The sequence below is a fragment of the Bos indicus x Bos taurus genome, chromosome 21 (genome assembly GCF_003369695.1).
Source record: "Bos indicus x Bos taurus breed Angus x Brahman F1 hybrid chromosome 21, Bos_hybrid_MaternalHap_v2.0, whole genome shotgun sequence".
Classification (NCBI taxonomy): Eukaryota; Metazoa; Chordata; class Mammalia; order Artiodactyla; family Bovidae; genus Bos; species Bos indicus x Bos taurus.
This window is the reverse complement of record NC_040096.1, coordinates 57,891,337-58,455,589: the sequence shown is the minus strand read 5'-3', so window position 1 is coordinate 58,455,589 and position 564,253 is coordinate 57,891,337. Positions and strand designations below refer to the sequence as shown.

The window sequence follows — 564,253 nt, the reverse complement described above, 5'->3', positions numbered from 1 at the left end:
TGTTCTTGCCTGGAGAATCCCGTGGACAGAGGAGCCTGGTGGGCTGCTGCCCATGGGGTCGCAAAGAATCAGATGTGACTGAGTGAGCACGCACAGTAGCTCATAGGCACTGTCTTCCCCCACATGACTAAAGCCACTCAGGTGACACCAGAGCAGGTGACCTTGCTGAAGAGCCTGCTCGGGCCTCCTCTAGGAGAGGCTTGCTGCGGCTGCTAAGTTGCTTCAGTCGTGTCCGACTCTGTGCAACCCCACAGACGGCAGCCCACCAGGCTCCACCGTCCCTGGGATTCTTAATGGAGATCAAAGGTTATTTATGGCCTTTGCTCGATGAGCAGCCGGGAGGGTTGCAAGAGCACTGGTCCCAGGCCTGGCTTCACCAGGGCTTGCACCTCTGGGGCCTTGGGTTCCCAGCCTTGTGGCCCTTGGTGGCCTTTCTGGCTCTTACATCTTGGCTTTCCATGGAACCAGTAAGTCCCAGTGCCTTCCTAAAGAGGCCGAGTCTGCCAATAGCACCTTCCAGCCAGGGGTTTGGGGGACCTGGCTGCTTCTTTCCCCCTCCTCCCTGGTACAGGTGGGAAAACAGGCCCAGAGAGGGGAAGGGACTTGCCTGGGTACACACAGCAAATCCCAGGGGGTCCAGCCCAGCAGTGCTTGGCTAGAGTCTCGTGCTGTCTTGCTGCAGAGATCCTGAAGAAATCCCGAAGGAAGCCTGCATCCTCCCAGACTGGGGATGTTCAACCCTAGGGTCCAGAGCAAGGGGCCAAGGAGGGCTCGGTGCATAGTAGGGAAAATCCTGACTGCATAATGCCTCCTCCGACCAGGAGCCAGAGGGCATGGCGGCAGTCTAGGATGGGATGGGACAGAAAGATGCTTGGGTGCGTTTGGGATGGGGCTGGGCATCAGGCAGGCTCCAGCACTTCTCAGGTCACCTTATGTCCTAGGGGGTCCTAACAGACAGGGGCCATGGATATCAGGCAGGATAGGGACATTGGTCACAGGGAGGTCTCCCCTGGAGGAGGTGAGGCTTGAGGAGATGGCAGGAGGTGGGAGGGAGGGCTCAGTCTCTGCATTCAGCACTGTGTGTGTGTGTGTGTTTGTGCATGCACACGCATGCATGCTCAGTCATGTCCAAGTCTTTGCGACCCCATGAACTATATAGCCTGTCAGGCTCCTCTGTCCATGGAGTTCTCCAGGCAAAAATACTGGAGCGGGTTGCCATTTCCTTCTCCAGGGGATCTTCCTGACCCAGGGATCAAACCTGCAGTCTCTTGCATCTCCTGCATTGGCTAGTGGGTTCTTTACCAGCTGAGCCACCAGGGAAGCCTGCATTCAGCATTGGCACCATCTCTAGCCAGGGAGGCCCTGGAGTCACCTTGGTTCTTAGAATATTGTTATCCGTCCATACCAGTCAGTCACAGCCACTGGTCGGGGTCCTTCCTCTCCAGTGCCTCACCCAGGCATGGCTTTTGCAGATTCCCCTCCCAGTCCCCCAACCACCTCTGCATAACCCAGCAGCTAAAGGGTTAACATCCCACTGCTTCCGGAGTCAATCCTGATTGGTCGGTGCTCAGACTGTGCCAGGGGTTTCCTTTTTTGACAATATCTGCTGTCAAGAGGACTGTGCAGCCCGCACTCCCATGCTTACCCAGCCCCTGGGAGGATTTCAGCCTCAGAGATGTGTAGACAGCCTCACCCAACAGTCCAAGTCCTGAAAGTGGCTCCATGTCGTGGGCAGAAGCACATGTGACCCAGTGCTGTTTTGATTAGGGGAGCAGCTACTTCTGCAGCGGCAGCTGTCCATTTATTTTGATACTGAGAATTTCCGAGGTGTGTCTTTTCCCCAGCTTGTTTCCACGTGGGGAATTATGATGTCAGGTGCTTCTGTTGGGTGGCACCTTGGTAAAGGTTTCTGCTTCCAGACAAGGCTCCCAGCGTGTGACTGAAGAAGAACCACCAGGTATACCCCCTGGGAAAGGCTGAACCCCAGAGGGGCTGTGGGGGCCCAAGCTCCGTGCGCTGGAGCAGCACCCCAAGGAAACATGCCTCCCAGAGCGGGGCTCCTTCTCTGAAGGAGTCGGCTGGTTCGATGGCCCTAGAACCCATTCCTGTGGGCCGCCCAGTCTATAAACATTGAAATACTGGCGTGGAAGGACCTAGAGACTTAGTCAGATGACTAGGTGACTTTGGGTGGGTGCAGCTTTTCAATCCTTTGTGCCACGCTAGACTGCCTGGTGCTCTCACCATCCCCACAGCTACCCACGTGGCAGCTCTATTTTCCTTTTTTTAAATTTTCGATCACATTTTTCACATGAAGAAATTCTGGCACAGAGAGGTCAAGTAACTTGCCCAAGGTCACACAGCTACTAGGTGGCAGGGCCAGGATTAGAGCTTTTGACACCCTGCCGTACCGTGTGGAAGGACTGAACCTTATCACAATGGGTCCTGCAGGGACCTTTGTAATGACGTGCAAGTCGGGAAAGAGGGGACCTGCCTCCTCCAGGGACCCTGTCTAAGAGTGGAGCAGCCTGAGGTGAGGGTCCTGGCCGAGGGCTCCTTACCTCATGAACCAGATGATCATGCAAAACAACCTTGCCTGTGTCACATGGCCTTGCGGCTTTGCCATCCTCTGAGACCATCGGACATAAAACACCAGAAACCTACCAACTTTCCCAGCGAGCAAGCTGCCCCATCCCTGGGGATGCCTCACTTCAGGGGGAACCTGCAGGCCCTTAGCAATCACTAATTCTGAGTCCTGTGTTAGGAAGGATTCTGAGGCCATATCTGGACCTGAAAGGGGAGCGTCTGTGACCAGTTATGAGGCTCACGTTGGATGCAGAAGTGGTGGGTGCATCTGATTGCTATCTTTGATCTGGTCCCTCCTTTACGGAGGGGCTTCCCAGGTGGTACTAGTGGTAAAGAACCCACCTGCCAATGCAGGAGACATAAGAGGTACAAGTTCAACCCCTGGGTTGGGAAGATGCCCTGGAGAAGGAAACGGTAACCCGCTCCAGAGTCGGACAGGACTGAGAGACCCAGCACGCATGTGCTACTTTACAGAGGAGGAAACGGAGGCGCAGAATGGGGAGTAACCTGTTCAACATTCTGCTGTCGATGTGGGTGTGGAGTCCCCCGCCAGGCTGGCCCCCTGCCCCTGTCCCAGTCGTGAGAACTGTGCTTTGAGGAAATGAGACGCTCAGCCTCTGTGGCAGCCCCCACACTCTCAGCCATGGAGCCACGCCACCCACTGCAGGATGGTGGAGGCCTCCAGTGGCTTGGCTGGTTTGGGTGCTGTCGGGGCCAACCGAGGGCCGCTGCCCACGAGCAGTGCCCCTCCGTGTGCATGGTCGCTGGCAGAGGCCCTCATCTTTCCATTGACGGGCGCCTAGTGTGTGCCAAGGGCTGCATCAGGCCCGGGAAGAGAGCCAGCGGCAGGAGACCTAGGAATCTGAATTAGCTAGAGGTGATGTTGACGGTGACGACAGTGATGGTGATGACTTTGAAACAACTCGGTCAGACAACCAGTTATTTTGTCCACAAGAGGCCCCGTTCCTGTTCGGCCTGACATTCCCCTCTGACCAGGGTCGGACATGACTGCCTTGGCCCAGCCTCTGCTCTGAGGCTGTGATGGGGTGGGAGGTGCCACCGAGGGTCCTGTTCTCATCTCACCCCTCATCCCACAGGTGGGGCAGGGAGGCCTAGAGAGGAAGGGTCCAGCCCTACATCCCATGGCAGAACCAGGAGGACAGATTCATCCCCCACCCCCCACACATACACCCCAGTACCAGCTCCTATTCTCCAGAGCAGTTTGGGCCCTCTGGGGCTCCAGGCCTCCCCTGGCCTCTATTTGCTGAGATTGGGAACCAGAGCATTCCTTTCCCAGGAATCCTCTCCACCCTCCTTCAGGTTGAGCTATCAGGCTCCCAGGCCCATTTCAGGCATCACGGAGGCCTCTGGGCCACTCTGGGCACCACCCCCCGCCCCTGCCAGCCTCTGTAAGCAGCCCTCCACCTGGGCATAGCCAGCATTTCCTAGGCCGGGGGACTAATCAACTTCATGAACCCGAGAATGTGAAAACTGCAAAAGAAATGCCTTTATTCTCTTAACCTTCTTAGTATTTACAAAGAACAAGAAGAACAAGACTGAGACTGGCTTACACAGTGGGTGGCAGGTGAACAGGTGGTGTAACGCTGGCTTCTGGGGTGGCCGGAGGGCCAGGGCAAAGGCCCCGGCCACCTGAGGTCTGCACGGGCACACAGGTGATCTGTAGGGCTCTGGCCTGCTTGCGGAGGGGCTGGCCTCCGGAGGCTGTGCGGACTGGCTGGACTGCTGCCCGAGAAGAAGCCCCTGCCCCATCCTGCCCTGCCCTCCTCCCCCCAATGCAAAGGGATGGTTCTCTCCCAGCCCACTCCTCACCAGAAGAGCTCGCTCCTGGGGGTCCCCGATACCCTGCAGGCCAGAAGAGGGAGCCAAGGCCCTCCCCACCTGGCTAGAGGTAGCCGAAGACATTGAAGATGGGTGGGGGCACAGCCGGCTTGGTGGGGATGGGTTTCAGAACCACAGGTCTGTACACTTTCTGCCCCGGGCCCTCCGCATCCTTGCAGAAGTGGGCCAGCTCGCCGGGGGAAGCTGCGCTTTTCCGCCAGAGGCCCAGGCTAGGCATCGGGCTCTGGGGCAGGGCACCTGGAGGGCTTGGGTAGACGGGCTGTCCATGGTACTGGAAGGGGCAGCAGCTCCAGGCACTGACGCGGCCCACCAGAGAGACCCCAGGCATCTTGAGTGGCTCCTTTTCAGCTGGTGCCCTGGGGGAGGTGGGCACTGGGGTGGTCTCGGGCCCCAGGGGCTCCAAGCCTTTACAGTGTTTCTTACCCTCGTAGGGAGGTCCCTCCCGGGGTCCCAGTCCCCCCTCCAGCCCCACGGGGTAGCTGTGGGTGGGCCGTGGCTCTTCCCAGAAGGAAGCAGGCAGCTGTCTTTTCCTCATGGGCACCTGGCCAGGCCTGGCAGCTCCTGGATCTGGCCCATGGAGGGTCCGCTCCTTAGAGAGGCTTTCCTCCCGGTCCAGGTTCCCCAATGCCTTCTCCTTGCAGCCCCCACCCCCGCCAGGGCTGGAACCGTGGCCAGATTCGAGGGGCAGCGGCCTCCCGGGCCGGTCCTCGGGCCCCCTTTTCAGGTGAGGCTCAGCCCCTCTGCCGGGGAGGCCCCGCGGGAGCCGGGAATACTTCTGGGAGAAGCGTTTGAGCTGCTTCTGCAGGTACTTGCGGTGGTCCACCGAGCGGCGGCAGGGCGCGGACTTGTCCAGGGCCGCCTTGATGTCGCTGGACGCCAGGTTCACGAAGTTTAGCAGCATCTTCACGTCACTGTCGGATGCCATCACCAGAGCGCCGCTGCACCGGGCTTTCCATGAAGAGGCTGGGTTCTCCAGGCAGCTGGCAGCTCCAGGGAAGAGCACAGAGCCAACCTGGCGAGGGACACAACAGCCGTTGGTGTCTCTCCGAGCATCCACAGTCCACCCTCCCCAAAGGCTACATGGCTGCAGACAGCAGTGGTCCCCACCTCAGCCCCCCTCAGGCCTAGACAGAATCCCTGGGTCATGGGATACCCATTCAGGCTGCTAAGCATCTCCCAGAGCCTCTGGGATGCAACGGGAAGAAACCCATTTCATCTTCAACAGGCTCCGCACATGCAGGTGAGGCTGAGACAGGTCAGGCAACTTGCCCAAGGCCACTTGGCCCTACCAAATGGCACTGCTGGGGTGGGAGCCCACCAGCAACGTGTGTGTCTCCCCACACACCACGCTGCCCGCAGGGCACGACTTGCCAGCAAGGTTTTCATTTTCTGAGCCTAGGCAGCCACTCTACTTTAAGGCAAGGCCAAGCCCCTTGGTTGCCTGGCGGTGCCCTCCTCCTCCCACCCCCGCCCCCAAGTCCTGCTAGCAGCCGCCCCCCCCCCCTTTGGTCCCCACGCTCCACCCACAGGTCTCACGCAGGACAGGCAGGACCCCTGTCTGGCACTCAAGCCGAGGCCTGCCTGGCGGGCTGATCGCAGGCTGTGGGCAGCAGGGGCTCCCCCGTAGAAGCATCTGCAGCAATTTCATGCCTCCTCGGCCACCACCCCGCAGCCCCCTGCCCCTCCCCCAGGCCCCGGCCAGCCCCACGCCCCCCACCTAGTGGGGCCTGAGCCGCCAGGGCCTCCACACTGACCGAAAGTGCGGGGGCCCGGGCCCCCGCCAAGGTGGCCCGGCAGAGGTTTCCCCCGTGCTGCAGACCTGGGCCAGGCTTGGCGCGGCCGGCGAGCTCCGTGGTCCGGCTGGAGGCAGTTGTGCCGCCCTCGAGTGGGCTGAATGGAGGACGACGGGTCCCCGGAGCTGGGGGGCCCTCAGGCCAATCAGGAGCGCCTCTCCAGATACAAAGCATCCCAAGCAGGCGGCGGCCCCGTTCCCACATTCTTTGCCGTCACAAATTGTCACCATGGGGACCATCACAAAAAAGACAGCTCCCAAATGCAATCATTTCCCGGTAAATTTCTACCCTTCAGCCCACTCTCCCTTCTCGGCCTCCACGCCCCTCCTCCCCTTGACCTCAGTTCCCTGGTTTCTCGAGGGGGCGGGGTGTGTTGTGTGCGTGCGCGTATGTGTGTGTGTGTGTGTGTGTATTTAAAAAGTCCAAGATTGAGGAGGGGCTGGACCCAGAAGAGATGGGCTTGCAAACCTCCCCCCAAGACTCCGGGCCCGCAGCGGCCATGCTCCAGTGCAGACAGACAATCGGACGGGGTAAGCCAGGGCGGGCTGCTTTCCCCGCTGTCCTTGAGTGTTGAGTGGCTCACTCGCACTGTCTCTCTCTCTCTCTCTTTCTCTCCCTCCCCACCCCCTTCCCAAGGCATGGGCACTGGCGGGCCTGCGAGGGCGGGCAGCACGCTGATGTTGGAAAGGTGGCCAGGGAAGGGCCCTCTAACGAGGTGCTGGGATATCCATGGGAAGGGGGCCGGAGCTCTCAGGAATCTTGTCTTTATGTTTGCTTCCTCAATTGAGCTGCACAAAGCCTGAATTGCCCATTCAGTGAGGCCGGACAAAAGGTTGGCGTTGCACGGTCCCCTAGCATTTGTAGTCAAACAGTTAGGGACTTAAATCGAGTCGTCATGATGGAGAAAGAGGTGGACAAAGCCCATAGAATTGCCATCAGCAAACATTTTCCTGTGTCATATTAGCCAGTCTCCATGGCTCCCCTTGGCCTGGGGACAATGGCACAAGTTTGCACACTTGGCTACTGTCACCGTGCCAACGCCGGCGGGGCCGCAAGCAGGGCCGCTCCGAGCAAGCAAGGGAACCCGGGGCCGGCCGCTGGCCCTGCCCACTGACTGGCCCGAGGGAAGGTGAGGCTGCAGGCTGAGGGAGACTGCCTGGGAAATCCGGATGGGCGAGGCCTCCGTGCCAGCCAGCTGGGTGGGCCCCCGGCACGCCACCCTCTGCCTCTTCTTTCCTCTCCTCCTCTCCGTCTCCTTCCCCCTCTCCTCTGCCACCTTCTCATCCTGCCCCCTAGCCAGCCGACACCAGCCCACACCTTGACATCACGAACTAAAGTACCAGGGGTACTCTCCAAAGCCCCCTCCCCACCCCCAGCCTGGGAGCCCCGGCAGGGCAGGACTCACCCACCAGTGACGCTCCCACCCCTTCCTTCTGGCCAGTGGGCAGCCACTGCCAGTGCCAGGTGCCTGCAGGCAGCACGGGGGCTCCAAGTCAACCCCGCTCTGGCCTGAGGGTCCCCACAGGCTGAATGAGGGGTTTGGAGGAGATGGTTTAGGCCCTCTTCCCCTGCTGCTGAGATGAAGGCTTGACCCTGGGCTGCAGCACCCCGACTGTGGGCCCCTATCTGCAGCAGCCTCTGCCTGCCTGAGGGCTAAACCACTGTCATTTCACCCCCTGAGATGTAGGGGTTTTTCACTTCTGCAGCTCCGTCCAGCCCACCCTGACTGGTAGAAGCAGGAGACATCCTTTCTGCTCCAACGTGCCCTGCCCACACGGCTGGAGAAAGCACTCTGCTGCCCGAGGTCACCCGGTTAGGCTCTGGAGCAGCTCTCACCATGGCTCCACACTGCCTGCTGCTGGGGGCACCCAGGCTCGTATGAATTCCAGCCCTTCCACAACCCATAGCCGGCCCAGGAGCCACCTTCTCCATCATTCTCTGCTGGGAGATTGACCTCAAATTACCCCAGCCCCAGACCCGCCTGGCCTCCAGACCCTCTGTGTCTGCTCCTGCCAGCCTCTCTGTCTGGAAGGCCTTCCCTCCTCTAAGAGCGTGGGGATGCTCTCTGCACACTCCGCTCAGATCTCAGCTTCCTCCGAGAGGCCAGCGCGCCTGCAGTCCCTTCAGCCCACCTGACGCCGCCTGCCCGTGACGTCATCCCCATCCACCAATGATGGACTCCCATCCCCAACAGGTCCCTGAGCTTCGTGGGACTCCAGTCTGCGTCTTTAAAAATCTCCAGAGCTCTTAATAGGGGCTGTCCTTCCACCAAATAAAGGAGAGAGGCGAGCAAGGAAGGGAGGGAGAGAAAAACAGGGTGATTTATGGAGACTTGCAGAGCACCTGGTCCCCACTGAGACGCACGCACTTGGACCAGCTCACGCGGCCCTGGGACCGCTCCGAGGTGTGGGTGTGGCCAGCCCAGAAGGGTAGCACAAGAGGCAGCTAGGTTCCCAAGTGCCCAGAGCTACTAACTGGTAGAACTTGAACCTGAAGCCGGGACTGTCTGTATACAAAGCCCATGTCAGTCCCGCCAGGCCATGACGCTCCCCTGAGCTGTTGGGTTGGACAGCCTCTCAGACCGGGTTTTCTGTGTCAAGTTCTAGCTTCAGCTCTTCTGTCCTTCGTCAGGACGTGACTCTCAACTTCTGACTCAGGAACATGGGAGCTACAGCGATGGGCGATCAGGCGAGGGGAGGGGTGGCAACTGTGGCTTGAACTGTGGCCTGAGACCCTGAACCACCACCCTGCACAGACCCAGCCCCACCCCAGGCCTCAGGCCACACCTCTGGGACTGCTGAGGAAGCCTTCTCCATGATTTTCTGATGGCCTGTATACACAGGTGGAAAGACATCACTGAAAATAATCATGCCTCGCTCTGGAGAGAATTCCCACAGTCATTCTCTCAGTGTGGTCCTGGGTCTGTGCAGGGAAGCAGTTGTTTTCCCGTTTACAGTGGGTGACGCAAAGACAAGCTTCGGACTTCTGCTTCTTGGGCCCAATTCAGGCAACCCTGTCCCCTCAGCACTCTTCCGGGCCCAGCTCAAACATCCAGGAAATCTTTCACCAACATGCCAGCATTATACATGCTCTCATCCTCCATTTACAGATTCGAAGATGAAGTCTAACCTCCTTGGTTTAACACCGAAGGCTGGCACAGAGGGTTGTTGCTGTTCAGTCGCTAAGTCATGTCTGACTGTTTGAGACCCCATGGACTGGAGCACGCCAGGCTTCCCTGACCTTCACTGCCTCCTTGCTTGCTCAAACTCATGTGCATTAAGTCAGTGATACCATCCAACCATCTTATCCTCTGTCAGCCCCTTCTCTTCTTGCCCTCAATCATTCCCAGCATTAAGATCTTTTCCAGTGAGTCAGCTCTCCACATCAAGTGGCCAAAGTACTGGAGCTTCAGCTTCAGCATCAGTTCTTCCAATGAATATAGAGGGTTGATTTCCTTTAGAGTTGACTATTTTGACATCCTTGCAGTCCAAGGGACTCTCAAGAGTCTTCTCCAGCACAATTCAAAAACATCAATTCTTTGGCACTCAGCCTTCTTCATGGTTCAACTCTCACATCTGTACATGACTACTGGAAAAACCATAGCTTTGACTATATGGACCTCTGTCGGCAAAGTGATGTCTCTGTTTTTTAATATGCTGTCTAGGTTGGTCATAGCTTTTCTTCCAAGGAGCAAGCGTCTTAATTTTGTGGCTGCAGTCACTGTCCACAGTGATTTTGGAGCCCAAGAAAGTAGCTTCTCACTAAATGTTTCATGAATTAAGTACTTTGGACATCCCATTACATAGAATTTACCTTGTGGACTAGAAGCAACTGCTTCCTGTCTAGTATTATTGTTTATACACCCCACCCATCCAGCGCCACCTGTGTGAGCTCCATGAAAGCAGGGAGCTTGTCCACTGGCTCATTTCTGTATCTCCAGTGCCTAGAATGGCCTTGGCAAAGAGCAGGCCTTCATGACGGACCCTTGTGTCTGCCATGCATGCACTTGATGACCCATTGTGTGCTCCATGTGTCTTCAAACGGGAGGCACTGTTTCACAATTGCGACCCCCTACACCACAGCAGGGGCTCTAGAAAGCTCTGTTGAAGGCAAGCCAACGGTGCTGACTTGGACTTGAGGGTCCCGTCCCAACCATCTGCTGTCAGTGCCATGGATCTCCAACATTCCAGTTGTGTTAACCCCGCCTCAAATTTATCCACACTGTTCATCACGAGCGACTCCATTCAGCACCCACCATGTGCCAGGGACCAGAGAGGCCAGAGTGGGCTCGCTTGGCTTGCTCCTTTGTTCCCGAGGCAACTTACTACAGAACAGGTCAACTTTGTCTTGATGATTAAGCACCCATTTTCTGCCCATCCGCCAGTGAAATGAACAACTCCCTAACTTTCCTCTGTTTCTTAAACTACTAGGGGCCACCCTTACAGAATCTCTAGATGTCATCTGACATGGCCCTCTTCTGGAGTTAGCTGACCCAGGTGCAACCCGAAACTGAAAACTAAAGGAGGCATTTGGCCATGTCTTGTGCCAGCCAAGCCAGAGGGAACCTAGGGAGGTGATCTGGGGGCAGTGGGCTTTCAAACTGCTTTTATGCAGAGAAGCCCGTTAAAAAGTATTGTGTGGGAGCCCATTATGTAAAATAGTGGCAGTGGTGTGCAGTGAACACAGATCGATTTTTGCACACACAAATGCATGCTTCCAAAAAAAAAAAAAAAACAAATGCATGCTTCCTATTTATATTGCAAACAGTAGGTCAGAACAAGGAAGTTGTTTTGATGACAGGGAATGTTGAAACAAGGGTCTATAGATTACAATCTGACATCAGCTGTACTGCCAATCACCCCAGCTCAGGAAACATACAAAGGCCACATGGAGGGCGAGGGCACAGTGGTGCAACCAGCACCTCTGTGGTGGTGTGACGCAGACATCACAAGATGATTTATGTAACCTCTTTATATAATGGGAGTGTTTCTATCAAAGACCAGCCTGAGGCTTGCTGTCAACTGTAATCAGAGCAGACAGGCTTCCTGGCTTCTTTGGAATGGGAGGTGTGGGGTTGAAATTGGGCTGCTGAGCCGCGGGCTTCCCGTCTTGGCGAAACTTGCCTCACAACTGAGGCTGTTCATCGGCATGGCTGGGCCCTCAGAGCGATTGGAGACCTCATGACGACCCAGGAGAAGCCACAGCCCAGCTCAGACAGTCCCTGTGTCCCTGGCTGCAGTGACAGGGACAAATGTCAGTGTGATTAAGTCCCATATTGGAAGCAATTTCACCACTGGCTTTGGAGACAAGATCTCTGAACTCTGCCTATAGCTGGCTGTGTGATCTTGGACCAGCCACTCACCTTCTCTGGGCCTCAGTTTCATGGCTGGATTATATAAGTAGTTCTCAGCCTCCATTTTTGCACACACAGACATTGGTGAGGGGCTGGTGTGTCACAAGTCAGTGTTATTTTCAAAGGTTCCAAACTTAGCAAATGTGCTTTTTCTTAACATAAATTAGAACAGAGTTAGCATAATAAAGTTAGATGTACTCCCTTGCATTCCCCAGTGTTTTCTTGAAGGTGATATGAATGAGCTGGTAAGTCTGATAACACAACTTTCAAGGAAGAGAGGATAGGGCATTGAATTTTCATTCATGTGGGGTCTCAGAAAGATCAGGGTTCAGGAAAGAATTTTATGCTGGATGAGGTGAGCACAGACATGTGTGCCTTGTCCTAAGTGTCAGGGGGAATGCATTCAGTCTGATGTTAGCTATAGGATTTTTGTAGATGCTCTTCATCTAATTGAGAAAGTTTTCTTTTATTCCTAATATACAGACATTTGTGTGTGTTTTTTTAATAAATCACAAATGTGTGTTGAATATTGTCAAGTGATTTTTTTCCATCAGTTTATATGATCATGTTGTTTTTCTTGTTTAGCCTATTGATATGGTGGATCATACTGATTGATATTTAAATACTGAACCAGCCTTGCATTCCTGGGGAAAATATCCTATTCACTTAGGGTGTATAATTCTTTTCATATAAGCTGAATATAATATGCTAATATTTTGTTGCAGATTTTTTTTCTTTGCTCTTCTCTATGTTTATGGAATGTATTAGTCTATAGGCTTGTTTTTTTGTAATTGTTTTTCCTAGTTTTGGCTTCATGATAACACTGGCCTCATAAAATGAATTGGGAAGTGTTTCCTTTGCATTTTTTTCCCCTAGAAGGGTGTAAAATTGATGCTAACTCATTAAATGTTTGGTAAGATTCTCCCATGAGAATATCCGGGCCTGGGGATTTATTTTGAGGGAGATTTTTAACTATGGATTCAATTTCTTTAATATTTATAGAGTTACTCAGATTATCTCCTTCCTGTTGGATGAGCTTTGGTAGGTTGTAGTCTTTCAAGAATGGATCCATCTCCTCTAGGTTATTGAATTTATGTGCGCAGTTCATGTTATTCTCTTATTATCCTTTTGATATCTGCTGGATCTGCAGTACAATCCCATTTCATCCTTGATGCTAGTCATTTGTGTCTGTTTTGTCAGCCTTGCTAAACAATCTTATTGATCTTTCAAAGAACAAGCATTTTATTGATTTCCTCTATTGTTTTCTGTTTTCAGTTTCATTGATTTCTATTCTTTTTTAACTTTTTTCCTTCTTCTTTGGATTTGTTTTGTTTCTCTTTTTCTAGTTTCCTAAACTTAGATTATAGAGATTTGCTTTTCTAATGTAAAAAGTTAGCACTATAAAATTTCCTCTCAGTGCTGCTTTAGCTGCGTCTCACATATTTTGACATGTTTTATTTTCATTTTCAATCAGTTCAGTGCATTTTTGTATTTCCCTTGATACAATCTCTTTGACCCTGGGATGGTTAATTTTATGTGTCAGCTTGACTCGATTACAAGGTGCCCAGATGTCTGGTTAGTCATGAGTTCAGGGTGTGACTGTCAGGGTGTTTCTGGAAGAGATGAGAATTTGAAATACTGGACTGAGAAGAAGGCATTGCCCTTCCCAGTGTGGGTGGCACCACCCAATCTGTTGAGGACCTGAATAAAACAAAAAGCAAAGGAGGGAGGATTTATTTCTTTCCCGGTTCCCTGCTTGAGCAGGGACATTAGTCTTCCCCTGCCATTGAACTGAACCAGGACTTACATATTCAGCTCGCCTGGTTCTCAGACCTTTGTACTCAGACTAGAAGTACACTACCAGCTTTGCTGGGTCTCTAGCTTGCATTTGGCAAACTAAGAGATCATAGGATTTCTTAGCCTCTATAATTGCATGAGTCAGTGCCTCATAATAAATCTGTCTCTCTCGCCCATATATTCGTGAAGTATGTTGTTTTAATTTCTAGCACCTAGAGATTTGAGGAGATCTTTCTGCTATTGATTCTAATTCGATTTCATTAGGGTCAGAGAACATACACAGTGTAATGTAAATTCTTTTAAATTTGTTGAAGTTTATTTAATGAGCCAGGATATGGTCTATCCTAGCAAATATTCCACAAACACCTGAAAAGAATGTATATTCTGTTCCTGCTGGCTGGAGTGTTATATGTCAATGAGAACTTGCTGGCTGATGATGCCGTTCAGTTCTTTTATATCTTTGTTGGTTTTCTGTTTAGTAGCTCTATCAGTTGCTGAAAGAGGGTTGTCTAAGTGTTCAACTGTAATTGTGGACTTGTCTTCTTTTCCTTTCAGCCTTATGGGTTTTACTTCATGTACTTTGCAGCTCTGTTTTTTGATGCACAAACATTTAGGATGGCTATGTTTTGTTTCTTGGTTGATTGACACTTTAAGTATTACATAATGCTTCTCTTTATCCCTGGTAGTTCTCTTTGCTCTAACATCTACTTTGCGGCTAAGCTGCTAAGTCGCTTCAGTTGTGTCCGACTCTGTGAGACCCCATAGACGGCAGCCCACCAGGCTCCCCCGTCCTTGGGATTCTCTAGGCAAGAACACCGGAGTGGGTTGCCATTTCCTTCTCCAATGCGTGAAAGTGAAAAGTGAAAATGAAGTCGCTCAGTCACATGTGACTCTTAGCGACCCCATGGACTGCAGCCCACCAGGCTCCGCCGTCCATGGGATTCTCCAGGCAAGAGTACTGGAGTGGGGTGCCATCGCCTTTACCTGGTATTAATATAGCCACTCCTGATTTTTTGTAAATTAATGCTTACATAATATATCTTTATTCATCTTTCTACCTTCAACCTGCCTATTACAGTTATATTTGAAGTGAGTCTCTTGTGGGACAATATGTGATTGGATAATTTTATTAATCAACTCTGCCAATCTCTTCCAATTTTTATGTCATTTAAGTTACATTAACTGATGAAATGTTAGGGATTAAATCCGACATTTGGTCATTTGTTTTCTGTTTTTTTTAAAATATATCTCTTTATATAGTTTTTTTCTTTTTTAGTGGTTGCCCTACATATTTCAGTGTACACACATAACTTGTTATTTTCAACACGTTACCATCATTTTACGGTTGTCTCAGATCAGTGCTTCTCTATCTGATGCCAGGCCCTTCCCCAGACCAACAAATTCAGAATCTTTTATTGGGTGGGATGAGGGAGGTGAGTCAGACCCTGTTTTCTTTTTTTGAACCAGGTGATTCTAATGTGCAGCCAGGCTGGAAATTCAGTGCCTGGGTGCTCTCTGAGACTCCTTCCAGGACAGATAAATTAGGCAGGTGAAGATTCTCAGAGAGCCTGGAAACATGTCCAGGTCCAAAGCCTCATTATAGTTCCAACACTAGAAGTCACTTAGTACACTAAGGCACCACCCTTATGGCAGAAAGCAAAGAACTGAAGAGCCTCTTGAGGAAAGTGAGAGTGAATAAGCAGGCCTAAAACTCAACATTCAGAAAACTAAGATCATGGCATCCGGTCCCATCACTTCATGGCAAATAGACGGAGAAACAATGGAAACAACGAGGGACTTTAATTTTGGGGGCTCCAGAATCACTGCAGATGGTGACTGTAGCCATGAAATTAAAAGACGCTTGCTCCTTAGAAGAAAAGCTATGACCAACCTAGACAGCTTATTAAAAAGCAGAGACATTGCTCAGCCAACAAAGGTCAATCTAGTCAAAACTATGGTTTTTCCGGTAGTCATATATGGATGTGAGAGTTGGACCATAAAGAAAGCTGAGTGCCAAAGAACTGATGCTTTTGAACTGTGGTGTTGGAGAAGACTCCTGAGAGTCCCTTGAACTGCAAGGAGATCCAACCAGTCCATCCTAAAGGAAATCAGTCCTGAATATTCATTGGAAGGATTGATGCGGAAGCTGAAACTCCAGTATCTTGGCCACCTGATGAGAACTAACTCATTGGAAAAGACCCTGATGCTGGGAAAGATTGAAGGCAGGAGAAGAAGGGGATGACAGAGGATGAGCTGGTTGGATGGCATCACCGACTCAATCAATGGACATGAGTTTGAGCCAGCTCTGGGAGTTGGTAATAGACAGGGAAGCCTGACGTGCTGCAGTCCATGGGGGTGCAGAGTCGGACACGACTGAGTGACTGGACACTAAAGCAAACTTGCAGATGAGGTTAGGAAGAAGACAGACAGTGTTCGTCTCACCAAGGAGGGCTCTGCCCTTTGCCCGTGCTCAGTTTCTCTAGAGTCAGTGCCCCTGGCTGTTCTGGAGGCTGGCCATTTACAAAACACCTCGGTCACCGAGTGAGCATCAGGAGATAGAGGAAAGGCTCAGGACCCTTTGCCACGAGGCTTGGGGCCAGATCCCAGCCAAAGAACCAGCCTTTTATCATTTCCTTTACAGATGGTCGTTGGATGCCCGTTGTTCACTTCCATCCCCGTTGGTCACTTCCGTCCCCATGCAGACATCACTAACAGATCACAACACCCTCTCCTGCTGACCCGTGCAGCGGCTCTGCACCTTTCAGCAGCCTCCACTAAACAAATAAGGTAAAACCTGTGTTCAATCCCTACCCAGCTTACGGGCACCTTGAACTCTCTTAATCTGCTTTATATCATGTTCATTTTTTCACCTCCCACTGCCTGCAATCAAAGTCAGCTTGGGACACACTTATCAAACACCTCATTTTCTTTATAGATCTAGCTTTCAGACTTCATTGGCTAATGAATTCCTTCTGGTCAGAATCACTGTCCACTCGTGCATTCTCCTGTCACATGGTTATGTATCCTCTATTCAGGGGCTGAGCAGCAGGTGAGACTTGGAGACATTTTAAGGAAAAAGTGAAGGGTAAAGCCCCTTAGGGAAGCACTCTGGGGGATACACCTGGAGTGGAGGCTGGCTCCACCATTTCTTAGCTCTGGCACTTTGGGCAGGTCAGCTAATCACACAGAGCTTCAGTTTTTCTCTCTGTGAAATGGGGACATGGAGAGTTATGCAAGACTCTTCTAAGGATAGTCAGAGCCCAGTGGTTTAGTTCCAAAGTATTTAATGAGCACCTACTATGTGCAAGGCATTCTACGAGGCACCAGAGATGTCAAAATGAATAAGACATCCATGCTAACAGCCTAGCAAATAGACCTCTTACCCTATGCTGTAGAGAATGTTCCAAAAATGTCATCTGTATCAACTCCTTCATAACAAGCTGGCTGTTGCTATCCTCCCCACTCTACAGATGAGAAGACTGAGCCACAGGCTGACTAGGGGACTTGCCCAAGACATCACAGCTAGAAGAGGTGAAGCTGGAGTTCAACCCCAGCAGATTATCATAGTTTTATGATAATAAGCTCTGAGCCTCAGGTTCTTCATCTTTAAAATGAAGTTCCCCAGCAAGGCAGATAATGGGAAGTAAGAAACATCATCTTTGAAAAAGACTAACGAGGTGCCTGGCTCATAGCCAATGCCCTTCCCTCTCCTTTGCTTCCCCTCTGTGCTGGGTCCAAAACTGCCCAGGTGATGTCCACGTTGGGCATGTCTCACCCGTAGAGGGGCTGATGTGACAGGAGTGACATGGAAGTAGTATCTCAGTGCCCCTGTGGACGCCCCAGTGGACCAGGGCTTCACTTCTCACCGTGAGAGATCCCATTCTGGCCCCTGCCGCCCTCCGCATGCCCCATCACTTGGATTGTACCTTCTGGCGCCTTTCTGATGTGTCTCTTCACCTCACCCAGGACACCAGCCCGGGATGAAAAGTCCGTTTAATCTCAACTGCCAACTCGGATTTGATTGGTGATGGCTGGCGGGTGCCCCTGGAAAGATTCCGAGGGCCCCTCAGGGCTTAGCAGTTAGAATGCCCCAATCAGCTAGTGATGTCTTCCATGGGCCTGGATTAGCTAGGTGTCCCTGGATCCAGTTTGAGATCACAGGATGCAAAGCTTGGCATTCTGGTAACCCATCACAGGATGCTAAGGTTGACATTCTGGTAACCGAGTCTCTGGGGTTTTCATTAAGGGAACAGGACAAAGAGAAGGGAAGTGACTCCCCAAGGACTCAAGTGCTCCCACTCTCCAGGCCAGAGTTCACTGATTCAGTCAACAAACTGAGACTGGGGTGTTAGGAATGTTGGAGAATGGAGCCAGTGAGAACTTTAGTGCAGTGGAGGGGGGAGGTCGCCCCAGGAAGTAGGGCAGGATAAGGTGAGAAAGTAAGTTGTCTTCCATGTATATTTGCATGCATGTGTGCTAAGTCGCTTCGGTCATGTCCGATTCTTTGAGACCCAGTGGACTGTAGCCCACCAGGCTCCTCTGTCCATGGGATTCTTCAGGCAAGAATACTGGAGTAGGTTGCCATACTCTCCTCTAGAGGATCTTCCTGACCCAGGGATTGAACCCGGTTCTCTTACATCTCCTGCACATGCAGGTGGGTTCTTTACCACTAGCACCACCTGGGAGGCCATATTTGCATGCAGTAGGCGCATAATAAAGCCTGTTGAATGTGGTTCAGTGAACAAACTAGAATATGGAGCAAAATGATTGGTTGGCTTCCGAGCCATCTTGGAAACTCAACAGTCATCTCCCAAAGTGTAAATAGCAGCTGCCTCCGCAATGCTTGGCCCTCCTGGCCACAGCTCTCCCTCTTGGCTGCTTTGCACAAACAACAGACTCTCATCATCAAAGAGGAGCCTTTGCCCCCTGGGAGTGGGATTTCCCCAGAGAAAGGTGGTGGGGCAGGGGCCTGACGCCCCTTGAACACCACAACGTGCTGAGAGTTTTATACCTGCCGTCTCATTTAATCCTCAATGAACCAATGAATAAATGAAACTTTCTAAGACAGGAGTTATCCTTCCCATTTGACAGGTTAAGAAACTGAGGTTTGGGGAGTTAGAATTCTTTACTGTCACTGTACTGAGCAGCAGAAGAGCTGGGTCTGACCTCGGTCTGTGTCTACACCACTGCACCCCTCAGAGAAATGGAGGGCATTGTCCCCTCTTGTCTGGTCTGGCCTCTTGGATCTCCAGCCCTGTGCTTCCCACCTGGAGCGTCTGCTCCTCTTTGGTCCTACACAGTGGGCTCCTTTTCATCACCTAACTTTTGCTTCCTGACCTCTGATTGCAGTTCTGTATGTCACCCAAATCCAACCCAAAATATATCTTTAAAGGATTCTCTGAACAAAGTCTTGCTACAGGAGAGGAACAATTACGTAACGAGCAAATGGGCTCTTCAAGCCTGCTTTGTGCATTCCCTTCCCAGGGTCCTTCACAGGTCCTGACTAGGTAGGAGGGGAGTAAGAAGAGTTACCACGGGACTTCCTTGGTGATCCAGAGGTTAAGAATCCTCCTTGCAATGCAAGGGACAGAGGTTCGATCCCTGGTCAGGGAACTAAGATTCCCACATGGAGCCCACACACCACAACTGGAGGATCCATACACTGCAGTGAAAGTTCCCACATGCCACAGCTAAGACCCCAAACAGCCAAATAAATGAACAGATAAATAAATAAGAAGAGTTACCATGGTGAACGCAGTGCCCGCTCACCTCCGCCCCCATGCCAGACCCGAGCTCTTCTGGCCAACATCACCCCCTTGTACGGTGTTCCTGTGTTTGTTTCAGGGAACCACAGTTCTCCTTGCTTTTCCTCAATCACCAGGCACTCCATCTTTGCATTTGCTGTTCCCGCTTTCAGGAACTCCCTTCCCGCCACCTAGTTCTATAAATAAAGTTTTACTGGGACACAGCCAGGCCCTGATCCATCTATGCTGCTCTGGGGCAAGAGTGGCTGCGACAGACACCAGAGGGCGTACAAAACCAGAAATATTTACCATCTGGTCCTCTATAGAAAACTGCCAACCCCTGCCCTGGATCTTTGCAGGGTCCACCCTTTCACCTCATTTATGTCTTTATCCCCCCTATCCTCCTGCTGCATTCTCTGCTTTATTCTTCCCCATCACACTCACCTCCACGAAGCCCTGTGGATATTTATGCACCTGCTTTACTGCCTGATGCCACTAGAGGTCAGTCACACAGAAGGCAGGAACTTGGACTCCTGCTAACTCGATTGTCCCAGTGCCTAGAACTGTACTTCACACATGGTGCTGGAGAAGTAAATTCTCAGCGAATTAATGTTTCCCACACTCCGGGACACTGGTCTGGCCCATACCTCTGGGCTTCTGACTCAGTTTCCTCTGCCAGGTCTCTCCCCAGGGAGGCTGAGTCCCGTTATGAATGGATGCAGGCCCCAGGGACACTCAGCCTGGGTTCAGGCAAGCCCTGTACCACTTCCATGTCATGAAGTTCTCATCATATTAAAAAAATTTTAACACATTCTAACTTGGAGGGAGGTGCAGAAATGCTGATGCTTTAAGTGTTTACATGTGACAGAATAATACTCCCCTAACACAGAAAAGCTTTGCAATATAATGGTGAAACTTACAAGATAGTTACAGTTTATTTTTGCTTTTAATTCAATTCAGTTAAAATATTAATTGAAATCTATTACAATAAGATAAATAATTAATTTTGAAATAGTTAAAGTTGAGGTTAACTTAGATATTAATGAGCAGTGCCCGGGAGGACACAGGTGATGATGTTAGAGAGTCGCTCTTTCTTTTCTTCTTTCCTCGATCCTATGAAATGGTCATCTCATTGGAGGGAATGTCCAAAGTCTGGACCAGAAAAAAAAAAAATCCAAAACCTCACTGCTGGAGCACTTCTAACTCCCCCTGAGACACCTGGCACAGTGTAGGAGGGTCTCTGCCCTGCCATCAGCTCCCCCTCCACTTCCACTCAACCTTTCCCCTGGGGTCCCTATGAGTCCCTCTGAGACGCCCCATGTCAGGAGCTTCCGTTGAGACCAGTAAGCCCTGGTCAGAGCGCTACATCCATCTATAAGGAGACAGATAGGGGCGCAGGTTCACTCCCCAAATCCTCCACCACCGCGGGGCAGAGGATAAGAGCGGAGCCCTGGGGCAGCTGGATCTTCTCCTGGGTAAGCGCTCGGCCCAGAGAACATAGTTTCGTGATGGCTAGTTGAGTGGTGGTCATAATTTCTTCCGCAAAGGCAGTACATTTTGGGTTTTGTTTTGTTTGGGTTTTTTTTTTTGGTCATGCCATGCAGCTTGTGGGATTTCAGTTCCCTGCCCAGAGACTGAACTTGAGCCATGACAGTGAAAGCCTGGAATCCTAACCATTAGACAACCAGGGAACTCCCACAGATAGTGCTTTAAATTTTTGGCCACACCATATGGCATGTGGGATCTTAGTTCCCTGAACAGAGATTGAACCTGAGCCCTCTGCACAGGGATGGTTGAGTCTTAGCCGCTGTGCCACCAGGGAAGTCCTGACGGTGCATTTTGTATATGAGCTTACTTAGGGCTTCCCACGGAGAAGGCAATGGCACCCCACTCCAGTACTCTTGCCTGGAAAATCCCATGGATGGAGGAGCCTGGCGGGCTGCAGTCCATGGGGTCGCTAAGAGTCAGACACGACTGAGCGACTTCACTTTCACTTTTCACTTTCATGCATTGGAGAAGGAAATGGCAACCCACTCCAGTGTTCTTGCCTGGAGAATCCAGGGACGGGGGAGCCTGGTGGGCTGCCGTCTCTGGGGTCGCGCAGAGTCGGACACGACGGAAGCGACTTAGCGGCAGCCGCAGCAGCCGCAGCAGGGCTTCCCCAGCGGCGCTAGTGCTAAAGAGCCGCCTGCTGATGCAGGAGGCGTAAGAGACGTGGGTTCGATCCCTGGGTTGGGAAGATCCGCTGGAGGAGGTAATGGCAACCCACCCCAGTATTCTTGCCTGGAGAATCCCTTGGACGGAGGAGCAGGCTATGGTCCACAGGGTCGCACAGAGTCAGACGCGACTGAAGCAACTTAGCGCTAGCACTGTGGCCGGAAGCCTGGCCAACTGGCTCTTCACTTCCCGTCTTAGCTGCCTGCCACGGCCCTAAGGGCTCCTGCGAATCTCTCTCTCTCCAGCAGACACCTTGAACCATAGGACAGAAATAGCAGGGACCGTGGAGGCCATGAGAAACCCATGGGAGTTGGGGGAGGGGGGCGTGCCCAATTCTGCCACTTTCCAGCTGGGTGACTGAAGACAAGCCACTCAACCAATCGAGCCTCAGTTTTTCCTCTGTCGCCTACCAGCCACGCCCTTGGAGGAGCCCAAATAACACAGGCCCGTGCTTAGCCCACAGCTGGCCGGTGGTCAGCATTTCCCATTCATTTCATCAGTCCAGTTCAGTTCAGTTGCACAGTTGTGTCTGACTCTTTGTGACCCCATGGACGTTCAGAACGCCTGTCCATCACCAACTCCTGCAGCTTGCTCAAACTCATGTCCATCGAGTCGGTGATGCCATCCAAGCATCTCATCCTCTGTCATCCATCCCGTATCATTTCATTTCATCTGACCTCCTTATTAATCAGGTGAGGGAACTAAAGCTGAGAGCTGAAATGGCTCGTCCAAAGACCCAGGTGAGCTCGTGGCATGGCGAGGTCAAGCTTCCTGACTCCGAAAGCAGTGCTCCCACCCTCTCTTTTGAGCCTTTTTTTTTCTGCGCTGTTGTTTGGCTACGAGAGGAAAATGCAGGATTCTTCTGTGGGTGCTTGCCTTTGGCCTCAAGTGACCACAAGTGGGCGCCCTCTGAATTGTTCAGAGTCTCCTGCGTTGCAGGTGAGGGAGACTTTAGGTCCTTCTGCTCCCAAGTTCATGGTCTCCCAGGCCTGCAGCCCAAGCTCCCACGCCATCAGGCTTCTGAAGGGAGCCCTCCACGTCCCACCCCATCCAGCACCTTCCAGAGCCCCTGCCCACCTCCTTCCTGCCCCCACCTCCTACCTCCAACCCCAGGAAGATCTAGTCTCCATTTCTGAATAGATCTGGGATACTTGGAAGCCCCTCCTTGTTTTCGCTGAGCAGGGGGTTCGGGATCACATTGATGTTTGTTCATTGCTTCCACCCACACCCCCAAACCTCTACCCACTGACATGTGCTCAGCACTTGCTGGTAGGAGGGCGAGGCCAGGCCTGGGAGGTGGAGCAGGGCCCAAGGGAGTCGCTTGCCTCTCGGAGGGAACGTTCCAGGAGGGGAGGGGGGCTTAGTTACAACACTGATGACAGGATGTACTTCAGTGCGTTACTGGGGGTGAGGGTGGGACCCCAGGGCAGTTTCTGGAGGCTGATTCTCCTGATTTGCGTTCTCCAAGAAGCAGAGGAGTTGTCCAAGTAAAGAGAGCCCCTGGTTCAGAGAAGTCACAGGGGGAGATCCATGCCTTTGGGTGAGGATCCCCATTCTGGACACTTCTCCCCATCTGTAAATGGGAATAACAACTCATGCCTACTCTGCCTCCTCTTAGAATGAAAGAGGATACAACGACTAACAATGGAAGCAGGCTGGAAATGCTAAAAAAACCCACACCAACACTGGTGTTAAACAATATAATGCAGCACCGGTGTTTTCTTCTTTCACGAGGCTCTACCCAGTGAGCCTCCAGTTCACGGTCTCCAGCATGCGCCCTCCCTTCCTTGACCTGCTTGCAGATGCATTTCCTGGGTCCCTAATGACAGTCCCTGCGGGGCTCCTGCTGCTGACCCCACCCTTCCCTTTTCCTTCCTCAGCTTCCCCTGAGTCATTTTAAGTTTCTCGTATAAGGCCTATTAGAATAAAAGCAGGAAGAAAGACAAGCCAGGAGACCATCCTACAGCTCTTAGAAGATTAAAGTCTATGGAAAGGATCCCAGGTGGCTATGGGCACCATGCCCCCTGCACCCTGAGGCTGCCGGCCAGGAGGACCTGACTCTGGGCTGAAGAGTACTGTTTGAATGTTGGCATTGCCCCATCACCCCTTTTCCATCATTTTAGACTCACAGATGACAAGCTAGCTTCAAATTTCATTTTTCCAAAGAGTCCTTCTGGTCTGGGGCAGGGGTGAAGTGAGAACGGAGCCCCTCCATACCGTAACCACACCCTCCTTGGGTTCAGTGGACCACTTTCAAGGACCCAAAAAGCACGCTTACATTCCAAAGCCTGTGGTTCACTTGGCTTTGCTTTCTCTCCTCGCCTGGCCATGCATCACCAAGTATGCACTTCTCCACTTCTCCCAAAGGCATTCTCCTGGAGGGCAGAGTGGAACCATATGAGATCTCACTCAGATGAGTTGGGGAAGCATTATCAGAGACCAAGCGGCCTCTCGGGGGGCTCTGATTGACCCAGGAGCCCCCTCCTCTGCCCCGGGATGGGAGGCTTGCTGAGGGTCCTGGGCTCTGGGCCCAGGATCAAAGGCTCAGCAGGGTTTGGGGAGGGCCTTTCTCTCCCTGATCAAGGAGGAGTGGGATCATCACCCACTACTATGAGAAACTGGAGGCTCATATACCTATCAGGCAGCCTTCCCAAACCTCTTCCTAGGGAAGCCACCTTAAATGCCCATTTTAACCAGATTTCAAATGGCTTTGAAGGCTGAGATGACCGCATCTCGTTTGGATGTATGTGACTGTAAAGGGGCGTGGACTTGGGGACTTCCCTGGTGGCTCAGTGGCTAAGAGTCCATCCCAGTTGCTGCAACTAAGAACTGGCACAGCCAAAAAAAACAAAAATAGTTTTCTTTAAAAAAAGAGAGTGGACTTGGACACGTGTGAATCAGTAAGTGGATGGCTGGAGTCGACAGTGTTCCAGGTCCTGGGCCAGGGTCAGCCCGAGTGTCAGCTGCCTCTCTCTCTGGCTTGGCCACGACCTCCTCCCCATCCTCTCTAAGCTTCTTCTCTGCTCCTCCCTCCCAAGAACACACTCCAGGTGCCTGAGTCCCCAGCCCTGAGGACTCGGGTCATTCCGCCTGACACCCAGCAGAGGCATTCCCAGGCACTTGCTCTGTGCCCGGGCTTCCCCGGGATGCTGGGACACAACAGACACCTCGGAGAGCCCAGCCCGCTCCATCATGTGCAAAAGACAGACCCTGAACACACCCAAGCTTCTGGCCTTGATTCCCAAGCAGGGGATTAACAGGGGCCATGAGACAGGTCAGGGAGGGCCTTTCTGGGGAGGAGACATTTAAGCTGGGACCTGAATGTCAAGGTGACAGTAGGTATTTCCCAGAGAGAGACATGCATGAGCTTTCAAGAAAAGGGGAGCAATCAAAGGTAACCCTTAGATCTTTGACCCGAGCAAGCAGATGAACAGAAAGGATATTTTCTGGGAAAAGAAAAGCAGAGGCAGGAGTGAGTTTGTGGGAGGAAATCCAGAGTTCAGGTCTGGCCACCGTAAACCTGATATGTCACTTAGACATGGATCTGGAGTGTCATGAGGGCAGGTAGAAACGTGAGCTCGGATTCTTAGGGGAAGCGCGAGTGTGGGAGACCACGATGGACCAGTGTCTAAGGCCTGGGAGTTAGAGGAGATTGCTGAGTTGTGCCCAGGTCTTAGAATTTATCATAAAGGTGACTGAGTCACCACACAGAGGCCGATCCCATTGAAAGAAACTTTAATGTACTCACAGCTCCCCTAGAAACAGGAGGATAGCATGCCAGGCACAGTCACAGGGGAGCACCAGGACTGGTGGTCAGAGGCAGAAAAAAGCAAGGGGAGGGCCTAGGCCGCAGCCTTCATTGGTGTTTCTGCAGACAAGGCAGGGCCAGGCACTGAGAACAGCTGGGGCCTGGAGAGCTTGAATAATCCGGGAGATCTCTAGCTGTAGGCACTGGGCCTAGGTGCTGAAGTGGTGGGGGAGGGGAGACCAAGAGGGCGGTTGGGGATGTGGATGCAGGCTCGGCTGGAGGGTTTGTAATATGATTTCCACACACCTTGGAGAGCTGGATTGCAGGGCAGATGTGAACAACTTTGGAGCTGAGTTTGGCGCTTGGTTTTATGGATGCCACAAACAAGTGACTACACCAGGAAAGTCAACTGGGGCCACGTAGAGGGTGGGTTTTTAAAGGGGATCCCACTGAAGCCAGGCCAGCAATTAGACGAGATTTGCAGAGTACCGAGCAGGGTCATCAGAGGTGAGGGAGTCAAGGGCGCCTCCTTTGGGGATTTGAGTTGACAGATTCTTTAGCAAATTGAGGCTTGGACACGGAGTCTTGGAGGGAGCTAGACTGCAGCCTGAAGGCTGGTGGGAGCGGGGAGAAAAAAGGGGGCACTCTTGTCCCTTCTGGGCTCATTTCCCTCTGCCACCCCCCACCCAGTGTCCAAGGGCTAGTTCTCTGAAGTCATGTGGGGCAGTAGAGCCAAAGTCTGCACTCCAGGACTTTGGAGTCTTCATGCTGCCCTTTTTCTCCTTTGCAGGTATCATGCCCTCCACCTGTTACACCCCGACTTCTTTCTGGAAAACACCTACTCATCCATCAAGACACAGCCCAAGTATCACCCCCTCCAGGAAGTCTCCCAGTACTTGCAATTCGCAGTTGATTAACTCCTTGGAGCTCCCACAGCACCCACTTGGGCTTTTCTCTGGGTTTCTATTACTCTATACTTGCCTCCCCTTCTCTTCCCCTCAGGCTGGGGAAATTACTTCCTGCATGCTAAGTTGCTTCAGTAGTGTCTGACTCTTTGCGACCCTATGGACTATAGCCTGCCAGGCTCCTTTGTGCATGAGATTCTCTGGGCAAAAATACTGGAGTGGGTTGTCATGCCCTGCTTCAGGGGATCTTCCTGACCGAGGGATCGAACCCGTGTCTCTTACATCTCCTGCATTGGCAGGTGGGTTCTTACCCACTAGCGCCCCCTGGGACTTCCCTAATTGCTTCCTAGGTGGCCCAAAGGAGATCTTGTGCCCTTAGTCCATCCAGGGGCCTCAGGCCCCCTTGAGAAGCAGGGTAAACAAAGAGCAAGTTAAGCTGTCCCAACCCCTCCCGGACTGCAACGTGTTTCTAAGCATTTTAGGTAGAAGGAGGAGGCTGTCACTACAGGAAGAGAACTTGACAATTAGAAACACAGCCAACGCCCAGATGCCCATGGACAGGCAGGGGTGTATTTTTTTAGTAAAATCTCATGTCTGCAGCGTCAGGCAAAATAGCAACAAGAAGGCCTTTTCATGACTGCACAAGTCTTAGGAGAAGATGCTTCCTGATCTTTCGTTTTACAGATGGGGAGGCTCAGAGGTGGGAGGGGCCTGACCAGGTCAATGGGCAGTGCCCTTCCTCCCGGTGCTGGGGATGGGCTTGGCTCAGAGCTTGGAACTGGCACGTCGTGGCCCACAGTGGCTTACTGACAGCAGCTCAAACTACAGAGCAGCTAGAGGGAACCTTGGCACTTAACACTGGGGGTGGAGGTGGGCAGCTTTGAGTGTCAGCTGGTCACCTTGCGGTCCAGACAGGTCCAACACCGTATGACCCCCTTGTTGGCCTGGGCAGCGGGAGATGGTGCCCCAAGGCGCCCCCTGCTGGAGGAGCAGTTAAAGGACTCGGCCCCCAGAGCTGGCAGGACTCAGGCTTGCCACTCTCATCGGCTTCCAGCCCCGCCTGCATGGATTCCAAGTTCAAGGTGTGCGAGTGGGTGTAAGAGATTATCCTGGAAGAGACTTCACTGGTCTCCGCGACAGAGTAGGGCTCTCCAGGAGGGTGTCAGCACCCAAGTGGGGAGAAGTAAAGCTTATACCATGAGGAAGGTGCAGCAGCAGCAGTCCTGGCGGGAGAGGACAGCCAGTGAGTGGGGCTGAAACACCCGGGGGGCTGGCACACAGGGGCCGGAGACCAGAGTCCAGAGAAGGGGCTAAGGCAGGCAGGAAGGCCAGGTCCTTGCTCCTTCTCTGCACACTGTGCATCCTGTACAGAGTCCCACTGGGAGACGTGGCCTCTCCCCGGCTCCTCTCTGATTGGTCAGGAACCCAGCCCTCACCTGCCAGTCTGGGCCTCGGGGTGCTCCCATCCAGGGGCTGGAGCCTGTCCTGGACACAGACTGGAAGGAGCACGTGGCAACCCAGGATCAGGAAGATGAGGGGCATTGTGGAACCTGCACCTCCTTCAGAGAGACGAGCAGACAGCTGATCTATGACAGCTTTAGAGAGAGGAGCGGGTATTGCCCAGAGACAGGGCTGGAGGTAGAAGCAGAAGGCATCCCTGTCTGTCCACCTCCTCACTCTCCCCAGACTCCCAGGCAGGGTTCCTGGTCAGCTGGCAACACATGACAGATGCTCCAGTGGGGCGTATCCATCACATGAGGAGACACAGCAGTGATTTTCCACTTCTTTATCAAGGACCTTGGGTCTCCTTGGATTGTCTCCGATTTGGTGAGAAGCCTGGTCTCCCTGGCTGTAGCGGGAAGGATGTCACCATGAGTGAAGATGCAGGAGAAAGGAAGGCAGTGCTGGTCTGCTTCTGGACGGATCATTCATGATACGCATGGTCCAAAGGATAAGCCTCAGACTCCAGACTTGAGCCCACCCTCACGATGTTACCCACCTGCCTGGTCCCCTAAAGATCTAGAATAGAGAGTAAAAAGTGACTGTCACTCCTCCCCTGCCCCAGCCTCCGAGGTCCCCTCTCTGTGTTATTGTGGTCGTTCAGTCACTGAATCGTGTCCGACTCTTTGAGACCCCCACGGACTGCAGCACGCCAGGCATCCCTGTCTCTCACTACCTCCCGGAGTTTGCCCAAGTTCATGTCCATTGAATCCGTGATGCTATCCAATCATCCCCCTCTCTGTAGGTAGCTACATTTCCAGTCTTGGTGTATATTTCCAGAGGTGGTCTAGGCAGCTCCAGCTGCTTGTGTGGACAAGAATATTTTCCAACTCCTTCTGTTTGTGTACACTTGTCCACAAAGGACAGCACACTCCTTCTGACCATGAGTCTGTGCTAACGTTTTCTACTGACTTGACTTTAGTGATCAGTCCACAGCAGTATGTAAATGAGCTCCTGCATAAAGACAGGCGCTTAACTGGTCTCCCCAGCCTGGTCTTCCCTCCCTGAAGCCACATTTGTGTCCGATACTAACTAAAATGATGTGTTACGTACTGCCGCTGCTGCTGCTACTAAGTCACTTCAGTCGTGTCCGACTCTGTGCAACCCCATAGACGGCAGCCCACCAGGCTCCGCCGTCCCTGGGATTCTCCAGGCAAGAACACTGGAGTGGGTTGCCATTTCCTTCCCCAGTGTTACATACTAACAGTGGTTAATTCAGAGTAATGCAGGTACGTGATGTCATCATTTTCCTAAGAGAATTTTTCCTCTGTTTGTTAAATTTTTCCAAATTAAAATGAGGCCTAGGGCTCAGGGTCCAGAGGACCCCAGCATTTGGGAGACAGACTTCCCTGGTGGCTCAATGGTAAATAATCCACCTACAAATGCAGGGGACACAGGAGACCCAGGTTCGATCCCTGCGTCGGGAAGATCCCCTGGAGAAGGAAATGGCAACTCACTCCAGCATTCTTGCTGGAGGATCCCATGGACAGAGGAGCCTGGCGACCTACCGTCCTTGCGGTCACAGGACTCAGACAAGACTTAGTGACTAGACAACAACAGAGCCCAGAGCAGTCACGCCAGCTTTTGTTTGTCTGGGGCTTGATGGGGCCATTGTCAAATATGTTGGCAAAGGAGCAGTTGAAGAGGAAGGGGTGCTAAGGATAAGGAAGGGGACAGAGAGTCTGAAAGAGTCAGAGAGAGAAAGGAGGGGGAGAGGGAAAGGGGTACCTTCTCCAGGGTTGGGCCGGGGCCCCTTAAGCAGAGTCTCTTTGAGGATAAACCATCACTTCTTCCCAGGTTACAAACCAGGCAGCTTTTCCTGCTCCAGCTTTCAAAGAGAAGCAGACACGACTTAGCGACTGAGCACACATATAAAAGTCCATCTTGGCCCATATGTTCATCTCACTCCAGAGAATTCTCTGGAATGGAGAAAGAACCCAAGTGGCATTTGTTTGCAGTGAAAAGCAGCAGAAGAGAAGCCCCGTCAGCTGGAAAGCGTCCGAGCCTCAGCGAGCGGCCCCCTCCCGCAGCTGCGGCGCCTCTTATTAACACAGATGTAATGACATTAGGCCGCCTGATTAAGTCAGCAGCCCTGGGCCCTGCTACCCCTCATCCCAGAGTTACAGCCTCATTTTTCAATTATATTTTAATTTGAACATCTACAGAGAACGCCTGGAGAACACAGGAGTCCCGGAGGAGAGCTGGACATGGTTCAGCCTGTCTTTCCCTCCCCCCTGGAGTGGACGGAGCTCATTTTGCAGGTCTGGGATCTGGGTCCTGTTCCCAGATCCTGAACCTCAGACTTGAGAATTCTTCCAGCCCCATCTGAGTGCCATCTGTTGTCCTCAGTCATGACATAGGAAATGTTCAAGCCAAGAGGATTCCTCAGAGATCAAAACCAGCCTTTTCACTGACAAGTGGGGCAACGGAGTTCCCAAAGGGCCTGGACTTGCTTGGAGCCCAGCCAGACCCAACTCAAAGACTCTAGATTTCTAAACCAGAATCCAAAGGAGCAAACACCTCAGATGGATGTTGGGCCCTCTGTAGAGCCATCTTGCTGCCGTGATAAATGGAAGGGCCTCTGCCACCTAAGGGTGCACAGACTGGGGGTCCAAGGGCTGGTGCTGGTCAAGCCCCTTATGGCCTCCTGGGTACCTGTCTGAAGTTCCCAGGGCCGCCACTAGGTGGCCCCAGGTATCGCCAACCAGTGCTTCAGGGTCCAGTCGTTTTCCACCTACTGGGACTGGAAGAGTGCAGAGTGCTCCTGCTGGTCTCCATCCTCCCCTCTCCTTGTAAATTGAATCCGCCGAACACTGAGAGTTCAGGTCCTAAATTTTCAGCAGGTGCAGAAGCACAAGGATTGGAGGGAGAAGCCTGCTCGGGTGTCCTGAGCATGTTGCCTCTTATCTCCAAGTCTCCCTTACGCTTCCTTACTCACCTTACACACCTGTGAACAAGTGTGTTAATAGCCTCCTGCCTCACAGAGTTATTATAACAATACTGGGTGTGGAGCCCCGTGGGAATGGCAGCCCAAAAGTTCCAAATGCCAGACCAGAGTCACATCCTCTGGGAGACTGTTGACAAGCACAGCCTGGGAGCCAGAATCGGAAGCAAAAGGTCTAGAGCAGGCAGATCCATCGGTGAGGGTCCTCCCGGCCAGCAGGCAAGCAGGCGGAGGGGAGTACGTCTCGACACAGAATGCTCACGAGGGCAGGGTCCTGACCCTCAGCACTGGCCCAGAGCTCTCCCCTTGCACTAGAGCCGCCTTCCTCCAGGGCAAAAGAAAGGTCACCAAGACACCTTGCAGCACCCTGCACTCATTCTGGTGGGAGGCAGACCATGCAAACTGTTACAGCCCTGCCTGGGAAGTGATGGCCTCGCAGTGGGACAGGAACCTGCTGGGGTGCTGTGATCCACTGTGAGGCGCTGGGCAAGGCAAGGGCTTCCAACCACTTCCAGAAGCCTGGTGCTTGTCCATGATGCACTCGACAAATGAAAGCAGACTTCCCATACAAACATCACTCTCATGCAAGGCAGGCTTTCCAGAATGTTCTGGGGGTAGATGTAGCATGACCGTGCAGAGAGTTCAGCCCCAAAACCTCAGGCCTGTGTCCTGCTGAGATGCCTTGGGATAGTGGATAGATGGGGAGTCTTTGTGCTTTGAACATTACCCTTACCAGAGAGTGGTTTAGGGTTGATGTTTGGTGGAGGGGACTCTCGAGCTGGGTCTTCGAGGAGGTGAGAGGATGCCCAGGAAGTGAGAGCACGTGTGAAAGGGACAGAAGACTGCCAAGGCCTGATAAGGCCACAAACATTTGATAAGGCTGGGGAGAAGGGAGCAGAAGGTGGGCAATGGGTGGGGTAGTCTCATGGGGGCTGGACCTGCAAGGGCTCCTAAGCCAGGCTGAGCTGTTCAGATTTTACACAGAAATTCACAAGGACCTCTTAAGGCTTCTCACCTCCTTGAGGGCATGGACTGGGGGACAGGGAGACTAGATGGCAGGAGCAGCAGGGGGCAGAGCAGCAGAAGTGACAGCAGAGGTGGGAGGCAGGGCCAGGCACTGGAGACGCTTAGGTCGCGGGATCTACCGGACATGGGTCCACAGCAGCAATGGATGGGCCGCGGACTGCAGAAAAACCAGAGTGGCCAGAGGGAAGGAGGAGGGGGCAGGGGACAGGGCGCCCGACAGCTGATGGCGTCTGGGTGTGAGAGGCCCTGAGAGCTTGTACCTGTGTGAGCCTGGCTTCAGGACGGCCCCTTAGGAAGATGGATCTGGAGCAGAGGGAGCAGGAAGGATTGGCAAGAGGACCCAGAGAAAGGGTAGGGAGTCAATGTTCAGGGAAAATTCCCTCTGCAGTGGCACACAGAGCAGATGGACAAGGATGTGGAGGTGGGTACACAGCCAGGACTGCAGGGGACACAGGTGGAATTCCAAGGGAGAGAAACTAAGGGCAGACTCACAGAAACTTCCAGGGCCCCAGAGGGGTCTGCAGAGGAGTCGCTCAAGAATAACTGGGACCAACTCACTGTGTGATCATATGCAAATCCCTTCTCACCTCTCAGCCTTGTTTTCCTTATTTATGTAGTAAATAAAAGGATGGATGAGGTAAGGTCCTGAGAGTATGGACCTTCCTGAGTTGTCTAACTAGAGTATATTCCAACTTCTTAAGGAAAACATTAGGTAGCAAGATTGATGGGGATGTCTACACAGCATATAGGCCACTTCTGGACATGCCCTCTGAATGGTCATAGAAGTCTATTTTGTGTAAGTCCAGCCAGGGCTGCTATGTACAGTTGCACAGGCTACGCACTGTACAACTCCAGGCACTGCTATCTCTTTAGACTAGAGCATGAGGGAGGCATGCAAAGCAGCCACTCTGCTGAGAGCATCCTGGCTGTTCCATGGACAGGCCCCACATAGAGCAGCTGCAGTGCCTACCCCTGGGAGCCTGGAAACTATTAAAGTGGTTGGAGAGACTGGGAAAGGCCATGTATCAGGAAAGTGAGGACCTGAGCTCCAGGCTGACCTGCTGTGTCACATGGCAGGCCTTCCCCTTTCTGGGCCTCTGTCTGTTTCTCTGTAAAGTGCCTGGGACAAGTGGGTCTTCAAGGCCTCGTCCAGCTTGTGTTCCACACTTTTCTCTGTGGAGCTTGCAGCAGCCCCCACATGGCTGATGCTGAGGTCATGACTCCTGCCAGGGTCCATGACAGACTCCAGCACTGAGGGGGCCACGTGGCCTCTCCTGGCCCCTCCCTGCTACTCCTGGAAGCTGAGACTTTTCTGTGGGCCTGCATGCTGCAGAGCAGACCCTATGCTGGGCCCAGTCCAACCCACATGCTCCCAGGAGCCCTGGGAACTCACTCCCAGCCTCAGTGGCTTCCTCCTGGCTGTGGCCATGAACCAGGGCTTCATGACTGCCTTGGCTGCCAGGCCAGCATTAAATGTCCAGACTAAGCAGTTGATCAAGAATCACATGACAGCTGGGCAGTTCTTGTTTAAACCATCAGTATCGCCTTTACATCCCACGAGTAAAACCTCTGGATTTGCTGCTGAGAAAAGCACACAAGGCCTTCATCTTGGGGACCCTCTAGCCCACGGATGGGGTTGGTGAGATTCACTGCTTTGCAGAAATCCAGCCTCATTACAGAGCACCACTTAACATAGTGCATAGCATGCACACATACTTTACAGTCCGTAGAGCCCTTTCCACGCTCATTAAGTCACTCGACAAACACCAAGGCCCTTTCTGGGTTAGCTCACAAGGGGCCATGGACATGAATCTGCATTGCTCAAAATCATTCACAGAGCACCTGCCTCAGAGCTCATTAGAGTCTCATGAACAATGAGCTTGGAATTATTTTCAGCCCCATTTTGCAGAGATGGAAACTAAGGACAGGAAGACTGAGGGACTTAGCCAAGTGCTCGTGGCTAGTCTTGAACACAGGCAGCAAACTCGAACCCTCGAGTTCTTTGTTCCACCCCAGGTGCTGAGACCTGGGTCCAGCACCTTCCCTTTCTGGGCCTCAGTTTCCTGGCCTGTCCAGTGCAGGGACCCTGTAGTGGTAACACAGCTGTGATGTCACAGATCCTCTGATACTATATCTGCCATGGGTTTGACAAGCAAGAGTTAGCTTCCAAGATCAAGTTGGCAGACCGAGAGCTCTAAATCAGAACAGACTCTGCCTGGCAAGCCAACCAGGCCAGCAGGTGTTCAGGCCAAGACTGAAACATGCACAACTCACTTTATAAACATCCCGCAATCCGAGTTCCAGCTGTCTACTACCCTGCCTGTGAGCTGACGTCTGCTGGCTCTGACCCAAATTTCAGCCCCGAAACTGGCGTTTCATTTCTCCCCAGAGTGTCTCACATTGTAAATCAGATGCTGGGCTGTGGAGGGGAGCGGGGAGACTGTCAGAGGCCAGACCTGGCCACGCTGTGCACAGGGCGGAAGTGGCAGAACCTGCAGAGGATGAAGGAGAAACAGCGGGCCTGCTCGCAGCGATGGCGCTCGAGGCTCCTGTGCACCTGGTCTCTGCCCACGAGGCCTCAGTGCAGGACACCAGGGTGAGAGCAGTCCGTGGAGTTAGAAGCATCTCACTGTTAAACCATCATAGAAAACAAAATATTTTTTTAAAAGGAAAAGGGACTTCCCTGGTGGTCCAGTGTCTAAGACACTGCACTCCCAATGCAGGGGACCCAGGATGGATTCCTGGTCAGGGAACTAGACCCCACAAGCTGCAACGAAAGATCACGCTTGCCTCAACTAAGACCCATGCGTGCTTGCTAAGTTGCTGCAGTCGTGTCTGACTCTTTGCGACCCCATGGACTGTAGCCCACCAGGCTCCTCTGTCCATGGGATGCTCCAGGCAAGAGTACTGCAGTGGGTTGCCATTTCCTTCTCCAGGGGATCTTCCCAACCCAGGGATCGAACCCACGTCTCCTGCATTGGCAGGTGGGTTCTGTACCACTAGCACTAACTGGGAAGCCCAACTAAGACCCAGCACAGCCAAATTTAAAAAAAAAAGGAACGTACACATATATGTATGTATATAACTGAATTACTTTGCTGTACAACAGTAATTAACACAACATTTTAAATCAACTATACTTTGGTATAAAAAATTTTTGTGAAAGCAAGTTCAACTTTCTCATTAAAGATTATTTGCAAAAAAGTAAAACATAAAAGTAAAATAAAAAATAAAGCAATTCAGAAACTTTTAAACTTTGTACAATAAAGCAAAAGCTAAAAACAAACAAAAACTTAGCAGCCTCCGACTAATGATTTCCACATGCCCATCCAGAGCCATGCCCACTCTCCCCACCATCCTGTGTCCAGCAGGGGAATCGCTGGATGTGTTTAAATGACACCTCGCCTCTGCTTCCCAGGGAGGCCCCACAGGAGTAGGCATGCGCGTAGGATCCGGGGTGCCAGACAGCGAGGCTGGGTGTTCCTTCCCCTGGCTCTTTCCTGCAAAGAGGGCAGCATGAGTCAAGCTATTCTTTCCTATGGCCTCTCCCCAGGTTGTGGTAACTGCTTCTTCTTCTTGCCCCTAAAGCTCCCAGCTGTGGCCAGCCAGAGACCTTGCACCCCCTGGTTGATTTTCCTTAGCCCTGCCCACAACTTTGTAAATGTCTCCTCTACTAAATTCACATTCTCTTCCACATATGCTACATATGCTATGGGATTTCTACCAGGAGGCTCACAGATACCGCCATTTACTGCACATCATAGAATCTAGGGACATCAGCTTTAAGATCCACTATTACTTCTATGTCTCACTAACAAAAAACAGACCTCTGTCACAATGATGACACCAAGGAGACTTGTAAATTATGACACTTCTTTGTCATCTTAAAATGTTTTTATTTCATATTTGTTGAAACTTATTTAGACCTAGAGTTTTTTATTTAATCGTGTATCACCCTTGTGCATACATTAAAAGGAGAATCAGTCAAGGTATTTGCAGAACTTCTCCACTCCCAGAGCCCACCTTTGCCTCAGAATCGTGACGTGCGTGTTGGTCCACGTGGTGCTGACTCAGGGCCGTCATGGGCACTGGCGACGCAGCGCTTCTGAGAGGAGTGCTCCGCTATTGTCCCTAGCATTTTTTCCAAACCACTACCTGCAATATGCAGATTTTCATGTGCATGTGTGAGCAACGGAATCTACATTAGGACTCACAGCTGTTAGCATCAACTGGACGTTTATAAATGGTCCACTGGTAGCTCGGACAGTAAAGCATCTGCCTATGATGTGGGAGACCCAGGTTCGACCCCTGGGTCAGGAAGATCCCCTGGAGAAGGAAATGGCAACCCACTCCAGTATTCCTGCCTGGAGAATCCCATGGACCGAGGAGCCTGGTGGGCTACAGTCCATGGGGTCGAAAGAGTCAGACAGGACTGAGCGACTTCTCTTCACTTTAACCACTTTACTCAACTTTACCCAGTGATCTATACATTCAAAGAAATACCAGTAAAAATCCCAGAAAGTTATTATTTGGATATCACCAAACTGGTTCTGAAGTTTATTTGGAAAGATAAAAGACCCAGAACAGCCGACATAACACTTAATAAGAACAAAGTCAGAGGACTGACATTACTCAACTTCAAGACTTATTATAAACCTACTGCAATCAAGACAGTGTAGTATTGATGAAAAAATAAACAAATAGATCAAAGGAACAGAAAAAAGAACCCAGAAAACAGACCCATACCTGTATAGTCAAATGATCTTTGACAAAAGAGCAAAGGTGATAAAAAGGAGAAGGATGGTCTCTCCAACACACGGTGATAGAGTAACTGTGCCTCCACATACCAAAAAATAAAAAGAAAGAAAGAAAGAAGATAAAAAACACAAAATTAAAATAAATTAAAAAAAAAGAAAACAAAACCCACAAAAGGATCTAGATAATGGCCTTATGCTTTTCATAAAAATCAACTCACAAGGGATCACAGACTTAATGTAAAACAAGACCATAAAACTTCTAGAAGACAACATGTGTGACCTTGGGTTTGGCAATGAGTTTATAGATACATCACCAAAAGCACAATCCATGAAAGAAAAATCAATAACTTGGATTTCATTGAAATGAAAATGTTTGCTCTCTTAAAAACACTCTTAAGAGAATGAAAAGTAAACTACACTCTGGTAGACAATATTTGCAAAACATACCCGATAAAGGACTAATATACATAATACATAAAGAGCTTAACAATAAGTAAATAAAACAACCCAATTTAAAAACGGGCAAAAGATCTGAATAGAGATCTCTCCAAGGAAAAGAAACAGATAGCAAAGAAGCATATGAAAAGATGTTCAACATCATATGCCATTAGGACATGCAACTTAAAACAACGAGATACCACTACACATCTACGAGAGTGGCCAAAGTCTGGGACACCGACATCAAACGCTGACAAGGATGTGAAGCAACAGGAACTCTCGTCACAGGTGGGAACGCTAATGTTACAGCCACTTTGGAAGACAGTTTGGTGGTTTCTTACAAAACTGAAAGTCTTCTTACCATATGATTAAACATTCTCACTCCTTGGTGTTTACCCAAAGGAGGTGAAAATTTATGCTCACACAACAACCCACACACAAATGTTTATAGCAGCTTCATTCCTAATTCACTGAAACTGGAAGCAACCAAGATGTCCTTCAAAAGCAGAAGGGATAAATAAGCTGTCACACATCCAAAAATGACTTGTTATTCAGTAATAAAAAGCCTTTTGTTGGCTCTCTGACCTCTGTCTGTGCCCCCAGGTGACCGTGCCTGGACTGATCTGCTGGAGAAGAGGCAACCGTGAGTGGCAGAGATGAGTCATGCTTTTGAGGCCAGTTCAGACCTCCAGCCAAACCTCAGGAAATCAGCCAAGACTGGCCCAATCAACAGAACAGCCCTGCCAAATAAAGACTTGGGAGAAATAATAGTGGTTGGCTTAAGCTCCTAAAATTTAGATTTTTTAATGTAGTCATAGCTAACAAATTCAAGTATATTTCTTTCTCTCATATTTGCTATGCGTTTTCTTTGCATGGTTATGTAACAATTGGGTAACCTGCTGTTTTTCACTTAACTTTATATCCAAAGAATGTTTCCATGAAAGTACATGTCTTTATGACCATCATTTTAATAATTCAACAATAAATAGCTGAAACAAAGGATTGGCAAGCCATGGCCCCTGGGGCAACTCCAACCTATCACCTGTTCTTATAAATAAAGTTTTATTGAAACACAGCCTTATCCACATCTATGGCTGCTTTTGCACTATAATGGCAGGTTAAGTAGTTACAACCGGAGAAGGCAATGGCACCCCACTCCAGTACTCTTGCCTGGAAAATCCCATGGACGGAGAAGCCTGGTAGGCTGCAGTCCATGGGGTCACTAGAGTCGGACACGACTGAGCGACTTCACTTTCACTTTTTGCTTTCATGCATTGGGGAAGGAAATGGCAACCCACTCCAGTGTTCTTGCCTGGAGAATCCAGGGACGGGGGAGCCTGGTGGGCTGCTGTCTATGGGGTCGCACAGAGTCGGACACGACTGAAGCGACTTAGCAGCAGCAGCAGCAGCAGCAAGTAGTTACAACAGACCCTGTATGATTCAGTCAGCTGAAAATATTTATTATCTGATCCATTTCAGAAAACACTTGCCCACCCCGCTTTAAACGTGCTTTTGACAAATTCTTTTCCGATGGATTGTCATGGAAGAGCCTGCCTTTCTGTGTCCAGGACAGCATTCAGTGTTTGGGTACTTTTGTTTGTTTGCTTTTGTATTTACACATTAAAAAATTAGAATAAAAAATAGTATTTTCTTATTTTCACTTGAATTTCTTAGACTATTGGTGAGTCTGAAATATTTTTTCATTTTTAAATTGTTTCCTAAATCACTTTTTTAGAGAATTCTCTATTGCTCATTTATTTGCTGAAAGACATGTTTATTTGTTTTGTTTGCCAATTTGTGTGAGCTCTTTCTGTAACTGAAGTATTAATACTTTTCTCACTTATTTGTCATAAATCCTAAAAAAAAAACCTTGCAAAGGCATTTATGTGATTAATCCCTCAGGTGTCTGTGCAATTCTCTTAACCTCACTGAGCTCCAATTTCCTGATCTACAGGTAGAAATGGTTGGGTTTTTTTCACAGTGTTCTTCTGTAAGTGTGATGAAACCTGAAAACCACTGAAGAACTGAGTTATTATTGGTATTATTATTATCCATGAAAACAGGTTGGCAGAAATTTTAAAACATCCAATGCATTCTACCTGATTTGAAGGATGATATAGAACAGTGGTTCTTCAACTGTATTCCGTGAACCCTAATATAGCAGTCAGGATTCCTTCCGTTATAAGTGAGAGCAAGCCGAGCTCAAACAGGCTTAAGCAAAGTGGGAAATCTATAAGCTCAGGTAACTGTGAAGTGAAGGATTGCATTTGTGCAGGTAGAGCCAGATCCCAGAGTCCAAACGACGTCATTAGCCGTTGTTTACTTTTTCTCCATCTCCTGAGCCTGCCGTCCTCTGACTTGGCTATATTAGGAAGGCTCTCGCCTGTGGATGCCCACAGATTCTGCCTTCCGCTCAACCAGCCAAGCAACCCCAGAACAAAGAGCAGACTTCTGATTTGATGCTCCTAGGAAGAGTTCCAGCGCTAGACCCTGGACCAACCCAGGTCACGTGTCTTTCCCAAGCCAATCACTGCAGACAGAGTGTGGCACTGGCTGATTGGCAAGGTTGGGTGCATGGAATCCCGGTCTGAGAATGGGTGAGGGTGGGTCCACAGAGGAAAATCAGAGTCTGTTACGAAAGAGGGCACGAGTATGGCTGGGCAGGAACTAGATATCTCTGCAGGCGCCTGGGGGGCCACACTGGGAACTGGCAGGCCAAGGAGTATGGGGACCCTGCTCTCCTCCCCGACTTTGGCCAGATTACCTTCCTGTTTATCTGTTTTATATAGTGGGCCTGCTGCTAAGATTTCATTTGGAGAACAGCTGCTGCTGCTAAGTGAGTTTGGACGTCTGTGATTTAGACAAAGGGAAACATGTCCAGAGAGGGGGCTGTGGATGTGAGGGCCCTGAATCCACTTTTTGCAAGGGGCCATGGAGGAACCAGTGGCCAGGAGACTCTGAGGACACAGGTACCACATTCTTGGAAGAAGCATTTATTGAGCATCTACTGTATGCTAGACCTGAGATGACAGTGGGAGCAAGATAAAGACCCATCCTGGCAGGGGACTTGCATTCTAGTTTGGTAGACAGCAACGTGTGCCTAGGTAAATTTTGTATTACAGTTAAACAGTCAAGGAAATCAACCCTGAATATTCACTGGAAGGACTGATGCTGAAGCTCCAATAATTTGGCAATCTGATGAGAAGAGCCAATTCATTGGAAAAGACCCTGATGCTGGGTAAGACTGAGGGTTGGAGGAGAAGTGGGTGACAGAGAATGAGATGGTTGGATGGAATCACCAACTCAATGGACGTGAGTTTGAGCAAACTCCGGGAGGTAGTGTAGGACAGGGAAGCCTGGTGTGCTGCAGTTCATGGGGTCACAAAGAGTCAGACATGACTTAGCAACTGAACAACAACAGCAATAGTTAAACAACTTTACCTGCTCTGGAGGAAATGACATAAGAGTGATGGCATTAGAGGACACTTTACCTAGGATGGTTGCTCGGAAGAAGTGACATTTGAACTGGGATCCTTGAGAAGGAAACCTTCAAAAAGTATCCTGGTAGAGGCAACAGTAGTGTAAAAACCTAAGATGGGTATGCATTTGTGCATTTGAAGGACAGACAGCTTTGGAGCAGAGGAAGTAAGGGGAGTGAACTGGTGAGGGTGCAAAAGGAGCCAGAGCCAAGTGACAGAGGATGTTACAGGCTTTGGAAGGAGGTAGGAGCCCTGGTCCCATAGATGGAGGTGACCAAGGGAGCAAGCTGGTTCTGAGAGGCCAGAGCAGTGTGGGGCTTCCCTGGTGGCTCAGTGCTAAAGAATCTGCCTGTCAATTCAGGAATCTCGGGTTTGACCCCTGGGTTGGGGAGGATCTCCTGGAGAAGGAAATGGCAACCCACTCCAGTACTCTTGCCTGGGAAATCTCATGGCTAGCAGAGCCTGGTGGGCTACAGTCCACCGGGTCACAAGAGTCGGACACAACTTAGCTACTAAACAACAAGACCCAGGTGTGGCTCAGGGGGCAGACATTACAGCTACCCAAAGAGAATTTCCATCCCAGCGCACTTTCCCATTACTCAGAGTCCTACCACGGAAGGGGTGGCTTGGAGATGAGCTCCCCAGCCCCAGAGGGATGCAACCAGGGTGGACAAAGGCAGAAGAGGCAAAAACACAGGGAGTGGGCAGATTTCTGTGACATCGGTGGAGGAAAACAAGCGAACTCGATAATAATGCTTAACAAAGTTTACGGTGGCAGCGGACCCACTTCAAACATTTTAGCAGCAGCCCCGCTGTGATCAGAGCAATCTCTGGAAATGATTTATTTACATATAAAAATGAGACATTTCCCAACAGCCTCGCGACAGCCCCTGGGGTGAAGCTCTCATTGGAAGGCGCCTCCCCCAGGTCCGGAGACTTTGCCCCTCGTGGGCTCCAGCCTCGGTGGGGGGCTGATTGCCTCACCCAGGGAAGGCGGCGGCGCCAGCCCAGCTGGTGGCAATCCGGAGAGTTACTTCTCCAAAATAAACCCCGCATAAGCATTTAGATGTGCGGCTGAGCATGAAGCACAGTCACAATTTTATTCCAAGAATGCAAATGAATCCCTGAGGGGCCTGGAAGAGGCAAAAAGGCCTTGACCCAGAAGCACTTAAAAAAAAAAAAAAAGCCTGAGCTGGAACCAGCCAGTTCCACCAGCTCAGGCCAGACTTGGGGAAATTGAGGCTCGGGAGTCAGTTCAGGGAGTCACAGAGTGAGGAAAGGGGCAGACCGGACTGGAACCTGGCTTCCCGATGCTTCCCACACAATTGCCCCATCAGGACTCTGTTTCTTTGCCCGGAGGATGCTCCTCAATGCAGGCAAATACTAGCCTGGAAGGCCAGGCAATGCGGATTGTCCTCTCAAAGGGAGGCACTCAGCCAACTTCCTCTGAGTCCGGGCTGGGTACCAGGGACCCAGCGGAAGAGGGCCAGCTCTCAGCCGCCTGGCAGCAGCATCTGCTGGGACCTCGTCTGGATGCTGCAGTCTGGACTGGGTCCCTCCTGCGGCTCAGGAATTAGCAACTGACCCAGTGGGGGAGGAAGAGGCCGCTTCCATCCTGACTGTCCTCACCCCAGTGCTCCTCAATACCCCCAACCGCACGGCATTAGGTTCTCTGCTGGGTTCCAGTCACAGCAGTCTTGTCCCTACCCGGAGCCTGATACACAGCAGGTGCTCAAAACGTGTTGCAGTGACCTGAACCTAGCCCACACAGACCCCCAGTGATTCATCCTGGCCTGGTGGGCCTGTGAGCGGGACCTTCATGATTGCTGCCCCCACACCCCCAGACTTCCTCCACCAGGAGGTTGATCTCTTCTCTTCCCTCCCTAGAACAGAAGACACCCCAAACATTTCCCCCTGGAGCATCACAGAAGCCAACAGTGAGGGTGAATGGGAGCTTCTCCCTCAAGGGGGCAGTCTCCTTCTCTCAAGTGGAGGAGGGTTCCTCACCAGACAACCTTCTTTCCCAAGACACATTTCAAGTTTACTTTGAAGTCTAGTCTTTTCCATTTGGGGCTTCCTTGGTGGCTCAGATGGTAAATAATCTGCCTGTGATGAAGGAGACCTGGGTTCGATCCCTGGGTGGGGAAGATCCCCTGGAGGAGGGCATGGCAACCCACTCCAGTATTCTTGCCTGGAGAATCCCATGGACAGAGGAGCTTGGTGGGCTACTGTCCAAGGGGTCACAAAGAGTCGGACACGACCAAGAGACTAGCACGTACTTTTCCGTTTAGAAGAAACACAGTGCACCCCAGCCCCCTACTCCACTCTCTCTTATTATCGTGCTGAAAATTACCTAACCTCTGTCCCTCAGGCCTCAGACCCAAAAGCCTTTTCAAAATTTCACTATTAGGGTTTACATTCTTTATTGTCCATGAGGGAGGCACTCTCCTGACTGGATCCTGTTCATCCTGGTCATTTGCTGATGGAACTGGGCAGGCAAGGGCTTGCCGACAAGTCCCTTCCCCACCACACCCAGAGCAGATTCCTGGTTTTCCCCAGGGACCTGGCACTGGGCTAGGTGTACCCCCGGGGGGCCTGCTCGCTGCCCGCTCCTGGTACTGACGACCTCAGGGCACAGTCAGATGCTCTGCCAGCCCTGCTTGGCCAACACGTTCCCATTTCTCTGCTGGAGCCAAATGCCCTCTTCCCTATTCTCTGGAGAAAAATAACTCACTTTAAACGAGGAGGAGGATGACTTTGCAGCCACCTTTCCCAAGCCTAGCAGTTGAGCACCATCTGGATACCAATTTGCATCATCATTTCCCCTCACGCCGGCCTCCTTCCAGTTGCAAAAAGTTTGCTCAAGGCCAAGGCATATTTGCACATTCCTGCGTCCATTCATTATTACTACCTCCTCTGAGCCCGGTTCCTGTAACAATAATAGTTACCGTGAGGGCCAGGTGTAACGTCCCAGCCCACAGATGAGGAGACCATCTCAGGGCTCTGAGAGGCTCTGAAACCAGTGCAAGCCTAGCCACCCTAGGAGCCCTGGATCTGAGGTTTTAACCAAGACTGATTTCAAAAGCTGGGCTGTGACCAGTGACAACATCACCACAGCTGCACAAAAGACATTGCTCTGGAGACTAAGCGAGATGAAGGGCAACTGGTCAAGGGTCTTGAACTGAACAGATGCTGGCTGCCCCCTTTACTGGAGGAGCAGGTAAGGAGAAGCCGTATCAGGGGACGGCCCTCCAGAGCTGACTTAGGGACTGACAGGGAGGTGATACCATGGCCCGGTGGAACTCCAGCCAAAGACACGCACAAATATCATGCCTTGGGAATTAGAGGAAGGATGGTTTCTGTTAGCAGAGGGAATCCAAGAAGGCTGCATGGAGGAGGCATCACTGACTGGCCTTGAGGAGTGGGAAGGATTTCAAGGGGAACAGATCCTATGTAACCCCAATGTGCAGAGAAGTAATCCTGGGCCACCATCCTTCCTTTCCCATCCCTGCCCTTTCAGTGAGCAGGGCCTGCCACCCAGGTAGCATTGGGATCAGTCCTGTTTATGCCTGTAACCTGTTGCTGTTCCTTCCCCAGACAGTCCCAGCATGCTCCAGAGGCCAGGCCTAGCTCTGCAAGGCTAAAGACACCCAGGCCAGATTCCCTGGTCCCTGCTCTTTCCTGGGGTGCTCATAGTTACCCCTGCCTTCTCTGTCTCTCTGCCTTTGACTGTGAGCCTCTTGAGGGCAAGAATCCACCCACCAATGCACTGGCACTCGGCCAAGCACTGAGACAGTGCCCGGTGAGTATTTGCACCATCTGACCTCCTTCCTGCCCTCCCTACCCACCAAGACGCCATGTTACCCCAAATCCAAGCCGCAGGGTTCTCAAGCTGGAACAAGTCACGTGGCAGCTCTGAGCCTCAGGTTCTTCATCTGCAAAATGGGGATAAATCATTCCTGTTCCGCCTCCCCTCCAGAGCTCTTGTAGGTGTCAGAGCGAGATTACTCAGGTGGGAGGCCCTTTGAAAATTAAGCAGCCCTCTCAGTCTCTCTCTCTTTATATATGCACACAGGAAGGATTTTTTTTAATATATAATTTTTGAATATTAGAATCCTTTGCTCACTATTTGCCTATTGAATGTTTTGTTTTGCCAAGTCCTTTAGAGCATGAACTCTTGGATTAATTTTAGAATTTTTATAAATCTTTGTACATGATCAAGTGTCTTCACATTATTATCTCCACTGATCCTCCATACAGGGCAATGGTTCACATTACCTGGATATTACAGCTGAGACCGCAGAGGATCAGAGAAGTTAAGTGACCTACCCAAGGTCACACAGCAGAAGGAAGACTTGAACCAAGGTCTTCCTTTTTGCATTGTTGGGTGAGCTTCCTTACATCCTACTGAGCTCTGAGCAGAGTCCCAGCTGATGCCTCAGATCAGTAAGTACTTCTGTAACAAGAATTCTGACTTTGCCAAGTCTCAAACGGAAGCTAAACTGAGGGTAAGAGGGTCTCCACAGCCAGCCTATATGTAGGGGTCTCCCAGGGCCAGATTGACCTCTGGGAGGAAGGTCTCACTCATTAGGTAGGGAGTGATAGATGTACCTACCTGTCCCTCCTGGCTGGAGTCCCTGAGGCTCAGGCTGGGCCAGTGAAGGGAGCCCTGCCAGCTGCTGCAGACCCCTTGGGAATGAGGATGAATCAGCTGACCTGGATTGAGCATCCTCTCCTTGTGCTGGGTCCACCAGCCTTGGGCATGACTTCAGTGCAGCCCTGTACCCTTCAAGGAGCTCAGTCTAAAAGGGAGGGGCAGCTGGCCATGAGGGTCAGAGAGGAGGTTCTCATTTATCCTGAAGGTGGGAGAAGGCAGCCGAGGGCAAGGATGTCTAGGCAGAGTCCTTTTTTTTAGGATTTATTTTATTTTATTTTTTGACTGTGGTGGATCGTCGTTGCTGCACGCGGGCTTTCCCTGGTTGCGGTGAGCAGGGGCTACTCTTCGTTGTGGTGCATGGGCTTCTCATCACAGTGGCTTCTCTTGTGGAGCACAGGCTCTTGAGTGAGGGCTCAGGAGTTGTGGCACACGGGCTTCGTTTCTTCTGGACGTGTGGGATCTTCCCAGACCAGGGATCGAGCCTGTGTCCCCTACATCGGCGGGTGGATTCTTAACCACTGGATTACCAGGGATGCCCCAGTCTTAAAGAATGAGTCAGAGGCATCTAGTGAAGAGGACAGAAAGGGGTGGCTTCAGCTCCTCCCCTGCATGGAGCCCCTTCCCTTTGTGATATTTGTCAGTCAAATAAATATATTTTATTCATCATTTGGTGTCTTTCCTTAAAGGAACTCTCAAGTTAAGAATAGCATTGAAACATGTAAATTACCATATGTGAAATAGATCGCCAGTCCCAGGTTCGATGCATGAGACAGGGCGCTCAGGGCCAGTGCACTGGGATGACCCTGAGGGATGGGATGGGGAGGGCGTTGGGAGGGGGTTCAGGATGGGGGACACATGTACACCCATGGCTGATTCATGTCAACGTATGGCAAAAACTACTACAATATGGTAAAGTAATTAGCCTCCAATTAAATATATAAAAAAATAAGGAACTCTCAGGTTGAATAAGTTTCCAGTTCCCATCTTTCCTGGGAACATGCGTGGACTCACCCTGTATGGATATCTTGCGTCACACCAGAAACCTGGACTTGGGTGACACAGGGTAGGCAGTGGTAGTGAAAGAGTTTAAGAAGAGAAAAGCCCAGCAATGTCAGGCATCTCAAATTTGGCATGTCCAGAATCAAAGCCTCCATCCACCCTCCAGAACTCTCAACCAGCTCTTCCCTTCCTTTCCAGTCAGTGGGACCTCTGTGCTCCCCGGGGCTCAGGCCAGACCTCCAGAGTCCTCCCTGCTCCCTCCCTCTCCCCCTTACCCTCCCCAGAGTCAAACCACCAGAAAGTCTGGTCTGTTCTGCACTCCAGTACCCTCTCTTCCATCCACCTCTGTGCATCCCCATGGTTCTCACCTCCAATTTCCTCCTGCCCAGGCTGAAATTCTGCTCTAAATAAGTCATGCATGGAAAAGCCCAGTACATCCCCCATCCAGTCACCTGGCTTCTCCCACACTCCCACTGCTTGTCCCCCAGGACTGACTCCTGCCTGCAGGGCCCTGGATACCTGGCTTCTCGCAGAGCCCTGTCACCTGCCCTCACACGAGGGGCTCTTCTCATCATGGCAGAGAGAACCACCTCCCCCCTGTCCCCCCTGGTATCCAGACGTGAGATAGGATAGTAGTTATAAACTCGTGTGTTCGCAATGTCCAAACAGAAGGGATGGAGATTCAGGGACATTTGTGAGGTTTAGGGGGCCCTCTGACACCGCAGCAGGCTGAGTGTGGCCAGCTAACCAGCCCTGTGGTTTTCAACATTTCTGAGCCTGCACTTTGCCAGGCCAGGTACTGGGGCCACAATGAGGAGGGCAAAGTCCCACTCTCAGGGACTCCCAGGTGACAGGACACCACCACCGAGGCCAGAGCTCACCGACCACCAGTGGGAGGGGTCAGCTGGAGACGCGCCCACCGCTAGAAGGCGTGGTGCTTCTGCATCGGTGAAGCCCTCGAGGAGCAGGAATTGACCTTCCCCCAAGGCAGGAGACTTAAGAGACTCGGGTTCGATCCCTGGGTCGGGAAGATCCCCTGGAGGAGGGCATGGCAACCCACTCCAGTATTCTTGCTGGAAGAATCCCATGGACAGAGGAGCCTGGCAGGCTACGGTCCATAGCGTGTAAACGTGTACTTGTCAACTTGTGCCCAGGACAAACGCAGGGCAAGCCACCTGCGTGTCTCCAACACCAAGCCCAGAGCCTGGCATACAGTAGGTGCTCAGTGAACGTTTCATGAAGGGCTGAAGGGGTGAGTGGGGAAGCACCGCCGCCAGCTCTGCTTGGGGTCGCCTGTTGTCACCTCGTCACCGCCACGCCTGACTAAGGCTGGGCACTGTTGTCCAGACTCCTCTTCCACTGTGGGTTAAAGTTTGCTTCACCCCACCCCAAATTCACACATCAAGTTCTAGCCCCCAGGACCTCAGAATGAGACCTTACTTGGGAATAGAGTCCTTGTAGATGTTATCAGTTGGGCTTCCCTGGTTCTCAGACAGTAAAGAATCTGCCTGCAATACAGGAGACCTGGGTTCGATTCCTGGGTCGGGAAGAGCCCCTGGAGAAGGGAACAGCAACCCACTCCAGTATTTTTGCCTGGAGAATTTCAAGCAAGAGGCGCCTGGCAGGTTACAATCCATGGGGTCACAAAGACTCGGACACGACTGAGCGACTAACACTTTCACTTTTCATACAGGAGTAGGGTGAACCCCCAATCCAATGTGACCCGTGTCTTCCTGGAAAGGGGACATTTGGACACAGACACACACACACAGGGGACACCACTAGAAGATGAGGTGGAGGGTTGATCTCAGCGATGCTTCTACAGCCGAGGCTCCTCTAAGATTGCCAGCAAACTCCCTGGAGCCAGGCGAGGGGCCCAAGCAGATTCTCCCTCAAAGCGCCAGAAGAGCCGTGCCTCCTGTCTCCTCGATCCCAGACTTCTGGCCTCCAGGGCCGTGAGACGGCACATCTCTGCCATCTAAGTTGCCCAGCCTGGGGTGCTCTGTTACCGCAGCCCCAGGAACTAATACCCCTCCTCATCAGTATGAGAAACTCTTGAGATTGGAAGGGTCGTTATTCTCGAAAGGTCTTGAGGTTGGAGCGGAAGTCTTCCTCACATGAGGGCTCCTCACATTCCCCGAGGGCCTGTGTGGATGGACCCCCTTCATACCCATAGATGTGGGTGCCCCCCAGAGGCCCCCTGTCTGGGACTCTCCAGTTGCTCCACCCTTCTTGGCCCCTGGGCTCACGCTTGGTGGCGTTGCTCGAGTGCCCGCTCCCCCCAAGCCCCTCCCACACCTTGCAGGCTTCCTCTCCTGCACTGCACCTCGGAGAAGGGAATGGCAACCCACTCCAGTATTCTTGCCTGGAGAATCCCATGGACAGAGGAGCCTGGTGGGCTACAGTCCATGGGGTTGCAGAGAGCCGGACACGACTGAATGGCTAACACACACACCTTCCCCACTGCAGCCCTGATGCCCATGTCACCGGCACTGACTGTGGCTCCCTGACCAAACCCAGGCTGATTCAAATCTCAGAACGCCACAGCGTGGGTGCTCCTGCTGGGCCTGATACCTCCCTAACGCTGCCCTCGGCTTCCAAGGTGACATGGTCTTTTTCAAAAGGGCAATAAACAGGGTCTTCCCTGGTGGTCCAGTGGGTTAAACTCCTCGCTTCCAATGTAAGGGATCCAGGTTCAAACCCTGCTCGGGGAACTGAAATCCCATATGCCAATGTGGTGCAGCTAAAAAATAAATTAAGAAAAAAAAGAATAAGAAAAATAAAATATTTCTTAAAAACAAACAAACAAAGGAAAAACCAAAAGTGCAATAAACAGGCCACCGGAAGCAGTTGGCAGATCTCTGAGCTGTTCTCTCACAGTGACAGTCAGGGTGATGGGCACACTGACAGGTGAATTTCCATCTCTCAGCTGTTACGGTGACCCTCGGTCATGCCCCCGCCTTCCCGAGAGAGCCCTCTTTCGGGGGTGACCTCATCACTCACTGGACAGAAGCAGGGACTGCATCCTAAAACACCCTGGCTGCTACTCACAAGCTGGGAGGGATGGGAAAGCTTTCTTAGCTGTGTGTGTGGCCACAGACACCACATGGGCTGGAGGGCAGCGAGGGCAGTGGGCTCCCAGCAGATTCCACGCACCTTCTGCCACCCGTCCTGGGAGAATGTTCCAAGGAGAACCAAGTCTTGAGGTAAGTCGCCCAGCAAGGAAGGGTCAGTGCCAAAGCTTCTACAGATACCTCAAAGGTCTGGAAATCCAGAGGGAGCCTGAAAGATCTAATACAAAGCCCACAAGGGATCCTCAGGCTCTGAAAATGCCCACACTTGCCTTTGACCTCCCCCACCACCCTGAGAGCTGCTGCTCAGGGTATCTCAGAGCACCTGGGACCCCGAGCCTTGTATCCCTTGCTTACCCTTTTGTTCTTGGATGGCTGTTTGCCCTTGCCTAGCCATGGGCCAAGAGGCAAGCATTATTATCCTCATTTCCCAGAGGGGAAGCTGAGTCCCAGAGGGGCTAAGTGATGTGCTTGACATCCCCCAAGGAGTAGGTAGTGAAGTTGGAGACAAGACTCCGCTTTCATCATCAGAGCGGTGGTTTTCAAGCTTCGGTGAGTGGATGCTCATGAGTGAAATGCAGATGCCTGGGCCCCACTCCCAGCGGTTTGACTCAGCAGGTCTGGCTGAAGCTCAGGAACAGGTGAATCTGTTGTAGCCGGTCCAGGGTCCACATCTGGGGAAGGGTTGGGCTAGGTGGTGGTCTCCACAAGGATGCTCCGCCTGCACCTGGCCGCCTTCTTCTCCAAGAGGTTTACTGGAAGGAATCTCTCCCTCTGCACACTCCAACAGAGCATTCTAGCTGAGCCCCCATTCGCTGAAAGTGGTTCAAATACCACTTGCTCCGCTTACCAGCTCTGTGACATTGCCCTGACTTTCTTATCTGTAAAGTAGGAAAAACACCACAACCTGTCTCAGAGTTGTTCAGTTCAGTTGCTCAGTCACGTCCGACTATTTGTGACCACATGGACTGCAGCATGCCATGCTTTCCTGTCCATCACCAACTCCCAGGGCTTGCTCAAACTCACATCCAGGAGTTAGTGATGGACAGGGAAGCTTGGCGTGCTGCCGCCCATGGATTCGCAAAGAGTGGGACACGACTGAGCATCTGAACTGAACTGAACTGAACTGATGTCAATTGAGTCAGTGCTGCTGTCTAACCTTCTCATTCTCTGCTAGCGCCTTCTCCATTTGCCTCCAATCCTTCCCAGCATCAGGGTCTTTTCCAGTGAGTCAACTCTTCACATCAGGGGCCAAAGTATAGTTCTGGTTAATGGCTATTATTACTACAGAATGATTTCAAGTGTCTCTGTATCGTCTACATGATAAGATTCTAAACTCCTGAAGAGCACAAGGCTTAGCACAGGCTGGGATATGCAGTAGATATTCAGTTAATATACTCACTGAGTGTATAAAGTCATCATTAAATGCCTAAGTATTCAGATCTTATCATTAATGTGTGGCAGAATAGATAATAATGGTTACTGAAACAATATAATAAAAAAGAATATTATGGATCACTTGTTGATTGCTTAATATATGACAGGCTTCCCACTAAGTACTTTACATGAATATCTCATTTAATCGTTACAATTACTCATGAGACGGGCACTACTTGCAGTGAGAAAACAGAGGCACAAAGAAGTTAAGCAATTTGAGCTACTAAGTAGTTGGGCTGGTATTTTACCCCAGATTGTCCTGGGGCAAGAGCTCATTAATGTAGGAGCACAGTGCTGTGTGCTGCTTTTTTTTTGTTTCTAGACTGGAAGCTTATCCAGGGGAGCAGTAGAATCTTGTTCATTTGTTTCCCTAGGGTCAGGCAAAGGTCTTCACATAAAGTAGATGCTTAAGGAAATGTCTGTTGTCTGTGTTTGCATGCATGGATGAGTGGATGCATGGGTGGATGGAGAGATGGGTGGATGGATTGATGGAGTGGATAGATGGATGGATGAGTGGATGGGTAGATGGATGGAAGAATAGATATGTGAATGGATGGATGGATGGGTGGATGAGTGGATGGTTAGATGGATGGATGGATAGATGGGTGAATGGATGGATGAGTGAATGGATGATGATGGATGGGTGGATAGGTGGATAGATGGATGGGTGGATGGATGGATGAGTGGGATGAAGTGATGGATGGATGGGTGGATGGGTAGATGGAAGCATAGATGGGTGAATGGATGGATGGGTGGATAGGTAGATGGATGGATGGGTGGACAGATGGATGAGTGGAATGATGGGTGGATGACTTAATAGATAGCTGGGTGGGTGGATGACTGGGTAGATATGTCTTTGGGACAGCAGGTGGATAAATGAGTGTTCAGACAGAAGAGTGGATGAATGGATGAATACATGGGCAGATAGGAAAATGAGTAAGTGGTAGAAAGAGAAGATGGGTGAGTAGATGCAGAAGTGAAAGAATATCCTCCCCATGTTACTCTGCAGAGTAACACTCAAAGAATTATTAGAAAGGGAGATGTAGGAAACAGGTGTTCATTTTTTTGGATAAACGAAGCTGAGAAATAATTGCTGGCAGCGCTATTCCTGGAAGGGTGGTGGAGGCAGGGAAGGCACCTCTGGGTTACAGGAAGAGGCGTCCCTCCTCGTTCAACATCTTTAGTCTGAAAGGGCCCAGGGCTCCACAGTGAAGGCACTAATTAGATTTCATTAAAGTGAAATAGATTTCCTACCTCTGGAAGAACTAGCTCATTAACTGAATACATGCTCTACTGGTGGAAGGCACAGGGAGGAGCGACCAGCCCCAGCTCACCTGGGCTAAGGAGAGAGCTGGGAATGCTGCAGTATGCGGCATCACTAGGGTTCTGAGCCCCTGCTCTATGCCAGTGCCTGGGATGGCCACTGGGTACGCAATGATGAATCAGATACCATCACTACCTCCAGAAACTCAGTCTCAGAAGGAGGCAAAAACATAACAAGGCAGGACGTGCACAATGGTAGGGCACTGGACAAGGAAAAGCAAAGTAGACTGTCTGATCTATGCCTCGGGGGTCCTGGGGGTCGGGTGGAGATAAGGCATGGAGAAGGATGAAGCTGGCACAGCTGGTATAAAGGTCATGGACCATGATTTGCAGAAAGAAGGCTGCTTGTTCAAAGTGGTGATGGTACAAAACCAAGGAAAAGAGAAATGGAATGAGTTGGGGGGTTGTGTCCATCCAATTGTTCAAAATTACTTACTCAACACCCACTCTGTATTAGACATATTATAGATACTGGACATACGATGGAAAAAGCTGACTTGATACTGGAGTTAAAGAGAGTGGTCTGGGTTGAAATTTAAAATTGGGGAGTTTTGAATATACAAAGAATGGTTAATGCCCCAGCCCCGATGCAGTCTCCTGGGGAGAAAGAAGGAGGAGAGGTTCATCTTGGTTCATTCTTCCTCGTAGAGCAAGAATTCCTTCCACGGCCTCCCTGGCAAGTGGCCACTCAGCCCCTGCTTGGATGCTCCAGTGACAGGGAGCTCACCACCAGTCAAGGCAGCCCTGTCCGGCTTTGGAAGTTCTGGTTGATAGCAGATCCTTTTGTCTGTGAACCGAAACCTCCCTCTTGATCTCACTCTCTTGTCCTGTTTCTGTCTTCTGGAGACCAGCTCATCCAGTCACCTCCCACATTGTCATGACCTGCTAGAACCAACCACATCTTCCTTCTGTTTGTCTCCTAATAGCAGGGCCCCAGGTTTCTTCTGAGGGTGCCATGCCTTCCCTACTGCCATCTCCCATCTCAGGAAGTGGGTGGGTGGATGGAAGGAGTTTCATTTTAATATCCGAGTCGTGATCTCAGAGACAACAAGGAAAGATACTTAACAATAAGACTTTCTTTCTTGTTCTTTCACTAAAAATGCAGTTCTTGTGTGTGTGCAAGCTAAATCACTTCAGTCGTGTCAGACTCTGTGCAACCCTCTGGACCACAGTCTGCCAGGCTCCTCTGTCCATGGGATTCTCTAGTCCCTCTGTCCATGGGACTCCCATTCACTGAAGTGGGTTGCTGTGCCCTCAGGGGATCTTCCAGGGATCAAACCTGCATCTCTTAATATCTCCTGCATTGGCAGGTGGGTTCTCTACCACTAGCGCCACTTGGGAAGCCCTATCCCTCTTAATTGTCTGAGGATTACTTCAGCTTGTTTTTTCCTCTGGGTTGGAAATCGACTTGCGTGCAACAGTGGTTGTGCCAAGGGCCACAAGTGGCTGGATGTACCATCCACCTCAGCCCCTTTTTGGTTGCCCCTCATCTTAGCATCATTAAAAAATATATATTTTAACTTATTTTTGGCTGTGCTGGGTCTTTGTTGCTGCATGGGGGCTTTCTCTAGTTGTGGTGAGTGGGGGATACTCTAGTTGGGGTGCACAGGCTTTTCATTGCAGTGGCTTCTCTTGTCACAAAGCTCCAGGCTCAGTAGCTGTTGGCACACAGGCTCAGTTGCCCCATGGCATGTGGAATCTTCCCCGACCAGGGATGGAACCTGTGTCTCCTGCATTGGCAGGCAGACTCTTAACCACTGGAAGTCCAGCACACCCAGCATCTTTATAACAACATCCGACCCAGTTGAACTTCCCTCCTTGAATGGATGTGCTCATCCTCCGAGGTGCTTTCCTGCCCTCAACTTCCCTCAGTCTAACTGGGTCAGGCTCCGGGTCAGCAGCTGTCTCCTGCCAGCCGTGACCCAACTGGGCCAACTTCTCTCCTGCCCTCTCTCCACCAGTCTTACCCAGCATGGAAAAGAAACCAGGCTCTGAGTTCTGTCTGAGTTCTGCTGGCAAAGGGCTGGCTTGCAGCAGGCCTGGGTTGGCCACACCCTGTACCTTCCAGAGAGAAGTCTGGCCCTGGATCAGTTCCTGAGACATAACCTTTTCACCCTGGAGATATTCTTCCCAACACTAGTGTCTTGCGGCCATGCCAAGTTGTCTACACAAACAATGTGATTTATGGTGGGGGCTTTGGGCCATGTGGTACCAGTTTGATCTTTGGAGGGGCTGGAGACTAAGGTCAGCCACATCTACACAACTGATGTGGACCCCAAAACTCAGGTGAATATCTTCAGCTGTCACATGTTGCTACATGAATCAGCTCTGTCTGTAAGTCTCTGCTGGGAGATGACAAAGGGAAGCTCATGCCTGGTGTCTCCTGGCCCCCAGCCTGTGCCCCTTAACCCCTTAATCAGTGTCCTATCACTGTTATAAAGCATAACCATGAATTAAAAAATAGCTCTCTGAGTCATGTGAGTTCTATCCTAAACCTAAACGTGACCTTGGGGACTCTTGACTGTGTCTGCTGCCACAGCATCCATCCTGCTTTATTAGGTGTCTGTACACCACCCTCCACCCACCTCCATCCTAGCCCATGAGCTAGGATGTTCATTCCAAGTTCCCACCATCCACACTAATCCTTTGTCCCTTGAGCTGAATTCAAGAGACAAGGCTCCAGCTTACCATAGCTTTTCCTTGAGCTACCTTCAGATTTTTGCTTGACAAATGGTAAACCTGGGTTTCTCAGGCCATTGCTGTACATGACTGGCAGTTACACTCAAGCATTGTAGATTTCATTCTTGGATAATAGCTCTGTTGGCAGCTTTTATGGACAGCTCCTTGGTCTTTGATTCTGGATGGAAATCCACAATGAACTAAGCTGCACAAGCTCAGCAGAACCTTGAAGCCTCCTTGCCCCCATCCCCATCCTCATTGCTGATTGAGCCGCCTCCCTTCACCTCACAGCTCTGATCCCAGAAAAAGTCAAAGGCCCCTGGGAGCTCTGAGCAGCACTTCCATTCATATCCCAAGCCATGGAGGGCCAAGGTGACCATGGCCCTCTCAGCACGGGGGCCCTTGGGTACCCACCCCCCTCTCCCCAGAGAAAGGCCAGAACTCCCCTCTGTAGAATGGGAAGAGTGCAGAATCTTCCAAGATTTGGTTTCCTTGGCAAGATGTAAAAAAGAAAAAAAAAAAAAGGGAAAACAGCCAAGTTCAAGAGCAAAGAAAATCCTATTTGGTGACTTCATAGCTGAGCCAGAGCCTGGCCTGGCCCCACCACAGGACTGGCTGGAAAGGGCCACTGTCCTTATGACCTGCAGCTGTGATGAGGCCACCTTCTCTCATCCCACCCCTACCCCTTCTCCCCGTGTCCCTAACTTCTAAGGAAGGAGACGGCCTGAAAGGGTTTTGCTGGCTCCTCGTTAATGGAGGTCGGGGGATATGAGAGAGGCATATTCAGATTCTTTTTTTTTTTTTTTTTTTAATGTAATGTTTCTGTTCAGGCAACTGGCTCAGCCTCTTGAAAGAAGACAGGAATCTGAATAATATTTATGTTTTATGAAACACTTTTCCAACCATTATCCTACTTGATCTTCATCACGATCCTGGAAACTTGGCAGGGTAGGAATTTTCCCTCCTCCCCCACACTCTGCCCTTTTCCAGACAAGAAACAGGATCAGAGGGATGATGTGGCTGAAAGGGCAGAGTTGGACTAAAATCGGGGTGTCTGTATGCCGGTGCCATGGTGGACACTCTCACCGGAAGCACTGGCTCTGGGAGGAAGAGAGCTGGAGGCGGAAACAGGTCCCAGCCCCCAGAGAATGGTGCTGGGCTCTGCCGCTGTGCAAAGCTTGCTCACGCTGTCCCCTCTGCTGGGACCCCTCTCCCTGTTTGCTAGTTGGGCTCCTACTCATCCTACAAAGCCCCACCTAAATGTCACTCTAGATAAAAGTTCCTGGGTACTTGAGGGCCACCTGGATTGTGTAGCTCCCTTGGCTGTCACAGCTTCTGGGATGACTTTATCACTCTGGACTGCCATTTTCTGTTTGTCATTTACCTTTCTCATGGGATCCTAAGCTCCATCTTACATCTCTGCAGCTCCTGTTCCTAGACAGGGCCAGTCCCAGAGGACACACAGTCTTTAATGTCTATTGGCTGAGTGGGTGAATGAATGAGTGAATCAATCAATCAAATCAAGCTGCCACTCCATGTATTTATTATCCACAAAGCAGATTTTCCATTTTCTTGTTGCTTTCTTATGCATTGACTTTTAACTACTAAAGAAGCATATGATTATATTTTTTCTTGTAAGCAACTCAAGCACCACAGAGAAATCCCAATTTCCCCTTGTCAACCTCCACTCCAGCCATATCCTATGCCCTTCTCCATTCCAGTCCTTTCCCTAGAAGGAACTCCATCATTGGTTTGGGGTGTCTCCAGACCTCTTATGCAATTACAGACATTTATAACTGCATAGGTAAGCATAAGGCATTATGTATCTTTTAAGATCATTTTTTTATTCCATTTTATATCCTATTCTGCAACTTGCTTTCGGCATAAAATGTTATAGCTTGGACTTTGCTCCTTGTCGGTCTCAGAGAGCTCCCTAAGCCTTTTTTTTTTTTTTTGTCTGCACTGGGTCTTCGCTGTGGAGCAAAGGCTTTCTCCAGTTGCAGTGTGCCAGGGTAGTTGCCCCATGGCATGTGGGATCTTAGTTCCCCGACCAGGGATCGAACCTGCTTCCCCTGCGTTGGAAGGCAGATTCTTAACCACTGGACTACCAGGGAAGTCCCGTCTTAGGCCTTTGTAGTTGCTGATCTATTGTCTATGTATCTAGATCTTTCTAGATGTATATCTATGTATCTAGATGTATTCTAGATCTATCTAGATACATCTACATATCTAGATGTATTCTAGATCTAGATAGATCTAGATGGGCACTTAGGCTTTCCCCAACTCTTCTCTCAGGGGCTTCCCAGGTAGCACAGTAGTAAAGAATCCACCTGCCAATGCAGGAGACTCAAGAGATGCAGATTCATTCCCTGGGTTGGGAAAATCCCCTGGAGTAGGAAACGGCAATCTACTCCAATATTCTGGCCTGGAAAAATTCCATGGACAGAAAGAGTCTGGTGGGCTACAGTCCATGGGGCCTCAAAGAATCAGACATGACTGAGTGAATGAACACACACACACACACAATTCTTCACTCTGACAAACACAGTGACAGTGCCACATTCAAGACATATAATTCCCTTTTCCGGGTGAGTCCCTCCCAGGTCTGCACTGGAGCCCCAGGTAAACTCTGGTCTCCCTCCAGCCCATGTGCACAGCACACTGGTGGAGGATGGTCTGAATCAAGTGCTCGAGACCAAAGGCATTTAGCCCAACCCTCATCTGAGGTTTGTTGCCATACAACAACATGAGTCACTGCTTCCCAGGAATGAAGCCCTTGTCACCTCCCACGGGAAAGTTGCTTCACTGCAGCACAAACAGACATGCTAGGCTTTGGGGCCTTAGGAAGCTGGGGGCTCAGTCTCAGATCCCTGTTCTAAAGATGGAGGGTGGCACTCCCCGCTTCCAGGGCTGCAGTGAGGATTAAAGGAGATGAGACATCCACTGTACCTTGCACTTCGCCAGCTCTTCCCAGATGCTCACCACCATCAGCTACCAGATCCACACCCATCTTCTGAGGCTAACCATCTGAAGCCCAGCTCAGCCCCGCCCTGAGCTGCCTTCCTTTCTGGCCTGTCCTGCTTCACCCACTCATCCTTCATCCTGCCTCCATGATCTGATGGTAGGTCATAGCTAAGGAACGGTTTTCTGGGAAGTTTGGAAATATGAGGGCTTCTCTGGTGGCTCTGTGGTAAAGAATCTGCCTGCAATGCAGGAGACCCAGGAGACACAGGTTCTATCCCTGGGTCAGGAAGATCCCCTGGAGAAGGAAATGGCAACTCACTCCAGTATTCTTGCCTAGGAAATCCCATGGACAGAGGAGACTGGGAGGCTAGAGTCTGTGGAGTCACAAAGAGTTGGAAGCAACTGATCTCACACACATATTGGTTGGTTGGAAATATGAGCTTTGCATTTCCTTATGTAACACAGGGTTAGAAATTCACCTGCCACCAAAGTCTCTGACAGTCAGTGTTCCAGGACTCAGAAAGATCTGTACTGGGGCCAGCTCCTTGCCTCACCTCCTCCTGGCATAATCAAGCTGAGCATGGAGGAAAAGGAGACAGATCAGCGAAGGACCTGCTAGGGCCAGGGTGCAGACTCCCAGCCCCACAGCCTGGGCCCCGACTCAGCGCAGGGGGTTCTGGAGTCATGTGGGGAGTTGTCCAGAGTCACCAAGCAAAGAGTACCAGGGCCAGGAAGAGGGTGAGGGAAGTGGTACATCCCTTCTGGAAGGAGAGGTCCCTCCCTGGAGGAAGCTACGGGTGTCCCAGGGCAGGGAAAAGTGGTCAGGTTGAGTGACATGAGCTTCACTAGTCTACTATGAGATTTTAGGCAAGTCAGTCACCCTCCTTGAGTCTTGGTTTTCTCATCCGTGAAATGGGAACAGGCTGTTCTCTCACTGGCTTGTTGCAGGAGCATGTGTCAAGTTCTTGATGACCTCTAGAGTCTACAGCATCAGGCAGATGCTAGATTTTCCTGCCAGAACACCCTCAGAGGGCAGAGACAGCTTGCAAAAGACCGAGATAGTAGAATTGGTCCTCAGTCAGAAGATAACAAGAGGAGTCACAGGGTGAGTGACAGGAGAGAGGGGAAGTAAAAATGTGGACAGGGAAGAGAAACAGCAAAGTGCTTTCTGAAGCCCATATCCACTCTTCTTCCCTTCAGTGTTGTTTATGTTGATCCTCGGCTCCTGTGGTCTGGGCTGATCTCTGCCGGTGTTTGGGGGAGCTGGTGGGGACTGGGTGCCACCCCAGGCAGCCCGGCCCCACGTAGCCCACCCTGCACTTGCCACCGGAACTTGGAAGCTCACCCTGCCAGGACTTGGAAACTCACTCCAGCTGCGGCATCCTGATCCTCTGGCTCTCTTCATCCTCCCAAGGAGAGTCTCCTGCTCTCCCCTTCACCCCCCCACACAGCTTCCCACGTCACCCTCCCAGCCCCCTGGCTCCTGGGAGAGGCCAAGGAATCCCCATCCCACCCTGGGCCTCAGGCCAAGGAGGAGGGGACATGAGATAAAGAAAGAAAAAGGGAGAGAAACAGAGAGATGAGGGATGCGGGTGGGGGTGGAGGTGGGGGGGCTGGCTGGAAGAGAGGTGGGTACTCAAGGAAGAAATAAACAGAGACACAGAGATGCAGGAAGGAAAAGAGAGAACTGGAAAGACAAAAATACCAAGGAGTAGGGTTCCAGCCCATCCTAAAGGACATCAGTCCTGGGTGTTCATTGGAAGGATTTATGTTGAGCTGAAACTCCAATACTTGGGTCACCTGATGCGAAGAGCTGCCTCATTGGAAAAGACCCTGATGCTGCGAAAGATTGAGGGCAGGAGGAGAAGGGGATGACAGAAGATGAGATGGTTGGATGGCATCACCAACTCAATGGACATGGGTTTGGGTGGGCTCCGGGAGTTGGTGCTGGACAGGGAGGCCTGGCGTGCTGCAGTCCATGGCGTCGCAATGAGTCAGACACGACTGAGCGACTGAACTAACTGAGGGTTCCAGCACTGAAGTCTAAGGTTATTCTGCCAGATGGTCCTAGGTGTTGGGGATGGGGTGGGGTGGGATGGGGGGTGGTTCTGTCGTCAAGCAAGTCAGGTGGAAAGCACAGGCTACAGGAGGACCCAGAAAAGCTTCTCCTCTACAGGGCAGACCCTGTGGCCACTGACGTGAGTGCGGTGAATCTCCAAGAGGGGGCTCTAGAGCTCCTCAATGACTGTCACCACCAGGGACAAGAAGGACCGAAACCCAGCACCATGACATACACTGGCTCAGATTCAGAGGAAAACGTGGACACAGAGAGACGGAGGCTTAGAGATAAAGGGACAGGCAGACAGACAGAAGGATATAGAGGGACAGACATAAAAAGAGCAGGGACCCAGGGAGAGACAGAGACAGAGAAACACACACACAGTCATTCAGGTTTCAATGTAAAGGGAGAAGCAGGGACAAGGCAGAGGCGAAGGCTGATGCTGAAAGAGAAGGGCAGAATCCCAGGGACAGGGGAGCAATAGAGACAGGGAACCAGAGTGAGAGACGTGATGGGCAGTGCCCCTCTGAACCTCAAACCCAGAGAGGCTCTTGTTTGTTCTGAAATGTGGAGCCCCACAGGCTCTGCCCCTCCTGCAGCTGGTCCAAATACCCCTTCTCCCTCGGCGGGCAGCACAGCGTCTGCCAGAACCCGAGGACAAACTCCCCGGGGAACATCACTTGACCTGCAAGAAAACAAATTCAGCCACCCCTGTACAGAAGGCCTGAAAGAGACATCAATACCGCAGCAGACTGAAGATCATTCCCAGCTTCTGGAGAATTATGACAAGGCATTAATAGTTGCCCCCTGCAGCTGTGGCTTGGCTTCCAGAGGGCAAGGCTGAAACAAAGCTCCGAGAGTTAACTGAACCGATTTTAAATGATTTGCCATTAATTTTATGGGTTTGTGAGAGCTTTCGAGATGAGAGATGGACTGGGTGACTTCAGAGACTGTTATTTCATGGGTGTTAATGCCCACTCAGCCCAACAGGCCATCGGCTCTTTTAATCCCTTGACTCTGTGCTTGTTCTGATGGAGAGCAGTCCTGAGGGATTTCTGTGGACACAAGTCCCCGTCACGGCTGATCTATGTGGATCTTTGTACCCGACAGCCCCACTGGTCTCAATTTATGCTCCAGGCAAGATGTACCAAGAAGTCTGCTGGTGCAGGGGGTGATGGTTCATGACTGTCACGTGGCTGCTCTCTCCTGCTCAAATGCCTTCCATGGCTCCCACTTACCACTCTGCCTGCCTGATCCCCTTTCAGTCCTGGGGAGATGTTTAGGCCTCTCTTCTCTTACATCTCTGAGGCCAGTGTCTCCCGTGCTCCCCAGGAACCCTGGATATTTTCTGCACTGGCTTCACGTCCTGTGTTATAGATTGGCCTGTGTTCCCTCCTCCCTTGTTTTCTGGCCATCTTGGGCTGGCCCTGCTTGTCTCTTGGACACTTGATGGGCATGGTGAGAAGGTCCAGCTCTCTGGCTCTGGACTGCAGGGTTCTCTGAAGCTGACGGCCCCGGCGGGTGTACACAGGGTCTTGTATTAGACTATAGGCTGAACTATTGGAACACAGCATCCGTAAGGAGTGGTAGCATATGGTAAGCACAGCCTTCACCCTAGAACTCAGTTATGCCTCACACTCTAAGCCTTTACATGAGGCCAAACACACTAATCACTAGGCAGAGCCAAGGACCTCTGGTTACTTCTCAAGAGTCATAGATAATATTTTGAGCCATATCCTGTGAGCTGTTTTTCAGATACTGAAGCCCCCTCACCAGGTGGAAGAAGGTGACTACGTGATGAGAAGATGACCTCATGATGACCAGACAAAAGCTGTGACATAAGCCACTCCACTTCTAAGAACTGTCCCCAGGAAGCTGGGACAAACACTGAAACTGGAGACTAACTGTACTCGAAACAACGAAGATGATGCTGAATGGGCTGCCACATCGCTGATATCAAGATGACTATCGGAGCCGACTGTGACCATCGTCACCAATATTGAGATCACTGCAGGAGCCAACTATGATCATCATCACCGATATCGAGATGACTGTCTAAGCTGACTGTGCCATCCTGCTCCCGCCCTCTGTCCATATAACCCTGAAACGCCCCCTTAAAAATGTCTGCCTCCCGAGCAGCAACTGGGAGTTGGCTCTCAGACACAAGTCTACCTTGTCCCCCAGTTGCCAGCATCTGAATTAAAGCTTCCTTCCCTTTCCTCCCAACCCTTGTCTCTCGAGAATTGGCTATCGAGTGGTGAGCAGTCGGACCTGGGTTCAGTAACAATATGATAAAGGTTTGACTCTTTCTCATGTAAGTTTCTAAATGTAAACAAACATGGTAAATTATTGGCCTATGTCATCACACCTTTCTGTACTTCTCTTTGCTGCCTGTCTTTGTACTCTCCCCACTCAAGGTGCCAGGTACTTCCCTGCACCGTGATTTGATAATGCTCAGTGACTTGACTCACTGGTGCTTATGGGTGAAAGCTACAATGTGCCTGTGAAACGAGGCTATCAGAGGTCTTGCGTGACTCTCAGCTGGCCTGAAGACATGTGAATGGAACAAATGCTGATTGCTGGGGGCTACGCAGATTTTGCAGTTATCACAGATCCAGGATGGGGAGTCAGCTCCTTCCAGGCAAAGGCAGTGCCTGGCGAGGGACTCAGCTGTGAGCCACCAGCAGTTGGAAGTCCCACCAGCAGAGAGAACGAAGGAATGCCTGGGTCCTGCAGGGGTGTCTGGGTGGTGCACTGCGCAGGTGCTAATTCCAGCTCTGACCACCTTAGCCAAGCCTATTTTCTGTCTCTGTGTCTCTCTCTGCAGACCTGGGGCACGCTTTGGCCCATGGCTCCAAGAGACACATAAATAACCAGGCCTTAGCCTCTTGGGCCTAGGAGGAAACTTTCTCTTTTGCATGTGAGATCTCTCGAAGTGTCCACCTAAAGGACTCTTCTGGAGCTGCCTGGGTGTGGCTGCTGAGGAGGGAACCTGGCCCAGCTCTCAGCTCTCCGTGATGGACTCTCCTGTCCTCTCCTTCCACACCCCTAAGTGAGACATCTGTGGGCTCAGGGGAGCAGTGAGTGAGAGCGGCCATGCCAGCCAGGGTAGTCTAAACCAAGCTTAACTCTTCCTGGGCTTCCGGGCTCTCTGGGGCTCCCCTTGGCTTCTGCTAAGGTGTAGGCATTCTTAACTGTCTCTGTCTACAGACCCCTGAGTATAATGTGATGGAGCCAATCAACCCCTTCTCTGAGTAATGTTTGTAAAATACAGAATTATAGAAGTAAATTACAGAATTACAAAATTATAGAAATACAGAATTATGAAATAAAACACAAAGAATTACGAAGAAGAACGCCGAAACAATGACATTGGAATAAACTTCTCAGAACGCTGTAAAAACCAATTTGTGATCTAGTACTGCATGTGCGTCTTCAGTGCATTAATGATAAGACTGGGAAAGAGTACACTATATCTAAGAGTATCTGATAGCAATCATAATATCAAAGCAGTGATAAGCAGAGATGATATTTTGAGATATCTGTGACAACTATAATACGATAACAAGAATATATGTGCTTTGTCTTGGTTTCAAAGTCCTACTAACGTTACTGTGGTTTGTTGCCTGTGACATGATTTTTCCTACCAAGTTCATGGACACCCTTGAACTCTATCTACAGACCATCTAGGGGTCCAGAGACCCCAGATTGAGAACCCTTGTGCCTTAGTGAGTAACTAGCCAGAAAAAGCTGTGCCCAGCCTTGGAGCCAGGAGCTGGACTCTGTAGTCCTTCCTCCTCTTGGCAGCTGCAGGACTGGTGATTGGCCATAGCAGTCATTCACCATGCAGCCTGGAACCAACTTGTGCATCCATCCATCTGTCCATCCATCCTTCCATCCAGGCATCACTCAACAGATATTTATAGAGATGGGCTCTGGGCTGATATGTCTTTCCCCAACATGCTGGGGAAATTTCAGGATGCAGGGGGCAAAGAGAAAAAGATGAGAAAAGAGAGAAAAGGATGACAAATCCAAATGCTGAATTTCTCAACAGAGACAAGCAAAGCCAGGAATAACGGAGGAATACCTTCAAGATTCTGAAGAAAAATGACCTCTAATGTAAAAATATGCAGATGGTAGACTATCATTTGGAGAAGGACTTGGCAACCCACTCCAGAATTCTTGCCTGGAAAATCCCATGGACTGAGGAGCCTGGAGGGCTGCAGTCCATGGGGTCTCAAAGAGTCGGACACGACTGTCTAACACACAGACTATCATTAAGTCTATTACAGTTAGACTCTCAGAAATGCAAGGTCTCAAAGTGTTTGCCTCCTGTGGTAGCCAGTCCCCAAGATGACCCCTGTGACCCCTGTTTCTTGCTTTTCCACCCCCTGGGGGAAGCCAGCTGCTCTGTTGTGAGGAAACTCATGCAGTGCCGAGGAGAGGCTCATGTGACGGGCAAATCAGAGGACTTCTGCCAACAGCCAGCAAAGAACTTGGTCTCCTTCAACAGCCATGTGAGAGAGCCATCCTGGCAATGGATTCCCCAGCCTATGTCCAGCCTTCAGACGACGGCAGCTCTGCCTGACAGCTTTACTGCAACCTCACGAGAGACTGATCCACCACCCACTTAAAGATGCATATATGTGGGATCTGAGAGAATTGGTAGCGACGATCTTATTTACCAAGCAGAAAGAGAAACACAGTGGTAGAGAACAGACATAAAGATACCAAGGGGAATGGGAAAGATAGAATGAATTGGGAGATTGAGATTGACACATATACACTATTGACACCATGTATAAAATAGATAATTATTGAGAATCTACTGTATAGCACAGGGAACTCTACTCAATCCTCTGTGGGGACCTAAATGGGAAGGAAATCCAAAAAAGAGGGGATATATGCGTACGTATAGCTGATTCCCTTTACTATACAGTAGAAAGTAACACAACATTGTATTGCAGCCATACTCCAATAAAATTGTTTTGAATGTTAAATAAATAAATAAACATGATGACTGACCTGGAGGAAGTCTGGGGGAAAAGTGATGGGGGGAAACTCCCTCACCTTTAGGTCCTGAGAACTCCCTCTGAATCACATGTGAAAATCTCTTACACTAATTAGGATGGATTTGGCAGCAAGTAATCACCCAGGCACCCACTCCAGTGTTCTTTCCTGGAGAATCCCCGGGACGGGGGAGCCTGGTGGGCTGCCGTCTATGGGGTCATACAGAGTCGGACACGATTGAAGTGACTTAGCAGCAGCAGCAGCAGCAATCACCCAGACTCCCATTCCATCAGTGAAGCTGTGAGCGTATTTGTATTTTGCAGCAGGAAGTCCAGAGGCAGGTGGTTCCAGGTTAGTTAATTCAGTAGCCCAACCATATCAGCAAGGACCCGATTGTTACCATTCCTCCCCTGGGCCGTCCTCAGGGCACAGCTCTGGTCCTCAAACCGCCACCCTCTGGACTCAGATAAGGAAGACCAGGCAATGGATCTGAGGACAAAAAAAACCAAATCACTGGCTTGGATTATTTTCCGCACTTGGCAGAAGCAGAAACTGAAGCACAGAGACTTTAAGTAGACTTTAGGCACAGAGACCTGCTCAAGGTCACACAGCAGAGCCAGGTCAGTCTTCTTTTGAAGAGCTCTTTCCACTGGATTATGTTGCCACCCATCTCCTACCTGTCCTATATCCAACTAGAGCTTATCTCCCTGCTCCTTGTGCAAGAAGGAGCAGTAAACAGGACAAAAACCTCCAAGATTTGGGAAAAGTCACCCTCTCATGTCACATGACGATGGGTTTAATGCAGAATGTTTTAAACATCTCTACAGTTGCTGTCTCCTTCGTGTCTGAGAACGTCCGTGTATGCTCAGTGACTCAGTCATGTCTGATTCTTTGCGACCCCATGGACTGTAGCCCTCCAGGCTCCTCTGTCCATGGAATTTTCCAGACAAGAAAACTTGAGTGAGTTGCCATTTCCTGCTACAGGGTATCTTCTTGACCCAGGCATCGAACCAGTGTCTCCTGCATTGGCAGGTGGATTCTTTACCACTGGGCCACCTGGGAAGCCTGTCTGAGAATGTAACGAGCCCAAATAAGGCTTCAGAGAAATGTGACTGCGAACTGAATATTCGGTCGTTTTGATGAATTATAGTTTATGGTATTAGATGAAACACTGAGGTTATGCAAGAAAATAGCCACACACTCCTCTTTTCTGAGATAAAAGTGTAAATATTCATGAGTGAAATGACATGAAGTTTGCAATCAGCTTTAAAATACTCCAGGGAAAAGATGGGAATGTGGTGGGAACACAGCTATTGTGCAAAGTTCTGAGAGCTGCTAACACTGGACGCTGGGCTCATGGCAACTCACCATTCTCTCTACTTTTGAATGTTTTGAAATTTCACAATAAAAATTAAAAATAAATTATTTCTAAATAAACAGCAAAAGGGCCTCCCAGTCACGCTAGGAATGAGTCCTGTAGTCAGTCAATGGAAACAGAGGGGCTAAAAATAGCAGAGAGATTTATTTGGTTTCTCCACATGACATCTTTGATCATTTATCATTGATGCTCACACTTACCACATTTGTTCTCTAGATGTCCTGGATGGAGCTTGGTTTCAGGGAGAGAAAGAAATATTCCCCCATCCTCACTTGAATAAGTGCTCTTGCAACTTCTGATGGTGGATTGGAAGGAAGTGATTTCCCTGCCCTGCCCCTCACTGTGAGCCTGTTTCCCCCAAGAATATGAAGCGTGAGGGTACCAGCTTTGACCTCCTCCGATAGGGTCCTTGCAAGGAGCAGAGGAAATGCTAGAACTGAAAACACTGTTTTTAAAAGTCTTAATTTTTTTTATTCATAAGTGAGACATGCTCATTGCAGAATATTTAGAAAACAAGATAAGCAAAATAAAAATCACTCACCATATCACCGCCAATATATAACTAGTATTATGGTGGTTGTTTACTCTGCATATGTTCTATTGCGTAAATTTACACAAACAGGCTCAAATTATGTTAACATTTTATTTTCTAAACACATTGGGGACATCCTTTCATATTGTTACGAATTCTTCCACAGTATTATTTTACATTTTAATCGTTATTCTGTTTTCCATTATGTGCCTATATGGTCATTTATTTAATCAGTCTCGTTGTGTTAGTTTCCTCTAGGAGCCATTTCAAAGTGCCACCTGGTGGCTTAGAACAAAAGACCTGTATTTTCTCACAATTTTGGAGGCCAGAAGTCTGAAATTGAGGACTGATTCCTTCTTGGGGATTTAAAAGGAGAATCTGTTCCATGCATGCCTCTCTGATAGATTCTGGTGGCTGCAGACAGTCCCTGGGATTCCTTGGCTGGTGGCAGCAGAACTCCAATCTCTGCCTCTGTCACGACGTGGCTTTCTTCCCTGTGTGTCTCTGTGTCTCTCTCTTCTCCTCTTCTCGTAAGGACACCAGTCATATAGGATGAAGGATCTCTACTCTTCCCACATCACCTTAACTTAGCTAATTCCATCAGTGCTGACTCTATTTCCAAATTAATTCATATTCTTCAGTTTAAAGAGTTAGAACTTCAGCTTATCTTTTTGGGGAACAGAAATTAATCACATTGGTGGGCTTTTAAAGCTCATTTGCTTTACTTCTTTTTCATTTTGTTATCCTAATGTCTCAAATTTTTTAACACATCTATGATTATTTTCTTAAAGTAAATTGTTAGAGGTGGAATTTCTAGGATGAAGATTGTATCGGTCAAAGTTAGGTTAGGAAAAGAGAAAGCATAGGTACTGCAAATGCAGAGGATTTAACATAGAGAATTAATTACATAGGTGGTAAGAAGATGAAAAGCAAAAAGAGGCTGAGATAAATCAGAGATTAGTAACTGCAAGAAGCAGCTACCCTCCTCAGGACTTGGGGAACCAAAGGGAAGAGGTGATGTTACTAGGACTCAGGAGTGTGGAGAAGAAGCCCTCTAAGCTCATGCTTGGACTTCTACAGGAGACACAGCAAGGTCAGTGCTTGGAGCTCTTGAGGGAACACTAGCAACTGGTGCTCAGACTTCTGAGAGGAGGGCCCTCAAGTGTTCTCTGATGGAGCACCATGTGTCTGATGCTGGGACTGCTGGATGCTGCTACTTCCAGAGGGTACAAATGGCATGGCTGCTGCTGGTGGCATACAGGCCTCAGTTGGAAGCCAAAAAGCAGTCATTTCTCTCTCCCTCTCAACTTCCTCTTTTCACCATTGTCTCCTATTGGCCAGTTAGAAGCCAGCAAGGTGTCTGGAAAAGATAGTTTGCAGACTTCTAACTCCAGCATCACAGAGCAGAAATGAGGGGGCAGGGGCATGGAGATGAAACACAAGAAATTAACTGTCTTAAAGGCTTTTGATATGCATTATTTCATTGTCTTCCAAAAATGTTGTACCAACTTACACTACTATTAGCAGGGCATGGAAATGTCTAGTTCCAAAGCTCAATAACATGAATTGTTGCTGTTGTTCAGTCACTGAGTCGTGTCCAGCTCTTTGCAATCCTATGAACTGCAGCACACCAGGGCTTCCCTGTCCTTCATTATCTCCTGGAGTTTGCTCAGAATCATGTCCACTGAGTTAGTGATGCCATCCAACCATCTTGTCCTCTGTTGCCCACCTCTCCTCTTGCCCTCAATCTTTCCCAGCATCAGCATCTTTTGCAATGAGTCAGCTCTTCAATTAGGTGGCCAAAGTATTGGAGTTTCAGCTTCAGCATCAGTCCTTCCAATAAGTATTCAGGATTCATTTCTTTTAGGATTGATTGGTTTGATCTCCTTGCTGTCCAAGGGACTCTCTAGAGTCTTCTCCAGCACCACAGTTTGAAAGCATCCATTCTTTGGCACTCAGCCTTCCTTATGGTCCAACTCTCACATCTGCATGAGACTACTGGAAAAACCATACCTTTGACTAAACGGACCTTTGTTGACAGTGATATATGCTTTTAATACACTGTTTAGGTTTCTCATAGCTTTTCTGCCAAGAAGCAGGTGTCTCTTAATTTTGTGGCTGCAATCACTGTCTGCAGTGATGTTGGAGCCCAAGAAAATGAAATCTGTCACTGTTTCCGCTTTTTCCCCATCTCTTTGCCATGAAGTGATGGGACGGGATGCCATGATCTTCATTTTTTGAATGCTGAGTTTCAAGCCAGTTTTTTCATTCTCCTCTTTCACCCTCATCAAGAGGCTCTTTAGTTCCTCTTCACTTTCTGCCATTAGAGTGATATCATCTGCATGTTTGCGATTGTTCATATTTCTCCCAGCAGTCTTGATTCCAGCTTGTGAATCATCCAGCCCAGCATTTTGCATAATGTACACTGCGTATAACTTAAATAAGCAGGGTGACAATATATAGCTTTGATGTACTCCTTTCTCAATTTGACAGGAAAAAATTATAACCTGTTTTGCACTTCTTAAATTTTTAGTGATGCTGAATATATATCTTATGTTTTGGGCCATGATGTTCATTACTTGTTTTGTGACTTGTTGAAATATGAAGCTAAAATAATTAAAATGTCAGATTTTATGTTCTTTACTCATTTTTATTACAATATTCACCTTTATCGTATCAATTCATAACACTACTTTATGCATTAAGGCTATTAATCCTTGCTCTACAATACATGCTGCAAATAATGCTTTTTCATTGTGGTTTGACATTTAGTTTTATTTATAGTGGTTTTGATGTCAAGCTTTTCAATTTATATGTGGTCAAACCTATTAATCTTTTCTTTTATGGATTTGTCTTTGGTTTATGCTTAGAAAGTTCTTTCCCAGGCCAACATTACATAAATATTTATGTTTTCTTATTCCTCATGGTTTTTATATTTTTAATATTAACTTTTTTTACATTTTAGTTTTTGTATGGAATTTATTTGGAATATAGTATAAAGTTAGAAATTACTTAAGATCAATTTTCCTCTATAATTTGGAATGCCATCTTTGTCTTTATTAAATTTATATACGTGCATCTGTGTTTATTTCTGGACTATCTCTCTCTTTTTTTTTTTAGTATTTTTTTTTAATTTTATTTTATTTTTAAACTTTACAAATTGTATTAGTTTTGCCAAATATCAAAATGAATCCGCCACAGGTATACATGTGTTCCCCATCCTGAGGACTATCTCTTATTCCATTAACCTGTCTTATTTTATTACATTCTCATAAAAATGTAAACTCCATGGCAATTATCTTGGTACCACCAGCATCTAGCTAGAATGGTGCCTATCACAAAATTAGTACTCAAGAAATACATGTTGAATGATTGAGTGGACTATTTCTGTGCCAGAATCACGTTTAAAAAAAAACAAACATGGTTTATATTTAGTAAGATGTTTGTTGAGTATTAATTTACATACAGTAAAATTTTCCCTTGTTAGTGTCCAGTTTAATGAGTTTAACAAACACACACAGTTGGGGAGCCACCATCATAATCAATATATCGAATAGTTCACCTCCTCAAAAAAATAAAACTGTCTTGTATTTTTAAAGTTAGTTTTTTAACTTTAAAATACAGTTTTAAAGGCCTCATATAACATAAAAGTTGCCATCTTAACCATTTTTAAGTGTACAGTTCAGTAGTGTTAAATATATTTACATCATTGTGCAATGGATTGCCAGAACTTTTACAGTTTGCAAAATTGTAACTCTGTACCCATTAAATACAACTCCCCACCCTGCCTTCCTCCAGTGGCTGGCTACCACCGTCCTGTTCTCTGTTTCTACAAATCTGACTGCATTAGATATCTCATGTAAATGAGATCACACAGTATTTGTCTTTTTGTGACTGTTTTATTTCACTTAACGTAGTATCCTCAAGGTTCATCCATGTTGTGGCAAATGTCAGAATTTCTTTCCTTTTTAAGGTGAATAATGTTCCATGCTATCTATCAAGTCCTTTTGTAGTGAACACGATCCCTACCCCTCCAGCTTCTGTCTCTGCAGTTTGGCCTTTTCCAAAATGTCGTTTTAAATGGAATCCTACAGTTTGCAGTCTGCCTTTTGAGTCTGGCTTCTCTCACTTAACAAAAGGTATGTGAGTTTCATGTATGTCCCAGGTGGCTCAGTGGTAAATAATTCACCTGCAGTGCAGGAGACACAGATTCAATCCGAAGGCTGGGAAGATCCCCAGGAGGAGAAAACAACAATCCACCCCAGTATTCTTGCCTGGGAAAACCCATGGACAGAGGAGCCTGGCAGGCTACAGTCCATGGGTCGCAAAGAGTCAGGTACAACTGAGCAACTGAACACACACACAATCATGCACATGTTCTTGCAACTATCGGTAGTTCATTTCTTCTTATTGCTGAGTAATATTTCACTGCATGCATGTTTCACAGCTTGTTTATCCACTTCCTAGCTGAAAATAAATTTGGGTTGTTCCTGATGTTAATTACTGTGGTTTCATAATGCATTTTTACAATGGAACCATTTGATAAGATGTCAAATATATGCTAGTTGTAGCCAAAACTGGAGGAGTCCATGGGGATAAAATTTCTGGGAAGAAGGAACCCACTTGTGATATCATTTATTAATTTGGCCATGCTGAGTCTTAGTTGCTGTATACAGGATTTTAGTTGTGCCTGCAAACTCAGTTGCAGCATGTGGGATCATGTTCTCTGACCAGGGATTGAATCCAGGTCCCCTGCATTGGGTGCAAGGAGTCTTAGCCACTGGACCACCAGAGAAGTTCATTCACTTGTGTTAAATGTGGAGAGCAATGATATCAGAAGACTGGTGGGAAACAGCCAGGTCCTGCCAATCAAACTGAGCCAGTGGGTTCACAGGCAGTGTCATGGGGCATAGGGCATTAAGAACATGAGCTCTGAAGACAAGGAGCTCTGGTGTGAGTCTTTCCTCCGAGGCTTCCTCTCTGGTGATAGGGCAGCATCCTGATCTGCTGGAAAACTTGGCTTCTCATATGTAACATGGGATCATGACAGCACATTACTCACATGAAGTAGTTAGTGCAGCCACTAGTCCGGAGTAAGTGCTTAATAAATGTTTCTTTTTATTAACTACTGTCTTGGGGAAGTGAGGCTGGATGGTGAAAAAGAAATTCAGCTATAGATTCATTCAGCTGTCTTTTTTTCTGATGAGAGAATGTACAAGCAAGGCCGTGATTGCGGCCACTTTTAAACATGGCTGCAAATTTGTCAATGTTCTTCAAGAGACGAACCTATTTTGGTGGACATGGCAACTGTTGCCACAGATAGAGTAGGGCAGAAGTGATGGCATGTGACCCCTGAGGCCGAGCCGTGGACAGCCATGTGGCGCCTGCCTGGCTTGCTGGAGCTCTGCTCTTGGAGCCCTGAGCCATCATTTAGCAGGTAGTCAGAATCTCCTGACACCTGAAGCTGCAGGAGGGAGACCACACACAGACCACACAGAAGAAGAGACCCAAACGGGCAGCCCATCCCCGGGGGCCAGATGTGGGGCTAAAGAAGCTTCCAGGGGATTCCAGCTCCCCGCCATTTGAGTCATCCCTAGCTTTGGGGACTCCCCAACCAAGACCCCAGACACCATGGAGGCAAGCCATCCCCTCTGTGTCCTGCCCAAATGTCTGACCCATAGAATTTGTGCATGCAATGAACAGTGGGGATTTTATGTCACTAAGTTTGAATTGTTTTGTTACAGAAATAGATAGAGCAGCGGTCTAGAAGGGATTTAGGGGGGAAATAGGGGAGAACCAAAGAAGGAAGATTAATCAGTGTTCCACTAGCAGCTGGTGGAAGCCCCCACCCACTAGAGGAGGTAGGAGAGTTGATCAACCTTTTTCATGACCTCAGTGAAACATTCCCCAAGAATGCGTAACTTTGCTTCCTCTGCTTTTGTGCCTACTGAAAACCAGCAGCTAATTCAGTCATCATGGCCCGGAGTATTTGGGGCCCTGGAGAAGTTCATCAAAGCTTTTAAACCAATAACTCTGCTTTCTGGTTTATACAAAAGTCTCTCAGGACTTAATACGTGTGAATCCCTTAAGCCTAAGGCTTCTGGACCTCCTTAGCAGTACAGTGGAAAGTCATGGGCTGAATCCCAACTCTGGATCTAAGTCCCAGCTCAGCCACCATATGACCTCGGCGTGGTGCTTGGCCTCTGTGAATCTCAGTTTCCCTGACTGTGAAATAGATTCAAAAATGTCTCTCTCACCCAACTGTTCCAGGGGTTAAATGAGACAGCACCTGCAAAGGTTTAACACAGGGCGTGACTCATTATCAACTGACTGCTGATATGATTTCTTTTTCTTTTAAGTATAGGTGGCGGTGTTCAGTTTCTCAGTCATATCTGACTCTTTGTGACCCCATGGACTGCAGCACGCCAGGTTTCCCTGTCCTTTGCTATCTCCCGGAGTTTGTTCAAACTCATGTCCACTGAGTCGATAATACCATCCAACCATTTCATCCTCTGTTGCCCCCTTCACCTCCTGCCCTCGATCTTTCCTAGTATCAGGGTCTTAAGTATAGGTGGCTCAGTGGTAAAGAATCCTCCTGCCAATGCAGGAGATGCAAGAGACTCAAGTTCGATCCCTGGCTGGGGAAGATTCTCTGGAGGAGGTAATGGCAACCTACTCCAGTATTCTTGCCAGGAGAATCCCATGGACAGAGGAGCCTGGAGGGCTACAGTCCATGGGGTTGCAAAGAGCTGGACACAACTTCATGACTGGACAGGCATAGTATTAAAAAATACATATATGAAAAGACAGCCTATAGAATGGGAGAAAATATTTGCCATTGATGTGCCCAACGTGGGCTTAATCTCCAAAATATCATTTCTTAGTTTCTCTCCCCACCTGCTGAAAAGCTTGAAGGCAGGTTCTGGACACAGTGACTCCCCCCAAGTTCCCCTCCCTCTCGGCAGGCATTAACCCTCAGAAAACCTGGCCATGGGGACCTGGTGTCCTCCCCTCTGACCCCTCCACCTCCAGCCTCAGTGCTTCCCGCACAAGTGGAAACTCTTGGCCTGCCTGTTGGCACCAGGCTGGCTTCCTCGCTGGACCCGGAGATGTGTCTTGACTCTGCTCCTAACCCCACAGGCTCCGAATGGAGAGGCTGAGGGAGAATCAAATAGGAGGTGACAGGGGACACGTGGCTGAGATGACAGAGGAGAGTCCCTGAAGGTAAACAGCTTTGTCCCATCAATTAGTAGGGCGGGAGAGAAGACGGGGAGGGGAAATTACAGCCCCATCAGGCTGTCATCATCTCTTGCCTCTCATGAAAGTGATCAACAGCCCTTCAACTCTCATTTTAAAGATTAAATGGGAGGAAGGATGACTCCACCGGATTTCAGCATAGGCCGCTGGCAGCCCCGAATGCCAGAGAGTGTGATGGATTGAGGGACTGAAGCCCAGAAAGAAAACATGAACCTACATATATCACTGGAAGATGCCAATCTGATCCAAGGAGGCATGTGGTGCTTGCATCTTCCAGCCTTAGGGCAGACCCCTGTGCTCTCTTGGAGGTCCAGGCCCAGGGTCTGAAACATCAGTTTCGGGAAAGCAGGGGGATCAAATCCATTTTGATCAGTGCACATGAGGCACTCAATAAATATTGGTTGAATGAGTGAGTGAATGAACAAATACCTGTTCTATCTTTCTAGCTATGAAGTTTTGGTCAAGTCACTTGGCACAAGTCAAGTGGCCTGTCCTGGCCTCAGTTTCCTCATCTGTAAAATGGGACCAGGAATATCTACTTCCCCAGGGTTGTTGTGAAGACGAAATGACATCGCACGAAGAAAGCACAGTGGCTGGCATATGGTACAAGGTCCCCGGGCAAGAGAGAGGTCAGGTGGGAGGCTCAGCTCATGAGCCAAAGGGGTAAGGAGGAGAGCCAGGCAGGGCAGAAGGATGGCTCTGTGGGGCACAGTCCTGAGATGTTTGGGACAAAGATGGCTCAGCTTTGGCTTATTACCTTCACTCTGCCCAACTCTCTGCGTCCCGTCTGCCTCAGAAGAATCATGGAGAAGGCTGTGACACGGGCTTAGCGAATCCTTCACTCCCAGTGACATGAGAACGGTATTCACAAAGGATTCACTGAGGGGGGTCACCTTGTCAGGAACATTCTGAAGGCGTCATGGAAAGAGGGACATTTGTGTCTATCTGTGACAGGCAGACAAGGCATGGCTGGTGGGGCCAGAAACCAGGCACATCTGTGGGCAAGGTGAGCCAAAAGGCCTAGCTGAGGACCTCACACTTCATCATCAAGACAGTGGGAGCTATGGAAGGTTCTAGAGCAGGAATGATGACTCCAAAGAGAATTCCTCAGCTTTGTTAAAAAATTAGGGTTTTGACTCCTCCACAAGAAGGGGTCAACAGTTCAACACTAGTGCCTAGACCATCAAGGGAAAGAAAACAGAGTGGACAGGATGGCCAGAGTGACGCTCTGGGTTCAAGCCCCAGATCTTCTGTGTATGGGCACCAGCCCCACAGGTGGCTCACTTCACAGCTTCAAGCCTTGGCCTCCTCATCCGATTTCCGGGCGGGCAGCACAAGGATTCTCCACACCAACACCAGGCCGGCTCCAGCACAGGCCCCACTTGGCAGCAGGAGCAAGCAAGTCTCAGCTGGATTTTATTAGTATTTGTGTTAAACAGAGAAGGAATGGAAAGTGTGGTGAAATAAGTTATCTTGAAGAGGGGAAAGAGGGGCAGGCAGGACCTTGACGTTCAGGCTGCCAGATGCGAGATCACCAGGGTGCCTCTGGGAAGTGATGGCAGCAAAAAATAACTGACCCTGGGCGGGAGGTTAAGCTCTGCTTTACCCCCAGGATTCTTCTCCTGTTCCTCTAGTTTTTCCAAAGCCCCAAGGGGCTTATGTCTGAACGAGGCGAGGTGTGGGTTTCTTCTCTCAGTGCGGGGGCAGACTGGTGGGTGGTTGGATCCTGGGTTTCCACAGGCCAAGGGCTGCCTGGTTACAGATCCCATCTGAGCCCGGGCTTCCTGCAGATACATCCCCACTCCCACAGACAATGTGGCATCAGGATCATAAAGTCATTCTTTTCCCCCATAGAGGACAAGCAGACAGAGAGATGGGAGTGGGGATGAAGCCCCAGCCTGGGTCATGACGCAGTCTGCTGGAAAGGGATCCTCGGTCCAGAAGGCACGCTCTGCAGCCTGGCAGCCACTGGCCTTGGCAGTCGGCCGATGTTCCCAGAGCCCGTGGCATTGACTGCTTTTCTGCTTAAACAGACTGTGCCTCTGCAGAGCGAGGAGAGGGCTACGAGGCCAGCGTCTGCCTCAGCCTAGCGGGTGTGTATGTCAGTCACTCAGTCGTGTCCAACTCTTTGCGACCCCCTGGACTCTAGCCCACCAGGCTCCTCTGTCCATGGGACTATCCCGGCAAGAATACTGGAGTGGGTTGCCATTTCCTCCTCCAGGGGATCTTCCCAACCCTGGGATCAAACCCACATCTCCTGAGTCTCCTGCATTGGCAGGCGGGAAGCCACCTGGGAAGCCACCTTAGCCCAGCAGGAGGGACCAAGTCAACATGTCCAGGCAAGGTTTGCTTAAATAAACACAATGAGTAAACAAATCTCACTTCTCACTCATGGCTCTCACTTGGACCCCTCACACCTGCCCCGTAGCTGCTGTTTCTTCCACCTCCAGACTCACTGCCTGCCCGTTTACCCCAGAGCATGCTGCCAGATTTCTCTTCCCAGATCACAGCTCTCGTCAAGTTATCCTTCACCTCAAAATGTCAGCCGTGGCTAAAAACCACCAGCACTCTGCTCACTGCCGCTTCCAGGCCTCCTTGCCTCAAGGCCAAAGGCAAATGCCGCCTCCTCCAGGAAGCCTCTCCTGATTTATGTCTCTGAATGGTTTGTAACTGCTCCCCTTCACAATCCCTATCGGCTTTCACTTATACCAGAATCTGTCCCAACGCCTGGGATGTAACACGCAGAGCCAAGGAAGAGAAAAGGCAGTCCTTCCCCAGGGAAAGATGATGGCTTCCCCAGGAGCCTACAACCACACTGCCATCCATCAAATAAAGAACAAGATCATACAGAGAGTCACCCACAAAACTGAGAGGCCAGGGATGCCAAGTGCTGGAGAGCTTTGGGATGTGTGTGAGAGAGAAAGAGAGAGAGAGCACAAGTATGTGTGAGGGAAGCCTGGGACCTGGCAACATCCCAGGATGACAAATTTAAATAAAATTAGAGCATTAGAACTAAAAGAGATCTCAGATCATCCAGTTAATCCTTTACACCCAGGGAGGCTCAAAGAGAAGGTGGGATGGATTTCCAGTTAGAGATCACAAGAGTCATCCTTTGCTTCGTCCAGTCACTCGGTCATTTGTTCTTTCAGCTATTCAACAACCTTACTAAAATTCTGTTAGATTCCCTACCTCTTGCCAGACTTTGGGAACCCAGAGCTGAAGAATAAGTGGCCTGGCCCCCATGAGGCTGAGAATCCATGGGGAGTGACAAGTGCCAGTCTGGAGGTGAGCCCAAGGGGGGAGGAAGTAGAGAAGGGAGCAGAGGCCCTGTTGGTGATGGTGAGGTGGGGGGAAAAAGTGACCCTGGAAGGCTTCCCAGAGAAGGTGATGTCTGGTATGGGCGTGAGGAATGTGTAGGCGTTTCCTGTAGGGTCAAAAGTAGAGTTAGCAGAAGAACCCAGGCATGGGGACTTCCTGCCCACTGTTCTTCCCCAGCCTGCACTGTAGGGTTTTAACATCTGAGTGCAGCCTGAAGGTTAAGGGAAGAAACGGGCCCTCTGTCACTCTAGCTTGTTCCAGCCTCCACAGAGCCAAAGCTTGAGGCCATGCAAGGCATGGCAGTGATTATGCAATTGGAAAGGCCCAGAGTGACTCAGAGGCTCTGCAGGGAAACAGAGATGAAAAGTAACTCTGCCATAGACCTTGTGTTCAACGGTTGACTCCACAGCGCAGCACTTGACTCTTGGAGAGGAAAGACTTCAGGGCTCCTTGGGACATTTTGCAGATGAAGAAATTGAGGCCTGTGCAGGGAGCACCTCCTGCTCAAGTTACACAACAAGTCAATGGCAGAGCTGGGACTCAAAACAGGCTTCTCGGCACTCCCAGTGAGGTCCCCTGGCAAGGGGTCAAAGAAAGCAGAGTTGACTCCCTAGAGAAGACCAAAGTCTTCACGCTACTTTAAAAATCATCACGCTATTTTAAAAGTCTTTAGGGACTTCCCTGGAGGTCCAGTGGTTAGGGTTCCATGCTTCCACTGCAAGGAGTGTGGGTTCGATCCCTAGAAGGGGGGAAACTAAGATCCTGAATGCCACATGGCGCAGCATTTAAAAAATAAATTAAAATTCTAAACAAACAAATAAAAGACTTATAAAACTCACAAAATAGATGGAGACAACCAACACAAACGTAGAGGTTGAGAGCTGAGACAAGACAATTCGTGAAGGAAAGTCCTTCAGTATGCAGTGCCTGAGGTTCACCAATTCCCCTTCCTCCAGGAAGCTTTCCCTGATTCCTCTCCAGCTGCACTGGGTGCCTCTACAGAGCAACCTGGATACTGAGTACTCTGTATTCTCATCTGTGTATGAAAGCCACTCAGTTTTGTCTGACTCTTTGCGACCCCATGCACTGTGGCCCGTCAGGCTCCTCTGTCCATGGGACTCTCCAGGCAAGAATACTGGAGTGGATTGCCATTTCCTCCTCCAGGGGATCTTCCCAACCCAGGGGTCGAACTCAGGTCTCCCACACTGCAGGCAGATTCTTTACCAGCTGAGCCACCAGGGAAGCCGATTCTCATCTACACTGGAATTTAGCAGACCTCTTCTCCATGGGAGAGGAGAAGCTCCTTGAAGGCAATAAATGGAATCGTGCCTCTTTTATTGCTGTGTTCCCAGCATATAGAACATGCTCAATAAACATTTAAGTTAATCACTGCACAAAAAGAAAAAGAAATGATAAGTGATACTTCTTCCTGAAGCAAAGAAAAAGAAAGTATGGCCTCTTCTGTGAATTGAATCTCCATCCATCCATTGTCTCTCTACCCTCTCATCCCTCCTTCCATCTATCCATCCATCATCCATCCATCCATTATCTCCTCCCTATCCCCTTCCTCCCTCCTTCCTTTCTTCCACTTCTCCATCCAGCCTTCCTCTCTCCTTCCCTCCCTCCATTAGTCATCTATCTATGTATCCAACACCATTTTTTGAGTACCACTATGAGCAGTCCCCTGAATTAAACAAAGAGGAAAGGAGCCTGGTCTCTGAAGTGAAAAGCTCTCTGTTGGCAGGGGCCCTCAGAAAACCATCATCAGTGTTTTGGAGAAGGCAGCAGAATAATTTGGAAATGTGATTTAATCAATATTTACTGGTCCCTGAAATCCGTCTCTCTTAAGTGACCAATAAAAAGACAGAGGCCAGAGAACCACAACTGAAAAGTGAGTGGGGAGAAAACCCAGTGTGACATCTGATGGGGAATAGACCCACCTGCAGGGTTAGGGCTGCAAAAACCCCAGGAACCTTTGTTATTAGTAACAAAGGGCTCCTGAGGATGAATGCAATGTGCAATGTCCCCACACCCGAAGCTCTGCTGCAGGCAGGACAACAGGTCTCAGACAATCGTCTGAAAATTCCTCCTTGTGGGAAGCTTGATCTCCAGCTTGACTCCCGGTGGGCCTGCCACTCGGGCCATCAACACTCAAGACCTTCCATCTCCAGAGAACCTGCCCAAGGGCAGCAGTGATGGCCGCAGCAGCCTATTCCTGCAGCAGGACATGTCTTCACATTCTTTTCTCCTTTGAACCGTTTGAAGATCCTGTTAGTCTTCCCCCTTCCCAGGTAAGAAAACGGAGGCCCAGAGGGTGAACCGACTTGACAAAGTAAAGAAATTGGCAACTGTCATCAGGAAGGCAAAGTCGGTTTCCTGATGGACTGTTCGCCTCACCAGGCTTTTTGGGGACTTGACTCAATATCCAGATAATTAAAATCCTAAATGGCATTCTCGACTTAGTACCAGGACATAATTAAAATCCTAAACGGCATTCTCCAATTGACACCTAGAGTGAAAACAGCCCAGTGCAGGCCAGGAATCTAGGAACCCGTATTAGGACTTGGAATTAACCCCACAGCAGGGTGTTTCTGTACCCCAGCCCACAGTGGGGGTGGATGGCCCCTGAGCCCTGACTGCCTTTCAGAGGCTAACAGAGTCCTTAGTCAGAGTTCTGTATCATCCATTTCAAAGCAAAAAGGCATTCGCGAGGGCTGCCAGCTGTCATTTCTATAATGGAATTTGCTTTCAAAGCCGGAGGCCGTGCTAATGACAAAATAAAGCAAATTCGAGAGAAGTAGGCTCAGCTAAGGCGGGTGGGAAATGCCAGGAAACCTCGGGCGGGGGCGGAGCGCCAGGAGTCGTGACTGAGTTGCCTACACTTGTGTGTGCACACACACACACACATACACACATGCACGTGTACTCACATGCACCCCACGGGGAGGCTCTAGAAACCAGGAAGAAGAGGGGATTTAACCTGGAACAGAGGTCTGGGGGGCATTTGAGAACTGTGAGTATGTAAGTGTTTAAGGGATTTTTCCCTGGGAGAGGAATCAGAATTAATTTGAACAGTGGTTGGTGCTCATTGAGTGCCTACTATGTGCCAAGCTCTGCACTGGGGGCTTTTATCTCCTCAGTCAATCCTTCCAGCAACTGTAGGAGGGACCCTACTCATTCCCATTTAATAGGTGACAAAGCAGAGGCTCAGATGTAAGACCTCTTGTCCCAGTCAGAGCATTAGAGAGGAAGGGAGTTGAGATTTGAAAGCAGATCTGTCCTCATCTCCCTAATACTTCACCTCCATGCAGAAAAAAACAACAACAAGCTATAATAAGACAAAAGGCCAGTGACTCCTCAGGCAGAATGAATCTGGGGAGATTCATTGATTCAATGATGAAGCCGCTGTCTCAATCCAGGAAAGAGCTAAAAGCCAGAGCTGGTTCTAAGTGGAACAAGTGTTGAGACTCCTGTCCCAGGAGGTATGCAAGAGGCGGTGGCAGAAACCAGTCACTGGGCTGACCCAAGGGTCTGTTGGTTCCTGAGACTGAAACCAAAAGAGCTGTTCTTCAGACTCCACACAGCACACCCACCCCCGTGGCCCACAAGCCCGGCACCGGCAGAGGCCTCACCCACGCCTGGCTCCGCAGCGCTCCGGGAGCAGCCACGTGACAGCCCGGCCCCCGCGGGCACTTCGTGGGTTGAGAGGTCCCCCAGGGAATTCCCACGTAGGCCCTGCCCCGCGGTGACTGAGTTAGGAGCCGCCTGAGTGTCACCACCGCCCCCGCCCCCAACCCACAGCAGGCACTCAGGGGGGATCGTGGCCCTGCCCACCACCCCTAAAGGTCTCAGAGCCACCCTCACGCCCTCTGCCACAGGCGCTGTCTTCTGCCTCCCCAGCTCTGGAGCACCCTCTGAGTGCCTGCCATGTACCAGGGCAGTGCTCAGGAGCTGGGGTCTTGCAGTCCCCCAGTGCATTCCAATCGGGCTTCCCCAGGGCCACCCCAGGCCTCCTGGTTCCCCATCAAAAAAGTCTGAGGAGTCACAGTCTGGCAGGAGCCTGGACGTGACCTAGGCTGGCAGGAGCCCTAGAAGTGCTGGTGGAATAAAGGGCAGAGAAGGGTGCCCAGCACACACCAGACAGCAGTCACTACAGACTCACGGAGTCCACCCAGCAGCCTAGTGAGATGGCAAAGGAGATCTCGCTTTAATAAATGAGGAAACTGAGGCTCAGAAAGGAAAAACCACTTTCTCATGGTGAGGCACAGAGCCTAAACTGGAACCCACAAAGTTCTGACACCAGTTCCAGGCTCCTCCTCTCGTCTCTGCTCAGTCCAAACACCTAGCCACACCTCAAGTATATCCAGCAGCCCACTCCCATCTCAAGCTTCGGGTCACACCTGGGTAGGGTCGCTGTGACCAGTTCCTCTTGGCCCTTTCTACCTGGGGCTCCAGGGGGAGTTCCCACCCAGATGGAGATGGGGGGCTCCCAAAGAAAACCTTGGCTGGAAGGACAGATGGAGCCCCAGGAGGGCAGAGGCCAGCACTGGGCATCTCTGTGCTTCTAACACAGGCAAGGCAGGTTGTGAAGGCAAAGTTTGGGTGGAGTGTACCTGCTGGTTGCTTTGAGGCCACGACAAGATATCCAGCGGGATAGATGACCACCACAGAGGGCAGATGCTGGGCACAAGGAAGGAGGGCCCCGTGGGCTGAGGTTCCTCCAGTTAGTCACTGGTAACTTTGGGACAGGTCATTCCCCAGGTTTTCCATCATAAAATGAAGAGGGAAGAATTCTTGCAAGATTGTTGGGAGGATAAAACAGAAGGATGGGGAGAAATTCCCTACCACGGGGGCTGGTATACAAAAGTCGCTTACTGACTGAGAATTGGAATTAGGGGTGGAACAAAAAAAGCTCACCCCGTGATCAGAGGCACCGTCTCTTAAACTTCCTCTGCCCTAGAGCCAGGTCTTTGGCTGTTCTGCGCCCCGTAAGTCATTCTTTTCTTAGTTCCTCAACCAGGGACTGAACCCGGGCCCTCTGCAGGTAGAGCTGGGAGAGTCCTAACCACTGGACCGCTGGGAAAGTCCCTTCCCATAAGTCGTTCTAATATTTGTTGAGCACCTACTATGGGCAAGGTTTTCACCAGCTGCTGCACTGACGCTACAAAGGCGAACGAGGTGGGATCCCCAGCCTCAAAAAGTGTCCACCTGGGGAGCTTTGACACAAAACAGCTCAAATACACCATGTGATGCCTCCATAAAAGAGAAGCAGGTAAAAAGCAATGCGTACAAGGAGGCAGGAAAACAAGATTCCAGCTCTGGAGAAGGAAGGGGAAGGCGGGGGGTTTAGGGGGTGCTGGCTGAGATCAGGAAGAGCTCTGGCATCTAGGCTTCAGGGGACGGGATTTGAATCAGGAGATGGGTGAGGGGCTTTCATCTTGCCAAGCACAGCCTCGGTAAAGGTGTGGAGGCTCGAAGCCCAGATGGAGCCCCAGGAGGGCAGAGGCCAGCACTGGGCGTCTCTGTGCTTCTAAGGCAGGCGAGGTAGGTCGTGAAGGCAAAGAGTTTGGGCTAAGTGCTGGTTGCTTTGCGGCCGGGACAAGGAAGGAACCCCTGTCCACTGGATTCTTGGCTGAGGCAAGGCTACCAGCTGAAAGAGGGACAAGTGTGGCATCGTCAACTTAGGGGGAGTGTGAGACGACTGAGGGCAAGGTGGAGACACCCAGGAGGTCGCATGCACAGGTCACAGGGTTCAGTGTGCTCAGAGCGGTCCTCGCATAAATAACACTGTAGTGAACATCTTTGCACGCCAAGACATTTCCATTTTGTACACTGCTTCTTCATGATTAACTCCTCGACATGGCTGTGGATTAAGGCATGTGGACATTTTACAGACGTGTGACAGATGCTGGAAGCGTATTGTCAGGTGGCTTCCCAAGCATAGTTGCTCTGGCTTTCGCCTCCTCAGTGACTTGGGAGAAGATACCGGTCTCCACCACACCATCACCAGAATGCTGTTGTGTTATTATATATTTTTTTTGAAATACCCTCCTAATTGGATAGCAAAGAGGCATATTTCATTGTGGTGTGTACAGCTTTTCCATTTCTTTGATTCATGTTGGAGTGGAGTGTTTTTTCATAAGCTTATTCGCTATTTGTCTTTTCTCTGACTGTAAATTGTCCTTTTGCGGCATATTTAAAAAGTCTCCAAGGTAAGTCTCAGTGGAGTGATGGCCATACAGCCCATTAGGAGTGAAGCAAGGAGGAAGCTTGTAGAGAGGGATTTTGTGGCTATTTCTTTTTCCTGACAGTTGCAAAGGCATGAAAAAACAAAAAGCCTAGAAACTGAGTCAGGGCCATTCACAGCATATTTTAAAACTAATTTAGGAGAAGAGGCTTCTTTTAAACTGTCAGCCCTCTTTCTTACATAAACACAAACACACACACACATAAGCTGATGATAGCAAGGAATTATTTACAGAGTTCTGTCTTGGCTGAGCTTTCTGTGATGACTTTTATTAATTATTGAATAATTCAATAAATAATTCATGACTTCCCTGCTGGTGAAGGCTTCATCAAAAACTCCTGAATACTAGTCAAGCCAGCCAACTGGTCTTCCTGAAGCTGGAATAAACCCCGATTGTATTTCCATATATGTGTGAATGTATGTGTTTGTGTGTGCCTGAGTGTGGGCCAGTGAGTGTGGAAGCCTGATGTGAACAAGTGTGTCAGTGTGTCGGGCACGCTGCGTGAGCATGCTAGGAGGACTCTATAGCTTTAGGTGAGAAGGAATTTCTCTGTGACTGTATTCTGCACACGGTTATCATGTCTCTGATTTCTGATGGTAAGAGCAATAGTTCTTTGTTATCTGTATAGATCGTTCTTAATATAAACAGGTTTTAGATAAAGGAAATTGTAATAAAAATGTACGCACCTTGGGGAGCAGTTAGGAGCTGGGCGGGCAGGAACATGGGGAAAGATAAGGCATGTCACTTGCACCAGGAAACTTTGCCTGACTCCCCAGGCTGGGCTTCTCAGTGCTTGGCATTTGTTTGGGGCAGGGCTTCCCTGGCGGTCCAGTGGTTTAGAATCTGCCTGTCAATGCAGGGTACATGGGTTCAGTTTCTGGTCCGGGAAGATCCCACATGCTGCGTGGCAACTAGAGCCCTCGAGCGGCAACTACAGAGTCTACACACCACAACTACTGAAGCCCGTGTGCCTGGAGCCCCTGCTCGGCAAGAGAAGCCACTGCAACAAGAGAAGGCATCGCAGTGAGAAGTCCACTCACCGCAACCAGAGAAAGCCCACAGGCAGCAACAAGGCCCAGTGCAACCAAAAATAAATGAATCGACACACAAATCTTTAAAAAAAAAAAGTTTGGGACAAATCATGGAAGAGTATAAAAGATATCACAAAAAACTGGAAATTTCTGAAAGAGATGGGAATACCAGACCACCTGACCTGCCTCCTGAGAAATCTGTATGCAGGTCAGGAAGCAACAGTTAGAACTGGACATGGAACAACAGACTGGTTCCAAGGAGTACATCAAGGTTATATATTGTCACCCTGCTTATTTAACTTATATGCAGAGAACATCATGAGAAATGCTAAGCTGGATGAAGCGCAAACTGGGATCAACATTGCCAGGAGAAATATCAATAACCTCAGATATGCAGATGACACCACCCTTATGGCAGAAAGTGAAGAGGAACTCAAAAGCCTCTTGATGAAAGTGATAGAGGAGAGTGAAAAAGCTGGCTTAAAGCTCAACATTCAGAAAACTAAGATCATGGCATCCGGTCCCATCGCTTCATGGCAAATAGATGGGGAAACAGTGGAAACAGTGGCTGACTTTATTTTTTGGGGCTCCAAAATCGCTGTGGATGGTGACTGCAGCCATGAAATTAAAAGACGCTTACTCCTTGGAAGAAAAGCTATGACCAACCTAGACAGCATATTCAAAAGCAAAGATATTACTTTGCCAACAAAGGTCCATCTAGTCAAGAATATGGTTTGTCCAATAGTCATGTATGGATGGGAGAGTTGGACTATAAAGAAAGCTGAGTTCTGAAGAATTGATGCTTTTGAACTGTGGTGTTGGAGAAGATTCTTCAGAGTCCCTTGGACTGCAAGGAGATCCAACCAGTCCATTCTGAAGGAGATCAGCCCTGAATATTCATTGGAAGGACTGATGCTGAAGCTGAAACTCCAATACTTTGGCCACCTGATGCGAAGAGCTGACTCATTTGAAAAGACCCTGATGCTGGGAAAGACTGAAGGCAGGAGGAGAAGGGGATGACAGAGGATGAAATGGTTGGGTGGTGTCACTGACTCAATGGACATGAGTTTGAGTGAACTCTGGGAGTTGGTGATGGACAGGGAGGCCTGGCATGCTGCAGTCCATGGGGTCACCAAGAGTAGGACACAACTGAGTAACTGAACTGACTGAACTGATAAAGGATAAAGAAAAGGAGAAGAAGCTCTTTTATTTTTTTAATTTATTTATTTTTAATTGGAGGATAATTGCTTTACAATATTGCATTGGTTCCTGCCACACATCAACATGAATCAGCCAAAGGTATACATATGTCCCCTCCCTCTAGAATCTCCCTAGGTTCATCTGTACCTTCTTTCTAGAGTCCATATATATGCATTAATATATGAAACTTATTTTTCTCTTTCTAACTTACTTAACTTTGTATAAGAGTTAGCTTTAGGTTCTTCTACCTCATTAGAACTGACTCAAATGCACTCCTTTTTATGGCTGAGTAATATTCTGTTGTATATATGCACCACAACTTTTTTCTTTGTTCATTCATGTGTCAATGGACATCTAGGTTGCTTCTGTGTCCTAGCTATTGTAAATAGTTCTGGGATGAACACCGGTGGGCAGGGCAGCAATGGAAATGCAGACAGAAAGAGCAGACTGGAGAAGCTCCTTTAAAAAGAAAGACAAATCAGACCATCAGTCTCATCAGCAGGGCTTCTGGTGTGACCCCTTTGGAGGAGGGACCAGGGCTCAGTCTGAGGATGGAAGGGAAATGGCTATGGTGGCCAATTTGAATACCTCGTGTACTGCAGTTGTTAGCTAATATGTCTGTGCATCTGCCTATAAAATCTCAGTAAGAAACCCCTGCCCTGTGACCACTGAGGTTGTTGTTAGAGCCTTGAACAGAAGTGAGTGCTATGTATTTGGGGTTCCCCAGACCTTCGTGGGAGTGGAAAGAACATGAGACAGAGGACACTTCTCGGTTCCTGCTTGGTTTCTCTACCATTTGCTGGCTGTGCAAAGAGGGGCAAGTCATCTTGTTTCAATTAGGCTCAGTTTCCTCAAGTGGAAAATCGGGCATCATTAACTATGCGGTGGAAGCAGATGAAATCAAGCAGGACCGTGGTGAGAATTAATGGCTAACCCTGGCACAGTGTCTGCACACAGCTAGGTCAGGATGGTAGTTTATTCATTTCCTGTTCATCCCCAGTGGCAGCATCTGAGCCCGCAGAGAGGAGTCTAGTTGTAGTACCAGTTACTGATAAATAAACGTTACTATCACCAACTCTGACTGTAGATAGGTCCACTTCTGTTTTATGCATTTGGAAGCTATGACGTGCCACCACATTTATGATTGTTATGTCTTTCTGTTGTGTAGACCTCTTTATCATTATAAAATGTCCCTCTTTCTCCCTAATAATTGGCTTTGTTCTGAAGTCTACTTGGACTACTGTTAAGACAGTCACATACCAGCTTTTTATTGGTTAGCATACACATGGTACATTTATTTCTGTCCTTTTAATTTAAACCTATATCTTTATAGTTAAAGAACACCCTTTAAAGGCAGCCTATATTTGCTGTTTTATCCAGTGGGACAATCTCTGTTTTTTAATGGAAGTTTCCATCCATTTACATTTAGTATAATTATTGTTATGGTTGGGTCTATGCCTACAATTTTGCTTTTTTTTTCTGTTTGTCTCAGCCCTTTAGGAGAAGGCAATGGCACCCCACTCTAGTGTTCTTGCCTGGAGAATCCCAAGGACAGGGGAGCCTGGTGGGCTGCCGTCTATGGGGTCGTACAGAGTTGGACACGACTGAAGCGACTTAGCAGCAGCAGCAGCAGCTCAGCTCTTTTGCATTTCTATTTCTCTTGCGCTGCTTTCTTTTGTATTAATTGATTTTTTTTTCTTTTTTAGTTTTCCATTCTGTATTCTCTATTGCATTTTTCCTGGAGGAGGGCATGGCAACCCACTCCAGTATTCTTGCCTGGAGAATCCCTGTGGGCAGAGGAGCCTGGCAGGCTACAGTCTGCCAGGGGTGGCAAAGAGACAGACATGACTGAGTGACTAAGCACTGCATTTTTAGCTGTACTTCTTTTTACTATTTCTACTGGTTATTCTGGGTATTCTAATACACATCCTTAACTTACCATGTCCACTTAGAATCAATATTGTACCACTTCATATTTCACTTTTACATTTCTCAAATTTAAGAACATGATTGCCGTTATATTTATTTTCTTATCTTTTGTGATGTTATTGTCATATATTTTACTTCTACATAACTGACAAACTTAAAATTACAATGGTATCATTTTTACTTTAAGCTGTGATTTGTTTGTTAAGTAATTAAGAGAAGATAGTAAAAGCTAATATGTTATACTTCTCAACATCTCTATCATTTTGGTGCATATCATTCCTACCCTCAGATCTGAATTTCTATCTAAATTCATTTCCATTCAGGTGGAGAAACTTCCTGTAGTGTTTCCTGCCACACAGGTCTGGTGGTAAAATTTTTTTTCAGCTTTTGTTTACCTGAAAATATCTTTATCTTCCCCTCATTTTATTTTTTTTAAGAAAACTTTAAATCTTGTATTGGAGTATAAAGAATCTGCCTGCAACGCAGGAGACGCAGATTCAATCTCTGGGTCAGGAAGATCGCCTGGAGAAGGACATGGCAACTCACTGCAGTATTCTTGCCTGGGAAATTCCAAGGACAGAGGAGCGTGGCAGGCTACAGTACATGGGGCTGGAAAAGAGTTGGACACAACTTAGCGACTAAACAGCAAAGACATAGCTGATTAACAGTGTTGTGAAAGTTTCAGGCGGACAGCAAAAAAACTCAGTCATACATATACACGTAACCATTCTCCCCCAAATTCCCTTCATTTTTAAACAACTTTATTGAGATGTAATTCAAATCTCACATGATCTATGTATGTAAAGTATACAATTCAATGGTTTTTGGTATCTTACAATTACTGATTTTTTAAACTGTGGTAAAATATATATAACAGAATTTGCCATTTAACCATTTTAATGGCATTAATTACAATCACAATTTGTCTATCTCCATTATTTACAAAATTTTTTCAATCAACCTCAAATGGAAACTGTACCTATTAAGCAATAAGGCCCCATTCCCCACCCCAGCCCTTCTAATCTATTTTGTCTCTGTGAGTTTGCCTGTTTAGGTACCACATATAAGCAGAATCACACAGTACCTGATCTTTTGTCCATGCCTTATTTCACTTAGCATTTGTTTTCAAAGTTCATCCAGGTGTAACGTGTGTCAATACTTTATTCCTTTTTAAAGCTAACTAATATTCTATTGTGTGGACAGACCACATTTTGCATATCCATTCATCTGTAGATAGTCAGGTTGCTTCTACAGTTTGGCGATTGTAAATAATGCTGTTATGGACATGAACATACAAATATGTGTTTGAGTTCCTTTTTTCAATGGGTTTGAGTTCATTCTTAGTTTTTAAGGATACAGAATTCTGTGACAGTTATTATTTTCTGTGCTTTTAAGATCTTATTCCGTTTCCCTTTGGGTTTTCCTTTATTTCTGATGAGAAGTCAGTCTTGATTTTTTGTTGCCCTCCTATTTGTGATATGTCATTTTTGCCTGGCTGCTTTTCAGACCTCTGTCTTTACCTTTGGTTCTCAAAAGCCCGACTATGATGTTTCTAGGTGTGTTTTTCGAAGATTTGTTGAGCTTCTTGGGTCATTAATTCCTAAATTTTCATCAAATTTAGGAAATTTCAACCATTATTTATTCAAATATTTTTCTACCCTATTTTCTCTCTCCATGTCTTCTGGGACTTTAAATACATGTCTGTTATGCTGCTTAATATTGGCTCAAGGGTCACTGGGGTACTGATCATAACAATTTTTTTTTGTATCTGTTCTTTAAACAGGGTAACTTCTGTGAATTGTCTTCAAGTTCACGAACTCTCCAATATGATGCTAAACCCATCCAGTGAATATTTTTTCATTTCATATTGTTTTTCAGTTCTAAAACGTTTATATGGCTCTTTTGTTGCCATTTCTCTGCTGAGATTCCTCATCTGTTTACTCAATTAGATCATCTTTTCCTTTAAGTCCTTGAAAATATTTATAGCAGCTTCTTTAGCGTTCTTGCCTGTAATTCCAACACTGGGGTCATCTCTAGATCTGTTCCTACTCAGTTCTTTTTTCTCCATTATTGGACACACAGGGATTCAGATCCCTTCTCCTCAACTCTTTACATGTGTAACCTTGGGCAGGTTAACATCTATTAGAGTGTTTCCCCTTGTATCTACTAGGAATAATAGCAGTTACATTGTAGGATTGTCAAAAGGCTCAAATGTAGTAATATATGTGAAGAGCCAAGCACATAGTAGGTATTTAACCTAATGTGTTTCTCATTGACCTTCAAGATTAGGCTCATGAGACATCTCTCCCACAAGAAGCTCTTTCTACAGCCCTATCTGGTCTCAGCTGCCCCTTCTCTGCGCCCCTCGATATCCTGGGCTTAGCTTTCAATGGCACATTATTGTACTATCTACTCATCCCCATCTCTCCTGCTGGACTATGATTCTTCCAAAGTAGGGACAGGTTGTGAGGCTTCCTGGGTGGCTCAACAGTAAAAAATCCACCTGCAATGCAGAAGACGTAGGAGATGCCGTGGGTTTGATCCCTGGGTCGGGAAGGTCCCCTGGAGGAGGGCATGGCAACCCAGTCCAGTATTCTTGCCTGGAGACTCCCATGGACGGAAGAGCCTGGCGGGTCCATAGGGTCGCACAGAGTCAGACACGAGCATGCACACAGGGACAGGTTGTTTTCGGCTCTGGACCCTGGCTCACAGTAGGTCCCAGAGCACATTTGTTCCACCCAACCTGTCTCTGAGAAGCCAGGAGAAGTTTCACAGGCAGCACAATTTACTACAGTCTGTAACATGGTAGAGAGTTTCAGTGGTTCAGGAACTCCCTATGCGCCAGCAAACCTGGGGTCCCCTGTGCCTCCAGCCCTGAAAATGATAACTGAAGCTCATGCTGCATTAAGCATTGCTGGTATTAGGCCTCAAGGCAGTGCAGTTGCTCTTTGCCTCTAATATGCTAGTGATCTTTCATTTTTGTAGCATCAATGTCTCATTATTACATACAGCTTCCGCCATGAGACCATAAATATCTGGCACATGCATTAGCCTTTTCTCCCCACATGACACTCTCGTATCTGAAATGGCTCCCAATCACCCCTCCTCCCCTAACGCAGATACCCGACTCCTGGACCACTGTTCTTTCCAGTGAATTTGCAAGGCAGGTATGGGTGATGGTGTGGATAATTATAAACAGGTTCATAAGGACTAAAGCTAATGGACTGAGGGATTACCGTGTTCCAGGCAGTGTGTGTGTTATCCCATTTAATCCTTACCAAATCTGAGAGATGAATGTCATTATTCTCATGGAACAGGAGGACTCTGGGAGCTTAGGGAAATGATGACTTGCCTAAGGTCTCACACACACAGTAAGAGAAAGTCCAATCTTGCTGACTCCTTGCACAGTGCTCTTTTCTGCTGACTGTTCTTGGTGCTCAGCAACCCTTGACTCCAGGGACAAGTGCCTGTGCCCAGTCCCACCAGTCCCATCAAGATGCCCATGGCTCTGAAAGCTCTGGAGAGTGCTGTTTTTAAAAGGGATGTGCGTATCTGTGATGAGTAAGGTGGGTGAGGTGACCTGGGAGATCTGGAGAGGGTGAGGGCTGGTCCACACAACAATTGTAATGACAGACGTCATTTCTAGAGGACCCACTGGAGCCAGAGCACACACTGGGCAACTGGTTTACATTATCTCTCATTCCTCACAACAGTCCTGCCGGGCAACTATTATTCCCATTTCACAGATGGTGCAACTGAGGCCTGGAGAGATTCAATAACTTGCAGCTACCCTGTGGGCCTGCTCTCCCCTTTCTTCAGGCCTCGATCCGTCCTCTACCTCTTTCCCTGCCTGGTTCACCCCTGGTCACCATTTGGTTGAACTGAGAAGTCGCCTTCCTGGCCTGGGGCTTCCCCAGGCGGGGTCGGAGTCCTCTTGGCCTCATAGCAGCCTTGCCCTTCACCTCATATCATGGTGCTTCACACACCACTGTCCTCGCTCATTTCTACCCTGGAATCTAAACTGTGAGCAACTCACATCCTACTTGGCTCCATATGTTTAAATGGATTAGTAAATATAAAAGCCTGACACAGTCTCCAAATGCTATTACTTCTTTTTAAGATTTTTGTTTTAATATGGACCCTTTTTGAAGTCTTTATGGAATTTGTTACAACATTCTGTTTTATGTTTTGGGTTTTTGGATGTGAGGCATTTGAGATCTTAGTTCCTTGACTAGGGATCGAACCTACAGCCCCCACATTAGAAGGTGAAGTCTTAACCACTGGACAACCAGGGCAGTCCAAACGCTGTTACTTTTATTGTCCCCGTTGCTTACCATAATTCCAGGTACACACGCAGGCATTAAACATTTGTTAAATTAAGAAATGAATGACTACCTTACAGCTGTCACTCACAGAGCCAGGGATATGATTCCTCTTATCCCCAGAACCCACACACCCACTCCATCACCCATCCACCTGCTGCTGACATGCCTTGACCTCCTGGAAGCACCCCCACTCCTAACCCACCAGCAGAGGCCGGTGTACACTTTGGGAGCAGAAGTCTCTGCGACAGAGCTCAGAGAGGCCATGCTGAAGACCACTGCTGAAAGCACCTTGGGAATGGAGGGTCCAAATTCTGTCTCTGCAGGGCTAGTAGAGGGAAGGGAATGCTCTGCAATTTTTCTTGGAATTCTCCAACATGGAATGCTGACTCTTCTCTTCTGAAAGAACAGGGTTTCAAGATTGGATGTGTTAACTGGCCTTCACTGGTCACCTAAGCAAGCTCCCTCCTCTTGCTGTCCTCCCCTGGGAGGACCAGATGAAGGGCCAAAACCTTCATTTTGGCCCTGGCCCTACTCTCTGTCCATCCTCCATGCCCATGACCTCTGTCATCCTGAGGCAACTATTCTTCAGATGCAAGTTCCAGGCTCCTTTGCTCCTTGTTCAATTTGCTCTAATGATGCATGCCCCACCTCCTACAGTGCAGCCCAAGGGAATTCCAGCTCCTACAGCCCAAATGCTCACTTTTCCATAAAAGACAGCTGCACTGCCAGATCTTCAACCAGTCCTGACAGAAGCAGACCCACCAGCAGGTGGGGGCTATGATTGCTTTTCTTGCCCAAGCTAGGAATTGTGTGTCCTAGGCATGTGCCTTGGCACCTGGGAGCCCAGTGGGGCTGGGATTCCCTCAGCCCCCTTTCATTGGCCAGGTTTCCTCTTCACCATCATCATCACCATCATTGCTAACTCTTTTTAAGGGCTTGGATGGGCTTACACTGTGTCAGGCACTGTTTGGAACACATCACACAGGTAAACATCATCTCATATAACCAGATCCCCACACTACCTTGGACAACCAGGACCTGGTCCTAGAAAACAGGTCCACTTGGTGGAGGCCCTGAGACCCCCACTCAGGTCACTAGACATTATAACCATCATGGACAGAATGCCTGGGAACTCATCTGACCTATCTCCAAGAACCCAGGTTGTTGCCCAGGTTCACCCATGAAGCTGAATTCCCTTGAGCACTGGCATAGCCTAGATCAGGTGCAGGAGCCTCCTAAGACCTGGATTCCGGATGTGGGTTGCAGGGTGTGCCGGCAGGCCATTGCAGCTTTGTTTTCCTCCCCTTCCGTAACCCATGCCTGAGTTCCCAGCCTGCCTCATGGCCAAGCCCACCTGAGTTAGGACAAGAATTCTCCACTTGACCACCCACAGTGATCAAGACCACCTGAAGACTGCCACCATCTCGAGCTGCATCCTCAATTCTTTTCCTCCTTCTACCCTCTCAGCTTTTATAAAAGGCAGGATGGAAATATCATGGGTGTGACTCTTGTTAAGATTGAAAAAGTCCATGTAGAGACATGATTATCTTGCTAAAATTCTAAGAGAAAATGTATCCCATTTTAGACCAAAGTTAAAGGGTCCCCTATGGAGAGGCTGGTGTTCTAGTTACTGTAGCTGCGAAACAAGCATAGTGGTGTCAAACAGCCCTTTCTTACGCTTATGGATTCTGTGGCTCAGGAATCTGGGAAGGGTTCAGCTGGGCAGCTTGTTTGGGGTCTTTAACGAAGGTGAAGTCTGATGCTGACTGGGGCTGCAGTCATCTGAAGGCTTGACCAGGGCAATCACATGGCTGACAAGTTGGCACCAGCTGTTGGCAGGGAGCCTTGGTTTCTCTCCACACTGGTCTCTTCCTGGTGTGGCTTGAGGGCTCTCATGACATGGCAACTGCCTTCCTCCAGAGTGAGATATCCAAGAGGCCAAGATGGAAGCTGCACGGTCTCTTATGACTCAGTCTCAGAAGTCACACGTTTTCACTTTCACCATATTCTTCACTTTCACCATATTCTGTAGGTGACAGGCCAGTCATTATTCTGTGTAGAAGCGTTTATACAGGCACATGAATACCAGAAGCCAATAATCATTGGGACTATCCTGGAGGTTGTTGCCATATACATCACCCCCAGGGAGGAAGCAGGTTCATGAGGGGGAATGGAATTGGGAACCAAAGAGAAGATGCCACCTCCTTCCCTAGGTTCTGGAATTGGAGGTGTCAAAACGTCCAGCCATGCTCCCCTAAACTGTGGGTGTCACAATACTGTCCACCATGTGAAATAATACTGAAGAGGAGACAAAAGGACCCCGAGGTGAAAGCCAAACTGGAAATGAGTAATTGTCACCGATGTTCCGGTGCCTGCCCTGTACCCCCCACCTCGGTCACCTCTGATGCCAGGTGTAGCTGTGGTGGAGAGCTCTGGCGCCCTGCAGAGTGTCATCCACAATGCCAGACACATATTGCTTCCCTGCCTGATGCTCACTTGGCCCCCAAACACAGCCCAGCCCAGAAATGCAGAGGGGTTAGTAATCCTCTAACAACAGGGATGAGAGTCAAGTGGATACAGACCCCTTCCTCCCTTCCTTTCTAGGAACAATTATGAGGCTTGTGCTACAGAGTTCCTTGGGGGGCCCAGTGGAACTGAGCCCCAGAGGCCCACAGCTGTGCAAAAATCACTTATCATTGCCTACTTCTCCTTCCCTGTCCTCTCCCCTTCAGAATAAACTCCCTTTACCCAACTCCTTGCCCCAGACTCTACTTTGGGGGGAAGCCAAGCTAAGACAGCTTCACCTCTTATTCATTATGAGCCCCATTTCCTCCATCCGTAATATTCTCTGCTGGTGCTTTTATTCAGCAGATGCTTTTTTGAGCACTTGATCTGCACCAGACACTGAGATGCAAAGGTAAACCAGACATGATCTCAGTTCTTGAAGACCTCAGCTTGGCCCATGGCAGTCCCAGAGAGAAACACTGACTATTAAAGAGAGTGGATGAGGGTGAGGACCCATGTGTGAATGGAGCCCAGAAGAAGGTCTCTACATCAGACAGGGATATAGAAGTCTTCTCAATATGTGAATGATGCTTGAGCAATTGAACAACAGTGATCTGAGGGGTTCAAAGGATGAAAAGTTGTTAATGAGACCCCACAGGGTGAGGTTGGTTGGAGCCAGGAGAAATAAAAGGGAACATCATTGCCAAGGAACTACTGATAAGGTTCTTTGTTGTTGTTTTTATAGTTCTGGAGTTTTCCTAAGTGCTCAGCCCTCTCATGGATTCTTTCTTGTAAACCTCATGATAATTTATGTGCTAGACACAGTGTTGCCATTTTATAGATGAGAAAACTGGAGGTAAGAGTTCAGTCATTTTCCCATGGTGGCTCATCCAATAAGGGCAGAACCATTATTCAAACATGGGTCAACCTGATCTCAGGTCACAAAGTCTTAGCCCTATGAATGCACCTGCTCGTTTGGCAGTGGTACATGCGGAGGCGTTGAGAACAGGGCTGGGAAAGGAGGTGGGGGCTAGATCGCAGCCACAAATTCTGAGTTTAAAGGAGGGAGTGGAGACTTCCCTGGTGGCCCAGAAGCTAAGATTCCATGCTCCCAGTGCAGGGGGCCTGGGTTCAATCTCTGTTCAGGGAGCTAGATTCCACATGCAGCAAGTGTAGATCCCTAAGACTCCGCACAGACAAACAATGCTAAAAAAATAAATAAATAAATAAATAAATAAATAAAGGAGGGAGTGACAAGCTCACGTCTGGTATTTTCCAAAGATAATTCTGGGCATGGTCAGATCATTCTCTTCGGGGTTCCAGAGAAAGCGAGAATGGTTTTTGTCTATACTGGGCCCAGAGGGGTAAAGGGCAAGCAGCGCCCCCATGAGGCTGGAGTGGGTATGGCAGCAGTGATTAGCACCATCCTCCTCCAACGCAAAGGGTGACTTTCTCGCAGCAAAGCTCAGCACTCCCCATTCCCTGCCCCACTACCCTTGCCCTCACCCTAAGAAAATGAATGCCCTGCAACACTAATCTTCCAGGACATGGGATTTTATTAAGGGAAGTGGCATTTTCTTTCAGGTTTATCCCTCTTGGAAAGCATAACAAGCATCCTCTAATGAGCACCAAGGGCCTCCAGGATGCAATGCTATCCATGATGACTATTTTTGACTCACCCTGCTTTTTTCCAGAACAATCTTAATTAAGTAGAGGGTGTCAGTAGCTCTAAAAGAATTTACCAACTGCCTCTCAAAGTAACTCTGATTAATAGCAGAGGCACAAATGTGTGGCCATAACCAGGTCACATGACATAATACAAATGACTGTCTGTTGCTATTTTTAAATAATGTTTATTAGAATCCCTTGGCGCGTAATAAATTTAATTTACAGCTGCTTGCAGCCCAACTTACACATGGCCTCCTGTGGCTTAGCTCATTAACACACTCAGGGACGAAATGAGTTTTCTTTTTAATTCTCCCATTCCATTTCTCCTTTCTAATGAGGCCAGATTGTGAAACTCTTTAGGAGAAAATTTCTCCACTGTCTTCAGTGAAAAATTGTTCTTAAATGTTCAGATTTTTAAATTATCACGGAAGCACATGGCACAAATTAATGTGAGATGGCTCGGGGCGGAGCTGGAGAAAAAAACAGTGAATCATCCATGCTCACATGAGTGTGTGCGAGCCCACAGATGGGAGGGTGAGAGGAGGAGGCCTGTGGGTACCAAGCACAATCCAGTTGGAGGTTTGGAGGCCTTTAAACAAATCCAACGGGGCTTTCCAAGTGGCTCAGTGGTGAAGAACCCACCTGCCAACACAGGAGACACGGGTTGAGTCCCTGGGTTGAGAAGATCCCCTGGAGAAGGAAATGGCAACCGACTCCACTATTTTTGCCTGGGAAATCCCATGGGCAGAGAAGCCTGGTGGGCTACAGTCCATGGGGTTGTAAAGAGTCAGACACTGCTGCTGCTGCTGCTAAGTCGCTTCACTTGTGTCCGACTCTGTGCGACCCCATGGACTGCAGCCCACCAGGCTTCTCCGTCCATGGGATTCTCCAGACAAGAACACTGAAGTGGGTCAGACACTACTTAGGTACAAAACAACAACAAACAAATCCAACTGTAATAAGTCCCCTACATACCAGCCTTCAGATTGCAAATTTTCAGACGTGAATGCGTATTTGGTTCCAACAAGGAAACCAGAACCTGTGTCATCAGGTCAGGCGTGAATGAAACTTCAGCTGGCCCTCCGTCTCCTACGGAGAAGGCGATGGCACCCCACTCCAGTACTCTTGCCTGGAAAATCCCATGGATGGAGGAGCCTGGAAGGCTGCAGTCCATGGGGTCGCTGAGGGTCGGACACGACTGAGCGACTTTACTTTCACTTTTCACTTTCATGCATTGGAGAAAGAAATGGCAACCCACTCCAGTGTTCTTGCCTGGAGAATCCCAGGGATGGGGGAGCCTGGTGGGCTGCCGTCTCTGGGGTCGCACAGAGTCGGACACAACTGAAGCGACTTAGCAGCAGCAAAAGCAGCTCCATCTCCTGTTGCTGACAATCCTTCAGCTCTACCGTCTCCCACCTCCTCTCCCTCCTCAGTCAGTACCTCTTCTTGCCTGTTCGCTCAATGCCAGCCCCTGTATGCCTGCTGTTGTACTGTACGACTATACTTTTCAAGGCACCATTCTGTAAGTTTAAAAATATTTTCTTTATTTTTAATATTTGCTTTTATGTATTATTTGTGTGAAAATATTATAAACCTATTACAGTACTATATAGCCAATTGTTAGTTGGGTATCTAAACTAACTTTGTTGGACTTATGAACAAAACTGATGCTCTCAGAATGAACTTAGTATGTAGGGGACTCATACTACTGTTTATTAGCTTCTCTAGAAAGTAGAAGAAGAGCTCTGGGCCAGGAGACCAGAGACCTGGGGTCTCATTCTGTTTCTAAGTTTCGATTAGAAACTCTTTTAACAATCACATTCTTCTCATTTCTGGGCCTAAGGACAAAATTCAAAGACGAAACATCTCAGTCAAACTATCAGAACAAGAGCGGATACACTTGTCCTATAAAGAGCCAGAGAGTAGATATTTGGGGCTTTGCAAGTTAAGAGGCAAAATCAAGGATATTGTATAGATATCTACATAATAAGAACAAATTTCCACAAGTAATTATTGATGAAATTAGAAATATAATAATTAAGTGTTAATTCTGTATAATAGGTCCACAATGAGAAGAATGGAATTCATTTTTGTGGGATAGCATTTGTTCAGCTGAGGTTCAAAGTAACTGTTCCCTATTATCAAACCAATTGAAAATATTCATCGTAATAACCATTCTTAGCTAGTGGGCTGTACAAAAGCAGGTGGTAGGCTAGATCTGGCTTGCAAACCATAGTTTTCCAACCACTATAGAACAGAAGAGCATCTAAGAGTGTGGGCTCTGCAGGCAAGCTCCCTGGATTCAACTCCTGGTTGTATCAATGATTGGCTGGGAATTTACATAGTCTTCTGTACAAGCTATCCAGTGACATGATAATGCTGCTAAAACTCAGTGGTGTACAATGAGAAATATCTACTTAGCTCCTGGATCTGTGGGGCCCCCTTGATCTGGGTAGGCTCTGCTGATCAATTGCAAATTGGCTGAGAAGCTTTGCTGATCTTAACTGGGATCACCTACAGGTCTGAGATTCTCTTGACTATTGGCTGATCTAGGGTGGCCTCATGTGGGAGCAACCCAATTCTGTCCTTCACCTTCTGGCAGGCTAGCCAGGGCATCATGTGGCCATGAGAAGAGAAGAAAAAGGAAGAAAACTCAGTTACACAGCACCCTCCAAGCTTCTGCTTGCATTACACTTCCCAACATCCAGTCGGTCCAAAGTAGGTCACAGAGGCCCAGAGTCAGTGGGAGGACAATACCAAGTCACATGGCATCGAGGATGGATGCCACAAGGGGCATTCATCTGCACTGGTACAGGCTCACCCATCTTTGCCAGTTTCCTTACCTATAAAATGTACAAGAACTTCTTATAAAGTTGCTATGAGGATATAAGGAATTAACACTGTAATACCTTTGAAACAGAGCCTGGCACTTAGTAAAGTGAAGTCGCTCAGTCGTGTCTGACTCTTTGCAACCCCATGGACTGTAGCCTACCAGGCGCCTCCATCCATGGACTTTTCCAGGCAAGAGTACTGGAGTAGGTTGCCATTTCCTTCTCCAGAGGATCTTCCCGACCAAGGGATTGAACCCAGGTCTCTCACATTACAGGCAGATGCTTTAACATCTGAGCTATCAGGAAAGCCCTAGCACTTAGTAAACAGCCAAGGAATGTTATTCATTCTTATTGCCTGGTAGTCAAAGTATTGGAGATTCAGCTTCAGCATCAGTTCTTCTGATGAATATTCAGGACTGATTTCTTTTAGGATTGACTGGTTTGATCTCCTTGCAGTCCAAGGGGCTCTCAAGACTCTTCTCCAACACCACATTTTAAAAGCTTGAATTTTTGGTGCTCAGCTTTCTTTATGGTCCAGTTCTCATATACATACATGACTACTGGGAAAACCATAGCTTTGATTATTTGTTGGCAAAGTAATGTCTCTGCTTTTTAATATGCTGTCTAGGTTGGTCATAGCTTTTCTTCCAAGGAGCAAATTCTGTGTACCAGAATCTTAATTCTATTAGTCGGGTAGAATCTATGTACGCTAAGAATTTAAAGATAAAAGTACCTGGAAAGAATGATTTACTCTGGGGCTCTTTTAAAACTTTCTCTACACTCAGTTCGATGTGGAACATAGATTCCAGAGGAAGTATGGTGGTGTCTGGTCTCAGCTTGCAGCTCCACCCATCAAGGAGGTGCAGAGAATCTGGGAGAGAGGATCTGAGCCTCCAGGTAGACATTCTTGCATGTTCCAGGCTGTGTGGCCCCATGTTGCCCATATAGGCTGGCTGTCTCTGGTTCAGAGCCTGTTTGCTGCTGCTGCTGCTGCTAAGTCACTTCAGTCATGTCCGACTCTGTGCGACCCCATAGACGGTAGCCCACGAGGCTCCCCCGTCCCTGGGATTCTCCAGGCAAGAACACTGGAGTGGGTTGCCGTTTCCTTCTCCAATGCAGGAAAGTGAAAAGTGAAAGTGAAGTCACTGAGTCTTATCCAACTGTTAGCGACCCCATGGACTGCGGCCCACCAGGCTCCTCCGTCCATGGGATTTTCCAGGCAAGAGTACTGGAGTGGGGTGCCATTGCTTTCTCTGAGAGCCTGTTTTACACTCTTGTAAATCTCAAGCTTGCCTCCCTCCTGACGGTTCATCGGCCAGCTGCTAACGGGGCTCTCAGCCCCCTGCCTCTCAGACCTGAGTTCCATGAGGCTGTCCTCTGTCTTCGTTCATCATCATGAGGTTACATCAACTCAAGGGTCTGCTCAAGCCACCCCTAAGCAGGTAGGTGTCGCTTTCTGCTTTAGGCACCCATCACTGGGGGAAAAGGGATATCCTTGAACCTCTTATATAACACAATCAAGCATTGCTCTTGCAACACTGTCTCTGGGGTTGCTCTTTCTTGTTCAGTGTCCTATGGGTGACATACATTTCACTTTTAAGAAATCTAACATATGAAACTGAACAATGCATATCAGGAAATTGCTAGTTGTCTGACTGTCCCTCAATATTAGTATCTCTCTTATTCATTAGTAATGGCATTTCTGATTTTAAACTGGGCACATAGCTTCTCTGAAATGTTTTTCCCAGCTCCTCTCGCAGCTAGGTGTTGTCATGTGATTGTGCCCATGTCCCCAGGATATAAACAGAAACATCATTGGACACTTCTAGAAAGTGTTCTTAAAGGGAGGAACATATCCTTCTTTTTCTCTTCCTTTTCCCTGTTGGTTGGAATGTGAATCTGATGACTGGAGTTCAAGCAGCCACCTTGGACCACAAGGTAAAAAGCAACCTATATGCTGAGAAACTTACATGTGTGCTGGGGTCTAGAAAAACCTGCCCCTGCTCTGTGGAGGACCATATTAGACCCAGGATTCCTTCTACCAGAAATAAGTTACCATGTTTAAAGCCCCTGCTGACTACTGATCATGTCTAGTATTTGCATGGTATTTTAGAGTTGTGAAGTCAAGTGGGCCTTAGAAAGCATCACTACAAACAAAGCTAGTGGAGGTGATGGAATTCCAGTTGAGCTATTCCAAATCCTGAAAGACGATGCTGTGAAAGTGCTGCACTCAATATGCCAGCAAATTTGGAAAACTCAGCAGTGGCCACAGGACTGGAAAAGGTCAGTTTTCATTCCAATCCCAAAGAAAGGCAATGCCAAAGAATGCTCAAACTACCGCACAATTGTACTCATCTCACACGCTAGTAAAGTAATGCTCAAAATTCTCCAAGCCAGGCTTCAGCAATATGTGAACCGTGAACTTCCTGATGTTCAAGCTGGTTTTAGAAAAGGCAGAGGAACCAGAGATCAAATTGCCAACATCCGCTGGATCATAGAAAAAGCAAGAGAGTTCCAGAAAAACATCTATTTCTGCTTTATTGACTATGCCAAAGCCTTTGACTGTGTGGATCACAATAAACTGTGGAAAATTCTGAAAGAGATGGGAATAACAGACCACCTGATATGCCTCTTGGGAAATCTGTATGCAGGTCAGGAAGCAACAGTTAGAACTGGACATGGAACAACAGACTGGTTCCAAATAGGAAAAGGAGTTCGTCAAGGCTGTATATTGTCACCCTGTTTACTTAACTTATATGCAGGGTACATCATGAGAAATGCTGGACTGGAAGAAACACAAGCTGGGATCAAGATTGCCAGGAGAAATATCAATAACCTCAGATATGCAGATGACACCACCCTTATGGCAGAAAGTGAAGAGGAACTCAAAAGCCTCTTGAAAGTGAAAGTGGAGAGTGAAAAAGTTGGCTTAAAGCTCAACATTCAGAAAACGAACGTCATGGCATCCGGTCCCACCACTTCATGGGAAATAGATGGGGAAACAGTGGAAACAGTGTCAGACTTTATTTTTCTGGGCTCCAAAATCACTGCAGATGGTGACTGCAGCCATGAAATTAAAAGACGCTTACTCCTTGGAAGGAAAGTTATGACCAACCTAGATAGCATATTCAAAAGCAGAGACATTACTTTGCCAACAAAGGTTCGTCTAGTCAAGGCTATGGTTTTTCCTGTGATCATGTATGGATGTGAGAGTTGGACTGTGAAGAAGGCTGAGCACCAAAGAATTGATGCTTTTGAACTGTGGTGTTGGAGAAGACTCTTGAGAGTCCCTTGGACTGCAAGGAGATCCAACCAGTCCATTCTGAAGGAGATCAGCCCTGGGATTTCTTTGGAAGGAATGATGCTAAAGCTGAAACTCCAGTACTTTGGCCACCTCATGCGAAGAGTTGACTCATTGGAAAAGACTCTGATGCTGGGAGGGATTGGGGGCAGGAGGAGAAAGGGACGACAGAGGATGAGATGGCTGGATGGCATCATTGACTCGATGGACGTGAGTCTGAGTGAACTCCGGGAGTTGGTGATGGACAGGGAGGCCTGGCGTGCTGTGATTCATGGGGTCGCAAAGAGTCGGACACGACTGAGCGACTGATCTGATTAGAGTTTACAAAACCCATTTACATTTATGTTCTCTTCTGATTTTTCCAGGAAAAGAAAGTAAATAATTGTCCCCATTTTATAGATAAGGAAACTGAGGCTCAGAGAGTATAAATGATTGCCCAAATCACACAACTAGATAAAAGCTGCTATTCAAACCTGGACTGTGTGGCTCTAAGTCCAAGCTGTCAGCCAGCACTTAGCTTGCCTGCCTTCCATCTGCTTATCCCTTCATCCATACCCCTCTTCCCCGTGATACCAACATGGTCTTAATAAATCACAATGTATGATGCTGCTGCTGCTGCTAAGTCACTTCCATCGTGTCTGACTCTGTGCGACCCCATAGACGGCAGCCCACCAGGCTCCCCCATCCCTGGGATTCTCCAGGCAAGAACACTGGAGTGGGTTGCCATTTCCCTCTCCAATGCATGAAAGTGAAAAGTGAAAGTGAAGTCACTCAGTTGTGTCCGACTCAGTGACCCCATGGACTGCAGCCTACCAGGCTCCTCCATCCATGGGATTCTCCAGGCAAAAGTACTGGAGTGGGGTGCCATTGCCTTCTCCGTGTATGATGCTATTCTCTTGCTTAAAACTGTTTAGTGTTCCCCTACTGCTCCCCAAATGAATTCTGAATGTGTTAGCATGGCTAATGAGGCTCACCATGGTCAAGACTTTACTTCCCACAGCCTCTTTCCTTGTATTTTCTGATTTCTCACACTCTCCTCAAGCCATGCCCAGGAACCTATAGCAGGGGAAAAACAGTATGGAAGATCCAAACCTAGCTTTTTGACATCAGAGTCAATATGTTTTTCTTCTGAATCACGAGCCCCTCCCCACCAACTCTGTCAATTACTGATCACTCGCACAAGAGAGCATAAAGGGCAGGCTTCGCACAGCACAGGACAGGATGAGGTGGGGTGCTGGGATAGGAGACGGACTGTTTCCTGGGTGAAATGATATAAGTTACGACTTGAAATATGACCAGGACTTTGTCAGCAAGATGGAAAGGAAAGCATTCCAGACAGAAGGAACTGTACAGGCAAAGCTAGAGAGTTGTAAATAGCAAATGTGTGCAGAAGATCACAGTTTGGTTAATTGAAGTAGAAAGTACAATTACTCCGAGATCCTGAAAGCACATTCTTCCTCAAGTTTGCATCCTGTGCTCAGCTCATCATAGCCCTTCTCACATCATATTTTAAAATTTTATTTTGTTTTATATATTTATTTTATTTTTGGCTGTGCTGGGTTTTCACTGCTGTGCACAGGCTTTCTCTAGTCGTGGTGAGTGGGGACTACTCTCTCGTTGCTGTGCACAGTCTCTCATTGCAGGGGCTTCTCTTGTGGAGCACGGGCTCTAGCGCATGTGGGCTTCAGGAGTTGTGGCTCCTGGGCTCTAGAGCACAGGCTCAGTAGTTGTGGAACATGGGCTTAGTGCCCTGCAACACGTGGAATCTTCCCAGACCAGGGATGGAACCTGTGTCTCCCACATCAGCAGGTGGATTCTTTACCACTGAGCCAAAAGGGAAGCCCCTCACATCATATATATAATCATCTCCTCCCTTCTCTGTCTCCCCTATCAGCCAGGAGCTCCTGGAGGGCTATCAGGGACGCTGTCTCAGGCATTTCTGATCCCCATTGCCCAAGTCTGACACACAATCTGCGTTCTATAAATGCTGATTGAGTGCCTAAATAGGCAGGGATTAGCTCAATTATTTCAGGGAGAAACTCGCCAAAGTAATCCTTCTCATCATACTCCAAGATAGGCATGCTCTTTGGACAGCTATAACAAACAGCTGAGTGCTGGGCTGGTCAAGGTAGGTGTTAGCAGGAGATCTTCAAGCTCCTGGATGCTTCTGACATTTCTGACTAAAGTAAATAGTGAAAAAAAAACTCATTCCCTGAAAAAAATCTACAAAGTTCAAAGCCAGGTTTCCAGGCAGAAGTTTCATTCTGTGAAAATCCTAGTGCAAACAAGAAGAAACAAGATTCAGCAAATTCTCTTTGTGATTAAAAAAAAAAAAGTCACCCAAATATTTCATCATAAACCAACATGCAAAATGTAAAATTCTGTAAATTGTCTCTCTTTCTGTTCATTCTTCAACAAACGTGTACCAGACCCTCATAGGTCAAGTATGCTGTAGGCTTGGAGTGTAGTGGTCTTCTTGGGTTCTCCCAAAAGCAGAGATGAGACCAGTATTCAAGTGGGTGATGTGTTTGGGAGGTGAGCCTGGAAGGAAAAGGGAGGATCCAGTTAAGGCTATATTAATCAAGACTGTTACCCCCACAGTCAAAAGGGCCTCGATCCACTGGGGTCCCCCAAGGAATTGTAAGAATGAGCCTCAGAGGAGTCTTCTCTTCTTAGAAGCAACTAAGCCCATGTGCCACAGTGACTGAAGCCTGTATGTCTAGAGCCCATGTTTGAAACGAGACAAGCCACCACAATGAGAAGCCCAAGCTCCTCAACTAGACAGTTGACCCCACTCCCCACAACTAGAGAAAGCCTGCACACAGCAATGAAGATCCAGCACAGCCATAAATAAATGAATGAATAAAGAAAGAAAGAAAGGCAGGCCAGGGTATGTGTCCAAAACTCCAGTGACTACATTGTTCAAGTCCTTATGGAGTCTTTACCCCCTGCACTTCGGGTTTCTGCCTGCTTTCCTTGACTCTCAGGCAGAAAAGTAGAGGTGAGCAGCTTAGTAGGGAGTTGGGGACAGGAGAATCCCAGTGTGCAGAGGAGCTGTCCATCACGACTGTGCTGAAACCAGAAGTGGATTGAAGGCGTGCAGTGCAGGATGCAGGAAGTGTCTGCTCAGGGCCATGCAACTCCCTGACACATCTTAGTGAGAGGAGAAACATACTAACCACAGGAAACAAGCTTTTAAAGTTTGTATTACAAAAGAACATGTATTACTGAGAAAAATCAAAAAACTCAGGAGAATGAGGAGAGCCAGTGAGCATGGGCTGTCAATTTAAATAGGATGGTCAGAATGGGTGTGGTTCAAAGAACGACAGACAAGCAAAGACCTGGAAGACTTAAAGAATTGGGCCCTGCTGAAATGGGGGAAGTGTGTTCCAGGCAGAGGAAACAGCCAGGCCAAGACCTTGAAGCAGGCTTGGGCTTGAGTGTATAAATAGCAAGGAGGATGACGGAGGGGTACTAGGCAACAGTGAAAAAGGAGGTTGGAGAGTGAAGGGGACCCTTCTACAGAGGTCCAGTGGCATGGATTTACAGTCACTTTTAAATATTTATGGAGCTCCTGTTGGATGTTGGTGGCTGCCAGGTGCCTGCACTCAAAGATAAACAAAACAGAACCTCTGTCCCCAAGGACTGAAAAATTAGGAGGGGAGACAAGCTTGCAACTAAATAAAATGGACATGATTTCTTGCGGACTTGCGCTATGAAGTCACTGTGCTCAAAGCTTTATATGCATTATTTCTAATATTCCCCCCTTCAGCCCAGCAACTGTAAGGGATTTGATTTAGGTCATACCTGAATGGTCTAGTAAAATTTGCCTACTTTCTTCAACCTAAGTCTGAATTTTTCAATAAGGAGCTCATGATCTGAGCCACAGTCAGCTCCCAGCCTTGTTTTTGCTGACTGTATAGAACTTCTCCATCTTTGGCTGCAAGTAATATAATCAATCTGATTTCTTTTTTTTTTTTCAATCTGATTTCAATATTGACCAACTGGTGATGTTATGTGTAGAGTCATCTCTTGTGTTTTGGAAGAGGGTGTTTGCTATGACTAGTGCGTTCTCTTGGCAAAACTCTTAGCCTTTGACCTGCTTCATTTTGTACTCCAAGGCCAAACTTGCCTGTTACTCCAGGTATCTCTTGACTTCCTACTTTGCATTCCAGTCCTCTATGATGAAAAAGACATCTTTTTTTTGGTGTTAGCTCTAGAAGGTCTTATAGGTCTTCACAGAACCGTTCAACTTCAGCTTCTTCAGCATTACTGGTTGGGGCATAGACTTGGATTACTGTGATATTGAATGGTTTGCCTTGGAAATGAACAGAGATCATTTTGTCATTTTTGAGACTGCATCCAAGTACTGCATTTCGGACTTTTTTGTTGACTATGATGGCTACTCCATTTCTTCTAAGGGATTCTTGCCCAAAGTTGTAGATATAATGGTCATCTGAATTAAATTCACCCATTTCAGTCCATTTTGGTTCACTGAGTCTTAAAATGTCAATGTTCACTCTTGCCATCTCCTGTTTGACCACTTACAATTTACCTTGATTCATAGACCTAACATTCCAGGTTCCTATGCAATATTGTTCTTTACAGCATCAGACTTTACTTCCACCACCAGTCACATCCACAACTGGGCATTGTTTTCACTTGGTTCTGTCTCTTCATCCTTTCTGGAGTTATTTCTCCACTCTTCTCCAGTAGAATATTGGGCACCTACCGACCTAGGGAGTTCATCTTTCAGTGTCATATTTTTTTGACTTTTCATACTGTTCATGGGGTTCTCGAGGCAAAAATACTGAAGTGGTTTGCCATTTCCTTCTCCAGTGGACCATGTTCTGTCAGAACTCTACACTATGACCCATCCATCTTGGGAGGTACTCACAGCATGGCTCATAGTTTCATTGAGTTAGACAAGGCTGTGGTCCATTATACAGTGGAAGAGACAGATAGACTCAAGGGATTAGATTTGATGGACAGAGTGGCAGAAGAACTAAGGACTGAGGTTCCTGACATTGTACAGGAGGCAGTGATCAAGACCATCACCAAGAAAAAAAAAATGCAAAAAGGCAAAATTGTTGTCTGAGAAGGACTTACAAATAGCTGAGAAAAGAGGAGAAGCTAAAGGCAAAGGAGAAAAGGAAAGATGTATCCATCTGAATGCAGAATTCTAAAGAATAGCAAAGAGAGATTAGAAATCCTTCCTAAGTAATCAATGCAAAGAAATAGAGGAAAACAATAGAATGGGAAAGACTAGAGATCTCTTCTAGAAAATTAGAGATATCAAGGGAATATTTCATGCAAAGATGGGCACAATAAAGGACAGAAATGGTATGGACCTAACAGAAGCAGAAGATATTAAGAAGAGGTGGCAAGAATACACAGAAGAACTATACAAAAAAGATCTTCATGACCCAGATAACCATGATGGTGTGACCACTCACCTAGATCCTGGAATGTGAAGCTGAGTGGGCCTTAGGAAGCATCACTACGAACAAAGCTAGTGGAGGTGATGGGATTCCAGTCTAACTATTTCAAATCCTAAAATATGATGCTGTGAAAGTGCTGCACTCAATATGCTGGCAAATTTGGAAAACTCACCAGTGGCCACAGGACTGGAAAAGGTCAGATTTCATTCCAATCCCAAAGAAAGGCAATGCCAAAGAATGCTCAAACTACCACACAATTGCACTCATCTAACATGCTAACAAAGGAATGCTCAAAATTCTCCAAGCCAGGTTTCAACAGTGTGTGAACTGAGAACTTCCGGATGTTCAAGCTGGATTTAGAAAAGGAAGAGAACCAGAGATCAAATTACCAACATCTGCTGGAATACAGAAAAAGCAAGAGAATTCCAGAAAAACATCTACTTCTGCTTTATTGACTATGCCAAAGCCTTTGACTGTGTAGATCACAACAAACTATGGAAAATTCTTAAAGAGATGGGAATAGCAGACCGCCTTACCTGCCTCTTGAGAAATCTGCATGCAGATCAAGAAGCAACAGTTAGAACCGGACATGGAACAATGGACTTGTTCCAAACTGGGAAAAGAGTACGTCAAGCCTGTATATTGTCACCCTGCTTATTTAACTTCTATGCAGAGTACATCATGTGAAATGCTGGGCTGGATGAAGCACAAACTGGATTCAAGATTACTGGGAGAAATATCAATAACCTCAGATATGCAGATGACACCACCCTTATGGCAGAAAGTGAAGAGGAACTAAAGAGCCCCTTGGTGAAAGTAAAAGAGGAGAGTGAAAAAGTTGGCTTAAAACTCAACATTCAGAAAACTAAGATTATGGCATCTGGTCCCATCCCTTCATGGCAAATAGATGGGGAAACAATGGAAACAGTAAGAGACTTTATTTTCTTGGGCTCCAAAACCACTGCAGATGGTGAGTGCAGCCATAAAATTAAAAGACGCTTGCTCAAGCGTTTTCTTTCACAACTTGGAAGAAAAGCTGTGAGAAACCTAGACAGTATGTTATAAATCAGAGACATTACTTTGCCAACAAATGTCAGTCTAGTCAAAGCTATGGTTTTTCCAGTAGTCATGAACAGATGTGAGAGTTGGACCATAAAGAAAGCTGAGCATTGAAGAACTGATGTTTTTGAACTGTGGTGATTCTCAAGACTCTTGAGAATCCCTTGGGCTGCAAGGAGATCAAACCAGTCAATCCTAAGGGAAATCAGTCCTGAATATTCACTGGATGCTGAAGCTGAAGCTCCAATACTTTGACCACCTGATGCAAAGAACTGACTGATTGGAAAAGACCCTGATGCTGGGAAAGACTGAAGGCAGAAGGAGAAGGGGCTGACAGAGGATGAGATGATTTACCGGCATCACTGACTCAATGGCCATGAGTTTGAGCAAGCTCCAGGAGTTGGTGATGGACAGGGAAGCCTGGTGAGCTGCAGTCCATGGGGTCACAAAGAGTCAGACGTGACTGAGTGACTGAACTGAACTGAACTGAACTTAACCCAGCAAAGTGAGTAGCAGCATCTTTCTTTTGCAGACAGGAAGAGAGAGACTCAGAGAGGTGTAGGGAACTTTCCATATTCCCCCTACAGTCAAGCAACACCAATATCCAAGTTCTTTCCATTAAGTCCATGCCCTGTCATATCCCTGACTGCCCATGTCCTGATAATTAAAGGGCCATGATGGAGGGGTGTGTAAGATCAGGAGAAGGGATGACTGCATAGGAATTAGTCCAGTTGGCAAGAGGAGAGGGGATTCTCAGTGCAGGAACCAGGGGAACAGGGCATGGAGATGTGAAACAGGAGGAAGTGCTGAAACATCAAATACAAAGGGGTGAGTGGATGGGAGGGGGAGGGTGGCAAGGCTCAGGAGTGCTTGGGTGCTGTGTGAGAGTCTTTTGCGGAGTTTAAAGCAGAGAAGAGAAGTGGCCCTATTTGCAGTGTAAGGATCACGTATATTTCTTCTCCCTTGACTAGAAAGTGCAGTCTTGGAGTCGAGTTTTTGCCTCCTTCACCTTGATGGCTCCTGCTTGGCCCAGCACATGGAAGAGAAGAGATGAAGTGGGCTCTCCCAGCTGGGTGGGCATTTAGACTTGGCCTGCTGGGCCACAGAGGTGGCCCACCAAGCAGTTCCAACCCAGTGTTCTCTTGGATTATATCTGATTGGACTCTCCCATGACAAAGGAAGTTGGCACTGGGCCAGGCTGTGCCACAAAACATTCTCAATCTAGACACTTTTCCTCAAAGCTTTGATCTTTCTTAGGATTTAAGAAAGGATGACCAAGGTAGTTTTAACAAAAGTTTAAAATCTGAGGTTCTTCCCGACTCTCCGATATGTCCAAAGGTCTGACTACAAGAAATCCAGACCAAAATGTTCTTGGAGAAAGGGCTTAACTCAGAGCTTGGGGCAAAGCAAATCTGCTCACAGAACCCTCATAATGAATCTAGCTCAGCTCTTAGGTTACTGGTTGGAGTGTAGGACCAACCTTAGAAAGACCAGTTGAAGTCTGGGACAACAATACCTAGAAAAGACTTGGGTTCTCCCTCCCCCATATGGGGTCCATCAGGGAAATGTCCTCTCTGGACAGAGTGACAGCTGACCTGTAAAATATGACATGGACAGTTACGTATTTAATTCAAGCAGAGGTAATGAACAACTGGACAACACCAGTGTCTTTTTCAATAATTGTATGTTTATTTGCAGCATTCAGGACATCATTAGACTGCATAATTTCATGGCTCAATGAGCGCTCTTTTGTTGGTCATAAAGTGCTTCTTTTGTTTCTTTGTGTTTTAGTCAAAATGATCCTTGATGCCAATTAGCACTCCTGCAAAAGGGCAGCATTTTTGCCCTTTTATATATACTTCAAAATAATTAGAGACGCTTTCCTTAAACAGTTACTATGCATCAGGCTAAGTGTTTATATGAGTTAGCTCAGTTAATCCTTCCAAGAATTCTGCAGTCTAACTTGAAGTATTGTTATAATTCTTGACAGACAAAGGAAAGGAGGCCAGCTTTAAAGTTTAGGGAACTCTCCAAAGGTACCACAGCTCATGAGATTCAAGTAGTCTGGCTCAAGAGCTGGTGTTCTCAAGCTGCATGAAGTCTTCCCAGCTAGAATTTGCCTGGATGCACAGGAGTGAGGGCCTGAGGAGCACCATTCAGATACTTAAAGAATTTAGGTATTGAATTTGAATTTGCCACAGTTCTTCAGAGGTTGCAGATATGAAATATCCAGTTTTGCCGTGGCATCCTACTTCATCTTCTACACTTGACCACACCCTCTAGGGTCCACAAAGCCTCTAAATGGCAATCCACTCCAGCACTCTTGCCTGGAAAATCCCATGGACGGAGGAGCCTGATAGGCTACAGTCCATGGGGTCACAAAGAGTCAGACATAACTGAGTGACTTCACTTCACTAAACTCGCCAAAAATGGGAACTGGAAGTAAAGCAGATGTAATGACGCATTTGACGGTGGTGGGGGGAGGTACATTTCTAGGTCAGAAAGAATTAGAGGAAATAGGCAGGGAGGCAGGGAAGGAAAGAAGCAGAGGAAATGTGGGGCCTTCACCGTCTCACCATGGGCTTCCCAGGTGGCTCAGTGGTAATGAAGCTGCCTGGCAATGCAGGAGATGCAGGTTCAATCCCTGGGTCAGGAAGATCCCCTGGAGTAGGAAATGGCAACCTACCCCAGTATTCTTCCTTGGGAAATCCCATGGGCAGAGGAGCCTGGCAGGCTACAGTTCATGAAGTCCCAAAGAGTCAGACACGACTTAGTGACTAAACAACAACACTGGTCTGGCCACTATTTTGCCATAAAACACAGCCAACTGCTCAGCCACACAAGATAGACTTAAATAGGCCAGATGGAGCCATAGATGGAGACAGGGGGATGGATGATAGACCAGATCCTCCTAGACCCTCATTTCTCCTTGATCAAAGGTCACATCACAGGGAGTTACCTCTCTACACTTTCAGGTCATATTCCTTGGCCTCTATAGATAGCTGCTAGGAAGTCAGAGCCCACCCACCATAGTGGGAGGCTCCACATGAGTACGGAATTAGTGGTAGAAGCCCAAACCTCCATGAGTCTGCTTGGGCTGGGCATGGCCCCATTGCTGCTGGGGGCCCTCCCACAGTGGGCATGATGGAGGCCACAGTGAAGCTCAGCTCTGCCCTGGGGAAGACTGAGAGCCACAGTGTTAGGAGATGGGACAGTTGTCTTCTCTATGGAGCACATTGAGGAAGCAGATTTATTGTTATTCAGTCACTCAGTCATGTCCCACTGTTTGCAACCACATGTCTATAGCATTCCAGGCTCCCCTGTCCACTGTCTCCCAGAGTTTGCACAAATTCATGTCCATTGAGTCAGTGATGCTATCTAACCATCTCATCCTGTCATCTCCTCCTGCCTTCAATCTTTCCCAGCATAAGGGTCTTTTCCAATCAGTCAGCTCTTCGCTTCAGGTGGCCAAAGTATTAGAGCTTCAGCATCAGTAATTCTAATGAATATTCAGTAATTCTAATGAATATTGATTTCTTTTAGGATTGACTGGTTTGATCTCCTTGCAGTCCAAGGGACTCTCAAGAGTCTTCTCCAACACCACAGTTCAAAAGCATCAATTCCTTCACATTCAGCCTTCTTTATGGTCCAACTCTCACATCCATATATGACTACTGGAAAAACCATATTTTTGACTAGACAGACCTTTATTGGCAAAGTAATGTCTCTGCTTTTTAACTTGTTGTCTAGGTTTGTCATAGCTTTTCTTCCAAGCAGCAACCATCTTTTAATTTCATGGCTGCAGTCACCATCTGCAGTGATTTTGGAGCCCAAGAAAATAAAGTCTATCACTGTTTCCATTGTTTTCCCATCTGTTTGCCATGAAGTGATAGCAGATAGAGCCAAACAAATATCCAGGTGCCTAAATAGGGTCCAATACAATCCACCCCTTGGATTATTCAAAACCGTTCACATGCTCCTATGCTATCTGTGTCTAACTTGAGAAGAAAATGCCATCAGTTTAAGAACGAAGGTGCAAGTCCAATTTTTGAAGTGGTTGATTATAACCTCCTAACAAGACAGAAAAGCATGAGCAAACCAAGCTATGTCCCACTGCTGCTGCTGGTCTCAGGGCCATAATTGATTGCATCATCTTCACCCACCCACACCTCCCACTGTAGATTTCTGTGGCCAGCTTTTCAGCTAATCTGGGGTTCCTACCTGGAGGGTCTTGCTGCTGCTGCTGCTGCTGCTAAGTTGCTTCAGTCGTGTCTGACTCTGTGTGACCCCAGAGATGGCAGCCCACCAGGCTCCCCTGTCCCTGGGATTCTCCAGGCAAGAACACTGGAGTGGGTTGCCATTTCCTTCTCCAATGCATGAAAGTGAAAAGTGAAAGTGAAGTCTCTCAGTCGTGTCCAACTCTTCGAGACCCCGTGGACTGCAGCCTACCAGGCTCCTCCATCCGTGGGATTTTCAAGGCAAGAGTACTGGAGTGGGGTGCCATTGCCTTCTCCGACCTGGAGGGTCTTAGGGTATCTTAACTGCCAATTCATATTATCTCTGAGCAGAGATGCTCCAGAGAATCCCAGAGTATCAGATTGAGCTGCCATAACAAAATACCACAGGCTGTGTAAACACAGGTGATGTAAACAATAGAAATTCATTTTCTCATAGTTCTTGAGGCTGCAAGTCCCAGATAAAGGTCCAGCAGAGTCAGTTTCTGGTGAAAGCTCTCTTTCTGACTTGCAGGGCCTTTCCTCTGAACACATGCAGAGAGATAGAGAGAAAGTGAGTTCTGATCTGTCTTTCTCTTCTTGAATTAGGAATGTCGGATCAGCAGATGCCTTCAGCAGATCGGGCTGTCATTCAGGGGAGCACTCAGATGGCCAGAGAGAGGTTCCACAGGATGGGTCACGCTTGTCCAACAGATTGCAGAGAGCCTACCTGGCAATCAATGCTCCCTGGTGAGTATGAATATGAAGCAGGAAACTTGTATCTTTTGTGTCCACTCCCATGAGTTCATCCATTGACTGTGTACCTGACCTCCATGCCTTTGAGTTTTCAGTACTGTTTTTTTCTGTAAGCAACTAGTTGAACCACTTACTCCTGCAGCCCAAGATTTTCAGGCTTGTTTATCGCAGTGTTCCCATTCTATCACAAGGTCCAGCTTCTTCCCTATCAGAGCCCTGATGTGTACACCTGTATGGCTGCATGTGTAGTATGCTCTCCAGCTCTGCCACTCCTACAATCAGATCCTGAGTCTACTTCTCAGCACAGTCTGCCTTGTGGATGTCAAGAGACGAAAGTGTCCTTGAAGCTTTACAAAGCATGCCTTAATCTGGCAAACAGCTTCCCTATCACTTGCATTTTGCAAAACCTCTAGGACTGTCAGAAGAAGCCAGCTAACCTCACAATCCTTACGATTATCATTTCCTTACATTGATCAAATGCCGTGGACACTAGACCTCCCATAGCCTTGCTTTCTGTTCCATCTCATTTCACTAAGCCAGTGGCGAAGCTTTAGAAATAGTAATGTCTACTGCATGCCTGATATGATCTGCTTCCCATCAGTAATGGGGCCCCTGTGGCTTCCAGACACATGGAAAGTGCAGCTCCAACATCTCATCCTGAAGACTTGCTTTCTGGAGCACTTGTGGTATCCACTGTCCCTGGTTTCTCAGGAGATACAGCATGAAGCAATGATCACTTGCTTACACTTATTGAGGGCTACAGTCCTAGGACAAGAAAGATAAAAGGAAAAAGGAAGTGAGGAAGGAATTGCTCTGCCTCTAAGTCACTTCAGTTGTGTCCGACTCTTTTGTGACCCTGTGGACTGTATACAGCTTGTCAGGCTACTCTGTCATTGGGATTCTTCAGGCAAGAATACTGGAGTGGGTAGACATTTCCTCCTCCAGGGGATCTTCCTGACCCAGGGATTGAATGCAGGTCTCCTGCATACCACTGAGCCACCGAAGGAAGGTGGGCAGTAAATATGAGGTTGTGTGTTCTCTGAGCTGGCCGCATCTTTGGAAGAAAATGTTGCCAGTTACTCAATCACGTCTCCTGGACATCTCCTGCCAGGTCAAAGGAACCGCTACCATCCATATGCTGGGCCCTTCCCGTCTCTCGTCTTTTGTTGGTCAAAATTTGCTACAAGGCTTCACTTTCCTGAATTTCTGAGCAGAGATGCCTGGCCCGGGTAGGCAGATCCCAGACATCCCAGACAAGGTATGGGTTTCCATCTGGGTCCAGAAGGGATGAAAGGAGTCAAGCCTCCCTGGGTACTGCCATGGCATGAGGGGGGTCCACAACAGAGCCTCGTTTTCACCCTCAGGGAGGTGTCATATTTCACGGTGTTATGAGAGTTGTGAGAAGGTGGAGCCAGGTGACACTCAAGAAATGGACAGACAGGGTTCAGTACAGGAATACTGAAGACAAGAATGGATAATTCAGGCTTTCCAGCAGTCATAACTCACCTAGGTTCTCCTGAAGTATCAGCCTTCTGTTTGGGGCCAGACTTCTGAATCCCAGGTGAGCAACTGTGTAATTCTGGAAAGCCTTATCTCGGAACTTGTCAAGTGGGGCAATCACATTTACCCCACAGAGATGTAAGAATTGAATTAAAATCTGATTTAAGAACATTTTTCAGTAGCACAGAGCTCCATATTAGCCTCAGGGGCTGCTGACACATGAAAAGATTGAAGTCACAGACTTAACCAAATACCCTGGCTAGCTTAAATGGGAAGGTAATAGAATGTGGAGTGTTGTTTTAACCTCAGCTGATCAATAGGCCTCATTTGATGCCTCATTCTCCTGCTTCAAACCATTGGTGAAAGAAAGTCATCCAGGAAGCTCCTCCCTCACTACACCCTAACTATCTTCCCTCCTCCCTAGATGGTGGGTTCCTTAAAGGCAACAACAGCTGGTTTGTCCACTGTCATATACCCAGTATAGAATGGTCTATCTGATCCTTAGTAGGTATTCCCAGAGACTATATATGGAATGAATGAACCAATGAACAAGTATCTCCACATCTCTGCCCAAGGGGTTCCCAATGCTTGTAATATTCCCCAACTCCTGGCAGGTTACCCAGTCTTGCTAGGCTTTTCTGACCCTCCCTCCAGTTTTCATTGCTCTGTCCTCCACTTACAGTGGTTTTGTCACATTATAGCTGACACCAGAATGTTAGTGGACAGTGGCATGGCTGTGGACAGTGGACTGCCTGGTTTTATCTGTCTCCTAGTGTGTGCTCAGTCTCAGTCATGTCTGACTCTTTGCGATCCCATGAACTGTAGTCCCTACAGGTTCCTCTGTCCATGGGGTTTTCCAAGCAAGTATACTGGCTGCTGCTGCTGCTGCTGCTAAGTCACTTCAGTAGTGTCCGTCTCTGTGCGACCCCATAGATGGCAGCCCACCAGGCTCCTCTGTCCCTGGGATTCTCCAGGCAAGAATACTGGAGTGGGTTGCTATTTCCTTCTCCAGGAGATCTTCTGACCCAGGGATTGCACCTCCATTTCCTGCATTGGCAGGCAGATTCTTTACCTCTGAGCCACCAGGGATTTAGATGTCTCCTAGATCAGACCCCAAGCTGTTAGAGGGAAGGGCCAGGGCCTCATTCTCCCTTGGGTCCAAGCATCTCACTGGCTCAGATGTATCTGTCTCTACAGAGAGTGTGTGGAGAAGTGCCTGGGGTCAGCACTCAGCACAGACGAGGTCGCTAAGAAATTTGCCTGAAAGCTGGTTTGCAGAGCAGCTGATACTCAAAGAGTGTGTATTTATATGCGGTGACAAGGGTACCTGGAGAGATGGGGGAAAGAAACTAAGTAAGTGTTCCTTCGATGAATGAGCTATGATGTCAGGCTCTCCGCTCACTGTCCTGACCCCACCTAAAAATAGGATTGTCCATGCCTTGCGGGAGGTCGGAGTGGGGTGCTCTGGAAGGCCACTCAGTCAATCAAAGCCCTTGTCAAGTGCTTCCACCCCATGAGCAGAGGCCATGCGTATCTGCGGTGCGGACCGCGGGGTGGGGGGCGGGGGCCGGGGCAGCTTGTTTCAGAGATATAACGGGCTACTTCGCCACCGACTTGTTGACAATCTCTTCTCAAATAGGAGTTTGAGAAAAGCAGTGGTGGAGGGTGGAGAGACCCTCCCCAGGGGCCGTCGGCAACTCCTTCCAATATGTAGTGGCCGGAGCGGTGTCCAGGCCTGGGACCACAGAAGGGAGAACACAGCACTTGGCCCCGGGAGGGGCGGCCTGCACCTCCAGCCCGGGCTTCCCGGGCATTTTCGCCTCCTTCGGAATGGGGCGGGGGAGGGGAGGGAGTCCGCAAGGATCGAGCGCAAAAGAAGGGGTCTCCGCAAGTCAGTCCTTACCCCCTTCTCGCCGCCTCGAAGAAACTTGTAAGGGGGGCGGGAGGGGAAGAGGACAGCAGGCAAGGAGCAAGTCCCCTCGGGAGCTGGGAGTCCTCTTCCTCGCGGGTGGATAAATAAATTATTAAGCGCCCAATACACAATAGCCTCGCTAGATGGAGACGAGGAATCACTGCAGCGGCGCTGGCGGCGGAGAGCGCGGGCGGGCGCGCAGCACCAGGCGGGAGGCGGGCGAGCTCTGGCTCTGCTCACGTCTGTTTTCCTTTTTCGTGCGTTATTTATTTCGCCTCCGCCCGCTGCCTTGCGGCCCGAGCGGGCGCTCCAGGCCAGGGCCTCTAGCCGCTGCTTCTCGCGGGCCGGCTTGAGGGGCGGTCAGAGCCCGGGCACCCCCGCGCCCCGGGCAGCCGCGCGGCGCCACCGCGAAGGGCGGGGACCCGGGGAGGGCACGCGCCGCCGGCTCCGGGAGGCTTGGAGGAGACTTTCCCCGCCCTCCGCCTCCGCCTCGGCAGCCCGCCCAGTTCCTAGGCGCGGGGTGCCGCCCCTCCCGGCCCGCGCGCGGCCAAGCGCAGCCCGGAGCCACCGCGCCCTGCGCCCCGTGCGAGCGCGCCCGGCCCGGGCCCCGGGCTCAGCCGCCCGGGAGGCCCAAGCCGCGCGCAAACTTTTGCTCCAGTGCCCGGCGTTCCTCCTCGGCTTGTGAAGCCCCTCGGCGCCCGCGCAGTCGCCAGGGTGAGGACCGAGGCCCCGCCTAGAGGGCGGGGGACTGGGGAGGCGGCTGGCTTTAAATGGGGGCCGTCCGGCGGCTAGCGATCAGATTCTGCCTCGGGCGGGGGCAGCGAGCGAGGACTTCTCTTCCCCGCGCCGAGGATCGGTGGGGGCCGCCGCCAGGCAAGGTGGCGTGAGGCACTGGAGGGGTGCGGGCGGAGATGGAGAAGCGGGGGAAGCTCCGGCCCTGAGGCGGGAGGCCGGGGCTCGGCGGAGCGCGCGAGGTCTAGCGGGGAGCGCACCGAGGTGCCTCTGTTGCAGTGTGCGCAGTGAGGGCTGGAGGGGCAGACAGGGTGCCCGCGGCGTGTGATTTCACGGTGCCGTACATGCGGGGGTCAGCGAGTGTGCGGGCAGGAGTCGGTGGGTATGAGCGGCAGATTCTGTGGGTGTGCACACAGGGTGAGCGGCGCCCGCCGTGTTTGAAGTGTGCTCACAGTGGGAGAGAGTTGTGCACGACTGTTTCTGGGGAGGTGCACGGGGTTCGGGAAGAGCGCTTGGCTGTTTCTGGAGGTGTGCCTGGGGCCAAGGTACGCACGCAGGATTTGGGGGGCGTGCGCCACGACGGAGTGTGAGTTCCGGAATGCCGGCCTCCGTGAGTGTGCACCAAGGGTCGGCGAGGGTGCAAGCTGGAGTGAAGAGCCAGGCTTGGGTCACGAGGGTGCCCCAGGGTGAGGGGAGTGCCCACTGCGTTCGGACTGCTGCGGGTGCGCCACCAGGATGGTGCCCGTGGAGCCCGGCTGACTCGAGCTTTGTTCCTCTGACAGTTCGCCCCGGGAGCGGGAGCCGCGGGCCGAGATGCTCCTCCGGGATCTGGTGCTGCGCCGAGGTTGCTGCTGGCCGTCACTGCTGCTGCACTGCGCGCTCCACCCGCTCTGGGGCTTCGTGCAGGTGAGCGGCGGCGCGGGCTGCGCGCCCAGGACAACTTCCTGGGCAGGACGGGGTAGCGGGTGGTTGTCCCTTCACTCCCACGACCCTGGCTTTCTGCGGTTGCCCGTCCGATTGGTCCTGGGAAGAGTTTAGGGAAAGAAAAGATGCTCCGGCTCCCGGTACTCTGGCCGTGCAAAGATAAGAAACTCCTGAAGGAGACTTCAGTCCTGGCCTGCTGAGTGAGGCCCGCAGGACAGCGCCTTGGAACAAACAGGTCACAGGGAATGCCTTCTGGATGATAATATTCCATTGCAGAAATGCAGAGAAATAAATCTGAGAGCTTTGGCAAACTTAGAAAGAAAAAATGATCCCAAGAATATACCTTCTTGATTTCCTATCAGAGCCTTTAGTAAAACTTCACAGTAGCCTTCTTAAACTGGATTTCAACACAGAAGCGACTGTGCTTCTTGCAGACAGTGGAGCTGAGGATGGGGGGCAGATTTTGCAAAGTGGCTATTGATGGGGGAATGTAGGAAGGTGTTGTCCATCTCTAAGGATTGCCGGAGGATGGTATCCTCACCCTGGGCCCATCATGCCTCCTGGACAGAGACCAAATAGCCACCAACTCCAGTGACCTGTGTTAGGGTCAGAGAGATGGGTAGATGGGATGGTCCCTGGTGCTTCCCAGAACACACAGTCAGTGGTCCATTGGAATGGTGAAGAGGTGAAATTTGTTGCCAGCTCCCTGGGTTGGGAAGGTCCCCTGGAGGAGGGCTTGGCAACCCCCTCCAGTATTGTTGCCTGGAGAATCCCATGGACAGAGGAGCCTGGCCAGCTGTGGCCCTTGGGGTTGCAAAGAGTTGGACACAACCAAAGCGACTTAGCACATACTCACGGTGAATTTTGAGCTCCAGCTCTGCCTCTTACCAGCTGGGAAACTTTAGGCAGTGTGCTTAACCTCTCTGGACCTTAGTTTCTACTTCCCCACTGTGCAATTATAAGTACCTGATGAGATAAGGATCGTTTAGCTCGGTGCCTCAACCATACTAAACACTGAATGGACGTTGTTTCTGCGATTATTGATGTTAGGAAGTCACCAATAGTAACATTGCTCATCTGTCTGGCTAGCCAGGTACTCTTGTAGATCGCTACATAGTCCCAGCAACACTTCTGAATTGTTAGAGGTTCCGCAGGGTCTGGAGGACATTTTTACCATTTCAGACACTGAAATGCCCACTCTGGGATATTTGCAGCTTCATGTTCTCCTGGTGGCATTTGGGGGGCTGGGGACTATTCAAGATAGTTGCCCTGAGTAGGAGGTGACAGTTCAGAGAAGAAGGGATGGGGCAACACTGCTTGCCAGGCCACCACGTTTCATGAGCTGTCCCAAGCGACAGGGCCTCGCTGAGAACGAACTTGGTCAGTCCTGTTGGGATGGCAGCCCTAGTGACCACTGGGAGATAACCAGGGCCCATAATGCTGGAACCAGCTATCTAGGTGGAGAGCTTGAGAAAGTGGGTCTGCTTGAGAGGGGGAAGGGGGATGTATACACTCCCCCTTCGCCAGTACTAGCCGCATCCTCTGCTCTCTTCTCTGGCTTGCGTCTGTCTCACTCACAATTGTTTTCCTTTAGGAATTGACAGCTTTGTTTAATGTGTGAAACGGCAGCTATTAAACTCAGCTGTGCCTTCTCGGGATTCAGAATTTTGTCACTTCTAAACATTTGGGAGGTTTGGGACCAGTTCTTCTCATTCAACTTTTAGCTGAACCTCAGATGTTCAGCTCACTTCCTTTTTATATTCATTTGTTTAGTTTGCCCTCTTCTGGGAGACTTTTCCAGCTAGTATGGAGAGCAACATGGTGACGTTGTTAATCTCCAAGAACTGGAATTTTGCTGTGGGAGCTAGCAGGATAGAGACTGGAGACCTGCCACCTCCCCACACACCCCCCACCAAGAGAAATAATACTGTAAAGTAGCTCCTTTTGTAAGCAGTGTCCTTCAGCCAGGCGGTACTTCCACCAGCAAATGTGTGTGTGTGTGTGTTTCAGATGTCCTTACTCAATATAAATCAATTTTTGTGAAAATCAATTAGAAAGAAACCCTCCAGACAAGTAGAATGGATAAAATCTTGGCTGGAGGCGCTGGAAAAATAATCTACAAATGATAAGGGCTGAGAAGCCAAGGGGAAAGGGGGCTTTGGAATGAATCAATCTGGTTTTTGAGCAACAGAACTGAATTCAGGAGAAGAGAGGGGAGAAAAGTTGAAGTGCACAAAGCCATGTGTTTCCCTTTAAGTGGAGAGATTATCATGTGTGACGTCACAGGAGTTTCTTGAATAGAAAAAAATCTGTCTATGCTTTTATGAGCTTTTTGCTGGAGGAGTTGTAAACATCTGGCAGTGTGAGCCAGCACAACCAAGTCCTGTAATTAACAGGATGGTTGATGAAGCAGAGCTCTGTGTGGCCCCTCCAAGCACCAGATTCCAACCTTGAGATCAGCCCCGGAGCCTCTGGCTGCTTCCTGGATGAAAAGAAACTTAATCATTAAAGTCAGATGACATTAAATAGCCGAAAGGATGGTGGGGGCACTGTTAAGCCTTTTCTCTCTTTTTTCCTTCATGTGTCTGGAATTGAGATTCTGAGCTTCTGTTATTTAGGGTTCTTCTAAGTTCACTTCCAGATGAGTCTTTTTTTTCTGCAAGTGAAGAGGATGACAGGCTGTCGAATTTATTAGGTGTGACAGGAGTGTGTCTCGTGAAGTTACTGTGGTGCTGGCCTGTCTCGATAAAAGATGTCCGGAGCCATCATCCTTGTGGGCGCCCTCCGAAAGCAGTCGTCAGAAAGTCAGGCTCAGATACGGGCCTGTGGGTCTCTGAGCGACAACAAGGAACCATCCCGGACCCAAGCAATTGCCAAGCCCCTGCCCCTGTGGACAGTCATTACAGCTTCACTTATTTAGTCAGCTGCATTTATCCGGCACCTACTCTTTGCCAGGCCCCGTGTTAAGGGCAAGGGAAAGGTACTGCTCCCTGCCTTCATGGCACTGACAGTCTAGCACTGGAGAGATTGTTAAACAAGTCATGGTAGGCAAGTACGCTTGGTAGGAGCAAATAGCTTAGAGATGGGAGCTGGTAGAAGATCCAGAGAAAATGTAGGTACAGTGCTTTAGCCGAGACAGGAACGAGAAGTCAGGAGTCAGGATGCAACTGTGAGTTGAGTGAAGTGTCCAGACTGGAGGGAACAGCCCCCCGGTGGGAGCAGAGGGCAGGGCACTGGAAGAACCCCGGGGAGGGGTTCCCCAGGTGAGGCCTCTGTTGTAAGCCACTAACGTCGTGTCTTACAGTTTGGGCTTGATCCTGAAGACTCTGGGGGCCAGGGAAAGTTTTTCTCAGAAAGGGATGACACAGTCTTAAATTAGCATTTTAGAAATCTCCAACCAGCTTCAACAGAAGATTAGGATTCAGGGAAGGATTGAGGCAAGGGGTGATGAGAGTCAGGTTGCCAGATTTAGCAAATAAAAATACAAGCTGGGGACTTCTGTTGTGAACCAGTGGTTAAGACTTTGCCCTCCAATGCAGGGGGTGTGGTTTTAGTTCTTGGTCGGAGAGTTAAGATCCTACATGCCTGGTGGCCAAAAAATCAACACGTGAAAGAAAGGCGATATTGTAACAAGTTCAATACAGGCTTTAAAAAAGGTCCACATCAAAAAATCTTTAAAAAGAATATAGACTGTCCAGTTAAATTTTCAGATAGACAATGGATTATTCTTGAACATAGGTACACTCCATACAATCTTTGGAACATATTTATACTTAAAAGTGTTTATTATTTACCTAAAACTTTACAGGGTGTCCTATAGTTTGCCAGGCAGCCCTGGAGAGAGGCGAGGGAGCTGTGAAGACGTGGTGGTGCCTTGGTTTAGGGCTGTGGCTGTGGAATGAGAAGTGGATGGATTCAGGGACTCCTGAGGAGGCCAGGTGTGGGAACTGGCTGCCACGAGCCCCGTGTTCCCCAGACCACTGTGCCGGGGACCAAATGCAGGTGACTGCGGGACCTCTTGGGGCCTCTCTGGACCTCAGGATTCTGGCCTCAGGAGAACACTGCAGAGTGGGGAAAGGAAGGCAGGTGATGGTAAAACTGGAATAAAAAGCGGCCACAGGAAAGGTGGGTCATTGTCCTTCTCTGGGCCTCTGCTCCTTCTTGGTCAAGTCCAGCTAAGAGCAGGTGTCTTCAGGGGCAAGTTTACTCTCCTGTGAGACTTCCCAGGATGTAACCCAACCAGGCCAGGGATTGAGACAAGCGTGTGGTATTGAGGATTCCTCTTTACTGGTCTAAACAAAACACTGCCAATCCGCGGAACTAGTGGTCCTGGAGCTGGGGTCCAGGGTAGGTTCCATGTTTCTCCACTGCTGGGCAGACCTTCCACAGCACACGTTTGCACTGGTCACCAGCTGAGTGTCGGGCCCGGTGCAACTCTGGTCCATCACTTAGCCTTGCCCAGCCTGTCGTCCTATAGGTATGGATGATACCAGCTCCATCTCGCGATTATTCTCGTTGTGGAATCAGCGCATGTGTCCCACGACTGACACACAGTAGGGCTCAGGAAATCATGTTCCATCAGGACTCATGAAGCACAGACCCACCTGCCTTTCTGTTCCAAGATGCTCACAACTTAGTGTGTGTGTGTCTGGTTGGGGGGCGTGGTGCAAAGACAGACATTACGTAACAGGGGGAAAGTGCCCCAGAGAAGAGGTTTATGAAGTGAAGGGGCAGCACTGGGTAGCTGGGTCTAATTCTGGGGGCTGTGGGCTTCAGGATGGCTTGCCCGGGAAGACCGTGTAAGAGCTGGGCCTGAAGGATGTACAGATGTGGATGCAGGGCCTGTGTTACCAGCTGTCAGTCAAGGGAGGTTCAGCAGCCACAGGCTTGTACTGGTCCAAACCAGTGAGGGACCCAAGTGGGCCCCTGCCTCTGGGAGGATAGCCCACCCAGGCTGGGTAGTAGGGTGGTGGCAATATTAGTGTGTGCTTATTGTTGGTTAGGCAGTTGTGCTCACTCCCTTTTCAGTGGGACCATGATACCAGAGACCAGATGTTTAAGATGTAGGGTGTGACTTTCCTTCCCCGCCCCCTTCCACCTCGAAACTCGGTCTCTGCTTGTAATTTCATCACATGAAGCCCTCTGATCCATCTGTGCCCTCGTAGCCTCTCACAAAAATAGGTCACTGGGTTGGGCCAGGTTAAACAAACGTGCTCATCGTGAACCTTCTCGTGTGAACTGAACCTTGGAGAATGCAGAAGTGATTGCTTTGGCAACGGCATTGCTTGATGTTCACACACTTGGTGGAGTTCAGTGTAGAAGCGATCTCAGAGGCCAGCGGTTGGGAGAAGGGAGCTTTCAAGCAGGCCCCAGGGTCTTGGAAGGTCGGAATCCAGAGAACAGTCCCCGTGATGGGTGATGAGAGGGCTGACCACTGCGCTGGGGGAGAAGCCAGTGGTTTGGCCGTGACGTCTAAGGAGCTCATCATCTCCCTAAGACAACCGAGCAAAGGCTTACCATCTGAGGATACTTTCTTGCAAGATAAGATGGCCTTCCAGGGTTTGAAATGCAGTCAGTGGTCCTTTAAAACACTAAAAGGTGGTGAGCAGGAGCTTCATGGCCTTGTAGATATTCAGTCAGGGCTGTAAATCAGTCCACCTCCTGGTGCCATTACCCATCCTGTTCACTTCTGCCATGTGTCAAGGGAGCAGCCGAGCCCTGCTGGCTGTCTCTGCCAGCTGGGACACATGCAGCAGAGGGTCTACACTGGCCTCCAAAGACAGGTCTACACTGGCCTTCAAAGGCAGGCCTACCCTGGCCGGTTGCAGAGAAACTGAGGTCGTGGGTTTCTACTCATGGGAGATGACAGCCAGAGAAATGAACTGTGGCCCTCCCTGAGGTAGCAGGTGACCACCAACCCCTTCCTTCATGTCTTTAAATCAGTTATTCTCCGGGACAGTCAGAAAATGCTAGGCTCAAAGATGTATGGCTGTCTGCCATGAGGGATGCTGGGAGTGGGTCTAAACCAGCCATTCTCTCACTGGCTATGCATTGGAAGTTTAACCCAGGATGCTTCAACAAAATTCGCATGCCCAGCTCCACCTGCAGAAATTCTGATTTGACTGGCATGAGAGAGGCTCAGGCATGAGTATCTTTTCAAGATGCCTGGAGAGTCTAACGAGCAAGCAGGGCTGGCATCCCCTAGGTGAACACCCACCCACTTTTGCTCCCCTTTGTAGCTTACGTATGGGGAGACTGGGACTGAAGTCGAAAGAACACCAACCCAGGATTCAAGAAGTGTGGATTCTGGTGAATTTCAGGCATTTGCTTAGGTGATATGATGGCGAGAGGAAAAAGGCCTGACTCCTGACCCCAGAGACCTTAGAGTCCAGTAAACAGGAGAATGAATTGGGTAAACACTCCAATGTGGATTTCTGTCCCGTAGAGTGAAATCCAGTACCAGGAGGGCTTGTAATGGCCAGGGCGGTCAGAGATGCTTCCCTGAGGAGGTGATAGCTGAGCTGAATAAGAGGTAAAGCAGGGGGAAAGGTGTGGGAGAAAATTCCAGGCCATTGGAGCAGCCAGTGCAAAAGGCGGGAGCACAGTCAGGAGCCAAGGACCGGAAAGAGGGCTTTGAGAGCAGAGCAGAGGGCCAGAGCATGAAGGGAGGGCTGCCCTCCCGCTCAGGGCCCTGTGGCCACGGGATCCCCTGAGCTGTGGACAGGCATTCAGGGCTGGTGGGGGCTGAGTGCAGGCAGTTTGATCAGGTGTGTTTCCCACAAGACCAGTCGGGGGCCTCGTGGATAACACTGGGGATGTTGCTCCGGTCCCCTTAGTCACACAGCCACCAAAGAAGAGGCCTGGCTGGGTAAGAGGCCTCCTTCAAGATGAGGGGACCTTGGCCCAGAGTGGACACAGGAAGGCCATCAAGAGCTGTGGCCAGAGAGGAGGCCAGGGCTTGAGGAAGACTGGAGAAGCAGGCAGTGGGTCAGGTTACTGAGGAGGTGGAATCAGTGTTCTGGTCTGGGTGTGAGAGCCTCAGGCGGCCACTTCTCCTGCCTGGGCCTCAGTTTCGTTTGTTTGATAGGTAGATTCTAGTTCACCTTAGAGCACTCGTTTGCCTCTCACGGGTACCCAAACCTATTGCCCCGGTCCCATGGCTGGTTCCTGGCAGGGCTAGAAATGAAACCTTGCTCTCCAGTCCTCCCAGGCCAGCCTCCCATAAAGTGGTTTCCTTTGAGCCAACCCAACTTCTGTCCTTCCTGCCAAGGCCGGGGGTGGTGAGGTGTGTTTCGGGGAGTGGTGGGGAGGGAGCATCAGGGCTCCCAGTTGCCTCATTGGCTTCTCTTGGGCACCTGTGCCCATTTCTGCAGGTGACGCACGGTGAGCCCCAGAAGTCCTGCTCCAAGGTGACCGACAGCTGTCAACACGTCTGCCAGTGCCGGCCCCCGCCCCCGCTGCCACCACCACCCCCGCCCCCGCCACCTCCCAGACTCCTCTCCGCCCCAGGTAAGCACAGGCTCGCTCCGTGTTTCCGGTTTCTCTCTGTGTTTTCCGGGGCCCAGGAAGAACCCCTGAGGAGAGCAGAGGACAGCCCTGCTTTCTTTGTAATTTTCCACTGGCCGAGCAGGAGGGAAGCCAAGGCCCAACTTTTCCCTGCAGTCTGCAAAACGCCTTTCCCACAGCGTGCTCCTGTGAGATGGAGAAGGATGTTTCTCCATCGGGTAATCAGATAAAAGTCAATCTCCATTTGATGAGTGACTCTGCCTGGATTGTTCCGAAGGCCAGACCTTGAAGAGGGGGCAGCCACGGACGCTGGCCTGAAATCCCCCTCCCGTGAGCACGGTTGCGTTTTCTGATTTTCATTCACGTATAAGACAGCAATTAGTATAGAACCCAAGTGGAGGCTCTGGGAACAAAGTTACACAGATACCTCCCAGCTATTTGCAGTCTATTCTGCTAACCTCCCCCCTCCACCGCAACCCCCACTTGTTTGCCTGGATTTCATCTCTGAACAATTTGATTGTAAACAAAGGAGGGCTTCTTTAGCCAGAAAGAGCCTCAGTCCTGACCGGCAGGGGTTAAGTTCCATGTCTACAATTGCCAGTTGATAAGGTCTCTAACAAGAGATTCTGTATTTTGATTGGATCACCCAAGTTGCGGCCTGTAGAATGCGTGAGCTCCTGCGTGGATCCACCTCATTAAACATATCTCTGTTGAGTTATTTGGGGCATATTTGAAATAACCTTGACGAGGTTTGTTCTCTGGTAAGCCCTGTTTCCAGGCTCTCAGTGTCCAGGCCGGGATGCAGTGTGCTGGGGGACCTTTGGCAGTTCATGCATATTTCTGCATTTTGTCTATAGGTTCTCCCCACCCCCAAAAAAGTGAAAGTGCTTGTATCTCAGTTGTATCCAACTCTTTGTGACCCATGGACTACAGCCCGCCAGGCTCCTCTGTCCATGGAATTCTCCAGGCAAGAATCCTAGAGTGGGTTGCCATTCCCTTCCCCAGGGATCGAACCCATGTCTCTCGAATTAGAGGCAGATTCTGAGCCGCCAGGGAAGCCCTAGGGTCCCTACCTGTGTCCAGTCTTCCCTGACACTTGTGGCTCAGTGCTTTTCAGAGAGTGGCCCTCAACATCACCTGAAGCATTCGTTTTAAAGTGGAGCTTTATAGGCTCACTGTAACCCACCGAGTCAGAGCCTTTGGGGTGGGGCTGCGGAGTTGGCATCCTGACAAGTTCTGAGGGGATTCAGATGCACGTTAGAGTCAAGAGCCTCAGCCTACCAGGCCCTCTGCTGCGGTACCATGCAGGATCCCACTATCCCAAGATGCTCACCTTTCTCCTCTCTCCTGAAGGAAAGCTGTGGGGCTCGGCCTCAGGCCCCTGCCCCTCACTCCCTTCCCTGCCTTAGAATTCCTTCTCCCTCCACTATTCAGACTCCAGGTCTGCGCTGCCTCCAGGCATGTTGGTACCTGATGGATCCACATCCCCCAATTAGAGTCTGTTCAGTTCATCTTGTGCTAACTGAGCCTCTAGTGCCAGACACAGACCTGAAAGGCCATTCTGGTTTCTGGGATCTCTTGGCCTCAAGGAACCCACACAAAGTCACCTGAGGGGGCACAGAAATTGCTCTCTAGGTCCACTGAAAATCCTGGAGTATTTGGACCAAACTCCAACCACAGGAAACAGTGACACTGACTTGGGTCTTCATAGTAAGTGGAATTGTTCCAGGTCCATGAGGAGGTTATGGGGAAAGGGCATCTGGGCAGGAGGAACGGCAGGAGCAAAGTCTTAGAGGTATGACTCTGCAAGTCGTCTCGGGAGGCCCAAGCCCCTCCGAGGGTTTGAAGGAATGTCAAGGGGTGGACAGTGAAGGGCCTTGTGTGCCTGGCTGAGTAGGTTACATTTCATCCTTTTCACCATTGTTTGCCAAACATTCACCGTATCCAAATGCCTCCTGTGGTTTGCCTTATTTCTTTTTTTTTTTTTTTACTTTAAACAGACTCACTTTTGTGTTTATACAAATTAGTCTCCAAAGGAAACTTTCTGTAACTATTCTCAGTGCAAAACCGGAATCACTTACATAAATAGAAGGTGACTGTAAAAACAAAGGCGATGGACACAAACCAGCGTTTTAATGTTCCGGCCTGTCATGGAAGGGTCTGAGCTTGAGGCCTTCTCTCTTTCTGCTAAAAAGGGAGCGCAGTAGGTTGGAGAGACCTGTCAGGGCCACACGTGCCCCATGCAGAGATGTTCTCTAGAAAGAAATCAGAAGGTTTGCAAGAGAATCAAAAGGAGCTTAAGTTTCTTGTTCTATTACCATGTGTCTGGGTGCCGGCTCTATGTGCTGTCTAAGACCGGCTCACTTACCTACAGGGACATTCACTTCCTCCTTTAGGAAACCCTGCTCTGGGTAGCCACGAACCCATGGAGGTATTAAGCAAAGAAGTGACATGCCATCTGCTTCAGAAAGTCAACTTTCCTGACAACATAGCGGGTGATTGGGGTCAGCTGCCTGACTGGGGTCAAGTGGGGACCCTTGAGATACTCCAGGCCCCAGATCACCTACGAAGGCCTGAAGCCAGGCGGGGGGCTGTAGAGAAGTGGGCAGGATGCCAAGTACAAGTGCCAGACGCCTCATGTAAGCTTGGGGCCTGAGGACACTTCTGGGTGAGAGGACAGCAGGAGTTGTTTGATTCTGTGATGCAACTTTTTCAGTTAGGAGTGGCAGAAACCCATCTTGAAGTGGCGTGAGTGATGTGAAATCTAGAGAGAGATGTTTGGTTTTTGGCTCATGTGTTAGAATATTCCAGCAACAGGTCTTATATGATGAACTGGGTTTCTGTCTCCGTCTCTCTCTTCTGATTTCTCCTGGGTCTCCTTTTCTCTCAAGCTGGTCCAGTCCCTGTGGCTCCAGTTTCCAGGATTCCATCAGCCTTACAGTTAGTCATCTCTTCACTCTGAGAGCTTCTCTTTCTCAATCTTTCACCTAAGGTGAAAGTCACCCCGAGGCTGACTTTCATTGGACCAGCTTGAGTCACATGTCCACCCTTGGACCAATCATGGTAGCCTGTGAGATGGAATGTGCTGATTGGCCGGGCCTGGGCCATGTGACCACCCTGGACAGTTGAAGTATACCGATAGGGGTTAAGGGGATGGTGGCTTCTCAAAGGAAAATCCAGGTAGAGGGGTTGTAACCTAAGGATGATGATTTAGATGCTGGGCAGGAGGACAGTGGATGTAACACCATAGCCTTGGTATGCTTGGTAGATTAGACCAGTGATGGAGAATGTGTTTTATATACTCTCTTAGTCCTCACTGAGCTCAGCCCAGAAGCTCACCCTTGAGTACAGCCCAGTAATGTCAGACAGACCTATGCCACATGCACAACTAACGCTCATTCTGTAATCCTTGGGGATTTAGCCTCCCCCAGGGGGAACAGGACTTCATGCTGTGAAGCCTGTGTGGTCGTTCAGCAGGTGTGCACAGAGCTCCCCAGGTACTGATACATGCCAGGGGCTAGGACATAAATGGTGAGCAAGAGAGGGGCAGCTCCTGCCCGCAGGGAGCTCATGGCCCAGCAGCCCATCTTCTGCAGAGGATGTCCATGGGAGGATCCTTCCTGCCATCTTTCTGGATACACTGGCTCCGAGCATCTGGCTGGCTCCAGCAATAGGTGACCCACCATCCCAGTTTGGCCAGGACTGAAGAGTTTCCCAGGATGCAGACCTTTGATCCTTTGGTCATCAGAGGTGCCTGCATCCCAGCCACTCACAAGGGCTTCTGATTTACCTGCTGAATGTTTGTTGAGTGTGTGCTCTGCATCCAGTCATGTGTTGAGTGCACTGGAGGCCCAAGGGGACTCGTCCTCACCCGCATGGCCTGAGTAATGAAAAAAAACTGAGAACACAGCTTAAGAGGCCGAGGCCCTGAGCCTGGGTTGGTGTGCTAGCACTGCCACTTCCTCTGCACGATTTTAAGAGGGCTGGTAAGATTTTTTGAATTTTATATTGGTGTACAGTTGATTAACAGCGTTGTGTTAGTTTCAGGTGTACAACACAGAGATTCAGTTACACATATACAAACATCGATCTCTTCTCAGATTCTTTTCCCATATAGGTTATTACAGAGTATTGAGTAGAGTTTTCTGTGCTATACAGTAGGTCCTTGTTGATTTTGTATTTTATATATGGTAGAATGTGTATGTTGATACTAACCTCCTAATTTATCCCTCCCCCCACCCACCTTTCTCCTTTGGTAATGTAAGTTGGTTTTCTAAGTCTTTGAGTCTGTTTGTTTTGTGAATGAGTTTTGCATCACCTTTTAAGGTTCCACACATAAGCAGTATCATTTATATTTCTCTGTCTGGCTTACTTAGTAAGATAATCTCTAGGTCCATCCATGTTGGGGCAAATGACATTATTTCATTCTTTTTTATGACTGAGTAATATATATATATATGTGTGTGTGTGTGTGTGTAAAACACATCTTTATCCATTCATCTGTGGTAGAACAGCTAGGTTGCTTCCGTATTTGGCTATTGTAAACAATGCTGCAATGAACACCGGGGTGCGTGTATCTTTTTGAGTTATGATTTCCTCCAGATATATACCTAGGAGTGGGATTGCCAGATCATATGGGAGCTCTATTTTTAGTTTTTAAAGGCAGCTCCCTGTTCTCCATAGTAGCTGCACCAATGTACATTCCTACCAAAGGTGTAGGACTGTTCAGAAAGGGCTGGTAAACTTAAGTTTGAGTTTAAGGTGTAAGATTTTCACCTACCAATGGGATTGACTGGAGGATTCATGTCAGTGGACACTGCACTAGTATCCATTGCTGCTAACTGTTTCATGAAAATCATTCTGATGAAGAGCTACCTCGGAGTGTTAGACTTGGGAAAGGAAACAGTGCTTTGGGGAAGGATATTTAATTCTGAAAAAGGCAGGAAAGGAGGATCCAGGATGACATGGGAGAATTCCCAGGTAGACCTTGGATAGGCAGGAGCAGAGAAGGCCAGACAGTCCTTAGAGTGGCTGAAGCAGAGGCCCTGAGTTAGGAGCATCAGGATCACACAGGAGGTGCCCTGCTGTAGAATGTCCTTCTTCAGGAGTGTGGGCTTCAGGGTGTGTGTCTGGGGTAGAAGGAGAAAGAGCACACAAAGGAAACCTCTGCAAAGGATAGATCAGAAATATTTGCCAGAATTGTGGGGCATTGTCCCTGTGGCCAGGCATGTCTCCCCTTTCATCCAAATAGCACCTGCTGCTGCCCTGCTGCTCAGGGCAAGCAGAATGTCTTCGGTTGGCTGGGACTCTCCTGGCTTTAGCCCTGGAAGCTCCACATCCCAGTGTCAACTTAAAAATAGTCACAAGCTAAAAGTTGAGGTGGAGAAGGCAATGGCAACCCACTCCAGTACTCTTGCTTGGAAAATCCCATGGATGGAGGAGCCTGGAAGGCTGCAGTCCATGGGGTCGCTAAGAGTCAGACACGACTGAGCGACTTCCCTTTCACTTTTCACTTTCATGCACTGGAGAAGGAAATGGCAACCCACTCCAGTGTTCTTGCCTGGAGAATCCCAGGGACGGGGGAGCCTTGTGGGCTGCCGTCTATGGGGTCGCACAGAGTCGGACACGATTGAAGCGACTTAGCAGCAGCAGCAGCAGCAAAAGTTGAGAGTTATGTTTTATTAGATGAGAATTTTTAGGACTTCAAGTCTGGGAGACAGCGTCGCAGGTGACCCTGGGAGAACTGTTCCAAGGAAGCGATGGTTATATAGAAGTTTTGCAACAATGGACAGGTAGTCTGAACATCAAAAGATTATTGTTACTTAAAGAAAGCCAGATATCCCAAGTTAAGAAATTTAGTGCTTTTCTCTGTATGGGAAGATGCAAGAGTCTGGGCTGTCTGCAATCATTCCTTTCATATGCATCTCAGCTGTCCTGGGCCAGAATCCCATATTTTTCACATCCTGAGCTCCCTTGGGGCTCACTGTAGGGAGTGGCTGCAATCTTGATGGCTTCTAGATCTCAGGTATTCTTCTCTTTCCTGAGTGCCCTTAAGGCTTAGGAACTCACTTTGGAGGCTGCAGTCGCTAATGACTGTGACATCCTTGTTTACTGACATGGCAGGAAATACTCCTTTTCTCACCCAGAAACTCTTTAGTCATCCTGGGCAAGCCAGGATGGTGGGTCATCTATTACTGCGCCACCCTTCTTCTAGCAAAGGCAACATGGTTTTTCAGTTTATTTCTTGTTGTTTTTGCTGTGCTTGTTTTTGTTCCACCTTGAAACTTTCAAGAGCACTGCTCTCCCCATCCCACTTTCATACTAGAACTTGCTGATCATAGGGGCAGCTTGGCCCATGTTTCCCTGTGGGCTCCCAGCTCAGCTGCCACTCCCAGCAACCTTGGATGTCTGTGGAGACAGCCCTGCCCTGTCTTGCCTGATGGTTGAGAAGGATCCCGGAAAGTGTTCTTTGATGCGGAAGATTCTTGAACAGCATCTCCACTTTCTGCGCTTTGTTTTCCAAGCTCTGCCCACAGCGCTTTGCACTGTAAAATTTGCAAACTGTGTGAGGCACTAGACCAGCATTTCTCTAAAGCAGAGTACGGTCAGAATCCCCTGGAGGGCTTGTTTAATCTTGGTTGCCAGAGTCCCTCGCCAGGATTCCTGATTCAGTAGGTTTGGGGGGTGGGACCAAGGATTTTGCATTTCTAAAACATTGTCAGGTAAAACTGATTCCACTCCCCACCACCCTCAAACCCTACCCCAGCCAGGCTGCACCCTTTGAGAACCAGCATCCTAGAGGATGGCAATCAAATCAAGAGACTTTGGAGTCAGATGCAGCTCTTCCACTCTTAGCTCTGTGACACTGGGCATGTCTTATCCTTCTCAGCCTCAGTTCCCTCATCTGTAAAATGGAGCCAGTGATACTTACCTGAGGAAGCATTGCAGTGAAGACTGGAAATTATACAGCCTGTACTTAGCAAAGATGACATGCTTAAAAGTGGTGTTACAGCACAGTGGCTCAGCCTGACTGTCCTGCCGTCTAAATCTGGGGTCCAGTCTTGTTCATGAGCTAAGTGGTTTGGGCAACACAGCCTTAATTGCTTGGAGCTTCAATTTCCACATATCTGTAAAATGAGGCGAATGACAATACCCACTGCATATGGGCACTTGTGAGAATTTGATGGTATAAAGTCCACACAGCACAGAACCTGGAACCCAAGTTAACACTCAATCAATGGCAGTTCATAAGTAATATTAATGATAACTAATAATAAATGATATCTATTTAGTAATAATAAATACTAGGTCACTGACCTACAAGTTGGGAGTTGTTTAAAAATGGTTCTGGCACCATTTTTAAACAGAGAAAGGAGTATCTGTTTAGACACTCGGGGAGGAAATGGTGCCTTAAGGAGGTGTAGACACCCCTAGGTATTCAACAGAAAAGGTTCATCCAGAGTACCACTCATGCCCCATTAGGGGCAGCCATCACCAGGCTTGTGATCCCCAGGGTCAGCCCCAGAGCCCCTGGGTGGAGGTATTTCTGCAAGGCGTGGACAAGGGGTGAACTCTGGCAAAGCAAAGGAACACACATGCTCGAGGGCCCGACTGAAAAGCCCACGGCAGCCACCAGGGCTCAGGACCCGGCCGGCTTTGTAAATGTCAGCAATGGCCCACTCGTCCCCGTGTGTGACTCAGATGCTGCGGCCAAGGAGGGAGATGTGTACCAGCCCTCGAGGAAGAGCACGCACACCCCCTCCACGAGACCTGCTTCTGAGGCTGATGGGGCCAAAAATAGCTATGGCAGCACAGAGGCGTGAGCCTGCATTCCCATAGAACCTGTCTTTAAGGAGCTCAAAGCACTGAGATGGATTTGGTTTTTGGTATGTATTTTATTTTTAGAAAAACCAGGGACTTCCCTGGTGGTCCAGTGGTTAAGACTTTGCCTTCCAGTGCAGGGGATGTGGGTTCACCCCACGGTCAGAAAGGTAAGATCCTGCATGCCTCATGGCCAAGAAACCAAAACATAGAACAGAAACAATATTTTAGCTAATTCAATAAAGACTTCAAAGATAGCCCACATTAAAAAGAGAGAGAGAGAGAGAGAAACCAGAAAAGAGGTTGACTCCCTCAAGATTGCACAGCAGTGGTGGAGATAGGAATGGGGTCACTTGGTTCCCCTACTATGTGCCGAGGGCCGTGTTTTAAAAGAGGGAAACAAACGGAACTGTGGAAGTTCTAGAATGATTTTATTACTCACCCAGCACACTAGGAAGAACATGTACTCAGCCCTCCCATTTTGAGGTGGAAGCTCTGTGCTACTCGTCTCATTTAATCCTCACGTACTCATTTGCAAGAAGCTCAAACCAGTTAATCCTGAAGGAAATCAATCCTCAATATTCATCAAAAGGACTCATGCTGAAGCTCCATACTTTGGGCCCCTGATGTGAAGAGATGACACGTTGGAAAAGACCCTGATACTTGGAAAAACTGAAGGCAAAAAAAAGAAGGGGGCAACAGAGGATGAGATGGTTAGATAGCATCACTGACTCAATGGACATGAATTTGAGCAGACTCTGGGAGATAGTGAAGGACAGAGGAGCCTGGAGTGTTGCAGTCCACGGGGTCGTTAAGAGTCAGACATGGCTTAGTGACTGAACAACGCCTTTGTAGGAGTATACGCTAGTCCTCATGTCGGCCAGGCTTCCCCTCAAAGTAGTTAACCTCAGCTTGGGCAGATCTGAGCTCAAATATTCTCCAGGAAAACCTTCCCTGACTTCCACAGAGGTCACACCATCCCCTGTTCTGGTTCTCTATGGCTATAGAGTCAGTCTCCCCAAAAGTTAGCGGTTAAAGAAAACACAAATGTCCTATCCTTTCCTCTAACAATCACAGAGGAAGGGTGACAGGCTTCACCAGGAGGGTCTCGCCTGGGGTTTTTCCCGTGACTGTAATCATTTGGCTGGGGCTGGAGCCATCTGGAAGGCTTCCTTGCTGGTATCTGGTGATTGGTGCCGGCTGTTGGGTGGGTCCATAGATGGTCTTGTTCACCAGAAGGTATCTGGTGATTGGTGCTGGCTGTTGGGTGGGTCCATAGCTGGTCTTGTTCACCAGAACACCTCCATGATGCCCCCGTGTGGCCTGGGCTTCCTCTGAGCATGGCAGCTAGGGTCTAAGCGTAAGAAGCAGGTGGAAGCTGAACCCCCCTGAGGATGTAACTGCGATCATGCAGCATCATTTCTGCTGCTTTCTGCTCCTCGGAATCAAGTGACCAAGGTTGCTCACCTTCTAGGCAGAGGGAATTCTATTTTACCTCTTGGTAGAGGAATGTCAGAGAATTTGTGTACATTTTAAAACCATGCACATAGATGCACACAATCTTTGAACTTTTTTCATTTTCCTTTATAGCAACCATCCTACTCTTAAAATATCTAGTCAGTTACTTGATTGATGCCTGGGTCTTTTGCTAGATATAGGTCACTGCCATTTGTCTGCTGTGTCCACTTAGAGCTCCAGCTCCTTAGCACGTGCCTGGCACATCACAGGTCCTCAGTAGCTACTATTTGCTTCTTTTGCAAAGATTTTTACATTCTTCTATATGCCACGCACTGTGCAAGGTTTGGGGAATACAATGATGAACAAGACGGAAGGGTCACTCTGCGTATGCACAGGCAGGGCAGGGGGGCTGGGACAGAAAATAAACCAGAAAAATAGAAGGTGACCTGGGCTATAAAGGTAATTAAAATCATAAGACCTGATAAGGGGTGAAAGTGTTAGTGGCTCAGTCATGTCTGACTCTTTGTGACCCCCTGGATGTTAGCCTGCCAGGCTTCTCTGTCCATGGGATTCTTCAGGTAAGAATACTGGAGTGGGTTGCCACTTCCTTCTCCAAGGAATCTTTCCAACCCAGGGATCAAACCCAGGTTTCCCTCATGGCAGGCAAATTCTTTACTATCTGAGCCACTGACAGGGTGGTCACTTAGATTGCGTGGTCTGGGGACAGGAGATGACGCTTCAGCTGAGAGCCATTTGGAGGGAAGTCATGGGCGAGGAAGACCTGGGGGAAGAGAGTTCTCAGCAGAGGGAACAGCAGTGCGAGTTCCTCGTGTGCTCAGAGTGTGTGAAAGACCAGCGTGGCTGCTGGCTGCTGGGCAAAGCAACACAGGAGGAGGCGAGGCCCAGAGGGAGGGCCTGGGAGGCCAGGGAAGGGGTTGGGGTTTTATCTTAAGTGTGAGCAGAAGCTTCTAGAGGGTTTTGAGCAGGGCTGTGGCCTGGCCTCATTTATACTTTACAGACGGGCTCCCAGTAAGGGGACTGTCACTTCAGTCCAGGTGGTGGTAGGGGAGCCAGTGAGGTGGCCCAGGTTGGGGAGGGGAGAGGCGGTCAAGCCCTAGTCTGATTTAAGATGATGTTGGAGGCGAGGTGATAGCTGTGGTTGTAGGGGGAGGAGAAGCAAGGATGCTGTTAGGTTCTGTGGAGTGAATGAGCCTCAAGACATCACTCACAGGCTGCTCTCGGACGTTTGTGGCCTCAGCTGTGGGGTAATGAAGCAGACTCAGGTGGTGCCAGGAAAGCTGGGCGTGTGATGAGGGACTCCAGGCATCAAACGCAGGCCGTGTCACTTGGATTGTTTCTTGTTTCACCATCTGTGTTGGTGCCAAGCTGGTCTTCACTGTTGCCATCGGTCCCAACCTTGGGATGTTGGATGTTCATCATTTGCTGAAAGCAGGTTATCTGTCCTGCAATCTTTGTGCCAGTTGCCTGCTCCAATAGTAGAAGGACCAGGAAGCCGGGTCCAGCTCTGGCACTCACTCAACCTGAGATTCTGTTTCCTCAGCGGCAAAAGGGGAATCAGGATGTGGTCCTCCGAAGGTGCTTGTGGGAACATGAATAGTATGTGGGCCTACCCCAGTACCTGCTGCATTCACACTCCCAGGAAACAGACTCTTGTCAAACCTCTTATCCAAACAGGTCTCAGCTCCCACATCCATAAAGAGGACTCGCCCTGCCCTGTGTTTCCCTCAACACTGATCATCAAGTGTGTGCTCAGGCATTTCTGACTCTTTGCAACACCATGAACTGTAGCCCACCTGGCTCCTCTGTCCATGGAGTGACAGAGGGGAATACCCAGCAAGAATACTGGAGTGGGTTACAGTTTCCTCCTTTAGGGGATCTTCCCAATTCAGGGATCATGTCCGGAGTTATTGTGTCTCCCGCCTTGGCAGGCAGATTCTTTACCATTAGTACCACTGAAATGTGACTTTTTGTGCCTAAAATTGAGCGTCTGATATCCGTAATATCTTTCATAATTTCCTGCTCTTTTTTAAAAGTGATTTTTAGATTTTATTTGTGTTTATCGGAGTCCAGTTGTTGTACCATGTCATGTTAGTTTCTTCTGTAGAGCAAAGCAAATCTGCTATATGTGTACGTATATCCCTTCTTTGTCACCAGGAGCATTGAGTAGAGTTCCCTGTGCTATACAATAGGTTCTTATTAGTTATCTGTTTTATTGATTTCATTTTTGTAAGTGCTGAATTTTATTTTTCCCATTTAGTGCATGGAATTGTCTTTCATGTATTTGCTTGTATCCAGCAAATAAAAGATTACAGATTCATGTTAATTTACTCAACAAACCTATATTTAGGGAATTCCCTGGTGGTCCAGTGGTGAGGACCCCGAGGTTTCACTGCCAAGGACATCGTTTTAGTCTCTGGTGGAGGAACCGAGATCCCGCAAGCCTCACAGCGGAAAAACAAATAAACAAAAAAACTATGTTCATTGGTTTATTGAACAAACATTTGCCAAGAGATAGGTCCTGGGGCTGCAGAGATGAACTGTGCACGGCCTTGCCTGCCTCTGGCTGGATGCCTGAGCCCCGCTACATGTCAGTATCCCCTGGGAAATGACTGATGTCTGGGCCCACCCTCAAAGGAGGTCGTTCTTGCATGAATTGAGGCTGAGACCCTCGGCTGTAACCAGAGCCCTGAAGCAGGAAGGGATTTGTGCTGAAAAAGAGAAGTGAGGTACGATGGAATTGGGGCCAAAAGGCCAATGAGACTTGCCCATGAGTGACCTCTCAGTACTGCTTCAGGCACTGTGATGACCCCAGAATTGGGGCCAAACTGGCTCCTACCCTCCAGAATTCAGAATCTTGTGAGAAGTCTAGACTCAACCCTGAGATGAAAATAGGAAAACACACATCTCGGCAAGAGCGCACATCCAGGTCAACATGTGCTTCCTGGGGGCTCCAGATTCACCGTTTTAACCATTTTAAAGTATATGATGGTTTTCTAAAGCATAAGGTTTTTAGTCTATTTACAGTGTTGTGTAACCATCACTACTGTCTAGTCCCAGAACATTTTTATCACCCCAAAAAGAAATCCTATACCTCCCCGTACACCCTCTCTCCCCCAGGCCTTGGCAACCAGTAATCTACTTCCTGTCTCTATGGATTTGCTGTTTCAGACATTTCCCATAACCCTGGGTGTTCTAGGGCGCTCTGAACCTCAGTTTCCTCATCTCCCAGTGAGGATGAAGCCTCCTCCCTCAGTGTTATTGTGAGGGAATTCAGAGGGCGTGGATAGGGTCTGCCCACTGCCTGGCACAAGGCAGAGAGGACGTGACTCTGATAATGGAAGGGAACCCTGCTTGGGAAGTGGGGTTTGATCCTGGTAAAAAGGGCCCCACCTGTTGAGCTGGGATGGAGGGCTGTTTCTGACACTCTGTGACTCTGTGTGGACCCCGTTTTCCTCTGGGCTGTTGAGAGGGGCACTTGAGCTTGAAGGTGACGGTGTTTAGAACACCGCCAGCACAGGGTGATCCCCCTGTCAGAGTTAGCTGTTTAATGTCATTACGGATTTCATCAAGGATGTCCCACATGCATCTTGGTCAAAGCAGCCAGCCTGACCTGTTAGGTTTCTGATCTAGTCCCTGAGGTCAGGGACTGTTGATTACCTTTGTCCCGAGACAGCTCAGAGCTTAACGTGGAAAAGTGCACACAGAGTGTTTGAATATATGAATGCATGTGTGACTAAGTGAGACAGACAGAAGAGAAACTGTCCAGGACAAGGGGTGGGGGAGAGGGAGGGACTGACATTTGTTTTAAGAGTCTGCCACTTACCAGGGAGCACTTGGGACCATGTCTTATTCGGGGCTGGACGGAGGTGGGGTCCGTTTCGTCAAGCAGAGCTGCAGCCCTGGCAGTTGCAAGCCCAGTCAGCAAGCCCAGGAAGGGCACGAACAGCATCTGCTACAGGCTGTCCCCTCCTTCCATCATGATTGCCACAGGTGACCTTGACCCTGGTCAGACCCCAGTGGGTCCCAGTCCACACCTCTCTTTAGCACCCAAGAGAGCTCATCCATGTTCAAGCGAGTGTTCTCCTTTCATAAGGATACCTAATTTATATATTTAAAGAGCAGTAAATCATTCACATACATTTACTCATTCAACAAATATATGGAGACCTCTCCGCTGAGGTCACAGACTAAGGAGGATGCAGTGGGTAAGAGAGGGTGAACCCAGGGAAGAGTCAGTGGAGCACAATCAGGGTTCTGCCTTATCTCACGTGGATTTTGGGATGCCTATGGACAGCCAGGGGAGGCAGAACACACAGGAGTTGTAGGTTCAGTGGAGTCTAAAGGGGGTTAGTCCCCTGAGAGGAGAGGGTCTGTCCTAGAGCAGATGTCTTGCAGGGGGCCCTGGCTGAGCTGAGGGGAGTGGCTGATTCTCCAGGCGAGGCCCGGGCGTGCTTGGCAGAGGGAACAGCAGGGGCAAAGGTTGGGAAGCCACACAGAGCCAGTCCATCCCAGTATTGGAAGTTATGGGAGGCGTGGTGAGAGAGGAGTAGGGTCATGGCAAAGCCTGACAGTGTGCAGGAATCTCCAGCCCACTCTCCTGGAGGTGCCGAGCCCTGGAGGGTCTGAGTGTAAAGGTCTGAGTAAAGGTCTAAGCAGCCTTTACTCAGCCCTGCCTGGGGACAGAGAGGAAGGAGGCTAAATGCAGCGCATGGGGAGGAATCTGTGGCCTGCACTAAGCAATGGCTGTGGGCAGACCCAGATGAGTCCATTCAGGATTCAATGACCAGCCACTGTCAGGGATGAGGGAAAGGGAAGACTCTGTATGACAGTGTCTGATCAGGTCCCGCCTTTGGAGATAGGACACAAAGGGGGAGAGATGGCTGCAAGAGTTCCAGGCTTTGCCACGTGCCAGTGGAGGTGGCACAGGACAGCAGGGGAGATGGTCAGCTGGTGGGTCTGGCGCTGAGGGCAGAGGTCTGACCTGGCCCTTTGGATGGACTGGGAGCACCACTGGGCTTGGTACCAAAACCACTGGAGATCAATCGCCTAGGGAGAGTGTGGGGAGGACAGAGTCTGGGGTTTGGGGGAAGAGGAACCCAAAAAAGGGCAGCCAGAGAGGAAGGAGGAAAACTAGGAGAGGTGGGCTGGGAGGGGGTGAGGAGCCAAGGGCTGGAGAGAGCTCATGGGATTTGTAACCAGGTGGGCTGGGAGGGGTGAGGAGCCAAGGGCTGGAGAGAGCTCATGGGATTTGTAACCAGGTGGGCTGGGAGGGGTGAGGAGCCAAGGGCTGGAGAGAGCTCATGGGATTTGTAACCAGGTGCTGGTATCTACCCTCTTGCATCCGTTTATCTGCTCCTCAAGAGCAGAGAAGAATGAAGGGGGAGGAAGTTGAGAACTGAAGCAAATGTGTGGCTCCCACTTAGGGACTGTTGGAAGTCAGGTGGTGATAAATTTAGTCTAATCCAGGGAGACTTCAGGGAGGAGGTGAGTACTCTGATGGGAGTTCAGAGGCAGAGTCCCCAGGATGCCAGGAGCTGAGGCTGGGGGAAGCAATGGCAGGGCCCACAGACATTTATTCATTCAAATATTTCTTGAGCCATTCTACATTCCAAGAGCTTGGGCTATACCATGGAACCTTTGTAGGTGCAAAGCTGACATTCTGGCAGAGGAGAGAGAGAAAACTGTAAACCCAGGAAACCTGTGGGCTGTAGAGTGTGCTAAAAATGTAAGTGCTGTGGGAAAAAATTGAACTAGAGCAAGCCAAGCTTGGGCCACGTGGACGGAAGACAGTGCTGGAGGGAAGATGGAGCAAATACGTGAAGGTGAGGGAGCAAAACTCAATCATACCTGGGGAGGCTGTCTCTGGTGGAGAGGACAGCCAGGCTGAGCCCTGGGGTGGCTGAGGAGCAACCAGGGGCCAGTGGGGCTGGGGGGAGTTGGGGTTTGGATGGGAAATGAGAGTGTGAAGAGGCAGATGGAGTGGAGCTTGACTGGCCCTTGTGAGGGCATCTTCTGTAATTACTGTCCAGTGGGGGCCCCCGTGGGTCTCAGGTCATGATCTGACTCACCCCTGATAGGATCAATTTGGCTGCTGTGTTGAGACTAGACCAGATGGTGGGTCAGGGTAGAAACCGGGAGATGAGCTAGGAGGCTGCTGCAGTAATCCAGGTGAGAGGTGAGGACCTCTAGAAACAGGTGGCACCAGAGGGGTGAGAAAAATGAGACTTTGGATGAGGGCACATTGCACTTCTGAATAGGCTTGGTTCCAACAGGGGTGTCCTGGGCAACCGGGACAGGGAGCTGTGAGGGGTGGGTGGACCCTGAAGTTCCTCCAAGGCAAGCAGCACCAGTGGTGCTTGGGAACCTGCCCCAGAGATGCTGGATGGGGACTGTCCTGGAACCAGGACACAGCCATTCGGTTTCAGGTCCCAGACAGCCCCTCAATAAATGCTCCAGTTCGTGCAAGGCTCTGATAAAGGGCTTGTAAGTGGGCTGGTATTGGTGTAATTAGAAGGGGGAAAGGGGTTCTGCCTCTGCTGGGTGATGGATGAACTCCCCCTACCCAGTGCTTCTGGTTGCGAGACCCGAGTCCTTCATCACTGTCATGGTTCTGCGATCAGCCACGCAGCCCAGGTTTGCCCCGCCAGCACCCACCAGGACCCTGAGACTGACATTCCCAAAGCTGCCTCTCGGGTCTTCATCCCAGTACCCAGACCTGGCCCAGGGCAGAAGCCTGCTCTGGAGGAATCATCATGGAAAGTTATTGCTGTGGATACAGGAAGAGAGTTGAACTCTATAAGAAGCATAGTGATAGTGTCTCTGAAGAGAATCAATGTTGACAAATGAAAATAACAGTAAAGAGGCTAAATGTACTCAGAAGCAAGAAGTTACTCTTTTTTTTTTTAACTGAAGTTATTATATAATGTCCTGAATTATATATATATAAATTACTGAAGTTATATAATATTATATGTTATAGGTGTACAATATAGTGAGTCACAAGTTTTAAAGATATACTCCATTTCTGATTATTATAAAATATTGGCTGTATTCCTTGTATTGCACAATGTATCTTTGAGCTTATTTTATACATAACAGTTTGCACTCTTAATCCCCTACCCCTATGCTGCCCCTGCCGCTTCCTTCTCCCCACTGGTAACCACTAGTTTGCTCTCTGTATCTGTGAATCTGCTTCTTTCTTGCTGCTTTAGGTGTGACATTAGGTTGTTTATTTGAGATTTTCCTTGTTTTCTGAGGTAACCTTGTATCACTATAAACTTACCCCTTGAACTGCTTTTGCTGTTTCCCACAGATTTTGGATCACCGTGTTTTCATTTTTCTTTGTCTCTAGATATATCTCCTCTTCGATTTTTTCTTTTTGCCTTTTCATACTGTTCATGGGGTTCTCAAGGCAAGAATGCTGAAGCGGTTTGCCATTCCCTTCTCCAGTGGACCACTTTTTGTCAGAACTCTCCACCATGACCCATTGATTTTTTTCAGTGTTCCACTGGTTATTCAGTAACATATTATCCAGCCTCCATGTGCTTGTGGGTTTTTCCCTTGTATTTGATTTCTAATCTCATAGCATTGTGGTCAGAAAAGATGCTGGTATGATTTCAAATTTTTCCTAAATTTACCGAGACTTGTTTTGTGGTCCAGCATGTGATCTATCCTGGAGAAAGTTCCGTGTTCACTTGAAAAGAACGTGTATTCTGCTGCTTTTAGATGGAATGCTTTATAAATACCAATTAAATCCATCTGATCTAATGTGTTATTTAAGGCCTGTTTTCACTTATGATTTTCTGTCTGGATGATCTGTCCACTGACATAAGTGAGGTGTTAAAGTCCCCCACTGTTATTGTAATACTGTCAGTTTCTTCTTTTGTGTCTGTAACATTTGCCTTACACATTGAAGTGCTCCTGTGTTCTGCGCATACACATTTACAGTTGTTATGCCTTCTTGGACTGACGCTTTGATCATAAAATTTCACTCTTTTTTATGGCTGGGTAGCATTCTATTGCGGAGAAGGTGATGGCACCTCACTGCAGGACTCTTGCCTGGAAAATCCCATGGGCGGAGGAGCCTGGTGGGCTGCAGTCCATGGGGTCACTAAGAGTCGGACACGACTGAGCAACTTCACTTTCACTTTTCACTCTCAGGCATTGGAGAAGGAAATGGCAACCCACTCCAGTGTTCTTGCCTGGAGAATCCCAGGGACGGAGGAGCCTGGTGGGCTGCTGTCTATGGGGTCACACAGAGTCAGACACGACTGAAGTGACTTAGCAGCGGCGGCGGCAGCAGCATTCTATTGGAGAAGGAAATGGCAACCCACTCCAGTGTTCTTGCTTAGAGAATCCCAGGGACAGGGGAGTCTGGTGGGCTGCTGTCTGTGGGGTCACACAGAGTCGGACATGACTGAAGTGACTTAGCAGCAGCAGCAGCATTCTATTACATATATATACTGTATCTTCTTTATCCATTCATCTGTTGATAGACACTTAGGTTGCTTCCATAACTTGGCAATTGTAAATAATGCTGCTGTGAACATTAGGATGCATGTATCTTTTCGAATTAGTGGGTTTTTTTGGTGGCGGGGGGGATATATACCCAGGAGTGGAATTGCTGGGTCATATGGTAGTTCTATTTTTAGTTTTCTGAAAAACATTCATCAATAAACCACTCTTGGTTTTTGCTTTAAAAAAAAGTTCACAACCCTAAACCCTTCTAACTTTGTTAGTCAAGAACCAAATGAAACTAGAGTTTATGTGTCCAGGGGGAGATTGTTGCAGGTGTTCAAACATCTGCTGAACTCTTACTCTGGGCTGGATGCTGTAGCAGGAGCTGGGAATGTGAGGATATAATAGTGATTACAGGGCAGAAGTGGGAGACTATGGAGAGAGCCTTCCCTTGGACAGAGTGGCCAGGGTATGTCTGTCCAAGCTGTCTGATATTTGAAGAAGAAGGAACTAGCCTTGTGAAGACTAAGGGAGAGCATTCCAGGCAGAGGAACAGCATGTATGAAGGCTCTGTGTGGGAACAACTGGCAGGGTTGTGTTGGGCACGGTGATCAAGGGGGAAAGTGGTTTAAAATGATGTTAGAGATGTTACTGCCAAGTCACGCAGAGCCTTGTGAAGCACAGTTTACAGACTACAGAGCTGGATTTTTTCCAAAGTGCCATGGGAAGCCATTAAAGAAGTTTGGGCCCTGAAGGTGGCACTAACAGTTTTCCTTTTGAGGACAATCATTGGTGACTGAGTGGAGAGTGGGCTTGAGGGGCACAGGAGTTGTAGGGAAGACCAGCCAGGAAGCTACAGCTGTTTGTCCAGGTGAAGTAAGATGACTGCCTGGATGGGGGCAGTGGCCAAGGGGAAGGAGAGGTGGACAGACAGATCCCAGATGCAGTTTGGAGAGAGAGCCAGCAGGATGGGGTGGAGGAAAATGAGGAGGGAAAAGAGTCTAAGGGAGGAGATAGGAAGACTATAAGTTGATGCCAACCAGTGTCTGCCAAGAGTTTGTTGGCCCTGGGATCATCTGCTGAGCAAGGTGCTGATTCACTCAGCTCACCTCCTATGCACCTACTGGGTGCTCAGTCAGGCAACACAGAGAGAAGTCAGAATTCTTCCCTGCCCTGGAGGAGGCTAGAGGAGTGGGGGATAAACACAGAGATAAGTCAGAACTGTTCCCTGCCATCACTGGCTAGAGGGGAGGGGGGATAAAAAGCTGTCATCAAGCAGCATACAATGGATACAAAGTGCTGCTGAGCACAGAGGTGGGAGCTCTGAGCCATCAAGGATGACTGCTCGGAGGAGGCGGCATGGAGCTGTGACTCAGAGAGCAGTTAGGACTTTGAAGAGCAGATGGGGCGAGGGCAGGGGGAGAGTAGGGTATGAGCACTGCTGGAAGGTGAAACACTTTCACTCTAGGTGAAACAAACAGCATGAGGGAAATCGGGAGTCAGAGTCCCAAGGTCTGTTGGAAGCCTCAGCATGGTCCCATTTGGAAGTGTAGGATACTGGGGAGGCGGGTAGGGAGGGTGATGGGAGAGTAAAGCTGTATCAGGATGGACCAGCTGAGGATTTGGGATGTGATTTTAGAATAGTGAAAGCTTTTGAGCTGAGTTAAGCCGATCCGGTGGTGTTTGAAGACGATTAATCTCACAGAGATGGGAAGGAGGCCGAATCCCTGGACACTGGTGCGTCTAAGATCGTGCCAAGATGTTGGCCTTGTTTTGATCCCCGTTACAGCCCGGTTCATGGGGACTTGATTTATGCTCCTTCTCCATCCCGTTCCTCTCTCTAAATATGGTCAGGCTGCAACTGGGGATGGTGTCTGTTAGTCCTTCAGCGAGGGCCTTCCTTCAGTTTATCCAGGCTGGCTGGGACCTGGCCTCCATGCCGCCCTTTGCCCTTTGTCCTCTGAAGAAGGAACCCAGTAAAGATTTAAGATGTCTGGGACCAGTCTGTCTGGGAAGCTTCCAGACTTTGATGTTTACACTGGGGCCTCTGCCCACATCCAGAGCAGGTGGTGACAGCAAGTCCTTATTCTTGGTCACTCCTCTTCCAGGAAGTCCTCCCCTCCTCCAGGTCTGGAATTTGGGATTACAAATGGGCTGCTTCAGCAGCCACCTGAGGCAGAGCTGGGTTTTTTTTTTTTTTTCCTTTCTTACTGGACCAGGAGAATTGCTGAGCTCAAGAGATTCTAAACTCTGATTGTGTTGGAAATGCAGATGGCAAGAGTGAACATCAATATCTTAGGAATCAGTGAACTAAAATGGACTGAAATGGGCAAATTTAATTCAGATAACCATCATATCTACTCCTGTATGCAAGAATCCCTTGTTTCTTTGTAACAGGCACTTCTCTTTCCCTTCCCCTCCCTTTCCAGTCCTTTCTCTTGTACTCCAGGTTCACTCTTTTTCCAAGTTCTGATGAATCTTCTCTTCCCCTCCCTACCACACACACAGGCGGTGCCCTGCTCTCCTCCACTCTCCTTCCCTCTCTCACCTTGAGCTGACTTTGCTCCCACCTGTGGTTCTCAATGGGGTGGGGAGGGGTGTAAAAACAGCCCCCCTAGGGTCCATTTAGAAATGCAGGGATTCCTGTCTCTATTGTCACAATGACTTGGGGCAGAAGTGACATTTGATGATTGGGGCCAGGGATGACAAATGTCCTGCAATTTACACAACAAAGTCCCTCCTCGGAGGAGTACTAATAGGGACCTACTGAGAAACCACATAGCCACCAAGCCTTGTTTTGATGCAGCCAGATTTCAAGTGTCCCGAGGAGAGTTCATTCTTTCCATTTTTGGAAAACTCAGTGACCCACATCGCTACCGTGAAAGACAGTTACTGTCTCTTCTGATGATCCTGTTTCAGTTCGGATGATGGCTTCAGGCTAGTTCACATTCATTTCTCAACCACTTACAAAGCACCTTGCCAACAGCAGAGACATGAAGAATAAGCAAGACCTGGCCCAGGTCCTTAGAGAGCTTGTGGCTATATTGCTGAGTGACTCTAGTGGTCTTTGAGGACTCCAGCAACTCACAGGCCCCTAGAAGGCAGAGGATGGGTCCACTTCATCCCCATGCGCACCCCCACAGAGCTCTAAACAGCGCCTTGCTCCCAGACACTCAGTGATTTGGGGCGTGTTGTACTGACCCCAGAATGCTGGTTGTGGCTGTTGGCATCCTGGTCGGCTGGAGGGCAGGGCTCTCAGTGTCCGTCACCAGGGCTATCATTCTTCCTGTGCTGTCGGTGCTGATATATGAAGTTGAGCTTGGACACACGGTCCTACATGGTCAGGAGTTTGTGTCAGGTTGTACCTTCATGGCGGTCATGCCTTTCTTGACTTTCCTTGGTCATCTTGTCTTATATCAGGTGCCCTAGGGCAGAGTCTGAGCTGGGTTCAGGTGTGTGTTATCGTCACTGAAGGAGGGCTTTCAGGAGGAAGCAGGAGGGAAGTGAGAGAAGCAGGACTGGAAAGGGAAGGAGCCGATCAAGCGTATGATTTCAGGGGAGACCACAAGGAGCTTGGGATGGGAGCGGCCCCAGCCTTTCTTTTTTTCTCGCTCTGTTGGGTCTTAGCTGTGGCACGTGGTGTCTTCGGTCTTCACTGCAGCATGTGGCATCTTTAGCTGCAGCGTGTGGGATCTAGTTCCTTGACCAGGGATTGAACGTGGATCTCCTGCAATGGGAGTGTGGAGTCCTAGCCACTGGACCACCAGGGAAGTCCCAAGGGGGCAACCTTTTATACCTCCAAATCACCGATTGCCCTGGTAATCCAGGGGGAATCCCAATAGCCTCTCCTCATTCCTCTTAGAAGCCAGGAGCATCTCCACCAAGCTAGGTGCCGCATAACATGCTCTCAGTTTCTCGGTTCAAATCTGGCAGCATCTATCACTACACAGACCTACCTAATTTTGTCTTAATATCCTCAAGATTTTAAATGTTTCTCTCAGCGTCTCCCCACTTTTGCTCTTTTCAGTCTTCTTGTCTTCCCTTTCCACTGGTCTCCAGTTCCCATTAGGACAGAGCCCAGTGTGCTGAAGCCCCCTGCTCACCACAGAGACTTGGAGAGCTTGGAGGGATGCACATGAAGGGGGGCTGTTCACCCCAGCCCTAAGCCACGCCCAATTTGCAGCAGAAAGCCCCGCCTCCAGGCCCCACTCCCAAGGACAGAACCTTGCATTCCTTCACAGTCAGAAATACACAAAGGATTTTTGTCTCATTTCTGAGAACATTCTGGGGCTCATAACCAGCAAAGCAGTTCATCTCTGTACTCAACTCTAAGATGCTTTCTGTGGGCCTCTTAAAGCCCTGTGGGATTTACCGGCTCTGATATTTCTACCAAACTGCTCCTCATTCCGAGAGACACTCCAGGAGGGTGAGCAGGAGGTAGAGGTGGTGGCGGCTGACGTTTATTAAGTGCTGCTGTCTCCGAGGCATAGCCATTAAGTAATACGGCTAATTCCTTTCTTGCTTTTTTTTTTTTTGAACGCACATCCCACAACTTCTCCATCCCCCCTGCTTGGAAGTCTTCCCACTCTGTGCTGGCGTTAGCAGTGCCATCACTGCCTGGAAAGTTTCTAGATTCTTCCCTATTAGGATTTGAACCTGCGTGGCCAAAGTTTAGCATCTGTTTTAAATTTTGCAAGGAAGATTCTGGCAGCCGTGTGGAGGATGGATGAGGGAAGGGAGAGACCAGTTAGAAGGCTGCTGTCAAGGGGGCAGGTGAGGGCAGAAGGGACTGGAGGCCAAATTCAAAGTAAGAACTAACTTTTGTTGGATTGAATGGAGGGAGCAGTGGATGGGGAGGATGGCAGGAAAGACGCCCAACTTTCTGAAATGAGTGGCTGGGTGAATGGGTGATTGGGGGAGGTGGGGGTTGTGGGGTGAAAAGTGAGGAGTTGGTTTTGGGACACAGTCTGAAACGACCTGTGGATTATCCAGGTGGAAATGCTCAGTCAGGAGCTTGGGCAAGGTGCTGGGAATAAGACTGTAAATATGGGAGTGGCTGGCACCTGATTGGTGTTTGAAGGCCTGGGACGACATGCATCTTCTGGGGAGCGAGTGTGGAGAGAGACAGGAAAGAAGCCGAGGCAGGCCAGGGAGAGGCCACGTGCAGCCCAGGACCTAAGAACACTGCCGCCACTTTCTTTCCCTTTTTCAAGATGACAGTTTCCTTTTCCTCCTTTATTCCCAGAGGTAGATTAAAGCTGATCCGTTACCGAGGCCATCACCCGGGTCATTGTCTCCCAGAAGGATGGGAGCGGAAGGCATATCAGATGCCACACTGGTGGGCTGTGACCTCATGGGCCACACCCAGTGTTTAAAAAAAAGAATGAAAAAATAGTGTTGTTTCTGAAATGAGCAGGTGGGTGAATAGGTGATTGGGGGAGGAGGGGGTTGTGGGGTGAAAAATGAGGAGTTGAGTTTGGGACACGGACAGTCTGAAACGACCTGTGGACTATCCAGGTGGAGATGCTCACTTGGGAACTTGGGCAAGGTGCTGGGAATAAAAGATACGTCACGTTTTAAAAATCCCGATTTCTGTGTTTTCTTAAAAATCAGCATCTCCCTGTGCTATTGAATGGGAAGTGTGAACCAAGGTTCAGAGTGGAGTCCTCAAGGTGACAAGGGGAGTTTGAGGCAGTGTGGGCTCCGGGAAGGGAGGAAAGGAGAGAGAAGGTGGCTGCAGGTGGCAGGAAGAACTCTGTTGGGGCAGGGGAGCCTGGAGGGACTGGAGGGAGTCTGTGTTCTTTGCTAAGCTTGGTGGTCCTTTCCTGCTTCTCTAGGGCAGCAGTCCCCAACCTTTTGGCACCAGGGACCGGTTTCATGGAAGACAGTGTTGCCCTGAATAGGGGGTAGAGGATGGTTTGGGGATGATTCATGTAAAAGTGAATTACTTTTATTGTGCACTTTATTTCTATTATTATTACCTTGTGATATACAATGAAATAATTGTACAACTCAGAATCAGATCATCGGACTTTAGACTCACAAGGAGCACACCACCTAGATCCCTCGCATGCACAGTTCACAGCAGGGTTGGAGCTCCTTTGAGAATCTAATGCCGCCGCTGATCTGACAGGAGGCAGAGCTCAGATGGTAATGCAAGTGATGGGGAGCAGCTGTAAATACAGATGAAACTTCACTCACTCGCCCACTGCTCAGCTCCTGCTGTGCAGCCTGGTTCCTGAACAGGCCACAGACAGTACCAGTCCATGGCCTGGGGGTTGGGGACCCCTGCTCTAGGAAACCTTTGGTAAATGCTCGTTCCTCATTACTGCCTGGAGGTTGGTCCTGGAGGTGGGGTGGGGGGAGAGGAGATGCTGAATTGGTGTCGGGGTGGATTTGAGACGGGAACCAAGGCCGCAGGGACTCCTTGCGTCTAGTTTACCACATTACCTAACAGAAGTACTGGAAAGGCTCCACACCCCTTGTCTGAAACTTGGACCTAGCTGTGTTTCAGAAATCAGAATGCTCCAGATTTTACAAAAGCAGTGTCACACATGTACTGTGGATCAAGTATCACCCCAGGCAGCCCAGCACCTGATAATAGTTCTGCGATGAAACGTGTGCATGTTCACACTCAATGAGATGAATCACAGACCCCACAACTCAGATTTTGGCAGCAAATGACAGAGAGTTGAGGTCCTGCATTTGAAAGACAGCCTCTTCTGAACTGACTGGCTAAACCCTGGTACATTCATACCGTGGTGGTCCATTCAGCAATTTTTTAAAAAGGCAGCTCTGATCATACTGATGTGAAAGCATTGCCAAAACATAATAAGTGGAATACATATTCTATCTGATAACATCCCTAGCGTGTGTATGGGATGCTGTCTCGTGACCGTGGCCTTTGTGGTACCTCGGGTTTCTGAAGCAGGTGGACACAGCTGGTTCCTGAAGTGTCACCCTGTCTGTATGAGGCAGCCGTCACCTCGAGGCCCCATTGATGTCCCTGTCAAAGGCAGGTGATGGGACTGTTGGTTATGGTGACCTGTGTGGCCAGCTGTCATGAAAAATGAAGAACAGGTGACAGTGTCTGGGTTCTTGAAGTGTTTAATGGCCATTGGATTTTGGAACAGTGTGTCTAGGGAGACTATGACTATATGGAATTAAAGAGGGGAGAATTCATCCTGAATGTCATATGAAAAGTTACTCCCTAGTCTCTCCCTTGCTGAGAATTTTATTTCCCTTTTGCATTGCTCCTGGGGTTCAGGATGGTCATGAAGCAAGCTTTGTGTTCCTAGGTCTTGAGCATGTCACACAGACCCTTTGGTTGAATAAGCCCTGCCCTCCACCCTCAATGGCACCCCTCTCCAGTACTCTTGCCTGGAGAATCCCATGGACGGAGGAGCCTAGTGGGCTGCAGTCCATGGGGTCGCTAAGGGTCAGACACGACTGAGTGACTTCACTTGCACTTCTCACTTTCATGCATTGGAGAGGGAAATGGCAACCCACTCCAGTGTTCTTGCCTGGAGAATCCCAGGGATGGGGGAGCCTGGTGGGCTGCCATCTATGGGGTCGCACAGAGTCGGACACGACTGAAGCGACTTAGCAGCAGCAGCAGCCACCCTTAAGTGGAGAAGGCAATGGCAACCCACTCCAGTACTCTTGCCTGGAGAAGTAAAGGGCTGGTGGAGGCTGGGAGTGTGGCCAGGGACATTCCTCAATGAAGCTACAGGTCTGAGGTCCAGGCACCCCCAGGCAACGTTCTAATCTGTTCTTCCAGCCATGCCAAAGTGCCCTGCTGCTAAAATCCAGTGATTTTAGCTTGGTTAGCAATAGGATATGTATGGTAGGAAGTAAATGGACTTGGGCATCAGTCGGTGCTGGAATCGTGGCTTCTCCCATGACCTCTCCTTACTGAGCTTCTGAAATTGGGGACTAGCTGAGGACAGTGACACCCACGTGCCTTGATGGATCAAGAGACTTCAATCAGATAATGTGACTTAACAAGCAATTACCAAAACAGCGGGGGGAGTGGGGAGTGGGGGTAGAGTGTTATTACCATTATGTTTTTATTAAGCTCCTTGAAATCTTTTTCAGATATAAAAGTATTCCTCCATAAAATCTTCTGAAACCTTAGGCATTTGCTCACCTGCCAGATGACAAACAGGAAACGTTAAGTGAAGGCTCGAAACAGCCTGGGGGGCCCAGTCTAGAGGTCTGGTGTTGCATGTGAACATAGATGATAGTGGCCATGACTTTGTGCAGATGGTGATCACAGCATCTTTGTACCATAGGCAAGTTGTTCCTCGTTCACCTTGTGGGGTTGAATGCATCCTGGGCCTTGGTCTCCTGCACCGGGACATTGAGTTTCTCTGCCCTGGAATAGGACAGAGAAACCCCGCTCCACTGTAGCTTCCGCCATCAAGGGAGTGCTGTTTGAAAGAGGGTGGTATCACCTCTCCAGGTCAGCGAGGGATGGTCTCTGGTGACTTTTTAGAAGAACCACTATTATTGGGCCTCGTCCCCAGGAAAGATGACAAGAGTTCTGCCTGGCGGGTCAGGGAGGAACGTCCATTGGTTTATGTCCCCTTCTTTCACCAAAGAAAAACAAGACAATATGAGCAGTGCCTATTCCCAGCTCCCCAGTTTCTATGTCACCCTCGCCAGCAATCCGAGAAGGCCAAAGGCCACCATTTCCTGGAAGAGATGTCAGCCTGGCCCCTGCTCCTCCCGAGAGAGAATGGGCTCCTTGTTCTCCGATTTAGAATGAACTGGACTGTGGGTGGCAAAGGCACATTGTCTCCTGCCTTGGCAGAGAGAATTATGGAGGCTTTGGAAAATAATGCCTTCGCCTCTTCTTGGACACTATTACGGGCAGTTCCGCCGCACAGCCTCTCAGCAGCTGGGGGTCATCGTGGAGGCCATTGGCCTGGAATCTCAGGTTCCAGCTGGGAGGGCATCAGGTCTCACTCCTTCCGTTGGCTGGGATTGGTGCGATGCACTCTGGGGGGCGGGTCTGGGCTGCACGGTTGGCTCTGCCCACCCTGGAGGCATCCATGTCTGCACCACGTGGAGGAGCCAAGGAAGAGCCCTGGAGGCCTTCCAGTCCCCTGATTTTCAACTGGGAGACTTTGTTCCCCAGGGAACATTTGGTCTTCACAGTTGGGAGAGGGATGCTAGTGGCCTCTAGTGGGTAGAGGCTGGCATCTGGCATGTCCCATGCACGGGATAGCTCCCTCAGCCAAGAATGATCCAGCCCCACATATCAATAGTGTCGAGGCTGAGGAACCCTGCTCCAGACAGGTCACCACTCCTGCCTGGTACATGGGTGTTTGCAGTCCAGACTGAGGAAGTGACTTTCAAAAGTTCCAGGGGTTTCCAAGCAACCCGTTCAGGTTATGTGGCCTTGATCTTTAGAATGAGCTGCTTGTTCAGAAAGAGAACAGAATTCCCAGGCAGGAGCCAGTTGCCAAGTTTGAGATCCTCCACCCAGTGTCAGTGCGCCCCACCCTTCAGACAGGCTGGCGTCACAGAAGTTGTCTACAGAGAGTGGTGGTGGGGTTCTTGTGGGCCTGGGCCCCTTCCTCAGCAGGGAAACTGCACAACTGCTTATCACGGAGGGCAGAGCCACTCGGCAGACTTCTGCCTCATTATCTCAGAGACACAGTGACCACCCTTCTGGTCATGTGTTCCACTCCCCAAGCCACGTGGCTGTTGAGGGTGTCCACCAAGCGTGGGTGTTGGGCTGTGCCCCAACACACTTACATCAGAGAGCTGACTTGTTGGGCCTCCCCACTGCTCCCATCGTCCTGGAATATCCCTGCAGCAGTGACTCAAGTGTCGCATCTGACTCTTTGCAACTCCATGGACTATAGCCCATCAGGCTCCTCTGTCCATGGCATTCTCCAGGCAAGAACACTGGAGCGGGCTGCCACTTCCTCCTCCAGGACCCAGCAGCGGTAGCAGAAGCCTGACAACTCAGCAGCTCCAGTTCTGTCTCCCTCGACCAGCAGCTCTGTGACGTCGCATCTTTGGTCCTTAGGAACCCTCAGTTTCTTTACCTGTAAAATGGTGCTCATAAGTCCTGCCTTGCCCTATTTTCAGGGGAGGAGAAATGAGAATGAAATAAAAGAATCTGAAGAAAAGAATGCTTTGAAAATAGCACTGTCGCCATATATGGGGCTATCATATTTTGTTTTCCACGAGGTATGCAAACTACTCTTGGCTGCCATTTTGGAAAGGGAGGTAGAACATCTCACCTCACGTCACCCTGGACCAGTGCCAGCCAGTACAGTTCCTGTGATGATGTGAATGAACTGTATCTGTGCTGTCTCTATGGTAGCCATTAGCTACATGTGGCTACTGAGCACTTAAAACAGCTAGTACAAATGAGGAACTGCATTTTTAACTTAATTAAACTAAGGTAGTCACATGCGGCTAGTGGCTTCTCTATCGGAGCTCAGCCACGGACCATCTGTATGAGTTTCTTTTCTCCTTAATATTATGATTTTATCCCAAAGCCACAGACACTGCAGGCTTCTTCCTTTTCAAACAAAAACCAACTGAGCGGCAGTGATCTTTTCTAGCTGTGTCATCATTCCTTTGAAGTTGCAACCTAGACAAAATTCATCCTTAGGTTAACCCAACTAGGACCTTTTAAATAGGACTTAGAACTAGCAAAGGGGGATTCTGGGAAGGACCCATCAAGAACGTAGAAAGTGCACATGAATCTCTTTGGGATGTAATTTCATCTATGTTATGCTTAAAAGGCAGACCATGATCATTCAGTACCATGGTGACTTTATGTCTGGGGCTCTTGACATGGACCCTGTCCTCAGAGCTAGGTCAAGAATTCTTTTTTTTTTTTTTAACTTTTTGTTTTATACTGGAGTATAGCAAATTAACAATGCTGTGATAGTTTCAAGTGGACAGCAAAGGGACTTAGCCATACATATACAGATATAAAAAGCAGAGATATTTGCCAACTAAGGTCCGCCTAGTCAAGACTATGGTTTTTCCAGTAGTCATGTATGGATGTGAGAGTTGGACTATAAAGAAAGCTGAGCACCAAAGAATTGATGTTTTTGAACTGTGGTATTGGAGAAGACTCTTGAGAATCCCTTGGACTGCAAGGAGATCCAACCAGTCCATCCTAAAGGAGATCAGTCCTGGGTGTTCATTGAAAGGACTGATGTTGAAGCTGAAACTCCAATACTTTGGCCACCTGATGCGAAGAGCTGACTCATTTGAAAAGACCCTGATGCTGGGAAAGATTGAAGGCAGGAGAAGAAGGGGACGACAGAGGATGAGATGGTTGGATGACATTACCAACTCAACGGACATGAGTTTGAGTAAACTCCGGGAGTTGGTGATGGAACGGAGGCCTGGCGTGCTGCAGTCCATGGGGTCACAAAGAGTCGGACACAACTGAGCGACTGAACTAACTGACTGATACATATATCCTGGGCTTCCCAGGTAGCTCAGTGGTAAAGAATTTGCCTGCTAATCCAAGAGTCCCAGGAGATGCAGGTTCCATCCCTGGGTTGGGAAGGTCCCCTGGAGAAGGGAACAGCAACCTGCTCCACTATTCTTGCCTGGAAAATCCTATGGACAGAGGAGCCTGGCGGGCTACAGTCCGTGGGGTCACAAAGAGTCAGACACGACTGAGCAACTAAGCGCGTGCGCACGCGGACACACACACACACACACACATATCCATTCTCCCCCAGACTCCCCTTCCATTCAGACTGCCGTGTGACACTGAGCAGAGTTCCCCGTGCTACACAGTAGGACCTTGTGGTCATCCATTTTAAATACAGCAACGTGTACAGAGACAAGGATTCTGTTTTTTTCAATTTTTATTGGCGTTTAGTTGCTGTACAATGTTGTGTTAGTTTCTGGTGTGCAGCAAAGTGAATCAGTTAGACGTCTGCATGTGTGCGTGCTAAGTCGCCTCAGTCGTGTCCGACTCTTTGCGATCCTGTGGACTGTAGCCCCCCATCCTCTGTCCATGGGATTCTCCAGGCCAGAATACTGGAGTGGGTTGTCATGCCCTCCTCCAGGGGATCTTCCTGACTCAGGGATTGAACCCACATCTCTTAGTGTCCCCTGCATTGGCAGGTGGGTTCTTTACCATTAGCACCATTGGTTAGCCCATGTATACATGTATCTCCTCTTTTTTAGATTCCCTTCCCATTTAGGTCACTAGAGTTCCCTGTGCTATACAGTAGGTTCTCATCACTTTTTTTTCTGATCAATCATTCATTTATTGATAGCATTGTCTTTTTTTTTTTATTTTAATTGGCGGGTAATTACAATATTGTGGTGTGTGTGTGCGTGTGTGTGAATGTGTATTAGTCGCTCAGTCTTGTTAGTTTCTGCCATAGCTGGATGTGAGTCCGCCATAGGTACACGTATGTCCCCTCCCTCTTGAACCTCCCTCCCAACTCCCACCTCATCCCATCCCTCTAGGTTGTCACAGAGATTCTTAAAGGAGGTGTTCCCAGGGGAGGCTAGAAGGAAATGGAAGAGACGCGGACAAGGAGGGGGCGAAGTCAAGTGAGAGTCCAGGAGGCCTGAGCCCGATCCTGCGGGGACTCTTCGGGTTAGTGAGGCCTCACAGCTATCCCCAGCCGGTGGCGGAGGCTGGATTGCCCCACCTCGTACCGGGCACTGGTTGAGGACTCTCTGGGCTTCCGAGGAGTAAATTCCCAGGCTGTCTGCCTCCGCTTGGCCACTCTAGCAGCCCGGGGCAGGCTTCTAAAGAAAATGCAGGTGCCCAGGAAAGTCAAGGTAGCTGCCCACCTCCTGCACCCCAGCACAGGCAGGAAGCAGCTCCTGCCCTACCTCACATGCCTTCACAGCGAAGTCTGGGGTGGGGCAGCTGCAACAGCTGATGTCCAAATGCCCAACAAAGAAAAAGACCCCGAGGGATTTACCTGGTGGTCCAGTGGTTAAGACTTCACCTTCCCATGCAGGGGTTCGATTCCTGGTCAGGGAGCTAAGATTCCATATGCTTCAGCACCAAAAAACCAAAACATAAAACAGAAGTGATATTGTAACAAATTCAATAAAGACCTTAAAAATAGTCCATATAAAAAAAAATCTTAAAAAAAAAAACCCTGAGATGTACCCTAGGGGCCTTTGGGAAGGAGGAAGGGCCAGAGGTTCTCTTGAGTGCTTAGAACTGTCAGAGGAGGAATGAAACAGAGCCGCCTGTGCCACTGCTGAGAGGCTAAGCCTTTTATCAGAGCCAGAGCCAGAAGTGTCTTGGAGCCTGATGCCAAAGTAGCAGGCTGTCCCAGCCTTAAGAGTCAGCCTGCTCCACTGAGCAACAGTTTAGGCAGCTCCTGGGGGTGTCAGTCCTAACTCTGCCCCAATCCCGTTGCCTCTGCTCACGGGCCCTAGATCTGAATTGAAGAACCATCAACTGTGTTATGGTGGTAACCCTGCCCTTGGTTGTTCGCCCCCACAGTAGGGCTCCGGACGATACTTGGCATATTACCACAGTAGATGCCCCCCATCAACCTTCCAAGGAGTGTCATGCCCACCCGGGAACCGAGCACTTAGGAGGTGTGGTGTGGCCAAGTCACGACTGGCACTGTTGGCCTTCCCTGGTGGCTGAGATGTGAAGAATACACTTGCCAGTGCAGGGGACACAGGTCATCCCTGGTCCGGGATGACCCCACACGCCACGGAGCAACTCAACCCGTGAGCCACAACTACTGAGCCTGTGCTCTAGAGCCCCTTCTCTTCCACAAGAGAAGCCACTGCAGTGAGAAGCCTGCACCCCGCAACTGGAGAGCAGTCCCCACTCTCTGAAACTAGAGAAAAGCCTGTGCAGCAACAAAGACCCAGCACAGCCAAAAATAAAAAATTAATTTAAAAAGAAAAAGAGACTGCCACCATTAAAACTCCCAGACAGAACAGGCTGCATGTTACATGTCTAGACACCTCCTGCCAGGGCACTGGTGTGACATTTGGAGTAAAGGGACCTTCTAAAATATAAAATGGAAAGAGTGGACTGTTCACATGTAAAATGAAAATTGGGGGTATCATTTTAGGGGACTCTCAGGTCAACTTTCTAAGCTTATCTAAGAACCTCAGGTGAAGAGCACTGGAAATTAGGGAGGGGTGGACGCACTTGTTCTGTAAAAGGCCAGAGAGTAATAGCTTAGGCTTTGTGGGCCATACGAGTTCTGCTGTAGCTACTCAACTCTGCCCATGCAGCAAGAAAGCAGCCATGACATTATGTAGACACATGGGTGTCTGTGTTTCAATAAAACTTTGTTTACAAAAGCAGGTGGTGGGCCAGGTTTGGCCTGTGGACCAGAGTTGGTCAACCAGTGGTCTGAGTTGATCCTGAACCCCTCTCCACACAGCTGTTTGGACCAAGCAGATTCTACCTGACCGGGCAGTTATGAGATCGCCATCATCTAAGTGCCCTCTGGAAGGGGAGAAAGTGATCCAACATGTATTGGATATCAACTAGGTGCTGGGCATTTAACATAAACCACTGGGAGCATGTTCCTGTCCCAAAGTCATGAGCCACTCACAGAGACGAGCCCATTGTTTTCAGTCAACATATACTGGCTCTTCGGGTTCAGGGAATTCTTTTTTGTTTTGTTTTGTAGTTTCCTGCTGTTTGTACCTAAGGCACATGCACAGTTATCTCGTGAGGCAGGAGTCAAGTATGCATTTAGCTGGTGGTGACTGAGTTAGTGTCCATTCTTCAGCAGACTGGATCCTAAGGGCAGGGTCCCTGACTGCTGACCTTCATCTCTCCAGCACCTAGCACAGTATAGACTCTTAGCGGATAGGTATCAAGTGAGTGAATGGATTTGCCCTCGAATGATGAGTCGGGGCCATGAGGGTGGGCTAAGGTGGTCCCCCAGAGGTTTCGCCCATGGCACTGTCTCGTCACTTCTGGACAGCACTCTGCTGTTCTAAACTGGCAACTGTGGCCCTTTGGGGTGGCAGTGCCTCTGTAGCCCTGGGAAGGACCTGAGACTCACACATCTGGGGAGGGTCCCCAGGGCAGGGCACAGACAAAGGGTGGGCTACGGCTCCTGAAAGTCAGCAGGGCTGCCGAGGACAAGTCCCGGCCTTCAGGAGCCTCACAAGAGGACTGTTTGGGCCAAGAACAAGGGGAGACGTGTCCTGCAGTCGCCGCCAGAGGCAGGATGAATGGTCCCAGGCAGCGGCCGGCTGTTCTCGGCTCCTGCCCGGCCTCCGCCCATACCTCTCCCTGACATGGGGAATGCCGAGGCCGCCCCCACCACAGAGACTTCAGTCCAATTCATAATTTTCCTTTCCTAATTAGGCCCAGGAATGATGGAGACAGTTATTAATAATGTATCAGGTTTTATTTAGTGCCCTCCTCAGGAGCTGAGCCTCAGAACTGTGTGTTTTATGATAAGCAGCCACGCTGCCACCATGCTGGGCTCCGTGCCTGGGATGCCGGGTGGAAATAAATCAGAGTGAACGTCCCATGGCGCTTGGGGAACTGGCTGGGACTCACAGATGGAAGGGCCTGGCGCCCCTCTCCAGGGCTTCACCCCTCCTAGCACCAGCAGAGAAGCGGAGACTTGGGGCACCAGCTGCCTGTTCCCCATCCCCTCCATCGCGACCTAGGCCAACCCAGAGAGGACCTTTCTATAGGGCTGTCCTCTCCCCTTAACCCTGCGGGACTCAGCCAAAATGCCACCTCCTCAAAGAGGCTTCCCCAAAGCCCAAGGTGACACTCATCTCTCCTTTCCACACACGGCATTGCCCTCTCTGGGTGTGCTTGCTCACTTGTTTTTTATCTGTGTAGCAGTTATGGGTCCACCCTGGAGCCAGATGTCTGGGTTCAAACCCCAGCTCCAGCACCCACCCAAGTGAAGTTGGGCGCCTTCATGTGATCACTATGTGTGTCTCAGTTCCTGCCTCTGGTCCTGTGTTAACCCCCCTGGTGTGCCCTCAACCCCTTCGCCCTGCATTCACATCATCATACACGCTGGGCGAACCTGGCTTCCCCTTGGCAACTGAAGGCAGCTGGGCAAAACGGCCAACCTTGAACTGGACTCGATTTCACATCCCTGGTCCTTTACACTCCTCCCTTCCCCAGCCAGTCACTCACCTGCCCTCCTGGGGAAGCAGATCACACCTTCTCTGCTCCCCTCGAACACCCATCACCTCTCCCTCATCCTTCTCTCAGCTGCTGACCTGCCTCCCTCTTCGCTGAGATGACTGACACCGTCTGAAGGCCGCTTCCACCAACTCCCACCTGTCAGCCACCCCTCCGCCCCCACCTTTCCTCCACAGCACAGCTCTACCCACCTGTGTGCGGGCCGACCCTCCCCTGAGTCACACCCACCAGCACATGTACGCTCCACCTCCCATCTTAGAATCCTTCTCTTCTACCATTTCTTCCCCCAGCTATGGCTGCATGTTGCTGTTCCATTTTGCAACAAAACTCCACCAATAAGCCGTGCATATGTGCTGTTTCCCTTTCCTCTCGGCACCTTCTCTCCTATATGGCCCCAGTCAAGCTTCTTCCAGGGCTCCTGCAAAACCACCTCTATGATGGTCAACGGTGACCACCATGTTGCTCCCTCCAGCAGCTGGCTCTCAGACTCATGGCGCTTGCCCCTCAGCCACAGTGGACATGGGGCGCTGACCATCCCCTCCTCCTCGACGTCCTTCCCTGCCTTGGCCACAGACTTCACCTTGCCTTGCCTAGTACCCCTGCTGGCCTCTCCTCCTGGCCTCCTTGGCTGCCTCCTCCTCTGTTCCTTGACCTCTTTACGTGGGGCCCCTCGGGGCTCAGGTCTAGACTGTCTGCTCTGCTCTATCCATGCTTTCTCACTTGACGATCTCACGCCATCTCAGGAATTGTGCTGACGGTCCCCAAGCTTATTCCTTCAGCAGAACTTTTGCTTCTCAACTCAGAATCTAGATCCCACTGTGGGTTGCCTTCTCCCTTGCATGTGTGATGGCAATTTCAGACTTCACCCCCGATCTCCATACCCAGCAAGCCCGTCCTGCCCAGCCTTTCGCATCCCTCATGGCAGCTCCATCCTTCTGCGTGCTCAACCCCAAATCCTTCGAGTCATTCTTAACTCTTCTGTATCTCTCACACCTACATCCAAGTTTTATATCAATAACCCCAGATATGCAGATGACACCACCCTTATGGCAGAAAGTGAAGAAGAACTAAAGAGCTTCTTGATGAAAGTGAAAGAGGAGAGTGAAAAAGTTGGCTTAAAGCTCAACATTCAGAAAACTAAGATCATGGCATCTGGTCCCATCACTTCATGGCAAATAGAAGGGGAAACAGTGGAAACAGTGGCTGACTTTATTTTTCTGGGCTCCAAAATCACTGCAGATGGTGATTGTAGGCATGAAATTAAAAGATGCTTACTCCTTGGAAGGAAAGTTATGACCAACCTAGACAGCATATTAAAAAGCAGAGACATTACTTTGTCAACAAAGGTCCATCTAGTCAAGGCTATGGTTTTTCCAGTGGTCATGTATGGATGTGAGAGTTGGACTATAAAGAGAACTGAGCGCTGAAGAATTGATGCTTTTGAACTGTGGTGTTGGAGAAGACTCTTGAGAGTCCCTTGCACTGCAAGGAGATCCAACCAGTCCATCCTAAAGGAGATCAGTCCTCGGTGTTCATTGGTAGAACTCATGTTGAGGCTGAAACTCCAGTACTTTGGCCACCTGATGCGAAGAGCTGACTCATTTGAAAAGACCCTGATGCTGGGAAAGATTGAGGGCAGGAGAAGGGGACGACAGAGGATGAGATGGTTGGATCACATCACTGACTCAATGGACATGGGTTTGGGTGGACTCTGGGAGCTGGTGATGGACAGGGAGGCCTGGCATGCTGCGGTTCACGGGGTCGCAAAGAGTCGGACGTGCCTGAGTGACTGGACTTAACTGAACTGAACCTTCCAAACGTACTCAGAATCTACCTTTTCTTACCACATCCACAGCTGACACCCACTGTCAGCTCTCTCTTGGGTATCAGCAATATCCTCCCAGCTTCCCACACTCCCCATCCTCACACACACACGCATACACACACACACAGTCCACAGTCTAAACACAGAGTGATTGAGCCAACACTTAAGTCAGACCTTACCACCCTCTCTCCAGACCCCCCGGGCACCTCGTTCTCAGTGTAAAAGCCCAAACACTTCTCACAGCCTCAATCCTGAGCCACCTCATCTCCTTTTGTCCTCCCCTTGCCCACGACACACCAGGCCTGCAGTGACCTCAGGACCTTTGCTCTGACTCTTCCCTCAGGTACTGGTGTGATGAACACCTTCACCAAATCCATCTTTGTTCAAAAGTTGCCCCTGGAGGTCGCTCTACTTTACACTGTAATCCACCCAGCGCCCCCCGCCCCCCCAGAGCTGCTCTCTTTGGGGGTAAAGAGGACATGGCTGTGTCCATGAGGGAAAGAGGCCCACCTATTTCCATGGCTATTTCCTGCCTGTTTCCATGCCTCTCTTGAATAGCGAGGAGACAGCTGTGGAAGTGCCCAGGAGATATTCCCCCTCATGTCACTGGCCAGAACTGGCCAAGGCCTCCTGAGTTTCCATAAACCAGTGATCTCAGTCTACAGTGAACAGAAACCCGGAAAGCTCAGCTGTGGCCTCCACAGCCCAGCTGGCAGGAGTAGGAAGGGAGTCCTGGGCCAGATTTGGGAGGCAGTGGAGACAAGGAATAGGACTGTGGCAGGGTAATGGGTGAGACAGCCCCCCTCCCCAAGCAGCCCCAGTACAGCCCTGCTTCCCAAGAACACCATCTCCTCCCGGCCCTGGACTGGAGGCCGGGACCCTCGTTCAGGCTGCAGTGTCCAACCTGCAGGGTGGAGAGGGAGCGCCCCTGAATCCTGGAAAAGGTGGGGTGCGGAGGCTCCCTCAAGAGCTGGGAATTCAGACCTTCTGCCAGCTGTTACTGGGCAGCCGGGGGCTTCCTGCTCTGACAACCTCAGGTCTGGGGGAGGCATGAGGAAGACATGAGAAAGGGGGTCTCTGTGCTGCACCCAAAGCCAGATTGCCATTGGCAGAGGAGGGGGAAAAGCCCTCTGAGCTGAGGTGCAAAGGATCACTATTTTCATGTGGACCAACTCAAAGGAGACTCCTCCTTTCTCTGTAGAAGTAGGGGCTGATTTCAGGGGTTTGTATAAAGCACCAAGGTCTGAGCCTGTATCTGTGGTTTAAAGCCCGGCCACACACTCTGGCATCTTTGGGGAGGAAATGAGGGCCCCACTCTGAGCTGGCCCGGGCGGGCGGCTGGACGCCCCTGGCACAGGCCTCCCCGTGGAGGCTGGTGCCCGTGAATGGAGAGCAGCGGCCTGACTTGGTCCCTTGTGTCCAGAGACAATGGGCTCTGTGTGGGGGCGGGGCATGAGAGAGAGGGGGGCCCCCGCCCTGTGCCCCCCTTCCCCCCAGGGGGCCTGCAGTCTGTGTCAAGCAGCCCAGCAGAGGGCTGGGGGCCCCAGGGCAGTGAAGGGGAAAGACCGTGCAGGACTGCAAACCCAGGTCCTTCATGGTCCGTGGGGGCAGCACGTGAAGCAGGGCTGGGGGGCCTGAGACCCAGGTCTGCCCCCCACCCCCAGCCTCGTGTCCTCCTTTGTCTGAACAGTCTGAGGACCAGGTTTTGCCACCACACAAGTGTATTAGCAAAGTTCCTGGACCCCTTGCTGTCTTCGTGAACCAGATAAAACCAACAGGGGTTTAGGTGAGCAGACTGAGGCAGAGCGAGAGAACACATCCTCTTCGATGCTCTTCAGACACTCCATCAACTTGCAGCGTGTGCACAATTCCTAGATGTGATGGACGGGGTCCTCAAGGGCTTCCAGGTGGGCAGGAGAGCGTGGAACCAAGGGGGAGCCCACCCACCCTGAGGGCCAACTGTGCCCCGAAACTGTCTTTTGGATCAAGGCTGTGTGGCCCCCTTGGCATCTACTCCCAAAGCCCAGCCCAGCCCCTGAGACCCGAGGCTGGCGAGTTCCTGGCCATGTCGTGAGGCTGACCTCAGTTTCCATGGCAAAGGCTAAGTGTGTCCACTGTGGTTTGAGAAGCAGGTTCACAGACCTTAGCCCCTTGAAGGAGACCAGTCTCTGCAGCTCAGGGGACCCTAGACAAGCCGCGCTCAGTGGCTGTGATCTGCCTGGTGGGCTGGAAGCTGAGTCTCAGCTCTCCGTGCAGGCCGTTACCAAGGTCAGCTCCTGAGCATCAGTCGGGAAGCCCCTTGGGCAGCCTGGCCATGAATCACCAAACTGTGAAAGTCAGAGACGTCTAAGGATGCCCTGCACACCTGTGGTGTCACCAGCAGGGCCTGGCACTCAGGCTGCACTCAAGAAATGGGGGGCCAGGTGAGCAGGGGGCTGGCCTCTGCAGGTGATCATGTGCAGGTCCAGAGGCCGAGACATGGATAAACCACAGCCTCCACCTCCCAATGGTTTCATCACCGACTCAATGGACATGAGCTCGAGCAAACTCCAGGAGATGTTGAAGGACGAGGAAGCCTGGTGTGCTGCAATCCATGGGGTTGCAAAGAGTCGGACACTACTGAGCAACTGAACCACCACCACAGCCTCACAAGGGAAACATCAGGCTAAAACAAAGAACACAGCTCTCAGTCCCTTCTAGAAATCCTAGAAAAATATCTTGGAGGACTAAGGTTGTTTCCCCGCAACTTGCTTTTCCTTTGATCTATTCGTGCCCCATTCAGTTCCTTCCTGCCAATCGGGTATCTCCAAGGCACAGCCGGCTCTCTGAGGACATATGGAAGCGGCCCGTCCCAAGTCAAAGGCAAACACACGCTGAGTTTGCCATGAGGGCTGTCACAGGCACACTGGGTTCCAGCCCCATCAGGTCCCTGGCTGTGTCCCCACTGCTGAAGGGGGGCACAGCAGTGCACAGCAGCCTCGGAGTTGGTGCTCAGCAAATGCTGGTGCTCCTCCTGGTTCCCTCAAGAACACTGTCTCCATCACCCCATTTGATAGTCACAAACACCCCGGTGAGGAATGCAGGGGAGGCGCTTGTCCCTGAGAGCAGGGGACCTCATGCGGTTCTCCCGTGACACCAGACTCCAGGCAGGCCCACCCGCCCCGACAGGAATCTCCTTGGTCTGCTTAGTATCCATGATGCCTGATCAGACGGGGACATCGGAAGCGACCCCATCCCAACTGCCTCTTTTCCAGACACTTGTGGGGGCATCTTGGCCTCTTCTCCGTTTCTTTTCCAGCGCTCGACACAGCATGTAATTATCTGTTTGTGGGTGGAATTACTTGTGTGCTTTTGGCTCCGTCTGCTCTTCCGGAAGTCCCTGTGAGGGACTTTCATCTGTCTTGCTCCCTCCGAGCCCAACTTCCCTGATGTTCTGAGTGGGCTGAACTTGGTAGGGTTGGGGGGGTGGGTCTCGCCCTTCCAGGACTGATATTTGGGACCTGTCTCCCAGCAGTAAGCTAGAGAAGCCATGGAGCTCACCTCTTTTGGATTTTGGGGTTTTGGGGAGAGGTTTGTTCGGCTGTGCCACTTGGCTTACGGGATCTCCGTTCCCCGACCAGGGATTGAACCCGGGCCGTGGCAGTGACAGCTTGGGACCCTACTCACGAGGCCACCAGGGAACTCTCACCTCCTTTGTTTCTTGTCTCTCAAGGATCTGCCTTTTGTTACCTTGATGTCCACTATTTTGAAAACCATTTTTATATTTTGGGTATATTTTTGAGATGTTTCCCAGAGTGGGTATAATGGTGCCAAGTCTGGCCCTCGTTACCTTATCTTGGCCAGAAGCAGAAGTCCCGAATATGAGCTTTTAATGATGCATTTCTTGACTGAAAAGACAGCAACTGCATTGATAAGGCGAAACTCGGCCCATGTCGTTCTAAATCGCTCTCTGGATGCCAGCCTCATTATCTTTACAGGCATCAGGGGTCTTTAATGAATGCAGCAGACAAAGCCTCATTGAGTTCCAGGAGAGAGGGTGTCGTGACCCCTGAGATATCATGACAGCTCCTGCCTTTCTGTCTTGTTCGCAGAATCTTGGCTGAGAGCAGGCGGGTGACAGAGGAGGCAGTGCCCTGGCAGCCTTGTGTCTGGGAATTCACACTCTGGTGGCCTCAGCTTCCTCCATCTGACCACCTGCCTCTCACAAGGCATCACGCCTCTCCCTTGAACCCTGGCGCCAAGTGGCTTCCTCTCCTTGGCCACAAATGACCTTGACCTTGCACGTTAGCACTTCTGTGTCTCTTCTCTCGGAGACCGCTGGCTCCTTGAGCGAGGTGATCAGATTTTGGGCAGCTGGCATTAGATCTGGAAAGGGCACAGTTGACATCTGATTCATCCTTGTATTCCCAGCTCCCAGCACGCTACCAGGCACAAAGGGTGCTTATTAGTAAATGTTTGGTGGATGAACAAATGAATTAATGAATGAAAACCTTCATGATTCTATCTTCTTGAATACGAATCATCAGTCTGCTCACAGGGTGAAGAGTCTTATCTGGACAGACTGGAAAGCAGGAGAGGCCACGCCCAGTGGGAGAGAAGTTCAGGCAGGGGCGGACCTGGTCTGCAGCCTAAAGATCCAGTGTCCTCATCCTGGGCCCTGCAAAAGCTGTTTGATCCTGCGCCTCACTCAGTATTTATTTTCTTTTCTGAAGTGACACCTCCTAGCCTTCCTCTGGGGCTTCTTAGGTGGCGCTAGTTGTAAAGAACCCACCTGCCAATGCAGGAGACATTAAGAGATAGGGGTTCCATCCCTGGGTCAGGAAGATCCCCTGGAGGAGGGCATGGCAACCCAGTCCAGGATTCTTGCCTGGAGAATCCCATGGACAGAGGAGGCTGGCAGGCTACAGTCCATAGGGTCGCATAGAGTCAGACACGACTGAAGCAACTTAGCACACACACACACAGCCTTCCTCTGACTCCAGCATCCCCTGATCTTCTCTAATATAAAAAGAATGAGTCAAGCAGGGATAAATAAGGACACATTCTTTGAACACAATAGCTGTTTTCTTGGCAAAATCCAAGATTTATGTCTTGGACTGTTTCATAGAACACCTCCCTCTTTTCATATCTGGTAGTAATCTTGCCTGGGGTGGTTTCCTCACACGCAAGCGGTGAGTAATATTCACACTGCTGAATATTAGCAAGGAACTCTGCAGAAGGACCTTCTTGAACAAACCTTCCTGCTTTCAGCATTAATTGTGTTTGAAAACAGTCAGCAAGAAGAAGATTCTCGCCTCATTAATAGTGAATGAAAAGAAAAGAACATCAAGAGAGGCGCTCTGAAATTTAGCATCTAATTCCAAATGAAGTTTAGAATTAACTTGTCCTTCTGTTTCCACGGATGGAATTTCTCAACAGGAGCCCTGGTGGGTTTTGGAGGGACAGTCCTACCATGTATCCATAGCTGCTGGGTGATCAAAAACAGCCCCTCCCACCTCCGCCATCAAAGATTTTCAAGTGCTGCCTGGGGAGGGGTGCTGTCCCCACTGGGCCCACTCTCTGGTAGACAAACGCCCCAGCCTTGGCAATGTTGGGTAAACTGTGGGCCACTGATGCGAGCATCCCCACGGGCTGCTGTCTATAGCCTATTTGTGAGTGTTTACAGCAGCTTTGTTTACAAAAGTAAAAACTTGTGAACAGCTTAGGTATTCATCAACAGTTGAACAGGATAAACAAACTGTGGTATATACATATCATGGAATACTGTTCAGCTGTAAAAGAAAGGAACTATTTAAATATCCAACATTGTGGGTGAATCACAAAAACACTGCTAAATAAAGGAAGCAAAAACAAAACAAAACAAAACAAAAACCCAGGCACTGCATGATTCCATTTATGTGAGTTTCAAGAACAAGCAAATCTAATCTGTGATTTTAGAAAGCAGAACAGTGGTTGCTTCTGGGGTCAGGACAGACTAGAAGGCGCAAGGAAGCTTTCTGGGCTGATGGTGATACTGTGTGTCATGACAGAGGTGTGGTTTACACTGGTGTATGCATTTGTCAAAACTGATCAGATGCTACACTTCAGATGGGTGTATTTCACTATATGTAAATTATACCTTGATGATTCAAACAACAACAATATCATCAATAATAATATAATAATGAAACCACCCATGGCATCCTTTGGGAAATTATTCACTGAATCCCCACATACTGTTGCACTCTTCATGGTGCCCATTATTAAATCTAGGGCATAGTTTTGATTCTGTTACACATATTCACATGTCTTGAAGAACCATCCCGAACTAATAGTGTCTATATAAACTCCACCCTCTCCCTCTCCCCTTTTCTCTTTCCCTCACTTCCATTCCTTTTGCAATTCCAAGCAATTCTTCCCAGTTGGATGTAGGTCTTCCAAAACCTCTGGGGTAAAGCTATATGATGTCTCTGCTTTTCTCAGAGCAGAGCAAACCGACTTTGTTGCAAGCTTTGTCTGTACATGGGTCCCTTCACTCAGCCTGTGCCAAAGGGAAGGACGCGTTCTCCCCAAGGACCCCACGGACTGAGTAATGACAAGGGAGGTCCTGCAGCAACCCCCGTCAAATGCTCTGTCAATGACTTTTTCAAATTGTGGCCGCTGTGCAGGCTGAGACGCTACCGGTACCCACCACAGGGACCAAACCCAAGAAGAGAGAAAACTTGTCTCTTGCAAAAAAAAAAAAAAAAAAACGCTTAAGAAACTGATGTTGACAGGCCTCCCTTTCTCTCCTCCCTGTCCCTGCCCCGCACCCCGTGTGCTCTGTGAGCCCAACTCCTCACTCCCACCTTCAGAGGAAGCAGATTTAATACCCACGCTGAGAGAAGATGTTCTGTTATTTTTCATGGGAAATTAAACCCGACCCTGCTGTCAGTTAGCTCATGCCCAGGAAGGATGGATAGCCCAGGCTGCAGTGCTTAACCCCAGCTCAGAGCACGTCACCTGGCTGGGGGCCAACCATGACGTCACCTGCCACTGGGTGGGGGTGGGGGTGGGGACGGCAGGACAGGTTGGAGAGGCTTCATCTGGGTGATGGATGGTGGCGAGGCCAGCCTTGGTGTCACCTACAATGGTTCACCCCTGACACCAGCTTGGACCCACACATCCAGGGGACACTCAGGCTGCTCCTGCCTCTTTCAGCTCCCAACGCTACCTCGTGTCCCGCGGAGGAGAGCTGGTGGTCGGGGCTGGTGATCGTCATCGCGGTATGCTGTGCCTCCCTGGTGTTTCTCACTGTGCTTGTCATCATTTGCTACAAAGCCATCAAGAGGTGAGTATTCACCCAGCTCTGGCGCCAGAAGGGACTCAAACTGGGCTCAGGGCTCCTCCACCCTCCTCCATTCGTTTTTGTTTTTTAATAATAAAAATTGTCAAGCATTTAAGAAGCAGAAAGAATGTACAAAGATCACCCACCTACCTTTACCCTGATTCAACAGTTATCAAGATCTGGCTAATATTTACTGTTTCCTGTTCCTTGTATCTTTTTCTTTGCTGAAGTATTTTAAAGTTGATCTCAGATATTATTCCCCTCCCCCCCCACGTCATTTTAGGGGGTTCTATGAGCATTTGACGAGCACCAGTTATATGTCAGGCTGGAGGCAGGATAAAGCTCCTCTACCCACTGCCAGGGGCTCACTCCAGGCCTGGGAGGATGGAAATAATTCTTGCAGGGTGGGTGACGAATCCCCTGGAGGGGGCACCATGCTGGTTTGGAGCTGGAACTAGGTTTTGGAATCTGATCAAAATTCAGACTCCAGTTCAAGCTGTGTGACCAGGAGGAAATCACCTTTCTGGTCCCCAGTTTCCCTATCAGTAAAACGGGGGTAAAGAATAATGATCTTGCCCCCAGGGAGTGGTGAGATGCCCTCTGTGAATGGTCTGCACAATATGTAGCAGTGCTACATGGTCAGCAGTGCCTGGCATAAGTTTGTGCTCACCAAGAGCTGCACCAGCTTTCACTGTCTCCATAGTGGAAGATGGAAAAAGGATGAGAGAGAAAGGAGCGAGGTTCTCTTGGGAGAAGGAGAAGTAGAAATGCCTCAGAGAAGGTCTTCTGTGAATGCTTTGGCCAACTGATGCGAAGAGCTGACTCACTGGAAAAAGACTCAGATGCTGGGAAAGATTGAGGGCAGGAAGAGAAGGGGGAAGTAGAGGAGGAGATGGTTAGATACCATCACTGACTCAATGGACATGAGTGTGAGCAAACTCTGGGAGGTACTGAAGGACAGGGAAGCCTGGCATGCTGCAGTTCGTGGGGTCCCAAAGTCAGAGACAATTAGTGACTGAACAACAACAACAAGGCTGGGTTTTGAAGGATGAATAGGAGTGCTCCCAAAGGGTCATGAATGAACCAAACAGCATATTATCTTTCAGTAACACTTGCTGTTATTTCTCTTAACTACCATCTCGCTTGGATGCTTTTGAACTGTGGTGTTGGAGAAGACTCTTGAGAGGCCCTTGGACATGAGGGAGCTCAAACCAGTCAATCCTAAAGGAAATCAATCCTGAATATTCATTTGAAGGACTGATGCTGAAGCTGAAGCTCCAATACTTTGGCCACCTGATGCAAAGAACTGACTCATTTGAAAAGACCCTGATGCTAGGAAAGATTGAAGGCAGGAGGAGAAGGGGACGACAGAGGATAAGATAATTGGATGGCATTACTGATGCAATGGACATGGGTTTGAGCAAACTCTGGGAGATGGTGAAGGAAAGGGAAGCCTGGCGTGCTGTAGTCCATGGGGTCGCAAAGAGTTGGACATGACTGAGTGACTGAACAACACTATCTCACTTTGCCTTTCAGACAAGGTTATCAAGCACCTTGTTGAGTTGGGGTCTGAAGCTCAACATTGTTATTGTTGAGGCCTGAGGCCGAGGTGTTACAACACAGAACCTCTGGCCCCACCCCTCTATTTCCAGTTCTTAGCTTTCTCCCAAAAAATGGCCTCCCTGGCCTTGGGGGACGTTCAGTCAGTCAGTTCAGTGGCTCAGTGTGTCCGACTCTTTGTGACCCCATGGACTGCAGCACACCAGGCTTTGGGGGACTTTAGGGGACAATATAATCAAAAGAGGAACAATAATGTTGCTTGCAAAATACCAGAGGATTTGTTAATATGTTTTTAAGAAAGTTTTTTTTTTAATTCCCTAAGACCCAAAGTTAAAGGATCTCTATTGAGCAATCATAAGACCAAAGTTATTTAAACTTTACCCTTTTAATCAGCTGTTCTATGTGGTTTCACTTTAATAATTCAAGAGCAGAAAGAGTAAACTATCAAGTTGAGTTTATTTTTGTGTATGGTGTTAGAAGGTGGTCTAGTCTCATTCTTTTACAAGTGGTTGACCAGGTTTCCCAGCACCACTTGTTAAAGAGATTGTCTTTAATCCATAAACTATCAAGTTGAGAGTCTTAAAACCTGCATGTGGTCAGGCACCCAGGGCGAAGGGCCGCATCAGGCCAACAGCCGGGACCAGGCAGGAGAGGCAGGAGTCATGTGAACCCTGATGTGGATGAAAAATCGTTTCAGCTGAGAGCCTGCTGCAGCGGGAGGAGGATTTTAAGAAGCAGAGCAGCGCAGGCATTCAGAAGCGCCAAGCATCAGGAAGCCCCTGTGATGGGGGTGGGGGGTTGGAGATGAGGGTGGAGGGAGGCTGGAGGAAGCCCCAAGCCCGATGGGGATGTGGTTGTCCCACCAGCTGTAGCTGCTGGCCCATGATTCAGCAGACACAGGGAGCCATTGAAGGTTTTAGGGCAAGTGTTCAAGATCCACCCGGGGCACTGCCAGAGAGTGGGGGCACTAGTCCCCTCAAGGACCCCCTTCCCTCAGAGACAGGGTGCATCATCCTTTCTTTTTTTTTTTTAAGATTCTTTTCTTTCCCATATAGACCATGACAGAGTACTGAGTAGAGGTCGGTGCTATACTGTAGGTCCTTGCACGCTATGTTGCTTTAGTCGTATCCAACTCTTTGCCACCCTATGGGTTATGGCCTGCCAGGCTCCTCTGTCCATGGAATTCTCCAGGCAAGAATACTGGAGTGGATTGCCATGCCCTCCTCCAGGGGATCTTCTTGATTCAGGGATCAAACCCACGTCTCTTATGTCGTCTGCATCGGTATGTGGGTTCTTTACCACTATCGCCACCTGCGAAGCTCTGTAGGTCCTTATTAGTTATCGATTCATATTTTATCTATAGAAGTGTGTATATGTCAATCCCAGTCTTCCAATTTATCACTCCAACCCACCCCCTGGTGGGTTTCCCTGGTGGCTCAGTGGTAAAGAATCCAATGGCCAATGCAAGAGACGTGGGTTCCATCCCTGGGTCAGGAAGATCCCCTGGAGAAGGAAATGGCAAGACACTCCAGTATTCTTGCCTGGAAAATCCTATGGACAGAGGAGCCTGGCGGGCTACCGTCCATGGGGTTGAAAAGTGTCAGACACGACTTAAGCGACTGAGAACAAACTTATTAAAAAGATGAGGCGTGCATCTTTTTGAATTATGGTTTCAAAATGCATCATCTTTTTAATAAACTGAGGCTCTTCCAAAAGATATGCTTCTGCCTCCTCTCTGCTCCAAAACTCTCCTGAAGAAACAGGCTACCTGCTCCAACAGTAGGAGGACTGGGCAAACCTAACAGGTGAAGCAGCTCACTTGGATGTCTCCGCTCTGGGCAGTGTCCGCCGCGTCTGTCCTGCCGGGCTTTGTTTCAGCGGAGCTGGGGGACTCCCGGGAAGGCGAGGGGAGGCACCACCCCACCTCCAGTCAGAGCACCAGAGAGCCTCCCTTGTCTCCTTCCACAGGCTCTGGGTCTTGGTTCCCGAGCCTGTCAGCCGCCTGGAAAAACAGATAACTCACTTCAGATGGCTCAATGGATCTCTTCCAAGGCGTGGATGGGACGCCTTCCGGGGTGTGGGCGGGGCTTCCTCCCCAGGGGTGTGGGCGGGGCTTCCCCCTACCGTGTGGGCGGGGCTCCAGCCAAAGGAATGGGCGGAGCTCCCCCCAGGGGCTTGGGCAAGTCCTGAGAACAATAGAATTTCTGAAGAATTTCACGAATAACAGAGGTGCGAGCTGTTAGCAATCCCAGGACAGAGGATGGACGCAGTACCAGGGAAATGTACAGGGCCTGGAGACTCAAAAGAGGGGCTGATCAGCAGGACCTGTGGTTGGAACTGCTGGAGATGCAGCCCTAAAAAACAAGTGCGGGGAGAAAACGCCCCAACCTTTCTCCATGCTCCCAGATATCCTGAGGTGCCGCCCACTGGCTGAAACAGGGGAGCCCAGGAGATACCTACAAAGGTGTCAGCACCCCGACCCATGTCGTAAATGGAGCGCAGTCCTTTTCTGCCTTGGCGCCAAAATGTGCATCCTCTTCTGGGGCAACACGCAGCCCTCTGCCTGTCCAGATCCTCACGGTCCAGAGAGGGTGTCCCTGGCGTCCTAAGATGGATAATCAGTGTCAGGAGTGGGTGCTACTCGCGGCCAGTGGAGGCAACAATAGAGTCTGGTTCTCCCAGAACCCTCCTGGAAGGTAGCTTGACCTGGGGAAAATGGATCAGCCCCTTGTGGGCTGCGGAAGGAGGAGGCAGCAGAAGTTACACCCAGTGCGGGACAGCAAACGCCCCTTCCCTGCTCCCCCAGCCGACCTCTGTAAGAGATAGCCTGGCCAAGCAGCTGTCTGTGTGCATTTCTCTCCAGAGTAAATGGAGGATTTCTTCCTCACAGTCAATTCTCTTTGGTTAATAATTCATCTGAAACATGCCTTTTCTCTCAGGAAACAAAAGCATTGCATGTCGCTGTGAAACCATTAGAAGGGAAATTCAGTGATAAACCCTGCTTTCTTAAAAAAAAAAAACACCTTCTCACAGCCTGGAGTCCTAGTGGAGGACTTCCTAGAGATCTTTGTGAATGGCCGCAACACAGCCTTATGGAGCCAGATTGCTGGAAGGATGGTTCTAGAATCAATTGCAATGGAAATGAGGTGATTCTGCAGGTGCCAGCTTGGCTTGGTATGTGGGGTGTGGCCTTGGGGAGGGGAGGAAACTGGGGAGCAGATGCAGACAGAGCACCCCCTCCATGCCCTCTCTAGTCATTGACCTTGATAGCAGGAAGGTGGGGTGTGGTTAGCACTTTCTACATACAGACCCCACTTCCCAGGTGGCACTGGTAGGTAAAGAATCCACCTGCCAATGCAGGAGACATAAGAGACACCAGTTTGACCCCTAGGTCGGGAAGATATCCTGGAGGAGGAAATGGCAACCCACCCCAGTATTCTTGCCTGGAGAATCCCATGAGCAGAGGAGCCTGGCAGGCTATGGTCCATCGCAGAGCCAGACACGACTGAAGTGACTTAGCATGCATGCACACACACACACACTCAGTGGATCAAATTTCATCTTGTGACTCAATAAACATTCCCAATGTCCCAGCTCTGCTGGGTGATAAGATGCTCAGGGGGTATCCAGGTTGGGGGAGCTCAGAGGAAGGGAACCTCACCCAGACCAGGGCCCCTGAGAAGTGTTTTTGGAAGAAGATGGGCATCCCATGTGTTAACCAGTGGGACTAACACATGCAGTAGCCCCCAAGTCCCTGTCAATAACCCGAATTCTGGAGACTTCCCCACCATGGGAGGCCCACACAGTTTGCATTTCAGTGGCTCATTGCCCTGGCATTGGCGTGAACAACTTCTTTATCCGCAGGCCCAGGATGGTCAGGCCCCAGGCTCTCGGGTGTTCTGGATGTCATGCTCCATCCAGGCCTCCTCCCCACCCAGGGTCTGGCATGTACCTGTCATCAGACCACAGGACGGCCTGGAGCTGTTTAAAGAACACAGGACTGGGTATCCAGAGCCCTGCATTCCATTCCCAGCCCCAGCCCAGTTCAGTGGGTATCATTGCCCTCATCTATAATGTGGGGGAGCCCTCCTAGTCTCTACTCAGATCCCTGAGCTTTTGTTTCCTGGCCCTGGGATGTTGGGAGGACCAAGGCCACCGGGTCCTTCTGCTGCCAGATGTGTAAATACTGGGCCAGGTGCCAGGGCTGTGCTTGGCCTGGGCACTCTGGTAGTGGGCACTTCCAGCATAGCCCCTGGCCTCACTGCCCACACTTCTGCAAGGACACCTGTGTGTTAATCAGACCCACCCCACCCACCCCTGCAACAGTTCAGTTCAGTCACTCAGTCATGTCTGACCCTTTGTGACCCCATGAACTGCAGCACGCCAGGCCTCCCTGTCCATCACCAGCTCCCAGAGTCCACCCAAACCCATGTCCATTGAGTCGGTGATGTTATCCAACCATCTCATCCTCTGTCGCCCCCTTCTCCTCCTACCCTCAATCTTTCCCAGCATCAGGGTCTTTTCAAATGAGTCAGCTCTTCGCATCAGGTGGCCAAAGTATTGGAGTTTCAGCTTCAACATCAGTCCTTCCAATGAACACACAGGACTGATTTCCTTTAGAATGGACTGGTTGGATCTCCTTGCAGTCCAAAGGACTCTCAAGAGTCTTCTCCAACACCACAGTTCAAAAGCTCAATTCTTCAGTGCTCAGCTTTCTTTATAGTCCAACTCTCACATCCATACATGACCACTGGAAAAACCATAGCCTTGACCAGACGGATCTTTGTTGGCAAAGTAATATTATTACAATGGGAGAGTCGTGTCTGGAGGGAAGACCAAGGTTCTGTGAGCAGGGAGGAGGAATCTTGTCCACGGTGAGACAAGGACAAGCTCCAAGGTGCACGGTGTCCACTGCCCGGGTAGGAGGGCCAGGGAGCACCCCACAGGCATGAGGACTCCCAACACTGAGGCCGCTCTCCTAGGTGGGTTTGTGGCCTCCACCCTTCATCCGGAGAAGAGACCTGTGTGGCGGAGACATGGCCCCACCCCTCCCAGGCCCCTCCCTGGAGTCATCCCCACTCCCCAGGCACCGGAAGAGCTCCCCGCCTCCTCTGGCTGCGCACAGCATGGGTCCTGCACCCTCTGCCATCGATTAGCCATTAAGTCACTTGACAGCCATTTCCTTCTAATTTACAGGGTATTGGCTGAAAGACCAATAAAAGGCTATGGAACAGTTTGGCGGACCCTGCAGGCCGCTGATTGCAGACAATGAGCAAGCCTGCGGCTCCTGGGAGCAAGCGGCAGTGTGTGCGCGTGCCCGAGCGTTCCCGGGCACGCGCGTCAGCTTTTTGTGGTCAAGTTGCTTCCAGTAGAACAGGCACTTTTGAACACCCAGGTCTGCTTGACGGGCCTTAGGACCCACTGACTGGCACAGCCTGCTCACACATATTTATTGAGTACCTACTGTGTGCTGGGGCCTAGACTAGGCGTTGGGGATGTAGTGATAAACAAGACTGGATTCCTGTTCACCTCCTCCAACTGGGGGAAGCCGATCAAACATATACACACCAGCAAATTAATAAATGAACTGTTTTAAAAGACTATGAATGCTATGAAGAGGGGAAAAATGAACCTCAGGGTAATGAGGGAGAGGAAGAGAAGGGGGGTAAAGCGAGGTTGCTTCTTCCATTCCAACTGTCAGGAGTATCATGCGTGACCCTTGAGGGGGCTTTATGGTTGGAAAGTATGGTTAGGGCTTTGAATGTTCATGATCACTTTTTAATTCAATTTTTTTTTTACTAAAGCAATACATGCAAGTAATTAAAAAAGCAAAATGAGCCTCAGCCTATTCATAAAACCAGAAGCCCCCTGAGTGTCCCTCTTTCTCCCCCAAATCTCATTCGTAAGAGGCAACCACTTTTTAAAAAATATTAATTTACTTATTATTTGGCAGTGTCAGGTCTCAGTTGTGGCGCATGGTCTCTCCTGGTGTGGCCCAGGCTTAACTGCTCTGTGGCAGGTGGGGTCTTAGTTTCCTGATCAGGGATTAAACCCAAGTCCCCTGCATCGCAAGGTGAATTCTTAACCACTGGACCACCAGGGAAGTCCCAAAGGCAACCATTTTTGAGTGTTAGCTGTTTCTTCTGGTATTTCCCTCCATGTTCTAAGTGATATGGATACTCTACATTTTCTGTTGATTTTAAACATTATCCACTGTATCCATTATCCATTTTTCACTATAGAAGGTACAAGATTTAGAAACTAATACTACTCTGAAATGTAAATACAAAACACCTGCCCTCTTCCCAACTGCTTCCTCGAGGTTCCTTCAATGAGTGGATCAACGACTACCCAAGGTCCCCTCCGTATGACACTGTATAAATATTGTTCACAGCTGAGTCATGTAGTGTACTATGATTAGCTTCCTTCTCTGGAGTTAGCAGTGCCTTCTCCCAATATGTTCAGATACATTAGGTGATCAATTTGTCAGTTCCGTGTTTGTCTTGGAGATTCCGTCCTCCTCTCCAGGTGGATGGTAGCTCTCTCGGCTTGATGTGCAGCCATTGGGCTATCGTTGTCTTCAGCAGCTTTCCAAGCCTCGCCTCTGGGAACTTGCCACACTCGGCTCTCTCCCTCCCCATCTCCCACTCCAGTTCTTCCTTTCTTTAGCTTAACTCCATCATAGAAGATTTTTCCAAGGTCTTTCCTGAATCATAGACTCAATAGCAAATCAGTCAGTGAAGTTAGTTTTCTTTTTAGGATTTACATTATTTGGGGAGCTTTGGGGTGCCCCAGCAGAGGGTTAGCTCTTACTGAGTGTGTGGCAAGTTGAGAAGCCATGGTTCCTCGGGCAGCTGGGAGACTGTAGAGGAGGGCAAGAGAGATCCCTGTGTTGTCTGAGCCAGAATACGCCTCTGTGGTCATAGGAGGAAGCTGTAGCTCAGGTCACAGAGGTTTCCAGCCTTCCTCTCACATTCTTTGAGGACTCAGGGAGCTGCCCTCCTGGCTTCCAGCTGAGTCCTTACTGCTCACTCAAGACCCAGCTCAAACACACCTCCTCAGTCATGGGGCCCTGGGCTGGGGTTGACCTTTCTTTCTTGCCAAGTTCTTTGAGTTGTAACTCTCCCTTGATTTGCATTTCTGCTTTCTGCTCTTAGGTAAGTTAAAAACAGTTGGTGTTTGCATGTTTGTGTGCTTGTGCACAAGTGTGTGAGTGACTGTGTGTGCACAGACACACACATTAGAGGGGGAAGCTGTCGTCCGGTCTCACCCATGTTGTCTGTCCCCCACAGCGCCTGGCATGTGCCTGGCAGGTAGTAACTCTTCCATGACTTTCTGTGTCATGAATGGAAGCTTGTTGTGTAGATTTGAGAAATTCCACCTTTAAAACTGACTCATGGTAAAGAATCCACCTGCAATGCAGGAGATCCAGGTTCTATCCCTGGGTCTGGAAAATTCCCTGGAGAAGGAAATGGCAAGCCACTCCAGTATTCTTGCCTGGAGAATCCCATGGACAGAGGACCCTGGTGGGCTACAGTCCATGGGGTTTCAAGAGTTGGACATGAGTGAGCAACTAACACCTCTCTCCAAGGGGCCTGGGTGCTGTGGTAGGTGATGAAATCCCCTCCCAACAGTAGGAGGCAGGCTTAGGGGCCAGCTTCTCTGTGTGCCTGGGATCCTTGGTGCAGTGGGGCCGTGGAGCCCAGTGCTGGCAGATGGAAGACTCAGACAAGTCCCTGCTGCTTAGACCTTTCTATCCCCAAGAAACTCCATTCTCTTGGAACTCAGCTCTCCAGATACACTGGGTCAAGGTCATGGGGCAGTGTAAGGGGATAGATAGCAATTCCTCATACAAGGAGTCCTCAGTGGCTCCCACTGCACTCAGAATAAGATCCAGAGGCCTTGTCCTGCCAGCCGGTTCCCACGAAAGACCCGAGTCCCAGAACCTCTGCAGCACCATCTTTCAGCTGGCTCAACAGACATGACTGAACATGGAAGCCCTGGGCAGGGGGTGGGGATAGGGGCAGTGAACACAGGGGGCTCAACTGAGTGGGCTGCTCATCAGCCACATGCCTGGCTCACCTTCCCTGGTGATGGCAGAGGATTCGGGGCGAGAAATGGGGTGCTGCTTCTCATCTTCAGGGGACACCCAGAGGCCCAGAAAGGCTGTTTTGCTTTTTGTTTTTTTTTTCGTTTCTTGACCCAGCTTTGGAGAAGTCTGCGGTGTACAGAGGTGTCTCATGGTGGAACTCTGTGTATGTGAGCGTGCATGGATGTGTGTGTGTGTATGTGTGTACAATGCATATGTATGCATGTGTGTATAGGCATGTATGAGTGTATATGTGCATGTCTGTGTGGATGTGTGTTATTGAATGTGCATATGGGCATGGATGTGTGTGTAGTGTGATGTAGTGTGTGTGTGTGTGTTGGGGGTAGTACTGAGGTCCAGCCCCGGTTGGATCCAGGGATTCCCTCAGGATGACGGCGTCGGCGATTAGAATAGCGATAGCTTAATTAAGTATTAATTAGAGATATAAAGAGTGGTTAAATAGGGATAGCTCAGTGAGAAAATTCAGTGGAGAAAAGAGGCTGAATAACTTGGTTTACGTGGAAAACCAATAAAACTCCAAGACAAGGAGTTTGCGTCACCTACGTAGGCCGCAGGCGTCCTCCCGTTCTCCCGAAGGAGAGGAGACACCAAGGCCTCCCCGGTCAGATCTTAGAAGCCCAGGCAAAATTAGTAGGCTTGACGAGCCTCCACGTTCCAGATGGGAATTCAGCCAGAAGGTGAGAGAAAGAACGACATGGGGAGACCAAGCTTCGGTGAGCAAGGCCCGTAGCTTTATTTTCAACAGGGGCTTTTATACCCTAAGTTGCACACAGAGGATAATAGGGGGTGTGAAATCATGCAAAGTCAGCAGTCTTTGATCCTTATCGAAACCAGGGTTTCTTTTCTGCAAACTTATCGTATACAAATGGTTTAGGTGATTTACATCATCTTCTGGCCAGAAGGCCTGTTAACATTTTATGACTCTGACAAAGGTTTGTCGACCATAAGACTTATTTTCTCTAAGAGTAATTATTTTAAAGTTTGGCGTCATCCTCCGAAGGTGTTAGATAAAGTTGCATTCCTATAGGGCAAAGGTGCAGTGGGTTTACAACAAAGGAAAGAATTTATTACCTTAAGGGTCTAAAGTTGTTAAAACCAAGGCCACTACTTATTTTTTCTACATACCAACTATATTAATTAATACACTTCCAAGGATACAATACAGGGGATGTGGAAACTTGGCAGCAAACATTGGCTCAACAATGAAATCTACTAGTTTTATTCTAACAATTTCTAACTCTCCGAGAGGCTCTATACTATTTGAATATCTTAAGCTTCCCGTGCCTTTCACTGTTGGGAGACTGTAAACAATCATATGCATAGCTGTAGGAGTCCGGGTAAACCTGTCAGGCGAGTTAGAGAGCCATCTGAGGGGTTTGTGAACTAAAACACTCTTGTCACGCCCAGGAACTTTATTAACTGGATCTGTAAGTTAACTCTTTTTCAGAGAGAGAGATGGTGGTGGGGGACAGCCCCCCGTAAAGTCAGAGGAGTAGGTGAGAGCACAAAGCAGGAAAGTAGGCAGACTCTGGTTTTGGGGGTAGATGCTCGAGAATTTCCAGGGGGACTCCTGAGGCTCGATCCTGCCTTTGCATATGTTGAGCCTCCTTCCTCATGACCTTTGCCACGGGCGGAGTTCCTCACGCTGGCTCCTGGCAGGGTAGGCCATGGGGGGAGTCTGAGACCTTTAACCTCATGTCGCTAAGAACAGACCCTCAGTGGGCTGCAGGACACAAGAAACGAGCCAGCAGCCTCTACTCTCAGGCTCTCCGAGCTGTTCTTTGCCTCCAGCTCCCCCCACCCCTCACAGAGCAGGGGGCTGAAGGGGGAACCCATCACAGTGCTGTCAACAGGAACCGCAAGGAGGTCCTGGCTCTCCCTGCCTGGGCATTCTGCTGGTGGCGAGCCATTAGGGCCACCCTCCAAGCAGAGAACATGGGACCCCCAGGGTGGGAGTTTTCTCGAGGTGGGAGGCCCCGCCCCACGGCATTTGGGAATCAGACGTGGAGCCAAGGAAAATCTCACTTTCCTTTTTCTTGGTTTTAGGAACCAGGCCATGTAGGCAGCCGTGTGTGCCCAGCTTTTCCCGCACCCAGGCAGACGGGCCTTTCTCTGGTTTAGCAGGAACCCCCTGGTGGCTCACAGGGGGCTGTGCTGGGTCCCCACCAGCCGCCCTAGCACTCAGGAGCCCTGCAGGGTGCACATTAGGTAGGAAGTCTCTGCAGACTGGAGACCACTGGCAACAGGAGCAGCTCTGCACTGACCCTTTCCAACTGCATCATCCTGAGAACTAACATGACTTATGGAGCACTTACTGTGTGCCAGATGCTCCTTAAAGGGCTTGACATGCATTAACATATTTTTTAATCCTCCCCATAGGACTATGAAATGGACCCCGTTGTTGTGCCCATTTTATAGACCAGGAAACTGAGGCATGGTGAGGTTAAGTGACTTGTCCAAGGTTACACAGCCAGAAAGTGGGAGAGCTGGGTTTAGTGAGCTAGACATCTGCTTCCCAGCCCTTCCGCAGAATCACCCTAAAGTGCTGTGCTGAGAGAGAGGATGGGGATGAGGGTAGGTGTTCAAGGCAGAGCGTTGTCCTGCTGTAGGTAAAATTCCAGTGTCCACCAGGCTCCAGTGAATCGCAGAAGGGCTTCGGGGATGGGCTGGGGCAGCAGCCCAGGGAGCAGAGTGGCTGACAGCTCAGCTCCATAAGGGAGGGGAGCAGACCAAGTGTACTTCTCAGGAGAGCCCTTGGGACAGCCCATTCTCCCCTCGCCACGCCCAGGCTCTTGGACTGCTCCTGAGAGGTGCTGCACTAGCCAAAAGTTGCCCTCTTTGCTGGATGGAGCCCCACTGAGACCCCCTTTCCTGCCTGGGAAGCTGGCTGAGCCATTGAGAAGGCATTGAGAATCCCCCTGGGATTCTCTCCTGGTCCTGACCCCAGTGTCCCTCCAGCCACCATCCCCTCCACCCAAGCCCCAGGAATAGGGGTCTTGCAGCCAGCAGCCTGGCTTTAGAAATGTCTCCTCTCCTCCTGGCAAAAGGAATCCTACTCATTTACTACCCTCTCCCTAAAAAGGGCTGGAACTCTGTGCCCGCCAGGCTCTACCCATCTCCCTTGTAAGTTCCAGGATTCCTTCATCTTGGCATTATCTACCCTCAAAGGCCCTTAAGCCTCATCGCCCCTGTCCTTACCCATTTTAATTGACTTTTCAGACGTAGCCCAGGACTGAATATTTTAGGGAGAAAAGCAGAAAAATCTTTGGGCCCAGAGATTTTTGGGGGGAGAGGGGGCAGAGATTTTTGTCTTGATTTTCTGGAATTCTGATTCTGACAAAATCCCTCTATATTGATGATAAATTTAGGAATGTCAATTAAGTCCCTGCAGGGCCTCATGTTGGGGGCCACACAGGATCTCGCTGTAAAAAAATGCACCCCCCCACCCCCAATTTTCCAGGTCAGGTAGACCTCACTGAGTCAGAAATCAAGCCCACACAGCAAAGTCAGAACTGCTTGAGGCCCCTGGAAAGGGGTGGGTGGGAGGGAGGAAGAGTAAGAGAAACAGAGGAAGAAAGGTCCTGGGGAGAGGGAGATTCAGAGTCTGTCATTTCCAGGAGCCCATCACAAACAAGGCAATTCATCTGAGCCTTTTCTGAGTTTCAGAAAGTGTCTGTGAGCATCTATAAAAATGGGGTTTGGGGGGCCCTAGAACACAGTATGTGCTGGATTAAAGCAAGATGACACAGGCTTCTGGGAGCAGGGTCCTGAGAACTTTGGGGAATCTCCAAGAGGAGGGTGGCAGAGGGCCTTCCCAAGGTGATTGGACCACAGGGCCCATTTGGGGATGGAGGGCAGAGAAGGCCTGCTTTATCATCAGGAGCAGCAGAATGGTGATTCAGTAGAAAGATGTCTGGGTCAAGACATGGTAGGAGTGAGTGGTGCTCCAAGCCCACCACAAACTGGTGGGGGTCATCGGGCAAGTCACAGCTCTCCCAAAGCCTCAGCTTCCCCATGAAATGAATCTCGCAACTTCAGGCCTGGCTTCTTCAGGAGACCATTGTGAGAGGGGACAAGACAACCTGTGGCTGCTCATCGTGTCGCCTCTGAACAGGCCTGGTAGTCCCATCCCCCTGAAACTACTGATAACTACCGCACAGACCCTCCCTCCCCTAAACTAATCGCCAACAGCCTTATCCCACAGGCATCAAACTGTCACTGCCTCCCAGTCCTCTCGCTGGGTTTGGGGAGGCGCTAGGGACATTTGAGAAGGCAGAAGCAATCAATCCCTAGGCTTTCAACGATGACTGTAAACATTCAGTTTAGTGAACACACAATGAAGGCCAGTTCAGGCTCAGCCCCAGCGTTTTTGGGGGATACAGGAGGTGACTGAGCTGTCACCTCTTGGGCCTCAGGTCCACCCAAGAGACAGCAGGATTGTACCATGGGGTCAGTCTACCCAGCATGTATGGCGTGGACCCATCAGGAGGCTGTGGTCACTCAGGCCTGGGGCCGGGAGCTAAAGCCCTTCTGAACCCCAAAAGAGAGGAGGTGGAATCCGAGCCAGGCTGGAAAGCAATGCTGCGAATTCAGTCTCAGCAAGTGAGCACAAGCCTTCTCAAAACTTCCCTCCCAGCCTTCCCCATGCCCAGCGTGCCTAGGAGGAATGGCTCCTGGGGCTAAAGGGCCTTTGAAATGAGCTTCCAGCGGTGCAACATGAAGTGTTTGAGAACCACGGGTGTGCACTGATTTAGTCTGGACATTCACCATCATCCTCACCACCATTTCCCTCTCTGCCATCACCATGACGATCACTGCCATCCACTACACCACCGTTTCTGTTACCGCTGTCATCACCACCATCCACCACCATCACCGTCACCGTCAGCACCGCTGTCCCCTCCACCACCAGCATCACCATCACTGTCATCACCACCATCAACTCCACCATCGTCACCACCACCGCCTCCCTTACTATCACCACCGTCTCCGCCCACCATCGCCACTGCCTTTACCGTCAATGCCACCACCCCTACCATCACCATCCCCACCTCCACCGCCATGACCAGCAACAGCACTACCACCACCCACCTCATCACATTTTCCTCTTGCCTTTGACCACCCAGAGATAAGACTACAAAGCCCAAGCATGAGCACCTCGCCTCTTTTAACCCTCTGCACCCCCAATATTCATCTTCATGTCGATTTGCTCATATCAAAGAGATCAACCGAAGGCTGACCAGAGAGCATACCAAGCTGAGCATACATCGTGGTTTGTCCAGAACAGTTCCAAGTCACACCTATCTTCCCTGCTTTGTTATTCACTATGCCCTGGTTGCCTGACACAGTATATGGTTACCCTATAACATAAGACCACAAGGACTAGCGCCCCAAGGAAGCTGACCTGGACCAGAGCCTGGTGGGGTAACTGGGAGGGTAAGATACGCCCCCACCAGCTGCTGATAACTAATGGGTGTGCCTGCCTCCCCCTCCTTTGCCTTCCCTACTCCTGCCCCCAGGAAACCCCTGAGAAAAGAGGAGAACGGCACTGGCGTTGCTGAGTACCCTATGACTTCCTCGCAGAGCAGCAAAGGGGTGGACGCGAACAGCGCTGTGGTATGAGTCCGTAGGCCCCGGACTGCTGGCCAGAGGGATGTCTTGGTGGTGCTGGTGGAGGCGGGAAAGCAGGTGGACACGAGCTGACACTGGGCTTGTCCAGGACTTCATCGCCTTGCAGGCTTCGAGCCTCCCAAAGGAGAAAGCCTCCTTTGCCCAGCCTCGCCCCTTGGTCAGCCCACAGCGCGGATGCTGCAGACACCAGGCTGAGCCAGCAGGCAGCAGTCTCTGGGGTAGCGCCGCCATCCGATGCCCCATATCTCTTCCTCGTCTTGTGTCTGATCCGTGGACTGTCCCCCGGCTGGTGCCCAAAGCACACACCCCAAGAAGGCCGGGAGCCTGTCTGCTGGGGCGAAGAGGTCCCCCCGCCCCTTTCGCCTAAAGGAAACCTCCCCTCCCCACCAGGAAGCCCACCTTCTTCTTCCCCGACCACACCGTTCCCGACAGAAGCCATGGGCACAGCCACGAGACGTCCCCGTTCAAAGGTGCTCCCACCCATCCTCCCGCCGCCCTGTTGCTGTCTCAGTCTTCAGGGCCTGCCTTCACCCTCCCATCTCCATCACAGGCCCCTGCCTCCTGACTCCACCACGGGGGGCTGTGCGCCTTGTCTGCAGAGTCCAGACTGAGCCGAGAAGCCCGTTACACCCCCGGGTGGGGTCTGACCGTCCAGGGCTAAACGACGCCCTGAACCCCAGGCCTGGGGCCCTGGAAGGACGGGGGCCACTACCCCTGTCCTCAGACTCACTCCCACACCTGACCCTCAGAGGACCTGACGCTTCCCTGTGAGCCAGGCCCTGCCTTCCCTTGGCAGAGGCCACCCCCGTGCCAAACCCACCACCGGCACTCCGGCCTGGGCCCCCGACGCTCCCTGAGGCCTGGTACTCCCCTGAGAGCCCTCAGGCCTGCCATCATCCCGAGGGAGCCAGTGTGCTTCTGTGGCTGCCCTGAATGTCCCTTGTGTTCTGAAAGTGCTGAGCCCTCTGGAGTGGTTGGTGGACGAAGGGAAGGAAAGGAGACGGGAGGAGAGGGACCCTCCCGGCCTGGTGACCCCGTCTACTGGCCGAGTGACCCCCACCTGCCAGCCTGTTTCGCTGGTGGCCAGTCACTCTGTGGGCACATCACTGGGGCCCCGGAGACAGCAGCCTTGTGCTTTTGCACTCCCGGAGGGTTGCAAGAACACTTCTGGCCCTTGATTCCCTCACCCTCCATGCACTTGCATGGAGGAACCCATCACAGCCAGCGGCTCCACTCTCTGGCTATGCAGGGTCCGAGCCAGGGACCCTGTCTGTCTCCCAGCCCACAAGTGTCAGCTGTTCTCTGGAGGGCGTCTGGGCCACAGGTGAGACTTTCACATCCAGGGGAGACTGACAGACTGAAAACCAATCCCCGTTTGGGCTGAACCTTGAAACATCCATCATCTGGCAGCCCTGGTGCCCACAGAGGTGTCTGTGTGCCGAGAGCAGGGGAGAAGGTGAATGCGCCCTGACCTTGGCCCAGGTCCTGTCGCCAGGTCAGTGACTGCAGGCTGAGGACAGGCCCCGGGCAGAGCCTCCAGAAAGGGTCTTCCCTTCTTTTCAGTGTTCCCCGTATGAGGATTGGGTTTGGCTCTGGACTGGCTTTTGCTCTCCCTGTGCGACCCCTGTGCACCTTAGCATGGAGCCACCTGTGGCCTTCCTCCCTGCCCCCACCCAGTGGGTACTCTGGTTCGTGCCCTCCACTTGCCAAGGATGCAGAGCTGAGTGACAAGCAGGCCAGAGGCTGTGGGCCCTCAGTGGGACAGACCCCACCCCAGAGTACTTTCCTCACTGCCTGCAGCTCCTGTTGAGTCCCCTGCCTGTTCCCTGAGCAGACACCCAGGCAGGATCCCAGGCTGACGCACACACTTTTCTGGGTCCAGAAGTGATGCAAGAGCATCTTTGGCCAGAGGGAAGAATCCTGGCTAAGCGGTCGTGGAGGCCTGGGCAGTCAGTCTGGGGGGACATTGAGGGAGGCTGGGCACACCCCAACTTTTGCAAAAGCTCACTGATCCCACCTTCCCCAACCTGGGCTTAAACCTGAGTGGCTCAGATTTTGCAATTAATCCTCCAGCCCCAGCCAGGCTCCCCAGAAAACCATTAGTCCTTCACTCTGGAGCTACTGTCTGCTTCCCTGGGGACACACAGCCCAGGCTCCGTGCAAAGCTAACATTTGCACATAAATTCCCCCAAATTGAGTTTGTCAAATCTCCTCTCACCCAGTCTTTTCTTCTTTACTAAGAAAAGACCCCAGTTTTTAAAAGAGAACAAACCCAGAACCGGCCATTTGGAAGACAGCCCTCACGGGTGCAGCGAGAGAGCCCCCATGGATTTTCAGCTTAATCAACAGAAGATCCCTAAAACCACCCACCCTGGTATTTGAGCTTAAACTTAAATTTCAGGAACGTATCTTCAGCCCCTCAACACGGACCAATCCTCAGGCTAGCCTGAACTTTCGAGAGTTCAGACTCTCGAAAGGAAAGGCACATTCCTCTTCTGCATTTTCTCAAATAGATATTTTTCGACCGTCTCCTGTCAAGCCCAGCTTTAGAATGGCATATAAGATCTTCCAGAGGTTTCAGGTGTTGCTTAGATGCTTCTAAAGCAAGTTTTGGAAGAAAGACTAATAGCTGTAAAAATAGACATATATATTATATACAGTTATATATATTTAAAGAGATATCTATCTATCTATATATATATAATTACTGTACTCTCTGAATCTGTACAAAGTATGATTTCAACAGCCCAGGTAGTGTGCGATATCTAATGCATGAATGTAAATACCCTCAGACCTGCCTTCCTCATGGTTGCTAAGAGTGCACGGGAAGAAGCCTCCTGTTCCCAGTTCTGTCTCAATGGACCAATACACACGTGGGTGCCCTCCTGTCCACCGCCGAGCCTCTGATGTCGATTCTGTGCTGACATGTTGTGCAGCAAGCAGGACAGGCAGCGTGGAGTGTGGGCTACATGCTGCTTACGAGGAAGAAAGCACCATGCCTTTTTATTTTCAATAAAAATATACTTATGAAGATGGCTGTCTGCTGTCATTTGTGGTGGGGGCTTGGCCCCGGGCAGAGTGGGAAGGAGCGAGCAGACAGTGCACAGGTGTGGTCCTCCCTTGAGGCCCTGCTACAGACCCAGGTACCTGGGATATGGCTGGTCTTGGTCCCTTGCCTGCCTGGTTTCTATATGGTTTCATCGTAATTCCCTGAGGTCGGCATTTATGGGGATTCCAAGGTACTCAGCTTTTCCCTCACCCCCCATCCGGCCACCTTGATCCTTGACTCAATCAAAAGGAGGCTGGTCAACCACCCTAGCTCGCCTGGGACTGGGAGGTTTTCCTAAAATGTCGAACCTTCGGTGCTGAAACTGGAAAAGTGCCAGGAAGATTGAACGAGCCAGTCACTCTCATTTGACAAGTTCTCGTGGGAATCATGGGGGGTCATGAACCCGCGGGCCACTCTGGAGGGGAGATGGCTAGAGCTGTGGCCAGTGGCGGGGCTCCTGCTATGTCCTTCTCCGGTCCAGACCTCGGCTCCCATGTCAGTCTGCAGCACCTCCTCACCCAGCTGCTCAGAGCGCTGTGGTGGCCGGCCCTGCACCCCCAAGCAGACAGGTCCCTGCCCTGCAGGAACAGTCCTGTTTCCCCGGACTTTTGGAGGAAAGGGGTTCCTCTCTGATTGGCAGGGCGAGATGGAGAGAGAAAGCAGCTGCCCTGCAGCCTCATCGGTTTTATCTGAGGGCTGAGACAACAGTTTGGACACAGCCAAGGTCACGCAGACACAGACAGTGGGTGGGGCTGGGGTTTGCATGCAGACATGAGTGTCTTCAGCACACAGCGCCAGACATGACTGAGGGAACCCCAGCCCAGACTATCTCCCCACAGGTGGGGTGCCGCAGGGCCCCATCACCTCTACATGTGTCCCCACGGCTTCAGAGTCAGCTCCACGGAGGCAATCAGGAGGGCTCTGTGTGCCCAGAGTCGGGGGGTCAGACTGCTCTCCAACCTGACAGCTCAGGGGGATGTCGGCTCAGCACAGGGTCTCAGGAGGAAAGGGCCCATGTCCCATGCCGCTGGGATCAGGGCAGAGCGGGGAATCCATGGAGGTCCCCATCGAGAGCCAGGAGGTTGTCATCTCGGTGGTACCCCCTGGAATTCCACGAGCTGTCATTTGCTGAAACCCAGTACAGGTCCTGGCATACAGTGGGTCCGCAGTGGACAGTGGCCATCACTGCTGTCATTGCCACTGCGGTCGTTAATAAGCTGCCACCTGGGCCACAGCAAGAGCTCTTCTATCCACTGGCGGCTCACTCAGGTCCCCCCGGTGGAGATGCAGTGGAACATTTCGGGCCTTGTCTCAGTGGCCCTGCGCTCCAGCCTGGTTAAACTCATGGTAGCAAACCCCGAGGCCAACCAGGCAGGAGGCAGGGGACACCAGGCCTGTGTGCGAGGCGCTGCCGACTCCTGCAGGTGCCTGGGCAGGGAGTGGAGCGTGAGGGTGGCAGCAGGAAGCAGGGCCAGCCTGGGAGAGGGGCGGGGAGGGGCTGAGGACTGGGGCTGAGGAGCCATCAGCACAGAGAGGCAGAGTCCCCTGCCACGTCCCATCTCCAGTTGCATCTCTGGGGCTTTTTGCCAAGATTCCAGCTCCAGAGACCAACACGGCAAACAGCAGCATCTGCTCTGCCCACCTGCCGGCTTCATGCCCACCCATGAGCCTCCCACCTCCTGCTCGGGGTCCTGCCCCTGGCACCCTGGTGTGAGACACAGTGAGATCCACAGGTCCCCCCGGGGGGCCCCCGGAGGCGTACTGGAATGACTGCCCCTGACCAAGAGGGGATGGCCATTCTTCCTTCTCGGCAACACTGCACTAAGACACACCAAGTGTGGCATCTCAGAAGATGGTTCGGTGAGTGGGAGTGAGCAGTGGCACTTAATTCCAGGTGGTGGCCTCCCCAAGGCCTCATCTTGGGGCTCACACACATACCCCACCTGACTAGTGACCAGCCCCACCAGACACTCACTCTCCTCCTCCACTCTACCCTGCCCCCCTATCCCTGCCCAGGCCCTAAATGCCTTCTAGTTCCCCTATCCCTTGCCTCAAATTTGTTGCTGTTGTTCAGACACTAAGATGTGTGACTCTTTGCAACCCCATGGACAGCAGCATGCCAGGCTTCCTTGTCCTTCACTGTCTCCAAGGTTGCTCAGACTCCCATGTCCATTGAGTGGGTGATGCTGTCTAACCATCTCATCCTTGCTGCCCCCTTCTCCTCCCACCTTCAATCTTTCCCAGCATCAGGGTCTTTTAAAGTAAGTCAGCTCTTCATATTAGGTGGCCAAAATATTGGACCTTCAGCTTCAGCATCAGTCCTTCCAATGAATATTCAGGGCTGATTTCTTTCAGGGTTGACTGGTTGGATCTCCTTGCTGTCCAAGAGACTCTCAAGTCTTCTCCAACACTGCAATCCAAAAGCGTCAATTCTTCGGCACTCAGTCTTCTTTATGGTCCAACTCTCACATCCATACATGACCACTGGAAAAACCATAGCTTTGACTGTACGGACCTTTGTCAGCAAAGTGATGTCTTTGCTTTTAATATCTATGTCTAGGTTTGCGGTAAATAATCTGCCTGCAGTACTGAACACCCAGGTTCCATCTCTGGGTTGAGGAGATCCCTTGGAGAAGGAAATGGCTATCCACTCCAGTATTCTTGCCTGGAGAATTCATGGACAGAGGAGCCTGGTGGGCTCCAGTCCATGGGGTTGTAAAGAGTCGGACACAACTGAGTGATTAACACTTTCACTGGGTCTGTCCTAACTTTCCTTCCAAGGAGCAAGTGTCTTTTAATTTTATGGCTAGAGTCACCATCACCATGATTTTGGAGCCCAAGAAAAGAAAATCTGTCACTACTTCCACTTTTTTTCCCTTCTATTTGCTTGAAGTGATGGGACCGAATGCCATGATCTTAGCTTTTTGAATGTTGAGTTTTAAGCCAGTTTTTTCACTCTCCTCATTTACCCTCATCAAGAAGCTCTTTAGTTCCTCTTCACTTTCTGCCATTTAATACTGGCACCTGGGCTCTAAGGGTGCCCTCAACCCCAGAGAAGGACCCAGAGATGGGCCTGATACACAGATGGTCCCTCCTCTCTCACCCTTCAAGGAGGTCTCGCCTCAGTCATGCGGGCCACAGACTTGGGAAGCCCCTCTGCCAAAGGTGGGCCATCCTTACTAGGCCCCCCGGGAGTAGCGAGGGCTCCTGGAAAACAGAGGGGCCTGCAGGGCTTCCCAGAACAATGTGAATGGCAACCCTGGTCCTCCCGCCTCCCCTTGGCCGGAAACACATAGCCTGCTCCTCCCCACTAGGCCGGTTCCAGTGCTCGCTGTGGGGAGCGGTGGCCCGAGGCACCCTTGGAGCCCAAGTGCCTGACTGTGGACCTCACACTTGATGGCTCTCTGTGGATGACTGGGTGGCATCAAGAGGGTCTTCCTGGGATGGCTGCTCAGGGACAGGAAGCAGAACTCCGCCCCTGTGAGCTTGCACTGGGTTCTCATCCTGTAGCCCTCTGGTGGGCATGGTCACCACTGACAAAGCTGCAACGTGCTCGTTCAGTCGCTCCCGTGACAGAAGCCTTTGGCCTTTGACCTCAGCCCAGTGCTCCTGCACTCCTGCCACACCCCTATTTCTTCCAGGAGGTTTCCTCAAGGGGTAGGGGGTCGTTTCCTACTGGCTAACCACAGCCAGGGCCATCTGAGGCCAACAGAGAATGGTGAGCCCCAAAAGGGAGGGGGTCCAGGCTTAATCCCTCTCCTCCTCAGAGCTTGCTGAGGGCAAGCGCGCTCCTTTGCTTTTGGTCAAGGCAAACACAAGCCACCCTTCTCAGAGGTGGTGTACTGCCTGCCAGCTAAGAGGGGCCATCAGGAAATCCTCCCAGAGCAAAGAAGTGACTTGTTGTCTCCACCATTAGAAATCAGAAGCAAGCACAAAATTTGGTTTGTTGCTCTTCATGTCCCCTCCTGACACCCCTTAATTTTTTCAAAAATGTCCTCCTTTTCAGATTCACCAATACATGAAAATAACCCAATTATTAAAAGGGAGTCGGGCAACCCCACCCCCCCCCCAGCCCCCGCAAGGAAAGAGGCTCTCTGATGGTGGTCATGCAGGTCGGGGGATGTCAGAGTACATCCTGACGTGATGTACTTGACGTGAGCCCAGACCAGTATCTACCCAGGAAGACAAGGGCTCCAGAGGATGGTGACAACATAGCCCACCACACAGATGATCTCCAGTGAGGCCGCTCTGAACCTGTCCTCAAGGAGGAGGGCTGACAAGTAGGGGGTCCTTGTCCTATGGAATTCCAGGGGACTGGCTTCACGCCACTGACTTTTTGCCTGGAGCTTTGCCCTCAGCCTTTCAAGTGAGATATATTATCAGGGGTTCATATGTTCTCTGTGAGAACTTAATTTTCTATTTCATTTTTATGTCAAACTAAAAATAAGTGTAATAAGCATGTGTGGATCCTAGGAATGAGCATATGAGATTTCAGGCCCACAGTCATGTTCACTGCCCAGCGATGACAAACAGCACCATTTTAGTTGACGAGGGTGATGAGAAAAGAAGTTGGCCAGGTGCCATGGCTGGCTTGCCTCCCCCCGGCTGGGCCTCTCTGGGGAATCCCTCTCATCTGTCTGCCACACCCTTTCAGGGAGCTCATCCTGTCCCACCTTCACCTCCCCTCAAATGCATACCATTCCCCCATCATCCCCAGACCTGAGGGCACCCCACTGCACACTTGTTGTCCTGGGGCATCTTGTCAAGCCCAGAAGGATTCCTGGCTCTCGCCCATGACCTCTCTTCACCCCATCGTCCTCACCTCCACACCTGGCCTCTTCCACCACCACTGTTTCTCTGCCCAAACCCTGACAATCGGCCTTTATTCCTCCTTGCCTTTTAAATGGGACATGTTCTCGGGGATGAACATCTGCCAGTGGCCCATAAGCCAGCAGGTCTTCCCAGGTGGCGCTAATGGTAAAGAACCCACCTGCCAATGCAGCAGATGTAAGAGATGCAGGTTAGATCCCTGGGCCGGGAAGATGCCCTGGAGAAGGAATGGCAACCCACTCCAGTATTCTTGCCTGGAGAATCCCACAGACAGAGGAGCCTGAAGGGCCCCTGTCCATAGGGTTGCAAAGAGTCAAACATGACTGAAGTGACTTAGCACTCATGCACGCACACAATAAGCAGCAAGTCCTATCAACCTGGTCTCCAAAACACTTAAATCTGTCTGCCTAACTCGGCCCCCACCGCCCCCATCCAAGCCACCACCACTTCCCACGTGGACCACAGAGAAAACCCCTGCCTGGGTGCTCTGCTTCTACACTGCCGCCCCCAGGATCCTTCCCACAAAAGCCAGAAGTGTTCTTACAAAACATACATACATGAGTTAAAATCCTGCCCTTGACATTTTTCACACTCAAAAGCCACACTCCTTACACTTGCTCACAAAGCCTCTGCTTCTCCTGTACCCACCCCCCTGTCCTCCTTTCTCCCAGGCCCTCCTTCCCCTTGGTCACCCTGTCCTCTCTGAGCCCCTCACATATGCCAGCCCCTCGCCATTTGAGGTCTTTGCAGCCACTCTCTCTCCGATTATCAGCTGTGGTTCTCGTCAACTACCCCTAGTCCTCTCTAAATGTCACCTTAGTTTATTTTTAATATGGTGCATCTCACCTGCTAAGGGCTTCCCTGATGGCTCAGTTGGTAAAGAATCCACCAACAATACAGGAGACCTGGGTTCGATCCCTGGATTGGGAAGATCCCCTGGAGAAGGGACCGGCTAACCACTCCAGGATTGTGGCCTGGAGAATTCCATGGACTGTATAGTCCGTGGGGTCGCAAAGAGTTGAACACGACTGAGAGATTCTCACTTTCACTTTTGTTACCAGCTAAGGACACTTGTTGATAAGTGTATGCATCTCCTGTCGTTCCTCTCCCATATAAAGTAAGGTGGGTGAGGACAGGGGCCTACTCTACTTTTGGGTCTTGAAAGTTAAAGTGGAAAAGTGGAAATGAAAGTCGCTCAGTCATGTTTGACTCTTTGCGACCCCATGGACTATACAGTCCATGGAATTCTCTAGGCCAGACTACTGGAATGGGTAGCCTTTCCCTTCTCCAGGGGATCTTCCCAACCCAGAGGTTGAACCCAGGTCTTCCGCACTGCAGGCAGATTCTTTACCAGCTGAGCCACCAGGGAAGCCCTTTAGGGTCTTAGTCATTGTCAAATCTCCAGACTCCCGAAGTGATTGGCACCAGAAATATTTGTAGAATTAATTAATTGATTATTTAATTATGGGTTACACATTTAACACTGAACACGTAGCATCAAGAAGAGAATATAGCGTTTTATTCCACATAACTGTTCAGAGACCCCACCTCATTGAATATGGAGGGGAGCGGTTGAGGGAATAGGAAAACCTGAATTTGCAAACTGTTGGTGTTTGGGCCTCCTCCAGTGTAACTGGTCTCTTTTGGATGACTCCGTCTCTTTGGTGTAGGTACTCAGACTGAGAACTGTCTCCTCAGGCCTGGTCCCCTCCAGGAGGCACCCAGGTGGGTTCTGAGTGGGGGTCTGTGCTCTCTGGTGCAGGTAGAGTCAGGTTCAGAGCACGTGGTATCTTTGGGGTCCTGGCAGGTCTCGTGGCCGGCCCAGGTTGCTTCCAGGAGAGGTGACTACAGGGCTCTGCCTGGGCCCTTCCGGTCTCTGAGGGTGGCCACGCCTTCCGCTGCCACTGTCCACGCTGCAGCAGGTTCCTTCTCCCAACCACAGCTCTGCCCATCTTCCTGCTCTCTCAGCCTAGCCACCAGAACTCTGGAATCTGCACTCCTAGGCAAGCCAGGAGAGGCTGCTGGAGATGGGGTGCAGGCTTCTATTCACAGCCCCTCCCCACCCCAGGGCTGCAGGCTCTTCTCCTGGAGGCTGTGTGCCACCATGTCATGGGCTCCCTGGTACATTTCCATCTGGGTGTACCATTCTCACCCCAAAGAGGGAAGCTGCAGACATGCCCAGCTGGCCTCTCAGCCCTGCCTTACATCTGTCTCCCTTTGCCTTCAGCCAACAGTCCACTAGGGTCCAGAAAAGGCAGACTCTTCGTTCCCTCAAGCTGTGTGGTCTGAACCTCCTCCCACCCCATGCCAGCCCCGGAGCTAGGCTGGGAACATGGTTTCCTGGAGAAGAACAAAAGACATATCCATTTATTATTTTCAAAATATTATCCCCCTGACAAACACAAGGATGTGTTCACACAAATGATGAGGCAATGCACCATCTGGGCGAGGATTTCCCAGTTGCTCATTCAGACAGAGAAATGTGGGAAGCCTTGAGTCAGACATGCAACCCAGCAGCGTAGGAATGCCGCATCCCAAAGATGGAGCCAAATGCCCATTGCAAGCTGTGATTTCATTTCAGCAAAACACCAGCTGTCACACGACACTGCAGTTGGAAGAAGAAATGGCTGCCTGAGTGTCAGCTGCCTAGCCCAGAGCCTGGCATTCCTAGGAGCCTGGCCTTTAAGTTTAGCACTTCCTGTTCTATGATTCCCTCTCTGTACTAAGTACTTGACAGACATCATTACCATCTGCATTTTGAGCTGATGAAATGGAGTCTTAGCAAGATGGAGTGACACGCTGGTGGTCAGAGCCAGTGGTCGGGAACGTCCCTGACTGACCTGGCTGCAGAGCCTGTGTTCCTCGCCATCCGCTCCCAGCCCTTAGCCCCGCAGCAGTGAGCTCTCTGAGCTGAAAGCTCTGGGCACACACCCTGCGGTCTGAACTTGGCCCGATCCGCCTCTTTGGAGCCCTCCCCCCTCCACCACCCCCACTGCACCTCCACCTGAGCAGCGGGATTGTCCTCACCTGGAGGGTTTCTGTCCTTCACGCCTGATTACTTGCTGGTTCCTTTCTTTTCCAAGTGGCCACTCGAAGGAGCGGAAATCAGGGCGTCTGCCAGGCAGCCCCAGGAGGCTCCCTCTCCACTGGCCTGCGGGTGGGGGCCCGTCTGGACTGCATGATGAAAAAGCCAGTTCTTTGTTCCACCAAATCCGTGCCTTCCGCCAATGTCCCGTGCACCCTTCAGAGATGAGCTGCTGCCAGGGGACTCACCTTGGAGAGACCAGCCCTGACCTGAAATGAGGTCGAACTGACGGGCTGGGGTGTGTAGAGGCAGGGTGGCAGGCCATAGTCATGTAGATGGGGGCACTGATGCTAGGGAGAGGTAGGGCCCCTGAGGGGCTAAAAGCATGGCCTCAAGTCCTGCTTGGCCACTGCCTTGCTGAGTGACTCTGTGACAATCCCACCCCCACGAAAGGAGAGGGTCTAGGCAACTCACAGGCCTGCAGGGGGGAGCAGATGAATGAGTGATGCCCCAAGCCAGAGGCCACAGGGTTTTGGCTGAGAGGCTGTGGGGGTCTTCCTGCTTGGGAGGCCGAGGTCCGCAGTGGGAGAGGCACAAAAGCAAAGCCTGCACGCTCTATTGGAAGTGTTCAAACCAAAAGAAGAAATGCAAGTTCAAGCTCATCGAAGAAAATCTGCTGTGGGCCAAGTTTAACCAGCAGGCTGGGGAATTCTGGTCTATATAGTTCTAGGTTAACTTGGCGAATAGCGAAGGGTCTACCTATCACTTACCTACCAGGATTACGTAGTAGAAAGAGCCACGTTTTTGGAGGCAAATATATCTGGATTCAAATTTTGCTCTCCCTTTTACTGAGTGACTCCCACAAATATTGTCTTTCCAGACCTCAATTTCCTCGTCTGTAATATGTAATAATAGAAGTGCCTGCCTTATGCCATTGTTGAGAAGACTAAATGAGATTACTGTATCTAAAGTGCCTAACATGTAGTAAGCCCTCACAGAGGGTCCCTATGATTATTTGAATTAGGGGCACGTCTCCATAGGGCTAAGTAAATGCTTAATAGACCCCTAATCTAATCATCACAGTCTGTAATTCATAAAATTTTATTGTCATAAAACTATTTTATTAAGTGGGAAACTGTGACTTAATTTGTGAGCTGCAATTCTTTCAAATGAATTCCCAAGGAGAAAATGCCTTGTCAGATGAAGTGACACGGGCTTGATAGAAATTTATTATAGATGATTAATAATAAACAGAGACACTGACAAGACTGAGCTGCCTCAGAAAAAGCCCTCAGATTTGTATTCCCCATGCTCTTGGCACATTTTAGCCAAGAGCCCAGAACCATAAAAAGGGGGTAGGGCAGGGAGGGGGAAAGAGGAAACATTTACTGAATGAAGTTCTGACTTGAAGTCAGATGGCATTTTGGTCCTTACGCGACTGCTGCCAGCTGCAGTAGTGTGACTTGATGTATGCAGAGTGTATGTAGCATGACTTGGGTGAGTTATTTAACTTCTGGGCCTCCACTGCCTTACCTGCAAACTGGGAATAATAATAACACCTATCTCATGGGGAGGAAAGGGCTAAGAGGAGTAAAGATAATGTATGTGAAGTGCTTAGGACCTAGCTGATGCTCAGTAAATGGTAACTTTTGTGGTTTCTCTGGAATTCCCTTCACAAGAGGCTCACTGCTGTCAGTGAAAGGAACTGACTGACCAGCCTCTTTCTAGTAACCCTTTTTCTCCCAAAAGGTTCAACTCTCATAAAAACATACTACTGCTACTGCTAAGTCACTTCAGTCGTGTCCGACTCTGTGTGACCCCATAGACGGCAGCCCACCAGGCTCCCCCATCCCTGGGATTCTCCAGGCAAGAACACTGGAGTGAGTTGCCATTTCCTTCTCCAATGCATGAAAGTGAAAAGTGAAAGGGAAGTCGCTCAGTCGTGTCTGACTCTTTGCGACCCCATGGACTGCAGCCTACCAGGCTCCTCCATCCATGGGATTTCCAGGCAAGAGTACTGGAGTGGGGTGCCATTGCCTTCTAGCTTGGTTCTATTTCACTGTGTTCCAATTGCTCCCTTCATGCTCCTTAAGATCATTACTGTTAAAACACCCAATATGCCCCAAATACATATTTGCACATTAATTCTATTAAAGAGGTATATTAAATGATCTACATTGTCCAATTAATGCCAGAAGCCCTTGAGTCCAAGCTCACGAAAGAGTCTGGTGCATAACACATCTTCTCCAGGCCAATCCAATCTGATTGGCCTGTTGTTGCTTGGAAATGAAGACGAAGATGCTGCTATCCCTTGGCCTCAGATGAGACTCTTGGGGAAGAGAGTTGCCGAAAATATCCCATTGCAGGCAGAACAACACGCTTGTAAAGATGGTATACAATGAAGACTGGGTATCCTTGGTTAATGGGCACATTTCAGCTCCTGTGGGTCTTGTAGGTCTAGATTCTGAGGGACGGGCTGAAGGAAAACCCAAATGAGCCTGCAGCTGTGAGCTGTCCCCTCGTGTGGTCTTCATAAGGTGGCACAGGTCTTCTTGGAGGTCCATAGAGTTTGGCACAGTCTCCCAACCACCACCTCAGTCCTCCGTTCATTTGCACTTTCCATGGTAGACGGCTCCATTTTACAAATAAAGCAAAACAGAGGTCCAGAGAGGCTTAGTAACTCGTCCAAGGTTACCCAACTAGTAAGAGGCATGCCCATGGCAAACAATCACAGAATCTATGCATTTGCAGATGTTGGCCCATTCCACCCTTGGGAATTTCAGAGTGTGCTGCTCACACTTTGGAATGAGTAGGATTCAGTGAGGGAAGGGAAACAATCGACTTCCGGCCCTTCTCCAAGCCAATATTCAGCACTGGCCAAATTGGGATTGGAGTCTCTCTGACGTCTGTGCTGCTGTCAGAGGCATCACCCTGGGCTGGAGTGTGGGGTCACAGGACTCAATATGGGCAGTGGTTGAGAGCACAATCCTTGGGGTCTGGCAACCTGGGGTCAAGTTCTAGTTCTGCCTCTTACTAGCAGTAAGACCTTGGACAAGTAGGCTTACTTCTCCAGGCTTTAACATGAGAACAAAAAACAATAACACATAACTTTTCATTGAGTGCTTACCACGTGCCAGGCATCGCTCTAAGCTCTCTCCTTGCATCCTTTTATTTCATCATCTCAACAACCCCATGAGGTAGAATGTGTCATTGTCCACATTTCACAGATGAGGAAACACTAATAATATAATTTCAAAAACCCTGAGGCTTTAGGGAAAATACGCCCATGCAAGGGTTCAACTCAGTGCTCCTCGGTGGCGTTCACCTAGGCCAGGGATCAGGAGACTTTCTGTAAAGGGGTCAGATGGTAAATATTTTAGGCTTTCAGGACCATACATTCTCTGTCACGATCCTTCAGTTCTGCTGTTGTACTAGCACAAACACAGCCATAGACAATATGCAAATGGCTGGTGTGGTTGTGTTTCATTAGATTTTTTACAAAAACAGGTGTGGGCTGTAGTTGTCTGACTCCTGACCGAGGTGAATGGCTTCTCCTTCTCCTTGTAAGGACCCAATCCTGCTAAACTTCCATCTGTCCTTTCTTTTCCTGGCTTTTTTCTTCCAAGTACCTGAGCCCCACTTGCTGGAGCGATTAACAAGAAGGACATAACAAAAAAAGATGGGGATTCTGGGTAATGAAGTGGGAAGGAGGGAGTGTAAGCCAGAGAAACTTGCTGGTCTCTATCAGCCGGAGAAGCGGCAGGGTCCCAGCAGAGACAGTATTCGGGTCAGTCACACGGTTCTAAGGGGCAAGGAAGGAGACCTGCCAAAGTGGGACCAAGTCACCAGGTTTTAACTGGTGTGAAGGAAATAGGTCTGGAGAGCAGGAAGTATAGAGGGACCCAGTTAAGAGGGCTGAGTTAAGGAGTCATCCCCAGCCCTCGTAGCAGGGTGTGAATATAAGGGAAATCGAGGCAGTTCACTCAAGGAAATGGAGTTGGAGAAGTAGCCATGGATGACTCTGGGAGGACTGGGCCACCAAGATCCTGGCTGCCTGTGGCAGCATGGGCTCAGGACTGCTAAAGAGCTGGGTCTACAGCTGAGCCCAGATAGGAAGTTAGTTAAACCCCAGGGAAAGCAGCCAGGGCCTCCTGCTCTGGCCTGTTTCTGTAACCCCCTCTAGGAATCCTTGCATAAAAATTAGAAAATCACAATTTAGCCCTTGCTGAGCCCACTGGGTAGCTCAAGAAAGACCTGCTGCTTAATCAAATCCATTCAATTCACTAGACATTAATTAAATACTTACTACATGCCAAACCCTAGGGATTTAGACAGGACACATCCTCAAAGCTGTCACAGTTTACACATAAGATAAGTACATGCACGGCTTTTCATAATACAAGACATAATGTGCACAGAAGCATAACCAAGCACGACTGGGACAGAGAAAAGGCCTTTTCCAAGAGTTCGTTAGCAAAATATGAAGAATAATCATTTCTATACACTTATTCTAGGGGCCTATTTGTTCCCCATAAGTTTTCATAAGAATGGAGATCTAATACCCTATCTTTCCAGAACTCCTGCAAAATACTTAAATATTTGAGGACTTGTTTCCTGCTGAGAAGCATTAAGACATCAGACTTCCCAGAAGAAAAGAGAAACTTCTTCATAACCAGTGTAAAAAAAAAAGTTTCAAGCCCTCAAAGTTCCTCAAAGAGAAGGGACTTCAAATAAATTGGGTATTCCTCTCACCAAATGATGTTAAAGAAAGCCTTCTCCTCTTAAAATTGTACTTACTGTTAAGAGAAGTTATACATTTTAAAAGTTTAGAAGAAATGGTTGTCAGGAACTAAACCCTAGCTCTATAAACTGATTTTAAAAAACCCCAGGCTCACAAAGATAATAAAAAATGCATTTAATAGCATGTCAATATACAGCTTAAATGTGTATTAAGTCTTCTTTTAGTCAGTGCATTACAGGGATAGAGAAGAGAAATATCATTTGTAAATGCACAGTCAGACGCTAAGTATCAGTGCTAATAAATCTTGGTGCTCTTACACTATTAAAATTCTGATTTATGAAATGTAGCTCCAGGTGCAGTGTTCTGTGCCAGCGTGGGGAGTCGTATGGTCCAGGATGCAGTCTACAGTTTTAAATCGAATTGTATACAAGTATTAACAAAAGAATAAAATTTATTACTCACAAAACTAAAGTGGTCGTCATAAAGCATACAAGAAAGTACAGCCTAGAACGAATGAGCTGAAAAACCTAGTTTTAAAAATAATCAAAACGTACTGGACAGTCCTGGAAAATGACATTAGAAAACAAAGAAAACAATTGGCACAGGTTAACCACCTAATTTCTAAGTGCACTTTGTAATGGTCCTTGCAAGCTGCCACTTTTCCCAGGATAATGACAAAAAAGCTTCAGTCAAGTGTCACTGGCTTATGGTGACGGTTTTGTTTTGTTTTTTTTCTTTTTTTTTTTATTGCATTGCCAAGAGTGGATTTTAAGAAAAAACACTACAAAGGTTTCAAAAACCCTATTTATTCTCTATCATCAAAAATAGCAACAGGGGGACTTATACAACTTTTCTGTGAGTACCCACCAGTCTATTTTTTTTTTTTCTTAAAAAAAATAGAAGTTAGTTAAAGAAAAATGATTTGGTTTTTTAAAAAATAATGTAAGGAAACACTTAATCAGATAGCCCAAGGAGTCATCAGAAATGTGTAGCAAGAAAGCGTCATTGTGGCCCTCTCCGGCCTTTGCACGTCTTTTTACTAAACTAGAAAGAGAATGTACAGTACCAATATGTTCCCCAACCTGCTTGGATCGAATTGTTTTGTTTTGAAACCCGTTATTGCTAAACCAGAGTGTTGACACTGAGAGCCGTGGAGTCCGCTCATAGAGGATAAAATTGAGAGGCTGCTTCTGAGGACTGGATCTCCACCTGCGCCATTTTGAACTGGGTGCACTGCAGCCACTTACGCAGCGCGGCCAGGCCAGCACTGCTCTGGGCGGAGCCCGGCAGCGTCCTGAGGCTGTGGTGGTTCACGTTGTTCTGGATGGCCTGGAGGCGAAGCTGGAGTCCCGCAGATAAGTGCTGTCAAGAAAGGGGCAAGAACGGGCACTTTAGTTTCTTCCCTCCTAAGGTTCCCATCCACCCAGGGAGTGCTGGCCTGGACTTCTTCTGCAGGTGGAACTTCGATGTGGCATGGGGACTGACTGGCCTGAAGAAGGCCGGCTCTCAACTGTGGCAGCGCTCAGGGCAAGGGATGTGGGCTGGTACCATGTCCTTAGGGCCCACCTGGCCCAAATCTACCCAAATGATGCCTTTCCCATCTAGACTCATGCACTGCAACCTCAGCGTATGGGCTGACACCCCAGGAGCTGTTCACTATGAGCACCTGTCATTCAGGCTTTGCTCCCAGGCTCCCTGGATTCAAATCCTGTCTCCTCCTCTGTAAACAACTTAGGGAATGAAGTTTACGATCTGTGTTTGGATTTGCTCATGGACAAAGTAGGGCTCGTAACACTCACCTGATGGGTTTTTTGTAAGGATAAATGAGTTAACAGGGATCAGAACAGAACTTGGCACACAGTAAGTGCTCGGGACATTTTAATCCTGATTATAGTCTTTCTCTTCTCAGGTTCGTGCACTGGAAGGAGCTGGGTTGTAAGCTTTTCTGCTCTTTCCTAGCCTTTCATCAAGTTCTGCTGGCCTCCTCTCAGCACTCTGTGCCATGTCAAATTGCCACAGATGACCACCATGCAGGGAGGAGGGCAGTGCAGAATGCCTCGGGGTGGAAGTCTAAGCGGTTTTCACAATAGAAGCTAGTGTTCCAATGAGGTTTTCAGTAAAGCCATTGGGCTTACTGATGGCCACCAACAGCAGTAATGCCATGAACCAGGATTCAAAGCCTATGGTTACGGCTGGCAGCTATATTTCTCCCTTGGGGTCTGGGCCCCCTGAAGTCATTTTCTTTGCTTCCATGAGCATCCCATCCCAACTCTAAGAGGAGATCCAGCAAAAAGACTTCCATCTTCTCCTGTGATACTCCTAGGGCCTGTTAGACAGGACCCAGTTTTGGATGGAGTGGTGGTTAGTGCCACCATCTTAATGCTAGGCCCCAGTAACTGCATTCCCAGCCACAGAGTATGTCCGGCCCCACAGTAACAATGCGTCACTCAAGGTGAGGCCTGGCAGTGAGACATACATTCAGTCTTCTGCTTCCTGGCTGGCAGCCCTGTCCAAATTACTCTTCTTTCTCATCCTAGGTTTCCTCTCATGTAAAATAGCAGAGGCGTGGGCGAGTCTCCTCTTGTTCAATTCTATCATTCACTCAGTGCTATCTTTTCTTAGTATAATTCTTCCCATCACAAAAGCCAAGCTTGGCGGCCAGGAAATAGCACTAGACATGCCTGGGACCAGATCCCAAGGGTATCCCCTGAGGGCAGAGTCGTTTCTCAGCTGTATTCTATCTAGTCAGTAACGGAGCCTGGTCCAGCTCTGGGATCCTCCCCCTCTCCCTTCATCAGCGATGAGTAGTAGGCTATCAGCTCTTGCCATCACCTCGGCCACACGCCCCTTACCTCGGCCACGGGGTCTCCTGCATTACTGCCCCCAGGGACCACGAACAGGTAGTGACTGGAGCATGGTGGAGCCCTATGAATGTAATGAGCCTCTGTGGAGGGAAGTGAGCTTCCAGGCCACCCAGGGGTGACTTACCTTGATATTTGACTGAATCATTGGCAACCACATAGGTATGAGCTGTATGGAGAGACACAGAAGGTCCGTTATGACTGTTCTGCATTCTCCCACATAAGCCGTGCTTACTGCGAGGCAGAGCGAGCGCACAGAATCCCTTTAACATCACAGAAGGATGTGGGCCCTAGCTGCAAAGTTACTGCTATCAGACAACTGTCTCTCTGAGGCCAAATCCCGCTGAGCTGGTGGCATTTGGAGGTTAATAAGCGCCCCATGAGTGCCTGAACCACACACTTTAGAGTAAATGACTGATTGTCTCTTGAAAGCTACCAAGCATGGGAAATTAAATGTGTATTTATTTAATTAAATCCTCATTCTCTTGAAATAGCATTTCCTCCTTGGGATGTTTAGAACTGTGTCTACAAGTAGCATGGTGATGCTGTCTGCCTATGGTTGTTAAGAAAATATCACTGGCTTACTTCACGCCATTGTGTATTCCTGCCTCGTTTGTCAAAGATAAGGTGACCATCGGTCCGTGGGTTTCCCTCTGGGCTTTCTATCTTGTTCCATGGATCTACATTTCTGTTTTCATATACTCATGCTCAGTTGCTAAGTCATATCTGACTGTTTGTGACACCATGGACTCCTCTGCCAGGCTCCTCCATCCATGGGATTTCCTAGGCAACAATACTGGAGTGGGTTGCCATTTCCTTCTCCAGGGGATCTTCCCGACCCAGGGATGGAACCGTGGGTCCTCTGCTTGGCAGGTGGATTTCTTACTGCTATGCCACCAGGGAAATCCTTCCATACACTACCATGTGTAAAATAGATGGCTAGTGTTAAGCTGCTGTATAGCATAGAAAGCTCAGCTCGGTGCTCTGTGATGACCTAGAGGTGGCAGGGGTGGGGGGTGGGTGGGAAGTAGGCCCAAGAGGGAGGGGATATATGGGTACTTATAGCTGATTCACATTATTGTACAGCAGAAACTAACACAGCATTGTAAAGCAATTATATTCCAAAAATAAAAAATATCACTGAGAAGCAGTTAAAATGCTTTAGTGATAGAAAAAGACAAGCCCTGAGGTTGCCTGGCTGTGACTTGTGAAACACAGCAAGGGTGAGCTGGGGCAGGGGTTTCAACAGCGTGGGTTCTTTGGCAGGCGAGCAGTAGGCCCCTGCTCTGGCCGAGAGTGAGACTCTCAAACCCCAGGCATCTGGCGCACCCTCTGCGCCCCTTCACTGTCTCTGATTTGCCCTGAGGCCCTTCCTAGGAGGGCATAGGTGCCCCGCCTGAGTGCCTCCAGCAGCGGCTCTCCTCTGCTTTGGTCTCTCACCACACTTCAGCTCTTCTGAACACAAGTCAACATTGGTGGCTTCATAAATCCTGAAGTCAGAGACAGAACACAATGGTTCCCAAAGCGTGTTCCACAGAACTCTAGTTCAGTGGGAAAGGAAGGTGATGATCTAATAAATTTGGAAATACTAGTTTATTTCAGGACTGCTCAGACCTTGAAATGAGCTCAAATGCATCATATCATTTCACTCCATGCTTCTTCTGACCCTCCTCCAATAGAGCAGAGTTGATGTGCACTGAATTGTGTCCTCTCGTGAAGCAGTTGTAGCCTTAGCGCATACAGCCTTATTTGGAAACGGGGTCATTGAAGATGCTGTGAGTTAAGATGAGGTCATTCTGGAGTAGGGGTGAATACTAATTCAATATGACTAGTATTCTTTTTTACACATCTCATTTTTTAAAAAAACTTTAGCCGATTAACAATGCTGTGATAGTTTCAGGTGAACAGCAAAGGGACTCAGCCATACATAGATCCATTCTCCCCCAAACTCCCTTCCCGTCGAGGCTGCCACATAACACTGAGCAGAGTTCCCTGTGCTCTACCGTAGATACTTGTTGGTTATCCATTCAAAATATAGCAGTGTGTACATGTCCATCCCAAACACCCTAACTATCCCTCTGTCCCACCCATTCCCTGGGCAACCATAAGTTCATTCTCTAAATCTGTGAGTCTCTTTTTGTTTTGGATGTTAGTTCATTTGTATCATTTCTTTTAAGATTCCAATATAAGGAATGTCATACAATATTTCTCCTTCTCTGATTATGACTAGTATTCTTATAGAAAGGGGGAAATCTGGACAAAGACACACACACACACAGGGAGAATGCCATGTGAAGATGAAGCAGAGATCTACAAGCCAAGGAAAGATGGCTAGCGAATCCCCAGGAGCCAGGGGAGAGGCTGGGACAGATGCTCCCTCACAGCCTTGGAAGGAATCAGCCCTGGCATCGCCTTGATCTCACAACTTCTTGTCTCCAGAACCATGAGACAGTATATTTCTGTTACTTAAGTCTTCCAATCTGCAGTACCCAGCAGCCTAGCAAACAGATACGAGGGAAGCAAAGCCCAGAGGCAGGAGAATGCCAAGAGGTGAGGAGGCAATGGGATTCACGAGATGCTGAAGAGTGAGGTTCTTAGGAGAGAGCCATGAAAAAGAAGTCTGGAAGAGCAAGATGGGGCCTCTCAACATCTACCCACAGATGATCTGGGATGCCACATAAGGAGGTTTAGATCTTATTTCAAATTAATACAATTTCTGATGAAGAAAGCCTCATTCACCACAAGAAGAACTGTGCTCTAGCAAGCTCACTGTGGCAGCAGTCTAGAGACCAGAGGAAGGACATGGAGAATGGAGCCCAGGGCCCAGTGTGAAGGCAGCCCCCATGGTCCAGGGAAGACCTGTGTGGCTTCTGGGATGGAGAAGGATGCTGTCCGCAGAGACAACCTGTGAGGGTCTGAGGACTAGTTTGTTCTTTGGATTGAGGACAAGGTTAAAAGTTAGCCTGGGCCAAGTTGAGAACAGCAAGGCAATGAAGAAAACAAGAGAACTGAGAGGAGAGCCTGCTGGGATGGGGGATAGCATTTCAATGCCCTCTCTATTCTCTAGTCATGGCTATAGTTGCTAGTCTCATCTAATTCATCAAATCATTAAAAAATAAACTTGGCGAAGTGATAAATCATGTTTCCTCTCTGTGCTTCTTTTCCTAAGGCTGAATCTGGCTGTTTTTCTGCTTTCAACCTTCTATGAAAGCAGAAGTGTCACTCACTCAGTCATGTCCCACTCTTCACAACACCACAACTCTTCACAACACCACAACTCTTCACAACACCACAACTCTTCACAACACCATAGCCTGCCAGGCTCCTCTGTCCAAGGGATTCTCCAGGGAAGAATACTGGAGTGGGCTGCCATTCCCTTCTCCAGGAATCTTCCTGATCCAGGGATTGAACCTGGGTCCCCCGCATTGCAGGCAGATTCTTTACCATCTGAGCCACAGGGAAGCCGTCAACCTTCTATAGATACATACAACTTGCTAATTTGACTTCACTGATGTTTATTCCTAAACACAGTATTTATATTGCAGCCATTTAAGTCTCTGTCTGTAATGTAACTACTGTTTAGAAATGAAGTATGGTGTGTCCCAGAAGTTATGATTGGACTTCTGATAGCTGTGATCAAACTTTCAGAAAATAACACACTCGCTTGTCTCCCCCGCCCTCAATCCTCATAATAAAATTGTGGGATTACAAAGGTTGGTGCCAGATAAGGCTGTGCTCTCTGGCATATAAGACGACTGGCTCGTGTGGACATCCTGAACAGGAATAAATAAGTCTAACCGCCTCCTCCCTAATATCTGCAGGGCAAAAACAAACCCTGAGGGCCCTAATGCCTATAGACTTTTATTGTCTTTTGACCCGTTTAATATGGAAGCAAGCTCGCATGCCTCTTGATATTTGGGGAATACCTGAACTAACCTCTCTTGTTAAGAATCCTGAGGGACTAAGGACCAGGGAACACTGAGTCCTCTGCTGCTCGGTGGATGTCTTTCTCAGGGCTGCCCCTGGGGCTAAGGGTCTGTATGAGGGAATCAAGGGGGACACTGAGGCTGATTTTAGAAGTGTCTCTCTTATTTCCCCATTGATGTAACACATGACCATAAGATTCTAAACATACTTGCACAGGGCCTTCAGATCTGTTATTTATGAATCGCCTGACTGAAAGCATCAGGTTAAAGTTCATTGTGAAGGACAACATTATACAACCCAGCAGTCATCCTATTTCAGGAATGCTAATTGACTTTATTGAATATGATTCATTTCAGTACCCTTTTGCTAGTGGCTCCTACAAAGCTGTCAGTTAGAATTAGATATAATTTATTCTGGGCTCTGTAATGTTATAATAAAATCGGTTGGGTTTTTTGTTGTTGTTGTTCTCCAGAAACAATATCTGGAAAAACAAAGGACGTTTTTAAAAAATAGGTTGTTTTTCACCAAAATAAAAGTAATAGTCTTCCTCTTATCTTAATTTATGCTATGGGATACATTGAAGATTTCTAATTCTGTTGGATTATATTCATTTCATTCCTTGCTTGTTCCAGTCCTCATAATAAAATTAGTCATGTAACTTCCACTTTCAGCCAAGGTGGAGTAACAAAGACCAGATTTACACTCTCCTGTCTAAAACAAAATTAAAATTCCAGGTGAAGGATATGAAACAATGGTTTTCAGACATTAATTGTCAACAATGCAGGATAGTGACCACTGAGGGAGAGAAGACAAACAAGGAGAGCCCTTCAATTATCCTAACTCACTGCCTAGAAAGTATTTTTAGGCGGTAGCACAGGGAGGAGGAACCTAGGCAGTCTGGCAGTCTTCATGAGGTGAGAAAATGGAGCTCGGAGACTAGGAAGGCCAAGGGAGCTAAAGTTTGTTTAAGGCAGAGCAGTGGAAAGGAGAGAGCTGTTCAGAGAGAGAGAGAAAGACAGAGAGAGTGCACAAACTAATTCTCTGAAGATCTGTGAAGGGTTTCCCTTGAGTCTTCAGCTGAATACTCACCAGTATATACATGTGAGAAAACTATTCAAGGCTGAAGAAAAAATAACCTCAAAAGATTAGAGGGAAAAATCCCTGGTAATCATATAGCAATAGTTTGTGTTTCCACTAGTTAGAGCGGAAATCATTAGATTTCCACTTGCAAATGGAAATCATTAGATTTCTGTTCTTGCAAATCATTAGAACACCGAGTACTCAAAAGGATATTACCTGAACAGTGAAGAAATGGTAGCCCTATACAAACTGCTGCCCCAGTCCCACTGAACAAAGCTTAACATCAAGTCTCAAAGGGATAGAACTCTTTCTAAGTAATTTAACTATATCATAGAATATACTCAAGAATACTTATAGGAATTTGAAAAAAATATTTATAGAAATAAAAAATAGCATCCCAAAAGTCAAATTTGAAATGTCAAGAATCCAATAAGAAATTACCAGACATAGTAAGAAGCAGGGAAATGGGTCCCACAATGAGAAGAAAACTCAGGCAACTGGAAAAGACCCCCAAGTGACACAGACAATAGAACTGGCAAATAAGGACCTTAAAACAGTTATTATAACTATATTCAATACAGTCAGGAAGGTAGAGGAAATACTGAGCATGTTGAATAGAGTTTTAGAAGAAAATCTTACAGACACAATAGCTGATACTTTTTCAAACTGAACAAACGCAAGCTCAAGAAACATGAAGAAAGCTACACCAAGGCATATCATCTTCAAGTTGCTTAGCAACAATGGTAAAGGAAAAAAAAATCTTAAAAGCAGCCCAAGAAAAAAGACATATTATATATAGAAAAAAATATATAAGAATGACAAAGATTTCTTTTCAGAAATAATGGAAGCAAGAAGACAGTAGATGAATAGCATCTTTGAAATACTAGGAAAAAAACCTTTCACCTAAACTCAAGAACCAGTGAAAATACTTTCAAAAATGAAGGCAAAGTAAAGACTTACTCAGATATAGAAAAGTTGGAGGAATTAAGCTTCAGCAGAACTACATAAGAAGTAGTAAAGAAAGTCATTTGGGCAGAAGGAAGATGGAAGTTTAATTCTATAGAAAGGAATAAATAAAACTGAAAAGTGCAAATATGGTAATTATCGCAAATATAAATAAATATAAAACAAATTTTAAATTGCTTTAAGAGGTAACTGTTTCGAGCAAAAAACAATTATGGTTTGCTTTATAACATATGTAGGAGTACAATGGATGACAATAACAGCACAAAGACTGAAAATGGAACTGTACTGGTGTACATGCTCATTATATATATGAAATGGTATATTATTATTTGAAGGTAGATTGGGTTGTTTAAAATGTAGTCTGTTCACTCTAAGTCAACCACTAAAACAACAGCAACTAAGACAGATAAGCAATAGGATAACTGAAAAACACATTTAAATAATCCATGGATCAAGATGTCAAAAGGGAAATTAGAAACTATTTTGAACTGAAGGAAGGTAAGAATATATAAAAATTCAGAGGAATGCAGCTAAAGCAGTACTTAGGAGGAAACTTAGAGCACTAAACACGGACAACCGGATAGAAAAATGTACTCAAATTAGTGACCTCAGCTTTCCCCTTAAGAAACTACACCAAAGAGAGGAAATTATATCCAAAATGTAATCATAAAAAATCAGTCAAAAAGAAGGTCAAATAAGAGGGAATAAAGGACAAAGAACACACGGAAAATATAGAAAACAAATAACAAGATATTTTAAGCCAAATAATATCACAAAACACATTAAGTAAAAATGGTTTAAAAAAACCTAATTAAAAGAGATGTCAGATTGGATTTTTAAAAAGTGCAACACCCTATGCTGCCTATAAGAAACATACTTTAACTATAAGACACAAATAGGTTAAAGGATAGAAAAAAATACACTGTCCTAACACTCATCAGAAGAAAATCAGACTGCCTCTACTATTACCAAAGATATTACTAAGATAAAGAAAACTATTTCATAAGTTCAATTCACTAAGATAAAATAATCCTAAACATTTACACACCTAATAATAGCTGTGTAATATGTGAAACAAAAACTGGTAGATTTGAAAAGATAAATTAGGGAGATATTTCAATACCCCTTTCTCAATAATTGATAGACTAAGCAGATAGAAAAAGAGCAAAGGACATGAAAAAAAATTGAATAGCATTCTCAAGAAGCTTGAACCAACTGACAAAGGAAAGTGTGTTCAACAACAGTAGAAGACATATTTTTTTCTAGTGAACACAAAGCACCTACCGAGATAGACAACATCCTGGGCCACAAAACAAGCCTCAAAGAGTTTAAAACGAGTCAGATTATACAAACTATGTTCCCTGATCACAATGTAATTAAACCAAAAAACTCCAGAACAGAAAATCTCTAGAAAAGCCTTACTCATTTAAAAACTAAATTATATACTTCTAAATAAGCAATGGATCTGAAAAGAAAGCAAAAGGGAAGATAGAAAGTATTTTGAACTGAACAAAAATGAGAACACAACTACCAAATTGTAGGATGTAGTTAAACCAGTGGTTAGATGGAAATTCATAGCAGTAATCTCTTGTTATAAAAGAATAAAAATCTCAAATCAGTGAATTCTACTACTGCCTTAAGAGATAAGAAAAAGAAGAGCAAGTGAAATTTAAAGCTAATAGAAGAAAGAAAATGACAAAAACAGAAATCCATGAAACAAAAACTATAGAGAATATCAGTGAAAACTAACCAAGAGCTGATTACTGTTGTCACTGTTTTAAATCCAAAGCTCACTAAAATTAATAAACCTTTATTCAGACTAACTAGAAAAAAAAATGAGATCACAAATCACCATTACCAGAAATGAAAGAGATGGCATAACAACAGATCCTACAAATATTAAAAGTATAATAAGAGAATATTCTGAGTAAGTTCATGCCAATAACATCAACTATTTTGATGAAATGGACAAATTCTTTGATAGGCACATACTGTCAAAGATCACTCACAAATAAGCAGATAACTTAAACAGCCCTATATTTGTTAAAGAAATTGAAGTTTAACACCCTGCTGCAAAGACAATTCCAAGCCCAGGCAGTTCCATTGATGAATATGACCAAATACTTAAGGGAAAAAAATAACACCAAACCTATATAAACTTTCCCAGAAAATAGAAAAGGAACACTTTGCAATTTGTGCTATAAGGCCATCATTACCCTGATGTCAAAATCAAAATATAGTTATTACAAGGAAAGAAAATTACAGTCCAGTATCCCTCATAAACCCTGATGCAAAAAATTATTTTAGAGAGTTAGCAAATAGAATTCAGTAATATATAACAGAACAATACATCAAGACCAAATGGTTTGTCCCAGGAATTGGTCCCAGGAATGTTGGTTTAACATTCAAAAACTCAATCTCTGAAACAGTCAAAAAAGAAAAATTTAATGACCATCTCAATAAACATAGAGAAAGCATTTGACAAAGCCTACATCTATTCCTGACAAAAGCTCTTGGCAGACTAGGAAGAGAAGAGATACTTGCTCAATCTGACAAAGGTATCTATGAAAAACTAACAGCTAACATTTATATTTAATGAATGCTTTCTTCCTAAGATTAGGAACAAGACAAAGTTTTCAACAATCATGGCTTCTATTCAACTTTTACTAGAGGATTTAGCCAGAGCAGAGGGAAAAGAAAAAGAAATTAAAACTATAAAAATCCAAAAGAATAAAAGAAAACTGCTTCTATTTGCACATGACAAAACTGTCTAAATAGAAAATCTGATGAAATCTGCAAGAAAACTAATAGATGAGTTTACCAGAACTAATAGATGAGTTTAATAGGTTGCAGGATATAAGGTATAAATCAGTTATATTTCTAAATAGTAACAATAAAATGCAAAAAACATATTATTTATAAGACTATAAAATTATTACACACGTGTGTGTGTGTGTGTTAGTCGCTCAGTCATGCCTGACTCTTTGTGACCCCATGGATTATAGCTCACCAGGCTCTTCTGTGCATGGGATTCTCCAGGCAAGAACACTGGAGTGGGTTGCCATTTCCTTCTCTAGGGGATCTTCCCGACCCAGGAATCAAACCCAGGTCTCCTGCATTGCAGGCAGATGCTTTACTATCTGAACTACTAGGGATAACACACTTAGGGATAAATTCAACAAAATACTCTAGGTCCATGTATGTAAAATTATAAAATATTGCTGAGAAAAGTCAATGCAGACATAAATAGAATGATATACTGTGTTCATAGACTGGAAAACTCAATATTGCTAATATCTCAATTCTCCTTCAAGTGATCTATACATTCAATGCAACCCACATTCCCAGGAGGCTTTGTGTAATAATTGACAAGTTGATTTTAAAATGTATCTAGAAATGCAACAGACCTAGAATAGCCAAAACAACTTTGAAATAGATGTAGCAATTTAGAGGACTAACAGTACGTGATTTCGAGGCACATTAGAAAGCTATAATAACCTAGACAGTGTGCTCAAAGAAGGACAAACAGATCAACAGAACTGAATTGAGTATCCAGAAATAGAACCATACATGTAAATGGTCAGTTGATTTTTGACAAGAGTGCAAATGTAATCCAATGGATAGAATTTTTAACAATCTTGAAATAACTGGATATCTACACACATAAAAAGTACATCAATCCAAACCACACATATACAAAAGTTAACTCAAAATGGATCATAAATACAAACTTACACCTAGAAGAAAACACATATAATACCTAGAAGAAAACACAAACAAAACTCTGTCTTTGATTAGGCAAAGGTTTTCTTAAATATACCACCAAAAGCATAATTAATGAAAGAAAAATTTGATAAATGGCACTTCATCAAAATTAGGACCTTCTGCTCTTCAAAAGTCACTGTGAAGACAATGAAAAGACAAACACAGAAAAAAATCATTCCAAATGACATATCTGATAAAGGACTTGTATCCGAACAATACGAAGAAAAAAAAAACCAACTTAATTTTTTAAAAATGGGCAAATAATTTTAAAAGACATTTTACCATGCAGATGTATGGATAGCAAATAAGCACACAAAAAGATATCACGGATCATTTGCCAATAGGAAAATGCAATTTAAAACCATGATCAGACACCACTGCACAGTTCTTAGAATGACTAAAATTAAAGATGAACTACATTAAGTGTTGATGAAGATGTACAGGTACTGGATGCCTACTGCTGGTGTGAATGGAACAGGGTACAATCACTTTGGGAAAACAGTCTGCCAATCTCTTTAAAAGTTACATACATATCATACAGCCCAGCAATTCAGCTCCTCGGTATTTATCCAACACACACGAAAGCCTATGGCTACACAAAGACTTACGTACTGAGTAAGCCTTATTTTTAATAGCCTCAAACTTTTGGAAACAGCTCAGATGTCCATTAACTGATGAATGGATAAATGAAATGTGTTATATCCATATAATGGATAGTACTCAGACATAAAATAAATAATCTACTGATACATGTAACATGGATTAATTGCAATATAATTATTCTGCATGAAAGAAGGAGAAAGAAGCTTAACTACTACATACATCTATTTATATGAAATTCTAGAGTATGAAACTAAGCTATTATGACAGAAAGCAGATTAGAAGGTACCTGGGGATGAGGAGATGGGGGTCTAGGAAGTGGCGGAACAGAGACTAATAAATGTGTAAGAGAAAACTTCAGAGAGTGAGGACTACATTCATTACCTTTACTTGGTGACGGTTTCACGGGCATCATATATGTGATATAAAGATACCAAATTGTACATTTTAAATGTGTATACTGTTCAGTCTATAAATTATACTTTAATAAAGCTGTAAAAACTAAAATCAGGTATGATCACCCAAGTGTCAGTCATATAGTTTCTCTTATAATGTTGACGTTTGCTATGGACTGTTAAGCTAGATAAGCCGTATCTATTCCATTTGAACCAACCGCCTTGCAGTTTTCTGGTAACAGTCAAGTTTTCCCTAAAAATGCGCTGCTCATGCATCTTGTTTGAAAAAGGAAGTTCAGGGAAGCAGAGTTAGGGTCTTAGTTTTCCAGGGCTCTATAATAAATCACCACAAACTGGATGGCTTACAAGAACAGCAATTTTTAATCTCACAGTTCTGGAAACCAGAAGTCTAAAATCCAGGTGGTTGCTGGGTGATGCTCTAACCAGAGACCCTACAGGTGATTCTGTCCCATGTACCTTCCAGCTGCTGGTGGCCCCAGACCCTCCTTGGCTTTGGCTACATCATTCCAAGTCATGGTCCCACTTTTCATCTCTTTTCTGTATATCTGTCTTGTAAGGATACACTGATTGCATTTAGGGACTCTAGGATTCACTTAGATAATCCAGTTAATTCACAGCTCTGTGTGAGCTAACTTGACAAGTGTCCTGAATTGAAGGGAGTCAACCAAAGAGCGAAAATAGGAAGTTAAAAGGTTCCAAGCTGATGCACTCCATGGTGGGGGGTGAGGGTGGTGGTGATGGTGCCTGAGATAATGGAATATAGAAATGGAAGGCCAAAAAGCGGTACAAGAAGAGGAAGGACAAAGAACCAATGAGATAGAGATGGAAAGGAGAAAGAAGGGAAATAGAAGAGAAAGCAAGCAAGAAACCACATTCTCCTTTGCTCTTTTATCTTTTTATCACACTAGGATGTTTCTGATGTTCCTGGATAAATAACAAATACTTGAATTACTTACATACACTGTACAATAATTTAGAATAGTAATATTAGAAACTAAATTAATTTATCTTTGAGAAAAGCATCAGCTAACAAGTCAAACAATGACAGACTATTTTCCTTGGTTTTCTGGATATCTTGCAAGATGAGGCTCCACCAAACAATTTATATGACTCCAGGGTCATTTCCAGATCAACATTTTTGGTAATATTTTAATTACTTGTGTGGCAAGCAATCATGGTGCAACATATCTAACCCAGCTACGGTTGGTCACAGTGGTGAAGAAAGAGCAAAAATTATACAACAACTATTTGGTGAAGGTTGTTATATGATTCCTCCAGCCTCAACTTTGAATGTGAAAATTAAATCAGTTTTATTTTCCTCTTCAGAAGGTACATTCAAGATAAATCCACATTTGTTTCTAGAAGAAAATAAAGGTCTATAAAAATCATAAGAATTTCCTACCTTGACAAAAATTGTTGAATTGCATTCTTGCAATGCCTCCATTAAACTAATCACATGGAGACACACCATTTCTACCATCTGAAACAACAAATATGAAAATCAATTCCACTCCCAGTCTGCAGCCACAGAAAAACCCATGCCCTGTGTCCATGAGGACTTTCTGCTCAACAAACAGAGAGGATCACAAGGAATGGTATATATTCATCTCTAAAACTTCGGCCAGAAACTGGATTTTATAAGCTGCAGAGGTTTTGCAATTGTCATGTCTAAATCGGGCTGCCAATGGAATTCAGGTATTGACCTCACTAATCTGTACCACACTGCGATTCACACCAGAGGATAAATGGCCTCTGCTTCCTTCATTTCCAACTGCAGAACTCTGGGCATGGGTCCTTTTCTCCATCTTGATGCTTTCACCAGTTTCGCCACTTGGAGAGGTTGTTTAATTTATTGCACCATCTGTGTTTGAGGCTTTGTTCTTCATGGAACAAGGCAGCCATATTTACAACCGTTCAAAAATACAATAGAAATGATAATCCCTCATCAGAGAACCCTATGGCTAGATTTTGAACACTCCAGGGGAGATTTTACCAGACTGACTTATATGGTTTAACCAAATTTTTGGACTTTAAAATTAATTCAAATTCATTTGTAACATGATTTGTACAAGATTCACCTGTAACACATCCATTTCCAGCATTTGAATATTAAAAAAGATTTAGAGGAGAGGTATTAACGATACCAAGAAAAAACTAGTGACAATAGAAGGAAACCCTGAATCTCTAGTTTAAATTTAAGGTCTCAGTTTCATTGTCTGTAAAATAGCAGAATAGAAAACTTGACCTCCATGTGCTTCTTCAGTCCCAAACTCTGCCATCTAATAAACCTAATTATCTATGTGGTGGTCAGAACTGTTTGCACACCCTAAAGTTTTCACATAAATTTCCTTTCAGCTGAATTAAAACACCTCCCACCATACACAACTGCTTAATAATATCTGCTTCTCTAAAGAAAGTGCTTCACTGAAAGTAAAAGATATTCCCCTTTCCAATGATAACTAAAAGATAATGTTTCTGAGACTAATTATTCAATCAATCAAAAACTATTCCAGAATGCCTTTGTGGACAGTGAACTGTTGGGTTTCTGGGCACAGTGGGATCATCATTATGGTGTTCTTCCAGGCCCTCCGCCCTTCACAGATAAGAATTCTACTGATGAAGTGCCCATAACCAAGACTGGATGGTGCCTTCCCAGCTGAGAATCCTCCTCCAAAGCAGCAAACTGAACTAGAGGACTCCTTTGGAAATTCCTCCCATATACCCTCCAATTTTATCTCTACCGGACTAAGCCAAGCTTGTTCAATGACATGGGCCCATGCTAGCCATACCTCAGATCTTTTCCAACAAGGTAAACTATCTGCATGACAATGCAACTGGGTTTGAAGACTAAGGAGCCTAGGTCCTTGAAGGGCAACTCAAAAAGGTGAAACTCTTTTCAGATTTTTTGCCCTAAGTGGAATTAACACATACAGTCAGTCTGCACCTAATTGACCACAGTTTCCCCAAACTGCCTTAGAATCCAAAAATAATATAAAACCCCTTCCTAACTCTCTGACTTTATAGAACAAGACACCTTGTAAAGGTAGAAGTTTCACACACATTTCCTTTGCCACTAGGCAGAGAAAACACTGTTTTAACTGAATTTACTTGTTTGCTTTGTTTTTCATCAAAATTATTATGCATGTAGAATATCCTGTTTTTCACATAGAAATTCACCAATCCATTTACGTATTATTACAACTGAGGTCTTTAAAAAGCATGTACTGTGAGGACTAAGAGTGGCTTACACGTTTTGAGATTCTCTCCAAGAGGGGAAACCCATCTGTGAACTCACCACTTTGTTATGGGCCATCAGCTGAAGGATGCTGGGGGTCACCCTACTCCAGAATTCTAGCGCTGTCAGGATCACTGTGAAGCTGAATTCATTCTGACTTTGGACATTCGTAGCTACAGCACTTTGTTCACAATACACGGTCCAGAGCTGAGCAAAGATAAACGCGTGGAAAAGAGAGCACATGTGCAGCACGGAGGTCTGCAAAGGAAGCAAACAGGGAACCGTTACGTTCTAGCGGGCTGTGGCACTCCACGGAGCTCTCCCCGCGTGACTTCGGCCTTCGAAGGGGCACAGCTAAAGTACATGCGATTTGAGCAATCCGAGGCTGGCGGAGCTGTCTCCAGGATACAAACTCATGATTCATCACCTTCAAATAGTCTGCTCTTCACTCAGTCAGTGGGAGGGCGCTTAGAGACCAGGCATCTTTTCAGACAGAAGGCACCTTGGTTTGAAGAATAAATCTGCCCACCTCCTTGGTGGTGGTGGTGGTTTAGCCACTCAGTTGTGTCCAACTCTCACCACCCCAGGGCCCCACCAGGCTCCTGTGTCTTCTCCAGGCAAGAATACTGGACTGGGTTGCCATTTCCTTCTCCAGGGGATCTTTCTGAACCAGGGATCAAACTTGTATCTCCTGCATTGCAGGCAGATTCTTTACCACCGGGCCACCAGGGAAACCCCCACCCCCACCCTCTTGCCCTTTAATGAAAGTGACATTCCTCTCCCTAAACTAGATTAGCAAGAACAAATCATTCCACCATTTTAGGATGTCTGCCCCTCTGTGAGATGGGGGTAATGGTACCCCCCTCAGAGTGCTGTAGCTTGGAGTAAATGAGGTGACATATAATGATGCACCATCCAGGGCTTAAGAATTATACTACGTAGTAATGACAGCAGTAGCAGCAGTAGAGACAGGATTCCTAACTAGCAGTAAGTACTGATCGAGTGAGCAACTACAGTGTCCCAAACACTGTGCTAAAGATTCACAGTTTACCTTCATAGTTCTCACACCATCTCATCTATTTTACAGCTGAAAACCTGGAGCTCAGACAGGTTAAGTAACTTTTCAGTGTCACAGAATTACAAAGTACCATCATTAGGAATCAAACACAGATTGGGTTGAAATATTAGGAACCGACTGCCTACTTCCTTTTGTAAACATCATTCAGGTAATTTGGATGGGTGCTCTATTTTATTGCAGAATTTAAAAAAAAAATCTATTGCTGGTGAAGCTTGCCCTAGCTAGCCTAAATCCCAGCTGTTCCCAAAACCACTATGAGCTCCTAGAACTGGCCTAGGCTCTGTGAGGGGACTTAGACTCCTCACAGCTGAGCAGTACTAATGTGTCTGGTTTGCTTGTACAGGCTCATGATTGATGCTAAGCCTTGGATTTACTTTATTCCCTTAAGCACACCACCCGTCTCTACAATTTATAAGTTCCTTCTGTGTAAGTGATTCCCATATATAATTTAGTGAGTTCCCAACTGGCCTTATTTTCACTTTGTATCTTCATATATCTCTAGAGATTTGAGTTGAAAAGACAGTGCATGAAAAATTAGAGAATAAATTTCCCTCCACTTCATATTTGTTTATAAAAACTGATCACGGAAGTTTTATTATATTTCGAGCCTTTTATTTCTCTTCATTATTTTGAGACAGCAATGCCTAGGAAGCTAACTTTTGCTTGCCTCTATAATTTGTCTTCATAAAAGTAAACCGAAAAACAACTTAGGGGGAAGAGAAGATAGTCTGGGAATTTAAACAACTTTAAATAAGGCATTAGCACAAAGTTGCCTTCCTAGCATCCACAGGAGGGCAAGTGATAAGGTGCATTTCCTTCTCAGAAGAAATGTAATTGGCCGATAAGGGTTTCCATTAGCAATCTTGATGCGTATGGCTTTAATCTTGCAGAAATCACTTACCTTTGATTGCTCTGGAAATCCAATCAGGATAACAATAAGATGGTCTGCAATATGGGAACCTGCATCCAGAGGTATGGGCAGGCAGGGAGAGGAGGCATTGGGACACACCGCATTATGGGTGAGGGCACCCAGAAGCAGCCAGGACAAGAGCCGGATGTGGGAGACACACTCGATGAATTCTTTCGGTCTATTAGGGAGGAAGGAAGTGTTAGAGGTGTTTTGGGGTTTTCCGTTTCATTGGCTGCTCAACAAACACTGAAGGAGGGGTGTAAAAGTGTGGCCTTGAGGCAATTACCTAAAATAAAACACCAAAGCAACGAAGTGCCAACGAAGTGATAGATCTTTTTTCTTCTTTCCCACTCTAAATCCTGGAGCTCAGCTTCTCGAGCAAAGAGCAGCCTTTGGTGACACAGGATTAAATATCATTCTTCCATAAATCTGGCTGCCTTTCTGATTAGTTTCTCTTTCTAAATTCTTTCCTTTCTTCTCATTAGAGAGTTCTCGATATACCCACCAGAAGGGGAGGAATAGAAGAGGAGCTAAAACACACAGCCACCCATTTTCCTGTTCTCCCCCTCCTCCATCCCCCTCCCCCTCCCTCCATCCCACCTTCAAACCTTTCCTCTAGCCTGGAAGCTGCTCATGCAAGATGGCAGGCCAAGCCTGCTCTGAGTTCTCAAATGAACTAGTCCATGGGCACCTCTCTCTTCTCGGCCTCCCTTCGGGCAGGGTCAGGTTCTCACACTTCCTTACACTCTATTTCATCTCTGCTGTAGATTCTGTCCCAGCTACAATCTAAGCTCATTGAAGGCAGAAGCAATGTAAGCGCTAAAATAAATACCTATCAATGTACTTAACTAGTGGAAATTACGAGTTGAAGTGGTAGTTCTAAGCTCCAAGTTTTCAACACCCATCAAAAGGACTGAGGCTTTTGTACAGCACAAGTTTTATTGGCAGCATGTCAGTGTTCTCAGTCGATAAGTGTGTCTGACTCTTTGCAACCCAATGGACTGTAGTCCTCCAGGCTCCCCTGTCTGTGGAATTTCCCAGGCAAGAATACTGGAGCAGGTTGCCATTTCTCTCTCTAGGCGATCTTCCCGATCCAGGGATCTAACCTGAGTCTCCTGTGTCTCCTACACTGGCAGGTAGATTCTTCACCACTGAGCCACCTGGGAAGCCCATATGTCATGAAGTACTTGTGTTCAAAAAATGCTGTCGGGTCGTCAAATAAGTATGGAAATTGGTTTCAAAGCCCATCTTTCCAACCAATCATATTTATCCTCTAGATCTTCAGTGCATTCAGCAGCTCTTACTGAGCCCCAGGAAGCTCAGGGGTGTTTCCTGCCTCGTTGCCAGAATAATAAGGGTCTTACCCTTGCTGCATTGCAGAAGGGGGATGATAGAGCCAAGGCAGATAGCGGATCACAGCTTTGTTGTCTCTGTGGTTGCCCCGGGAGATTTCCATGGCTGCAATCTGAGCCAGCCCCACTTTGAGATGTCCACCGAAGGTATCTTCATGCAGAGGCTGGGAACATGTCTTCATGTGGCTCTACAAAACCAAGTGGTGTTTTTGTGACTTTGGCAAAGTACCCGGGGACATTTCAGGACACTCTAAAAAAGATCAGGTTGTTGTATCCACACCTTCTATCATCACTCCCAAGCTACAACTGATTTGAACTTCTTTAGGGGTTTCGTGACAAAGAGGGAAAAAATTCTTATTGTGGCCTAAACAGCCTGAGACAGTCTAGACACTACAGACCTTTGCAGCTTATCCCTTCACCCTTGTGGTCCAGCTTCACTGGCTCTCCATGCTCCCCACCATCACTGGCCTTCCTTCACTCATGCTGTTTTCTCCACCTGAAATATTGTTTCTGCCTCTCTTTACCTAGTTAACCTTATTCATTACTCAAATTTTAACTCTGATGTCACCTCCTCAAGGAAGCCTTCCTTGACCTCCTCTGTATGTGTGCTCAGTCGCTCAGTCATGTCTGACTCTTTGCGATCCCATGAACTCTATAGTCTGCCAGGCTCCTCTGTTCATGGGATTTTCCAGGCAAGAATACTGGAGTGGATAGCTATTTCCCCCTCCAGGGGATCTTCCCAACCCAGGGACTGAACTCGCATCTCCTGCATCTCGTGTATTAGCAGGCGGATTCTTTACTACTGAGCCACTCGGGAAGCCTGACCTCCACTATGAGCCTTTCTAACTTCCCTGGCTAGGTCATTTCACCCTATTAGAAGCTCTCATGTCACTGTCTACCCCTTTTTCATAGCAATTGTGAAAGTCACAATTTCACTTTAGTTTGTATGAAATTCTCATTAAAACTGGCCATCGCTGTCAGACTATAAAGTAAATGAGAGCAGCCGCTGTCATCTGGTTTTGCTCATCATTACGTCCTTAAATGTCTAGAATGATGTCAGGCATGTTACTCAAGACTTATTGGTGAATTAATTAATTCAGAAAAATTTCATTGCTCAGTGTGGCTTACTGGAAAGAGCACTGAACTGGGAGATGAGACGTAAGTTCTAGACCCAGTTCTGTCCTAAACTCACATGACTTTAGATAAGCCACTTGCCACTTGACTTTTCTGATCTGTTTCCCTAATATATAAATTCAGAGCGTTGGATTAGGTCAGAAGTCCCCAACCATTTGGTCATCCTGGGTCCTTCTTAATATTTTTCTCTGTATTTTCAACGTGGCTATAAAACTGTTTAGATAATATTTCCTCTTCAGACATCAAAACTGTCTCAGTGTGAGCAGCCAGGTTTAGCAAGCAGTAACCCATGTATGACCAAACATTAGGGATACTTACTCAGAAATGACTGGATTTGGATATCGTGAGAAATGGTCAATTTAAATTTTTATTTCGGTCTCCACCTATCCCTACCCACAAGAAACATTTGGATCATCTGAGCAGTCTGGAAACTGAGCTGGGTGCTGAAAGGACTGTAGTTTTAGCTGATAAACTTCTGGGGCAACCAGCTCCTATTTCTCAAAAAGCCACATTTAGTGCCAGACTGCAACCTGGCTGCTCACTGGCCCATGTTTGGATCTTCTTCTGCTCTTTTTCCTGGGTCTTCCTCAAATCTCTCAGAGTATCAGTCTTTTAGCTGCCTAGCTGACTCACAGCAAGGACGTTGACTGGCATCAGCAATTCATTCCACCCTGCAAAGCAATCAATAACCTCAACAACCTCACTAGGATTTTGTCCCTATGCAAATTAAATGTTGCTTTGTCTTTAATTATTTTCTAGAAGGAGATAGCTTTGATACAGATAAAAACCATAAACAGCTTATGTTTGCATAATGTGTACACATTTCCTACAAACTAAAGTTTACAGAAGTCTCTTCACATGCATTGCTGCTGCTGAGTCGCTTCAGTCGTGTCTGACTCTGGGCGACACCATAGACGGCAGCCCTCCAGGCTCCTTTGTCCCTGGGATTCTCCAGGCAAGAACACATGCATTATTTCACACCAAATCTTGTAGTGGTCAACAAAGCTAGGTTTATTTAGGTGGGTTCATTGGTCTTCTTTTGCGAATGAGGAAACTAAGGCTCAAGGTAATTAAATGACACTGGGTGGTCCAGTGAAAAGAGGCTGGATTGGAGGAGGTCCCCACAGTCTCAGGTCACCTCTGTTTCCATCAGTTACCAGAAGTTTGACCTTGAGCAAAAGACTGCCCCACTTCAGGCCTCAGTGTCTACATTCATAAAATGGGAATATTTTACAATACGGGGCCTGGGAAGAATTGAATAAATGGGGCAAAAACAAAGGTATGCACAGAACTGACACCACTGTGGAAATCTCCTTTCCTTTCTCCATCCCCTCTTTGCAGAGACAAACTTGGTTCTTCAGAGTCCCAGGACATGGGCTCGTTCAACACTGCCATTGCTACCTCTCCAGGTGAGGATAAATTTCCATCTGGCTGCTCAGATTCCCTACGAATGCCTCTCCATCTCGCCCCCCTGAGAGATGAGGGCATGCAGCCCTCTTACCTTCAGCTTGGTCAGCGTGTGCATGTCTGCCACGAAGTCCAGCACGTCGCTGATGTACTGCCGCATGCACTCCATGGCCGCCGTCCCGCACTGAAACACACGAGGATACCGCTGGGCGCGCTCTGAGTCAGGCCAGCTCTGTAGTCCCGACTGCAGTGATTGTCTGACTCTGATTTCCCGCTGTCTGCTAATGAGTTGTTTCACTCTCTGGATCTCTGACTCACTCTGTTACTCTCAGCCATATTCTCTGACTGCCCCCACTTTGGACAACAATTAATAAAAAGATTTGTGGTGGAGAGGTGGGCTGCCGTCTATGGGGTCGCACGGAGTCGGACACGACTGAAGCGACTTAGCAGCAGCAGCAAATAAGTAGGGGTAGCCTATGGGAGACAGGGTTTACGTGCTTTTTTTCCACTGGGTGATTTAACTGATTTCTGTTTGCTTGTTTGTTAACTGGCTGATATATAAAGACAGCCTGTGCGAAGCCACTGATATCAGTCTTTACAACACGCTGCTGCTGCTGCTGCTGAATCACTTCAGTCGTGTCCGACTCTGTGTGACCCCATAGACGGCAGCCCACCAGGCTCCCCCATCCCTGAGATTCTCCAGGCAAGAACACTGGAGTGGGTTGCCATTTCCTTCTCCAATGCATGAATGTGAAAAGTGAAAGTGAAGTCGCTCAGTCGTGTCCAACCCTCAGCAACCCCATGGACTGCAGCCCACCAGGCTCCTCCGTCCAAGGGATTTTCCAGGCAAGAGTACTGGAGTGGGGTGCCATTGCCTTCACCTTAAAACAGCAGTAACACCTAATCACTCTAGGGAATCTCAGATACATGTAAAATATGTACCACTAAATTCTACCACCATAATCTTAGATATCTTTCTCTGTCAAAAGCAAAAAAAGGACACAAACAAATATTGTGTCTGCTGAAAGACTAAAAATTCTTATGTTCAAGCACTTACAGCTTCTTATAGATAGCAGGTACACTATTAAGTAGATGAATGTATTATTGTTAAATTCTTGCTAGGGAAAATTAGAGAAAGAAACAAACTGATCATTCTTCCCCACTTCTAGCAGAGTGTTTGAGAAATCTTAAAGAAAAAAAAAAAAAAACTCTGTTTCAGGTTATTAAATGGAATAAACCTGCTCTCTCAGGGCAAGGCAGTGAATTTAGGATTACACGCACAGAAAAGGAAAATGGACAGCCAGGCTGCTACATCAAAGCTGTACCAGAGAACCCATACATAAGACTGGATATCATGTGGATCAAAAGCAGGCCCTCTTTGAAGCCATCCGAATACCATGCTAAGGCCTTTCTTAGTCTCTTTAAGAAAATCTGAAACATTATATACTTAACTAGCTCACCCAGTGGCTCTCATTTTCCCATATTCATGTAAATCTGCACAGCACTGAACTGTATCACCCTCTATCTCTTCTAGAATGTTACGCCTGTCAGTTCCTCTGACAGGGTAACAAACAGTAAAATAAGGTCACTGGCAGCTCTGCCAGAGTGTTTTCCAAGCATTTCATATATTCTAAGGTTTTCTTCTTTTAATTTAAATCAAGTGAAGGAGTTATAAAAGGTTATTGTGCTCCTGCTTTGGCAATATTAATCCCTGAGTGCAAGAAAGGACTTCTCCCCCCGATTTATTCCATTTTCTTTGACCTTTCACATGTCATGCAAATAAGAGCATATACTCTGCTCCTGAATTTCCTGAAAGGGATTTGTTTCTTTCATAGGCAATATTTTATACCATTTCAACTAGGCAAATGTCACAGAAAATAATTACTTGGAGCATTATTCAATATTTGTCTTTTACCTTTGAATTTCAAAAATGTGAGAGGAAAGAATTTACTATTGCCAGTTACTTTTGCTCTAGAGTAACTATATCTAATAAAAGTCTTACAATATACTTTCTAGCCAGGATAACTTCAGTGAGCCATTTATAAAATAAACCACATAATTTTTTTACTTTGCAAAACATAGGTATAATCTTAGCATGTTATTTTAAAAATAAAAAAAACATAGAGACAAGCTCAGCTTGTTTCAGAAGACCTACATTTATTTCAATGGGAAAGCTGATGATAAACTAGTTGAAAACAAACTCTAATCTCAAAAACATGAATTGAAGTGATTCGTATCCAATTTTTCCTCAAAACTTGTATCTGATTTTAAAGTTACATTTATTGAATTATAAAGATAACACACATTCAATGCAGAAATCTTGGAAAATATAAATTAAGAAAAAGAAAAATGTCCGTAATAGTTACCTTTCTTGAATTATAAAGATAACACGTGTTCAATACAGAAAACTTGGAAAACATAAATTAAGAAAAATAGCCATAATCCTAATTCCTGCTCTCCACCTCTGAATTTGCCACTGCCATAATTCCTTCCAAATATTTTTAGTGCATATAACATACACACATATAATGTTTTTATAAGATTGAGATTATTTTTTCTAATATGCTTTTAAATTAAATCCATCATAAATGTTTTCCAATGAAATATTCTTAAATGTGATTTGGTCCACATAATAGTCCATCTTATAGATGGGCTGTTACTTTGTTCAGTCATCAAGTCATGTCCAACTCTTTGGCAATCCCATGGACTGCAGCCCTCCAGGCTCCTCTGTGGGATTTCCCAGGCAAGAATATTGAGGTGGGTTGTTATCCCTTCTCCAGGGCATCTTCCAACCTGTGTCTCCTGAATTGCAGGCAGATTCCTTACTACTTAGCAAACAGGGAAGATGTACCTTATTTTATTTAAATAATATCCTAATGTTGCACATTAATTTTGTTTCTATATTTTTGCTATTTTAAATGCTGCTTTATGTGCGTATAGATAATTCTATATTTATTTTCTCAAACACGTACCTAGAGATAGATTGTCACAGCGTTCTTCAGCAAGACTGATTACCACCAGGATCTTATAAGAATGCTTGTTTTACTTCATCATCAGTGAGTTTCACTGTTAGGAAAAGCTTGTTGATATGCCAGATGGTTTTAATGTTTATATTTTAAATATTTTATACTTTACATTAATTTACAGTTCACTGATTGCTAGTCAGGGTAAAAGATTTATAGTGAGTGGCTTATTGGTCATTGGAAAGGGTTCTATATGTAGATCTATAACTTGCTATTTTATTGTTTTGGAATATTTGACTTTTATTTGATTTCAATAAAACTTTTATACATTAGGGATGTTATTTTTTAGCTACCACATAGGTAGCAAATATTGAAGTTTAGACAATTAAATGAGGAAACCAGTGACTACTGGGCAGAGACTGGCCAGCTACCCACAGAACCATTTTTCTTCTTCCCTAGGATGCACTAGACCACATTTCCCATCCTCCTTTGCAGTCAGGTGTGGCCATGTGACTGAGTTCTAGCCAATGAAACATGAGTAGGAAAAATGTGTACCACTTTTAGACCTGACCCATGGAAACCTTCCATGTGCTACAAGCTCTCCTCTTTCCCCAACCACCAGCTGATTACAGGGGACAGCATGTGATAGAAGAAACCCGACCTCTGTGCATTCATGTGAAAGTCCTCCTCCCTTTACTAATCAGGACACCCTTTAAAACTTCACATGGGCAAACAATAAACTTTTTTGAGCTAAGTCGCTAAGAACTGGGGTTGTATCTCATAGCATCTTGCATTGCCCCAACTATTACCAAGAACCCTTAAAAAACCCCAAGGTCTATTAATTCTACTATCAGAAATCTATTATAAAAAATAGTCTAAAATATGAGCAAAGATTTAAGCACAAAGATGTTTATTACACATTAGTTATAATTGTAGAATATTGAAAATAACTAAAATATCCAATAATACATAGTGCTTATTAATAATACTTTTTAAACTTTTAGGTGTGTTTTATTTTTTATTGAAAAATATTTGACACATAACTATGTATAAATTTAAGGTGTACAATATGTCAATTTGATTCACTTACATGCTGTAATATGATTGCCCTTGTTGTGATAATTAGCACTGTATCACATTACTTAATTATCTTTTCCATTTGGTAGGAATAATTTTTTGTTTTTTGGCAAGTTTGATTATTATAATACTACATTGTAGTCTATATTCACTGTACTTGCATTATAGCTCTAGGACTTATCTACTGCTCATTATAAGTTTGTGCCCTTAAACATGACAGTCCTGCCCCTACCTCCATTGATATTATTTTCAATCGTTGATGCTCACACAGCACCTACTTATGCTTGTCACCTTGTTAATGTGCTTTACATGCATTATCCCATTCAATCCTCAACCTAGAACTTAGGCCCTGTGATAGCAGATAACATAAACCAAAGAATCATGGATTAAATGACTTTCTTGATCACACAGCTAGTAAATGTCAGTTCTCAAACTCTGTTGTGAATCAAAACCCATATTATCAACTATTGTTATATGGCGCATTCATATGAGCTAGTATCACTTTAGGGAAAATGCTTAAGACATATGAAGCCAAAGCTGGGTCTGATTTCAACTATGGTTTCAACTATGTTTAAACAAATATATGCAGAAAAAGATGAAAGAATTAATATGTTAGCAGTAAAATTATCTCTGAGTTGAATGTTATTTTTCCTCTCTCATAATATTTCTCCACATCAAAAAAGAATTGAAGTAATCTTTAGTGTTCGATATGCAAAACTAGTATACTTACAAATATAAATTAATAAAAACCTCTTGTGAACATGTACTATGAAGATATTCTTGCTCACTGATGAAGGAATTTATCCAAGGATATCATTCAAAATAAATGTGAAGAGGATCTTTGTATATATGCTATATACTATGTTATTCTAGACTAGCAAAGAACTAGAAAGTATTGGGTTGGCCAAAAAGTTTATTCAGGTTTTTCCATAACATCTTACGGAAAAACTCAAATGAACTTTTCAGCCAATCCAATATATAAATATCCAACAATATGGGAATAAGCAAACTATGATACTGAAGTAGATCAAAACATGGGAAATTTTCCTAAAACAATAGAATTCTTATTTTAGGGCAGAAGATTATGTGACCCTTTATCTTATTCAAATTTTTTTGTTGAAAATTTAAATGACTTTTTTCCACTAACAATTTAAATCTCTGCAGTTTCTCAGTTTGTTGAAATAACCTTGCTTTAATAAGTTATTGTGGTTTCTGATATCCAGTCCCATCTATGAGAATCTTAACATATTTCACCAAATAGTTCACTAGTTAATGATAACAGAAGTTTTTTAAATTTTCAGAGGAAATATAATAAAGGAAAACAAAGTATTACAATGCTTATTTCTTTCTGGCAGTAGTTAAATCAAATTGGCTAACGGGAGCGAATATAAGAAAATTGACTTGGGAAAAACTGAACTTTAATTAAATCTATTTTGTATGTCTGATAATTTCTTTCCTTAACTGGATGCTTCAATTTTTATTCCTGTTTCCTAGAATTAAAAGTTTCCAGGGGCAGAGATTAATTTAAATTTTCACCAGGGCTCTTTTAAACAAGAAGCTAATGTTTTCAATTTTTACAGTGTTTGTTCCACCAAAAGAGAACCAGGACACAGGCCAAAAACGCCTCTTTGCCAAATTAGGAAATAAAAGAAATAGAAAATGTACATAATTAATTCATTCAGAACTTACTCCAGGTACAGAGGCGATCATCTGCTTGCTCAGGATTGTTGACTCAGCTAGTTTGGTTCCAGCATCTGCACAAATAAACTAATAAGAAATTGAAAGGATAATTATTTTTAAGAGCACTTGGACCGTAATAGTAATTTGTAATTTTATTAACTTGGCTTAGATTCACTAGTTTTTACTTTAGTGACAATCTGCTCTGGATATATGGGACTTGCTAGTCATGAAAGTTCACTCCTATCAGAAATTCAGAATCATAGTACTGGGATTAACACAGAGATTCTCATTTTACCCAGACAGTAGTGTAACACTGAAATGGTACACATTCAGTCAAGGAAGGAAGGAAAGATATCAATATAGTCAGATTTACCCTGAAGTCATGTTATTTATTCTCTGGCACTTTTTGACAGTTTCTGAACTTCCGTGGATTTTCCGGACTTCTATCATTATGTCATATCATGATGAAAACAGAAAAACAATCAACCTCAGAGTGAATATTACACCTGTTTATTGCCCTCCAAGATCCCTCAGTATCTGGTCTTTCTCGTCCCACCTCCTTCACACCTGCCCTCTGTGCTGATAATGACCCCTGACTTCTGCTCTGTCCCCACATAAAACTTTCACACATTCCTTCTGCCACAGTCGTCACCTCAGGTTGCAATGATCTACACGTCTATTTTTCAACCGGTTACAAGCTCTTTGAGACCACAGACTGGACGCACTTCACCTCTGGCGTTAGCTCCCTGACTGACACCTCAGAGGGGCTCAGCAATAAATAAATTAATTCTTAAAAAATAGAGCTTGTGAAATGAAATGGTTAATCAGGGATGACTCAAGTTCATGGCAAGGATGGATTTGCCAAATTACAATTTAATATACTTCATTACAGATTTTTACAGGTGCTTCCCCAGTGAATGCAATGCCCAACTATTTATTAACGGTTTTGTTGTTCAGCTGCTTAGTTGTGTCCGACTCTGCAACCTCATGGACTGCAGCACACCAGGTTTCCCTGTCCTTCACCGTCTCCTGGAGTTTGTTAAAATTCACGTCCATTGAGTCAGTGATGCCATTCAAACATCTCATCCTCTGTTGAAAAGAGAGGTGGTGGGAGGAATCTGGAGATTGGGATTGACATATATACACTATTCATATTGTGTATAAAACAGATAATTATTGAGAATCTACGTATAGCACAGTGAACTCTACTTAATGCACTGTGGTGACCTGAATGGAAAGGAAGTCCAAAAGGGAGGGGATATATGTGTACATATATCTGACTCATTTTGCTATACAGTAGAAACTAATATGACATTGTAAAGCAACTAGACTCCAGTAAAAATTAATTTTTAAAATATTTGAGGCCAAATTCAAATATCTGATCTGTAAGAGCTAATAGCTAATTTTAGAAGTCAGGATTAATAAAAAAAAAAATTCTAAAATTACAGAGGTGTCTCAGAGAGTCTGGGGTATTAAAAGGCATAAAAGTATATAAGCCTTGAAAATCGTCTATTATTTTTTATGAATGCCTTTTCATCCAGTGTAATTTTACATAAGATGTACAACTAAAATCTTAATAAACTTTCCATCTTCATTTTATATAGCTGCCAACTGAAAAACTCCATTATGATTTTAGAGAGTGGTTCAAAATATAAAGATGTAACTTAAATCAGAGGGGAAAAGGCTGATGGCTATAGAAGGAAGAATTCTATCCTTTAAGACAGAAATATGCCACTGAAAAATGCACTCCTGAATGAATACAAAAGAATACAAAAAAACCCACAATACCCATTAAGTGTAATTACTAAAATCATTATCAAAATGATCCTCAAAATAGTATCTCCACCTCTCACCCCAGAGAGTGATCAGATTATTACTAACTCAACTAATACTAATAACCCCACGTAAGTAGTAACTGGGAATTAAAAACAACCATACCTCTGCTGTTTCTTTGTCCTCCAGCCCACAACTAAGCTATCTTTAAAAGAAAACCTTTCACCCACATGGTTTCTCACAGCTTGAATATGCAGGTATGCCCCACATTGTGGGAGTGTTCCATGCACTTCAGCAGAATGTCTACTCTTGACACATAATAAGAACTGAGAAAATTCTTTTCGATTTGAGCTTATATAGATTTTATGGTGGCTTTCAATGAGTTACTCTATTATGAAAACTCAAATCCATCTTGAGAACAATAATAACATCCTATTCCATGTAAAATTTCTATAGCACACCATCAGAAGAGAGAATGTTCTAAGTGAAAGCAAAAACATCAACAGATCTGAATTAAAACAAGACAGGGCATCTGGACAAACTGTAAAAGGAGAACACTGCCCTGATGTTCAACAATAGAAGACTGTTTGGAGAATTCTTTCCTGTCTCCATGATTCTTTTTCCTTTCAAATAAATATCCACTTGAATATTTAAGTGAAAGTGACAGATGCTCAGTCGTGTGACCCCATGGACTGTAGCCTGCCAGGCTCCTCTGTCCATGGAATTCTCAGGCAATTCTATTGGAGTGGGTAGCCATTCCCTTCTGCAGGGGATCTTCCCAATCCAGGGATCCACCTCTGTGACCCTTTGGACCGTAGTCCATGGGATTTCCCTGGCAAGAATAGTGGAGTGAGTTGCCATTTCCTCCTCCAGGGGGGATCTTCCCAACCCAGAGATCCAACCTGCGTCTCCTGTGTCTCCTGCATGGCAGGTGGCTCAGGGGTAAAGAACCCAGTATTCTTGCTGAGAAAATCCCATGGACAGAGGAGCCTGGTGGGCTACGGCCCATGGGGTTGCAAAAACTCGGACACAACTGAAGCGACTGAGTATGCACAATTTTATATGCAAGTTAAAATAAATAACGGAAGTGATGGCTGGGCAAACATAATATAGCAGGCTGGGAGATTTCCCAAGGTGTCAGGCTTCTAGGAAGAAGTTCTAGAAATTGAAAACGAGATTGGTACCTGTCTCTGCCTTGAAGTGTTTAGAACTTGAATAGCCTTGCATCCCCTGGGCAAGTGTTTCACTATCCTTTGAAGGGACACTCTTACTGCCAGAGTGTTTGGTAAGTAACAAAAGTATGGTTTACCCATGAAAAGAATTATAAACAGCCCCCTCTCTGTGAACCCATCTGTCTACTAAATTATTAATCAGAGGAGTAGTAGAGGGACTATCCCAGAGGTCCCCTGTGGGGTTAAAGAATGAATGATAAATTCAAGGTTTGACCAACTGAATCTTCTCACTAATGGGACACAGGCCACTCATGATGGATCACCAGGGGACTTTTTCTTTACCTTTAAGACTTTATCATTCTTTTTATAAAAAATTTATATTGAAGTACAGTGGATTAACAATCTTATGTTAGTTTCAGGTGTACAGCAAGGTGACTTTCTATCTATTCTTTTTCCAATTCTTTTCCTGTTTAGGTTACTACAGAATATTGAGTGGAGTTTCCTGTGTTATACAGTAGGTCCTTGTTGGTTATCTATTTTAAATTTAGCAGTGTGTACATGTCCATCCTAAACTTCTAATGTATTCCTCCCCTTCCCCCTTCCCACCAGAGGACTTTTTCCTTCCAACTGTTACTTTCTTTTCTTTTTCCAAGTTGCATTTTCAGTTAAACAAAGTCACCTCCAGTGCGCTGAGATGCTGGTCATGATATCCAAGAAGGAAAAGACCGTCTGCCCCAGACACATTTTCTGTCTGTACCGTGAATCTGATCTTCCAGGTGCCAGGAACCGACATTGCCCGTCAGAAAAGGGGAAAGCTTCTCTCTGACTCCATGCTAAAGTCTCTGGTTTAAAAGAAACTACCAGAGAACAATAGCACCCCACTCCAGTCCTCTTGCCTGGAAAATCGCATGGACAAGGAGCCTGGGGGGCTGCAGTCCATGGGGTCGCTAAGAGTCGGACACAACTGAGCGACTTCACTTTCACTTCTCACTTTCATGCATTGGAGAAGGAAATGGCAACCCACTCCAGTGTTCTTGCCTGGAGAATCCCAGGGACAGCGGAGCCTAGTGGGCTGCCATCTATGGGGTTGCATAGAGTCGGACACGACTGATGCGACTTAGCAGCAGCAGCAGCAGCAGCAGCACCAAAGAACAGGCTGTCACCTCTGCTATCTACTTGAACATCTGTCAAGGGCAAGAGAAAAAGGAACAGGGAAACCCTACAGAAAGGCGCGCCATTTCCTGTAGAAAGACAAAAGATGCTTCTCCATCATTCCATGAATGGCCCCACAGAGGCCTTTTCTCCATGTGCTGGGAGGGATTGGGGGCAGGAGGAGAAGGGAATGACAGAGGATGAGACGGTTGGATGGCATCACTGACTCAATGGACGTGAGTCTGAGTGAACTCTGGGAGTTGGTGATGGACAGGGAGGCCTGGCGTGCTGCGATTCATGGGGTTGCAAAGAGTCGGACACGACTGAGTGACTGAACTGAACTGAACTGAACAGGGGAGAAAGGGAACTATTTCTGTTTTTTCTTGCTTAAGGTATGCCTCACTTTTTTTTCTCTCAGTAATTAAAATGGTTTTCATTCTGAGAGTTTATATAACAAGGATACATTACTTCAGAATGACATGGTGTTTAATACTTTTTGGTGGAGAAGGCTGAGATATTATTCACAAGGCTGTTTCTCATGGGTGTGATATCAAAACATCCCCCCAGATATCTCTTTGATCTAAATAATTTTACAATTTTATTTTTGAAATTTAACATAATGACTCAATGACAAATATGTATTTGTTTTTAAAGACGAAAATGTGCGCATTTGAAATGGCATGAGAGAATCCAAAATACACAGAAGGGTTTACTTTTCTTGCCTTCTTTCTTCCTAAAGATAATTTGTTTTTTGTTATTTACTCCCCTAGCTGTGATGCAATAATCACTGTTTTCATGGTTTCCTTAAGTCCTGAGCAATTTAAACTGTCAGTCTTTTGCTATCTTGTGACAAGTGCTTATTATGGCCAGCTAACGTACTTCTCAGAAAAGCCCAGTCCCCAGCTGCAGTCACAGAGTGAGGTGCCAGCACCCAAGATCAGCTACACAGGTCTGCTCTGCTTAAAACTGAGAGCACTCAGGAGAACAGCCTCTGATGCCCACAGGATCTCACCTCCAGGGCCAGGGAACCGAGGCTGCTTTAAGGGGGCAGGTCCCCAACCTCAACGCAATCAGAAGCAAGTAACTTCCAGACAGTCACCCTGCTGACCCTAAATCTCTCATGGGCTATTTCACTAAGCCTAGTTCCCCTGCCCTCTCCTCCAAACCAGTGTTGATCCTATTAACCTTTGTGGTCAGTTTGCATCCAAGTAGCGTGTACTCAAAAGTCGTACAGGGAGGGAGTAGGCAGGACTTGTCAATGACAACCCACTGGAAGAGACTCAAGCCTGTCTCTCCTTGGGGAAACACATATTTCCTGGTTGAGCGCAGCTTCTGTCTCCTCTCGGGCTGTCCAACATCTTGGTACAATGGAGCCATTTCACTCCAACCATGTCATACCAGCATCCCCGGCTATCACTTTCTAGCCATCACCCTTCTCTGAAAGCATCATAGTGCCTGGGAAAGCTCTTTAAAGACCCTTCTTCACTGAAAGAACACCCACTTTTTTATTAAATTTCGAACCTTTGAGAAAAACTCACTTTTTATCTCAAGGATTAGTAGAATGAGGTGGGGGGTGTGTGTGGGGGAGAGGGACCAGTTAGCAGATATTAAATGATTAATGACAAAGGTGTTCCTCCTCTTCTCCCAGGTAAACCCCCAAACTTCTGCACATCTTTCAAAAACACACAGTCCCTTTCCTGCACCACTTCCTTACTCAGTACACACAACTGCTACAGTACCCATTGCACTATGTCAAAGAGTTTTTATTTAGATGCAACTTCACCTATCAGACAGGAAACTCCCAGAAGAGGCCATGACTTCTTCATCTCTGTTTTTCCAGCCCCTGGGCCAGATCAGGGCTCATAACGGCTAAATGAGCCTTCCTCCACCTCCCACCCTGAGTGGCCTGAGCTGGCCACTCCCTCCTCTGCAGTAGTTCATATACTTTACGGACTTTCAGTGTATTGGTTAGCATGTTATCTGGATAGTGCCTATGCCTTTCTATCTCTATATCCCCAGAACCTAGCCCAAGACAGATGGTCAGTAAGCATTTGTAATGGGAAATAATGCTGAATAATCAAATATGGCCAGATGATGGAAGACCTTGATGATTCAGGTACTTCAGGGTCACTGGAGGTTTTCAATGCACAGAGTGATCTGATGAAAAGCAGAGCTTTAGCAAAATTCCTCTAGGCAGCCATAGGTTAGAAGACTGGATTGATGTAGAGAGAAGTGAAGACAGTGCAAAAAGCTAAGCGCCATTATGGTAATCCAGGCAGGGGGTGGACAGAGCCTAACTAGGCTGGGCTCTACACTGATTAGACCCTGTTGTCATTGTTGTTCAGTCGCTAAGTCATGTTGAACTCTTTGTGACCCCATGGACTGCAGCAGGTCAGGCTTCCCTGTCCTTCACTATCTCCCAGAGTTTGCTCAAACTCATGTCCATTGTGTTGGTGATGCCATGCAACCATCTCATCCTCTGTCTCCCTTTTCTCCTGGCTTCAATCTTTCCCAGCATTAGGGTCTTTTCCAATGAGTCAGTGATTAGCATCAGCTGGCCAAAGTTATTGGAGCTTCAGCTTCAGCATCACTCCTTCCAATGAGTATTCAGGGTTGATTTCCTCTAGGATTGACTGGTTTGATCTCCTTGTTGTCCAAGGGACTCTCAAGAGTCTTCTCCAGCACCACAATTTGAAAGCATTAATTCAGTGCTCAGCCTTCTTTATGGTCCAACTCTCACATCCATATGTGACTACTGGATTATTAATTGCTGACTAGACCCTGTGGTCAGATGTTTATGCTATTTATGCCAGCTGGGTGATCTTGTGTGATCTCTGAGCCTCAGTCTCCTCATCTGTGATACAAAACCAATTCCTTACATGGTTGTAAGGATTAAGTGAGGGGGGTATATAAAGCCCCAGCATATTGTCTGGCACATAATAGGTGCTCTATTAATATTCCCTTTTCTCCCATCTTTCTAAATTGCACCCAAGGTACCTAAGATTCAGGGAAATCTGTCCAGTTCCTTGACATCAAGCTCCTATTTTCCTTCAGTCATTTAACCTCAACCTTGTAGGTTCAGACTCAGGGGCTGGTGACAATGCCCAGCAGCAAGAACTGAAACAGCTCTGACTGGGGACTTTGCACAAAGGCAGTCTGAATGTGACCCTGACCCCAGCTGTAGCTCAACGAGCCTGAACCTTAACTAGCCTGAACCTTTGGGGTAAGAGACAGGGTCTCAGGTTACCTGGGACAGATCATGGACTGACACCCCTGGCCTGGCCAGCCTGTTTCTCAATCCCATCCTTATGTGGTTATTCCTAAATTATACCACCTTTCCACTGAAGCCTCTCTTTACTGCTGGAAGACAGTCAGCCCTGGTGTTGAACTCCAGCCCAGGCCAAGAGTTTTGCCTGCACCCACCAGCCCTTTGTGACCCAGTTCAACGGCCAAATGCCACTTTCTTCACGAAGTCTTCCTTAATTTCACACAAAGCAAAACACGATGCCTCCTGCTCCAACTTCCCCTAGGACTTTATCTACCTCCCTCTCGTTCTCACTCATGGCACTAATCATAGTCTCATCTAAGATGTTGAGCTAAGGATGCCAAGGATGAGCGCTGGAGCCCCTCAACCAAAAGCATGCATCTTTGCAAGTTCTCTCAAGCCGGCCTGGTATGTGTTCAAACTCCCCCCACAACCTGCCTCAGTGTTCCTGTGGGTGTTGGTTCTTCACACCCACCTCCCTCCCTGGTTGGACTCAGTCTGTCCTGCCATTTGCCCACATCTTGCTTGGCCCACCCTCACTTTCCCTTCTGCTTCAGACATTTGGCGACCCACCTGTACTCATAGTACACTGCAATCAGATCTTAGCCTCTTCTCCCATTTTTGGCTTCATTAGACCCACCTCAACTCTAGTAGCCATTAATGGTCTATCCCTCCAACCTCCTGGACTATAAATTTCTTGAGGACAATTATTGTTTCATTCTTCTTCTTATGTCTCTCACAGAACTAGTTCCACAGTAGGAACAAAATAAATACCCTTTTTGGGGGTCTTTTCTTAGCCAGTGGAAGTGCCAAGTACATAATAACAGATAGATGATGGCTAATATAAGGTATTTCTCATTTCTGGGCAGAGACATTTAATTTATGCATATTCCCCCTACCTTCCTTAAATTTTCTAAACGTTGAGTGAATTTCATGCAAAGTGTTATAAATGAGGCATAAGCCTACCTGGACAAGTAGAAGGAGGTTTGTATCTGGTAAAGGAGATTTGAGCTTCAGGGCCTGCAGGAGTTCTAGAACAACACCACGAGACAAGTAGAATTTATCCCGCTCCTAAATAAAACAAAAAAGAAGGTAAGTGACTTCTGAAAATTCAATTAGAAGAGATCTCTGTCAAAAGAGCTTCCAAAAGATTCACAGATCAGAAATAAAAAACACTGCTTAAAAATGCGTAATGAACTGTCCTGAAGAAATAAACTCAAAATGAAAAAAGGCATTTTTGTGTTTGTAATGAGTTTAGTGAAGCACTGAGAACACATAATTTAATGGATAAGAAAAAGATTGGCTATCTCTTAAATACTGAAACTATAGGATTTGATTCTTACTCGTAGAGGATATGTCCAAGAATGTAGAAACTAAAAAACCTAGAATTTTTTCAATAGAAAATAATTTAGAAACATTTAACACTGTTGAAAGGGTCTCATATCCTCTCTAAAGAAACTTACTTTTTAAGTGGACCATTTCGAGCATACAGAAAAATAGATGGAATATATCTTGTACCTATTATCCATCTTTTAACATTTTTCATCATAAGTCAAGCATCACAGAAATAGTTGAAGCTACTATCTACACAGGTCTCTCTTTTCTTTCTCCCTCCTTGAAATAGCCACTATTTTGTATCTGGCGCTTATTACTTCTTGTATATTTTAACACCTTTACTACATATGTATGCCACCATTGTAATGTTTAATATTATTTTTGCATGTTTTTTAATTTCCTACAGTGTGTATCTTTCCGAAACTTACAATTTTTCTACCACATTACATTTTTGAAATTAGTCCCTATTGATACACATAATTCTCATTCGTTTAACTAAATAGCTTAATGATATTTTATTGTATGAACACACCAAAATTCATTGATCTGTCCTCAATAATGGAACGATAGAATATCTTCCATTTTGTAAGCCTTTAAAAATTGTCAAATATAGCACACGTGGAAAAGTACATAATATATAAGCTAACAGATGGATTAGTACAGATTGAACACAAATGAAATCATCGCCCAGGTCAACATCACAAGCACCTTAAAAGTCCCCCATGTGTCCTTTCCTGATCATCGCTAACTTCCTGGAGACCCTGTGGTCTGAATCCATTGTCTTTTCTTTCTACTCATTCTCATTTATGGTGTCCTGCCCCCTCATTTGTTTGGTTACCTTTGCATGTTGCATGCTTTGTTTTAAAATTATTTTTAGAAATAATCTGAGGCCTCGAATGCTATCTTCCTCCAAAAAGCTTTCTGTTTGCTTTTCACCAGGTTCTGGAGGCACTCGTGGTCCAGGGTATTACCTTAAGACACATAACAAGCCTGGAAATATTTTATCTTGGGCCACCAAAGGTCTTGACATGGATCTATGTCCATGTGAGGACAAGCTTACTTCTAGATTGTCTTTATTTTGTGGTCCTGATGAGAAGGTAAGGGCAGTGCAGAATCAGACAGAGTCCCCAATCTTGGAAGTTCCTAGATTCTGACTTTTCTCCTTGCCTCCTGGATCTTTCAGAATTGTCACATCCTTCAGATAGCCAAACACTCCCAGGGCAAAAAAGGTCTTCAGTGCCAGGCTTACATCTCCACATTTCTGTGTTCTCTCAGACCTTAGCTTAGTAATTCTTCTATGTCTGGCTAGTATTTTGATGATTTTTAAAAGTTTTCAGAAAATATTTTAAAGAAACTTTTAAAATTAAGTGGGAGGATAGATTCAAATTATCTAGTCCCTCCTGAACAGGAGGGAAAGTCAAGGATTTTTTATTGGAATGACACTAAATTTATAGCTTATTTTGTGAGAATTAGTAGTCTTTCTTATGCTGGGTCCTCATTCATGAACATGAGATCTGTTTCCATTTATCTAGTGCTAATAAAATGTTCTGGTTACCTCCAAAAAGTTCTTGCATATTTTGGTTAGATTTAATCTTTGTTGCCACAATAAATGATATTTTAAAGTATATCATAATCATTTGTATTGATAGCTGAATATTAAAGGTAGATGATTTCCGAGTATTCATTTGTATCCAGCATCCTTGCTGAACTCTCTTATAAAAGTTATAAAAAGGTGTCTATAGATAAGCTCTCTTCAGTTCATTTGTAATCACATCGTCTATGAAAAGTTAGAACCTTTTTCTTCCTAATCCTTATACTTTGATTTATTCTTCCTGTCTTACTGAAGGGCCTCCAGTACCATAACAAAGACAAGCCATGATAATGGTCATTCTTGTCTTACTTGTGACTTTAAAGGGACTATTGTTGGCATTTTACCATAAGTATAATATTTCCTAGAGGTTTCTGGCAGACACCCATTATAAGTTAAGGAAGTTCCCTTCTGCTCCTAGTTTGACAAGATTTATCATAAAAGGATGCTGAATTATATAGAATGCTTCTTTTCTATCTCCTGCTGCTGCTTCTAAGTCACTTCAGTCGTATCTGACTCTTTGCAATCCTATGGACTATAGCCCACCAGGCTCCTCTGTCCATGGAATCCTCCAGGTAAGAATACTGGAGTGGGTAGCCATTTCCATTTATGGGCTTCCCTGGTGGCTCACACAGTAAAGAATCCACCTGCAATGCAGGAGGCACGGGTTTGATCCCTGGGTTGGGAAGATCCCTTGGAGAAGGGAATGGCTACCCACTCCAGTATTCTTGCCTGGAGAATTCCACGGATGGAGATGCCTGGTGGGTGGTCTACAGTCCATGGGGTTGCAAAGAGTTGGATACGACTGAGCAATTAACATTTTCACTTCATTTATAGTTATCATAAAATATTACACATATTCCCCATGTTGTGCAATAATATATCCTTATAGTTTATTTTATACGTAATAGTTTGTCTTTTTAATCCCCTACCACTATGTAGTCCCTCCTCACTTTCTTCTCCCAACTATAACCCCAGTTTGTTCTCTGTATCTGTGAGTCTACTTCTTTTTTGTTATATTTTTAGATTCCACATATAAGTGATACTGTACAGTATTTGTCTTTCTCTGTCTGACTTTCTTTACTTAACATAATGCCCTCCAAGCCCATCCATGTTGCTGCAAATGGCAAAATTTCATTCTTTTTTGTGGCTGAATGTGAGGCTTTATTTTTAATGCATTAACTTGGGATTATTCATTCAGAATTTTTGCATCTTTGAAGTATAACTGACCTATAATTTTCCTTTCTCCTATTGCCCTTGTCTGATTGGTACTGAGGTTCTACTGGCCTCATAAAATATGTTGGGAATTGTTCCCCTTTTCCTATTCTCCGTATTAGTTTGCATAAAGTAGAGCTCAATCTCAAATGTTTAACAGAAGTTGTCTTTAAAATTGGAATGGCTTGGGACTTCCCTGGTGGTCCAGTGGTTAAGACACTGTGTTCCAGTACAGGGGAGCTGGGTTTGATCCCTGGTCAGGGAACTAGATCCCATATGCCACAACTAAAAATCCCATGTGCCCCAGCTAAGACCCAGCACAACCAAATACATAAACAAATATATTTTTTTAATGGAATGGTTTTCAACCACCAAAGCAAATTTTCCGTTATGTAAGTCTAGCTATCTTTTTTTTATTGTTATATATTACAATTTTCTAGAAAGTTTTCCTTATTTTCCAAGATTTCAAATGTACTAACTAGATTGTCCCTTTATATTCTTCAGCTCTCTATCTCTCTTGATATAAAAGTATAGATAAGTATTAGTAGCTCAGTTGTGTCCAACTCTGTGACTCCATGGACTGTAGCCTGTCAAGGGATTCTCCAAGCAAGAATACTGGAGTGGGTTGCCATTCCCTTCTTCAGGGGATCTTCCTGACCCAGGGATGGAACCTAGGTCTCCTGCTTTGCAGGCAGATTCCTGACTGTCTGAACCACTTGTGAAGCCAAAAGTGTTAGTTGCACAGTCATGTCCGAGTCTTTGCAACCCCATGGACTGTAGCCCACCAGGCTCCACTGTCCCTGGAGATTCTCCAGGCAAGAGTACTGGAGTGGGTTGCCATTCCCTTCTCCAGATCTCTCTTTGCTGCATGCTATGTAATTTCTTCAGATCTATTTTCCATTCCACCAAATCCCTTTTTGGTTAAGTCTAATTTGCTCTCTGACTGTCCACTGAGGCTTTTTTTTTTTCTTTTGTTTTTGTTTTTTAATGTCAATGACTATTTCATTTCTACAATTTTTACTTTGTTCCAGTCTATCTGGTTCTTACAAAACAGAAACAGACTCACAGACTTAGAGAACAAATTTACAGTTGCTGGGGGAAGGATAGTTAGGGTTCGGGATGGACATGTACACGCTGCATATTCTGAACGAGTAACCAGCAAGGACCTGCTGTATAGCACAGGAACTCTGCTCAGTGTTAGGATGGGAGGAGAGCTTGGGGGAGAATGGATACATGTATAGGTATGGCTGAATCCCTTTGCTGCTAACCTGAAACTTACAATGTTGTTAATTGGCTATACCTCAATACAAAATAAGAAGTTTTAGAAAAAAGACCCACTGACTGGGTTTGAAAAGTAACTCCATCACTTTACTACCCATGTTTATGAGGGAAAGTTACGTTTCCTTTTTAAGGTTTAGCTTCCTTGTCTAAAAAAGTGATGAAGTATAGCCAATTAAAACATATGCTGAATGAGAAGCATATAAAGGATGAATTGCAAACATGGGAAAATATATAATTACTAAAGAATAAAGAACCAGATAGCTTTTATTTTCCTAATGAGAAAATATTTTTAAAAAGAAGATAATAAATATTTTCTCATTAGGAAAAAAAAAGCGTGTTTTTATTTTCTTTATTATATAGTTCTAATATGGTAGTTCTTAAGGGGAATAATCTTGCTTTTTATTAACTATACTAAAGTATCTCATTGTGAATTATTTCTTCATGTATTTTGTAATTTTAGATTGTGATCTCATGTTCATCAGGATTTTAATTATAAGAATCCTATTGGGCCTAGGTTGAAGGCACATCTCTCCAGAGAGGTTTGAGGATTGATTCTGAGCTGCTTCTGCCAGACACTCCAATGCTATTATGTGCCCAGCACCAATTAATTTGACTTTCCAGTTTAGGAGTTCATAGGACATGTAGGTATTACAAATTCAAACTCTAAACATATTCAAAAATAGGCTCATGTTTACTCATTCTCAAAGGAAACTATAGATGTTTCAGTTCTCAGGCTCAGACAGATCCCATTCTTCATCACCTCCATATAAGAATACATTCTTTCCAAAAGATATATGTCTTTTATCAAACATATAACCTTTCATGGGTTTTGACTTTCTGCTGAGGACAACTCAGCTCTAACTCCCAACCTAGGATAGCCCCAAGATGCAATTTACTTTCTCTGTGTGGGCTTTAAAATTCAAGCCACTAAAGAATATAATAAAAAAGAAACAGATTCACATATATAGAGAACAAACCAATGGTTACCAGTGGAGAGAGGGAAGAGGGCAGGGAACTAAGAGGTACAAGCTATTAAGTGCAAAATAAGCTAGAGGGACATATTGTACAACACAGGGAATATAGCCAATTTTTTAAATAATAACTATATATATGGAATATAACCCTTATAAATTATAAATCACTATATTGCTGCTGCTAAGTCACTTCAGTTGTGTCCGACTCTGTGCAACCCCAAGACGGCAGCCCACCAGGCTCCCCCGTCCCTGGGATTCTCCAGGCAAGAACACTGGAGTGGGTTGCCATTTGCTTCTCCAATGCATGAAAGTGAAAAGTGAAAGTGAAGTCGCTCAGTCGTGTCCGACTCTTAGCGACCCCATGGACTGCAGCCCACCAGGCTCCTCCATCCATGGGATTTTCCAGGCAAGAGTACTGGAGTCGGGTGCCATTGCCTTCTCCATATACTTGTAATTCATATAATATTGTATATCAACTACGCTATTGTTTAGTTGCCAAGTTATACCCAACTCTTTGCAATCCCATGGACTACAGCCTGCCAGGCTCCTCTGTCCATGGGATTTCTCAGGCAAGAATACTGGAGTGGTTTGCTGTTTTCTTCTCCAGGGGATCTTCCTGACCCAGGGATCAAACCCAAGTCTCTTGCATTGACAGGCAGATTATTTACCACTGAGTCACCAGGGAAGCCCAACATCAACTATACTTCAATTAAAAACAAAAGATTCAAGCCACCAAGTTTACCAAGACTGTCAACTTCCCCAACCCAGGACTACTACAATATCAGTTTATATGCTTATCACCCTGGTTCTCAATTCCCTCTTCATTTTTGCCCCTTTCATGCTGATAAGATTAGCTATATATTTAAAATAATGTTTATTACATTTCATCCAGCACTTCCAGAATTTTAAGTGGGACAGCTGTCAAGTTGTTAAGACTGCCTGAATGCTTAATAGAAAAGTCTCCAAAGTGCTTACCTTTCCATCCCTTTTCTTTTGATTAAATAAGGGAAAAGACTCAATTAGATACTGCTATTTCTTTAAGTATTTCTTATAGCTTCTCATTATCTATGAAGAAGGTGGGAACACCCTAGATGAAAGCTCTATAACTAACAATCATTTGAGTTGCAGAATAAGGAAGGATAGATGACTGGCCACTGAAGTTATGACAGATTTTGAGGGGATAAAATGCAAAATGAATATTCAAAACCAAGAATATCTTGAATTCAAAATAGTGGAAGGTCTGCTGTAATCAGTACTTATAGTACACAACACAGAAAGTACAAACTCATTACAGTTCTTTCTCTAAATATCTATATGTAATTTAAACAAATCAAACATAAAGAAAATTAAGAAATAAAGTGACTTCTAAATATAGAATATCTTTTCACTGTATTTGGTGCTGTCTTACAGATCTATTTTCTTAAGTGAAAAAAAAATAAAAAGAAGCTATTTTTCTGGAAGAATTTGAAAGAAGAAAAAAATCCTGATTATTTCGGTAGTTAGAAAACATATTGCTCCAGGCAGAGTAATAAATAGTTTACAGTCAGAAAGATTAAACAGAAGATTATCACAAAACACTTAACATGGCGGAATGGACACACGACGGTAAGAAAGGAGACGAGTATTTTAAATAGAATGAAATCTTGATATACAATTAGATTTTTATGAGAAAATAAAGGGCCTGTAGAAGTGGACAACATGAATAAAGGAGTATTCTGAATGTTTAAGAGGAAACAGCAGACACAGAAACCCCACTGAAAATAAAGTTGGATAATTTGGAAGTCAGAGAAGTAAAATTGACACTTTGTTCTAAGGACAGACACGCTCCTTTGCCCTGCCCTCTGCTTTTCAGCACCAGCAAGGCTGCTATATGCATTGGGCAAGCAGTACTTTTCCACTTCCTCAGTAGTGGGGCAGGGGATACCAAGGATAATGCAATAGAGAAACCATTATCAAAGCAAGATGACAAAAGACGAGATTACAATCTCAGAGACCAAGAACCCAGAACTGGGGAGACAGACAAATGATGAGAATTAAGGAGCTCTCGACTGGCTTTTACAAATAACAAGCTGATAGTTTTCTACTTTGGGTATAAAACTGATATGTGCTGATGACTTGCCCACTAATCATGGAATGGTGAACTTGAAAAAGACATCAGAGGTCATTTAGACCATAACTTCATTTCATTCAAAATACCTCTTCTCCTGTAAGCCATCTGACCCTCAGTTCTCCAAATTTGCATGTTTAACATATAGGTTATATATTTGTATGTATAAAGTGTTTGCTTCTAATGATTTTTATCAGACCTCAGTAGAATTATTCATTTTAAGCTATATTGAGGCAACTCACCTAAGAGGGATTTGATACTGATTAGAAAGAATATGTTTCTACTAGTTTTCAGTTTCCCACGACACACACAAACATGCAACCTTACCTTAGTGAAAGCTCGGTAACACAAGCCGCACACCTCCACCAGGTAGGCCAACGTGAAGACGGCATTCTGAATCACAAAACTGAGCAGTTTTGAAAATGGTTCCAACAAACTCTGCAATGAGATTAGGGCCAAAAAAATCTATTGCTGCTTCTTTTATGAAAAAAAGAAAAGTAATTAAAGTCTAATGACACTTTAAGTAATGGGGATCATTCTTTAATTTAAAATCTGTTGCCAGGTGGCTACTATAGCAAACTGGTTGGTCTAACAAGAACTGAATCTTCAATCAGTAGCTCAAAGAACATCATTTAATCATTTTATTGCTCAAAAAAAATCCATCTTTCCAAGTGGCATCACTTATAAACTAACCTAACACTAATCTTATCCTCATACCCACCCCCAAGCAATCAAGACTCTGATGTCTGTGTGAGGATCTCTCATTCTATTTCTCTGAATCTTTAGGCATTTATGAGTTAATTAGACCTAAGCAAAGTGAAATGAAAGTTGCTCAGTCATGTCCAACTCTTTGTGACCCCATGGATTGTAGCCTGCCAGGCTCCTCTGTTCATGGGATTCTCCAGGCAAGAATACTGGAGTGGGTAGCCATTCCCTTCTCCAGGGCTTCTTCCTGACCCAGGGATTGAACCACGGTCTTCAGCACTGTTGGCAGATTCTCTACCATCTGAGTTGTCAGGGAAGCCCTAGCTTATCAGACCTAACTCCTCTAGAAATCTGTCATCTCAGTTAAGCAGCAAAAACCACCCTTGCACGTAAGTACTAAAGGGCTATTAGCTTAATAAAACTCATCAGGACCCAGATTCCTACCAATGTTTATGAGGAAAGCATTGTCATTTTTTACTTTCCCTTCTGAATCTGACCCATAAAGAGTCAGTTATAGAGTCAGAGTTAAAGAGTCAGTTAAAGAGTCAGAAAGCATATCAATATGCTTTCTTAAGTCATTTGGAAACATTTCCTGAGTACCTACTAAGTATCAGGCAGAGTTAGATGCTTTTATATCATTTATCTCATCATTTATAAAATTCTTATAAAAAATCCTGGGGAGACAATATATTATAATAATTAATGACACACACTCTAGAATTTTACACAGAGAGCAAACTTTAGCTCTCTGTGACTTTGAACATGTGATTTAACATCTCTAGACTTTATTTTCTCCCATGTAAAATGAGGATAACAATGACCTCCATCTCAGTATTTCTGTGAGAATTAAAGAAGATGATGCATGTAAAGCACGTGGCAACAGTAAGCCTCTCATCACTGTTAGTTGTGATCAGCACATCTCTGAAGCTTTAATATCCCCATTCTGCTGCTGAGACAGTTAAGTAGGCAAGTAACTTGCCTAAGGCCATACAGCTATTGAATGGAATTCAAACTCAAATTCGGGGGCAATCTTCCAGAGAGAGAACTGCTCTATAGGGAAGACAGGATTTTAACTGGACTCCAAAGGACTTCATGCTGCGATTTCTGCTAATTCTCAACCTCTATGGTCCTAACTGTTTGGATTATAAAAGTAACACATGTTCAGTGTGCAAAAGGGGGATCTGTAGAAAAGTAAAGATAAGGAAATAAGTCCTCCATATTCCCATCATAACATTTTGATATATTTCTCTTCTTCTTTACACACCAGTTTACTCAGTTGAAATCTTGCACAGACATAATAATAGATTTTGTTAAGATAGTAATATCTGAAATTTCCAATGTTATTTAATTCTTCATATAGATCCATCTTAATGGCCACAAGTCAGATTTTATTATATAAAAAGATCTCAATAAATACAATTTTGCATGAAATTTGCATTTGCTTCTTTAAAATAGATTCTGAGGAAAAGAATGACCATATCAAAGATTTTGTGCATTTTGGGGCCCTTTCCCTTATGGATACAAAAATGAATTCATCACATATTAGCTGCCCCTGAGGATAGGAATTATGTTTGCTATCTATATTACCCAAAGGAACCATGTAGTACGTTCCATACAGAAAATCTTAAAGACACTCTTTAAAATAGTACTATTGATTCAGTATTCTTTGCTCTGTATAAATGTTGTTGCCTTGAAACACTAATAATGGATGACTGGGGAGAGAAATATGTCTGTGTTGATACATAATTCATCCTTATTGGTTAAAACAAAAGAAGAAACCTGGATTGAACCTATATAGAAACTTGCTCTTTTATCTAGTAAAGCAGCATGGTAATGGGGCAGTACAGTACTACAGACAAAAAAACTTGAAATCAAGAACCTAGATTCAAGTCTCAAATCGTCCATTAACCAGCTATGTGACCTTGGTCAAGACACTTCATTTCTCTGATCCTATTTCCTTATCTCTATATGAACAGACTAGACTAAATAATATCTTTGCAGTTTTCCATGAGTCTATGCAAGCAAAGTCAAGGTAAAAAGTTACAAGGGATGTGTCTTCTTGGTACACACTGGCAACCCACTCCAGTACTCTTGCCTGGAAAATCCCATGGACGGAGGAGTCTGGTAGGCTGCAGTCCATGGGGCTGCTAAGAGTCGGACACAACTGAGCGACTTCACTTTCCCTTTTCCTTTTCATGTACTGGAGAAGGAAATGGCAACCCACTCCAGTGTTCTTGCCTGGAGAATCCCAGGGACGGGGGAGCCTGGTGGGCTGCCATCTATGGGGTCGCACAGAGTCAGACACGACTGAAGTGACTTAGCAGCAGCAGCAGCAGCAGCAGTAACTACTTGGTACTTCTAGTAACTACGATCCACTGCAATACAAACTATTGCATTACTGCATATAACGCAGTCTGGAAATGTAGCCAGGAATACAAAAGTGAATAAGACATTGGACTTTGTGAAGCTCACAAGCTCACCGAGGAGACGATAGGATAGCTGCTAATACAGAGACCTCTATCAGGTACTGTGGATCTGACAGAGTGTGGATCTAACAAAGCTGCTATAGAGAATGTGAGCCTTTTTAAAACTGGTGAAAGCAAAAGTCGCTCAGTTGTGTCCAACTTTTTGCAACCCCATGGACTGTATAGTCCATGGAATTCTCCAGGCCAAATGGAGTGGGTAGCCTTTCCCTTCTCCAGGGGATCTTCCTAACTCAGGGATCAAATTCAGGTCTCCTGCATTGCACGCAGATTCTTTACCAGCTGAACCACAAGGGAAGCCCACGAATATTGGAGTGGGTTGTCTATTCCTTCTTTAGAAGATCTTCCCACCCCAGGATCTCCTGCATTGTAGGTGGATTCTTTACCAACTGAACTATAAGTGAAGCCCTGAGCTTTCCATTTTAAAATTGGAATGGAATTCAAATTCTCATCTTGAAGAATGAGAAGGAGTTTAGTCTCCAATAAGGGTATAAAGCATTTCAGGCAAAGGAAATAGCCTAAGCAAAGGCAAGGAAGTATGAAATTAAATAAGATGGTAAATGTATAGCAATTAGCACAATGTCTGCCATATGGTCAGTGCTCACCCAACAGTAGTTGTTGTTTTGATGGTGATGATAATAGTGCTTCTGAAAGTACACAGGGAGCACGCAGATGGGATAAGTTCAGTTTAGTTCAGTTCCGTCACTCAGTCATGTCCGACTCTCTGCAACCCTATGAACCACAGCACGCCAGGCTTCCCTGTCCGTCACCAACTCCTGGAGTTCACCCAAACCCATGTCCATTGAGTCGCTGATGCCATCCAACCATCTCATCCTCTGTCATCCCCTTCTCCTCCTGCCCTCAATCTTTCCCAGCATCAGGGTCTTTTCAAATGAGTCAGCTCTTCGCATTAGGTGGCCTAAGTATTGGAGTTTCAGCTTCAACATCAGTCCTTCCGATGAACACCCAGGACTGATCTCCTTTAGCCAAAGACTAAACTGGAAAGGTGGGCTTGCAAGTTAATGAAGTGCCTTTTTGCATGCTCCATTAAGGAATCAGGACATTATCGTAAAAGAAGGGAGAAGCTATCAAGGATTTTAAGCAAGGAACCCATGCAAAGAGATCTGTGTTTGGAAGGATCATCTAGATCACGGTACTGGGGATGAACTGCCGGACGTGGCCCAGGACTAAGAGAACCGATGATATTGTGATCTATTCGAGTTTTTTCATATTAGGCACTTTCAAAAGGTTGAAAGTGAAGCATTTAGTATGTGATAACTATCTCTTCAGTATCATTACATGCCTGTGGTTGTGGGGTTAAAAAACAATTGAATACCAAGGGGGAATGGAGAGTGGGGATGAATTGGTAGATTGGGATATTGATACCTTTGATACTATGTATAAAATAGATAACTAATGAGAACCTACTGCATAGCTCAGGGAACTGGACTCAATGTGCTGCTGCTGCTGCTAAGTCACTTCAGTCGTGTCTGACTCTGTGCGACCCCATAGGCAGCAGCCCACCAGGCTCCTCCGTCCCTGGGATTCTCCAGGCAAGAATACTGGAGTGGGTTGCCATTTCCTTCTCCAATGCATGCATGCATGCTAAGTCGTCTCAGTCGTGTCCGACTCTGTACAGCCCTATGGACAGCAGCCCACCAGGTTCCTCCATCCACAGGATTCTTCAGGCAAGAATACTGGAGTGGGCTGCCATTTCCTTCTCCAGGACTCAATGCGCTATGGTGACCTAATTGGAAAGGAAATCCAGAAAAGAGGGGATATACGTATATGCATAGCTGATTCACTTTGCTGTGTAGCAGAAACTAACACAATCTTGTAAAGCAACTATACTCCAATAAAAAGCAATTAAAAAATAACTGCATAACCAACTAGCTATGTTTTTCTGAAACATACATACCCTTGTGGCATTGGTAGAGGGTATCTTCAAGAGGCAAATCATAATTCTCAAACTGGAGTCTAAAGAACACTGTGAACCGATACAAAAAAACAAAAGTCAGTACTCTTCTTAATACATCTTCTGCTTCATATATTTTCTCCAAGCAAATTTATGTTAGGAAAAACATCTGAAATATATCTGCCTTCTTACAGGTTTCCATGTCATACATTCATGTTTGGAAAAAAAAAGAATTCTTAGCTTTAAAAAATTTAATTAAGCCATTTATTAAACAGTTAAACAATTAAATAATATTAATTGATATTAAATGTGCCCAGTTCTAAAGAAGTAATTTGTGAAAGGCCATGTTGAAATAAAAAACCTATTTAGATCAATTTAAAATCATTAGAGTTATTAATCCAAATAAAGAATGTTTAATCTGTCCTTTCTCTGATAGTAAAAGACATAACAAAAGCCTGGGGGAAAGCAGTAAAATTTCTACAAACGAAAACCATGCCTCACAAATCAAGTAGCATTGTATTTTGGCATGATTTCACATCAAAATGTACTTTTTAAATAATATGTTTTTGGATTAGGGGGAAAATGTTACAGCAAGAATAAGCAATGATATTATTTAACATGGTTAATGATATCGCAACAGCAGATCTCTGCAGTTGTGTAGAATATTAACCTCTTTAAGATAGTATAAACAAAGTCAGTGGTTCTTCAAATGAGATGTGTGGACTAGCAGCATCTGTATTACCTGGAAACCAGTTGGAATGCAAATGCTCAGGTCACAACCCTACTGAACTGAAAGTTCTCAGAATAAGGCCCAGGAATTAGACTTTAGCAAGTCCGTCAGGGACCATGATACACACTGAAGTTTGAAATCCACTTCTCTAAATTGATGAGAACAAACTACAGAAAGTCTCTCAATGGCTTAATCTTTTCCCCAGAAATTAAATACAAAACAGGATGGTCAGAGGAAGTGCCCAGATAGAATCCAGCAGAGTGAGTTTTTAGATAAATTCTGAAAGCCTTTCACAAGAACCTTCTAAGAAAACTATTGCTCTATTTAATCTTCTCAATACCCATAGGAGTTGATGTGACATTTACATTACTTTAGACCAGGGGCTGAAAACCAGCTGCTCATCAGGTCCCCATCGTGACCTATGAAGGAAGTCAGGAAATATCCTGGAAAACGTGGGCAGATGAGCAACACAAGGAAGGCATTCTCAAATAATAACTGATCGGAACCCAGTAGCAGCTGATCCCGTTAGAAAGGATGTGCTTTCTAGTTCTCAAGAATCTCAATTCTCCTTCTCATCTCACTCCACTCTACTCGTTTACCTTGTAGTCAAGGTCCTTTTGGACAGGGCTGACTGCTATAAATTAGGCTTACAAATTTGCCATGCCTGCCCCTCACCCCTTCTCTACTAGTGTGCGGCTCTTAAGCAATGAATGGCCCTGACCGGCTCTCTAGTCCTAGAGAGGATCCATGTGGTCTTGTTAAAATGCATACACTTGTATTCCTAAGTGTATCTGTACAGTAGCTATAAACATCCTTTGCCTGGATTTATTCAACTACTTCAGATTCTGGATAGACGAGGATCAGAGAACATGAGAGATGCTAAAGATCTCAGTAATCCTGCTTTTCACAGTAATTTCAGACTCAGAAAGCAGAACACACCAAGCTAAGGGTCCCTGAATTATCATCCTTACAGACATTATTGAAGGTCATATTTTCCAAATCTGCCAGTTAAGAAAAATGTATTATCAGAGATGGTTGGATTTAAAAAAAAAAACAAAAACAAAAACATGTTACATGTATGTAATACTCATTTCAAAAGTGGTGCTGCCAACATGTAACTTCACTTGGCAGATCAACAAGTGATTTATTTTGCTGTGAGTTGACTATTTTCATTCTGTGATCTGGATAAAGCACAAAAAGCTTGTGGAACCCATGAGGTTCAAAGACACAACAGTGGTCATCACCAGCCGCGTCTTTTCTCCCTGCGATGGAGACCTGAATGCCTTCAAATCACTCTTGTCTGAGAGTGGCTCCAAGATTCCACTAGTGGCGAGGACACTAGTCAGAGACTTGAGTTCTGATCTTTCCACTGCCTCTATCTCTCTGCATTCGCAGTTCTCCGTCTGGAAAATGGGAGTATTAAACAGGATGGTGTTTATAGGTCTCTTCCAGTTTTAACAGTATACAATTCTGTGTTTCCATTGAATGGGCTCATGTTGAAAATGTTCCTTAGGCTACCAGATTTCCAGCTAGATAATTGTGTGGTATTCTTGGAGGGTGGCATGGCCCTGGGTAGGGAGTGACGGTGGGGACGAGCGTAAAGCCGTCAAACAGAAGTATCATCTTGGTCTTGCAAGTACTTTATTCACAAACACAAAATTTTAGACAATTCTCTAAAATTGAAGCTTGACATTATATGTCTGGTCTCCTTTCTTATGAAACTATTTACTTACAAATTTATTTAATATCCATTTGAGAACGTTTTCTAGATAAACACAATCTACTAATGTCTTCCTGAACTTTTTATTTTTTCATCAACTGGAAACACGAAATCACTAAGTCAGAATGACTGAATATTACTGTCAATACTGCAACATTTGGAGAGAAAATCTCAATAACACTTTCTACTCTGTGGCTAACAAAGATTCCTTCTAGCCCTTTGCAAAACATTAAATCTGCCTAGGCCAGGTGGCTTGCAAACAGTAAGGAAGTGATTTGAAATGAAATCCAGGGTTCGGCTTACCTTCAGAGGTAAAACACAAGGCAGCTTGGCAAAAAATGTCTGAAACTGGTTGCTGATCGTGGTCCAGAGGCTACTGGGAGCATCCATGGGCAGAGCTTCCATGAAGGTGGCAATGTTTTCCAAACAGCGTATCATAGCACCCCCTGCTGGTAAATTCTTTTTGTTATTTAGACCCTAAAAACACAAAAGCATAGGCAATCAACTGCTGAAATGGTGTGGGAATTCAGACAGCTGTTGGGGAAGATCAGTTTTTTAAAAACCATATACTCACGTTAAAAACGTGTTGTGTGTAAGCTTTGTACCTGGCAGGAGTACAGAGAAAAATGGACTAATCTACAGAAACTTGGGGGTAGGGGGAATTGTGATTTTTGACTCAGTGAGGAAAGGTAAAACATGAGCAGGAAACTGGAAATATCTTCCCAGGATCCACAATTGGCATGGTCAGGTGTTCAGAAGACAGAGTGAATGATGCTTGCTAGTATCTCTACCAGCAGTGATTAACACACACACAAACTCTCCACGGCTGTTCCTCTTACTCCAAATTTGAATTTCAGGAAACTTACCCATTTTCTTAAAAAACTTCCCTGGTGGCTCAGACAGTAAAGAATCTGCCTGCAATGCAGGAGACCCAGATTCAATCCCAGGGTTGGGAAAATCCCCTGGAGAAGGGAATGGCAACCCACTCCAGTATCCTTGCCTGGAAAGTTCCCAGGACAGAGGAGCTTGGAGAGCTACAGTCCATGGGGTCACAAAGAGTCGGACGTGACTGAGTAAGTAACACACACATTATAGGAACAGCAAAGTCCCCAAGGCAAGCCGCCAACCATCCAAGTTAACTAAAAGAGTTAATAAGTGGAGGAAGAGAGACAGACTCCAAGTTACGTGATACAATGAATAAGCTGTGGAGGTGAGAACTGACTTCAAGTCTTGAGATACAGAAAATAGGCAGACTTTGAACCCAGATCCTGAGACAAACAAAGCTGTGAAGCTGAAATATGAATCTAAAGTCACATAATGTAGTGCACATGGCTTTATCCACCACACATTTTGGAAGCTGAAAGTGAGTGCTCAGAGGCTGGCATCCACCCCTTAGTGGAGGGGTCCAGAAGCTTTAAGTATATCCACACTAAACAGCAGTGTCCAACTGACTTTCTATACATTGGTCATTTTTATCTTTTAAGCTTTTACATATTAAATTATTCAGCATCTAATTTAACATTTAAAATTTTAATATTTAAATTAAATGACTTTGAATTTCTTTTTCAGAAGCGATTTCAACAAGGGCTTAGAGTGTCGACAAGGCAAACCTACCTCCAAGAGCTGGCTGAGAGCAGCAATAGAGCTCAGCTCGTTGAAGTCCATCAGAGATGTGGCCAAGGTCCGTAAAAAAGTCCCATCTGGAAAGTCAATGGTCAGATTTAGCAGTGTTTACGTTTCAGCAACTAGCCATGTCTGTGGTGTCAGCCTCCCCCGTGGATGAATTACCTTTGATGGTGCTCTGGAACAGCTGTGGGAAGATGCCATTGGGAGCCAGCTGATGGAAGATACAGCGCAGGAACTGCTTGGCCACCCCAGCTGCATTGCCGGGGACCATCATGCTGGGGTTGAGCAGAGAGAGAAAAGAACAAGGAATCTTGGAGCATCGAGCATGAGTTCAGATAATTATTTACGTATTTATTCACATGCACAACCGTCCTCTTATGGAATAACTCATTGTCACTTGCATTAATGAGATGAAATATTCTAGTCACATGGAATCGCTATTAACAATAAGCTTTTAGAAAGAGGGAACCAGGTAATGCCAGAGTTGGTCTCAGACTAATTCCAGCCACCCTGCTGTGCAGATGTGGGTTCCCAAGTCCAGAGAGAAAAGGTGACCTGCAAAGACCCTGATGCTGGAAAAGATGGAAGGCAAAAGGAGAAGGGGGTTGCAGAGGATGAGATGGTTAGCTAGCATCACTGACTCAGTGGACACCAATTTGAGCAAACTCCAGGAGAGAGTGGAGGACAGAGGAGTCCGTGGGGTCGCAAAGAACTGGACATGACTTGGTGGCTAAACAACAACAACAAAGGTTACAAGTCCAGAGGGTGGCAGAGTCAGGACTAGAATTCAGGATGAGGACTATCAGTAAGATTCTCCCATAAAGTGGCGTTGGCTATGAGAGTGAGCACCTCCAAGGAAGAATGCAGGGAGAGAGATGTTCATCCTATTGGAAGAGCAGGCACATTTTCTTGGGGCCTCTGAACTGATACTAGTAAAAAGGTTAGGACTTTGATATATCCAGTTTTCCCCTTTACCCTCTACACCACCTCTGCATGTCAAAACAGGGAGCCAAGAGATGATTATGCACCCTTTTCCTTTAGACCAAAGTATCAGAAAAGGGACTTCCCTGAAAGTCCAGGAGTTAAGACTCTGCTCTTCCACCGCAGGGAGCACGGATTTAACCCCTGGCCAGGGAACTATGATTTCACATGCTGCACATGTTAATCCCTCGGTCATGTCCAACTCTTTGCGATCCCATGGCTGTAGTCCACCAGGTTCCTCCGTCCATATGATTCTCCAGGCAAAAATACTGGAGTGGGTAGCCATTTCCTTCTCCAAGGGATCTCCCTGACCCAGGAATCGAACGCCTGTCTCCTGCATTGCAGGCAGATTCTTTACTATCTGGGCCACTGGGGAAGCCCCACATGCTGTATGGTGTGACCAAAAATAAATAAATGAGATTAAAACATTAAAAATCTCACAAAGTATCAGAAAGGACATTCCCAGAGGTGATTCTGGCTGAGTGGCTGAAAGGAAGAAAGAGGAAATCAAAGAGCCTAGACAGATAACTCATAAAAAGTCCCTCTTACCTAAATTGTTCTTTCTGCCTGTCTGCCCTGATATGCTGGTTCAAACTTGTAGGTCAAAAAGATTCTTCAGGAAGAAATGACACCAAGTTTTCACAAACTCTTTCAAAAATTAGAGGAGGGAACCCTTCCCAGTTTATTTTATGAGGCTAGCAAAGCCTTAAAGCTAAAATCACATAAAGAATTACAAACAAAACAAAATAAAACAGAAAGAAAACCAAGAAGGAACATCAAAGAAATAAAAAAGACAAACCGATAGTCTTCATGGACATTGAATCCAACTGTACATACGAAGAATGATTGACCATGACCAAATAATTTACCCCAAGAATGTAAGAATGACTTGATATTCAAAACTCAGTTAATGGAATTTGATATCTTAAAGAAAAAAGTGCAAAACACATACCATTATTTAAGTGCCTTTGGCAAAATTCAACATGAATTCATGATAAAAAAATTCTCAGAAAAAAACTAGAAATAACTAGAAATAGGAGGAATCATCCTGTCTGGGTAAGGGCACTTATGAAAACCTATAGTAAACATAATTAATTGTGAGATAACAAATGTTTTTCTTGTCAGATTAGGAACAAGGCAAGGATGCTCAATAACATCTTTATTATTGTACTGGAGGTCCTAGTCATTGCAATAGGATAACAAAAAAGGTATAAAAAATCAGAAAGGGGTAAAACTGTCACTATTTACAGATGATGTGATTTTTTACATACAAGTATGCTTACATTTCAAGGAATCTAAAAAGCAGCTATTACAACTAAGTGAATTTAGTTTATTACAGTACAGTGTTAAAAAATAGTATATTTGTATATAAGCAGCAGAAAGTAAGAAAATAAAAAATTTTTTAAATTCTATTTACACTGGCTTTAAAAAAACAAAATTCCTGGTAGTAAATTTAACAGAAGTTATGCAAGATCTCTACAGTGAAAGCCACAAAACACTGTTGAGAGAAACAAAGACTAAATGAAATGAAAGTATATATTACGTTTATGAATTAAAAGATAATATTTTTATAGGGTCATTTATCCTCAGATTGACTTATAGTTTGAAGACAGTCCTAGCAGGCTTTTTCTCCCTGGATTGAAAAGCTTATTCTAAAATTTATATGGAAACATAAAGAATCCAGAATATCCAAACTAATCTTGAAAAGGACAACCAAAGTTGGAAGATTCACACCATCTGACTTCACGACTTACTCTACAGCTACAGTAACCAGCACAGCGTGGTGACGGCGTAATGTACGGATCAGCGAAAAAGACCAAGAACCTGGAAATTTCGCTGTTGTTCAGTCGCTGAGTCGTGTCCAGCTCTTTGCGACCCCATGGACTGTAGCCTGACAGGTTCCTCTGTCCATGGGATTCTCTGGGCAAGGATACTGGAGTGGGGTTGCCATTTCCTATTCCAGGGAATCTTCCCAAACCAGGGATCAAAAATGTGTCCCCTGAACAGCCTGCATTGGCAGGAGAATTCTTTACCACTGAGCTACCTGGGAAGCCCTTGGGATATGTGGGCGTATGCATGTGCTACTTCTTCCACCAGGAACATTTTTTCGATAAATTGCTGTGTGGCGCACTCTCCTATTATCTTATGTTTTGTTTAAATATAATTTGCTCAGAAAAGCTACTATATCTAAAATACCACCTCCACCCCTCTCTATATCCTGGGCTTTCTTGATTATTTTTCATAGAATTTAGTACTAAATGATATTAAATTATCAGGGTTTTTTTTGTTGTTGTTGTTAATTAGCTCATTGTCTGCCTCCTCAACTAGAATCTAAGTTTCACGAGAGCCAGGATTTGCTCTTTTGTTCACTAGGGCATCCTCAGTTGCTAGCAGTCACTCCGTAAATAGTTGCTGAATAGGTAGCACTCTGGCTTGGAAAATCCCATGGATGGAGGAGCCTGGTGGGCTGCAGTCCCTGGGGTCGCTAAGAGTCGGACACGACTGAGCGACTTCACTTTCACTTTTCACTTTCATGCATTGGAGAAGGAAATGGCAGCCCACTCCAGTGTTCTTGCCTGGAGAATCCCAGGGACGGGGGAGCCTGGTGGGCTGCCGTCTCTGGGGTCGCGCAGAGTCGGACACAACTGAAGGGACTTAGCATAGCATAGGTAGCACTAATGGTAAAGAATTTGGGCTCCCCTGGTAGCTCAGCTGGTAAAGAATCCACCTGCAATGCAGGAGACACCAGTTCGATCCCTGGGTCAGGAAGATCTGCTGGAGAAGGGATAGGCTACCGACTCCAGTATTCTGGCCTGAAGAATTCCATGGACTGTATGGTCCATGGAGTTGCAAAGAGCTGGACATGACTGAGCAACTTTCACTTTCAATTCACTTTTAGTGGTAAAGAACCTGCCTGCCAATTCAGGAGACGTGATATCAAGGAAGCAGGTTTGATCCCTGGGTGGGAAGATCCCCTGGAGGAGGGCATGGCAACTTACTCCAGTATTCTCGCCTGGAGAATCCCATGGACACAGGAGCCTGGTGGGCTACCTTATGGATATAGGGTTGCAAAGCGTCGGACACGCACGACTGAAGCAACTTAGCATGCACGCACACAGGCACATACAAGTCTTAATATTCTTTCTGTTCATAGCATTTAGCAGCTTACAATCACAAACTCATGCAAATATTTAATTCATGTTTGCCTCCCAGACAGACTTTAAGCCCCTCAAAGGCAGGAACCATGTCAGTTTTGCCCCCAGTAGAAACCTAAGTATCTAGCATGCTGCCTGATATGGAGTGGACTTAAAAGTATTTGTTGACTAAAATGAGTGAATAAATGAAGGTGTGAATGCAAAGTGAATGTGTGCTCTCTGGAGTTGCAACCGAATGTAACAATACTCGTCTCATGGTAATCACACTTGTGTTTTAGAAATGGAGGAACATGCAGGAATGGAGGAAAGTGAGCTTTGCCTCACTGAAGGAGCTTACCTTTCTGCTTGATTAGAAAAAGTCATGCTGGAGGCCAATCTAGGGAGTAAAGTAAACAGAGTCACATGAGTGTCATGCTTTCATAATGAAATGCAAGAGTACTGTATGCCCCACTGCAGCTCCCATTTAGATGGGGGGCATGTAAAACCATTGACAATTCCCTTGAGCAGGGACAGAAGACCCATTCAGGGGTCAGTCTCCAGGTTCAGCTTACTCCAGTTTCTGAACTCTGCTTTCTACATCAAATTAGATATTTCCATGGTGAGGCATACAGTTGAGTTAGTTGACTATCACCCAGCCAATCTACAAGCATGTTCTTTGCAACCAAATCTAACAGATGTCAGAACAGTATTTGACCTAGTCCACCCCTATACTGAAAGTGAAAGTTGCTCAGTCGTGTCCCACTCTTTGGGACCCCATGGATTATACAGTCCATGGAATTCTCCAGGCCAGAATACTGGAGTGGGTAGCCTTTCCCTTCCCCAGGGGATCTTCCCAACTCAGGGATTGAACCCAGGTCTCCCACATTGCAGGCGGATTCTTTACCCGCTGAGCCACAGAGCAAGCACAAGAATACTGGAGTGGGTAGCCTTTCCCTTCCCCAGGGGATCTTCCCAACTCAGGGATTGAACCCAGGTCTCCCACATCGCAGGCGGATTCTTTACCCGCTGAGCCACAGGGCAAGCACAAGAATACTGGAGTGGGTAGCCTTTCCCTTCCCCAGGGGATCTTCCCAACTCAGGGATTGAACCCAGGTCTCCCACATCGCAGGCGGATTCTTTACCCGCTGAGCCACAGGGCAAGCACAAGAATACTGGAGTGGGTAGCCTTTCCCTTCCCCAGGGGATCTTCCCAACTCAGGGATTGAACCCAGGTCTCCCACATCGCAGGCGGATTCTTTACCCGCTGAGCCACAGGGCAAGCACAAGAATACTGGAGTGGGTAGCCTTTCCCTTCCCCAGGGGATCTTCCCAACTCAGGGATTGAACCCAGGTCTCCCACATCGCAGGCGGATTCTTTACCCGCTGAGCCACAGGGCAAGCACAAGAATACTGGAGTGGGTAGCCTTTCCCTTCCCCAGGGGATCTTCCCAACTCAGGGATTGAACCCAGGTCTCCCACATCGCAGGCGGATTCTTTACCCGCTGAGCCACAGGGCAAGCACAAGAATCCTGGAGTGGGTACCTATCCTTCTGGCAGTGGATCTTCCGGACCCACGAATCGAACTGGGGTCTCCTGTTTGCAGGTGGACTCTTTACCAACTGGGCTATGACGGAAGCCCTATCCCCATTTTAACTCAACTCAAAATTCATTTCTTTGTATAACTGATTCACTTGGCTGTATAGCAGAAACTCACTCAACACTGTAAAGCAACTATTCTCTAATAAAAATTAATTGAAACAATTCATTGCTTTGTATACAACTTCTGAAACCTAATCACAAATAAGCCACAAACTGTAAAAACCTCTAGAAGATAGTAAAATGTGTAATAAAGGAATTTGTCAGCTAACTGTTAAGTTGAAATGACATCTTGGGAAGAGAAATTTTTTTAGGTTAAGTAATCAATATGCTAAGTTGCTTCAATTGTGTCCGACTCTTTGTGACCCTACAGATTATAGCCTGCCTCTGTCCGTGGGATTCTCCAGGCAAGAATACTGGAGTGGGTGGCCATGCCCTCCACCAGGGGATCTCCCCACCCAGGGATCAAACCTGAGTCTTTTATGTCTCCTGTATTAGCAGATGGTTCTTTACCATTAGCACCACCTGCTGCGCTGCTGCTAAGTCACTTCAGTCGTGTCCGACTCTGTGCGACCCCAGAGACGGCAGCCTACCAGGCTCCCCGGTCCCTGGGATTCTCCAGGCAAGAACACTGGAGTGGGTTGCCATTTCCTTCTCCAATGCATGAAAGTGAAAAGTGAAAGTGAAGTCGCTCAGTCGTGCCCGACTCCTAGCGACCCCATGGACTGCAGCCCACCAGGCTCCTCCATCCATGGGATTTTCCAGGCAAGAGTACTGGAGTGGGGTGCCATTGCCTTCTCCTGGGAAGTCCCAATTATATGGTTCCATATAAATGGAAATACTCTAGATGTATAGAAAGAAAAAGAGTGTACTAAATTGATGGGTTTAGTAAAACATGTCTTGATCAGTAAGATATTGAAGAAACAAACATGGATAATGCTAAAATTTTATTTATTTAACACCATAACAATGAATCTCATTCAGACTGCATTTGGAAAGGAACAGAGGGTCCAGCACCAGTAACACCAGACACCATTCCCAGTTGGCTCTTTCACACTAATGACACTACAGTGAACAGGTAAGCACTGGCAAATGAAATAAATAGTAAAGAAGGGTGCAGTCAACGTGATCTTGAAGGCTGCATCTAGAAAAAGGGGTGAGTAGATTAAGAGGGATCTAAGTAGAGAGCAAAAAAATGAAATCATATAGAAAGTCTTGTGTGATAAAATGGATGTGCCAATACAATATTGTAAAGTTTAAAAATAAAATAAAATAAAATGGATGTGCTGAATACGCACACTCTTAGAACATGCTGGAAATAGTTCCTGTGGGACTAAAATAAATAAATTAAGTGTTCATAAATCCACATTACCTCATTCGGAATTGAGTCATGCTAGTCTGATGCGGAGAAGGCAATGGCACCCCACTTCAGTACTCTTGCCTGGAAAATCCCATGGACAGAGGAGCTCAGTAAGCTGCAGTCCATGGGGTCGCTAAGAGTCGGACACGACTGAGTGACTTCAGTTTCACTTTTCAGTTTCATGCATTGGAGAAGGAAATGGCAACCCACTCCAGTGTTCTTGCCTGGAGAATCCCAGGGACGGGGGAGCCTTGTGGGCTGCCGTCTATGGGGTCGCACAGAGTCGGACACGACTGAAGTGACTTAGCAGCAGCAGCAGCAGTCTGATGCTGGGAGGGATTGGGGGCAGGAGGAGAAGGGGACGACAGAGGATGAGACGGCTGGATATCATCACTGACTCAAAGGATGTGAGTCTGAGTGAACTCTGGGAGTCGGTGATGGACAGGGAGGCCTGGCGTGCTGCGATTCATGGGGTCGCAAAGAGTCGGACACGACTGAGCTACTGAACTGAACTGAACTGAGGAACCCCTAAACCAGGTGACTACTCAATCTGCTTTATCAGTAGTTCTAGCTGCTAAGAATCATGGCAGCTTGCTTTAACGCTCTCTCTGTCTCTTGCTTGTCTGTCCAAAGGAGGTAGAGATTTACTTTTTTTGTTTTGGCTTGGGGTGTTTTTGGCCATGCCCTGAAGCATGTGGGACCTTAGTTCCCCAAACAGTGATGGAAGACATGCCCCTTGCAGTGAAGTGCATGATTAACCACTGGACCACCATTTGTACACTTAAGTATCTAAAAATATATCTGCACTGTTTTCTTCAAAGTTTGTGTGTTTCTATCCTAACAGTTGGCAATGCTTGAACACAGTTTATTCTCTCTTATGTTAAACAAACAAAAACAAAATAAAAACCCCTCTATGTATCTATTATAATAACAGATCATCTATTTCAAGGAGATAGTAGAAGACCAGAGCAATAATTCTGTCTGTTCTAAAACTGAAAAGTATTAATAATAGGAATTATGCATTTGCATTAATAAAAACTTCCCATTTCACAAGTCTTACTCATAGCTGGTATAACATTTATTCCATGTTTATTATGATTAGGTTAAAGTCAAGGGCTTAAATGAAATAATTCATCTTTTCTTATCTCTCTGTGTTCATCACTTATTTCACACACTGGCTATTTCTAAGTATTAGAGGTGGAATAGTTACCCCATCTCTGATTATATACTCTTAAGGTATTCCCTGGTAGCTTAGCTAGTAAAAAATCCGCTGCAATGCAGGAGACTCTGGTTTGATTCCTAGGTTGGGAAGATCCCCTGGAGAAGGGATAGGCTACCCACTTGAGTATTCTTGGGCTTCCCTCGTGGCTCATGGTTCAGTTCCTGGCTGGGAAGATCCCCTGGAGGGCATGGCAACCCACTCCACTATTCTTGCCTAGAGAATCCCCATGGCAGAGGAGCCTGGTGGGTTATAGTCCATGGGGTTGCAAAGAGTTGGACACAACTGAGTGACTAAGCACAGCACAAAATATACACATCTAAGGGGATTTTAACGCTTCCCTGTTTAACTTGAAATCATCTTTTTTTTTTTCATTAGAAACATTAAATTTTAGCTCCATTAATATTTATTCTCTTTCCTCCATCAAATACCAGGAATTGGAGGTTTCCCTTGTGGTCCAGTAGTTGAGAGTCTGTCTTACAATGCAGGAGACATGGGTTCGATTCCTGGTCTTAGAATACAACCACCTGCCATGGGGCAACTCCACCCGTGTCCCACAAATACTGAGCCTCTGCCCTAGAGTCTGTGCTCTGCAACCAGAGAAGCCACCACAATGAGAAGCCCTCAAGCTGCAACCAGAGAAAGCCTGCATGCAGCAACAAAGACCCAGACATTTTTAAAAGCTTTTATTTAAAAAAATACCAGGAATCTGTAGAATCCAGTTTTTTCTCTAACCTCCTTCATAGAGACTTTTCCCTAAGAAATCATTTCCATCCTGAACTCCCATAGCACTCAGCACACACACTCAGCACAGCTCTTAATGATCTTCCATCTTTTATGGCTACTCAGTTTTGCCACACATCACGGTCCTCTTCAACAACTAAGCCACAAAGCGCTTAAAGGCAAGAGTTAGGCGGGTGTGATGCCTGCAGCCTAGAGACCTCGCTCTCTGCTAGCACAGGCTGCACACGATATTCATTTGCTGCTGTTTAGGCACTAAGTCATGTCTGACTCCTGTTGACCCCATGGACTATAGCCCCAAAGGCTTCTCTGTCCATGGGATTCTCCAGGCAAGAATACTGGAGTGGGTTACCATTTCCTTTTCCAGAGGATCTTCCAAGCCAGGGATTGAACCCTTGACTCCTGCCACATGTCCTGCATTACAGCAGGTGTTCTTACTGCTCAACTACCAAGGAAGCCCCAGTACATTCACGTGGAATCTAGTACAGTCCTCTCCTGTGCATTGTGTCTGCTAGAACTACACTTTGTTACTGAGTTTGAACTCTACTTCCATGAAATACAACACTTTTCTTCTAATGTCCTATGTACTAAATGGAATTTTCTTTATATGAAAATTCTCTGAGCAGCTAAATTTTAATCAGTCAGGCTGAAGGCTCTATTCCCCAAATGTGTGCCTCCTTCCTTTTTCCGAGTCAGAAGTATAAAACTGCTATACTTCCATTTATCCCTTCATAGGACAGTGCCCCAAGTTGCATAATGAAGTGAGCCACCCCCAGACTACAAAGTGCCTGGAAAACCCATCTTAAAACAGACAGAGAGAGGTAATAATATCTAAAAGTTACAACGTGTTTAGTGTGAGGAATTCACAGTTGTGAGTGCTGTGACACACACTGGCTCACATAGTAACAGGGAACAAGGAACCAGTAGAGTCTTCTCAGTGCAGTTTCCTCTGGCTCCACTCTGATACTGTGACTTGTGACCCTGCATGGCTGTAGAATTCAACCAAAAATTTGCTCCCTTCGGTTTGTGAAATTAGTCTGAGTTGATCCCACAGATATTAAGCATCTGTAAGGTTACAGAATGTTTCACCTTGAACTGACAAGGTTAATAGACTAAGGCTCCTTTCTACCAATCAAAACAGAAGCTGACATTCACCTTCCCACAGACTGCATGATGTCCAGCAACAAGGGGGCTGCCAAGTCTGGGCTTAAGTGGATGAACGTGGAGAGGACCACAATGGCCAGCCCCAGGGTTTCCTCATCGTACTCTTCAAGAATGGCCCCACAGTCATGGCATCTGCAAAGAAACGGAGGAGTGCTTTCCATGAGAGCTGACAATGGTTTCAAGATATAAGCGCATATAGCCTTTTTTTTTTTTTGGTGAGAGTTGGAAAAATCCCCAAAAGGAGGTCAGTGGTCCCTTTTTAATAATAAATAGGACACTCGAACACTAGTCTCACCTTAGACACAGAAGTAGCACACACAGAAGAGACCGTGAAGTTTCCTCTGATCACTGAAAATGGTCTTTCAACTCATAGCTATCTGGTCTATACAAGCATTATTGATTCGTTTTACAAGAAGTACCAATTGGACTAATAATTTGAGGTTTCTGGTTGAGGGATTTTATGTATGTGAAATTATTTCCAGGGATAATCAATAAGCAGATTTTTTTTCATTGGTTGAAATTAAAAGTGAAAAATGTCTAGACACAAATAGAAACCTTCCTAAACTTTCAGATCTAAAAATGTCCTATTTGTGAGTGAAAGAATAGTCAATAGAACCCTATAGAAAACCTCACTCAGATCAGTTTTATGAACTCACCACCTACTGAGTATAGTCTATAAAAACACAATGGCCCTTGCTCTTAAGGAACTTCCAACTTGTTGCTCTTCACACTATCTAAGGTAGGTTCAGTTAATTTCATCTCAATGAAAGCAGAGCTCTTTTTTTCAGCTGCGGCTGGGCAGCTTTATAAAGTGAAGGGAAGTCTACTAGGAAAAGCAAAGGGAGCAGAACTACGATTGCTACTGTGACTTTCTATCTGAAAACTTTCTAAAATACGTGTGTATGTGCATGAATGTGTGTGTATAAATATATATATGTCATCCGTACAAAGTGACTTTTTTTAAAATACAAAGTTCACTTTTGTAACTAAAAAATAGATATCAGATTGGCCCAAAAGTTTGTTCGCGTTTTTCCATAAGCTATTATGGAACCCAGTGAATCGAGTTCCCCCAACAAAGGCAACCGGGAAGACAACTAGGAAAGATTGAGACTTGGAGGAGGACACAAAACGGAGGAAATTATACCAAAGAAGGAGCTAAGAAGAGCCCTCCACAACCAAGTAGGTGCTCCCCATGTGGACATTCTAAGGCAGCTGTTTGAGATAGGCCCTTCCCTTCTACAGTAATGATAGCCAGCTATGACCAGCCCAAGGATCCTCACGCACCTCCTCCAACCTCACCTTCCTCCCTTTTTATCACAAACTTACTCAATTTGTCACTTAGCTCACCTTTACCAGGAAGCCTCCTCAGCCCAAGAGAGATCTCTCCAAGCTTGAAATCCTACACGTCTTATTCTTTATCATACTTACTGAACAACATTTATATGCCAGGCAATGTAAAGGGAGCTCAGACTACAAAATACAGAGGAAGGAGTCCAAGTCGCTAAGGAACTCACAGTCTATTACAAAACATGTGTACAAACAACTAAACAATTAAAATATAGTGTGCCAAGTGGTAGAATAGAGAGATATATCAAATACTATGGAAACCTGGAGAATTGCATGATGCATTTTGCCTTGTGAAATTAGAGAAACTTTGCCTTAAGCTGGATTTTGATGTATGAGCAGGAGTTCACCAGGCAGAGAAAGTACAGAGAGAAGGGCACCCATGAATTTGTGGAGGAGAGAAAGAGTTCCGGTGGTTAAGTCCATACATTCATAACCTGAAGAGCCTTTTACAATAAGCTAAAGCATTTGGATTCCGTAAGAAATCTTGGGATAGTGAAGACAGACAAACAAGAGGCAACATAGCCAATCTGAGATTCAGAGAATGGATCTTGCCAGCAGGATGGGAAAAAGAATCAAGCCTCAAACTTAGTCCCATCCTAACAATTTAGAATCTCTGGTTGGGGGATTTTATTGGTGTGAAGTTGTTGCTAGGAATAATCAGTAAGTGGACATCACTTGCATAAATCCAAAATAAAAAAAAAAAAAGAAAAATGCCTTGGCATAAACGAAAGCTGCTTATACAATGCTGCATTTCTAAAATAACAACACTCACGGCTACAGCCATTTGAAGAACAAATTATGACTTAAAAGCATAGTATGCTCCTCTGATATTTTCTCACACCCGTGGAGAGCCAACTCTCAAATCCTGTAAACAGTGAAGAAAATAACTGTGAGTTTACTTGTCTGTCATCACCGTCGGCTGCTCGTCTGTGAATTCTTCAGGCGCAGGCACGAACATACTCACGATGCTGGGTGCTGACAGCAGGCTGGATTTCGTGGCCCCTGGATAAACAGTAAGACAACTGGTGAATAAATGCATGTTGCTCAGAGCCTGGAAAAGCACTACTCTCCTCTTAGAAATCCTGCCAAGATCCCCTTCACAGGATGTAACAGGCACAGCCCAATTTCATTGTGAAAAACCATGAAGAGTGAAACACATTCAAGAAAGACTGTGATTTGTTTTGGCTTATATCATTTTAAGGGTTTTCCAGGTGGTGCTGGTGGTTAAGAACCCGCCTGCCAATGCAGGAGACATAAGAGACGTGGGTTTGATCTTTGGGGCAGGAAGATCCCCTGGAGGAGGAAATGGCAATCCACTCCAGTATTCTCTCCTGGAGAATCCATGGACAGAGGAGCCTGGTGTGCTGCAGTCCATGGGGTCGTAAAGGGTCGGACATGACTGAGCAACTGAACAACAACAAATGATTCAGAGGATTGTTATCTAAAGGAAGCAACATAACATTTTTTGGAAACTTCACCAAATGGGCAAGGTGCTTGAACCTGAGGGAGAAAAAAAAATAATATCAAAGCCTTTGAAGAGTCAAGATGCTTCATACAGACTCCCTCGCCTGATCAAAGGCTACAGAATCTGTTCATAAGGAGACCTTCGGACCCCAGTGGCAAAGGAAATTATCTGAAAATATCTTTATGTCACTTCTGAAGATCCAAAATGGAATCTGAATTTTGCTACTGTATTTATCAGCTCTCTTTGATCTAACAGACTTTCCTAAGTATACTCAATTGTATCATTAACAAAGGTCTTCAGTTTTTTCATAAGGATGATGCTTTGAATGAAAGCAACATAGTTATTACTAGCAAAAATATAAAGTGATTAATGATAGAAAAGGCAAGAACTGGGCCAAGATAAAAGAAGATGTGATTGATTATTAAAACAGTTAGGTAAATAGAATGAAGTTGCTTCAAGAAACCAAAACACAGAAGGTTCAAATCCAGCACTCCACATTTCCTGAACACTGACACTCCGCATCTACCAGGTACCAAAATGTCTGTGCTAAAAGTGGGAAAACTCAGCCCCCAAGATACGTGGTGATATATATGCAGTCTTACTAGAAACATAAGAAATTGATTTTAAAAAAGAAAAAACAACTCTGAGTCAAGGGTTTCAAAAGATTCTTGCCAACTGCTATTACTTACACAGAAACCACAATGCAAGTCAAAAAAAAGAGAGGGAAGCAAAGTCATTTGGGAGGTTTCACACCAATCATTACCCAATACAAATGCCAAGGAACAGATATTTTTGACAATAGCATCGTGAATTTATTTTTCCATATGTCAACAAAGAATGTACAATGCAATATTTATGACAGTCATTTATAAAGGCAGATAGGTTATGAGATATTGGCCCCTATATGGCAACATTAACTGAATCAATGGATTTCTAAATACTGCTTATGGTAAGGCAGCAAAGAGTAATGTTTGCAGGTGGGCAGTGCAAAAATGAAGCCATTGAGCTCAGCTTCTTTTTTTCATAACCGAGTCACAACGAAGTCTGCATTATTAAAGGGAGTCCCATTATCCCCAGTTGTTAGCAACACTTCTGATACTACCACCACTGTCCATCTACTCAATATCCAAAGTGCACCCTACATGGAATTAAGGAACAGACATAGAAGGTTGTTAGAAACTTGAATGAAGAGGAAACCTCCTACTATATGTTTGTAGGACATGCATTAAAAATGCATTCCAATATACACTAGGTACAGACAAGTGCCATTTGGTTCTACTTATATAAGATACCTAGAATCGTCAAGTTCATAGAGTCAGAAAGTACATTAGTAGATGCCAGGGGCCAGGGCTGGGGGTAGAGGCATGGAGAGTCAGTGTTTACTGGGGACAGAGTCTCATTTCAGGAGACGAGTGATGGTGAGGGCTGTACAACAGTGTGAGTGCATGCAGTTAAATATGGTTAAAATAGTATGTTTTATATTATATGACTTTTACCATAATAAAGAAAACATTTTAAAAAAGACCTCAAAAAAAAACAAAGAGAGAGAGAGGAGACCTCCTCCAAAGCCTAGCTTCAAAGTTGACATTTTGACAAAAGTCCCTTTGGGAGTCTTGGAGAAAGTATAAAGGTGTTGGTGTGTCTCAAAGCACATGCACATCTCAGACCCCTATTTATCAGTGGATTTTTCAGTTCACCAAGAAACAGACTTTCTTTGTTCTCATTACCTCACTCCACTTGTGCTGTGACTGACTGTGTCCCTAAGCCATGGCCAAGCACGAGAGTTTGTTCAACATCCCTGGCTTCTGCTCATAAAAGCTTTCCCTTTTCTCCACATCCCCTCCAACATTTATCGTTCATAGATTTTTCTCGATGATGGCCATTCTGACTGGTATGAGGCAATACTTCATTGTAGTTTTGATTTGCATTTTTCTAATAATTAGTGACACTGGGCATCTTTTTATGTGTTTATTGGCCAGCTGGATGTCATCTTTGGAGAAATGTCTGTTTAGGTATTCTGCCCATTTTTTGATCAGATTATTTCTGATACTGAGCTGCATGAGCTGTTTATATATATTAGATATTAATCCTTTGTCAATTGCTTCATTTGCAATTATTTTTTCCCATTATGGAAAACAGTATGGAGATTCCTTAAAAAACACAGGAATAAATCTACCATATGACCCAGCAATCCCACTACTGGGCATATACCCTAAGGAAATCATAATTCTAAAAGACACATGTACCCCAGTGTTCTTTGCAGCAACATTTACAATAGCCAGGACATGGAAGCAACCTAGATGTCCGTTGACAGATGAAGGGATAAAGAAGATGTGACACATATATACTATGGAATATTATTCAGCTGTAAAAGAGGGCGAATGTGAGTCAGTTGTAGTGAGGAGGATGAACCTAGAGCCTCTTATACAGAGTGAAGTAAGTCAGAAAGAGGAAAACAAGTATCATACACTAACGCATATACACGGGATCTAGAAAAATGGTACCGGTGAACCTGGCAGAGAACAGACTTGTGAACACAGAAGGGGAAGGTGGCGGGTGAACTGAGAAAGCGGCATTGCCATATACACACTATCACGTGTAAATAGATGGCTAGTGGCAACCTGCTGTGTAACTCAGGGATGTGTGATGACCTAGAGAGGGGGGATGAGGGGAGGGGAGGGGAGGGAGACTCAAGAAGAAGGGGATATATGTATGTATATATATATATATATATATATATATACACACACACACACATATTTATGAGTGATTCATGTTGTCGTATGGCAGAAACCAACACAACATGGTAAAGCAATTTTCCACCAATTGAAAAAAAAATTTTTAAAGGTTTCCCTAGGCCCATGAATGAGAAGTCTCATCTCGTTGGATACAAGGGATACAACTGCTGCTGCTGCTAAGCAGCTTCAGTCGTGTCCGACTCTGTGTGACCCCGTAGATGGCAGCCCACTAGGATCTGCTGTCCCTGGGATTCTCCAGGCAAGAACACTGGAGTGGGTGGCCATTTCCTTCTCCAATGCGTGAAAGTGAAAAGTAAAAGTGAAGTCGCTCAGTCGTGTCTGAGTCTTCACGACCCCATGGACTGAAGCCTACCAGGCTCCTCCGTCCACGGGATTTTCCAGGCAAGAGTACTGGAGTGGGGTGCCATTGCCAAATAAATCTTATCCAAAGCTGGAGTTAAGTGTCTCCTCATTCATTCCTAAGGAGAATCAGAAGGGATATGGTCCAAAACAATAGGTCTGCTTGATTTATGGGACTAATTAAGACATGTGGTCATAATTCTTTTTTGCTTTCTGGTTTTCACCCATGATGGGTTATCCTGCCTTCTAAATTTAAAGAAAAAAAGAGCAAAAGTAACAATTAACTAGACATAAGATGAATTTTAAAAATACATATTCTGGACTTCTCTGGCGATCTAGTGGTTAAGATGCCATGCTTCCAGTACAGGGAGTACAGGCTTGATCCCTAGTCAAGGAACTAAGATCCCACATGCCTTGCAGCATGGCCAAAAGTTTTTTTTTAAATATTCTGATTATCTTAGCATAGATTTATTCTCGGCTTGCTCCTCCAATTAGCATAAAGTCAAGTGTTCATTTTGCTCGGTTTCAGATAGATGAAAAGAAGCTGTCCATCTATTAACTCAATAATCTAGAAGGAATATAGATAAGATGAACATGCTTAGAGAAGTAGATACAGGATACAATGGAAAACTAATATGTATTAGGAGGAACGCCAAAGGACCCAGAGCTGTGTGGTCTAGAAAGGATAGGAAATAAGCAACTGGAGGCTTTCTTCAAATGTCTGAAAAGTTAAATGAGAAAGTCTAGACTTGCTTTGTGTGGCCCCAAGGTTTAAAACTTCACTATCAAGAAGAGATTTTTGTCAGTCATGTTCAACGATAGGATGTCATACACACTCCTAAGTCGTGGAAGACTTTGAGCAAAGGTTGAGTCCTCTTCATGGAGCTGCTGAAGAAGAGATTTCAGCCCCTGCTGGCTGACTAGATGACTGACATATACAGTTCCTTTCACTCTTATAGTCAGGTTTGTGACACAGCTCACCTCTCATTCTCAACGGCTGTCCCTCCAGGTCAGGATTTAGGCACATCGGCACATTACATTGGCGCTTCCCGGGCTGTATCTGTTCTGTGGATGAATAGAACATTTCAGTCTTCGATGTGGTCAACTGCACACAATTCACAATACAATGAATTTAACCAGTAATCTCTTGGGGCCATCTTTGGTGATTGATAATGTTGCTTATTAACATTTATAGGAAACATTCTACATTTTAGCACAGGGTTGCCTGGGCTTTCCCTATAAACCTACCATTCAGGTGCATGAAATGCAGCTGAAAGCAGGAGAGCATCTGAAACCATCCCTCCAAAGTCCAGATTCTCTAATCTCCACTCCCCAAAAGCTCAAGTCCCATATCTCTTGATATGAAATGAAAAAAAAAAATGAAAGGCCAATGTCACAGCCATGAAAACAATGTTTTATGCAAATCAATAAAAATATAATGATCATTTGCAACAATGACCAGACAGATCATCCAGAAAACATGTGGAACTGGTAGCAAGGAAATGCGAGGCATCTGACTGAGGGCTGAGGAACAGGAATAAGGGGACAGGGGCAGATGGAGGAGCAGCACTCCAGGAACATTTGTTTGAGGTGAAGGATGAGGCAAAGAAGCAAGCCATCAGATGTGCATGGGTGGAGAAGTGGCAGGTACTCTGTGAATGAGCAGGTGCGTGCTGCTGTAAGTTGATCATGACCCAGGCTTTAGGCTGCCTTTCTCAGCGTGTCTGCAGGACCAGATGCATTCTTTTGGAGACTAGCAAGTCACTGAATCAACATGACACTGTATGTGGTATACAGTGACATGCCACCTAACATGAAACTCCATACTCATTGACTCTCCTCTGGTCTTGGATTTGGGGAGAACTTTTTATGATACTAATAAAAGCGAGAATATTGAGATGAAGCTCCAGGAGGACTTGGTGACTAGCGAATCAACTTGGAGGATGGAAAACAAGCTCAGGAAAACTCAGATGAAAGAAATTCATACAGCATGTCAATGGCAAATATTAAATGAGAAATCAGAATGATATGAACAAGGCTGCAGTTTTGTTGAAAAGTGAAAAATTCAGTTAAATGGGTTATTTGGCATCATGTAGATTTTTTTCTAGATTAAAATTTGGAACAGAATTTGAGGTCTATTTGCCTTTTTATAACTCTACAGAGTTGACCACTCCAGGCTGTAATTGTAGTCAGAATCTACAATGGTTAGCTTAGGCTGAGCTTGTTACAGAGAACAGTAATAGCATAATAAAAAAAAATCTCCAGGGCCTCAGGTGCACCTAACAAAAGATGGGTGTTTAGTTATCAGAGAATGAACAGAATAAATATTTCCATTGTCAGCTCCTGACACAGCATCAGCTCAGTAAAGAGAGAAACAAGGTCCTCTCTGGTGTGAACAAAAAAAGCTTCACCCAAACCCAGGAAACTCTCAAAGCTGGTTATTCAGTGTCTTTCTCCTTGTCTCCCTTAACCCACTGGCTTTTGGTCATTTCATTATTCACTACCACTCATCACTAAAAGGAAGATAAAACACTATACCTTTCAAATGTTAAGAACCTTAGAAAGGCCAGGAGAGTTGAAATTGTCTGTTAAATAAGATTGGGTATGGTGTGTAAGAGTTAGTAATCTAGATTAGTCCTCTCTCTCTTTTTTATAAAGAATAGTGGGGGGAAATAAGATGAAATCTCTATGTAGATATTATGGCTATGAGAAATTAACAGTATCTTAATATTTTGGTCTTGTGGACATTGCAATTCTTGGTCATAAGGAAGGCTATTAAAATAATTTCACATAACTGTAGCCAGAAAATACTAAGATTTGAAAATAGTCCTATCCAAGTGTTGGCCCCCAGAGCATATCACACTAGTAAATCCTGATATTTTCATAGTGTGTGCATCTTGTGATAAGCTTTCACAAATATAATCTTGTAATCAAATGACCCATTTAATTAAAATAAGGAAAAAAGGAAAGGCACGCACTCAAAAGAGCAAAATTGCGGCAGTACTACTGGCTCGAGGAAGTAGTACATGTGCAGGACGTGGTAACAAAGTTTAGAAAATGCAGGGTGATCATGTTTAAAATAGACATGTCATGGCAGTCAATTCTTACTTTAAAACTGAGGTTAGAGGCAGTTCCATCGTATGAGCATGAGGGTGTGCGGCTGCAACATGGTGACCCTGCTAACTAAAACACAGAGCTCATATTCCCAGACCTACCCGCAGATCATGACGTCACTAAGCTGACGTTGGTTATGACTGTTATCATTACTATCAATAGTCCCTTATTTTTGATACATCATCACTTATAAAACAGAGAATATTGATAATCGTGTTTTGTTTTCTAATTTGCAACATGAAATCATAGTTCCATACCCTCCTTTATGCATTTACATCATTTAACCCCCAAAGAAATGGCCTAAAATTATCTGGAATCTGAGTCTTAGAGGAAAAAAATAAAAGAGTTGGACCAGCTTAGATGGAAGAACCTGTGGCTCTTAAACACTCAGAAAGCTTAAATAGACTTATTAATCACCTTAGGTTTAAAAAAAAAATGTTTGAACCACAGAATACAAGAGAAAGTCTATTCCTTCCCAAGGAAGCAGAGGGGACACAGAGAAAGTGGCATTCCCTAATCTGAGAGGTAAAACAAGAAGAAAAGCTTGACCCACCAGTGTCCCAGTTGCTGATGTTATGGGGGGCGCTAGACTGATGTTCCAGCTGTCGCTTCATTAACTGGCTCATTGTCAGAGCTCCCAGGGATCCCCTTTTCATCTGCCTATACTGAGCTATATGGAGGAAATTAGGAGATAATTACTAAGGGGAATAAATTTGCACAGCACACAAAGGCTCTACACAGCCATACAGAATCTTAATTGAACCTTCATCTGCTATTTATAATCATTTAGTAAGTTGTATGCTTCTGTTCAGATGAAAAACTAAGGCACTATGCTATTCTTGGTGCCTTTCTTTACTCAATAAAGAAAGAAAGAGTGGCCATGAGCACTCATCTGTAGCCTGTAAATATTTACCCCAGTTACAACAGTGTAATATTTTCATTTACTTCATTTATATACTCTTTCTTGTTCCGCAAAAGATTCAAGACAGATACTACTACTTCTGTAAATAATTTATAGCTTAACTTTCTTTAATGGAACTTGTGCATACATGGTTTCAGTCTCCTGATATCCCCCTGAGGTCCTGTGTGAGTGTGTGTGTGTATGTATTTGTACATGTATATTTTGCAGTAGGATGACACATATCAACCCCAATTTTTAGAGAGAAATTGAAGCAAATGAAATTGTTATTTGGAACCAACAAGTTAATGAAGTGGTCATAAAATCAAAACGTGTCATCTCCAAAATCAATGCTGTTTTCAATCTCTATATAAGCCTCTGCTTACTGTTTGAAAAATGTGAATCCAATAACATTCCACAAGCATAGTCTAGTATGTGTCTTTGTTTTAAATGAAATAGTGGTAACATTTTTATCTTGCAATTAGGCATTGGCAGATATCCCATGATTGATATGTCAAGTACATTAAGCATTTTCTAACCAGAAAAACAGTGAAAAGCACTTCTGCCAATAGACTGCTGACTGAGAAAGCAATTTGTCTCCTACCCTTCTTTTCCTCTTCGAGTGGTCCCACCAATACCTGTCAGCGACCCAGTGAGAAAGGAAGGGTATATCTGACAGGCCTTATCTACATGATCCCAAACAACTAGATATTTGAGAATTTGGGGTTATTTACTTTCTTATAAGGACAATTTCAGAAACTGAATCTCTAACATGTATATGGTCTAGAAGAGGATGTTAGACACCAAGAAGTCTGTATGGCCCTTAGAAAGCCTTACATGTTATATACAGGTTTCCCAGTCATGGTACCAAGACAGCAACTTGGTGTGATGTGAACTCAATTATGACATTATTTTTAATGTAATTAGCGAGCTGCTTCATTAATGGTGGTTATGGCATGTTTAGCTACAAAATAATCAGCTGATAAACTGAGCAAAAGAGAGGTGTGATGGGAATTCTCATGTCTTGGACTCCATGTTAACTGAATTCATGGAAATGACTACGCAAAGTAATATGAAAAATCTGATTCTTGTGGTTGGTAAATTTTACAGCACCATGATTCACTTGAAACTGCAGCTTCGGGTAAAATTCAAAGGCAGCAATCTTTCAGAAAATTTAACAAATTTCATGTAAAATTCAAAAGTGGAAATCTTTGAGAAGATTTACCAAATTTAAAAATTAGCATCTATCAGACAAAATCAAAGAACGATTAAAAACCTCTAGTGATAGAACAATTTCTCCAATTATCAGTTGTTTTTAAAGACAGAAGAATTCCCTGAGAGTAAAAATTCTTAATGTTCAGCACAGTGTGTAAAGCACCTGGCATTGTCCTCTAAGAACACACCATCAAAAGCTGGTGTGTATCCAACACGCGCTTTTAATGGAGAGGAGGACAAAGGTGGAAATCTAATGATGCATTATGCTAAATCCCAAAGGGCTAGATTCAATCATGATTTTGGGTCATGACTTATTTGACACATTTATTTTGTGATACATTTAGCTAGCACTGAAGTCAAACTCAGTAAGTCATCCCGGCTCAATCGTACTCAACTTGGAATTCTAACTATGTAATTCACTATCCCTTTTTAGATGACTCTCGCAAATTAGGAAGAGAAGATACATGTTCATGATTTTAGTATGTGGACTTAAAAATGGGCATGTTATGATGCTTTAAAACAGATTTTTTTGTGATAAATAAGAACAATCAGGTTCAGAATGAGCCATTTGTCTTTGCTATCAAAAGGGAAAATAAATGGTACTTGGAAACACTTTCTTAGAATTTCTATAATCTCTATTATAACTGAATTTAAATTATTCTAAGGCAGCGGTGGTGATGGTTTAGTCACTAAGTTGTGTCCAACTCTTTAGGACCCCATGGACCGTAGCCCACCAGGCTCCTCTGTCCATGGGATTTCCCAGGCAAGAATACTGGAGTGGGTTGCCATTTCCTTCCCCAGGGGATCTTCCTGACCCAGGAAAAACCAGGTCTCCTGCATTGCAGACGGATTATTTACTGACTAAGCCATCAGGGAAGCTCTAAGCTGTGTTCCATACTAAAAAATGCCATGAACTTGAAAAATCAAACAAATCTAGCATCAATTCTTATCTCTATCATTTAATAGCTGTGCAAATTTAGACAAGTCACTTAGCCTCTCTGAACCTCTGTTTCCTAGTCTATTAAACTGGGTCAATACTGTCATACAGTACCAAAGGGAGGACTTAATAGACTAACAATGTGTATAAACCATTCAGCACAGTGCCTGGAACACGGTAATTGGTAGCTATTATTACTATTTATATCTGTAAATGCTTGAAGAACAAGTTATATCTTATTTATTCACCTTTAATCACCAGTGCCAAGCATCATGCCTGGCACTCAGCAAACTCTTAATAAATAGTTGCTGAATGAATGAAAGCATGAATAAATGAATGATGAAGATGATGTTGTTCCATACTACCAGTCCCACATTTAAGATCTTTATCTGGTTTTCAAGATCATCTTTATTTCCAAAGATGGTCAAATGAAAATTCACTAGCCTTGAGGCAGCATCCACATGGAACATAAAATATACCAGCGCATGTGACAAGGGTCTATGGAAATTCAGGTCTGTTTGTATCTTTGTATCTCTGAGAATTTCTTGTGCTGAAATCTCTTAATGGACTCCACTGAGCCAGGTGGACACCCTTATTTTCAAACTTCAATAGAATGCAAGCTCCTCATGGGGAAAATCTAGGACCCCATAACACAGGGCAGTTTCAAAATAGTTGCCTCCTATCGATCCAGTAAGGTTTCATGCCAATTTAATTTTCTGATCCTAGAGGGCTACATTCAGAAATAACTTTGGAATCATGATATATCTGATACATTTATTTGATGACAACTCAGAGAAAATTTTTGTCAATGACAGAGGTGATTCAAATTAAACAAAGGTGTTTCATGTAAAAATTCTGTCACAGATGGTGTTTTTCACTTGTCCCAAAACCAGTTCCATGTTTTGTGTCTAATCCAGTCATATATAACACTTATTCTACTGAATTATGATATGCAGTGATTATTCCATAACAAATTAGGATTCTCGGCCTATCACTGACCATACTGATTATCAAACCCTTGAGATGCTGACAAAAGTGGGCCTCTGTCTCATAGTCTCTGAGAACACACAACACGGCATTACCTAGGAAGCTAACACGAACGTTAAAGGAAAAAACAACACCAAGACTGTGAAATTGAAAGCAAGGCGGCAGATCATGGTCTACAATCGATGCACAGGCGAAACGATCATCAGAGGAAACCTTACTTGATATGGAGGAATGGCTGCCCGTCTCTGGCACACCTGCTTCCAGGGTAGGGGCAGACGAGGATTCTCGTGGCATTTCCAAAGTTGAAAGTCCTTTAGTAGCAGGATCTACCAACAAAAACATTATTTAGGATTCAGGACACTGATTAAAAGCAAGTTGGGGAACCTTTTCCATATATTCTCCCCTCTTGCCCAATACTCCCACTGAAATCAATACACACTTTCTGGCCCTACTGATGATTTTTCTGGAACCTCATACACACTGGCTTCAAAGTTCCACGGAGAGTCGCTTCCACGTTACACTCTGCATGTGTCAATACACCTCTCAGAGATTAACAACAGCACTGTTACAAAGCCAGGGCTTGGCACGCTCACATCACATATTCCTGCACCTTTCAAGAACGGGATTTCTTTTCATACAAATCCCAAAGACACTTACAGGCAATCCACCTGTTTCATGCTACCGCTTCACCTTCGTCTGGCAGTTTCCTACTTATCACTTACATCTCAATTTGTATAGTAATTCCTCCTCCAAAAGGGCAACCAGGATCCCCACCCCCACATTCAAACAAAAAACTGGATCATGTGACCCTCTTATGTAATCCCAGAGTACCCTGTCCTAACCTTTACCAAAATTAACACACTAAAATGCAAGTGTCTACCTGTCCATAACCTCTGCTAAACCATAATTTAGGAACAGGGACTGTACCTAAGTCGGAATAATTACTTACTAGTAACTCAGATTTTTCTATTTTGTTAGCAAATAAAATAAAATTTTATTATATTCTATTTTACTAGTTGAGCAAGAAACAGACTGCATCATTTGTTTCTGCTGTTGACAAATGCATCTAACCTGAAATATTTTCTGCAAAATAATACTGTCTTTTTCATCTGTGCAAAATGAGAAACAAGCTGCCCCACATTATTCTAGGTGAAGATGATTCTTTAAGTTTTTGAAAAGTTCAATAGTTTTGACAGCAAATGCCTAAAATTCTTTATAAGCCTCCTTGCCATCTTAAGCAATACTTTTTATATATTGAACTCAATGAGCAGTCTGGAATTACCACTAGGGTTTCCATGATTACAACATGTCCACCCTAAAAGACCTCAAATTCATAAGCTTCATGACAACTGTCTCCTCCTCTGCAATATATTATCAATTGTTTGTTCTTGCCCCAGAGCAAGTCACCATACATTCACACACACATACAATGTAAGCATGCAGACGCTGTTCGATTGGGTGAGTATTAAACTGTCGGAAATGAAAGTAAAATACATCCTAGGTGGGGGCTGAGGAGAAAGGCTTTTAAGCATTGATTTAGGAACCTCTATTTTTCATTCTCAGAGGTCTTTCTGAATAGATATGATTGTTAGATAAGAAATTTCTTGATAACAAAAAAGTATAATTGTTACAATGTTTCCCAAACTCTCCTAATAAAGTATAAAATTACTACTCATTTTAAATTCCTTAGTCATTAAGATATTGAAGATTAGGTTATGGTTTTTCTCCTAGGTATTCTCCACAAACCACTAGTTAAAAACAAGCACAATTACCTCTCTTACTTTTATTTGTCTCTGTTTTATATTTGTTGCTGCTGCTGCTGCTAAGTCGCTTCAGTCGTGTCCGACTCTGTGTGACCCCATAGACGGCAGCCCACCAGGCTCCCCCGTCCCTGGGATTCTCCAAGCAAGAACACTGGAGTGGGTTGCCATTTCCTTCTCCAGTGCATGAAAGTGAAAAGTGAAAGTGAAGTTGCTCAGTCATGTCTGACCCTCAGCGACCCCATGGACTGCAGCCTTCAAGGCTCCTCCATCCATGGGATTTTCCAGGCAGGAGTACTGGAGTGGGGTGCCATTGCCTTCTCCGATATTTGCTGCTACCATGCCATAAATAATAATAGTAAGAGTAGCTTCCCAGGTGGCACAGGGGTGAAGAACCTGCCTGCTGATGCAAAGATGTAAGATATACGGATTCAATCCCTGGATCAGGAACATCCCCTGGAGAAGGAAATGGCAACCCACTCAAGTATTCTTGCCTGGAAAATTCCATGCACAGAGGAGCCTGGCAGGCTACAGTCCATGGGGTCACAAAGATTTGGACACAATTGAGCACATACACACACAGCAAAATAAAAGGAATGTTCAATAAATGGCAGGAGCCACTGGGGCTGAATAGAAGAAATATGGAGAGAATCATGCAAAAATGAAGTCAGAGAACTAATGAGAATTAGGCACACAAGATTCCAGCCATTTAAAGGACTTGAATTTCTACTATGATAGAAATGAGAGCCAATGGAGGATTTTAAGCAGAGTAAAGGTAAAAAAATTACTTTTTACTCTGTAAAAACAGAGTGAAAACATGAGATTTCATGTTTTTAAGGATCGCTGTGGTTGCTGTGTTGAGAAGATACGAAGGCAATAAGGGAAGAAGACAGGAGCCCAGTTAGGAAGCTATAGCAATTGATCCTGATAAGAGATGTTACTGGCTCAGACCAAGGTGGAAGCAGGGGAGACAGTGAGAAAGGGCTAGATTCTGGGTAGACTTTACAAGGTAGATTAAGGTGGCCAGATAAGAGAGGACACTCAGTTAAAATTTAATTTTAGATCAGTTTTTGAGTATGAGTATGTCTCATGCAATATTTGGCAGATACGGCCCCAATTCTTCACTCTTCTCTGAGTCAATGACCTCTGCCCTGTAACTTAGAAGTTCCTCTCATTGAAGAGGCAGAATATATTTCTCCTCTTGACTTTGGTCCTTCCAGATGATTTTTTTTGACTCATGGAATGTGTGCAGGGATAATACAATCAAAGGTTTAGAGAGCTCTTATGCAATTGGGCTTGCTCTCAAGCCTCTTCCATTACCATAAGAAAAATATTTTCAGCCTTCAAGGGTCCCAGGAGGAGGCTGGCCACCCAGTCCGGCTTAGGTTAGCTGATCCTTGAATTGAAGAAATGTTTATTGTTAAATGTTGCTGGTATTTGTATGATTATTTGTTGCGCAGCGTTATTCCAGCAGCAGGTATCTAATGGAGTTGTCTCAGCATACAGAAAATATGGAAAACCATAAGACTAGATGAGATTGACAGCACTAGATGAGATCACCAATACCAGTGTAGACAGAACTGAGAAAAGGACCAAGGACAAAGACCCTAGGCGATTCCCTCATCAGGGTGATAAGGAGGAATCAAAAAAACAGATTGAGAAGGAACGACCACTGAATATGCAGAAAACCAAGAGAATGTGTATCCAAAAGCCAAGTGAAATGAGCGTGAGAAACTTTGTGAACTACTGAGTCAGAAGTTAAAATCTAAGAACCGACCATTGGATTTAGCAGTGGAGGCCACAGGCGACCTTGACAAGTGACATGTGACTGAACTCTGGAAGCTTCGTAGGAATTAAACTGGAGATAGTGATATTATAGATAACTCCTTTAAAAGTATTGCTAAAACCTAGAGGGTATTATGGGACTTCCCTGGGGGCTCAGATGGTAAACAGTCTGCCTGCAATGCAGGAGACTGGGGTTCAATCCCTGGGTGGGGCAGATCCCCTGGAGAAATAAATGGCAACGCACTCCAGTATTCTTGCCTGAAGAATTCCATGGACAGAGGCGCCTGGAGGGCTACAGTCCATGGGGTTGCAAAGAGTCGGACACGACTGAGCAACTTTCACTCTCACTGACTCAGAGAGTATTATGCTAAGTGAAGTAAATCAGACAGAGAAAGACAAATACTATATGATTTCACCTGTATATGGACTCTTAAAAACAAAACAAATGAACAAATAAAACAGAAACAGGTTCACAGATACAGGGAACAAACTGGTGGTTGCCAGAGAGGAGGGGTTGGAGGTATGGACAAAATAAGTAAAGAGGATTAAGAGGCACAGACTTCAGTGATAAAATGAGTTACTGGATAATATACAGAATAGGGAATATAGTCAACAATATTGTTTTACTGTAAATGGTGACAGATGGTAACTAAACTTATCATGGTGATCATTTTGTAAAGTACTGTGTAAATGTCAAATTGCTATGTTGTACACCTGAAATTAATATAATATTGTGTATCAATTTTACTTCAGTAAAAAAGAGGGGGAAAGTTTTGCTAAAAGGGAGAAAGCAAAATGAAATAACAATTGGGAGAACTGGGATCAGGAGTTTTTATTAAGAGAGATAAATTAAATGGTGTTTGTAATTCTCAAGTCAAATGTATCTTAGAAAAAACTAAGGGAAGAGCAACAGGGGAGAATTTCCAGGCCTACGTTATTGAGTAAGTAAGAGAGATGGAATTGCGTCCACAGGCAGAAAGGCTGACTTCAGACCAAAACACAGTTCACCTATAGCTAGGAAGGCCAGGTGTATGAGTGCAGACGACAGAAGGGAGGCAGATAATGGCGGAGGAAGATGTGGAAATCTCTCCTGATTAGGTCATAGGAAGAGACATCAAAAGCTTGAAAGGAAAAGTAGCTATGAAATAGTCAGGAGGATGGAAAGGTAAATGGACGGGGGATACACGGTGCGATTGCTGAGCAGCTTGAAGGACCTAGTTGATGCTTGTAGTCATGAATTTAAAATGAGATCAGTCAATACTGTTACATGCTTTTCTCCAGTCACACTCATCTGATAGGTGCTGGTAGATGGAAAGACAGATTTGACAAGGGTTGTGTTTAGCCAAGCAAGTCTGAAAAAAGCAAAGGTCAGGGATGATGGAGGCAGGAAGGGATTATAATAATCAACTCGAGAAGAAAAGACATGAAGTAGGGGAGGGATAGTGAAAGGTAATAGGATCGATACAGTGCTATCCAGAGAGAGGAAATGACAATCAGAGAACGGGAGACATTGGACTGACATCATGGACAGTCTGCAGCGACTGATAATAACAAGTTCTGTGATATGATCATGGGAATGAGTAAATGAGCAACAGTGGAAGATGAAAAATAGTCTCTGGAGAAGATGAATTCAAGGAGCTGAGAAGCCAGAGTGTCAGAAGACACTGTACTAAGACTCTGTAGTATCTGTACTAATATTGAAATCAACAAGAATTAAGACAGGAAGAGTTTAGGAAAGAGTAAAAATGAGCCCAGTGTTAAAATTGTCAATCAATGAGAAAGTCAGGGGTAAATAATGTAAGATTCAGAGCTGAGTGTTTTTAGAGACACCGTGGAAATAGTCTGAAAGGGGAAACGATGAGCAAGGAAGGTGTCCACACCTTGGCCCTAGCCTAAGGACATAGTATCTTCAGGGAAGAGCTGGACTTTCATTTGACTAGGAAGTAAAGGAAACAGTGGAGAGAGCATACAATGGATTTTGCTCATGAAGCACAATGCATTTCTGATGGAGGAAAAGTTTCAGGAGCTGGGATAAGATGGGAGAAAGGTGCTGGACAGGACATGCGCAAGGCCTCGTGGAAACTGGAGTGAGAGAGAAAAAGGGAGATCTGGGGCTTCTTGCAGGGACTGACACGAAGAGACGGAAAGTACACAATGCCATGAGAACCATAGCCTGAAGGGGATTTGCAACGGGAAGGCTGTGAGTCTGGTCTCCCTTGCTACCACTGATAGCCGCAAGACGGTCTGGGGGAGCCTGAGTCTTACTCTGAGCGCGTGAGCCTCCTTCCAACCCCCAGCAAGGAAGGGGTGATCTGTATGTCTGTGGCACGTGCGACACTATACAGATATAAAATTATTATGATAGTATAATCTATACTATGAAAACTCTAAACACATGTCATCATAATTGTCAGATACTTTCCTTCCTATTCTGGTGACAAATATATTAATATAATACCAATCTCCTCCCTGGCAGCCTGGGGAACAATCTGACCTAAGGATGAATAAAGAAGGTAACACACAGACATATACAAACACACATAAGGCAACCTATATACAACCTATATATCATATACACCCACCGGGGAGACCTCATATAGTTTCTTATATACCCACCCTATAGACCTTAAATGGTTTCTTATATACTCATCTATAGACCTTATGTGTTTAATCACTCAGTTGTGTCCAACTCTTTGAGACCCCACGGACTGTAGCCCGCCAGGCTCCTCTGTCCTTGGGGATTCTCCAGGCAAAAATACTGGAGTGTTGCCACCACAAAAAAAAAAATAAAAAAAAAAAATACTGGAGTGGGTTGCCATGCCCTCATAGACCTTATGCTGCTGCTGCTACTGCTGCTAAGTCACTTCAGTCGTGTCCAACTCTGTGTGACCCCATAGATGGCAGCCCACCAGGCTCCTCCATCCATGGGATTTTCCAGTCAAGAGTACTGGAGTGGGTTGCCATTGCCTTCTCTGAGATTATAAGGTTCCTTATATATCCCTCTATAGACCTCCATAGTTTCTATAATAGGTCAGTGCTTTCCTCCATCTACATGCAAAAATTTTCTTGGCTCCAAATAATAAAAAGTTGTCCCAGTTTCCTTAGAAACACTCTTAAACTTTCTTGTTATCATGAGAATCTTTATCTTCCCCTGCTGCCTTACTGGAGCATGACCTTTTCCAACTACATTCATGTTCATTCAACAGATTTTTACAGGGCACCTTTGAGATTACACAGCTCTGCCTTATGAGGCAGAGAACTGCTGGAAACCTCCGGAAATGCCTGGAGCAAATAAAAAGGCCGAGCCTACTCTCTTGGGAGCTGCTTTTACTGTGGAGTAGAAAGAGAAGTGATGTATGACCCAGAGCAGGGCATATCACCTCCTCAGTGTCAGTGTCCTCTTGTAGGAAATGTGGGGTGATGAGAAGTCCCCAAGAGTTTTGTCAGCGCCCAATGTCTTTCAGTCTATGAATCTACTAAAATAATCATCCCAGACCGATTCCTATTTTTTATGAAGATTCCCATTCTATTTTTTTTGAAGATATGAGCTGAGAAATTAAGAAACATTCTGATCAGTATTATGATAACAGAGCAGAAGACTGTGTTTTAGGATGAGGTGGACTAGCAGCTTGTCACTTTTTCAAGTTAATCCCTCTTAGAATCAGTGCCTCCAAGGAAACACAAGTCATGACATTTGAGGCAGGAAGTTCTTGTTCTCTGGCAGCTTCACCATCAACTGGTGACTGTGGATTAGACTGGGATGTAACTGGGCTCATTTTGGTTCCCAAGGGTACACCATGCCAGGCTGCTGATATTTGGTTAGAATATGTAATCAGCTATAGACCCTAAATGATTATACAATCAGTTCTCAATCATCCCAAGTACTCTTTACTTTATTTTACCCCTTCCTGTTTGTTCCTCCTTTGGTCTGTATCATAATTCACTGAAGTATATAGCAAGGAAATAAAGAAAGCAAAAAGAGTTCAATTAATGCCTTTTGTTGTTTGAGGAAAACAAAAATGGTATTTGGAATGTCTTGATATTAATTTATCATTGCCTCTTGTTGTCAAGGGTGATCAAGAATTAATTGTAGAGTTGAGGAACAACCAATATCAAAACATTTATGGAGCCAACAGAACCACATCTGAATCTAACACACTGCAGTAAGCAGGAAGGGTTCAGAGTGATAATGAAGCAATGATAACGTCATCCCCTGACATTTTAAGGCTGAGAGTCTGATGCATACTCAGTGCCAAGACCCTCACAAGTAAGAAGCACACAATTGAACATAGGCTGGGAGAAAGAAGGAGGCGCTCACCTGGATCTTTCTGATCACCCAGTTTGTCTAGAATGTTGAAGGAAATGTCAAGGTACTCTCTCTGGATGGCACTGACCGCAATCTTCCTCTGTTTCCTCTGCCGGGGGACAATCTGAATCTTAAATTCCGACTCCTCGGCTCCCTCCTCCTCTGCCTTCCTCTCGGGGTTCTGTTCTGTGTCTGATTCAGCGATGGCGTCGGGCTTCTCACCCTCCATTGGGTTCTCCAAATCTTCAGGGACCTTGAGAAGGACAGTTTTTGCCCCTGAACTTGGCATCAGCCCACCAGGCTTCTCCTCCTCAGTGCTGGGCTCTGCGTTATCATCCAGAGACGTCTCGGGGAGGGCAAATGACTTCTGAAGGAGGTCTCGTTTTTGCTTCAGCGTGAGTGGGCTGCCACAGGAAAACTCTTGCAGCTCCTCAGGCTTGACTAACTCTTCAGAGTCTGTGGGGTCTTCCAGAGCTATGAGAGAGGCGTCCTTGTCACCCGCGGACTGGTTATTTCCTGAGTCCTTAGAAGAAAAGTCTTTGGAACAATCCTCCACGCTTACTTGCACGAGGGGCGTTGTACTGAGGCTGAGGACAGAGGGGTGTCTGGGGACAGAGGGAGAAGAGGCAGCATTCTGACCAGAGGCACCCTCATTCCCTTGGTCCATGGTCTCCTCTTCATCACTCTCTACTATTCGCAGAGGGGGAAGAGGTTCAAACACAAGAGAGTCGCTATCCGACGTTGAGAGCATAGAGCGTTTCTCAGGCCCAGATGTTGAATCTGAGGACAAGTCAATCAGATCTAAATCCTCTTTGGGGGCAGGCTTTATTGGGGAATCAACTTTCACCTCAAATGCCTCCATGCAATTTAACCTAACTTCTGGTATCACCGGCCTCCGAGATTCTTGGAAACCTTCCACAGCTAGGTTCTCGGGGATGTCGGCACTGTCGGGCCTCGTGGCAGAATTCTGTCTAGATCGTCCGTGGTCGTGCTGTCTTTGCATAAAATAAGCAGCGTGGGCAGAAGGCTTGTCTATGTCACAGCGGTCTATGCAGGACTTCCTACGGTGCTCGTCTAACGTAAATAAGAGGGAGTCTGCGTTTCCTATATCAAGAGATTTTTGTTTTAGAGAGCGCAGCTTTTTTTTCTGAATGCTTTCTTCTCTCACACAGTGTAGGATGTTGTCTTGTAATGCACTCGTGTCTCTATATTCAGCCAGCTCTATTTCACCTGATTAAAACAGAAAAAGCTAGTACTATTTTACTTGGAGATTTCAACTTTCTTTTCCCCTCATACTTGGGCATACAATTGGCATCAATAATAATCAGAACCCCAGCTCCACCAAAAGGGAAAACTGACTTTCTGGCCAAGTTTTCATCAGGTTCATTCTAATTTCAAAAACCAGAAAACTCTGGAATGAGAGAACCCCCAAATGGCAGTTTAAGATCTTATTTCCAAAATCAGGCTTCAGGATAATCCCTCAGCTCTATTCATTTGTGTGCTGGAGAGGGGATCGCTTTTGGCTGAGGTCAGTCTAGAAAACTGTATTCAAATTGTGTGGAAGGGAAGCAAACATTTCGCAACAAATCAAATCAAGCAATGGCCCTCTCAGACAATCATGACGTTAATGATGTATCTGTCAATTCACGTATATATATAAGTGTGTATATATATATACTGGTTATGCATACATATATATAAAATCAACAGTATTAAAATGTGTAGTAACATAATAAAATTAAGATTTCACCCCAAACAAATGGTAGAGTACAACATTTCTGCATAAAATTACTAAGAGGAAAAAATTCATACTTCTCTGAACATTCATCTCAACCGGCTGATATTTCACCATTTTGCTGCCGCCTATCCTTTTCAATCTTGCAAAAAAAGTTTGAGACTCTTTATTGCAGGGTCCAGTAGGTGTATCATGAATATCAGATTCATCAAAAACACTATCTTCTTCTAATTGGGGAGAGAAAGTCAAAATTACACTTAAGAGGTTATTCTCTCTTAGGCTGTGTCTACACAAGCATTTCAACGAAAGCATCATGGAACACAGTCTGGGGTGGTTCCTACACCAGCCCAAGTCTAGCCCAGCTGGGCATTTAATTCAGGTGTCAAATTATTCAGAAGTTGAGCAGAACAAACTGTTGTAAGTTTGCCCCTCAATTTCCATGTCACAAAGGGCAGCATTTTCAAAAGAGGCATCTCAATATTCCGATAGAGCCTTCATGGGGAGCTTTTTCAATGCACTTAACAACCAGATAACCAATACATGTCAGGAATCTGGGACACTCCTGAAACGTGCCTGCTTTGGGTGAATTTTCAGGCTAATTTGGCAAAAGAAAATTAAACACAATGAGTAGATCTTGCCCCTTCCACAAATACATGCCTTCCTGGGATCTGAGAACTGGCATAGACACAGCCTAACAGTACATGCACCTTATACTTTGTGAATGCAAAATACTGTACTCTACACTTGAAAATGAAACACATGACACACAGAAAAAGCTTAGAAAAGCCGCTGGTCATCTCAAAAGCTCCACAAATGATTATGGACTGAAAGAGTAAACAAAGGAAAAAGAAAACAGAAAATAACATCTCCCCACTAAAGTAAGACTCTTCTCGAGTTTGCCGTGGGCGCTTTTATGAATCCCAGAAAGAATCTTTGACTGTTACGGTCCTGAGGCTCCATAAACAAACTGGTCACTTAGAGTCCTAGCAAGCTTGTATCTGTGTCCTTTTCTACCCCCTTTTGGCCACTTTTAAATCAAAGAGAAACCCCAAAACACATTAATGAGGAAAATGTTGTTATATTGCAACCCACAAAATTCCCTTAATAAATTTTCTTCTTTCGTCCTTTGAAAAGGTCAAAGCCATGTACAAAATAGCAAGAGAAAAGGCTGCAAAAACGCGTTAACACCACAGGGAATGGAATTAACCTACTATTCAAGTTCAACATCATTGAAATCACGGTGTTTGGCCTATATTTACATCTACATGTATGAGAAAATGAGGTTCAGGTGTGATTGTGATTATTTAATTCTCTGAGTATAAGGGGAGTACAAGCTTAGAGTTAAGTTTTAAGGACCGATTCTGTCTTAAAACACAAGATTTTATAAGTAAATGAAATTTGAACAGCAGATGCTGGACAAAGTAATCAAAATAATCTTTTGGGTCAAATGAAAAAAAAAAATAAGTGTTAATGATCAAAATGGATACAAAACTCCCAGTGAACTTCTGCAATGATGAGGAGGCCTGTCAATACAACATTCTGTTTTATTTATTTCGTTTTTTAAAATACTCTCCTTTGAAAAATACAGCTTTTTTGGAGCAAGAGTTATGCAACTTCCCTTACATAACTTTGTATCAATGATAATTCTCAAAATGAATTGAATGAGAGTGACAGGAAGACTTCAGCATGGCTCCTCTCACCCAGAAATGTTCATCTGGGATTGGTCCAGGTACTGAGCCCACACTGATGACATTTATAGTTTAACTGAGTCTGTCCAATTTCCCAGAAACTAGGACCTAAGATGGTAAACAAGATATTCTTCAGGAAGGATCTGAATGGTATCAGAACTTAAAGAACTTTCTCTCAGTCCCATCTCTGGCCAACCTAGAGTCTTGAACTTTTTGGTAATAAATGAACAATAGAACACTGGCTCCAATCCATCCTATTCAGACATCTGCAGAGCAGTTCTACCAAAAAGGAATCTATGAACACTACTAAGAGTCATGGGGCACTTGGCTTTCTCGCAGGACTGGATGAGATGATGTCATCGTTCATGAGTCTAGTCACCCTGAAACAGACACAAAAAACACACATCTTGGCTCTGCAGTTCTCACCTGAAAATATCCAGGCTGGAAGTTTACTCTAGCTAAAGTTTCATTCTGCTGCCTCCTTTGTAGAAAAGCTATCAATACAAAAAAGTATTGATACTAGAAATAATTTAAACCTATGCAAAATATTTGATTTCATTTGCCTTTAATTCTTATTGAATAAGGAGGCTAAGAAAGACCACTTCAACACATTTAGACTCCATTCAAATCTAATCTCAAGGTCAGAAGCAAAACAGAGTTGGACAGGATCATGGCACCACTGAGTACCAACCAAGAATCATTTCACAGCCCAAAGCAAGATGTTTCCAACATGAAGGAAAAGGCTTACAAAGTCTCCTTAACCAGACAGCAGACAATTTTTCTTTTTTTTTTTTTTGCAAAACATGATTTCTCATGAAAGGAGATTTAGAAGCATATCGATTATTTCTCTTGAGTGCTCATTTTAAAAAAAGGAAAGCAACAACATTCATGGGAAATGTGGAGAATTAATGAAGCAGTAGGTCATTTTTTTTTTTAACTCCAGAATAGTACCTGGGGTGCTCCTCTACGGTCTAAGGAAAACATTGTCCAGAAATGTATTACGTATGCAAGCTGAGTTTGGGATAGGATTGAGATATGTAAAGTACCTTTTTCCTTTTCGCTGTATCTGCTTATGTTACTGTTGTCACTGTACAGAGGTCCTGCCGTGGCATGGGGCTTGCAGCTATGATACTGTGCATTGAGTGTATTGACTGTTATGTGAATCAGATGCAGAAGGACCTTGCTGATATCACAGTCTCGGTATGGATACTGCTCAATGAAATGGAGGGAAAAAAATATAAACAGTTATTTTCAAGGGTAAGTTTTTCCACTTGATCTTGCTAGCTATTTTTCTCAGTCTCTTCTGGGTAAGCAGAAACGTCAATTCTTACCATGGTCTTATTTGAACAAGGGATTGTATCCCCACCCTCTTCCACCAAATTATGGATGGCAATGCATGCCAGTTTGTAAGTTTTAATTTATTTTAAGAAAATGAGCCGCCATAAACATAATGTAGGAGTACAATTTTAAATAGTTTTCTTGTTTTCTGACGTAGTACTTAATACATAGATAAAATATGAGGTTCTGAGCATAGACAGAGATTATGGATCCATGTTCATCGTATTTGGCTTTAAACGTTTTAGAGTATATACTGGCATGGTCTACATTTCTATTTTCCTTCCAAAAGTTCTTCACTTCTGAATACTAATTGTACGTCGTGAATCTTCCGAAGGTCAAATTACTGAAGGTCAAATTACTATCTTACAAAATTTTGAGCTTAGATCTCTTAAATGTTCTCTCTAAAAGAATTGTTCCACCCAAAAAAAGATTGACTACAGCAACTCACCTTGTAAAGAATGACAAGCAAGGCCTTCAACCACATCTGCCGGATGTGAGGCTTTAGGGACCAGAGGGAACAACGAGGTGGCTGTTGGAAATAATGCCGGAGTTGAGGACAAGAGCAGTATTTGAGCACCTGAACCACCAAGGGAAGAAGGTGTTTTCCCAGATTAATGTTATAGTCCATGACCTGAAACAGGAAAGAAAGGTAACAACTGAAGAAAAGACAACTACAAAGAACATTTATAAACCAAAAGGAAAACTTTGAACCATCAAAACATGAGCAAGATATTTACCATGTATCTCACAAAATATTATTAATAATGGCCAGTACCCATAAAGGGACAAAAGTCCAACCTCACAAGAAATTTAAAAACTTGTAACTTCATTTTATCTACTTAATTGTCTAATTATTTATCTACTTAATTATATGCTGAAAATAAATTTCCTCTTTGAAAATGTCCTATGTTGTGTGCATGCTAAGTCGCTTCAGTCGTGTCCAACTCTTTGAGAGTCCATGAACTGTAGCCAGTCAGGCTCCTCCATCCATGGGATTTTCCAGGCAAGAATACTGGAGCAGGTTGCTGTGCTCTCCTGCAGGGGATCTTCCCAACCCAGCGCACAGGTGGATTCTTTACCACTAGGCCACCTGGGAAGTCATATTAAACTATTACCTAGAATCAATGAAAGCATGTAGAGTTGGTAATTATGTGAGGAAACAGGCATTCTCAGACACCACTGGCTAGAGTATTTCTCAAATTTTTCAGGAGAGCAGTTTAGCAACATGTATTCAGAAGCAGGAAAAAGCACATAGCCTTTAAATAGCAATTAAACATATCCTAAGGAAATAAATCAGACAGGCATTTCCAGATGTATGCATAAAGATACCCAGCATTATAGCCACTCCAAATTGCAAATGACCTCCATATTCAACAATATGGAATTAGTAAAACAAAAGATTGTTTATATAACAACAGAATACTCTATAGACATTAAATGGAATACCGTACAAATTTATTTACATGATATGAGCTTCATAACAAATTTTAGGCTTAAAAGAGACATGGAACTTCCCAGGCAAGTATACTGGAGTGGGTTGCAATTTCCTTCTCCAGGGGATCTTTTTGACCCAGGGATCAAACCCAGGTCTCCTGCATTGCAGGAGATTCTTTACCAACTGAGCCACCAGGGAAGCCCAGACATAAGTATGTATATACATATACATGCATATACATGCACACATTCAGGCACATATACATATATCAGTATGTATAAATGATCCCATTATTATAAAAAATATGTGCACATATACACATAGTTGAGGACAAGAGCAATAGAGCAACATGTATTCAGAAGCAGGAAAAAGCACACAGCTTTTATTAGAGCTTCTCTGTAGCTCAAATGGTAAAGAATCTGCCTGCGAAGCAGGAGACCTGGGCTCAATCCTTGGATTGGGAAGTTCCCTTGGAGAAGGGAATGGCTAGCCTCTCTAGTATTCTTGCCTGGAGAATTTCATGGACAAGGAACCCAACAGGCTACAGTCCATGGGGTCACAAAGAGTCAGACATGACTTAGTGACTAACACTGCCACTACTAATGACCTTGAAACATGAGTTACAGAATGTGCTAGGGGAGGGCAGCCTAGATTTTTATCCTACTTATCACACAGATGGTAAACTGAAAGCTAACCATACATGTACATACCTATGTATGTATGCGTGTATATAGGAATGTATGTAAACCTAGAGCCATCAACATATACCAAAATGTTAGTAACTGATTTTGTGATGGGTTTCCTGGAGATTTACATTTTAATTTTTTTGCTTATAGTTTGAAAATAAATATACATAATGTGAACATAGAAAGAGAGAAGTGAGGGAGGAAGGGTAGTGAAGTTTGCTATCTGAAGTGGCATCTTCTGTCTCTATCACAGACAGGTGAGTATTAGTGATGATTCATCTAGTTATCAGCACCAGCAGGAGACATGCAAATTGCTCCCACATTGCTTCTCCGTGTTCACTATATCAACGATCTGTTTGAGCTAAATGGTAACAGCTATGATCATGAGTTCTTTCCACGCGACAGGCACTGATGAAGGTGATTTTCAGTATGTTGTCTCTAGTCTTTCCCCAAAAAATCTATTACAATGAGCAAAGAAGCAAGGATGCTTAAGGCCGTAACAGTTTTAATAACAGTGGCAGAGCTGAAATTCATATCCATTTCTCTCTAGCCCCAAGTTCTACACTCTTTGCAGATTAGGGCAGCCATTTTGGAAATTTAGATTTGTAGCACTGGTCAAATTAGGCATATATATACACCCAAAGTGTGAAAGGCACTCAGTCATGTCTGACTCTTTGTGACCCATGGACTAGAGCCCTCCAGATTCCTCTGTCCATGGGATTCTCCAGGAAACACTACTGGAATGGGTAGCCATTCCCTTCTCCAGAGCATCTGAGGGATGCCCAGGCATTGAGCCTGGGTCTCCTGCATTGCAGACAGATTCTTTACCTTCTGAGCCACCCCGGGAAGTCCATGTACATCGATGGTCTATTAATTCTGCTCCTGGATCCATATCCCAAAAGAATTCTCACATTGTTGAATAAGGCTGCATGTACAGAATGGTTGGGGTTTCCCTGATGGCTCAGACAGTAAAGAATCTGCCTGCAATGCAGGAGACCCCAGTTCGATCCCTGGGTCGGGAAGATCCCCTGGAGAAGGGAATGGCTACCCACTCCAGTATTCTTGCCTGGAGAATTCCATGGACAGAGGAGCCTGGTGGGCTACAGTCCATGGGGTTGCAGAGTTGGACACAACTGAGCAACTAACACTCGACTGTACAGAATGGTTACTGCTGATCTGTGTGAAAGGGTGAGGAGTCGGGAGCAATATGAGTGTCCATTACTGAGGGAATGGATAGTTAACTCATGAGAAATATACATCATGGTATATAACACAGCGGTTTGGAGTAGCAAAGAAACATGAAAAATGCCAATGATGATAATATGATATGAAGTAAGTTGAATGATTAACTCAAGTCTCCACTTGAAACCAAAAAAAGGAAAGGATTGGAAAAAAAAAAAACCTACAAACAAAAATTCCACACTCCTTTACTATTTAATAGAGTTTCAGTTTAGGATGATGAAAAAGTTTTAGAGATGAAAGTGGTGATGGTTACATAAGAATGTGAATATACTTACTGCAACTGAATACTACAGTTGAAAAATGACTGAAATGCTAAGTTTTGGACTTCCCTGGTGGTCTAGTGGTTAAGACTCTGTCTGCCAATTCAGGGGACACAGGTTTGATCCCTGGCCCAGGATGATCTCACGTGTCATGGAGTGGCTAAGCCTGTGTGCCACAACTACTGAGCCTACACTCAAGCCTGTGCCCTCAACAAGAGAGGCCACCAACATGAGAAAGCCGTGTACTGCAACAAACAGCAGCCTGGCTCACCACAACTAGAGAGGTCCTGCGTACAGCAATGCAGCCAAGAATAAATAAATAATTTTTTTTGAGAGGTCCTGCGTACAGCAATGCAGCCAAGAATAAATAAATAATTTTTTTTTTTAATTCTTAAGTGCTAGGTTTTATGTATACTCCCCTCCCCACCCCCGTAAATCCCCAACTCCCTTTATGTTATCAGGCTGCTAATGTCTTCTATACACCCCTGGCTTCCCTGGTGGCTCAGAAGGTAAAGAATCCATCTGCAATGCAGGAGACACAGGTTCAATCCCTGGGTCGGGAAGATTCCCCTGGAGAAGTAAATGGCTACTATAGACAGAGGAGCCTGGCTGGGCTGCAGCCCACAGGTCACAAAAGAGTCAGACACAACTGAATGACTGACACAGTAAAGTAACTTGAGCAAAGCTTTACGCTCAACCAGTGTTGGCTAAATGGAATTTAATGACGCGTTTGGACTAAAAGCCTAACGGCATGACTCGTGAAAGCTTCCACTTACCTGGGCAATCCCTGCAATAAATGCATTAAAGCAAGTTGACAGGCGCATTTTCTGAGGCGCGATCATGAAGCAGCCTTCCTGCTGGTCGTAGCCGAGTAAGACGTAGAGGTGCCGCTTGACCGTGTTGAAGGCCTTGGCGCTGCTGATGTCCGACTCGGCGCTGCTCTCGTCCTTGGCCATGAACTTCATGAGCACTGTGATCAGCTGGTGCACTGTCTGGTGGTCGATTCCAGCGTCTTCGGGGAGCAGGTCCTTGATGGTGTTGTCATTCTCAGGGGACTGTTGTCCTGTCGGTACAAGAAAGGCCATCAGTGGGTGGCTCCCCCACAAGTAAGTTTACAGTCAAATTTCACTTATTGATCAAGCACCACTTTGTCTGCTGCCTCTAAATATTTAAAGGTCTGTTCTAGACAAACTCAGACATAATATGCCCTACTAAGCAAAGCACTGCTCCCAGGATGGAAGTTATGTTGTTGTATCAACAACCAATTTGGGAAGAATGCATGTGTGCTAAGTCGCTACAGTCATGTTGGACTCTGTGCGATCCCATGGACTGTAGCCCACCAGGCTCCTCTGTCCATGGGATTCTCCAGGCAAGAATGCTGGAGTGGGTTGCCATGCCCTCCTCGAGGGGATCTTCCCCACCCGGGGATCGAACCCCGGGTCTCTTAATATCTCCTGCTTTGGCAGGCAGGTTCTTTATCACCAGTGCTACCTGGGAAGAATAAGGGAATGCAAATAAAAACATGGCAGTAGAAAGCAAAGTTATCTTCTGACAGCAAGACAAATACCTACACGCAATTTACATTTAGAGAACTTTTAAATACCTTGGCAAAGTTTTACCTTAATAAAGAGACATTTTCCTTCCAGCTTTGTAAAATAAATAGGTAAGAATAACCACAAAATAATATTCATTAAATCTGCTGAGCAACTAAAACATCCATTGGGTTACCTTGTTTAAATTATTATCTCCATTCAGTTATGTTCAAAAATCAGCTGAGGCAGAAAAAAAAAAGTTTCCTTCTCCAAATTCTGAGATAACAGCAGTGTGTACTCTTTGAATTATACATTCAAAATTAGAAATAGCAAATGATAATTCCTGCTGTATGTAATGAGAAGCACACAAGGGGTGGGAGGGCACAGACAGAAAGAAAGAAGCATGAACTTTTAAAAACAGAAACACGCCACATGAAGGTGGGCTGAAATTCACATGCAAAGAAAAAATACCTCAGCCCCTAACTTACTTTTAACCTAACAAATAATCACGTCTGAACAGGTCCCTGACATGGACTTTCTCAGTTATTTCTTAAAGTCAGAAATTATACCCTGTCTCCCCTTGTTTTCTGCCCTTTAGTTTAGGACTTTGAGGGAAGGAAAAATGAGATTTGCTTTCCTATATTTATATTTGGGGCCTTATTCAAAATACTCTCTGCATCCTTCTCCTTCCTTTGACATGAGAATTTCTGAATTGGAAACAAAGCTTTTGCCTGGTGGGTTAGACGAGCACACATCATTCTCATCTCTCATTCTGAGAGAAAACATTCTAAATGATGACAAGCTTTGGTTACAAATCATTATACAGCAAACTGATTTTATCCATTTAAATTACAGCATGCAGGATACAACAAACAGCTAGATAGTCAGTCATATTCTTTAATTCCTCAACTGATCTGTCAAAAATCTGTCTTCCAGGACCAACCAAGAGAAACAAGATAGAAGGAATGTTTTCTGGGGACCACAGAAATTAGTTGTCTGGAGCCTAAACACTTTCTCTGTCAAATTCCAAATTTACTAGTTTGAAACTGCACATACTACCGTTTATGTGCTTGGTTGTCTAGTCTTCCCCAGATGATCAGAATGTTGATCTGCTCAAAAGTGATGCCCTAAGATGGGATCTTGGCAGTGAGTGAAAAGGTCACAGAATCAGCCAAGTCTAAGAACGTCTAATATAGGGGAAATCACCTAACAAACTTCACTATAACCCTTGAACATTAACAACATTTTCTGTCTCATAGTCTGTTCATGAAGGAATAAATATGTGCAGTGTACTTTAGAGACTTTTTTATCAAAAAATTATTCAAATAAAACCTAAAGATTTGTTTATGATGCTGTTTCACATGCAGGAATAGTCAGTTGTTAATATCATTATTCATTAGGCAGGCATGAGCCACCAGAAAAAAAAAAATCAATTCACGTGGAACATCCTATTTCATGAAAGGTCATGAATATAAAGCACTGATGTATATTATAATTAAATGTTTGAAATAGAAGATCAGACCAAATTCTCATTTTAAAAGTTTAGAGAACTATCTTTTCAGCATTGAAAAATATTCAATCTTGATTTTTTTTTCTTCAGAGTATTATTACTTTATAACTAGAAGGAGGTTATTGCTTTGGGCAAGTTTGGGCCAAAACCTGACAAGTGTGAGACTCTAGGCGCTCTGCAGGGTTCAATGCCATTGTAGCAGCAGGTGATGGCTGTTATGATGCTATAAGTTCATTCCTCAATTCATCGTAGCTCTGGGGGGCAAAGTTTAGGAGAGTATGATATCACTCAGTTCTGCTCGGCCACCTCCAAGTCCAGACTGGCTAGACTCCAAAGCCCCAAAGTTAAAAACAGAACTGAGGAGCATTCAAGAAGGAGATGCACCTTTGCTGTCTAGCCCTGAGAGTCCAGGGAATTCAAACAGAAGAAAGGGAGCTCCAGACAAGGCTCAGCTAGGACATGGGCTCCCCATTTCCTTCTATCACCTTGAGTATAGAAAATAAACCATCAGACTTCAACTTTAAATATTTCAAATCTCTTCGCCCCACTGCAAGTAGATAATCATTTTCAAAGTGTGTCACCTTAGCGTTTCAAATAAAACCATATTTTCCCAGTGACTAAGTATCATTTCACAAAGGCCCTCTCTTCATTTTAGATTGATCTTCATTGATCTGCAGTGCTCAGCTTTAAGGTTGTGGCTTTTTGCTTTCCCTGAGCAGTGAGTGATCTTTAACAAACCATTAACTGTATTGACAAAAGAACTGGTTAATGGAACCTTTCTCATAAAGTGAAAAAAAAATCTCTTTTAGTTCCAATAACTCACTCCTCCAAGTGAGGGCTTCGAAAGTCTGCACTTTGCATACTGTCTTTCTTTTAAAGGACTGTAAGAATGTGATTGCCACCACTCTTCATTAAGAAAAGTTACCTTAATCAAACCCCTAAGAAAAATGAGGTTAGGAAAGCGGAAACTTTCTTTATTGATAAAGATAAAATTACTGGTTTAGTTATCTATAAAGGATATAAAATTTCCATTTTAAAACTAAAAGCCTATAATATTTTCTCCAAAGTGTGACGATGAACATGTTTACTTTTGAATTCTAGTCTATGAAGTTCTTAAATCTGTTTTAACTATAGACATTGAACATGTTAAGAGATTTGATTTTCTCCTTTTTGCAAAGAAAAATGTAAACATCTTTACTGCCGTAGAGGCAGAATGATTCCTAGCCTAACTTTAACATGGACTGGGTCCATCACGATCTGTCCACAGAGAGGCGCAACTGATTGAAATGCCACAGTAGAATACAATTTTATTTACTTAGAAGATCTGAAACCAGGCAGGATCAGGATCTGCTTTTCCAGACATCTCCTGCTGCTCCATCCCAGAAGCTCGGCATCCTTACATAAACACTGGGCTGCTTCTGGACCTCAGAATGGAGCCAGCCTTCTGCACCTTGGTGCCTTCTCTCATGGTGCTCTATTCACCTTGCAAGGTGGCCCTCCACCCCTACCCCCAACGTTATCCCATGAATGTGGCCCCCAGGAGCCATTCTTATTAATATGCCCACCCTCCTCTCAGCAACTGTGACCCCTAAATTCTATAAATCTCTAAAAACAAGAAAGGAGGGAAGAATAAAGACTCCTCAAAGGTAAGTAATATGTCTTATCCAAATTTTACGCCTCTCACAGAATAGGGGGCAGTGATTGACACATAGTAGATGTTCATTACTTGTAAATGTTTAAGTGCCCTGAATTTAAGTAAATATTTCAGATCTTTTCTACATGGGAGAAAAATGGATGAAGTCCCCAAAGAGCAAAGAAGTAGGTAAGGAAATACAGAACATTCCTCTGTGGAGGTCAACTCACTGACCCCTCCAGCAAGTGACAAACCAACAAGTAGCAATTAGGTGGTGGAAGGAGGCTTCCATGAGCTTATTCTGCATTCGGTCCAGAGAAACCAATGAGCGAGCGCTATAAATGAGCCTGCACCACGTTGGCAGTTCTAACGACACTACCTCACTGATCTCCCTAGCTCATTCATTCGACTTGAGGCTTCATTCACAGCAGTTCTGTTGTGTATGCACAAAGCCACAGAAGGGCTGGAAAGATGGGGCCAGATGCTGACTGCAAAGCCGCATATGCTTCCCATCCCTGCCTCTCTCCCACATCTATCACTATGATTTACCTCCTACCCACCTGTCTCAGCCTGACTGAGAAGTCACCTGCCCACGAGACCTTCCCTGTTGCGTCCAGCTCTCCTCCCACCGCAGTTGACATGAATGAACCTGTAGTACAATCACTTTCTCTGGAGATGAGAGCTCACTTATGGTCACACTTCATCTCTCTTACTTGACTATAAGCAAGTGGACAGTATAAAAATTTCTGATGTATCTCTACATTCCTCCTAGTACAGCAAGTGCCCAGTAATGCTTTGTTCAATAGAAACTCTCATTTCCAAAACTATCATTTCAGACAAGGGAATTCCTATATAAACAATTAAATTCTAATGCAAGAGACCCGGGTTTGATCCCTGGGTCGAGAAGATTCCAATTTTGCAAGTTAGTGAAAACATGAACTGTTAGCCACCTCTAGAAAAAAAAGAAAGAGCCTCAAGAGAAGTTCGTTGGAATTCTAGGCTGAACACTAAGAGGGAGGCAGGAATGCACGAGAGCTTTACTTATTATTCCCAGTATTAAGTACATTCTCTTGTTGATATAAATTCAGACCAAGAGAGCTTAAGATTTCTCTTTAGGTTGGAGTAGAATTGCAAGTATCCATGTCCCTTTAGGGATTAGATTGGCTCTTCAGACCGATTTGTGACTCTTATTCAGGAAGATCCTTTGGTCTGGACACCCATGGGCTTACATCACACTGTAGCGGGCTTGAATGCCCAGGTCAGCTCCCTGACAAGACTGGTGTCCTCGCGTCCCCTAAGACAGGAATACCCGTAGACGAACTCATTGAGAGGTAGCTTTAGTGGAAAGAAAAGCAGATCAAGTCTCCTGGACTCAAGTCTCTAACTAATTAGTTACATGTGACCTTGAGCAAATTAGGCAAGCAGAATTACTTAGCCCTTCACGCCCTCAGTTTTCCTGTCTGTATATAAAGTGGAAAAAATACTTTATGCATATGCAGAATTGTTGTGAAATTGAAATTAGATAATTTGCATTAAAAACACTCTTTATAAAGAGGTACGCTACATATATAAACGTTCTTGCTGTTTTTATTATTAACATTATATACCTACTATTATTTAATTACTCATTCCAGGGGATGGGAACAAGATATGATTAAGTTTCCCATGGGGTTGATACCATTTCAGTATTGTCCAATTATGTAACTGCTGCATTATATTCAATTACTATTCAAAAGGTGTTCTGAATCACCAAAAACAAAGAATTCCCAATTCTCAAAGCATCAGTGAAAAAACAGCTTATATATAATTTATAATTACACCAACTTCGGATTAGCAGGTGAAATTGTGTATTTCATCAGTTAGGATTAAATGAAGGTGCTGAGCTCCTTCCTGCTAGCACTACCATACATGTCTTGCAAGACAGATCAAGACATGCAGGCTTGAGATCCAGATCTGTCATCAACAAGTTTGTGAAACCTGTTCCTTTCTGGAAGCCTCAGTTTCCTCTTCTGGAAAATGAGAATGTTAACATATCTCTAATGTTTCAGCTATGACAGTCTATGAATTTTACTTATATGCACAGAGGTCTTTAAGATAAATATATATATACTTATGACTGACTCATGTTACTGTACAGCAAAAAACAATACAAATTTGTAAAGCAATTATCCTCCAATTAAAAATAAAATAAAAAAATTATTAACTCATAAAAAAAGTCAACAGAATAACACAACTCTTTGGTAGCCTTGCAGAGTTTGCCCTCTTTACAAGCATGTTTCTGTTCCAAAATTTGCTCTGGGCAATATATAAAGGCTAAGATTAGAGAGTCATAAACTGTATATCCAGTGCCAAAAGTTTCGACCTAAATATCAACTAAAATTAAGTCTTGCTGCATAATTAAAGGACATCTGCCTTATTTCGGGCCTAATCAATAAGAGGTCTTGCACAGAGGCGCTCATTACTTGTTCCAAACAAAAGTATCTTCCTTAAACAGCAAGGTCTTTGGTTTCTATTTAATTACTATCTTAAACCACCCTGTACAATCTTATGATTATCCTGGCGTGTTTTTGCTTCCAGGGTAAAACACTCAGTGTTCAGTAAATAATAATGCAAAAATGAAAAACTAGTTTCAAATTGCCTTAAAAGCTGAGCCATCTGTTTCCAAATCTAAGCAAGTTTTGCTTATGGTGGTGTCATATAATTACCTCTCTAGAAGCCTCAGCTTTTTATTTAATTTAAACAATGCTGTCATCTGCCCTTTTTCCATCTGATCACTTTTGGTGGGACAATTAGACACCTAAAAGCTTAACTTCAAGACACATATGTATATGCTTTTCCAAAGACATGTGAGAGGACTCCTATGATAGGATTGTTTGCATGCATGCATGCTAAGTCACTTTAGTCGTGTCTGACTCTGTGCGACCCTATGGACAGCAGCCCCCAGGCTCCTCTGTCCACGGGATTCTCTAGGCAAGAACACTGGAGTGAGTTGCCATTTCCTTCTCCAGATAGGATTGTTTAAATGGGTAATAATAAAGACTAGCTTTTCAACTAAGCCTTAAGATGAAAAGATATGGTGAGATAAAGATAATTTATGAAATTCCATAAGAACCAATCTCAAAAAGAGTTAACTGAAGAGGAAAGGAGTGATTTTCATATTTTTAATGACACACAGGGTCAGAAATTCTTATTTTTATTCTTTAAATAAAAAAAAACAAAAACCTCAGCACAGTTGAGGCCTGAGTGATGCTAAAACAAAGTAGAGAGAGGGGGACTTCCTGGTGATCCAGTGATTAAGAATTTGCCTTCCAATGCAGGGGATGAAGGTTCCATCCATGGTCAGGGAAGAAAGGTTCCACATGATGTGGGGCAATTGAGCCGGAGCACCTCAGCTAAAGAGCCTGTGCGCTCTAAAGCCCGTGCTCCACAACGAACAGCCCATGCACTGCAATGAAGACCCACCACAGCCCAAAACAAAACAAAAAAACAAAGTAGAGGGACTCTGAGACATGTCTGCTGTCCCTTTTATCTCATGAGTTTTACAAGAGAAAATACACTTTGACCAACATCTGCCATTTGCATTCCTAATATTAGGGGCTCTCTCTCTTCTCCTCCTCTCCCACTCCTCACTGGTTCTCTTTCTAGCAGATTATTTTTTAAATAAATTTATTTATTTATTTTCTGGCTGCAATGGGTCTTCATTGCTAGGCAAGGGCTTTCTCTAGTTGCAGTGAGCGGGAACTACTCTTCACTGTGACGGACAGGCTTCTCGCCGTGGTGGCTCCTCGTGCTGCGTTAGCCCCGGCTCTAGAATGCACAGGCTTCAGGAGTTGCAGCACACAGGGTGAGCTACCCCGCCACATGTGGGATCTCTCCAGACCAGAGATCAAACCCATGTCCCCTGCACTGGCAGGTGGTTTCTTAACCACTAGATCACCAGGGAAGTCCCTTTAGAACACATTCTTGAATGTCTTCTTACTTGAAATTTTCCTTCTGAGAGTATCGGTACCATTCTGAAAAGTTTATTTTAAAACTATTCTTAGATGAAAAACCAGACATTGTATAGCATGATACATAGGTGGCAGTTAACCAGGTTTGTTTTGGACAAACAGGCAGGTACTCAGAATCTCCACAATTTTCCCAACAAGCACAGAATTAAGTGTGTAGATAACATTCAGTCTGTAGTAGCTTTGCCAGCATCCCTTCAACCCTAAAGATACTTTATGATAAACTATCTATCAAAATATCAAAAGATAGTTAGTTACCCTCTACCAAGCTGAATATGATCCTCTAAAGAATGGAAATCCTCCTTTCTCTGAGAGATAGAAATGCATGTGAGAGTTGCAAAGAATCAGAAATGGCTAAGGGGATGAGTGAATGATGGTGGCTTAAATGTATAACCTTTTAAAATGTAAATGAAATGTTTTTCCTAGAGCAGATATATATGAAAGTAATATTTCTATGTGTAAAAACACATACAAATATAAGTGCTATGCATCATTCTATTCATATTGGCTCTCGGGGGAAAAAGTGCACACCCCTTGGGTAACAGGATGCTTCTTACTGGACCATAAGTTAACAGGATTAAAAGTCATCTGCCAATTTGAAAATTGAAAGAATTGCCATGTCAGGGACTCACACACTTGAGTGTCTGGGGTGAAACCCTTGGAGCTTTCCAATCATAATTACATCAATCAGGTCCAGTTAGAGACACCTCATTTTTTACCTTGTCCACCTGTGATAGACACTTGCACACGGCCCTTCAACGTCAGAAGTACCCACCTGGTGTCTGTTCGGGTGTCCCACCGAGAGCTGGAGCAGACTGCTCATGCCTGGTCAACCTCACAGCTTAAAAATCAACAACAACTCTATTTAAATAAGCATTAAAAACAACTTGAGCCTAGAAAACATACTCAGCGCTAACTGCATTGGATAGCAGGAGCAAGTTGTGCTTTCTTATTTGTAATTAACATCACAGACAAGAGGTTTAGTCCTAAAAGTTTTGTGGTTTTCTTTGAATCTAAAGAACATCCTTCAATGTGGCTTCAATTCTTATCCTTCAAAAATCGTCATGTGAATCAATGAACAAGAAATATCAATAAATAAACTTTAGGTCCCAAACTGATTAGTTAAATAAAAGAGCTGGGAAATTCATATAGAAATTGTAATTTACTTAAGTACTGTTTTCTAGGATCTGCTGCAGTTTCACCTGGTCCTGATACTGCTAGAGGTTATTCTTAAATGGCCATCTCTTATTATCTTTGCTGCCTGAAAAGCTGAGTTATTGATTGCTTAAAGGGCTTTCCATGACTCTTCCAAAGTTCAAAATACCACATTTCCATAGCTTGTCATAAAATAGAGAAAATGCAATAAACAAAATAAAATCATATTTATGATTAAAAATGGTTATGTCACATAAAGCTGTCTTCTAAGAAATGCCAATGAAAAAGCAAACATTTCAGCTTCTGACAGGATAAAAAAATATGTTTTATGGTGCTATTAACTTCACGACAGTTATTTAAAAATTAAATCATTTCATAAATGTTACATTTAATGCACTCATTCACTAATATGATGACAGTTATGATTTTTAATTATTTGTCATTCGTGAGCCATTGCTAATCGTTACAGTTCATCTAGTTATTTGATAATTTTTTGTCTTCTTTAAAACTGCTATATAAAGAAAGACCTTTGGAAAACAATAATATATGGCTTTTTTTTTTTAGATGGCAATGATGTTTATTTTTATTTATAAATTATCTAGTGAAGTAGGGCAGAAATTCAACTTCTCCTCAGCCTGATTTTTTCTTTTTTTGAAAACACCATTGTTATTGGTTTCTGGGAGTCTGCTGGCTGCCTTTGTCATGCATTCCAAATTTCCACTCTCCCCTCTTAGTTGCCCTGGGTCTTGTCAGAGTTTCATCCAGGAAGCTCTTAGGTTACAATACTAGTGGTGGAAACCTTCATATTCTAGGGCTCAGGAACAAATGCTTCTTCTGCATTTCATGCCATGCATCAGTGGATTTGCTGCCTTCTAAGTCTCAAAACAACCCACTGCTGGATCAGAGCTTTGCTTCACCAGCAGCCGGGAAAAGCCATCCAGGGCACCAATACACCTGGGGGGACCCTCTAGGGAATGTGAAGGTCAATGCAACTGAAGGAGCTCAGTTTGCTAAGTACATTACTCTCTGAACATTCAACAAGACAGGTCAGCCTCAGAAAGACATCAAACAGATTTAAAGGGAGGATGGAAGAAGATACTCAACGGATTTTGGAGGTTAGGGTCTCGGGGAGGGAGAGCGCCCTCTTGGATTCCACGGGTCCTTTCACGCTGTCTCGGAGGGAACGCACGCTTTTCTGGCGGTTCCTTGCAAAACGAGCCCTCTTGATCTTCCACAACGCGGCATCACTGAGGTTAGCGACATTGGTCCTCACAGCAGTGATAGCTTTGCAAAAGGAATTAGAGGCGATCATTTTCCTTAACTAGCTAAGTTATATACAACTATTCTGAAACAATCCATATGCATATATTTTCAATATTAAAAATCATTTCCATGGATACATTTCTCATTCATCTGTCTCCCTCTATGATAAGATTTATATTTTAAAAAATGTAACTATTACCTGTTTCAACTATCACTTATCATTTTTCTGTTTAAATTGTAAGGTTAAACTATCTAATTTTATCACTGGATAAATAGTCGAGTGACCAAAGTCTTTCCTCCATCTATTTAGAGCTGCAGGTAACTAATTACTAAGCAAGGAAGTGTAAATTTACAAAGTACAAATAAATCTCACACAGTTGCTCACAAACATAAACAGATGATTGAATAATATTTAAGGAACACAGAGTCACAAATGGTTCTCATTGGTCCTCAGATAAATGAGAATTTTGATGTTGAAGTGCCAGAAAATAATTAACCTGCAGACTACAACAGTAGATATTCAATAAACATTTGATGAACTGAGTATATGAAGTCAAGGTAGTTTCCATAATGGGAAATGAAACTACATGCAGAGAATCCAGCTTATCCAGCAAGCACAGGAAGAGGAACTGACTTTTAAAGCAAGTTCTTTGTTTTGCTTACTTGTAGGAAAAGGAAATTCTTTGTTACAATCCAAATGTAGCTGAGCTTCCAAAGAAAGCGTTTCAAATCTGTTGACAAAGAACTCCCAACTCAAAGCAGGGATATCTTGCTTGAGAAAATGTAAGAGTAAAAGCTTGCTCAATATTGTGGGTCGATCTTTAACCACAGTATCAAACTGGAAGTCAAGACAAAGACACAGACCCTGGAGAAAAGGTTAAAAAAAAGTCAGATGTACATACACTAAGCACAGTGAAATAAGGCAGCCTCCTCAATACACACTTACAACGGGGAATGATTCAGTTGAAATCTTCTTGGATTGGGTTTTTGGTAGGGGGAAAATGTGGGAGAGAAGTTTCATATAATCATTGAATATCTCTTGAATTTTGACTCAGAAATCTGAGCTACATGTATATTACTGATTTTTCTGATACATTGTATAATGACCACTTACTCCGAATACTCAATACTATAAACGACTTTCACCGTCTACTGTCTATGTGTATTCTAAAATGTAGTTTTGGAAGTATGATTCTCTTAGTAGACACTATGGGCATTAAAAAAAAATTGGTTTGAGGATATATGGATTAAGTGGTTATTATACAATGTATCAGGAAAAATCAATAATATACATGTAGCTCAAATTTCTAAGTCAAAATTTAAGGAATATTCAATGATTAGGAGAAATTGCTCTCCCACACTTTTTTTTCCTACCAAAAGGAAGATGCACTTCCACTTACTAGCCATGTAACTCTGAAAAAGTTACTTAACCTTTCTAACTCTCAACTTCTCTATCTGTAAATTTGGAACACACAAGAGGTTATTGTGAGGATTAAATGAGGTAATACATGATGGAACACTTATAATACATTGCCCTGGAAATACAATATATGTTTCACAAATTTTGGTTCTTCCCATTATTGTTACTTTTAATAATAACAATATGCTAATGTGGAAAAACAGCAGAACAGGACTTTGGAGGGTCTAAACTTGGTTCTCCCCTGAATTCACTCTGTGTTCTTTGAAAAGCCACATTATCTCTCTGAGACTTCATTTCTTCAAGTATAAAATAAAGGTACCAAACAGGATAAACAATTCTCTCCAGGTCTCACATTTCATGTCTCTCTGACGTTAACTTGTGGCATTTTGTTTCAGCAGCATATTTACCTTCTCTTATTTTGCTCTGATCTATATTACCATTCATCTGATTTCTCTTAGCATCTAGCTTTAATGACAAGAACTTCCCACCCTGGGGCTTCCCAGGCAGTTCAGGTGGTAAAGAGTCTCCCTGCAATGCAGGAACCTGGGTTCGATCCCTGGACCAGGAAGACTCCTGGGGAAGGAAATGGCAACCCACTCCAGTATTCTTGTCTGGAAAATCCCATGGACAGAGGAGCCTAGCAATCTGCAGTTCATGGGGTTGCAAAAAGTCAGACATGACTGAGCAACTAACACTTTCACTTTTCACTTCTTCCCACTCTGGAGTCAGTTGAATGGTAGAAAATAAACCAACCTAGCTTAAAAGTCTGCCACATACAAAAAATTATACAATACTGCATCTGGCAGAAATGATAGCAGCATGGGGACAAAAACTGAAAAGAAAGAATCAACAAAGAAAACAAGAGGTCTGTTAACATGTTGTGGTTCTAGGATGTTGTTCCCAATTAAAAAATTTCCAGTGTCGAAACTGGAAGCTGAGACTAGTAAAGACTTCCTTAGACACATGTTCTTTGAGAATTTGGAGAGGGACATGCAGGAATACAGCACTGAAACTTTTAATACTACAGAATGTGGAAAAATATACAGTGCACAGAATGTTAGCACACAAAATGTGAAATGTTAAGTTGCAAAGCTTCATGACAATCAAGAAGTCTACAGTTATGACCCAGGACAGTGACCTCAGGTTCATTCCCTGGATTCAATGGCCATGATAATGACTAGTCTATCTTTCAGTTATCACAGGGGTTTATAAGAATCAAAGGGAAAAATGCAGGATATCACTTAAGAAAGGATAATGTGCTATACAAGGATGGAATAAAGTAGTTATTATGAAGTTGTATTGATATTATATTGAGAAGTAAAGTTGTCACCAATGAGTAAATATCTCTCAAAGTCCTTCTCTGAGCAGAAAAAAAAATTTCTGGTGTTATCAGCAGCAGCAGCATTTTGTGTGTGTTATGTGACAAATGACTCATTGAGTTGGTACAGAAGAGCAGAGTGCCATATGTGGAGCAGACAATGCCCATCACAGGGCAGGAACATCACCTGCAGTGCTGGCCTCTTTATGGTGTCAAGCAGGAGACCGGCCCTCGTAGCCACAGCTGGGTTGACGTCCTCCACAGCTGTCAGGAAGCAGCAGAAGGCGTGTGCCAGGGAGTATTTCAGTAGGTGGTTTTTGGTCACTGAGTGAATATCCAGAAATCTACAAATTACAGCCACTTTTTCCACTGCAATATCAAAGGCACACAACAACAAAAAATGACATTTATTTAGACAGTCTGAGAAATGAATCCACAGAGGATAAAGTTAGTTCGGGGTGCCCTCATACGGATCTTAAACACCAAGAGGAAATTTCAATGCCACCCTTGTTGAGTGTTCTGCTTTATCTGTGTGGCAGAGAGCATTTCTACTCAGTGCAGTAGTTTTCTGCCAGCAGCCTTGATTTAGTTCCGGGTGTTTTTTCTTTAATGCTCTCTACTTTTGTTGACCTTCCAATCATATTTCAAACTCTTCAAAATGCCTCTATGTTCATTTCCTTGTCCATTCTACAGAGATTCTGCAGGCATGTTCTACAGAGGCTCTGCAGACCACACAGGGAGGCGGGATGTGCCCGCCAGGGCTAGCTCTAGGTTCTTAGCATGTCATGAAGTGATATGACAACCACTTCCTGGGGCTACAGAAGCCACATATTTCTTCCATGAAATAGATGCACCCTTACTTGATAGCGTTCTAATTATTCTGCAAATCTATGTTGAATTATTCCAGCCACTCTTTAAACATAGCTTTATAAAAGTTATAGTAGCTAGTAAAGCAATATAGTTCCATGCAAAGACATTTCAGGTCTTTATTTAAGCTGTTCCAGCAGCCTAGAAAGAATATTCCTTCTATTCTTTTCCACTTTTTGACACTCTATCATCCTTAAAGAGTTTGCTGCTGAAATTCTACTGTTCTGTAAAGTCACTCTGACTTTCTAGAATGTTCTTTGCATCCCATGAACACCTGCAAAATTACAACTCACTTACCTATGGCATTTGTGTGTTCATATATAGCTATATGACATATTTCTTGTTGTGATCTTGAATTATATCTGTACCTTTATAGTTTCTTAACCTCTTACATGTTTATATTTGGTCACATCAATTAAATTAGGAGCCTCTTAAGAGCAGGAATCTGTTCACATACTATTTTTGTTACTCCCATAGTACCTAGTACATATAGTACTTATTCAATAAATTCATAAATTCATTTATTTTATATATATGTGTATATATAAAACTAAGATCATTCTACATTTGTTATATAAAATATACCTATAAATATTTTATATATAAAAAGCAGAGACATTACTTTGTGGACAAAGGTCCACATAGCCAAAGCTATGGTTTTTCCAGTAGTCATGTACAGATCTGAAAGTTGGACCATAAAGAAGGCTGAGCGCCAAAGAATTGATACTTTTGAATTGTGGTGTTGGAGAAAACTCTTGAGAGTCCCTTGGACTGCAAGGAGAACAAACCAGTCCATCCTAAAGGAAATCAGTCTTGAATATTCATTGGAAGGACTGATGCTGAAGCTGAAGCTCTAATACTTTGGCCACCTGCAAAGAGCCAACTCATTAGAAAAGACTCTAAAACTGGGAAAGCTTGAAGGCAGGAGGAGAAGGGGATGACAGAGGATGAGATGGTTAGATAGCATCAACAACTCAATGGACATGAGTTTGAGTAGGCTCTGGGAGTTGGTGATGGACAGAGAAGCCTGGTGTACTGCAGTCCACGGGGTTGCAAAGAGTCAGACATAACTGAGTGACTGAAGAGCTCATTCTAAGACAAAAGAGATCATTCTAAGTACTTGGGGGAGATGGAAGTAAATGGAAAAATGAACTGTTTCGGACTGAATGTTTGTGTCCCCTCCAAAAATTGATATTGGAGTCTTAATTCCCAATGTAGTGGCATTTGGAGGTGGGACCTTGGGAGGTAATTAGGTTTAGATGACATCATGAGGGTAGGCTCCCTATTATGGGACTGGTGAACTTATAATAAAAAGAAAGGAGACCAGAGTTCTCTCTCTCTCCACCATGTAAAGATATAGCAAGAAGGCAGTCATCTACAAGACAAGAACAGAACCCTCACAAAGGAACCCAATAAGCTGGAGCCTTGATCTTGAACTTCCCAGCCTCCAGAATGATGAGAAATAAATTTCTGTTGTTTAAGCCACCCAGTCTATGGTATTCTGTTATGGTTTCTCAAGTAGACTAATTATGTGAATGAGTCTCAGATCTCGACTTCAAAGTCAAGTCAACTAAAAGAGATAACACAAGTACAATTATAACAGAAATGTAATGTAAAAGGCTAGAACTGCCATTAACGAGGTAGAAATAAAATGCTACAGGAGATTAGAGGATAAAGAAATGACTTTCCACTGAACGAATAGAGAAAGTGAAACTCAATGGGGGCATTTGAAGACTCATGAAATGGAGGTGGCATTTGAATGGGACCTGGAATGGAAGAAAGATTCATTAGAAAAGACCCTGATGTTGGGAAAGATTGATGGCAGGAAGAAAAGAGAATGACAGAGGATGAGATAGGTGGTTGGATGGCATCACCGACTCTATGGACACAAGTTTGAGCAAGCTTCAGGAATTGGCAATGCACAGAGAAGCCTGGCATGCTGCAGTCATCAGGTCACAAAGAGTCAGACGCAACTGAGTGACTGAACTGAACTGAACTTGAATGGAAGAGGACTTCAGAGGGAGAGCACAGAATGGTCAACACATGGATGAAGAAAAGCAAAAAGCAATGGAGAAATAGCAATGGTATATGTAGAAAGAAAAGTGAGAAATAAGGCTGCAAACACTTGCAGTTAGACCATGGGAATCTTTGAATGTCTGTTTAAGGACTCTGAAATTTATTCTCTAGGCATCTAAAGACCTATTAAAACTTTTTGAGTAGAAAAGCAATATAATCAGATATTTATCTGCTTTATTTGTATTCAAATGTCTATAAAATGTTGTCAATACCATGTAGTCTTTTGCTAGAAAGTTTTACTCTAATTTCATACAACATCATGTGCTGTCACATAAATAAACCAGCCCTGGGATTCATGGGACATTAAAAGCAAGAACTCCTTGAGGGGATCAGATGTTAGGGAACTAAACTCAAGGTATAATAATTAACTCACCTGATGGAACTTCCATTTCTCTGCAAAATTTCTGAGACACTAAAATATACTGCAGATGGTGACTGCAGCCGTGAAATTAAAAGACGCTTACTCCTTGGAAGGAAAGTTATGACCAACCTAGAGAGCATATTCAAAAGCAGAGACATTACTTTGCCAACAAAGGTCCATCTAGTCAAGGCTATGGTTTTTCCTGTGGTCATGTATGGATGTGAGAGTTGGACTGTGAAGAAAGCTGAGTGCCAAAGAATTGATGCTTTTGAACTGTGGTGTTGGAGAAGACTCTTGAGAGTCCCTTGGACTGCAAGGAGATCCAGCCAGTCCATTCTGAAGGAGATCAGCCCTGGGATTTCTTTGGAAGGAATGATGCTGAAGCTGAAACTCCAGTACTTTGGCCACCTCATGTGAAGAGTTGACTCATTGGAAAAGACTCTGATGCTGGGAGGGATTGGGGGCAGGAGGAGAAGGGGACAACGGAGGATGAGATGGCTGGATGGCATCACTGACTCGATGGACGTGAGTCTGAGTGAACTCTGGGAGCTGGTGATGGACAGGGAGGCCTGGCGTGCTGCGATTCATGGGGTAGCAAAGAGTCGGACACGACTGAGCGACTGAACTGAACTGAACTGAACTGAAAATATACCGAACCATTCTGATCAGGCACACTGTGGTGTGCCAACCCTGCTTGCTACCCCTTGAGAGTGGGAGTACCAGCAGATTAGAGTGACAGTGAGGCCAGCAGATATAAGACTAAGACACACCCAGGTTCGTTCCATACCCTGTTCCTCTAGGAACCTGCCATTCTAAGCACTAGGAATTACAAGCATCACTGCAGACTTGGTCCCTGATGTTTCAATGGCAAGAGTACAACAGCAGAGCTTCTCAAACTTCACTGAATTACCTGGAGAGAACTTGTTAGAAATATAGATTTCTGGCCTCATCTCCTAAAATTCTGATGCAGTAGGTCTAGGATGAGGCCCAGTAATCTGCATTTTAAGCGAACATTTCCAGGTATTCCATTGCAAGTAACCCATTAGGCTGACTACCATTCACACCAGGACCCCTTTGAGAGTAAACAGGGGTACAATTAATAAGCACTTCTGGACAACAGGCATTCACTGGGACTATCTTAGACAAACCTAGACAGGGTCAACCTACCTAAGGACCATCCTGAAAAATTCTATTATCAAGGAAGCTCAATTAAGTAGAGCCAACAAAGAACATTAGCAAGCAGGACAACACCTTCCAAAGAGAAGGGAGGAAAAGGAAGGGCCGGAAAGAGATATCATGACTGGACATCTGGTTTACCTGGTGAACCAGAGAGAATTTTTAAGCTAATACAGAGGTACCTGCTTCAAACCTCATCTTCCAGTCTTTGCTGTTGAAATTGCCATTTATGATTGTCCAAAAGATGTCAGCACCATGAGGAAGTGACAAAGCGTGAAGAAGGAGAGGAACTGCCAACGAAGACAGCTGGGAGAATTCAGATTTGACGACTCTCCACAGGCTGGGGAATCAAGAAAAAGCAAAGTGGTTACAGTTACAACAAACTTTCTAGAAATAAATCTTATTATCTTAATTTATGGGAAGTGTCGTTAACAGATGGCTGGTAGGGATGCTCTGATACACTCTTTTTCTATGTTAATTCTTTTTAAATGTTTGGCTGCATTCTGTGGCATGTAGGACCTTAGTTCCCCAACCAGGGATCGAACCCTCAACCCCCGCATTAAGGTGGAGCCTTAATCACTGAACTGCCAGGGAAGCCCTTTCCTATGTTAATTTTTTTTAAAGAAATTACTTATATATAAGAACACAGAAAAACGCTACCGGTTAACATTGCATGTTAACATAAAGTTTTAAACTGTATATTATAAATCCAGGTACATAAATGGACAATAACTGTTAAATAATAACTGATATTAGTTATGTTAAGATGATGAGGTGATAAGTGATTTTTGCAAATGCTCTTATAGTGAAAATCTGGAGAATTTTATTGGTTTTGTTTGCCTAGCATCCTTTTATTCTTATTCTAGCAAACAACTCTCTTCCTATTAAGAACAGCCTCTGTACCAACTGGCAGGGTTGTTAATCAAGTTCCCCCATCTTCTCTATCCCAAGAGTGAACACAAAGCCCAGACTGATCAGAATACTTCAATGTAATGAATAGAGTGATTAGTCCAGGGGTGGGCATGTAACCAAGCACGGGAATGCTGGCATCCTTTTCCAGGCTTTGGTATGTACTCTGAAATCTCAAGAATAAAGTGAGATGTGGCTCTAGAGCTGCCGGCCACCCTGTCCCACCTCACAGGGGCAGCCTGCTGAAAGCCAGCACAGAGGGAACAAGGCTAAGCAATGTGCAGGGAGGGAGAGAGGGGTGGGAGACGAGAGAGGGAAAACAAACAGAAAGGGGGAGGCATCCCTGGTAACACCTTAGGAATACTTGCCATTCCTAAAATCAGACCAATACTGCTCAAAAACACACCTTAGTAAGTTAAAGCAAAGTCCCTAACAATACATGCCAGAATAATTCTGAATGCATATTTTTAGTAATAATATTTTCAAATTTTTTATTCAGTTATCTAAAGTATGGCTTTTGTTTGTTTTCACTTTGGTTTATTCTGTTTTGTTTCCTCTTTGGCTCTAAAGTTAATACCAGAATCAACATGACATTTGACTTCCAAGCAAGACTATAAAGTTTTTTGCCACTCAGTTCATAGTCATTTCTTAGGGCAGCCTAGGAAACTAGTATATTTCCCCCTCCATCTTAGCTGAAACCTGACATCTTGCTGGTAACACAATTTCCCCTTAACCTCTCTATGAGTCTTCATCCTAGTCTTCACTAGCTCCACACAATCCTTGGTTCCCATGGCTTCCTCCAGGCCTTCTCTTACCAACCTCTTTCTATTGAAACCCATGCCATCTACTTACAGGGCCCTGTCCCCTCTCCCTTCCCTGCTGAATGTGGTCCCTGCTAGACTTCCTCCTCATCCAAGCCTCTGCCAATGTCTCTAGTGAATCCAGCCATGGTCTCACAGGTCCACCTCTTCCTCAGTCACGGTGGCCTTTATCTTACTCTATTGGGTGAGTCACTGACCTCCCCTCAGGAAGGCTGAGAACATTCAGTTCCCACCTCTGATCCTGACTTAGGCTATTTTTCCCTCTTTTCTATACTCTTCCCCCAAATGTCAAACCTCTTTTGGCTTCGCTTGCCTCCAGTTTTAGAAGGGATCCCAGAGTCAACCATTTTGATCCTCTGGAATTCCTCATCCCTCTGACCTTCCACCATAATCAAAGCACTAATTCCCACTCCTGAATAAACCCATTGCCTACTTTTATCCACTTTCAGGCCCCAGAGTACTGGTGAAAAAAATCCACAAATTCCTACATGCCTGGCGCATCACAGTTAGGTGCCAGCTCACCTCGGCAAGGCCCCAAGGCTAGTGTTTCTTTGATGATTTCTTGCTGATGCCTTACTGCTTCCCTTATGTAACCTGTTCCACACTTCTTCCATATTCTTCAAACTCCCAACTCAATCTTTATCGCCCCGTCCCTCTCAGAGGAAGACATCAGCATGTACTATTCTTAAGGTTCTAGTTACTTGTTATGATCCCCTTGACACTTTTCCTTTTCCTGCAAATGCATCTCCTTTCAAAGGAAAAGGCATCCCTCCTCTTTCTCCCCACCCTTGTTCTTGATCTCATGTGCCTGCCTTCCAGGACTTGGCTCCACCAACTACTCCCTTTCCTCTACTTCTTTCTATGGACCATAAATGTTCCAAATGTCTTTATTCAAAACACACTTGACATCCACTTCTTTTCCCCTCTAAGTGTCTGATCATTCCCTCCTCTTCAAACAAACTTTTCAGTAGGAAGTTCTGTATTATATCTTAACATTCCCAAAGCCTTTGCAAGCTCTTTGCACACCCTCAAATGCGGATGGTCCCCAGTGATCTCTTTTCTTCATGTGCTGTGCTGTGCTTAGTCACTCAGTCACATCTGACTCTTTGTGACCCCATGGACTGTAGCCTACCAGGCTCCTCTGTCCATGGGATTCTACAGGCAAGTATACTGGAGTGGGTTGCCATGCCCTCCTCCAAGGGATCATCGCAACCCAGAGATCGAACCCAGGTCTCCTGCATTGCAGGTGGATTCTTTATCGTCTGAGCCACCAGGGAAGCCCAAGAATAGCCTGTCCCTTCTCCAGGGGATCTTCCTGACCCAGAAGTTAAACCAGGGTCTCCTGCATTACAGGTGGATTCTTTATGAGCTGAGCTACCAGGGAAGCCCCTTTTCTTCATACTCATGCTATGAAAGTACAATTCTGACCCTGTTCATTGTTTCAAAATCTTCCAAAGATCTCCAAATACCATTAAGTAAGTAGTAGTAGTGTAGTCAGTCATGTCCGACTCTTTGCAACCCCCTGCCAGGCTCCTCAGTCCATGGGGATTCACCAGGCAAGAATACTGGAGTGGGTTGCCATTCCCTTCTTCCCGACTCAGGGATTGAACACGGTCTCCCACATTACAGGCAGATTCTTTGAGCCACCGTGACATGTCTATATTATTATAACTAGATCAACAAATGTAAACATTGGGCTTCCCTGGTGGATCAGTGGCAAAGAATCCAGCTACCAGTGCAGGAGACACAGTGCAGGAAGATCCCCTGAAGAAGGGAATGGCAACCCACTTGAGTATTCTTGCCTGGAAAATTCCATAGGCAAAAGAGCCTGGCAGGCTATAGTCCATGCGGTCGCAAAAGAGTCAGACATGACTTCAAACAACAACAAAGCCTCTATTTTCAAAGGCCTTTCACTCTTGCGTCCCAACCTCCAGCTTCACTTTCCATTCTAAGTCACTTAAGTCATGTCCAACTCTGTGCGACCCTCTGGACTGTAGCCCTCCAGGCTCCTCTGCCCATGAGATTCTCCAGGCAGAAATACTGGAGTAGGCTGCCATTTCCTTCTCCAGGGGATCTTCTCGATCCAGGGATCCAACCTGCGTCTCCTGCACTGGCAGGTGGATTCTTTACCACTGAGCCATCTGGGAAGCCAAGTTAACCTGAACCACACTTTTGTTTTTCAATTATCTCATTTGCTTACATATTAAATGAGAATTATATTTTTTGACTTATTTCTAAGAACACTGTAACAGTTATTTTAAGGTTGTCAGGAAGAAAATAATTAGTAAATCTAGGACAATATTTTATTATTTTTCTCAAAATGCTTCAGGAATGTCTAAAAAATAACTTTTCAGACAATATATGGAGAGATTTAGATGCTTATTAGCAGTACTACTTCAAGTAAGATGTTGAGTCTTAGTTGTACTTGGTATCTATTAACTTATACCAATTGACATTTTTCTAGCATACACTGTATTCTTAAGTCATCTAACAATTAAAAGGCATAAAATAATCCTTATTTTGCCTTTTCTACTTCTACAGTATCTAGCAAATTACTATTCCTCATGTTGATATACTTAAAAAATTAGACTCTATAAAAGAAATGTAAGTAGTTCCTATAGGCAAATTAGTCTGTCCTGACTAAGAGAAAGAACCCAATGAATTGATAAGTCTTATTCTAACACTGATTTTCACAGATGAAATCTAAAATAGAAACAGACAAAAACACTATTAGGAAGACATACCTTGCAATCAACATATGATCCTGAATATAGGCTAAAAATTGAGGATGATCTTTTCTAGCAATGTATAAACACTCTCCATGTAGACAGAGGATCTTCAGGCAATTGAGCATATTAAAAAGAATGTCTGGCTCTTCAAACTTAGCCATTTCCTATGCAAAGAATCACATGTTTACTGAGTTATCGCAAATGGCAATGCTACCAAATAAAATATTCAAATATCTCAAAAAACGTACCTGGAAAATGGTGTATATTAGTCTCAACGTTACTGGAAGCTGCTGGTGGCAAAACTTTCTTTCAGTATCATTCTTTATTGCTAGGAAGAAATAATTACACACAAGTTAGCACAACTCTTTTCCCCATCATTCATGAATTATCAAGACCATAAAATGAAGAGAAGTAAATATAGAATATATTAAAAATATTCATGTAAAGTGTTTCTTTGCTCTCCAAGTAAGCATATATACTTTCCATAATGCAAGTGAGGGAAAGCTAGATTTAGGATCCTCAGCTTCCAACTCCCACTGTGTATTCAGATATCTTTCATTCCCTGAAGCAACCCCAGCCCAGCCCTATGCTCCTGTGGGCACCTAGTTCCACTGATACCTGGAGGGGCCTAGGGCTTGGCTAGGTTTGCCTTCCTATTTGAAAGGGAGATAGTATAGTGTGAAAATGTTAATTGTTCAGTCATGTCTGACTCTTTACAACCTCATAGACTGTAGCCCGCCAGGTTCCTCTCCATGGAATTTCCCAGGCAAGAACACTGGAGTGGATTGCCATTTCCTTCTCCAGGGGATCTTCCTAACCCAGGGATAAAACCTGGGTCTCCTGCATTGAAGGCAGATTCTTTACCATCTGAGCCACTAGGGAATGCAGGTATTAAAGAGAGATGTGGGCTTCCCTGGTAGCTCAGATGGTAAAGAATCTGCTTGTAGTGCAGGCAGGGTTTGATTCCTGGGTCAGGAAGATCCCCTGGAGAAGGGAATGGCTGCCCATTCTGGAATTCTTCCTGCAGAATTTCATGGACAGAGGACCTGATGGGCTACACAGTCCTTGGGGTCAGAAACAGTCAGACATGACTGAGCGACTGAGCAACTAACACTTTTACTTTCTTTTTCACTTTCAAAGAGACATATGCAAGTTGTATTAACACCTAAGGATTTACCCCAGGATTCACATGTATCCTTTTCACACACGCACAGGACTTACTCTTGCACAAAAAAAAAAGGATACTTTTAAAGACTTGAGAATATTTAAGTGAGAACTATTCATGGTTTTATCTTCTTGTGAAGATCTCTAAAAAGACCTTTGCCTCTATAGTTGGGGGGGTAGGGGGGTGACTTGAGGAAGGTATATTGTAAGTGAGGCATGTCAGAGAAAAGAATTCACAAGTTAATTCTCAAATGTAGAAACTAGTGTAAAATGTTTTCAAATCACTATTATAAGTTTTGGCAATTCCTAGGATAGCCAGTGGGAGTCAAACCATCTTTGTCTAGCATAAAAATTTTTTTTAGTATTTTTAATGGAGAACATATCTGACTACTGTAAGAAATAGGTGCCAGGCCACAAAACAGGAAACAGGAAATATTCTAGAAAGAGGAGGAAACCACTGAACATATATCAATAGAGCGTTCCGCTAATCTCTGACAGAAGAGCTCAAGAACCCCGTCTGAAGACCCACAAAGCAGAAGCAGGACCAGGGTGCTCGGCAGCAGGGAAGGCGGGTCTTGGGAAACAATTCCTCCTCCCTGAGGAGACAAGTTATAACTGTGTCCTGCAAACAGCAGAGAGTAAGAGAAGGAAAATAGACCAGAAACTGTGACCAGAGCCTGAAGCAGTGTTTAGGGGAGGTGAATAGAGCAAATGTTTAGGTAAGTGGAGCTTATAAACAATTAAGCACAAGGGGAAGTATAATTTATAAAAATCAATTGCTTGATTTTAACCATTATTCAAATGGCAATTAATTGATTTGTGCACTATGTTGAGTTAAAAAAATCTATTTACACAGAAAGAGCACAGGTTATTAGATCATAAGTGAAATCCATCAACCTGCCAGACTTAAGACTGTACTAACAATCATCAAGACAGTGTGATACTGGCACAAAGACAGAAATATAGATCAATGGAACAAAACAGAAAGCTCAGAGATAAATCCACATACCTATGGACACCTTATTTTTGACAAAGGAGGCAAAAATATACAATGAAGAAAAGACAGTATCTTTAGCAAGTGGTGCTGGGAAAACTGGTCAACCACCTGTAAAAGAATGAAACTAGAACACTATCTAACACCATACACAAAAATAAACTCAAAATGGATTAACGATCTAAATGTAAGACCAGAAACTATAAAACTCTTAGAGGAAAACATAGGCAGAATACTTTGACATAAATCACAGCAAGATTACACTTCCCAGAGTAATGGAAATAAAAACAAAAATAAACAAATGGGACCTAATTAAACTTAAAAGCTTTTGTACAATGAAGGAAACTATAAGCAAGGTGAAAAGGCAGCCTTCAGAATGGGAGAACATAATAGCAAATGAAGCAACTGACAAAGAATTAATCTCCAAAATATACAAGCAGCTCTTGCAGCTCAACTGTAGAAAAATAAATGACCCAATAAAAAAATGGGCCAAAGAACTAAACAGACATTTCTCCAAATAAGACATACAAATGGCTAACAAACACATGAAAAGATGCTCAACATCACTCATTATCAGAGAAATGCAAATCAAAATCACAATGAGGTACCATCTCATGCCGGTCAAAATGGCTGCCATCACAAAGTCTACAAACAATAAATGCCGGAGAGGGTGTGGAGAAAAAGGAACTTTCTTACACTGTTGGTGGGAATGCAAACTAGTACAGCCACTATGGAGAACAGTGTGGAGATTCTTTTAAAAACTGGAAGTAGAAATAGAACTGCCCATACTACCCAAGAATCCCACTGCTGGGCATACACACCAAGGAAAACAGAATTGAAAGAGACACATTTACCCCAGTGTTCATCACAGCACTGTTTACAACAGTTAGGACATGGAAGCAACCTAGATGTCCATCAGCAGACAAATGGATAAGGAAGTTGTGGTACATATACACAATGGAATATTACTCAGCTATTTTAAAAAAAGAACACATTTGAGTTAGTTCTAATGAGGTGGATGAAACTGGAGCCTACTATACAGAGTGAAATAAGTCAGAAAGAGAAACATCAATACAGCATATTAATGCACATACATGGAATTTAGAAAGATGGTAACGACGACCCTATAGGCAACCCAACAAAAGAGATACAGATGTAAAGAACAGACTTTTAGCCTATGCGGAAGAAGGCAAGGGTGGGACTATATGAGAGAATAGCACTGAAACATGAATATTACCATATGTAAAATAGATGACCAGTACAAGTTTGATGCATGATGCAAAGCACTCAAAGCTGATGCTCTGGGACACCCAGAGGGATGGCATAGGGAGGGTGATGGGAGCAGGGTTCAGGGTGGTGGGACACATGGATACCCATGGCTGATTCATGTCGATGTATGGCAAAAACCACCACAATATTGTAAAGTAACTACCCTCCAATTAAAATAATTAATTTTTTAAAAAAAGACTAAATCCACCATGTGGCTTTCAGAGAAAAAAAATAATAAGTGAAATCCATGCTTTCCTTAGGCATTAATTCCTGATAGAAACATGGCTTGGGCCTCAGCCTTGGCAAATAATTAGTAAATCTAAATAAACCCAGAGACGTAGGTTCTAGTCTCATCCCTGCCACTAACTAGTTGCACAATGTTCGGGTTACCAATTTCCAGTCTCCCACCCCAGGTACACCCAGGATCAAGGGTGAGCAGGCGGAGCTCATTTCACTGTGTTTGTGTTTCAACTCCTCAGATGACCCTGATGCTCCATTACATTTTGGAATCATGTTGAGCATAAAGTATAAATCAGGAGTGAACAACACGAGCTACATGACCACGAGCAAGATGCTCAACCATCCCGGATGTACTTTCCTCATCCACACAGTGAGAAGGCTGACCTAGATCGGCAGGTTTCAAATCTCTTTCCATGAAGTCCTTTGTTGAAACAGAATCTTACGTAGAACTCCAACATATGAAATAGCACAAGACAGAGCGCCCTGGCTGAAGCAGGGTGGGAGCCTGGGTCTGCTCATCCTTTGCCCACATCTTCTCACCAACTGCCACCCAATTAAGGATGGTCAAAAGAAAACACAGAGTTTTACAACCTCTAGTACACGCTAAGCAGAGAAGGCAATGGCACTCCACTCCAGTATTCTTGCCTGGAAAATCCCATGGACAGAGGAGCCTGTTGGGCTGCGGTCCATGAGGTCGCTAAGAGTCAGAAACAACTGAGCGACTTCACTTTCACTCTTCACTTTCATGCATTGGAGAAGGAAATGGCAACCCACTCCAGCGTTCTTGCCTGGAGAATCCCAGGGACGGGGGAGCCTGGTGGGCTGCCGTCTATGGGGTCGCACAGAGTCGGACACGACTGAAGCAACTTAGCAGTAGCAGCAGTATACACTAAGAACCAATGAAGCAGGTGATCTCAGGTGTTCCCTTTTCTAAGTGTCAATGGTTCTAAATAGTGTGAGTCAGCATTTTGTTTGTGTGTGTGCCAGTCCTGTCTGACTCTTTGCAATCCCATGGACTGTAGCCTGCCAGGCTCCTCTGTTCCTGGGATTCTCCAAGCAAGAATACTGGCGTGGGTTACCATTTCATCTTCCAGGGGATCTTTCCAACCCAGGGATCAAGCCCACGTCTCATGCATTGGCAGGCGGATTCTCTACCACTTTAGCCACCTGGGAAGTCAATATATTCACCCCTCAACTAACTATTTATACAGTTCCTGCTGAAGCAGTGAGTTCCAACCAAGCAGTCTGTACTAACAATGTAGTTACCCTGGTCTGATCAGATGCGCCATGAGCTGAAAAGGAGCCCCCAAAATAGTTATTTAATGTTTGCTGCTCACTGAAGCGGTGATGGAAAGCCCGTGCTTCCCAAACTTTGGTTCTGGGGAGCGGGTCCCCCAGGGGCCAGTTCAGGATTGTGGAAGCAGGAAGATATAAATTCAGAGAGTGCCACAGTGCAGATCCAGAAACCAGGCTTTGCCAGAGAGACGTGAGGTCACACCCTAAATTCCTGAAACCCCTTCAGAGTTTGAAGAGCTGGAGATGATTTCATGGGGGCCGGTTCCTGCCATCTTGCTGCTCCCAATTAGCCTACACAGAGCCTTTAAGCAAACTAGAATGAGGGCATCCCTCTTCCCAGCTCTGAGCAGAGCCAACCAAGTAGCCTTAGAGTATGACTTGTACAGCTGCTCACAATGAGCCCATCCAAGGTCCCAGCCAAAGCCCTGGGGGTGCAGCTTTGGCCACCTCTATCCAAAAGCACCGTGCTTTGGCCAAATGACCTGAGTAGCTCTCAAGAGCGCTGGCCCCCTCCACTTGGTTGCTGTTGTTTAGTCGCTCAGTCGTGTCTGACTGTGACCCCACGGACTGCAGCACGCCAGGCTTCCCTGTCCTTCACTGTCTCCCCGAGTTTGGCCCTTCAACCTTAGTTCACAGCTACTTCTCCGTAGAGAACACGATTCAGTGTGGAGAGGCTGCCTTCCCTGACAGGGTGGGTTTTGTTGCTCACAAGCTCCAGTTGCCAGGAACATGCTCAGGGACTTCTGCTCTACTAGAAGCACGCCCTGGATCTGTTCACTTCATAATCTTGAGAGAAATGGTTCATGTGCACCAGTCTGAACTTGCCCAAGCCTAGAGTAGGCTAAGCAACCCAGGTCCTGAATGTTCGTGCAGACTGGGTGGGATGTGCCCACCACTCCCAGTAAGCCACAGTCCACCTACCAGCATGTTCCATGGGCTCGGGGCGATTGCCAGGGTTCTCCTCACGCTTGTTCGCTGGATTCTCCTCCTCCTCACCTTCAGGGCCTATAATAAACTCTGGTCTGGAGGAAAGGAGGCTATCTTCAAGGCTGTCTGTGGGCTCCTGAAACAAACACAAATAGCCGGATGAGCAGCCCTTCAGGGATGTGAAGTCCCTTTTAGTTCAACAAAGATAGGTGAGCACTTGCTGGTCCCAGGCCCTGTGCTGAACCCCGGGGGAGCAAAGGCACTGCCTCCAAAGACATTTAGATCAGCTATTTTCCGAAACATTTTCATTAGCTTAAAATACATATGGAAAAAAAATCTTAAAAACATTGTTAAACTTCCTAGGCTAGCTTTCTCACCTCTGCTTTAATTCCTGTGATTGTCTCAATTACCTAGTAATTCCAACCCATGCTCATTTTGTTCACTAACAGTACTTAATTAGCAGAGAATAATAAGGGGTTCACATCAATATGTGTGTGTGTGCTCAGTCGTGTCTGATTCTCTGTGACCCCATGGACTGTAGCCAGCCAGGCTCCTCTCTCTGTCCATGGGATTTCCCAGGCAAGAATACTGGAGTGGGTTGCCATTTCCTTCTCCAGGGGATCTTGTCAATTCAGCAGTTGAACCTGCATTTCTTGTGTCTCCTGCATTGACAGAAAAATTCTTTACCACTGCAGCACCTGGGAAACCCTCACATCAACATATTTGGATACAAATACTGGTGGCTAGGGGAAGTCACATTTTTCAGAGCAAGACATTTCTATAACATGCAAGTTAAAGAGAGCTAGGTACAGCAACCCAAGTGTTCATCAACAGATGAACAAATAGACAAAATGTAGCAAATACATACAATGGAATATTATTCACTCTTATAAAGGAAAGAAATTCTGACACACGATACAATATGAATGGACCTTGAGGACATTATGCCCGGCTTCCCAGGTGGCACTAGTGGTAAAGAATCCATCTGCCAATGCAGGAGACACAAGAGACGCGGATTTGATGCATAGGTTGGGAAGATTCCCCTGGGGTAGGAAATGCCAACCAACTCCAGTATTCTTGCCTGGGAAATCCCATGGATAGAGGAGCCTGACGGGCTACAGTCCATGGGATCACAGAGAGTGGGATGCAACCGAGCACTTGGGCACAAAGACATTATGCTAAGTGACATAAGCTGGTCATAAAAGGATAAATATTGTATGATTCCACTTATATGAGGTATCTATAGGAGTCAAAGTCATCGAAACAGAAAGTAAAATGGTATTCTCCAGAGTTAAGGGGAGGGAGGAATGAGCGTTATTGTTTGATGGGTACAGAGTTTCTGTTTTGCAAGATGAAAATATAAAGATTGGCTATACAACAATGTGAATATACCTAACACCACATCTGTATATCTATATATAACAAGCTGAAAAATGAGTGGGAGAGATTTGAAAAGAAAGAGAGAGAGTGTACATGCTGGGTATGGCTACTATTCAAAATATCCATCTCTAGTTATCCTCCTATTCCAGTTTTATTCTTTCTTTGAAGTTCCACCTTCAAATATCCTCTTTTAAAATCATCCTGTTTTAGGGGAAAGGTTGGGGGGAGTTTGGGATTAATATATACACACTAATATATATAAAGTAGATAATCAATAAGGACCTACTGTATAGCACAGGGAACTCTACTCAGTATTCTATAACAGCCTGTGTGGGGAAAGGATCTGAAGAAGAATGGTTATGTGTATACGCATAATTTAACCACTTTGCTGTACACTTGAAACTAAACAATGCTGTAAATCAACTACACTCCAATATAAAATAAAACTTAAAACTTTTAAAAAATAAATAAAATTTTAAAGTATCTTCTTTATTTAACACTTTAACCAGTACAAATTTGAAGAATTACTTGATTGCCAGCTCAAAGCAAGCAGGTGAAGACTGATGGGATACACAAAGGGATACTGATGGGATACAAAAGAAGAAAAAATTCAGCGCTAAATTGGTGTCTGGGAAGGTTCTGAAAATATCCTTGCCAGCTTCAGTTTTGATGAGACGGGCCCTGTTCCTAGGTCACCCATGAACAAGATGTTAAGTCAAATTACAAACTGATTTCCATAAAATTCGATACAGTGCATACTGACTCTTCTGCATATACCCAGTAACTCACCTATAATTCTCTGTAAATGGCAATATCATCTGTTCCCAGACCACAAAACATGGATTTATCCTCAATTTTTCCAACTCTAAACACTAGCTAGGGACTTCCCTGGCAGTCCAGTGGTCAGGACTCGGCACTTTCACCACAGCGCACACAGGTTCAATTCCTAGTCAGGGAACTAAACCCTACATGCTGCACAGCACAGATCAAAAAAAAAAAAAAAAACAAAAAAACCACTAACTAAACACCAAGCGCTGTCAATTCTCTTTTCTAAAAATCCATCAGTCCCATGACTTCTCTTCATCACCACCATCACTACCTTAGTTCAGGCTGCCCTGTTTCTTCCCTGAGTGACCAATTAATCTTCTGACTAGAATCCTGTTCCAGGTATCCAAATCCTCTTATCTCTCTCCTCCACTGGCAGAATTTCTCAAATTCATCAAATTATAGCAGCACCCTAATTAAAATTCTTCAGGATTCCCCCATTATCACTGAGATAAAATCCATACTTCTTAGTCTAGCAGACAGAGCCTTTAATAAATGTGATTATAAAATGGACCCTGCCTTTCTCTCCTTTTCTCTCCTTCTCTCTGCTCTATCAACAATGACCTACACACTTTCCTGAGTAAATCATCATCCTCTTTCCTCTGTATCATTTAAGCAGAGAGCTTCCTAGGTCTCAAAGGCCTTCTTTCCTATCACCTTCATTTCATTAACTCCAGTCTTCCTTCATAGAGGCACTCAGAAGCCGTCTCCTCTGGGAAGACCTTGCCCACCTCTAAGACGTCCAACCTGGACTCGTCCCTTTTCTGTTCTCTCATAACTACCTCATTCATCTCTCTCTCATTATGCTCATCACTCTGTCTTATGGTGTTTCATTTACTTAGACATCTTCCTGACTAGACATTAAGTTAGATGATGTTCTCAAACCATCTATTACTGTGACTGTTGTAGGTAATAGATGTAAACTATAGTCCCAATGAGTTTACAAGACCATATCGCAGGAATAGTACATTGTGACAAGTAAGACTAATGAGTTACGTGGGCTGAAAGGTATTTAAAAACTGAAGAAGAAACACTTTACTGCATGTATACTAGACCTCAAAAGATTTTTTTTTTAATGAAGTCACTTTCTACCTAGACAAACACTAGGGGAAGAAAAAGAGAAGATGTGGAACACTGGCTCGAAGGATTCAGGTTCATCTCCCTATGATGTATGAGGGTGGTGATGTGTGTATTTAAGATGGTAAATAGCCCAAACAGGGAATAACTAATATATGAAGCAGCTAATTTATGGCATATATTAGCTATTCCCTATTTAAACAATTTTCTTAAAAAGCAGAAAATGAAGTGAAAGCTTTATTGGTTGCTGATAGAGTCAATGAGTTTTACACACTGAGGTTAAATCAGGGATTTTCATGTCTACATCCAATCTACCTACTCAATATTTGATATGTACATTTTGTAGTATTCACTGTTCTCTAAACTTCGTAACAAAACATTGTGATAAAATTGTTTCAAGAATACCAGTAAAATTCATTTTACTGTATAGTAGAAACTAATACAACATTGTTAAGCAACTTTAGTCCAATGAAAATTAATTTAAAATATTAAATTGTTGCCAGGATGAAAATTAAGAATACCAGTAACGCATTGTATTTATGAAAACTGTGTGAATAAATATGTTACAACCATAACTCAAGATTCAAGAATTCTAACTCAAGATTTCTGTGTAAGATAGCCTCACTTCATATCAATTACCAGGAGCCTGAGTTGGTGAAAGGAACAGGGAAACTTTCTTTTAACACAATTGCACATGTTACCCAGCATGGAACATAAGGTAATACTGGAGAAGACTCATTCCACCACCTACGGTAGTCTTGACTACTATTATTCGTGGATCATCTCATTTCTTCAACTGCTTACCACCAGTCGGCTTTCTTCTTTGGGAGCCAGTCTCTCCAGGAGTTCACAAGCAAGCTGATAGCAGAGAATACTAGATTGACATAAATTACACTCAATTGCTTTTTCTTCCTTCTGGCAGGTGTGGGAGCCCCCCCAGGGGGCTTGGAAGACATTGTTTATAATGGAAATAATGTCCTTTGATAAGCTGTGCTCAAAACCCATTGTGATCCCATCATCTTGCAACTCCATCTGAAAGATATCAAAAAAAGGCCAAAAAAAAAAAAGAAGAAGGAGGAGTTTGATCCTTTTGTTCAATATTCTATTGGCACTCTAACTGGGGATAATTTTCACTAATTGCTGACAATATTAAATTATTTAAAGATAATACACCTTGCAGACCATGAATATACATTGCTTTCCATGGGCTCTCCTAAAAAGAATATATACACAATACAAAGTAATGGAAATTAAGTTTTAATTCATGTAAGACATTTAAAAGAGGGTTCTTTTTTAAACCCATCACTTTGTGAGATGTTAAACATTTAAAAAATGTTGCTCCTCACCCAATGTCCAGATCTTGGTTTCTAAATACCTTTATCCACTAAAGGAACCAGAACTCCTGGGAGAAATGGCTGATTCCAGGAAAAATGTAAAATGAGCCTGGAACATTTTAACATGCAAGACATTAAGGACGTGTTCACAGAATGATGGGTGTATGTCAAAAGAAGCCAATTTGAAGGGCCTCCCATTGGCCAAATTTGAGTCTCAAAATAAATAATTATAGTAATGGATTTTAGCTCACTGAACAAAATAAGAATTCATGAGTATACTTGGGTATAAGTAGATTAAACAAATAAATATCAATATATAAATAGGAGAGAGGGGGAACCTGCTTCTTCAGTAGAATTCCAGCTAATCAATTAGAAGAAATGATGGAATTGGAAAATTATCATTTGGTAACCATCATAATAAAAATTGATTCAGAAATAAGTCACCCATGGATGCTAAAACTAGGTGAAAGCCTGATGAGAAATGGGAAATCAGTCTTAAAGTAGCTCTCTCTAAGTTAGTACTAATTACAAAGGGGTAAGTAGTGACTTTGTAGTAGAGAAATCTGGCAGAAATCACTTTAACCAAGTTATTACCACCTGAAATGGGACATTATCATGTCATGTGCCTCCTGATATCAGACGCTGAAAACAACATAAAATCAAATCTGTAGCATGACTGGCAGAAGTGCTGAACCCAAACTGATTCATAAGGAAATGTCAAACTCGTGTTGAGAAATATTCTATAAAATAACTGGACTGTACTCTTCAGAAATGTCAAGAATATGACAGATAAAGGCTGAAGAACTGTCCTGAAATAAAGAAGACTAAAGGGCCAGGACAAATCATTGCAATGAATGACGCTAGATTAAGTCCTCAATCAAAAATCATTTTTTTCTTTTGCTATAAAGATGATATGATGATTATATCAATTTTAATGAATAATTTCTGTAAGCTTGATAATAGATAATAGTGTTATAACAATATTAATTTCCTGATTTTGACAACTGTATGCGGTTCTGTAAAAGAATGCCATTTTTTAGAAAATACACTCTAAAGGATTTAAGGATAAAGGGATATCCTGTGTGCAACTTACTTTCAAATGGTTCATTAAAAAATTCTATAATTAACACATACATATATAGGCTAAGAGAGAGAGAAGAGAAATAAATATGATCAGTGTTAACATTCAGAGAATTTGGGGGGGAAGTAATTGGGAATTTTTTGTACTATTCTTTCAACTTTTCTGCAAGTCTCAAATTATTTCAAAATAAAAAATTAAGAAGAAATGTTCCATGAACAAAGCCTTTTCTAAACTTCTCTGTTCAAATTAGCTTCAAAAATCAATTTACATTAAAATCAGCCCATCACTATGGAGTTATACCTTGCCCTTCCCCAAAACAGAATTACCCAGTTTGTTCACCAAGTTTTTTCAACAGAATCAATTCTAACAGTGCTAAAACTCATATCCACTCTCATATGTCAACATCATTGCAGATATTCAATGATTGCAAGTATTTTTCAGGCTCTTTAGAAAATCCCCACAGAAGTTTATGAAATGTCCTGAGTAATACTGCATCATTTCAGTAAGTGTGAAGATGCCCAACACAAAGAAAGAATCACTATACAGAGCTTCCCCTCATTCTTCACCTCTGAACTAAAGGAAGTTCATGCTTCAGCTACCTGCTTCAGGAGAAGATCAAACATGAGGATGAAACAATTTAGATTCATTTCATCATCTTCACAATCAAAGTCAATAGTCCTTCCTCCTTGGTGTCCAAAATTCTTGAAAGGACTACGAAATGGACTACGCACAGGACTCCGAAATGGACTCTGAAAAGGACTATGAAATGGACTCAGCATATTGTGCTGAACTCGTCGACCAGGATCAGAGGCAACACTCACCTAGAAAAAAGAAAATCAGCACATATAAGTGAGCTCACAGAAGCTCAAATGGCTGTACAAAATACTTGAGGATGCTGTGGAAGGTGTTTCCAGCTGTCACACGGATTTCCTTCCTTAGCCAATGGAATTACTACCTCCAAATCCCATGCATCTTCTCAAAACATAAAAATAAGAAATAAAATCATCCAAACTTTCTATTTGTCAGGTAAAGGACACATTATCACCCTGAAGAATGAAGGCAGCCTCTTTGCCATTATATTTTTCATCCCACCAACATGTCCAACTACATTGTCTGCATCTATCTAAAACCATAAACTAAACAATGACAACTTCCAGAGTAAAGCATTGCAAATCAATTTTAGAACCATTAGCACAGAATCTCAGATTGACTGGTAAAAGAAGAATGGTCTCTGACAATAATAATTATTACACTATCATGAGACAACAGTACATCAAGCCTATTGTACTAGTTATTTTTCATTTGCGAACCAACTCTTCCCCCACAAAAGGCCCTCACTGCCCTTTTCTGCCCTGTTCTATGCCCAAGGATGCCAAGAACTGAGCCTCTTCTGGCCCTCTTGCTGGACGGCTTCCAGATGATTCAGTCAATGAGAGGTACCAGCAGAAGACCTGAAGTTGGCAGAGAGAGAGGCAGGAGTATTTCTCTCCCCCGCCTGGCTCCTCTGATGCTACATTTCTGCAGTATCTTCATCCTCTCCAGTTCCTCTAGCCAGCCTTTCCCTATAACTTCAGCTGCCAAAAGGCCCAGGAACACCTGTTCCTTCAGCCATAGGTATATAAAGGCTTCCTAGTGAACTACTGCTGGCCTCTGGGTGTCTCACCGACCCTATTGCCCCCTTAACCTTTCCCATAACTCTATAGGCCAAGAATCCATAAAAGACTCTTTGTTAAACATCTGGGATAAATTCTGTAGCAGGACCCTGACTGACATACCTATACATCAGTCTCAAGTCATATTTTCTCTCTTTAAAATCTCTCTAATAATCAGAAAGCTCCTTGAACACCATATTTAAAGTAAAAAAAAAGTAAAAAAAAAAAAAAAGAGTATCCCATTAAGAATCAGAATACCTGGATCATGATAGTGTTATCTATGGCAAATCGCTTCAGTTCACAGAACCTCAGGTTAAGTAGTTGTAAAATGAGGATAATGAGTTCTTTCCAACTGCCTCACACAGGCCTCACACATCTTCACATGTGATGTCATTACATGTGAATACTCTACACAGTATAAAGTGTTAATCATGTACTGTAATATTAAAGGTAACCAAAGAAAGAAATAAAATATAAATATTGGGCAGCTGGTTCCTATGAGGTACATGAGCAAATAATGATTTTTTTTAAAGCATTTTAAAAGCATGAATCCTATGAGTATGACGGTATTATAAAATATCATTGATTCTTGCCTGGAGAATCCCATGGACAGAGGAGCCTGACAGGCTACAGTCCAATAGGGTCACTAAGAGTGAGATACAACTGAAGCAACTTGGGTAGACACGCACATAAATGTCACATATAGATGTAAATTCTCTGAATGGCTCTTGTGAGCATCATGACTTTCCTTGGTCATTGACTATTAGAGACTAAAACAACTTTTTAGAAATAAAAGTAAATTTAAATTTTTAAAAACTTGTAAAAATTTTTAAAAAGCACTAAATACAATCTATGATCCCATGATTTTGTTATGTTCTCTAATCCTAGATAGCAGGTAGAATGACTAGAGGATTGTGGTATACAGCAGGGAAGATGTTTTGGAGAGGCTAGACAGGACTAGAAGCCCAGAACAGTCCTCACCCACCACCAGATGACAGTCAGCCTCTCCAAAGCTGATCATGGTCTTGTCAGTACAAGAGCAGAAACTTTATCAGGTCCTCCATAGAAAAGTTATCATAAACATCCAACAGCTTCCATATGCTTTAGACCAGACTATCCTGACTTCTCTCATCCTCAGAGGCACAAAGGAATCAGTAAGATGGGCTGTTAGTTAACAGTGACAGTATCACTCAGTCACCACTAGCTGATCATTTTCTCCCAAAACACAGTAGAAAAAAACACACAAACAACAATATCCAAACTCCTCATTCCCAAAGTAAAGCACTGATCTGCCCAGCACCTGGAAAGAATTCTTCTTCACCAGAAAACCCAAAAAAAAAAAAAAGGAGTAGTACCCCACAAGCTACTTTGTTCTGGTTTATCAAGGGGAGAGGTAGCTAACAGAGATGTGTAGGAGAAAAACTCAAAGGAAAATTAAAACTCAATAACTGATTATAGAATATATCAAATATATCTTAGATCGATGTTTTCTGTTATTCAATGTGCTTAAAAGGTTAATAGAGTGGATGGGATAGGATGAAAAGGCATTTCCAGAGCAGTTTATGATGATGCCACTTTAAGGCCCACTATAATGGACAAGAGTTTTCAAAATCTTAACAAGTAAGACAAAGACAATTATGGCAGTAATTACCCTTCGAGCTGCAAGGTTCCCTGCCAGTTCACTGACTCTTGATTTTCTTTGATTTGCCAGTTCTTTGACAGAATTAACTCCATCAGAAAACATACTGATTAATAGCTGAAGTGGAACCATGATGTCTAACTCCGATAATACCTGGGGAAAAAAAGGCATATGTCCCCCCAAAACATAAACTTTAAAACTCCAAAAAACTACATTTAACACTTTTTCCTAAAGTGACCTATTGAACATAAAGACATTAGCCTCACATATTCTATCTGCAGTTGTCCTCAATTTTTCATACTAAAAAATTCAAAGCTATCATCAAATATTCCGACTCCTCCACCCTCCACATTGGATAAATTGCCATGTTCTTTCTAACAAAACTTCTAACAAAGTATCTCCTGTCCCCTTCTTTCCATGTCATTCTTGTTGCCTTAGTTCATTGCTTTTCTCCTGAACTGGTATAATCTGCAACCAATCTACAATTAACAAACATACAGATTTACAGATTCTTTGCAGTAACTCTCTGCTGCCCTACCTGAGGAGCTAAAGTTCATAAGCTAAAAGCTATTGCCCAAAATGATCAAAAGTATGATTCACTTACATGAAGCCACAGTAAAGCTTGTTCCTGCACAGAGGAAGGGTATCCTGTGAACCGACAACTAATAAAGCCAAACATCTCTTCCATTGAAAAAGGTAGAGGGCAAAGCTCAATGTCAAACATTTTGCTGGAAAGCAAAGCAACAAAAGTAAATGATCAAAGGGCATATATTGGGGTTTACTGTTGTCTTCCCAACTATATCTTATTTGGGGAACCAAACATTTTAGATTAGTCTGAGTTCTGAACAGTTATTAGCATGTTTCATTTTATTGTAATAGCTTATGTCCTTAGAACAGATATGAATAATCCTTATGGTTGTTGATAACATTAGTGTTCATATTCACACTGCATTTAATAGAAGGAATTGCATTTTCTAAGAAACTAGAGTTGCTTCTCAGCATCTTAAAACATGTCCCTTTGTACTTTTCCAACTTTATCCAAATCATAATTATATTTGAAGATAAACAATGTTTTTATTATATACTTTATTTGTAAACAAACAATATCTATTTATTATCCCATCAGAACAAAATCCTTTCTGAACAATTACAGATCATCTTGGCACAATTTACAGCAATTATTGTTCAGTCGCTCAGTCATGTCCAATCCCAAGGGGTCGCCGAATCAGACGCAACTGAGCGACTGAATAACAATAAAAACAACAAAAGCTTCTATTTGAACATTCAAATTTCTCAGTAGGCTTGTAAAAATTCTATAAGGTTATATAAAACGCTTAGCACAGTGCCTGGCACACAGTACATGCTTCATAAATGCTAGATATCATTATAATTACAGTGACTTCATTAAACTACTTACCCACCTTAATACTTCCCTGAATTCTTTTAACTGATTATCTGGGACTTCTGTTCTGATGGCTTCCAGCCACTCCGGCATGATGCATTCCCACACGGACTGACTGATCACATTGTAGGGGATCAGGCAGAGGATTCGGTTGAGACCTTCCTTCAGCTGAGTCACTGTGCTACAGGATTTATCCCAGTATCCACCAACCTGATGGGATTTCCACAGCCACAGGGGAAAAGAACAAAATGTACTCGTTACATTTATACCCAAGGAAATACTGAATGAAATGGGTACAGAGAAAGACCACAATCCATTACATTTGAAACCTGTGCCAAGTATATTGAGTGAGGTTTGTGAAAAAACTACAAACCACCAGGATCCCTTAGTTTCCAAAAAGAAAACAGTTGCAAATAGATCGAAACACTGACCAGAGACTGAACTTGAACTATTTTACTGCAGATTTTCCAAATCGTATGTGCATTAAAATTCCAAAAATTTATTCCTAGAACAATGAAGCTTTATTTCTAAGGTGTGACAAATCCCCTGCAAATATGTGCAGTTATACCTGCATTTCAAAGGAACATAGATTTCTACTACTGTACACTTTGTACTGGAGACTTTTCTTCATGGAAAATGAAGTGGCAGAGAGTACTCTTTTTTTCCTACACTGCATATTCTGTCACAATTTTTTTCCTAAGAATGTTCTAAAGCTGGTTGAATCCATGAATTTTTTAAAAATGGTATTTTTTTAACTAATTAAGATAGGATATTAATTTTCTAAGGCATAAAATCTTAAAATCACAACTTGAGGTTCTGTTTGTAATTCTGATTTTAGATAAATATATATTACTATTACATGTATCAAAGTAACAAAGGGTTGACTGGTCCTAGATCTTTACCATGTAACACAAATTTGGGGGGAAACTTCATTATTTTTCCCTTGCAGTTTTACTGAGTTATGATTGACATACAGCAGTGTATAAGTTTAAAGTCTGTAACATACTGATTTGACTTACATACATCATGAAACAATTACTACAGTAGATATAGTGAACTTCCATCCCTGGAGGAAGGCATGGCAACCCACTCTAGTATTCTTGGCTGGAGAATCCCCATGAACAGAGGAGCCTGGCAGGCTACAGTCCATGGGGTCACAAAGAATTGGACATGACTGAGTGATTAAGTACATCATCCCATGTAGATACAAAATAAAAGAAATAGAAAGGTATTTTTCCCTTGTGATGAGAACTCTTAAAATGTACTCTCTTAACTTTGACATAAACAGCAATGTTAATTATATTTATCATGCTTTTACATTATATCCTGGTATTATAACTGAAATTTTGTACCTTTTGACTGCCTTTATCTAATTCCCCTTTCCACCACCCCCACCTCTGGTAACCATAAATATGATCTCTTTTTCCATGAGTTGGTTTGTTCCTTTTTGAAGGATGATTGACCAATAGCACCATGTTAGTTCCTGTTATACAACTTCAGTTCAGTTCAGTCGCTGAGTCATGTCCGACTCTTTGCGATCCCTTGAATTGCAGCATGCAAGGCCTCCCTGTCCATCACCAACTCCCAGAGCCCACCCAAACTCATGTCCATTGAGTCAGTGATGCCATCCAACCATCTCATCCTCCGTCGTCCCCTTCCCCTCCTGCCCTCCATCTTTCCATAGTGATTTGATATTTCTATACATTTCAAAATGATCGCCACAATAAATCTAGTTATCATGTCACCATATAAAGATATTACTTAGTTACTGACTTTATTCCCTCTACACTGTACATTTCATATCTGTGATTCATTTATTTTGCAACTGGAAGTTTATGCCTCTTAAACTTCTCACCTATTTCTCTCTTCTCCCAAACCTCCTCCCCTCTGGGAAACACCGTTTCTTCTTTGTATCTACAACTCTGTCTCTGTTTTGTTATGTTTATTCATTTGTTTTTTTAGGCTCCACATATAAGTGAAATCATTCAGTATTTGTCTTTCTTTGACTTATTTCAGTTAGCATAATGCTCTGTAGGCTTATCCATGTTGTCATAAAGGCAACATTCTTTTTCATTCTTTTTTATGGTTGAGCAATATTCCATCACATATGTACCACATTTTTATACATTCATCTATCCATGGACACTTAGGTTGCTTCCAGGTCTTGTATATTGTAAATAATGCTGCAATTAATATAGGGGTGCATATATCTATTCTAATTAGTGTTTTTGCTTTCTTTGGGCAAAATGGCCAACAGTGGAGTTGCTGAATCATATGATAGTTCTGTTTTTAAGTTTTTTGAGGAATCTCCATACTGTTTTCCATAGCAGATGCATCACATTCCCATAGACAGGGCACAAAAGTTTCCTTTTCTCCACACCCTCATCAGTGCTTGCTATTCGTCATCTTTTTGGTAACAGCCATTCTGACAGGTATAAGGTGATATCTCATTGTACTTTTGATTTGCACTTCCCTGAGTACATCATGAGAAACGCTGGGCTGGAAGAAACACAAGCTGGAATCAAGATTGCCGGGAGAAATATCAATAACCTCACATATGCAGATGACACCACCCTTATGGCAGAAAGTGAAGAGGAACTCAAAAGCCTCTTGATGAAAGTGAAAGTGGAGACTGAAAAAGTTGGCTTAAAGCTCAACATTCAGAAAACGAAGATCATGGCATCCGGTCCCATCACTTCATGGGAAATAGATGGGGAAACAGTGGAAACAGTGTCAGACTTTATTTTGGGGGACCCCAAAATCACTGCAGATGGTGACTGCAGCCATGAAATTAAAAGACGCTTACTCCTTGGAAGGAAAGTTATGACCAACCTAGATAGCATATTGAAAAGCAGAGACATTACTTTGCCAACAAAGGTCCATCTAGTCAAGGCTATGGTTTTTCCTGTGGTCATGTATGGATGTGAGAGTTGGACTGTGAAGAAGGCTGAGCGCTGAAGAATTGATGCTTTTGAACTGTGGTGTTGGAGAAGACTCTTGAGAGTCCCTTGGACTGCAAGGAGATCCAGCCAGTCCATTCTGAAGTAGATCAGCCCTGGGATTTCTTTGGAAGGAAAGATGCTAAAGCTGAAACTCCAGTACTTTGGCCACCTCATGTGAAGAGTTGACTCATTGGAAAAGACTCTGATGCTGGGAGGGATTGGGGGCAGGAGGAGAAGGGGACGACAGAGGATGAGATGGCTGGATGGCATCACTGACTTGATGGATGTGAGTCTGAGTGAACTCCGGGAGTTGGTGATGAACAGGGAGGCCTGGCATGCTGCGATTCATGGGGTCTCAAAGAGTCGGACATGACTGAGCGACTGAACTGAACTGAACTGATCATTAGTGATCTTGAGCATCTTTCCTGTGTCTGCTGGCCATTTGTATGTCTTCTTTGAAAAAATGTCTATTCAAGTTCTCTGGTTAATTTTAATTAGATTTTCTTATGTTGAGTTGTATGAGTTCTTTGTATATTTTGGATATTAACCCTCTATCAGATATATCATTTACAAATATCTCCTCCCATTCAGTATGTGGCCTCTTCCTTTTGCAAAAGTTTCCTTTGCTGTGCAAAAGCTTTTTAGCTTGATGTAGCCCCATGTGCTTATTTTTGCTTTTGTTTCCCTTGCTTACAGGGACATATCTAAAAATTAGTATTAAGACTGATATCAAAGAGCATACTACCTATGATTTCTTTTAGACATTTTATGGTTTCAGCTTTTACATTTAAGTCTTTAATCCGTTGTGAATTTATCTTTGTATATAGTATGAAAAAGTAGTCCAATTTGATGCTTTTGCAAGTACCTGCCCAGTGTTCCCAATATCATTTATTGAACAGGCTGTCTCTTCCCCACTGTATATTCTTGCCTCCTTGGTCATAGATTAATTGTCCCAAAACTATCTTACTTTAAATGAATTCAGTTTTCAGTATTTAATTTTCATATCTAGAATTCCACATCATTAAAACAAATCAATTCCATTTAAATTTCAAATATCTATTTAGCATCATATTGGCCAACATCCTAGATGACCGACTAGATATTTTCAGGAAGTGACTCCGTTTCTGAGATTGTTGTTGTTGTTAGGTATCTAGACTCAGAAGAGCTAACACTGATAATGCTGAGATTGTTGGATGCATCATTCCTGAGGTCCCTTTGGCTGTTTAATTTATGCTTAAGTCATACAAAGGCCTTTTGATTTTGAATCACATTTTGAAACAGATATACCTATGAAGATCCTAAGTTGTCAGTGACCAGACAATGGATCCTTTGATTTGGAAAACTTTTTATAATTAAGAAGATTTTAGAGAGCTCTCACCCTAAATAAATGTTCTCTTATCAACTATGGGAGGACCAATCTGACAGAAGCACACACACACAAAAAGTCACAGCTAGCTAAAAGACTCCTTTAACATAATTCAAGAACAGAAATCAGATTTAGAAAGAAAATTAAAACCCACACCCACCATAAATCCCCCTCTACCATGTCCCTCCTACAAATGACCCAGTTGGAGCTTGACATTCAGAGCCTGGTAGGAGATGTTATAAAGGCCTTCCCTCAGAAGTTTAATTGGCTAAAATAGAACAATCTACTCAGGGGAATACAGTCTAAAACCTTTGTCACACAATTTATAAAAACTATTACAAAGGCACACAGCTCTAAATTTGCAAATCTCAGTTCATAGGAGGCTTTTCCAATTAAGCTGAAAATCTTGTCTCTGATATAAAAGAAATTAATTCAAAGTAACGGGGTTGGGTGGGCAGGCCAGCTCCTTAATGTTATTATTGAGGCTGTCATCTAATGCTTTGAAGAATGAAAAATAAATGGCCTTGCCTTATTGAGTATTTAAAAAAAAAACATAACTGTGATTCTAGAAGAATCCCAAAGCTCATCTATCTTTCTTACCAGTCCCAAAGCCTCCCCTATTCATCTCAAGATGCTTACAGATATTATAAAAAGTCAGAACGAGGAAAAGGGACTGTCCTGCCCTTAAGAAGAAACACTTAAATAGTAATTGCCTTAGGCCTCAGTTTCTTCAGACAAGCTCCTCTGAGCCCTCTTCTCAACTGAGGCCTCAACTTGGACCTGTTAAAAATTTCAGATTCTCAACATGAATAATTTTTCCCCCTCCCATAAATCTCCTCCCTCAAAATACATGTAAAATCTCAGTGCTCCCAAAAGAATCTGTTTGTCCCATCCAAAACCTTTTAATAGACAAACATGTCCTTGAAATGTCCTTAGATTGTTATTTTACAAACTTGCATCTTTTCTCTCCCTCTCTGAGACTTAAACCTTCTCCCATTCAGCACTATCATCTCAAGGATCTGAGAATCATCTCTATAAATGCAAACACTCAAGGACATGAATGTGGCTCTCAGCCCAAGAGATGCCTTGCTTTAACTTGTACTATTGCCTCTTGTCATAAAATAGGAAAAATTTGTTTCTCCTCCTGATATGCATCAATTAACACTCCTCTTGCTGCTGCTGCTGCTGCTGCTGCTTCTGCTGCTGCTGCTGCTTCTGCTGCTGCTGCTGCTGCTGCTGCTGCTGCTAAGTCGCCTCAGTCGTGTCCGACTCTGTGTGACCCCATAGACGGCAGCCCACCAGGCTCCCCCATCCCTGGGATTCTCCAGGCAAGAACACTGGAGTGGGTTGCCATTTCCTTTTCCAGTGCATGAAAGTGAAAAGCAAAAGTGAAGTCGCTCAGTCATGTCTGACTCTTAGCGATCCCATGGACTGCAGCCTACCAGGCTCCTCCATCCATGGGATTTTACAGGCAAGAGTACTGGAGTGGGGTGCCATTGCCTTCTCCATTCAGGAAAACTAACAGCTTATAAAATTAAATATTCCTAAAACCCTATGTTAGCAGGAAGAAGTTATAGAAGACGGACTTTTCCCCCTAATGCCATAGATATGAAATGATGTTGGACAAGTGGGGATTTGTAAGCAGCTTTTTGGCCCTTTCCTGTTTGCTTATTTGTTTTATGAATGAGATCACGCAGCAATTTAACATAATTCCTGGCCTAATGCTTTCCTGAAGATACATCGTGCTTTGCCTAACCTGTTGATTCTTTTCCCAGATTAAAAGAAGTAAGAATGAAGAGTTAAGTAGTTAAAAAATGACTAGCTTTCTACTGCCAGCAGCCCCCAAGGCAGATCCTGCAGGCAGATCACATAAGCAATATACCATCTGAAGAGAAAGTCAGCCAGTCAGCACCCAATGGAGAATGATGCAGAACCCAACCTCCTGCCTTGATCATTCACTGAGATTCTCTCCCCTTTTTCCCTTTAAAAACTGTCATGGCTGGTCCCACCTAACACGTCGGAACAGCCATCATCCAAAGTCTACAAATAACAAGTGCTGGAGTGGGTGTGAAGAAAAGGGAACCCTCCTACACTGCTGGGGGGAATGTAAGATGGTTCAACCACTGTGGAAAACAGTATGGAGGTTTTTCAAAAACCTAAAAATAAAATTACCATATGGTCCAGCAATCCTATTCCTGGACATATACTCAGACAAAACTGTAATTCAAGAAGATATATGCACCCCTATATTCACAACAGCACTACTCACAATAGTCAAAACATGAAAACAACCAAACATTCATCAATAGGTGATAAAGAAGATGTGGTACATATATACAAAGGAATACTGGTGGTGGTGGTTTACTTGCTAAGTCGTGTCCAACTCTGCCAGGCTCCTCTGTCCATGGGATTTCCCAGGCAACAGTACTGGAGTGGGTTGCCATTTCATTCTCCAGGCGATCTTTCAGACCCAGGGATTGAATCAGGGTCTCCTGCATTGCAGGAAGATTCTTTACCGACTGAGTCACCGGGGAAGCCCACAATGGAATACTAATCAGCCATAAAAAGGAAATAAGACCATTTGCAGCAACATGGATGCAACTACAGATTATCATGCTAAGTGAAGTAAATCAGAAAGTGAAAGACAAACGCCATATGACATCACACGTCTGAAATCTCAAATGTGGAAATATGGCACAAATGACCCTACCTACAAATCCGAAATGGACTCACAGATATAGAGAACAGGCTTGTGGTTGCCAGGGAGAGGGAGGTGGGGAAGAGAAGGACAGGGGGTTTGGGAATAGTAGATGTAAAGTACTGTATACAGGGTGGAAAAACCACAAGGTCCTAGTCTATGACACAGGGAACTATATTCAATATCTTATAATAAGCCATAATGGAAAAGAATATGAAAAAAAGAATGTTCACATGTATATAACTGAGTCACTTTGCTGTAGAGCAGAGATTGGCATGACATTATAAATCAACTATACTTCAATTAAAAAATTAAATTTAAAAAACTGTCATGCCTGAGCAGAATCTTCTAATTTGGTATTGGGAAATGAATTTGCTTTCTCCCCAGACTGCTGGCTTTTCTGATTAAAGCAGCTTTTCCTTTCCACCAACACTTGCCTCTCTAGTGTTGGTTTTTAAATGAAAGAAGAATGGAACTGGAGGAATCAACCAGCCTGACTTCAGGCTCTACTACAAAGCTACAATCATCAAGACAGTATGGTACTGGCACAAAGACAGAAATATAGATCAATGGAACAAAATAGAAAGCCCAGAGATAAATCCACACACCTATGGACACCTTTTCTTCGACAAATGAGGCAAGAATATACAATGGAGAAAAGACAATCTCTTTAACAAGTGGTGCTGGGAAAACTGGTCAACCACTTGTAAGAGAATGAAACTAGAACACTTTCTAACACCACACACAAAAATAAACTCAAATGGATTAAAGATCTAAATGTAAGACCAGAAACTATAAAACTCCTAGAGGAGAACATAGGCAAAACACTCTCCGACATACACCACAGCAGGATCCTCTATGATCCACCTCCCAGAATATTGGAAATAAAAGCGAAAATAAACAAATGGGACCTAATTAAACTTAAAAGCTTCTGCACATCAAAGGAAACTATTAGCAAGGTGAAAAGGCAGCCTTCAGAATGGGAGAAAATAATAGCAAATGAAGCAACTGACAAAGAACTAGTCTCAAAAATATATAAGCAACTCCTGCAGCTCAATTCCAGAAAAATAAATGACCCAATCAAAAAATGGGCCAAAGAACTAAATAGACATTTCTCCAAAGAAGACATACAGATGGCTAACAAACACATGAAAAGATGCTCAACATCACTCATTATCAGAGAAATGCAAATCAAAACCACAATGAGGTACCATTTCACACCAGTCAGAATGGCTGCTATCCAAAAGTCTACAAGCAATAAATGCTGGAGAGGGTGTGGAGAAAAGGGAACCCTCTTACACTGTTGGTGGGAATGCAAACTAGTACAGCCACTATGGAGAACAGTGTGGAGATTCCTTAAAAAACTGGAAATAGAACTGCCTTATGATCCAGCAATCCCACTGCTGGGCATACACACTGAGGAAACCAGAAGGGAAAGAGACACATGTATTCCAATGTTCATCGCAGCATTGTTTATAATAGCCAGGACATGGAAACAACCTAGATGTCCATCAGCAGATAAATGGATAAGAAAGCTGTGGTACATATACACAATGGAGTATTACTCAGCCATTAAAAAGAATAATTTGAATCAGTTCTAATGAGGTGGATGAAACTGGAACCTGTTATACAGAGTGACGTAAGCCAGAAAGAAAAACACCAATACAGTATACTAACGCATATATACGGAATTTAGAAAGATGGTAACGATAACCCTGTATGCGAGACAGCAAAAGAGACACTGATGTATAGAACAGTCTTTTGGACTCTGTGGGAGAGGGCCAGGGTGGGATGATTTGGGAGAATGGCATTGAAACATGTATAATATCATATGTGAAACGAATCGCGAGACCAGGCTTGATGCGTGATACAGGTTGTTGGTGCACTGAGATGACCCAGAGGGATGGTACAGGGAGGGAGGTGGGAGAGGGGTTCAGGATGGGGAACACGTGTACACCCGTGGTGGATTCATGTTGATGTATGGCAAAACCAATACAATATTGTAAAGTACTTAACCTCCAATTAAAATAAATAAATTTATATTAAAAAAAACAAATGGCGATCTGCCAAATCTGAATTCTGTAACAGTTTGTGTAAATCTTTGATAAATAAGACTATTTTAATACTGTTGGTTTGATAAAAACAGCTGCATCTTCTGAGTTACCAGCACTGAGTATGATATGAACACAGTTTTTATTCTATATGGGTTTACTAGTCAAATAAGGGAATATTATATTTACTTTTTATGTTTAAATTACTTTATATGTTTAAATTATAAGATGGATTTCATTTTCATCAAATTAAATTACTATGACAAGCTTTATTTCAACAGTAATTGTGTTTTATGACATATCTTCTTAGAAGTAGTTTCCAAAATCTTTTTCATAACCTGAAATTAAATTTATATTAAGTTACATGAGTGATATTCATTGAATATCCAGATCATTTCTACATAAGTTTAATTTTATCTACTTTTGGCTTCTTATTTTTACAGAGATGCTAAAATTATTTGGATCTGCTAATAAATATGTTCATTTTGCCATGCTGAGAAATTACACTATGAAGAAGCATATCCAGTAGAAGTTATGATAGAAGTTATCAGCACTGAGTATAATAGTATAATCATAAAAATATACTAGTATAAAACAAAAATAGAATAATCATAAACTTTGCTACAAAATGCTGGTATGTGACGAGCAATTCACAATTGTTTACCTCCTGGTCTTTGAAAAACAGAGATCATTAAGTGTTGAAAATTATAATCAATATATAAATGAAACTTCTAGAAATAATAAGGATGAAGAAAAAAACCTCTGTATGCAGAATATTCGAGGAATGTAGGATGTGTTTTTTGTCAAGGAAAGAAAGAGTAATTCTGTCCTAAAGTAGTTGTTTAGAGATTGTATAAAGGTTATCCAGGTGAGAAAGAGGAAAGTGAAGGGCAGAAATATGACTGAAAATAGAAAATTGTATAGGATCTGTTGGAGGCAGGGAGGGGGGAGATGGGCACACATCTTCATCATGTCCTCAATTATTTAGGAGAACCAAGTCTTTTCAATGTTAAAAAAGCTAATTTTTAAAATTATCACATTAGATTCTATATTTATTTTTGAAATTTGAATTGCCATTTTGGTTGAATGGATAACTAAGTATTATTTCATAGCAACGTATCAACCTGATTAATTGAGTATCCAAACCTTTTGATTTTTTGACAGCTTTAGATATTTTGCTTTCCAAAATCAAATCCTAAATAAAATCTTGATCTCAAATTGACTTTGAGGCTTCTGAGGTAGCTTTCAGAAAATCTCAAAGGATTCTTCACTCCTAGTAGAAAGAGATGTTAAACTAATTAGGTCTGTTTGATAGGTTGAACTACATGAAAAGCATTGGCAAATAAGAAGAGATGCTTAACCCTCTCTAGTTTATATCTATATAGGTAAATATTTTTAACATAAATATTTCAGAAATTATATGCAATTTGTAAAAATTATATGCCCTTTGTGTTCATGATTATATTTTTATGCTGCTTTGCCTGATAGTAGACAATAATGGAATAATTTTAACATCATAATTCCAGTTACTCTCATCAGATCTTTAATCACAGCATTTTACTTTTTTAATTAATTTTTATTAGAGTATAGTTGATTTAAAATGTTGTATTAGTTTCTGCTGTATAGCAAAGTGAATCAATTATACACATGCACTGTGCTAAGTCGTTTCTAACTCTTTGCAACCCTGTTGACCACAGCCTGCCAGACTCCTCTGTCCAAGGGATTCTCCAGGCAAGAATACTGGAGTGGGTTGCCATTTCCTCTTCCAGGGGATCTTCCTGATGCAGGGATCAAACCTGGGTCTCCTGCATTGCCGGCAGATTCTTTACCATCTGAGCCACTAGGGAAGCCCTACTCCAGTATTCTTGTCTGGAGAATCCCATGGACAAAGGAACCTGGGTGGCTACAGTCCTGGCATCACACAGAGTCGAACATGACTGAAGAGACTTAGCATGCATGCATAGTTATTTACACAAGCTTAATAAAAATCTGTTCTCCTTGTAACTGGACATAATAGGAAAAACTGGTTATGCTATCAAGGCTTTGACTAAAATGTCATACTCGAGAAAGATAGGCAAAGAATCAAATATGACCAGACAGCTTTAAAGAACTGTGGTGGACATTATGAAGCCCATGCTTATAAAGCCCTCTTGGAAAAACCAGCCTGCTACTTGACTTTTGATGTCCCCAGTCTATAAGCAAATAAGAAAAGTCACTTCCTGACAGACCCAGAAACCTTAGAGCATTCAAGGGATCTCAAAAAGAAAAATTCACCCAAATCTACAAATACTGCAGATAAATATGACAAATTCTTGGTTTGGCTTCCCAGCATGGAAAGGCCTTTAAATGTCCAATCTGAGATTCTAGAAAAAACTTGCAGCAAAACAAACTCTTGAAGGCCCATGTGGTCAAATACCACTTTCGTTGTATGTAAATAATCAGGCCAAATTTAATGAGACTAGACTTACTTTGTGAACAGAATATCTTACTTTTAATTATCTTTGGTCAAAACTGGAAAATTCAGAAATTGTTTCAACAGAAAACTATACTCACACTTGAGGGTTATCAGATCTAGTCCTGTTCACTGAGCTGTTTTTCACCTCTTTATAAACTGGATCCTGCTGTCTTGCACACTTTGTGAGTAATTAATGTTCCCAATTGTTTTGCCTACCTTTCTGACTTGGTGTCACTGAGAACTAAAACCTGCCTGCCCAGATCCTTACTGAGACTCTAGGCAGTCTTGTCCCAAAGCCCAGCAAGCTAAAGCAGGCAACTTGATATAAACTTCAAAAGACTTCTTGCTTCAGCAGTTTAGGCCACTTGGGACGTTCACCAAACACCCACATCTTCCAGGCTCTGCTTCAGAAAATAACCGTGAGTGACACTGATGAATTCATCATCATCTGGAGATGCTTCAAGCCCAGCATCTAGAAATCTTCACTGTTTTCCTTAGGCCGTAGAAACTAGGTTTATAGTCTACTCTAACCACTAATCTTTGTTTTCTATTTCCTTATTCCAATTTATGTTATTTTCCTCTTTCGTGTATCTCTTACCTAGCAGTTCCTAACCCAAATCTTCTCTCCAAGTCAATCAACCTAGATTCCTTTTTGTGCGAAACTTCTAAGGAAGTTACAGATGGGAGAAATGTGGGGAGGCACTCAGACCCCCAGAGTTGGTATAAAGAGTATATTAAATGGAAACATTTGCACTAAAGAAGACGCAGAGAGAAATCTCATCTGAACTTCCTTTATGTGACTAAACTGGAGCCTCCAGAAAATATGGCTTCTATTAAGCCCCTCCAAAAGGAGTTCTTGTGAATTCAGCTGTCTTGGAGAAAGGCTGCCCATTTCCATTAGCATCAAAACACCCAAAAGAACTTTCCCTATCTTCCCATTCAAGCCTCCTCACAAATGCTCCTCACACTCTAGAAGTTTGGCATATAAACTTTTTATCTCTGGTTATTGAAAAAAGTTTCCCATCAATGAGTACTTCTGTGTGTAAATGTAAATAAACTTTGTCTCTCCTCTTGTTAATAACAAGTCAGTTCTGTCAATTAATCGTGTCTGATTCTTTGTGACCCCATGGACTGCAGCATCCCAGGCTTCCCTATCCATTACCAACTCCCAAAGCTTGCTCAAACTCATATCCATCAAGTTAATGATGCCATCCAACCATCTTATCCTCTGTCGTCCCCTTCTCCCCCTACCTTCAATCTTTCCCAGTATTGGTGTATTTTCCAATGAGTCAGTTCCTCACATTCAGGTGGCCAAAGTGCAGCTTCAGCTTCAGCATCAGTCCTTCCAATGAATATTCAGGACTGATTTCCTTTATGATTGACTGGTTTGATCTCCTTGCAGTCCAATGGATTCTCGAGAGTCTTCTCCAACACCACAGTTGAAAAGCATCAGTTCTTTGGCACTCAGCTTTCCTTACACTTCAACTCTCACATCCATACATGACCACTGGAAAAACCATAGCTGTGACTAGATGGACCTTTGTTGGCAAAGTACTGTCTCTGCTTTTTAAAATGCTGTCTAGGTTTGTCATAGCTTTTATTCCAAGGAGCAAGTGTCTTTTAATGTCATGGCTGCACTACCATCTGCAGTGATTTTGGAGCCCAAGAAAATAAAGTCTGTTACCATTTCCATTGTTTCCCAATCTATTTGCCATGAAGTGATGGGGCCAGATGCCACGATCTTAGTTTATTGAATGTTGATTTTTAAGCCAGCTTTTTCACTTCCCTCTTTCACTTTCATCGAGAGGCTCTTCAGTCCTTTTCGCTTTCTACCATAAGGGTGGTGTCATTTGCATATCTGATATTATTGATATTTCTCCTGGCAATCTTGATTCCAGCTTGTGCTTCATCCAGTCTAGCATTTCACATGATGTACTCTGCATATAAGTTAAATAAACAGGGTGACAACACACAGCTTTGACTTACTCCTTTCCCAATTTGGAACCAGTCTGTTGTTCCACGTCTAGTTCTAACTGTTGCTTTTTGACCAGCATACAGATTTCTCAGGAGGCAGGTAAGGTGGTCTGGTATTCCCATCTCTTTAAGAATTTTCCGTAGTTTGTTGTGATCCACATAGTCAAAGGCTTTGGCATAGTCAATGAAGAAGTAGATGTTTTTCTGGAACTCTCTTGCTTTTTGTATGATCCAGTGGATGTTGGCAATTTGATCTCTGGTTCCTCTACCTTTTCTAAATCCAGTTTGAACGTCTGGAAATTCTTGTTAACATGTCTCTTGACAATTACATGCAGGCTCCCAACTGCTGGAGCCAAGTTGGAAGAGGAAAAGTTTTCCTCCCAATATAATCATTTCCTCTTATTTTTCAGAATTCGTGGGGTTCCAGGCAAGAATACTGGAGTGGGTTGCCATTTCCTTCTTCAGGCGATTTTCCTGACCCAGGGATCAAACCCGTGTCTGCTGCACTGGCAGGCATTCTTTACCACTAGCACCGCCTGGGAAGCTCTTTTCAGAATCATATCACACTAATTCTTTACTATACCAAAAGAAACAATAATTGAAAACATATCAACACAGTCAAAGAATGCCAGGAAATGGGGAATTTCCATTATGCAAAAATCTGATTTTATATATAAGTCAGTAGGTGGCACCAAAGAAGAAAGTGTATCTTGATAAATGCACAGAATGCTCTGACTCCTGGAAATCTAATAAAACCTACTCTCTAGAAGGTATGTGTTATGTTTTCTTCTTAAAATTCTTATTTAAACTGAAAACTGCCTCAAAATTTCATTGAAAGCAAACCCAAAAGTCACAAATAAAAATAAAACTTAGAAAATACCTTGAAATAAATTTCATGTATTACTGGCAGAAACTGATTCTAGATATCCATCTTGCTGGGTTAGACATGAATGATAGTACGAAGTCTTAGCAGCTGTGCATCTGAAACCTGTGATCCAATAAGGCAGAAGCAAGAGATCAAGCAAAGAGAAATTTGTCCTAGAGCCAGAAGAAAAGGAGCATTTGGGAAGTTCCTTTCTGGCTCAGCTGGTAAAGAATCTGCCGGCAATGCAGGAGACCTGGGTTCGATCCCTGGGTTGGAAAGATCCCCTGGAGAAGGGTCTGGAAAATTCCATGGACTGTATAGTCCATGAGATTGCAAACAGTTGGACATGATTGAGCAAGTTTCACTTTCACCTTAAGTCCTTTGGGCATTCCACATGAGAGGGCAGGGACCATTCATCCCTAGATATATATGTGAAACCACAGAAACTGCTCCTAGTCAAATGTTAGCCTTTCCCCAAACCAGAAAAAGGCTGAGCTCTAACAACCTCATGGAAAAGCTTTTTTTATTTCTTGTTTCTTAGTTAAAATATTCAGCAATGTCAGGAAAGAATAGTCCCTTAAATTTTTTAAAGATATGTCACATATTCATCTTGCCATTCTTCCCCATCTCAAACTAACATCAAAACAGCATATCAGCTAAAATGTAGTAACTAAACTCATTTAGCTCTACTGACTAAATTAAAGAGAGGTATTCCTCTTCTACAGACACTGATAACACTAGTATGTAAGGTGGTGTCAGCAGACAGGGTAGGGCTCCAGAGAAAGAACCAGGCATGGTTTTCTTGCCAGAAGAGAAGCCACTTTCACCTAAGCCATTTTGTGATCTAAGCATGTTCACAATGCTTGCCCTTGAACAGGTCTCAGTAATCAACAATTTTAAGGACAGTAATAAAGGAAGATCAGCCAAGAAACAATAGTCTAGCAATAAAAGAGTCCTAGTTCCTCCTCAGGGAATCTACCTCACACTTTTGAGTTCTGCAGGAAGCAAGGCCCCCACCCAGGTGGAGGATGGTGACGACATGCCGAGACCCCTGACTGGTCAGAAGGAAAGATGGTGTTGACTTTTTCTGACCCTCTTGATTTTAATCAACTAAAGCTTGGACTCTGTCCATCTTTGCCCCAGTTCTATGCTGAATTCTCCTCTGCTCAAGCCCCTTCATGAATATGCATGTATCCTTAGCCTAAAAGGTCTCCAATTTTGCTGTTGAGAGACACTGCCTTGGAAAGATGCCTGGTGTTCTCCTTACTTGCTGCAAGTATTAAGAAGTCCTTCCTTCTCCTGATCTTTGCCTTGTTATATCTTTCAGCTCAACACCCACTGAGAAGTAAACCCAGGTTTTCAGTAACAATAGTGCTTCTCCCCAAGTCCTCCTCTCCAACAAGGTCCAAGCTGTAGGTCTTGATGAAAAAGATGAGTATTTTATAGCAGGGCAAGAAAATTTTAAACATAAAAATTCTTCTCTGCCCATTTAGGCCTCCTCCTTCCCCTTTAGTACATGTTATGCAATTGCATTAACCAGACTTTCTTAGGAGATAACGTTCCTTCTTAATCGCATCAAGCGTCATAACTGCTTGGGAAATAACTTTCCTTCTTATCTTGTAAGAGGCCATGATGACCCGTGACCCACTCAGTTCAGTTCAGTTCAGTCGCTCAGTCGTGTCTGACTCTTTGCAACCCCATCAACAGCAGCATTACTCACTTAGTATGTGTAGATCTGGATTGTGTTAACTGTCAATAATATATCACTTGACATAAAACCCTTTGTCTCAAAATTTTACATATCTGTGCTTTGGCCTCCAAAGGGCAGAACAATCCTCAGAGCTTTCTGAAAGACTATCTCTTGGGTTATAATCCTCAGGTTGGCTCAAATAATATTTCCCCCTTTTTTTTTTTAAACTTTTCATTTTTTTATTGGGGTATAGCTAATTAACAATGTTGTTAATTTAGTTAGTTAGACAGTTTCAGGTGACCAGCAAAGGGACCCATTCATACATAGACACGTATCCATTCTCCCCTCCATTTCTTTCCTAGATCAATTATTGATTAATTTTTTTTTTTTAATTGACAGCCTCCACTTACCCGGGCAAATTCCATTGGTTTGGGAAGAAGGCACATGACCATGACATCAAAGCGAACATCACATACTGTCTTCAACCACTTGGTGACAAACTGAGGCTTCAGCTTTTCAACCAAACTTCCAACTTCATCATCCATCATATAGGCTGTGGAGTGGAACCACTGGAACACCATGGCCACGAGCCTGGCCAAGCTTTCCGTAGGCGTGTTCTCACTGGGCGTGCAGAGGCTCACCTGGAAATAGATTAGATTCTCCTTCAGCCTCAGTACATAATATGTTTGTTTAAAGACAAAAAAAAAAAAAAAGAGATGTCCCGGATAATCCATTTGAAATAGACAGTCCTATATAAATGATGGAGGACCACTTATCCTGGAAACTGTGTTCTTCTCTACAGAGAGACGAACTGCAACAACTTCCCCTCAAGACTGCACCTCCCAATAAGCTTTTTCACCTAAAAGAAATCAATTACATATTCTGTAGCAGGTAAATACTTTTTTTTTTTAATTTTATTTTATTTTTAAACTTTACATAATTGTATTAGTTTTGCCAAATATCAAAATGAATCCGCCACAGGTATACATGTGTTCCCCATCCTGAAGTTAAGTCTACAAAGTGAAATTTCATAAATCTTCAGTGCAAAAATAATCTCTATATATTTCAGTTCCAAAATGATCAGATTCACTAAAAATTTTCTAGCAGTAATAATTCTGAAACCTTAGAGCACCACCCCTCAGTTCACCACATTATAGACTTTTCAAAACTGTTCACCATTTATTCATTAATCTTTTATTAAGCACTGAAATAGGATTCAGGAATATAAAAAATAAATAACACATTATCTTTGCCTCAATGAGTTCATAATAGTAGTCAGTTTGTCATTAGATAATAAGTTCTAGGAGTGAGACATGCAAAATCAATAATTAAACTCAAATTTGATAAAGCAAAACAAAGCAAAAAAATATATGAAAGCATAAAAGAGATGTATCACTAAGGAGATTTAATCTATTTCTCCAATGGGCAAAAACAAAAGTCTGCTTCTCTGCAGAACTGTCAACTTCAGCATTCTTGGAACTTTGCATCTATATGTTTGATCTTTCTTGAGTGAATACTTCAGCTGACTCAGTCAATAGAAGTCAAATTCCCTGCACTGGTTTGGCAATAATTTTTCTGGCTGTGTTACAGACTTGCCATAAATAAACAAAAAGATCCACAGTAACTGAACTTGCAAACAAAATATTACATCAGTGGGAGGTGAATGATCTATAAATTATATTGAATCCAATATTTCACAATATACTCTAGCAACTTACCCACTTGTTTCTTGTCAAAATGTGCATTTCCAACAGTTTAGAATCTGGCACAAAAGGTTCTGACACCTGGCTATTTATTAGAATCAACAAGGGATCTTTTTAAAAAGTTCCCAAGATTCTGGGATGGAATCTGGGCAATGACATTTTTTGAAAGCCTTCATGGGTAAATCCAATGTGCAGTCACTGTCCTAGAGTATAGACTTCCTATGCTAAGGTTGGCTTCTCAGAGGGTGCAGTGGTAAAGAATCTGCCTGCCAGTGCAGGAGACGCGAGAGACATGGGGTTCGATCCCTGACTCGGGAAGATTCCCTGGAGGAGGAAACAGTAATCCACTCCAGTATTCTTGCCAGGAAAATTCTACAGATAGAAGAAAGTGGTGGGCTACAGTCCCTGGGGGTCATGACTGAGCACACACACTGGTGGTGGTGAATGCAAAGGTTAATTTTTCACCGTTTACTATTTACTTCCCCTAAAAAGAACAGAAGAAACTCATCACCAGGGCAATGTTGGAATAAAACATAAGATGTTAGAGATTAATTAACTTCTTTTCTTACTAAGAACCATATTCCAAATTGACTGAGTAGCCGCTGGTCGTGCTTATCATCATCCTTATTGTCAAAGTCAGCATTATCCAGGGAATGATGCGAAGAGGAGAGGCCCAGCTGCCGCCGGCGATTCAGCTCATGTTCCCGCTGCTCAGCATGGAACTCGGCTTCTTTCAACAAGCTGCGGAAGAGGAGAAATTTCAGGTAAGACTACCCAAAAGCACACTCAAGATAATGACCCTATTCAGAGCAGTTACTTCACAAGTTTTCAAGCATCACTCATTTCTCCTTTAAATTGGAAGGACCTCATGTCCTTGTTATTTTCTACTCCATCCCCATCTCAGAGATCTATAAACTGAGGCACAAAGAGACTACTTCCTCCAATCAGTAAGAATCAACCAGAACTGATGCCTTCTGCTTTAAGTTCAACAATCATCCCACTAGAAGCCAATGCTTCTCCTATATCTAATATGAAGCTATGAAAGAAAAAAGTGAAAGCGAAAGTCACTCCATCATGCCAGATTCTTGGCAACCCAATGGACTATACAGTCCACAGAATTCTCCAGGCCAGAATATTGGAGTGAGTAGCCTTTTCCTTCTCCAGGGGATCTTCCCAACCCAGGGATCAAACCCAGGTCTCCTGCGTTTCAGGTGGATTCTTGACCAGCTAAGCCACAAGGGAAGTCCCATATGAAGCTACGTGGACATCAAATGCATGATCAAGGACAGTTTGAGGAACTGATACTCAAATGGAAAAACATTTAATAGAATTCAAAGACCTGACAGTGAACAAAAAAGATTCCTTTTTCAATTTTCTAAGAAGATGACAATTTAAAAAAATAATACACAATGTTGGCAAGGGTGTAGCAAAAACTATCATGATGTATGAAATTCACATACACTCTTTGAAAATCAGATTGGTAATGTATCAAGTGTCCTTAAAATATTCATACCCTTTGATCCAGTCAGCCACATCTGGTCATGTACCCTAAATAAATAAAAAATACAGGACTGGCACTATACACAAAAATAACAGTAAAAATAATGGAAGAAATTGAAGTGTCTAATGGTGGAGGAAAACAATCTAGTGTACCCACTAAAAATGATAAATGTGGAAACTACACAACGTGGAGAGGAGCTAATGGTATAATGTTATATCAAAAAGAATGTGGATACACTGTGATTGCAATTATATAAGTAAAATAAGCATTTGAATAAAACTAGACCATATGCAAAAAAAAAAACTGATGGTGATGACAGGAGTATGGTTGTTTTTTTTCTCTTTCCAAACTTTCTGCATTGTTTTATTTAGCAAACATTTATTGCACTTCCACATGTGTTGGCCACTGGGATAAGAGAAACAGAAGACTTAGTCCTTATCTTTAAAACATACATTCTAATATTGTTTCTTTATCTTTAAAAATCTTGTCTCAGTGAATAGTATACAAAAAGAGAGCAAGTCTAGAGTTATTACTTGTAAAGCTCGCTTTTTTTCATGTGATAGAAAAAGCCAGCTGCCTGCAGGATCTGGTCCATCTGACTCCACAGCCTTCTGGTTTACTCCAATACCGAATTATCTAGAGTTCTCCCATCCTTCGCTGCTGCAGTCAAGTCTGGGACACCTCTCTCCCACCCCTCCCCTCTGACGGGCGCCTCCTCTCCATTCCCTGAGAGTCCCATCTCTGTGTTGTCACTGTGCTCACCACTTTGGCTGGCAAATTCGTGCTTCTATTTTTACAGAACCCCCATGGGTAACTTGAAGGCAGAGACCATATTTCACTTTCTTCTGTCTTCCTGTGCCTACCACATGCCTGGCACATAACTGGCATTCCATAAAAATATTTGTTGAATGAGTGAATTAAAACATCATCACTGCAGCATTGTAGAAAGTGAGCTGTCTGGCTGAGGGCTCTTGGAGTTGAATTAAATGTACACATCTCAATGGGGAAAGGGTGGCTCAGAGAGAAGGCAGAGTTTTCAGGGAAAGCTACTAACAACCCTGTTACCTAATCACGGCCTCCACGGCACAGACAAGCTCCTCAGCGCCACATTCCCGGGTGTTGATGGGTGGGGGGGAGGTTTGATAGAGGTGGGTCTCTGAGGCGGCCCCCACTTCGTTACTATGGTGATTTGAGTGGCATCTTTTGCAGTACCGAACAGGCCTGTTTCCGTGACGACCACAGCATCCTGCTGAAAAGCACGTGACCACAGCTCTTCTAACATGGGAACTGCAGTTCTAGGAGAAGAGTGAAATCAATTAAAATTCACCACTGAGGTAAACTGGGCTAATAATTGGAACGAACAGAAATTTCTAGGGCCACTAGAAGAGGCAGGACTTTCCTGAAGCGTCACTAGTTTCCAAAACGCAGCTCATCTCTAGCCAGTTAGATTTCAGTCATAGTTAAAAATTAAGGTGAGAAGTGGTTTCTGTTTGTTGAGTAGTAGAAACTCTCTAAATATGAATGAAACTGTGTTAAAAAGTCCTCTATAAAGTGACCTCAGCTATCTGGCATGGGGTGTGGGGGGCTTCCTAGATTATTTCAAGTTAGTGTTTCAACAGTTTTCAGCAGAAATATGAAAAAAAAAATGAAAACTGTGGTCCAGAGAAAGCCTAGCACAGCACATCAGGGTAGGAAACAAACAATTTTAAACCCTAAAATAAACTTTCAAAATTATTTTATCCATCTCCTAAAGACCACATTTCTATTGCAGCTCATCTGTCCTTGATGCATTCAAGGACAGGTAGGGAGCTGTGCTGTGCTCAGCTGATGGCCCAGAAGCTGGCCTGCCCATCCCCACCAGCGTTCTTTCTATCAAGACCTAAAGAATGTGTCAGTTGATAACACAGGGACATCAAAGCACAGTGATAACCATTCATAGATGCAGCTGTTGAACATCAGCTACAGAAAAAGAATCAACAGATGAAGTGTGAAAAATGGTGCAGTGAAAAAGAGAGATCCAGAGTTCAGGGGAGTTTATTATCAGAGCTGCCCTGACAAGAAGCAGAGGGGCAAGGCAGCGCCCACGCCCACATCAAGCAACTTGAGGAGCAATCAGGAAATATCCCTGACCTCTCCATAAAAGTGTGCCCAAGCCTGTTAGAGATGCCACCACCACATACTCAATAGCTTGTGTCAGAAAGCATTTCACCCTTTTGATAGAGCTTATTAAGATGGAAAACACTGAAAAAGAATATGATTATATGTATATGCATAACTGAATCACTTGGGTGTCCACATGAAACTAACAGAACATTGTAAATCAACTATTATCCAATAACATTATTTTTAAAATATGGAACCAGAGAAATAATACCCTAAGCCATGATGAACTCAGGGCTTGGAGAAGATTGGAGAACCTTCCATGACAGATATCTTGGGGAAACAGAAGAAAGAAGAAAGCAAGCACAAAACCTACATCCAGACATTGACCGTGTGTTGAATTGCTTATCGGAAAAATCATTTCAAAGTAAGGCTTGTTCCACTTCGATTTTAGCACAAGGCTTTGGATACAAGTGCGGGAAATCTCATTTTCTGAACAGGACTCGGGTCAATAAATCATAAAAACAAGTTTAAATTTTTATGATCTTTTTTCCCTTTTATTAATGTTTTTTAAATTATTTGTTAAAATACAATGTCTTTCTTCTGCACCGAGACCTATGTCTTCTTCAATATCCAAGTCAGTCCTGACTTCTCCAAGTGAGGTATATTTCTTGCTTTGTGCTCTTTCTTTCTCTTTCACATACTAAGTTTCATTCTGGAAGCACATGAATCCTTACCAGTTTGGGACTTCTCCAAACCAAACCAAACCACATCACTAGCAACATGGTTGATGTCAGAGCACACTGTTAGTGCTTATTTCTTCCTTTTGACTGTAATTAGTCTTTGTTCCTCTGGGATTCCCACTGTTACATAAACAATGGAATGTGGATATGGGCTTAGTGTGGAGAAAGAAATGGCAACCCACTCCAGTATTCTTGCCTGGAAAATCCCATGAACAAAAGAGCCTGGAGGGCTACAGTCCTTGGGGTCACAAAGAATCAGACATGACTGAGCAACTAACAGACAGAACAGATGGGTTTAGTGGGTAGTTATTAGCTATAATAAAGTCCTGATGTTTAAGGCCTACAATCTCCTATCCTATTTCCTGGTCACAAATTATTTACATTCTTTCCACATGCAAATTCCTGGCTGGAGGTTCAAGGTGGTCTCATTAAATGAAGTCCAGTGGTGGTTGAGGCTCTTTGGATTTGGTTCCTCAGATAGGCTTCCATGTGCCTTGAACCCAAATGGGCTGTGCCAGCTTGAACTGAGAAAACACGGCTGAGTAATACTCATATGACTCCCAAGGCAATTTCTAAAAAGACATGCTGCCTCTAAAAAGACATCTTGCGGTCTGAGAAAGTTCTCTCTTCAGAAGCTTCCTCATCAGGATACTCTTCTCAGGATTCTGTCATGGCCCAGGCATATGGAGAGGCAGTAAGTCTCTACTCAACAGGGCTGGCTAAGCCCAGCCTTCAAGTCACCCCATCCCAGAGCCCTAACATATGATCTAGATGCCACTAGATAATTTCAGCCCCTAGCTATTCAAGTCTCCCCAGCGCGTGCATGCATGCTCAGTCACTAAGTCGTGTCTCACTCTTTGTGACTCCATGGACTCTAGTCCACCAGGCTCCTCTGTCCATGGGAATTCCCCAGGCAAGAATACTGGAGTGGGTTGCCATTTCCTCCTCCAGGAGACCTTCCAAACCACGTGTCCCGCATTGGCAGGTGGATTTTTTACCAATGAGCCACCTGGGAGGCTGTTAGTTTTCCCAGATGAGGCCCCAAATATCATCAAGCAGAGATAGGCTGTGGACTGTGCCCTGCCCAAATCCCTGACCCTCAGAATCTAAAAGCATAATTAAACAGTTGTTGCTTCATGCTGCTACATTAGGTAGTATCTGGATATACTGCATACATTAGTATCTGGAATATAAACTGAAAGTCAGCCTAACCTGCTTTAATACCACGTGCCATCATTTCTAAATAATATCAGTGATAAAATACTTTGCCCCTAAATAACCTTTGGTTGGTCAAAGTTCTAAACAATTGCTATGGTTCCTATTAAGTTTTTTAATTTTTTTTTTTTTAGTTGAAGTGAGAGTTGGACAATAAAGAAGGCCGAACACCAAAGAATGGATGCTTTTGAGCTGTGGTGTTGGAGAAGACTCTTGAGAGTTCCTTGGACTGCAAGGAGATCAAACCAGTCAATCCTAAAGGAAACAAATCTTGAATATTCATTAGAAGGACTAATGCTGAAGCTGAAGCTCCAATACTTCGGCCACCTGACGCAAAGAGTCGACTCACTGGAAAAGACCCTGATGCTGGGAAAGACAGAAGGCAAGAGGAGAAGGGGATGACAAAGAATGAGATGGTTGAATGGCATCACTGAGTTTGAGCAAGCTCCAGGAAATGGTGAAGGACAGGGAAGCCTGGCATGCTGCAGTCCATGGGGTCGCAAAGAGTCGGACACAACTGAACGACTGAACAATAATAGTCGATTTACAACGTTGTGTTAATTTCTCTACAGCACCTACTAAGTTTAAACAGGGCTTTGCAGGTGGCTCAGAATCTGCCTGCAATGTGGGAAACCCGGGATAATAGATTTCCAAGCCACAGACAGTCCTCAACCCTGTGAACTCAGCTACATGCATTCATTTCAAAAGTAAACCAGAGAGATTTCTCTTGAGTTCAGATTCAGCTGGGTATGTTTTCATATGTTCACTCAAACCACGCTGTTTCACTGCTTGGAATTTTTTTTCATAAATTTATTTATTTATTGGCTACACTGGGTCTTCGTTGCTTTGTACAGGCTTTCTCTAGTTGCAGTGTGTGGGCTTCTCATTGTAGGGGCTTCTCCTGTTGAGAAGCTTCAGTACTTGCAGCATGTGGGCTCAGTAATTATGGTACACAGACTTAGTTGCCCATGGCATGTGGAATCTTCCCAGACCAGGGATCAAACCCATGTCCCCTGAATTGGCAGGTGCATTCTTATCCACTGCACCACCAGAGAAATCCTCACTGCTTAGAATTTTAAACATAAATAAATAATTCCAAGTGGTGTCATCGAATAACAAAAACAAAATTAAGAAAAGTCTGTCTCTTGATGCTTATTTGACATAATCTTTTTTTTTACTGTAATATAGTTGATTTACAATGTATTTGATACAATCTTGCCATTTATTTCAAACCTACAGTTCAAATGTAGAAATATCTAGTACTGAAAGAGGTAAAGACACAAGCTTTGCCCAAAGCAAGCTTGAAACATTCGGATCTATTATGAACCAAATAAAAGTTCTCAAAATGAACTTTCATATAAAATACATTTATTAAAGAATAAGTAATAAAATGTGCTAATTTTAAGCTTTTACCAAAAATAATTTTGTCACATAAATGAGGAGAGTGTTAAAAAATGATCCATTGTGGGTGTCAAATATGTTAGGTATACCACCAGAGCAAGGATATGTCAATTTAGGAAATAAAACTGTTTCTCATCCTAGTCTCTCCAGCTTGTAAAAGATCCTCAAAGTAGTAAATAGCCTCAGGATAAAAATGAAATCAAAAGTATGGTGAATGACTATGATCCTTTGTTAAGACTTCCGAAAGATATAAGGTGATGCCCAGTTGAGCGTCTCTGCTAGAACCTAGCTTCTAATAATGTTAAGGCAGACTGAAATGCCCACAATATAAAAGGAACTGTCTCAAAAAGAATTACAGATGTGGCTTTGAGGGCACTGAACTCCAATGAGATTCACTGAAAATCCGCAAACTTTGAAAGAAAGGCAAACGAGTAAAAGCACCACCCGCAGACTAAAAGGGACACAGTGTGACACAAGAAGAGGTCTACAGACCCCATTTCTGCACGCAGGAGGCAGGCTGAGAGAGTCACTCAGCAACATGGGCTATTTCTTATTGAAAAGTAAACATGTCTTAGAGAGTGGAGGCAAGATCCCAGGACAAAAATGAATTAGGAAACTACTCCCAGGAAGCAAAATCAGACCCTAATCAAGGCACATTTGCTATCCCTGGAGACAGAAGAACTGCTGACATGTTCATGGCTGGAGTTGCTATAGACTAGTGACAGCTATCTGCTTGCTCTTGCTGTTTTTGAACAGAGGTCTATTGCTGTCATCCTATCCCTGTCTCACCATTTTGTGTTGGGTATGTAGAGGGCACATAACTTGCTTTTTAATTCACCAGTCTCTGGTTCAAGAAAATTTGTACCTGAAGGGTTTCATCAGTGAGCAGACCAGATGCAGATCACAGGACTTTAAGCCTGAAGCCATAAGTGGGTTAGACTTCTGCAGGTCTCGTAAGGTGGTAAGAATATTTGTCATACAGAAAGAATGTAAGTAATTATGTGCAGAAGGTGAATTGTGGTAGATTAAATATGGTCACAAAATTCTTGCTGCTCCTTCTCTAAAAGAGGAGGAGTCTATTTGCCTACTTGTTTAAACTGGGCTGTGCTCTGGACTTGCGTTGATCAATGGAATGCAGCAGAGGTGATGCTGTGCTACCACTGAGCTTCAGTCTCAAAAGTCCTTGCAGCCTCCTCTCTTTTTCAGAACACTCATACCTTGAGAACAAATCCAGCCTAGCCTCCTGGAAGATGAGACACCTAATGGAAAGAGAGAGGGCCAGACACCCCAGTCATCCCAACCATTCCAGCCATCCCAGTTGAGGCTCTAGACATGTGAGTAAAGTCATCTGGGACCAGCCAATTGCCAGCAAACCCACTAACTGACTGCAAATACCTGAGTGAACCTAGAGGAGTTTATGAAGAGAACTATCTAGGTGAGCATAGGCAGGGCTGCTGATCCACAAAATTGTGATCAAACAAATGTTTGCTGTTATAAGTTAATACACTTTAGGATAGTTTATTACATGGCAATAGAAAACTGAAACAGCCCTCCAAAGGTATCCACTCATAATCAACTCCTAAAACGTTTAAATGACATGTACATGGTCTCATAGCTAGATGGGAAGACAGCTGACCAGAATCCAAGTATCTCAATCAACCAGTCCAGAGTTCTTTGTATGACATCATACTACCTTCTCTTGTATTTCTCAAACAACTAGAACAAGAAAAGAAGATGGAAATAGTTCAGGGAAAGTGTCATGAACAGTGGCTATTTGAAGGAAGAATCTTTAAGTAGAGATATCATTCACCTCACATATAAATATGTATTTTCCATATATATTTGGTCTGGTTATGTTTTTGACACACAAGTGTTGGATCACTTGCACTCCACTTGCAAACAATAAAGATTTTTTAGCAAACAAGATCATCATTTACCAAAATTAAGTTGCATTGTCACTCACTTTTGTATTCAGGTTTCTACCCCAGAGTTACACATATGCTTTTATTTCATATTATTTTTCAGAAACACTGTGCATATGATGGGTAAGCAAAAGCAGAAATGGAAATAGAGGCCATCGAGACATAGCAATCTTGCATGCTGAATAATTTCCTTTCCCCCTTCACAAATACAGTGACATGTACATACTGGGAAACCATGGTGCAGAAATGAGACAGATGTCAATGAATGAATTTACATACAAACACAGCAAATCATGCCGCACCACACAGATGGTTTGCTCTTACCTTCTTCTGACATATAGCAGATATTTCAGCTGTAAGGGGAAGGTACACAAAATATCAACAAAAAACGAGAGCCCATTTTAAATAAGGGCAGCCACGAAGAGGAGTAAAAACAAGCTTAGTAACACAACCTCCAGATTTGGCCAAAACATCTTTCTCCTTTGTCTCATGAATTGTCATCTACTCATTCTTAATGAGATTTAAAATGCCTGTGTGCCGCAAATACTTTACCTATTCCTAGAAATAATTCAACCTTCTCAGATATGACTTAGAATTCAGATCAAATAATTTTAATCTCACCCAGTCATTTGACAGAGAACAAAATTGAGGGTTAGAGGAGTTCTTCAGGATCATACAAGCTATCAATGGTAGAGACCAATCAATCCAGAAATGTCTCTGGATTCCCTGTCTACTGCTCTTCCATTATGCTATGACACTGAGTTGACGTGATATACTTAGAGTTTCGCCATGGAGATGATTTGCTATATCAGAACTATAGAAAAAAACTTAATAACTTAAATGAATTAGACTCAAACTCTCAACTAACATCAGTCCTTAACTAGCGCAAAACCAGCTGCAGGCTTATTAAGAGAAAACATCTTTCAAACCCATGGATAGGTCAGTTGGAGTAAGGCTGTCAAACTACCTTAGTACTTCAGGATTAAGTTTAATAAATGGATAAAACTCTTTGTGGTAGGCATACCAATTATCTCCAAGAAAATTAGTGGTTGATAAAACTTGAAAATAATTTTTCTAAGAATCTGTTAACATTTCCCCTGAAATAGTAAGTGCTCAAAAATAAATTAAACCGTTGTTAATAGTCTATATCACAACTTACTAACAAAATCGAAAGTAAATGTCTCCCAAACTCCATCTGGAAATTATGAATTAGTGAATGTCAAATCAATGAGATTAACAACTCAGTTTTTAAAACAGATTTTGTTTAATTAATGGTTATTTAATAGTTTGATATCCTGGCATTTATCTTAAGCTGAGGTTAGTGGGTCATCTCTCTGGATAAGTAATGAAAAGTTATTATCAATTTTCTTCAACAGATGAATATCATCTGGAGATGACCAGAATTCAGCAACATATCTATACAGTAAGTCCCCTACATACAAGCACGTTTCAGTCTGAGAGTGCATTTGTAAGTCCAATTTGTTCATCACGTGTAACAAAGTTAGCCTAGGTACCCAACTAACACAATCAGCTACATAACCACTGCTTTCGTGCTTGCTTCCAGACATTCTGGGCTTGAAATAAAGATACTGGACTACTGTACTCTATACAATACAGTACTATACAATGAAGTACACAAAAATACAATCACCTGTGGAGGATGCACGCACCCCAGACATTCCAGACATGTGAACCAACTTATGAGATCAGACATGCGAACACATGTTTGCATCTCTGAAAGTTCACAACTGGAAGGGTTGTATGTAGGGGACTTAACTGTATTTAAAATGTAATTTAGAACCTGACTATGGGTTTTACCTCAGAGCACTGGAAGTTCACTTGCAAGGTAGCCTCATTTAAGAGGGGAAAAGTTACCTTTACCTATGTAAACCCAAATCTTTTTACAGATATTCTTATATAATTTTTTAAATATCTCTTTGAAGGATATAGAGCTGACATTATTGATCCATTTTACAAATGCAGAGCATTCATTAAATAATTTATTTCTTAAGGTTGAGATAATCTAATATTGAGTTAAACTATAAGGAAATGGTGTATAATTATCATCAAGCAAAGTACTTTAGTTTTTTTTAAAAAAAACCTGAATTTAGTTAACATAAGGTGTTTACACATAAATTCTTTCATGTAAGTTCTTCTATTACCTACCACTGAATTATAGATCAAGCTCCTCCTGTGTGCCTGATCTATACTCAGTATCAGATCAGATCAGATCAGATCAGTCACTCAGTCTACTCAGTATACCCCCAGCTTTTTCCAGCTTTCATCTTTCCTCTGCTTTCCTGAGAGTTTTCTTCCTGGTCATTTCAGCCTGCAGTTAGGTGACTGGAATATCTGCCTCCCCATACATACAGAAATGTTCTTTGACCTGCCAGCTTGCCAGCATAGCTTTCAGAACTCTAACAAACTGCAAGCATTACAATCTCATCTTTTCACTGAGATGGGCCAGATGTATTTATTTATCCCCATTTTACTGAAGGAGAAACTGACACTCATGATCATTGAATGATTTTCCCTTAAAACACAGAGCTAGTAACAGTGGCAGAAGAAAGACCCATTATTCAATGCTCTCCTCACTGATGTTCTTTATTCTCTTTCTGGCCTGGCACAGCAAGCATATCCTTGGCAACACCTGTTACATACACAGAAAATCCCTTAAGACAGAATTCAGCTTTGGTCATACAGAATCCCAATTCCAACACCTACCCTTAATTTTGGTAGAAGTGATACTTCTTCCCTTAATATTCATGTATGGGTATATTACAACCAAGACATTGATACAAGGCTTCATATAAATGAATATTCATAGTAAATAATACTTTGGTTGCTGTCTTTGTAAAGTAAAAACAGTACAAAAGGAGACAAATCACCTGTACCATCTGTCACAATTTACTTATTATTCATCCTTCCTGAAAACCATACCTTGCGGCAGAAGAACATCAATCAGCCATTCACTGTGGTCCCTATAAAGAACAACAAAATCCGTTTTTGAGCCTTTCTGCAATGTTACCCTTCCACATGAATGCTTATAAGCTGCACGCTATTGTTAAAACACTTCTAATAGAAAGGACATGTAATTAAGAGCACTATCTTAATAAACTTTTTAAATGTTTAATGCATTCCAGTTAAATTTTAAATTATAGGCATTTCAAAATAAATAAATAAATAAATAAATTATAGGCATTTCATCATATTCCGTTATCTTTAAATGATATTCTCCAGATGCTAATTAAGTCAGCCAAAATACAGCATGATTTGTAGAAAGCTGAGTGTGATTCTGTGAAACTAACAAGCACAGAAAAACCATATGAATTTTATGTCACGTTTGAAAACCACAGCTTTCTTTTCTTTTTCACTGTGGCCTTTTTAACAGGGTCATTTGAAAATTGGAGCTGTTTATTAAGTGGAATTGCTGTCTTTTGTCACATGCAGAGAAATACTGAAACATTTCAAAGCTGATGTCTTTTCAAATGAAAGTTTGCTATATATTAAATATCTGACAAGCTAACTTTTAAAAAACAGAGAGGCTAATGGGAAATGAGGGTAACATAATCAATATAAGACGAAGTGATTATTCTTCTCAGCGTCGCCCTATTAGATTGTCTTTTCTTGCACCTACCCTGCAATCCGCTGGCTGCATTCTTCACAGAGATACAACGGGGGTGGTTTATCACCCAAAGCTACAGACAAGGAGGGGTCTATACACATCTGAAACACAGGAAAAGACAGAATGAACTCTCTTGCCCTGTTTATCACGTCCCCTATATCAAGGACAAAAATGTTTCAGTAACAGATTTTCTAAAGCAAAGCAGAATAAACATTTTTTAGTAAAACCCATTCGACCTAAAACTGTTTTTCCAATACGGCGATTTAAATGTGACTAGTGTGGTTTTTCATTTCTCTTGTTATTTGCAATGCAAGTAACAAGTAGTGTCAAGAAATCCACCCTCATTCTATAAAGATAAAAATATCTCATTTGGTGGCTGTTCAAATTGCTTCTGTATTACTCACACAGTAATTCCTTCTTTAATGTGGTAAACACAGTAATCTGTCTTTGGGAAAAGGAAAATGCATTATTAAGATGTAAAAATCATAACTGTTAGCAAAATGCTGGCAGTAGAGAATTTCGCTTCTCAATAGACCTCATTCAGAAAATTGAGCATTAAATCTAACATTGAGTGATTCCCTTTTCTTACTCGGGAATCTAAAATCTAGATATCCAACTTTCACTTTCAGGTGTCGTTTTTTTTTTTTTTTTTTGTCCACATATGATCTGTAGTTTGTTTAACTGTGCAGTATTCTGTTCAATTATTTACGGCTGTTTCCATTAGCCTAAGTACAAAGATGAAAAGTGTTAAAAGTGATCACTAGGATATTTCAAATACTTGGATGTTTTAAATCAAATGGACAAAATAGTCGATGACTAACTGGATTTTGTACTTTGCATCAGTCTAAATGTTTACGACTTTCCAAAGAAATTTTGAATTCTGTTCCTGCCCTTCAAGAAATAATCAATCCATGCTATAGCTAAGTATGTAGTTAACATGCCTAGGACACAAATTCTTCTAAAAGTTCACTCTGCCTTTTCTTTAGTTTTTGTTGCTTTTTTTTTACCGATTTGAAGGGACAAGTGAACTGAACTTAGGGGTTTCAATGGTTGGGGAAGCAAGAGTTAGAATTTCTAAATTTAAATAATTATACCATGAAAATCTGTAAATTATATATTCCCTGGTGCTAAAGGCCCAGTGTGAAAATTTTCCTTAGTAAGATTCATGCTTCGTTTGAATAACCACTTTTTGGCAAGTCAAATCAGGGACTGGCAAACTTTCTGCAAATGGCCAAAGGGTAAATATTTCAGGTTTTGTGGGTCATATATTCTCTGTCACAACTACTCAACCCTGCTGTTGTAGCATAAAAGCAGCCAGAGACAATGAATAAGCAAATGAGCATAGCTGTGTTCCAATAAAACTTTATTTGCAAAAACAGGCCAAATTTGGCTGAGAGCCAGAGCCATAGCCGTTGCTGACTCCTGTGTAAGGTAATTACCTGGGATCCAAATATTTCACAAGGTGATATTTCAAGTGGGACCAAGTAAAACCAAAAAGCAGAGTATGATATAATAGACTATATTTCCAACATACTTTCATTTTAGAATCTATCATAACTTTCGGCTCTTGTTCTTACTTTTTTGCAACCTATTGCAAAAAAAAAATAGATAATATTTTTCTATTTGGCAAATTATTATGTAACCAAGCTTCCCTGGTTACTGGCTCAGCTGGTAAAGAATCCACCTGCAATGTGAGAAATCTGGGTTTGATCCCTGGGTTGAGAATATCCCCTGGAGAAGAGAAAGGAAGATCCCCACTCCAGTATTCTGGCCTGGAGAATTCCATGGACTGTATAGTCCATGGGGTCACAAAGAGTCGGACATGACTGAACAACTTTCACTATTATGTAACCAAGCAGGACCTGATGGGGCCTTCCAGAGACAGACCCCTCCCCCAAGCTTCTGCTGTAGCTCCTCTCTGAAGTTACCCAGATAACAGTATCTGATGAACACTTTATAGATACTAAAACCACCACCAAATGGAAGAAATTTATTTGATGATCATGAGTATGTAGCCCCAGACATACTGTGCCTAAGGACTGATAATGTTAACCCCTGTGACACCACTGTGTTGCCTCACCTTCAACCAGTCGGAGAATTTTGCCCGAGCTGACCACAGACCACAGACCAACCTGAGACCGCCTCCGGCTCCCTCACCTCGCTTGGCCTTTGAAAATGCTTTGCTGTTTCAGCACTACCTGTCCCAGACTATTTGTACAGCACATTACAATAAATGCTGCACTTGCCTTCACCACAACCCAGTATCAGTAGTTTTATCTTTACAGCATGCAGGTGGGGCAACCCAAGCTTAGTTAGGTAACAATTACTGCCTAGTGTCATGCCTTTCTGTTATAGAGATACTGGGTTTTTTGTGAAGATAAACCCGTTTTCCCTGAGGTTTTCCCATGCACCCTATATGAACCTGTTCTTCAGTATAGTTAATTTACTGTCATTTCTACTGTGTCATTGATACTTCTGTTAGGTAAAGATGTTTTTTCATTCCACTCCCCCCAAAAAACTCCTAGGATGTTATAACTATAAATAGTTAATAGTGATTAGCTAGTTCACCTCTGACATGTTAAATGAATTAACATGACCCATAACTAGATTTGTGGCTAGTACTGTCAATCCCATTCTACTCTGAACAGATCAGTTTACAACCATATTAACATGTTCATATCTGACTGATCTGTTACATTTTAAAATAGATATTTTCTGTCTATAAATATAATATATGCCCAAGGCAGAGGCTTCAGAAAATGGAGACAAGGAAGGAAGAAAATCTAAACAGCTCATTAATCCGCCATCTCAATGCAGTTGCTAGCAACATTTTAATGAGCATTATCAGTTGGTTTTGACTGTGAATGTGAATATAAAATCTTTATACCTAATTTTTAAGCTAAATAGGCATCATACGGTATAATTTCATAATTTCCTTATCATTTAACATTACTCTATAAGCATCTGAATTTGGGGTACCTTGATCTACTGTCCTATGCTCACATCTCCATGTATTTGGGGAGCACTCATATCATAAAGAAAGAGCAACCCTGAGCCAGACCTGTGGTAAAACCAGCCCCAGCACAGGAAGTGTCAGTAAGAATATTACCTCTCTGGGAACTGTAGAGCAAAAATGCAAAAGGAAGTTCTTTAGGAAAACGGGGGTTGAGAAAGTAAACTTCTGGGGATGAGAAAAACTTCTTAGAACTAGATAGAGGTGGTGGTTGCATAATATTGTGAATGTGATAAATGCCACTGAACTGTCCACTTTAAAACAGTTAGTATTATGCTATGTGGATTTTACCCCCATTTAGAAAATGACAGAAGGTAGAATGGTTTGGCTTATTTTGGAGGACTGGCTATAGGGAGCGGCCTGTGAGAAAAGTGAAGCTGGTCCAGAGGAGAGGACTGGACTGTTTGCCTAGAAGAGAGGGAGAATTTCTAATTCATGATGATTTCTGTGGGAAGGAAGCCAAAAACCATTTCTAATCAGAATGCAGCCTGACATAAAATCAAGTAAAAATAACTGGAAAGTTAGACAGATTTTCTGTTGATGTCTGGGTAAATCAAAAGAGAGCATTGTGACTCAGGCAGAAAGAAGAAAAGACAGATATAGAAACCAGGGGAAGCGTGAAAGTTTCATTATTGTGAAGAATTAAGCTGAACTCTGTGAATAACATTCGAACTCACCTGGTTTAGCTCAAAATGTCCTCACACCAGAAAGTACCTGTGAACCGAAAACGTCTACGGACGTTCACGGAAGGGTGTACATAATAGACTGGGAGAGGACTGTGCTGCCTTGTGTTGGGTTACCCTCACCTGCTCTTTCTCAGCATGAAAGTGTTAGTTGCTCAGTCGTGTCCGACTCTTTGCAACCCCAGGGACTTTGGCCTGCCAGGTTCTCTGTCCATGGGATTCTCCAGGCAAGAATACTGGAGTGGGTTGCCATTCCCTTCTCCAGGGGATCTTCCCAACGCAGGACTCAAATCCGAGTCTCCTGCACTGCAGGCAGATTCTTTACCACACCAGGAAGCATAAATTCATCCAATTTGCTTTCATCAAAGGAAAAGATAAAGCATAATAACACCAAGATGTTCTTTGTTGGTAAAATATGTCTAGATGATAATGTGATGACTGGCACTCCTCCACTTTTGGTATATGAAACATATTTTATTTCATTTATATTTCTGTGGTTCCATTTGTACTTTTTATATCTCATTTACCTTTTCTACTGTTTCTATAAAATGATAATATTATTTTTCTATCATTTGGTAATCTTCACAGTCTACCTATCTACCTGTCTATAGAACAAGGGGGGCAAACCCCAATGACAATAGGTTCTAAAAAGTAACTTGAACTTTAGTCACTTGGCCTAATTCCCACTTGTCGTAATAGAAAAATTAATCTTTGCAAATCCAGACATAGGTCTCTCTATCCAAGTGTTGTATCTGACAAATATACCATAAATAATTTTGTTAAGTGATGTGATCATTTTTCTCAATATTCAACTTCAAAGATTCAGGGTCATAACAGGACAGAACCAATTTGATGTGGTAGAAAAAGAATAAGGCTGAGAGTCAAGGTACCTGGTTCAGGCTGTGTGACCTTAGGAGAGTTACTTGACCTTTCTAAACCACTGTTCCCTTACTTCTACTGTAATTTTCTATGTGTTTGCTATCCAACAACCTCTCAGTCATTTCAACGAAAGTCGCATTTGTGAATTGAGCTCAGACTTCACAAATTTATCTATGTTTGTCCTATGACTTTGAATTCACATAATAATACACTAGGCCACTCATAATTTGTAGCAAACACATGAAAACAGGGCAAAGTACATCTCTTTGAGTCTATTAGCCCAAATAGAAACCAGTCAAGGACTATGTGTCTCACCAGGACTATTCTGGTAACTATGCCAGTTTCCAACGGCACTTGGCTATGAACTCAGAGACAAATTTGCAGACACCACTATCCATTGCTCTGTCTTGAACCAACCCACCAACATACAGTCAGATCAAAGCAGAGTACACTAATCTGAGACTACCACAGAGAACAGGCTTCTGCTTTACAGAGAAGGATGCAATCTCCCTTTCATCTAAGAATTTGCTCCTGATAATTTGACCACTGACAATACAATATTGCCCCAGTCTAATAAAACAGTACCTTCACAGCTGGTTTGTTAATTGCATTGTGGCATTCGATGTGCTGGCAGTGGATGGGGTTCCAAGCTGTAAGGCAAAGCACAGCTGATGAGTATTTCTCACTGAAAGTGTTTGTGCCCTGTAAAAATGAGTTAAAAAATTTTTTTTCACTACTTTTCCTTTTCCTAAATAGAACCATCACCAGGTTTTCTAAAATAATTATTTTTTTTTAATCTATGAAGTATTTTCTAATTTAGTAAAAACATCACAGCTCCATCCATTTTCCCATGGGGAAGATAAGCTAGTGTAAGGTGGCATACCCAAAAACCATAATACTATTTCATGATGATATGCCTAGTAAATTTTTAGAAGTTTTTACATTTATGGCTTCACTTGATCCTCCAAACAACTCTGTGGGATAGATAAAGCAGATTATTAACCTCACTTTATGTGTAAGTTAAAATCTTAAAGGTTAGGTTCCTATGGTCACAGAGTTAGTAAGAGACAAGCTGCAACTAGAACATATATCTCTTGGTTCTCAAAACCCTCTTCTTTTCCCTATAGCATAATAGGCCAAACAGCCTAGATTTTTGGCACCAAGAAGTTTTCAGATTCATAATAACTGCTATAAGTGGTTATGTCACCATTCCATTTCCCACCCCATCCCCATCAAATGTGGAGACTGAAAAGATGAGTTTCTTGCCCACATGCAATGCATCTCTTTCATATGTTGTACTTGCTAAATCACTTTAGTCATGCCCAACTCTTTGCGACACTATGGACCATAGCCCACCAGGTCCCTCTGTCCTATGGGATTCTCCAGGCAAGAATACGGAGTGGGTTGTCATGCCTTCCAGGGGATCTTCCCAACCCAGGGATTGAACTGATTTTCATACATTACCCACAGTCTAAACCTCTGCTAATTTGTTAATACCCAACTCCTCAACACAGTATACATACAGAGTGAAGACAAGAACAAAGTGAACTGAGACAAATAAGAACGAGAATTACAATTACTTATCTTCATCCAGAATACTCCATAGCCCAAAGCACTTAGTTAACAATATTACACCATAAAAAAGTAATAGGATTATATGTTTGAAAGTAGGACATTTTTCTACATTGCCATATTTTAAACCTCAGATATACAGATGATACTACTCTAATGGTGGAAATCAATGAGGAACTAAAGAGCTTCTTGATGAAGGTAAAAGAGGAGAGTGAAAAATCTGGTTTAAAACTCAACATTCAGACAAGTAAGATCATGGCATCTGGTCCCATCACTTCATGGCAAAATAGATGGGGAAACAATGGAAACGGTGTCAGACTTTATTTTCTTGGGCTCCAAAATCACTGAAGATGGTGACTTCACCCATGCTCCTTGGAAGAAAACTATGACCAACCTAGACAGCATATTAAAAAGCAGAGACATTACTTTGCCAACAAAAGTCAAAGCTACGGTTTTTCCAGTAGTCGTGTATGGATGTGAGAGCTGGACTATAAAGAAAGCTGAGTACCAAAGAATTGATGCTTTTGAACTGTGGCATTGAAGAAGACTCTTGAGAGTCCCTTGGACTGCAAGGAGATCAAACCAGTCAGTCATAAAGGTAATCAGTCCTGAATATTCATTGGAAGGACTAATGTGGAAGCTGAAGCTGCAATACTTTGGCCACCTGATGTGAAGAACTGACTCATTAGAAAAGACCCTGATGCTGGGAAAGATTGAAGGCGGGAGAAGGGGACAGCAGAAGATGAGATGGTTGGATGGCATCACCGACTCAATGGACATGAGTTTGAGTAAGCCCCGGGAGTTGGTGATGGACAGGGAAGCCTGGCATGCTGCAGTCCATGGGTTTGCAAAGAGTTGGACACAACTGAGCAACTGAACTGAACTGAATGGCAGAAAGTGAAGAGGAACTAAAGAGCCTCTTGATGAGGGTGAAAGAGGAGAGTGAAAAAGCTGGCTTAAAACTCAACATTCAAAAAATAAGATCATGGCATCTGATCCCATCATTTCATGGAAAATAGATGGAGGAAAAGTGGAAACAGTGGCATATTTTATTTTCTTCAGCTCCAAAATCACTGCAGATGGTGACTGCAGCCATGAAATTAAAAGACTTGCTCCATGGAAGAAAAGCTATGGCAAACCTAGACAGTGTACTAAAATGCAGACACATCACTTTGCTGACAAAGTCTGTAGGCAAAGCTATGGTTTTTCCAGTAGTCACGTATGGATGTGAGAGTTGGACCATAAAGAAGGCTGAGCACTGAAGAATTGATACTTTCAAATTGTGGTACTGGAGAAGACTCTTGAGAGTCCCTTGGACAACAAGGAGATCAAACCAGTCAATCTTAAAGGAAATCAAAACCGAATATTCATTGGAAAAACTGATGCTGAAGCTGAAGCTCCAATACTTTGACCACATGATGTGAAGAGCCAATTCATTGAGAAAGACCCTGATGCTGGGAAAAACTGAGGGCAGGAGGAGAAGGGGGTGACAGAGGATGATATGTCTGGATGGCATCACCAACTCAATGGACATGAGTTTGAGCAACCTCTGGGTGATAGCAAAGGACAGAGAAGCCTGGCATGCCGCAGTCCATGGGGTTGCAAAGAGTTGGACACAACTTAACAACTGAAAAACAAAATATTTGATAAGAAATTAAAAGGATAGGAAGGAGAAAATGAAAGTGCACAGGGTTTTTATATTACATGTAAACTGCTAAGTCACTTCAGTCGTGTCCGACTCTGTGGGACCCCATAGACAGCAGCCCACCAGGCTCCTTCGTCCCTGGGATTCTCTAGGCAAGAACACTGGAGTGGGTTGCCATTTCCTTCTCCAATGCATGAAAGTGAAAAGTGAAAGTGAAGTCACTCAGTCGTGTCTGACTCAGCGACCCCATGGACTGCAGCCCACCAGCCTTCTCCGTCCATGGGATTTTCCAGGCAAGAGTACTGGAGTGGGGTGCCATTGCCTTCTCCGACATGTAAACTAGTATAACATTATTTGAAGGTAGACTATAAAGTTAAAGGTGCATATTGCAATTGAAGAATTGTAGAGTAATTCTTTTTTTTAAAAAAGCTGTAGCAAACAATTCAAAGAGAGAAAAATGGAACAGTAAAAACTAATCCAAAAGAAGGCAAGGTATCCAAAAGGAACAAAGAATAGATGTGGCAAATAGAAAACTAGCACAAGATAACAGACATAAGCCTAATAATATCTGTAATTACATTAAGTATAAATAGCCTAAACAATAAACACATTAAAAGACAAAGATTGCCAAATAGGATTTGAATTTCTCAAAAAGCATGACCCAAATATATGCTGCCTAAGAGAATCACACTTGAAATATAAAAAGAGATAAGTTAAAAGTAGTTGAAGCAAAATATATATATATACTGAACAGCAACTATACAGCAACAAAAAAAATGTTAATTCAATAAAAGTTGTTAATTAGCTAGTGAAAAAACAAAAAGAATCCTGAGGTATCATAGAAATAGTAACTGCAAGATGCAACTGCCACCCCTGAGTTTGAAGGAATAAGGAATTAAGAAAAAAAAAGAAAGAAAGAAAAAAGTAGATGAGAGAAAAACTATTATGATTCAAATGCTAATCATAATAAAGCTGGAATGTCTATATAAATATCAGACAAGTAGACTCCAAGACAAAGAATATTACTGGGAGCAAAGAAAGATATTTCAGAATGATGAAAATGTCAATTCATCAAGATAACAAAACAACCATAAAAATGAGTGTATCTAATGACAGAGTTTCAAATTATATAAAGCAAAACTGACAGAACTTAGAGGAGAAATAAGTCCATAATTAGTGTTGTAAATTTCAACAATCCTCTCTCGGTAATTCATATAACAAGCAGACCAAAAAAATCAATGAAAATAGAAGACTTGAACAACATTCTCAACAACCTGACTTAATGGATAATGATAGAATTCTCCACTCAACAACTGGAACAGACACAGTGTCTAGGAGATATGTACTAAGGGCACAGGCAGCATTTACTAAGACAGTATTCGCACCCATAAAGTAAGCCTCAACAATTTAAATCGAGTGATAGAATAAACTATGTTCTCTGATCTCAAAAGAATTAAACTAGAAATAAATAACAAAAGATATCTAGAATATAACCAAATATTTGTACATTTAAAAAAGCTTACTTCTAATCAATCCATATATCAAAGAGAAATTACAAGGAATATTAGAAAATATTCGTTTCTGAAATACAATGAAACCACAGCATTTTGAATTTGTAGGCTGCAATTAAAATAATGCTTAAAGGGAAATTTTTACCTTTAAATTCTTGCACTGAAAAATTTTAAATGTCCAAAATAAACAATTGATACTTTAATAATATACAAAAAGAACAAAGTCAATCCAATGTTAGTAGAAGGAAGAAAATAATAAAGATAGAAGTACGTATCAATAAGACTGAGAACAAAAAACCAACAGAAAATCATAAAACAAATGCTGTGGGGTTTTTTTGGAAAGTTCAATAAAATTGATAAGCCCCTAGGTAGACTGATGAATTGAGAAATATAAAGAAGCAAACTATCAATGTTAGGAATGAAAGGTAGGACATCACTGCAGATACTAGACACATGCCAATAAATTACATAAGTTGGATGAAATGCTCACATTCAACAAAAAGCACAGTTACGAAATTACAAAATTCAACTCAATAAAAAGTAGAGTTAAATGCCCCATTCTATTCAATTGAATTCATAATGTTAAACTTGCCCACAAAGAAAACCACAAGACCAGATGGATTTACCAGATGGATTCACTATTTACTATTAAAGGAATAAATAATACAAATCTTACATAAACTCAGAAAATAAAAGAGGAAACAATTTCCAACTTACTTTATGAAGCCAGCATTACTGTGTAAACAAAACTAGATGAAAACATTACAACAAAAGAAAAGTAGATCAATATCCCTCATAAATGTAGGAGCAAGAGCACTTAGCAAAAAAATCAGCAAGTATGTCTGGCAGGATAATATAGCTGAAAAGTGGAACGTATCCCAGGAATGCAAGGTTGGCTTAACGCTGCAAGTAAATCAATGTAATTCACCTTATTAATGGAATTAAGTAGGGAAGTCATATGATCATTTAATAGAAGAAATCACATTTGACAAAAACTAACATTCATTCACAATAAAAATTCTCAACAAACTACGAATAGATGGGGACTTCCTCAACATGATAAAAAACATCTGTGAAAAACCTACAGCTAACATCATGTTTAACAGTGAAAGCCTGAACACTTTCCTGCCACAAATGAAGGGGAAAAACAAAGATATCCATGCTCAGCACTTCTATTCAATACTAAACAGGAGATAAGAGCCAGTGTAACGAGAAAAAGAAAATAAGGGAGTGGGGAAAGAAAGGAAGGAAGGGAAAGAGAGAGAAGGAGGGAACCAGGCAGGTAGGCAGGCAGGCAAACATACAAATTAGAAACAAACAAACAAAAATCTTTATTTGCAAGAAAACAAATCATATATACAGAAAAAATCTTAAGAAACTTAAAAATAAGATACAAAAAATAAGTGAATTTAGCAAGATTGAAGAATGTAAAGTCAATACACAAAAGTAAATTATGTCTCTATATAATGGCAATAAACAAGTAGAATATTAAATTTTAAAATACTACTTACAATAGCACCCAAAATATAAAATATTGAGGAATACCTTTAACAAAATATCAGTAGGACCTGTACACTGAAAACTAGTAAATATCGCTGAAAGAAATTAAAGATTTCTTTATTTATTTAAATTTTTTATTTAATTTAATTTATTCACCTAAATAAATGGCCAGAATTGCCACATTTATGAATCAGAAGACTCAATACTGAGTTAATTCTCCCCCAGATTAAACAATATATTCAATGTAATCCCAGTCAAACCAGATTGCTTTGTAGAAATTGACAAACTGAGAGTAATATTTCTATTAAAATGTAAAGGTCCTATAATAGTCAAAACAATTTTGAAAAGGAACAAATCTAGAGGATTTAAACTACATAATTTCAAGATTTACTATAAAACTACATTAGTCAAGATAGTGTGATAATGGTGTGAAGATAAACAATGAAATAGATTCATGCATATTAGTTTTTAACAAAATTAGTTTTTAACAAAATAGTCACTGCAATCCAATGTGGAAAGAGTAAGTTTTTCAACAAATTGAACTGAAACAAAAAAGTCAACCCTTATGTCCCACCATATACAAAAATTAATTCCAAATGGGTCATGTACTTAAATATATATATTTATATTAAATAATATATAAATATATTAATTAATATATATAATTTTTATATAAATTTATATAAATATTTATTTATATAAATTTATATAAATATATAAATAAATATATAATATTTATATTAAATAATATATAAATATATTAATTAATATATATAATTAAATAATAAATAAATATAAAGGCTTAAACTATAAAGCTTCTAGAATAAAACATTGGAGAATTTCCTTATAACCTTAAGGGAGACTAAAGAAAAACTATAAAAGAAAAATCAATAAATTGAAATTTATTAAATTGAAAATTTTGCTCTTTGGAATACCTGAAAAGGAAATCCCCTGACTGAAAGACCACATCCATAATATATATATCTGAAAAAAAGTCTTCTATTTTGAACATCTAATAGACTGGAAATCCAATTTTAAAATGAACAAAAGATTTCAGTGAGAACTTTACAAAAATATATACAAATGGCCAATAAGCACCAATGAACAATAAGATGTTCATTATCACTAGTCATCAGAAAAATGAAACAACAATTTGTTATTACCACCTGGCTATCAGAATGTCTAACATCAAAAAGACCAACAATCCCAAGTATTGATAACAATATAGCATTAGAACTCTCAATATACTTCTGGAGGGAGTATGCTGCTGCTAAGTCGCTTCAGTCGTGTCCGACTCTGTGCGACCCCATAGATGGCAGGCCACCAGGCTCCCCCGTCCCTGGGATTCTCCAGGCAAGAATACTGGAGTGGGTTGCCATGTCCTCCTCCAATAAAATGGTACAATCACTTCTGAAAAACGATTTGGACTTTTCTTATAAAATTAAATATATACTTACCAAACAATCCAGTGTTTTCACTGTCCAGTATTTATCAAGAGAAATAAATGTGTATCTTCATAAAAAATACTTTTTTATGTGAATGTTTATAGCTTTACTCATAATAGGTAAAAGTGTTCATCAAGAAACCAATGGATAAACTGTGATATACCCATACAATGCATTACTATCAATATTTTGTAAAATGAATTACTGATATACCAACATGAATAAACTTTAAAAACATTGTGCTTCTCCCAAATCTCCCCACCCTCTCCCTCTCCCACAGAGTCCATAAGACTGCATTGAAACATGTATAATATCATGTATGAAACGAGTCGCCAGTCCAGGTTCGATGCACGATACTGGATGCTTGGGGCTGGTGCACTGGGACGAACCAGAGGGAGGGTATGGGGAGGGAGGTGGGAGGAGGGTTCAGGATGGGGAACACATGTATACCTGTGGCGGATTCATTTCAATATTTGGCAAAACTAATACAATATTGTAAAGTTTAAAAATAAAATAAAATAAATAAAAATAAAATTAAAAAAATAAAATAAAAACATTGTGCTAAATGAAATAAGCAGACACAAAAATAGTATATACTATGTGATTCCATTCATATGAAATCCTAGGACAGGCAAAACTAGTATACAATGACAGAATGCAGATCAGTGGTTGTCTATGGTGAACTTACTGAAAAGAAAGCTGGAGATATTCTGGGGATGATGGAAATGTTCTGTGTGTTGATTATAGCTTTGGTTACATTAGTATATACACTTGTCAAAAGTTATCAAACTATGCTTAAAATGTGTTATTTTACTGAAGGAAAATTATAACTCAATAAAATTGTTTTTAAGAAATGAAGGATTAATCAAATGTATACTTCAAAGGAAAAGAAGCAGCATACTGAAACATGAGAGAAAACATTTATCTGATCATCATCTAGTCATTGAATCAAATTAGGAAAGTGTGTGGCATCTCGAACATGAAGCAAGAACATAAAAGCTCTATAAAAACAAGAATAGAAAGTCAAAATAATTTGCATGAAATATTCCCTTTGTATCTCTAATTTTCTTGAAGATATCTCTAGTCTTTCCCATTCTATTTTTTCCCTTTATTTCTTTGCATTGTTCACTTAGGAAGGCTGTCTTCCTAAGGATACTAAGGATACTAACAGAATGAAACAAAAACCTATTTAGATAAAAGATATGATAAATGTAATTAAACTAAAAATGAAATAGCAAAATTAGAAACACTCATTCAATGCAATAAATAGTGCTCAGTTAGGGTAAAAGTCACTCCAGTACTCTGGCCTGGAAATTCCCATGGACGGAGGAGCCTGCTAGGCTACAGTCCTTGGGGCCGCTAAGAGTCAGACACAACTGAGCGACTTCACTTTCACTTTTCACTTTCATACATTGGAGAAGGAAATGGCAACCCACTCCAGTGTTCTTGCCTGGAGAATCCCAGGCACAAAGGAGCCTGGTGGGCTTCCGTCTATGGGGTCACACAGAGTCAAACACAACTGACGCGACTTAGCAGCAGCAGCAGCAGGGTAAAAGTCAACTAGGTTATAAAGAAAATTAACCTAAGAAGCTATACCAACCTATGCATTCAGCAAAAACAAGACCTGTAGCTTAGATCAAGAGCTCCTTATTGCAAACTTCAGACTTAAATTGAAGAAAGCAGGGAAAAATCACTAGGCCATTCAGGTATGACCTAAATCAAATCCTTTATGATTATACAGCGGAAGTGATGGATTCAAGATCTGATAGACTGAGTGCATGAAGAACAATGGAGGTCTGTAACATTGTACAGGAGGCAGTGATCAAAACTAACCCCAAGAAAAAGAAATGCAAAAAGGCAAAACGGTTGTTTGTGGAGGCTTTACAGATTGCTGAGAAAAAAAGAGAAACAAAAAGCAGAGAGGGAAAGATACACCCGTCTGAATGCAGAGTTCCAAAGAATAGCAAGGAGAGATAAGACAGCCTTCCTAAGTGAACAATGCAAAGAAATAAAGGGAAAAAACAGAATGGGAAAGACTAGAGATGTCTTCAAGAAAATTAGAGATACAAAGGGAATATTTCATGCAAAGATGGGCACAATAAAGGACAGAAACAGTAAGGACCTAAAATAAGCAAATGAGATTAAGAAGACGTGGCAAAAATACACAGAAGAAATGCACCAGAAAAAAGGTCTTAATAACCCAGACAGCCACAATGGTGTGGTCGCTCACCTAGAGCCAGACATCCTGGGGTGTGAAGTCAAGTGGGCCTTAAGAAGCATTACTATGAACAAAGCTAGTAGAGGTGATGGAATTCCAGCTGAACTATTTCAGATCCTAAGAGATGATGCTGTGAAACTGCTGCAGTCAATATGCCAGCAAATTTGGAAAAGTCAGCAGTGGCCACAGGACTGGAAAAGGTCAGTTTTCATTCCAATCCCAAAGAAAGGCAATGCCAGAGAATGCTCAAACTACCATACAATTGTGCTCATTTCACATACTAGCAAGGTAATGCTCAGAATCCTTCAAACTAGGCTTCAACAGTGTGTGAACTGAGAAATTCCAGATGTACAAGCTGGATTTAGGAAACGCAGAGGAATCAGGAATCAAATTGCAGACATCCACTGGATCATAGAAAAAGCAAGGGAACTCCAGAAAAACATCTATTCTGCTTCACTGACTACGCTATAACTTTTGACTCTGTGGATCACAGCAAACTGTGAAAAATTCTGAAAACGATGGGAATACCAGACCACCCTACCTGCCTCCTAAGAGACCTGTAAGCAGGTCAAGAAGCAACAGTTAGAACCTACATGGAACAGCAGACTGGTTCAAAATTGGGATAAGAGTATGTCAAGGCTGTATGTTATCACTTTGCTTATTTAACTTATATGCAGAGTACATCATGCAAAATGCTGGGCTGGATGAATCGCAAGCTAGAATTAAGATTGCCAGGTGACATATCAATAACCTCAAAAATACAGATGACACCACTCTAATGGGAGAAAGCAAGGGGGAACTAAAGAGCCTCTTGATGAAGATAAATGAGGAGAATGAAAAACATGGCTTAAAACACAATATTTAAAAAACTAAGATCATGCCATCCGGTCCCCTCACTTCATGGCGAATAGATGGGGATAAAATGGAAACAGTGACAGGCTTTATTTTCTTGGGCTCAACAGTCACTGCAGATGGTGACTGAGCAATGAAATTAAAAGATGCTTGCTCCTTGGGAAATAAGCTATGACAAATTAATTAAAAAATATTTATATAGCAATATTTTTAAAAAGCTATTTTTTAAAAAGATAGATAAGGCTCCATGAATTAAGAACAACAAAAGTAACTCCTCTAACAGACAAAATCACTGGTTTAAGTCTTGTCTTCAATAACTGTGAATGCCAGAAAACAGTGAAGTAATTTTTACATATCTTTCACAGTGAAGCAGAGGTTTTTTTTTCATGATGAAATAGAAAGACTCTTAAATATACCTGACCTTGAATATATATATACATTCCACCACTGAAAATAATACAGAAAAAAAAATTCTGAGTTCTATTTCCCCAGAAATGATATACAATTTAAGCCAACTCTCCTACTAAGAATACTTAGAAAACCAGACACCGTTAAATGCAAAAACAAATGAACCCAGAGAATTTTATGGGAGAATTGTGGGGCCACGATCCAAAAGAAGAAGGGATTGCCAAAAGGTGGACCTGGCATCTGAGTCCACTCTTTCTCCTTTGCCTATTTCTCTTTCTGCCAATTCTGCAACATGAGCCAATTTCAACAGACTCTCTGACACAAGAGAACTAAATTTGGAACTAGTTGACCACCAAAGAATGGGAAACCTAAAAATCACCCTGGGCTGTGGGTAGAGGTCCCAAAAGGTCACACCCTAGCAGTAAAAGGGAAACAGAAATAGACCAACCCTCACAGGGACTGAAGATCAGCTTCAAATTATCTCAAGAATTTACTGTAGTTTTTTTTTTTTTTTTTTAGCTTCATTAAAGTGACCTGGGTTACCAATGTCTACAGTTTCCTTCCAGAAGCAAACATAAATACTTTCTGAAGAAATACAATTTAATCCTAAACCTCAAATTAACTCTATAGTTTTTCTATCTAATATCTTGCACACAATTATTTTTTTAAGAACAAAAAATAAAAAGATAAGAAAGCAAAAGAAATTCAACAGAATCAGAGCCTCCAGAGATCTAGAATACTGAGTTATCAGAAATAGACTTTAAAATAAATATGCTTAATATATGCTATAAAGAAAGACAAATTAGAGATTATAATCAAATAATTGGAACTTTTAAAGCACCAAATGAAAATTGTAGAACTTAAAAACATAATTAACAAAATGAAGACTACATTTGGAAAGCTAAACAACTAATGAGGAGGAAGAAAAATCAGACAAAGAGATTCTGAATGAAGCATAGAAAGATGAAATAAGAAAGGAGAATGCAAGAAATATCCATAGATGACATGGGAGAGAAGATCTAACATATGCGTCATTGGAATTCCAGAAAGAAAGATGAGAATATGGTATAAGCCATTGTTGAAGAAATAAGGAAACTTCCAATTACAACCATGATATTTTAATAATATATGGATTTATCCTTCAACTGCAAAAAAAAAAAATGTATAAAGCAACTCATTTCTGACACTGGGTATAGATTTTAACACAAGATTGCAATCTTTTGAAAAAGGAAGAGCACACAAATTAAGTTCTACATTCACTTTGGTTTTCTGCCTGGGAATATTCCCAGACTGTAGCAAAAAGAAGTGGAGCCCAATAAGTAATTAGCATTTTCGGTGAGTAGAGGAAACATCACAGTGAAGAATTGCTAAGGCAACTGGAAATTGAGTAAAGTAAGAACAATAGCGAGTGCCAGAGAACAGGTCCCATAAATCTGTGTAAGGATGCTCCTCAGGTCCTTGGCTTAATCATAAACTTCATGGGCTCACAGAAAAGCTCTACAAGGACTAGCAGAGAACACAAGCTTAATGGCTTAATGGCTAAAAGCTGAACAGTGATTTTACAGGTCACATAGTGCTAGAGATGCACTGTATTTCCAATATAGCCAGAGTAGGTAACTTTGGTGAACACACCAGGAATTTAGGAGCCCGCAGATAGGTCACTACTAAAAAAGTAAAAGCCAATATCTCTAATGAATATAGATATAAAAATTCTCAATAAAATACCAGCAAACTGAATTCAGCAGCACATGAAAAGGATCATTTACAAAGGTCACGTGGGATTTATCACTAGGATGAAAAAATAGTTCAACAAACACAAATCAATAAATACGATACATTGCATTAGCAGAGTGAAAGAAAAAATCATATGATTACCTCAACGGAAGCAGAAAAAGCATATGACAAAATTCAATATTCGTTCTTGATTTTAAAAATCTTAACATATCAGGCATAGCAGGAAAATATCTCATCATTAATAAAGAACATATATATCAAGTCCACAGCTAACATCATACTCCATGGTGGAAGGTTGAAAGCTTTTCCTCTAAGTTCAGGATCAAGACAAAGTACCCACTCTCACCACCCCTATTCAACATGGTACTGAAAGTTCCAGCTACAGCAATTAGGCAAGAAAAATAAATAAAAGGTATGAGAATTGGAAAGGAAGATGTAAGCTTGTTTCTATTTCCAGATGACATTATAATACAAACAGAAAATCCTGAAGACACAAGAAAACTTACATCTCATCAATGAATTCTGTTAAGTTGAAAGATACAAAATACAGATACAAAAATTATTAGTATTTCTGTACACTAACAATGCATTTTGTGAAAAAGAAATAAACCAACTGCATTTACAATAGCATCAAAAATTATAAAATACTTAGGAATAAACTTAACCAAGCAAGTGAAAGACCTCTATCTAGTCTGAAAACTATAAGACATTGTTGAAAGAAATCAAAGAAAACATAAATAAATGGAAAGGTATCCCATGTTAATGAAGAGGAAGAGTTAATAGTGTTAAAATTTCAATACTACCAAAATCCATCCATAGATTCAATGCAATTCCTATCAATATTAAAATGACATATTTTATAGATGTAAAAAACACTCTTAAGATTTATAAGCAACCACAAAAGACCTCAAATAGTCGTAGAAATTCTGAGAAAGAACAAAGCATGAGGCATCACATTCCTTGATTTGAAGCTATACGTTTGAGCTATAATAATCAAAATAGTATGATACCAACATAGAAACAGATCTACAACCAACGGAACAGAACTGAAAGCCGAGAACTAAACCCAAGCATACACAGTCAATTAGGATTTGACAAGGGAGCCAGGAATCTCAATGGAGAAAAGACGATCTCTTCAGTAACTGGATATTCACATGTAAAAAAAAAAAAAACTGGATCCCTATCTTGTATTACAAAAAATTAACTCAAAATGAACTAAAGACTTAAATGTAAGTCATGAAAACATAAGAATAAAGCTCCTTCACATGTGTTTGATTATCATTTTTTTAATAGGACACCTAAGCATAAACAATAAAATCAAAAATAAGTAAGTGGGACTACACCAAACTGAAAAGCTTTTACATAGCCAAAGAAACCAACAAAGTGAAAAGCAACCTATGGAAGGCAATAAATATTTCTAAAACATACATGCAATAAGTAGTTAACATCCAAAATATTTAAAGAATTCATACAGCTCCATAGCAAAGAAAAAGAAGAAAACAGTATAAAAATAAGCAAAGGACCTAAATAGATATTTTCCAAAGAAGATATGCAAAAAGCCAACAGGTACATGAAAAGATTCTCAACATCACTAGTCATTAGGGAAATGCAAATTAAAAACCACAATGAAATACTACCTCACACCTGTTAGAATGACCATCATCCAAAATACAAGAGATAAGAAATGCAGAAACTTTCTGTACAATTGTAAATTAGTACAGCCATTATGTAAAACAGTAAAAGGAATACTCAAAAAATTAAAAATAGAACTACCACTTCCACTTCTGGAAATATGTCCAAAGGAAATGAAAATAGTAACTTGAAAGGATATCTGCACCCCCATGCTCACAGTACCATTACTTATGACAACCAGGACATGTGAGCAATGTAAGAGTCCATCAATGGATAAAAGTTGTGACTTCAAATTTCCAGTTAAAAGATAAATAATTATTAGGAGTTGAGGTACAACATGAAGATTACAACTAACACAGCTGTATGATATATAAGAAAGTTATTAAGAGAGTAAATCCTGAGTTCTCACCACATGGAGAAAATTTTTTTCCTTTTTCTTCTTTGTGTTGATATATGGGATGATGGGGACCAGACTTATTGCACTAATAATTTCACAATGTATGCAAATCAAATCATCAGGCTGTACACCATAAACTTATATAGTGACATATGTTATTTCTCAATAAAACTGGGAAAAAAAGGAAAATTTCAATCAAATATAAAAAAAAATGAAAACTTTTTCAAAAGAAAAAAAAGGGGGGCGGCTTAGTCTTCAAAACAGCAACAACTTGGCATGAAACTAGAAACCAACCACAGAAAGAGAAATGAGGGAAAAAACAACTCAGTTCAGTTCAGTTCAGTCACTCAGTCAACTCTTTGCAACCCCATGGATGCAGCAAACCAGGGTTCCTTGTCCATTACCAACTCTCGGAGCTTGCTCAAACTCATGTCCACTGAGTTGGTGATGCCATCCAACCATCTCATCCCCTGTTGTCCCCTTCTCCTCCTGCCTTCAATCTTTCCCAAAATCAAGGTCTTTTCCAATGAGTCAGTTTTTTGCATCTGGTGGCCAAAATATTGCAGCTTCAGCTTTAGCATCAGTCCTTCCAATGAATTTTCAGGACTGATTTCCTTTAAGATTGACTGGTTTGATCTTGCAGTCCATGGGACTTTCAAGAGTCTTCTCCAACACCACAGTTCAAAAGCATCAGTTCTTCGGTGCTCAGCTTTCTTTATAGTCCAACTCTCACATCCATACGTGACTACTGGAAAAACCATAGCTTTGACTGGATGCACCTTTGTTGGCAAAGTAATGTGTCTCCTTTTAATACACTGTCCAGGTTTGTCATAGCTTTTCTTCCAAAGAGCAAGCATGTTTTAATTTCATGGTTGCAGTCACCATCTACAATGATTTTGGAGCCCAGAAAAATTAAGTCTGTCACTGTTTCCATTGTTTCCCCATCTATTTTGCCATGAAGTGATGGGACCAGATGCCATGATCTTCGTTTTTTGAATGTTTAGTTTTAAGCCAGCTTTTTCACTCTCCTCTTTCACTTTCATCAAGAGGCTCTTTAGGTCCTCTTTGCTTTCTACCATAAGGGTGGTGTCATCTGCATATCTGAGGTTATTGATATTTCTCCCAACAATCTTGATTCCAGCTTCTGCTCCATCCAGCTCGGCATTTCCCATGATACACTGAGACCAGTGCGATTTGATCACAGAACTTCCACAGGACTGGGGAAACAGACTCTTAGAAGGCACAAACAAAACCTTGTGCACACCAGGAGCCAGGAGAAAGAACTGATCCAGACTTGCCTGTGAGTGTCCAGGAGTCTTGGGTGGAGGAGTGGGTCAACAGTGGCCTGCGGCACAGTCAGGGCACTGAATACAACAGTGCCTGCACAAATCCTTCTGAAGGAGGTCGCCATTACCTTCATTACCCCTACCATAGTTGGCCTCAGGCCAAACAACAGGGAGGGAACACAGCCCCACCCATCAAATGAAAACTGGATTAAAGACTTACTGAGCACGGCTCCGCCCATCAGAACAAGACCCAGTTTCCCCCACAGTCAGTCTCTCCCATCAGGAAGCTTCCATAAGACTCTTATCCTTATCCATCAGAGTGAAAATCACAATCACAGAAAACCAACCAAACTGATCACATGGATCACAGCCTTGTCTAACTCAATGAAACAATGAGCCATACCATGTAGGGCCACCCAAGATGGACAGGTCATGGTGGAGAGTTCTGACAGAACGGGGTCCACTGGAGATGGGAATAGCAAACTTCAGTATTCTTGCCTTGAGAACCCCATGAACAGTATGAAAAGGCAAAAAATGATTACATGGAGACTAAACAATCTGCTACTCAAAAACCAGTGAGTCAACTATGAAATCAAAGAGGAAATTTAAAAATGCCTGAGGAAAACTACAATGAAAAATGAAACATATGAAATCAGTTCAGTCCAGTTCAGTAGCTCAGTTGTGTCTGACTCTTTGCGACCCCATGAAATAGATGGGATACAACAAAAGAATATATATATATATATATAACTGAATCACTTTGTTGCACAGTAAAAATTAACACAACATAGTCAATCGATTATACTTCAATCAATTTTTAAAAGTCAATAAAATAAATATTAAACTTAAAAAGAAAAATCTATGGGATGCAGCAAAAGCAGTCCTAAGAGGGAATTTCACAGTGCTATAGGCCTTTCTCAAAAAAAAACAAGAAAAATCCTGAATAAACAATCTAAACTACCACCTAAAAAAATTAAAAGAAGAACAAACAAAACCTGAAGTAAGCAGAAGAAAGGAAATAATAAGGATCAGAGAGGAAATAAAGAGATATTTAAAAATAGAAAGAGATATTTAAAAATAGAAAGAGATATTTAAAAATAGAAAAAAATCAAAGAGCTAGTTTTTTGAAAGTATAAACAAAATCAAAAAACCCTCTGGCCAGGCTCACCAAGAAGAAAAGAAAGAGGACTCAACTAAACAAAATAAGAAATGAAAGAGGAGAAATAATAACCAATTGCACAGAAATTTTAAAAAAAATCGAGAAAACACTATGAATACTTTTATGCCAATAACAGACAACCCACATGAAATGGACAAGTTTCTAGAAACACACAGCCTGCAAAAACTGAATCAAGAAGAAATATAATTTGAATAAACACCACCAGAAGTAAAACAGAATCCATAATTTTAGAAAAAAACTCCCTGCAAACAAAAGTCCAGGATGAGGTGGTTTCACTGGGGAATTCTATCAAACATACAAAGAACTATACCTATCCTTCTCAAACTCTCAAAAGACTGAAGGGGAGGGAACACTCCCAAAGTCACTCTATGAAGCCAAAACTAAGGACACTACAAAAAAAGAAAATTATAGGCCAATATCTTTGATGAATATAGATGCAAAAATCCTCAACAAAATATTAGCAAACTGAATGCAAGAACACATAAAAAGGATTATACACCATTATCAAGTTGGAGTCACTCCAGGGTCTCAAGGGTGGTTCAGCACTTGCAAGGCAATCAATGTGATACATCACATTGACAAAAGAAAAACAGCACATGATTATTGCAAAAGATGCAGAAACTGCATTTGATAAAGTTCAACCTCCATTCATGATAAAACCTGTTCCCAAAGTGAGTATAGAGAGAACATATCTCAACATAATAAAAGTCACTTATGACAAATCCACAGCCATAATACTCATTGGTAAAAAGCTAAAAGACTTCTCCCTAAATTCTGAAACAAGACAAGAATACTCTCTCTTATCACTTTTATTCAACATAGTATTTAAAAGTTCTAGCCACAGCAATCAGACAAGAGAAAAGTAAAAGGTATCCAAATCAGAAAGGAAGAGGTAAAATTGTCTCATATACATATGACATGATATTCTATCAAGAAAACCCTAAAAACTCTACATAAAAACTATTAGAACTGAAAAATTCAGCAAGACCGCAGGATACATGATTATTATACAGAAAGTTTTTGCCTTTCTTTACATTAACAATGAACTATCAGAAGGAGAAAGTAAAAAAAAAAAAATTAAATCACATTTTAAAAAATACCTAGGAATAAACCTAACCAAGCAGGTTTATTTTTTATTTATTTGGGATTTACTTCCAATCCCAAAGAAAGGCAATGTCAAAGAATGCTCAAACTACCACACAATTGCACTCATCTCACACGCTAGTAAAGTAATGCTCAAAATTCTCCAAGCCAGGCTTCAGCAATACATGAACCATGAACTTCCAGATGTTCAAGCTGGTTTTAGAAAAGGCAGAGGAACCAGAGATCAAATTGCCAACATCCGCTGGATCATGGAAAAAGCAAGAGAGTTTCAGAAAAACGTCTATATCTGCTTTTTTGACTATGCGAAAGCCTTTGACTGTGTGGATCACAATAAACTGTGGAAAATTCTGAAAGAGATGGAAATACCAGACCACCTGACCTGCCTCTTGAGAAACCTATATGTAGGTCAGGAAGCAACAGTTAGAACTGAACATGGAACAACAGACTGGTTCCAAATAGGAAAAGGAGTATGTCAAGGCTGTATATTGTCACTCTGCTTATTTAACTTACATGCAGAGTACATCATGAGAAACTCTGGGCTGGAAGAAGCACAAGCTGGAATCAAGATTGCCGGGAGAAATACCAGTAACCTCAGATATGCCAATGACACCACCCTTATGGCAGAAAGTGAAGAGGAACTAAAAAGCCTCTTGATGAAAGTGAAAGAGGAGAATGAAAAAGTTGGCTTAAAGCTCAACATTCAGAAAACGAAGATCATGGCATCCGGTCCCATCACTTCATGGGAAATAGATGGGGACACAGTGGAAACAGTGTCAGACTTCATTTTCTTGGGCTCCATAATCACTGCAGATGGTGATTGCAGCCATGAGATTAAAAGACGCTTACTCCTTGGAAGGAGTAACCTAGATAGGACCAACCTAGATAGCATATTGAAAAGCAGAGACATTACTTTGCCAACAAAGGTCCATCTAGTCAAGGCTATGGTTTTTCCACTAGTCACGTATGGATGTGAGTTGGACTGTGATGAAAGCTGAGCACCGAAGAATTGATGCTTTTGAACTGTGGTGTTGGAAAAGACTCTTGAGAGTCCCTTGGACTGCAAGGAGATCCAACCAGTCCATTCTGAAGGAGATCAGCCCTGGGTGTTCTTTGGAAGGAATGATGCTAAAGCTGAAACTCCAGTACTTTGGCCACCTCATGCAAAGAGCTGACTCATTGGAAAAGTCTCTGATGCTGGGAGGGATTGGAGGCAGGAGGAGAAGGGGACGACAAAGGATGAGATGGCTGGATGGCATCACTGACTTGATGGACGTGAGTCTGAGTGAACTCTGGGAGTTGGTGATGGACAGGGAGGCCTGGCGTGCTGTGATTCATGGGGTCGCAAAAAGTCGGACATGACTGAGCGACTGAACTGAACTGAAGCAGGTTTAAGATGTATACACTGAGAACTATAAAACATTGATAAAGGAAACTGAAGATGATTTAAGGAAATGGAAAGATATCCCATGCTCTTGAATTGGAAGAATTAATGCAGTTAAAATGGCCACACTACCCCAAACAATTTACAGATATAATGTGAATCCTATCAAATTACTCATGACTTTTTTCACAGAACTAGAACAAATAATCCTAAAATTTATACAGAACCACAAAAGACCCAGAATTGCCAAAGTAATCCTGAGGAAAGAGAACAAAGCTGGAGGTATAACCCTTTCAGACTTCAGACAATACTACAAAGCGACATTAATCAAAACAGCATGGCTTTGGCACAAAAGACATACAGGTCACTGGAATGGAATACATAGCCCAAAAATAAATCCACACACCAATGGTCAATGAATCTTCAATGAAGGAGGCAAGAATATACCATGGAGAAAAGACAGTCTCTTCAAGTTGTGTTGGAAAAGCTGGACAGTCATATGTAAATCAATGAAGTTAGAACACTCACTTACACCATATAAAATAATAAACTCAAAATGGTTTAAATACTCAAATATAGGGATTTCCCTGATGGTCCCCCTAGAGACTAAGACTCCACGCTCCCAATGCAGGGAGCCCAGGTTTGATCCCTGATCAGGGAATTAGATCAAACATGCTTCAGTGAAGAGTTCCTATGTCGCAACTAAGGATTTTGCGTGTTGCAACTAACAGATCCTGCATGCTATGACTAAAAGATTTCACATACTGCAACTAAACCCAGTGCAGCTAAATAAATACAGAACTATTTTTTAAAAAGACTTAAATATAAGACATAACACCATAAAACTCCTAGAAGAGAACATAGGCAAAATATTCTCTGACACAAATCGTAGCAGTATTTTCTTAGACTGTCTGCCAAGGCAAAAGAAAGGAAAATAAATAAATAAACAAACAGGATCTAATCAAATGTGCAAGCATTTGCACAACAAAGGAAGATATAAACAAAATGAAAAGCAAATCTACAGAATGGGAGAAATTATTTGTAAATGAAGCAACTGACAGGAGCTTAATTTGATTTAAAGTCAAATCAAATAGTAATTATATTACATATATGTGGACAAAGTGCTTCAATTAAAAGGCAAAGATCATGAAAACTGAGTTTAAAAACTAGAACTATATGCTACTTACAAGACACACATGAAATACAAAAATATTAAAAAGTTGAAAACAAAACATCAAAAAATATCACACATGCACTCTTGAAAGCTGGTGTAGATATATTAGAATAAAACAAAGTACATTTTAACAGACAAAAAGGCATTATTAGTAATAAAGACATGCACTTCATAATGGTAAGTTTCAGTTCACCAGGAAGATGTGTGTGTGTGCTCAGTCACTTCAGTCGTGTCCGACTCGTTGTGACCCTGTGGACTGTAGCCCACCAGGCTCCCTTGTCCATGGGATTCTCCAGGCAAGAATACTACAGTGGGTTGCTATACCTTCCTCCAGGAGACATTCCCAATCCAGGGATCGAACCCCCATCTCCTGTGTCTCCTGCATTGCTGGCAATCTTTTTTACCTCTGAGCCGCCAGGGAAGCCCCACCAGGAAAATACTGTCTTCTAAATTTGTATGCATCTAATAATACAGCTCCCAAATTTATACAGCAAATATTGACAGCTACAAGGTGGAATATACAAATCGACAGTCATCATGGGAGAGTTTAACATTCTACTCTTGGTAACTGATGGAAAAAATATGCAAAAATGCAATAAGGATATAGAACATTTGAACTATACAATAAAAAAATTTATTTAATTGACATACATAGAACACAGTACCAAACAATAGCTAAACATAAGTTCTTTTTAAATACAAAGGAACATTTACAAAAATGACCATAAACTTACTCTAAAGAAAGTGTTAAAATTGTCAAAGTAATGAGATAATATGAAGTATATCGTCTGACTATAGAGGAATCAAGCTATAAATCAATACAAAACTTCACTACAAAAATCTCCTTATGATTAGAAATTATCATCCTTCTAAATGATGCATGAGTCAAAGAAGAAACCTCAAGGAACTTAGAACTCAGCATAGCATAGGAGGTTTTAGCCAGGACAAGGCAAGAGACACAAAAGACATAAGGATTGAAAAGGAGACATTAAACTGTTCTTGTGCTTGTGCTAAGTCACTTCATTCATGTCCGATTCTTTGCAACCCTATGGACCGTAACCTGCCAGGCTCTCCTGTCCGTGGATTCCCCAGATAAGAACATTGGAGTGGGTTGTCATCCCTTCCTCAAGGGATCGAACCTGTGTCTCCCACATTAGCAGCCAGGTTTTTTACCACTAGGGCCATCTGGGAAGCCCTAAACTGTTATCATTCAACAATAATACAGATTTACACATGAAAAATTTTTAATAAGTGTTTGCACTTATTAAAAAGTGTCTGCAAATATATTATTAGAATTAAAAAGTGAATTTATCAAGGTGGCCAAATATAAGATCAGTATACCCTGATGGCTCAGACAGTAAAGAATCTGTCTGTAGTGCAGGAGACCCAGGTTTGATCCCTGGGTTGGGAAGATGCCCTGGAGAAGGAAATGGCAACCAATTCCAGTATTCTTGCCTGGGAAATCCCATGGGCAGAGGAGCCTGGCAGGCTGCAGTCCATGGGTTCCCAAAGAGTCAGACGTGACTGAGCAACTAACACTTTCATTTTCGTACTAGAATTAACTGCACACCTACATATTAGCAAAAAGGGTTATAAAATGTAATTTCTAAAAGATTTATCATTGATAATAACATCAAAAGATAAATGAATGCCTAGTGACAGACTACATGAGTCATAGGCAAGACATCTACACAAAAACCAGAAAACAGCATTGAGGGGAACTAAAGAAAGCCTAACTAATAGAAGAAAGATACTCTGTTTTGGTTTGGAAGATTCAGTACTACCAAGGGGCCAGTTTCCCAAAATGATCTGGATTCAAGGCAATCATCAATCAAAATCTTAGTTGCTTAGGTATGTGTTTGTGTATGTTTAACTTGACAAACTCTTCAACTTAGCAAAACTTGAAGGAGGAAGAGAAGAAGGAAGAGGAAAGCAGGGGGAGACAAGGAAGAGATCAACAATTATGGGGTAGAAAGATCTGCACTAAAGGATATAAAATTTTATTATTATCCATTAAAACTGGATAGATTCATACCCTCTGATCCAGTACTTCCACTCTAGGCATATATAACAGAATTGTATGTGTGTGTATACTCAAAAGATATGTGGAAGAATGTTCACAGCAGCATTATTTATAAGAGCCAAAATGTGGGAAAACCCAAATATCCATCAATAGGAAAACCGATACATAAACTGTGGTACATACATTTGGTAAAATATGTATATAGAAAAAAATGAACAACGTGCAGTTATGCTCAACCCATGAACAAATCACACACACATACGTGTGTACACAAATGATGTGTGCACATTCCATGTATATAAAGTTCACAAATAGGCAAAAATAATCTCTGATGTTGGAAACAAGTCTAGTGGTTAACTATGGGACAGAAGGAAAGGCAATCATCGTAGTAAACATGGTGGGAAATGTTCCATATACACTTAAAATTTGTATTACTTTATATGTGTATAAGGCACCAATAAAATGGTTTAAAGCATTTTAAGTTATGTGGAGATAAAATCAATATAATAAAATAAATAAGAACTTGATGAGGAGGAAGTTATGACATAAAAGGATTGGAAAGGCTTTCTTGTATTTTAAGCTTATATACAACTCAAAAATCCAATTGTACTAATGTAGAATTAGACATTTGGTAGGCTAGGCCAAAGTCTAACCTCGTAGCACTATCTTTAGTTAGTAGCACTTTATCTACTTTTGCCACAATCTCAGTCTTAGAAATGTATTTGTGCCACATTTTTGTCCTGTAATTCAGGTGGAAACTACACAATAACTGGTGCTCACCTTTGCTAACAAAGGCTGGAGAAATATCAATCACCTCAGATATGCAGATGACACCACCCTTATGGCAGAAAGTGAAGAGGAACTCAAAAGCCTCTTGATGAAAGCGAAAGTGGAGAGTGAAAAAGTTGGCTTGAAGCTCAACATTCAGAAAACGAAGATCATGGCATCCAGTCCCACCACTTCATGGGAAATAAATGGGGAAACAGTGGAAACAGTGTCAGACTTTATTTTTCTGGGTTCCAAAATCACTACAGATGGTGACTGCAGCCATGAAATTAAAAGATGCCTACTCCTTGGAAGGAAAGTTATGATCAACCTACATAGCATATTCAAAAGCAGAGACATTACTTTGCCAACAAAGGTTCGTCTAGTCAAGGCTATGGTTTTTCCTGTGGTCATGTATGGATGTGAGAGTTGGACTGTGAAGAAGGCTGAGTGCCGAAGAATTGATGCTTTTGAACTGTGGTGTTGGAGAAGACTCTTGAGAGTCCCTTGGACTGCAAGGAGATCCAACCAGTCCATTCTGAAGATCAGCCCTGGGATTTCTTTGGAAGGACTGATGCTGAAGCTGCAACTCCAGTACTTTGGCCACCTCATGCGAAGAGTTGACTCATTGGAAAAGACTCTGATGCTGGGAGAGATTGAGGGCAGGAGGAGAAGGGGACGACAGAGGATGAGATGGCTGAATGGCATCACTGACTCGATGGACGTGAGTCTGAGTGAACTCCAGGAGTTGGTGATGGACAGGGAGGCCTGGCGTGCTGCGATTCATGGGGTCGCAAAGAGTCGGACACGACTGAGCGACTGATCTGATCGGATCTGGCCTATTGTAGCAAGAAAATTGCTAAATGGTTTCTTTCTCCCCAGAGAAGCAGAGCTTTATAGAACACTCTAATGGCTATTTCATTGCCAAGAAACCTGTAATTCTTGCATCATTAAGACTTGTATTTAATGACCAAAATAATTGGGGTACTCTTTTGTTTATGATAAATACTAATAAACTGAAAAGAAGCAAACATTGTAGATTGCCAAATCCTCACTGTTTGATCTTCTTCATATGAGCTATAATATTCCCACGTTACTATCCTTTAAAAGCAATCAATACATTAAATATAAACATATGCATAGTTAAAATTACTAACAATGATTAAATCTAGGTGGCTATACGTGTGCTCATAGTATTAGTCTTTTCTGTATTTGAACTTTTCTGTAATTGAAAAACGTCATAATGAAAGGGGAGAGGTAACTTTGCAGAATTATATATAATATGATCTATTTTATTTTAAGAGGTACATCACAAAAACTGGAGGGAAATAAACCAAAATGTTAACAATGGTCATTTCTTGGTAATATTTTTTTCTCTCTTTCAGATTTCTATAATTTTTCTAAAAACAAATCTTTCTTTTACAAAAAAATAAAATTTATGTCTTAAAAAGGAAACACATCACTGGGAAGACATACAATGTTGCTGCTCCCTAAGAAAGCATTTAATCTTTGAGTCCATAAAATTCTATCTCCGCATAATTTTATTATGGAGAACATTTAAGGTTGTAAAGCCATCTAAATACTGATGATACCGTTTAGTGCATATTTCATTGCAGGAAGAATTGCAGAAAATTTCCAGTGCTCCAGCTAAAGTTTAATTACAGAACTGAATTGAGCAGAAAAATATAGGTTTTTAATTAAGATGATCTAGGATCAAACTCAAGCTGTGCTCTTTTATTATTTGTGTAAGTTTAGTGATATTACTTAAACTCTGTCCCACTCTTGATCTATAACATTAAAATAAGAAAATATACCTCCCAAGATTTTTGTGAGAATAAATTGAAAAAAACTGTCTGTAAAGCTAAATATGGTGCTTGGCCCACATATTCTGTTCAGCTAAGAGCAGGCTAAAATATGAAATGAAATACTTAGCAGCTAGACCAATGTCTGACAAACAGCCAGCGCTGGATAAATTGTAATACATAGAACAGAATGATTTAACTTTTCCCATGATCTCTTGTTTCCTGCACAGAATGCCATGCCTCACTAGCATGGGAGTTCCAAGACAGCTGCTTCCCTGGACGGAGGGTGGCAGGTAGCAAGCATATAAGGACACATGGCAAGGATGGAAATGTGTCGGGGTATGAACACAAGAATGGATTGAAAAATGAATGCCTGTAGACAGAAACGTCTTGTTCATAAATGCCAAGAAAAGATGAAAGAGTCTCTTTGGTCTCAGTAAGCATAGGCTGAGCTATTCCGGGGAGACAGCTTTGGCTGTCTTGGCCCTTCCAAGAGGGTGTAGTCACAGGGTAAATGGAACTGGCAGTCACTCTGTGGGCTTCTAAGATGCTCTGAACAGGCAAATCTCATCATGTGGTTTCTCCATTTAAAACCTGTCCGTGGTTTCACTTTGCTGCTAGGATAAAATCCAAACTCCTTCGTAGGCCATCAGGCTTTCTGCTTCACTCCCAGCTAGTCTCCTCCTGTCCCTCCACTACCTGGCTACATAAGACTTTTTTCAGTTCCTAAATACAACTGTGCAGTTTCTGGCCTCCAAGTCTGAATCCATGAAGTTTCTTCTGCTTCAAACTCACATTTTATCCATTCATGATTCACTCCCCTTATGACTCTATCTATTGTGTGCATAACTTTCAGGTATCACCTTACATGTCACACTCTCCAGAACCTTTCTTGACAATTTAACCTTCTCCAAATTAACCCACCACTGGGGTGAGGTCAGAGGCCCTTCCTGTGTGTTCCCACAGCTCTCTATATTTGCTCTGGTGGCTTAGATGATAAAGAATACACCTGTAATGTGGGAGACCTGGGTTTGATCCCTGGGTTGGGAAGATCCCCTGGAGGAGGGCATGGCAACCCACTCCAGTATTCTTGCCTGGAGAATCCCCATGGACAGAGGAGCCTGTGTGGGCTACAGTCCATGGGGTCACAAAGAGTCGGACACACAGCACTGTGCTTCTTACACTGTAAGGTGGTTTCCTGGTCTTTCCACCACAATTGGAATGCCCAGGCCAATGCTTCAGCCTGTTTTTATTAAATAACTGTACCACCAGTGCCTAGAATAATGTCTGGTTAGTAGTAGATGCCCCACAAATATTTGCTGAATAAATGAATGAATTTCCATATTTAAACTGCATTAAGTTCCATGAGGTCTGGTTTTGTGTCAATTCTTCTATTGTCAATATATAGTTCCTGCCACATGCTCTCTCTTTCATGCAGTATTCTCAAATATTTATCAAATAAATCAGCTTCATTTGATATTAGTTACCTATTCATATATCACATAAATGTTTATTTCTGGGATATATTGAGAACTGATTGGTATCAAATTTTTCAGTCATTTCACCTTTTATGAGTGTTTCCAAATTCTTGCCTTTACACTCAAATTATCCACTTAGCAACACTTAAACATCCTCTACTATTAAAGATATAAAACATAAATAATACCAATTTCCATTTTTTCAAATTTCTTACTATCTACCTTCATCATTTCCGTTAATACCATTGTTATCACTAAGGCTAATATTTGTTCCGAGTATAGAATAAGCTTACCAAGGACCATCAATATCTCTAACACTTGGCTTTAATCAGAAACATAAAACAGACATCTGTATTAAGTTAAATCCCCTTTGAACCACCTCAAATCACCAAATGCCAAGAAAGAAGTACATTCTTATAACATCTGTGTACAGTCCTACCATACCTTGAATAAAAGCAATGCCAAAATATTTACCTCTTACATTTTCATAAGAATATGTATACAATAAAGTGGGGGTGAGAGGGTAGACAGGGGCATCAGAAATGTTATTAGCCATATACTGCTTCTTTGATTTTATAACATAAACATTAACGACACAGAGGCTAGTTTATTTCATTTTTGGTAAATGTATGTCTTTACAATAAACTCAGTGTTTACTTGCTGTTTATTAATTATACCAGTATTCACCAGTGGTTGACTCTTTATGTCCAACTAGGCTTTCAGGGTCATTTAATTTTTATTTAGTGCCTGAATTTGTAATGCTGAAAGCACTCCAAGTCTTCTCACTAGAGCAGAATCAGCCGCTAGGGACCCTGCTAAATCTGCACCAATCTGCAGCATTACTAATTGCTGACACCTTGACGGTGATCAATATGATTAGCAATGGTAACACCAGAGGCCAGTGTATAGCAAATGGGGCTGAAACTTAATGCAATTTGCTATGATGTCATAAAAGATTTGAAATTAATTTTAATTAATTCATTTTTATACCACCTAGTTTCAGAAAGGATTTATAACACCATCTAAGGGTACAGTAAACATAATCTAACAGTATTTAAACAAATAAGTAAGCGAGCCAAATATGGCATGAGAGAAATCAAGATGGGGCACACAGAGCTTGTCTTCCCTTACCTGTGTACTGCAAGCCCCTGTACTCGCTTATTGCCCCTGGAGGTTTTAAATTGGGCCAGTAATGGAACAGCATTTGCACAGCTGGAGGTTTCACTTGTGAAGGCCCATAGGCTATCACATACAAAAGATCCTAAAGAAAACAAGAAGCATGTTTTCACCAACATCATCAAATAAAAATAAAGGTAGCTCATTCAATATTACCAAAGCAGTGAAAATTCTAGTGGAGGGATTGAAGTGGTTAATTTCCCTGGAACTTCATCATCTAGGTGGCCTTTGCAGATTAAGTCACATTAGAATCTTCTTTTTATTATTTTCATGGGTGTTGTAAATAAGCCAGCCCTGGTAGTGTTCAGATGTACACTATCTTTTAACATATTCTTTTCTATTCAGAATAATGGGGAAGATTTTAGAACGGCATAAAGCCAGTTTGCCAAACACTACATTTTTAAAAACATTTCTGTAAAACATATTTTTTAATAATTCACATCTATTTGAAAGAAGAAAGTTTCCCAAGAAACCTTTCAAATTAAATAAAACTGTCACATTGTACAGTATTTGCTAAATTCCACAAACGAGAGATATCCAATTACTGCTTCTGTCAAGTCACTCTGCTCTTCAAATCTCATTTCTTCTCTAAATGATAAGTAATTAACCAGTAAGCAAAGAATTATAATTTCTACCACACCAAGATAATAAGACATCAATAAATTTGACCTAAACAATAGTTTTAACATGCAAACAACTTTTACTCTATTATATAAATTCAATTTGTGACTATGAGTTTAACGTGGCCCCAAACTTACTTTCCAGACTTCCTGTTTATATTTCATGAGGCATTCCAATAATTGACAATGATACACTGAAAGGAAGAAAATATAATTGGTACATGAAATGTAAATACCAGACAAAAGATCCTGTGTAATAAACTATATTAGTAGGACTCTTCACTCTAATCATTAAATTAGAAATTGCTTATTTTCATGTATTTATACCTATCAAAAATCATATAAACCTTTGACTTTATCAAGTTTTATTTCAAGATCCCTGAAAAGTATTTTATTTATCTTATTAGCATAGGAAATATTAAGAAAACTCCCTAGGAATCATACTTTTATAATATAAACATATTAATGTAATTAAGAATGATGCAGAAAAAAAAATTGCTTAATCATAGTAAAAGTTCACATTACTTGAGTGTTCATTTTGTGCCAGGTATTGAGCTTAAGAGCTTTAAACATTATGTATTTCATAACCACCATGTTGCAGCTAGAGAACAAAGGTTTGGTTTTCTATCTTGCCCAAGTTTGGATAGATAGCAAGAACAGACTGATGGATTAGAAAAGAGGTCTTTTAGCACCAATTCATCTAGTTGAGGAATCCTTAAAAGCTATACAGCGGCAAGCTTCTTTAATTTGCCAATGTTTACTTGTGGAAGAAAGATATTTTCACCCTAGTTAGATACATATTTGATATCTTCCCTAACCTATCTTCCAACCTTATCACAGCACTGAAGCTGGTCTCCCTTTAGTCACCAATGACCTCTGAGTCGTTCAGCTCCATGGAGACTTTTCAGTCCACCTATCATTCGACCTTCATCAATTCAGCACTGCTGAACACCCTCTTTCCTTGACTTAACGACTGCCCCTCTCCCGTTACCTGTGGCAGGCAGTGCTGTTGCTACTCAACTGCTGTAAGCAACCCTTTCTTCCTTGTTCAGCTCCCAGTACACAGACTGCAAAGCAGGACAACTTGCCAGATTTTGTTGCAGCTGGGAAAGCCACATGACTCAGTGCTGACAAGCAAGACGTAATGGAATCTGCTGGGGAGCTTCTGAGACTCATTTTTCCTCTTTGACAAAAGGAAAGAGGCACACCAGGAGACTTTTCTCTAATCATCCTGACTGATCTTATTTTTGATAGGATTTGATTGGATATATTTTTGAAACCCATTTTTTAGATATGGTTGTTTAAGAATATGGGCTTCCCGGGTGGCTTAGTGGTAAAGAATTCTCCTGCACTACAGGAGACATGGGTTTGATCCTTGAGTCAGGGAGATCTCCTGGAGAAGGAAATGGCAACCCACTGCAGTATTCTTGCCTGGAGAACTCCATGGACAGAGGAGCCTGGCCGGCTATAGTCCATGGGGTCGTAGAGAGTCAACACGACTTAGTGACTGAGCATGCATGCATGTAAGAATATTCACTGTGGCATATCTTGCAAACATGAGAAGAAATTCAAGAGAAACCCAAAGATGGCATCTCAGACCCCTGATACAGCTATCTCCAAGACTTCCTATTAAGTAACAACAAACATTTTTATAGCTTAAAGCCTATATTAAAAGCCAAACAGCTCTCTGCCTCCTTGGCAAGCTCCTCCTCTTCCATTGGGCCAGTATCTGCTGGAGTTCCTGAAGGTCTGATCATAAATAAAATCCACTTTTCATTCTATGTCTCTCATGAGCAATGTCACACTCATATACAGCAATGCTTCAGAAATACTACAAGTTCCATTACAGACCATACCAAATACTGCAATAATGTGAATCATAAAAATTTTTTGGTTTCTTCAGGCATATAAAAGTTATGGTTGGACTATACTATAGTCTATTAAGGATGCAATAGCATTATATCTAAAATAAAACAATGAACACACCTCAATTGAAAAATATTTCATTGCTAAAAAATGCTAACCATCATTTGACAATGCAGAGACGCTACAAAACTTCGTAAAAAAACACAAGATCTGTGAAACATAGTAAAAGAAGATATGACTGTACAACTTGACTTATCATCTATATACAACTCAGTGTATAATAGCATTGAACATGAGGGCTCAAAGTTCATTAATTCTAGCCCAGAATTCTGTAACGGGTTAAAGACTCATAATACAACTTCTTAATTACTATTACCTCTTTTTTCCTGAAGGAAGCTGATTTATTTGCATTTTTGTGTTTTGCTGTTGTTCAGTTGCTCAGTCATGGCCGAATCATTGTAACCTCAGGAACTGCAGGATGTCAGACTTTCCTGTCCTTCACTATATCCTGGAGTTTGCTCAAACTCATGTTAATTGACTCAGTGATGCCATCCAACCGTCTCATCCTCTGTTGCCCACTTCCCCTCCTGCTCTCAATCTTTCCCAGCATCAAGGTCTTTTCCAAGGAGTTGGTTCTTTGCATCAGGTGGCCAAAGTATTGGAACTTCAACATCAGTCCTTCCAATGGAATTCAGGGTTGATTTTCTTTGGGATTGACTGGTTTTATATCCTTGCTATCCAAGGGACTCTCAAGAGTTTTCTCCAATACCACAGTTCAAAAGCATCATTTCTTTGGCACTCAGCCTTCTTTATGGTCCAACTCTCACATCTGGACATGACTACTGGAAAAACCATAGCTTTGACTAGATGGACCTTTGTCAACAAAGTGATGTCTCTGCTTTTTAATATGCTGTCTAGGTTTGTCATAACCTTTCTTCCAAGAAAAAACATCTTTTAATTTCATGGCTGCAGTCAGCATTCACAGTGATTTTGGAGTCCAAGAAAATAAAGCCTGTCACTGTTTCCATTTTTTTCCCCATCTATTTTCCAAGAACTGAGGGGACTGGATGCAATGATCTTAGTTTTTTGAATGTTGAGCTTTAACGCAGATTTTTCACTCTCCTCTCTCACTTTAATCAACAGGTTCTTCGATTCCTCTTCACTTTCTTCCATAAGGATGGTGTCATCTGCATATCTGAGGTTATTGATATTTCTCCCAACAATCTTAATTCCAGCTTCAGCTTCATCCAGTGTAGCGTTTCATATATGTACTCTGCACTCAATATGCCAGCAAGTTTGGAAAACTCAACAGGGGCCACAAGACTGGAAAAGGTCAGTTTTCATTCCAATACCAAAGAAGGGCAATGCCAAAGAATATTCAAACTACCACACAATTGCACTCAATTCACATGCTAGCAAAGTAATGGCCAAAATCCTCCAAGCAAGGTTTCAACAGAACGTGAACCAAGAACTTACAAATGTACAAGCTGGATTTAGAAAAGGCAGAGAAACCAGAGATCAAATTGCCAACATCCGTTGGATCATAGAAAAAGCAAGAGAGTTCCAGAAAAAAATCTGCTTAATTGGCTATGCTAAAGCCTTTGACTATTTGGATCACAACAAACTGTGGCAAATTCTTAACTAGACAGGAATACCAGACCTCCTTACCTGCCTCCTGAGAAACCTGTATGCAGGTCAAGAAGCAACAGGTAGAACTGGACATGGAACAACAGACTGGTTCCAAATTGGGAAAGGAGTATGTCAAGGCTGTATATGTCACCTGCTTATTTAACTTCTATGCAGAGTACATCATCTGAAATGCCAGGCAGGATTAAGCACAAGCTGGAATCAAGATTGCTGGGAGAAAAACCAAGAACTTCAGATATGCAGATGACACCACCCTTATGGCAAAAAATGAAGAGGAACTAAAGAGCCTCTTGATGAAAGTGAAAGAAGAGAGTGGAAAAGCTGACTTAAAACTCAACATTCAAAAAACTAAGATCATGGCATCCAGTCCCATCACTTCATGTCAAATAGATGGGGAAACAATGAAAACAGTGACAGACTTGGGCTCCAAAACCACTGTAGATGGTAACTGCAGCCATGAAATTAAACTATTTTTAATGAATTTCATGAAATGAAATTTAAAGATGCAAGCTCCGAGAGTTGGTGATGGACTGGAAAGCCTGGTGTGCTGCAGTTCATGCGATCACAAACAGACACGGCAGAGTGATTGAACTGAACTCTTCTGTCTTTTCTAAATACAGCTTGTACATTTGGAAGTTCTCAGTTCATGTACTGTTGAAGCCTAGCTTGAAGGATTTTCAGCATTACCTTGCTGGTATGTGAAATGAGTGCAATTGTATAGTAGTTTGAATATTCTTTGGCATTGGAATAAAAACTGACCTTTTCCAGTCCTGTGGTCACTACTGAGGTTTCCAAATTCACTGGCATATTGAGTGCAACACTTTAGCACCAGCATCTTTTAGGATTTGAAATAACTCAGAAGGATTTCCATCACCTCCACTAGCTTTCTTCATAGTAATGCTTCCTAAGGCCCACTTGAATTCACACTCCAGGATGTCTGGCTCTAGGTGAGTGATCATACCACTGTGGTTATCCAGGTCATTAAGATCTTTCTTGTACAGTTTTTCTGTGTATTCTTGCCACCTCTTCTTAATCTCTTCTGCCTCTGTTAGGTCCATACCATTTTTGTCCTTTATGGTGCCCATTTGCATGAAATTTTCCCTTGGTATCTCTAATTTTCTTGAAGAGATCTTGACGAGATCTCTCCCCATTCTATTGTTTTCTTCTATTTCTTTACAATGTTCCTTTAGGAAGGCTTTTATCTCTCTTTGCTATTCTCTGGAACTCTGCATTCAAATGGGTATATCATTCCTTGTCTCCTTTGCCTTTCGCTTGGCTTCTTTTCTCAACTATTTGTAAGGCCTCCTCAGACAACCATTTTGCCTTTTTGCATTTCTCTTTCTTGGGGATGGTTTTGATCACCACCTCCTATACAATGTCATGAACCTCCGTCCGTAGTTCTTTTGGCACTCTGTCTATCAGATCTAAACCCTTGAATCTATTTGTCACTTCCACTGTATAGTCATCAGGGATTTGATTTAGGTCATACCTGAATGATCTAGTGGTTTACCCTACTTTCTTCAATTTAAGTCTGAATTTTGCAATAAGGAGTTCATGATCTGAGCCACAGTCAGCTCCCAGTCTTGTTTTTGCTGACTGTATAGAGTTTCTCCATCTTCAGCTGCAAAGAATATAATCAGTCTGATTTCGGTGTTGACCATCTGGTGATGTCCCTGTGTATAGTCGTCTCTTCTGTTGTTGGAAGAGGGTTTTTGCTATGACCAGTGCATTCTCTTTGTAAAACTCTGTTATCCTTTGCCCTGCTTCATTTTGTACTCCAAGGCCAAACTTGCCTGTTATTCCAGATATCTCTTGACTTCTTTCTTTTGCATTCCAGGCCCCTATGATGAAAAGGACGTCTTTTTTTGGTGTTAGTTCTACAAAGTCTTGTAAGTATTCATAGAACCATTCAACTTCAGCTTCTTCGGCATTAGTGGTTGAGGCAAAGACTTCAATTACTGTGATATTGAATGGTTTTCCTTGGAAGTGAACTGAGATCATTCTGTAGTTTTTGAGATTGTACCCAAATACTGCATTTCAGACTCTTTTGTTGACAATGAGGGGTACTCCATTTCTTCTAAGGGATTCTTGCCCACAGTAGTAGATATAATAGCCATCTGAATTAAGTCGCCTATTCCTGTCTACTTTAGTTCATTGATTCCTAAACTGTTGATGTTCACTCTTGCCATCTCCTGTTTGACCAATTCCAATTTTTTAGGACATAGAGAATTATTACTGAGGTTATGTGTAGGTTTTCCCCCCAGTGTTATTGAGATATAACTGACATACAACAATGTATTAGTCCAAGGTATATCATCTTCTCTCAAATATTTTAAAGACTGCTTGAACATAACATGTCTAAAATAGACCTCATGATCTTCCCTTAGAAGCCTGGTCTTTCTCTTCCAGTGTCTTCTTTCTCAGGGATATCCAATATGTCACCAAACCCTAACAATTTTTACTTCCTGAATAGCTCTCAGATATATCCACTTTTCTTGGCCTCAATCAACCCTGGCTTTTACATGTATAGACAAATGCAACGGCCTCCTCATGGGTCAATCTGTATCCACTCTGGCTCCTTTTATTCCATTCTAAGCTGCAGCTAGGGTGACACATACGTGCGTGCATGCTCAGTCGCTCAGTCATGTCTGACTTTGTGTGACCCTGTGGACCGTAGCCCACCAGGCACCTCTGCCCATGGGATTCTCCAGACAAGAATTCTGGAGTGGGTTGCCATTACCTCCTCCAGGGTGTCTTCGCAAGCCAGGGATTTAACCAGCGTCTCCTCCATTGGCAGGCAGATTCTTTATCACTGGGCCACCTGGGAAATCCCAGTGACACACACACAAACACTCAGTCTTTCAGTACCTCCCCATTAGACTCAGGATGAGCGCAGGACTCCCAGAGCCCACAGCATCCTGCGTGTTCTAACCTGTGGGTGTCTACAGTCTCGTCTCACACCAGGCAGCCCTCACTCTGAGCTCCAGCTACAGTGACCTGTCAGTCCCACCTGCGTGCAAGTTTCCCTTCTGACACATAAGAGCCCTCTGCCTGGAAAGCTCCACTCCCTGATAGGCCTTGTTAATGCTACTCATCCATCAGTCCTCAGACCAAAGGTTTTACTCCCAGAAAAGCTTTCCCTAATCTCTTCAATAAAAGAAAAATCCCCTTTTATAGGGTCTCATCATAGCACAATGTACATCATTCAAAGCACTTGTCACAATCGAAACTGGACACTTGCTTGTGTAATTATTTGGTTAATATCTTCTCCCTCCACCACATGATAGGCTTCACAAAGAGAGAGGAGGGGTTGCACCAAGCAGATACTCAGTAACTGCTTGTGGAGTTTATAAATGGTCCTCTAGATTGGGAACTGTGTGAAGCCATGACTGCTTTCTCTGGTCTGGGGTACTTTCTCTTCCACAGGGTCTGCTCTTCTCCTTGTATTTGCTACACGAACCTTGTTCACAGGAGGCCACTGACTATCCATGAACAGACCCAGAGAGTCCCTTTATTTAAACTGCCTCCTCTCCCAGAATGCCCCACTTACCCCGTCAATCAAAATTCTATACGATTTTAAGACCCATGATCAAGTGGCACAAAGCCTTTCCTGATCATTTCAACCCATACAGTTCTCTCCTCTGATGAATTAACAGTATCCGTAGAATTTATTCGGTACTTTTTACATACTACTTTACATTGTAAATTAATCATTTATGTGAATAAGCCTAATCTTCCCAATTAGACATAAGCTCCATAGAAAGCACCATGTCTAACATTTCAGGGTGGTTTTCACAGTGCTGAGCACAGAGGAACGTACACAGGAGTTACGCAATGAATTCCTGGTACCTGAGCAAGAACTCGGCTCTATTCCTGATATACAATCAGGTACAAGGATCAAGCTTCCACTGGCTATCTCCCCCAATAAAAGTTCAAAGGATAATAATGTCCTACCCACTTAGTCACAGAGAGCCCCCTGGTGGACAGCACCTCACTTCTTCCGTTTCCCCCATCACCAGATTAACTTGCTGTCCCACATGTCATTCTTAGTATAGAATAGCTGGCTATACATGTCCCCCCATGAACAGATGAAGACACGGATTTAGAAATAACAGAAGTAACACTATTTGATAGCAGTGGTTTCCCAATGAAACATTCAACTCCAAGAAGACAATGGCAGATTGTAGAGATCCGTGTTTCCATTTACTGAGCGGTGTCCATGATGTGCCACATCATTATGCTGACGAAGCACATCACACAGACCCAAGCCATTAAATCCTCACAACAACATTTGTAGTTATTGCAGGAAGAATTATTTCCATTTCGGAAGTGAGAAAACTTAGTTTTAGGGAAGTTGAAGAACTTGCTCATGGTTAAGCTAACTGGCAATTTGTGCTGAACTCAGATGTGAACTCACATACCCTTAACCTCAAAGCACATGATTCTACCCGACCTGCTAAACTGCCTCCCAACGTGGAAATTAGGACCAAAGCCTGATGCAGAGTTTAGTTAACTAACTAGATTCTCAGAGACTTAGATAACTAACTAGAGACTTAAACGAACTAGATTCATTATATTCTAATAAATATAAATGACATTATGAGGATCCTTTAAGCCAAATAGAGATATGAGATATAACTTCCTCCAAATATATATTTTAATTAAACTCATATAATAATCATAAGGGATTTCATATTTGAAGGATGATATTCCAGATTAAGAAACATTAAGATTTTGAAATGAAAAGAAAAAATTGGTTTCCTCATCCTGAGTCAAAAACTCAATTATTACTCATTATGTAATTAAGTAGAAGGTCAAAAACAGGGCCCCCAAATTTGTCTACTAATGAAAATAAACATTGAGATCATGTCTTAGCATGTGACTCCAATAGTCAGCCTCTTTTAGGTTAGTTTCCTGAAGTTCATCTGCAGTGACCCTAATAAACGGAAATCAAACAAAGTATATCAGATTAAATCTGCTTAACATTACTAGTAATCAAAGAAACACAAATCAAAATGAGATATTGTTTTTTATCTAGTCATCTCTACACAAATGTTATAGCACTCTATAACAGGGTACAGTGTATTTTCATACATAATTAGTGGGAATATTGAAAATTTTTTCAAGCCCTTCAACCCATTAATCCCTCTTTTATGAACTTACTCTAAGGAAACAGTCACAAATATAATAAAAGATTTACGTGCAAGGATATTCGTATGGTATTAGAGTAGCAAATTCATAAAATATTCACAGTGGTCATCTGTAGTTCTTAGAACTGCAGGTGATTGTTTTTATTTTTATTATTATTATTTTATTTTTATTTCAATCATTGAATTATTTCTATATACTTATATTCAAGCCATTTCCAGTGTTCTAAAACTGTTCTCCAATATTCTAAAAATATCACTAGCCAATAAGATTACTACTAACATCCAGAGGCAAGTAAAACTTATTTCAATTTTGAAGTCTGTTTTCTAACACAACTCCAGTTGTCTATTCACCAAAAGAAAATCTCCTAAGAATTTCTAGTTTGCCTATTTGATATCTTATTCAATTACTGGTCTTGGAATTAATAAATCCATCCAAATTTCCACTTACCTGGGTTGGATGTGTACTGCATTGCAATCATTAGCATGGATGATGCAGAGAGATTAACATGGGCAGGAACGCCTTCTCTCCTTGAGGAACCCACTAAAACCAAAATTATTTTGATTAGACACAATTTATACATATGTATTTGTATATTTATATTTATTTATATATTTTGTTACTACTTTGCATAGGGCAAGAGAGCTGAAAAGAAACTTGAAAAAATTAATAGAAGTTTTGCATAAATGAAATCACAAAATTTGTCCTGGCACACAAACACTACCGTAGTCTTTATCATAGGCATATTTAGTGAGAATCTTCAAGGAGCAGGAATAATGCCAGAATGTAGTGCAATAGTTACATCAGAATTTTACTTAGATGTGATCTCTGTTTCCAATATGTTTTTATCTAGGTAGAAAAGAAAGAAAAAACAAAATCCTCTGTGTATCCAAATACAACGCATGTTGAAGTTTATCCCAATAAGAAAGTAAAAATAAAAGGTTTTTTAACACAACTTGAATGTATTAAGAGATGCAACTGAAAGAGTCTACTTATAATGGGCACTATATTCACTTAGTAACAAACACAAATTTTAAATCATGCATAATAAAAAACAGTATATTAATTTAAAAATTATTTTCAACTCTCACTTATCATTAAACAATTTTATTCAAACCTTCACATGTAACTTCAGCAACAGCAGCTTAATTGCCATGACAATCACTCTTTTACTTTTCCAGAGCTTACCATTTTCATATCCACCTGAGTTGTTTGAAATAAAGCACTTTTTGAATCTGTGAATAATGCTGTTGCTGGACATTTTATCCTGTCCCACAGTATTCAATCACAAGGTCAGTTGGATTCTTCAAAATTCATCTTATAGCAGTAAAATTGTGAATGCCATGTGATAACCACTTACACATTGCTTTCAAGACATCTTTAAGTGGCTTGTTTACAAAGACATCCAACACTGTTTCAAATCTCTCTTTTTTAATGAGTGTATCAGGTAACCTCTATAAGCATCCAGAACTAGCTCTGACGGAGGTCACTCGAGGTAACATGTTGTCTCCAGTGTACTTTATTATTCTAAGCACAGTAACAGAGAGGGCCCACAGTAGAGAAACTTTACAAGGACTCAAATAGAAAATAGAATTCCTTTTCTGGGATAATTGCAGAAATAGCAGAAATCTTGCCTTATAGTTGGGCTGCTGCGGCAAATTGTCAGGAAAGCACAAACAGAACAGTAGATAGTGAATAAACACGCTCATAAAGTCAACTCTCAACTTCCAACACAGACTGCAGAAGACCACCAACACAGCCAACAAGAAAAAAGCAGAGAGCCCTAAAATCTGTCTTATTTTAAAACATTAAAGTGCAATGTGTAGGAATAATATCTCACCTACAGCCAAAAAGAATAAGATAACATAATAAAACACATGTATAAAAGAAGTATTAAAGCACTAAAAGAGGTTTATCATATAATGAAGAAGACAAAAAAAAATTTAACATGATTCTCTTTTAATTTACATTTTAAAAATGAGCACCACAAGGGACACTGTGGCCATTACAATAGTTTACAGAAATACACAAACAAATAAAATGGATCTATAATTGAGTCCCATTTACCTGAGTTGGTTTTTATGAATCACTTACTTCTGGGATGCTGCTAACCCACCAAGCCAGTGATAATCAGGAACAAAAATTAGCTTGGTTATACAATATAAATAAGTATTAATACTTATACAAAGACATGAAGATCAGTTCACTGATCTTAGATGTTAAAGTTGATGAACTAAGTAATCAAGGGAAAAAATCTTTGGGCCAAATTCAGACTTTAGCCAAGGAGCTTGTTCAAATTGGGCTTCCCCGCTCAGACGGTAAAGAATCTGCCTGAAACGCAGGAGACTCAGGTTCAATCCCTGGGGGAAGATTCCCTGGAGGAGGGCATGACAACCCACTCCAGTATTCTTGCCTGGAGAATCCCACGGACAGAGGAGCCTAGAGGGCGATAGTCCATAGGGCCACAAAGAGTTGGACATGACTGAATGGCTGATACTAATACTTGTTCAAATTCAGCTTCAGGGGACCCATATCTACAGAGTCTAACTCAGTTGAAAAGCAGGAAAGCTGTTTAATAAAGACATCAAATGATTCTGACCAAGTGGACCTTGGAGCTACATTTGAGAAGTACTACTAGAGGGATGAGAATAAGAAAGGAAATACTTCTGGGGCAGCTCAGTGGTTAAGACTCTGCCTTCCAATGCAGGGGATGCAGGTTCGTTCCTTGGTTGGGGAACTAAGATACCATATGTCGCAGTGTGCAGCCAAAAATTTTAAATAAATAAAACTTGGGAAAAAAAGAAAGGAAATATTTAATAAGGTGTCCAGATGTGCGAGGAATAATTGCACACCCTTGGGTTCTTTGGTTAAAGGGGAGAAAAGCAAAAGAAAGTGTAGCCTTCAACATAGGCAAGGAAAAATAATTATGTGTATACTATATCCATTCCTTTGGGGACAAGTGTCTCACCTTTGTTTAAATTCATTTCAAACTTAAATGAGAAGTGTTTCTTAAAAATGAGAACTACTATTAAGGGAGGCTGAGAATCACTGTGCCTGGAGACACAGTGGGAGAGATGCCCAAATATCTCAGATGATTTAGGTGAAGTTCATTTGGAGAACAGTCCAAATGGCTTGGTGACTTTTGGATGTCCCTCCTAACCCCTACAAATCCATGCTCTCCCTCAAGAAAGGTCAGGACCAAAGCCAAGAGTGTTCCCCTGACTCAAGGCCTCCGAAACCAACTCCAGCACTTCTTTAAGTAGACTGTGCCTTGCAATTTCTTAGTCTTCTAATGGACTGAACAAAGTCACCACAATTCCAATTTAATAAACATGCAGAGACACACATCATTTATTGAATCTTGTTAAAAAGGCATGATGCAAACAGACATGCAGCTTGTCCTCATGAGGATGTATAAGGTCAAAGCTGCATACAATGGAAGGAACCAGAGAATTAATCAAAATAAGGAAATTTTACATGCAATATTGTGCTCAGGAAATACAATTAAGTCTTAAGACCGATTCCTCTTAAGACCTGATCCTCTTAGCACTACCAAAACAATTACTATATCATTCCCTCCTTCTATGAACAACAACAATTTCTTAATCTGTTCCTGCATTTTATAATTCCTAATACATTATCAGAAATAGCTCTTATATGATTCTCCGCAAAAAAAAAGTATAGCGGAAAGCCATTTTATAAAAGAGAAATCAAATTTTGCACAAGAATACCAACCTAATTATTAGGACTATGGCCTAAGTCACTTGACTTCATAGTTAATGCTCTAGTCACTTAGTCACACAGTATTTTTTCAGTATCTCCTACATACGAGGCATTATTCTAGACGCTGGGACACAGCTGTGTATAAGACAGGCAAGTCTTTGTCTTTATGAAGCTTAAATGCTAGAATTGTGCTGTACAATATAGTAGCCACATGTGGTTAAATTTAAACTAATCAAAAGTAAATCAGGCATAGTGGTAAGAATCTACCTGCCAACGCAGCAGACATGGGTTTGATCCCTGGTCCAGGAAGATTCCACATGCCATGCAGCAACTAAGCCCATGAGCCACAACAACTGGGCCTGTGCTCTGGAGTCCACAAGCCCCAACTCCTGGGCCCTTGCCCTGCAATAAGAGAAGCCAGCGCACCACAGAGAAGAGTAGCCCCCGCTCTTCGCAACTAGAGAAGGCCCACATGCAGCAACAAAGACCCAGCACAGCCATAAATAAAAAATAAATCTTAAAAAGTAAGCTAAATTAAAAATGCAGTTCCTCTGTCTCATTAGATATATTTCAAGTGTTCTGTTCCCACGTGTGGCTAGTGGCTATTCTATTGAATAGCGCAGGATTTTAAATAACCTTTCCATGACTGCAGACAGTTCTGTTGTGTTATTCTAGAGGAACAGGAAACAAATACCTGTGAAGAAATACAAAGCAGGGCAAGGGAATAGGTAGAAAATGATAGAAGGTCCTGTTTGAGCTTGAAGGTAAAGAAGGGCCTCTGGGAAGCCGTACTACTGGAGCTGAGACTTGAAGGGAGTGAGCAAGCAAATCATGTGACCATCTGCAAGAAGGGCTTGTGAGACAGAGGAAAAAAGCCTGGAGCAAAAGCAAAACCTGGTGCCTTTATGAAACTGCAGCAAGGCCAATATGAGCCCAGCAGAGCGAACGCTAGCGGAGGCAAGGGATGAAGTAGTAAGATAAGCTGGGGCCAGATAGCAAGGCAGAGGCGCTGAATTTGATTTGCAGGAGTGATGGGAAGCTACTAGTTGTTTTCAAGAAGGAAATGACATAATTTGATTTCCATGTTTGGAGGACAGCTCTGGCTTTTTGGTGGAGAGCAGGCTCTGGGAGGGCTAAGAGTAGAGGCTGGGAGACCAGCTCAGAAGTTATTGGATGCTGTCTACCTTTTTAAGGGGTACAGAGAAGGGAATCACCTGGGAAGAAAAAAAACATTCTGATGCCAATTCTGCTATATGACAGAATCATTTCCTGTGCTGCCTGGATTAGCAAGTGGCCTCTGTTTGTGTACGCAGAGGTAACTGTGCTCCCTGAGACAGGGTTTGAGCATAAGATACCTGTGCTGTCAGGTCATATGGGTTCAACAAAAGATACCATGACCCTGAAGTCTATGCAGCATTAAAATATATGCTAAGATTGGTAGCTAAATAAAAAGTCATAGAGACAGGATTGCCCATCAACACAAGAGGTGTTCTGTCAGGTTCTATGAGATCAAAAACTGGTATAACAATTACTGTTATTATATGACACACTCTCAGGGAAAATTCCCAAGCCCCAGCAGATGGCCCCTTATTTCAAGCAATATTTAAGATGATGAAATGTCATGTCACCATGTAATTTTGAGCAGAATATTGGAAAGGGTTGCAATGAGATTTGACACATCTGTCCTTTGACTGTGTGTTTTGGTCTGTTATAAACTGGTATAACATCGGACAACATTCAAAGGCCATTATCATATGGTATGCCATGGCCTTCAGAACAAACACTGTGATGTAGATAGGAACGTTACAATTATTCACAAATTTACAGCTAAAGAAACTAAAGTTAGATGAGATTGTGAGATCTGCCAACAATCAAAAGACTTCATTTCAGTGCTTCTGGATTCTTATTCCAAAATATTTCTCATAATTCAATATTAAAGCTCCTAAAGTATACTATTATATAGAATTGATGCTTTTGAATTTTGGTTGGAGAAGACTCTTGAGAGTCCCTTGAACTGCATGGAGATCAAACCAGTCAATCCTGAAGGAAATCAACCCTGAATATTCATTGGAAGGACTGATGCTGAAGCTGAAACTCCAATACTTTGGCCACCTGATGTGAAGAGCCAACTCACTAGAAAAGACCTTGAGGCTAGGAAAGATTGAAGGCAAAAGAAGGGACGGCAGAAAATGAGATGGTTAGATAGCATCACCAACTCAAAGGACATGAGTCTGAGCAAATTCCAGAGAGAGCAGAGGACAGGGAAGCCTGGCATGCTGCAATCCATGGGGTCACAGAGAGCGGAACATGACGTAGTGACTGAACAACAAAAAAGTATAGTAATATCTACCTTACAAAAACAGTCATTAGCTAATAAAACATTTTATATATAAAATACTACTTAAATTCATTAATATCTTACACTGGTATTTTACTGTGTTTTTTTCTATTATATTTACTTATTAGTGTTTGGAAGATCATAGAACATAATATGCATCCTCTGTAGCAGCAGTAGAACAAAAAAATGATACAGGGCCAAAGGCTTAGAAGCAGATATTCAATTAAATCATACAGTTGCTTTTAATTCCATGCAAAGATCTAAATGAACCTTTGTTGTCTAAGGGTAAGTGACTTTTGAGGAAATTAAAGTTGGAAAAGAAACTAGATGAGACTACAGTTCAGGATGCCAAGATACCACTAGAAGGATCTTTCACAGATATAACTGTTCAGCTTTATTATTCGCTTTAAAATAACGTATGCTACATCAAATAATGTTCATTTGGGACCTCTTTTCCTTTTTTCTGCCAACATCCAAACTTCAGTTTGGTGCACAATCACAGAACCTTCGTGGAAAAAGAGAGATTTCCATGGTGAAATGCAAATAACTTTCTCATTCTTAATAATTCCTTTATATTTATGTATATGTATATTACACAAAGCCTATTGCACACATATGGAATTAAAACAAGTGTATCTTAATATATATACAATATATATATATCTTAATATATATACAATCTTAATATATATAAAATAAAAACAAGTGTATCTTAATATATATATAATATATTGTATATATATACAATAATGTATATACATTTGTATATACTATATGTATATAAGATACATATTTACCAATATATATCTTAATATATATACAAGGCAATAACAAAAAAAGGTTATGTCAAAGAAAGTTTTATAATAAATTACACTTTGCTTTGCAGCACCTCAAAGGAATTATTTAAAATAAAAGCACAGTACTTGGTCTATTGACAAAAATGGCGTAATAGATTTAACTGATATACATACAGGGCTTTTCAACTGAAAGAGCTGCAATCCCTCATTAGGTCTGCTTGAGAGTTCAGAGTTTCATCTCCTAAGTCCTTAATGATATTATCATTTAACACCTGAAAACCTGTCGTGTACTACATTTGACCTTGCAAATATTGTACCAAAGAGGTAAAAGCTTTTTTGTCTTAAAGACTTTATCAAGTACTCAGAAAATGCAATGTCCTTTATCTCAGGCCTTAAATAAAAATATTCCCATAGAAATTAAATGCTCCCCTCTAGTTCTGGTCAGAAATTTTGAACACGGAAACAACTTCCCAAAATAAAACCAACATGGATACAAGCAACAGACACACATTCTCACGTCGATTCAGTTTGACACGATTAATTTGGAACCCAATTCCCTCCATCTTTGGATCTGTGTCCTTTTTATCTACTCTGGGAAAAAATAAGGACAAAAGAAACACCTGAATCATTTAACAGGATTGGCTTTAAAGGTAAGTACCACAACTTATTCGCAAAGATTTAAAGATGACAAAGATTGGCTACATTCGAATCTCAGGAATGGTGACAAGAAATGAAACAGTCAAAACTAAGAGACTAAAACCAGAGGAACCAAATAAATGAACCAGATCAGCGATTGCATTGAAAGAATATATGCCTGTTACGTAAAAAAAGATTGATGTTATTTAACCTAGAATAATTAAGCTAGAAATAACCTTTAGAGATGGAACATTTTCTCTAAACCTCTCCTTCACAGTTAAAGAAGAATGAAATGATTTGTCCCTACCCTTTAAATAAATACCAAGCTAATTCACTAACAATTGCAATTTTCACACAGATTTTATAAACTCAACTTATAATTTTGTTTCCCTCAGTTGCCAAGGCTCACACATTTAACTAAGTGAGGATTCCAACGTGACTACAGGCTATGTTTTAGAGTACATTTCTAAGTAGAAACTAATAATCCAGGATGAAGAAACAAGTTGCCAGTTGTCACATGCTCAGTCACTCCTAAGTATAACCCCAAGGGCCTGATATATGTAGTACCTCTTCCAAAAGTACTATTTCTAAGAAGGATGGATATAGTGAGTTACACTCAGAAAGATACAGACCCAACTGCTACTCTTTTCTTTTTAAAGCCTCTGCTTAAGCTTAACTGTCAACATACTTCTAAAAAAAATACAACTTTACAATTCTAAGGCTGTATCCATGAGTACTTTGTCAACAGAGTTACACAGAATGAAAAAAGAGAACTAAATTAAATATTCTAAAACAGAATTAAATATTCTATTACTTGAACAGTATAATCAGTCTGCTCATTTTTAATAGCTATGTAATTTAGGCAGAAGTCAGACTCTATTTTAAAGACATGAAAATTACAATTCCACAGCTAAAATTAAACTCAAGTGTAAAACAAGTATAAATGAGGCTCAAAGGTACATTTGTTTACCAATCGTTATTACAAAGCGACAACTTTAATACAATTGTTAAGTGCATAACAGTAAAAACTGATCTCTAGGAACTGAATGTGACCAACACAGGCATTATTATAGAATGAGAGTTGAGAGAAGGAGAGAAGTAAACCAACACTTATTGAACACTAGGCATTATGCCAGCACCCTACCAGTGCTCCAATCAATCATCTCAATTGTCACAGCAACCTTATGAGGCAGTATTATCACTGTTCTCACTTTGCAAACAGAAAGGTTAGGTGACTTGCCTAAGCTCATACAGCTAGTTGGGAGCACAGCTGTGATTTGAATCTATATCTGTTTGATTCCTAAACCCATAATCTTTTCAGATTATCTACTGAAACATAGGTTAATTAATCATGTATTTCTTTAAAAAAAATACTTTAGAAGGATTTTTATCATAAAAATCACAACCCAACTTCTTTTTTTTCTCTCTCTTACCACATCTGGATAACAAGCCTGCAGAAATAAGCTTATAAAAATGAAGCAGAATTCAAATTGAATCCATGTTATAATAGTACCTGGCACATGAGTTGGAAGCTTTTGCTTTTTTCATAGTGTTCTCATAACTTTGACTCACTATGTCATCACAACACTCTTGTGAGGGAAAGCTGATACTACCATCACCCTGGAGACGAGGTTTAACTATATGAGCTGCCGATCTCACAGAGCAGATTACGGACAGAAGTGAGACTAAAGGATATCTAGATACCCTGACTCTATCCATTGTTCCTCCCAGCACACCCTGCTGCCTTCAGATGCAAAAGATAAGAATTTCTACGTCCCAGACAACATTTTTCTCCGTCTTTTTTTCTAAAGTTGCAAAAAATACTCTAATTTATATGTAGGAAATGTAGACTGTGCTTTGACTCGTTCTCTCTTCCTATTCTGTAAGATCAAACTATGTGCATAAAATAATTCTAAGGTATTATTGTCTTTTCATGTCTTTGATGTTCACCGTACTATTCATGCTAAGTGACTGAATTTTAGTCAAAGCACATGTATACAGCAGTGATTATAATCTTGAAAATCTACAAACCTAAAACAGCAAAAGCAATTTCCATTCATACATCATACAACACATAAAAATAATCTAGTATTAGGTAAGACTGAACTTACGTATAGCCATTGGTAGAAAAGATGTGCTAAGATATTCAATAATATCCTTGTGCAGAAACGGAGGAAAGGTAGCTAAGGTTGATATCATCGTGTAGGGCAAAGTACTCAGAATATCATCACTGAGAAAGGGGAGCAAACATGTAGTTGTATAAAAGATTGACTGTCCAAGGTCTGCAAAACAAAATCAAGTCATCAGTCATTGAATATCCTGCATTTAACAAAAAAGCCAACTTTACATTTTAAGCTTTTATGAAATGGTTTAAATTGCAAGCAACTATCACTCCCTTCTTTAAGAGTTCTGTATAGCACCTGCACAGTATTTGATAAATGATAGAATTAAAAAATATAAATACAGTTGACTTGTGAACAACACGGGTTTGAACTGTATTAGGTCCATTTTTGTACATGGATTTTTTTCAATAATTATATTTTCTGTAGCTCAGATGGTAAAGAATCCACCTGCAATGTAGGAGACTTGGGTTTAAACTCTGGGTCGGGAAGATCCCCTGGAGGAGGGAATGGATACCAACTCCAGTATTCTCGCCTAAAGAATTCCATGAACAGAGGAGCCTGGAGGCCTACAATTCCATGGGGTCACAAAGAGTCAGACACAACTGAGCAGCTAACACTTTTGACTATTTTTTCATCTTCATTTTACAGATCTTTAAACTAAGTGTAGGAGGAAGTTTGTGGTCAATTAGAGATCACAACAAATGGAACCCAAAGAACTAGGATTTGAGTCTTGATTCTATCCAAACCGTTTCAGCTCCCTGCCCTTGGGTGAGTCATTTATCAAATCCTTTGTTTTTGAGGCAGAGACAGCAGCAGAAATTCCTGATTTTTTACTGTTTGCGGGGCGAGGGTGAGGGAAGGTGGTTAGTGCCTCTAACTCCTTGAGTTATTCAAAGGTCACCCGTATCTATGACATGAGCTTTTCCTCAACACTTTATCCATCTTCAGTCATATTACTCCCTGATTTTATAAATCAAAAGCACTTTCACATGATAATGAATCCTGAAATCCCTCCAGCATTCTTACCTCCATTACATTTTATACAAGATAACCGTGGCACAAAGATGTTAAATTATTTTCTCATGGGAAGTTTCAGAAAACTCAAGGGCAAGGCTGGAAATAAAACCAGGCTATTTCTGCTCCATCAACTGAACAATCTTCCTACATCTGAAGTCTCAGGCAATGAGGTAATTGGCATCTTCCAGCACAGTGGCAGATTCAGCATACACCAACGAAAGGAAGCTGTAAACTGATACTGCCCGACCCTGTGCATTTAGTTACAAATATCACAGAAGGACGTGTCCCCTGGTAGTAATGTTTCTATCAACGTTTGTAAGTGATAGGAACAATACCTACCTCACTTCATTAGGATTGTTAGGAGGTTTAAATGAACAAAACGTAAAGTACCTAGCATAGCACACAATGTGTGCTCCACAAGTATCAGATATGAATATTGTTACTATTATTATTACCTGCACAAGGAGTAAAAATAGAAGACATTCAAAAATCATAACTATTTAGCTTTAGAACGCAAGTAGACCAAACCACATCACACTGAGTATATGAGTATATATTTTCAGATTTCTGCATCTCACGTCATCAGCCAAGTCTTGACAATGAAAACTTGGATCATTTTCGTATCCTTTATAAAAGAAATTATTAGATTTGTTTGTCTGGTAGCAGACTGAGCTTCTTAGTGCTATTTTGATGTTATTTCTGATCATCATTAGAATTAATTTGCCCCCTCGACTGACAGCAGAGAGACACAGTGCACACTGGGAGGTGAGGGTCAGTCGACCTTGGGCTCAAACCGATGAAACAGAAAAGTCACAAGTGTTTTACTAAGAAATGATTGCAGCTGTGCACAATAGACACCTCAGCTGCATTTTAGTCTAGGTACAGAACACTGGCACGGAAAGGAGCCTGAAGCCCCCCGGAGTAATTTTCATATGAGGAGGCTGAGGCCTGAAAATGGAAGTGTTTGCCCAAGATCACGTGAGAGTAAGGAGCTGAACCACAACAAAAACGCAGTTCTGCTGGGTACACTGCACTGCCCCACGCGAGGACACAGCCTCCAGCCCTGAAGGCAAGGCTTCTCCAACTCAGTGCATAGAAAAGTCACCCAGAGAGCTACTTAAAAATTCAGATCCTCAGGACCCACCCCTCAGTCATTCTTGTTCAAAAGTTACAGCTCGGGAACCAGAATTCCCTGCTTCCAGCTTCCTTGGAAATTCTGATGCTGTTCACATCAACCAAAGCAGTGTTGTACTGTTTTATGAACCTCCCTGGTGCCTGGAAAATCCCATGGACAGAGGAGCCTGGAAGGCTGCAGTCCATGGGGTTGCTAGGAGTCGGACACGACTGAGCGACTTCACTTTCATTTTTCACTTTCATGCATTGGAGAAGGAAATGGCAACCCACTCCAGTGTTCTTGCCTGGAGAATCCCAGGGACGGGGGAGCTTGGTGGGCTGCCGTCTCTGGGGTCACACAGAGTCGGACACGACTGAAGTGACTTAGCAGCTGGTGACTCAGATGGTAAAGTGTCTTGCTTACAATGTGGGAGACCTGGGTTCGATCCTTGGGTTGGGAAGATCCTCTGGAGAAGGAAATGGCAACCCACTCCAGTACTCTTGCCTGGAAAATCCCATGGACAGAGGAGCGCTGTGGGCTACAGTCCACGGGGTCGCAAAGAGTCAGACACGACTGAGTGACTTCACTTTTTCTTTCTTTCTTTCTAAGGGATGGTCTAGTGAGTTTTTTCTACCTTCTAAGATTTGTTATGCAGAATAAGAACACAGCCCATAGATAATAGGAAAGAGGAAGGTCACAAAATAGCTGTGCATATAAGAGTAAAAATATAAATCATCTTCCCTGAAATTGTCACAATTTACACATGAATTGCCGTTAGATGGGCTGTAAGATACCAAACAGAATGCTTTTATCTCAGTCAACGATCCCTAACAAGAGGTCCACCCCAGGGTCAGAAAGGCAGTCACAAAGGAAAAGCACAGGCACGTCCATCACCGCAGTCAGCTCCAGGAACATTATATTCAGAGAGACATCACCTCTAAGTTCTCAGCTGGGGTAGGATCACAACAAAAGTGACTAGGCTTAAAACAGCAGCAAAATTGTACAATAAACAAACTCACAAGTTTCTACATTTTTGTATATTCACTGTAATATAGAATCGCAAATATAAAAAATTAATAATCATTATATCATCATTTTTCTAAAAGCAGGCTTTAAATGTTTGTTTAAGAACACATCTTACTAAATAAACCATTGAGAATTCTCTTAGGAAAGTTAGCCATAACTAAAAGACAAAATAACCCCCACCACCACCAACCCATTTCCCAAATTTCAACTTTTTGTGCAGTGAAACTTTGGTTATCATACCTCCATGGACCAAATTATCAATGCTTTTAAAGTTAAGACAACTGACGTATTAAAAGCTCATTTGCTGCAAAAAGAAATCCTTTTTTCTCCCACACAGTAAGTCCCCTACATACAAACTCTCACATTACGAATTTTCAAATATGCGAACGTGCCCCTGTATGCCAGCTGTGGTACTGAACTACTGTACTTTTCAAGGTACTGTTTAATAAGATTTAAAATGCTCTCTTTATATCTGTGTTTGCTTTTTATGTATTATCTATGTGAAAAGTATTATAAACCTATTACAGTACAGCACTATATAGCTATGACTGTGTTAGTTGGGTACCCAGGTTAACTCTGTTGGACTTATGAACACACTGGACTCACAAATGTGCTCTCAGAACATAACCCATTCATATGTAGAGGACTTACTATATTTAATACTTAAGCAGTAGATACTACTGAGCTCCTTTTTATGGGTTGGAAGAATCTGGTAAGCATGCAAGCTAATGAAATTGACGAAAGACTGCAGAAAGGGGAAGAGTTAAGCAAAGAAGCATGCTCTTGGGCTTCTGTCATAAAGCATCATTAATACATGTATAATATACACCATACACAGCATGCATATACTATACACAGCATACAGCACCACTATACACTGTACCATGTGGTCAACATTTTCTAAAAACCACTGATAGTTAAATTTGGAAAAGTTCCTAGAGATTTCTTCATATCTAGCCTCCTGGGTTAGGAGACAGGAAAAATGAGTCCCAGGGAGATTCTGTGATTTGCTCCCCAAAATTACAGAATTAGTTAGTAGACTTGACGTGTCCTTCAAGCTCCACCTCTTACATTTTTCTGGGGGTGGACTAGTTTTTAAAACAACCCCCAAACCATAATTTCAACCAGTCTCCCTGATAAGCAGGTCAGGGTGAATAAGAAAGTTCCTTTTATAGTTTTCCTCCTTTCTCAAGCCCATTGCCCCCAGTGTAGACCCACTTGGATAACATCCCTCTGCCTATAAAACAGCAAAAAATGATAGAACAAATGATAGAAAACATAATTAAGTTTCAGTGTAAGAAAGGCTTTAGCCACACAAAGACCTTTCAGGCAATGTATTATAGTAACTGCAAGGGTCTCCAGTATCCATAAGCGTACACGTATATTTTCAAAAGTTTTGATTAAATGCTCACCATGTTGGCCATGCTGTAGTAAAGGAACTAGATCCAGGAGAGTCACCAAAGTCACGTAGAGGCCTTGATAGTCCAAAGAAGGGTAGTCTGACAAGTGAGCATCACGACTTTGCAGGCCACGTTCAGAGGGTGCATCTCGCAGGACGCTGTAAAGGAGGGAGCGAGTAACAGTAGGGTTGATGGAACTGACCTGCGGTCTTAGAGATGGGGTGAGTGGGAATGGCACAGGAAAAAGACACATGGTCATGGGCACTGTCAAATTGGAGGCATCTTGGTTTTCCTTCTTCCCTGTGCGGGACAAAATGCTGTTGGGGGGACAAAGAAAAAAAAGAGACAACAAAGACACAAAGAACAGCACATTACATTGAAATGACACTCTAAAACAAATAATAAAACACCAGATATGTCCCACATAAGATGCAATTGCCACACCAGCAGCATCTACCAATCTAATACAGGTCACACAGCTTCATGCTCAGAGATACCAATAATTAAGATTTATTTTGTGGAAGTTGCATTGCATCTCATGTGTTATCTGGTTAGTAAGGAGCAAAAATATAAAAATGCATGTTTCAGTGCCAAACCCATGTTTTACAGTTTATTGATTTGATGAAGGAGGGGGTTTCCTGGAAGGAAAAATCATGGCTTTAATGAGTTAGGGCTTTTATTCCTAATTAAAAGGAGCTTTCAAAGCAAAGGAAGTTTTCAGCAAGACTGTCGTAATCAGGTAAGTAAAAACCTGCAAAATATAGGTATGGCACTTGCAGAAACATGTTTTAGCAAAGAATAAACATGTGTGTTTATTAAGAAAGTCTTAAAAATCACATGTTTATTGCATCAAAATAATGTCTATATGTATATTATGATACTGTTTCATGACATTCTGTCAGTATCATTTGAGATAATGAAGTTTAAACAGGCATATGAATTTAGAAATAATACATATTTCTAAAATGTTAGCTAAACTACATTGGAAAAGCTATAAAATAATATAGAGTAGATGGTCCGTAGCATATGTTTGTGAACTAATGATAATGGTTATTTATGTGTGTTTTTTAAATTTTGCATGTTGGGGAGGAAACATTTTATTTTATGAATACGAACAGTGGTTTATTAAATAGTTACCTTCAAAATTCTAAAGACTAAGCAAGCAGTATCTGTCATATAGCTGCACATCATACAATAAGATCTTATATATTTCTGCTGCTACTTACGTTATTATTCAACAAAACTCACTAAAAACTAAAGGAAAGATAATTTACAAAGTTAAAAAAAGTTTAATGGGAATAAAAAGAAATTCTTTTAAAAAATTGGCTTTCTTTTAGCATTAATTTTTAAATAAAAACCTTTCAGGAAAAGCAATAAAGCAGAAAAGTTGTTAATTTAAACATAGAAGAAATGATTGCTTAGCCAAATGTTTAGGTTTTTTTAAATTAGGCTATACTTTTTAATCATTAAAGACAATAGCTATACATTGTAATGATAATATCTGCTGCACTTACAAAGTGCTTTGATAGAGTACACTTCTATGTTAATCAAAATAGATACCAATTTTAAAGTATTTCATTACATATTTTATACTTATTCTATGTGCATCAAACATTACTAAGTTCTTAGTTAATGCTATTACATTTACAGTTTTACAGTAGTGTGAAGAATTGGTTAGTGTCAAGCATGCTTGCTATTTCAAATTTACATTTATTTTTATTTACTCTTAGTGCAAAATATGTTACAATGTAAGAAAAATGACTACATGCTTTTTATTTTCCATGTGCCTAATTTACCTCGATTTCCTTTGTCTTCTGTTACCCAATGTCCAGGGGAAAAACAATTAATAATAATAAAAATAATTTCAGAATAGTTATGTTATAATTCTTAGCAATAAGTAGCTTAAGATTTAGAGTAATTTTTTTTCATTTTTAAAGGGATTTAATATACCTTTTTTGTGTGTGATGTATTTTACTCTGTAGTCTTACACTTTACAATGGGATAATATCAACATTCCAGTTACCCCTGTCTGCCTACATCTACCATAAATACCATCAGATTTTCCATTAGATTTTATATTTTCGTCATAAAACTCAATTACTCCTAAAAGTACCACCTTTAAATGTTAAATTCTTGATAAACCCACTCATCAAAAATCTGTTTTAACACTATAGGATTTTTCCCACTGAAAATTTCCTTAAAATCACAATGGAAATAAGTCAGAAATATTATTTACCAAACTTCAACCCTAAATCAGCTTACTACCAGCATCCTTCCAAAATTACAAGATGTGGCTCTTACAGAAGTGGCATAAAAAAATAATATTTTGCCTTAGAGAATAAAATTAGTTGTACAGCATACATTAATGCTTTACTTCAAATTAAGTACCTTGTTCTCATCAAACTTTTCCTTGGTAGGGGAAATATAACACATTATTTTTTTCAAATGTACAGTAGTATTTTTCCAAAGTTTGATATAATTTAACAAACACTAGTCACATCAACTTTGGATGTTCTACATTGATATTTTTCCCTTCCTGTATATGCATGTTTCCCAAATGAGAGCAGCACTAACTTCATAATATGCAGGGAGGGAAAAGGTCAGCACTGAAGCAGTCAATTTCTCTCTCACTGCCTTTAAATTTAATAAGTTGGTGAGGTTGAGAAAAAAATGGCTGAAGATGAGTTATCCATGAAACCAGTTTTAAATTACCATTCATGTTTCAATGTAAGGAAATGTTTTCATTTGTGGAAAAACTTAAGAAGGGCTTATGAATAAATGTACAATGCATTGTGATTTCATGATATTTTGTGAAGTTTACTCAGAAAAAAAAAAAAAAAAAACTTATTTCCCCAACCAAACTGTCTAACTTGGGAATGATAAAACCATCTTCCCCATCTGAGATTCTTTCCCAGAGGCCTGTACACCCAACCAAAAGAATATTAAGAATTAAGAATGCCCTGCTCAGAAGAGTTTGACCCAGCAGACAACTTTTCACCTTTCCTCTTCACTCATGAGATCCTCATTATCAAGCATATACTTCTAATATAAGAGAAACCAAGAGGAGAACTCTGTAGTTTGGGGAAAGACGTGAAGTTGCCCTGAGGTATTTATAGCACAAAAAATAAATAAATAAACTTTCTATGCCCAAGAATACTGGAGTGGGTAGCCTATCTCTTCTCCAGCAGATCTTCACGACCCAGGAATTGAACTGGGGTCTCCTGCATTGCAGGCGATTCTTTACCAACTGAGCGATCAGGGAGACCCAAACTTTCTATAAGACTATGAATTCTGACATTTGAATCAGATCTACTCACGGCACAAAATTTACTGGATCATGCTATGTATGCTCTAAAGCTACTCTGTGGATTATAAATCATTCATTTGAAGGTCTATATGTTGTTCCTCGGAGAAGGCAATGGCAACCCACTCCAGTACTCTTGCCTGGAAAAGCCCATGGACGGAGGAGCCTGGTAGGCTGCAGTCCATAGGGTTGCAATGAGTTGGACACGACTGAGCGACTTCACTTCCACTTTTCACTTTCATGCATTGGAGAAGGAAATGGCAACCCACTCCAGTGTTCTTGCCTGGAGAATCCCAGGGACGGGGGAGCCTGGTGGGCTGCCGTCTCTGGGGTCGCACAGAGTCGGACACGACTGAAGCAACTTAGCAGTAGCAGCAGTAGGATGTTGTTCCTAAACCATTAGATATTAGAATTCAGTTATGATTATTGAACTGAAACTAGAATCCCCTTTAAAGATTTTCTAAAGAGCTGACAGCAAGTAGATTGCCCCAAACATAATGATTTTTTTAAAGATGTGTGCGCTAGCAGTTTGAATGACACCAGAAGAATGATCTAGGGGAAGGAATTCTAAAAGAATATTTGAAATAGGAAGACAAGAAGGAAGCTTTTAAATGCTCTACCAGTCAAAAGGCAAGATCCCTATGGAAGACCTTAGATGTTTAAAATATGGTCCCAGAGGGCTTCTAATATAAAATAGGCAGATTCCTATGTAGTAATGAGGAGCATTAAAAGAGATGAAATTCAGCCACTTCTAAGGCTAAAAGCAAACAAAAAACTAAACTCTGAAGTTGTGTATAAATCGTGTGTCCATTTCCACACTTAGATCCCTACTGAATTAAAATGAGGACAACTCAGCACTCACACAAATCTTACCCAGGACCCCTGATCACTGCTAGATTAAGTAAATGCTCTAGAAGAGTTCCCATGATGGATGAAACTTGGACTAAAGTCAATCCAATTCAACAAAAACTGATTCCCTTCTAAGAGGGAACATTGCTCCAGGCTCAAGGGCTAGCGAGCCGGGTAATATAGAGGAACTGCCTTCTGCTCCCCTACAGTTTGGGGAACCTCCATGAACTCTAATATGAGTTAAATTGTGAACTAAGTGGACCTATGTGGACTGTTCAACTGCTGATATAGTCAATTAGGGTCTGCACATTTCTCCACATATAATCTCTCCTCTCCTATGGATTAAACTAACTGAAGTTAAACATCTAGCCTAACCTCTGCCTTTGAAAATATATACAAAACTCTACTGAAATCACAGACAGTAATGTGCATGCATGAATATCAAAGGACTATTACTCTAAAAATGCAATTCTGATGCTGCTGAAACTGCAGGTGGCATATTTGAACTTCATTGAGAAAACCCAAATAGAAAAACAGAAGTTTACTGCAAGAATTCACCCTTAATGTTTTCTGCTTTCTTATAAAGAATCTGAATTCTAAAAGCAAGAAATATTAAATACTCTGAATATGTGTATTAAATATGTAAAATGCAAAGGAAATAAACTTCTTATTAAGTAGAGAACATTACTGTCAAAAAATCTTGGATACCAAATACTTAGACTGTCTTATTTGTCTTGAACTTTCTAATAGTATAAGAAAAATAAAGAATTTTATGCTTGTTACATATGATAATATGTATGATTATTATGGACATATAAACCAACAGTGAAAATGGTCATAAATTGGTCTAGTACACAGAATAACAGTTGTAAATTCTGTATCACTGGAAATATTGGGAAGTAAACAAAAGACATGAAAATTTTTTAAAAACTGAGGTCGTATGCAGGTCAAGAAGCAACAGAACCAGACATGGAACAACGGACTGGTTCCAAATTGGGAACAGAGTACTTGAAGGCTACATATTGTCACCCTGCTTATTTAACTTATATGCAGAGTACACCATGACAAATGCCGAACTAGATGAAGCACAAGCTGGAATCAAGATTGCCGGGAGAAATATCAACAACCTCAGATATGCACATGGAACCACCCTTATGGCAGAAAGCAAAGAGAAACTAAAGAGCCTTTTGATTAAGCTGAAAGACGAGAATGAAAAAGCTGGCTTAAAACTCAACATTCAAAAAACTAAGATCATGCATTTGGTCCCATCACTTCATGGCTAATAGGTGGTGAAACAATGGGAGCAGTGACCGACTTTATTTTCTTGGGCTTCAAAATCACTGCAAATGGTGCTTTCACCCATGAAATTAAAAGATGATGCTTGCTCCTTGGAAGAAAACCTATGAACAACCTAGACAGCACATTAAAAAGCAAAGACATTACTTTGCTGACAAAAGTCCATCTAGTCAAAGCTACGGTTTTTCCAGTAGTCATGTATGGATGTGAGAGTATGACCATGAAGAAGGCTCAGTGCTGAAGAACTGATGCTTTTGAACTGTGGTGTTGTTGGAGAAGACTCTTGAGAGACCCTTAGAAAGCAAGGAGATCCAACCAGTCCATCCTAAAGGAGATCAGTCCTGAATATTCATTGGAAGGACTGATGTTGAAGCTGAAACTCCAATACTTTGGCCACCTGATGCGAAGAACTGACTCCTTGGAAAAGACTCTGATGCTGGGAAAGATTGAAGGCAGGAGGAGAAGGGGACAACAGAGGATGAGATGGTTGGATGGCATCACCTACTCAATGGACATGAGTTTGAACAAGCTCCAGGAGTTGGTGATGTACAGGGAAACCATGGGGTCGCAAAGAGTCTGACACGACTCAGTCAGACACAACTGAGCGACTGAACTAACTGACTAACTGAGAAAGGCAAAGAGAAGGCAGAAAAGGCCTTGGGTTCAGCCCACAAGTTGAACCTGAAAGTGTTAAAGCCCAAGGAGTAACATGTTATACTCCTCAGTGTCTTCCCACTTCTTCCCATTTGCTGGGTGTGTGCCCTACAAGCTGTCAACTCTGATCTACCAGCCACAACAAATCTCTGAGTGGGAGGCAGAGCTAAAATCTCTGGCAACAGAAACACTGTCCACATCACCTCAGATATGGCTCATAACTTCCAAAAGGATGGTAAATCTTTGCACTACACACTTCCTTTCTTTCCTAGATCTCAAAGACAGCCCAAACTGTATTTTATGAATTCATAATGGATGCCAGAAGCAGCACAAGATATTAAGAAGAGGTGGCAAGAATACACAGAAGAACTCTACAAAAAAGATCTTCACGACCCAGATAATCACCATGGTGTGATCACTCACCTAGAGCTAGACATCCTGGAATGTGAAGTCAAGTGGGCCGTAGGAAGCATCACTATGAACAAAGCTAGTGGAGATGATGGAATTCCAGTGGAGCTATTTCAAATCCTGAAAGATGATGCTGTGAAAGTGCTGCACTCAATATGCCAGCAAATTTGGAAAACTGAGCAGTGGCTACAGGACTGGAAAAGGTCAGTTTTCATTCCAATCCCAAAGAAAGGCAATGCCAAAGAATGCTCAAACTACCGCACAATTGCACTCATCTCACATGCTAGTAAAGTAATGCTCAAAATTCTCCAAGCCAGGCTTCAGCAATATGTGAACCGTGAACTTCCTGATGTTCAAGCTGGTTTTAGAAAAGGCAGAGGAACCAGAGATCAAATTGCCAATATCCACTGGATCATTGAAAAAGCAAGAGAGTTCCAGAAAAATGTCTATTTCTGCTTTATTGACTATGCCAAAGCCTTTGACTGTGTGGATCACAATAAACTGTGGAAAATTCTTCAAGAGATGGGAATACCAGACCACCTGACCTGCCTCTTGAGAAACCTATATGCAGGTCAGGAAGCAACAGTTAGAACTGGACATTGAACAACAGATTGGTTCCAAATAGGAAAAGGAGAATGTCAAGGCTGTATATTGTCATCCTGCTTATTTAACTTATATGCAGAGTACATCAGAGAAGGCAATGGCACCCCACTCCAATACTCTTGCCTGGAGGATCCCATGGATGGAGGAACCTGGTAGGCTGCAGTCCATGAAGTAGCTGAGGGTCAGACACGACTGAGTGACTTCACTTTCACTTTTCACTTTCATGCACTGGAGAAGGAAATGGCAACCCACTCCAGTGTTCTTGCCTGGAGAATCCCAGGGACGGGGGAGCCTGGTGGGCTGCCGCCTATGGGGTCACACAGAGTCGGACATGACTGAAGTGACTTAGCAACAGCAGCAGAGTACATCATGAGAAACACTGGGCTGGAGGAAGCACAAGCTGGAATCAAGATTGCCGAGAGAAATATCAATAACCTCAGAAATGCAGATGACACCACCCTTATGGCAGAAAGCGAAGAATAATTAAAGAGCCTCTTGATAAAAGTGAAAGAGGAGAGTGAAAAAGTTGGCTTAAAGCTCAACATTCGGAAAACTAAGATCATGGCATCTGGTCCCATCACTTCATGGCAAATAGATGGGGAAATAGTGGACACAGTGGCTGACTTTATTTTTTTGGGCTCCAAAATCACTGCAGATGGTGACTGCAGCCATGAAATTAAAAGACGCTTACTCCTTGGAAGGAAAGTTATGACCAACCCAGATAGCATATTAAAAAGCAGAGACATTACTTTGCCAACAAAGGTCTGTCTAGTCAAGGCTATGGTTTTTCCAGTGGTCATGTACGGATGTGAGAGCTGGACTATAAAGAAGGCTTAGTGCCAAAGAATTGATGCTTTTGAACTGTGGTGTTGTTGGAGAAGACTCTTGAGAGTCCCTTGGACTGCAAGGAGATCCAACCAGTCCATCCTAAAGGAGATCAGTCCTGGGTGTTCACTGGAGGGACTGATGTTGAAGCTGAAACTCCAATACTTTGGCCACCTGATGCGAAGAGCTGACTCATTTGAAAAGACCCGATGCTGGGAAAGATTGAGGGCAGGAGGAGAAGGGGACAACAGAGGATGAGATGGGTGGATGGCATCACTGACTCAATCAACATGGGTTTGGGTGGATGGACTCCAGGACTTACTGATGGACAGGGAGGCCTGGCATGCTGTGGTTCATGGGGTCGCAAAGAGTCGGACACGACTGAGCAATTGAACTGAACTGAACTGAATGGATGCCAGCATTCCCAAAGGCCAAACCAAGTTTTTACTAAAGAAGTACCACTGGAATATGATAGCTAGCAATAATAAGGAGAAGAAGCATAGCGTAACTGTTCAAAGCGTATACTGTGGCTTAGGAGTCCCAGGGTCAAATCCTAGTTCCAGTGTTTGCCAGATATGTAACTTGGAGCAATTTATTTAACCACTATGTCATTATATGTAGAATGGCTATAATAGTATACTTCTTTCATAGAATTATTATGAGGGGTCATATGATTACTATTGTGTATTATAATATTGCTGTGATAATAATAGCTATATAAATACAGCTATAATAATAAGAGCTAATGGATTAGTACTACCATTTGCAGTGATTGTTGATGTTGTCTCCCTTTGAGGGACTCAGTTTTATTGAATCTTTTTCAATAGCCACTTGAACAAACTGTTTTAATACCAGTTTCACCATTAAAATGTTACTATCCATGATCATATTCTAATTATCCCTTACTCAAGAAAATAGAATCCTCATGTCTTGCAAAATGACTTCAATATGCTAAATTTCTTAATTTTTTGGCACCGTGACTAAGACCTAAGCAGCAAGCTTTGAAGTGCCAAATAGGATGTCACAGTTTCTTTGCAAATGGAATTCAGAATTTGCTTCCTACTGAAAAGTGTCTCTCACTTAGAGAGCTTTCATAATTTGTGATAAAGGAAAGTGTTTCCCATTGAGAACCCTGACCTCAAAGACAAAAGGAGAATTTAAGAGAACAGAATCAGATGCTTTGATGCACAACCTTATCTGATTATTACTGTGAAAACTGAGCTAATTACTCCACTGCCATTGGAAGAGAAAGGTCTGTAACAAGGTCCTAAACTTACTATGCAAGTAAGAAATCTACAAATTTGATAAACAGAATCCATTTAACACAGCACAGGGACACTAAGGATGCTAAAGAAGAGACATTTCAAAGAACACAGAGATCGGGGCACTGAAGACTAGAAGCTGACTTGACCCAGTAAGGCTTCTTTCTACAGTGTTCATCCCCACCCCTCCACTCCCACAACCTTCTCAGCCCCCAGAGGCTTTGCCTCAAACTTCTGGGAAGTCCAGTGCCATGATGGCTTTTCTGAGATGGTAGCCTTTCCCTAATACATGTCCTACAAAACTTTTGCTCTTAATAGACCTGAAAGAAACATTTCCCAAATCAGATTTGGAGCATGAAGATCATAATAATGAGAGAGACAAAGCTTTAGGATCTAATCTCTCATCTCTTCGATATTATGTCCCCGACAACTAAGTCTTTACCTGAAAGGCTCACCTTTGCCTGCCTGTTTTCCCTAGTGCTTCCCTGGCTTCCCTGGTGGCTCAGATGGTAAAGAATCTGCCCACAATGTGGGAGGACCTGGGTTCTATCCCTGGGTCAGGAAGATCCCCTGGAGGACAGAATGGCAACCCACTCCAGTATCCTTGCCTAGAGAATTGCAGACAGAGGTGCCTGGCAGGGTACAGTCCATGGGGTCCCAAAGGGTTGGACATGACTAGCCATTGTTGTTTTGTTGTTTCCCTATTAAGAATTGTGAGGCAGATGGGTTCCTCCTGTCTCTACCTTATAGTCAAAGCAGACAATAGAAAAAGGGCTGCCATGGTTTTGTTCCTGTCCTTCGTGTAGATTGTAAAGCATATTGGACACTTGAAGTGTTACATGGATTAAAAATAATTGTATCATCATAAATGATACTCTGAGAAATAGGAAATACTGCTAATGAACTTAAAATGCTTCATAATTCTGATTTTCTTTAAGACCATTAGTGTTTTCTATTCTTCATTATAAGCAATATAGGTTCTCCTTTTAATCCCACTCTATATTAGTGGCAAACATAACTTGCATCACCATATGAATCTCTTGAAAAGATGTTCAACTGAGGAAAGCAGGCAGTAGCCATTTATTTCACTTAGGCCTCTGATCTCATCTGCTATATACACACCCAGAAAGCTTGAGTTCAGACTCTTCTGGCAGAGCACTAGAAAACATAAAGCCCTTTAAAACTTTCAGTTCAATAAAAATTTAAGTCCCAATCAATTCAGCAGAACTACCTAAGAATTCTTTCAAAGTACAGGATATTTTAAAGCTTACCTTAACAAGGTCTGAGAAAAGTATTTCAGGGTGTTTGCAATATCTGTTCCTGAAGGTACAGGATAAATGTTGTGGAGGACCCGGTTATGATATTCCTGTAAGTACCGGATCTTGGAAGCAACTAGATAAAAGCAAAAAAGAAGAAGAAGAAGAATCATCTTGTAATATGTATTAGGCATGCAGCACAGGAATTTAATCAGTATCTTAAGAAAAATATGTACATTTTTACTGGAATTCTATGATGGAGACAGTTATAAAAGCCCTTTAATTACTTGTAATTGTATTCAGCACACAAAATTATTTTTAGTTATCTGGCTTACCATTCTATTCACAAATTAGCCATTACTTTTTATAACTAAGAAAGGCAATACTCCAAATCATCTTATAATCATCCCTGTTAGCCTATTATTAGCAAAATAATAGTGGATATATATCTGCCACCAGAGAAGTTCTCTCACATTGAAGAAGGTCTCCCTCCCACATTGCAGGTGGATTCTTTACCATCTGAGCCACCAGGGAAGCCCATGAATACTGGAGTGGGTAGCCTATCCCTTCTCCAGGGGAACTTCCCAGGAATTGAACTGGGGTCTCCTGCATTGCAGGTGGATTCTTTATCAGCTGAGCTGCCCGGGATGCCCAAGAATTATACTTAACTAAAACTAGAGAAAACTCAAATGTCTTTGAACAACACTAAAAATCCTAAAACATAGGGAATCCACTGCACAATACCGTCAATAAAAACCAGATTTATAACTCAATAAGTGATCATAAAGTGTGTAGCAATGTTTGAACTGTGAGAATTGTTAAAGTAGATTAACTTGGTGAGTACTAGTAAGAATACAATACTTGGATGATAATAAATTACAAAAAAGGAATGTCACATTTTTCTTCCAAGGAATTTCATGAATCAGGAGACTTCCTCATAGCTTTCTGAGCTTGGCAGCCCAGATCTTCTCAAGACTCAGGAGGGACTAAATAGGCTTATTTACCCTCCTAGACCTACCTGGAGTCATCAGCATTGTCCACATTCCTGACCTGACCTTTGACCTGGCTGCCGTGAATGGCCCAGTTCTAGTCATTCCTCTTTGCAAATCCCAAGGGGCCATGATGATCAACGTCTCTCAGGTCTCCTCTTCCACAGAGCTCTCAACAGTGTCCACTGTCCTTTCAATCTTTAAGGCTACCCAAGGGGCCTTTTAGATGGTATGGCTCACTGTCAGCAGTTAACAGAAGACATATCAAGTGCTGGAGAAGCAAGGCCTTGCGGTTCCCAACAGCCCATGGAAACAAGCTCCTGGATGCATTCTAACTGAAATGCTGGCTTCAGCAACTTGAAGAAAGTCAAATGCTTTTGATAGGCATGGGACGTAGAATCACAGAATGATGAAATAGAACTAGAAGGATCTTAGAGATCTTTTCCCATAACCACGTAATGTTAAAGGTGGGGAAAACAAGGCACATTGGTAGTCAGCAGCTGAGCTAGACTAGAACTTACAGACCCTGACTCCCATCCAAGGCTCTTTCCACTATGACATACTCTTGAACACCATCTGGAGTGAAGTCGATATGTAGATTGTGCATGTTCATTGCATGACATCAAAGCAATCTTCAGCTGCAGTTGGATTAATCATTCATCCTAAATCTCATATACCATTTATCAGATTTGCCTCTTCTTCCTTCTCCTATCTGCACTATTTCCATAATATGGCTAACATTTTCCCACAAAATTGTCTACATTGCAAATAGCACCTTGAGTTTATATAACATATCACCTCTGAAAAAAGCAACAAGTTTATATCCATTGTCTCAATTAACCCCAATAAGTATTTGGTTGTAAGTTTTTTTTTTCCTGAGATACAGTAAAAATAGATGATAGTGGAAGGGTTTCAATTACATAATTTACAAAAATCCATTTTCTTCTCAGTCTTTTTGATCATCATCTTTTCATCATCTTTTTTAAAAAAATTACAGGGAACCCCTACATTAATACATAGTTCTGAGTTTCAAGAATCAGACATTTGCTAGGCCAGCAGATGCTTTCTCCACACCCACCATCACAGTAACGCTTTGCTACTCTGACTTATCAAGTCTTAACATTCAGCAGGTTTCTGTCGAGTATTTCAGGAATATCATTAATCATTCTATCGCCTTAAAAAGGTGTTGATAGTGCAGGTTTGGGACAATAAGCTAAATGAGGAGAAAAGTTATAGATCTCCCAAGTCAAAGCTTGCTTGTTATTCAGGAACTACAAAACTTTCACTACACAATGACAGCCAGCATTCAAAAATGTGAAATGAATGCATATGCTTTTTACAGTTCCTTTCATTAAAATGCAGCAATGACTCTTTTCAATGGGTAACCAAACATGCAAAGGAATGCATAGACAGAGTCACTCCTTTCCCTGAGATCTTTTAACATTTTATAAGCATTCCGTTGTATTGCTTTTGTTTACTTACCTGTTTCTTTTTCTATATCAGGTTGTAAATTTCTTGACGGTAAAAACTTTACCTTACTCATGTCTCTATCCCAAGCCTAACACAGTGCTTGGCTCTTAACAGACACTCAATATATTTGCAGGTTAAATGAACAAACGAATTATTACTTTAATAACAGCACTATCACTTGAGGTTCTATTGCGTATATACCTGTCTCCCACACTAGATTATGGACTCCTTTTACCCCTAATGCCAGACAACTAGTAGGTATTCAATAAATTGATGAGTGAAGACGGGGAAAAATAGGAAGAAAGAAGGGGGAGAGAAAGAACAAAAATAATGATGACTAATCATTAAAGACAATTTTTTTTAACAGAACCAGTTGGCAAAATGTTCAAGCTAATTTGCTCATTGGTGAATGCAACAAAACCCTAGCAATTATAGATTATTTAACTTTCATGTTTTCTACTATTTGAGAACAGCCAGAAAGGTCCCTGACATACAGCAATTTGTAATTGTGCTCAGAATGTAAGTGAAACTCATTTACGTTCAAACTGTGCACACAAAAGATGGCCGTTTGGCTGAAATAACAGTAGCCACGTGGCAGCTCAGATTTCATGTACTTTATTCCACCTGTGTGCCTGAATATTCGGAGAAGGCAATGGCACCCAACTCCAGTACTCTTGCCTGGAAATATCCCATGGATGGAGGAGCCTGGTAGGCTGCAGTCCATGGGGTCACTAAGAGTCGGATACGACTGAGCGACTTCACTTTGACTTTTCACTTTCATGCATTGGAGAAGGAAATGGCAACCCACTCCAGTGTTCTTGCCTGGAAAATCCCAGGGCTGGGGAGCCTGATGGGCTGCCATCTATGGGGTCGCACAGAGTCGGACACAACTGAAGTGACTTAGCAGCTGCAGCCTGAATTTTGCTGCAGAATCTTAGATAATTGGGTTGTTGGATGTAAACAAATCATCTCTAGTCTCACCTGACCCTGGGGTTACACTTCTCTAGAAAGCTCCCCCTTTCACCCTCTTCAATCTCTATTTCAGTCCTCCCCACACTTTTCAAAATTAGCCCCCAGGCCCACTCTTTTCCTTACACTTTAAGAAAACAGAACCCATCTGCTTTGGATGGAATTTTGTCTCCCAGAATTCACATGTTGAAGTCCTAATCTCAAAATGTCACTGTACTTGGAAATAAGGCCTTTAAAGAGGTAATTAAATTAAAATGAGGCTCTTAATGTGGGCTCTCATCCAAGCCGACTGGTGTCTTTATAAGAAGAAGAGATGAGAGCCCAGGAGAGACACCAGATATGTGTGTGCACAGAGAAAGGGCCATATGAGGACACAATGAAAAGACAGCCATTTGCAAGCCAAGGAGACAGTCCTCAGGAGAAACCAAACCTGTTAACACCTTGGTCTTGGACTTCTGGCCTCCAGGAGGCAAGAAAATTAATTTCTGTCATGCACACCATCCTGTCTGTGATGCTTCGTTATGACAGCCCTGGCAAGTTGACTAAAATACCATGTTAGAGGAAGTCCTCTAAGAGCAGTGGTCCCCAACCTTTTTAGCACCAGGGACTGGTTTTATGGAAGACAATTTTTCCATGGACCAGGGGTGGGGGGACAGTTCCGGGATAATTCAAGTGAGTTACATTTATTGTGCACTTTAGTTCTGTAACGATAACATCAGCTCCACCTCAGATCATCAGGCATTAGATCCTGGAGGTTGTGGACCTCTAGAGCAGAGGCAAATGCTAAGAGTCTGAGTTCTGAAATCAAACAGTTCTGGACTAAGAATTTGGTTCTCTCTCTACTCAATCCCAGTTTCCTCATCTGTAAAATGGGAATAATCATACCAATGACTCTTAAAAGCATATCTCCATCCCAGATAGGTCATTCTTCTGAGTAATAGATCTTATCTATTCAATTTCTCTTACGGATACTGCACAGTAAAACATGCAACGCTGAACCCTTATCCCTTCCCTCACCACCATCCATGTAATCCACCAAGTCACTCCAGCAAAGCGTAATCAACAGCTCCTATTCCCTGTCCCCTACTCCTAATCAATCTGCCACCAAGTCCTATCAATGTGACTACTAAAATACACCTCCATCTGTCTTCTGTTCCTTATCTTCACTATCACCACTGGGCACCATCATCTCCTGATCAATTCTCAAAGCCTCCGTATTCACCTTTCTGTTTCTTGCCTCTCTCCAGTTCTTTTTCCTCTGAGGAGCCAAAGAATTATTTTAAAAACTATAAACTGCTTCATGCAAATCTCTCAGAGGCTGTCCATTGCCCTCAGAATAAAATCCAAAACCCTTAACCAGGCCCTTGTTTATCTTCCAGGCTGTCATACCAGAAGGGCCAGGCATACTGACTTTTGCCCCAGTTTCTTTAACACACAAAGATATTTTTTGCCTGAAAATCTTTACAATCTAACCCTAACCCTCTACTTACCAGGGTTTTCCTTCCACATTTTGTCTAACATCTTCTTATGCCTCAAGGCTGACTTTAAATGTCACTTACCCATGAAGATCTTGTGTCGAAATTGATTCCCTCTACTCCACCCCCATTTTCCTCTCTCACAACACCTTATTTTTTTTCACAGTAGTTAGCACAATTCTTAAATATTTAATTACTTGGGTGACTGCTGACTATCTTGACTATCTCTCCCAAGTGGACAGTAGACTCTGAGAACTATGTCTCTTGTTCACCACTGTATATGCCCCGTGACTAGTAACTAGTGAGTGCTGAATTTGCTGGGTGCTAGTTGGACACGACTGCAGCGACTTAGCAGCAGCAGTAAGAGTGAAAGGAAGAGCAAGAGGGAGGCACAAAGCGGCTGTTTGCAGAGGCTAACTGAGTTAAAGTTTCTTTATGAAAACAGCCAAGGAAGCCAACACTTAAAACAGTGATGAAAATGAAGAAAACAAGAAAGGGGAGCCTAAAAAGTGATGATTTTCATCCAGGCAAACATGAGTCTAATCTCTGCTCTCTGCTTCTTCACGATTCATCCTGTCCCTAACATCTTGAAAAGTGCTACATTTTGAAAGAAAAAGCCACAGAAGCAAAATTCAGTCATTCATTTTAGGGATTGGTATAAAAATACTTTAACAAAAATAAACAACGTGTTTTTCTTTAAATCTTAATCATTTTTTTATGTCTCTAAGTATTTTAAGTAATGATCCATTCATACTTTAAAATTTTTAATTATCTATGCTTATTACCATAAAAGTAAAAGATTTGGGTAAGTACAATGAAGAAGATAAAAATCACCTAATGGCCCACCATTCAGAGACAACAGTTTGGGTATATTATCCTTCCAGAAAATTTTCTCTGCATAAACATACACTTACAAAAACGAAGTTATACTGTATATAGTTTTAGAATCTTCTTTCCTTACTTTCTATATCAGAAATACATTTCTACATCAGCATTTTAATAGCTTTGTAATTGTTCTTTATGTAAGTGAACCATAATTTATTTTAGCAATCATCTATTTGTGAAATATGGGGTTATTTTTACTATTCTATTCAATACTGCAAAGAATATCTTTTTAAATGTGTACACACATCTTTTTTCCTTAGAATAAGTTTTTAACTGTAGAATTGCTGAGTCAACAGGAAATACTCATTTTAAAGCTTTATGTAAGAATTGAGACATTTCCCTTCAGAAAGACAGTATCTCTTTACATACCAATAGTGTATATGTTGATGCTTTTGAGTTGTGGTGTTGTAGAAAATTTTAGAGTCCCTTGGACTGCAAGGAGATCCAACCAGTCAATCCTAAAGGAAATCAATCCTGAATATTCATTGGAAGGACTGATGCTGAAGCTGAAACTCCAATACTTTGGCCACCTGATGTGAAGAACTGACTCATTGGAAAAGACCCTGATGCTGGGAAAGATTGAAAGCAGAAGGAGAAGCGGACTACAGAGAATGAGATGGTTGGCTGGCATCACCGACTCGATGAACATGAGTTTGAGCAAGCTCCGGGAGTTGGTGATAGACAGGGAAGCCTGGCGTGCTGCACTCCATGGGGTGGCAAAGAGTCGGACACGACTGAGCAACTGAACTGAAGTATATGTGTATCTTGTTGTTTAGTTGCTAAGTCGTGTTTGACTCTTTTGTGACCCTGTGGATTATAGACCGCCAGGCTCCTCTGTCCATGAAATTTTCCCAGGCAGGAATACTGGAGTGTTGCCATTTCCTCCTCCAGATCTTCCAGACCTAGGGATCAAACCTGTGTCTTCTGCATTTCCTGAGCTGGCGGGTGGGTTCTTTACCACTGAGTCAGTAAGTAGTAGAACTAACAGTTTAACTGGTTGCAAGTCAGGCTTCCCCACCATGTCACACTGTTCCTTTATTATTTTTACTAGTTTAACGATGTATAATTATTAAATATGATAGGGCATGACATTCTGACACTTCCCCTATTTTATTTTTTGACATTAAGTTGTTTCCAGTATTCCACTAAGTTATATTAGAGTGAACAGATGAAATATTAGATTAAATCTGTTTATTTTTTTAGGAAACATGAAATGAAACTTGCTTACTTCACTAGCCCCAGACTTTCCTCCTTGAAAAACTAAACCCCTTTAATTCTTGAAGACCCATCTTAAGAATCATTCCATTTAAAAAGCCTTCTGACTGACTCCAGACACTTATCTCTTCCTTCCCTTCCTGACGACTCAAAGCACTCACCATCGGCCTCAAAAATTTTGCCACTTTATTATATTAATTGATCACTGGTAATAAACTGTTCTGGATGGTTCTAAATTAGTTTTATGTTTGCACATCTAGTTTCCCTTGAGATTGTTGAGGACAGAACTCATATATATATATCTCATTTGTAATGCCCTTAGAACTTCTTACAACTCTGGGCACAAAAAGATGGTCACCTTAACACAGAGTTGAAATGAGTTAAAATTTTAAATGTCAGCTATATTGTATCAATATCCTTTAAATAAATTCCTTAAAATTCTAGTATCATTTATGTGCTGTGCTTAGTTGCTCAGTCGTGTCCAACTCTTTGCAGCCCCATGGACTTCAGCCTGCCAAGCTCCTCTGTCCATGGGGATTCTCCAGGCAAGAATACTGAATAGGTTGCCATGCCCTCCTCCAGGGGATCTTCCCAACCCAAGGATCAAACCCACGTCTCCCACATACAAATAAGCAAGTTCCAGAAAAAAAAATTGTACAACATGTAAATAATAAAGAACACTTCTTCCTGATTTATTTTCCCCTCATTTTTCATTTCATAGAATTCCAATCATTTCACTTTATATATTCCCAAGATTTTCATAGGTTCTTCACTGTTTTGGCAGTATTTGCTCATTTCTTTTCTTCAAAGGAGCCACTTCTTTTATTCTTCATGACTTGGACCCTAACATGCCGGGTACATGAGGTGGAATCATCACAGTGTCCTGCAGAAAGCTCTAGGATGCAGTGAATTCTCACCTACAGCTAGGTGTGACCTCAGTCAACCATTTAATATCTCTAAGCTTCAGGGGTTCTTGTTTGCTTTTTTGTCTTGTTCTGTTTTTGTCAAATGAGAAATTAAAATAATACATCCACATTCTTTGCAAAAGTTGATTATTTATGTTGTACATCTGAAAGCATATATTCTAATTTCATCTTATTTTTCATTGATTTTCTCTTCCATTACATAAAGTCTAAGACTTTATGGATTTGATGTCATTGCTTCCTTTGAAACTATTCATCTTCTTTTCAATTTCACCTTTCATTGAAAAATGACAGATACAAATACGGAGTATTTGGACATACTTCACAAATTTGGATTGCTATAAATATTCACCTCAATGGTTAAAGTAAAAATTATGCCTGGTTCCTTTTTCATTTCTTCTCATGATTAGAGGATCAGTAAGGAACCAGACACTCTCGTTAATCACCCTACAGATCTGTCTTAACTTACTATTTTTGAGCCTCTCAAGGTGTTTCTTGTGTCCAATAGATTCAACTGCTTGACCCAATTGGTTCTATCTAGAAATAATCTCTAAAATCAACTCTCTTCTCCATCTACACTTACATCACCTGAATTCAAGCCTGAATATTTCTTTCTTAGATTATTGCCATCATATCTAGACTGATTCTTTTCTGATTCTTTTTTAACATGACAGAGTGATCTTTCCAACATGCAAAATCTTCCTCATTTCCTGCTAGTCAAAATCCAGATAATTAACTTAGCACATGGAGTCCAGGGTGAATCAATTCCTACTCATCTGTCAAGCTCCATCTCCCGTTTCTTCCCTATGAACCATACTTCAGCCATACTGACTAGCAAAAACTCCAACTCACGATGCTCTCATCCTGTCATGGGTTTTCACATGCTATTCTCTCTACAGAAATGCAACCCATGCTTCCCTGACTGACCACCTCCCAAGAATTCCAAATATCAACTATAACCACTTCTGCTGTAGATAACTAATCCTCCCTACCACAAGCTGCACTAAATGATCTTATCAGCACTTTCACAGCACACAGGGCTTCCTTCTGTGATAGCACTCATTACTAAATGCTATAATTACTGACTCACTGCCTCCTCTAAGACTCTGAGCCTCAATTTCGTAACCTATAAAATGGGGATAATGATAGCTCTCACAGAGTTGATATAAGATTTTTAAATATTACATATATAAACTACTTAGCACAATGACTAGCACATAGTAGATAATAAATTGCTAAAATTAGCAATTACATGTGAGATCCTGCTCCATCCGCCTTCCCAAGCCAATACTCTGTCTCTCAAAACAGAATGATCTATAGAGTAAGGAAAATACAGCAGTGATCTTTCATCAACAAAATCAAGTATAATCCCCTATACACATCCACACACATCCACATACACAGACAATATAGTATCTGCAGTTGGTACTGAAATCCAGTTCTATATCCAGAAACTCGTCCTTTTTAAAGAATATATACAGCTAATAAGAAACATATTCAGAAATAGAGATGTGGGGAGAACAATGCAACAGCACATGGCTTGGGAGTTCTAACGAGGAACCAGAGTTCTTTGCAGATTCATAATCTAAGAATGATCCTCCTTCTTTGAGGAAGGTCATCCTCTTGAACTGAAACCAAAACTTCATAAAAGAAACAAATAAAGGGTGACAGGAAAGGACACACATATTTTGAGAGCCAAAACAGTCAACTCTCCCCTCAAAAGCAAAAGGATGTCATATATCACAAATCTCATTGTTAATTCTTCCAAATATTCTTATACTTACATGTATAATCTTCAGTCAGTTTTAGTTCCGGGAGGCAAACTTTATCTGGCACTTTCAGCAGACAGGAGAGGTCAGCAAACACTCCCATTCTCAGGCAAGTGATTCCAGCACCACCAGCACCACCACCATCATCATCATATCATCATCATCAATCATATTTGCTTAGCCATTTACATTTTTCAAAGCATTTCCACATGCATTATTTGTTACATTTTTTTTGAGCAGTTAACTTGTGAAAAGGTGTTCTAAGGAATTTTAGACATTAAGCAAAAATTAAGCAGCAAAGGTGAAGGGAAAGATACTAGTGTTTCTAGTCATTTATCAGATATTGTTCGGAGAAGGCAATGGCACCCCGCTCCAGTATTCTTGCCTGGAAAATCCCACGGACAGGGGAACCTGGTGGGCTGCCATCTATGGGGTCGCACAGACACGGACACGACTGAAGTGACTTAGCAGCAGCAGCAGCAGCAGCAGATATTGTTGATTGAACACACACTGTGTACCAGGCACCTTGTGACATGGGTAAATCCGTGATTAAAAAAGATGTCATCTTCATCCTCTGGGTCACAGTCACAATAATAATTCTAAATTCTGATTGTTTACTTTGTGCCAGTAAATATAAAAATAATAGTTCTTTTGTTATCATTATTATTCCCATACTACCAGTAAGAAAAGCAAGGCTTAGAGAGGTTAAATAACTTGCCCAAGGTCACCGAGGAGATAAATAATAGAGCACTTATATGTCACCTATAAAGAGAAACAGTTGAAAACGTTGTGGCCCACCATACACTTTTTAGCATATTTTTTAAAACCCACATAGGTACATAAAATCATCCAAGGTTTTCAGGCATGAATTAGTAGGACCTGACCACTTGCCAACTGGAAAACACCTTAACATGGAAACAATTCATTTGTCAGAAATGGGGCACTGGAAATAAAGAAAAGGGGGGAAATAATTTATTCAAGCGGAAAAAGAAGATGGATTGCTGTTTGGTTCCTATCGCACTGTTGATCAGGAGAGCTTGTGCTAGGAACAGTGGAAGTCATTTATTTCACATTGTGATGGAGAAAGTGACAAAGATGGCGAATCTTCTTGAAGTTGAGTGCTTGTTGGATATTAGTAACATTTGAAATGGAATATGAATCTCTATTTTATTTTAATACAATCAGGTTAGGTGACAGAAACTTGTTTTTTAGAAGTTTACTGGGTAGCTTCCTCAGATCAATATTTTGAAATTGAAGAATCAAGAGGCCAAGTTTTAAGCACTTCCCACCCAAACCAGAGTGACTCATAAGCCTGTGCTTTCTTTCTGATGTGATGAGACATCTGAGTACTGTACTTGAAACTGCAAGGACAGAGGGGAACAAGAGTATTACTGATTTTTTCAAGGAAGTATCAATCTAGACATACAGATTTAGCAGAAGAAAACCAAAGAATATTTTAACTCTCGTTGCTAAATTGTACTGAGCTCTTTATAATTACAAATTTTTCAGGAACTAAGGAGTTATTGGGTAGAAATTAAATAATTTCAGAGATATGCTGCAGTTGATGACAATGAATCATTCTTTAAGTTTTTAAATCAAACTGAATTATCAACCACCTATCCAATCAATGTGGCTCTATTTTTTTAAAATTGATTGTACCAAAAATGTATTACACTCCTTTAGAAGGTGCAGATATTTTGGAACTGCCTAAACAAGAACCTGAAGTATAGACAGCAGTGTCCTGAAATTTAAGTGTCTGGCTATATGGACAAACTTGAAAATACCTGGGCTCCTACCTTCATGGTAAAGTACATTCTCTTCCATGATAGTGTTACAGTCCAAATTGAGATTCATGATCAACCTGGAGTTAAAATTCAGATATGCTATGACTCAGAACATACTACACAATACTCAAGAATAATTCGTCAATAGGGAGGGAACACATGTATTATTTATGACTGATTCACACTGTTGTATGGCAGAAACCCACACCACATGGTAAAGCAATTGCCCTCCAATTAAAATACATTTTTAAAAATACCTTAAAGAAAAAAATAATTCATTCCATCATAAAACAATATTTAAATATAAACTGATAACTCTTTAGAGACTCTTTTTTTTAAGACTCTTAAAAATACAACATTTCTGTAGTATTTCCTATGTGCAAGGCACTGTTCTAAGCACTTTCTCCTCTTCATATTGGTAAGCCTCACAACAGTCCAATGAGCTAGGAGCTATTTTATTTCCCCGCTCTTTTCCTACATATGTAAAACCTGAGAGCATTGCTATCAAGCTTAAAAATTCATGCCTATGTGTACCTTGTCCTTTCACTCACTCAGCGGATATTTCAGTTCAGTTCAGTTGCTCAGTTGTGCCCGACTTTTTGTGACCCCCATGAACTGCAGCACACCAGGCCCCCCTGTCCATCACCAACTGCCGGAGTCTACCCAGACCCATGTCCATTGAGTCGGTGATGCCAACCAACCATCTCATCCTCTGTTGTCCCCTTCTCCTCCTGAACTATGTGCCAAATACTGAATATGTGACAGTGTATGAAAAAGCTAAAAAATAAAAATTAAAGCTACAGCCCTTGATGCTGCTTATGGTAAAGAGTGAAAGATGAACAGAAGTATAAAAAATATCTTCAAAGGTCTATAAAGAGATGGGAGCTAAAACAGAGAAAAAAGAAAAGGGTAAGGAATGCCCCCCTAGTGGTTTCGGAAGACCTCTCAGAAGAGATTATATTTAAGACATAAAGAATGAGAAGACAGTAGACACGAAAACGTGGGAGAAAGCTTCTAGGTTAAGATTACAAAGGCGAAGGACTTCCTTGATGGTCCAGTGGTTAAGACTCTGCATTTCTGGTGCTGGGATGAGGTTCACTCGCTAGTGGAGGAAATAAAATCCCACATGCCTTGTGGTGCATTCAAAACAAAACAAAACAAAAAAGACTACAAAAGCGAACACAAACATCTAAATCAGGCACATCTGAAACGCTACCAAACTACAGTAGAAGAATTGTTTTAATACAAGAAGAAAGGGACAAGAGGTAAGAAGACACACTGCAACATAATTCTGGAAGCTTGAAAACCAATAGACAAGTAGCCATTGACTTGGCAGATCGAAAAAAGTCCAATCCCAGGCCGGCAGTGAGGAAAGCTGAGAAACAACAATGAGCATCTCAGGATTCTCAGAAGTCATGGAACTGCCAGCTCTAGTTAGCTCTGGAACTGGGAGTGGAGGGGGTGGGGGAGTACAGGAATAGGAACTTTAAAAGCTGGGGATTAAGAGGTTTCCCTGACGGTCCAGTGGTTAAGACTCTGAGTTCCCAATACAGGGGGCATGGGTTTTATACCTGGTTGGGGTATTAGGATCCCACATGCTGCATACACAGCCAAAAGAAAAGGAAAAAAAAAAAGGAGGAATTGGTTGAAAGCTGTTTACAAAACAGTTAGATCCCTAAATTCTCTCCCTACCTCTCGCCAACTTAGCAGATCTTCTTAAGTTTATTGCCTAAAGAGAAGATATACCAGAGGGTCTCAGAAGTGGAAGAAACCAAACACAGTTGAAGACCAGGGTAACTCACTTAAACATGAGGAACTGGTGTTTCTGTGAAGTGTGAATACTGAACAGTGAATAAGCTAACCTCTGCCCCCGCACCCCACACACAGCTAGCAGCGACTCTTACTCTTCAAGCTGGAGATTAGAAGCCTCTTTCTCACTCCTTCCTTCTGTGACTCTGACCAGTCAAAGAGGAAAAAACTAAAGACACACAGTGACAAAAGGGGTTTCCCCAGTAAAGGGCCACCGACATGCTCAGGTCAGCTCCTCAGTCCCAACCTGTAATCAGTGAATAGATAGCAAAGGATGGCCAGCCATCAGAAAGAAAGCCTCTGGCATGGAGGACAAAGTGAAGAAACAGAAAAATCAACTCGGAGAAAAGGAATCTATGTAGGAGAAGAAAACCTTTTTTAAAAACCTGTTATTAATATCAGAATATGAGAGACTCTACCACAGATGAATATTGAGGTGCTGTAAAAAAAAAAAAGGCAATATACAGAGAACAAAAAACAGAAAAGAGCTCTTACAAATTAAAAACATGATCCCAGAAATAAATAATCAATACTCAATATTAGGGCTAGAAGATGCAGTTGAGGAAATTTCCCAAAGTTCAGCAAAAAGACAGAGACAAAGTAAGAGAGAAATGATCAATCCAGAGATCCGACATGAGAATAAAAGGAACTTGAGGGGAAAACAAATAGCAAAAGCAGAAGGGCTAAAAAATTAACAAAATTAATTTTTAAAAATTTAGAAAATGCCAGATTAAAAACATACATCAAAGTGAATAAAAGTCGGCATAGAATAAAGCACATCTTTTTATGAAATGTCAGAAACTGAGGACAAACAAAGTTCCACATGTCTCTAGAGATTTTTTTAAGTTATATCACCTAGGAAAGATCAGGAATTTTGGACTTCCCAAAAGCAACATTTGAATCAAGACAATAATGAAGCAACGCCTTTAAAACTCTGAGAAAAAAATTATTCTCAATAAATTATTGTTCAGGTCAACTATAAATCAAAAATAAAGACATGCTTCAGTTTAGTTCAGTTCCATCGCTCAGCAGTGTCCAACTCTTGGCAGCCCCATGGACTGCAGCATGCCAAGCTTCCCTGTCCATCACCAATTCCCAGAGTTGCTCAAACTCATGTCCATCAAGTCGGTGATGCCATCCAACCATCTCATCCTCTGTTGTCCCTTTCTCCTCCTGCCTTCAATCTTTCCCAGCATCAGGGTCTTTTCCAATGAGTCAGTTCTTCACATCAGGTGGCCAAAGTATTGGAGTTTCAGCTTCAGGATCAGTCCTTCCAATTCACAGTTTCAAAAGATTTATTTCCCATTCATCCCTTCTCCTGGTAAGACCCAAGTATACATCAGGCATCCAGGGCAACCAGGCCAGAGCACTGCGGTCCAACACAGAGTGTTAAAGGCTGTCATCACAAAGAACCCCTCACCTTATGTACTGGTTTTGACCCAAGCCAGAAGGCCTGTGTGAGTGGGCCCCAGATTCTTGTTTGTTCTTGACCCAGCCAAGTGCCTACTCTCTTCCACAGTCTCCTAGAACAGCTAAAAACACTGTTTTTGCTACCAAAGAAGGGTTCTTTGACCTGCATCTAAGAGCTAGGTGTTGGTCATGTTGAATTTAAGCAGAAAATACAGAGTAACTCCCTCACCAATCATACTTTCAACAGAGGTACAGTACCTGGCTCACATTTCTGCATCCAACAAAATCCCCAACTCTGGTGAACACTTCTGTTTCTGGACTCACTCCTGACCTTGCTCAGTGATGCCCCCAAAAGAAATTCTGAATAGGGGTAGAAGGATATTGAATTCACACTGTTTTCCAGAGATTCTACATAGCTTATCTTGATGTTATGAAAGTGGACATAAATTTATATATACAGATTTTTAAATAACAATAAATGCACACTCATGTAACTACCACCCAGATTAAAAGAACATTTCCTGAATCTTACAGCTATCTATCTCTATTTTTATCCCTCTCACTCATCATGAAGGTAAATACTTTTTTAACTTTTCTGAATCATTCCTTTGCATTTCTTTATAGTTTCATCCCCTGAGCATGTATACAGTGTATATAAACATAGTTTTTTTTCATTTCACAAAACCGAACAGCAAGCCTAAGCCTAGTGGGATAAGGAAAGTTCAATGTTGCCATTGATCAGGAGGCCCCCATATTTACAGATTTTTGTCAGTTCAGTTCAGTTCTTGCAACCCCATGGACTGCAGCACGCCAGGCTTCCCTGTCCATCACCAAATCCCAGAGCCTACTCAAACTCATGTCCATCAAGTCAGTGATGCCATCCAACCATCTCATGCTCTGTCATCCCCTTCTACTCCCACCTTCAATCTTTTCCCACATACAGGTCTTTTCAAATGAGACAGTTCTTCACAACAGGTGGCCAAAGTATTGGAGTTTCAGATTCAGCATAATTCCTTCCAATGAATATTCAGGACTGATTTCCTCTAGGATGGACTGGATGGATCTCCTTACAATCCAAGGGAATCAAGAGTCTTCTCCAACACCACAGTTCAAAAGCATCAATTCTTCAGTGCTCAGCTTTCTTTATGGTCCAACTCTCACATCCATGCATGACTACTGGAAAAACCATAGCTTTGACTAAATGGACCTTTATGGGCAAAGCAATGTCTCTGCTTTATAAAATGCTGTCTAGGTTGGTCACAACTTATCTTCCAAGGAGCAAGCATCTTTTAATTTCATGGCTGCAGTCACCATCTGCAGTGATTTTTGGACCCCCCAAAATTAAGTCTGTCACTGTTTCCACTGTTTCCCCATCTATTTGCCATGAAGTGATGGGACTGGATGCCATGATCTTAGTTTTCTGAATGTTGAGTTTTAAGCCAACTTTTTCACTCTCCTCTTTCACTTTCATCAAGAGGCTCTTTATTTCTTTGCTTTCTGCCATAAGGGTGGTATCATCTGCATATCTGAGGTTATTGATATTTCTCCCGGCAATCTTGATTCCAGCTTGTGCTTCCTCCAGCCCAGCATTTCTCATGATGTACTCTGCATATAAGTTAAATAAGCAGGGTGACAATATACAGCCTTGACATACTCCTTTCCCAATTTGGAACTAATCTGTTGTTCCATGTCCATTTCTAACTATTGCTTCCTGACCTGCATACAGATTTCTCAAGAGGCAGGTCAGGTGGTCTGGTATTCCCATCTCTTGAAGAATTTTCCACAGTTTGTTGTGATCCACACAAAGGCTTTGGCATAGTCAATAAAGCAGAAATAGATGTTTTTCTGGAACTCTCTTGCTTTTTTGATGATCCAGCGGATGTTGGCAATTTGATCTCTGGTTTCTCTGCCTTTTCTAAATCCAGCTTGAACATCTGGAAGTTCACGGTTCATGTACTGTTGAAGCCTCACCTGAAGAATTTGGAGCATTACTTTACTAGTGTGTGAGATGAGTGCAATTGTACAGTAGTTTGAGCATTCTTTGGCATTGCCTTTTTTTGGGACTGGCATGAAAACTGACCCTTTCCAGTCCTGTGGCCACTGCTGAGTTTTCCAAATTTGCTGGCATGAGTGCAGTACTTTCACAGCATCATCTTTTAGGATTTGAAATAGCTCAACTGGAATTCCATCACCTCCACTAGCTTTGTTCGTAGTGATGCTTCCTAAGGCCCACTTGACTTTGCATTCCAGGATGTCTGGCTCTAGGTGAGTGATCATACCATTGTGATTATCTGGGTCATGAAGATCTTTTTTATATAGTTCTTCTGTGTATTCTTGCCACCTCTTCTTAATATCTTCTGCTTCTGTTAGGCCCATATCATTTCTGTCCTTTATTGTGCCCATCTTTGCATGAAATGCTCCCTTGGTATCTGTTTTGGTTATCTCCTCTTCATGGTAACAGAAAAAAGAAAAGAAGAAAGGACTAAAGGGACTGCTGTCTACTGTGACTTCACCTTGACACAATGTAGAGAGTGGGTGAGCAATCACAGCCTGGTTCTAAAGGCAGCAGCCATTTATTCAAGAAATGGATCTTAAATACCAGAGAACAGGGTTTTTAAGAGTCAGGTTAAATATGCTAAATGAGGAGGATTCCAGAGAGTCCAGTGACAAAAGCATACGTTTCAAATCATCCAAAGCCCCTCCAATAAACACAGACAGGTCAATGAGGGCGACAAACCCAAAGACAGGCTAACAATATCTACAACAAAATCAGTGACCAGGCAGCGCAGCAAACCAATTATGAGTGGATAGGGACAATCATCTGGTAGCCACACATCACAGTATCAGCATTCATGATGGAAGATACACAAGGAAGACAGCTGGGCCTCTGATGGTCCTCTGGTCTGGAAAACTCCCGAACCATCCATAGGCACTCACTGAAAACTGTGATGTCCCAATCTGAAAATAGAAGTAAAGCAAGGAAGGAGTTCTTCAGATGATAAGATCTGAGAGTGATGGAGCAGACTCTCAATTCTAAAAACTAACACACCAAGCCTACCCTCAAGATAAAGCTCTGTGCTCAGAAGAAACTGCTGGGAATAGAATCCCAGTTGAACTGTGTCGGGATACTAGACACAAAGGAGGAAGAGTCCAAATTAAAATGGGAAAGAAAACCAAAGGAAACAGATCTCAGAAAGTACACAGGCATATTTTTTATCACTTTGATCAGAAAATAAACAATAAAAATAGAAGAGGAGCCCTAAAGTTATCCCGAACCTGTCTTTAAAACTATATCAATAGAAAAACTATTTTTCTTTAAAAATGAGCAACAGAAAATTCCATATGAATTTATCACAAGAGAAAGAGAATAAGAAGCAGATGCACATGCACTAAGCAGATGAAATTGTAACCCAGTATTTCCAAGCAAGCTAAAAGAAATTAAGAAAATGACTGATGTATGTATATGTGAAATTGATTCAATTTGTTGTACAGTAGAAAGTAGCACAACATTATAAATCAACTATACTCCAATTAAAAAAATTTTTTTAAACAAAGGAAATGATCAAAACTGTGTTATTAACACACTAAAATTAGGTGATGAGAGAAAAAAGAGATTGTGAAGAGCCAGGTAAAAGAACTCAAGAGAATTAGGAGTAAAAGACAAAATAATTTTTAAACGAAGACTAAATCAGTAGAAACCCAGGAGTAAATAAACACAATGGATAATGCTTAAAAAAAATAAAACATAGGAAGAGGGAATTTTTAAAAATTAAAAAGAAATGAAGAGACTTTGCATTGTGATAAAATAAACCTCTACCATCAATCCCTCTTCCTTTCACAGAAAACAACTTATAAAATTGGACATAATGAGAAAGCAACCACCTGAAGCTACAGAGAGTGAACAGAAGCAGATGGACCCCAATGGGGGCATTACAGCTACTAAGGAAGATGGAAGACAGACAGCTATACCAGCAAGTTTCCATCTCCACGGGCCTGGGCTAACTGCTGCCCATGAAATGTGCACAGTGGTGAGAGCAACGCGTAGAAAACTCCACAAGCTTTCTGGCCTGGGGAAACCAAAAAGAAAAGCTGGCAAACTGTGAATGTTTAAAGAGAGTAGGGGAATCTACCCCCCTGACTGAACCCTGAACCACACAAGTAGAAAACAGACTCAAAGTCACCCTGTGAAAGGCAAAAGATCTGAACAGAGTAAGGAGTTACTGCATAAGCAACAGAGTTTTACAGTTCAAGCCCTGCCAAGAAAATGACTCACTAAAACACAGGAAAAACTATTTGCCAGTGGGAAATAACAGAATCCAAAGTCTTCACAACTCAACATTCACAATGTCCAGGATATAATAAAAAATTACCCAACATATGAAGAACCATAGGGCTTCCCTGATAGCTTCGTTGGTAAAGAATCCACCTGCAATGCAGGAGACCCTGGTTCAATCCCTGGGTCAGGAAGATCCCTTGGAGAAAGATAGACTACCCACTCCAGTAATCTTGGGCTTCCCTTGTGGCTCAGCTGGTAAAGAATCCGCCCGTAATGCAGGAGACCTGGGTTCAATCCCTGGGTTGGGAAGATCCCCTGGAGTAGGGAAAGGCTACCCACTCCAGTATTCTGGCCTGGAGAATTTCATGGACTGTATCGTCCATGGGGTCCCAAAGAGTCGGACACAACTGAGTGACTTTCACTTTCATGAAGAACCAAGAAAATAAAACACATTCTCAGAGGAAAAGAAAATTAGTCCAGTTTGATCACTAAATGAAACAGAGGTTGGAAAGAGAGACAAGGTACATGCAGCTACTATAACTACCCTTAATGAAGTAAAACAAAACATACTTTCAATTCATGAAGCTCTCATCAGAAATAAGAAGTCACAGCAGAAAAATTAAAATAGTAAAAAGAAAAAGATAGAAATTTTAGAACTGAAAAATATAATTTCTGAAATAAAAAATTCACTCAGAGACTTCCCTGGCAGTCCAGTGGTTAAGACTGTGCTTCCACTGCAAGCAGCATGGGTTCAGTCCCTGGTCAAGGAAATAAGATCCCGTATGCCATGTGGCACGGCCAAAAATAAAAAAAAAAGAAATTCACCTGATGGACTTAACAGCCAAATGGACGGGACAGAAGGAAGAGTACGTTAACTTGATAATGCTGCTGCTGCTAAGTCACTTCAGTCATGTCTGACTCTGTGCAACCCCAACTCTGGGCAGCCCACCAGGCTCCCCCGTCCCTGGGATTCTCCAAGCAAGAACACTGGAGTGGGTTGCCATTTCCTTCTCCAAAGCATGAAAGTGAAAAGTGAAAGTGAAGTCGCTCAGTCGTGTCCGAGTCTTCGTGACCCCATGGACTGCAGCCTACCAGGCTCCTCCATCCATGGAATTTTTCCAGGCAAGAGTACTGGAGTGGGGTGACACTGCCTTCTCTGACAAACCTGTTAGGTAACATCAAACAGTAAAATTAAGGGTATATAACTGGAATGGGCTTCCCTGGTAGCTCAATGGTAAAGAATCCTCATGGCAATGCAGAAGACATGGGTTTGATCCCTGGGTTGGGAAATACCTTGGAGAAGGGGCTTCCCTGGTGGGTCAGAGGTTAAGGCGTCTGCCTGGAATGCGGGAGACCCAGGTTCAATCCCTGGGTTGGGAAGATCCCCTGGAGAAGGAAATGGCAACCCACTCCAGTACTCTTGCCTGAAGAATCCCATGGAAGGAGGAGCCTGGTAGGCTACAGACCATGGGGTCACAAAGAGTCAGACACGACTGAGCGACTTCACTTCACTTCACTTTGGGAAGATACCTTGGAGAAGGAAGTGGCAACCCACTCCAGCATTCTTGCCTGGGAAATCTCATAGACAGAGAAGCCTGGCAGGCTATAGTCCTTGGGGTCACAAAGAGTTGGTCATGACTTAGCAATTAAACAACAACAATTGGAATATTGGGCTTCCTTAGTGGCTCAGTGGCAAAAAATCTGCCTGCCATAGTAGGTAATGAAGGTTCAACCCATGGATCAAAAAAATCCCCTGGAGAAGGAAATGGCAAATGACTCCAGTATACTTGCCTGGGAAATTCCTGGCAGGCTACAATCTATGGGGTCACAGAACAGTTGGACACAATTCAGCAACTTGTTGTTCAGTTGCCCAGTTGTGTCCAACTCTTTGCAACTCCATGGACAGGGAGGCACGCCAGGCCTCCCTGTCCCTCACCATCTCTCAAAACTTGCCCAAGTTCATGTCCACTGCATCAGTGATGCTATCCAGTCATCTCATCCTCTGACACCCTCTTCTCTTTCTACTCTCAATCTTCCCCAGCATCAGGGACTTTTCCAATGAGTCAACTGTTCACATCAGATGAACAAAATACTGGAGCTTCAGCTTCAGCATCAGTCCTTCCAATGAATATTCCAGACTGATTTCCTTTAGGATTGACTGGTTTGATCTCCTTGCTATCCAAGGGTCTCTCAGGATGTCTTCAGTACCACAGTTTGAAGGCATCAATTCTTTGGCACTCCACCTTTTTTATGGTACAGCTCTCACAACAGTACGTGACCACTGGGAAGACTATAGCTTTGACTATATGGACCTTTGTCAACAGAGTAATGTCTCTGCTTTTCAACACACTGTCTAGATTTGTTATAGCTTTCCTGCCAAGAAGCAAACATCTTCTTGTTTAGTGACTAAACAACAATTGGAATATCAGAAAAAGAGAATGGAAAGAATGGAGCAGAAAAAATATTTAAAGAAATAATGGCCAAAGATATCCAAATTTGATAAAAGACAGAAATTTTCAAACACAGAGAGATAAGCAAACATCAAGGAAAATAAAATCTAGTAGCCTATGCCAGTAGAAGCCCATATGACAATCAAACTATTGGAATCAAAGATAAACAGTATATCTTGAAAGCAGCAAGAAAAACAATATATTATATACATATTATGGGCATAATACAACCCATGGCTGAATTCCCCCCTGAAACCATGAAGGCCAGATCGACTAATAAATTTAAGGTACTGAAAGAAAAAGAAAAGCTGTCAAATCAGAATTCTATATTCAGAAAAAATATTACTCAAAAATAAAAGCAAAATAAAGACACTTTCAGACCAAAGAAATCTAAGAAATTTGGCCATAAGCAGCTCTGCAATTGCAGTTTTGGGGCTGAAGATAAAAGATACCAGATAGAAACTTGGATCCTCAGTAAAGAATGAAGAGCATCAGAAATGGCAACTCTATTGGTAAATATAAAAAACTATATTTTCTTTCTGCTCTTAATTTCCTTATTAATCATACAACTTAAAAAGTCATAACAATGTCCTGTGTTGTATGTAACATACAACATCTTTATAAAATCAAGATATGAGAGTACAAGGTTGCAAGATTTCTGTATTTTAAATAAAGTAGTATGTTATTAACTATAAGTTAACCGTGGATATTAAAGATGTACATTATAGTTTCTAGGAAGTCAATAGGAAATTATAAAAGATTAAAAGGAAATGGATAGAAAATATATGCCACACAAACAGTAAATAAAAGCAGGCTGGAATAGCATTAATATTAGATAAAATAGATTCCAAAACAAATCTATCCTATATTAACAAGGATAGAAAAAAACACTTCATCATGTTAAAATGGATGATTCAACAGTGAAACATAACAATCATAATTGAGTAGGACCCAAGTATCAGAACCTCAAAACACAAGAAGCAAAATATGACAGTTTTATAGGGAAAAATAGAGAGTTCCATAATCATAGTCAGTTAGAAACTGCAGTATGCTTTTATCAGCAACTGACAGAAAAAGAGACAAAAAATAGCAAGGATGTGGAAGATTTGAACACATCATCAAACAACTGCAGAATATACATTCTTTCAAGTGCTCATGGAAAGTTTATCAGTCAAGGCCATATTCTGGGCCACAAAATAAATCTCAATGTCAAAATATTGAAGCATACAGATAATGTTCTCTGACAAAAGTTGAATTAAGTTAGAAATCAAAAACAATAAATACAATGGTCCAAATATTTCCAAATATTCAGAAATAACACACTTTTAAAGAAACTTTGGGTCAGTGAAAAAACTTACAAGATAAATTAGAGAATATTTTGAACTGAACTATAACAAAAATTGAACCTATCAAAATTTATGGAGTGCAGCTATAATAGGGCTTACATGGAAATTTATGGCCTTGTGCCAATATTCAAAAACAAGAAAGGTCTCAAATCAATAAACTTTCACTCTAATAAGATAGAAAAAGAAGAGCAAATAAATCTAAAGCAAACCAAAGGAAGGAAACAGTACAGATAGTGGCAGAAATCAATAAAATAGAAACAGAAAATAATCAAAATCAAATGTTAGGTCATTGAGAAGATCAATAAAACTGATAAACCTCTTATCAGACAGATCAGGGAAAAAATAGAGGGACAAAAAATATCAATATCAGAAATAAAAGAGAGACACAGAAACAGATTATACAGATACAAAAAAGGATAATAGGGGATTATTACAAACAAATTTATGATAATAAATGGACAACTGAACAAATTTGGCAAGTGGTCAAAATGGACAAATTCTCAAAAGACACAAATAACAAAAATGACTAAGAATAAATTAAAGCAATAACAATAACAAAAAAAACCTCAAAGAGTTCTATATCAATTAGATAAATACAATTTAAATTTTTTAACTTTTTTTAAAAAAGAAAAAGAAATCTTCAAAGGTCAATTTTATCAAAAATTTAAGGAAAAATAAATATCAACTCTATACAAACTCAGAAAATGTAGAAAAACGGAATACTTCCTAACTCATTTTATGAGGTCAATTTTACCCTGATCCAAAAACCAGACAAAGATATTACAAGAAAATAAAACTGCAGACCAACATCTCTCGTGAGCATAGGCACAAAAATCCTTAACAAAATATTAGCAAATAAGTAGTTTCCTGGTGATCTAGCAGTTAGGATTTTTCGCTTTCATAGTCATGGCCTGGGTTTAATCTTTGATCAGCGAACTGAGATCCCAAAGCTGTGCACCACAGGCAAAAAAAAAAAAGCAAATAGAATCCAACAAAATATTAAAAGGATATACATGCAGTTTATTTCAAATGTAGTTTATTTCAAAGGATGCAGGGTTGGTTTAATATTTTGAAAGCTCAGGCTTTCTACATAAGACCAAGAACATGACATGATGGTGTGCTGAAAACTTTAAATAATCCCTACGAATTAGACTAAACTAATAAGTGAACATTGCAAGAATGCAGAATATGGAGTCAACATACAAAAATCTATTGTATTTCTCTATACTGAAAGTGTCGCTAAGTCACGTTCGACTCTTTGTGATCCTACGGACCATAGCCCATGAGGCTTCTCTGTCCGTGGGATTTGCCAGGCAAGAATACTGGAGTGGGTAACCATTTCCTACTCCAGGGGATCTTCCCAACCCAGGGATCAAACCAGTGTCTCCTGCATTGCAGGCATATTCTTTCTTTACCAACTGAGCCACCAGGGAAGCCGATTTCTCTATACTAACACAAAATAATAAGAAAAGGAAATTTGAAAAACAACTTCATTCACAAAAATGAATGAGGAAATAAGTTTAGGAATAAGTTTAATGAATGCTGTGACAACTACAAGCTATTACAAAGGGGAAGTAAACAATATCTAAATAAGTATACACATATATCATTGCAAGGAACAGCAAAGACTCTATGTTGTTAAGATAGTAATCCTCCTCAAAGTAATCTATAGACCAAAATCCAAATAAGCTTATTTTGAATAAAGTGACAAGTTAATATTAAAATTTATATTTAAAAAAGAACCTAAAATAGCTAAAATGATTTTTAAAAATAAGAACAAAGTTGGAAGACTTACACTACTTGATTTCAAGACTTACTATAAACTTACAAAATAAAAACAGTATGTCACTGGCATAAAGATAGACATATAGATGGATAAACAGAATAGAGTCCAGAGATAGCTAGACATATATATGGTCAATTGATCTTCAACAAAGGTATCAAAGTAATTCAATGGAGACAAGATAGTTTTTGTAAGAAACATGCAGAAACAACTGGATATTATATATGGAAATAATGAACTTCAAGCCTTCAGTTCAATTCAGTCACTCAGTCATGTCCAACTCTTTGTGACCCCATGAACCGCAGGACACCAGGCCTCCCTGTCCATCACCAACTGCCAAGTCTACCCAAACCCATGTCCATTGAGTCAGTGATGCCATCCAACCATCTCATCCACTGTTGTCCCCTTCTCCTCCCACCTTCAATCTTTCTCAGCATCAGGGTCTTTTCCAGTGAGTCAGTTCTTCCCATCAGGTGGCCCAAGGATTGGAGTTTCAGTTTCAGCATCAGTCCTTCCAATGAATATTCAGGACTGATTTCCTTTAGGATGAACTGGTTGGATCTCCTTGAAGTCCAAGGGATTCTCTAGAGTCTTCTCCAACACATTTCAAAAGCATCAATTGTTCAGTGCTCAGCTTTCTTTATAATCCAGCTCTCACATCATACATGACTACTGGAAAAACCATAGCCTTAGCTAGATGGACCTTTGTTGACAAAGTAATGTCTCTGCTTTTTAATATGCTGTCTAGGTTGGTCATAACTTTCCTTCCAAGGAGTAAGCGTCTTTTAATTTCATGGCTGCAATCACCATCTGCAGTGATTTTGGAGCCCCAAAAAATAAAGTCTGACACTGTTTCCATTGTTTCCCCATCTATTTGCCATGAAGTGATGGGACCAGATGCCATGATCTTAGTTTTCTGAATGTTGAGCTCTAAGCCAACTTTTTCACTCTCCTCTTTCACTTTCATCAAGAGGCTCTTTACTTCCTCTTCACTTTCTGCCATAAGAGTGGTGTTATCTGCATATCTGAGGTTATTGATATTTCTCCCGGAAATCTTGATGCCAGCTTGTGCTTCATCCAGCCCAGCGTTTCTCATGATGTTCGCTGCATATAAGTTAAATAAGCAGGGTGACAATATACAGCCTTGACGTACTCCTTTTCCTATTTGGAACCAGTCTGTTGTTCCATGTCCAGTTCTAACTGTTGCTTCCTGACCTGCATACAGATTTCTCAAGAGGCAGGTCAGGTGGTCTGGTATTCCCATCTCCTTCAGAATTTTTCACAGTTTATTGTGATCCACACAGTCAAAGGCTTTGGCATAGTCAAAATAGATGTTTTTCTGGTACTCTCTTGCTTTTTTGATGATCCAGTGGATGTTGGCAATTTGATCTCTGGTTCCTCTGCCTTTTCTAAAACATCTTGAACATCTGGAAGTTCATGGTTCATGTATTGCTGAAGCCTGGCTTGGAGAATTCCTCATACCATACATAAAAAGTGACACAAAAAAGTTCTTTGAGGGTCTTCCCTGGTGATCCAGAGGCTAAGACTCCTCACTCCCAATGCAGGGGGCCTGGATTCAAGCCCTGTTCAGGGACTAGCTCCTGCATGTTGCAACTAAGAGTTTATTTGCCAAAACTACAGATCCCACATGTCACAACTAAGACCTGGCACAGCCAAATAAAATTGTTTTTTAAATGTTCACTGACCCAAATGTTAGAGATAAAACTGTGACGTTTCTAGAAGTAAATCTTTACGTTGTTGAGTTAGGCAAACATTGTTTAAATAGGAGATCAAAACACAAATAATAAAAGAAAAAAATAATAAAATGGACTTCATAGTTTAAAAGTGTCACTTCTCAAAAGTGATTATTAAGAAAACACAAAGGTAATACACAGAGCAGAAGCAAAATTTTTCACAACAAAAACCTGCTATTCAGAATACGTGAAGAACTCATAACTCAATAATACAACCAATAAAAGCTAATAAAAAAATGGACAAAACATTGGAACAAACATTTCCCAAAAGATATACAAATGCCAATAAGCACATGAAAATATGTTTAACATTGCTAGTCCTTGGAGAAATGCTAATTAAAACTACAGTGAAATACAACTGCACACATGCTAGAATGACTAAAGTAAAAAACACTTTCAATACCAAGTGTCGGTGAGAATGGAATATGTGGCAGCTGGAACTATCTCCTACATTGCTGGTGGAAATGCAAGATGTTACAACCACCTTGCAAAACAATATGGCGATACCTTATAACACTAAATACAATGGTCAAGCAATTCCATTGCTGGCTATTCACCCTAGACAAATAAAAACATATGTCCCCTTGAAAACGTGTCTGCAGAAGTTTTAGCAGCATTTTTCATAATGGTCAAAAACTGAAAACAACCCAAATAATATATACATATCATGGAACACTATAGAGCAAATATATATAAATACACACAACAGCATTAGTGAATCTCAAAAATATTATGCTAAATGCTGCTGCTGCTGCTAAGTCGCTTCAGTCGTGTCCGACTCTGTGCGACCCCATAGACGGAAGCCTACTAGGCTCCCCCGTCCCTGGGATTCTCCAGGCAAGAACACTGGAGTGGGTTGCCATTTCCTTCTCCAATGCAAGAAAGCAAAAAGTGAAAATGAAGTCACTCAGTCCTGCCTGACTCTTAGCGACCCCATGGACTGCAGCCTACGAGGCTCCTCCATCCATGGGATTTTCCAGGCAAGAGTACTGGAGTGGGGTGCCATTGCCTTCTCCAATTATGCTAAATAAAATTAGTCAAATTGAACGACTATGTACTGAATGATTCCATTGATATGAACTTCTAGAAAAGGCGAACTATAGTGATGGAAAGCAGATCAATGGCTGCCTGGAGTTAGGAGTAGAAGGAGATCAAGAGCAAAGGGGCACAAGGAGTATTCTTCAGGTAAGAGAACTACTCAATATACTGTTCAAGGTGATGCTTACACAATTCTATCTGCTTAATAAAAGTCATAGCACTGTGCTTTGAAAACAGTTTTTTTTCCTGAAAACAGAATTTTATTATATGTAACTATTTCCATAATAAAAAAAAAGAGGATAAAATAACACATACTAGAATATGGAGATACTTGGGCATGCTACATTAGAAGATGGAATGATGTAGCCACTTGTACTTACTTATAGTGACTAAGCTTGGATTTATAAAAAGTAAGGTAATAATATTCAACTAAATACTGTCAATTTTATTTATATTTGACATTTCAATTTAAGAGCTAAATAAATATATATGCATGTGGAATCACCATGAATAGGTTAGTTCATATAAAGACTAATAAAGATATACTGCATGGATGACTCTCTAAAACCACAAAAAAAAATGCAGAGAGACATTTCTAAAACTTCCAATAGAAAGTGATCCATACAGAAGATAAGCAAAAAAGACTCAGCATACATATGACAGGAATCACAAAGAATGTCAAATGATAAGCCAAAGTAAATATTAAATTATACTCTATAATTTTAGAACACTTTCCTAAAATTAAGAAAAAAAACCCTCAAATTTATATATCATGTTTCAGCACAATCATTTCAGCATGACCAACACTGAATCATATTACAGTTTAAATTACTTTAAAAAGAAAATAAAACATCATTTGGACAACCATGCAAAAAAGCTAAGACACCAATAAGAGAAAGAAAACAAGATTGTCCCCTGACTTTTCAACCAGTTCCTAATACCCAAAGAACATTAGTTCAGTTGCTAGTCGTTTCCCACTCTTTGTGACCACATGGATTGCAGCAAAGCAGACTTCCCTGTCCATCACCAAACTCAAGTCCAGTGAGTCAATGATGCCATCCAGCTATCTCATCCTTTGTTGTCCCCTTCTCCTCCTGCTTTCAATCTTTCCCAGTATCAAGGTCTTTTCCAATGAGTCAGTTCTTTCCATCAGGTGGCCAAAGTACTGCAGTTTTGGCTTCAGCATCACTCCTTCCAATGAATATTCAGGACTGATTTCCTTTAGGATGGACTGGTTAGATCTCCATGCAGTCCAAGGGACTCTCAACAGTCTTCTCCAAAACCACAGTTCAAAAGCATCAATTCTTTGGTGCTCAGCTTTCTTTATAGTCCAACTCTCAACCATACATGACTACTGGAAAAACCATAGCTTTGGCTAGACAGACATTTGTTGGCAAAATGATGTCTCTGCTTTTTAATATGCTGTCTAGGTTGGTCATAACTTATCTTCCAACTTATCTTATCTTTTAATTTCATGGTTGCAGTCACCATCTGCAGTGATTTTGGAGCCCCCCCAAATTAAGTCTGTCACTGTTTCCACTGTTTCCCCATCTATTTGCCACGAAGTGATGGGACTGGATGCCATGATCTTAGTTTTCTGAATGTTGAGCTTTAAGCCAACTTTTTCACTCTCCTCTTTCACCTTCGCCAACAGGCTCTTTAGTTCTTTTTTGCTTTCTGCCATAAGGGTGGTGTCATCTGCATATCTGAAGTTATTGATATTTCTCCCAGTGATCTTGATTCCAGCTTGTGCTTCCTCCAGCCCAGCATTTCTCATGATGTACTCTGTATATAAGTTAAATAAGCACGGGTGACAGTATACAACTTTGATGTACTCCTTTCTCAATTTGGAACCAGTCCATTGTTCCATGTCCAGTTCGAACTGTTGCTTCCTGACCTGCATACAAATTTCTCAAGAAGCAGGTCAGGTGGTCTGGTATTCCCATCTCCTGAAGAATTTTCCACAGTTTGTTGTGATCCACACAGTCAAAGGCTTTGGCATAGTCAATAAAGTAGAAGTAGATGCTTTTCTGGAACTCTCTTGCTTTTTTGATGATCCAACAGATGTTGGCAATTTGATCTCTGGTTCCTCTGACTTTTCTAAAACCAGCTTGAACATCTGGAAGTTCACGGTTCATGTACTGTTGAAGCCTCACTTGGAGAATTTTGAGCATTACTTTGCTAGTGTGTGAGCTGATTGAAATTGTGCGATAGTTTGAACATTCTTTGGCATTGCCTTTCTTTGGGATTAGAATGAAAACTGCCCTTTTTCAGTCCTATGGCCACTGCTGAGTTTTCCAAATTTGCTGACGTATTGAGTGCAGCACTTTCGCAGCATCATCTTTTAGGATTTGAAATACCTCAACTGGAATTCCATCACTTCTACTAGCTTTGTTCGTAGTGTTGCTTCTTAAGGCCCACTTGACGTCACGTTTCAGGATGTCTGGCTCTAGGTGAGTGATCACACCATCGTGGTTATCAGGGTCATGAAGATCTTTTTTTGTATAGTTCTTCTGTGTATTCTTGCCACCTCTTCTTAATATCTTCTGTTCTGTAAGGTCCATAATGTTTCTGTCCTTTATTGTGCCCATCTTTGCATGAAATCTTCCTTTCGTATCTCTAATTTTCTTGAAGAGATCTCTAGTCTTTCCCATTCTATTGTTTTCCTCTATTTCTTTACATTGATCACTGAAGAAGGCTTTCTTATCTCTCCTTGCTATCCTTTGGAACTCTGCATCCAAATGGGTATATCTTTCCTTTTCTCCTTTGCCTTTTGAGTCTTTTTTGTAAGGCCTCCTTGGACAACCATTTTACCTTTTTGCATTTCTTTTTCTTGGGGATGGTCTTGATCACTGCCTCCTGTACAATGTCATGAACCTCCGTCCATAGTTCTTCAGGCATTCTGTCTATCAGATCTAATCCCTTGAATCTATTTGTCACATCCACTGCATAATCGTAAGGGATTTGATCTAGGTCATGCCTGAATGGTCTATTGGTTTTCTTCTAGACCTACTTCTTCAGTTTAAGTCTGAATTTGGCAATAAGGAGTTGATGATCTCAGCCATAGTCAGCTCCCGGTCTTGTTTTTGCTGACTGTATAGAGCTTCTCCATCTTTGGCTGCAATAATTCTAATCAATCTGATTTCAGTATTGACCAACTGGTGATGTCCATGTGTACAGTCTTCTCTTGTGTTGCTGGAAGAGGGTGTTTGCTATGACCAATGTGTTCTTTGGCAAAACTCTGTTAGCCTTTGACCTGCTTCATTTTGTACTCTAAGGCCACATTTGCCTGTTACTCCAGGTAGCTCTTGACTTCCTACTTCTGCATTGCAGTCCCCTATAATGAAGAGGACATCTTTTTTGTGTGTTAGTTCTAGAAGGTAGTTCTTGTAGGTCTTCATAGAACCATACAACTTCAGCTTCTTCAGCATTATGGTGAGCACATAGACTTGGATTATTATGATATTGAATAGTTTGCCTTGGAAACAAACAGAGATCATTCTGTCATTTTGAGAGTGTATCCAAGTACTGCATTTCAGACTCTTTCATTGATTATGGTGGCTACTCCATTTCTTCTAAGGGATTCTTGCCCACAGTAGTAGATATAGTTGTCATCTGAATTAAATTCATCCACCCCAGTCCTTTTTAGTTTGCTGATTCCTAAAATGTCGATGTACACTCTTGGCATCTCTTGTTTGACCACTTCCAATTTGCCTTGATTGATGGACCTAACATTCCAGGTTCCTATGCAATATTGTTCTCTACAGCATTGGACTTTACTTCCATCACCTGTCACATCCACAACTGGGTGTTGTTTTTGCCTTGGCTCCGTCTCTTCATTCTTTCTGGGGTTACTTCTCCACTGATCTCCAGTAGCATATGGGGCAACTACTGACCTGAGGAGTTCATCTTTCAGTGTTCTATCTTTTGGCCTTTTCATAGTGTTCCTGGAGTTCTCAAGGCAAGAATACTGAAGTGGTTTGCCATTCCTTTCTCCAGTGGACCACATTTTGTCAGAACTCTCTACCATGACCCATCCATCTTCAGTGGCCCTACATGGCACGGCTCACAGTTTCATTGAGTTAGATGGACAAAGAACATGATGTGACAAATTTAAGACACTAAAGGAAGAGAAATATGAATCAAGGATTTTACATCTACCCAAACTGGCCTCCAAGTACAAAGCAGCAAACAATTATAAACTTACTGAAACTCAAAGTACATTGATCCTGTGAACCCTTACTAAAGAATTTATTAATAGTAGAAAAAAAAAAAAAAACATTCAGACAACCAAAGACTGAGAGACAATAACGTAAGAATGATTGGTGAGCACTAAATATAAATATTCATATAGAACATAGTTAACCCATGGTCACAAAAGAGAGAATATAATAGACAAGTATGTGTGTGTGTGTGTGTATTAGTCGCTCAGTCATGTCCAACTCTTTGCAACCCCATGGATATAGCCTGCTAGGCTCCCCTGTCCATGGAATTTTCCAAGCAAGAATATTGGAGTGGATTCCCATTCCCTTCTCCAGCAGATCTTCACAACACAGGGATTGAACCCAGGTCTCAGCGTTGCAGGCAGATACCATCTGAGTCACCAGGGAAGCTGGTAGACAAGGATAAATTATCAAAAATTGTGGAAAAGAGAATAAGGAGTGCATGTAGATATGACTGTCCATTAGACATTAACTGAAAATAATAGGATATTGCTTTAGATCAGATACTGGAATAGAAGGAGTAAAGGAGAAGAGGTTACAAGATAATTTCAATATTGTTCAATGCAGGGAACCAGTAAGCCCAAAAAAAGTATATTAATGGTATTATATAAAGGTATTAGTATTAAATATATAGTTAACCAATAGGACAAACAAACAAACAGATAAAACTGACTGCATAATGAAAAACCATAGATACAAAAGACAAAAAAAACCAAACCAATATGATAGAACTGATGTCAAACATTAATCATATCAGTAGATGGAAATGGGCTTAACTCCCCTATTGAAAGAAAAGGCTAATGAATCAAAATCCAACACTATGCAGAATACAAGAGAGACACCTAAAACAAAGAGATTCAAAAGAGTTAAAAATAAAAGGATGGAGAAAGATGTATCAGGCAAACACAAATAAAAAGAAAACAGGGGTCTTAATCTTGATACCTGACAAGGTGGAAATGAGACCAAAAACCATTACAATGTATTAAAAAGGCCACTGCATAATGCTTAAGGCTACAATTCACAATGAGGATATTACAGTTATTAATATTTATGCACCCAATAACACAGTAGTAACTTTCATTAAGCTGAAACCTACAGGAAATTCAAAGAGAAATAGGCAGAAACACACTAACGTTAGGAGATTTAACATACATCTCAAAATCCAAGATTGAGCTGACTAAAAATTAATAAGGACAACATAGGTCAGGTTTAATATAGATCTTTAAGATCTATATCAAATTTTGAACCCCAATAATAGCAATTAAAATTTATTTTCAAGTACACGTGGAACATTCACAAAAACTGATAATCTTATGCCACAGAGAAAAGCTCAATAATTTTCAAAGAATAGAAATAATGCAAACACCATCCTCACACTATAATGCAATAAAAGAAGAAATCAATACCAAAATAAAAAGATGTTAACTAGACTTACTACAGTAATCATTTGCAATATACACAAATATTTTCTTTTTTTTTTTTTTTTTTTTGCCACACTGCACAGCATGCAGAATCTTAATTCCTTGGCCAGGTATCATACTTGCACCCCCTGCACTGGAAGCATAGGGTCCTAACCACTGGACTGCCAGGGAAGTTTCTATACACAAATACTGAATTATGTTGCACAACTTAAACTAATATTACCTTTTAATTATAACTTCAATTTTAAAAAGAAACATACATATGAAATAAAAAACAAATATGCCCTTCCACCTGGAAATTTACAAGCACACTTCTAAACAACACTTGAGTCAAAGGCAAAAATACAAAATTAAACTGCAGAACTTTGTGAAAGTAATAATAAAAACCTGATATTATCAGAATCTGTAGGCTACACCTAAATGAAATGTCAAAGAAAACATATGGCATGAAATGCCCATATGAAAAAAATTAAACACCCAACATAAAAAGCCAGAAAAAAAAAAAAGATGTTTGTGGAAAATAGATTTAATAAAAGGAGAAAGTAAACTCTAAAAAAGCGGCAGAAATAATAAATAATTCCAAAACTTGTTCCTTATAAAAAAAATTAACAAAATAGACAAGCCACTAACTAAATATATAGGGGAAAAAGGTGGTGGGGATTTGGGAGGGAAAAAAACAAAATGCACAACATTAAGTACACAACATCAGAAATAACAATAAGAAAATAAAACATCAGAACAGGGGAAATTAAAAATTTTCTAAATGATTATTTTTCTTAGTTCTATGCAAACAAATTTGAAAACTTAGATGAAATGGAAAAATTTTAGAGAAATAAAACTTACCAAAATTGACCCCAGTAGAAACAGAAAGTCTAAATAGAACAAAGATCATAAAGAAAATAAAAGAAGTTAAAAAGTTTCACTATTAAAAAAAAAAAAACACTAGGCCAGATGATTTCACATGGGAACCCTAACAAACTCTGAAAGATCAGAAAACTTCCAGTGTTACTTTAATTATTCCAGAGCATAGGAGAAAAAAAGGAAATCTTCCAAACCCATTTTATGTAGTGAGTATAACACTGTTCCCAGAAACTGACTAGAATCACTCCCCACCCTATCCCTCCAAAAAACAATGGACCAATCTAACTTACAAATATCAATGCAAAAATTATTAAATAAAACATGATAAACTCCAATCCAGCATATTAATGAATAGAAGTCATATGGTCTCCATAGATAAAGAAAATGAACTTGACAAAATTCAACACCACTCAAGTTTTTTAACTCAATAAAATAAAAATTCATGGACACTTCCTTAATACCTTAATATGTTACCTCGACACCCCCAAAAATCTTAATACAGAAATTAGTGGCTTTCCTACTAAGATTCAGAATGACACAATACTCAGTCTCTATGCTATATTTAAAGTAGTGTTGGAAATATTTGCCAATGCAATTATAAAAGAGAAAGTAATTAGAGAAAAAAATTGGATAGAAAAGAGTAAAATTATTTTCTATTTCTAGATTATATAATTATTTATATTTTGAAAACCCAAAGAATAGATGAAAAAAACAAGTACAAAAATAAAATAATTTGGTAAAGTAGGGTTATAAAATTGGCATACAAAAAGTAATAACATTCATGTACAAATACAAAAATATAGAAGACAAACCTCAATTATGATAGAAAAAAATATATCAAAAAATGCCAAGCATAAGCTTAACAAGAAATTATAAAAAACACCCTTTCTAAAAGCACCTTTAGGAAAGCCACCAAAAAAACTTGAAAACAAATAGAAAGACATACCATGTTCCTAGATGGTAAAATTCAATATCCTGAAGATGTCAGTTTTCCTCAAGTTATTTTATAAATTTAAAATGATACTCAAAAATACCATCAAGCTTTTTTCTGGAGCTATGAAACTTGATTATAAAATTAGTTTGAAATAATAAAAAATAATAGCCAGAGTTTGGAAAATAAAAACAATATTGAACCAGGGAAAAGAGATTCAAGTACAATACTCTAAAAAAAAATTTAGCCTACAGTCTAAAAAAGAGAGGGAGCATAACAAGGATAATAAAGGGCAAGGATTGGCTCTCTGTGAATAAGTCATGCCAACTTCACTTCAGTGTCTTATTTCTTTGGGGGAATCTGGACAGAAAACAAAGGAAAGCTAAAGGTAGAATATACACATCTCAGCAAAGTGAACTCACAATAAAGGACAGAAATGGTATGGACCTAACAGAAACCGAAGGTGTTAAGAAGAGGTGGCAAGAATACACAGAACAACTATACAAAAAAGATCTTCATGACTCACATAACCACAACGGTGTGATCACTCACTAGAGCCAGATATCCTGGAATGTGAAGTCAAGGGGCCTTAGGAAGCAACACTATGAACAAAGCTAGTGGAGGAGACGGAATTCCAGATGAGCTATTTCAAATCCAAAAGATGATGCTGTGAAAGTGCTGCAATCAATATGCCAGCAAATTTGGAAAAGTCAGCAGAGGCCAAGGACTGGAAAAGGGCAGTTTTCATTCCAATCCCAAAGAAAGGCAATGCCAAAGAATGCTCAAACTACCACACAATGGTATTTACCTCACATGCTAGCAAAGTAATGCTCAAAACTCTCCAAGCCAGGCTTCAACAGTACGTGAAGCTGGATTTAGAAAAGGCAGAGGAACCAGGGATCAAATTGCCAACATCTGCTGGATCATAGAAAAACAAGATAGTTCCAAAAAAACGTCTACTTCAATCTCACTGACTACGCCAAAGCCTTTGACTGTGTGATTCACAACAAACTGTGGAAAATACTTCAAGAGCTGGAAATAACAGACCACCTATCTGCCTCCTGAGAAATCTGTATGCAGGTCAAGAAGCAAGAGTTAGAACTGGACATGAAACAATGGACTGGCTCCTAGTCAGGAAAGGAGCATGTCAAGGCTGTATATTGTCACCCTGCTTATTTAGCTTCTATGCAGAGTACACCATGAGAAATGCTGGGCTGGAAGAAGCATAAGGTTGGGCTGGAATCAAGATTGGCGGAAGAAATATCAATAACTTCAGATATGCAGATGACACCATCCTTATGGCAGAAAGTGAAGAGGAACTAAAAAGCCTCTGGATGAAAGTGAAAGTGGAGAGTGAAAAAGTTGGCGTAAAGCTCAACATTCAGAAAACTAAGATCATGGCATCCAGTCCCATCACTTCATGGCAAATAGATGGGGAAGCAATGGAAAGTGAGAGACTTTATTTTGGGGGGCTCCAAAATCACTGCAGATGGTGACTGCAGCTATGAAATTAAAAGATGTTTGCTCCTTGGAAGAAAAGCTACGACCAACCTAGGCAGTATATTAAAAAGCAGAGACATGACTTTGCCCATAAAGGTCCATCTAGTCAAAGCTATGGTTTTTCCAATAATTATGTATGGATGTGAGAGTTGGACTATAAAGAAAGCTGAGCACCGAAGAATCAATGCTTTTGAAATATGGTATTGGAGAAGACTCTTGAGAGTCCCTTGGACTGCAAGGAGATCAAACCAGTCAACCCTAAAAAAAAAAAAAAATTAGTCCTGAATATTCACTGGAAGGACTGATTGCTGAAGTTGAAACTCCAATACTTTGGCCACCTGATGTGAAGAATGGACTCATTGGAAAAGACCCTGATGCTGGGAAAGATTGAAGGCAGGAGGAGAAGGGGTGACAGAGGATGAGATGGCTGGATGGCATCACCGACTCAATGGACATGAGTTTGAGCAAGCTCCAGGAGTTGGTGATGGACAGGGAAGCCTGGCATGCTGCAGTCCATGGATCACAAAGAGTCGGACACGACTGAGCTATTGAACTGAACTGAAAGTGAACTCAAACTGTAAGCTCCCCTAGAGCCTGGTACAGAGCCTGACACAGTGCAGACACTCAAAAAATATTTTTTGAATTAGACAATGGACAAGCTGGGACCTCCCTGGTGGTCAGTGGTTAAAACTCCAAGTGCCCAGTGCAAGGGGTACTGGTTCTATCCCTGGATGGAACTAAAATCCCTCATGTCTCCAGGCCTTGCCAAAAAAAAAGAGAGAGAGAGAAAGAGAGAAAACGGACAACTTGATAAAATATGATTGGGTAGTACCACAATAGAATGCATTTGTAGTTGATGAAACTGTCTTATTTAAGATGTATTGATTAATGGTGCAAAAGTAACTCAAAACAAGCTATTTAATGGTATATCACATGCTTTTTTTACTTCTTTTCTCCCGATCAACATTGGGGGGGAGGTATTTTATATAGGGATGCATGTCACTTTGGTAAGTGATGCAAAACTACTGAAGGAATGGTTATTATGTTGAATGATAAAATCAGGCACAACAATGAGATGACACTAAAAAGATGAAGTTCAATAGTCTGTAGTGGGTTGAACTGTGTACCCCAAAATACTATGTTCAAGTCTTAAACCCTGATACCCATAACTGTAAACTCATTTGGAAATAAGGTCTTTGTAGATGTAAACAGATTAAAATGAGGTCAAACTGGTTTAAGCTGGGCCCTAAATCCAATCATCTTATCCATGAGAAGGCAGAAAGAATAAAAAACACAATCACAGAAAACTAACCAAACTGTGACATTGTACAGGAGGCAGTGATCAAGACCATTCCAAAGAAAAAGAAATCCATAGCAGCAAAATGATTTTCTGAGGAGGCCTTACAAATAGCTGAGAAAAGAAGAGGAGCTAAAGGCAAAGGAGAAAAGGAAAGATACCCACCTGAATGCAGAGTTCAAAATAGCAGGGAGAGATAAGAAAGCCTTCCTCAGCGATCAAAGCAAAGAAATAAAGGGAAATAATAGAATGGGAAAGACTAGATATCTCTTCAAGAAAATTAGAGATACCAAGGGAATATTTCATGCAAAGATGGGCTCGATAAAGGACAGAAATGGTATGGACCTAAAAGAACAGAAGATATAAAGAGAGGTGGCAAGAATACACAGAAGAACTATACGAAAAAGATCTTCATGACCCAGATAACCACAACTGTTTGATCACTCACCTACAGCCAGACATCCTGGAATGCGAAGTCAAGTGAGCCTTAGGAAGCATCACTACAAACAAAGCTAGTGGAGGTGATGAGATTCCAGTTAAGCTATTTCAAATCCTAAAAGATGATGCTGTTAAAGTGCTGCGCTCAGTATGCCAGCAAATTTGGAAAACTCAGCACTGGCCAAAGGACTGGAAAAGGTCAGTTTTCATTCCAGTCCAAAGAAAGGCAATGCCAAAGAATGTTCAAACTACCACACAGTTGGACTCATCTCACACACTAGCAAGTGAAGTCGTTCAGTCATGTCAGACTCTTTGCAATCCCATCGACTGTGGCCTGCCAGGCTTCTCAATCCATGGATTTTCCCGGCAAAAATACTGGAGTAGGTAGCCATTTTCTTCTCCAGGGGATCTTACCACCCAGGGATCGAACCCAGGTCTCCCACACTGCGGGCAGACTCTTTACCATCTGAGCTACAAGGGAAGCCCACACACTAGCAAAGCAATGCTCAAAATTCTCCAAGCAAGGCATCAACAGTACATACATGAACTGAGAACTTTCAGATGTTCAAGCTGGATTTAGAAAAGTCAGAGGAATCAGAGATCAAATTGCCAACATCCACTGGAACATAGAAAAAGCAAGAGAGTTTCAGAACAACATTTACTTCTGATTCATAGACTACATAAAGCCTTTGACTGTGTGGATCACAACAAACTGTGGAAAATTCTTCAAGAGATGGGAATACCAGACCACTTGACCTGCCTCTTGAGAAATCTGTACGCAGGTCAAGAAGCAACAGTTAGAACCATACCTGGAACAACAGACTGGTTCCAAATCGGGAAAGGAGAATGTCAAGGCTGTGTATTGTCACCCTCCTTATTTAACTTATATGCAGAGAACATCATGAGAAATGCTGGGCTGGATGAAGCACAAGCTGGAGTCAAGATTTCTGGGAGAAATATCAATAGCCTCAGATACGCACATGACACCACTCTTATGGCAGAAAGCAAAGAAGAACTAAAGAGCCTCTTGATGAAAGTAAAAGAGGAGAGTGAAAAAGTTGGCTTAAAACTCAACATTCAGAAAACTAAGATCATGGCATCCAGTCCCACCACTTCATGGCAAATAGATGGGGAAACAGTGGAAACAGTGACAGACTTAATTTGGGGGGGCTCCAAAATCACTGCAGATGATGACTGCAGCCACAAAATTAAAAGACAACTGCTCCTTGGAAGAAAAGCTATGACAAATCTAGACAGCATATTAAAAAGCAGAGACATTACTTTGCCAACAAAGGTCTGTCTAGTCAAAGCTATGGTTTTTTCAGTAGTCACGTATGGATGTGAGAGTTGGACCATAAAGAAAGTTGAGCATGGAAGAATTGATGCTTTTGAACTGTGGTATTGGAGAAGACTCTTGAGAGTCCCTTGGACTGCAAGGAGATCCAACCAGTCCATCCTCAAGAAAATCAGTGCTGAATATTCATTGGAAGGACTGATGTGGAAGATGAAACTCCAATACTTTGGCCACCTGATGCAAAGAATTGACTCATTTGAAAAGACCCTGATGCTGGGAAAGATTGAAGGTGGGAGGAAAAGGCGATAACAGAGGATGGGATGGTTGAATGGCATCACTGACTCGATGAATAAGTTTGAGCAAGTTCCGGGAGTTGGTGATGGACAAGGAAGTCTGGCGTGCTGCAGTACATGGGGTCGCAAAGAGTTGAACACGACTGAGCGACTGAACCAAACTGAACTAAATCCAATGAATGCAACATTTATAAGAGAAAAGAGAAGACTGGGTACAGAGACACAGAGATCACACGGGCCATGTGAAGACAGAGGCAGAGATTAGAGTGATATAGCACAAACCAAGGAATACCAAGGATCCCCAGCAATCACCAGAAGGTTGAAGAGAGGCAAGGAAGGCCACCAGAGGAAACAAGGCTTTGCCAGCACCTTTACTTTGGACTTTCAGCCCAGTAATCATGTAAAGATGTAAGAGTTGGACCATAAAGAAGGCTGAGTGCCAACAAATTGATGCTTTCGAACTGCAGAAGACTCTGGCGAGTCCCTCGGACAGCAAGGAGTTCAAACCAGTTGATCCTCAAGGAGATTAACTCTGAATATTCATTGGAAGGACTGATGCTGAAGCTGCAATACTTTGGCCACCTGATGTGAAGAGCTGACTCATTGGAAAAGACCCTGATTCTGGGAAAGATTGAAGGCAGGAGGAGAAGGGGACGACAGAAGATGAGATGGTGGGATGGATGGCATCACTGACTCAACGGACTTGAGTTTGAGCAAACTCTAAAAGACAGTGAAGGACAGGGAAGCCTGGAGTACTGCAGTCCATGGGGTCACAAAGTGTTGGACACAATTTAGCAACTGCCTCCAGAACTGTGAAAGAATAAAGTAGCCTTATTTAAATCCACCCAGTTTGTGGTAATTTGTTATAGCAGCCCTAGGAAACTAATACAGGGTTAAGCCAAGTTCTGTATCTTCCTACTGCACGATGGAGAATGAAGGAAAACAGGCTTAACAGGTATTCTTATGGAAAAGGTCTGGCAGTTTCAGCAGACCAGAGGCTCAACATTATAATACATAAAGCAAAAGAGATCCTTACATTTTGAAATATAGCTTGGAAGAAAAGCAATGACAAACCTAGACAGCATATTAAAAAGCAGAGACATTACTTTGCCTACAAAGGTCCGTACATTCAAAGCTATGATTTTTTTCAGTAGTAATGGACATAAGTTTGAGCAAAATCCAGGAGATGGTGAAGAATAGGGAAGCCTGGGGTGCTGCAGTCCATGGGGTTGCAAAGAGTCCAATAGGACTGAGTGACTGAACAACAGCTCTGCACTAGCGAAGGTATGTATAAGGTATTGAGTCTTTTTCAGATGCCACGTTTAAAAGAGGAAATAAAAAGCATCTGGAATGCATTTTTAAATGTAATGTAGAAAGTGCCTCAAAATTAAGTCATGTTATCACCCAATGTTACTGAGCAATTATTCTACATATACTTTGGCCACCTGATGCAAAGAGTCAACTCATTGGAAAAGACGCTGATGCTGGGAAAGATTGAAGGCAAAAGGAGAAGAGGGTGGCAGAGGATGAGATGGCTAGATAACATCACTGACTCAATGGACATGAGTTTGAGAAAACTCCAGGAGACAGAAAAGGACAGAAGAACCTAGTGTGCTACAGTCCATGGAGTTGCAAAGAATCAGACATGACTTAACAACTGAACAACAACAAAAATTCTACATATATAGAATACAGTCTAACATCCAGGAAGAGCTCACCCAACTCCCAATGAGGTGGGGCTCTAACAGGAGTACAACATGACAGGAAGCTACTGAAGGGTTTTAAAGGAAAGAATGATGAGAATGACATGGAAGCTTCTATATTTCAGATGGATTACTAAGGGAACTTTGTGAGGATAGATTTGATCAGGACAAAAGGAGACAAAGGGAGATAAATTAAAAGACTGTAATAATAGAGAAATGATGAATTCCATAATTACGATGGTGACAGTAAGAATTAATAGGAAGTGAGGGATCTGAGGAATATTTAAGACATAAAGCCAGAGCACTAATACAATAACATTTGACTCTCAAAACTATTGTGAGAATGAATTACACTAATATATGTCAAAGTGCTTAATACACAATAGGCACAAACAATAGACATCTAAACTCTCCTTTCCAGAGATCATAAGGTTGAAATACATGTAACTCTGACAAGACAAACTGGTTATATGATTAGGAGTTATCTGTTGTCACTTCTGAGGCAAGCTCAGTTCAGTCACTCAGTTGTGTCCGACTCTTTGAGACCCCATGAACCGCAGCACGCCAGGCCTCTCTGTCAAGCTCATTTCTTCTTAAAATGCAAATAGCGTTATATATATAAATGTGTAGGTATATAAACACACACACATATATAAGTACCTATGTCTACAAACATATACACACATCCTTTAGATTTTGTCCTTGTGTTAGATCAAGCTTCTGAGACCAATGAAGAAATACACTCTAAAAGGCTGATTTCCCTCCAATTTTACTCCCACATCAAACAGGAAATGAGACTCACATGATAAACTATATGCTGTTTAGAAGTGTTGTCCTTTCGAGAAACGTCTGAAAGGAGAGAAAAACCAGACAGAAATGGAATGTATACATTGAAAAAAAAAGCTAAAAATTCTAAATGAAATGGTTGAGCTTTCCATACTACAGGGAATGAGCTTATTGATAAGCATACATTTTTGCTTAAGGTAGCTTTTGATGCAATAAACATTTCATTTCTAAGCCAACATATGTGTTCATTTATGCTGAGCTATTAATATCTTTTCAGAATATGAAAAATAAATACACATGAATTTCCAACATAATAATACTATAAGATGAAAATCCCAACTTAAAGCCTTTTTATTGACTGAGTAATCAACACATAAAACTTGAACAGATATGTTATCAAAGGATCCAAGTTACAACATGAAGAGTCCCTGACTTCAGATGTATTGTCACTTTATCTTAAAAAAAAGCTGCTGTGTGATAAGATAGCCTACCAATTAGGAATCATAATTATTAAGCTGAATATATTAAGAGAAAACTTTAGCTAGGAGAAAGAACTAAAAATACAATGAACATTCAGGAAAAGTATCAGTTGTTATGAAATACTATAAAATTTGATTGAGCAAATATGTTTTAAGTACTTTTGATAACTATATTTTTAATTACTTATAAATCCATTTGAAAAGCATGTGAAAATTGTATATAATATGAACCTCATATTAACAAAAATATGAAATCTTCAAATGAATGATATCCAGAAACGTAATTATTCAATCCTTTCTTCTAAAAAAAAATATTTATTTATTTGGCTGCACCGTGCCTTAGTTGCAGTATGTGAACTCTTAGTTGCTACATGTGGGGTCTAGTTCCCTGACCAGGGATCAAACCCAGACCCCCTGCATTGGTAGTACACTGGACCACCAGGGAAGTCCCTGTAATCCTTCTTTGTAGAAGACACTTACTTCGCCTTCAACCATTTTTACTTACTCAAGAAACAGTTTTTGTGCAACCCTGTGCCCTAGACAACAATCCACATGCTGAAGACACAGATATGAACATAACACCATCTACGTGGTGCTAGTGGTAAAGAATCCGCCTGTCAATGCAGAAGATGCAAGAGACATTGGGTTCGATCCCTGGGTCAGGATGATCCCTTGGAGAAGGAAATGGCAACCCACTCCAGTATTCCTGCCTGGAAAATCCCATAGACAGAGGAGCCTGGCGGACTACAGTCCATAGGGTTGCAAACAGTCGGACTGACTACACACACACACACATACACACAGGGGAAGTTTAGGAAGACTCCAAATTTTTTGACTTAGGTGAATGCGTAGATCATAGTGCCATTTGCCAAAATGAGTACTGTAAAAAAGAATTACAAGTTTAGGACCAAAGACAATGCATATGGGTTTGAGTTGCCTGTAGGATGCTTGATACGGACAGAGGCCAAGAAACACGTTTAGACTAGAAAACTGAATTTGAGTGTTATCCACATAGAAGTGAGAGTTGGTACATCAAGAGTGAAGGAGAGAAAGAATCTGTGGGATTTGAAAAAGAAGAATAATGACAGAACCCTGTTTTTAAAGAGAGGGAGAAGAGGACTTCCCTGATGATCCAGTGGATAGGAACCTACCCACCAGTGCCAGGGACACAGACTGGATCCCTTGGCAGGGAAGATCCCACGTGCTGCCAGGCAACTAAGCCTGCATGCCGCAACTACCAGACCTTGCCCTAGACCCTGCGAGCCACCACTACTAAAGCTGCATGCCTAGAGCCCGTGTTCCGCAACAAGAGAAGCCACTGCAATGAGAAGCCAGCACACTACAACCAGAGAAAGCCCATATGTCTAAATAAACAAATATTTTTTTAAAAAAGATAAGGAGAAGAAAGGTAGCCGTAAGAAAAAAGTCTGAATAGGAACAGTCAGCAAAGAAAGAGGAAAGGGAGAGATTAAATAGGGAATAGAAAAGCTAGTGTCAAACCATGAAGAGAAATCAGAGCTGAAAACCAGGTGCTCTTTTTGCTACCTACATGGTCAATAGCCAAACTCTAATTTTTACACATGTGAATAAAACTAGAGTTCCCTCTGTAAGAAGTTAGCAATGTTGTGCAAAGACTTTTAAATGGCTACAGGTTGCAGTGCTATTCAAAGAAGTGCTTTTTATATTTTAGTCATATTAACAAATAATGTAATAAAAATAAATAAAACTATCTTTTGATTTCTCCAAGCATAACCCTTAAATATGTAAGGGATGGGGCAAGTTCAACTTCAAATCATAGTGCTAATTAGCTATACTCTTAAAATGTTTGTTTTGATGTAATCAAAAGATTTTTAGTTATCAGGATACATATGTTGAATAGGGTAAACACATTAAAAATGGCACACATTCATATTTCTGTAATTATTATAGTAAGTTTATACACAAAGTATCAGCAGGTTAATTTCCAAATTTGACAACTGTTTTGATGGATATTTATGTACATGATTTATGTAACCAGATGCTACACTGTCATCATAATACAAAAGGTGATGGATAGGCAGTTCATGCCTTAGAAATGTTCTGTAAGGATGATCAGTTAGTTCTCTGCTAGATATATCAAGTCAAGGAATTGTCATGCAGAGATTCCCTCCCATTCAAAATGGATTAGGTTGATTGCTATAGAAGAGACTTGGAGACAAAGAAAGGAGAATAAAAAATAGTTAATACGCTATATGCCATTTAACCCACTCCAGTGTTCTTGCCTGGAGAATCCCAGGGACGGGGGAGCCTGGTGGGCTGCCGTCTATGGGCTCGCACAGAGTGGGACACGACTGAAGCGACTTAGCAGTAGCAGCATACCATTTAAACAATGGCTATTCTTTTTTTCTGCTGCACTCTGGGGGGCTAGAGCCAAACATTATAATTATCCTTATTTTAGCAGTAAGCACAAGGTTTGATACTTGATGATAATAATAATAATAGCTAATATTTATTATGGTTGGGAAGATCCCCTGGAGGAAGAAATGGCAAACCACTCCAGTATTCTTGCTTGAAAAATCTCATGGACAGAGAAACCTGGCAGGCTACAGTCCATGGGTTGCAAAGAGTAGGACACAACTGAGCAACTGAGCATGAACACGAATATTTAGTAGTTTATTGTGTGTCAAGATTCTGTGCTGTGCACTTTTCATGGATCACCTCATTTATTCTTCACAACAACTATGACTATTCCCATTTTATGAATAATGCAGTTGAGGTTTAGAGAGGTTGAGTTAACTTGTCCAAGGTCACAGAGAATGTAAGAAGCAGAACTAGAATTTAAACCCAAGCAGCAGTCTGATTCTACAATCCCAACTCTTAACTTCTGCTGTTATCAAAAGCAAGCTTTTCTTGAAAGAGCACACCCAAAGTTCCAGATTGGGAAATTTTAACTCTTAAAAGACAGGAAAAACTGGAGGGTGGGGGGGGGGGGGGGGTAGGGAAGTGGATTCCTCTTTCTCCTCTTTAGAATAAAAGAACTACAAATTCTTATTTTTATCATTCTGTATCAGCCACATAAACATTTTCACTACAGTGAAGTTTCACTTTAAAACAAACAAACAACAACAACAACAAAAACACAGCATTTGGAGGAAAAAAGTTGTAACTCTGTGCAATTGCCTGGAAATTGCTAGGCAGCCTTCACCTTCTGTTATGATGTTCTGCACAAAGCATAGGAAACTGATTGAATGTTTAAAAACAGGCCCCAAACTATGTCTTAACTATACCTAGCCTCTCTTTGATCATTTATTTATTTTATGAAAGAAAATGCTACTACACAAAAATAAAATCATCTTTCACACATCTGGGATACATTACATTTCAAAGGTAAGTCACGTAATTTGTTTGGTTGAAATGCAAGTACTTCCTCTTGACAGCTCAACCAAACTATGTCCACTTCCTGTACCAAAGAAACCTCTACCTACATCAAGAGGCCACAGGAAGAAAAATTACAGAAATAATATTTTGACACTGCATTAAGCCTCCATTCCCCCTTAGTCCTTAGGCAAGTGGTACTGTGCATGTTTCTGAATGCAGATAAGAAATGAACTTATTCTCCTTCCCGTGGTCTCCACATCCAACAGAGAGAAAAATCTCATGGCTCCCTTCCCTGCTCTTTCCCCTTCCTCCTAGCTATACTCCTACTGAGTCCAAGAATAAAATATCACAGATTTGCAACTTCTCTTTGTTAAAAAGTAGTCACCCTTTGCAAACAGCAACCGCACAGCCTTTCATGTGTCTGCTCTATTTTCAGGACTATAATGTGCACTAGAGTGTCAGCTCATCCATGTTAGTACATGTAAGAGAGAGACAAAAGAGATTCTTAACTTCCCTTCACCCTGAATAAAGACACCTAAAAACACCCAAAGCATCTGTATCCTTTTCACAGCCTACTCTCATGTTACCTCCTTTGCCCTCCAAAATGCTAACAGCTAACAAAGATAGTTGCTACTCCTACTCCTTACTTCACAGATGGAAACTTTGAGGCACAAAACTATTAAGTTAATTGCCCAGTTAATTGTGTCTCACAGTTAATCAGAACAGCATGAAAAATTCAAATCCACATGTTCTAACTTCAAATATGGCATCCTTACCATCATCTACTGATGAAAAAAAAATCTGATTTTACAAAAATTCTAAATTACCTAAACTACATACTATGTGCACTACACAACCAAGTCAAATATAGATTATATTCATCTTGTCATTAACTGCCCAGGAAAGAGACAAGACAAAGAGTCCAGTGCATCTCAAAATATAACAAGGAAGAAGACAGTAATACTCACTGGCTTTCACCTGATATTACTTATATAATATGTAACTATAAAAGCAAATGACAGGTACTAAAATAAAATTTTCAAGGGAGTGATATTCTCACATGGGAAGTTCTGCACCAATTCCAACTATGTTACCATTACTCAAGATATAATGCATTCAATTTTTTCAAAAACCTCTGTAGAAGCAAAATTTATCTTTGACGTTTAGATTTAACTTGTCAAAATGGGCCCAAAAAATCACAAATGAGCTTCCTAATGATTTAGAAGAGATGGACTAATAAGTGGGGAATAGCTGTCAGTATCATAACTACCATTTATTGAGTACTTGCTATATGCTTGACTCACCACTCAACATTTATATATATATTCTCTCATTTATAATCACAACAATCCCGTTGGCATTATTATCCCAGGTTTACAGATGAGGAAATAAAGTTCAAAGAAGTCAATTATTTTGCCCAAGGTCAAATAGTAAACAGCAGAACGAGGATCCAAACTCAGGTAGTCCAGATTCCAAAAATAAACAAACAAACAAAAATTTATATAAAGGTACACGCACTCGATGGTAGGTGAACATAAAGGATCTCTAATGAACCATTGATCTGGGAATTCTTTGAGACTTCAGTTAATTTAATCTACCTGGTGAATTAAGTGACACACTGCATTTTATCAAACACAAGCTACTGCCCCAAAATACTGAGACTACTGTTTTCAGCATTTCACAAAATGGTTTTAACAGTCATTCCAAAGAAGAATTTAAAAGACTTTTAAGCAGTAACAGCATTAGCAACATAACTGTGTACTGCTTTGAAAGAAACAAGAGTCAATTCCATGAGCAGGTTTTGGTATATTTGTTATAAATTCAAAAGCATTGGTTAGTAAAAAACACCTTTTATTTATAGAAGTTTAAGTTCCTGAATCCTTCAAGTGCACTCAGGAAAAGGTTACATGATAATCAACCTACCAAGTACATACCAAAGGCCTACTAATGTGCACTGCAATAAGAGAGGCTATAGGAAACAGATTAGAAACTTCCTCTGTCCACAAGGAGTTAGCAGGTTGTTTCCAACCAAACACACAGCCAGTCATGACTGGGACAACTAAAAACCCCTGCTATTTGTTATAGTTTGTGTGAGCTGCCCTACAAAAGAAACCTCTTTGGAAAAATAATTTGATCATTTTCCCAGAGCCCCTTTCACTTTCTTGCCAGCACTAACTCTTGCTTTAACCTATGGTTGGGGTTAGTTTCAGCATTAGTGCTGATATTGTTGATTTTTTCCTCACACTGAATCCAGAATTCTGCCTGGCTTTCGGCTCCCTCCCCCTTCTCTGCCTTTTAGCCTCTCCAACCCAAAGTGGAAACTGCAGACTCAAACTCCCCTATGGCTCCAGCAGCGAGAACTGGGCATGCTCAGAAGGCCAGGCAGGCTTTGGTTGCACTGACAGTTCCCCGCCCCTGATTTGCCGCTGCCCCCCTTCCCCCACTCCAACAACAGATACTGAAATGTTTATCTGAAAGATACGAGGCCTCTTTTCCTCAAGAATGACCCCATTTTAATTTCATTTCGCAGGGTCTTTCAGTCTTGCGAAACCCCACCACCAGCCGAGGAAGCCCGCATAATTTTTCAGCACCGGGGACAGCGCCGCGTTCCCATTAACGTCCACCCTCCCCCACCTTCTCTTGCACCCCCCCACCCCCCCACCCGCCCCAACCTCAGCCCCCACCCCCGCACCAGCACGATGCCAAGGTCTCCCAGCAGCCGCAAACGCCGCAACTGCAATAGCTCCCAGCCGGAGGCCGGGCCGGAACGCCGGGCCGGCTGCTACTTACACTGCTCCGCTTTGGTGGACATGGTGCTGTCCAGATGGAAAGGCTTTGCCCCAAAATCTGTGTCGTGTGAGCTCCCTCGCTCCGCCAGCGATGTTGCGAGGAAAAGAGCGCATACCCCCCACCCCCCACCCCCTCGCTTTCCCCCTCCCTTAGGCCCGTGTCGCTACCATTCGGACAAAACGCACATCAAATTGCAGAATTCGGTCCCGGAAGGTTAGGAAATCGCCCCCGGAGAAATGGGTGGGATTTAATAGGCGGCCAAAGGCTTCCTGTCCGTCCCCTCCTGGAGCTGCCCGCGTTGATGTGGGCGGGGAGACCGAAAGAAGAGAGCAAGCTGCGGCTCCTGGTGAAATGGGGAAAATGGGCTCGACCGGGGGAGGAGTATTTCCATTCATAAGGCGCACGGAGGGGACGGGTGTTTCCCAGAGAAAAGCCTCTTAAAGTGCCGGAGTCCCCGACCATTTGGATCTCCCATTGGCGTTTTCCGGGCCTGTAAATCCTGCTTCGGGAGTAGCCCCCGATGCCTCAACGGGGTGACCGGAGAGGGACACAGGTGCGTCCCACGCTTGGTCTCAGCCTCCTAGAGGAAGGAGAGGGAGGCGGATCCGGGGCGGGCTGGAGAGAGCCAGGGCCGGAGGGTGGCGAGGATGCTCCTGAGGACCGCAAAGAAGGAAATGCAGAAGTAACCCTCAGCATGGCTTCCCGGCGTGCTGCGGTCCGTGCCCTCTGTCTCCCCTCTCAGATGGGCTCTCCTGCGGGTGATTAAGATGGGAGGTCCCAATGCCAGGGGGCTGTGAGAAGACTTTAGAAGTCGAGTATAGGGAAGGAGGAGATTTCCTCCGATGGTGAGTGAAGCTGAAAGGAACACAGAAAAGGGAAATGCAGGATCGGAAACAGGAGGAACCAGCTGTGCGCCCATGCAACCACCCAGGAGGGAGACCGGCACCCTCTTCCTCTTAGGAAGACCCTCTGCTGGGAAACCAAACGAAGCCAATAGAAAAAGAAGGCGATGGACACACACATTAAGCATATTAATAGGAAAATACTTAAATACTCAAGTACAGTGTGGAAAGACACTCTGAGCCTGAACTTGGAGTCAGAAGAATCAGATTCAAGACTCAGCCCTACCACTTACTCATTCTAGGACTAATCCTAATCTCACTAAGCCTCAGTTGCTTCTTCTGTAAAATGGGAAGAATAAAACCTACAGTCACTGAAAGAGTTAGTGGGTGGGTCAAATGATATAATGGATGTCCAAGTCCTTTTAAAATGAAAGTACTGGACAAGTGCCAATCATTATGACGATTCTTAATTCAAATAATTTCAATAGCTGGTGTTAGCTGAGTTGGTTTAGCAAAAGCTTTGGGAACAGAACTGAGAGAATTGACCAATTATTTTTAATACTGACCACTGTAGTGACTAAATCAATGTTTTTCCATCTCTAAAATTATTAGTTTAGGTAAAAGAGTGTTAAATTATGTAAGATATGGGCAAAATATTCAAAAGAAATCTTTTGACAGTTAAGAGAAACTAAAGATCATGGCACCAGCAGATGTGGTGTTTGGTAAGGAACCCACTTCCTGGTTCACAACCCGTGCCTTTTTGATATGACTTCCCGTGGCAGAAGGGGCAAGGGAGCTCTGTGGGACAATCCCAATCCATTTCCCAAAAGTGCACGTCCTTCTCAGGGACTAGGATTTCAATATACGACTTTGTGGGGGGCAGGGGCAAAGAAACATTCACCCCATAGCCATGTCTGTCTGCAGTATCTACCTTCAGGCTAGGGTCCTGGTTGAGTGATCTTCCAAGGGTTCTACATTCTCTGCCTAGGCTGAGAATTCTCCCTCTATTTCTTGAAAAGCTCTAACATTTTACCATTCACATTTCTTTTTCAATAAAAAGCTCTTCCCTCAACAACCTTGAGTCATTCAGTAAACATATTTTGTGATTTTAATACAATCTTCCTGGTAACAGTTCCCTATGTTTACCTCCAGCCCAGATTATTCCTTTCATTCCACACTTGATCTGATGCTGTCCACTCAGCAAATGCTACTGTGTGTTCATGACTAAGTCGCTTCAGTCGTGTCCGACTCTGTGTGACCCCATAGACGGCAGCCCACCAGGCTCCGCCGTCCCTGGGATTCTCCAGGCAAGAACACTGGAGTGGGTTGCCATTTCCTTCTCCAATGCATCAAAGTAAAAAGCGAAAGTGAAGCCACTCAGTCCTCAGCGACCCCATGGACTGCAGCCTACCAGGCTCCTCCGTCCATGGGATTTTCCAGGCAAGAGTACTGGAGTGGGGTGCCATTGCCTTAGAGCTTTTCAAATCACAGGTGGCCTGAAGTAACTCCTGGTCTGACCCAAGCCAACATAATCTTTCACCTGGCTCATTGTATAAAATCCTCCCTAGTCCCCCATCCATGATTTTCAATAGTTTCCTAAGTAGTCCAATTAAAATCTAAGACAGAACATCCTGTTTCTCAGCACACAACCCTACAGCAGCTTCCCATCTCATTCAGAGTAAAAGCCGAAGTCTTAATAATGGAGAACAAACCCATACCTTGGACTATGGGAACCTTTATAGGCAAAGTGTTGTCTCTGCTTTTTAATATACTGTCTGCTGCTGCTGCTGCTGCTGCTAAGTCACGTCAGTCGTGTCCGACTCTGTGCAACCCTGTAGACAGCAGCCCAACAGACTCCCCCGTCCCTGGGATTCTCCAGGCAAGAATACTGGAGTGGGTTGCCATTTCCTTCTCCAATGCATGAAAGTGAAAAGTGAAAGTGAAGTAGCTCAGTCGTGTCCGACTCTTAGCAACCCCATTGACTGTAGCCTACTAGGCTCCTCTGTCCTTGGGATTCTCCAGGCAAGAGTACTGGAGTGGGGTGCCATTGCCTTCTCCAATATACTGTCTAGGTTGGTCATAGCTTTCCTTCCAAGGAGCAAGCATTTTAATTTCATAGCTGCAGTCACTGTCCACAGTGATTTTGGAACCCAGGAAAATAAATCTATCACTGCTTCCAATTTTCCCCCTTCTATTTGCCATGAAGTGATAGGACTGGACGCCATAATATTAGTTTTTTGAATGTTGTTTTAAGCCAACTTTTCACTCTCCTATTTCACCCTCATCAAGAATCTCTTTAGTTCCTCTTCACTTTCTGCCATTAGAGTGGTATCATCTGCATATCTGAGGTTATTGATATTTCTCCCTGCAATCTTGATTCCAGCTTGTGCTTCATCCAGCCCAGCATTTCACATGATGTACTCTGCATGAGTGAGTGAAGTCGGTCAGTCGTGTCCAACTCTTTCGACCCCATGGACATCAGGCTCCTCCGTCCATGGGATTTTCTAGGCAAGAGTACTGGAGTGGGTTGCCATTTCCTTCTCCAGGGAATCTTCCTGACCCAGGGATTGAACCCAGGTCTCCCAAATTGTAGACAGATGCTTTACCGTCTGAGCCACCAGGGAAGTCCAACTCTGTATAGAAGTTAAATAAGCAGGGTGACAATATACAGCTTTGATGTACTCCTTTCCCAATTTGGAACCAGTCCATTGTTCCATGTCCAGTTCTAACTGTTGCTTCTTGACCCACAAACAGGTTTCTCAGGAGACAGGTAAGGTGATCTGGTTTCCCCATCTCTTTATTAAACTTTCTACTGCTACATTGAGAAAGTATAATATTGTTAAGGGGAACAGGTTGAGTCAGGCAGGCTGGATTTGAATTCCAAGTCTGCCTGGGTGTGACCGTGAACAAGTTACTTCCCCATATCTCAATTTCCTCACCTGCAAAATGCACATGATAACAGAGCTCCATCAAAGGTTGTTATTTAGATTAAATGAATGCACAGAATAGACAAAACTATAATTCAAAAAGATATATGCACCCCTATGTTCATAGCAACACTATTTACAACAATCAAGACATGGAAACAACCTACATGTCCATTGACAAATGAATGGATAAAGAAGATGCAGTATATATACATAAAAAATGGAATATTACTCAGTCATAAGAAAGAATGAAATAATGCCATTTGCAGCAACATGAATGGACCTAGAGATGGTCACACTAAGTGAAGTCAGTCAGAAAGAGACAATTTCATATCACTTATATGTGGAATTGAGTATATGACACAGATGAACATATCTACAAAACAAAAGCAGACTTAGATATAGAGAATAGACTTGTGATTGCTAAGGGGGAAGAGGGTGGGAGAAGGAAGGATTGGGAGTTTGGGATTAACAGATGCAAACTGCTATATGTAGGATGGATCAACCATAAGGTCCTACTGTATAGCACAGGGAACTCTATTCAATATCCTGTGATAAACCATAATGGAAAAGAATATATAACTGAATCACTTTACTATATAGCAGAAATTAAACACAACACTGTAAATCACCTACACTTCAATAGAATTTTTAAAACAAAGGATCTAGAACAATCCCTGTTGTTAAATGATATAGGATGAAAAAATAGTATAGGATAATCTAGAAGAGTCACTGGCACATATGAGTGTTTGCTCTTTTTTTTGCATTACTGTCCAAGCCACTCAAGTGTACCCATTTCATTAAAGTTAGTTTCAACAGTTTCAGACCCCTCAAAGCCTTAAATCATCCATGTTTAGTCAGTTCAGTCGCTCAGTCATGTCCAACTCTTTGCAACCCCATGGACTATAGCACACCAGGCTTCCCTGTCCATCACCAACTCCTGGAGCTTGCTCAAACTCATGTCCATCAAGTCGGTGATGCCATCCAATCATCTCATCCTCTGTCGTCCCCTTCTCCTCCTGCCTTCAGTCTTTCCCAGAGTCAGGGTCTTTTCCAATGAGTCAGCTCCACATCAGATGGCCAATGAATATTCAGGACTGATTTCCTTTAGGATTGACTGGTTGGATCCCCTTGTAGTCCAAGGGACTCTCAAGAGTCTTCTCCAACACCACAGTTCAAAAGCATCAATTCTTCCATGCTCAGCCTTCTTTATGGTCCAACTCTCACATCTATACATGACTACTGGAAAGACCACAGCTTCGACTAGATGGACCTTTGTCAGCAAAGTAATGTCTCTGATTTTCAATATGCTGTCTAGGTTGGTCATAATTTTTCTTCCAAGGAGCAAGTATCTTTTAATTTCATGGCTGCAGTCACCATCTACAGTGATTTGGGAGCCCAAAAAAAACAAAGTTTGTCACTGTTTCCATTGTTTCCTCATCTATTTCCCATGAAGAGATGGGACCGGATGCCATGATCTTAGTTTTCTGAATGTTGAGTTTTCAGCCAATTTTTTCACTCTCCTCTTTCACTTTTGTCAAGAGGCTCTTTAGTTCTTCTTCGCTTTCTGCCATAAGGGTGGTGTCATCCAACATCTGAGGTTCTTGATGTTTCTCCCAACAATCTTGATTCCAGCTTGTGTTTCTTCCAGTCCAGCGTTTCTCATGATGTACTCTGCATATAAATTAAATAAGCACAGTGACAATATACAGCCTTGATGTACTCCTTTCCCAATTTGGAACCAGTCTGTTGTTCCATGTCCAGTTCTAACTGTTGCTTCTTGACCTGCATACAGATTTCTCAAGAGACAGGTCAGGTGGTCTGGTATTCCCATCTCTTTAAGAACTTCCCACTGTTTGTTGTGATCCATGCAGTCAAAGGATCATAGTCAATAAAATAGTCAATAAAGCAGAAGTAGATCTTGTTCTGGAACTCTCTTGCTTTTTCTGTGATCCAGCGGATGTTGGCAATTTGATCTCTGGTTCCTCTGACTTTTCTAAATCCAGCTTGAACATCTGGAAATTTTCAGTTTATGTACTGTTGAAGCCTCACTTGGAAACTTTTGAGCATTACTTTGCTAGCATGTGAGTTGAGTGCAATTGTGCAGTAGTTTAAACATTCTTTGGCATTGTCTTTCCTTAGTATTGGAATAAAACTGACCTTTTCCAGTCCTGTGGCCACTGCTGAGTTTTCCAAATTTGCTGGCATATTGAGTGCAGCACTTTCACAGCATCATCTTTTAGGTTTGGAAAATAGCTCAGCTGGAATTCTATGACCTCCACTAGCTTTGTTTGTAGTGATGCTCCCTAATGCCCACTTGACTTCAGACTCCAGGATGTCTGGCTCTAGGTGAGTGATCACACCATCATGGTTATCTGGATCATTAAGCTCTTTTTTGTATAGTTCTTCTGTGTGTTCTTATCACCTTGTCTTAGTATCTGTTGCTTCAGTTAATCATCCATGTTACTGATACCCTAATTATCAACTGAGGCTTTTACAAGTTCAGCTTCCTAACATGTCCATTGGGCTAACTCACTAAACTGAATCATATCCCTTAGTCAGATGGCCTGACTTACTGCTTCAAAGAAACAAATATTAACTCCTTCGTATTTCCTTGTCTCCACTGATCAATATTAACCTTTCTCTCTCTCTTTTCTTCTATTTCAGAAGTAGTGCCCCTCTACATTGCCAGGTGAAGGGCCCTTTTCTTCTTAATCTATACCTCAAATTATAAATGCTGCCATTAATCATCCTCTCTTTCCAGCATTTTAAGTCTGTATTTTTTCAATGGATTGTTCCACTGTGCTCACAGACATGAATAAATTTTACATCCTGGAAATGGTGTACTTGTCATCACTGAATAAGTGATCTCCATTTTCCCACCCACCACCTCCATTTTCTCAGCATCCAATCCATTATCATCTCCTTGCTGAAACAGCTTCTTTCAGTAGTCACTAATAATTTCCTAATAGTCAATTACAATTATCTTATCTCTTGGTGACTAATTCCACATATCAAATATCTCCCTATTCATTTTTGAAACTCCTTTTTCCCTTAATTTCTATGCTATAATGTTCTGAAAAATCTTCTCTAAGCTTTTTGGTGCTGGTATTGTTTAATGAAGTATTCTCAGCAAAGAAATATAAAAAAAAATTAGTGCCATAAACACTAATTTTGCCTCTGCCCACTGCCATCAATGGCTTAGCTGGTAAAGAATCTGCCTGCAATGCAGGAGACCTGGGTTCGATCCCTGGGTTGGGAAGATCCCTGGAGAAGGGAAAGTCTACTCCAGTATTCTGGCCTGGAGAACTCCATGGACTGTAAAGTCCATGGGGTCACAAAGAGTGGAACACGACTGAGTGACTTTCACTTTCACTGCCATCAAATCTTAACTTGTCATATTTATGCTAATATTTTATTTTTAATAAAAAAATTTTTAGATTCACTGCTGCTAAGTCACTTCAGTCATGTCCGACTCTGTGTGACCCCACAGAAGGCAGCCCACCAGGCTCCCCAATCCCTGGGATTCTCCAGGCAAGAACACTGGAGTGGGTTGCCATTTCCTTCTCCAATGCATGAAAATGAAAAGTGAAAGTGAAGTCGCTCGATCGTGTCTGACTCTTAGTGACCCCATGGACTGCAGCCCACCAGGCTCCTCCGTCCATGGGATTTTCCAGGCAAGAGTACTGGAGTGGGGTGCCATTGCCTTCTTCATAGATTCACTAGAAACCTCCATAAAACTTAACCTAATTTGTGGTTAATCAAACACTCATATTTTTATACTGTTCATTTATTGATTCAGCAGATATTTACTGAGTACCTATCATATGCCAAACACTGTTGTAGGCACTGGGGATACTGTCATGAACATGTATGACACAAATCTCTGCTTTCATGGAGCCAGTATCATAGTGGGGAAGACAATCTTCCTCAAAATTAAATAAGCAAAATAAATAGTATATTGCTGCTAAGTCGCTTCAATCGTGTTCAACTCTGTGTGACCCCATAGATGGCAGCCCACCAGGCTCCCGCGTCCCTGGGATTCTCCAGGCAAGAATACTGGGGTGGGTTGCCATTTCCTTCTCCAATGCATGAGAGTGAAAAGTGAAAGTGAAGTCGCTCAGTCATGTCCGACTCTTAGCGACCCCATGGACTGCAGCCTACCAGGCTCCTCCATCCATGGGATTTTCCAGGCAAGAGTACTGGAGTGGGGTGCCATTGCCTTCTCCAAAATAGTATATTAAGTACTGATAATTACACAATACAAAAAAAAAAAAAATACTAAACCAGAGGAAAGACATAGGAAATGTTGAAAAAAGTTGGAATTTTGGATAGGGTAAATTTTAGATAGGATAGCTCCATATGCTATATGTTGTTGTCCAGTCACTCAGTCGTGTCCAACTCTTTGTGACCCCATGGACTGCAGCACACAGGTTTCCTTGTCCTGCACTGTCTCTCAAAGTGTGCTCAAACTCATGTCCATTGAATCAGTGATGCCATCCAACCATCTCATCCCCTGTCATCCCCTCAATATTTCCAAGCATCAGGGTCTTTTCCAGTGAGTCAGCTCTTCGCATCAGGTGGCCAAATTATTGGAGCTTCAGCTTCAGCATCAGTCCTTCCAATGAATATTCAGGATTGATTTCCTTTACAATTGACTGGTTTGATCTCCTTACTGTCCAAGGGACTCTTGGACAACAAGCATCCAAGCATCATTCATCAACGCTTAGCCTTCTTTACGGTCCAACTCTCACACTCGTGCATTACTACTGGAAAAACCACAGCTTTGACTATATGGATGTTTGTCGGCAAAGTGATGTCTCTGCTTTTTGGTATGCTGTGTGGTTCTAGTTTCTGTCCTACAGGGAACACTTTAACCCCCACTACCCTACAGGAGCTAAATTCAAAATACCACTACCTACTTCCAGCCTGGAGTACAGCATGTTTCTAACATCAACCCTACTCACAAATTTGAATTTCTATTCACTTTCCAATACAAATTGATTTTTATCTTGTTTTGAACTCAGCCATGCCCTATTTGTCATAACTATGAGTTTAGGCCCAATGCATGTACATATTACCATCTTGAATGAATAGTATCTGTCTGTTCCATTTGACCCTTCCTTCATCTTCTGAATCACTCCCCCAAAATATGAGTTGTTTCTCAGAGCTTCAGCCTTGGAATTCTTATCTTTCCTCTAAATCTTTCTTTTTAGATATACTATCTATTCCCATGCTTCAACTACAACTTACATATTGAAGATTCTCAAATCTTTAAATTTTGTGTCCCAACTCATCTACCAAGATTCAAGCTCTTATTTTTAACTGTTTGATAGATGGTATTTTGACTGTACAATTAATACCTTAAACTCAATATACATCAATCATGCCTTAGTTTCCTACACCAATCAACACCTCTTTCTGAGGCCATTAGTCTCACTGTTATCCAGACTTGAAATCTCAGTGGTGTTTTACTCTCCAGTATTCTCTCATCCACAGATTGGTTCCAAATAGGAAAAGGAGTACGTCAAGGCTGTATATTGTCACCTTGCTTATTTAACTTATATGCAGAGTACATCATGAGAAACGCTGGGCTGGAAGAAGCACAAGCTGGAATCAAGATTGCCGAGAGAAATATCAATAACCTCAGATATGCAGATAACACCACCCTTATGGCAGAAAGTGAAGAGGAACTAAAGCCTCTTGATGAAAGTGAAAGAGGAGAGTGAAAAAGTTGGCTTAAAGCTCAACTTTCAGAAAACTAAGATCATGGCATCTGGTCCCATCACTTCATGGCAAATAGATGGGGAAACAGTGGAAACAGTGTCAGACTTTATTTTTTGGAGCTCCAAAATCACTGCAAATCATGATTGCAGCCATGAAATTAAAAGACGGTTACTCCTTGGAAGGAAAGTTATGACCAACCTAGACAGCATATTGAAAAGCAGAGAGATTACTTTGTCAACAAAGGTCTGGCTAGTCAAGGCTATGGTTTTTCCAGTGGTCATGTATGGATGTGAGATTTGGACTGTGAAGAAAGCTAAGCGCCAAACAATTGATGCTTTTGAACTGTGGTGTTGGAGAAGACTCTTGAGAGTCCCTTGGACTGCAAGGAGATCCAACCAGTCCATTCTAGAGGAGATCAGTCTTCATTGAAAGGACTGATGCTGAAGCTGAAACTCCAATGCTTTGGCCACCTCATGTGAAGAGTTGACTCATTGGAAAAGACCCTGAGGCTGGGAGGGATTGGGGGCAGGAGGAGAAGGGGACAACAGAGGATGAGATGGCTGAATGGCATCACCAACTTAATGGACATGAGTCTGAGTGAACTCCAGGAGTTGCTGATGGACAGGGAGGCCTGGCATGCTGTGATTCATGGGGTCGCAAAGAGTCGGACACGACTGAGCGACTGAACTGAACTGAACTGAACTGATTCTCTCATCCATATAATCTAATCAGGCTTTGCTGCACACTGTGTTGTGTCCCCCTCCCTCCTTAATGCATATGTGCAAACCCTAACTTCCAATATAATGGTATTGGGAAGTGAAGGCCTTTGGGAAGTAATTGGGATTAAATGAGACCATGAGACTGAGGCTCTCATAATGGCATTATTAGTGTCCTTATAGGAACAAGAAGAGAGACCAGAGCTCATACTCTCTCTCACTCTTGGTCTTGCTCTCACACTCCCTTCCTCTCCCCCATGTAAGGACATGGTGAGAAGGCAGCCAAAGAAGGGAGCCCTCACCAAGGAAATGAATCTGCCAGCACCTTTATCATAGACTTACCAGCCTCTAGAACTATAAGAAATAAATTCCTGTTGTTTAAGCCACTCAGAACTGATAGTAGTAGTAAACCAATATAGGTTTCAAATTTTAACATTTCTCTTTCAGACCTGTCCTTGAAGTCAATTCTTTCTTTCCATACTTTTTGCTATAACACTAATTTATCTCTTCTTGATCTCACATCTGAATTACTAAAACTCCTCCCTGAGTAGTTCCCCTAGTGTTAATCTCACTCCACTCTAATCTATTCCATATTAATCATCCTAAAGTAGAATGTACCATTGATTCCAGTACCCTCTGCTATAGTCAAACTTATCCTTTCAACTTACTCACCGTTAAGTCTCTACTTATGTCATTTCCTTTGCCTGGAATTCATTTCTCTACATTCTTTCCTATTACCTTTCTTCTGCTCAATTGCTACTTCAGCCATAAATCCTCAGCTTTTATTCAGAGTAATTTCTCCTTCATCTGACTCCCAGGATGCTCTGCCTGTACCATTCATATAGTACTTATCTGCTAACTTATACCACATTTATCTACTTACTGTCAACTCTTTGTGAACAGGGGTCATTTACATAGCCATATCAAGCCTAAAACAAAGTCTTGCCCACAAGAACAGTATAAAGAATATAAACTTTGAGATAAATTGTCATTCAAATCCAGACTCTGCCACTGCTTGACCTTGGGCATACTAAATTTCTCTAAGTACTTAAGCTGTCAACCATTGTGCCTGATAGCCTCACAGTTTCTTTTCCGGTAACTGACCCCAAATAGCTTCTGCTGAAAGAGCACAAGAAGTTTACTCCCCAAAAGATCTCCCCCACAGAAATGTAAATAAGAAAGTAGAAGAATCAGCCACTTAATCATAAAAAGAGAAGAGAAAAGAAGCATAAATAGGAAAGGAGGGTTACCTGACTTATGTCAATGATAGGCAACCACACAGCTATTCACAGAATTTGGTTCGAATGTTCCTAAAACTGCCAAGGACTATGAAGGACCTTCTCACTCCAAGTTCTATTTCACCTTGTCAGAATGGTTTCCATTCTGAGGGCTACTAATTCAGCTTTTCCAAGATAACTGTTAAAGATAACTGCTTTTTCACTCTCCTATTTCACCTTCATCAAGAGGTTCTTTAGTTCCTCTTTGCTTTCTGCCATAAGGCTGGGGTCATTTCCATATCTGAGGTTATTGATATTTCTCCAAGCAATCTTAATTTTGGCTTTTGCTTCAAGCAGCCCAGCATTTTGCATGATGTAAACTGCATATAAGTTGAATAAGCAGAGTGACTATATACAGCTTTGACATACTTCTTTCCCAATTTGGAACCAGTCTATTGTTCCATGTAAGGTTCTAACTGTTGCTTCTTGACTTGCATACAGTTTTCTCAGGAAGCAGGTAAGCTGGTCTAATATTCTTTAAAAATCTCTTTAAAAATTTTTCAGTCTGTTGTGACCCACACAGTCAAAGGCTTTAGCGTAGTCAATGAAGCAGAAGTAGATGTTTTTCAGGAATTCTCCCACTTTTTCTATGATCCAAGAGATGTTGGCAATTTAATCTCTGGTTCCTCTGCCTTTTCTAAATCCATCTTGAACATCTGGAAGTTCTCAGTCCACATACTTTTAAAGCCTAGCATGGAGAATTTTGAGCATTACTTTGCTAGCGTGTGAATTGAGTAAAATTGTGCAGTAGTTTGAGCATTCTTTGGCACTGTCTTTTTTGGGGATTGTAATAAAAACTGACATTTTCCAGTCCTGTGGCCACTGCTGAGTTTTCCAAATTTGCTGGCATATTGAGTGAAGCACTTCCACAACATCATCTTTTAGGTTTGGAAAATAACTCAGCTGGAATTCCATCACCTCCACTAGCTTTGTTTAACCTGATGCTTTCTAAGGCCCACTTGACTTCACACTCCAAGATGTCTGGCTCTAGGTGAGTGATGACACCATCATGGTTATCTGAGTCGTTAAGATCTTTTTTGTATCGTTCTTCTGTGTATTCTTGCCACCTCTTCTTAATATCTTCTGCTTCTGTTAGGTACATAATGTTTCTGCCCTCATTGTGCCCATCTTTGCATGAAATGTTCCCTTGGTATCTCTAATTTTCTTGAAGAGATCGCTAGTCTTTCCCATTCTATTGTTTTCCTCTGTTTCTCAGCACTGTTCACTTAGGAAGGCTTTCTTATCTCTCCTTGCTATTCTTTGGAACTTTGCATTCAGATAGGTATATCTTTTTTCTTCTTTGACTTTCACTTCTCCTCTTTCCTCAGCTATTTGTAAGGCCTCCTCAGACAACCATTTTGTCTTTTTGCATTTCTTTTTCTTGGGGATGCTTTTCATCATCACCTCCTATCCAGTACTGTATGTATATCTATGGTTCTTCAGGCATTCTATCAGATATAATCCCTTGAATCTACTCATCACTTCCACCGTATAATTGTCACTTGGACATCTTCAAATATGTAAGTGTGTAAATATTAAATTACACTATGTCATTGTTTAGTCGCTAATTCGTGTCTGACGTTTTGTGATCCCATGGACTGCAGCATGCCAGGCTTCCCTGTCTTTCACCACCTTCTGGAATTTGCTCAAACTCATGTCCATTGAATCAGTGATGTCATCCAACCATCTCATCCTCTGTCATCCCCTTCTCCTCTTGCCTTCAATCTTTCCCAGCATCAGGGCTTTTTCCAATGACTTGGCTCTTCACATCAGGTCACCAAAGTATTGGAGCTTCAGCGTCAGCATCAGTCCTTCCAATGAATATTCAGAGTAGATTTCTTTTAGGATTGACTGGTTTGATCTCCTTGCAGTCCAAAGAACTCTCAAGAGTCTTGTCCAGCACCACAATTCATATAGTGTAATAAAAAAAAACACACTATACTATTGTTAACATATTATGGCATAATACGTTATTATATTTTATTTCAAAACGTGGAGCTAGAATTCCTCTTGGGAGGTAATTTATATAGCTCCAGTAAACTCCCCACAAGTGTTTGGGAAAAGAAGGTCTTATAAATTTAGATACAGAGTGACCCATTTTGTCAAGGATAAAGAGAATTATCCTGATAAATAGAGGGAAAAGAGAAGAAAAAGATAGAGACAGGAAAATGACAGAAGTTATTTGTCCAGTGTTTGACCTGACTCTTCTCTGAACTTTTTAAAATATTCAATAAAGTTATCTAAATGATAAGTCTTGGTGCAAGTGAGTATTTTGTGGAAAGAAGAGTCTGGACTTTGTGCCCAGGGTGATATGAGGTAAAACCAAGATAATATCAGAGATGCAGGAGTAGAGATCAAGAGAAACATGATAAAATATGTCAGAGGACCTAGTGATATCAAAGAAAGGCTGTATAAATGAGATTTGACCAATTTAACCAATCTTTATTGCAAAGAAAGAATCCAGTTAATGTTTGGGTGGCCCTCACAATGAACCCTCTACTGCATGTGGTAAATTTTGATTCCATAGAAACAAAAAGATCCAGCTAAAATGCTAAATATCTTATCTGTATAAAATGGGGTTAGTGATGACTATCTCAAAATCTCAGATGTGAAGAATCAATGAAATATATGTATAAAGTGCTCAGCAATAGATATTAAATGCATAGAGCTCTGATCCAGTCTGCTACTTATAATCTCAATCTTGAACTAATCACTTGGACCTGCTTATGTGATTTGGCTCTACTAATTACTCTATGGGTTTCCCTGGTGGCTCAATGGTAAAAAATCTGCCTGCCAATGAAGGAGGTGCAGGTTTGATCCCTGGATGGGAAAGATCCCCTGGAGAAGGAAATAGCAACCCACTCCAGTATTGTTGCCTGGGAAATCCCATGGACAGAGCAGCCTCGTGGGCTACAGTCCATGCGGTCACTAAAACGTATGACACAACTTAGAGACCAAAACAAACAAACAAATTATACATTATTCTATTTCTACCCACATTTCAAGTTTATGAGCAATTTTATGTGCCCTTTCAAATTTATGTGCAATATTATCACCGAGGTTCCAGCTTTGGATCTTCCCAATAATGTTGCTGCTCCTCTATCCTGGAAGCCTTACCTCAAGTTGCCTTTACTTATAACTCTTCTAGTTACATTCAGTCTTGTGCCCAGAACAACATCCCATCTGACTAGCCTACCCTGATCCTGTAGATAGGGTCAAATCACAAGATTCTTGTGGCAAAAAAAAAAAAAATTATATCTTATGCTTCTATGTACCCACATTATGTAAAACAAAGAAGCTAAGCTCCTAACAGTTACTGAGATAGCAATGAAAAGGGAGAGTAAGGACTGCTGAAAATTCTTCTCCATAAAAGCAAGAGAAAACTGGCAAAAATTACCAGGATCAACTTTTTCTAAACTCTGGACTTTAACTAAAGGCTTGCAGCCCCCAAGCAACATTAACTGGAAAAAAAAAAAAAAAACCCTCAATAAGGTCAGACAGCTTTGTAGCATTTTAATTTGCCCTGGTCCCATCCCCTACTCTAGGGCTCTGAAGCGGCCTTGAAAACTAACAGACTATATTTGCAGTAAAAATTAGCAGCTGGCAGCAACTGAATGTGACAGAACCAGGTTGGGGCTCCCTCAGAGTTTTGTTCTCAGTGGATTATCATTATTTGATCTCTCAGATAATTTCCTAGAAGATACTACTACAAGATTGTCTGTATTTGACCTGATGGGGAGCTTGCCCATGTACAAATTTGAAAAGGTTTTCCTGAGGCATTGGTCAAAAACAATTGCAGGCATCACAGCTGTCTGAGCTAGTGGATAACAGTTGGGACAAACAGTAAACTAACCAAAAAGCTTAAAAGGAAAATATGAAGAATGAGATATTGCAGGGGCTTTGAAAAGCTCCAACATATTCCTAGGAACCTAGAAGTCCATTCACACACATCAGACTGTGCACATGCCTGAGGTGTACACATTCTCAAGAAGAAAAAAAAAAAAAAAACAAGAAGGCCCTAAGCTGTCACCTCTGGCTGACCTTAAGACATTGTATAGGAAGTGAAGCCCAAGATAGAGTTGTCCGCTGCTCAGCTGAGAGCTGTATACATACCCTCAACGCACACACACACAGATTCTCTGCAAAAACAAAAGACTTATTTTTTTCTAGACAGTTAAGAAAATCTCCATCCAATAATTAGCTGACCACTAAGCTAATCAAGCACAGACTTCTGTGGCCACACACAAGAAAGAATAGACTTTATATAATTAATTCAAAAAAAACCTCACTAAACAAACAAACTATTAAAAATGAAAACAATGAATCCTAGTGAAGGAAAAAACATCTGGTTTCCAGAGTTACCACATTATATTATATTAAATTAAATGTCCAGTTTTCAACGAAAATTGTGATCTAAGAAAGCATAACACACACACACACACAGAGGGAGAAAAGCAACCAATAGAAACTGGCTATGAGAAAGCCAGAAACAAAGAAAGTAAGAGAGGCTTCCTTATTAGAGAAAGACAAATCAGCAATTTTAAATATGTTCAAAGAACTAAAGGAACCCATATCTAAAGGATAAAGGAAAGTACATGAGCTATGTCTCACTATTTAGAAAATAGCAATAAAAAGATTTTTTAAAAATTTAAGAACCAAAGAGAAATTTAGAGCTGAAAATGACAACCGAAATGAAAAATTCAGTAGATGATCTTAAACAGAAGGTTCAAGCAGACAGAAGAAAGACATCAGTGAGCTTGCAGACAGGTTAATTGAGTGTCCAGTCCGAGCAACCAAAAAAAAATTTTTTTAAGTGAACAGAGCTTCAGAGACATCATTAAACATATCAATATATTCATAATGGAAGTCTAAAAAGGAGAGGAGAGAAAGGTACAAAAATATAAAAGAAATAATGTCTGAAAACTTCCCATATAGGATGCAAATTATTAATCCACATATTCAAGAAGTTCAACGAGTTGCTAGTGGAATAAATTCAAAAAGATCCACACCTAGAGACATCACAGTTGAGCTGTTAAACGCCAAAAATAAAGAAAGTAGCAAGAGAGAAGTCACTTGTCTCTTACATTTGAAACTCAGCAAGATTAACAGCTGATTTTTCATAAGAAACCATGGATATCAGAAACAGTAGGATGAGATATTCAAAGTGCTGAAAGAAAAAAAAAACTGTCAATCAAGAACTCTACATCCAGAAGAGGTATCTTCAAAATGAAAGTAAAATTAAGGCATTCACAGATAAATAAAAACCTACAGAATTTATTACTAGCAGACATCCCTAAAAGAAATATTAAAGAGAGTCCTTGAGAATGAAATGAAAGGACTCAAATCCAAAAGAAGAACATTGAAAAGGCAATTACATAGGTGAATATAAAAGACAATAAAAATGTATTTTTTGTAACCAAGTAAGTACTTAATTATGTGAAGTGTCATTATTATTATTCCAATATGTGTGAAACTTCAGTGGAGATAACCATTTAGCCAGGTAAGGCAAAACAAACCTGATGATAAATGAGATAGTAGACTTCACAGCCAATCAATGGGATAATAGATTTCGCAGCCAAATAACATTAATTCCCCCCTTAAAATACAGTAGCACTAACTACTGGTAGAAATTGTAAGTTTAAGAGAAGTTAGTCATAGGTTCTAAGACTTCTGTCAGAAGAGATTTAGCTTTAAGTAATGGTTAAAACATTCAAACATCCTAAAGGAACCTACCAAAATTGGACTGGAGTTTAAACAGGACATAAAGCCTGAAAATTATCATCATAAAAGTAATGGTTGATGTAAAGGGACAACAGTAGCTCCCTAAATGAAATAACATGCATAGAGGATAGTAGAGGACCAAGGACTGAGACTTTAAACAGAAGAACAGCTTCCCTGGTGGTCCAGTGGCTAAGACTTCACGCTCCCAAGGCGTGCAGCCCAGGTTCAATCCCTGGTCAGGAAACTACATCCCACATGCTACAACTAAAGATCCTGAATGTTGCAGCTAAAAGGATACCCTACACAGCAACAAAGATCCCTCATGCCACAACTAAGACCTGATGAGACTGTGATTGTTAGTCACTCAGATCAGATCAGATCAGATCAGTCGCTCAGTCGTGTCCGACTCTTTGCAACCTCATGAATCGCAGCACGCCACGCCTCCCTATCCATCCTGTCCATCAGTTGTGTTCAACTCCTTGTGATCCCATGGACTATAGACCACCAGGTTCCTATGTCCATGGAATTCTCCAGGCAAGAATATTGGAGTGGGTTGCCATTCCCTTCTCTAGGGAAACTTTCCAACCCAGGGATCAAATCAGGATCTCTTGCATTGCAGGCAGATGCTTTACCAGCTGAGCCACCAGGGAAGTTACAAAGACCTCATGCAGATGAATAAATAAATAAACAAACTTTTAAAAATTTTAAAGGAAACAAAAAAAAATTTTTAAAGGAAACAGAAGATTGGGAAAAAGGCCAGCCAAAATATAAATATTTTCTATGGTAAAAATAGCCAATCACACAACCAGGAAAAAAGAATTCTTGAATTTCTAATAAAAACATGATTTTCAAAAACTGTTTCAATTTAACTGTTTCTATAAAAAGAATTTTTAAGGGAAAATGCAAAAATTAAAGGTTTATCCAGTCTACCTAGAAGCGTGTGTGTGTGTGTGTGTGTATACATATATATATAAACTTCATGTAACTGCTCCAGAAATGTAGTTTCACTTAGAAAAGTAGCAAGGATACTTAAGTAATGGCTTTAATGTCTTTACCTCTAAATTACTCATCAGCCAAAATTTTTGAAAATAAGCCTGTCATTTGGCTCACTTTGATAAAGAAGAGAATCCTATTTCCTATGTTAACTATGAAGAACTGTAACCTTTATTCTCAATAAAATATTAATGAAGGAACAGTTTCTGAAAAGAGCCCCATTTAATGACTGAGTCCTGGGTTAATTTAAGAAACATTTACTGAATCCTATTATATGCAGTAGATTCCACTCCTCATTCTCTGGATGATCAAAGACTTTCTCTGCTATCCCATATGTAGATATCCAACCACAGGCTGCTATGCTACTTATTATCTACCTGTTTTCAAAAATATCAGCCATTCTACCTCTTTACCCTTGATGAAGCTGATTCTAATGAATCAAATTTGCTGAAGGTCTAGAGGGCCATTCTAATATTTTGTTGTCTTTAAGAAGATAACATAAAACACATAAACTACAATTATTTTCTCCCATGTTAAGGCCATTTATATTGTTAAAAAAAATATGCACATACAGAAAAGTATGTAAATCATAAATGTGCAGCTTAATGAATTGTTATATAAGCAAACACTTGTATAATCATCATCTAGGTCAAGAAACAGGACATTGCCAGCATTATAAAAGCCTCACACTTGACCTTCTCATTTCTAAATGAGGGCTGCCCTTCTCAGCCCCAGTGGTTGCAATAACTACCTACCTTTGGGGTGATTACCTTCTTACTTCTTATACAACATGATTTTGAAAGAATAGAAAACTATCAAAAATTTACTTAGTATATATATGTAAGAATCTAAAGTCAAAATCAACTTTTAAAGGAATTGTCACAATATTTTTTATAACTTTCCTAATCTTAAAAATTGTCCCCATAACATATCAGTCCTGAGGTTTAATTTATCCCAAACCCTTTGTAGCCTATCACTGTTGATGAAATAGTAGCCAAAATGCAATGCTTCATTTCTTCAAGGATATGAGTAATAGGTGGTATGAACACAAAGTTCTCAGTATATTCCAAGAGATTTGGGTAGTTATTCAAGCAATGAGTGTTTCAAATAAAACACTCAATCCTGATCAGAAAAAGATGTGTATTAAAGAATCACTGAAACATGTGATGGAAATGAAGCAGAAAATGAAATTGTTAGAGACTTCTTGTGGCTACAAGGGAAACAAATCACTTCCTTAGCTTTTTGAATATGGGATCAGTGTCATTATAATCTCCATAAAAAACAATGGACTAAAGATTCATCACATCAGCGCTCTATATACCCACAGGTTCCACATCAAAGGATTCAACTAACCACTGACCGTGTCTTTTTTAATTCCAGAAAGCAAAATTTGAATTTGCAATGCACTGGTAACTATTTACATAGCATTTACATTGTGTTAGGATATCCACTTGTCCATATAATTTATTAGGGAAAAAACTATCCTTAATCCTCTGCTATGCAGTGACATCATTGTGTAATCAAGTATCTATCTATGGATGGCTCTATTTCTAGACTCTATTTTGTCATGTCATTTTATGTCTGTTCCTGCACAGACAAAAGTTATTTTCTCATGGTCAGTGGTATTAGTTTATCTTTAATTTTACTTCTGTCATCTCAGGTTTAAGTAACTTGTTTTAGCTTCCTTTACCTTCCCAATATTTTTTGGTTATAGTACCCTGACTTTAATTTGTGGACCTTTTCATGCAGTCTTCAGTTCAGTTCAGTTCAGCCGCTCAGTCATGTCCAACTCTTTGCGACCCCATGAATCACAGCACGCCAGGCCTCCCTGTCCATCACCAACTCCTGGAGTTCACTCAGACTCATGTCCATCGAGTTGGTGATGCCATTCAGCTATCTCATCCTCTGTTGTCCCCTTCTCCTCTCAGCATTAGGGTCTTTTCCAATAAGTCAACTCTTCGCATGAGGTGACCAAAGTATTGGAGTTTCAGCTTTAGCATCAGTCCTTCCAATGAACACCCAGGACTGATCTCCTTTAGAATGGACTGGTTGGATCTCCTTGCAGTCCAAGAGTCTTCTCCAACACCACAGTTCAAAAGCATCAATTCTTTGGCGCTCAGCTTTCTTCACAGTCCAACTCTCACATCCACATATGACCACTGGAAAAACCACAGCCTTGACTAGCTGGACCTTTGTTGGCAAAGTAATATCTCTGGTTTTCAATATGCTGTCTAGGTTGGTCATAACTTTCCTTCCAAGGAGTAAGCATCTTTTAATTTCATGGCTGCAGTCACCATCTGCAGTGATTTTGGAGCCCCCCAAAATAAAGTCTGACACTGTTTCCACCGTTTCCCTATCTATTTCCCATGAAGTGATGGGACCAGATGCCATGATCCTGTTTTCTGAATGTTGAGCTTTAAGCCAACCTTTTTACTCTCCTCTTTCACTTGCAGCAAGAGGCTTTTGAGTTCCTCTTCACTTTCTGCCATAAGAGTGGTGTCATCTGCATATCTGAGGTTATTGATATTTCTCCCAGCAATCTTGATTCCAGCTTGTGCTTCCTCCAGCCCAGCGTTTCTCATGATGTATTTGGCATATAAGTTAAATAAGTAGGGTGACAATATACAGCCTTGACATACTCCTTTTCCTATTTGGAACCAGTCTGTTGTTCCATGTACAGTTCTAACTGTTGCTTCCTGACCTGCATATAGGTTTCTCAAGAGGCGGGTCAGGTAGTCTGGTATTCCCATCTCTTTCAGAATTTTCCACAGTTTATTGTGGTCCACATAGTCAAAGGCTTTGGCATAGTCAATAAAACAGAAATAGATGTCTTTCTGGAACTCTCTTGCTTTTTTGATGATACAGCAGATGTTGGCAATTTGATCTCTGGTTCCTCTGCCTTTTCTAAAACCAGCTTGAACATCTGGAAGTTCATAGTTCACGTATTGCTGAAGCCTGGCTTGGAGAATTTTGAGCATTACTTTACTAGCGTGGGAGATAAGTGCAATTGTGTGGTAGTTTGAGGATTCTTTGCCATTGCCTTTCTTTGGGATTCATGCAGTCTTACTGGGACTGTTCATTGAGGTGCCCACCTTTCTCTAACCAAGAAATAATAACACAACTCAAAATGTTTTCAGACCCTCTCTCTACTGAGAATCTAAGTCAAACTCAGTGATATAAAGATAAAAAGTTTGAGCTGATCCATTCCAGTCCAATCCTAAAGAGATTATTCAGTCTTTACACACCACAAATATTATCCAGTGAATTTTTTAATATAAATTTATTTATTTTAATTGGAGGTTATTTACTTTACAATATTGTATTGGTTTTGCCATACATCAACATGAATCCACCACGGGTGTACACATGTTCCCCATCCTGAACCCCCCTCCCACCTCCCTCCCCATACCATCCCTCTGGGTCATCCCAGTGCATCAGCCCCAAGCATCCTGTATCCTGCATCGGACCTGGACTGGTGATTCGTTTCATATATGATATTATACATGTTTCAATGCCATTTTCCCAAATCATCCCACCCTCTCCCTCTCCCACAGAGTCCAAAAGACTGTTCTATACATCTGTGTCTCTTTTGCTGTCTCACATACAGGGTTATCATTACCATCTTTCTAAATTCCATACATGTGCATTAGTATACTGTATTGGTGTTTTTCTTTCTGGCTTACTTCATTCTGTATAATAGGCTCCAGTTTTATCCATTTCATTAGAACTGATTCAAATGTATTCTTTTTAATGACTGAGTAATACTCCATTGTGTATATGTACCACAGCTTTCTTATCCATTCATCTGCTGATGGACATCTAGGTTGCTTCCATGTCCTGGCTATTATAAACAGTGCTGTGATGAACATTGGGGTACATGTATCTCTTTCAAGTCTGGTTTCCTCAGTGTGTATGCCCAGCAGTGGGATCGCTGGGTCATATGGCATTTCTATTTCCAGTTTTCTAAGGAGTTTCCACACTGTTCTCCATAGTGGCTGTACTACTTTGCATTCCCACCAACAGTGTAAGAGGGTTCCCTTTTCTCCACACCCTCTCCGGCATTTATTGCTTGTAGACTTTTGGATAGCAGCCATTCTGACTGGCATGAAATGGTACCTCATTCTGGTTTTGATTTGCATTTCTCTGATAATGAGTGATGTTGAGCATCTTTTCATGTGTTTGTTAGCCATCTGTATGTCTTCTTTGGAGAAATGTCTGTTTAGTTCTTTGGCCCATTTTTTGATTGGGTCGTTTATTTTTCTGGAATTGAGCTGCAGGAGTTGCTTGTATATTTTTGAGACTAGTTCTTTGTCAGTTGCTTCATTTGCAATTATTTTCTCCCATTCTGAAGGGTGTCTTTTCACCTTGCTTATAGTTTCCTTTGTTGTGCAGAAGCTTTTAATTTTAATTAGGTCCCATTTGTTTATTTTTGCTTTTATTTCCAATATTCTGGGAGGTGGATCATAGAGGATCCTGCTGTGATTTATGTTGCAGAGTGTTTTGCCTATGTTGTCCTCTAGGAGTTTTATAGTTTCTGGTCTTACGTTTAGATCTTTAATCCATTTTGAGTTTTTTGTGTGTGTATGGTGTTAGAAAGTGTTCTAGTTTCATTCTCTTACAAGTGGTTGACCAGTTTTCCCAGCACCACTTGTTAAAGAGATTGTCTTTTCTCCATTGTATGTTCTTGCCTCCTTTGTCAAAGATAAGGTGTCCATAGGTGTGTGGATTTATCTCTGGGCTTTCTATTTTGTTCCATTGATCTATATTTCTGTCTTTGTGCCAGTACCATACTGTCTTGATGACTGTGGCTTTGTAGTAGAGCCTGAAGTCAGGTGGGTTGATTCCTCCAGTTCCATTCTTCTTTCTCAAAATTGCTTTGGCTATTCGAGGTTTTTTGTATTTCTATAAAAATTGTGAAGTTATTTGTTCTAGCTCTGTGAAAAATACTGTTGGTAGCTTGATAGGGATTGCATTGAATCTATAGATTGCTGTAGGTAGTATACTCATTTTCACTATACTGATTCTTCCAACCCATGAACATGGTATATTTCTCCATCTATTAGTGTCCTCTTTGATTTCTTTCACCAGCGTTTTATAGTTTTCTATATATAGGTCTTTAGTTTCTTTAGGTAGATATATTCCTAAGTATTTTATTGTTTTCATTGCAATGGTGAATGGAATTGTTTCCTTAATTTCTCTATTTTCTTATTATTAGTGTATAGGAATGCAAGGGATTTCTGTGTGTTGATTTTATATCCTGCAACTTTGCTATATTCTTTGATTAGCTCTAGTAATTTTCTGGTGGAGTCTTTAGGGTTTTCTATGTAGAGGATCATGTCATCTGCAAACAGTGAGAGTTTTACTTCTTCTTTTCCAATTTGAATTCCTTTTATTTCTTTTTCTGCTCTGATTGCTGTGGCCAAAACTTCCAAAGCTATGTTGAATAGTAGTGGTGAAAGTGGGCACCCTTGTCTTGTTCCTGACTTTAGGGGAAATACTTTCAATTTTTCACCATTGAGGATAATGTTTGCTGTGTGTTTGTCATATACAGCTTTTATTATGTTGAGGTATGTTCCTTCTATTCCTGCTTTCTGGAGAGTTTTTATCATAAATGGATGTTGAATTTTGTCAAAGGCTTTCTCTGCATCTATTGAGATAATCATATGGTTTTTATTTTTCAATTTGTTAATGTGGTGTATTACATTGATTGATTTGAGATATTGAAGAATCCTTGCATCCCTGGGATAAAGCCCACTTGGTCATGGTGTATGATCTTTTTAATGTGTTGTTGGATTCTGATTGCTAGAATTTGTTAAGGATTTTTGCATCTATGTTCATCAGTGATATTGGCCTGTAGTTTTCCTTTTTGTGGCATCTTTGTCAGGTTTTGGTATTAGGGTAATGTTGGCCTCATAGAATGAGTTTGGAAGTTTACCTTCCTCTGCAATTTTCTGGACGAGTTTGAGTAGGATAGGTGTTAGCTCTTCTCTAAATTTTTGGTAGAATTCAGCTGTGAAGCCATCTGGACCTGGGCTTTTGTTTGCTGGAAGATTTCTGATTACAGTTTCAATTTCTGTGCTTGTGATGGGTCTGTTAAGATTTTCTATTTCTTCCTGGTTCAGTTTTGGAAAGTTGTCCTTTTTTAAGAATTTGTCCATTTCTTCCAAGTTGTCCATTTTATTGGCATATAATTGTTGATAGTAGTCTCTTATGATACTTTGTATTTCTATGTTGTCTGTTGTGATCTCTCCATTTTCATTTCTAATTTTATTGATTTGATTTTTCTCCCTTTGTTTCTTGATGAATCTGGCTAATGGTTTGTCGATTTTATTATCCTTTCAAAGAACCAGCTTTTGGCTTTGTTGATTTTTGCTATGATCTCTTGTTTCTTTTGCATTTATTTCTGCCCTAATTTTTAAGATTTCCTTCCTTCTACTAACCCTAGGGTTCTTCATTTCTTCCTTTTCTAGTTGCTTTAGGTGTACAGTTAGGTTATTTGTTTGACTTTTTTCTTGTTTCTTGAGGTATGCCTGTTTTGCTGTGAACCGTCCCCTTAGCACTGCTTTTACAGTGTCCCACAGGTTTTGGGTTGTTGTGTTTTCATTTTCATTCGTTTCTATTTCATTCATTTTCTATTTCATTCTATTTCACTTTCATTTGTTTCTTTTTTGATTTCTTCTGTGATTTGTTGGTTATTTAGCAGCGTGTTGTTCAGCCTCCATATGTTGGAATTTTTCATAGTTTTTCTCCTGTAATTGAGATCTAATCTTACTGCATTGTGGTCAGAAAAGATGCTTGGAATGATTTCATACCAAGGCTAGATTTATGGCCCAGGATGTGATCTATCCTGGAGAAGGTTCCATGTGTGCTTGAGAAAAAGGTAAAATTCATTGTTTTGGGGTGAAATGTCCTATAGATATCAATTAGGTTTAACTGGTCTACTGTATCATTTGAAGTTTGTGTTTCCTTGTTAATTTTCTGTTTAGTTGATCTATCCATAGGTGTGAGTGGGATATTAAAATCTCCCACTATTACTGTGTTATTGTTAATTTCCCCTTTCATACTTGTTGGCATTCGTCTTACATATTGTGGTGCTCCTATGTTGGGTGCATATATATTTATAATTGTTATATCTTCTTCTTGGATTGATGCTTTGATCATTATGTAGTGTCGTTCTTTGTCTCTTTCCACAGCCTTTGTTTTAAAGTTTATTTTATCTGATATGAGTATTGCTACTCCTGCTTTCTTTTGGTCTCTATTTGCATGGAAAATCTTTTTCCAGCCCTTCACTTTCAGTCTGTATGTGTCCCCTGTTTTGAGGTGGGTCTCTTGTAGACAACATATATAGGGATCTTGTTTTTGTATCCATTCAGCCAGTCTTTGTCTTCTGGTTGCGGCATTCAACCCATTTACATTTAAGGTAATTATTGATAAGTATGATCCCGTTGCCATTTACTTTATTGTTTTGGGTTCGAGTTTATACACCCTTTTTGTGTTTCCTGTCTAGAGAAGATCCTTTAGCATTTGTTGGAGAGCTGATTTGGTGGTGCTGAATTCTCTCAGCTTTTGTCTGTAAAGCTTTTGATTTCTCCTCCATATCTGAATGAGATCCTTACTGGGTACAGTAATCTGGGCTGTAGGTTATTTTCTTTCATCACTTTAAGTATGTCCTGCCATTCCCTCCTGGCTTGAAGAGTTTCTATTGAAAGCTCAGCTGTTATCCTTATGGGAATCCCCTTGTGTGTTACTTGTTGTTTTTCCCTTGCTGCTTTTAATATTTGTTCTTTGTGTTTGATCTTTGTTAACTTGATTAATATGTGTCTTGGGGTGTTTCGCCTTGGGTTTATCCTGTTTGGGACTCTCTGGGTTTCTTGGATTTGGGTGATTATTTCCTTCCCCATTTTAGGGAAGTTTTCAACTATTATCTCCTCAAGTATTTCCTCATTGTCTTTCGTCTTCTTCTTCTGGGACTCCTATGATTCGAATGTTGGGGCATTTAACATTGTCCTGGAGGTCTCTGAGATTGTCCTCATTTCTTTTAATTCGTTTTTCTTTTTTCCTCTCTGATTCATTTATTTCTACCATTCTATTTTCTACTTCACTAATCCTATCTTCTGCCTCTGTTATTCTACTATTTGTTCCCTCCAGTGTGTTTTTTATCTCATTTATTGCATTATTCATTATATATTGACTCTTTTTTATTTCTTCTAGGTCCTTGTTAAACCTTTCTTGCATCTTTTCAATCCTTGTCTCCAGGCTATTTATCTGTGATTCCATTTTTATTTCAAGATTTTGGATCATTTTAACTATCATTATTTGGAATTCTTTATCAGGTAGATTCCCTATCTCTTCCTCTTTTGTTTGGTTTGGTGGGCATTTATCCTGTTCCTTTACCTGCTGGGTATACCTCTGTCTCTTCATCTTGTTTATATTGCTGTGTTTGGGGTGGGCTTTCTGTATTCTGGCAGTTTGTGGAGTCCTCTTTATTGTGGAGTTTCCTCGCTGTGAGTGGGGTAGTACGGGTGGCTTGTCAAGGTTTCCTGGTTAGGGAAGCTTGTGTCAGTGTTCTGGTGCGTGGAGCTGGATTTCTTCTCTCTGGAGTGCAATGAAGTGTCCAGTAATGAGTTATGAGATGTCAGCGGGTTTGGAGTGACTTTGGGCAGCATGTATATTGGAGCTCAGGGCTGTGTTCCTGTGTTGATGGAGAATTTGCATGGTATGTCTTGCTCTGGAACTTGTTGGTCCTTGGCGGGTGCTTGGTTTCAGTGCAGGTATGGAGGCGTTTGATGAGCTCCTATCAATTAATGTTCTCTGGAGTCAGGAGTTCTCTGGTGTTCTCAGGATTTGGACATAAGCCTCCTGCTTCTGGTTTTCAGTCTTATTTTTACAGTAGCCTCAAGACTTCTCCATCTATACAGCACCGTTGATAAAACATCTAGGTTAAAGATGAAAAGTTTCTCCACAGTGAAGGACACTCAGAGAGGTTCACAGAGTTACAAGGAGAAGAGAAGAGGGAGGAGGGAGTTAGAGGTGACCCCAATGAGATGAAGTGGAATCAAAAGAGGAGAGAGCAAGCTAGCCAGTAATCACTTCCTTATGTGTGCTCCACAGTCTGGACTGCTCAGAGATGTTCACGGAGTTATACAGAGAAGAGAAGAGGGTGGAAGGAGACAGAGGGAGATAGAGGTGGCCAGGAGGATAAAGGGGGGAATCAAAAGGAGAGACACAGATCCAGCCAGTAATCAGTTCCCTAAGTGTTCTCCACCGTCTGGAACACACAAAGAGATTCAAAGAGTTGGGTAGAGAAGAGAAGAGGGAAGGAGGAGATAGAGGTGACCTGGTGGAGAAAAAGGAGAGTCCAAAGGGGGAGAGAGCAGTCAAGCCAGAAATCTCACTCCCAAGTAAAAATGGGTACTGAAGATTGGGTTCTTAAAGGTACAAAATTGATAACAAATACCAAAAAGCAAAGATTAAATACCTAGAGTAGAGGTTGGATTTTCAAAAATACAATATTAAAGAAAAGAAAAAAAAGTCACAAAACTTATAAAATATATATATATATGAAATTTGCTTTAAAAAATAGGGTCTCTTTTTTTTGCAAAGTAATAGTAGGTTATAAAAATGAAAATTCAATGAGTAATAGAGGACTTTAAATTTTTTTTAATTAAAAAAAAAAGAATGACAGTAAAAATATATCTAGGACTTTCTCTGGTGTTGTTGTGGGCAGTGTGGGATCAGTTCATTTTTGGATAGTTCCTTGGTCCAACTTATATTTCTCAAGATCTATAGACCCCTTCCTATGTAGTCGGTACTAACTACAGGCTTTTAATCTATTGCACCTGTCACTTCCAAGGCGGTTCCCTCTGTTTTAGCTTCTTCTGTTGGCTGGTCTCTTCAGCGTCTGATTTCCACCCTGACACAAGGGGGCGGTGGTGGACACATTTTTAGGCTCACTTGTTCAGTCGCACTGTGGGAAGGGAGGGACGCTGCAAACAAATAACACTGGCATGTGCTCGCAGTGCCTCAGCCACACTGGGCCTGCTCCCACTCAAGGCTCCTGTGCCCTCCCTGCCCACACTGCTCAGGCTCTAGGTTGCTCCGCCAGAAACCGTCTGAGGCCGGCCCTGAGCTAAATGCACCTCCCAGGTCTAAGCCACTCAGGTTCAGGCACTCGGGTAGTCCTCAGAGGCACGGACTCGGTTGGGCCTGGGTTTTGTGCCCTTCCCAGGTCCAAGCAGCTCAGGTGATGAGGTGTTTGGTGAGTGCAGTCGCTGGGACTTATTGCCTCCCCCGTCCCTGCCGCTCGGTTTTCTGGGTGTACAACTGGCGCACCTTCTCAGGCGGATGTTGACCGTCCAGAACCCCAAGAAGTCTTAGCAAACAAGCCTGCTTGCAGTTTGGTAGATAATGCCTCTCTAGGGCTGTTGCCCTCTTTCGGCTCTGGCTGCCTGTCACCGGAGGCGGATGGTCTGCAGCGGGCTAGCTCTGTTCAGTCCTTTGTTCTGTGAGAGGGTCTGACGGCATCTTAGGTTAGGGCTTTTCGCGTAGCACTGCTCAGTCCTTTGTTCTGAGAGCGGGCCTGGCAGTGTCTTAGGTTAGGGCTTTTCGCATGATAGCTATCCCACAGTCTGGTTTGCGAGCCCAGGGAAGTTCCCTCAGATTGCCCTTGGGGCATTTAGGTCCGGTCCTTACTCTAAGCAGTGCAGCCGGCGCCTCCCTGCCCAGCCCCTGCTTGCTAGTGGTGGGTGCAGGCATCTGCGCTGCTTCTCCACTGGGGGAGTTACCATTGGGCTTGTAATCTGTGAGTTTTAATTTATTTATTTTTCCTCCCAGTTATGTTGCCCTCTGTGGTTCCAAGGCTCGCCACAAACTCGGCAGTGAGTGTTTCCTGGTGTTTGGAAACTTCATTCTTTTTAAGACTCCCTTCTCGGGATGGAGCTCCGTCCCTATCTCTTTTGTCTTTTTGTCTTTTATATTTTTTCCTACCTTCTTTTGAAGACAATGGGATGCTTTTCCGGGTGCTTGATGTCCTCTGCCAGCATTCAGAACTTGTTTTGTGGAATTTACTCAGCATTTAAGTGTTTTTTTTGATGAATTTGTGGGGGAGAAAGTGGTCTCCCCATCCTATTCCTCCGCCATCTTAGGCCCACCTCCTAGCCAGTGAATTTTATTAGAAAAAGCCAATCCGGACACATTGAAACACAAAATAATTAAGTCTTTTCTGAATCTAAGATGTAAAGATATGTTACCTCCAATAGTCAACTACAAAGATACAGATGAAAAAGGAAGATCAGTTTTCTTATAAGAAAGATTAAGAGTTCTTCAGTAACTTTTAAAAGAAGTGACCCCATCCAGGCACCGAGGATGAAATACTGGAAAAGGAAAAAAAAAAAGATTGCTTTACTTAGGAAGTAGTCTCAAAGTGTTCCCCCATGAAAATGGTGGGGCAGGGGTGGAAAGAAAGAAAAAAATGTTTAAGCAATACGATCCATTATTGATGAAGGTACAGAGTAAGTTGCACTTTCATGCATTGCTGATTCAACTATGAATTGCTGCAACCTCTTTTGAAAACTAATCAGGTAATATCTACTAAGATTAAAAATACATATGCTCTCCAGAAGATATTCTGTGTTGGAGAAATGTATCCTTTATAAATAAAAGCACCAGTATCTAAAACACATATACAAAGATGTTTCTTTCAACTTTGTCAGAAGTAACAAATTAGAAGTAAGGAAAAAGGCAGGAAGGGAGAGAGGGAGGACTTGCATGTCTATCAAAAGAAGAATGATTGACTATATTGTGGTTTACTCGTGCTATGAAACAGTAGTTTTTAAAAAGAATAAGTGAACTCTACTGAACTACGGGCTTTGCAGGTGGCTCAGTGGTAAAGAATTCACCTCTGTTGCAGGAGATGTGGGTTTGATCTCTGAATCAAGAAGATCCCCAGGATAAGGAAATGGAAACCCACTCCAGTATTCTTGCCTAGGAAATCCCATGGACAGAGGAGCCTGAGGTCACAAAAGAGTCCAACACAACTTAGCAACTAAACAACTGAACCGTACAATTAAAATGGTTAATGTGGTAAATTTTGCATTATGTGATTTTTAACATTAAAAGAAAAGAAAGAAAGAATGAGTCATACCCATACATATTGATCTAGAGAAATGGTTAGTTGATATGGAAGAACAGAAAAAGCAGTACCATGTCACTTAGCAGTACCCTAGTCCAGGGACTCAAACTGCCTGGTCTTAGCGAACACTTTCATGGAAGCAATTATATCAGATTATCTCAACTTGATGCCAGCAAGCATTCCAATTACATAATTATGTCCCTTGTTTTTTATTTACATGGTTAACAAAAAACTTCTTTTTATAACTTGCCTGTAAGTGTGGTGGCCAAAGGAGGCCAATATTCAATCCCTTTGACAGCCATATTTCTCACTGTAAATTAATAAACTGGCTTTTTGATTTTAAAATAAATACCAAAATATGAACTCTGCCTTAAGGCAGAGCTTCCTCCCCACCAACTGTTTCCAGTCATCACACATACATACCCCTAAAGATCTTCTGCTTTCTCCTCAACATTCTAAAACTCCTCATAAATTTTCTAAAATTCAGATTCTTCTCATGTGTGGCAGAAGAACTCAGAACTGGGGAAGGCAAAAAGAGAATCCATCCAAAACAGTATTTACTTAAGAAAAAGACAATTGCGACTCAGAGATCAGAACTCTGATTTCTGCTCTTTCTACATTGAGTTAAAAATCAAATATGTTAGACATTTTCTGCCCTACTTCCTACCCACTCACAACTATTTCCCTCAACAAGCCCAACTCCCACCTCTCCCGATCCTCTCACAGAAGAAAGGAAAATGGAATTACATTTCAGAAGCAAAGTAGATGATGGTGAATGCTAAGCATAGAAGGAAATTATATATCACACAATATGAGCAAGACCTCAGTGGTTGAGCCTTCAGAATATGTCCCATGTAATCATGCCCATTCTCCAATTCCTATCTTCTCTACAACACTTTCCCTCTATCCCTTGTGTCTGTGCTTTTTAAGTCTTCATCCTTCAGTATACCTACCATCTCCTTCGTGAAACAACTATGATTCATCCCACTCCATTTTTGCATCTTGCAGACTCCACTGCCTCAGCTGTAGCAATTGTGATTGGAATCTCAGTGCTCTATGGATCCCACAAACAGAAATGGGAAGTTCTCATCATTTGTATGCTCATGCGTATATATGTGACTGCATGAGAGAAAGGTAGAGAAAATTAGAGGGAACCAAAAAAGGAGTGGGGGTGGGGGAAGAATAGAGAAAGAGAGAGAGGGAGAGAGGGAGATCTTAAGTTCAAATTATCTTCACCATCCAAGGCTGCTGGACCTGAGGTTTATTCTAAATACTCTAACACAGATACATCTAAATGCAACGTGGTACCCTAGATTGGCCTAGGCTGGCAAAACATCATTAAAAAAAAAAAAAAACTATCGAGATTCAAAAAAGTTTAGAGTTCAGTTAATAGTAATGTACCAATTTTCATCTGTTATTTTTGACAAGTGTCTCATGGTTATATAAGATGTTTGTTGTTATGGTTTAGTCACTATGTTGTGACCAGCTCTTGCAATCCCCTGGACTGTAGTCCACCAGGCTCCTCTGTCCATGGGATTTCCCAGGCAAGAATACTGGAGTGAGTTCCCATTTCCTTCTCCAGGGCATCTTCTTGACCCAGGGATCAAACCCGCATCTCTTGCATTGCAGGCAGATTCTTCACCACTGAGCCAACTAGGAAGCCCTATAAAGGTGTTAACATGAGGGAAAATTGGGTAAGAGTATATAGAAACTCTGCATTATTTTTACAACTATTTCATAAACTTAAAATAGTTTACTTAAAGATATGTCCACATAATCACGTGGGGCTTTCCCAGTGGCTCAGCAGTAAACAATCCGCCTGCAATGCAGGAAACACGGGTTTGATCCCTGTGTCAGGAAGATCCCCTGGAGCAGGATATGGCAACCCACTCCAGTATTCTTGCCTGGAGAATTCCATGGACAGAAGAGCCTGGTGGGCAACAGTCCATAGGGTTGCAAAGAGTTGGACATGACTGAAGCGACTTAGCATGCATGCACACATATATATGTATATATAACACATATATAACTATATATGTACATATAAGATTAGATATTAATAGACGTGCAGATATATAGATATCTGGCATTGTGAGAAATTTTTTTCCTTCAGGAAACCAACTCTATTTACTCTAATGTGTTAGTGAATAGTACAATTTCCTAGAAGTTTGTGAGCAAAGATGAGGAAAAGATTTTACATCATTACACAGCATGCAAAAAAAGCTTAATCTCTATAAGATTATTCTGCTCTTCCTCCAAAATCTCTTTAACAGCATCAACACTCTCTTCTCCCAATACTGTTAAGTGCTCTGGTTATCATTACTGAAAAACAAACTACCCTAAATGATCAATTATTACAACCCACAATTTTGTTGGTCAGGAATATGGGCAGAACTCTGCTGGGTTACTTTTATGTTCCACATGTCATTAATTGAGGTCACTGGGTCTCTCGGCAAGCAGATGGAATGGTCCAGAGTGCCCAAGATGATGTCCCAAACATGTTTGATACCTTGACAGGAATGACTAGAAGGCTGGGCACAGCTTTGGCTTTAAACCCATGTGCTTACACATACGGCTTCCCTGGTGGCTCAGACAGTGAAGCATCCACCTGCAATGCGGGAGACCTGGGTTTGATCCTTGGGTTGGGAGGATCCCCTGGAGAAGGAAATGGTAACCTGCTCCAATTTTCTTGCTTGGATAATTGCATGGACAGAGGAGCCTGGCGAGCTACAGTCCATGGGGTTGCAGAGTCACACATGACTTAGCCCAGCACAGCACAGCCTACACATAGCCTCTCCACCAGGGTAACCTCCAAATGGCTGGACTTTTTACATGGCAACTGAGGCATCCTAGCATGTTCCTAAAATAGGAAGTGGAAACTGCCAATCTCTTAAGACCTGTGCCAAGAAGCTAGCTAGCACAGTATCACTTCTGCCATATTCTAATCACCAGAATAGTCACAGAATCTGCTCAGAGTCACAGGAAATGGCATAGACTCTATGTCTCTCAATGGGGAGTGTCAAAGAATCTAATGCTGTCCTTAATCTGTCACACGAAGACTTAATACACATTTCAAACTTATTTTTCTAATGAATGAGAAAATTAAAAGTCTCTAACTTCAAACAGCTAGTCCACAATGTAGGCCAAATATCAGATGCATAGATAATTATTAAGCTACAGAGATATTTTGTTGTGTGAAAGCAACTGTTTTGCTTTCATCCCCTGGGAACTGATTAAAAATGGTATTATCATTGACTTGTGGGAGTTATCTCATGCTTTTATTCAAGTTAGAGTATGAGTTCACTTTGAAAACATTTTGTATATTAGCACTAATAAATTAAAATAAGGCAGTTTTTTCTTTAACCCCAAATACAATAGTTAAGATGACAAATCAAAAGGTACTCAGTGTGCCAATTTTCCTTTCAAAGAGTATATAAACATCTATTAAAATGGCAAAGAAAAAAACTTTTAATAACAAGTACTGACAAAGATACAGAGCAATCAGAACATTCATACATTACTGGTGGGGACACAAATGGTACAGCCAGTCTGAAAAACAGTTGAGAAACTTCTTATAAAGTTAAATACCAGCAAACTCTTTTAGAGCAGAAGTTGGCAAACTATTTCTATAAAGGTAAGGTAGGAAATACTATAGGCTTTAGAGGACAAAGTCTCTTTTGCAACCACTCAATTTTGTCATTACAGCATGAAAGTCACCAGACAATTTGTAAATGAATGAGCATGGCTGTGTTTCAATAACACTCTATTTACAAAAACAGGCAGTGAGCTGTTTAATTTCTGCCTACAGAAATTAAAATATGTTTGCACAAAAACCTGCACTGAGGTTTACAGCAGTTCTTTTCATAATTGACAAAAACTGAAAATAATCCAAATATCCATCAATAGATTAACTGTGTTATATCCATGAAATGAAAATCTACTTGACAATTAAAGTGAACTATTGATACATACAAGAAAAATGGATGAACCTCAGAGGTATTCAGTTCAGTTCAGTCACTCAGTCGTGTCCAACTCTTTGCGACCTCATGAACCACAGCATGCCAGCCTCCCTATCCATAACCAACTCCCAGAGTCTACCCAAACCCAGGTACATTGAGTCAGTGATGCCATCCAACCATCTCATACTCTGTCGTCCCTTTCTCCTCCTGCCTTCAATCTTTCCCAGCATCAGGGTCTTTTCCAATGAGCAGTTCTTCACATCAAATGGCCTAAGTATTGGAGTTTCAGCTTCAGCTTCAGTCCTTCCAGTTCACAGTTTCAAAAAATTTATTTCCCGTTCATCCTTTCTCCTGCAAAGACCCAACTATACATCAGGCATCCAGGGCAACCAGGCCAGAGCACTGTGGTCCAACACAGAGTGTTGAAGGCTGTCATCACAAAGAGCCCCTCACCTTTCAGATTCAACATCAGTCCTTCAATGAACACCCGGACTGATCTCCTTTAGGATGGACTGGTTAGATCTCCTTGCAGTCCAAGGGACTCCCAAGAATCTTCTCCAACACCACAGTTCAAAACCATCAATTCTTTGGCACCCAGCTTTCTTCACAGTCCGACTCTCACATCCACACATGACCACTGGAAAAACCATAGCCTTGACTAGATGGACCTTTGTTGACAAAGTAATGTCTCTGCTTTTTAATATGCTGTCGAGGTTGGTCATAACTTTCCTTTCAAGGAGTAAGAGTCTTTTAACTTCATGGCTGCAATCACCATCTGCAGTGATTTTGGAGCCACAAAAAATAAAGTCTGACACTGTTTCCCCATCTGTTTCCCATGAAGTGATGGAACTGAATGCCATGATCTTAGTTTTCTGAATGTTGAGCTTTAAGCCAACATTTTCAGTCTCCTCTTTCACTTTCTTCAAGAGGCTCTTTAGTTCTTTGCTTTCTGCCATAACGGCGGTGTCATCTGCATATCTGAGGTTATTGATATTTCTCCCAGAAATCTTGATTCCAGTTTGTGCTTCCTCCAGCCCAGCATTTCTCATGATGTACTCTGCATAGAAGTTAAATAAGCAGGGTGACAAAATACAGCCTTGACATACTCCTTTTCCTATTTAGAACCAGTCTGTTATTCCATGTCCAGTTCTAACTTCCTGACCTGCATATAGGTTTCTCAAGAGGCAGGTCAGGTGGTCTAGTATTCCCATCTCTTTCAGAATTTTCCACAGTTTATTGTGATCCACACAGTCAGAGGTATTATGCTCAGTAAAAGCGGCTAGTCTCAAAAGGTTGCTTACTGGTATGAGTCTATTTATATGAAATTTTGAAAAAGACAAAACTATAGGGACAGAGAACAGATTTGTTAACAGTAGTTGACAAGAGTTAGGAGTCGGGGGAGAATGTACCTACAAAGGGGCAGCACAGGGAGCTTTTTGAGGTGAAAGAAAAGTTCCGTATTCTGATTGCGGAGGTGATTACACAGATTTATACATGTGTTAAAGCTAAAAACTGTACACACCTCCCAAAAAAGTCAATTTTAAACATGTTATTTGAAAAGTAAATAATGAACAAAAGTACTTTATTCACTGTAAATTCATCGAACATAAAGACTATTTCTGTAAACAGAACTGAAGTGGAGAGATTATGATTGACATTGTATTTAAATTTCCCAAATTTAAATAATTTATTATAATATAATGAATATATTTATAATACTGTATATATAATAATGTAAAATACTTTGTTTATATGTCCTGTTTTTTTTCTGCCTTTATCCTTGAAGTTCAGAAACTTCTCAACCATCTTACCCACAATATGCCTGAACATATTCAATATTTTCAGCAGTAGCTATTTTTTTGTTGCTTCTCATATGGTTTTCATCTTTTCACTAATTTACATTCTAATTTTTAAACTGTTTAATGTTTCTTTTATTTATATTTATTTTAGGCTGCCCTAGGTCTTCGTTGCTGCATGCAGGCTTTCTCTAATTGTGGTAAGGAAGATCTACTCTCTAGTTGCGGAGTGAGGGCTTTTCATTGTGGTAGCTTCTCTTGCTTTTTGTGGAGCATGAGCTCTACGGCACATGGGCTGGGTAGTTGCAGCTCACAGGCTCAAGAGTTTGGACAACTGTTCTACATACTCTCAAAAAAATTACAGAGGGAGAACAAGATGGCAGAGGAGTAGGTGGACATGGAGTACATCTCTCTCCACAGATACATCAGGAATACACCTTCAGACACAGAAGTGCATGCAGAACACCAGCTGAGAGAGGACAGGAGTACCTGACCAGAGGAAAAGAATATATAGAACCAGGCAAAACTCAGTAGGATAAAAGAACTAGGGGGAAAAACAGGAGTGTTAGTAGGACTAGACCTGCCCTCAGCCAGTGGGGGAACTGAACCAGGGGGGTCCGATCCCCACATCCAGGCAATTGTCTGAGTCAGAGGAGAAACATTTAAGGCTGAGAGTGAAACAGCTGATCTGTGGCAGCCTAAATGGAATGAGAATCATACAGTCTTTGCCACAGCCATACATACCCCAGACAGGAACGCAGGTCCCCTGGAAGGTGCAGCGGGTGGGAGCTGGAGTTTAGTGATTGTGGAGCAATCCCAGGGAGAGGGCTCCTGTTGACTGCAGAGAGACGGATCGAGGGGATGGGAAGGAGAAGACTGTGCTGGGTTATGGCTGTGGAGGAAAGCCAGGCAGTCACGGAAGCAAGGTGATACTGCTGAGTCACGCAAAGGGGGTGGAACCATCACCATAGCCTCTCTCCCCCAACACACCAGCATCAGCAGCTGAACAATAGAGAGGCAGGCCCATCAAACGCCTGACACACTGAACTACAGAGTAGGACCCCACCCAGGGTGCCCCTTTAAGTGCCTGATGCACCCATCTCCAGAGTAGGACGCCAGCCAGGGAGGGCCCCTCTATGTGGCTGAGGCAAACAACGGAGAAGGACCCCAGGCAAGGGAGCCCTCTAAGTGCCTGAATGGGGAACTACAGAGAAAGACTGGCCAAAGAGGCCTTCTGACCGCCTGCTACAAGAGACTCGAAAAAAAGATTCTGATAGGGCCATAACTCCTGCAGGGGAGACAGTCTGTGTCCCTGCACACCTGGCACTGCCAGGGTCCCCACAAGCCAAGCAGCTGTGCCACCTTCACACTCAACTCTCACTGGGGCAGAGCTGCCACAGGCAAAAAAAAGTCTTGCTTCTATGTGTGCAGGGTCACTTCAGTAGTGTCACTCTTTGCAACCCTGTAGACTGTGGCCTGCCAGGTTTTTCTGTCAAGGAAGTGGGTTCTCCAGTCAAGAATACTGGAGCATATTGGTTGCCATACCCTTCTAGAGCACTGTATTTCCTTCTGCCCTAGCCATCAACTCCCCTGGGTACCTGGTACTGCCAGAACTCCTGCAACCCAAGCAGCTGCACCACCTCCACACCTGGCCCTCTCAGGGGTAAACCCAAGTCCTTCAGGGCAGCCTCAGGAGCAAACCCCAGTGGACGACCCACATGCAGAGGTGGAAATAAAACCACAGTTGAAACCCAGGGGCAGTGTGGCTAAGGAAGAAGAGCCAAAACCTTCCCACCAGCTGTACAAGCTGCAGATTAAGTCCACACACTCAACCAGGCAGACTCTGTGTGTATGCACTATATAAAATGTCATTGAGAGCCCCCACAAAAGAAAACGCACTAGTTCTGACAGCTGTGGATGCTTGAGGCAAGAACACACAGGAATAGGACCAGATTAGAATTTGAGCTGCCCCCACAGCAGGTCCAGAGTGTTGGAGGGCATCCTATGGAGGTGAGGTGGACTGTGACTCCTAGTGAGGGAAAGGACTCTGACAGCAGTGACTCAAAAATTTTTATTATTCTTATGTTTTGACTTATTCTGTAGATTATTATGGATTTTTTTTCACCCCCTCTGTTGTAGTTGTCAATTTTATTGGCACTATGAAATCTAATTAAGCTTTTGAGCTTTTTTTTTCTCAGTGTCATTTTTTATTGTTATGAACCTCTGCCTCTATGTGGACTTTTGCAGTCCTGTGGAGTTTTCCTTTTTTCTTCTTTTCTCTCTTTAATTTTTTAAACCTATTATTACTTTTTTTACATTTATTCCTTTGTTTGCTTTTCCTACTGTTCTTTTCTCCTTGCAGTTAATCTTTTATATATATATATATCTTCTTTATCTATCTCTATTTAACTTTGCATATCTATTCTTTCTTTCATGTCTTTCCTTTCCTCTTAACATATTTGTTAGTTTCATTTTCATTGTTTTATTCCCCAGTTGGCACCTTGCTTTAGTTTTGTATTCCAGTTTGTGCTTTAGTTAGTTTTGTTCTTAACTGGTAAATATAATTTTTTTATTTCCTTTGTTCACTGGGTCAATTTACTGTACTTTATTTTTGTTGGACTGTTTGACTTTGCTCATGGGTGTATACGTATATGTGTGTATTCCATCATTTTAATTATTATTTGCCTGATTTTGTAGCTGCCATTTTCCTGGGGTTCATCTTTGGTTTCTCGTTTTTGGATATTTGTTTTAATCTCTCTTAATGCCATAACAGGAGAAGGCAATGGCACCCCACTCCAGTACTCTTGCCTGGAAAATCCCATGGACGGAGGAGCCTGGTGGGCTTCAGTCCATGGGGTCGTGAAGAGTCAGACACGACTGAGCGACTTCACTTTCACTTTTTGCTTTCATGCATTGGAGAAGGAAATGGCAACCCACTCCAGTGTTCTTGCCTGGAGAATCCCAGGGACGGGGGAGCCTGGTGGGCTGCAATCTATGGGGTCACACAGAGTTGGACACGGCTGAAGCAACTTAGCAGTAGCAATGCCATAACAACTCACTTGTGGAATCTTTTTTCCTGACCAGAGATCAAGCCCTGAGCCTTTGGAGTGGGAGCATTGACTCCAAGACCCTAGACTACCAGAGAACTCACTCTAGGGAGTATCAAATAGTGAGAACTCACACTAAGGAAATCACTTGAATACAAGACCCAGCATCATCCAACCACCAGTAGCACCCTGTGCAGGACAACTAAACATCTAAACAACAAACAAAACAAAAATACACACCCAATCATCAACAGACAGTATTACCACCTCACTCAGCCTTGCCCATCAGAGGAAACACAAACAAACAAACAAACAAAAAACTCAGCACAAATCTCACCCTATATGAAGTTTACACAAACCACTGGACTAAACTTAGCAGGGCAGAAACCAAAAGGAAGAAAGAATTCAACCTTGAAGCCTGGGAAAAGGAGACCTCAGACACAATAAGTTTAAAAAAAATTAATGAAAAGGCAGAGAAATACTACACAAATGAAGGAAGCAACTAGAAACACAGAAGTCCAAATAAATGAAGAGAAAATAGGCAAATTACCTGAAAGAAAATTCAGAATAATTATATTAAAGATGAGCAAAAACCTTGAAAACAAAATGGGGAAAAGTACAAGAATCAATTAACAAGACCTAGAAGAATTAAAGAATAAATATACAGAGACAAACAACACAATTACTGAAACTAAGAATACTCTAGAAGGAATCAATAGCAGAATATCTGAAGCAGAATAATGAATCAGTGAGCTAGAAGATAAAATAGTGGAAATAACTTCTGAAGAGCAGAATAAAGTAAAAAGAATGAAAAGAACAGAGAATAGTCTCTGGGAGACTATATGGGACAATGTCAAATGCACCAACATTTGAATTATAGGGGTCCCAGAAGAAGAAGAGAAAAAGAAAGGGTATGAGAAAATTTTTGAAGAGATTATAGTTGAAATTTTCCCCAATATGGAAAAGGAAATAGTCAATCAAGTTCAAGAGGCACAAAGAGGCCCATACAGGATAAACCCAAGAAGAAACATGCCAAAAAACATACTTATCAAACTAACAAATACTGAACACAAAGAAAGATAACTAAAAGAAGCAAGGGAGAAGCAACAAGTAACATACAAGGGAAACCCCATACTCTTAACAGTTGATCTTTCAGCAGAAACTCTGCAGGCGAGAAGGGAATGGCAGGATATATTTAAAGTACCGAAAGGGGAAAATCTACAAACAAGATTACTGTACCTGGCAAGGATCTCATTCAAAATTGATGGAGAAATAAAAAGCTTTTCAGACAAGCAAAAGTTAAGAGAATTCAGTACCACCAAACCAGCTTTACAACAAATGTTAAAGGGACTTATATAGTCAAGAAATACAAGAGAAGAAAAAAGATCTGCAAAACAACCCCAAACAGTTAAGAAAATGGCAATAGGAACATATATATCAATAATTACTTAAAATGTAAATGGATTAAATGCTCCAACCAAAAGACACAGACTAACTGAATGGATACAAAAGCAAGACCCATATATATGCTGTCTACAAGAAACCCACTTCAGACCTAAAGATACATATAGACTGAAAGTGAGAAGAGGGAAAAACATATTCTGTTCAAATGGGAAGCAAAAGAAAGCTGGAGTAGCAATCTTCATATCAGACAAAATAGACCTTAAAATAAAGAGGATGACAAGAGATAAGAAAGGACACTATATAATGATCAAGGGATCAATCCAAGAGGAAGACATAACAATTGTAAATATCTATGCACCCAACATATAGGAGCACCTCAATATATAAGACAAACACTAACAGACATAAAAGGAGAAATTGACAGTAACACAATAATAGTAGAAGACTTTAACACCCCACTCGCACCAATGGACAGATATCAAAACAGAAAATTTATAAGGACACATAAGTCTTAAATGATACATTAAATAAGATGGATCTCATTGATATCTTCAGGACATTCCATCCAAATGCAGAAGAATACACCTTCTTCTCAAGTGGACATAGAACATTCTCCAGGACAGACCACATCTTGGGTCACAAATCAAACCTCAGTTAAAACTGAAATCATATCAAGTGTCTTCTCCAACCACAAAGCCATGAGACTAGATATCAATTACAAGAAAAAAACTAGAAACACAAACACATGGAGATTAAACAACACATTTCTAAATAACCAACAGGTTACTGAAGAAATCAAAAGGGAAATCAAAAAATTTCTAGAAACAAATGACGATGAAAACTGACAACTCAAAACCTATGGGATGCAGCAAAAGCAGTTCTAAGAGGGAAGTTTATAGCAATACAATCCTACCTCAAGAAATAAGAAAAACATAGAATATACAACCTAACTTTACACCTAAAACAGCTGGAAAAAGAAGAACAAGAAAACCCCAAAATTAGTAGAAGGAAAGAAATCATAAAGATCTGAGCAGAAATAAATGAAAGAAACAATAGTACAGATTAATAAAACTAAAAGCTGGTTCTTTGAGAAGATAAACAAAATTGACAAACCTTTATCCAGGCTCATCAAGAAAAAAACAAAGAAGAATCAACTCACCAAAGTTAGAAATGAAAAAGAAGAGGTTACAACAGACAATGCAGAAATACAAAGGATTATAAGAGACTATTATGAACAACTATATGGCAATAAAATGGATAGCCTGGAAGAAATGCACAGATTCTCAGAAAAGTTCAATCTTCCAAGACTGAACCAGGAAGAAAAAGCAATTATGACCAACCCAATTACAAGCACTGAAATTGAAGCTGTGATCAAAAATCTCTCAAAAAAACAAAAGTCCAGGACTAGATGGCTTCAAAGGAGAATTCTATCAAACATTTAGAGAAGAGCTAATACCTATCCTTCTAAAACTCTTTCAAAAAATTGCAGAGGAAGGAACACTTCCAAACTCATTCTGTGAGGCCACCACCACCCTGATACGAAAACCAGACAAAGACGACACAAAAAAAGAAAACTACAGGCCAATATCACTGATAAACAGAGATGCAAAAATCCTCAACAAACTTTTAGCAAACAGAATTCAGCAACACATCAAAAAGCTCATACACCATGACCAAGTTGGGTTTATTCCAGATATGCAAGGATTCTTCAATATATGCAAATCAATGTGATACACCATATTAACAAATTGAAAGACAAAAGTCATATGATAATCTCAATAGATGCAAAGAAAGCCTTTGACAAAATTCAGTACTCTTTTATGATTACAACTCTTCAAGAAATGGGCACAGAAAAAACCTATCTCAACATAGTAAAGGTCATATAGAATAAGCCTACAGCAAACATTATTCTCAATGGTGAAGAATTGAAAGCATTCCCCATAAGATCAGGAACAAGACAAGGGTGTCCACTTTCACCACTATTACTAAACATAGTTTGGAAGTGCTAGCTACAGCACTCAGAGAAGAAAAATAAATAAAAGGAATCCAGATCAGAAAAGAAGAAGTAAAGCTCTCACTGTTTGCAGATGACATGATACTCTACATAGAAAACCCTAAAGATAGTATCAGAAAATTACTAGAGCTAATCAGTGAATTTAGAAAAGTGGAGGATACAAAACCAATACTCAGAAATCACTTGCATTTCTATATACTAACAATGAAAAATCAGAAAGAGAAATTAAGGAATCAATCCCATTCACCATTGCAACAAAAAGCATATCTAGGAATAAATTCACCTAAGGAGACAAAAGAACTGTACACAGAAAATTCTAAGACACTAATGAAAGAAATCAAAGATTATGTAAACAGATTGGAGAGATATTCCATGTTCCTGGGAAGGAAGAATCAATATTGTGAAAATGACTATAATAGCAAATGCAATCTACAGATTCGATGCAATCCCTACCAAATTACCAACTGCATTTTTCACAGAACTAGAACAAAAAATTTCACAATTCATATGGAAACACAAAGGACCCCTAATAGCCAAAGAAGTCTTGAGAAAGAAGAATGGAGCTGAAGGAATCAACCTTCCTGACTCCAGATTATACTACAAAGCTACAGTCATCAAGACAGTATGGTACTGGCACAAAAACAGAAATATAGACAGAAAGCTATCTGAAACAAGACAGAAAGCTCAGAAATAAGCCCATGCACCTATGGGTACCTTATTTTTGACGAAAGAGGCAAGAATATACAATGGGGCAAGGACAGGCTCTTCAATAAATGGTACTGGGAAAACTGGACAGCTACATGTAAAAGAATGAAATTAGAACACTTCCTAACACCATACACAAAGATAAACTCAAAATGGACTAAAGACCGAAATTTAGGAAAACATAGGCAGAACACTCGATGAAATAAATCAAAATAAGATCCTCTATGACCCACCTTCTAGCGTAATGGAAATAAAAACAAAAGTGGGATCTGATTAAACTTAAAAGCTTTTGCACAGCAAAGGAAACTAGAAGGAAGGTGAAAAGACAACCCTCAGAATTGGAGAAAATAATAGCAAATGAAACAACTGACAAAGAATTAATTTTCAAAATATACAAGCAGTTCATAAAAGTCAATATCAGAAAAACAAGCAACCCAATCAAAAAGTGGGAGGAAGACCTAAACATTTTTCCAAAGAAGACATACAGATGGCTAACAAACACATGAAAAGATGCTCAACTTCGCTCATTATAAGAGAAATGCAAATCAAAACTACAATGAGATATCACCTCACACCAGTCAGAATGGCCATCATCAAAAAGTCTATGAACAATAAATGCTGGAGAGAGTGTGGAGAAAAGGGAATGCTCTTGCACTGTTGGTGGGAATGTAAATTGATACAGCCACTATGGAGTATGGAGACAGTATGGAGATTCCTTTAAAAACTAGGAATAAAACCACCATATGACCCAGCCATCCCACTCCTAGGCATATACCCTGAGGAAAACAAAATTGAAAAAGGCACATGTATTCCAATGTTCATTGCAGCACTGTTTATAATAGCTAGAACATGGAAGCAACCTACATGTCCATTGATAGATGAATGGATAAAGAAGCTGTGGTACATATACACAATGGAATATTGCTCAGCCATAAAAAGGAATGCATCTGAGTCAGTCCTGATAAGGTGGATGAACCTAGAACACATTATAGAATGAACTGAGTCAGAAAGATAAATATTGTTGGAAGGACTGATGCCAAAGCTGAAATTCCAATACTTTGACCACCTCATGTGAAGAGTTGACTCATTGGAAAAGACTCTGGGAGGGATTGAGGGCAGGAGGAGAAGGGGACGACAGAGGATGAGATGGCTGGATGGCATCACCAACTCAATAGACATGAGTTTGGTGAGCTCCGAGGGTTGGTGATGGACAGGGAAGCCGGGCGTGCTGCAATTCATGGGGTCACAATGAATCCGACACGACTGAGTGACTGAACTGAACTGAACTGAACACATATATATGGAATCTAGAAGAATGGTACTTAAGAACTTATTTACAGGGCAACAATGGAGAAATAGACATAGAGAATAGACTTATGGACATGGGGAGAGGGGAGCAGAGGGTGAGATGTATGGAAAGAGTAATCTGGAAACTTACATTACCATATGTAAAATAGATAGCCAACAGGAATTTTTTTTTTTGTATGGCTCAGGAAACTTAATCAGGGGTTCTGTATCAACCTAGAGGGGTGGGATGGGGAAGGGGATGGGAGGGAGGTTCAAAAGGGAGGGGATATATGTATACCTATGGCTGATTCACGGAGAAGGCAATGGCACCCCACTCCAGTACTCTTGCCTGGAAAATCCCATGGATGGAGGAGCCTGGCGGGCTGCAGTCCATGGGGTCGCTAAGAGTCAGACACGACTGAGCGACTTCACTTTCACTTTTTGCTTTCATGCATTGGAGAAGGAAATGGCAACCCACTCCAGTGTTCTTGCTTGGAGAATCCCAGGGACAGGGGAGCCTGGTGGGCTGCCGTCTATAGGGTCACATACAGTCAGACACGACTGAAGCGACTTAGCAGCAGCATGGCTGATTCATGTTGAGGTTTGACAGAAAACAACAAAATTCTGTAAAGCAATCATCCTTCAAAAAAAAAATAAATAAACAGAGAAAAAAATTACAGAAAACCTGTTTCTTCATGGGAAAAAGAACCTATACAAGACTGTCCTCACTTCTGACACATTTGAAAGTTCAGAGGCCTCCCAAAACCACTTATAGCCCCAATGATTCATGAAGAAGGCTCACAGAACTCACCAAAAGCTACTATACTCATTGTTGTGGTTTACTAGTTAAGGGCTTCCCTGGTGGTTCAGACAGTAAAGAATCTGCCTGCAATGCAGGAGACCTGGGTTCAATCCCTGGGTCAGGAAGATCCCCTGGAGAAGGGAATGGCTACCCACTCCAGTATTCTTGTCTGGAGAATTCCATGGACAGAGGAACCTGACAGGTTACAGTCCATGGGGTCACAAAGTGTCTGACGGGACTGAAGGACTAACACTTTTCACTGTTTCATTATAGCTAAAGGATACAGATTAAAATCAGTCAAGGGAAAAAGTGCACGAAACAGATGCCAGGAAGGCTCCAAATACAGACCTTCCAGTTGACCTTTACCCCATAGAGTTGGGACAGCATTACTCTCCTGGAATTGGTATGTAACAATATACACAGAAGACTGCCAACCAGGAAAGTTCACCCAAGCCTCCATGTTCATAGTTTTTATTATGGTCCTATCACATAGGTATAATTGATTGCTCACATCTCAGTGTCCAGTCCCCAGCCTGAGAGGTGAGCATACTATATGAGCCAAAGCTCCTACCATAAATCACGTATTATCTAGTGTGTGGCCAGCCCCCACCCTAATCACATTAACTATCTAATGGGATCCAAGGGCACCATGTGAAAAGACATTCCTATTAGGCACAACTTTCTAAAGACTGAGATCTTTCTAAGCTGAGGACAAAGGTAAAGTTAAATTCTTTACTATACATCCTCCAATATATTTGAACATTTCTAAAAAGTCTTCATGCAGTGTAGCTTTTGAAACGGGCTAACATCCTTTGGGTTAAGGCATCTTGTGCTGTGATTTACTAATCACTTCTCCTCCTTCCTCCACTTCACCTCTAGCAATCTCCTCTTTACTAGGAGGTGAGATCATAGAAATAGCAAGCACACTAACAGTGCTATAGTAGGCAGTTCGCTAAACAGATATTTCCTACTTCTCTTGTGGCTGCATCTAAGCACCTCTAAACAAAGAATTGATGCATATACCTGTCAAAACTTTCAATGAGATCTTAATTCTGCTTAGAGGATAGACAGCTCCGTTGAATCAGTCTTTGTTTCAGAATCCCTTGTTTACAGTATTCAGTAAGGTATGCTACTGTATAGTTTTGTCTTAAGCTTATGGATTTTATAATTTAAAATGGCATTCTTTCTCTACATTTTCATGTTTATAATTTTCAGTGACTTGCAAAGAAGAGAGATTTTTTTTTCCATCATCTTCTGCATGAGGTCCATCATTTGTTTTCAATTTGTGGGGGAGTGTATCTCTAGGAATATAGGTGAATTTAAAAACCTGAATACAAACGAGATGCCAGTCCAGGTTCGATGCACGATACTGGATGCTTGGGGCTAGTGCATTGGGACAACCCAGAGGGATGGTATGGGGAGGGAGGAGGGAGGAGGGTTCAGGATGGGGAACACATGTATACCTGTGGCGGATTCATTTTGATATTTGGCAAAACTAATACAATTATGTAAAGTTTAAAAATAAAATAAAATTAAAAAAAATAAAATAAAAACCTGAATACTCTAATAGAATTTGATTCATTAAAATTCTGAATTGGTGAGTAAAATAAAATACAAATGTCTCAGTGTATCAGAAACATATATCCTTGAGCAAAATGCAGATATAAATTATAAATAAAGAGATATGTAGATATAATGAAAAGGTAATATCTAACCCATTTTATGATTTCAAAATGAGCAAAACTAGATGAAGGGGCCTAAAGTGGTTCCAGGGTGGGTGGTAGAGTAGAGTCACTCTGAGAACATATTAAACAAAAACAAAGGAAGCTGTTCAGATTTCACACAAAAACAGAAATCCAAACCTGTGTCACAGGAATGCTGTGTATCTATTGCTTTTCACATTGACTCCACTCAGGGTGTTAGGGGCCAGAGTGAGGCATTCGGCCCATGGCAAAGGTCATGAGGAAGGAGGCTCAACATACGCAAAGGTGGGATCGAGCCTCAGGAGTCCCTCTGGAAATCCTCAGGCATCTACCCCCACAACCAGAGCCTGCCTACTTTACTACTTTGTGCTCTCACCTACACCTCTGACTTTACGGGGGTCTGTTCCCTACCACCTCTTTGGGAGAAGGAGTTAACTTAGAGCTCCAGTTAATAAAAGCTCCTGGGCGTGACAAGAGTATTTTAACCTACAAACTCTTCTGAAGGTTCTCTAGCCTGCCTGACAGGCTTGTCCGGCCACATGTGATTGCTCACAGCCTCCCAACCGTGAGAGGCACGAGATGATTTAAACCTTCTAAAAACAGGTTCCTTAGAAAAGTTAGAAAACCATTAGTATAAATATAATGGGCTGATTAGAAATTGTATTGGTGAAGGGTTTTTCATTTGTTGAGCCAATGTTTGTCGCTAAGTCTCCACATCCCCTGCCCTTACACATATTAATGAATATATAGAAGAAATAAGTATTAACCTTTGATATTAATCACGTTAGACCTTAGGCTAATTAAATTCTTTCCTTAACTAAAACCCACTACACCCCCACCCTATAGGAATATAACTTTATTTGGGTGGCGTCTGTTTTAAGAATAATCACCCCTGGAGAAATAAGTGTCCTGGTTGACTGACCACTGTCACAAGGAGAGGGTCATAAATTGTCAGCAGGCCCCCTGGCCAGAAGATGATGTAACACCCCTAAGACCTCTGTATACATTTGTATGAAGCACCTGACTTTGATAAAAGTCAGGACTGCTGACCCCACGTGACTTTTGCATAACATCTCAGTGTATAAAAGTAGACCATGGAAAATAAAGAATTGGGATCAGTTTCTCAAAATACTGGTCTCCCCATGTCGCTCTCTCTCTTACACTCTGGCTGAGTCTCCGTCTGGAACGCGGAACCCACCAAGCTTACTAATTTTGCCTGGGCTTCTAAGATCCAACCGGGGAGGCCTCAGTGTCTCCTCTCCTTCCGGAGAACGGAAGGACGCCTGCAGCCTACGTAAGTGGTGCAAGCTTCTTGTCTTGAAGTTTTATTGGTCTCCCGCGTAAACCAAGCTACTCAGCCTCTTTTCTCTACTGATTTTTCCTACTGAGCTATCCTCATTCTATTACTCTTTACATCTTTAATTAATATCTAATTGAAGCTATTGTATCCTGATCCTCGCCGACGCCGTCCCCGCTTCGAACTCCCTGGATCAGCCGGGGCTGGACCCTGGCATCAGGGCATAGCAATCATGGAGCTACTGGGTTGGTATTAAGTTCTTTAGTTATTCCCATCTGTAGGATAAATCATGGACAAGAAAAAAGGCAAATGGTCACATTTCTGCTGCCCCAAGTAAGAGCTGACCAGGGCAAATTGTGCAGCCTGTTACTTAGATTGGTCTGCCTACCCTTCCCACTGCCCCGGACAGCCAAGTTTACCCAGACAAGGGACTAACACAGGGAGTCAACACATTTACTGTAATTAATAATATTTTTAAACTTATTTCTGCCCTCTTATGTCATGTTTCCAATTTGTCATTCTTAAGTGTTGTTTTCTCTTTCCTACCTTTGCTGTGATGTGCTTAGTCGCTCAGTCATGTCCAATTCTTTGCGACCCCATGGACTGTAGCCCTGACAGGCTCCTCTGTCCATGGGGATTCTCCAGGCAAGAATATTGGAGTGGGTTGCCATGCCCTCCTCCAGGGGATCTTCCCAACCCAGGGACTGAACCCAGGTCTCCTGCATTGCAGGCGGATTCTTTACCATCTGAGCCACCAGGGAAACCCGTGAATACTGGAGTGGGTAGCCTATCCCTTCTCCAGGGGAACTTCCCAACCCAGGAATTGAACTGGGGTTTCCTACACTGCAAGCAGATTCTTTACCAGCTGAGTTATCGGGGAATTCAGACACATTTGCTTTTCCATTTTATCCTCGAGAAGTTTGGAAAATATATAACCTATTCTTCTTACAATTACCCTTAAATTTTGAAAGAATAAACTTTCATTTAAATATTACCACCATGGCCAATAAAATTCTCCATCAGTTTCAGTATCCTGGGCCTTCCCTGCTGGTCACCATCCACCTAAGATACCGTAGCACCTGAGGCAGTCATCTGAGGGTCCAGTTCCAGATTATTAAATTGTGTTGTTTTACCCATTAAAAATTACATAGACTTAACTATTTTGTGTGGCCTTTTTCCTATTTCATTGACCCATCTCTTTCTCTTCCCTGGAATAAAGCTTCTAATAACTATTTACTAGGAGAAAGGTGAAGGAAATGGCAACCCACTCCAGTATTCTTGCCTGGAGAATCCCAGACAGAGGAGCCTGGCAGGTTATGGTCCGTTGGCTCGCAAGAGTCAGACATGACTTAGTGACTAAACCAGCACCAGGAGAAAGGTGGAGAAATGGATTTAAGATAGTGTTCGAACCACAATCAGTATGAAAGTCACCTAGTTAAGAATCAGGGATGAGGGCGATAAGAAAAAAGGAGATTTTTATGAAACAAGAGGCTCAGGAATTCTGGACACCAGCTGGAGAGAAGCCCAAACCAGGAGCAGCAAGATGGGGATCAGCCTTCCTGTCACTGTCCTCTCTTCCAAGGGCCTATGGGGACTACAGCGGGTAGGGGGCAGGTAGCAGAGTTTGGGGATGGAGGAAGACATTCAGCTTGGGTATTCCCCCTCCTCCGAATAAACCTCTGATCACTCAAAAACAAAAACAAAAGTTGCTTTCTCTTCACAGAGGAAGATGCATCCTTGGTAATGCTGTCTTTTGTGTAAGAATGAAAAGAGATGAGTATTTGTTTCCCCTATTGGAAGCACATACATAAGTTGTATCTGGTGATCTCAGTCCCAAGTATAAATGGACATAAGCAAAAGCAAGATTTGGGTTTTCCCAGATCCAAGAGTACCTTTTTCTTCCTGGACATCATCTCCATCAGCTACACATTCCATTAAGAATCTGAGGGCCATGAAAAGATGCACTAAGATATGCTGCATCTGATGTGCTTTATGCCATCACTTCATTTCCCCTTCATGGAGCACAGCCTTGTGGTGAAGGGGCTTGTGTACCTCAATGAAGCTATAAGCCATGCTGTGGAGGGCCACCCAAAACAGATGGGTGAAGAGTTCTGACAAAACATGAGCCACTGGAGAAGCAAATAGCAACCCACTCCACTACTCTTGCCTGGAGAACCCCATGGACAGTATGAAAAGGCAAAAAAAGATACTACATCGGAAGATGAGCCCCCTAGGTTGGAAAGTGTCCAATATGCTGCTGGGGAGAGGCAGAGGATAATTACTAATAGCTTAAGAAAGAATGAAATGGATAGGCCAAAGCAGAAATAATGCTCAGCTGTGGGTGCGTCTGGTGGGGAAAGTCCAATGCTGTAAAGAACAATATTGCATAGAATGTTAGGTCCATGAATCAAGGTACATTGGACATGGTCAAGCATGAGACGGCAAGAGTGAACATCGACATTTTAGGAACTGGTGAACTAAAATGGATAGGAATAGGTGAATTTAATTCAGATGAACATTATATCTACTACTGTGGGCAAGAATCCCTAGGAAGAAATGGAGTAACCCTCAAATTCAAAGAGAGTCTGAAATACAGTACCCAAGTACAATATCAAAAATGACAGAATGATCTCAGTTCGTTTCCAAGGCAAGCCACTCAACATCACAGTAATCCAAGTTTATGCCCTTACTACTGATATCAAAGAAGCTGAAGTTGACCAGTTCTATGAAGACATACAACACCTTCTAGAACTAACACCAAAAAAAAGATGTCCTTTTCATCATAGAGGATTGGAATGCAAAATATGAAGTCAAGAGATACCTGGAATAACAGGAAAGTTTTGCCTTGGAGTACAAAATGAAGCAGGGCAAAGGTTAACAGAGTTTTGTCAAGAGACACACTGGTCATAGCACACACCCTTTTCCAACAACCCAAGAGACAACTCTACACATAGACATCACCTGATGGTCATTATCCAATTCAGACTGATTATGTTCTTTGCAGCCAAAGATGGAAAATCTCTATACAGTCAGCAAAAACACGACCTGGAGCTGACAATGGCTCAGATTATGAGCTCCTTATTGTAAAATTCAGGCTTAAATGGAAAAAAAGTAGGGAAAACCACTAGGTCATTCAGGTATGACCTAAATCAAATCACTTATGATTATACAGTAGAAGTGATAAATAGATTCAAGGGATTAGATCTGGTAGACAGAGTGCTTGAAGAACTTTGGATGGAGATTCACAACATTGTACAGGAGGCAGTGACTAAAACCATCTCAAAGAAAAAGAAATGCAAGAAGGCAAAGTGGTTGTCTGTGGAGGCTTTGCAAATGACTGAGGAAAGAAGAGAAGCAAAAGGCAAGGGAGAAAGGGAAAGATATACCCAACTGAATGCAAAATTCCAGAGATCAGCAAAGAGAGACAAGAAGGTCTTCTTAAAAGAACAATGGAAAGAAATAAACAATAGAACAGGAAAGACTAGAGACCTCTTCAAAAAGACTGGAGATATAAAGGGAACATTTAATGCAAGGATGTGTAAGAAGAAGGCCAGAAATGGTAAGGACCTAAGAGAAACAGAAGAGATTAAGAAGAGGTGGTGGGACTTCCCTGGCTCCAGTGGCTAAGTCTTGGGCTCCGAATCCAGGAGGACCAGGTTTGATCCCTGGTCCAGCAACTAGATCCTACATGCTGCAACTAAAGATCCTAGTGTAGCCAAATTAATTAATTAATTTAAAAAATATATAAGAGATGGAAAGAATACACAGAAGAACTATACAAAAAAGATCTTTATGACCTGGATAACCATTATGGTGTGGTTGCTTACCTAGAGCCAGACATCCAGAAACATGAAGTCAAGTGGGCTTTACCATTACTACAAACAAAGCTAGTGGAGGTGATGGAATTCCAGCTGAGCTATTTCAAATCCTGAAAGATGATGCTGTAAAAGTGCTGCACTCAATATGCCAGCAAATTTGGAAAACTCAGCAGTGGCCACAGGACCGGAAAAGATCAGTTTTCATTCCAATCTCAAAGAAAGAAAATGCCAAAGAATATTCGAACTACCGCAGAATTGCATTCATTTCACATGCTAGCAAGGTGATGTTCAAAGTCCTTCAAGCTAGGTTTCAGCAGTATGTGAACCTAGAACTTGCAGATGTACAAGCTGGACTTAGAAAAGGCAGAAGAACCAGAGATCAAATTGCCAACATCTGCTGGATCATAGAGAAAACAAGGGAATTTCAGAAAAACATCTGCTTCATTGACTCTGCTAAAGCCTTTGACTGTGTGGATTACAACAAACTGTGGCAAATTCTTCAAGAGATGGGAATACCAGACCACCTTACCTGTCTCCTGAGAAATCTGTATGCAGGTCAAGAAAGCAACAGTTAGAACAGGACATGGAACAACCGACTGTTTCAAGACTGAGAAAGGAGAACATCAAAGCTGTACATTGGCACCCTGTTTATTTAACTTATATGCAGAGTACATCATGCAAAGTGCCTGGCTGGATGACTCAAAAGCTGGAATCAAGACTGCCAGAAGAAATATCAACAACTTCAGATATGCAGATTTCACCACTCTAATGGAAGAAAGTGAAGAGGACCTAAAGAGCCTCCTGATGAAGATGAAAGCGCAGACTGAAAAAGCTGCCTTAAAATTCAACATTCAACTCAGATCATGGCATCCAGTCCCATCACTTCATGTCAAATAGATGGGGGAAAAGTGCAAAGAGTGACAGATTTATTTTGGGGGGCTCCAAAATCCAGTGGACAGTGACCGAAGCCATAAAATTAAAAGACACTTGCTCCTTGGAAGAAAAACTAAGACAAACTTGCTAAGTCACTTCAGTCGTGTCCGACTCTTTGCCATCCTGTGGACTGTAGCCCTCCAGGCCCCTCTGCCCATGGGATTCTCCAGTCAAGAATACTGATGTGGGTTGCCATGCTCTTCTCCAGGGTATCTTTCCGACCCAGGGATCAAATCCATATCTCTTATGTCTCCTCCGTTGGCAGGCGGTTCCTTTACCACTAGCGCCACTTGGAAAGCCCATGACAAACCTCGACAGTGTATTAAAAAGCAGAGACATTACCTTGCGGACAAATGTCTGTTTAGTCAAAGCTATGGTTTTTCCAATAGTGATGTATACATGTGAGACTTGGACCATAATGAAGGCTGAGTGCCAATGAATTGATGCTTTCAAACTGCAGTGCTGGAGAAGACTCTTGAGAGTCCCTTGGACAGCGAGGAGATCAAGCCAGTCAATCCTAAAGGAAATCAACCCTGAATATTCACTGGAAGGACTGATGCTGAAGCTGAAGCTGCAATACTTTGGTCACCTGATGCAAAGAGCTGATTCATTGGGAAGACCCTGATGCTGGGAAAGACTGGGGACGAGAGGAGAAGGGGGCAATAGAGGATGAGATGGTTAGATGACATCACAGGCTCAATGGACATGAGTCTGAGCAAACTCCAGGAGATAGTGAAGGACAGGGAAGCCTGGCACATTGCAATCCATGGGATTGCAAAGAGTTGGACATGACAGTGACTGAACAACAAAGAAAAACAAGGATTATTTCCCACAAAACACCTGAAATACCCCAAATGGTAAACTTTGAGGCCTTGTTCATCTAAAAATTATTTTTTTCACTTCCACTGAAATGCTTCTTTGGCTAGGTATAGTATTCTTATCAGTTAAAGAAAATCATTGTCCCTCCTATCTTTGAAAGTGTTGCTTCACTGCCTTTAAAATTGTATTACAGTGAGAGATCTGATTATTTCTTTGTAGATAACATTTTTTTTTTCTGTATGAAAGAAATTTCTCATTATCCTTTGTCTTCTCAGATTTCACCACAATGTATGTATGTATGAGTCAGTGAAGTCGCTCAGTCGTGTCCGACTCTTTGCGACCCCATGGACTGTAGCCCACCAGGCTTCTCTGTCCATGGGATCCTCCAGGCAAGAATCCTGGAGTGGGTTGCCATTTTCTTCTCCAGGGGATCTTCCTGACTCAGGGAATGAACCCGGGTCTCCCGTATTGCAGGCAGACACTTTAACCTCTGAGCCACCAGGGAAGCCCTATGTAGGTATAGGCCTTTTATAATTTATTCTGTTATTGATTTATTTAGTGTTTGAGTTTTTCTCTAGATTTACTTTCAAGTGTACTCGCCCACCTTCTTTATCTAATCTCATCCCACACACAATAAACCTATTCAGATAAATCCTAAGTTACAATATGGATATATCTCACACACATAACATCATTAAGACTGACATAATAATACATTCCGTACTATTCTATTTGTGTAAAGTTTCAACATACAAAACTAATCTATGCTGTTAGAAGTCAGAATAGGGGTTATCTTTAGGGGCTAATGACTAGAAGCGGGTACAAGAAGGGCTTCTTGGATCTTGGTAATATTCTGTTTCTTGGTCTGGGTGTCGGTTACATAGTTGTATTAACTTTGTTTGTATTAACTTTGTGAAATTAATTTGTATTAACTTACACACCTTTATGTATGTGGTACTTCAATCAAAAGTTTTTTTAAGGGGCTTCCCTAGTGGTTAAGAGTTAAAGAGACCATCTTGCAATGCAGGGACACTGGTTCGATCCCTGCTTCAGGAAGATTCCACATGCCACACAGCAACTAAGCCTATGCGCCACAGGTACTGAACCTATGCTCTAGAGCCCCCAAGCCGCCACTACTGCAGCCTGAGTACCTACAACCCATGCTCCACAACAAAGAGGTCACAACAGTGAGAAGCTCACACACAGCAACTAGAGTATCCCCAACTCCCCACAACTAGAGAAAGCCTGCACATAGCAATGAAGACCCAGCACAGCCAAAAATAACAAACTAAATAAATAATTTTTAAAGTTTTTTTTAAACAACTGGAGATTATTTTGAATTCTCTATTCTTCTTACATAGAGGTAACTTTTCATTTATTTTAATATAATTTAAAAACAGATTAATATGTAAAAATCTGGAAAATTAGATTATATTTATATACTGCAAAGTATACTCTAGGGACTTCCACCTCTAGAACCAGCAGAACAGCTAAGTCAGACTAGTATTTCTGACAAGCAACTAGACCAGTAGAACAAAATTTAAAAAAAAAAAAAAAAAAACTGTTTTAAGGTATAAACAGACATTGAAGAATTACCAGGCCAGAAACTGATAAATATAGAGATTAAGAGAGGTAAGTCCTGCATTTACCAATTCTGGAAGAAGTGGTTGAGAAGTGATTTTGACAGCCTCTCAGAGGCAGGGGGATAGGGGCTGAAGTGCAGAGTCAACTAAGGTAGGGAATGCAGAGGGAGGAAAGCAATCAGACAAGTGGGTGAATCTCCCTTGACTTGCTTTGGGACCTCAAAAGACTGCAATCTAGAAGTAAGACCGAACCAGAAGTAGATAGGTTTATCAAGAGACCGTATCTATTTTAAGAGTAAGCTGAGGATGTCATAAGAACATGAAGGCTACACAGGTTTCCCAAAGGACACATTAAATCTGAGACTTGAGAAAGAAATAGAAGTGAGTAAAAATTTTCCAAGCCAAAATGGAAATTGGAGAAGCAAAGAGTACAAGAGGGAAAGCATTCCAGAGAGAGTCCATGCAAAGGCTGGAGGCATTCTGAAGATTCATATATTCATGTGATAGGGATATGAAAATATGAGCAGTTGAATATAACTAGAGCACAGCTAAGATAAGTTAAGAGGTGAAGCTGCAGTTGATAAAATGTACAATCAGTAAGACTTTTTAAGATTAGAACTACAGTAAAGAAAAAGACTGTTAAGGAGGGTTCCTATGGTTATTTATGGTATAGGCAGCTGATACACCATGGTATCTTACTTTTCAGATTCAAGGCAAACATGATTCACTTGTTACATTTACTTTCGTAAGCCTAAATTACTTGCATTATCTTCCTAAAACCAGAGTCTATCACTTTCCTGTCCAAAACTCTTTAATAGCTTTCCTGTACATATAATGGACTTCCCTGGTAGTGCTAGTGGTAAAGAACCCGTCTGCCAGTGCAGGAGACAAATGAGATGCAGGTTCGATCCCTGGGTCAGGAAGGTTACCTAGAGGAGGGCATGGCAACCCACTGCAGTATTCTTGCCTGGAGAATCCCATGGACATTAGAGCCTGGTGGGCTCCATAGGGCTGCACAGAGTTGGACACGACTGAGGGGACCTTAGGACGCACACATGTACGTATAATAAAAAAAATTTAATTCAAACATGGACTATATGCCATCTATGATTTGGTTCCCACCTACTCTCTCATCATCTTCACACAGCACTTTGTCTCACTCCCAGCATTTTAAGCTACATAGTTTTCCTCAGTTCTATAAAATATTAAGATCTTGGTCTCCTGAGATGTTTCTTCTGATGTTTCTTCTGATATTTTCATCCCCTTCCCCACTCTTCACTTCACCTTTTTGTCTTTAGGTCTCAACTTAAATATCATTCTAGCAAACATACCTTCAATGACTCCCCTCCCCCCAGCTTAAGTTAGGTTCCCTGGTTCATATCTCCCTCCCTTCGTATCTTATTTGTGATTATGTATTTCCTCCTCTAGACTTAACAGTCTAGTGACTTCGTTTCTCTTGTATATATCCAGTACCTAACACAGTGTACTGTGATATACAGGAGGTGCTCAAACACTGAATGAATAAATGCACACAGGATGAATAGCAGATTTGAAAGGAGAAAGATTTCAGGATTGGGTATTTTTAATCTGAAGTGTCTACACATTATCAAAGAGGAAATACTAGGCAGATAAAAACAGCTACCTGGATTTTAGAAGAAAGATCTAGGACAAAAAGACAGATTTGGGAGTAATCAACAGGTACCTGAAGCCATCCAAAGATGAGAACACACAGAGAAGGAATTTTAAGCAGAAGGGGAAGGAGGCTAAGACTAAGAAAAAACTGATGGGAGAAAAATAAGTCTGTGATAAGTGTAATACCACTGAAGAGATTATTTCAAAAACAGAGTAAATAAATGGCAAATACTCAAAGTTGAAAAGACTAAAATCTATCTACTAGATTTAGTGCCAAAGCTACTGATTACCTTGGGTAGCAATATCAATGGAATGATGAATAGAAATAAATGTTCAGTTAATTGTTAACTCAATCAGTGGAGCAGAAGTTGAGAAAGCTACCAAAAACTTGGATGCTTATGTTAAATAAGGTAGAAGGGCTTTTTCCCCTTTCTTAAAGAATTAAAGTTGGGGATATTTAAATTACCATGAGATAGAATCAGTAAAGAGAAATCTAAGTTAGACAACTGCTAGAGCCTAATTATAGGGTAGGAAACATGTAGGACCCAGAGCAGAGGATAGCGAATCAGCCTTAGAATGGCAATTGTTCCACTGCAATTGCAGGAAAGATGGGTTGGATTCAGTTACACTTGTAGAAAGGCAGGCAAAAACTGGGCTTCCCTGGTGACTCAGAGGATAAAGAATCTGCCTGCAATGCAGGAGCCCCGGGTTCAGTCCCTAGATTGGGAAAATCCCCTGGTGAAGGGAATGGCAATCCACTTCAGTATTCTTGCCTAGAGAATTCTATGGACAGAGGAGCTGGTGGTCTACAGTCCACGAGATCACAAAGAGTCAGACAGGACTGAGCGATTACACTTTCACTTTCAGGCAAAAATTAAGGATTCATTTCAACTTCTCTGTGAAGCCCGCGATGAGGTAGTCCTCTGAGATTAAGTAGGAGGCTAATGTGCTAAATGGAGCTAACATGAGATTTAATTTTTTTAAAGGATACACATTTATTTAGGCTGTACCTAGTCTCAGTTGCAGCATGTGAGATCTTTAGTTGCAGCATGCAAACTCTAAGCTTTGGCATGTGGGATCTAGTTCCCTGACCAGGGATGGAACCTGTGCCCCCTGCACTGGGAATGTGGAGTCTCAGCTACTAGACCAGGAAAGTAGGTGGTATAGCATCTCACCAACTTGAAGTTTAAAAATGGCCACTATCATAAAAAGTAAAGAAAAAGAGAAAGGAATTTCAAGAAGCACTGCAGGCTTTTAAGTCTGGAGACAGTGAATTTCTAATAGCAGTAATAGTGCAACTCTTTGATTCCCTTGCAGCTCTTGCCCAAGCCAAAATCAGGGAACTAAGACTGATACAGGATTTGTATTTTGGAGGGCAAAAGAACAAAAAGATAGAAGGGCAAAGTTAAAGGTATTGGCAATAGAACACTTAAATCAGAGTGGGTAAGGTGGAAAGGCTGGATAAGTAAAAAAGGAAAAACAGCAGGTTCCTCACAGAAGAGAATGGAGTAGAAGTCCAAATGAGGCCAGGTAAAAGTGTGGTGAGAACAATGAAGTAAGAAAGCTGAGAAAAGTGTAGACTGACTAAATGAGTATGACATTATAGAAGTGATTTTCCCCATGATGGGCCTACTCAAGCATCGTATTGAATGTACATGTTATGCATATGTGCATAAATTATACACAGGATAAATTTTAATCAATACTTGATTTATAAAGTTTAATTCTGAATAACCTTAGGTTACTGTTCAAAAAAAATTTTAACGCCTTGCTTACACAGCAGGCCAGAGAATCTTTCAATGACGACATATTAATTTGAATAAAGCAAAAAGTTAAAAATCACTGGTCTAGGTCAACCTGTTCATTTTTCAGAAAAGGAAACAGCCTTCCAGAAGTAAAACGATTTACCCAAATTCAGCAACTTGCCATAGCAACAGAACTTTAAAAATAAATGGAACTTTGCAGAAAATGGTTTTTCTGTATTGAAAAATGGCTTACCTCAATCTTTCAGAATAAAAGTATTTCATAATTATCAACCTTTCTTGTAAAAATCTTTGATACAAATATTTGCCACAAATCTTGTATTTACCATGCTTACAAATATTGTGTTCATCATGCTTATAAACGTTACAAATGATTTATAAGTCCCTGTCTAAAGACCCGAACTTATAATTTCTATAAATTTGCCAAAACCTATCAAGGAAAAACTGACAAGCTTAGTCAATATAAATGCTACATTTTACTTATACTGTTGACTAAAATTATTCCATTTCTTCTATAATCTTCCTCAACACAGAATTACACACAGCCACTACTACAAAAGGTTGAATTTGGCAAAAGAGATGAACCCTATTTGTCTTATCAGCAGTTTAACCATTCAACAGATATATTTAAAACAAAAAAAGAGCTCAGAACATGTGCCAGGCATTGAGCTGAATGTTAGAAAAACACTAAGAACTGCTTTCCTATCTACAGACCACATGCTCACCAAATGCTTGTGTATTGAAGGACCAATTTAAGTCTTTTGATCAAAGAGTAAATATTTTTATTTATCCACTATGCCACATCTAAGGATTAAAAAATTGTCGTACCTCACACTTCCTCGAGAAATTTTAAATCTGGCTATGGAGATGAAATAGATAGGCATTGTATCTATATGCTGATGATTAGCTATTTTATCAAATACCAGAACTTTATACCTACTAGATGTTAGCCAATAAAGTACTCATCTAAGAAACAGTGAGAGTTCTATTGATATAGATAAAATTGTATTGATAAAGTTCAATGATATCACTGTCAAATATGTTACAACTAACTGGCTGTCTCACCAAGAAAATCATTAGTTTATTGGCAAATTTCACTTTTAAATCAAGTTTAACTACTTCATTTATTCCCCAAACTTACATTTTAAACTATTCCACAAAAATTTAATCTGAAGAAATGAAAAGTTTCTACACACTTCGTGCGTGCATGCGAAGTCACTTCAATTGTGCCTATTTTCAACCCTATGGACCGTAGCCTGCCAGGTTCCTCTGTCCATGGGATTCTCCAGGCAAGAATTGTGAAGTGGGTTGCCATTTCCTTCTCCAAGGGATCTTCCCAACCCAGATATTGAACCCACATCTCTTAAGTCTCCCACATGGGCAGGAAGGTTCTTTTATCACTAGCGCCACCTGGGAAGCCCATTCTACACACTAATCCTTCCCAAAAGAACGTAAATTCTTAAAATTTCAAAATAAAAATTCCTCAAACATTTCACAAATAGGAGCAAGACCTCCTCCAAGAAATTCCACTTGATTCACATTATCTGTAGAGTCCGTATTTGCAAACCCTACTTTCTAAAATTGATTTGCAATCCCCAAATCAATACTCACAACACTTTCACATTTACAGACATGGCAGGGTGGTGAAAAATTTGAATTGCTCAATGCTAAGGTCAAACAAAATGCTGCCTTCCTGTTTTGACTCATTATTGTAAACAAGCATCCTTGTCATGATCTACCTAGCATCACATTTTTTATATTTTTTATATTTTTATAAAAATATAGTGTATAGAGGGAGAAGGCAATGGCAACACACTCCAGTACTCTCGCCTGGAAAATCCCATGGTCAGAGGAGCCTGGTAGGCTGCAGTCCATGGGGTCTGAGGGACTTCCCTTTCACTTGTCACTTTCATGAATTGGAGGAGGAAATGGCAACCCACTTGTGTTCTTGCCTGGAGAATCCCAGGGACGGGGGAGCCCAGTGGGCTACTGTCTGTGGGGTCGCACAGAGTCGGACACGACTGAAGTGACTTAGCAGGAACAGCAACACTGTATATAACTGAAGCACTTTGCTGTACAGCAATGAACACACTATAAATCAACTATACTTGAAAAAAATTAATTTAAAAAAAATTAGATTAAAACTAAGGCATCCTTAAACAGAAAGACATATAAGGTTATATGCTGACAAAGTGTTCAGTCGCTCAGTTGTGCCCCACTCTTTGCAGCCCCATGGACCAAAGCCAGCCAGGATCCTCTGCCATTTTCCAGCCAAGAACACTAGAGTGAGTTGCCATTCCCTACTCTAGGGAATCTGTCCTACCCAGGGATAGAACTCACATCTCTTGCACCTCCTGCATAGGGAGGCAGGTTCTTTAGCCCTAGTGCCACCTGGGAAGCCCAATATATATTGACAGGTGGCGAAATATTAATATATTGTGACCAGAGGCTCACAAGAACCTAAGCCTATATTTCCCCTAGGAGCAGTGCTTCAGTATTTGCTAATTGAGCATTCACAGTGACTACAGAATAAAACTACCCAAGTAACAAGAATCAACTATACTTTGAATGTGACACCTTTATGCATGTAAAATTAACTAAAAGACAGGGCAATAGTCCGTTCTCCAAAATGAGCTACCATTTCAGTCTGTTCACCAAAAGGAGCTACCATTTTCCTATAGCATTATTCCATGAGAATACTCAATAAATACGTGTGAAGTAAGTGGTTCATAAAATTAAGTGCTCCAGTTTTATGTTAAAGACTCCTATTTTCAATATTCTTTCCCAGCTAGCACAAAGGTAGGTCAGTCCTTTGCTATTATTTGGAGTATGTGGAGGCATACATTAGAAGCTAAAGCTCATAAAGCTCAAGTCAGAGAAGAAAAAAGTTCAGTAAGACTGATCATTCATTAACGTTCTCATTATTGTACAATTAGCCCCTGAACAATACAGGTCCACTTATATGGGGTTTTTTGTTTTTTTTTTTTTTTTTGGCCACAGGTGGGATCCTAGTTCAGAGACCAGGGGTAAACTGCAGCCCTGCATTGGAATTCCAGGAACCTTAAACACTGGACCACCGTGGAAAGTGCAACATGTGAAGCTTTTTTTTTCCCCCAGTAAATATGTACTACATACAGGATCCTATGTACTACAGGATCCAACGTTGGTCGACTCCTTGAATATGGAACCGCTGATACTGGAGGGCGGACTGTAAAGTTACCTCTGAAATTCCGACTGCATAAAGGATCAGCAGTCTAATTCCCCTGCTCCCCTCCACTCCTGCCTCCCCCCAACCCTTCCCTTCCCTTCCCACCTTTCAAAGGTCAACCGTATTTTAATTCAGTAGATTTCATCAGCTTTCACGATGTTTAGAAAAAACCTGTGATCACACATAATAGCAAGCATAAACAAGTATCTCAGTTTTATTTAACATTTTTAAATGACTGCACACTCTTTCTCTAATGCACCATATAAAAAAGTGCAAAATATTTACCATAAGCATATGGTCAGGAAAGTGAACACCCACAATGGCTGCACCATCAACTCAACTAAGCACTTTTACTCATTTAAAGAGTCCACAGCGTTTTCTGGAAGTTGCTGGACGTTAACAGCTGCTCCACATCTTCTTGAACTACTCTCTTCTGAACTGGTCCAGGTTGCTCAGCACGTACCCACGCGGCGTTAAGAAGGCGGTGAAAAACACCACGAGTGCAATAGCCACCTCCTGGAACAAGATATCAACAGCGCTGTTAGGAGGGCGGCTTCCGGAGTGGAGAACTGTTTCAAACGTTCTGAGGAGTTTGGCTGTGGTCCTCGATCTGGGGGCCCGGTGACACCTAAAAAGCAGAACTCCCTTCCTAAGTGACCCCGTAGAAATTTCTGAGGAAAACTCATTTTTCTCCTCATGGTGCCTCCGTTCTGACCTTTGAAATCTGGAAGCTAGACATTGCCCCGCGATTTCCCACATTTTAGGGAAATGCTAGGTCTCGGCAATTTAGGGCGCTATCAAAGTGAGAGATGTTCTGAGGTGCAACGACGGCTCTGCCCCTCGAACTTCGCGCCCAAAACGGTACCGACAACGAAGGTCCGGTTCTCTGAGGCCCTCGCGCTCCTCGAGGTCCCCGCTTCCTGGCGCCTCAAGCCCAACCCCAGCGCCCTCACCGCGACGGCGCCTCAGCTCCCCAGCGGCCTCCGAGCTCTCCGGACCACCCAAGCCTCCCACCTAAATAGCGGCCGCGTCCTCCTCGCCTCCACCCGTCGGGGCGCTCCCGCCTAAGCCACGCGCTTCCGCCCGCCGCGTCCCGCCTTCGCCGCCCGGGAGAATGGGCCCCAACTCACGACGGTCGACACCGGGCGGTGGCGCGGAGGTTCCAAGTGGGCCATGCGCAGGCCAGGCATCAGGAGCAGCAGGGTCACACGGCGGCGGGGAAACAAGCAGAGCACGGGCATGCGCGGCATGATTCGTCCGGTGCGGCGAAGCCAGGCGTAGACGCGAAGCGCGGTGAGGAGACGTGAGGTGAAGCGAGGCGACGCGCGGTCGGACCTCACGAGCCTCACAACACGGCAGTAGAATCGTCTGCGCATGTTCTGGGGACACAGGAGGTGGGGGGGGCGTACTACTCCCCGCTCCCTGATAAGCCCCGCCCCTGACACGCCCCTTCCGCTCAGCGCCCTGCTGAGCCCAGACCTTACGCACGTACCCGCTGCCTCAGTCCACCTACGCTCCTCGCGTAGCACCATCCCTATGCTCCTAGGCCCTGCTTCCTACGCATGCCACACCGCCCTCTCCCCTACCCGCCCTGCCTAACTTCCTAACCCCACGGCCCACAGTATCTCGGTTTCTGTTCGGTGGGGATCAGACGGTAAAGAATTCGCCTCCAATGCGGGATCAGTTCAATTCAGTTCAGTGGATCAGTCGTGTCCGACTCTTTGCAACCCCATGAATACAGCACGCCAGGCCTCCCTGTCCATCACCAACTCCCGGAGTTCACTCAAACTCATGTCCATCGAGTGGGTGATGCCATCCAGCCATCTCATCCTCTGTCCTCCCCTTCTCCTCCTGCCCCCAATCCCTCCCAGCCTCAGGGTCTTTTCCAATGAGTCAACTCTGTGCATAAGGTGGCCAAAGTATTGGAGTTTCAGCTTTAGCATCAGTCCCTCCAATGAACACCCAGGACTGATCTCCTTTAGGATGGACTGGTTGGATCTCCTTGCAGTCCAAGGGACTCTCAAGAGTCTTCTTCAACACCACAGTTCAAAAGCATCAATTCTTTAGTGCTCAGCTTTCTTCACAGTCCAACTCTCACATCCATACATGACCACTGAAAAAGCCATAGCCTTGACTACCCGGACCTATGTTGGCAAAGTAATATCTCTGCTTTTCAATATGCTATCTAGGTTGGTCATAACTTTCCTTCCAAGGTGTAAGCGTCTTTTAATTTCATGGCTGCAATCACCATCTGCAGTGATTTTGGAGCCCCCCCCAAAAATAAAGTCTGACACTGTTTCCACTGTTTCCCCTTCTATCTGCCATGAAGTGATGGGACCAGATGCCATGATCTTCGTTTTCTGAATGTTGAGCTTTAAGCCAACTTTTTCACTCTCTTCTTTCACTTTCATCAAGAGGCTTTTTAGTTCCTCTTCACTTTCTTCCATAAGGGTGGTATCATCTACATATCTGAGGTTATTGATATTTCTCTCAGCAATCTTGATTCCAGCTTGTGCTTCTTCCAGTCCAGCGTTTCTCATGACGTACTCTGCATATAAGTTAAATAAGCAGAGTGACAATATACAGCCTTGACATACTCCTTTCCCAATTGAAACCAGTCTGTTGTTCCATGTCCAGTTCTAAGTGTTGCTTCCTGACCTGCATATAGGTTTCTCAAGAGGCAGATCAGGTGGTCTGGTATTCCCATCTCTTTCAGAATTTTCCACAGTTTATTGTGGTCCACACAGTCAAAGGCTTTGGCATAGTCAATAAAGCAGAAATAGATGTTTTTCTGGAACTCTCTTGCTTTTTCCATGATCCAGCAGATGTTGGCAATTTCATCTCTGGTTCCTCTGCGTTTTCTAAAACCAACTTGATCATTTGGAAGTTCACGATTCACGTACCGCTAAAGCCTGGCTTGGAGAATTTTGAGCATGACTTTACTAGCGTGTGAGATGAGTGCAATTGTGCAGTAGTTTGAGCATTCTTTGGCATTGCCTTTCTTTGGGATTGGAATGAAAACTGCCCTTTTCCAGTCCTGTGGCCACTGCTGAGTTTTCCAAATTTGCTGGCATATTGAGTGCAGCACTTTCACAGCATCATCTTTCAGGATTTGGATCAACTGGAATTCCATCACCTCCACTAGCTTTGTTCATAGTGATGCTTTCTAAGGCCCACTTGACTTCACATTCCAGGATGTCTGGCTCTAGGTGAGTGATCACACCATGGTGATTATCCCAATGCAGGATACCTGGGTTCGATCCCTGGGTTGGGAAGATCCCCTGGAGGAGGGCATGGCAACCCACTCCAGTATTCTTGCCTGCAGAATCCCCATGGACAGAGGAGCCTGGTGGTCTACAGTCCATGGGGTCACAAAGAGTCGAACACAACTGAGCGACTATGCATACAAGATAAAGCATAGTGAACACAGCTAGACTTAACTTACCTTTATCTTTCATTCCTCCCTACCTGTGTCTTTCTACGTGCCATCACTTCTCTTGGTGGAATTTATAACGTTTATACTCTGTTCTCTAATGTTAATTACATTTTCTATGCATTGTCGATAATTTAATTCCCCAAATTAAAATCAAGAACGAGTATCTAAAAATAATCATGGCAGGATCAAATTGAGTGTTTGGATCCAGTAAAGAAGGTGATGTAACTGTGGAAATTCTTGAAGGAAAAATGGTATATTGTGATTTTCAAATTTAATAATATAAGAACCCTTGCCTACTCCCCAAGATGATTTAGTTTCTTCACAGTATTTCATTTTTAGGCTTATTGTGAAACTAGCATTCTAGGGTTTCTTTTGATATGCTCGTTTCTACTACCTGATTTCTTCCTCTTTTTGGATTCCTATTTCATTTTGCTTCCTATTTTTTTTGTTTCATTCTTATTTCAATTCCTTAAGCAATTCTTTCAGGAAGGGTCTGTGAGTAATAAGTTTCTTCAATCCATAAAAGTCAAAGAAATATTTTGCTCTACACTTAATTGCTAATTTGGCTGGGTATACAATGCTAGACTCAAAATTATTTCCTTGTTTTCTAGCATTTTAAAGGAATTGTAAAGGCATTATTCCCTTGTTTTCTAGCAGCTAGTGTAACTGCTAAGTGTGATCTAATATAATTCTTATTCCTCTGACGTAGCCTCTTTTTTTTTTTTTTTCTTGGAATCTTTTTGTGTTTGGGCTTGTTAAGTGTCTCCACGTTATGGCTAGATAAGGTTCTTGCTTCATTCATACAAATCAGCAGTGGGTGAGACTTTTCAACTTGAAGACTTGGATCTTTCTTAACCTCTGGGAGGTCTACTTCTGTGTGTTATTTATGTCCTTCCCTCTATTTTTTCTAGTCTGTCTTCTCTTCACAAGAGATGAAGGATCAAGAGAGCTGTCTGTGGTCTCTTTTATTATGTAAGACAGTAATCCCATTCACTAGTGTCTGAAAGCGAAAGTTAAGTAGCTCAGTAGTGTCCGACTCTTTGAGACCCCATGGACTGTAGCCCACCAGGCTCCTCCATCCATGGGATTCTCCAGGCAAGAATACTGGAGTGGGTTGCCATTTCCTTCTCCAGGGGATCTTCCTGACGCAGGGATCGAACCCAGGTCTCCCGCATTAGAGGCACACGCTTTAACCTCTGAGCCACCAGGGAAGGCCTGACCCCTGCTCTTAACCTAATCTTCTAGAAGAGGCTACACCTCATCACTTTGGAAATTAGGACTTCAACATATGAATGTGGAGGGAATGTAAACATTCAGTCTATTGCATTTAGTAAAAAAAAAAAAGAATGCAAAAAGATCTCATTAAAATTTTTAGTTCTAAAAAAAATTTAGTTCTGAAAAATTATCACAATAAAAAATTTTGTAACTGTGTATGGTAACAGATGTTCATTGTATTTATTGTAGGAATCCTTTCTCAATATATAACCACACATCTCAGATGGGACTCAAACCCATAATCCTCCAACAGAAACCATACAACTCATCTCAGGACTTAATGAAGCTGAGGTTTTTTACATCTCAGCACAAAAGGAATTCTGCAAGAGGCAAAGTTATAAGAAGTAAATTTATTAATAATATTTGTAAGGAAGTTGCAGGAGCATGAGACATGAAAGGATGGGCATGTCCCAAGTCTTGGGCTAGTTCCTAGGATGGGCCACCAAATGCAGATCCTTGGCTTCTGGCAGGAAAGCATTCAAGAACAAGTCATAGTAAAGTGAAAGCAGAGATACACATTCCATAGACAGAATAAGATCTGTCTCGGAAGGTGAGAGCGGACCTTGTAGTTACTTTTTATGGACTGGGTAACTTCATAAGCTAGTGAGTAGGAGGATTATCCCAACTATTTCAAAGAAGGGGTGGGGATTACCAGGAACTGGGTGAGCCACCATTCACTTTCTCGTCTTCTATAACCTACCTCAGAACTGTCATGGTGCTTGTGGGTGTGTCATTTAGCATGCTAATGTATTACAATGAGCATTACAATTGTATTACAATATAATATCCATCCATGTTGCTGAAATGACAAAATTTCATTCTTCTTGGTGACTGAGCCAGCCACTTACCCATTTCCCATGGCTCTCTTTCCCCTTCTCTGCATTATGTATGGCCCATAAGGACCATCTGAACATGGTAATTGTGTATCTCATTCACTAAGAGGTGAGCACTGTAAGAGGAGGCTTGTCTGACTTGCTCACCCCAACGCACCCCAAGAAGCACCTCACACACAGTAAGTACCCAATAAATATTTGTTGAATGCACGAATAATGAATGCTCATGTCTCCCTGTCTCTTTTCCTTCCCACCTAAAGACACTCTCTGGAGAGAACACCCTCTGCAACACAGTAGAAACGGACAACTAGGGAGACACTAGATTGTGAAGAGAGGGAATGAATGAACCATGGCACCTGTAAATATTGGTCACCTGTTTGTAGCCATGAGATTATGGGAGAGCACAGCTGGAGGAGGGGTGCTAATGTATAATTCTTCCCAGATATTTCTCTCCCTCTATGGGCCAAGGAGGATTTGAGTTTTGCCTACTCAGTTTTTTTTCTTCTCCTTCACCCTTCAAGATGGGGGAAGAGGAGGTGTCAGAACTATCCCTTTAAATTCTTGTAATGCAGAATCAGGAGGAAACAGAAGGGGCAAAAGACAGAAAGCTCAAGACACCACTGAATGCAATTTTCTGAAGAGCTGAAAAAAAAATTTGTACTATGTGATTAAGTAGAAAGAAAAATGAAAGGGAATTTTTAGAAGAATCGCGGTAGTCTGTGTATCCCAGTGGTAAACAGCCTGCCTGCCAGTGCAGGCTTAGAGACGCGGGTTCAGTTCCTGGGTCAGGAAGATCCCCTGGAGGAGGGCACAGCAACCTACTCCAGTATTCATACCTGGAGAATCCCATGGACAGAGGAGCCTGGCAGGCCACAGTCCATAGCATGGCACCGAGTTGGATATGACTGAAGAGACTTAGCACAGCACAGTATTATAAAATAAGTCACAATAGTTTGAAAGGATTGAACTCATACATGGTGAGTTAACAACAATGGGATTAAATTGGAAATCAAAACCAAAAGGGTATCTGAAAAAACTCCTAGAATATTTAGAAATTGAACAATACACTTCTGAGTGATCCATTAGTCAAAGAAGAAACCACAAGGGAAATTAGAAAAGATTTTCAACTGAATTAAAATTAAAACACAACGCATCAAATTTTGTGAAGAGCCAGGCTCTTCTCTCCATGGAATTTCCCAGGCAAGATTACTGGAGTGGGTTGCTATGCCCTACTTCCCGACCCAAGAATCAGTCCCAGGTCTCCAGCACTGTAGGCAGATTCTTTCCCATCTGAACCACTAGGGAAGCCTTCTTCTGTAGTACTTGCCTTAGCATAAAATCCCAGACATTTTCATACAATTTTCTCTGATACTTCTTATTTTTTGGTTCCAATGTTGTTGACATATGGCATAGTCTGTACACCTTTCTTTTCTGGGAACTGCCTCTCTCTCATAAAGTGATGATGATAGTAGTTATTATTATTGATATTATAATTAGTAGCAGTAGTAGTATTTAACCTTTCTAAAGCACCTGTTTATGTGCCTGGAACTTCCTCTAAACACTACACAAAGTATTAACTCTCTAAATCTTCCTATACACCTATAAGGTAAGCATTGTTATTATACTCATTTACAGATGAAGAAACTGAGGCAAGGAAAATTTAAGCAAATTGCTCATAGTTATATTAGTGGTTTAGAAAGTTTTTAATCTCAGGAACTCCTTAGAGATTAAGCTCCAAAGAGCTTTTGTTTATGTAGGTTATACTATGTTCAGTTCAGTTCAGTCACTCAGTCGTGTCCGACTCTTTGCAACCCCATGAACTGCAGCACACCAGGCCTCCCTATTCATCACCAACTCCCGGAGTTCACTCAAATTCACGTCCGTCGAGTCAGTGATGCCATCCAGCCATCTCATCCTCTGTTGTCCCCTTCTCCTCCTGCCCCCAATCCCTCCCAGCCTCAGGGTCCTTTCCAATGAGTCAACTCTGCGCATGAGGTGGCCAAACTACTGGAGTTTCAGCTTCAGCATCAGTCCCTCCAATGAACACCGAGGACTAATCTCCTTTAGGATGGACTGGTTGGATCTCCTTGCAGTCCAAGGGACTCTCAAGAGTCTTCTCCAACACCACAGTTCAAAAGCATCAATTCTTCGGCGCTCAGCTTTCTTCACAGTCCAACTCTCACATCCATACATGACCACAGGAAAAGCCATAGCCTTGACTAGTCGGGCCTTAGTTGGCAAAGTAATATCTCTGCTTTTCAATAACAGAAGCAGAAGATATCAAGAAGAGGTGGCAAGAATACACAGAAGAACTGTACAAAAAAGATCTTCATGTCCCAGATAATCATGATGGTGTGATCACTGACCTAGAGTCAGACATCCTGGAATGTGAAGTCAAGAGGGCCTTAGAAAGCATCACTATAAACAAAGCTAGTGGAGGTGATGGAATTCCAGTTGAGCTATTTCAAATCCTGAAAGATGATGCTGTGAAAGTGCTGCACTCAATATGCCAGCAAATTTGGAAAACTCAGCAGTGGCCACAGGACTGGAAAAGGGCAGTTTTCATTCTAATCCCAAAGAAAGGCAATGCCAAAGAATGCTCAAACTACTGCACAATTGCACTCATCTCACATGCTAGTAAATCAATGCTCAAAATTCTCCAAGCCAGGCTTCAGCAATATGTGAACTGTGAACTTCCTGATGTTCAAGCTGGTTTTACAAAAGGCAGAGGAACCAGAGATCAAATTGCCAACATCTGCTGGATCATGGAAAGCAAGAGAGTTCCAGAAAAACATCTATTTCTGCTTTATTGACTATGCCAAAGCCTTTGACTGTGTGGATCACAATCAACTGTGGGAAATTCTGAAAGAGATGGGAATACCAGACCACCTGACCTGCCTCTTGAGAAATCCGTATGCAGGTCAGGAAGCAACAGTTAGAACTGGACATGGAACAACAGACTGGTTCCAAACAGGAAAAGGAGTACGTCAAGGCTGTATATTGTCACCCTCCTTATTTAACTTCTTTGCAGAGTACATCATGAGAAACGCTGGACTGGAAGAAACACAAGGTGGAATCAAGATTGCCGGGAGAAAAATCAATAACCTCAGATATGCAGATGACACCACCCTTATGGCAGAAAGTGAAGAGGAACTAAAGAGCCTCTTGACAAAAGTGAAAGAGGAGAGTGAAAAAGTTGGCTTAAAGCTCAACATTCAGAAAACGAAGATCATGGCATCTAGTCCCATCACTTCATGGGAAATAGATGGGGAAACAATGGAAACAGTGTAAGACTTTGTTTTTTCGGGCTCCAAAATCACTGCAAATGGTGACTGCAGCCATGAAATTAAAAGACGCTTATTCCTTGGAAGGAAACTTATGACCAACCTAGATAGCATATTCAAAAGCAGAGACATTACTTTGTCAACAAAGGTCCAGCTAGTCAAGGCTATGGTTTTTCCTGTGGTCATGTATGGATGTGAGAGTTGGACTGTGAAGAAGGCTGAGCGAGGAAGAGTTGGTGCTTTTGAACTGTGGTGTTGGAGAAGACTCTTGAGAGTCCCTTGGACTGCAAGGAGATCCAACCAGTCCATTCTAAAGGAGATCAGCCCTGGGATTTCTTTGGAAGGAATGATGCTAAAGCTGAAACTCCAGTAGTTTGGCCACCTCATGCGCAGAGTTGACTCATTGGAAAAGACTCTAATGCTGGGAGGGATTGAGGGCAGGAGGAGAAGGGGACAACAGAGGATGAGATGGATGGATCGAATCACTGACTCGATGGATGTGAGTCTGAGTGAACTCCGGGAGTTGGTGATGGACAGGGAAGCCCGTGTGCTGCAATTCATGAGGTCGCAAAGAGTCGGACACGACTGAGCGACTGAACTGAACTGATCTAGGTTGGTCATAACTTACCTTCCAAGGAGTAAGCATCTTTTAATTTCATGGCTGCAATCACCATCTGCAGTGATTTTGGAGCCCCAAAAAATAAAGTCTGACACTAGAAACACTTAAATACTTTAAATATTTATTTATTAATTGACTTAAAAATAGAAGTAACAAATCCATCATATACTCACATAATAACATTTAAATGAAATATAAATATATATATATATAAAGCAGTGAAATGAGTAGTATTGTTTTACATTTTTGTTTCTCTTTACTGTCAGGTTTAATAGAAAATTGTGCTGTGTGTATGTTCAGTTACTCAGTCGTTGCCAACTCTTTGCAACCCCATGGACTGTAGCCTGCCAGGTTCCTTGGTGCATGGAATTGTCAGGCAAGTGTATGCTCCTCGGTTCTTTGTCTCTCACCACAAAGATTTGGAGTGACGGACATTAAAGCCCCCTTGGCATGTCACAGCTCTTGGGTCTTAGACAGACCATGTTATAGCTCTCAGATCTTGAAAGGACGATGTTATAACTCTTAGACAAATCAGTGTTACAGCTCTATTTTATTTATAAGTTAGCAGAAAAATCCATCTTCGAGGTGTGAGGGCACGTCGATCCAAAGACGCGAAGAGAAGAGTGCCCCAGCGCACAGGAGAGGGAGAAAGAGAGAGAGAGAGAGCCCTTTGGCTCCTCTTTTTATACGTTTTTTTCTTCCCCTTGGGCCTGCCCTATGCAAATTGGGCTTAGTCAGGAGTGCTATTCTACCTGAAGTCCTCACTCCGGTCCTCAGACCTTCCTTTGACCTTTCTCTTTTCTGCTTTCGCAGGCTTCTCCCTTCCTTGTCTTTTAGCCACCGCCATTTTGGACTCCTTTTCCCTATTCTAACTACCTGACAGAATTTTCTAGGCAAGTATACTGGAACAGGTTGTCATTCTTACTCCAGGGGATCTTCCTGACCGAGGGATCAAACCTGAGTTTGATTCCTGCATTGACACGAAGATTCTTTACCATTGTACCACGTGGGAAGCTCATAATAGAAGATTAGACTACCTGAAAAAAAAAATTAGAAATAAACTACCCAGATTCACATCTGCTTTTATATTCAACCTATTGTGATGTCCCATGTTATACAATCTCTGGAAAATTCCACCATACATTCTTCAGAGAATGAGTAAAAAAGTCAAATATCTTAGTGTTATTAGGAAAAGAATTTTTGTTTAATTGTTGTTTTTTAATGAAAATAACTGTGACATTGTGGGGCCTCAGAAAGGGTCTAGGGAACTCCTAAATTCACGGGCTACATGAATCCTGTAATAACTCTTTTTTTTTAATTAATATTTATTTATTTGACTGTACTGGCCTTTCTCAAGATGGCGGAGTAGAAGGACGTGCACTCATCTCCTGCTGCTGCTGCTGCTAAGTCGCTTCAGTCGTGTCCTACTCTGTACGACCCCATAGACGGCAGCCCACCAGGCTCCCCAGTCCCTGGGATTCTCCAGGCAAGAACACTGGAGTGGGTTGCCATTTGGATCCCACCAAAAAAAGATACCCCACCTCCAAGGGCAAAGGAGAAGCTGCAACAGGATGGTAGGAGGGGCACAATCGTGTTTAAAATCAAACCTCATACCCATCAGAGACACTCGAAGGTGCAAACAAAACCCAGGGAAAGGAGCAATGACTCCCCCACAAGAGACTGAGCCAGACATGCCTTTGAGTGTTTGAGTGTCTCCTGTGGAAGAATGAGTCAGCAGTGGCCTGCCATGGGCACAGAGGCTCTGGCAACAGCAGAACTGGGAGGTGCAGTATGTGGCATAAGTCCTCTTGGAGGAGGTCGTAATTAGCCCCACCGTGTGCGTGCCTGCTAAGTCGCTTCAGTCGTGTCCTACTCTTTGTGATTCCATGGACTGCAGCCAGCCAGGCTCCTCTATCCATGGGATTCTCCAGGCAAGAATACTGGAGTGGGTTGCCATTCCCTTCTCCAAGAGATCTTCCTGATGCAGAGGTCGAACATGTGTCACTTAACGTCTCCTGCATTGGCAGGCAGGAGTTTGATTAAATGGACCTAAGTTTGAGTAAAGTCCGGGAGTTGGTGATGGACAGGAAGGCCTGGCGTACTGCAGTCCATGAGGTCACAAAGAGTCAGACACGACTGAGCGACTGAACTGAGCTGAGCATTGCCAGGCAGGTTCTTTACCACTAGTGCCACCTGGGAAGCCCCACAATAAAACTGCTGAGCAGGTGACTCACAAACTGGAGAACAATTATACCAAAGAAATTCTCACACTGTTGTGAAAGTTCTAGGGTGAACAACAGATTTCCCAACCTGGCGATCCAGCAAAGAGACTGCAAACCCCCAGGGAATTTGACTTTGAAGGCCAGTAAGATTTGATTACAGAACTTCCACAGGACTGGGGAAACAGAGACTCTTGAAGGGCACAAACAAAAGCTTGTGAGCATCAGGACCCAGGAGAAAGGAACAGTGACCCCATAAAAGACTGAGCCAGACTTGCCTGTGAGTGTCCTGCAGTCTCCAGCAGAGGCACAGGTTGACGGTGACCTGCCATGGAGCCAGAGGCACTGACTACAATTGTCCTGGGAGCTGCAGCATGCTGGCATAAGTCCTTTTGGAAGAGGATCATTACCCCTACCATAGTTTGGCCTCAGGACTTCCCTGGTGGAACAAGGGAAGCAAACAGTAAACAAACAGTAAAGCAGCTGCCTACAATGTGGGAGACCCGGGTTCAATCCCTGGGTCGGGAAGACCTCCTGGAGAAGGAAATGGCAACCCACTCCAGTCCTCTTGCCTGGGATGGAGAAGCCTGGTAGGCTACAGCCCATGGGGTCACAAAGAATCTGATATGATTGAGCGACTTCACTTTCACTTTCAAACTACAGGAAGGGAACACAGCCCCACCCATCAGCAGAAAATTGGATTAAAGATTTACTGAGCATGGCCTGTCCACCAGAGCAAGACCCAGTTTTACCCACAGCCAATCCCTCCCCCCAGAAGCTTCCACAGCCTCTTATCCTCACCCATCAGAGGGGAAACAGACTGAAAACCACTATCCCAGAAGACTAACCATACTGTTCTCATGGATCACAGACTTGTCTAACTCAATGAAACTATGAGACATATCCTGTAGGGCCACCTAAGTCTGATGGGTCATGTTGGAGAGTTCTGACAAAACGTGGTCCATTGGAGAAGGGAATAGCAAATTTCACTTTGCCACTTCAGCATTCTTACCTTGAGAACCCCATGAACAGTATAAAAAGGCAAAAAGATATGACACTGAAAGTCGAACTCCCCAGGTCAGTAGGTACCCAATATGCTACTGGAGAAGAGCAGATAAATGTCTCCGAAAGAATGAAAAGGCTAAGCCAAAGAAGAAACAACACCCAGTTGTGGCTGTGTCTGGTGGTGAAAGTAAAGTCCAATGCTAGAAAGAACAATACTACATAGGAACCTGGAATGTTAGGTCCATGAATCAAGGTAAATTGGAAGTGGTCAAACAGGAGATGGCAAGAGTGGACATCGACATTTTAGGAATCAGTGAACTAAAATGGATGGGAATTTAAATGGAAGAATTTAATTTAGATGACCATTATATATAGTACTGTGGGCAAGAATCCCATAGAAGAAATGGAGTAGACATCATAGTCATAAAAAGAGTCCAAAATGCAGTACTTGGGTGCAATCTCAAAATGACAGAATGATCTCTGTTTATTTCCAAGGCAAACCATTCAGTATAACAGTAATCCAAGTATATGCCCCAACCAGTAATGCTGAAGAAGCTGAAGTTGAACGGTTCTATGAAGACATACAAGATCTTCTAGACTAACACCTCTCAAAAAAGATATCCTTTTCATCATAAGGGATTGGAATGCAAAAGAAGCAAGTCAAGAGATAGTGGGAGTAACAGGCAATTTGGCCTTGGAGTACAAAGGGAAGCGGGGCAAAGGCTAACAGAGTTTTGCCAAGAGAATGCACTCATCATAGCAAAACACCCTCTTCTAACAACACAAGAGACGACTACACATGGACATCACCAGATGATCAATATTGAAATCAAACTGATTATATTCTTTGCAGCAGAAGATGGAAAAGCTCTATACAATCAGCAAAAAAAAAAAAAAAAAGACCAGGGGCTGACTGTGGCTAGGATCATGAATTCCTTATTGAAAAATTCAGATTTAAATTGAAGAAAGTAGGGAAAACCACTAGACCATTCAGGTATGACATAAATAAAATCCCTTATGATTATACAATGGAAATGACAAATAGATTCAAGGGATTAGATCTGATAGACAGAGTCCCTAAAGAACTATGGAAGGTGATTCGTAATATTGCACGAGGTGGTGATAAAAACCATCCACAAGAAAAAGAAATGCAAAAAGGCAAAATAGTTGTCATAGAAGGCCTTACAAATAGCTGAGTAAAGAAGAGAACCAAAAGACAAAGAAGGAAAAGAAAGATATACCCACCTGAATGCAGAGAATAGCAAGAAGAAATAAGTAAGCCTTCCTAAGTGAACAATGCAAAGAAATAGAGGGAAAAAATAGAATGGGAAAGACTAGAGATCTCTTCAAGAATATTAAAGATACCAAGGGAACATTTCATGCAAACATAGGCACAATAAAGGACAGAAATGGTATGGACCTAATAGAAGCAGAAGATATTAAGAGGTGGCAAGAGTACACAGCAGAACTACCCAAAAAACATCTTAATGACCTGGATAACCATGATGATGTGATCACTCACCAAGAGCCAGACATCCTGGAGTGCAAAATCAAGTGGACCTTAGGAAGCATCACTACGAACAAAGCTACTGGAGGAGATGGAATTCCAGTTGAGCTATTTCAAATCCTAAAAGATGATGCTGTGAAAGTGCTTCACTCAATATGCCAGCAAATCTGGAAAACTCAGCAGTGGCCAAAGCACTGGAAAAGGTTAGTTTTCATTCCAATCCCAAAGAAGGGCAATGCCAAACAATGTTCAAACTACTGCAGAATTCACTCATTTCACATGCTAGCCAGGTCATGCTCAAAATCCTCCAAGCTAGTCTTCAATGGTACATGAACCAAGAACTTCCAGATGTTCAAGTTGGATTGAGAAAAGGCAGAGGAACCAAAGATCAAATTGCCAACATCCATTGGATCATAGAAAAAACAAGAGAGTTCCAGAAAAACATTTACTTCTGCTTCATTGACTAGACTGAAGCCTTTGATTACATGGATCACAACAAACTGTGGAAAATTCTGAAAGAAATGGGAATACCAGACCACCTGACCTGCCTACTGAGAAATCTGTATGCAGGTGAAGAAACAACAGTTAGAACTGGACATGGAACAATTGGTTCCAAATTGGGAAAGGAGTATGTCAAGGCTGTATATTGTTACCCTGCTTATTTAAATTATATGCAGAGTACATCTTGTGAGATGCTTGGCTGGAAGGAATACAAGCTAGAATCAAGATTGCCGGGAGAAATATTAAATAACCTCAGATATGCAGATGACACCACCCTTATGGCAGAAAGCAAAGAGGAACCAAAGAACCTCTTGATGAAAGTGAAAGAGGAGAGTGAAAAAGTTGGCTTAAAACTCAACATTCAGAAAACTAAGATCATGGCATCTGGTCCCATCACTTCATGGGAAATAGATGGGGAAACAGTGTAAGACTTTATTTTTTTGGGCTCCAAAATCACTGTAGATGGTGACTACAGCCATGAAATTAAAAGACGCTTACTCCTTGGAAGAAAAGCTATGACCAACTTAGACAGCGTGTTAAAAATCAGAGACGTTACTTTGCTGACAAAGGTCCATCTAATCAAAGCTATGGTTTTTCCAGTAGTCATGTATGGATGTGAGAGTTGGACCATAAAGAAAGCTGAATGCCGAAGAATTGATGCTTTTGAACTGTGGTGTTGGAGAAGACTCTTGAGAGTCCCTTGGACAGCAAGGAGATCCCATCAGTCAATCCTAAAGGAAATCAGTCCTGTCAATGATATTGACAGGACTGATGCGGAAGTGGAAATTCCCATACTTTGGCCACCTGATTGAAGAACTGGCACTTTAGAAAAGACCCTGATGCTGGGAAAGATTGAAGGCAGGAGGAGAAGGGGATGACAGAGGATGAGATGGTTGGGTGGCATCACTGACTCGATGGACATGAGTTTGAGCAAGCTCCAGGAGTTGGTGATGGACAGGGAAACCTGACATGCTACAGTCCATGGGGTCGCAAAGAGACACGACTGAGTAAGTGAACTGAACTGAACTGAACGGGCCAAATCATCCCACTCCAGGGATGTTACACTTGGGATCAGCAGTCTGAAACTGTTTCTTTTATACGATGAGTGGTCTAACTTGGGAGCCATGTTTTTTTCTACCCACAGAGAAAGCCCTTCCGTGGTGAGTCAATAATGAAGCCAAGCTATTGAACGAAGCAGAGATAAGCGATGGAAGGAACATCCTGACCATGTTCAGATCCCTGTTTCTCACTGTTCTGAAGCCCTGGTACTTTCTGTCCTTGAGTTCTGGGCCACTTTTTATTTTCTTAATGATAGATCCTGCTTTTGACTTCAATGAGTCAAAACTGGATTTCTATCACTTGCAACCCAAAGGGTCTTAACAAAGACTCTGTTAGTCAAGTCTTTTTTTCCCTCAAGTTTTCCCTGCCCTTAAATTTTAAAAAGATATCAAAAATGCTGAAGTAAACTAAGAGCTCTGTGAGAGACAAGCTTGGCTGAACTAATTCAAATCACGAGAAGTTTAGACTGGTGTGCCACTGATGTGAGAATCAAGCATTTTAGGTCTTTCTCTGTGAAAAAACCCATAAATTACTTTTGACAGTGTCAGTAAATCTGACTCCAAATTCAGCCACAATACAATTAAGCTCCTGCCGCCCACATGTACCCCTGGAGGTGCCACTTTCAGCTTCTCAAATTGCAGGTACAAATAGCAGTAGCTCCTTTAATACTTCCAAGTTACAGAAGACTAGCACTGTTAACTCAAACCTCTCCAATTTTCAATAAAGGGCTTAGTGGGCCCCAGATTCAATATATTCTCAGTGAACTATAATGCAGAACCTTCCTGCTACAGTTATATAAAGGGCATAATTAGAGCTATAGCCTAGAGATCAGGTTTTTTGAGCTCTGTATATACAATGAAAAAGAAAGGCACACTCACCCACTTGCTTATTTTTAATGTGATTTTTATAAGTGTTCGTGCTCTAAATAAACTGGTGTTAGAGTTCTAGAAAATTGTATAATGTATTAAGACTGTGGTACCTCAGGCTCAAACATCTTCAATTCTCTCCTCTCTAGAAAACGCTTTTAATTTCTGTTCAAGGACCAAAGTTCTTTGAGGAATGCAGTGACTCTCTCTAGGTCTATTTATGTCTATCTTTACAGTTGCATGACCTCAGAGAAAGAAATTCAAGAAGGCAGCAACAGCAGAGAGTTGCAAAGGTTGGGAAAACATTCAGAGTTATGCAACTGGTACCATCAGTATCACACTCCTGAATCGAACACACATTGCTAATATGAGATCCAGCAAAAGCAGCCATCCATTATTTCAAAGTATCCTGAGAAAGAATTGCCCTTCTGCAGTTCACAAGATAATCTTGATGTTCCAAGTTTACTCTTTCAAATTTGTACTTTTTTTTAATAGAGTGTTTCTTCAAAAAACTGTAGGCGATGAAAACAGTTTTAGTTTTCTTATATCACTTTTTCATTTTTAAATCTGAAATTCCTTTTCCTCTCCTAAACTGCAAGATATTTGCAGATGTATCTGTATCCAGATATTCTTCAGTGGATTTCTTTTATACTGGAGTGAAGAGAGATTGGCAGTTGGAGCCAATAGATCAAAGATCAGACCTCAATACTATCCTTTACTAGCTGTGGAGCTTTATTCAAATTAAGTATAATACTTCTCTTAGAATGCTGATGTAGAGGTTAAATGAGGTAGTGTGTATATATGTATTAACCTGTATGTGTGTATACACATACAGGTTAAGATTGTTGTTTAGTCGCTAAGTCACATCCTACTCTTTTGCAACCCCCTGGACTGTAGCCCACCAGGCTCCTCTGTTCATGGGACTTCCCAGGCAAGAATACTAGAGTGGGTTGCCATTTTCTTCTCCAGGGGATCTTCCCGACCCAGAGATAGAACCCACATCTCCTGCATTGGCAGTTGGATTCTTTATCACTGAACCACCTGGATAAATGTTCCTCATTCAGTGTTACAGAAAACATAATAATAAATGAAATTGATTGGGTCACATAAGTGGAAAGGCCAGAAGTAGTTGATTTCAGGGAAAGCTTATTTAAGCATCTCTAATGGTGTCACCAGGGACTCGTTTTTCCTTAGGGCACAAGTTAGCCGTACCCTAAGTCAGGCTCCCCTCTGGTAGCAGGATGGTTGCCAAGAGCTTCTGGGGCTACATCCAGGTTCAATCATGTTTAATAGAAGAGGAGACTCTTCCAGCATCTTCTGCAGGAGACTTTTTCTTTTCCAGAAGTCTTAGTCACATCCTGGCTCTTGAGGGGTTACATATTTTCCCCTGAATGCATCTCTTAAGCCAAAGGAGTGACATCTGGGCATCTGCTGAAAACCTTAATCAAATCAGGCAACCAGGTGTAAAATTTTGGATCATTCCCACCCAAACTCCTTGATTGGGAAAGTGAGAAATTATGAGAAAAAAAGGAAGGACCAAAATGGTTGAGGAACCATGACAGTGTGTAAGAATGTGTTTTGAAGAAGGATGCTGAGTAAACTGGGTTGAATTCCATCTCCAGGATTTGTGGAGGAAACAGATACTTCCAAAAGATCAAGGATTGACTGGTACCCTTGCCAATTAGACCTCCAGAACATTCCATAGCATCTTAAATACTTAAGAGATATCACCATCCTTAGTATCTTAAACACTTTAAATGATATTTTATACTTACTTTTCTATATAGTTTAGGGTTTATATATCTGTAAAGCAAATGGTTTAGCTTTGCCTGTTTTTGTATTCTATAGAATTTAAGATGTCATTATTTGATGTCTCACTAAGAAAGAAAAAAAATCTATTAACTAAATCATGACCCAGTGTTAAGAGGTCACCAACTGTAACACAACAAATTTCAGCATTCTTTAAAAATTAAAAAAAAAAAATCTGTGTCTTAGAAAGGAAAAAATACAATACATGGAATTATCTTGTATGTTACTTTTGTGTTTTTAAGATCAATGTTTTTCATAGCTCAAATTCAGTTAAAGCATGAATATACCAGTTTTTATCCATTATATTATTGATATTTGGGTTGTTATGCTATGCTATGCTAAGTCACTTCAGTCGTGTCTGACTCTGTGCGACCCCATAGACGGCAGCCACCAGGCTCCCCCGTCCCTGGGAATCTCCATGCAAGAACACTGGAGTGGGTTGCCATTTCCTTCTCCAATGCATGAAAGTGAAAAGTGAAAGTGAAGTCGCTCAGTCGTGTCCAACTCTTAGCGACCCCATGGACTGCAGCCTACCAGGCTCCTCCATCCATGGGATTTTCCAGGCAAAAGTACTGGCGTGGGGTACCACTGCCTTCTCCAATTTGGGTTGTTATCAGTTGACTAATATAAACTGCTGCTATGAACCTTTTTGTTCCTGTCTCCTGGCACACATGGGTATAAGTTTCTCTATATAACCAATAGTGGATTTTTGCTGGATGCAGAACAAGCCAATTTTCTTCTTTCCTAGGTAATGTCAAACTGCTTTCCCAAATGGTTCTTCCTATTTCTACTCTCACCAATAGTATTTGTTGTTGTTCTTTAGTTGCTAAGTCAACTTGTGCCTCCATGGACTGTAGCCACTGATACTCTTGCGACCCATGGACTGTAGCCCACCAGGCTCCTTCTGTCCATAGGATTTCCCAGGCAAGAATACTGGAGTGGGTTGCCGAATTTCCTTCTTCAGGGGAATCTTCCTGACCAGGGATGAAACCTGTGTCTCCTGCACTGGCAGACAGGTACTATACCACTGAGTCACCAGGGAAGCACCACCAGTAGTATAGTGAGTTCCTAATAACTCACATCTTCATCAACACTTGGACTTGTCCCTTTTAAAAAAAATTTTTAACCAATGTTATGAGCCAGTATTATCTTATTGCAGCTCTATAATTTGTACTTCCATTATATTAACCCGGTTGAGCACCTTTTGATTTATTTTATTTTGATTTCTTCATTTGTTCAGGTTTTTTGAAAATTACTTCACAAATATTTTTTACCAATGTGTGACTTGTCTTTTCACTCTCCTTACTGTGTATTCTGATGAACTGAAGCTCATGTTTTAAATGCAGCTGAATCTATGTGTAAGGGAGGCAAAACTTTACTTCTACCCTCTTAAGGTCTCTGACAGGGACTGAGAAGTAAGTTGACACACACAGATTAACAAGGAGAGGCAAACAGATTTTTACACGTGCATGGGAACTTCTCAGTTCAGTTCAGTTCAGTCGCTCAGTTTTGTCCAACTCTTTGCCACCCCATGGACTGCAGCACCCCAGGCTTCCCTGTCCATTACCAACTCCTGGAGTTTACTCAAACTCATGCCCATTGAGTCGCTGATGCCATCCAACCACTTCATCCTGTCGTCCCCTTCTCCTCCAGCCTTCAATCTTTCCCAGCATCAGGGTCTTTCCAATGAGTCAGCTCTTCGCATCAGGTGGCCTAAGAACTGGAGTTTCAGCTTCAACATCAGTCCTTCCAATGAATATTCAGGACTGATTTCCTTGAGGATGGACTGGTTGGATCTCCTTGCAGTCCAAGGGACTCTCAAGAGTCTTCTCCAACACCACAGTTCAAAAGCATCAATTCTTCTGCACTCAGCTTTCTTTATAGTCCAACTCTCACATCCATACACGACCATTGGAAAAACCATAGCCTTGACTAGATGGAATTTTGTTGGCAAAGTAATGTCTCTGCTTTTCAATATGCTATCTAGGTTGGTCATAACTTTTCTTCCAAGGAGTAAGCGTCTTTTAATTTCTTGGCTGCAGTCACCATCTGCAGTGATTTTGGAGCCCCAAAAAATAAAGTCTGACACTGTTTCCACTGTTTCCCCATCTATTTGCCATGAAGTGATGGGACTAGATGCCATGAACTTGGTTTTCTGAATATTGAGTTTTAAGCCAATTTTTTCACTCTCCTCTTTCACTTTTGTCAAGAGGCTCTTTAGTTCTTCTTCACTTTCTGCCATAAGGGTGGTGTCATCTGCATATCTGAGGTTATTGATATTTCTCCCAGCAGTCTTGATTCCAGCTTGTGCTTCATCCAGCCCAGCGTTTCTCATGATGTACTCTGTGTATAATAAGTTAAATTAGCAGGGTGACCAAATACAGCCTTGACATACTCCTTTTCCTATTTGGAACTAGTCTGTTGTTCCATGTCCAGTTCTAACTGTTGCTTCCTGACCTGCATACAGGTTTCTCAAGAGGCAGATAAGGTGGTCTGGTATTCCCATCTCTTGAAGATTTTTCCACAGTTTATTGGGATCCACACAGTCAAAGACTTTGGCATAGTCAATAAAGCAGAAATAGATGTTTTTCTGGAACTCTCTTGCTTTTTCTATGATCCAGCAGATGTTGGCAATTTGATCTCTAGTTCCTCTGCCTTTTCTAAAACCAGCTTGAACATCTGAAAGTTTATGGTTCACATACTGTTGAAGCCTGACTTGGAGAATTTTGAGCATTACTTTGCTAGCGTGTGAGATGAGTGCGATTGTGTGGTAGTTTGAGCATTCTTTGGCATTGCCTTTCTTTGGGATTGGAATGAAAACTGCCCTTTTCCAGTCCTGTGGCCACTGCTGAGTTTTCCAAATTTGCTGGCATATTGAGTGCAGTACTTTCACAGCATCATCTTTCAGGATTTGAAATAGCTCAACTGGAATTCCATCACCTCCACTAGCTTTGTTCATAGTGATGCTTCCTAAGGCCCACTTGACTTCACATTCCAGGATGTCTGGCTCGAGGTGACTGATCTACAGGAAAGCTAAGACCCAAAGAAGCAGTTACAGCTGAATGTTTATACACTAAGCTTTGTGTTGTACAAAGAGTAATAAATTGTTGAAACTGACAAGAGAAAAGGGCTTGGACCAGAGCAGTTAACAGTGGAGAAGTGAATAGGAAGATAAGGGCTAACAAGATATGTTTGTATAAATTTCCCTCATTCTTGATTACTGTCTCTGGGGATGAGAATATTTCTTTCCTCCTGGTATAGGCAAGATATCTTTCACATCGTTCAAGATCACTGTCAGGGGCACTTTGACACATATGTTTCATTCCTCTTCATTTTTCAGACTCCGGCAGATTCAGAACAATGCTTGGAAATGGGGAACAGTATCATTATGGCAAAGCATAGGAGGAAACAGAATTTTCCTTTTCTTCATGATTATAAAACTCAGCTTCTATATTCTATTTCTAGAAAGATGAGCCAAGGGAGGGGCTGTGGTGGATGCTTACACTTGGTAGAAAAATGAAGTTTCAGATTGGAGTAACAGAATATGGTATACACAGTTAGAAAAAGAAGGATCTGGATTTTAGGCATACGTGACCAGGTGGATGGGGTGACACATTGATGGAGGGAGCACGGAGAGGAAGAACAGAACATTCAGTTGCAAAAGACAGAAATGTACTGTTTTTATCCACCTCCAACCAGTTTAAGATGAAAAAAGGAGAGTTAGTGCAACCTCAGTTCAGTTCAGTTCAGTTCAGTCGCTCAGTTGTGTCCGACTCTTTTCGACCCCATGAATCGCAGCATGCCAGGCCTCCCTGTCCATCACCAACTCCCGGAGTTCACTCAGACTCACGTCCATCTAGTCAGTGATGCCATCCAGCCATCTCATCCTCTGTCATCCCCTTCTCCTCCTGCCCCCAATCCCTCCCAGCATCAGAGTCTTTTCCAATGAGTCAACTCTGCGCATGAGGTGGCCAAAGTACTGGAGTTTCAGCTTTATCATCATTCCCTCCAAAGAAATCCCAGGGCTGATCTCCTTCAGAATGGACTGGTTGGATCTCCTTGCAGTCCAAGGGACTCTCAAGAGTCTTCTCCAACACCACAGTTCAAAAGTATCAATTCTTCGGTGCTCAGCCTTCTTCACAGTCCAACTCTCACATCCATACATGACCACAGGAAAAACCATAGCCTTGACTAGCTGGACCTTCGTTGGCAAAGTAATGTCTCTGCTTTTTAATACGCTATCTAGGTTGGTCATAACTTTTCTTCCAAGGAGTAAGCGTCTTTTAATTTCATGGCTGCAGTCATCATCTGCAGTGATTTTGGAGCCCCAAAAAATAAAGTCTGACACTGTTTCCACTCTTTCCCCATCCATTTCCCATGAAGTGGTGGGACTGGATGCCATGATCTTTGTTTTCTGAATGTTGAGCTTTAAGCCAACTTTTCATTCTCCACTTTCACTTTCATCAAGAGGCTTTTGAGTTCCTCTTCACTTTCTGCCATAAGGGTGGTGTCATCTGCATATCTGAGGTTATTGATATTTCTCCCGGCAGTCTTGATTCCAGCTTGTGTTTCTTCCAGTCCAGCGTTTCTCATGACGTACTCTGCAAAGAGGTTAAATAAGCAGGGTGACCAAATACAGCTTTGACTTACTCCTTTTCCTATTTGGAACCAGTCTGTTGTTTCATGTCCAGTTCTAACTGTTGCTTCCTGACCTGCATACAAATTCCTCAAGAGGCAGATCAGGTGGTCTGGTATTCCCATCTCTTTCAGAATTTTCCACAGTTTATTGTGATCCACACAGTCAAAGGCTTTGGCATAGTCAATAAAGCAGAAATAGATGTTTTTGTGGAACGCTCTTGCTTTTTCCATGATCCAGTGGATGTTGGCAATTTGATCTCTAGTTCCTCTGCCTTTTCTAAAACCAGCTTGAACATCAGGAAGTTCACAGTTCACATATTGTTGAAGCCTGGCTTGGAGAATTTTGAGCATGACTTTACTAGCGTGTGAGATGAGTGCAACTGTGTGGTAGTTTGAGCATTCTTTGGCATTGCCTTTCTTTGGGATTGGAATGAAAACTGCCCTTTTCCAGTCCTGTGGCCACTGCTGAGTTTTCCAAATTTGCTGGCATATTGAGTGCAGCACTTTCACAGCATCATCTTTCAGGATTTGGAATAGCTCAACTGGAATTCCATCACCTCCACTAGCTTTGTTCATAGTGATGCTTTCTAAGGCCCACTTGACTTTACATTCCAGGATGTCTGACTCTAGGTCAGTGATCACACCATTGTGATTATCTGGGTTGTGAAGATCTTTTTTGTACAGTTCTTCTGTGTATTCTTGCCACCTCTTCTTAATATCTTTTGCTTCTGTTAGGTCCATACCATTTCTGTCCTTTATCGAGCCCATCTTTGCATGAAATGTTTCCTTGGTATCTCTAATTTTCTTGAAGAGATCTCTAGTCTTTCCCATTCTGTTGTTTTCCTCTATTTCTTTGCAGCTCATAAAAACTGAAGACTAGGAATGGATTGGTTTAGGGTAAGCTATGCCCAGGAGTTCAAATGATGTCAGGGCTTCCCTTTCTCAGTTTCTCTGATTCTTTCTGCTCGTGGTCTCCATTCTCTCCTACTGCTCATGTCTTTCTCCTCATAGCTAAGGAAGATAATTTACATTGTCTGTTAAGGTCAAAATTCCAGAGAAATAGATTTTTAAAAAAAATCTCCTAGGATAACTTCATAGAAATTTCCAGAATAGATGCTGATTTGCTGACTTGTTTCACAGGCCCACTAGGTCTGTCTGACTCTAGAGTGCATACTCTTCACCACTGAATACTATCTTAGCACTTAAAAAAAAAAAAATATATATATATATATATATATATATATATTTTAGTCTGCCTTCTTATTAGAGTCTAAGCTCCTCAAGGACAAAGACTCATTTATTTTTTACCTGGTGCATCTATCACTGTGCTTGGCATATGGCATTGGATGCATTTTTTTTTTTTTAAGTGTGTAGGAGTGAACTGAAATAGATAAATCTAAACTCTAACGGATGATGTGTAAACCAAGTATATTCAGTATCTTGTAAG

The 564,253-nt window shown here is 43.1% G+C and overlaps 3 protein-coding genes and 2 long non-coding RNA genes across 16 annotated transcripts; 2 read left to right on the top strand and 3 right to left on the bottom strand.

Annotated features, from left to right (window-relative positions):
- Positions 1 to 4,066: 4,066 nt before the first annotated feature.
- FAM181A (family with sequence similarity 181 member A) lies at positions 4,067 to 6,475 on the bottom strand. Of its 2 annotated transcripts, none has more exons than XM_027521595.1 (2): positions 6,263 to 6,475; positions 4,067 to 5,455 (listed from the first exon to the last, which is right to left on the bottom strand). In XM_027521595.1, exons 1-2 carry the CDS (start codon positions 6,473 to 6,475, stop codon positions 4,487 to 4,489), a joined length of 1,182 nt encoding a protein of 393 aa, XP_027377396.1. In that variant the 3' UTR covers positions 4,067 to 4,486. The 2 variants fall into 2 exon arrangements, with proteins under 2 accessions (XP_027377396.1, XP_027377395.1); XM_027521594.1 differs by having other exon boundaries at positions 6,198 to 6,458.
- A 205-nt stretch (positions 6,476 to 6,680) lies between these two features.
- On the top strand, positions 6,681 to 26,184 carry LOC113879793. The gene is made up of 3 exons (XR_003507458.1): positions 6,681 to 6,766; positions 16,028 to 16,173; positions 25,886 to 26,184. It is a non-coding gene; the product is annotated as an uncharacterized LOC113879793 (long non-coding RNA).
- Positions 26,185 to 117,291: 91,107 nt separating this feature from the next.
- On the top strand, positions 117,292 to 187,261 carry PRIMA1 (proline rich membrane anchor 1). 4 transcript variants are annotated; one of them, XR_003507391.1, is made up of 6 exons: positions 117,296 to 117,462; positions 118,263 to 118,386; positions 125,778 to 125,913; positions 168,801 to 168,930; positions 180,644 to 180,805; positions 184,117 to 187,261. XR_003507391.1 is itself a non-coding variant. In XM_027521205.1 (5 exons), the coding sequence occupies exons 2-5, from the start codon at positions 118,294 to 118,296 to the stop codon at positions 175,757 to 175,759; spliced, it is 435 nt and encodes a 144-aa protein (XP_027377006.1). In that variant the 5' UTR covers positions 117,292 to 117,462; positions 118,263 to 118,293; the 3' UTR covers positions 175,760 to 176,085. The 4 variants fall into 4 exon arrangements, 3 of the variants coding, with proteins under 3 accessions (XP_027377006.1, XP_027377004.1, XP_027377005.1); XM_027521205.1 differs by lacking the exons at positions 180,644 to 180,805; positions 184,117 to 187,261 and adding an exon at positions 175,684 to 176,085 and having other exon boundaries at positions 117,292 to 117,462; XM_027521203.1 differs by lacking the exon at positions 180,644 to 180,805 and having other exon boundaries at positions 117,304 to 117,462.
- A 6,343-nt stretch (positions 187,262 to 193,604) lies between these two features.
- Positions 193,605 to 196,975, bottom strand: LOC113879910. The gene is made up of 2 exons (XR_003507514.1): positions 195,135 to 196,975; positions 193,605 to 194,447 (listed from the first exon to the last, which is right to left on the bottom strand). It is a non-coding gene; the product is annotated as an uncharacterized LOC113879910 (long non-coding RNA).
- A 3,053-nt stretch (positions 196,976 to 200,028) lies between these two features.
- Positions 200,029 to 478,754, bottom strand: UNC79 (unc-79 homolog, NALCN channel complex subunit). Of its 8 annotated transcripts, none has more exons than XM_027520966.1 (52): positions 477,838 to 478,754; positions 428,950 to 429,070; positions 418,490 to 418,794; positions 413,909 to 414,079; positions 404,754 to 404,846; positions 395,781 to 395,836; positions 394,978 to 395,107; positions 367,325 to 367,389; positions 362,177 to 362,265; positions 361,480 to 361,520; positions 358,864 to 358,892; positions 352,224 to 352,453; positions 350,227 to 350,398; positions 348,365 to 348,595; positions 331,933 to 332,123; positions 331,116 to 331,239; positions 330,524 to 330,664; positions 327,820 to 328,041; positions 325,610 to 325,837; positions 321,518 to 321,659; positions 315,882 to 315,961; positions 315,649 to 315,797; positions 311,357 to 311,514; positions 306,882 to 307,063; positions 304,620 to 304,821; positions 303,798 to 303,977; positions 302,314 to 302,379; positions 293,633 to 293,919; positions 289,682 to 289,864; positions 288,942 to 289,104; positions 286,285 to 286,434; positions 284,485 to 285,702; positions 276,840 to 276,947; positions 273,138 to 273,254; positions 270,452 to 270,535; positions 265,807 to 265,909; positions 263,552 to 263,692; positions 257,839 to 257,877; positions 253,528 to 253,640; positions 253,354 to 253,439; positions 252,043 to 252,216; positions 249,293 to 249,361; positions 244,514 to 244,624; positions 236,653 to 236,757; positions 228,334 to 228,411; positions 222,699 to 222,788; positions 220,076 to 220,251; positions 218,703 to 218,889; positions 216,784 to 216,981; positions 214,891 to 214,968; positions 202,862 to 202,903; positions 200,029 to 201,235 (listed from the first exon to the last, which is right to left on the bottom strand). In XM_027520966.1, exons 3-52 carry the CDS (start codon positions 418,734 to 418,736, stop codon positions 201,035 to 201,037), a joined length of 7,920 nt encoding a protein of 2,639 aa, XP_027376767.1. In that variant the 5' UTR covers positions 418,737 to 418,794; positions 428,950 to 429,070; positions 477,838 to 478,754; the 3' UTR covers positions 200,029 to 201,034. The 8 variants fall into 8 exon arrangements, with proteins under 8 accessions (XP_027376767.1, XP_027376761.1, XP_027376766.1 ...); XM_027520960.1 differs by lacking the exon at positions 477,838 to 478,754 and adding an exon at positions 477,653 to 477,766; XM_027520965.1 differs by lacking the exon at positions 477,838 to 478,754 and adding an exon at positions 477,653 to 477,766 and having other exon boundaries at positions 418,490 to 418,635.
- Positions 478,755 to 564,253: the final 85,499 nt, after the last annotated feature.

Excerpts from the sequence above, each read along its gene's own strand:
- FAM181A (XM_027521594.1), bottom strand. The coding sequence starts at position 6,440 with ATGTGGGAACGGGGCCGCCGCCTGCTTGGGATGCTTTGTATCTGGAGA. Across the intron at positions 5,456-6,197 it reads CCCGGGCCCCCGCACTTTCG|GTTGGCTCTGTGCTCTTCCC; the intron begins GTCAGTGTGGAG and ends GTCCCTCGCCAG.
- PRIMA1 (XM_027521203.1), top strand. The coding sequence starts at position 118,294 with ATGCTCCTCCGGGATCTGGTGCTGCGCCGAGGTTGCTGCTGGCCGTCA. Across the intron at positions 118,387-125,777 it reads CGCTCTGGGGCTTCGTGCAG|GTGACGCACGGTGAGCCCCA; the intron begins GTGAGCGGCGGC and ends CCATTTCTGCAG. Across the intron at positions 125,914-168,800 it reads CAGACTCCTCTCCGCCCCAG|CTCCCAACGCTACCTCGTGT; the intron begins GTAAGCACAGGC and ends TGCCTCTTTCAG.
- UNC79 (XM_027520960.1), bottom strand. The coding sequence starts at position 477,674 with ATGTCCACCAAAGCGGAGCAGT. Across the intron at positions 289,865-293,632 it reads TTATTGCAGGGATTGCCCAG|GTCATGGACTATAACATTAA; the intron begins GTAAGTGGAAGC and ends TTCCTGTTTCAG. Across the intron at positions 222,789-228,333 it reads TGATCGCCTCTGTACCTGGA|TGCGGGACGGCGGCCATGGA; the intron begins GTAAGTTCTGAA and ends CGTGTGTTTCAG.